General features: G+C 46.1%; 2 protein-coding genes across 7 annotated transcripts; one reads left to right on the forward strand and one right to left on the reverse strand.

Moving 5' to 3' along the window:
• Positions 1-21,123: 21,123 nt before the first annotated feature.
• Positions 21,124-366,862, forward strand: ZFHX3 (zinc finger homeobox 3). 6 transcript variants are annotated; one of them, XM_065567681.1, is made up of 13 exons: positions 21,124-21,273; positions 49,700-50,070; positions 74,385-74,513; positions 74,702-74,724; positions 173,114-175,869; positions 180,049-180,545; positions 240,687-240,918; positions 306,026-306,133; positions 330,754-330,887; positions 331,125-331,325; positions 340,907-341,009; positions 343,537-348,981; positions 360,838-366,862. In XM_065567681.1, the coding sequence occupies exons 5-13, from the start codon at positions 173,160-173,162 to the stop codon at positions 362,397-362,399; spliced, it is 10,992 nt and encodes a 3,663-aa protein (XP_065423753.1). In that variant the 5' UTR covers positions 21,124-21,273; positions 49,700-50,070; positions 74,385-74,513; positions 74,702-74,724; positions 173,114-173,159; the 3' UTR covers positions 362,400-366,862. The 6 variants fall into 6 exon arrangements, with proteins under 6 accessions (XP_065423753.1, XP_065423756.1, XP_065423755.1 ...); XM_065567684.1 differs by lacking the exon at positions 173,114-175,869 and having other exon boundaries at positions 21,127-21,273; XM_065567683.1 differs by lacking the exons at positions 21,124-21,273; positions 49,700-50,070 and adding an exon at positions 73,037-74,284 and having other exon boundaries at positions 74,385-74,724.
• On the reverse strand, positions 102,213-104,480 carry LOC135975651 (uncharacterized). The gene is made up of 2 exons (XM_065567426.1): positions 103,777-104,480; positions 102,213-102,782 (listed from the first exon to the last, which is right to left on the reverse strand). Exons 1-2 carry the CDS (start codon positions 104,351-104,353, stop codon positions 102,307-102,309), a joined length of 1,053 nt encoding a protein of 350 aa, XP_065423498.1. The 5' UTR covers positions 104,354-104,480; the 3' UTR covers positions 102,213-102,306.
• Positions 366,863-418,087: the final 51,225 nt, after the last annotated feature.

Genomic DNA, 418,087 nt, shown 5'->3' on the forward strand with positions numbered 1-418,087 from the left:
CCACCAAACCTAGCGAGGCATGTAGCCTTTGAGTCTGCACTCAAATTTGTGGATACTTAATAAATAATAAATAATAATAATAAAATATCTGGACAAATGTATCAGTTCAAAATATTTTGCAGGGTTTGAAAGTTGTGGAACTTTGGAATATGGAAGATTTACTGTATTTTGACAAAAGTAAACAGCTAAGGGAAGTAGCTGAACACACATATTATGTAGGGAAATAGTATGATAGTATTGTTTCAGTTTTCACCAAAAAGTTTAGTAGCAATTGGACATCTAACTTAATGAATGCCAGTGAAAATGAGGTGGGATCAGAGGCTAAAATAGGGAAAGAACAAGTTAAAAATTACTTAGACAAATTAGATGTTTTTAAGTCACCAGGGCCTGAAGAAATACATCCTAGAATACTCCAGGAGCTGAGTAAGGAGATATCTGAGTCATTAGCGATTATCTTTGAAAAGTCATGGAAGAAAGGTGAGATTCCAGAGGACTGGAAAAGGGTCAATATAGTGCCAATCTATAAGAAGCAGAATAAGGACAACCCAGGAATTACAGACCAGTCAGCTTAACTTCAGTACCCGGAAAGATAGTGGAGCAAATAATTAAGCACACCCTCCTCATTACCAAAATCCTTAGCTTTCCAGATGCTAAAATCACTTCCCATGGCTTCCTAGATGCCAAAAGTCCCACTGTCCCCTATCCACCAGTTAAAACTCTTTCCCCCACTCCCCCACCCTCCCAGCAACTTCAACCATGTAGTTAGATGTTTTCATAATCTGCAGGGAATAAAAATTTTGGGGCAGCATAAAATAAATGTAATTTTATATTAAAAGAAATGACACAATACTGTCCTGCATATTACTTATTATATTTAATGGAATGACAGCTCTAGCTTCGAATTTACATTAAGCTGCCATACAGTTTCCATTTTGCTTCACCTGCAGAAAACAGGAGCCTTCCTGCAGTTTGTCAGTGCATCTTGCTGTGCAGTATATGAGACCCTGGATCTATGATACTAAGGAGAGCCACGAAACTATGGTTGGCAGGGGGTTCTGGTCAGGTAGAGTGTTCAGGAGTGAGGCTTTCTTTGGTTCCTCTCTACCCACTAGTCTTTTGTGTACTTAAAGAGGCAATGGACAGGGGAAGGTGACAGTGAATAGCAGAGAGCTGCAATGGGAACACCCTGCTGCATAAATCCAGGATCCCTATTACACAGTTTAGGTCTAAAGTAGACATAATAATGACACTGAATATAGAGAATATGGAGCTCACTCTTAAATTAATACAGTAAAAGAATATTCTGGAACATAGTATTGTAAATTCTCACACTGTTATTTCTTGTCTCATGATCTTTGGTGTTTTACTTGAAACCTTGAAGCTCTTGGAGCCTTTTTGATACATGAGAATTTCAGCTTTCATTTTTAAAAAGTACATTTCTAGCCCTCATGGTTGCAGAGAAAAGCTTGACAGCAAAACCTAAAGGTTCAAACACCAGAAGGCAAATTAAAAAAACAACAGAGAAAAATATTTTTAATATCTCATTGTTTTTAAACCAATCTCATGGTTTGGTGAGGGACTGACTCATGAATTTTGAACATTTGGGATTGCAACTACCAGAAATATTTCTAGATAGCTGACAAAAATGTTTCTGAAATAAATCAGAAATACATCTAAAGTTCCTCTAGAGGACTTATCCAGAAAATTATTAGAAATCTTTTTAGGAACTGATAAATTAGCTGGCCATTCTGCCTTGGTCTGAAAGATTTACGTTCCTGGATGTAGATGTCTAAATATAGGGATATTAATCTGTAGAGGGTGTTTGCCTGGGTCAGGGAGTGTAGATGGATAAATGGTTTGGTTTGTCCCAATAGTTCTTACATGAAAACATCCAAGATTATATAAAAAAGCTATTTTCTTGACATATCTATTGATGCATTTTATACAAGACTTCTACATGTCCTAAATTGTTTAGTTGTCATTACTTGTCTTGTAAAAATCCTTCCATCGCCTAAAATCTAAATCAGATTTCTTCCATTGCTAAAGAGCACAGAATTTCGAGTTCTAAAGTTGTTCCAGGTGAACAAATCTGAAGTTATCATTAGTATTGGTGGTGAACTTTTAATTACTTTTATTGTCTTGACCTGGGGATGTAGATTTTGTGTATAAATAAATGAAGCATTCTGTTTACTTTTCATAAAAAATGTGTTAACTTTTTGTATAAATTAGCTTAACAAAAAATACCACAGGATTTCTTACAAATGTTTGGTCCTTTCTTTACTGACATATTTTTATCTTTCTGTAGCTAGACCCATTTTTTATTTTCCTTTCAAAAATATGGTTTTTTTTAATTAATTTGCCTTACCTTGTTTTAAACTTTCTCAACACCAGTGAGACAGCTATGCTGACCATTATTAAGGGATTTATTAGGTTGCATCAGTAGCCTAGCCCAGTATCAAAGGGGTAGCTGTGTTAGTCTGTATCCACAAAAACAACAGAGTCTGGTGGCATCTTAAAGACTAAGAGATTTACTTGGGCATAGGCTTTTGTGGGTAAAAAAACCCACTTCTTCAGATTCATGGAGTGAAAATTACAGATACAGGCATAAGAGAAGGGAGTTACCTTACAAGTGGAGAACCAGTGTTGAAGGCCAATTCAGTCAGGGTGGATGTGGTCCACTCCCAATAATTGATGAGGAGGTGTCAATACCAAGAGAGGGAAAATTGCTTTTCTAGTGAGCCAGCCACTCCCAGTCCCTATTCAAGCCCAAATTAATGATGTTAAGTTTGCAAATGAATTGTTGCTCTGCAGTTTCACTTTTAAGTCTGTTTTTGAAGTTTTTTTGTTGAAGGTTGGCTTCTTTTAAATCCTGTTATTGAGTGTCCAGGGAGATTGAAGTGTTCTCCTACTGGCTTTTGTATGTTACCATTCCTGATGTCCGATTTGTGTCCATTTATTCTTTTACATAGAGACTGTCCAGTTTGGCCAATGTACATGGCAGAGGGGCATTGCTGGCACATGATGGCACATATCACATTAGTAGATGTGCAGGTGAATGAGCCCCTGATGGTGTGGCTGATGTGGTTGAGTCCTATGATGGTGTCGCTAGAGTAGATATGGGGACAGAGTAGGCAACAGAGTTTGTTACACGGATTGGTTCCTGGGTTAGTGTTTCTGTGGTGTGGTTTGTAGTTGCTGGTGAGTATTTGCTTCAGGCTGTCTGTAAGCGAGGACTGGAGCTGCCTCCCAAGGTCTGTGAGAGTGAGGGATCATTTTCCAGGCTAGGTTGTAGATCGTTGATGTGTGCTGGAGAGGTTTTAGCTGGGGGCTGTACATGGTGGCCAGTGGTGTTCTGTTATTTTCCTTCTTGGGCCTGTCCTGTAGTAGGTGACTTCTGGGTACCCGTCTCACTCTGTCAGTCTGTTTCCTGACTTTCCCAGGTGGGTATTGTAGTTTTAAGAATCTTGATAAAGATCTGGTAGATGTTTGTCTCTGTCTGAGGGTTTGGAGCAAATGCGGTTGTGTCGTAGGTCTTGGCTGTAGACAATGGCTCATGTGATGTGGATGGAAGCTGGTGGCATGTTGGTAAGTATAGCGGTCAGTAGCAGTCAGTAGCCTAGCCCAGAATCCCTTCAGCTCCACTTCTCCATTTCTTCTTGAGGAGACCGATAACAATTATTAATTTTCACAACATCTATTATCTTTTAAAATCTGACTAAATAACACCAGTAACAGGACTGCTAACTATTTGGATAATTTTCCACTAGCATAACATGTGATGTTTTCAGGCTTTTAAACTCTGAAGAATGACATAATACCCAACCTCATTTCTTATTTACGAATATTTCATCAAACATAAGAGTTTCCTTTCCCCCCCCCCCCCTCTTTATCATACGAAGTCTAAAAAAATGACCTGGTGCTTAAGGTTAGTGAATTGGCTTCATTTTGGAGAGAGTTTTTACAAACTTGTTAGTGTGGTGATCTATAGCATGGTTGTTGGTTTGTTTGTTTTTGAAATCTTTGCACTCTAGCACAATTTTGCTACTTAGAGATTGGTTGAGATTGCACAGAGATTTGATGTCTGCATTGAGGCAGAATTGTAAACAGTGTGTTTGTATTAAAATATGCACAGAAATTATTCTGTGAGTATAAAGTCAAGAAATTTCACCCTAACCTTACACTTCTAAGTTGCTTTAGAGTGGCATACCTAACAATAAATTAAAGGCGTTAAGCCAGACTCCACATAGAGCCTGATTATTTACTCCTTTGCACCTTGAGTAGTCATTTACACCTGTGCAAAGTCAATGCAAATAATTTGTAACATGTTACACTTCTGATGTTAGTGATTTACACTCACTTTGTACAAGTGTAAATAACTTCATATGGTGTAAAACAGTGGAGAATCTAGCCCATTGTCTTTATAAGACTCAGAGTAGTGGTGTGAGAGCAGAGGAAGTGTCAAAAAGGGAACAGGAAACAGATGGGAGATGAGATCTCTCAAAACTCCACAATTCTCAGAAATTTCAGGCCAGTCTCACACCTGAGGATTTAAGGGTAGCAAAGAACAAACATTACTCTTTGCACAGATACAAAATAAGAAAGCAGAAATGTGGAAAAGAGGAGTATACTCCAGGTTAATTACAAATGAGCACAAAAATGCACTCCAGTACTTCCCTGTGTGTGAGTTATGTGGAAAATGTTGATTATGTAAATCTTTATTAGCATCAAATAGATAGGACATCACATCAGTCTTTGAATTCATTTAGCATAAGGAAGAATAAGAGGACTAGAGTGGGATCTCCATTCACACTGAAATGGGCTCTGAGTACATCTCTGAGAGCAGAGGAAGAAGAGAAAAACGTTAGGAGACCCAAACAGTAAGAAGCTGGCAGAAATACTGTGTCTTTATTAACAAAGAAACCAATTAAATCCTGTCCTGCTTTCACTTTTGTTGTATGGTGCACAATGGGGGAATATGTTACAAATTCTGGAGTGAAGGAGGGGAAATGTCAGTGGCATTATGTTACACCAACAAACAGTCCAAATTCCTCACTGAAATTTATTCAATACCAGATGAAACTGCAATGCACAAGGTTACCAAAAAGTGTCTTGCATGTTTTGTAATTATAGTGTTAGTGTATCATAGCAGATTTCTTATTTATGGAGATTGGGTCTGTAGTTTTATTTATATTTTCTTTTAAGAGTGGGGCGTGGCCCTTTAACCATGAGGAGAAGTTGAATCATCTTGCTAAAATGCTAAAAGCTTGCAATCCAGCTGACCTCCTCAAAACAAATCCAAATAGTAAAGCTGTCCAAAAATCCAAGACACTCCTCCCCCTCCTCTGCAACTGCATTTCACTTGTGACCTTGCACAGCCTGTGGTCAGACAAGATCCTTTGAACACATCCTCAGAGCTGCAGTGATTAAACAGTCTTTGATTACCTAGCTCAGCTGGTCCTCAGTTCTCTATAATACTCTTTCTCCCCCCACTTTGTGTTCGCCTCCCCCCCAGCACCCTATTCATTCACAGGCAATATTTAAAGTCAAAGCTTTTTTCCACCCTCTTTTCATTTTCCTATAGTGTATAAATCTCAATACGTAGTTAACACTAATCCTGATTTATTTAGGATTTATCTGTATTATTAATTCCAGTCATGTTGTGAAAAAAGTGCTAAAGATTCTAGTTGGTATATAAAGTTTGTTTGTTTGGGAGAGAGGTTTAGAAGAAGAGTGACCTTTTAAAGTCTTATCTTTTAGCCAAAATCTGAGACTTTTGCATTTTTTAAAACACTTTGGATGGGAATTGGCCACAATAATTTGATTTATATTTTTCAGTAAATACCCTGTCAGGCTATTTCATGCATTAATCTGGATTTAATGTGGATTTAAACATTTACAATGCAAAATAATTTGGGTTAAAAATAATCCCCCTTGATAAAGCTAGAGAAAAAACCCACAACTGTCACCATCTCTGACAGCCAGGCATCGAATGAGACCTTGAATATGCAAATTAAGAAAAGAAAAAATTCAACAGGAAAGACCTAAGGGGGCATGTTATATTTTGTATTCCGGTCAATCAAATGTTTTGACTGACTTAACAGTTTGAGGGTCTTGAGCTATTATGTGTCATAAATCAATTCAGCATCATTCGTCACCCAAATGGTACAAACTCTGACATGATGGTCTTAGAAATTTTGCCTTTTGAACTGTGCCATGTTGTGCCATACACATGCCCAGATTACCTGAGTCTGGAATTTTCAGTAAAAAGACTTCTCAGTGCATAAAATAATGAAGTAACCCCACAATTCTCTATTCCTGAAGCCATGTTAAAATAGGTACAAAATTAATCTACAGTATTATTCCACAGTAGCTGTGAACTCTGAAATCTTTCTTTGAAGAATGACAAGACTGTTGGCCCACTATATATTTATGGACTCCCAGGTACTCTCCATATTTGACATAATTCATTAACCTACAGTACTCTCCATATACTGTAGCTTTCAGAATGTCAGGGTGCATATACCATCCTTATACATTTATAAGAGAACCGTTGGGCTCTGTTAGCATGGGTATTTGCAATGAGCAGGCCAGGAAACCACAAAGTCTCCCTTCTTATGCTGCAAGGCACTAAAATATCCAAATAGGATGCACAATATGGCATAGGATGTAACGAAAATCCTACCAAAGAGCTAGGATTACTGATTTTTCTCCAAAGTCTATTAATGCCTCTCACCTCCTGTTCTCACACTTTGTCATGGTTTTTAAAAGTAATTTCAGATCATGTCATTGAGGAAAGTATAAATAATTCTTGTATACAGTCCACAATATGAAATTCTCTTGCAGTTGGTCTCACTTCAATCTGCTCTGTAGTCTTCTCAATAGTTCATCAGAGCCATCCATCAATAATAAGGAACTGAATTCCACTCTGGAAGCTGGTGAATCAGTCACTGGTAATTGTTGGATGAACCAAGGAAGGATATTCCAGAGCTGTCCAGGAACCAGTGGACTGTTATGCTAGCTAGTTTCTTTTACCACTGAACAATATCCCAGCTGCGTGTAAAGCTTGTGAGAGATTCGTCAAGTGAGGAAAACCCAGCCGTCAATAAGCAGCTCCGCAGGGTCAGTCAATGAACTGCCTTTCAGATGGTTACCGACCACTGAACTGGTTCTCCAGCAACAATCAAACAGTCTTTAGCTGCTATCAGCCACTTCCATCACCTCTGAGACTGGCAGTTTTCCAATAAAGCCAATATCCCCCTCCCCCAGGGTAAGGTCATCAGCAGGAGCCGGGCATTGTCATTTTACTCCAGCAATTTGACAACAATGTTAGCTTACACTCTATTAGCAGGCAGCTACACCCTGACCCCTGACCCTGACATTGACCGCAGACAGCCCACTAGAAGGGTGGACACTGAGAGTTTAAGGTGGACTGTTGAAGTTGCTTTAGAACAGCCCTCACAGCTACCACAACAGAGGTCTGTCAAGACCAATAGTGCTGCACTGTGCTGATAATCTGTGATATACTGATACACTCCTAATAGTAAGTTTTAAATCATGAAGTTCAGAAGCAGACTGGAGCTGAACTTAACATTCAGCAGTGAATCAATTATACATAACAAAATGTCTGTACAGGAGCCAATGCTGGATTGTGGGCACTTACTACAGAATTGAGGATAGCTGTTACCAGATATTTAGAGAGGAAATTGCAAACTGCAGTTTATAAGATAAAAAACAAAGTGAAATGTGCATTTTATAAGTGTTAGTATGAGATATGCTTTTATACTAGATGCAATAACTTGTTATGTGTGCTATTCCAGTGTTGTTAAATTTGGATGAGCTTTATACCAGGACTGCTAGAATGAGCTATGTGTTATACAGTACTGGGCTTGTTAGACTGAGTTGCACATTATATCAGGATACAGGGTGCTTTGGGTATAATGGGACTTGACATTTTCTGGAATTAAAATAGCAGAGAAAACTTTTAACAGAACGTTCCTTCCAAATCTGATCCTCTCAACTTTCATTTTTTCTGGTCTTTACCCTTTGTCATCTTGCTACAGTTTTTCTACTGAGGACTTAAAGGCCTTTCCCCATCAATAAAAACATTAGCTCACTAACCATTCTGATGGCTTTGCTTCTCTGGATTAACCCTTCGGGAGCTGGGGTTTCCTTTGGATTTGTAAAGATATTGATCACAGATCATGTTTGCCTTTCAAACACTCTCTCTCCTTTAGACTTGATGGATAGTTTCAATGCTGCAGATAGGCAGCAAATTCACCGCAGCTATTCAGTCTGTAGTAAACTGTTTAAAATGTTTTCACTAGTTGGCTAGATGGACAGAGAGAAGAGTTATATCTTTGAAAAGGAACATGCTGGTCATCAGCATCACGATTAACAAATTGATTATTTTCTCCGGTGATTCTCAAAACCATTACTATTTTAGAAAAAGTTGAAAGGTTTTATAATGTCTGACTAACAAGGCTTTATCATCAAGTTGGCAAAAATTGTACTAAATTGTATTTTAAAAGGCTGCTCCATCCTGATTCAAAGGTCTCTTTCCTAGTGATCAACCATTTTTCAGAAAATATCTATAAAGCATGAATAAAATAACTAGATAAACCAATGAGAGAGGGAGGTAGCTGAGATACGTGCACTGCTACTAGTTAAGAACAAGTTAGAGAAGCTCTTAGGATAATGATGCAGGAGAAGCCTTGCAAAATGTAAGGGTCATGTTTTCCAACCCAAGTGCTCTTAGCTGGCCCAACTGGCTATGATAGAATATAAGAACTAGTAACCTAACCAGAAAACAGATCTTCTTCCCTTTGAATGCATGTACTAAATTTGTTCTCCCAGTATGCAGCGTCTGACTGAGACCCTGGAATGGAGATTTACATATTCCCCTTAGTTAGGACCAGTTTACTATTATACCTCTCATATATTGTGACCCTCCCTTGTATACATGTATGAGAATGAAAAGAGACCTGTCTGGCCCTATCTTGGACTGAGAAGGGCTGGTATTCTCTTGAAACCTGGGCGGTGTCCCTGGGTTATTGAGGCCCTGGAACATCTGCTCCAGGAACTGTCTATGCTCATCCTTTGGGGATGTTGCATGGACTTGCAAGTTTCTTCATAAAATACAGTGAGTGTATCTGCTCTTTTAGGTGGGCTGTATCTTAGGCCTACAGCTCTTTTGTCTGCTGTTCATAGTATATCAGGGTTGGAAGGGACCTCAGGAGGTTATCTAGTCCAATCCTTGCTCAAAGCAGGACCAATCCCCAGAAAATTTTTTACCTCAGATCCCCCCTCAAGGATTAAACTCACAACCCTGGGTTTAGCAGGCCAATGCTCAAACTACTAAGCTATCCCTCCTCCCCTGTTACATCATCTATTTCAGGATTTCTTTAGTTTTCCTTCTCTTATGCCTCTTTTGCAGAAGAACTTAAAAAATAATACATACCATTACTGATTCTGCATGTAAGAAGTTGCCTTTCCCAACCTACACCACAAAAATAGTACACACACTATACAAAATCAAACTCACCCCTTTCCTAGGATTTGGCATTATTTATAAAGAAAACAACAATAAGACTATGTAAAAATCCACTCAGAGTCTTCTCTCCCCACCCCGAGTTGGCTGCTCCTAGGATTCCTTCCTCAGGACTGCTGAGTCTACATCCTCTTTCCCCAGAAAACCGCACCCACTTCTCTTATATCTTGTTGGGAGGAGCAGCAACATCTCCCTCTCTGAGTTAACAGAATCAAAACCTGCCAACAAGGTATGATGTTTCAGGCAAACACTGCTAGGTTGTTACAAGCCCAGTATGATAAGATGAGACATGACCCTATAAACGACAACCGTGGGACATACATGGCAAAACAGCCAACCAATAGAAATACCCTGCATGAGTGAAATAGCAACCCCCCTAGAGGTTCATATGCTGCCTCCATTTCTTTTCCTGTGTCAAAAATACTTTTGGAAATTCTTCAGTACAGTTCCAGCATTACATTTGCCATTTCTTAAAACCATTGCCAAAAAAATCTCTCCCCTTTGTAACGTGTGCTTGAGATAGGCAGCTAATGAGAAGCAGCATAGATTGAAGGAATGATTACAAGGTTGGGAATCAGGCCATCCTCCCTGAGTTCTAAGCCCACCTCTACCATTGATTTGCTGTCTAACCCTCAAGAAATCACATCATTTCCCTACTTCAGAGATGCTAATATCATCTCAAAGGGATGTTGAGAGGGTTAATGAATATTTGTATATCACTTTGCATATATAAAGTACTAAAGCATTGTTATGGATAGCTGTTGTATTGACAATTTTGTAGTACAATGTATTCATTGATCACTCATCTTCCTGTTATCAGTGTGATCACCTGCCCTGTGATAGGTTTGATCATCTAACTTATGTTAGAGAACTAATGTATCCATTTCACATTCTTACTCCTGTAGAAAGTAGTTATTTAAGAGGATTTCCCTCTTCATGCAGGGACAGCAGCAGCCATGCCAATCAGGGTGGGGGCAGATTATGGGAGATTGATTGATGGAATATAATCCTCAAGATGTACTGATCTGAACTGATGAAGATTGTATTTCAAAGGTAGCAGCTCATCTTCACTACAGGGAATGGCCCATAAATAGGGATTTAATGAGCTCCGACAGGCGTGATTTCTCTGGTGGTACAGTAAAAACCATGTGGCCAGACCTGATGGCTTGGAGGTCTTGACCTTTAACAAGGATTTATGACATAGGGCACACTGCCCAGGAGAGATAGAGAGGCACAAGGCCAGAGACACAAGGTCATCAGATAATGAAGTGGTCAGCATTGGATTTCTGTCACTCACACTAGTTTAAGCATAAGACTGAGAGTGTTTAGTAAAAGAAATTGGTTGGAGCACACAAAGCAAGGAGGTGTGATCAGAAGACCCAGGAAGGACCTTATCACTTGTTGCTTTGAACTAGACTAAATGGTGACTTCTCTATAACTTTAAGTCTTTAAATCAAAGTTCGAAGACTTCAGTAACTTGGCCAGAGGTTATGGGCCTATTACAGGAGTGGGTGGATGACATTCTGAGGTCTCCGATGTGAAGGAGGTCAGACTAGAGGATCATGATGATCCCTTCTCACCTTAAGGCCTATGTGCATATTTCTCTAGGTTCTTATACTGGTGCCCACCACTATGGTATCTAAGGCTACGTCCTCACTACGGGGGGGTGTCAATTTAAGATACACAAATTCAGCTACGCGAATAGCTCCGACATATCGGAGCCGACTTACCCCGCTGTGAGGACGGCAGCAAATCGACCTCCGTGGCTCCCCCGTCGACGGCGCTTACTCCTACCTCCCCTGGTGGAGTACAAGCGTCGATTTGGGGATCGAATGTCGCGTCCTGACGAGACACGATAATTTGATCCCCGAGAGATCGATTTCTACCTGCTGATTCAGGCGGGTAGTGTAGACGTAGCCCGAGTGACTCTGGGACAGAAGGACATGGGCAAAACGGAAGCTCAGAAAACTAGTGAGTCTCTGGTGTGGAGGAACATGTAATGAAAAGGGGAGATCAAGAAAGGAGCAGGAGGTATTCAGAGGTGGTTGCAGTACAACATGTTATTTCTACTCAAAAGCAAAAAGATAAGGAAATTCAGGCAAACCCATAACTTAAAGTGAGCATTGTGGTTAGACGTTGAGACTAGGGAAACAGGAAGGAAATGAGCAGTATAGTCGGCATACACAATGTGGATCTGAGTTGAATGAGCATCTAGGTGCTGATTCATCCACATGCTGGTCCAGAGTCTGGTACAAGGGCTGAAGAAAGGCAGCTTGTGCCTCCTTTTCTTTAGATACAGGCTAGGGCATTCCTGAGTGCTGCCATACATTGAAACACAGCTGCTATGGCCCCGCTGGGCCTTGTGACGGCCAGGGATAAGTGGGGAAGAGGAATACCCCAACAATGCCTCTTCCATCCTCTGGAATACTCCCTTCTACCCCTGAACTGTCATCGACGGGTCTGTTTTCTAAGAAAATCTTTCATTTTGTTCCAAACAATCTGCTGAGTAGTCAAACGGCAGCACTGTGAAACAGTCAGAGGAAACTAAGATCTGTTGTTAAAGAGACACTGTGAGGTGATTATGACCATAACTGAAGGTTTGCTTTAAAAAAATATTTTCTATAAATCCTAATCTTAACAGAAATGTTGTCCATACAATTTTTGTAACATTTCTCCCTGAAATACAAAAATTAAAATCTAAACATTTGCAGCCCAAACACTGCAGAATTGCACTACTGCATAAGAAGCCAAAAATGAAATGAACTAGAAACAAAAATTAAAAATGAGAAATCTATTATCCAACCTAGTTAACATGCAAAAAGTAAATAAAAATCATTAATGATGAAAAGGAAATTAGATTTTGAAAACTATTATAGACTTAATAATCTGAGATGATATTTAATTACATAAGGAAGGAAATTTGTTTTTTAATATATGATTTTGACCTTGACAGTCCCTTTCAAACTTTAAATTTGCAAGCCCTACAAAGATTAGAATAATGAAACAAGACCTGTGCAACTATTTCCTTTCTTATTTAGCCCTTCAGCCTCTGGTACTCTGCTACCAAAATTCTAGCTAACTGAACAATGCATCTGTATCAGCTTCAGCCATTGAACGGGTGAAGGGAAGGTAGATTTGCTCTTTAGCTGTTTTTCTCCATCTGGGATCTTATGGTTCTTTTCTTCTCTGGGTAAACGGGAGTGCTGGAGCCAAGCGACCTGTTAGTGAGTTGAATTGTGAGATTACATTGCAATGTTTTAATTTGTCTTTGGATGAATTCTCATAAGCTTTCATGAGAAAATCTCCCATTAGATTCGTTCGTTTAATTTAAGAACAGTTGGGAGTGGATGGGCCCAGATGACAGATGGAGGAATGTGGTCTCTTATAGGGGAGAGCTAGCACTTTTTGTATTTATCTTTTCATAGAACACAGTTGCTGTTCTCTGCTGCTCCCGTTCCTTGTGTGCATTTTTCATTCAATATTTCTTAGAAATCACTCCTTTTTTTGTACTGTGGTTCTTATAGATTTAATTGTTTTCTTCTGTACTGTCTGAAAAGACAGAGCATTGAAACATAAGAATACATTGTAGGAAGCAGACTAGTAGGAACACAGGACAGAAAAATAGGCTGAGATTCAATAAGTGTGTCTCAACCCAGTTTTGGACTGCAAAATAGAAAGAGGTAGGGGGGAAGAAGAACTGTTTTGTTAATTAGATCTGCTCACTGTTGTTGAGTAAGTTGGCCAAGTTTTATTTAAATCAATTATAAAAGCTATTATTAGTAGGAATATTTTCATGACTTTTTAAATACACATCAAGGAAGACATGTTTGCAACCCATGCATTACAGCATTTCGCTGATGAGTGAGAATCAGAAAATGAAATTGACTAGGAAAAAAAGGGGAAATGGCTAATCTATTTTCATTGTACAAGATGAATGAAATGCTCTAAGTAAACAAACAGCATTAATTGGGATAAATAAATTATTCTGCCAGTCTTAATAACATAAATTGTAATTAGTAATGGAAATGAGGACAGTTATGCTATCAGTATATGGGGCCTGAACATGCAAACATATAGGAGTGTGAACTGTCCCATGTGAATAGTCCCATTGATAACAAGTGTTTGCCAGATCAGTTCTGTGGTTTGTGACTTTTGTCCCTTTAAGAGACTCTTCGTTTTACTAACAGGTAATGATAATAAAATGTAATTCAGAAATACCCATGCACTGAGACTGCTGTGCACCATAACAGAAAAAACTAAAACTAAATTTTAATAAGCAAAAGAAAATCTGTCAAAAATAAAAAGAGTCACTTCTGTTCTAAGTCTCTTTATGAGGCAGCTTTATAAAACTTATTCCACTTTGCAATTTGATCAGTCAAGGAGCTAACATAGCATACAGGGCCAAAATTTCAAAACCTGGAATCTGGATGTGGGGGGAAGCAGTAGATATGATATATCTTTGCTTTAGTAAGATTTTTGACACGGTCCCACATGACATTCTCATAAGCAAACTAGGGAAATGTGGTCTAAATTAAATTACTATAAGATAGATGCATAACTGGTTAAAAGACTGTACTCCAAGAATAGTTATCAATGTTTCGCTGTCAAACTGGGTGACTTATCTAGTGGGTTTGCACAGGGGTCAGTCCTGGGTCCAGTACTAGTCAATATGTTTATTAATTACTTGGATAAGGAAGTAGAGAGCATGCCTATAAAATTTGCAGGTGACACCAATCTGGGAGGGGTTGCAAGCACTTTGGAGGACAAGATTAGAATTCAAAATTACCTTGACAAATTAAATAATTACTCTGAAATCAACAAGATGGAATTCAATGAAGACAAGTGCAAAGTACTCTACTTAGGGAGGAAAAATCAAATGCACAACTACAAAATGGAGAATAAGTGTCTAGGTGGTAATACTGCTGAAAAGGATCAAGGGTTATAATGGATCACAAATTGAATGAGTCAACAGTGTGATGCATTTGCAAAAAAGGCTAATATCATTCTGTGGCATATTAACAGGTATGTCATATGTAAGGCACAGGAGATAATTGTTATAAGAACATAGAATCATAAGAACATAAAAATGGCCATAGTGGGTTAGACCCATGGTCCTGTCTTCTGGTAGTGGCCAGTGCGAGATGCTTCAGCGAGAATGAACAGAACATGCCAATTATCAAGGGATCCATCTCCTGTCATCCAGTTCCAGCTTCTGGCAGTTGGCGTTTCAGGGACACCCATAGCATGGAGTTGTGTCCCTGAACATCTTGGCTATTAGCCATGGATGGACCTATCCTCCAGGAACTTATCTAATTCTTTTTTTAATCCAGTTAGACTTTTGGCCATCACATCTCCTGGCAATGAGTTCCACAAGTTAACTCTGTGTTGTGTGAAGAAGTATTTCCTTTTGTTTATTTTAAATCTATTAATTTCATTGGGTGACCCCTAGTTCTTGTATTATATGAAGGGGTAAATAACATTTCCCTATTCACTTTCATGATTTTATAGACTGCTATCATATCCCCCCTGAGTTGTCTCTTTTCTAAGCTAAACAATCCTAGTCTTTTTAATATCTCTTCATATGGAAGCAGTTCTATACTGCTAATTATTATTGTTGCCTTTCTCTGTACCTTTTCCAATTCTAATATCTGTTTTTGAGATGGGGTGACCAGAACTGCATACAGTATTTAAAATGTGGTTGTGCCATGGATTTATATAGTGGCAATATGATATTTTCTTTCTTTTTATCTATTCCTTTCCTAATGATTCCTAACATTCTCTAAGCTTTTTTGACTGCTGCTGCAAATTGAGCAGATGTTTTCAGAGAACTATCCAAAGAGAACTCCAAGAGCTCTTACCTAAGTGGTAACAGTTAAGTTAGACTCCATCCTTATGTATGTATAGTTGGAATAATTTTTTCCAATGTGCATTATTTTTCTCTTATCAACATTGAATTTCATCTGCCATTTTCTTCCCTAGTCACACAGCTTAGTGAGATTCCTTTGTAACTCTTCGCAGTCAGATTTGTACTTAATTATCTTGAGTAATTTTGTATCATCTTCAAACTTTGCCACCTTGCTGTTCACCCCTTTTTCCAGATTACTTATGAATATGTTGAAAGAACACAGGTCCCAGTACAAATCCCTGGGGACACGGCTAGTTACCTCACTCCATTGTGAAAACTGACCATTTATTCCTACCCTTTGTTTCCTATCTTTTAACCAGTTATTGACCCATGAGAGGACCTTCCCTCTTATCACATGACTGCTTACAGTTCTTAAGAGCCGTTGGTGAGGGACCTTGTCAAAGTTTTTCTGAAAGTCTAAGTATGCTATATCGACTGGGCCACCCTTGTCCACATGCTTATTGACCCCCCTCAAAGAATTCTAATAGATTGGTGAGCCATGATTTCCCTGACTCTTTCCCAACATATCATGTCGCACAGTACTTGGCACTGATGAGGCCTCAGCTGTAGTAGTGTCCAATTCACACTTTAGAAAAGATGTGGATAAATTCAAGAGAGTCTAGAGTAGAGCAACAAAAATAAAAAAAGGTTTAAAAAACCTGACCTGTGAGGAATGGTAAAAAAACTGGGCAGGTTTACTCTTGAGAAAAGAAGACTGAGAGAGGAACCTAATAACAGTCTCCAAATATGTTAAGGGCTGTTTTAAAGAGGACAGTGATCAATTGTTTTCCATGTCCAGTGAAGGTAGGACAAGAAGTGACGCGTTTATTCTGAAGCAAGGGAGATTTAAGTTACATATTAGGAAAACTGTCTAACTACATGGGTAGTTAACCAATAGAGTAGGTGTCCAAGGGAGGTTGTAGAATCCGCATCATTGAAGGTTTTTAAGAACAGGCTGGACAAACAGCTGTCAAGGATGGTCTAGATTTATTTGGTCCTCCCTCAATTCAGGGGCTGGATTAGATGACCTCTCAAAATCCATTCCAGCTCTACGTTTCTATGTTTCTATGATTCCCACTCTCAGGAATGCACTAGGTAGCTTCAGGCCTCCTCTCTCACCTTTGAGAGAGGAGGTTGCAAGTAGCTTGCACTGCTATGAGCCAGCCATCCCTCCCCCCACATGGAATGTCTGCCACCAGGAGCCCACAGTCTGTATTCTGTTGACAGTGACTCACCAATTGTCTGTATGAATAGATGGATGGACATCCATCTTTTCCTACGCTCCTGATTTATTACTTTGTAAAATAATAAAACTTTTAAAAGGTAGAACCTGAACTAGAGCTGTGACTGTGACACTTATAATCAAACTCTTGGGGAATCATTTTATATTATGTGCCTTAAACATTGATCCAGTCCACTAAGAGTTGGCCTGAAATACAGTATAGGCATAGGCGCCGACTCCATGGGTGCACCAGGGCTGGATGTGGGACTTGGGGGAAGGGGTCGGATGGGGGCAGGGCAGAGGGTTGAGCACCCTCCGGGCCCAGAGAAAGCCAGCGCCTATGAGTATAGGTACTGAATATTGGATCCAGGAAAATGTCTCTACTGCTTTTGATTTCTTTGTGTTCTACAGTATGTGGCCACACAACATAACAGACCATAAAGCAGAACTAATCCTAGCAATTCAGAGAGGAAGACAACCAGTAACTGGTCTGACCTGATTTGCTCAGGAAGGAAGTAAACAGAACAAGGAGAATTTATCAGTTTTCTCCTATCACCAGCCAATGTTGCAGTTAGATTATAATAATTTAACTTACATTTTAAACACCTTTAATCCAGAAGGATTCCCAAGTCTTTTACATTCTTTATAAACTGATTATATGTATAGTATGAATCCCTTCACCCTTTGCAGAAATGCAGTCACCTGTGGGCTGGAACCTGGGAGCAGTTTAACAGCACACAGTGTTATTACACAAGTTTCAGGCAACAAATGGAAAATAATGTGTGCATCTGAAATGGTGTTTGCACTGTATCTAGCTCATGCTGCATCTACCCAGCTTACTGCAATTATTTCTAGCCAGCTATCACTTTCTGATGGTCAATATTCTTACACTATTCACTAAAAGAAGAACAGACTAACACGGCTGCTACTCTGAAACTATTCACTAAAGTGCCTCCCTGTTGGCAGAGGCTGGAACTAGAGAATCTATGCAGCTTCCTCACAGCCAGCAAATGTTTCTATGTGGTTTGTTACAGTGACCTTAGATGGCAGTAGCAGAGACTGGGATCATTTCTTTCTCTGTATGAAGTAGCTATCACAGTACTGAAGATGGGTATCCCACATATTCCTCCTTACTCCTTCCCTTTTCCTGCTAGTAGCAGCTGTCCCTAATCATGGGAGGTGCTCCACATAGCTCAGTAGAATGAACAGGGACTGTGCACGACTCTGAAGGGGTTTCCTGCTCCACCAGCCATCACAAGTGTCTTTGTTATCTCACCTGTCGATGCCCAGCACTCACTTGATGTCTCAGTTCCGGAACAGAGACACTCCAGCTGCTATCTGGGAAGGCTCTGGCCCCAAAAATATTTAGTTAGCAGCCATTCAGTTAAGTGGAATTGACTTTTTATCGGCTTTCCTCTGTACGGCTGCCACCAGCGAAGGCCGTTTCCTCCTTCCCTCTTCTCCGCCTGTCAGTTCACTCCACATTCCTATCGGCAGCCTTTAGCTCTGATCAATACTAACCGCTGTGTAACAGCTCACGCACGGCTGCTTTAGTTTGCATCGATCAGACCCTTCTTCCAACAGGTAGTCAGCTATTTGAGGCAATGACTTGAGATAAACACCTACTTTTACTTCAGGCTAATTCATTATAGAGAGATTTCAAGGAGGCCCTGTGCCCTATTTCTGAGAGACTCGTAGATACCAGAGATTCAAGAACAACTCTCCTGCTTTAGATTCCAAGAGACCTTTGTTTCCTTCCCTCGCCTGTCTGAAATGCAGCCTATAGAAAAGATACCATCCAAATCATTACAAAAGCCACAGACTGAAAATTACACTTCAAAACATTTTACTGTAAATTAAATGAATTTGGAACTTATGAAACGGAAAAGGTAGGAATAGTATGGCCAGGCATCCTCTCAACTGCCACAAAGCATCTCTGCCAAATCTTCTCCTGACTTGTAGCAGTTCCTGTTATACCAGTGCACGGTCCCATACACACACCTCTACAAATGCTCCAAACTCTTGCACTACAACATCCCTGTTAGTCCAGTGCTTGCTCCTGACAGTGCTCTGTCAAAACACCTTCCCTCTGGCCTGTAGCAATCCCTGCTATTCCTGTCAAGTGCAAAATTCAAATTTTTATGGAGGTTTTAGTGATGTGAACAAATATACCTTGGAAACTATGCTGAGACTGCCAACTCATTGTATGTAAGTTAGCCAGTTTAATTTACAAAGGCATACAGCACACATCCTTCAACACTGCACCTTCTGACCAGATGGACATGTAACATCTGGTTTGTTTCTCAGACAGCATGGGATGGAAAGTGAAATTGAGCAGATTAACGTCAGAGAGTATGGATAGGAGGCATCACTTTAAGGCTTAAAAAGCAATATAGTGGTAATGGTCTTTTTCACATACCTGCTACTAAACTATAAAGTATCTGTACTGAGGTAAGTAGAAAGCTTTTGGTAGAGGAATCCTAGCAGAGAGAAAGATGGAGTCTAGTGAGGGAAGAGATACTAAGGACTGACAATCTGGTGCACTGGACTAGCAGAAACTGGTGAGTAGCCAGCTGAAAGACTAGAATCATAGAATATCAGGGTTGGAAGGGACCTCAGGAAGTCATCTAGTCCAACCCCCTGCTCAAAGCAGGACCAATCCCCAACTAAATCATCCCAGCCAGGGCTTTGTCAAGCCGGGCCTTACAAACCAATAAGGAAGGAGATTCCACCACCTCCCTAGGTAACCCATTCCAGTGAAAAAGTTTTTCCTAATATCCAACCTAAACCTCCCCCACTGCAACTTGAGACCATTACTCCTTGTTCTGTCATCTGCTGCCACTGAGAACAATCTAGATCAGGGGTAGGCAACCTATGGCACGCATGCCAAAGGCATCACATGAGCTGATTTTCAGTGGCACTCACACTGCCCGGATCCTGGCCACCAGTCTGGCGGGCTCTGCATTTTAATTTAATTTTAAATGAAGCTTCTTAAACATTTTTAAAACCTTATTTACTTTACATACAACAATAGTTTAGTTATATATTATAGACTTATAGAAAGATACCTTCTAAAAATGTTAAAATGCACACAAAACCTTAAATTAGAGTGAATAAATGAAGACTCGGCACACCACTTCTGAAAGGTTGCCGACCCCTGGTCTAGATCCATCCTCTTTGGAACCCCCTTTCAGGTAGTTGAAAGCAGCTATCAAATCCCCCCACATTCTTCTCTTCTGCAGACTAAACAATCCCAGTTCCCTCAGCCTCTCCTCATATGTCATGTGCTTCAGCCCCCTAATCATTTTTGTTGCCCTCTGCTGGACTCTTTCCAATTTTTCCACATCTTTCTTGTAGTGTGCGGCCCAAAACTGGACACAGTACTCCAGATGAGGCCTCACCAATGTCGAATAGAGGAGAATGATCACATCCCTCGATCTGCTGGCAATGCCCCTACTTATACAGCCCAAAATGCCATTAGCCTTCTTGGCAGCAAGGCACGCTGTTGACTCATATCCAGCTTCTCAACCATCTGTCCAAGGTACTTATATGGCCCTCATCACTGTAGTATCTAAGCATCTCAAAATTTTCATTTTTTTTATCCCTGCAATCTCTATGAGGCAAGACTGTGCTAATATCCCATTGTACAGATGGGGAACTGAGGTACAGTGAGACTAACTAACTTGTCTAAGGTCCCACAGGAACTTGAACACCAGTCTCCCAAGTTATAGCTCTAACTACTGGACCATCCTCCTACCTAGAGCTTTGAGATCTGTATGGGAGCAAAAGTGATGGGCTGGAAAAAACAGATCAGGCCCAAAAAACTATAGCTAAGGGGAAAACTTTGGAGAACTGCTAAGAAATCCCCTCACCATCTGCTGACTGAGAGGCATGTAGGAGACAGGGAGGGAATATGAGACTCTGCTGTTCTCTAAGCTTTCAGGGTATATTCTCCACATCTTGATTCCTGCTCCTCCTCCTCACTCTCTTGATGTGGACTTTCTAAAGTTTGCAGGAGCTGATGCAGATCTTCAGTTTTTCAGGAATCGTGCCTAGTCCAGAGTTTATAGCATACCATCTCTTTGTAAACCTTAATGATATGTGGATGTGTCATGGGTAAATATACACCATATATGCCCGATTTATCATTTCCAGGGAGCAACATTCTTATGGTGACTGACAATGTGTTTTTTTTCCCCCTCCACCAGACCTTTTAACAACACACTGATAGATCTCACTGTAACTGCACTTGCTGTTATTATAGTGTTCAGGTGACAGTCTAGATACCAGAATGACTGGCACATTATAAATACCTAATAGCTAGCTAGGTTAGATGTATTACAGCTGAAATAAGCAACATATTAACTAGAGTGTGTGTACATATTTCTGAATATGGAGGGTTAATTGGGAATTCAAATCCAGCTTCATCTGTTTCTTTCCTCTCTTCAGGGAATCCTGAGCAAAGTTCCAGTGACAACCTTTCCCTTGTCCTTCTATGAAAGCATTGCTAGGCTGTAACGCTTCCACATTGCTGGGTGTCAAGCAATTGCAAAGATTCATATTTCAACTTTCCTGAGCTGCATGATGAGATCGACACAGGTATTGACCCTAGCTACTGGCCCATCCAAAATGAAGCTGTTCTTTGTGCTGCACAAGTATTTTTTGGCCCCAGTGAGGCATTTGAGAGCAAACCAGGCTATTGCAGACATGAAAAGAGCTGTTTGTGCATCAAACTCTTTGGGAGTCTTCTGAGGGCTCCACAGAAAGCACAGCACACAACAGACTTGTGCACAGTTCACTCTCATGCTTTCATGCACCCTCAACAATAAAAACACTTCATCCGAGCCCAGTGTACAGCCTTTACTTTTACTTTTGGGAAGTGGAAAAAAAGCAAACAACGAAGAGTAAAAGTCTTTGGCAAACATGAATCTTTAGCAGCCCTTAATCAACTTGTTAAATATTCCACAGATCCTGCACATGCAAATCTGAAATCTTCCTACAAAAAGGGGGCAGCAAGCCTAAAATAAACACGCTTCCATTTCCAGTTTTCATGTAGCCAACCCAGTGCATAGCAGCATAAGGCCTGCAGGGCATCTAGGGTTGTTACAAACTTTCCAGCGAAGTGAGTGTTTATTATTGTTGTAGGTTTGATGTGTTCCCAAAAGGATCTAATCAACATGTAATAAGGCCTCAAGAGAGCAATTAGAAACCTCAGCTTTAACCCTGTTATAACCACAGTAGAGAGAGTAACTTGCTTCTGCTCTGGAGTTATGCAGCACGATTCCTTGCAGAGGAATAAGTACTGGGAATCTGAAAGCCATTCTTGTACCATTCTTAGTACCAATGTTTGAATGATTTGCTCTGCTGACTGCATGTGCACAGCCTGATAGTTAGAACCCAGGGAGACAAGGAGGCCAGTGTTCAACCCACGTCTTTTTTTCTGGCTTTTTCTCTGTGGCCTTGGACGAGTCACTTAATTGCTCTGAGCCTCAGTTTCTCCATATGTAAAACTGAGATAAAAATAATTGCCTTCCCACAGAGGGTTATGAGGCTTAATTAGTTAATGCTTGTAAGTAATTTGAAAAACTTGGATGGAAGGTGCCAGAGAAGAGCTAAGCATTAAATACTTCTCACTGTTATTCAATTTAGCAAATTATCCAGCCACCAGAAAGCAAGAAATTGCTTTAGAAGACAGTTGATCAGGGTAGGACTGGCTGCTTTGGGGCAAGTGTTCCTTTCCAAACTGTCAAGCCAGGAATTTAGAAAAGTCCGCTCTATTTCACATGCACCTGCACTGGGACATATAATATTCTCTTGTGGGCAATAATACTTTGGTCTAATTTCAGCTGTTGGGTTTAGTGCGCATGTGCTGGGTGGTGTTGATTGCCTATAGGGTGACCAGAGAGAGATGTGAAATATCGGGACGGGGGAGGGGGGGTTAAGAGTTGGCGGGGGAGGGAAAGAAAGAAAGAAAGAAAGAAAGAAAGAAAGAAAGAAAAGCCGGAGCTCCGCCTCCACCTCCCCTGAGCTGGCTGCCGCATCCTCCTCCTCCCCCCTCCCTTCTCCAGCACTTGCGCCGCCATACAGCTGATTAGCGCAAGCCTGGGAGGGAAGGGTGAGGAGGAGGAATGCGGCGTGCTTGAGGAAGAGGCGGGGCCAGGGCGGGGATTTGGGGAGGGATCCAATGGGGGAGGGACGGGGCGGAGTTGGGGCGGGGGAGGGCGCGAGCCCCCTCTGCCTGTGCGCTGGAGCTCAAAATATCGGGACAATTCGCGTCCCGACCAATGCTGGACAAACAAGTAAATATCGGGACAGTCCCAATAAAATCGGGACGTCTGGTCTCCCTAATTCCATATGATATACAAGAGGTCAGATTAGATGGTTTAGGAGTCCCTCCGGCCTTAAACTCTATGACATGTAAAGAGAGATATCTACACAGAGTATTAGTTTTGTGGGGGAGGGGATGGAGGGCTGCCTTCCATACCTGAGGGGTTTTTGTTCTTAAAAATATGGTAGGATCACGGTAAAAAATTTGAAATTGTCCCTAAGTAAGCCTTCCATATGTCTTTTCTGAGGGACTTCTTCTGTGCCAGGACCCTGCTGTGCTATAGAGAGAAGACAGGTCTTTGTTTGTCCTAAAAACAAATATCACACTTTAACCCAAAACATACTGACAAAACCCAAATACTATTAAAATTATAAGAAACTGAAAGAATAAAACTTATCCCAGCAGCTAAAATATTAGTTGTCCATTTTGATTCCTTTAGATCTGTCAGCAGCCTTCAGCAGTCTAGACTATGAGGTGGTGTTAGTGTATTTGTAGACAATGGCAGAGTAGACAGAATTGCACTTGTGTAGCTCTGTTTTCTTCTTTCTGAGATAAGTGTTCATTGAATAGTTGCTCTCATACCCAAAGATTCCATCATATGGGGTGATATGAATTCACCCTTCCTATTCAATGTGTATGTGAAGCCAGTGGGGGAGATAGTGAAACAGTTTGGAATGCCATGTCCTCAATCATCAGATGACACTCTGCTCTATTACATTTTCATCAGATCTGGATGGTGCTGCCTCTCGGCTGTCACAGTGTTGCTGGTGGGGTGGGGGAAACCATCCGAGAAGTTGGCAGAGGTTGTCTGCTCCTCGGTAGACAAAGACAAACAGCACATATCCTCCAACATACCTTCTGACCAACTGGCCACGTAACATTAGTCTTGCTGTTCAGCCACCATTAGAACTGAAAATAATATTGAGAAGACAGACCTTTAAAATTATTGCCAGAAGGCATCACTGTGCGGATTACTTAAAAAGAAGTATGGTCGTAATTTTTCTTTTTTGCATGCCCACTAAAAAGTGTCTGATGTCAGTACTGAGCTATAAAGGAAAACTTTTAGAAAGAAAGACAGAGGGGTTTTAAGTATACTTGAGAGTGCAACCGTTGCGGTGTTGCAGTGATCAGCGAGCCTCCAGTGGACCAGCGTGAAACACAGGTCAAATCAGAACATAAATGGAAAAATGTGATATGGTAGAGACCAGTGGTTTCTGCCAGTGCAAACTAACATGCAATAAAATGAAAAATAACCTATAAAATGAAATAAATCTATAAAACAATGCCCAGAGCAGGAAGCCAGTCCCAATCCCACAGGACAGGAGTTGCCACTGCAGGGTGAGTGCAGGGCAGGCTGTCTCTCCATGCACCTGCCTGAGGGCCTCCCACCTCGGGGGCAGGATCTAATACCCTCCCCAGGGCTCCCACCCCAGGAGAAGGCCCCTGATCTCTTCCCACAATAAAAAATAAAATAAAATTACCCCCAAAAAACAAAACAAAAGAATTTCACAGGGATCTAGTGATAAGTAGCGTCTCTCTCTCTCTCTTTTGACAGCTGAGCATTGTCCTTAGTTTACCATTGTTACAGGCCATGGCCTACGTAGCCCGTAGTTAATCCACCACTGAGTGAACACATTGTAAATTACAAAAACTTGTACCTCATAATAAATAATCAGGAAGCATAAGACTGACTATAAAAGCATTACAAGAAACAACTCTGTGGGCTATCTATGCCATGCTAAAGGCATACAAAAGTATAACTCAACCTGTTCAAATATAGGGGAGTAAAGTCTGAGGTTCAGCTAACTAATTAAGGGGGAAAAATAGAAACTGCATCTTCATATCTGCACATACTACGTGTGCACAGTTACTCAGTTGCATTAGAACATAACTAAAATAATTCTCTTGCTCCACCATAAAAAAGAACACAACTTCTAATGCCATCTCTTCCAAAGCAGCAAAAACATCCTCCACATCAAAGTGCAAAAACTCATGCCAAATGAAAACTTACTCCACCTCTAACATCACTCCCAAGCCTCGACAACACTAACCTCCAGACTAATAGAGCAAACTAATTTATTCAGACTAGAATATGATTCAGGATACCAGATCAAAATCTAAAACATCAATACAGGGATCACTGGGAAGAATAGATCACAAACAACAAGATAATTAGCTACATATCCCTATGCAGAACAATCACATAATCAAGTACATCATGATGAAATATGAAAAACTAAGACAGGCTCTTATTAAATATCAAATCTATGACCAACTAGCAGACACAAAACGCTGTTCAAATCCAGTGAGGAATGACTGTACAACATTTCTGACACAGAGATTCTACTCTAGTGTCCAAAATATAAGGGAATGTGAGAAAGGTATTTCCTCAAATTATCAGAAATGATAAAGAAAAACTGTAAGTAACAAGAGAGATGGCAGGAATTGCATTTCACTGCCAGAAAATCAAGAATAGTCAATAACAAAAGGCAATGGCATAAAACCTGAAGTGCATTATAAAACCCTGACCAGGACAGATATTTGATTTATTTTACCTATTTCTGGCAGATACCCAAGGCAGATACACTTTGGCAACATTTGTATAGCTTGTCATGAAATCAAATGTTACTGCACTGGCTTGACAGATATGAACACAGGCAATTGTGCAACAAACAATAATGCAATTATTAATGCAAGAATATTATTTTTATTGGAAATCAGAGGTGCTATTAGGCTTACAGTTGCTGGATTAGAAAACTAGATTGAAGAGGTGGGAATTACATTTAGATTTAAAAATGGTAGCCATTCTAAGTTCCTATGGAAGCAAATTCCAGAAGCTTGAGACAGCAGCCAAGACAGCTGTGCCTCCTGTGCAATTCCATTGTTTCTAAAGAGGGGCGCTGTTAAGCACACTTGAGGATGCGAAGGGTGAGCTAATCCTTTAGGTATCTTGGTCTTAGACATTTGATGGCTTTGAAAAAAATAGTCACAGATGGCAGAATACCTTTTTTGTGGCTAATATGAGTGTCCAATTTGAAAGTGGAATCCAGAATAGAACCATAGATGGTTGAATACCTTTCTGATTGGGGACATCCATCCTCAGTTCTTAGCAACATCATGGTGTCTCTTCAAACTCTTTCATTCTGCCGTCAAGCATAACCTGCACCTGGCTTGGATTTAACTTCAGTCACCTCTTCCCCGTCCAGGTGCTGATCTCAACTGAGTGCTGGGTTACGTTTATGTATGATATGAACAATAAATAGAGTTGAGGATCATCTGCATATTGTTGACATTTGAGACATAGAATCTGGATTAGATGGACCACTGATCTGGTCAATACAGCAGTTTCTATGTTTCTACAGTTACACCAACAACTGCATATAGATATTAAAAAGGACATGAGAGAGAGTGGAACCTTGTGATACCCTACAGGTGAAGCTTTTTGATAACAGAAGAGCAGTTGCCCATCAGCATCATCTGGGTGTAGCCCTGAAGGAAGGTTTCAAACCATTTAAAAATATTTCTCTTTACTCCTGCTGCATCTTTAAAACTGGACAGCAGTATTCTCTGACTGACCATCTAGAATAAAGAGGAAAGATCTAGGAGTAAGAGCACTGGTATTTGTCCTTTATTAATGGATAGTTAAAGACTGTCCACAATATCCTGTCCTGGAACAGGAATGGGAATGATCTTGGATGTTGGCTGTGGACAGACATAGTTGGAGATAGCTCTCAATTAACTTTTTCAGAAACTTTTGCCACCTGGTGCTAGTTGACAAGATCTATTGCATCTCCTGAAGATTTCTTTAAGGCTGGCCAGATGTATAATATGTCTTAAAATGAGGAGGTAGAGTTCCTTTTTTGAATGAGATGCTGACACTCTTAGTTAGGAGAAGCATGAGGTCATGGCTGGCTTTTGTCTCCTTTGATATGTCCAAGATGTCCTATCAGGTAAACAGATCAAATTTAGGGGGGAAGGTGTCATGTAATGGGCAAGTGCAGGGTGACTGGTTCCAGGTATCCTGAGAACCCTTCTCAGATGCAGATAATCTTGGTGCAGAAGTCTAATTGCAGTGAATCATACTGGGTTCTGTTATGGATTGCAGAAAATCTATTTTGATTAAGCAGAAGCCACACTGAATAGTTCTTTCAGGCATGTTTTGGCATCCACTATGGAGGAAGAGAAAAAGATTCTCTTACTATAACAGCCTAAACATAAGCTTGTAAGAAATCTTTGTCCTTCAGTTTGTTTGCCTTAGCTCAAGTTTTCTATCACAAATACCCAAATTATTACACTTTCCACTTCATCTGGTACAAGTTGTCTGAGATCCCTTAAGACCTGCATGGCAAAGAGGAGGAAGGAGTCATTTGGGAGCCATTATTCTGAGGGCAGTGGCAAGTGCATGATCATGCTGACTCCCCAGATCTGCTGCTCCCTGATAAAATTATAAACTATTTTTGTAACTGGATATGTTTTGGAGATTGGTAGGATTCATGAGCTTTTGGAAGTGGGCCAAAGTGTAGTAGCTATCCTGTTGTCTGGAAGCAGAGAATTCTGACCACTTTTTTTGCATGAGGTGATGGTCTGTCCAAGAGAGTGGCTGGTTACTAATATTCTCTGTGTCCACATCTAGTCCGAAGATCACGTTCGAGGTGAATCTGGCTATATGGTCTGGATAAGAAATTACCTCTGAGACTCCTAAAGTAGAGACAGATTGGCGATGAACTTCCTGTTTCTTGTTTCCAAGGCCCATCTCTGACCTCTTCTTGTGGATGACTAGCTGTCAGCTTAAGCTCAACATAGTAAAACAGAACTCCTAAAGCTTTCCTTTCAAGTCCTCTCCCTCCTCTCTCAGTCTGTGGAAAACATCACCATCCTCGCTGTCTCTCAGGTCTGTACTCTGGGCAACCAAGGCTTTTGTATGCCTTGAGGAGGTTTTCCACCAACAACCTGTAGTTGTCTGCCTTGTTGTTTCCAAGAAAATTTATTGCCACTAACTGGAAAGCTTTCCATGCCGTCTTTTCCTTGCCACACAGTGCATGGTCAAATGCATCATCTCAAAGAAGTTCACGAATCTGAGGACCAACAAAGACACCTTCCTTTATCTTAACTTCACTTAACCTTGGAAATTTTCCACGGAGGTACTTGAAAGCTGCTTGTGTTTTGTCAATGGCCTTGACAAAGTTCTTCATCAGACCCACCTTGATGTGTAAGGGTGGTAACAAAATCTTCCTTGATTCAACAAGTGGTGGATGCTGAACACTTTTCCTCCCAGGCTCCAATGACTGTCGGAGTGGCCAATCTTTCTTGATGTAGTGGGAATCTCTTGCATGACTATCCCATTCGCAGAGAAAACAGCAGTACTTTGTGTATCCAGTCTGCAGACCAAGCAAGAGAGCAACAACCTTCAAATCTCCACAAAGCTGCCACTGATGTTGGTCATAGTTTATGCTCCTCAAAAGTTGTTTCATGTTGTCATAGGTTTCCTTCATATGGACTGCATGACCAACTGGAATTGATGGCAAAACATTGCCATTATGCAGTAAAACAGCTTTAAGACTCGTCTTCGATGAATCAATAAACAGTCTCCACTCAACTGGATCGTGAACGATGTTGAGGGCTGCCATCACACCATCGATGTTGTTGCAGGCTACAAGATCACCTTCCATGAAGAAGAATGGGACAAGATCCTTTTGATGGTCACGGAACATGGAAACCCTAACATCACGTGCCAGGAGATTCCACTGCTGTAGTTTGGAGCCCAACAGCTCTGCCTTACTCTTGGGTAGTTCTAAATCCCTGACAAGGTCATTCAGTTCACTTTGTGTTATGAGGTGTGGTTCAGAGGAGGAGGATGGGAGAAAATGTGGGTCCTGTGACATGGATGGTTCAGGACCAGAAGTTTCATCCTCTTCCTCTTCCTCGTCTGACTCAAGTGAGAATGATTCTGGTGCATCAGGAACCGGCAGTCCTTCTCCGTGGGGTACTGGGCGTATAGCTGATGGAATGTTTGGATAATGCACAGTCCGCTTTTTCTTCATTGACACACCTTTCCCAACTGGAGGCACCATGCAGAAGTAACAATTGCTGGTATGATCTGTTGGCTCTCTCCAAATCATTGGCACTGCAAAAGGCATAGATATCCTTTTCCTGTTCAATCACTGGCGAAGATTTGTTGCACAAGTGTTGCAGCATATGTGTGGGGCCCACCTCTTGTCCTGATCTCCAATTTTGCAGCCAAAATAAAGGTGTTAGGCTTTCTTAACCATAGTGGTTAGACTGCGCTTTTGTGATGCAAAAGTCACTTCACCACAAACATAGCAGAAGTTATCTGCACTGTTCACACAAGTACGAGGCATCTCTGCTCACTTTGGCTAAACAGAAATGTGTCCCTTTGCAAAATCAAACACTGACAAATAAGATAGCACGACACTGTATGATTTCTAGAGCTGATATAGGGCAATTTGTTCAGCAGAGTGATGTAAGCTTCATTATGATTGCATCATCCATGACTTCTAGGAATAACATGATGCAATTCATATCATGTATGATGCAATACCGGCTTCAGATTGCATCATTCATTGATTTGCCTAAAAAGCAAGTACTGTCCAAACCCAGTCATAGATTTATTCATAGATCCAGTCAAAGATGTATTTTAGTCATTTCTGGTTTAAATTGAGATCCCTTCCCTTTATAACTCACTTATCCTCCGCCATTCCCAAGTCAAGGGTCGTATATACTGACCCAATAGCATATCTTGAAAACTAGAGCCAATCAACAATTTTAAGCATTATTTTCGTTCTCAGTGACCCAGAATTAGTAAAGTTTGACTACATTTATTTCAGAAGCATTTTGGCTGTAGAGCAGTGAATATATTATCAATTTTCTGTTCCCCATATTGGTAATTATAGACTATGATCCAGTCACCCTTAAGCTTCTCTTTGATAAACTAAATAGACAGCTCAAACACTTAAAGGCCAGTTTTCCAATTTTTAATCATTCATAGATTCCAAGACCAGACGGGATCATTGTAATCATTTAGTCTCACCTCCTGTATAGCTTAAGCCACAGAACTTTCTCAAAATAATTCCTACAGCAGATGTTTTTAAAAAACAACCAATCTTGATTTTTAAATTGTTATCGATATCCACCATGTCCCGTGGTAAATTGTTCCAATGGTTAATAACTCTCACTGTCAAAAATTTACATCTTATCTCCCGTCTGCATTTGTCTAGCTTCAACTTCCAGCTATTGGATTGTGTTATACCTTTCTCTGATAAATTGAAGAGTTCCTTATTAAGTATTTGCTACCCACGTAGATATTTATAGACTGCAGTCAGGTCACTCCTTAACCTTCTCTTAACATAAGAACATAAGAACGGAAAACTGGGTCAGACCAAAGGTCCATCTAGCCCAGTATCTTGTCTTCCGACAGGGGCCAATGCCAGGTGCCCCAGAGGGACTGAACAGAACACGTAATCATCAAGTGATCCATCCCCTGTCGCCCATTCCCAGGCTCTGGCAAACAGAGGCTGGGGACACCAACCCTGCCCATCCTGGTTAATAGCCATTGATGGACCTATCCTCCATGAACTTATCTAGTTCTTTTTTGAACCCAGTTATGGTCTTGACCTTCACAACATCCTCTGAAAAGGGATTCCACAGGTTGACTGTGCATTGTGTGAAAAAATACTTCCTTTTGTTTGTTTTAAACCTACTGCCTATTAATTTCATTTGGTGACCCCCTAGTTCTTGTCTTATGAGAAAGAGTAAATAACACTTTCTTATTTACTTTCGCCACACCAATCATGATTTTATAGACCTCTATCATATCCCCCTCTTAGTCATCTCTTTTCCAAGCTGAAAAGTCCCAATCTTATTCTCCTTATATGGAAGCTGGTCCATACCCCTAATAATTTTTGTTGCCGTTTTCTGAACCTTTGAAGTCCAATATATCTTTTTGAGATGGGGCGACCACATCTGCACGCAATAGTCAAGATGTGGGCGTACCGTGGATTTATATCGCGAAAATACGATATTTTCTGTCTTCTTATCTATCCCTTTCTTAATGATTCCCAACATTCTGTTAGCTTTTTTGAGTGCCGCTGCACATTGAGTGGATGTTTTCAGAGAACTATCCACAATGACTCCAAGATCTCTTTCTTGAGTAGTAACAGCTAATTTAGACCCTATTATTTTATATGTATAGTTGGGATTATGTTTTCCAATGTGCATTACTTTGCATTTATCAACATTGAATTTCATCTGACATTTTGTTGCCCTGTTACCCAGTTTTATGAGAGCCCTTTGTAACTCTTCGCTGTCTGTTTTGAACTTAACTATCTTGAGTAGTTTTGTATCATCTGCAAATTTTGCCACCTCACAGTTTACCCCTTTTTCCAGGTCATTTATGAACATGTTGAATAGGACTGGTCCCAGTACAGACCCCTGGAGGACACCACCATTTACCTCTCTCCATTCTGAAAACTGACCATTTATTCCTACCCTTTGTTTCCTATCTTTTAGCCAGTTATCAATCCATAAGAGGACCTTCCCTCTTATCCCATGACTGCTTACTTTGCTTAAGAGCCTTTGGTGAGGGAACTTGTCAAAGGCTTTCTGAAAATCTAAGTACACTATATCCACTGGATCCCCCTTGTCCACATGCTTGTTGACCCCCTCAAAGAATTCTAGTAGTTTTCCCCCCTAGCTCCCAGCGCTTGCGCCACGAAATAGGTGTTTCGCCGGGCTGGGAGGGAGGGGGCAGGGGGGGGAACGTGACGCGATCGGGGAAGAGGCGGGGCCAGGGCGGGGATTTGGGGAAGGGGTCCAATAGGGGCAGGGAGCGGGCGGAATTGGGGTGGGGACTTTGGGGAAGGGGTTGGAATGGGGGCAGGGTAGGGGTGGGGGAAAGGGTGCAGTTGGGGTGGGGACAGGGGCGGGGAGCGCGAGCACCCACTGGCACCGGGGAAAGTTGGCGCCTATGGGTTTGGGAATCTCCCTCACATTCTCAGGCATGAAAAGCAATGCAAAGAATCCATTTAGTTTCTCCGCAATGGCCTTATCATCTCTGAGTGCTCCTTTAGCATCTCTATCATCCAGTGGCTCTACTGGTTGTTTAGCAGACTTCCTGCTTCTGATGTACTTAGGGTGACCAGATGTCCTGATTTTATATGGACAGTCCCGATATTTGGGGCTTTTTCTTATATAGGCTCCTATTACCCCCCACCCCCTGTCCTGATTTTTCACACTTGCTGTCTGGTCACCCTAGATGTACTTTAACTGATTTTGTTAAGCTAAATAGCTTTTTAAGCGAAATAGACTGAGGTCTTTGAGTCTATCATTATAAGGTATGTTTTCTAATACTTTAATCATTCTCGTCACTCTCCTCTGAACCATCTCCAATTTATCAACATCCTTCTTGAATTGTGGGCATCAGAACTGGATTCAGTACTCCAGCAGCTGTTGCACCAGTGCCAAATATAGAGGGAAAATAGCCTGTCTACTCCTACTCAAGATTCCCCTGTTTATGCATCCCAAGATCACATTAGCTCTTTTGGCCACAGTATCACATTGGGAGTTCATGTTCAGCTGTTTATCCATCATGATCCCAAAATCTTTTTCAGAGTCACTGCTTCCCAGGATAGAGTACATCCTCCTATAAGTATGGTCTACATTCTTTGTTCCTAGATGTATACATTTACCTTTAGCCATATTGAAACGCAGTGTTTGCTTGCACTCAGTTTATCAAGCAATCCAGATTGCTCTGAATCATGACCTGTCCTCTTCATTATTTACCACTCCCCCAATTTTTCTGTTATCTGGAAACTTCATCAGTGATGATTTTATATTTGCTTCCAGGTCATTGATAAAAATGTTAAATAGTGTAGGGCTAAGAACTGATTCCTGCAGGACTCGACTGAAAACAGACCCAGTAAATAATGACCATTTAAAGTCACATTTTGAGACCTGTCAGTTGGCCAGTTTTTAATCCATTGAATGTGTGCTAAGTTAATTTTATATTTTTCCAGATTTTTAATCAAGATGTTGTGCAGTACCAAGTCAAACACCTTACAGAAGTCAAAATACATTACATCAACACTATTATCTTTAGCAAACAAACATGTAATCTTGTAAAAAAAAATCACATTGGTTTGATAGGATCTATATTCCATAAACCCAGGTTAATTATCATTAATTATATTGCCATCTTTTAATTCTTTATTAATCGAATCCCCTATAAGCCACTCCATTATTTTGCCAGGGCTCAATGTCAGGCTGACAGGCCTATAAATATTCATGTCATCTCACTTACCATTTTTTTAAATTGGCACAACACCAACTTTCTTCCAGTCTTCTGGAACTTCCCCAATGCCCCAAGACTTACTGAAAATCAGTGTTAATGGTCCAGCACACACCTCAGCCAGCTATTTTACAAATTTTGGATGCAAGTTATCTAGATCTACTGATTTTAAAATGCCTAACTTTAGTAGCTTCTGTTTAACATCCACCACAGATACTAATAGAATGGAAAGAGTGTTATCATCATCATATGGTGAAACTATATAATCTGTTTTTCCCCAAATACAGAACAGAAAGATATATTGAACAGCCTTTTCTGTTTTACTATTGATAATTATACCATTTCCATCTAGTAATGGACGAATACTATTGTCAGGATTCTTTTTGTTCCTAATATATTTAACAAAACTCCTTATTGTCCTTAATTCAGCTGGCCATAGATTTCTCCATGTGTCATTTTGCTTCCCTTATCAACTTTCTACCATTCCTAACTTCTGATTTATATTCATTACTATCAACTTCCCCTTTCTTCTATTTGTTATATATTATTTTTCTATTTTTCTATTTTTATAACTCCCTTCCCCCCTAAACCAGGTCAGTTTTTTAACCAGCATGGCCTTCTTGCTCAGTTGTGGGATTGTGGCTTTTTGGGCATCTTGTAAGGTGTTCTTAAATGATTCCCAAATATAATTCACATTTTTCTGATTAAATTTTCATGACTGTTCACTGAACCTTTTCCAGTTTTTCAAAATCATTCCTGAAGTGTGGATACCAGAACCAGACACCGTATTCCAGGAGCAGTTGCACCAGTGCCAAATACAGAAGTAATATAACCTTTCTACTCCTAGTCAATATTCCCCTTTTTATGCATCCAAGGATCACATTAGCTGTTTTGGCCACATCATCATTCTGGGTGCCCAAGTTCAATATGGGCAAACAGAGAACAGTTTCAGCCAGTAATATATATACTTGTTGCTTCAAAAGGACTAATTTCCCAAAGCTGAGGAAAGTTATGAAATTGACATGGAGGAAAAATGTATACAGAAAAATCTGAATGAAAATTGGGAGTTCTATAAGAAGAGTTTAATAGGTGGTCAAAAGCTATACCACTGTCAAGAAAGAAAACAACTTGACCTAAAACCACATCCTGGTTCAGTGGCAAAATTAAGGCAGAAATTAGAAATAAAAAAGTAACATGTAAAAATGGAAAAAGGGGAAATAGATAGCAACCAATATAAATTAAATGTTATGAAGAATAGAACATTGATATGGGAATCTAAACATATCACGGAAGAAAACTGTGGCTAGCAGGGCTATAGGCCCATTACTAGATGGAGATGGTAAAACTGCTAATAATGATGCAGAAAAGTCAGATATGTTAAATAAATATTTCTGTTCCATATATGGAAAGAAGCAGGATGATGTACTTGTATCACATAAGGATGACAAAATATTTTCCAGTCTATTAATAACCCAGGAAGATGTTAAATGGCATCTACAAGGAATAAACATTTTTAAATCAGCAGGCCCAGATAACTTGCACCCAAGAGTTCTAAAAGACCTGACTGAGGAGATCTCTGGCCCACCTGAAGTTCATTTTTAATACACCTTAGACTACTGGGAAAATTCCAGAAGACTGGAAGAGGACTAATGTGCCAATATTTAAAAAGGGCAAGTGGGATGACCCAGGTAACAATAAGCTGGTTAGCCTGACATCATTTCCAGGAAAAATGGAAAAACTGATACCAGATTCAATTAATAGAGAATTAAAGGACAGGAATAGAATTAATGCCAGTCAACATGAAAAATGGATTTTAGCAAACTAGATTTAATTCTTTGAAGAGATTACAAATTTGGTTGATAAAGGTAATTGCGTAAGTATAATATACGTAGACTATAATAAGGCATTTGACTTAGTACCACATGACATTCTGATTAAAACATTAGCACTGTACAACAGTAATAAATCAAGTTAAATGGATTAAGAACTGGCCAACTGACATATCTCGAAAAGTAATCATCTATGGGGAACACTGAATGGGAGATTTCTAGTGGGGTTCTTCAAGGATTTGTACGAAGCCCAACATGATTCAAACTTTCATCAGTGGTCTGGAAGTAAATATTAAAACTGCTATTTAAATTTTATGTATTCTCTCAGGTCATTGGTTAAGACTTTAAATAGTGTAGGGCCAAAAACTGATCCTTCTTCTTCGAGTGCTTGCTCATATCCATTCCATTAGGTGTGCGCGCGCCGCGTGCACGATCGTCGGAAAATTTTCTACCCTAGCAACACCGGCGGGTCGGCTGTGGAGCCCCCTAGAGTGGCGCCTTCATGGCGCTGAATATATACCCCAGCCGACCCGGCGCCCCCTCAGTTCCTTCTTACCGCCCCTGACGGTCGTTGGAACTGTGGAGCGCGGCATAGCTGTTCTCCACTCTCCCTAGCTTAGTTAGTTATTCACAGTTATAGTTATAGTTATAGTTATAGTTGTTTATAGTTCAATAGTTAAATAGTTTTTAAAAGTTGTTATAGTAGTTCAGGGGATTAAGGGGGTCGTCTCCCCCTTTCTCCCCCGGCCGCGGGGCCGGGCTCATGCCCAACGCTCCCGGCTTCAAGCAGTGCACCTCCTGCGCTAAGCCTATGCCCACGAGCGACCCGCACGACTCCTGTCTGAAGTGCCTGGGAGAGTCCCATCAAACAGATAAGTGCAAGATCTGTAAGGCCTTCAGACCAAGGACCAAGAAGGAGCGGGACTTTCGGCTCCGGCAACTCCTTATGGAGGCGGCACTTAGTCCGGACGCTCCATCAGCAAGTCAGGCCCCGGCACCTAGCGCTTCGGTGCGCAGTGCCCCGGCGGCACCGGCCATGCCGACCACGCGAGTGGCGTCGGACAAGCCTCCCCGGCACCGGACCTCGTCGGCACCGCAAGCACAACAAGTGCCTCGGTGCCGGTCATTATCCCCGGGGCATAAAAAAGCCCATAAGACGGGGACCTCCGTGCCGAAGACGCCGGCTCCCCCAGTGCCGGGGGTAGAGCCGCGTCCGCCTGTGGAGCACCGGAAACAGGTGCCTCCAGCACCGTCGACTCCGGCGCCGAAGCCGTTGAGTCCGGTGCAGATAGCGTCTCCACCGAGGCCGGCAGTGATACAGTGCCTCCCGTCGACTCCAGAGACCTTCGCGGCGGCGAGAGACTTAATAGCTCTCACGGAGCCGGCACCGCAACCACCGGCACCGCAGGCACCGTTGACTCGTCCGGTCCAGTCTAGGGGGAAACCTGCCTTGATGCGCCCTCCATCGCAAGGGCTGGAACCACGGCACCGGTCCAGGTCCCGAAGCAGGTCCCCACGCCGCTCGCAGTCCCGGCGCCGAATATCACCTCGGCACCGGTCGTACTCGCGGCCAAGATCTTCGTCGCGGCACCGCTCTACATCTCGGCACCGCTATGATCGTCGGCACCGATCAACGTCGAGACGTAGTTCTCGGCACCGCTACGGTCGACGCTCGACGTCGAGAGGCCGCTCCCGGCACCGGGCCTACTCCAGGTCCTCGTCAAGGTCCAGATCCGACTCCCGGCACCGACGAGGTCATCGGCACCGGTCGCGGTCCCGGCACCGATCGCCGGCACCGCGTAGAGATAGATCATCTCCGGACCGGCACCGTGCGGCACCGCAGCCCACGGGAATCGTCTCGACGCTCTCGGCACCGCCATGGCCATCGAGATCGGTGTCTCGCTCCTCTGAGGACCTATCGAGATCGGCATACCCCCCTCAGGGGCAAGCCGAGGAACAGGACTTGGGCCATTGGCAGGAGATAACAGAGGACCATTCTCATGGCCCATCTCACTGGTCGTTCTGGACCCCGTGGGCGTACCATCAGGCGCAAGGGGCTCCAATAGCTTCGACCTCTCGCTCGGGTCACTCCGTTAGAAGGGCCCCGGAGTCCACCATCTCTCGGCCTCCACCAGGGGGCATGGAGGCTTCCGTGTCCGCACCACCTGACGCCCTGGACCCAAGCGCAAGTGATGCTCCGGCCCAGGAGCAGGGAGACCAGGACCCTCCCTTGGATCCTGTACCACCGGAGGCGTCTTCCTCTTCCTCTCCGGATGAGGCAGTGGCGGGCACATCGTGCACAGGTCCACCTCCAATAGATCTTCGGGCTCACCAGGATCTCCTGCGTAGGGTGGCCCGTAACATGGACCTGCAAGCGGAGGAGATAGTGGAGGTGCAGGACCCCATCGTGAATATCCTCGCAGCGGATGCCCCATCGAGGGTGGCGTTACCCCTGATCCGCACGATACAAGCCAATGCAACTACGATATGGCAAACTCCTGCCTCTATCCCACCCACAGCGAGAGGGGTGGAAAGGAAATACTTTGTTCCGTCCAAGGACTACGGGTACTTGTATACCCACCCCCAGCCGTGTTCACTGGTGGTGGCTTCAGTGAACGCAAGGTAGCGCCACGGTCAGCAGGCCGCAGTGCCCAAATCGAAGGAGGCTAAGCGCCTCGATTTGTTTGGCCGTAACGTTTACTCAGCCGGAGGGCTGCAACTTAGAGCGGCTAACCAGCAGGCGCTCTTGAGCCGCTACAACTTCAACTCCTGGAACTCTATGGGGAAGTTCAAGGAGTTGGTTCCCCAAGAGTCCAGGGAGGAGTTTGGAGCCCTGGTAGAGGAGGGTAAGAAGGTGGCTCGGACCTCCTTACAGGCCTCCTTAGACATAGCGGACTCTGCTGCGAGAACCCTGGCCTCAGGTATCGCTATGCGGAGGATCTCCTGGCTCCAGGTTTCGGGTTTGCCTCAGGAACTGCAGCAAACCCTGCAGGATCTGCCCTTTGAAGGACAGGGGTTGTTTTCAGAAAAGACGGACTCTCGCCTGCAGAGCCTCAAGGACTCCAGGACAATCATGCGTTCCCTGGGGATGCATGTTGCGGGCCCTCAGCGCAGGCCATTTAGGCCGCAGCCTCAGCGCTTCTACCCCCCCCCCCCCCCCCCGCCTCGTCAGAGACAGGACTCGGCCCGGAGGCGAGGGCGAGGTGGTAGAAGAAGGTGGACCGGCCCTCAACCCGGTCAGAACCAGGGGCCACCTAGACCACCTTCAGGCCCCAGGCAGAACTTTTGAAGGTGCGGTCGAGGACGGCGCCCCAGTCATCCCCCAGGATCCAGCCCCCTCCTTTCGGGATCGCCTTTCCCATTTCCACCGTGCTTGGTCCCTTATAACTTCGGACCGTTGGGTCCTTCGCACGGTGGACAGGGGATACGCTATCCAGTTTTCTTCAATCCCCCCCTCCTCCCCCCCTTCCCCGTCCCTCTTCAGGGACCCTTCTCACGAGCAACTTCTTATACAGGAAGTTTCCACGCTCCTTGCTATGGGGGCCATAGAGGAGGTTCCAGTGGAGTTAAGGGGCAGGGGATTCTATTCCCATTACTTCCTCATTCCCAAGTCCAAAGGAGGTCTGCGACCCATCTTGGACTTGCGCGGACTCAACAAATTCGTAGTAAAGTTGAAGTTCCGCATGGTCTCTTTGGGGGCCATTATCCCTTCCCTCGATCCTGGAGACTGGTTCGCCGCCCTCGACATGAAAGACGCATACTTTCATATTGCAATTTACCCGCCTCACAGACGCTTCCTGCGATTCGTGGTAAGCAAGGTGCACTACCAATTTGCAGTCCTTCCCTTCGGCCTATCCTCGGCCCCAAGAGTGTTCACGAAATGTATGGCTGTCGTGGCAGCGTACCTTCGTCGACAAGGGATACAGGTGTTCCCGTACCTAGACGACTGGCTGGTACGCAGTCGCACCAAAGAGCAAGTTCAAGCTCACGTCCACATAATAGTGCACACATTCAACAAGTTGGGCATCCTACTCAACAAGGACAAATCCACTCTAGAACCTACCCAGAGAATAGAATTCATCGGCGCAGTCCTAGACTCCAGACGTGCACAAGCTATCCTGCCAGACAACCGCTTTTGCACCATCACGAGCCTCATTCAAGGGCTCAAAGCCTTCCCAACTACCACGGTGAGGTCGTGCCTTACCCTGCTGGGTCACATGGCTTCCTGCACGTACGTAACCAGGCATGCCAGACTTCGGCTTCGCCCACTCCAGACCTGGGTGTCATCGATATACCGCCCACATCGGGACAGCCTGAACATGGTGGTCACGGTCCCGAACTCGGTCCTGACCTCCCTCACATGGTGGCTAGATCACAATGTAGTTTGCGAGGGGATGCCGTTTCACGCCCCACAACCCTCTCTGCACCTGGTCACAGACGCTTCATCTCTGGGTTGGGGCGCCCATCTCAACGAGCACCATACCCAGGGTCTGTGGACTGCACCCCAGATAGCTCTGCACATCAATGTTTGGGAACTGATGGCGGTGCGCCTGGCGTGCCAGGCATTTCTCAACCTCCTACGTGGCCGCTGTGTGCTAGTTCTTATCGACAACACCACGGCCATGTTTTACATCAACAAGCAAGGAGGAGCACGCTCGTCAATTCTATGCCAAGAGGCCATTCGCCTGTGGGACTTCTGCATCGCCCACTCAATCCATCTCACGGCATCATTCCTCCCTGGAGTCCAGAACACTTTAGCGGACCGACTCAGCAGGTCCTTTCAGACGCACGAGTGGTCTATCCGTCCGGACATCATACATTCCGTTTTCCAGAAGTGGGGGTTTCCCCAGATAGACCTGTTTGCATCTCGAGACAACAGGAAGTGCCACGTGTTCTGCTCCCTGCAAGGTCGAGCTCCGGGCTCCCTCTCGGATGCGTTTCTCCTTCCCTGGAAAGACCACCTGTTTTATGCCTTCCCTCCGTTTCCTCTGGTCCACAAGGTACTGCTCAAATTGCGCAGAGACCAGGCACAGGTGATTCTGATCGCCCCAGCGTGGCCGAGACAACATTGGTACACCACGCTGTTGGAGCTCTCGGTTCAGACACCGATCCCGCTTCCATTATGCCCGGATCTCATCTCTCAGGACCACGGCCGGCTGCGTCATCCCGACCTGCAATCACTCCACCTCACGGCGTGGCTGCTCCATGGTTCACCCAGGCAGAGCAGCAGTGCTCGCACTCTGTCCAACAGATTCTGCTGAGTAGTAGGAAGCCCTCAACACGGACCACATACTTGGCCAAGTGGAAGCGGTTCTCCTGTTGGTGCGAACAACGAGCCACGTCCCCGTTACAGGCACCTATTCCTCTCATATTGGAATATCTCCTCTCCCTAAAACAGCAAGGGTTGGCAATGTCTTCAATTAGAGTTCACCTGGCCGCTATATCAGCCTTTCACCCAGGAGAACTCGCGTCCTCGGTATTCTCTAACCCGATGGTCGTTAGATTCCTCAAGGGCTTAGACCGGATGTACCCACAACAACGTCAGCCCGTTCCGACGTGGGACCTCAACCTGGTTCTCTCCAAGCTCACAGGTCCTCCATTCGAGCCACTGACCACCTGTTCACTTTTGTACCTATCCTGGAAGACAGCCTTCCTCGTAGCCATCACCTCAGCAAGGCGCGTTTCTGAACTCAGGGCGCTTACATCCGAGCCCCCTTACACAGTTTTCCATAAGGATAAAGTGCAGCTTCGTCCACATCCTGCCTTTCTCCCTAAGGTGGTTTCTCCTTTTCATATCAACCAGGATATATTTCTCCCGGTCTTTCATCCTAAACCACATGCTACTCGCCAGGATCAACGTTTGCATTCTCTGGACGTACGCAGGGCCCTGGCTTTCTATATTGACCGCACAAGGCACTTTAGAAAGACGACGCAACTCTTCGTTGCAGTGGCCGACCGGATGAAAGGCTCACCGGTCTCCTCACAACGCCTATCCTCCTGGATTACGTCTTGCATCCGGACTTGCTATGACCTGGCAGGTGTCTCAGCACCGCACATCACCGCTCACTCCACGAGGGCCCAAGCGTCCTCGACGGCTTTCCTGGCGCAAGTTCCGATCCAGGACATTTGTAGAGCTGCGGTTTGGTCATCAGTCCACACATTCACAGCTCACTATGCACTAGTGCAGCAGTCCAGGGACGATGCTGCCTTCGGATCAGCGGTTTTGCACACAGCAATGTCTCCCTCCGACCCCACCACCTAAGTTGGGCTTGGGAGTCACCTAATGGAATGGATATGAGCAAGCACTCGAAGAAGAAAAGACGGTTACTCACCGTTGTAACTGTTGTTCTTCGAGATGTGTTGCTCATATCCATTCCAAACCCGCCCCCCGTCCCCACTGTCGGAGTAGCCGGCAAGAAGGAACTGAGGGGGCGCCGGGTCGGCTGGGGTATATATTCAGCGCCATGAAGGCGCCACTCTAGGGGGCTCCACAGCCGACCCGCCGGTGTTGCTAGGGTAGAAAATTTTCCGACGATCGTGCACGCAGCGCGCGCACACCTAATGGAATGGATATGAGCAACACATCTCGAAGAACAACAGTTACAACGGTGAGTAACCGTCTTTTGTGGAACCCCATTAGAAATGCAAACCTCCTTGATTAGGATTCCCATTTTCCATTACATTGTGAGACCTGTCAATTAGCCAGTTTTTAAACAGTATGTGTGCCATGTTGATTTCATGACATTCTAGTTTCTTAATCTAAATGTCATGAGATATTAAGTCAAATGGCTTACAGAAGTCTAAGAATATTATACATCAACACTATTACCTTTATCAATCAAATTTGTAATCTCATCAAAAAGATACCAAGTTAGTTTGATAGGATCTATTTTCTCTATGCCCACATTGATTGGCATTAATTATACTACCCTCCTTTAATTCTTTATTAATAGAGTCCTGTATCTGTCATTCCATTATTTTGCTCAGGACTGATATTAGGCTGACTGGACTATAGTTTCCCAGTCACCACACTTGCCCTTTTGAAATATTGGCACATTAGCTTTCTTCCAGTCCCCTGGAATGTCCTCAGTGATCCAAGAGTTACTGAAAATCAATATTAATGGCCCAGAGAGTTCCTCAGCCTGCTCTTTTGAAACTCTTGAATGCAAATTATCTAGATCTGCTGATTTAAAAATGTCTAACTTTAGTAGCTGCTGTTTCATATTATCCTCAGTTACTGTTTGAATGGAAAGTATTTTATTATCATTACATTATATGACTATATGCAATCATAAACTAGAAGGGACCTAGATAGGTCATCTAGTCCAGTCCCCTGCACTCATGGCAGGACTAAGTATATCATCTGGCTTTTTCCCAAATATGGATCAGAAATATTTATTGAACAGTTCTGCATTTTCTGCATTATTATTCAGATATTTTTCCATTTCCATATAGCAATGGACCAATAACATTGTTAGGATCCCTTTCAGTGCAAATATAATTTAAAAACTCCTGATTGTCCTTAATTCTGCTGATCACAGATTTCTCCTTGTGTCTTTTCCTTTCCTTATCAATTTTCTACAATTTGTAACTTCCATATATTATATATTAATTATATTATATTCATTATATTGCTATCAACTACACCTTTTTTCCATTTCTTATACATTGTTTCTTCATAGTTACTCTTACTTCTCTCTTAAACCAGGCTGCAGCTCCACTGTCATGGCCCCCTTCCTTCACTCACTACCCACGACTGTGGGAGCTGTCCCCAGCCAGGAACTGTTCAGCACACCCCATAGCAGGGGGCTCATCTTCTTTCTTGCAGTTGCTGGGCCAGGACTGCAGCTTCCCCTGCACCTTGCACTCCAGTATTTTGGGCCTCTTGGCTGTTTAGGGAGCCCCCTGCAGCCCCTGCTGTCAGCGCTGCCTTATCCAAACCCCACTCTAACTCCCTCCATTAGTTTCCAGCAACTGTAAAAATAAAAACAGATACAAATGAAAAAATAAAAATTGATAATAGAAAAATAATCTTAAAAATAAAAAATCAATATTAATAATCAAAATTAGAAAAAAGTAAAAACCAAATTCTGCCAACCCTACTTATCATGCTGACCAATGTTGTTTCATTGTTTCCTCACTAGCAATTCACTGCTATCTCCAACAATGCCTCCTTCAATTCCCTTATTACTCCTTTGTTCTTCAGGCATCTGAAGATGAGAAAAAAGTCCAGATTAGTTTCTGTTTGGTTATACATGTTGAATAAAGGAATTCAGATTATTTGTATTTCCTGGTTCCTTTCTAGAATTCCAGAATGGAGAAATATATTAATGCTATTCTGCCTCTTCCCTTATCTAGTCAAGACTTCCTGTCTTCTAAATATCCTAAGGAAGCAAGGTGGGTCATCTCAGGCCTATTGATGTAGTCTACCTACCAGACTGAAGCCTGTATAAACAAGTGCTAGGCAATCAAACTCATGTTTGCAAGAGAAAAGGAACCTTTGTTTCAGGAGGTGATATAGCAGAGATATTAACCTTGCATTTAGCTATATTAAAATGCATGTTGTTCAAATGAGACTATTTTACTATGTAATCTAGATCACTCTGTAGAAATTACTGGTACTTATCATTTACCACTCCACCAATGTTTGTTATCTTCTACAAATTTTCCCAGCTTCCAGATCACTGAAAAAGAAATTAAATCGTATTGGGCCAAGACCTCACTAGAAATTCCCCCATTGCACTGTGGTTCCATAACTACTGTTACTTTCTGAGGTCTACCAGTTATCCAGTTTTTAATCTAATATGTGCTACATTGATTTTGTATAGTGCTAATATTTTAATCAGAAAATTATGCTAATTTATTCTCTGGCCATCAAATACTTTTCATTCCCTCCCCACACTAGAATGGAGTACAATTGAAAATGCTGATCAACATAAAATTAGTCAATGCTTTCCATAAAGATTATTTTTGAGAGTTTGGGTTTTTTTAGCTATATTCTCCAAGTGGCCTGTCTCCATTGTTGCAATGTTTTCTAGGTGGCTCAACTCAGAATCTCCTTCCCCTCATCCGTACCAAGGAAGGAGGGATCTTGTAGCCATCTTAGTGGCTGTCTCCCCAGGCCTTGGCTGCTGTGTTTTTCTACAGACAGCCCAGCTGCCCAGCCTACAATTCTGCTGCTCCCACTCCCTGGCTGCAAGCTGAACTCCAGCTCTGATTCCTTGTCACCTTCCAGCCAGGTGGAATAGAACAGTACGGGACATGGACTGTAATCCAATTATCTCCCTTTGCAGGAAGAACTGGAGAGCAAGAGGCACTGCAGACAGGTCCTGGCAGGCAGGGAGACAGGAAACAAAATGCTGAGTACCTGGCTGCAGCAAAAATCCTGAATTCTGTAGCATCTTGTAAAAATACTAGATTCTGCAACCACCTAAGAGTTCTTAAGGCTCTGAGTAAAAGGGGCAGTTCACATATCTTAGGGCTGGTCCACACTAACTCCCCACTTCAAACTTAGATACGCAACTTCAGCTACGTTCTGAAGTCGAAGTATCTTAGTTCGAACTCACCACGGGTCCACACGCGGCAGGCAGGCTCCCCCATCGACTCCGCGTACTCCTCTCGTGGAGCAGGAATACCAGTGTCGACGGCGAGCACTTCCGGGATCGATCCCAGAAGATCGATTGCTTACCGCCGGACCCGGAGGTAAGTATAGACGTACCCTTAGAGTTACTGTTTCAGTACCTCAACAGATTCAGGTAGACATGACTACATCAGTTAACACTCTATTCGTGTTATCGCATTTATGTCTGTAACCATAAGGGCTAAAAAGGTAATTTTTTTAAACATAAAATGAAATCTGGAGCAAGAGATAAATTTCATGGCTGAAAAATCACAAAATACATGAGGTCCTCCTTACTGATCAGCCCTTTTAGCTCTAGTGGTAAATTCCTTTGGATTTTAAGCAGAAAAACCAGGGTTCTAATCCCAGTGCCCCAGGTAAGCATGTGATTGAGTTTTTGTATGCTGGCTGCACTATATAAATTAAGGTATGGTATATCTAGAGTGGATGGACTTCACAGAGCAAACTGCCTTTCTCTGATTCAAAGTGAATCTTTTAACAAGAGATGGGAGACAATTACAGTTAAATGTGGGACGTTTCAAAACTTTGGTTACAAAAGATACAAAGTACTGTAATCCATTTGTAAAACTCTAATTGCACACACTGCTCTCTCCCTGCTGCTGTGGAAAATTAGCAGTGGAACTGGGAAATGTGTAAAGACCCTAGCATTCCAAGAATTCTTTCTTCTTATTGTGGTTGACTTGCTGCTAATGAAAGTGAGGGACTAGCCGTACTGCCTAAACCAGGTCTAGTGGGGAGAAAGCTAAGGCACGCAGCTTGGCCATTGCACTTGCAGCCCAACCTGCTATTCTTGTCTTGTGCTCCCACCCTACAGCTCCACTAATGCACTTCAGTCCTGGCTATTGCTGCCCTGTGCTTTCTCTTTCACCTCAACCAATACCTCAGTATTCCCACACTGGGCCTCTCCTAAACAGAGGTGCTTAGATAGCAAGGTGATAAGCACCTTCTGAAAATCTGAGAGAGAGAGAGAGAGATTCACTACTGATTGTGCAAAACTCTATAGTTCTGTGATGTGCATAAATACATTAGGTCCGCTTGAGAGCACCATATTCACCTCAAGTGTGACCTCAGTCAAATATGAATCCAGATCTGACTCCAGGACTCCTAAGGCTGAAGCATTAGGCTTGCTGCACCCTCTGTTGCCCCCCAGATAGAATACATTCCATTTAAAACTACATTGTGAGCTCCTCCCATAAGTCCAGGAGATGCTTCTCTTTTCAAATATTGCCCCTTTTCAGATATTGCAGCTGTTGAGGCCATTCCTGACAGTCAACCCCAAGATACAGTGACAGATTATATTTGGAAGGTGATAATCAAGGACCCAGTTCCTTCATAAAGTCTCTACTCTAGTTTATTCACTTATTTCTCTATGTGAGGCTCAGAATTTGCAAAGAAAAGATATTCTCTATTAGACAGAGATTTGGGAAAATCCAACAGAAAAACAGGTGTCAGTTGAAATGCAATGCCTGATGCATCCGTCAGCATCTGGAACAGATGTGAGGCATCACTGCAATGATCAGCCTGTGGCAGCTTCCATCAAAAGCACCATCAAAACTGGGACCCATAACATAGTTGTGACACCATCAAGACATGTGTGTTCCAGCTCCCAAATCCCACCCCCACCACCCCACAGTAGAGCTCTGCAAAGAAGTGTTTTGTAAAAATTTCATTGCATTGTTACATTTACATTTACTCTGAAACCTACATTTATATGATTATTATGGCACAAACTAGGTTTTTTTGTTAAAAAATAGTATTAAAATGACATAACAATGAACATTTTGTAACATTTTGAAAAACTCCTGTGACACAATAGGTCAGATGTTTCTTTTTACATGATTGTCACTGGCTAAACATTTCAAGGCATGTTTCTCAGATGGTAGGAGACTTTTTTATTTTCTTTTATGCAGCATTGTGGTAGTGGTGTTGGTCCCAGGATATTAGAGACAAGAGGGTTAAGGTAATATATATTTGTTGGACCAACTTCTGTTGGTGAGAAAGAGACAAGCTTTTGAGCTTACACAGAGCTCTTGACCTGAAGAAGGGCTCTATGTAAACTCAAAAGCATGTCTCTCTCACCAACAGAAGTTGGTCCAATAAAAGATATTACCTCACCCTCCTTGTCTCTCTAGATTATGTCTGTCATTCACTGTCACAGGTAAGGTTCTTGTGTGGATGCTCTGAGGACTTCCATAGCTGCAGATTGGAATAGATCCCCTTTGTGAGTGCTGCTCACAAAGTTCATACTATGTTTAGCTCCATTTCTTTATTATTATTTTTAGATTTTTTGCTAAATGAGATAAATTAGTCAGTCATGTGCTGAAAAAGGCTACAGAGACTGGGAATGGTAAGAACAGCCCTTTGGAGATGGTACCACTTGGAGGCAGATCATAGCAGTCAGATTTGGGGCCTGATTTTCAGAAGGTCTAAGCACTCACAGCTCTAGTTAATGTCAATGGGAAGTGGAGGTGCTTAAGCCGTTGATGTTTTGGAGGCAGGTATTTGGTGCTGTGAGTCTGAGATTGTATTGATCTGTGTTTTCTCCGCTCAAGTCCTGCTGCTGTCACCTGTAGAGCATAAAAGGGGGGTTTCCAAAAGAGGCACAGTGGAATGGAATATTGGTGAAACCAGTTCACACAACAAGCAGTTGTCCTCCTCTGAGCATGATCCTCCTTTTTTGCGTAATGTACATACTACTGCAATGATTGCATTATAAAATTGATTAGAGTGGACTTGGCAGAATTCTAATGATAATGCACCATATTTTTCCTGAATTGGACCTTAAATTTGGACATCAAATGTGACAGTAACTTAGAATTATTTTTGTTTTGCATTGTCCCATGTGTTGGAATGTGCTAGGGGCTACACATAAGGAGTCTGTAACAGTGAACTCTTCTGCTTACCCACCTTATTAACAGGTATTAGAACTTGCACAATTTTATGCAGGGATTTAACAGCTGCCACAAGGGTTGGTCAACAGAAGAGCCTTATTATAGAGCTCTGTGATGCAGTCATCTAGTCACCAGTTAGCTCTGATTCTCTTATCTTTCCATGGTACAAGAAAAATCATGTTGGTGGCACTTTGGAAGCAAAACATGATGCAGTGAATCAGCAGAAAGTCCCTTGGGTCTACAATCACATTCCAATAACCAGGTGGTGGGAGCTGGGCATGTTGCTTTCCAACACATTTGGAACCATTCCAGCTTTTTACAGTCTCCCCTTCCCAGCAGTTTATGTTGTCTTTCCAAACAGAAACTTTTCAAACTTGCTTTAAAATATTCTTTTCTTTTGAATTTGACGCACATTGTGTGTGAATCTTCAAATAAACATTTGTTCTAGTAAGTGCAAAAAACTTCCAGTGGCCATGCTGAAAACTGATTGTGGGATTTATTTGAGTTTTGTGATGGTGGTGGTGGCAGAGGTGTGTAAGGGGTGTTTTCCCTTTGAAATGGGATTGTATTTGTACCTGGATTAAGCTCTCCTGATCAGTGCTGACATTTTTAAAGATGAAAAACAGCACACCAAAGCACTGAAAAGGTAAAAATGAGTTGAAATGGCATTTGGCCAATGTTTATGAATCATTGACTATGATAATAAAATCATAAAAAATAATCACCAAAAGGTAAATAAATTATCTAGTTTACTACTTATTCTCATGTACAGTTTGACACAAAAGCTGAAGCCATGAATGATTTATGCCTGTTTTAACAATAATACTCATTTTACTGAAAGATGGTCAGCACTAAGTTGTGCTCAGGGCTCAGTGCCAGTTGTCGAAAGGTTAATGTTTCAGCAGCAATACATTAAATTATGAATGATACCAGTCCCAAAATGGAAGGTTATTAGTTCAGTCTGCTTAATTAGACCTGCTAGAACTTTGCCATCAACTAGCAGTACCCATCTCTACAGTGTGATAATAGGATTAGAAAATCAGCTGCCAAAACCAGGAAGTTCATATAGCCTGACCTTTCATCATGGCATCTTCTGGGACTTTGTTCTTGTGAGACCCTGGATAACTCCAAGTGGTTAACCGTACTTCCAGCACCTCTGAAGTTACAGCCCAACTAATGCCCACATTGAACAGAGTTTCCAGTTTTATAGTGTTCATGGATACTAGAAGACACAAAGGAGTAATAGTATAGTATGCTAATCTTTCCCTTTGGGAGTCCTGGTAGCCAATTCTCCTGCCAAAGGATGTGAATAACTCTGATAAACTTTGAGAGCTACATGTATAATTTAATGATCCCAGGACTCCTGGATTCAAATATGGCTTAGGTCACTCACCTGTTAAATTAGTTTGTTTTTAGCCTTGTCCCAAATAGTGGATGTCTGGCTACATCCTCCAGTTTGTCATGAGAGAGAGACGGCCCCGCACATATCTGAAGCCAAGATTATACCAGAGTGAAGGCCTCTCCACAAGACGTCCAGAACTGAAATAGTAGGGGTCCATAAGTCGAGACTGAGGCACAGCTGGAATGGGGAAGTGTCCCAGGTCTGGTATAGTAGGATGAGGCAAGCCAGGACAGCAGGGGAGTTAGTGGGTGTTGGTCGATTTATTTGCATAATATTTGCCTGCCTTAAGACTGGTTCTAGCCTGCAGCATGTAGTCCTTTACTTCCACATGTACTAAAATTCACCCCCTTTGCTCACTCATATATAAAAGGAACAACATATAGTCTGTTAGTCTTTTATTATTCAGATTATACAGTGCTTTCAGAATATAAAATGCTAAGTATTACATTATTAATTATTATGATTATGATTATTATTTATTAAATTGTTGGTTACATTATCCTAAGGCTGGAGCCAGAAGGGCACTATACAAAGGTGTTGCCCTGTCTGTGAGATATGCAGCCATGGGAAGCTTCCTGAAGTTATAAGAGGCCAAACTCAGTCTTTTCTGTCTTGTCTTCTCATTCTCCTAGGATGGGACAATTTTGCCATTGAAAAGAGGAAGCTGGAGAAGTGTAAGAACTTTGAGTCTGTGCTCTTTCTATCAGCTGGACGATAACATGCAGAAGTAATTTATTCATCTCCATTCCATCACCCCTCATCAGACTTCAAAGATATTTTATATCACAAATGGGACTGTATCAAATATAGTAATAGAAATTCACCAAAAGATCTGGTCTGCAGAAATAGGCCCATTTGATTCCAGTGGCTCTCAAGTGTCCTGCGACTCTGGGCCCATTTGACTCCACTGACGCTCATGTGCACCTTTCCAGGATTTATATGAAAAGAAAAAGTCTGAAGAAAAAGTACAAGACATTCAAGTCAACATAAGAGACGGCAACAGGTAGGGACTAAATCCCTCTTCTTCATTTATCTTACAGTAGTTCTTCCCTCTCCCTCCTTTAGATTTCCCTAATAACCTCTCCTTCACACCAGCTGATCCTCACTTCTATTTGTGCTTACTGAAATGGGGATGCTGTCATTAGAATGGCTTCATTGGAATAGTAGAGCAGAACCGGTGTTATAGACAGAGAGAAAAGGATAGGGTGGAGGAAAGCGAGAAAAATGGATGAAATGATGGGAGATGTAAGAAATAAAGACAGAGGGGATGGAGTAGAAGGCAGAGAAGACATGGAGAATAAAATATTGTCTATTTATTACAGTTAACTATTATTCATACTGTGTCCAACATGTATTAGGTTCTTTACTGAACAAATAAAAAGATAAGAACATAAGAACAGCCATACTGGGTCGGACCAAAGGTCCATCTAGCCCAGTATCCTGTATTCCGACAGTGGCCAATGCCAGGTGCCCCAGAGGGAATGAACAGAACCGGTAATCATCAAGTGATCCATCCCCTGTTGCTCATTCCCAGCTTCTGGCAAACAGAGGGTAGGGACACCATCCCTGCCCATCCTGGCTAATAGCCATTAATAGACCTATCCTCCATGAATTTATTGAATTCTGTTTTGAACTCTGTTATAGTCTTGGCCTTCACAGCATCCTCTGGAAAGGAGTTTCACAGATTGACTGTGCATTGTGTGAAGAAATACTTCCTTTTGTTTGTTTTAAACCTGCTGCCTATTAATTTCATTTGGTGATCCCTAGTTCTTGTGTTATGAGAAGGAGTAAATAACACTTCCTTATTTACTTTCTCCATGCCAGTCGTGATTTTATAGACCTCTATCATATCCCCCTTTAGTTGTCTCTTTTTCAAGCTGAAAAGTCCCAGTCTTATTAATCTCTCCTCATATGGAAGCCGTTCCATACCCCTAATAATTTTTGTTGCCCTTTTCTGAACCTTTTCCAATTCCAATATATCTTTTTTGAGATGGGACAACCACATCTGCACGCAGTATCCAAGGTGTGGGCGTATCATGGATTTATATAAAGGGAATATGATATTTTCTGTCTTATTATCTATCCCTTTCTTAATGATTCCCAACATTCTGATGACTTCGGAGTTCCATGTCTAGGTGCCAAAGAGCATTGTAGTAGACTAGACAGAAGTGGAGAAGGGAGGAAGTGAAGAGGGTTTAGGTGGAAAAATAAGTTCAATTTTAGGCATGTTTACAATAAGCCATCTAATAGGAATTGTCAGATGCAAGCTGCAGTGTGAGCTCCAGGTCCCCTGATTCAGTTAGAACATAGTTGTTCTCTAACTCAGTTACAACAGTTCCAGTTTGTAATCTTAAACCTTAGACATATCCACAAAAGAGGGGAGGACAGAGGATATGAATTAGTGCAAACCAGGTCAACTCTGTAATGAGCACTTCCCTTGCCAACCAGGGAAGCAGTAGCTAGCTGTTCATGTGTGGTCATTCTAATTTATTGTTGATCTTATTAAAGCCCAGTTCCACAATAATCGTATGCCCAGGTAAATGCAGAAAAAGAGCCTGATGCCCTCAAGCAACCCATAAATAGCAGGGTGAAGACAAAGTGTTTATTACTCAGCCTCATGAAGGCCATATAAGTGATCTCTCAGGGGGTGGAGCTGTGTGTCCCAGCTGCTAATACTCCAGCTTAGCTTTATTGCTCAAAACACTCTAAACATGGAAATCATTGTAATAGTTGATTTAATCTGACAGAGCATCCTATGGAAACTTCAGTTTTTTCTTCCAATTCTTTTCACGGTAAACAGGATCTCTGCCCTTCTTGTCTTCCTTTCACAAGATCTCTTGCAATATCATTACCCTCAGAAAAACTTCCAGGGACTATGTCTATATAGCACTCTGATCTGCAGGCAGGGCCAGTGCAACCCATTAGTCAACGTAGGCGGTCGCCTAGGGCGCTAACATTTGGGGGGTGGCATGTCGGGTCCTTCAGCGGCGACTGCAGCGGCCAGATCTTTGGCTGCCCCGGGCGGCGGCGGCATTTAGGCGGAGGGAGCTGGGGCAGGGGGACGCGGGGAGGGCCGCCTGCAGCAAGTAAGGGGGGGGGGCGGCATGCAGGGGAACTCCTCGCCCCAGCTCACCTCTGCTCCGCCTCCTCCCCTGAGCATGCCGCCCCGGTCTGCTTCTCTCTCTCCCAGGTTTGCGGCGCCAAACAGCTGATTGGCGCCGCAAGCCTGGGAGGTGGGAGAAGTGGAGCAGCGACGGCGTGCTCGGGGAGGAGGCGGAGCAGAGGTGAGCTGGGGCGGGGAGCTGCCGCATGGCTCCCCAGGCCGGGGGGAGCTGCCGCGGGGGGGGGGGCGCCTCAGGGCGGAGGGAGGTGGGTGGGGAGCTGCTGCGGGGGGGCGCCTTAGGGCGGAGGGGGGGGGCGGAGAGCTGCCACAGGGCTTGGGGGAGGGGGTGCAAGGTGGAAGTTTCGCCTAGGGCGCGAAACATCCTTGCACCCTCCCTGTCTGCAGGCAACTAACCAATCCAGCTGCAGTCTTCAATTACAGCCATCATTTGGACTATGGTTGATTCCCCTTTCAAATTATAATCAAAATTAAAGTTTCTTTTTGAATACATGCACTCCTTGTAACACCCATTCATTCTTATCCACTCACACACATATGGGCACACACTCTCCCCTCTGGAAAATCCATAAGCTTTTCCTAAAGGAATCTATTTTTTAGCTCCTCTGTCACCAGATACTTTCAGTCCTTCTCATTTACATTCTTTAAGAAAGAGAACCAATAATTCTGAAAGCTGATTAAATGTGGAAAAATGAATTTGTTCTACTGTGAATCCAGCAGAGAGAGATTCAAGTGGAAATTCTGTGTCTGAGCAGGAAAACTATAATGCTGCTGTTCTTGTGAGTAATTTATACTCTCGAAGTATGTGTAAACCAACAAGAGTTCTCCCCCATTGATCCTAGTCTTAGTCACTCATTGACTCCTCCTAGGCACATTCTGCCACCTTTTCCCCCAGCATGTCATAGGAGAGCTGCAGTGGGACACCTTGTTTCAGGTTAGCCACAGGACTCCAGCTGAACCGGCATTCGGTGGAACACCTCACTGGAATTGCTCTGAAGAGTTCATCACTTTCAGAAGAATTTTAACTTTCATTTAAAAAAAAAAAGGTTCTTCGTTGTGAAAAAAACCCTTTCTTGTTATGAATCTGTGCCGCACAATCTGAGACTGCACATACATAGCCAGAAACAGTAGCTCAGAGAGGGGTGAACTGTCCCATTTGGGTACTAAGTTGGAAGCTTTATGTTGACAGTTTAAAGGACAACACAGCTAATTATTCCCTGCTAAGACATAGATACATGTAGAATGGATGATGTGGTATAAAGGTTCTATCACTATGACTTTGGGGTGGCCCCATTATTTACAAGTGGTGACACTACAAGTGAATTATGCAGGTTACCCCAAGTGTTTGCTGATAAAACCTTAATATCATATAATTGTGTCCTGTATAAAACCTATGTTATAGAAAAGCAATTTTAGGAAGGTTTAGAGTTTTATAGGTTTTATTGGAACTGTTTTTTTGTATCTCTCTTCTTGTAAACCCAGGTGCCTTTGTTACCATGCATCCAATTGCACAAGACAAGAGGGACCCATAAAAATGTCTAAAAATGACATAAAATAGCTTTCATAACTAAAACGTCACATTTAAAGTCAAGAAATCTCAGCATCTTCCAGGTTAGAAGCAGGTGCTGGGTCCCCATGGAAAGCTGCAAGTCTTCTCTTTCCAGTGGGATAAAGCTCCTTTTTCTAGTTCTATGGTCTTGCAGGATATTGGGTTTTAACATCCATTATATTTTTATGTATAGAAAAGCTGTCACTAGCCCCACCTGGGATATTTTGGGAGGAAATTCTCCTTTCGTGGAGGAGGAAAACACTTCTCTGCCAGGTTGATTTATTTTTTATCTCAGCCATTTGAATCTGTTGAGAGGTTTCAGTTGTTAAAATAAGTCTTGAATAAGTGAGCAGAGGGCAATTGAGAGTGGTTAAAGGAGCAAGATAACTATAAATATCATGTGGTTCCGCAATTTGTCATATAGCTATCATCTCCATCTATATTCTTTGCATATTTGTACACAAGCATTTACAAAAATGTAGGGCTGTTGATTAATTGCCGTTAACTCACGCAATTAACTCAAAGCAATTAATCGCAATAAACAAATTAATCACGATTAATCGCAGTTTTAATCACACTGTTAAACAACAGAATACCAATTGAAATTTATTAAATATTTTTTGATATTTTTCTACATTTTCAAATATATTGATTTCAATTACAACACAGAATACGAAGTGTACAGTGCTCACTTTATATTTTTATTACAAATATTTGCACTGTGAAATGATAAAAAAAGAAATAGTATTTTTCAATTCACCTTATACAAATACTGTAGTGCAGTCTCTTTATCATGAAAGTGTAACTGACAAATGTAGATTTTTTTTGTTACATAACTGCACTCAAAAATAAAACAATTTAAAACTTTAGATCCCACAAGTCTACTCAGTCCTACTTCTTGTTCAGCCAATCACTAAGATAAACAAGTTTGTTTACATTTACAGGAGCTAATGCTGCCCTCATCTTATTTACAATGTCACCAGAAAGTGAGAACAGGCGCTCGCATGGCACTATTGTAGCCGGCATTGTAAGGTATTTATGTGTCAGATATGCTAAACATTCGTATACCCCTTCATGCTTCGACCACCATTCCAGAGGACATGCGTTCATGCTAATGACACATTAAAAAATGTGTTAATTAAATTTTGATTCAACTCCTTGGGGGAGAATTGTATGTCTCCTGCTCTGTTTTATCCTCATTCTGCCATATATTTCATATTATAGCAGTCTCGGATGATGACCCAGCACATGTTTGTTTTAAGAACACTTTCACAGCAGATTTGACAAAACACAAAGAAGGTACCAAAGTGAGATTTCTAAAGATAGCTACAGCACTTGACCCAACATTTAAAAATCTGAAATGCTTTCCAAAATCTGAGAGGGATGAGGTGTGGAGCATGCTTTCAGAAGTCTTAAAAGAGCAACACTCCGATGCAGAAACTATAGACCCAAACCACGAAAAAGAAAATCAACCTTCTGCTGGTGGCATCTGACTCACATGATGAAAATGAACATGCATTGGTCCACACTGCTTTGGATCATTATCGAGCAGAACCCATCATCAGTATGGACGCGTGTCCCATGCAGTGGTGGTTGAAGCATGAAGGGGCATACGAATGTTTAGCATATCTGGCATGTAAATACCTTGCAATGCCAGCTACAACAATGCCATGTGAACGCCTGTTCTCACTTTCTGGTGACATTGTAAACAAGAAGCAGGCAGCATTATCTCCTGCAAATGTAAACAAATGTGTTTGTCTTAGTGATTGGCTGAACAAGAAGTAGGACTGAGTGGACTTGTAGGCTCTAAAGTTTTACATTGTTTTATTTCTGAATGCAGTTATTTTTTGTACATAATTCTATATTTGTAAGTTGCACTTTCATGATAAAGACATTGCACTACAGTACTTGTCTGAGGTGAATTGAAAAATACTATTTCTTTTGTTTGTTACAATACAAGTATTTGTAATCAAAAGTAAATATAAAGTGAGCACTGTACACTTTGTATTCTGTATTGTAATTGAAATCAATATATTTTAAAATGTAGAAAACATCCAAAATATTTAAATAAATGGTATTCTATTATTGTTTAACAGCACGATTAATCACAATTAATTTTTTAATTGCTTGACAGCCCTACAAAAATTTTATTGAATTAAGCCTCACAATTCCCCTCTGCTTCTCCCGGCCCTTCCCCAAGGTCAACTAGAATTATTGTCTGTATTGTACAGAAACTTAGGGCACGTCTACACTTAAAACGCTGCATCAATGCAGCTGCACTTAAGCAAAGATGCTACTACACCGATGGGAGCGCCCGCCGTCGGTGTCGTTATTCCACCTCCATGAGAGGCAACAGCTACGTCAATGGGAGAAACTCTCCCATCTAATAGCACTATCTGCATGGGGATTTAGGTCAGTATAACTACCTTACTATGGGGGGTGGATTTTTCACACCCCTGACCAACGTAGTTATACCAAAATAGGTCTGTAATATAGACTTGGGCTTGTACAAAGTCTGTCTGGCTATATCTCTGTTTTAGGCATTTGTAACTTACCTGTCAACATTGTATCTTGGCGCTGCAGGCCAGACAGTGAATCTGAGGGACTACAAGTCCTGACTCCAAGTCTTGTGGCTAAGGTACAAAATCATTCTTCCGAAGAAGTGGGCTGTAGTCCACGAAAGCTTATGCTCTAATAAATTTGTTAGTCTCTAAGGTGCCACAAGTACTCCTGTTCTTCTTTATTCTTCCTTCTGCAACCATGCTCATTAATATGTTGTTAAATGATTTTGCACACAGTTGGCCCCTTCCACTGACCAGATGTGTTCAAAACTAGCTTTGGAAAGAAAGATGTTTGGACTGTGCTTTAGTGGAGTGATGATGGGACAGGGCTTTTCTTTTTCTTTCTCGCTGCAGGGCATGATTTCCCCTCCCCCCTTCTCTCTGAGGAAACAACAGTTAGCAGAAAACTACAGAGAAGGTTCATTAGGAAACACTAGCATGACATTAACAGGAGAACCCTGCTAAGAAATGCGGTGGATAAAGAAACGATCGATCCAGCAGGGGTCGATTTATCGCATCTAGTGAAGATGCAATGAATCGACCACCGAGCACTCTTCCATCGACTCCAGTACTCCACTGGAGCAAGAAGTGCAGGCAGAGTCAATGGGGGAGCGTCAGCAGTCAACTTACCGCAGTGAAGACACCGCGGTAGGTAGATCTAAGTACATCGACTTCAGCTACGTTATTCACGTAGCTGAAGTTGTGTAACATAGATCGATCCCCCTCCCCCCCAAAGTGTAGACCAGGCCTAAAAACACAAAAGCCGTGTCTACACAAAGAGTTAGTGAACAACAAGCTAGGGTGTAAATCCACAGCACGCTAGCCTGCTGCATGTTAACTGTCCATGTGGACTGTGCTACCATGCACTCAAATTTTCCTACTGCACTTTTACCTACTGCTGTTTGAAATCTCAGTAGATAAAAGCACACTACAGTATGTCTACACTGCAATTAGACATCTGCAGCTGGCCTGTGCATCCTGACTCAGGCTTGCGGGTCTTGGGATAAGGGTGTAGACATTTGAGCCCAGGTTCTGGGATCCTGCAAGGTGGGAGGGCCCCACAGCTAAGGCTTCAGCCCAAGCCAGAATGTCTACACCACAATTAAACAGTACCCTAGCCCAAGCCCCACGATTCTGAGTCAGCTGGGATGGGCCAGCTGTAGGTGTCTAACTGCAGTGTAGACGTACCCTAAGGAACTTTTAGTGTGCAGGGTTCCTACAGACAGTTAATGTGCAGCAGGCTAGTATGATGTAGATTTACTAACTCGCTATCTAGACAAGCCCTAAGGCAGAAAGTGATACAACAAACAAGAAAAGGTATCAGAGGATGATGACCATGGAATTAATAAGTCATGGCCTATGGTTTTGGGGGAGTTGTTTTGTTTTAAGTTATACACACTATACTCCCTCTCACAAATCAGCCCACTTATCTCCCTTCCACACCAATTGCCACCTTTAATTCCAGTGTCTTTATCCTCCCCCTTTCCAGTTCAACTCCCTCCCTCCATATAAGTGAACAGTTCACTCATGAGACAAATAAACAAAATAGCCAAGTAGAAGATTAGAGACACAAGGTGGGTGAGGTAATATCTTTTATTCAGTCAACATCTGTTGACCAACACAGCTACAGCAACACTGCATACAACAATTGAAGATAACAAATTTTGCTGTCTGAAATGGAAACACCACAACATGAAGAAAAAGGAAGCAAAATGTAACAGTGACATCTACTTCCTGAGCAAATGCCAGAAACAAAACATCTTCCCCAGAGGTCTCACCATCTATAGCCTTCAGACCGCTACATACAACTCCAAATGTGCTGAACAGCTCTGCAGATGGACTTCCGAAAACCAAGGAACCACTTACTACACCTCACGTTCTCCAGAAGGGACTACCACAGACAAGAAATCATCATATGCTTCTACACACAGGAAGGGGGAAAAAATCAGGAAACATACCTGGAAATCATGCAAGAAACACAAAACAACAAAACCCCACCTGATGACACCCATCCAACACAAAAACAAGAAGTGGAAAATACCAGTTGGTCCAATAAAAGTTATTACCCTAACCTCACCCTCCTTGTCCCACTAATATCCTGGGATCAACAGGGCTAAAACAACACTGCATACAACAATATAAGTAGAAGATTAGTTAGCTAATTTCTTGTAGATATTGCAGAAACAAAAGGTCTTGAGGAAGAATTTAAACATCTGTGTGGGCAGCTCAGGAAGAGTGGTGCATGTATGGGGGAACCAAGGAAGTTAGGATGGGAGTGAGCAGTTCCCGAGGAGTCCCACTCAGTCAGGCTCCATACAGAAAGCATCTGTGGCTGCTTTAAAACTTTGAGTGTTTCTCTTTTTTCTCACACACCAGCTCTAAGTGGTAAATGTGCCTGTTAAAGTGCTAATGTCCTGCAAGTGGAATCCCACCTCCAAGTGTATTAGGATAATGAGTTCACACCTAACTAATGGAGACTTAATAGACTCACTAATGGGCCACCTTTTCCCCAACAGTTTATGACCTCTTAGGATGGTAGTTGTTAAGGGAGGAAAAGGTTGAAGGATGAGCTCTGTCCTACAGCCTATGCAGCCAGCTCTCTTTGTGTCTCTGGCCTCCTTGACTTGCTCTGGCTCTTAAGGCAGTTTCCAGGGACACCATCTCCCTACCTTTCTGGAGGAAAAGTAAACATTTTGAGGCTCCTGTGTCTTTATTAAACATTTCCTTTTAACTGCATACTTTGGCTCTGTGCCCAACTACAGGGAGAAAGCTTCCACAGAGCAGCACAAGCCCAGAGCCCTGCCACATGGTTCCCAGGATAAATACTCTTTGAAAAGTCAAGCACCTGTGTTGGAGGCTCCTCCCTTAGTTGATACCTGCAGGGGGTTTCCCAACTCTCAAAGGCCAGGCAAACAAATTCCTAGGAAGTCCTCTTGATTCCTTGTGTGACTGATCCTCAACATACGTTTGGAGAAAAAAATAGAGAGGCAGGACCAAGGCAGCCATTATGCACTGGGGTAGGGTGACTAGACAGCAAATGTGAAAAATCAGGATGGGGTGGGGGGGTAATAGGAGCCTATGTAAGAAAAAGACCCCAAAATCAGGACTGTCCCTATAAAATCTGGACATCTGGTCACCCTACACTGGGGAAAGATGACTGAACCCACCTAATTCCAAATGCTAACAGCTGGAGATAGGGATCCAATCTGGCGGGAGGGAGGGAGAAAGGGGGCAATTTACCTAAGGGAGCTAAAGTTATATACTGATGTCAGGGGTAAAGGGTGGGCATGATAGAAATAAAAGGGGATTAATCCAAATGTAACTGTAGATAAAAAGCCCAAACAATTTCTTAAATCCACAGCAGCAAGGGAATTTATGCTAGTACTTATTGTGCTCATGCACCCCCATCCACAACTGACAAGCAATTTTATTGGGTCTCAAAGTCCCATTTAACTTAGGGTCTGTTCACACTTCAAGTATAACTATGTGCTAGTACAGCTGTTGTTCATGATCTAACACATGGGTTCTCAAACTGGGGGTCAGGACTCCTCTGGGGGTTGTGAGGTTATTACATGGGGGGGTCACGAGCCTCCACCCCAAACCCCGCTTTGCCTCCAGCATTTATAATGGTGTTATAAATTAAAAACACATTTTTATATCGTTAAGGGGGTGGTCACACTCAGCAGCTTGCTATGTGAAAGGAGTCACCAGTACACAAGTTTGAGAACCACTGATCTAACATGACTTTTTCTTGTTAGTGTAGTTGGGACAACATGGTTCTTTAGCTGTGCTAGGCAGGAGCGCCACCAGCTTTTCTGCCGCCCTAGGGCAGCAGAAGGTCCCGCCCCAAAATGCCGCCCCCCACAGAGGCGGTGGAAGGTCCCACCTCCGAAATACCGCCGCGGTCGCCGCCCCCCAAATTGTAGCACCCTAGGCCTAGGTCGCCTAATGGGTTGCGCCGGCCCTGGTGCTAGGGAACAGTGTTACAGACTAAGTCTTGATCCAGGAAAAGCATGTAGGGAGAGAGAATCTGCAGGAATGTATAGGAAGAAAAGGGGGAGAGAATCTTCAGGAATGGGCTGGAGGAAGGAGAGAATGAATGCAGAAATGCATAGGAGGAGGAAGAGAGTGTGTGTGAGAGAGGGAGTCTCCAGCCAGCCAGGCAGAGAGGGAGGGAACACGTATGAAAGACACAATGATGTCAGCATTTCCTTGTGGATCGGTCATGTGGTGCTTGCCAGGTAAACAGTCTAGAAATAGATGAGAGGAAAGCAGCGTATGGCGTGTAGAGCAGGGCCAGAGGAGCTCAGGCTCCTTCACCCTTTCCTTTCCTTTCCTTTCCTTACTGCTGCATCTTACAGGAACAGCTTTCCATGGCTCTAGCAAGATTCTCTAGAGTAGAATTAACAAAAAAACAAACAGAGAAATAAAAGACTAAAGATTGATTTAAGATCTTAAATATTTAATGATCATTTTGATTTGAAAACACTGACAAATTAAAGGAGGTAGATGTTGTTACTTTACAAGACCTTGGTTACAGCACATCCATTTCAGCCCCTCTTGCACTGGAAGGGTTATATTACCCCGAAGAGGAGACAGCTGGGGGGCTGGGAAGGTTCTGATTTAGGAAAGCATAATGATGATGTTTCTTTTCAGCAAGGGAAGAGAAAACTTTAAGGGGACTCAGTGGAAAAGATTCCAACTGCTGAAGGGACTTGTTAAAGTGGAAGGAAATAAATTGTTCTCAGAGCTGAGAGGGTGAACCTCAGGGAACAACTTAAAATGAGATAATTTATAGCAAACATGAATTTTATTTAATGAGTTATTTCATGACATGTATCTCGCAAGTGAGGTCACAGCAGATTATGCATATGAAGCTCGTGAAACCCCAAGAACAGTCTCCTCTTCAATGTGCCATTTACCTCCTTCTCTTCATTCAAATCCCTCCTTAAAACTGGCTCCTTCTGTGGTGCCTTTCAATGTAATCCACTAATTACATTATTAACAACAACAAAAAGCTACCTGTGCTGCTTGGAGACTGCACCTTCTAATCCCTGGTCATGCAATTTATAATGTCTGGACTGGACTGACTGGCAGTTGAGAGCTTGGTCTTTAAAGGTCCTGTGTGTCCTCAGTTCCCATTGATTTTAGTGGAAGAAAAAGATGCTCAGCACCTTGCTATTAGTTTGTCAATTGCTGGGGGCAAGGGATCCTATGTTCTCCAAGTGTTACAAAGTATCCTGCACAGCGTTGGGGCCCAATAATTATATGTAAACCATTTTGGAGTGGCAGAGGGAAACTGAAAGAATAGAGAGCTGGGGGGAAGGTTAAACCAGGGACAGTTTGATGACTAGCTGGTCTTTTCCTGCCCAGCAGTTTCTCTGCCCAGCAGTTTCTCTTACCCTACAAACCCCCTCACAAAACAAAGCTTATATAGAGAGCATGCCCCTCAAATGCCTTGTATTCTGACTGTGGAGATTAGTGGTAATTTTACAAGGCCTCAGAGTTGGACTGCAGGGTGCAGCACTCCCTTGAAAGGGAACAGCAGACACTTCCCTTGGAAACAAGTTTCCCCTTTACAGCAGTTTATAGCTGCTGGAGCAGTGTCAGATTGTGGCAGAAATATACTGTCCGCCTTTGGGTTGAAAGATGGATACTTGACACCTCTCTCTGTTACTGAAACACATCACCCAGACAAGACTCCCAGATCCTAGTATAGTTATTTTTTGAAGCATTATGTAATTGGATTGCATGGTCAGGAGTGCTTCCTTAACAAGCCTTTCAGCAAGCCTTCTGCGTTTGCCTCAGCCAATCCTCAACTCTTACACACGTACTCACACACACTCAGTTTAGAGTAAACTTGCTGCAAAATACAGTTAGGAAACAGATGAAACCAAGGCACTGAACAGATAATCTGCTCCCCTTACTATCTGGGATTTCTGGAGGGTGATTCTCAGAGCACAATCCAGTGTCTTACTGTGCAAAAACAAAAACAAAAACTGGGGAGAGGAGGAAGGAGGACAGCTAGCAGTAGCTTTCTGAACTGAAAGAGACCACTAACCCTAACCCTTTACCCTCCCTGAGGTGAATGTCTTTAAAAGAAAGATTGCCATTGGTCCTATCTGTTGCATTCAAACAGTGTGAGTGGGCAAACATGGGTTTTTGTTTTCTATTTTCCTGTCCTCTCATCACCACTCATAGGAGCATAGATTTTGCCATACCATATCAGACCATTGGTTCAGCAAGTCAGGTATCCTGCCCCTGGCCCATGCCTGATGCCTCAGAGAAAGGTGTAAAATCCCCATAGGCTATTTAGCCAATTATGCAATACAGTACAAAGTGGGTGGGGAAGGAGGGGAAAAGCCTTACTGATCCCTGTCTTTTATTCCTGTTCTATAAGTTTTATCAGCCTCTTACCACTACTGTCGTATATTGGTTATCACTGTGCTGAGTCATTCCATCCTGTTTGGGAGGGACAACTGACGAGTGGCAGCAGCTACAGAAGCTATTATAGTTTATATATATATATAAAATTTTTTTTAAGTGTGAGCTTTTGCTGGGACCAGAGGATTCAACTGGGACTGTGCCAAGAGATACACTCTGGTGGGCAGTAGTTCACATAGATGCAGAATACTACAAACCTACTAGTCTCTTATTGCAGGAAGGAGAAAAATATCACCCCCAATCCTACATGAATACGGTTGGCCTTCTATCCCTATCTGAATCCAAATCAAAATTGTTTCCTAATTTCCAAAATGCACCCTGGTTCTGCTCCATCCTCCTTTTCTGTCTGTTCCCTGCATCCTTCCAGTCTTGGCCTTTTCTCCCTGTGGCTTGCAACTCTTGGTGAGGAGTTAAAAGTTTTGTTTGTACTTAATCGATGATTGACTCTCACTATAAATGTTTTTGATACTACTGTCTGTAAGAAGAATGCTTTAAAAAACTATAAAACTAATGTTATTTCTAGGGCTGTCAAGCGATTAAAAAATAAATTGCACTGTTAACAGTAAGAGAATACCATTTATTAAAATATTTGTGGATGTTTTCTACATTTTCAAATATATTGATTTCAATTACAACAAAGAATACAAAGTATACAGTATTCACTTTACAAATATAGCACTGTAAAAACCAAAAGAAATAGTATTTTCCAATTCACCTAATACAAGTACTGTAGTGTAATCTCTTTATCATGAAAGTTGAACGTACAAATTTAGAATAATGTAGAAAAAATAACTGCATTCAAATATAAAACAATGTAAAACTTTAGAGCCTACAAGTCCACTCAGTCCTACTTCTTGTTCAGCCAATCGCTCAGACAAACAAGTTTGTTTACATTTGCAAGAGATAATGTTGATCCCTTCTTGTTTACAATGTCACCTGAAAGTGAGAACAGCATGGCACAGTTCTAGCCTGTTCTCAAGATATTTACGTGCCAGATGCGGTAAAGATTCATATGTCCCTTCATGCTTCAACCACCATTCCAGAGGACATGCATCCATATGACACGTTCTGCTCAATAACGATCCAAAACAGTGCGAACTAATGGATGTTCATTTTCATCATCTGTGTCAGATGCCACCAGCAGAAGGTTGATTTTATTTTTTGGTGGTTCGGGTTCTGTAGTTTCCACATCGGAGTGTTGCTCTTTTAAGACTTCTGAAACCATGCTCCACACCTCATCCCTCTCAGATTTTGGAAGTCACTTCAGATTTTTAAACTTTGGGTCAAGTGCTATGGCTATCTTTAGAAATCGCATATTGGTACCTTCTTTGCGTTTTGTCAAATCTGCAATGAAATTGTTCTTAAAACAAACAACATGTGCTGGCTCATCATCCTAGACTGCTATAACATGAAATATATGGCAGAATGTGGGTAAAACAGAGCAGGAGACATACTATTCCCCTTCCCCACCACACCCGAGTTCAGTCACAAATTTAATTAATGCATTATTTTTTTAATGAGCATCGTCAGCATAGAAGCATGTCCTCTGGAATGATGGTTGAAGTATGAAGGGACATATGAAGCTTTAGCACATCTGGCATGTAAATATCTTGCAATGCTGGCTACATCGCATTATCTCTCGTAAATGTAAACAAACTTGTTTGTCTTAGCAATCATCTGAACAAGAAGTAGGACTGAATGGACTTATAGGCTCTAAAGTTTTACATTGTTTTTGAGTGCATAGAGTCATAGACTTTAAGGTCAGAGGGACCATCATGATCGTCTAGTCTGACCTCCTGCACAACACAGGCCGCAGAATCTACCCACCCACTTCTGCAACAAACCCCTAACCTATGTCTGAGCCATTGAAGTCCTCAAATCATGGTTTAATGACTTCAAGGTGCAGAGAATCCTCCAGGAAGTGACCCGTGCCCCACACTGCAGAGGAAGGGGGAAAAACCCAAGGGCCTCTTCCAATCTGCCCTGGAGGAAAATTCCTTTCTGACCCCAAATATGGCAATCAGCTAAACCCTGAGCATGTGGGCAAGACTCACCAGCCATACACCCAGGAAAGAATTCTCTGTAGTAACTCAGATCCCACCCCAACATCCCATCACAGGCCATTGGACATATTTACCGCTAATAGTCAAACACCAATTAATTGCCAAAATTAGGCTATCCCATTTTACCATCCCCTCCATAAACTTATCAAGCTTAGTCTTGAAGCCAGATATGTCTTTTGCCCCCACTGCTCCCCTTGGAAGGCTGTTCCAGAACTTCATTCCTCTGATGGTTAGAAACCTTCGTCTAATTTCAAGTCTAAACTTTCTGATGGGTGAGTTTATAATGTTGCAAAAAAAAATCTACATTTGTAAGTTGCACTTTCATGATAGAGATTGCATTACAGTACTTGTATAAACTGAATTGAAAAATACTATTTCTTTTATCATTTTTACAGTGCAAATATTTGTAATCAAAAATCAATGTAAAGTGAGCACTGCACACTTTCTATTCTGTGTTGTAATTAAAATCAATATATTTGAAAATATAGAAAAACATCCACAACTATTTAATAAATTTCAATTGGTATTCTAGTGTTTAACAGTGAGATTAAAACTGCGATCAATTGTGGTTAATTTTTTTAATCGTGATTAATTTTTTTGAGTTAATCACATGAATTAACTGTGATTAATCGACAGCCCTAGTTATTTCCTTTTTTTTGGTGGAAAAAGTAGATGGGGACAAAAAGTAGAAATGTATGCAGTAAGTTCCTGGTAATACAGCTCTAGATATGGCATTTATGAGGAATTCGGTACACATGCTTGGTCTTTTCATATTATGCCTTTCATGGTCCTAAAATGTCCATGCAATTGGTCTGGCTGGTGAGAAACATTTTTCCATAGCTCCTTCCTCACTTGAGCAGTCGGAAACCTTGACGGTAGATTCAGCTCTTCGTTTGATTATTATGATGCTGCTTCTCTTTTTTCTAGTCACTGAGACACACATATATATGGCTTCCAATTTTTGCCTTAAATCCATATTAACTAAAATGCATAGGCTGAAAATAAGACTGCAAGTTGTTGGGCCTGATGCAGGAATTACTGGGTAAAATTCTATGACCTGTGTTACACGTGAGGGCAGAATAGATAACCACAGTGGTCGTTCTAGACTTAAAATCCGTAAGATTGTTTTCAGATGAGGAAAAAAAAATCTTAACTTTTATACCAGAGCCTTACACTGTTTTTACCATGCATAACAATGACAGGCAGATAAGATTGACAGAGAGCTTGGAGGACAAGCATAGAAAACATACATGCAAAATGCCAAAAAAGAATTTTCTACACTATTTTAACAAATGCCAAAAGCTAGAAGCCGTATATACAGACAGGGGTGGATGAGGAGGAGAGGCTATCGTGAACACAACACAGTTCAAGTTGGCAAAGAGCCCTTTCCTGAAGAATGTACGTTTAACCTTTAGCATTCAAGTGTCTAGGCTTAAGTGTCATTATGAGCAATACTTTCCTCTAGCACAGCCTCCCCTGACTGTGGGAAGAGGGTTTTGTACAAACCCACCATCTTTCCCCTTTCTTTTTCTAGAGGATAAAAAAAATATTTCAGCCATCTCTATCACTTTGAATGCCAAATACAAATGTACTTTAAATGGAAGCTACTGACATGCCATTTATTTCTAACAAAACCAAGGTGCCGTAGTGTTTGCAGATGGGATGCTCTTTGGTCTTGCTCATTTCCCTTTGCCAGTGGAAAGTGCTGGTCTGGTCTTTGGGGGTTCTTGTGCTGCTATGGTCTGACAGAACAGACTCTTTGCAGATCAGTCATCTGTGATTGGAGAACACAACCTTTAACCAAACTAATGCTTATGGTTTGAATCAAAGGGTTGGGATTTGATGCAGCTGCCCACAACTGAGTTCTTTGCAGTCTTGGCCTCGCACTATGGAATTCTGAAACTGGTGGCAGCAGGTACCTGGTGGCACCTTTTTTTTGGGGGGGGGGGGGGAGAGAAAGGAAGGGAGAGGAGCTACTAGTGACTCGCCTGTGCAGAAAACAATACAAAATGGGAAACATTGGACCAGTTTCTCTGCCTCTCTAGCACAGAACACTTAATTTCATCTTTTGGTGAACACAACGCATGAAATGTTAGAGACAGCAACAGACAAACATCAGACCCTGCTGCAAATGGACAGGCTAGAAATGCCCCCAAATCATCTCCATTTGTAAAACACTTCAGGGCTGATAGAAAACACACACATCCCAAACACTGACCAAATCTGGGAAGCTGCATTCCAAGAAAAAAATAGAGGGGGGAAGGAAGTGTTAAGTGGTAAGAAAAGAAGGAGATTCCTGGTTTGATTTTGGTGCTGAGAGGAGAATCCTTGCAGTGAGATTTCCTTTCAGCCCTGCAGTCTACTCACATCTCATCCATCCTCTTCGCTGTTCTGGTGCAGAGCTTTTTGCTGATCAGAACAATTGCTGAGGGAGGAGCGGGAAGCCTCCTTTAGCGTTTCTGTAGCTCCCTGATGGTCAGTCCCCACATCCCAGTCCTCAGAGGGCACTAATCAGAGCAGCTATACTGGCTATTAGGGGAGGGCCAGGGTTTAGCTGCATGGTACATAACTGACTGATGTCACATACTGGATCCCATCTTCAAATAGGCATGTCTCAAATGAGACTCTCTCTTTTGCAAATGTTAGACTTGCTTATGTTATATATAGGAAATATTCTGAAACAAACATACAAAAATGTAATTCTTTGAAATGAACTTTGTGTGAGGTATCAGAGGGGTAGCCGTGTTAGTCTGAATCTGTAAAAAGCAGCAGAGGGTCCTGTGGCACCTTTGAGACTAACAGTTAGTTGTTAGTCTCAAAGGTGCCACAGGACCCTCTGCTGCTTTTTGTGTGAGGTATTTTACATAGATGTAGGATTTTATAAAATAAGCACAAATCTTTGGAAACCCCCTTCACAGCAGCAGATTTTTGTGCAGTTGTAAATTAGGCTCTTAGAGAGAAAACATCTATTTTTAGTAAAAGGTAACAAGATGAACGTATTTGACTAAAACGGATGTAGGTGGACCTTGTCCCCATCTCTCACAATGAGTATCTCACTATTTTCCAACTTAGGATTTTGGAAGCAAGAGGAGTAAGGCTGGTAAGTATAAGGTTAGCAGGCCTAGCACTGGCACCTAAATTATTGAAGAATCTGTTGACTCAAGTTTTCTCGCTTAGGCCTCCTTCTCACGCCAAAAGAATTTTAGGGGGAAGATTTTCAAAAGCACAAAGGCCAGTTAGGTGCCTAACTCCCACTGGAAGCCTTTGAAAATCTTCCCCTTGAAGATCTGCTGTCTTCGATTTGAGGAGGTTTGTGTGAATTGTGGATGAGAGTCTCTCCTTTGCAAGATTTCCTGTGGAAGGGCCCTGACTGTTGAAGAGATGCAGATTCTTTGTAGTGTATTTGATGCATTTATACCAAAATTGTGTGTGAACTATTTTGGAAAATATAGAACCTTTAATTTAGCTCTTTGCCTTGAAAGCAAAATGTCTATTTTATCTTTTTAATTGTATTATTTTGTAACTTAATCCCACCTTTTTAATTTAAAATTGTTCCCAGACATTAGTTTTACTATGACCTTATTTTGATTTTTTTTTTTAAATCAGGGAAGTGACCATAACTCAGTGATTTCTGTAAATATTTTAATAAATTCTAATATTGAAGATGACATCAGAACAACAGGCAGAAGGTGTACAAGCATAAAACAAGTACAACTGCAGCAAATATCCATAAAGTATTTCAGTATTACAGCTCATAGGGAAATGATGCTCAATATTTATATCAGGTTAGTGAGTCCTGATTAAATGCCAAGATTTTTTTCCTCAGTGATTCTTTTTTAAAAGTGTATTAATGTATAGCTACATAATGAGTCCATTTTTCCCCATCACAATAAAATCTACCATACCTTGCATTAAAACCTGCACAAATAGGCAAATATATATGTTTTAAATCAGTGTTTCTCAATGACTCGTCCGTGGACCGGCACTGGTCCCTGCGATCTCCCTGACACAGTTTAGGAAGGCAGCAAGCCGGTCCCTGGTATCAAAAAGGTTGAGAAACACTGTTTGAAATAACATCCCTATTATGAAGCTGCTATACCCCTGAAGGAATATTTATGTGCTATAAACAGTGACAAAGGCAAGGGTGTGAAATAGCTCTCCTAGTCCATTGATGCCTTTCATTCTTCGTGACTCAGATAATTCCAGTGATGAAAAAAAATGGATGTCCGAATCTTTAAAAAAAAAAAAAAAAAAAAGTAATTGAATAAAGAGTATCTGGGAAGTGACATGAAAAAACAGGGAGAGAACAAACATCCCCCTGATTTTCCTCACTCCAGAGATATCTCTCTCTCTCTCTCTAAATCCTACACTAGGTATTTCTCAAGAAGAAATACATACATCCCTCTAGCGTATCCACATATACATCTCTCAGCAATAAAGGAACTCAGCCTCCTGTCCATTAAACAATACACGCATACATGCCTCCAGAAGAAATTCATACATCTGCTAGAATTGTTCAGCAGTGCGTCTCTCTCTATCCCTCTGTTTATCTCTCTAGCCTCGCTGCATTTCTGCATCCCAACAATGAATGTGCTGCTGTGGCATATCCCTTTCCATGCCTCTTGCTAAATGTATGTATATGGGCGCAATGCATCAGATCACTTCTGTGGCTTGCATAACTCTTTTGCAAACAAATGCTTTTGATTTGTGCTGTTTGTACTCTTAGGAACCCCTAAATTAATGCACCAGCTTGATCTATTTCATGTTAGCTAACCTCCCCCTCTCCCCCCGCATTCAACTTGATATAAACAAACTCTAACATAAAAATACAACCAAAGCATTGTGCAGGTAAACTAAAATAAATTTTGAGAAAACCAGACCCTTCCCAACTCTTAGTGCTAAGGTTTGATTGCAGATTTCCATTGCAAAGGAGCAGAGAACTGGAAATCTGACAAATGCCTTCAAATTGACCTGTATTTTCACAATGCACACTGTGTTTAAAATGAATGGCAGACTTTATCACTTGGAGCTACTTCAAGGACTCTAGGCCTCTGTTTTATTCTGATTCTTTAAACATATTTCCAAGAAGCAGAAAATCATATCAACAATTCATATTATGGACTTTTTCTAAGCTGGGTTACATTTTACAATGGGTTATTGTCTTATTTAAACAGGAATTTTGAAAAATAGCTTGGAACTTCTCCCTTTACATGCAGGCATCATTATCATGAACTGCTCCGTAGGGCTGATGGATTGGAAGATCTAATAGGTCTTTTCTATCTTTAGCATCAATGACTTCCACCTCACCCAAAACATTAGAGTAAGTACTATTCAACCAGTTTGGAGTTCTGTTTGAAATTGTGGCCTGGTTGCCGCTCCCCGCTGACTCCTTGCATTAATCTGATTTCACTGGGGCCATACCCGGTTTTCTGTCCCACTCATGCTTGTTGGGTAGCTAAACTGCATTTCCACGGAAGGGCCCTGCCTCCATACAAGACGTAGGGACCCAGAATCATGCCTCAAGTCTATTCACCATGGATAACCACCACTCATCTAGGAACTCAGTCAGCAGAAAACTATAACCGTTGTATCAGGAATTAAGCAGTTTTCAGCCAGCGCGTTCCTAAAATGCTTTAGTCTTCATGCAACTTTTTAAAGAAAAGCAAATTTTGTAAATATATTCGTTAGTCTTTAAATTGTACAAAACTCTGTTTTTCGTTCCATTCGTGCAAAATAGATAAATGCAATGGTATACTTCTACATACATATCCCTCTGATATGCAGGTCAAAAAAATTAGATGGATAAACAGTTTGTATTTCTTGATGCAATTATTCATGTGTTGTTTTTCTATATGAAAATACTTACATTTTTGAAGTCTTACAAGGTAAGTTTGAGAGCTTTCCATTAAATACATGAGATATCCAAACAAAAGATGAAACACTTTCCTATTAACGTAAAGGTGTGCATATAAATAAAATGGAGGCAACCCTAGTGACTCTGCAGTTGGGATTATGTTGATTTCCACTTAAAAACCAAGACTAAAACTGATATTTTATACTGTAATGATAGAATTTAATCTCCAAACTCTTTAGAGAACAATTGAATTTTCTAATTACTATTACCAACCTGTACATATAAAATTTACTATATGCCATTTGTAACCATTATCTACAGCTATTTCAGCATCCTTTAGTCAGATTTCTGTGTTTGCATAAGGGTTTAATAACTGCAGGACAGTTCAGATGACTCAGTAAGCTCTGCACAGCCTCTGTACACTGAAAAGGGGAACTCTTCCTTTTTTCTTCTATTTCTCCTCATCTATCCTATTGGTGAGGCTGGGGGGGAGGGAATCTCTCTCTCCCCAGCTCCCTTAATTCCCTTCGCCTCATCTTCTGCCCTTTCCAGAGGCAGAAGAAAGGCATCTTAGGACTTGACCCCAGAGCAGAGCTGCTTGTGACTGGACCCGGCTCTGGGAGGAAAAAGAGGAAGAGTGCAACCCTCTCCCCTTGCTTTTCTGCTTAACCCTTTAGTTACTCTGAAACGGAGAAGTAGCATTAGTGCCTCTAACCCCAGCTGTGCTGCTGCCCTTGTCCTTTTCTGGGCACTTTGGATCACTTAGAAAGCATAGAAGAACAAGAATGCTGGAGCACTGAGAGACTGTCCCAGGAGGGGAGAGAGCAACAGAACCAGAGGAATACCACAGAGTTGCCAAAAAGAAGGATGTTTGGTTAGTGTTGAGTACCCAGACACATGCACTTTGGCATGTTCGCATTTATAAAACTATACGTTTTCATAGGAAGTGAATGGACAGTAACACAGACTAGACTGCACAGATAAAGGTACATGTCTAATAGGGGGTGTGTGCATGTATGTTATTTCTAAGGCACCTATCACCATAGTATCTAGTATTAGACTTCCTTGCCCCTTATCCACATGTTTACTTTTTCCCTGTACCCTGGAGAAAAATGTGTACACAGAGAATGGGTCCTGCCTGACTGTCCCACTACATCTACAACCTTTGGAGAAAATATGCTCTCCTTAAAAACTGTACCAGGAATTAGCAGGCAATTGTTGCCTTTATTCTGTTCTCCTAGCTTCACTGTCATCGAAGCAATTTGTTTTATATTCACAAAGAATGACAGCTACAAATTCTGTGTACCTCTATAGACAGCACACGGAGCAGCCTTCCAAAATTCTGCTTGCCCGAGGCAAGTAGGATTTTTGTTTTTTATAGGCACGTTATTTTTTTCAGTTATCATAGTAAGAATGGGCAAACAGATTTTTGTGCAGGGACAGGTAAATTTCCATGACTGTTTTGCAAGGCTGACAGAAGTACATGCTTGCCTCCATATACTTATTGATGTGTGTAAATTCACAAATGACATACCAGCATGCAAATAGTTACACACCCTCTATGCATAGCTCTTAGTGTTCATAATTTACAAATAAAATTATATACTAATTTAAATGCCCATTTTCTTATATCTCACAAACATCCAAAAATTGCAAAATACCTTTATTAATTTACCAGATAATAGCTGTTCTTTGGATTTCTAGCGTTCCTTCCCTTTTTCTACTAAAATTGTAAAGACTTCAAAATTACCACCTCAATATTAAATAATGCATGCTTGGTAGGTTTAGAGAATTAAAAATACAAATAGGGACTAGTTTTAGCATGCAATTTACTATACTACAATTTGAAATCCATCTATATTCAGAATCTCCCAAACGGAAACACCGACTGTAACTGGATTCCTTGTTCCGTAAAATAAAACCTCCTGATTTTAGTTATTTTGGTTACTATTTTTAAAAATATAAATTACTGACATTTTTAAAGCTTCTCTAGGTCTTCAAGGAGGAAGACGTAAGTCGGCTGCATTTTTTTCAGCAAAACTAACATGTACACAGGTTCTTGGAGACCGAGAAAAAGGGGGAAAACACAACAACATTTTAGACTGTTTTTTGCCTGATCCATCTCCTAAAAATTCAAAACTCCAGGTTCCCTCTAGTCAGCTAGATTTTACAATGACGTTGGGCTGGGGAAAAAGAGCGATTAACTGTTGCAAATGGAAAGTTTAAATACTAATCACAAATGGAACAAACTGAAAGCAAAAATGTTACCGTAACAATAAAATATTTAATCAAAGCACAGGTTCTGTTGGGACTGAAGGAATGCTACATCCTTTCCCTTAAAAAAAAAAGGGGGGGGGGAAGAGAAGAGAGAGAAAGCAAGCAAGAAAAAAGGCAGAGGCACAGCCGCCTCCTGGAGTTCCCCATTGTCCAGGGCTATAGAGAGCCCCAGAATGGCATTAACCTCACAAAAGGCACATTGTGCTGAGGACAAAAAAAGCCCCTTCTTCTACAATAACTTTTAGCTTTTTATTTTTAGAAAATGACAAAGCTTTTGCAGCAATGGCTGGTGAAACCTGTAGCCCGATTTCCAGCAAGGCTGGACTTGGCTTTATTGATCAGCTGTCCCGCTTGGAAAAGCAGCCAGGAAAGTTTGAATGGGAACTCGATGTTGGTTCCTAGAGAGGAAAGTACGATTTGTTAAACTGAGCGTTCCGCATAAAAACAGCTTTATTCCCCAGCGAGGGTCGGGGTGAGCCCGGGGGCTTCCTGAGCCGGGCAGGAGCGGGCTCTCCGCACCTAGGCTGGGCTAGGCACGGCACGCGTGGGGCGCTCCCCGCAGCCTGCTCCCCGAGCTCGCCTCCCAGAGCAGGGGAGCTCGGCGGCTGCTCCGGGACACGCGTGCAAGTGGCATTGCGATGCTGCTAATTCAGCGGGCGAAGTTACACAAGTGCATCCTGGTCATTAAAGCTCGGGCAGCCGCTGGGCGCTGAGGCTCGGGCCGGAGGAACACGGCGGGGTTTGCCGGCCTGGGGGCAGGTAGGGCGGCAGAGTCCGCGGCTGCCGCCGGCCTTTGCAGCGCCGTGATTGCAGCGCTCTCCTGGGGCTGGGGCTGGGGCTGGGGCGGGGCAGGGCAAGCCGGGGGGGAGGGCGGCTCCGCGCCGGGCCCGCAGCTCCAGGCGCTTCCCCGAGCTCGCCCGGCCGCTGCTCCTACTCCTACAGACGGGCAAAGTTGCGCTTGTTTCCAGCTGCAACTTTCCCAGCTCTTCGCGGGAACTTCCCGGCGCTGGGGTCTCCCCGGCCCGCGCGGGCCTGGCCGGGCAGGTGGCCGGGAGCGCAGCCCGCCGCGCAGAGCGGGAGCGGGGCCGGGTCAGCGCCCAGCGGGTGCGGGAGCCTCAGCCCAGCCCCCTCCGGCTCGGCTCGGCGGCGGCTCGGGTCCCGGGGGCCCCCCCGAGCGGTGCCGGGGGCCGGCCACATGCCCCAAGTTTCGCTGCGCTGCCGCCGCCGCCACCGCCGCGCTCCCCCCGCCCGCTCCTCGCTCGCTCGCTCGCTCGCTCCCTCCCCCGCCGCCTGGGCTGAATCTTATTGATCCAGAAGGTGGCTAATTAGCCCTTCCCGTCGTGCCTGGGTAATGAGGCACATGCGCACTGCACTAATCAGCCATTTTTTGCAGGAAACTAATTAGCAGAATAAAGATCCAAAGAGTTTTTTTTCTTCCCAATCATCAGATCTGAGTCCGGGCGCTTCCTGCTCCGGCGACCGCCAACCCCACCGCCCGCTCCGCCCCGACCGCCGCTGCTGCTGCTGCCGCCCGTGGCCCCCTCTCTCCGGGGGGCTGCAAACTCCCCAACAACGATGCTGCTGCTGGGCAGCGGCGGCGGCGGCGGCGGCTCCTGCTCGGCTCCGGCTGCTGCCTCCTGCTCCCGCTGCTGCTGCCCCGGGCTCCTCCTCGGAGCGCGCCGCTCCTGCCGCTGCAGCCGCGGCAGCCTGCATGGGATCCGTGGCCCCAGCGCCTCTGCCCGGGATTAAAAGCGCCGCCGCCGCCGCCGCTGCCGGAGAAGCGACCGTGTAAGTGGCAACTTTCCTGCCCTGTCCCCCGCTCGGGCTCCTCCTGCTCGGGGCGCTCGGGCTGCTTTGCATGGGGCTGGTCCTGCCCCCCTCCCTCCCTCTCTCTCCCACCCGCCCAGCTCGGATCCCGCAGCAAACTTTGTGCCGCTCGCTGTCCCGGAGCCCCGCCGGGGACCGAGCCGGCCGGGGAGCTGCCCCGGGACACGCTCCGCGCCGGCCCCCGCGATCGCTGCAGCCCGCTGCCCTGGTCTCGGGCTGCAGCTCGCAGGTGTCTCGGGCTCGGGGATCGCTCCGGCTCCGGCAGGCACCGCGAGCCCCAGGAGGCGGGGGACGCGCCGGCTCCCGAGGAGATGCCCAGCGCCCACGGACTGCTGCGTGCCCTGCCCGGCGGCGCCCGGGACAATGGCAGCGAGCGAGCGGGGATCGGTGCCGAGGGCTGCGCGCAGGGAGGAGGCTGCCTCGCCTGCCCAGGGCTGGGGTGACCCTGGCGGGGCTGCGGAGCGCGCTTGGGGCGCAGGGTTAGGTTACGAATTACACAGCAGACATTCCCTTCGGGACAGGAGCGGGCTCCCGGCTCGGCTCCAGGCCCCCGAGATTTCTGCCCTTTTTGAAGAGTGCCTGGGGAGGGACAGGAACTTGGTCTGAGTGGGTTAAAATACAGGTTTGTGGGGGACGAGAGAACATTGATCCGAATAATCTGCATAATCGATAGGGCAATGTGCAGAAATCGTGTCCCTCCATTTACTGTAAATTTCTCTAATCTCTGCAGCGAGGCTGCCCGAGTGCAGCTTCCCTCCTCCTAGTGTGCGTTTCGTTGCAGCCCGCACCCCCAATTTACAGTCGGCTCTCGACAACTGTCTGCTTCGCTTCCAAATTCCGTCCCTTTACTTTCCTCTTCAGTGCCGTCTTTGTGTGTATTTTTTCCGGGTAGGTGTTGAGAGGTTTAATAGGAGATGTCTTTAAACTCGACCAGTTCCTGAATGTGGATTAATGTAGTCGTTTGCTAGTCTTTCAAATGAACAATAACACTTCCTCGGATCCCTTCTCTGTTAATCTAGGGTTAGCTTTCAGCTGTGTTGTGTCATATAATTCTGTACAATTAATACACCAAAGAGCAATTTTTAAAAAATTTTAATTTTTAAAAAAATTGTTCCAGTGCAGACACCATTCCATCCTTGTGCCAGTCCCTGTAATCCTGCTGCCTTAGGTGAATTTGTGTTTGGGATGTATTTTGAAAGAGAAGTTCAACTTAGTCTGGCTGGTCCTTTATTTTATTAACATGTAAGTGGAGCTAGTTTTGAAGACTGTGGTTAGGGGGATGGGAGAGGTGAAGGCAGAAAATGCCACTGTAGGCCAATCCCTCCTTTCTCAGTTTCAGTTTTTAATTACTTAATGCTGAATTGCACAGTGCTTATCTAAATATTTGCAAATGCTCTTTCCTATTGATTCCTCTGAATAAACTGTCCTCCTTTGCTTTAGAGAGGAGGTGATTCATGCTCTTTTAAAATGAAATCTCTAGAGCAGTGTGTGTATATTTTGTATATAAAAACACACACATTTTAGTTTTAATTTATAAATTGCGTGTGTGTTTTTGAAACTGTGTTAAACTCTTTTTGGGCTCAGGGAAAGATTTGTTTCTTTTTTGAACTGTGCTTGAAGCTGGTCTTTGGTAGATCCAGGACTTGGCGTGTATATATACATCTCTGCCTGCTCTTTTTCTCTCCCTCTTGTTTAATATGGAGCAATTTTCTGGAGGCTCAGTGACTCCTTCCTTAGGGTCACATTGAGTTTGAATCTCACTGAAGGTGCAGGAATCCTGCAATGGGGAAAGTAAGAGAATAGAGAGAACGGGGTCAAGTTGGTTCCTTAGAGGCCAAAACTCCCATAGCTGCCTTAAAATAAATAAATAAAATTAAGCTTCCCCTGCCATGTTACAAATTGCAGTCTACCCTTTCAGGTATTTGCTTTACAGCTTAAAGCTGCTTCTCCCTCTTCTGCGCCACCCCCCCTCCCCAAAATGGAGTGGGGAGAAGGGGAAAAAAATAAAATCCATTGAGTTTAGGCAAATAATGTTCAGTCTCCATATCCTATTACAAAGCACTTTGAATATGCAAGACATCACACAAGACCAGTTATTCCAGTTACAACAAACTTAAAAAGAGAGAAAAAGGAAAGGCAGGTTTAGATTAACTCTCTTGCACTCACAAATTACATATTTAAAGCTCTCTCTTTAATTTTTTCCCATACTCACATAGTATCAATACTTTCTTTTATGTCTTGTTCTTTCATTACAATCTTTCAGTTGAGTTTAGGAAGATTGCTGCAAGCAACACATTTTCTGTATTTTTGTTCCTGTATCTTGGAGGAGAGTTGGCAGGCATTCTGTGGTTTGCAGTTACACAATATGTTATCATGTTTTTAATCACTAAATCATTGCAGTGGTTATAGATTTACAGTCTTAGGGTATTACAGAGGAGAAACAGAGACTATATGTATTTATACGTATGAGTTTGCCTGTGTGTTTTGTGAACTTTTAAATTGTATTATTTTTCTTTTGTTTTCTGAAATAGAAGAACATTTATATTTTTGTGCCAAGTCTCCCCACATGCTTCAAAAAAGTTTGTAAAATCTTCTGATCCCAACAGAGTAGGAATTCTAATTATTGTTATGTGAAATGTTGGAGTTAAATTAATGTCGTGCTTGGGGTTAGCGAAAGGCAGTCAGGCTGTTCTCTTGTTTTAATATTAGCCATCTGCGTTGGGATTTGGCACTGATTGGAAATGGTAATATGGGAAAGAAGGACCCATGTTTTGTAGATGTCTGTGACCTAGTGTGGCATGTCATTGGTAGCCCACTTTCTGCTTCTGTTTTCATATTATTATGTAACAGAATCCTTGGTAGCATTAAAAATTCAGTATTACAAGCTGATTGTAATGCTCCCTCATTAGGGAGCGCTGTCTGGTCCTGTATTAAGTGAAACACAGAGCATGGCTTTTAGATTATAAACACCAATAAATATTAAGTATCAGCAGAGGAAAAAATAAAATTAGCTGGGCTTTCGGTCTTTTCTTAGTTCTCTACCCAATATTTGTCTGTGTTTCTTGTGAGCTATAGATCTGCTTTCCAGTGGTGACATTTTCTGTCTGTCTTGAGAGAGGTCTCTTGTATACACAAAAGGTTTAGAAGTTTGTTTTGTTTTGATCTCTATTAAACAGGTCCTTCAGTTTGCTGATGTCATTTCCTTTCATATTTGAGTTGTTTGTTGTGCCTCCCCGCCCCCCTTCTCAGCTGGAGCCTAAGGCAATGTGGGGAAGTGCAGCAGCGGAGTAAGTTCTGGGTTCAAAGGCTGAGGGTCGTATGGTGCCTTTTCGTCATTCTCTGATTTGCCGGCTTGGAAAGAAGCTCCAATCCCAATATCTGGTTAAATGCTCAGACATCAACTTTCTGTGGCCTGTCCATGGGCTGCAGTGGCAGGCGATGATTCATCTCAATTTCCTTTTCTCGCTCGCTCCCCTTTTTAATGTCTTTAATACTCCTCTCTGTCCCTCCCACCCTCCCCTCCCCCGCCAAAAAAAGTTCCGACAACTGCAATTCACTTGCAAATCTGAGGCCAGCATTAGTGGGGCTCCTGCTGTGAAAAGAACGAAAGTGTTTCAAGTTTTTTTTTTTTTTTTTTTTCTTTTCCCTGTCGCTTTATTTCTGTTCTTCATCTCCAGCTAAACATTTCTAAGTGGCTTTTTCCTTTCCTTGGTCAGTTGACTGACTTCAGAGGTATGGGCCCTGTTCTCCTGATGTTACTAACGTTGCTATCTGGCCCAGTTCTCTCCTCTGCAAGCATTCTTCAGTCAGTAACAAAAACAAACAAACATGGGAAAGAGGAGGAAGAAAAAGAAACCAAATTTCTAACGGCAACGTTCTTTCTTTCTTTCTTTCTTTCTTTCTTTCTTTCTTTCTTTCTTTCTTTCTTTCTTTCTTTCTTTTTTTAAATGTCTAGTTCTATTGGGAAAGGAGTGGCCGTTCGGCTGTTTGCTTCAGGTTTTCTGTATCCAAGCTGGAGTGAAAAATGAGCCAGCATTGACACTTGGCTTGATGTGAAACCCTGGGTAACCTCTTTCCCCTTCCATGGCTCTGGCCTTTTGTTCCTGGAGAACTGAGCTAAGGTGCTTTTCACTCGGACCAAAGGCAGCACGAGAAGTCTCCCTGTGTGCTTAGCGCCTTTGGATGGCCTCCTCATGGTTATTGTCAGAGCAGAGTCTAGCAAACAATCGCTTTGGCGAGACACAAATGCAAAAACATTTGTCCATCTTTTAATCTCTTTGTTTTAGGATTTTTTATCTCGTTCTTTAAATTTCACAGTTTCAGTTTGTGTCTTGAGAGAGATGAGTGGAACAACATGGAGCAGATTTACCGTAGGCCAGGCCAGCAGTTGAACAGATTCAGTAGAAATTGCTAAATCCTAAACTGATGCACATATGGCTAACTGCATTAGTCTCTCTGTTAACACTTTCTTCAACTTTTTAAAATAAAAATATTGTGCTGAAAAAGTAAAAAATGAAATAAGACTTCTATTTTAACTTGATATAGTATTTTGTAGGCACCATTTTTAATGACAATTTACTGCGCATACACCACACCCCCATCAGTTCTAAGCTTGTCTGTACTGGAAGAATTATTAGGCAACCATCTTATTCTAGGTTGTACTGTGGCTTGTATGAGTCGTGTTTCTGATCTAGTAATTTAATTATAAAGGTGTCGTAACACATACTGCACATAGGAGAGATTGGTGCATTTAGAAAAGACTAATTACAACCCCCCCAACCTCTTAAGGCTCTTAACTTTGTTTTTTAACGTAATACCACCTGCCTTTGTGTGGTTTGTACGACACTGAATATAAACGGATGCATCAGATGGGAGAGATGGTCCATGAACAAAGCAGGAGTCTGATTTTTTTCCCCTCCTTCTCCTCTCTTCCTCCCACCCCCCCAATATATCTGCATCAACTGGGATGCTGTATTTAGAGGTCTGTCAGATTTTCTGTTATGAACTCTTAAATTTTGAACGTTGTACCATAGAAACACCTCCCCAGGGCTAAGATGAGGCGTTCGTGTTGTATGCAGGGCTACTCTATTTTTTATTCTTTTGTTTTCCTATAATTCAACCTCTTCTTCCCCTTCCCTCCCCCACCCCCTATTTGGAATTGTACTGTAGCCCATTAGGTCCTTGTAGGAGATTTATACCTCTGTATTTTGAGGTGAGGAAAAGAGAACTAGATAAAAGAAATTCTTTTAGTAACAGACTGTCTTCAGCACCTGTACAGAGCTTCCTCCACTTCCTCCTTTTCCTTTTCTGTCATGTTAAACTTGGATAGGGTTTTTAATCTGTGGAACTAACACTGCCACGATAGAGTTGAGGGCTGTCGTGTCAGGAGAATGGGAATTCAAACATCTGTGCGTAGGCCTCGGCACAGCAGACTCTAATGGTTTTGACGGAGCTGTTGTGGTCTGTTGTCTGGAAAATCTGCATTCTACGTAGTGCCCGAGGGGGGCCTCGGTACCACAGATCGTAATGTGTACCTAAATATAACTGCCTAGGCACAATGGGGTGAGAAGGGCAGAACAAGACGCTCAACTGAATGTCTGCCTCTTGTTTTGTCACTGATTTACAATTTGTGTGTGTGTTTTTTTTTTTTTTTTTTTTTAGTGTAGCAAAGGGTTTGCAAGAATAAATATATTAAACTCAGTTAAACTAAGAAAAAAGCACATAGCTAAGTTTCCCTTTTAGATAAAAATGAGGGAGCTCCTACTCATTGTCCCCTCTTTCAGGAATTCCATCTGCCCCCGGTGAGAGAATACAAACAGGTTATGTGCACTCCTTGCACGTGTGGGAAGAAACCGGGCTGGCACAGTTTTATCTGGGTAACTTACCAGCTAGCTGAACCCCTGAAGCGGTAAGTCTCCCATTTCGAGGCGTGTGAAGCCAGCGTTTTTTGTTGTCAGTTCATGCATTGAGATGCAACTGGATTAGTTTCTACCGGACTGGAATTGGAGAGGAGTGACCATTTCCAATACCATTATTTTTCTTGTTGGTTCTGCAGGACGGAAAATGTCCATCTGTTGGTGCAGAGGAGGTGAAGTGTTTATCTCCAGAGCAACCAAGGTTTAAAGAGCAGTGGTATTCCAGACCAGTTGTACGTTGTGTATATATTTTCAGAGAAAGGGTGAAACATACGGCTAAAGTTCAGTCTTGTTTGAAATTATATTTTGATTCAGGGGTGTCGGAATGGGGGAGACCTGCTGACTGATCCTGTAATAGGAGCAGCTCAGCGTTCAAATTACCTGCCTGTTTCTGCATGTATCCCAGAGCGTCTGCTCATAGCAAGTATTCTGTGTCCAGGGGGATCTCCGGTTATTTGTGTCCCCGTTAGTTAGGTCTGTGAGGTGGAAGAAGCACGTTCTGGTAGCCATTGTTAAAGACATTCTCTTTTGGTGCTAAATCTTGATGATGATTACGTGGCACTCCAGGTGTCTCTGTTTTGCTCTTGAATTCATTATTATATTTAAGATGTTTCACTGTTAATTGTCTGTTTTTTGGTATTATCAAATTACAAACATGCTCCTTGTTAAAGCAAAGCAGCAAAATTAGATTTTTTCAGCACACAAACATTTTCTTATTGTCCTTAATTAATTGTACAGTTAGTGTTCCCAGGAAGGTGGGAAGTGCAAGCCCAGAGTACTCAGGCTTTCAAATTTCATGTTTCAGAAGAGAGGTGAGATTGGAGGGAGGAGGTTCTGGTCTTTCTCTGTTTCTTTGGGGAGGGGTGACGTTTGGGGTGTTGGTGATCATAATACTGTGTGTTGCAGTCTATGCATAGACAATCTCTCTTCTCCCCCCCCCCCCCAAGAGTTTTCATAAAAAATTTCCGCTTTGCGGTATGTTTAGTCTTTTCAGAACCATAACTTTGGTATGAATACACCTGTGGAAAAGTAATCTCCTCCTATGACCGAATAGAAACAAACGTGTCCTGGGAAGTCTCAACTCACTGGAATACTGTTTTTCCTCTGAATACTCCTGGCCTATTCTGTCCCTCCCAGTGCCCTGATAACCCTAGGGTAGTTGTCCCTGCTTCTGGAGGTGTTGGCTGGCTAGGAAGTGGGTAGAATCGCCACCTTTCTGGAATAAAATGCAGGTGCTTCCTTCTAGGGGCTAGCCTGGTGTCTGTAACAGGGAATGTTGGCTTCTTCTAGCCAATGATATACTAATGACAAAACAGCTTGTTAGGTAACAGGGAATTTCAACACCTAACCCCCCCCCCCATTGTAACCATTCTTTAGCGTGTGCAAAAGTACTAATATGCATATACGAACTCAGAGCCATCTAAGCATTTATACCAGATGCTCTGGTGAGGAGCATGGGATAAATACCTGCACAGATTGCTGGAGTATATGAGCACCTGTGTTGTTGCTATCCGGTGAGGTGCCTGTAGCTTTTTTGTTCTCTCTGTATGGTGCAGTACAGTGATAAAAGCAGAATACACGGGCAGGCACTTGGGAAGCCTGAAAGGGTTGCAGTCAGATGAAATACTGAAGGAGACAGTGGGGGGTTTCATTTTGGCCTGCCAAAGGTATCTTGTGTGGTGAAGTGATGGGTACCTGAAAGATGTGGCTGTAGGTTAGTCTGAGGTGGGAGATTGACTGAAGGCAGTAGACCACTACTGTTGTAGGCAGTACAGGAAACAGAACTGCACTGATTTTGTTGACGTGGGTTTGTGTGTGTGCTGCCAACTAGATTGGTTCTGTTATCATCATGTTTTATTTATTTCATTTGTATTGCAGGAGTGCCCCTCGGAGCCCTGCTCATACGTCAGGACCCATTGTGCTAGGCATTGTTACAAATGCATAACAAAGATGGTCCCTTCCCCCAGACTGTTCACAATTGAAGCTCCTGCTGTCTGGTTACCGAGATTGTAGGATGAGGCCCTAGTCCCTTTTAGAAGAGTGAAGACTTTTATTTGAAAGCATGAAGCATCAGTGCACGCCAGCCAGAGCCAGTTCCAGCTGAGTTGAAGCAGTGTGTTACTGTGCTGTTGGTCAGGCCAGGAGAAGCCTGCTAATGGTTGACGGCCAAGCATAGCATTGCTGGGGACACTTGGCATCCAGTAGGTTTACAGGAGCCCCTCCTGGTCCAAGAGAGGGGTCCATTCACAGGCTGAAGTGGATTAGTGCCTGCCTGGTTTGTGTTTGAGAGGCTGCGCGCTCACTGAAGGAGCGCGAGAGCTCCTGGCTGCTGTGTACCCAACGTCCTTGCGTGCGTTTCCGATTAGCCGCCCCTTACTGTGCCAGACAGAACTGTAGATGTCAGGCTTTGCACAGAAAGGAGAGCGAGGCAGTGAGGGCGAGGGAGAGACAAGCCTACAAGCAGCAGGGCTGTGAGTTTCAAATTAACCTTCTGCTTTGTTGATGTCTAACGTGAAGCCCCCCTTCCCCTCAGCCCCCTCCCAGTGCAGTGCACGCTGGCAAATTGGGAGAGTCTGGCTTAATTTACATAAAGCTATTACAAGAAGCTGGGCAGCAGGAAGACTGCGTTCAGGCGGTGGCCCTCTGGGGGACGGCAATCGGAATGCCTTGTGCCGACTGGGCAAGTCCAGCAGCTCTCGCAGGCAGTGGGGGGAGGGGAGTTTCCCTTCCAGAGACGGTCAAATCCCCCATGCCCCAAACCATCTCCCTTTCAACACGATCATAGCAGCCGACTATGGAAAAGACCTTCTAGATTATCGTGTCCCATGCAGGATTGCTTCCTACAGGATATTTTTTATACTATGTTGTCCAGTTTAGTTTTAAGCAATGGGGATTCCACCTTTTCCTTTGGGAGATGATTCCACAGCCTTAAAACATCCGCTCCTAGAAAGTTCTTTCAGATGTTGAGCCTAAGCCTTCCCTTTCTGAATTTCACCCCTTTACTCTTAGTTATATGCGTTCCTATCCTGAGTTCTTTCCCCTCCCTTCTGTTTGCATCTTTCAAATACCTGTAGGCTGTTAGAGATGCAGATTTCTGATTAGAGCATGGATTTGAAGTCAGGAATGCCCAAGCCTAGTCATGATGCTGACTTTGAGCAAATCACTTAACTGTTGTGTCTCCGTTTCCATCTATAAAACTTAGTTATGTCACAGAACTTTAGTAAGGATTAATATAGAAAGTTTGCAATACGCATTGAATATGGAAAGCACTTCGTTATGTCCCATCCCCTTGCCGTTTCTGTTGCTTTGCGCTGAATAGCCTCCACTCTGTCAATGCTTTTCTAGTAGTCAGGTGCTTGGAATTAGCCATATTCTAGGGGTGCTCAGACTACAGTTATTTAGAGAAGGACACTCCTCCTGGATCCATAACCTGCATTTCAGTATGAAGCTATTTCTCAGCTTCATAATCTTCCCTTATCTTCCAAATAATTCCACATATTGGGGGCTTTATGAATTGTATTCTTTCATCTTGGAAAAGAGAGCAGGCCAGCTAGTGTAGCAAGTTTGGGGGTCTGTGTTGGTAACAGAATGATTACCCTGGAAAACATCTGCTTACAGACCAGACCTGTAGAAGTTGCCCAGTGTCCGTTTTGCCTGTCAGATAGAAAATGACTGTATACTGAGATCTCCTAGTCTAGTCTTGTTATCCTTCCTCCGCTTCTCTTACCTTGCTGCAGTCACGGCTGCCACCACTTCCATTCCTGGGGCCTCATTCAGCAGGGCCATTATAGACACGCCTGGGGCTCTGGTTTAATTGACCTTTATTTCGGAATGGGGGTGGGATATGAATCTCCTTTTTGTCTGAGCAGCTGTGCTAGATTTTTATTGGATCACACTTGTTAGTATGTGTTGCCTCATCTTGTGGAAAGAGGGCAATGACAGTGGCTGTAAAATACTTGTACTATGATAGCAGTTATGGTATGGAGAGGAGTGGATGTGCACATCTGGCAAAGGTGAAAGGTCCATCTCTAATCCAGAGGGGCTGTCTGATGGGCCTATTTCACTGCTGTGGGGAAGGGGACTGCTTTGGAATCCATGCTTTACCACTGCAGAAATGTCATCTTTAATCTCTTCTGCTCCCAGTGGTTCCTGGTGTGTAAATTCTACGCGCGGAGGTGTCTGGGTTAGGAGAGCTAGTATAGTAGTTTTAAAGAGAAGACTTCAATCAAGTAAAACTGTGACAGATCTAAAAGGGCAGCCTGACATACTCTACTCCTAGCTGTACCCTCTCCCCCAAATTGAGCCTTAAAGGTATTGCTGGGATCTCTGCAGTATACCTGATTTGGTATATGCTGGGGTCAGAGAGCAAGGGGAGTTTGGGAGGCGCATGCCAACTACTCTCTTAGTCCATTTGCAACGTGAAGGAGTAGGGGAAAAGGAGGAAAGGTGTCTGCTATATCTTAAGACCAGTGTTGGAGAAGGATGCGCTAACTGCCGGTCGTGTGGCGTTGTTGCAATCCCTGACTAGATGAGGAGGGGGGATGAGGTAGAGTGCTGGGTTGTTTCATTCTTTTTGCTTAGCGTAGTGTCCTAGAAGGGACGTGTGCTTAGTACTATAGAGCAATGTCTGGCTCCCTCCGGTAGAGTGTAAATGGTTTCTCATCCCCACTGTTGTTTGAGTCTGATTCATTTTCAGCCTATGGTGGCATCTGCTGGGAGGGAGCTACCACAACTTTTTCCTTGGTTGTCTTGTTGCTTTAATCAGTCTCTTGACTGTTTTCTCCTTTGTTTTAAGCAGGCAGGAGCTCTTGTTGGTCAGCATGAGATCCTGGAAGTACTTGAAGTGGGTCTGATGCCAAAGCAGTCATACCTAAAAAGCTGCCTTCCTTGCAGGCTTGCATCAGTTTCATCTGAAACTGCAAATGTTTAAGCATCTGAGCAGAATTTTGAAAGAGTCTAGGGAATTACTCAAAACAAATGGCCAAAAAAGCTTTAACTCTGTCCCAAGGAGTGTCAGCTAGTTATCTTTCTCTGGGTTTAACAAGATGCCAGAGGCAGTGAAACCACTTTCACCTTGAAGAGTAAACCTCTTGATTTCCCCTCCCCCCCCCATCTCTCAGCTGTTTTGAAGTGAGCTGTCCCTGGGCTCAGGACCAAGAGCCTGGCTGTCAGCAGCTCTGCATCTAGACCATGTATGTTGCTGACATATGGGCAGTGTCTTAACTAAACTGCAGTCACCTCATTCATATGTTTTTCTCTGAAGATTCTTCCTCTTACTGGGAGTCCCTTTGTGATTTGTAATTTTTGGAGCTGAGCTTTGTAGAAGGTGGGAAGAGGGAGACTAGTTTGGGGGAGTTTCCTCCTCTGCTCCTTTTTCCTCCATTAGTCTGAGAGGCCACTAGGACATGAAGCATCAGCTCGTTCCTCCATGCAATAGGCATCCTGTCAGGATTCTGGATGAAACTGGTTTTTCTTCTTTTTGCATCTGAAGGTCATGATACAGTCAGGGAACACAAAGATTAATGAAGCCTGTGAAGTGAGCATCTCCAGAGAGGCATTGGAGGGCCCCCTGGGAATCTTGAAGCTCGTAGCTGCTCAGTCATTGGGCTTCAGCGTTATGTGCCTCTCTCCTGTATTTAGTCCTCTCTTACAGGGGCATCTAGGGCTCTGCTAGCAGTGCTCCAAAGTAGTGACACCTCTTCTCCTCCTCCCAACCTGTTCTCAAGGCAGAAGAAATCTCCATGTGCATAGACCTTTGAGGAACGCTGAGAGCCCAAGCAAGATGGCCTCCCTGCCTCCCTCCGGACCTTGTGAATGGAGCTAGGATTTGGACCCTTTTGACTTAATGTGAAAGTGTTTTCTGGGAGTTTGGCATGCATGGGGTGGAGAGAGATTCCCCTCTGAGTGCTGGAGGCAGGGGGACATAAGCTTAACATTAACAGAGTAGCTGGCATGTTAGAATATTTTAAATGACAGTGGAATTTTCATCTGCTGTTGACTTCTTGCTCTGTACTGAGTGTTCTCAGTCTCAGACCCCTGATTCAGCAGTGAAATTTTGTGGCCCCCCACCCATTTTTATTAACAGAGGTTCGTGACTGCTCAGACCTCGTATATGAATTTCTGGGGGTGAGGGTGAGGGGCTGGGAATAGAGCTGATATGTAGTGCCTGGAGGGGGCTTGGAGATCCAGTTAACAAGTGTAGGAAAGTTGAATCAAGAGGAAGAAAGATTCAGAGGGGGCAGCAGAGTGTCTGAGAGAGCCTCTGTTCTACCATTGCAATGTTCAGGTTCTTAGTATTAAAATCCAAAAAATAGAATGAAACCAAGAGTGAGTTATAAAGCTCAATCCTTTAACATTCCCTTTGAAGATGACCTGCAAAGGAAGAAATAGTTTTGCATCTGTCTTTTCTCTCAAATTATGTTTTTCTTTTTTCTTTAGAAATATTAGGAGTATCAAATTTGTCTTTCCTGTTTTTTGCTGGAAATCTCCTTGGGGGGAACCAGAGAACTGGAATGGTCGCTTTCTTAGCCTACCATTGAAGGGGTGAGGTGTTTAACAATAATGATACTTTCCCCAACTGTTTATCAAGCCTTTGAGTTAAATATGTATGAACACAGATTTCTAAATAGTCTGCATACCCCTTTTCCTTTCAGTTCAGGTTTCAATCCCTAGATACTGTACTGTGATATCCTACTAGTTTCCCAGTCCTCTATAGAGCCTTGCAGGAAAAACAGAATAGACTGGGGTGGCCAAACTTACTGACCCTCTGAACCGCATATGACTATCTTCAGAAGTTTGAGAGCCAGGGCACACCTGCCAGGGCTTGGGGCTTCAGCCCTGCAGGAGGTTCCTGATGGGGCTCGGGGCTTCCGCCCCACTCTGCTGAAGCCCCGATCCCCAGCGGGTGCACCCTGTGGGGCAGAAGCCCTAAGACCCCCCTCCCCCCTTCTGGACAGAAGCCCCTACCTCATTACTCCACTGCAAGGCAGAGGTCCTGAGCTCCCCCCTCTTCCCCCCCCCCCATCCTGTCTGTTAGGTGGAGAATGGGGGGGTGGCATGGGGGACTCTGTGAGCCGCACTTTAACAGTAAAAGAGCCACATATGGCTCGTGAGTCACACTTTGGCCACCCCTGGAATAGATAAAACCGGAATTTCTAATGCTAAGTGTTAGGGGAGTGATTCACTTTCCTTCATATATTGTAAAGAAGCAAAAACAGGCCAACTGCCCCTTCTCTTTGCAGATCAACTTTAAAAGGAGTGACAGCCTGATGTATGATTTCATTCCCAACATTAACTACAAAGAGTAAAGCATTGACAAATGCTTTAAATTATTTTTATTCCCTCTTCATAGTTTAATACATGATAGATAGTATTATAAGAATCACCTTAGTGTGGGTTATTTTTAAAGGGGCAAGTCAAGCTCAAAATCATGCTTCTGTCTGAAAATTGATAGAAGCAACATCTAACGATATTTTAATGGAAAGCCTAGAGGTTTTTTATTTGTTTGCAGTGCGTGTTGGAAAGTGCTTTGTGTATTTCACTTTCTCTGATTAGTCAGTTTCCTCATTGTTGGTGTGGGTCTTTCACACAGTGGAGGAAAGAGATGTACTTTAACAAAATTTGAAAATATATTTCCTAAAATGAGAATTCCCCGTTGGATGAGTAGGACCTGAAACTACTTCTGATTTTCTTTTAAATTGACCATATTTCATATTGGTGACATCCCTGTTTTAAGTGACTTAAACATTAGAGAACAGTTTTACTCTGAAAAACCACTCGTAAAAATGCTGTGATGCATCTCTGGATTTATTGTTTCTAAGATTTTCTATATCCGATTTGCTCCCTTTTCTCATTGGTAACTCTGCAAACTCAGCCTGTGCTGTCAGATGCAAGCTGGTTTTTTAAATGTCCCTTATCTGTAACTATATAATGGTTCTTCTGGCTAAATGAGGCCCTCATTCACACCTGTGCAGCTCTGTTGCATTCAGTGGATTTGCACAGGTGAGATTTATTGGAAGTTAGGCCTGTTTTACCCAGAATTTGCACTGGTTTAATTTAAGTGGGTTTAAAAACTAGTTTACTTAACCTAGTTCAAACCCCTGCGTGGGGTGGACACTCTCTTTAATTTTGCAAAAAGAACAGGAGTAATTGTGGCAACTTAGAGACTAACAAATTTATTAGAGCATAAGCTTTCGTGGGCTACAGCCCACTTCTTCGGATGCATATAGAGTGGAACATATATTGAGGAGATATATATATACACACATACAGAGAGAATGAACATAATCAACAATTAATTGGCCTCTCAGAGTTGGTAAGACAACTCCCACCTGTTCATGCTCTCTGTATGTGTGTATATATATCTCCTCAATATATGTTCCACTCTATATGCATCCGAAGAAGTGGGCTGTAGTCCACGAAAGCTTATGCTCTAATAAATTTGTTAGTCTCTAAGGTGCCACAAGTACTCCTGTTCTTTTTGCGGATACAGACTAACACGGCTGCTACTCTGAAACCTATCTCTAATTTTGGTTTATGCATGGCTTATTTTGGTTTAGTCTATATCTGTTCCCAATCAAATTAAGCTAAACCATAAAGGCCTGCCTTAAATTGATCTGAGTGTCCATACAGGGATTTTCACTAGTAAACCAGTTTGAATTCACACTTTAGATTAAATTGGTGCAATTTTCCCATATAGACAAGTTCCTTAGTAAATAATTCTGTTGATGATGGACAAGCAGTAGAATCCAACTCCCTCAGTCGTAACTGTGTTGACTGTGAAGGACTAATAGGAGCCAAAAGCACGAAAAGCTCTCACGAGAGTGGGCAGGTACAGTTCTAAATATGCACGAGGGGGGACATTTGTTGAACAAGAAGGTGCTGTTTTTCAGAGTCCTTTCAAAGTAAATACGATTATTTTAATTTAACATAAGAATTTTTGTAACGTTTCGTAGGACTTGCCTTTTAAAAACTTTACAAATTTGGCTTCCATTTTTTTTTTTTTTGGTATGGAAAAGCTGATTGGTTCAGTTCTGCGGACCCCTCTGAGGAAGTATCATTCATAGGGCACCCCCTCCACTGAGAGAACTGGTAGTCCTGTTCATGGAACAAGGATGGCTAAAAATGGCAGTGGAAATTTTTATACTCAGCTGTTTAAGGTAGTGTATCTAAGCACTGCAGTTCCCCTTTAACACTCCCTTTTGAGCTTGATTATTGCCAGGGTGTCTGCGCTGAAATAGCAAACAACCATAGGCTGAAGGTGGGACAGATTTGCAGCCTGAGGTCTTGTTTGTGCACTTTTACACCTGGAACTGCACTGGTGCAAACCTGTACTGTAGATGCAGTGCTGTAGTGTTATCAGTGACTTGCAGTAGTATCTCACCCCTACCAAAGCTAGGCTGCTCAGAGCAGCTCTTAACAGCGCTTTTGGTCCACTTCATTAAAAAATGTTTACCTTTCACATGCTCTTTTGCAGTAGCACTGGTCTATTGAATTCGGTATGAATGCTGTCCCATTCTCCTAACACCCCTGCTAGGTACGTTCACTGCACACATTCCTCTTCTTGCAGCCTGAACTGCCCAAGAGCAATAACCTTTTTCACTTTTCCTTAAAAACAACTCTACTGCTAAATTCTGCAATTGCAAAGTGTATCCAGGCTTCTAATGTGTTTCAGGCTCTTTGCTGTTCTAAAACGAATTTTTGCTGCAGGCTTTCAGATAGTTTAGTTCCAATTTAAACAGTCCAGTATTAACATTTGGACACTGGCTTCTTCACATCTGCATTAACATTGTAAAGACTCTGCAGTACAATCAGGCATGGTCCAAAGAGAGAGAAAAACATGGATTCAAACAAAAATGTGAATGTGTTTGGGGGAGGGGGAAGACTTGCCTGCCTTTCCGGATAGTGGACTATATTAGGGTTGAATTGTGCTGTTGGATGTCAGTTATGTTAGGGTAGAATTTGTTCTATTTTTAAGTTGTCAGCAGTGCCTAGAGTATATGGTACATACTGGATTTTTAGTATATTTAAAGCTAAATATTAAATACTGTTAGAGTGCTGACTTACAGAATGGCCCTGACTCTAATTTCACTCTGGTTTTGTACTGGTGTAGTACCATACACGACAATGGAGTTACTCCTCATGTACACCAACATAATGTTAGAATTGGCTGAGCTCAGTGGTGCTTCCATCCCAAACATTGCCATGACCAGTTGTTTTTATATTTATTATAGTGGAGCATCAACTTTTTCTTGAAAACAAAGTTAAAGTTCTGTGCTAAGGCCTAGTATGCAGGAGAAAGTGTACTAGTTTAGCTAAATTGCTTTAGAAACGGATGTAGATAAATTAGTGCACCTCCCTTGTAATAATGCCTCAGATCAGTTTTAGCTTGTTGATACAAATAATGACTTAAGCCAATTGACATAAGGCATTCCTAAATCAAAATGAGTATCCGCACAAGAGTTGCACAAATTTAACTAAATCAGTTTCTATAGTAATTGGCTGAATTGGCACAGCTTTAGTGTGTAGACAAGGCTTAAGTGATGTGTGAGGCTACCATTCCTCTGGAGTCTCAGTAGGGTATCTTTCTGGTGGCCCCCATCTTACTAACTGTTCAAGAAAAAAATGCTGGCATAAAACCATCAGATTGTAACTGCTCCAGCTAATTACAAAGAGTAAATCACTAAGAAATGTTTGCATTATGTGTAATTAAAGAATAATTAACATGCAGGCTTGAAGCTGTGATTTTTAACAATGGGTTGTGCACAGTAGGACTGAGAGGACTAGAAAGGCCAGTTTCCAGTGGCTCCGGGGGGAGGGGCAGGAGGTCTCATCGCGCTGCCCTCGCCTGCAGGCACCGCCCCTGCAGCTCCCATTGGCTCTGGTTCCCCGTTCCTGGCCAATGGGAGCTGCGGAGGCAGTGCCTGCAGGTGAGGGCAGCACAAGGAGACCTCCTGCCCCTCCCCTTCCCTCTTGGAGCCACTGCCAGACATGGTGGCTACTTCCCAGAGCGGCGTGGGGCCAGGCAGGCTGGGAGCCTGCCTTAGTCCGCTGTGCCGCCAGACTGTTAACTGCAGGAGGGTTGGCAACTCTTTCGTGATCTACCGTTTGGGGACCACTGATTTAGAAATTGTTAATTGGGCGTACTTACCGAAAACATTTACATTATAGAACTTCAGGACTTTGGAATGGTTCTCCAGCTGTCTAATGGAGAAGCTGCTCCTTTTGGTCCTGCTCTGTCATTTAACTTGATCCTGCTGGGATGTGTCAGTGCAGCCTCCACTGAGAAAGCTGGCACACACTCTAACCGAAGAGTCATTGATTCCAAGGCCAGAAGGTACCCTTGTGTTCATCTCATCTGACCTTCTGTGTAACACAGGCCAGAGACCTGCCCCAAAAAGATGTGATGGATCTTTCTCAAAACTATCAGGGATTTCTAAAAACAACTTTGAAAATTCCTGCTTGTGTGTATCGTAGGAAATGCTTCCTATGTGAAGAAAGCTCTATAAATTTCAGACACTCACTAGCAAGAGGAATAAATCTCCAAGCCATAGGTGGAGTGAAGTGTTCATTCTGCTGCTGCCTGGAGAAGCTCTGAGCAAAAGCAGAGGAGGCAGTGGAGCTGTCTGCAGACTCAGAACACCACTGCATAGATTTACACTCTGTTAGCGTTAGAAGGCAATCTCTAGTTAGAATGGCTGGAGACTTCACTTTTTTATGTGGAAGCTTAAATTTTGTAGGTCTCTTGCCAGGGAGGATTTTCTAGTGGACATTAGTGAGTGGATCTGTAAACTACTAATCCTTAGTCTTCCTTTAACTTAGTTTCCAGTCAGGGCAAACAGCAGGACCACACAGGCTGGGCTTTGGGAAGGGGAGAAGCAGGAAAAGCACTGGATGAAGTGTCCTCCTCTACAGTAATGGGTGACTTGCTGGACAACATGAATAAAGTAGAGAAACCTGATTCAACCCCTTTTACTGCATGCCCAGGAGGGGGATGGTGAGAGGTGTCCCAGAGGTGAACCCACCTGCAGTCCATGTAGTTTACACAGCAGAAGTTCTGAAATTCTAATCAGCAAAGAAGGAAGCCAAAGAAGGAATCAAATCCATCTGATTTGGGTGGGAAGAAGAGAATGAAGAACCAAGTGAGCAATAGAAGTAGCCCAGGATTGTGTTCTATTTAGATTCTTCTTCTCTGCCTAAGGCCTTGGCCAGGGCCGGCTTTAGCAAGAGCGGGGCCCGATTCCTGGGGGCGGGGCTTGCTGCAAGCCCCGCCCCCAGGACCCGAGCCACGCCGCGCCGCCGGGGGGGGGCCCCGAGCCGCGCCGCGGGGGGGATGGGGGGGCCCGAGCCGCGGGGACCGGGCCGCAGCCAGGCCACGGGGGCCGTGCTGGGGCCTGCGGGTACAGGCCGCGCCTCCCCGGAGCCCTTCTCCCGCCCCCACCCCAGCTTACCTCATGCTGCCGGCCGGCCCGCCCCTGCTGCTTAGTCTCAGACTTCCCGCGAATCTCTGATTCGCGGGAAGCAGGGGAGGGTCGGGGCGTGCAGGGCTGGGGAGGAGGGGGAAGTGGGCGGGGTGAACAGCTGCAGCGCGGGGCCCTCTTGGCGCGGGGCCCAATTCAGCCGAATCGGCTGAATCGGCCTAAAGCCGGCCCTGGCCTTGGCTACACTTGGGCCTTCCCAGCGCTGCCGCAGCAGCGCTGTGAAGCGCGAGTGTAGTCGCGCCTCCACCTCTCCGAGGGGAATAGCGTGCAGCGCTGCAGGCTCTGATCACACTGGCGCTTTACAGCGCTGTACTCGCTGCGCTCCGGGGGGGGGGGCGTTTTCACACCCCTGAGCGCAGCAAGTTGCAGCGCCGTACAGCGCCAGTGTAGTCAAGGCCTAACATAATGGCTTCTGAGCACCTTCCAGTGATGCATTAGGCACCATGACTGGCGCAACATGCTTTGCATTCACATTGCTAGGAACTTGTGGCTGCTGTGGCAAGGTTGCATGAGTCTGAACCAGTTGCTTCACGTGTGCAGTGTATAGTTTCCTGACATGGTTCTAGCAGCCTGCAGCAGGAGTTCACACTTAAAAGAAAACCCCCTACCGCGGAGAACCTCTGGCACTCTGAAGCACAGGACCTATACCCACTGGAGAGAGACTGTGCACTGCTGCATAGTTCTTGATGACTTGCAACAGATCTTTGACTGCTTTCTAATTCCCTTCAACTATTGTACGTCTTCTGTAGGGACAGTGCTTTCTCTTCCTGACCCTACACTGTTGGGTATTTTGTAGGTAGGAAATTGCTGTGGGTTAAACGGTTTCTGGGACCTACACCCCCTGTTTCCTAGGAGCCACTTGCTCACTTAGCACATTTTTCAGTTTTCTCTTGTTGACCCTCTTTGTTGTTCTGCATTTAAATTCTATGTTTTCATGTAGCCCACTCCTCTTACTAGGCTGGGATAGTATTTCTTGCCACACTTGTGCCACGGGATTCAGTAGTGCAAATGTCTGTCTGAATTCAGACCCTTTCTCTGTCTCCCCTCCCCCAGGAGGAAGTTGGCAGGCTGCCTCCAAAGTGAACACCTCATCTCAATGACCCACCTAGAGCGGCTGTCCAGGGTGGATTTGTATATACTAATAAGCCTGACTTGTCCTAGCTTGTTTGTAGTGATTTGTGACTGCATTTATATGCAAATACTAACAACTTGCTGCTGAGTTAATTAGCATTTTTTCTCTTTGCTTCCTGCAGCTTTAGGAAAGGGGCTTTATTCTTTTTATTCCAGTCGTCTGACCTAACCCCCCCACCCACATGTAATTGTGGGAGTGCCAGACCATGCCCCTCCCTTCCCTCTGTAAGAGGAATAGAGGGGCACCAGAGTGGTGCTCTAGACTCAATCTAATCACTAGATAAAAGAAATATGGCTGCAGCTGTGGACGTCTGCTGCCATGCAGTCAAAGTTGCCAGCACCTGTGTCACTGTAGAGAGTTCACTTTTCCTGGGTTCTGAACATGGTTGTGCAAAGTGAGTGGGGGCCACCAGCTCACACCTCAAGGAAGAGTTGTTTTGTACCTTTTCCAAGTGTTCGTATAGGAAGTTCTGGTTCTCTTGGCCTTCTTGATTGTGTTCTGCTACATAAGTGTCTGGTGTTTGCTAGTTACTCTGCAACCAAGTCACTTCTGGTGTTTTTAAAACAAAAACAAACACAAAAACCCGACCTATCCTGAAAACGCAGTATTTCTGCTTTTCATGTCATGACTAGAAACACCAAATACAATCTGATGAATGACTCCCAAAAGGCAGAGGCTTCATGGTTATGTTTTCTTGTGGCCCAGTTATTGCAGATTTCAGAGTAGCAGCCGTGTTAGTCTGTATCCGCAAAAAGAAGAACAGGAGTACTTGTGGCACCTTAGAGACTAACAAATTTATTAGAGCATAAGCTTTCGTGGACTACAGCCCACTTCTTCGGATGCATAATAGTTATTGCAGAGTTTAGAGTGCTCTGCTTCTGTGTGTGGGGAGTTGGCCTCCTGTTGATGCTTTGAAACTAATTTTTGGACCCCACTACATTGCCTGGGGTACGGAGCAGAGGTTCACTTGTGTGCCTGGAGGATTTTACTCATTTGAATTTTGTCATCTTTCTCATTATTGCTAAAATACAAGGTTTGGTTAGTCTGCCCCATTCTGGGGTACTTGCTTTTACTTGGAGTGCTAGTAAGGTTTACAAGTGAAATGAGTTAAATGGCATTAGCTCGCTCTCTTGACACCCAAGGAAAGGTCAGGGTCTGTACAAAGAAACCCTGGAGTCAGAGCTCACCATTTGCCATTTTACTTACTTGATCCAAATAAATGCAATAGGTGCAATTCCTGACCAGCCCTGAGAGCTTAAGTGCCTTTTTGCTGGTGTGTATCCTGTACTGAGTGTTTCACTCTCCTTGCCTGTCCCTCCCTCCTTTCTGCCCTGAAGCAAAGTCTTTTTCACAGTTACTGAGTCAGTGAGAACAGTTTTTTTTTTTTTTTTTTTAAAGCCTTTGTTTTTACTGTTGAAAGGTAGGGCCCTGGCTGCACAGCTGCAGGCGTGGAGCAGAGGAGACCGAGCTCCCTGCAGCCTCTAATCTCTGCCAAAGCTCCCACCTTTTTGCCTCTGTGTGGGAGGGAGGGAGCTGCACAGCACATTTGGCCTATCTGGAAAAGAGGGTAAATCTCCACAGGGCCCTGTTCTCTCCTTGGAGTTTGCAGTACAGTAACTCGAGCTAATTGGAGGTACAGGGTTAATTTATTGGGTGAAAGGGGTGCTAATCTCCAGCAGTGACAAGATTCAGGGAGGGTCGGGGTCTCCTGAAGAGAGAGCACTGTGAGATTCTCGTTCCTACATGGGTTGTGTCCTGGAGGCAGGAGTTGTGAAGCAGAGCTCTCTCTGAATCTCTCCATTTTCTTTTGACTGGAGGCTAGAGTCTCAAGTTGCAGTCTTTTATTCCCTTTGTCCCACCTCTTTTCTGTATGTTGTCTACATAAATTGCAAGCTCCTTGGGCAGTGAAGTGTCTTAAAGCAACTAGCATGTTTTGGGATACAATGTAAATAATGGAAAGAGAAGTGGATTAGAAGCCTGAGGCAGGGGGCTGCAGACGAGGCAGGCAGAAAGGCGGAAATGGAAGTCAGTGAGCCCTTGTTCTAGCCTTGATTGACATTTTTTTCCCACTGCTCTTTGCTTCCTGATATGTGAAGTCATAAAGGTGTGTGTAGGGGTGTGTGTGTGTGAGAGAGAATGGAGGAAAAGTGATGACTTCTATTGCATTGGGCCCTGATAAAAGGGAGAGGACCACTCTGTAGCCTGTGGCATTTAGGCAGGGGGCGGAGGGGAGGAAAAGGAGAATTTACCTTGGTGCCACTTGGTTATCTATTCGCAGCCTTTTATCCTGGTGGCTTTAAAGCCTTGAAGGGGTGGGAAAAGAGGGGCACGCATTGCCACTTGCACCTGAAGCCTCTGCATGCGAAGGGGATGGTTTTTCTGCAGTTTTCCTCTTCTAGACCATCCTCTTGTGCAGAGTCGATTCCACTCCTCTCTCCCGGTACTCGTGATGCATCAGCACTCTGGTTTGATTTTTGGCCTGGTAGGCAGATTTTCCTCTCTCTAAATCCCTCGATGCTTTTTCCTCCACCTCCTTTTATTTTCTTATTTCACATCCTCAAAGACAAGAGGGCCTGGAAGCACAGACCTGTCCTGCTGCATTCCTGAGTAATTTGGTTTTGATTAACCCTAGGGAGTGAAGTTGGTTTCTCATAGCGACCATTGGGATCAAAGTGCCTGGAGAAGCAGTTCCGTCTCATGCATCAGACTCCCCGTCCCACTGTCTGGGGTGGCCTTTTCAACCCAGACTACTTTGGCAAGTTATTTCCACTTTTCTGATTATTCATGCTAGTGCTCAGAGAGCTTTTGATAGACAGAAAAACTCCTCCCCAACCCCTCCTCTTTGCATTTTCTTCCAAGACTCCTTTTCCCTGCAAAACACATTCTTGTACTAATCCTGCTACAGGAGGAATGCAAATACCTCTAATTGTAAGACCCAGGATGGCTCTTCCGTATCTGTGCATCTTTTCTTCTTGTAGGAGATGGCTAAGCATTTCACTTTCACAAAGCACTGGGCACTCTTCCTTCTCTGTTGTCAGCAGTGGGTTCCTTCCTGGAGGCATAGGTAATTTCTCTACCTCTTTCAGGGCCGGCTCCAGGGTTTTGGCCGCCCCAAGCAGCTTAAAAAAAAAAAAAAAGCCACGATCGCGATCTATGGCGGCAATTCGGCGGGAGGTCCTTTGCTCCGAGCGGGAGTGAGGTACTGTCTGCCGAATTGCCGCCGAATACCTGGACGTGCCTCCCCTCTCTGGAGCAGCTGCCCCAAGCACCTGCTTCCCAGGCTGGTTCCTGGAGCCGGCCCTGACCTATTTCATGCTCCTGGATTGAGTGAGAGAGGTTATACATCCACCACTCCTGATGGATCCAGTTGGATGAGTGTCAGACGCACACTAGGAGCAATGAGATAATTTCAACTCATGCGGCGTGAAACCAAGCTGGCGTTATGGTAGAGGAGACCTTATTCAGGACAGAAAGCTACCATGTTGTGGGAGCTGGATACAAAACTGTACAGCAGGGTGTCAAAGTCCTTCTGTGGAAAGGGACAAATGTATTTTTAATTATGAGCAGTGGGTCATGGTATATAGTTAGGACTACATATGACCCTTGATCCACAATGAATCTCTTACTGTTCTGAAAGAAAGGCTTGCACAAGGATTGCGTGGAGAACTTAGCTGTTAGTAATTTAAACTTTTAATCATCATCATTAAAGAATCTTATTGTTTTTGTATAGGATCTTATCAGGCTCCTATTGCCATAGTATCTGAGCACCTCCTTTATTTAAAAAACAAAAAAAAAGTAGACTCTTTCTTCTCCTTCGGTCACTCTTTCCTCCTCCAGAAAGGAAGGAGGATTGCGCATTTATAGGCAGTCAGTGAGAAAATATTTCTTCTTTGGCACTATTACAATTTATGCCCTTTGCTTGTCTGTTGTCCTCCTTTCTTTGTGTCTTCTTTCCATTTAAATCAAGATTAGATCTTTCTCAAAGATAAACTCTATTCAGGTTATTGAGCTTGATTGATACAGGAATTGTTTGAAATTCTATGGCACGTTTTATACAGGAGGTTAGACTAGACTATGATTGGTCCCTTGTGGGTTTACAGTATAAACGTTAACCTGCAGGGCTTGACCAGGTTCTATAGCAGCACTGGTCTGGGGTTGAATATCTGTATGCCCACTGTAGTCTCGCTAGGATGAAAATGGAAGAACAGGAGGACTTGTGGCACCTTAGAGACTAACAAATTTATTAGAGCATAAGCTTTCGTGGACTATAGCCCACTTCTTCGGATGCATCCGAAGAAGTGGGCTATAGTCCACGAAAGCTTATGCTCTAATAAATTTGTTAGTCTCTAAGGTGCCACAAGTCCTCCTGTTCTTCTTTTTGCGGATACAGACTAACACGGCTGCTACTCTGAAACCTTTCATTATGCTAGGATGAAAATGTCGCTCTAGTCCCATATTGCAGTGTTGGAAGGTTACAGAACCATGGGCTTGTGGAAACAGTGGCTGGATTAGACCCTTGATAGGTGTCAGAGTGAGCCAGTTGGACAAGGGTTTATGTAAATTATTTTCTAGAAATAAACCAGCCCAGGAAGCACTTGCACACAGTAAAAGCTCAGCAAGAATAGTTGAGTCAGTTCTTGCTGAGGTGATACTTGAGGTACCTGAGGCAAAGGGCCCCAGCAGTAGGAGTCTTCAGGCTGATGAGTTAAGCCATGTTTCAGAGGTGATATGTTTGGGCCAGATCGGTCTGTTCCCCCCATAGTTGCCCCCTCCCCCATCATCCTTTAGTTAGAGATGTAGTGACATTGGTGTTGAATTGTGCAAAGCTTGCTTTCTCTCTCACTGCCTGCAGGAAGGAAGGGGGGCTCCAGTAATGGAGGTAACGGAGCGGAGGCTAAAACTGAGCCAGCCTTTCCGAGAAAAGAGTTGGGGACACCTGGTGGAGGTGGCATTGGCATCCTAACAAGACCTTGAGGGAATGACAAACGAGCAGTGAAGAGTGCGGCCAAGCTTTCCATAAGAAGCAATGAGAGTTTGGTCTTGCTTAGACAATGAGGGTGATAGCAACGAAGGCTTGGGTAGGCTGCTAGGGTGAGTTGGGAGTGGCAGAGAGGATTTCAGCAGGTTAGCTGCCCGTGTGGTGAGACTGAGGAAGCATCTGGCAGTCTGGATTTGGGCATACGTGTGGAGCCCATCGAGGTTGGCTTAGGCGGCAGCAGCAGGGTCTCAGTCATGATTTAATAAAAGGCTTGTATATGGTGCTCACTGCTGCAGTATCGGAGCACCTCATGAACCTTCATGGAGCACCCTTGTGAGGCAGGAGAACATTCTCCTCCTTTTACAGCTGGAGAATGGAGAAACAAGTGCATCTAAACAGAGGATTTTCATAAATTTTCTATCCCTTGGTCTAACACCAGTGCAGCTCCGCTGGCCCTAGCAAAAGTGGGAATGCTGCTGTAGAATGGCTGCCAACATTTTTACCATCATGTTCTCTACAGCTGCTCTGAGAAGAGATCGATGATGCACTTGTAAAATAGCTGGCAATAGGCTTACGCTAGTGCTCCCACCTCTGCTAATATTGGTGCTACAGGGGGAGACTTCCCTAAGGCCTTGTCTACACTACGAGAGTAGTTCGATTTTACTTGCATCGAATTTTTGTAATCGATATTGCAAAGTCGAACGTGTGTGTCCACACTAAGGACAGTAATTCGACTTTGTGCGTCCACACTAACGGTGATAGCGTCGACATTCGAAGCGGTGCACTGTGGTCAGCTATCCCACAGTTCCCGCAGTCCCCTCTGCCCATTGGAATTCTGGGTGTAGCCGGCAATGCCTTCTGGGTAACAAAATGAGTCGAGGGTGCTTTTGGGAAACTGTCGTCATCCGTCCATCACTCCCGCCCTCCCTCCCTGAAAGCGCCGGCGGGAAAACAGTTCGCGCGCTTTTCCAGTCATTGACAGCGCGGACGCCACTGTACTCCGAGCATGGAGCCCGCTGCGACCATCGCTGCAGTTGTGGCCGCTCTCAACGTCTCGCAGCTTATCATAAAGGTTTCCCTGAGGCAGATGCAGAAAAGTCAGGCAAGGAGGCTACGGCACCGCGGTGATGTCCTGAAGTCTGAGAGTAGCACAGACCTGTCAGAAAGCAGGCGACCCAGCGCCGAGGACATCACAGTGGCAATGGGTCATGTTGATGCCGTGGAACGGCGATTCTGGGCACGGGAGACAAGCACTGAGTGGTGGGACCGCATAGTGCTGCAGGTCTGGGATGAATCCCAGTGGCTGCGAAACTTTCGCATGCGGAAGGGAACTTTCCTGGAACTTTGTGAGTTGCTGTCCCCTGCCCTGAAGCGCAGTGACACCCGGTTGCGAGCTGCACTGAGTGTACAGAAGCGAGTGGCCATAGCCCTGTGGAAGCTTGCAACGCCAGACAGCTACCGGTCAGTCGCGAACCAGTTTGGGGTGGGCAAATCTACCGTGGGGGTTGTTGTGATGCAAGTAGCGAAGGCAATCGTTGATGTACTGCTGCCAAAGGTAGTGACCCTGGGAAACGTGGAGGCGATCATAGATGGCTTCGCAGCGATGGGATTCCCAAACTGCGGTGGGGCCATAGATGGAACTCACATCCCTATCCTGGCACCGGACCACCAGGCCACCCAGTACATTAACCGAAAGGGATACTTTTCCATGGTGCTGCAAGCACTGGTGGACCACAGGGGACGTTTTACCAACATCTACGTGGGATGGCCGGGCAAGGTTCATGACGCTCGTGTTTTCAGGAACTCTGGTCTGTTTAGACGGCTGCAACAAGGTATTTACTTCCCGGACCACAAAATAACTGTTGGGGATGTGGAGATGCCTATAGTCATCCTCGGGGACCCAGCCTACCCGCTAATGCCCTGGCTCATGAAGCCCTATACTGGCGCCCTGGACACTGAAAAAGAACTCTTCAACTACCGGCTGAGCAAGTGCAGAATGGTGGTGGAGTGTGCTTTTGGCCGTCTCAAGGGGAGATGGAGAAGCTTACTGACTCGCTGTGATCTCAGCGAAACCAATATCCCCATTGTTATAGCAGCTTGCTGTGTGCTCCACAATCTCTGTGAGAGCAAGGGGGAGACCTTTATGGCGGGGTGGGAGGTTGACGAAAATAGCCTGGCTGGTGATTACTCACAGCCAGACAGCCGGGCGATTAGAAGAGACCAGCGGGAAGCGCTGTGCATCCGGGAGGCTTTGAAAGCAAAGTTCCTGAGTGAGCAGGGTAACCTGTGATTTTATAGTTTGTGTACTGAGAAGCTAAACCTGCCCCCGTTTCTTTACCCAGGTAATGTTGACTATCCTATCCAGTTACATACCCCCTTCACCCCCCCTCCAACACACGTGTCGAAATAAAAATAGTTCTACTTTGTTAAAGCACACCGTTTTCTTTAATACTGTTTTAGCGGGAATTTTTTAAAACTGGGACGCAGACTGTGGTGCGGGGCGGGTCTAGTGTTGTGATGCGAATGCAGCTTCTAAACTCAAGGATTGACAGGCTCCGCTGCGGTGGGATGCTTGTTTCAACGGAGCCTGTCAACCCTCCTGATCGGGACTGTGTGTATGGGAGGTCTATTTGACTTTGTGGCAGGGGGAGGACGGTTACAGATCCCATGCTGTGTGGCTCTGTGATCCTGTCTAAGGACCGGCGCTTAAGATCTGTAACTGCCCTCCCCCGCCACAAAGTCACAGAGCAACCCACCCCCCCCAACATTACATCAAAACAACCTCCCAGACTAACCGGGGCAACTAGTCACTGCATCACTGCACTGTGTATGTGCCCTGCTGCTGTGCCTGCCCCCGACTATGTACCCTGCCAAAGGAGACTGTCCTGTCCAATTTCCAACCCCCTTTCCCCTCCTCCTCCAAAAGAACATGATTGAAACAGTAGTTAACAGAAACGAATTTTTTATTATCAACTACACATGGCATTGGGAGGTGAAACTTGGACGTGGGCTTGTGTCAGGCGGGAAGGAAAGAACTTTTCAAATTTTGGGAAATGAGAGCCTTCTGCTACTAGAGCTCTCTGCAGGGGTGGAGTGAGAGTTAGCAGGGACTCTGCCGCCTCTCCTTCTTTGCACTTTGGGTGAGGTGGGTATGGGACTTGGTGGCGGGGGAGGGCGGTTAGAGATGGACTGCAGCGGGGCTCTGTCCTCCTGCCTCCGTTCCTGCAGAACATCCACAAGGCGCCGGAGCGTGTCCGTTTGCTCCCTCAGTAGTCCAAGCAGCGTTTGAGTCGCCTGCTGGTCTTCCTGCCGCCACCTCTCCTCCCGATCCATGTTGGCTTGGTGCATTCGGGTCAAGTTCTCCCGCCACTGGGTCTGCTGTGCTGCCTGGGCTTGGGAAGAGGCCATAAGCTCAGAGAACATGTCCTCCCGTGTCCTCTTCTTCCTACGCCTAATCCGCGCTAGCCTCTGGGAGTGTGATTCCAGGCTAGGTTGTGAGACAGTCGCAGACGGGGCTGTGGAAATGGGAAAAAGGGAGTGAATTCCTCTGAAAGATAAATGTAGTTGTGAACAAAGAACATAGTCTTTCTCTGTGAACAAGACCATGCACAGCACCTTTCACATGCGCACTCAGCACAAGGTCGAATTCTCGGCCTTCGCATTCTGTGCCTGGGGTCTTGAACAGCACATTTGAGAAGCGAGGCAGCACAACGGAATTTCTGTTGCAGGCAGACATGGTAAGCCGTACACTTGTGGCAGTTTAAAACTTTTATATTACCACTGGCCTCATTTCACATTTAAATCAATGTCAGTCCCTGCTGCCAGCAATCCGGCAAGCGGGAACTCTGCCCCTGTCCCACCCCCTCGCGGCTGTCCCCGGGAATGATCCCTTTCGGCTGCCCCTCTCCCGCCTCCACCGCGTGGCTGCAAACCAGCGGTGACAGTTCTGTAAAGGAACGGGAAAGCAGTCCCAACACTAACATTCCCCTACCTAATTAAAAGCAGGTCACCATGGCCGACATCACCCTGATGAGGATCTCCGAGAGCGACAAAGAGAGAATGCTCCGGGAAAGCCTCCAAAGACCAGGGCCGTATGCCGCCCTGCTGTGCAGAGCAATGATCCCCGAGTACCTGATAATCTCGTGGCGCGGCAACGTGTCGTACTTCGGAGGACCCAATAAGGCCGCTCTCCCCAAGAACCTCATGCAACGGCTTTCAAGTTACCTCCAGGAGAGCTTCATCGAGATGTCCCAGGAGGATTACTGCTCTATCCCCGCACATATAGACCGCATTTTACTGTAGCTGCAGTAGCAGGGAATACACAGTAGAGCGGCTTGTGCAGGACAATCACTGAAAACCGGACATTGCTAGATTTCTTTTCAAAACTTGCACTGCCCCTTACTAAACCGTTAAGCGCCTAGGGCACACTAATCATGAACAACCCATTCTTTTAATTGTTAATATTCCTGTTTTGTTAAAAATAAATGTTTAGATGTTTACAACACTTACTGGCTGATCCTTCACCAGATTCTGTGTCCGGGGTAATGGCTGGGGACGCTTCGTAGGGGATCTCTGTAAGGGTGATGAAGAGATCCTGGCTGTCGGGGAAATCAGCGTTGTGAGAGCTGCCAACTGCCTCGCCCTCCTCATCTCCTTCCTCATCTTCCCCGTCCCCTAACATGTCTGAGGAACCGGCCGTGGACAGTATCCCATCCTCAGAGTCCACGGTCACTGGTGGGGTAGTGGTGGCGGCAGCACCGAGGATGGAATGCAGTGCCTCGTAGAAACGGGATGTCTGGGGATGGGATCCGGAGCGTCCGTTTGCCTCTTTGGTCTTCTGGTAGCCTTGTCTCAGCTCCTTGATTTTCACGCGGCACTGCGTTGCATCCCGGCTGTATCCTCTCTCTGCCATGTCTTTAGAGATCTTCTCGTAGATCTTTGCATTCCTTCTTTTGGATCGCAGCTCGGAAAGCACGGACTCATCGCCCCACACAGCGATGAGATCCAAGACTTCACGATCAGTCCATGCTGGGGCTCTCTTTCTATTCCCAGACTGCACGGCCATCACTGCTGGAGAGCTCTGCATCGTTGCCAGTGCTGCTGTGCTCGCCACGATGTCCAGACAGGAAATGAGATTCAAACTGGCCAGACAGGAAAAGGAATTCAAATTCAAATTTTCCCGGGGCTTTTCCTGTGTGGCTGGTCAGAGCATCCGAGCTCGCACTGCTGTCCAGAGCGTCAACAGAGTGGTGCACTGTGGGATAGCTCCCGGAGCTATTAGCGTCGATTTCCATCCACACCTAGCCTAATTCGACATGGCCATGTCGAATTTAGCGCTACTCCCCTCGTCGGGGAGGAGTACAGAAGTCGAATTAAAGAGACCTCTATGTCGAACTAAATAGCATCGCAGTGTGGACGGGTGCAGGGTTAATTCGATTTAACGGCGCTAACTTCGACATAAACGCCTAGTGTAGACCAGGCCTAACATTGTCATTGTGAGGCCAGAGAAGCTAAGTGGCTTGTCCGAGATCTCTCAGATCTCCTGAGCGTGTCAGTTGCTTTAACCACAAGGCCATCCTTCCTTTCTTCCCAGAATCCTAAAACACCTGGGATAGCTCCGTGGCCTGCTAAACCCAGGGTTGAGAGTTCAATCCTTGAGGGGGGCATTTAGGGATCTGGGGCAAAAATCTGGGGATTGGTCCTGCTTTGAGCAGGGGGTTGGACTAGATGACCTCCTGAGGTCCCCTCCAACCCTGATATTCTGTGATACCTCTGCTCTTTCAGCAGCTGTATCTCACACTTCTCCTCAGAGAGAGCCAGACTAGACAAAGTGCCCCCTGGGCAGCAGCCTTCAGCACTAGGTATCCTGGGGATGGCCTCCATGTAAATGCTTATGGTAAGTAGGGTTACCATATTTTGAGCCTCCAAAAGGAGGACACTCCACGGGGCCCCGCCCCTGCCCCAACTCCGCCCCTTCCCCAAAGTCCTCGCCCCAACTCCGCCCCCTCCCCTGCTTCCCGCGAACATTTGATTCGCGGGAAGCCTGAAGCAGGTAAGGGGGGTTTGGGGGGAGGAGGCGCGGCCCAGTCTGGCCCCCCCAGCGTCTCCAGCCTGGGTTGGCTCGGGCACTGGGGTGCCGGCCCCTGGCCCGGCCCCGCGCCCCCGGCCTGGCCACCGGCTCGGCACCGCCGACCACCGGCCTGGCCCAGCACCGCCGGACCCGAATGTCCCGATTTTCCCGGACATGTCCGGCTTTTTGGGATTTCCCCCCGGACGGGGATTTGGAGCCCAAAAAGCCGGACATGTCCGGGAAAATCCGGACGTATGGTAACCCTAATGGTAAGTGGATTATTGGGTGCCTTCCAAGGGTGCTGTCTTTGCTCCAGACTCAGCTCAGGTAAATAGAGAGCCACCAGAGGGCTTAGCGTGAAACCTGTGCAACGGAGGTGCCATTCTTTTTCCAGGTGGGACCCTCTGAGGTTTTCATTAACTGCTCTTTACAGGTGGGAGAATTGGGTAGGACCATTTCACTCCTGATTGGAAACTCCAGACTCTGCCCTCCACTCCCCCCAGCCCGTGAAGCTGTGGGAGGAGAATTTAGTGCCTGTTCAGTCCTTTAGTTTGCGCTCTTACTGACGGTGCATGGCTTGAGCCCTGTGCCTTCCAAGCAAGGGGTGAGCTGGTCTCTGTTGCTGCCTGGGTTTGGAGGGAGACTGAAGAATGGCGCTGGCGCCTGGCCCCTGCTGAGGATGGGGTGAGCTGCAGCTGCCTGACCCTGGGTGAAAAGTTCAAATCTGCATTTAAAAGGAGGAGAGCCATTAAGTGGCTGGGACAGTCTCCAGTCAAGTTGAAACGGTTTTTGTTTCAAAAAGACACTGAGCTGGCCTCTTGTTCAGACTCCATGCAGTCCTGCGTGCTTTGCCAGTATGCCACTGTTGCTGTTCTCAGTGGCCTCGGGCTGGCTGGGGAGCTTGGGTTTGTGTAGGGATAGAAACGGAACCCATGGCCTCATAGAATTGGGGCTCTGCTGGTGGCATTCAACTCCGAACCCATCTTTTGGTGGCGTTTCCCCTGAAGATCTAATCTTGTATTCTGTGCTTCTTGCACCTTTCTCTCTTACAAATCTCTGTGCAGTACAGATGATGCAATGTCTTTCCCCAGGCCACACAGCCCGCAGAAGTCAAGTACAGAACCCAGGTCCCCCAACTCCCTGGCCTGTGCTCGGACCACTAGACCAGGCTCCATGGCTTCACATTTGTTTAACCCGATGCATTGGCCAGCAGGCCTGAAGCATTCTCTCCCCCCCCCCCCCCCCGAATATATTAAACTGCTGGAGCTCCATGGTAACCTTGTGTGGGATTGCAGCCTTCCCCTCCCCCGCTTAATGTTCACAAATCCACACTGGGGCAGCCAGACATTAGTATGAGCAGGACTTGTCTCCATGGTGATTCAGCCTGCCCCACAAGAGGGGGCGGGGGGGGGGGGGCTGGAAGAGTCCTGTTTCTGTTATGTGCTAGCAGTTTGAAATGAGCTCCTGGGTGTTAGGAAGGAGTTGGGAAGCTCTGCATTTCCCTTCAGGCCAGACTGTCCCTCTTACTCCTGCTTAAATCAGAGCTTTCTCCCCTCTAAACAGCTCTGGTGTCTGGGAAACAGCAGGAGGGTCTTGGCTTGGTGTCCTGAGCCCTGTGGCAATGCCCTAATGGGGAAGAGTCTTGTTCTTTTTAGTCCTGATGCTCCCTCACTGAGATAGATGCTGCATTAGTTTCTTTCTCTTCCTACCCTTAAAAGTGCATTGGACTCTGCAGAGGATTTGAGTAGCACCTAGTAGATTTGGTTTGTTTACAAGCATTAGACAAATGTAAATAGTTTAGCTTCTCTCTTGACTATGAATGGAGATTAAGGAGGCGCCTAGGGTTTCATTCCTTCCTGCTCCATTCTGATGCTAACAGAAGTTGGTCTCTAATCTGTGAGGAGCAAGATACAGCCCTTGAACGTTAGGACTTTGCCTCCTGGACTACAGAGAAATGAGTTTCATGACCCTTATTCATATGGTGGGACCTGGTGCAGAGTCTGGGGAACAGAAGTCAGAGGAGATGTCTTTTTTCTGTGTTCACTCCAGCAGCTTCAGTATTTTAATTTTGGGGAAAGTCACCTGAGGGAGGACCGGAAGAGCTTTTCACCTAGAGCAAGTTGAAATTGTTAATTTTCAAAGGAAAAACTTTACTGTAGCAGAATCTGCAGTTCTTTGCTTTTTCACATGCTGAGTTTCCAGCTAGGTATCAACACAATGCGTTCTGTTGAGTGGTGTGGGGATTCCTGGCTTATCACGAGTAGATTGGAGAGGGAGAAAGGACTGGAACATGAAAGGTATCAACAGACTTCTTGTTAGATGTTTAGGCCATTGTGTACCTATTGTGAACCTTCTGGAAAAGGAAGCCCACTGTAAGAGTGCTCAGCTTTGAATATGTTCTGCATTGTCCTCATATTCTGGACAGTATTGAAGTCTGCAGCCAGATATTTGACCTGTCTCTTTTTTTGTAAGAAAGGGTGATGCACTTTGGAAACCACCAAAGTCCATGTAAGGCCTAGCTTGCACTAGCATTTTTACATATCTGCACCTGTGCACCTCCCCAAGAGGTAGCAGTTGTGAGCTCTAGTCGTTTGCAACATTGTCTCACTTTGTTCGGCAAACCTGATGAGGAGCAGCTGCACTGGTACTGTGGACAAGGTCTCTGCAACTTGGAGTTCCTAAACTGTGCCTCATAGAGTGGGAGTGTTGGTGATGCTTTTAAAAGCTGAAACCCAGTTTGCCTGTTGAATTCTAGTATTCCACCTCTCGGTTTTTGGATCAGTAGTACAAACGTGGCTGCATTAGGAGAATAGCTGGATTTCCTTTTCAATCTCAGTATGAGCACACCTTGCTTTTTGATTCCAGGAGTGGAAGCGAGCATCTCTGGAATGGTCCTCTCATAAGAATGTTCCTTGTCCAGTCAGAGGGAGTCAGTGGGAATTTTCTGACTACCAGATCAGCTTATAAATGAAACACTCTGGTTGCTGCATCAGGCCTGTTGGGGAGTTGTGTGATATTTCTGTTTGCAGATAGACGTTTGCCTGCTGCTTGCAAAAGTGCCTCTGAAATACTGGAGGGGGAGAAGTCTCCCGTTCTCAGCGTGGCAGTACTTGACATTACCATTTGGGGGCAGCAACTCCTCCTGGGGCTGCGCAGCTGAACCTTGTCTGAGGTCGTTGGTGCCAAGGTAGGGCAATTTAATTAGCGGAGCCTTTGTCACTAGTGAGTTATTTTTGTCTGGAAACACTTAAATACTGTTTACTCCTTGTCTCAACAAAATGCAAAACAGCTATTAGCAGATTTTTTTTTTTTTGGTATGAATCGGGCCAGTCAAAAAACAAGATGTGATTTCTCCCCCCTCTCCCCCCCTGGAACAAAAAAAATGCTCCCCTCATGTTGCTCCTGCTTGATGGTAGGGATGCTGTGCACCTTCTCTTCTGGACTTAATCCCCAGTTATCTGGTGCATAAGGTGCTGTTCCCTAGTGTGCTTCATGGTGTTCACATTCCTTCATCCTGTGCCAGGTCTCTGGTAGTGAGGGGTTCAATCTCCTCTCCTTTTCTACTTTTTGTAGGAACGAGGGCGGAAACGTTAATTTGACAAAATCCCCATTAGCACCAGTCTCCTGGGAGTTTGGGGTGGGGGGAGAGCTGGCAGTGTGAAGTCCTCTTCTCGTGAGCTGATGAGGAAGCTGAACCTGTGCCAAACCCAACGGGGGCCCCTGAATTTGGGACTGGAGTTTATTACATAAATATTCTCTGGTTCAAATCATACTGGTTGCAGGATGAGGGGTGGTTCCTGCCATAGAAACTATCACTGTGTTAAAGGTCTAAGGTACAGGGAGCCACTTGAAAAGGCTGAGAGTGGCATGTGAGAAAGCAAGTTAATTCTTAATCATATCTCATATATATGTATATATTAGCCTCCTTTGCAGCAGATATGTCTGCTGTAAAATGCTTAGTGTTGAGAGCCCGATTGGGCAGCACACACTAAATGTTCAAGCTCCTGCCTGCCTTTTTTCTTCAAACAATATCTTCTGGCTTCCAGATTTCTGATAAATTGATAAGAGGAATTGCGTGAGTCAATAGAGTTGTAGACACTTTGCCAATATAACCCTAGCGCTATTGATCTGCCAGTAAATTAAAGTCTTACTTAGAGGCTGCCGATATTTCTAATCTCCTGCTTCGCCAATTACAACCTTCCTGCTACCTGGAAAAGAGAGTGAAAGGGAGATGGGGCTTTTGAATTTTGCTGCTGTTGAGCTAGCCTGTTGATGAGGCAGGAGGAAAGGGAGTGAGGTGGAGGGGGTGGGTGAGTTGGGGACTAGCTAGCAGTACCTCAGACATCAGTTGTTGAGTTCCCCTCTGTGCATGAGTTTTATTAGTGAAAAGAACCCTCTACTTCAGTTTAATAGTGAATCTGTCACTCACCTCTCCAGGAGTCCTATGTAAGGCTCCCCCTAGGTAAGGCTTTCTTATGCTATTTATTTCTCTTCACCCAAACACTTGGGGGAACACTGCCTGGTGAATAATGTAGAACATAGCATGACCACATCGCTAGTCTTCAGTTCCGTGTTTAGGATCCTCTCCCTATCTGTGTTGAGTTAGAAGAATAGCTATTTCTCTCGCCCTCGCCCCCTCCATTAATTCTCTTTCATGAGTTAGAAATTGGACGGGTTGAGATATGAAACCATGGCTTTGCTGTGGTGGTGGGAAGGAGGGGGAATGGGACCTTGCAGGTCTTGCCAGAAGAGGCAGAGCAGTGAAGAGAAGTGATACATTTCTGGAAAGAAGGAAATGTGGAAAACCTTTTGTGCCCTGGTCAGTCTGTCTCTCCCCTCTGTGCCCTCTTGCCTGCTTGTTTGAAGTTGGGCAACAATAACAGTTGCTTTCAGATGTCCGAGGAGGAACAATGGGATCATAGAGCTCCCTGCCGTGGCTCCCACTCTCCGTGCTGATGGTTTCAGCCGATCATTTGTCCGATAAGCTCCTTTCAAGTCTCGTTTCTGTTTGAAAGTCCGCAGTTGGCTTTGGGAAGAAATCTCCAGATAAACGCTGTGTTCTTTCTAATACCCCAGAGCGAAAATCAATGGGAGGGATAATTCCTTCCCTTGTCCTACACAGACTTTCGTGTGTTTGTGCCTCCAGCAGCACCTATTCAATAAATAAAGAAAAGGGAAAAGCCCTCCCTTTGGTGCTGTTTGGGGGCAGACTGGCTTCTGCTGAGGGTGCCCCTGATGTGCAGAGCAGTATGGTCTTGGGAGAGGCTTCCTCAAACAATGTTTGCTATTAGTGTTTTGTTGATGGTTGGCTGCAAGTGCGACATAGGTGCAGATCTGGGGGCGAGTGCTGCAGGGCTGCTTACACAAAGTAGTGGTGTGATCTAGGCGATGTAGGCTCTAGTCTCGACCGAGGTCACGCAGTGTCTAAGCCAAGTGATGTTAATCTCGTCCTATTTCCACATCTGTAGTAAAATGAGGCTACTCACCCATTCTTGTAAAGTGGTGGAGTAGCACCTGCATCATATCCTCATTATTGTACACTCTGTTTGGGGTGCTCCAGGCAGTGAGGAGGAGACCAGCATTGCCAACCCCAAATGCTCAAAAATCATGAGTTAGGCTCACCAAAAATCAGGAGATGAAGTAAAAATAGTAGATTTGGTGTTTTTTATTTGCCTTCTGCTTGTTGAGTCTCTAGGCTGCACTGGGGTCATATTTTGAAGCATTCTCCACAGCCACAAGGGCTAGAAACGTACTTTTTTCTATAAGAATGAAGGCTGAAATCATCACCTATCCACTTGACTCCAGGACTTGGAGCTTTAAGGAAAACAATTATCTTGAGACTTATGACAAAATCATGAGAGATGGCAAGACTGGAGACCTGTTGTAGTGCTTATTGTGGTGGCTGAAATCCCTGTTTGAGAGCACAGCATGAATTACCAGAAATATCCTGGTGTGGCTGAAATTTTATCTGTTGGAAGAAAAGTTAAAGTCTGTGTCAGCCTGGGACATGAATGTGTTTATAAAGATCTGTGTTTCTAAAGTGAGGTTACTTGCCTGGCTCTCTCTGTGCAGATCACATTGGTTGTTGGACATTGTGCCTTCACTGATGATGAGAACTTTACAATGAAGACTTTAACCACTTCAGCTGTTACTGATTTGTCATGGAGGCACTACAAGTCCTATCCGAGGTGCGGAGCTGCAGTGGGGGCACAGTCACAGAGAGTGCCTGTTTGTAGGGAAAATGGGACATCGAAACTGGCTCTACACCAAGATTTTTCTTCAAATTTCCAACAGCTGTACTTCCAGTAGTAGCAACAGTGGGCACGCAGACATAGGCAGGGCACCAGTATTTTGACCACCAAGTTGCCTAGTCCTGCTTGGAAGAGGCCAGTAGTACCCTTTTTACCCTAGGATTCCCAGGATTTCTCTCTTTAAAGCAGCTTCAGTGGCAGTGCAATGCTGGGAAATGGAAGAAAAATCCTATAGTGTGGAGGAGCCCAGGAAGAGGGAAATGTTTGGCCAGAGTCTGCTATTGAGAGTTTGGAGAGGTGGGGACTGACTGACTCTCTCCTTTGTACATTGTATTGTGTGAGGTGTTTGACTCTTGCTCACGTCTGGTGGTGGTGACGCCCTGGCATAGATGCAGACTGGAAGTTGCTTACTAAAACCACAAACTTTATTGTAGCAACTTGTTAATGTTCAATTACCCAAATAGTGGGTGCTCTGAAGCAGTGAAAGGACATCCTGAACGCTATGCACTGCTTTTTGCCTTCTGTTGTCCTGATCCATACAGCAGAAACCTAGAAGGGGCTAGAAAGTATTTTTACTAACCTAAACTGGTGCACAGCAATTAGCACGATAAGAACTTTCAGCTCCTTTTTTTTTTTTCCTCCGCACCCTGGGGTGTGATGTGACTGGAGAAATAGGGCTCCAGTGGCTGCATGATAGATGGCTCACGTGGGTAGGAGAACAAATCTGTGTGGCTTCTCCTGCCTATTTTCCCCCTGGCTTATTCAGTACTAAGGCCAGGGGCACAGTGTCATTTGTCAGAACCAAACCCAGCAGCTGGCACTGTTGCTGGATTCTGTTGGATTTGCTTTGTCTTGTGGTCTGGCCCTTGCAATAGCTTCTGCCTCATAAGAGAGAGGTCGGATTTAAAACTCCTTTAGGCTGTGGGAGGAGTCTAGGTTTGGGTTTTTTTGTGCCGCCCTCTTTACTTGATCATTTGGACAATATTCCTATCTAATCTCCACAGGTGAGGGGGGGAGGGGGAAAGGCGGGTGTGGATATGCTACTTCAAGATGCTTTTGTGGGCATGTGGCTCAAAATGGCTTTAACTTTAATAATAAAAAAAAAACTAAGTTCAACAAAAGTCTTGGAATGTTTGAATTGCCAGACTGGAACTTCGTCTAGTCCGATATGCTGTTTCTGACTGGCCCATGCCTGGTGCTTCAGAGGAAGATGCAAGGACATCATTGTAGACCGCTATGGAATAACCTACCCAAGGGGGAAGTGTCGTCATCCTAACCCTCAGCATTTAGATGTTGGCTTATACTCTGAAGCAGGAGGGTTTATATCCTTTTAAAAGATCTCTTATCCTGCTTAATGCAACCTCTACTACATGTTTTGAATCCTCCTAATTTCTTGGATTCAGAGATGGTGGTGAGTTTCATAAGCTAATTATATTTTGCTTTTCGATTTCATTGACCATCCACTTGATTTTGTAGTATGGGATAGGAGTGCCTCTTATAGCCTCTCTATCAATCATTATTTTTTCATACATCTATCTTGTTTTCTCTTACTCATCCCTCTCTAAACAGTCTCAATCTTTTACGCCTTTCCTCAAATAGATGCCCACCCAGAACCTCCACAATTTGTATCCTTTGTCTCTGCTCCCTCTCTTTCTGCCACACTCTTTTTGAGATAGCGTGACCAGAACTGAACACAGTACACCTCTACCCCGATATAATGTGACCTGATATAACACGGTAAAATAGCGGGGAGCCCCGGGCCCTTTAAAGTGCCGCTCGAGCCCCGCTGCTTTACCGCATTATATCCAAATTTGTGTGGAGCGCTGGGCGGGGCTCTGGCAGCCGGGCTCGGGCAGGGATTTAAAGGGCCAGAGGCTCCCACTGCGGGGAGCCCCGGGCCCTTTAAAGCGCTGCCTGAGTCCTGCTGCCGACGCTCCGGCGGTGATTTAAAGGGCCCGGGGCTCCCCGCAGCAGCTGAAGCACCGGGCCCTTTAAATAACTGCCGGGGAAGCCAGTCCAGTTCGGCATGGTGTACCGGCTCTTGCCGGTATGCCGTACCAGCCTATACCCGATATAATGTGGTCGCACCTATAAGGCGGTGAGATTTTTTGGGCTCCCAAGGACTGCATTATATCGGGGTAGAGGTGTATTCCAAGTGAGAGAGTTCTATGATGCCATTATAACATCCGTTTTTTCTATCCTGTTCCTAATCATCCTAACATTTTCTTTGCCTTTCTGGCCACAGCTGCATGTAGAGCAGAGGCTTTCATTGAGTTGTCCACAGTGATATCCAGATCTTTCCTGAGAGTCCACAGTTAATTAAAAACCCAGCAATGTGTGTGAGTAGTTCATATAAATTCTTCCAGTGTGCATCACCTTGCTACTGTCAACATTGATTCACTGTTCACCCCTCTTCCAAGATCACTAATATATTAAAAAAACACTAGTCTTAGTATGTAACCTTGTGGCTCCCACTGTTAACTTATTGTCGCATTGAAAATTAATCATTTATTCCTGCTCTGTTTCTTCACTTATTCATTTGTGTTTTACCTTCCAAATAGCATGGAAATTAGGATTAAATTTAAATTCAGGAATTTAGGAAAAAATAGTTAATATCAGATATCTGGTTTAAAATAGGCTCCAAGGACTAGGCTAAAATGTATTAGACTTAATGTGATCAGTTTCACACTGCTCACTCTTGCCTTATAGCTTCCACTTGCATTAAGTACTTAAATAGGAACATGTACAGTGGATCTAGAATGCTGATATGCAGAAAAGGAGAAAGGAATTGTGTGGGGTGTGTGTGTCTGTCCCCTAAGTGACCTGTGCTGGCACAGCCTGTAAAATATTGCCCCTGGTGGCCTAGCAGTGGTCTGGTGGTGAGCTCTGAAGAGTGCCAGACGCCCAGCAGTGTATTAAACACTAGTTGAGTACAGGAGGGCAGCATATCACAGGAGAGAGATAAGCAAAGTTCTCTGATTGTGGATCAATAAAGGTTAGTGACATCATATATCCAAGTGAGAGAACCTGCTTTCTGCAGAGCTATTTATCAGATTGCAGGCTGGGACAGAGTTAACCTTTTCCTACCCAGATATCAGTTCTTCATCTGACTCCAAACAGGATAACCTCCCTCTTGGCAACAGAAGAGTCTCTGACCTCGCCTTCCTAATCCTGGAGATAGCCTGATGTGAGGATGACTCTGGCTTACACCTGGAAACGGGCAGGGTTCAACTCTGAACAGGCCTCAACGTTGTTTGACCCTACGTCCGGCTGGCACTACCCTAATGGCATGCTGGAGTGTTGGGATGTGAAACCCTGCGCAGCTGAGAGTCCTGGCACTATTTAGTGTCCATTATTAACCTTCCATTCTCTTGTCACCAATTCACCATTATTTTGTGCCAGGAAGGGAGCTGGAGCTGCTGGACAAACACCAGGTGTAGGTGGCAGCAGACGCTAGTTGCACTGGGTAAAAGTCTAACATTAGGCTGTGAAGCTGAGCCCCAATGGAGTGTCTGGCTGTGAGGAATATGAAGCCGTTTCCCAGGCTAGTCCAAGTTTCCAGCACAGAGCTGTGGAGGAATTGTGTGCAGCATTTCCCTGAACAGTTCTGCTACCCTGGTGGTGTGCGCTGCTTAGGGTGACCATAAGTGGCTACTTTTTAAGCAGTCTAGTCACAGTGGACATCAGCGGTGCTTTGCAGATGAATGAAAGGGCAGGCCTCTGCCCTGAGAAGGCTACAACCTGAGTTAGACATAACACAGCAAAGTGGGATGAAGGTGGGAGGATGGCTAATTCCCCCAATGAGCCTGAATTTCTAGAAAGGAAATACCCGTTTTCTGTAGCAGAGGCTGAGATTTTATCCATAAAGACTTGTGCTTGCTTTTTGTTTCTGCTGTGATTTATTGCTGGAAGAGAAGGCCCTTGTCTGTGATTATTTCTTTTGGCTGTGCCCGACAATACATTGAGGGCAATGCCAGTTATGTGTCCTAGTGGGCTGGGGGATGATTCTAGCCCAGGCTAATGGGCTGATGTCCAAGCGGAAAGTGTATTTTCAATGAGGAAGTGCTGAGATATTAGTGGAGCTTGGATTACTGTGTGATTGTGCTGTCAATACTGCTGTATTGAGTCTGAGAGAGCCTGCACAACACAGGGAAACACTTAGCTCACTAGTGCTGCTTATTGAGAAGCCAATAGCAATTTACGTGCTGACACTTGACATCAAATCCATTCCCAGAGGTGCAGCTCCTACTAAACCATTGCCAAGCTCTCCTTTAGACCTGCCTCCCTACCTTAGCTTTAAATGTGCAGTTGGGAGGGAATAAATGAGATTACGTCACTTTCTTGTGGGCAGGCATGCATGGAAAAAAGGAGAATGTCTTTTTAAGTTAGTACCTCTTCTCTCCCCCTTACTCCTTTGCCGTGCTCTCCTCGCACAGTCAGGAGCTAGGATGTACTCCTCTAAACCCTAGGATGTGAGGGAAATCTTTACCCTTCACGTGGGATTCAACATCTGTAAAAATGTATCTCCTCTTCCACGCCTGTGTGATGTAGAGGCACAGAGAATGTGGGGAGGTTAGAACTGCTGCTCTGTTGTGGGGGAGGGAGAAAAGGAGTGCCTGGGATCTATGGAGTGGCTGGATTTCTTCCTGCCACGCTTCCCTCCTCCTGTGGGACAGGGACACGTGCCCTGACATGCTCATTCTCATTTTTTGGGGAGTGCTCATTGCAACACAGCACTCACAGTGCAGTAGGAACTTTACAGACAAATACCAAGTCCAGGTCCTTTGCCTGAAGAGGTAACTCTCTAAAGGTACAATAAACAAAGTAATGGAGGAGATGTGATGGAATCCCTGATCAAGTAGTACAGGAGTACTTGTGGCACCTTAGAGACTAACAAATTTATTAGAGCATAAGCTTTCGTGGACTACAGCCCACTTCTTCGGATGCATAGAAGTGGGCTGTAGTCCACGAAAGCTTATGCTCTAATAAATTTGTTAGTCTCTAAGGTGCCACAAGTACTCCTGTTCTTCTTTTTGCGTATACAGACTAACACGGCTGCTACTCTGAAACCTGATCAAGTAGTGATATTAGGTGATCTGAAAATGGGCCCTATTCCCTTGTCATGCTTCTTTAAAGCTACATAAACTCCTGAAATGCTTAAAATCTAGTTAGGAATACCAGTCCAATCTTTCCTCTTTCTGCAAGAGGTCATTTGGAGGATTCAGATAATGTAAGTGGAGCGCTTTCTTGCTCCCTAATTGAAGGGAGAAGTGTTTGAAACTAAGGGTGCTTCTTCCAGCTTTTCTGTTTTGACTTATTTAACTCAGCTGACTGACAAAGAGCTTTAAACTGTCTGAATAAAAATCTCTTCCATTGTACTCTGCTCAGGTGTCACTTAGCGCCAGAGTTGGTGTTATCCCCTTAGTTGTTCAGTTGTTTATAGGCCTTCCAGGATGGGTAGGACAGAGGAAACCTGAATTCTGAATGTAATAATGAAGCAGAACAAAAACATTTTTGTTGGATGAAGACATTTTGGACTGTTTTTTTTAAATCCTACAGGAGCAAAGATGATGCGCATGCTGTCTTTCTGATTTCAGATCACACTTACGCATGTCTGTCTAGCTCCATGCTTTCTGTTGGTATGTTTTTTACATTTAACTCTTTTTTTACCTGCAGGGTGTGGAGGAGAGGAGTCAGCTTTCCTCTTACCTTAAAGCAGCTTGCAGCTGCACATCAGCAGCACCTGGCAGAATGGTGTCTGTCTACTTTGGAGGCAGGGAACGCAATGAGTCCAGTTGGTAGAACAGCTGGAATTCCTGTTGAGAAGGAGAATCGGTTCACAAATTGAATAAAACTGTTTAGAGGGTTGAGAAGTAACAAATACAAGGAAGTTGGAGTTCAGAGCTCCTGCTAGCTACTTAATTCACTTCAGGCAGCCTGCTCTGGTCTTTGGGGCATATCTGCCTGGATGTTTTCACTCTGTTTTTAATGTGAATTTGTTTTAAAATGGCCTTAGAAAAAGGGAATCAGACTAGAAGTGAAAGGCAGGCAGCAGCTCCCTGGATTGCCTGCACCTGTACTGAACCTTCTCTGTCTCTTCCAATTGAGATGAGTGCCTGTGGTCCCATTGCATAGCATATAATGTAGCTTATTGGCTGTGTCCGACATTGACCTCTCTGCTTTAAATGTAGCTTCCCGGCCAGTAGGATGCATGCTGTCTCCCTTGGTTCTGATTCAAGCCCAGACCTCACATCTAGATTGACATGGCCCTGCCTAGGAGGGGATTCTCTGAGCTCCAGAGCCAGAATAAACAGGAAGTGCTGGCTCTGAAAACTTGTTGCTGTCTGCCTGGTGGCTTTAACCAGAAGATGATGGTGATGTGACAGCCAGAGTCCATGGTATGTTGGCTGGGGAAATGGCAATTCACAGTCGGCATTTTGGCACTGTCGTCAGAGTGCAGTTGGAAAGACAGGGTCTCTAGCACAAAATAAAATAGGCTGCAGGATTAGATTTTTACTGGTAAACATTGATTTCACTGTACACACACACAAACCAGAAAAAGAATTTCCATAGATGATTGAAATTTACAAATAGGCAAAGTAAGAAGAATCCTGCTTGAGAACTAATTAGTTTGATTTGAGGATATTTATTTTGTGAACATCACATGTCAAAATATACAGTTAGTGGTTTAATGGTTATAAAGCATTAACTTTGTGAATCTCATTGTCTACTGTCATTAAATAATTCTGACCCCCATGATTTCCTGCAACTGTGAATTTAAATAAATAGAAATAAAAAGCTTAAACTTCATAATTTTGCATAATGGTGAAAATTTTAATGACTGAAAAAATGCTTTAAAATACATCAATATTATCTGTAAAATTATATAAAAGTGAATTCTGCCAAACATAACAAGATTGGGTGATATGAGAACATAGGAGCAGTGGCATGGGTTTCCTGAGGGTGAGGGAGTGCAGGGCAGAGGGAAAGGGGTATCTGGAGTGAGGAGAGGCTAAGAGCCAGAGTTTCGAAAGCCTGTGTATGCTCACGCTGCCTTATGTGCTTTTCTTTGCCCTCAGAATGACACTTGGGTACATAAAGGCATTTAAAAACCATTGGGTTATCGGAAAATTAGGCCTGAGAAGTATATCCAAGAACAGCATGCACAAATTGAAGAGAGGCTGTAGGGAGCAGAGACTGCTTTAATGCCTGTTTGTGTGTATCTCTACTCCCCTTCCTCCGCTTCTGGTCCCGGAAGGGAAGAGAGCAGTCGAGGCATCGCTAGCCTGGTCTTTCTTAGGAATACAAATATTAACTGTCAGACAGTTGGATAAGAAACTAAATCAAAGATAAAATGCTCTACCCAGTTGGCTTCTTCTCCTGCAAAAGAAATAGGGGAAAGTAGAAAAGGTAAGTTGTAAACTAATAAGCTGTTACTGCACATACACTAGTGTGGATTGAAGCTTATATGGTGACTGCTGGAATGGTATCTCCCAGAAGCTGGACTCACTAAGGCAGTGGTTCTCAACCAGGGGCACGCAGAGGTTTTCCAGGGAGTACATCAGCTCATCTAGAGATTTGCCTAGTTTTACAACAGGCGACATAAAAAGCACTAGTGAAATCAGTACAAACTACTCTTTCATTCAGACAGCGACTTGTTTATACTGCTCTGTATGCTATACACTGAAATGCAAGTACAATATTTATATTCCAATCCATTTATTTTATAATTATACGGTTAAAAATGAAAAATAAGCAATTTCAGTAATCGTGCATGGTGTTATTTTTTTGTATTTTTATGTCTGATTTTGTAAACAAGTAATTTTGAAATGAGTGAAACTTGGGGTACGCAAGACAAATCAGATCCCTGAAAGGGGTCAGGGCCGGCTCCAGGCACCAGCCTAGCAAGCAGGTGCCTGGGGCGGCCAATAAAGAGGGGGGCGGCACGTCCGGCCCTTTCGGCGGCAATTCGGCAGCGGGGCAGTCACTCCCTCTGGGAGCAAAGGACCTGCCGCCGCGATCACAGGTATTTTTTTTGCATTGTATGGGGCGGCAAAAATGCTAGAGCCGGCCCTGAAAGGGGTAGAGTCATCTGGAAAGTTTGAGAGCCACTGCACTAAGGAAGTGGGGGAGGGGGGAATATCTAATTGAATTTGTGTTGTCCTGTAAATTTTCTAGTCACTTAGGATATGGTATTATGCGAACAGGCCATTGATATGCTAGGGGCTGCTGTACACCTGCCAATGGCTAGGGCAAAGTGTGGGCTGAAAGGTTTGTGGGTGCAGCTGATTCCAGTGGTCACCCCATTGGTATGCTGTCCCTCTCCCATATTCCTCCTGAGAATAAACTTGCCGCTTGTTTCTGGAGCATCCCTTCCCAACCTGCTCTGACTCCATCCACAGCACCCCAGCCATCCTCTTTTGAGCAAAAGTGGCTGAGTCAGCAACCAGTGGAGGGCTGCTTGGTGGCTGCTTCCATCTGTGTCCGCCAGAATCACAACTAGCCCATTGCTACTGTTGACCTTCTGCAGCGCTAAAGTTGGTTCCTAAGGGGACTCGTGCCCTCTCTATGCGTTATCAGCTGCCCCCTTTGAAAACCCTTTCCTTGATGGACTTGCTCAAGGTCATGCAACAAGTCAGTGACAGCTGAAATTCCTAGCTCTACCTGTTAAATACTGCTGAGGCCTTGTCTGCACATGACAAACTTATCTGGCCATAGTTCTGTCACTTAGTGGTTAAAAAAAATGACACCACTGTAGCTATACCAGTGTGAGCCTTAGCGTAGATGCACTTACCCCGGGTATGCTGTTGCCAGTATAGCTTCTGTCTCTCGGGAAATGTTCTAAACAATGCCAGCATAAGCACTTTTACACCAGTATAAACTGTGTCTGCACTCTCAGGGGTTGCGGGTATACCTTTACCACTATATTTATGTCCGCACACTTTTTTGGTGCAGACAAGGCCCGGAAACTGTGAAAGAGGGGAGAACCAGTGGAGTGGTCCCCCACTAGGGGCAGGAAGGGAAAAGTTAGGTTTTCTCTGCTTTGAATGTTCTTGTCATGTTGCTGAAAAGACCCTAAGCCAGCTCTTGGTTTTTAGCTGTCCCTAGAAGAGGTCAGGCAAGGTCACTTGCCCACGTATCGTATTTACTTGGTTCAGTAAAAAACAAGTCCCTGTAATTTGGAAGGATTATGATGATTTTGCCCAATGCTGAACTCTTGACAAATGTAGAAGAGGAGAGAATCCCTGTCCCAAAGACTGCAATCTAAATATACAAGACAGATCTAGTAGAGGAAAGGGCTGCACCGTCCAGGCAAAGTGAGGTGTGCAGATGGCATGTAACCGTGATGTGTATGTGTGTGTGTGTGTGTTGTCTCTCATGGGGGATTTGATGGGGAAGGGTTTAGCTAAATAGAAAGAAAAGAAGGTGGGGAGAGGAGGTTGAGCTAACAATCAGCCCCAAAGAGCATGTTCCGAGTAAAAATGCAGCAAGCAGGCTGTCATCAGTGTATCCTGCTTCAAGTGCTTCTGGAGTTGCTGTGCCAGCTGCTGTCTCTGGCTGACTCCTCCCTGCAGTTTGTCCCCTGAGCCGCAGCGGTGGGGGTGGGGCAATCTGCGTGGTCCTAGTGGCCCTATTTTAGCAGGGCTTGAGGCCCGTGGGTGATCGATGCCATTCCAAGCAGCAGGCTGTGCTGTAGTCTGGGCAAAGGACGATCTGTGAGAATGTTTTAAAGCAAAACCAGGCAGGAGGTGAGTTCCCAAGTGTCACGTGGGACACATGGGGTGAGCTGGGAAGTGCCTTGTCAATCAACAGTGGCTCTTGAAGAGCATCTCTAAAGAGGCCGGTACTGTTTTGGCAGGCCCAGGGCTACAACCCAAGAGCTCAAGGGCTAGAGGTAGAAAGCAAGGCCAAACGAAGGGGGTTTCGGGGCTCTGACAGAGATGTTACGAGCCCTTCCTAGCAAAAGGAACACCACAAAGTGTTGATCTGCTCAGAGCCTGGCTCCGTCACTCTTCAGAATAAGACTGTTCCTCAGGGCAATGGGGACTCATGCCAGCAAAGTTCCTGTGCAGATCTTCCTTCTCCAGAGCACATGAAAAGTGCTCACCTCGTGCTGTAAATGCGAACTCTGTGGAACAGAGGGTAACCAGAGATCTAGTACAGACAGGTAAATCACTCTTCTCTGTGCTTGTGAGCATGGTTGGGAGGGTTGTGGGGAGGTGTGTGCCCCTCTCGCCTGCAATCATAGGCTGGTGGAGTTTGTGCTCGTCTTCCCAACCATGGGGGTTGGGGTGCTGGGGGACTGTTGACATGACTGGTGAGGTGCATGCCACACAAGCACAGTGGGTTTTTGATGTGAGTTTAGCATAGGTGATGAGGGTGGCAGGGGGAATCCTTTGATAAGGAGCCATGGCACTTGAAATACACATGCAAGTGCAGTTTCTAAAGGGTCACTTGAGAGTATCCCTCTGTCTGTTCTCAGCTGAGGACTCATATTAAGGTGCCTGTTGAAATGGAGTACTGTAGCGGGGCACAGACTCACCACAGCAGCACCTCCTGCTGGTTGGTTTGAGAATTAGCTCTTCCAGCAGTGCGTCTTTGCTAGTGGTGTCTCGCCCACCATTTACTCCCTCGGTCTCCCCTGTCCTCGCAGTCGGACCCACGTCACTCCTGGACCGCGGCATCCGTTTCTGGACACTGCCCTCCAGCTGCGCCCGCTCTGCACCCCCCCTTCTGGGGGACCGGCAGTTTCTGGTTCTATCACTCGCCTCAGTGGTTCACTGCAGTCCTCAGTCTAGCCCCTTTCCCCAAGGGCAAACTGCAGCCTGGCTTAGCCACTCACCACTGGCAAATGGGGGGGGGAAAGAAGAAGGGGCCCAGGCCCGCTCACTACTCTGGGCCCCGACCCAGGGACCGTCTAGCGGCAGCCACTTACTGCCCTCCTCCAACTCTCCTCTACTGCCTGCTTCCCCTGGGCCCCAGCACCTTCTCTGCCCCTTTGTGTCAGGGCCCCAGTCTGGCAGTCATCAGCCCTGAGCTCCCCCAGCCTCTGCTGACCCTGCCCAGCTCTGCTCTGTCTTAGGTGCTTCTCTAAGAGCCAGTTCTTCTCCCTTTGCCCTCCAGGGAGAGACTCAGCTCCTCTCTGCCCTGCAGCTTTCATATAGGGCCCAGCCTGGCCCTGATAGGTTGCTTTCAACCCTCCACTTGATTGGCTTCCAATAAGCCCTTCCATGATTGGCTGGGGCTCTGTGCAGCACCTCTGGCTTGCTCCAACTCCTTCCATGTCAGAGTGGGGCAGTTGCCCCACTGCAAGTACAAGTACAGTGTTGCTCCACAGTAGATACCCGGAGGTAACCTCTGCATACTCCTAGTGTTTGGATGCACTCACGCTTTTAAAAAGCAATGCCTTTGGGAGCCTCATGATGGCACTGAATGTTCAAAGCTGATGACGAGACCATGCCATTCCCAGCTCATTCCTTTCCACAACTACTTGTAGGTGTAAGGATCTTCACCCTGTCTAGAATCTTGGTTTAGTTTTTCACCAGACTTCTAGCTGCTTAATGACTCTGAATTGTGGATTGTGACTGGAGCCTTTGTGCAATACGTTTATCAAGCTGGACAAGCTTCAGCTTGGTTCTGGGGCATTGTCAGATTTGGACCTCAAAAAGACTGTTTCATGCTTCTGTCTTGCTGGAGTTAGTTCTGTATGTGTGTGCCTTAAGGAATGATGTGCTGTGGACACATGTTCAGTGTGCTTTACCTTTTCAAGCCTCAGGTTTACTGGCACTCTTCGCTCCTGTGAGTGCTGATGGACAGTGTCTGCAATGCTCAACCTCAACAGGTTATGGAGTAAGGCACTCAGAATTTATCTAGACTTTGTGTAGCTTTTAGAGACTAGCTTAAAAGGAATGCTGCTTCCATGTAATTCTATCAAAATAGGTTAGTTTAAACCAGTGGTCTCAAACCTTTTTACACCCAAGATCACTTTTTGAATTGAAGTGCAACAGGATCTACCCCTACCCCGAGGCCCCGCCCTGCTCACTCCACCCCCCCCCCCATTGCTTGTTCTCCCCCACCCTCGCTCATTTTCACCAGGCTGGGACAAGGGGTTGGGTTCAGGAAGGGGGTGCAGGCTCTGGTCTGGGGCCAAGCGGTTCGGAGTGTGGGAGGGGGCTCTGGGTTGAGCCTGGGGCAGGGGGTTGGGGTGCAGGAGGGGGCGAGGTGTGCAAGCTCTGGGAGGGAGTTTGGGTGCAGGAAGGGGTTTTGGGCTGGGGCAGTGTGTTGGGATGCAGGAGGGGATATGGGTTGCTGGCTCAGGGAGGGGGCTTAGGGCTGGGGTGGGGGTTGGGGTGCAGGAGGGGGTATGGGGTGCTGGCTCCAGGAGGGGGCTCAGGGCAAGGGGTTGGGGTGTGGGCTCTCGCTGGGCTGCACTTACCTTTGGCGGTTGGTGGTACAGCGGGGCTGTCGCTAAGGCAGATTCCCTGCTTTCCCCAGTCCCATGCGGCTCCCAAAAGGGGCCAACACGCCCTTGCACCCGGTGCACTGCTCCTGCCTGCAAGCACCGCCCCCCCCAGCTCCCATTGGCCACAGTTCCCCATTCCCCGCCATTGGGAGCTGTGGGGGCGGTGCTTGCAGGCAGGAGCTGCGCATGGAGTCCCTCAGGGGCATGCTGGCTGCTTCCGGGGGTGGCGTGGAAATCGTAATCAACTGGTTGGTGAACACTGGCTTAGACAATGAAATATGTTACTTCCTGAGAGTCTGAGGGCTCACTCTGATGGGCTAACACAGCATTATTTCTGTCCTAGAAATCTGCAGAGCTGCTATCTGAAGTTAGTCACAAATGTACATGGCGCTGTTATTTTGACTTGGTATCTAGAGCTAGTGTTCACTTTGGGAGGGCAGTTCTGCAATCTTTGTTTAGTTCAAATTGTGTATTTGCTTTTCTTTGTGGAGTTGTACTGCTGACTAGGCTCTGAGCACATGCAGAGGCCACGTCAAAGAAGAGAAGTTACTTTACCAGTACCTGTTTCTTAGTATTGTCTCTGTATGCTCTCTCAACCCACCCATTTTTCCCTACACACTCATTTGAAATCCGACGAAGTGGGCATTCACCCACGAAAGCTTATGCTCCAATACATCTGTTAGTCTTAAAGGTGCCACAGGACTCTGTTGCTTTTTACAGATCCAGACTAACACGGCTACCTCTCTGATATTTGAAATCCAGATACAGAATGTCTTCTGTGTAGGGCATGGTTAGGCTGTTGGCAAGCTGGGCTAAGTGTTTCTTTTGCCCTGCTAGTGTGATTTCTGGTTCCCTGGGTTGAGCTTCACTTATTTGTTTTTCATCCTGGTTATCTTGGTTATCTGGATGATGATGATGATCAGCATATTGGTGTTCCTGAAACTGTCTCCATATGCGTGTTGACAAAGAGGGAGGGGCCAGGATTAATTCTGATGGGATTCTACAGGAGTACTCCTGGAGCAGTTGCCGATCACCTGCAATCTGTTACAAGGAGTGATTAAAATTCCGTTTGGTGCTGTACTGTTCGTTCCCATTGCATTTTGAATGTAGGTCACCAGCACGTCCTGGTCAAAGGTGTTGAACGTCACTGACCGGTTGAGCCGTATGATCATTGAGGTCACCGATCCATTTGTACTACTAGAGCAATCTCTGTGCTGTGCCTGGCCTGAGTACTGGGGTACGAATTGGCCAGCATGTTAACAAGCAGAGGTGGGGTTCTGTTGGACCTGGTTGTTAACACATTTGGTGGATTTGCCTGGGAATCCGATCAGAAACTGGTTGGTAGTTGCAAACTCATTAGCATTCACTGTGGTTTTTTTTGTTTTGATCATGTCCCTTCTTTCTTTGCATCCCTCCGCTGGCTCCCTCTTCTCTATCACGTCATACGTAAGCTGCTTTTTTTCACTTTCAAGGCCCTTCATGGCCTATTCTGACCCTTCCTGGTATCTCTCACTCACTATCCACAGGTTGACTCCCACCTCCAGTCACCCCATGGTGCCCGCCTCCATCACTCACGTTACATTTTCCAACAAGCCCCTTTGTGCTTTGTCCTGTTCTGCCCCTCACACCTGAGAGGAGCATCTGGTAAACGCCTGCAAAGCCATTTCATTGTTCTTCTTCAAAGCCCTCCTTTAAAACTCTCATTTGCCAGGATGCTTGCAAAAAAACACTTGACAATGGCTTGGCTGCTGGTGTGCTGAGACCACAGCCTATCATGCTGACCAGCATTGTTTTGTTTTACTCCTTTGTTGCCTGTATTCAGCTGTTGTCTCTTGTCTGTCTGAGACAGTCCCTGCCCCAAAGAGCTTACAGTCTTTTGGTTCGCTTTGTATCGTGCTTAGCACAATGGGGTCCAGGGCTAGGGCTCTTGAGCACTATGATAATACGAATAATGAATAATAATCTTCAAATCAACTTTGCTAAACTTGTTCCAGGGTTAGGTAGGTTGTTCTCTTTTGAAGGAGATATGAATGGTTTTGCTTAGCTGAGGACCCGTGAACAGCCATGATGGGTCATGGTTTGAGGTGCAGGGACAGGTCCAGATGTCCCTTGGAGCTTTTAGTGCTTTGCTTGTTTGGTCGAACCTCTGATGAAAAGTGGAATGATATTTGATATGTTCTACAACAGTATCTTTCATTCCTGAGAGACTGTCTCTTATTCAGTTGATATTTTTAATAGAGCAGTCAGAGGCTTTGGTGTAGTCAGGGTTTATCATTCAATTGACTACTTGGAAAAAGTCCAGCTGACCGTGATTTGGCAGAGTTAGCTGTGGAGAAGAAAGAGGCTTTGTTTTCTTCTTAACTGTGGCATATTCCTGTAAGAAATCCTTGTGATGGTGTTACGGAAGGAAGCTGGAGTCGGGTTTGTGTCACCAACATTTCAGCCTTTGTTTGCTCAGAGGAAGCGAACCGAGTGAACACAAGTTGACTATGTGGATGGTTTGGGAAGGGGTTGTCTTTGGACCAAAGTGTCAATGGTTGTGGCCACTAGATGGCTGAAATGCTCCACCAAATTACACCATTTAACTCCTTTTTATCTTTCCTTAGAATTCAGGCTCATCATCTGTTGTTGTTTTTTAAAATGTCTCTTTTGGCATTCCAGCACCTAGAACTGTGTGTAGTATTCCAGGAGTGGCCACCAGCACTGTACCAAAGGAGATATTACCTGCCTGCTCTGTGACGTGCCACAAAATTTCACTGGCCTTTTTTCTGACTTCTGCATTATGAATGTGTCCAAATTGCGGTCTTCCATCACCCCTCATCTCACTCACATCTCACTTTTCTAGATGAGTATTAGCTTTACCTACCCCACATTCACCTGTAAAAGTGAATGTGCTGTTTAGAGCAAAGTCTTAAGGCTTGTCTTTACTACCCGCCCGGATCAGCAGGTAGAAATCGATCTCTTGGGGATCGATTTATCGTGTCTCGTTGGGACACGATAATCGATCCCCGAATTGACGTGCGTACTCCACCAGCCCAGGTAGGAGTAAGCGCCGTCGACGGGGGAGCCGCGGCAGTCGATTTGCCGTCGTCCTCACTGCGGGGTATGTCGGATCAGATACGTCAAATTCAGCTACGCTATTCCCGTAGCTGAATTTGCGTATCTGAAATCGATCCCCCTCCCCGTAGTGTAGACGTAGCCTCTGTGCTCTGAGCCTGGGGATTTGTAGACCTCATTTGGAGGACCAGGGCTCTAATTCTGCTGGATCAAGAGTTCTCTCCTGCTTGGGTTGTGTTCAGCACCCAGATTACAGGCAGGTTAAGTAGCCTGAGGTCGAGACTTTCAAGCTGCTTTTCATATGCAGATCTGAGGTGTGATTGGCAGTTGCTGCAAAAGTGTTCTAGCCTAATAGGCCTTTTCTACTACAGTAGTTTCATTAAAATCTCATTCAGCTTCACAGGCGGCAGTGCTGGCTAGCGTAGACTGGGGATATTATAACCACCATGTCATTTAGACCTGCTCGGAGTAGGTCAGGCAACGTAGTTGTAAAAGAGTGTAGAGCAGGGGTAGGCAACCTATGGCACGGGTGCCGAAGGCGGCACACGAGCTGATTTTCAGTGGCACTCACACTGCCCGGGTCCTGGCCACTGGATGGATAGCTCTGCATTTTAATTTAATTTGAAATGAAGTTTTCTAAACATTTTAAAAACCTTATTTACTTTACATACAACAATAGTTTAGTTATATATTATAGACTTATAGAAAGAGACCTTCTAAAAACGTTAACATGTATTACTGGCATGCGAAACCTTAAATTAGAGTGAATAAATGAAGACTTGGCACACCACCTCTGAAAGGTTGCCGACCCCTGGTGTAGAGAAAGCACAGGTATCACTTACACCATTGGTAGCATGGGCAGAGCAACGGTGGTACAGAAAAAGTTTACAGATTTTCCCAGTGTAGATTCAACCGTAAAGCATATCTTTTACCAAGTGCCAAAGCGCTGGCAAGGGAGTAGAAATTAGCTCCTTTCATTGGAACTGTGGGGATTTACTGGCAGGTTGAATAGATATGTGGACAGAGTTGGCATCGGGGTTTGTTACAAGGATAAGTTCCTGGGTTAGTGGTTTTGTTCAGTGATGTGTGGTTGCTGGTGAGTATTTGCTTTAGGTTGGGGGGTTGTCTGTAAGTGAGGAGAGGTCTGTCTCCCAAGATCTGTGAGACATCACTGAACAAAACCACTAACCCAGGAACCTGTCCTTGTAACAAACCCCGATGCCAACTCTGTCCACATATCTATTCAAGTGACATCATCATAGGACCTAATCACATCAGCCATACCATCAGGGGCTCATTCACCTGCACATCTACCAATGTGATATATGCCATCATGTGCCAGCAATGCCCCTCTGCCATGTACATTGGCCAAACCGGACAGTCTCTACGCAAAAGAATTAATGGACACAAATCTGACATCAGGAATCATAATACTCAAAAACCAGTGGGAGAACACTTTAACCTGTCTGGTCATTCAGTGACAGACCTGCGGGTGGCTATATTACAACAGAAAAACTTCAAAAACAGACTCCAACGAGAGACTGCTGAGCTGGAATTGATATGCAAACTAGACACAATCAACAAAGGCTTGAATAAGGACTGGGAATGGCTGAGCCATTACAAACATTGAATCTATCTCCCCTTGTAAGTATTCTCACACTTCTTATCAACCTGTCTGTACTGGGCTAGCTTGATTATCACTTCAAACGTTTTTTTTCTCTTACTTAATTGGCCTCTCAGAGTTGGTAAGACAACTCCCACCTGTTCATGCTCTCTGTATGTGTGTATATATATCTCCTCAATATATGTTCCATTCTATATGCATCCGAAGAAGTGGGCTGTAGTCCACGAAAGCTTACGCTCTAATAAAATTGTTAGTCTCTAAGGTGCCACAAGTACTCCTGTTCTTTTTGCAAACCTTATTGCAACTGTTCATAAGATATCCTAAAGGTAACACTAATATCATAATAGAACTGGAACAAAACTGAGGTCACCACTCCGCACACTGGAAAATGCGCTAGGAGTAGCCATGGTGTGACGACAGCAGGATGCTGGTATCATTGACTGGCACTTCATCAGGGCAATTTAATCTGTCTTCTCCACTGACCACATCTTCAGTAAACAGTTGTGGTCAGTCTTTTCCTGTGTGTGGGGCTGCATGGGTACCAGAGCCCTGGAAGGAGCCACACAACAGGCATCTGACTGGGCAAGCCCCTCTTCTTGGTGCCATAGTGACCTGTATTGACACAGATAATGTTAGTCTGACTGTTCTTTTTCTGTTAGTTATGATGTCTCTAGAATTCACACGGGTTCGAGAGATTCAGTCCTGGAAAGCTGAGACGGCAGATATTTTGAGAAATTTGAGCAGGCGGACAGCCAGCTCCTAATGTAGTTGGCAACCCAGATTACACGTACTCAGGTGCTGCAAAGATTGGAAGAGAACTGATGGCCTGAGGCTACCACAGGAATGGGCAGGGTGCCACTGCCTTTAAGTACTTTCCTGTTCTTGTCTGTCTGAGCGCAACAGCTCAGGCTTTCCAGTTGCACAGGCTGCCAGCTCTGCACCAGAGCATCTCCATAGGCAGGTTGCGTGGGAGCCGCCTCCTCAAACTGCAGGCTGTTTCCATTCTGCTAGTGGCAAGAATGCAGGTGCATTAAACCTGAGACTGCAACCGCCAGGGCAGGTGGTGATCAGGATTGTTGGTAAAGCAAAGCAACTTTTTGCCCCTTTTCCTATCACTGTTGCTTTTCAGGTTTGTCTTTATCTGCCAATTTCTGAGGAGTGCAATTACAACTGATCCATTGAGTTTGGAAAAGGAAGTGCAGCTTAATGATCAGAGGCTGAAATGTTCAGAGCTTCTGCTCTCTCTGGGTAGGTCTAACAAAAGAAACTCGACCAGCCCTCTGCTCGTCTTAGGCTACGTCTACACTATGAACCTGAGGGAGTGATTTCCCCTGCTTAAGTATGCATACTCGTGGTAGCATAAGAAGCAGTATAGCTGTGGGAGCATGGATAGTGGCAGCAAAGGCAAGGCTGATATGCTGAGTACAAACCTGATCTGCAGGCTTGCAACTCTTCCCGTGCTCCCCAGGCTGAGGCTGTGGGATAGGAACTGGAGGGATTCACGGTCTGAAAGGAGTATTAGCTGGTACTGTAAAGATTAGTTACTCTAGGTACAGAATATTTCTTACAAACAATATCATAAAATGCTTTCATTAAAGAGATTTTACAGAAGACAATTTTTTCAGTTTTTTTAATTATTATTCTTATTAAGGGGCTAGACGGACTAGCAGGTAATTTAGCACCCAGGTTTTGTGCACTGGTCGGGGTTTTTTTTCAGATTCCTAAATTAATTAATACTCTGTCACAGCTGTCTTTAAGTTCTAACAGAGAGCAGTTGAATTGTGACTATTCCCTGCAGCGTCTGCAGCTCAGACATTCAGCATTGTGCTAGAATGAGACACAAAAGTGAAACTGGCTAGTCTGTTTTCAATGTCTGTTTTCATTGCTGAATGAAATGCAAAAGTAAACAAACAAAAATCAAGACAAGTAAAATTAGTTCAGATTTTTTAAATTTTCCGGTTGTGATTACCTAAGGAAGAAGCTCTGTGGAGAGCAGGCTGGTCATATGGTACTGGCTTTCATCTTCCTCTACCATATTGCATTAAAATACAGCTAAAAATGCACTATACTTTTTCATGCCCACAATTGCTATCATTGCTGCAGGGGTATTTTCAGGGTTACAAATGGAAAGGAAGGTGAGAACTGGAATAACTGGGAGGGCAGTCATTCATGGGGGGACAATGTGTATTAAAATATGGGCCACATTATGAAATTCCTTCGATCCCCTGCTCTAAGGTGGTAAAAGTGAGGAAAGGCAGTAGTTGTCTTTTACCTGACAGTGTTCCTTTTAAGAGCTAGAGGCGTGAGAGATTGAATTGAGATCTGAAGAGAGAGAATATTGATACTTGGCAAGATCCAGGATGACTGGTCCAGGTGACCGGAGTTTCAGAGAAAGCTCTTGCGTCATCAGGGGGTAAGAAACAAATCTCCTGTTTTACTGAACCTGCTGTCTCTGGTTGGACTGATTCAGAGATCAAAATGCTGGTTTTATGTCTCCCTAGGAGCTGAGAGGTCAAATATAGGCTAACTGGGATCCAGTTGACTCTTTCTGTAGCTTAGCTGGTGGTTTCATGAAAAAAGGAAGGACCTGAAGGAAGATAGAGATTAAGGGAAAGGAAATTCCCTCTCTAAGGATGATCAGAATGGTCTGAAAAGGCCCCAGGTTCATATTTCGAGAGAGAACCCTACAAGTGTAAACTGATGTCCTGACCTGAGAACAGAACACAGATGCAGTCAGCATTGGCTTTCTTCCGGGGTAGTGCTTCTAACTAGAAATCAAAGAAAGTTAACTGGAGGTCATGGAGCCTGAGCTTCCCACAGGCATTGTCCCAAGCAGCCACTTCATTAGTTTCCCCAGAGCATATGAGCAGGGGATGAAGGAGGCTTAGCGCTGAGAGAGGGAATTACGATTTTGTTAAGTCACTGAACTGGTACGTGGAAGACTTGGTTTAATTCCCAGTCTTCCCATAGGCTTCCTATGTGAGCTTGGGCAAGTCACTTAATCTCTCTCTGCCTCAGTCCCCTGTTTGTACAATGAATAGAAAACTTCCCTACTTCATGAGGATGGTGCTGATGTAAGTACCTAAGTAACTAGGCTAACCCAGTGAGTCACTCTTCATCTCAGACCCATTTTGTTGGGCAGTGAGAGACCCCACAGTCCTGTGCCACTTACTCAATATATGAGGCAGAATAGGAAAAGCCTGCAGAAGGGATTTCTAGTGTGACTGAATAGGAGAATACAGGTTTCCCTATCGGAAGAGTTCACATATTTTGGGAATGGATTCCTAGCAATGAGATGTTCTTTTACAGTCTTATTTACAAATTACAGCCCAAAAGGCTACCAAGCCCCAGACGCAGCAGTTCCTACCAGTGATCCACAGAGCAGTTAGTGGTAGTTCAAGATAGCTGACCACATGGTGGTGGCTTTCCTCCTCGTTTCTGATTCGCTGTGTTGAGGACAACTACATACATAACCTTACTGATGTTACTTTCCACATAAGCAATTGCTGTATTTGCCACAGCAGGAGGTGGCCCATGTGACATCTCTTTAAAATATGTTCCACATTTTGAAAGTTTGACTCTCTCTCTCTCTCTCTCTCTCTCTGTTTTGGCAAGGAGCCAGGATTCTAGTTTAATTTCGAACTCTGCCACTTACCATGTGGCCTTCCACAAAATGGGAGGCGTACTTCCAAGAGTCTGATGAGGTTTTTTTCTTAACATGAGAGCACTGTTCAGTATTTGAAGAAAAGGTTGTATTAGTTTCAGTTTTGTGATAAGTTTCAGAGTAACAGCCGTGTTAGTCTGTATCCGCAAAAAGAAGAACAGGAGTACTTGTGGCACCTTAGAGACTAACAAATTTATTAGAGCATAAGCTTTCGTGGACTACAGCCCACTTCTATGCATCCGAAGAAGTGGGCTGTAGTCCACGAAAGCTTATGCTCTAATAAATTTGTTAGTCTCTAAGGTGCCACAAGTACTCCTGTTCTTCTTTTTGCAGTTTTGTGATAGCTTCTTTCAGGGAACATTTGTAAACACAAAAAGTTAACTCTCTCCCTTAATTGAGAACTAGAAATCAGTCCTTAGGGCAGAGTTGCTTTTTGGGCATGAGGAATTTGGTGTTTGGATTGAGGCTCCTGAAAGAGGATTTCCTGCATGCTGTTTGGCCCTCTTTGTTCAAGGATCGGTGTACGTAGTGTAAATAAAAAAAGTTACACAAATTAAATATCCATTCTCCATATCACTGACTTCTGTTCCAGCGGAAACTGGCTTGCAAGCTCTGCCATTTGCTGCTGTTCATCAGAGGGGAACAATCTTAACCCAGGGTTTTAAAAAGATAACCCTCCCATTTGCCAGTGACAAGTGGAAACTTCCAGCTGTCGAATGCAGACTGCTTCCCACCTTCTCTTCAGAGCTACTGATCCCAGTGGGTCTTGCTGAAGCAGAGTAGTGCTTTTCTGGCATGTGGTACACAGGAGATCAGGCTAGAAGATTTAATGGTCCCTTCTGGCCTGAGACTCTATGAATCTGTGTGGCCATTTCTGGGGTCTGTTCCTTTTTTCTGTGCTACTTTACCCAGATAGCTTAACAACTTGCCTAAAAGAGAGCAAGGAAGATGTGGGGGAGGAAGAAGATTTTTACTGACACATGAAGCTTCCTAGCACCGCCTCTGATTGAAAGAGGAAAGAGAATGTGAAAGAGAACAGGAGAGAAATTGGCTGTTGCCAACATTCTAAATGGTCGGACATCTACTAGACAGAGTGGTTAACAACCTCTCCTTGAACCAGGATTAGGGACTGCACTCTGCTCAGAAGCCCAACAAGCAGTCTGCTGGAGGCTGGGAGGACGAGAGACTTAACAAATATTTACTTTGGGATCTTCAGTTGGAGGTCTCTGTAGAAATGTTCTCCTTATGGTCTGTCCATAATGAAGAGTCAGAAGGGGATCTTGACTTCTGGATACAACGAAAATGGCCTTTCCCACTGTATTTAGTGGAAGGAAAAGGAACCTAGAAATTAGAGGGACAAGATCACATTTCTCCTATTGAGTGCCCACTACTAGAGGCAGAGTTTGTAATTCTGGACCAGAGTAGAGCTCCTACCATGTGCAAGGCTGGCTATAACTGGCTAGACACTAATACTGCTGAAGAGGATCTGGGGGTGATAGCAGATTACAAATTGACTATGAATCAACAATGTGATGCATTTGTGAAAAAGGCCGCTGTCATTCTGAGGTATTAACAGGAGAATGGTATGTACGACATTAGAGGTAACTATGCACTTGGTACTGGTGAGGCTGAAGTACTGTATTCAGTCCTGGGCACCTCATTTTTGGAAAGATGTGGATGAACTGGAGAGAGAGAGAGTCCAGAGGAGAGCATCAGAAATGATCAACAGTTTAGAAAACCTGAACTAGGAGGAAAGGTTAAAAAACAAAACTAGGCATGTTTAGTCTTGAGAAAAGACGGGTCGGGGGGAAAGTGATAAGTCTTCAAATATGTTAAGGTCTGTCACAAACAGGATGGTGATGAATTCTCCATGTCCACAGAAGGTAGGACAAGAATTAAGTGTCTTAATTTGCAGTAAGGGAATTTGAGGTTAGATATTAGGAAAAACTTCCTTACTATAAGAAGTGAGGTTCTTACCCACGAAAGCTTATGCTCCCAATACTTCTGTTAGTCTTAAAGGTGCCACAGGACCCTCTGTTGCTTTTTACAGATTCAGACTAACACGGCTACCCCTCTGATACTTGTCATTCCATAGTCTCCCAGGGCCCTTCCATAACATGCTCATATGCTTGGCAATTGGGAGTGAAGATCTGCTGGGTCGTCACTTGGGAAAGAGCTCAGAATTTCTATAGAGAACAGCAGAGCTCTCTGACTAAAGAGTTGGACGGCTTGTCCTTGCTCATACTCTGAAAGGCCTCTCTCACCGCAGGACATCTCTGGACAATGGCCGCTTCACTTGTGTACCAACCAAATAAGTGACCCTTAGTGGTTCAAAGTTCTTAAAGAAGACCTGAGTGAGTTCCAGAACTAATTTTATTTTTAATAGAGTTGCTTAGAGAGAGCTTTTTGTGGTAGTAAAATCTCAATAGCCGCTATTAACCACCTTATGAGAACTAAACTGACTTTGTCCCTGGAAGGTGTTGGTCTCTATCTTTCTCTGGTAACATTGGAAGGCTTCATCTAGTGGGGTGTGGCACACTTGCCACTGAGGAAGATAAAGACTAGTTTCAGTTGAAGAGGCTTTGATAGATGAGATTGTATATCACTCTTTGCTGCTCTCCTTTTCATCTAGCATTTTGTGTCTCTGCGTTTGGGATGATCATTGCCCTTGTTCAATCTCTCTTGGCATTTTGGACCTCCAGAGGGCAAGGAAGAGACAATCTGTGGAAGTGGATTTGACTTAGGTCTCTGTTTTGGTTCATCTTCAGCCGATGGATTGAGGATTTTTTGTCTCACAATTCTGCAGGCCTTTATCTTTGTTCGTGTGTATCCATCAGACTTGACAAAGCCCTGGCTGGGATGATTTAGTTAGGGATTGGTCCTGCTTTGGGTAGGGGTTGGACTAGATGGCCTCCTGAGGTCCCTTCCAACCCTGATATTCTATTCTATGATTCATCTCTCTTACATGAATGTGCATTTTAGCTCAGTTGTTGACCAGGGTTCATAAGACCTTGCTTCCAGACTGTGAATAGTTGCTCCCAGTCAGCAATTGCTGTTTCTAGTAACAAGGTGGAACAATCTCTTTTTATCTGAGATCTTGCTTATTTGTCTTCCCTGGGAACTCTTTCAAGATAAAGGACTTCATATTTCTTCTACACGGTATTTTGTGTTTAATTCAATTAGTCAAATAACTTTCTCTGCCAGCAAGTTTTATGCATACTGTGTTACAAAAGTTTGTTCAGCTGGCTGTCCTGAATTTGGTCTACATATTAGTAGGCTTGGTACCAAACTGCATGGTACAGAATTCATAGGCCCATGCTCCTTCTGGAACCTGGAATATCAACTTACTTCATTTAAGGATGTGACTTTGGATGCAGTGAGTTATGTATTTCAACAGGGAACACTGGTATTCCACATCCCTTCCATCATATATATGTTTGACATATACAATGAGAGCTGATAGTGTCTCCCCTTCCCCCCAAACACACTGGGCACACTTGGTTTCAATCTCCAGCTGCACAGTCTGTTTTCCTTCTGTGCTTTCTCCTGATCTTCCACAGCTATCACTGCCCCTGGGCTGGGGTTGGTTATTAAAGTTGGTATCTCCTACAGACCACAAAATCACACTAGAGAGCAGGATGACCAACTCCTTACGAATCACTCTGCAATGTGTAGGAAAAATTGCTGCATGATTATGTGGAAATTCAATTTGAGTGACACATGCTGGAGGTATCGTGCTGCCGTTGCTAAAACATCCTTGGTATGTCTAAATATTATAGATGACCGTTTCCCAACTCAAAGTGTTGCAGTCATCATGAGGGAAGTCTTTATTACACCTTGTCCTAACAGATAAGGAGGAACTGATCACAGAACTAATAATTAATGGTAGCTTAGGCACAAATGATCATGTGTAAAAGTATAAGTATCAGTATAATAAGCAGACAAAGAATTTGAAGAACAACTATCTAAGGGGACACAAACTGCCAACATTTTAAAAGTACATTAGAAACAGGAAGCTTGCCAAACAATCAGTGGGGGCCATTGGCTGTTCGAGGTGCTAAAGGAGCACTCAAGGAAGACAAGGCCATTGCAGAAAAGCGAAATGAATTCTTTGCATCAGTCTTCACTGCAGAAGCTAGGGGGAGATCCCAAACCTAAGCCATTCTTTTTAGGTGATGGATCTGAGGAACTGTCCCAGATTGAAGTGTTAGTAGAGGAGCTTTTGGAACAAATTAATAAATTAAACAGTAATAAGTCACCAGGACCAGGTGGTATTCATCCAAGAGTTCTGAAGAAACTCAAATATGAAATGACAGAGGTGCTAACTGTGGTATGTAACCTATCACTTAAATCAACATCTATACAAGATACCTGGCGGATAGCTAATATGGTGTTGTTTTTATTTTTTTAATAAAAAGGCTCCAGAGGCGATCCTGGCAATTACAGGCTGTTAAGCCTAACTTCAGTGCAGGCAAATTGGTTGAAACTATGGTAGAAAATAGAATGATCAGACACCTAGATGAACACAATGTGCTGGGGAAGAGTCAGAATGGCTTTTGTAAAGGGATATCATGACTCATCAATCTATTAGAAATCTTTTGAGGCATCAACACGTGGACAAGAGTGATCCAGTGGATATAGTGTACTTGGACTTTCAGAGAGCCTATGACAAGGTCTTTCACCAAAGGCTCTTAAGCAAAGTAGGCAGTCATGAGATAAGAGAGAAGGTCCTCTCATGGATTAGTAACTGGTTAAATGATAGGAGGCAAAGGGTAGGGATAAATGGTAAATATTCATGGTGGAGAGAGGTAAATAGCAGGGTCCCCTAAGGGGGGCTGTATGGGGCTGTCAGGGAGGGGCAGTACCTCTAATGGGGGAGCAGTCGTTCTCTTTGGAGTAGCTCATCCACTTTGGTCCCCACTTGACACCCAGCTCTCACCTGTGGCTCCAAGTAGCTGTCAGCATGCGATAGTGGCCACGCCCCGGAGACCATATCGACTGGCGGGCTAAACCAGGTGAGGGTAGCCGATGAGTATGAGACTCTCGGTGAGTTAGGGCCTGTCTACCCATTGTATGCGAAGGCTGGATCCGGCTGACTGAGGCAACCTGGTTCAACGGTCAGGAAGGCGGTGACAGCAAGCGTTGTGGAACGCTTAAGAGCACGACAAGACACGTAGGCATCCTGGTCATCCACTGCGCCCTGCCCTATCTCCAGCCGTCTCGACTTCTGTCCTGCCACTGGATACAGATAGGAACTGGGAAGAGAGAGTGAGGCTGACGTTGCGCAACTCTCCCTCACTTTAATCCAATTCACGCGCAAGTCTCGACATCATATCCTATCCTATTACATCATATCAAGTCCTATGGCGATGGGCGAGCGACGAAGCAGCAGGTGTGAATACACTGGGAGCTGTAGCCGCGGACCTGCACATAGGCGGCTCAGGCAGAATGGTCATTCCTCACTGACCGAAGCAGCAGTGGAGCTCGGCATCTTCTTGAGCGACTGAGCAGCCCTATTCAGGATTGCACTGCTCACCTCCGTAGAATGAGGAGGGGGCTAGAAAAGGTGCCCTAAAATTGCCTGCTTCCCCTTACCCTGGCCAGTATACTGCGGCTGGCAGAGATCCCACAAAAGCGGTCGAACAAAAACACAATTTAGAGTGACACCGATCACTATTGGCACATGGAATGTGCGCACGTTGCTGGACAACATCATGGCAGACAGACCGGAGAGAAGAACAGCACTTGTCGCTAGAGAGCTCGCACGCTACAACATTGACATTGCAGCCCTTAGCAAAACTCACCTTGCTAATGACGGACAGCTGTCCGAGTCAGGCGGTGGCTATACATTCTTCTGGAGTGGCCGCAGCAGTGATGAGCGTCACGAATCTGGAGTTGGCTTCGCCATCAAGAATAACTTGTTCGGAAACTTGCCAGTTCCCCCAAGGTTATGAATGACCGGCTCATGACAATGGAGCTTCCGCTTCAAAAAGGAAAACAAGCTACTTTGATCAGCGCATATGCTCCTACAATGACCAACCCAGAGGATGTGAAGGATAAATTCTACAAAGAACTAGATACCCTGCTATCGTCAGTGCACCGCACAAAATCACCAAGCAGAATCAGCTTGTCTAACGCAAGAGTCGGATACGATACCGCAGCCTGGGAAGGAGTCATTGGGAAAAATGGAGTGTGAAAGTGTAACAGCAATGGCCTGTTACTGCTGAAAACTTGTGCAGCACATGACCTTCTGATCAGCAATACGGTCTTCCGCCTTCCTACCCATAAGAGGACTTCGTGGATGCATCCCCGTTCCAAGCACTGGCACTCTCAAAAGGATCAGCGTGTCGAAGCTGAAGAACACCCGCATCACTGAAAATCTAGCGGAAGACCTAGAGAATGAGCTTGCTGATCTTCGTATTGAGGATGACGCTGAGAGAGACTGGGAGCGATTCCACAACACTGTCCATACAGCTGCATTGAAGGTATTGGGGCCCTCCACATGCAGGCGGCAAGACTGGTTTGACGAAAATGATGCAGAAATCCAGGTCTTTCTTGCTGAGAAGCACCGCCTGCATCGTGCATATCAAAACGATCCATCCTCAGCGGCAAAGAAGACCACCTTTATCAACGCTCGCAGAACAGTATGGAACCGACTGTGCAAAATGTGGGACCTGTGGCTGAGCGCCAAAGCTGATGAAATACAGGCATATGCGGACAGGAACGACTATAAGCGGTTTTATGAAGCCCTCAACACACTCTATGGTCCACAGTCTTCTGGGAGCTTCCCCTCCTGAACTCTGATGGTACTGTGCTCCTTACAGAGAAGACGCAGATTCTCCAGAGATGGGCTGAACACTTTGAAGCAATTCTCAATCGCCCCTCAGTCATCAATGATGAGGCCATTGACAAGATGCCCCAGGTTGCAGTCAATGACTCCATGGATGCTTCACCAGAAGAGGACGAAGTGAAGAAAGCTATCAATCAGCTGTCAAGTGGCAAAGCCCCAGGGTCAGATGCCATACCAGCAGAGGTGTACAAAGTCGGTGGACCCGTGCTGCTACGGAAACTCACTGAGCTGTTTCAGTCCTTTTGGAAGCAGGGAACCATTCCACGAGAATATAGAGACGCGTCCATCTTGCACCTCTATAAGAGGAAGGGCAATCGCCAGGTATGCGACAATCACCGTGGAATCTTGCCGCTTTCTACAGCGGGGAAAGTTCTTGCACGGGTTCTGTTGAACCGATTGATCACTCACCTGGAGAAGGGCTTACTGCCAGAATCACAGTGTGGCTTCCGCAAGGGACATGGGACTATTGACATTATCTTCGCTGTGCGTCAGCTACATGAGAAATGTCAAGAGCAGAATCGTGAACTCTCTACACAACTTTTGTGGACCTCATGAAAGCATTTGACTCTGTCAGTCGTCAGGGCCTATGGAGGATTATGTCGAAATTTGGCTGTCCAGACAGATTTTATATGAATGGTACGTCAGTTTCATTACGGTATGATGGCTCGTGTCCTGGATGACAGTGAAACATCTGAGGCCTTCCCAGTCACCAACGGCGTCAAGCAAGGGTGTGTTATAGTACCCACTTCATTCAGCATGATATTCTCTGCCACTTTGATGCCTTTCAACACTGCACTGAAGGAGTAGGCCTGAAGTATAGAACTGATGGGAAACTATTCAATCTGAGGCGACTGCGTGCCATCACCAAGGTGAAGGAAACTGTACTTGGAGACTTTCTCTTTGCCGATGATTGTGCTCTGAATGCTAGTACAGAGCCAGAAATGCAAGCCAGTATGGACAAGTTTTCAACTGCATGCAACAACTTCAGTCTCACTATTAACATCAAGAAGACTGAGGTCATGCACTAGCCAGCTCCCCACGCTCCGTACTCAGAACCATCCATCACTGTAAATGGACAGAGACTTCAGACAGTGGACCACTTCACGTACCTGAGCAGTACCCTTTCCCGAGCAGTGTTGAAGTAAACTGCAGAATTGCTAAAGCCAGCTTTGCATTTGGCCGATTGCGCTCCAACATTTGGGAGTGTCGAGGGATCAGCCTACCAACGAACCTGAAGGTCTACCGAGCAGTGGTACTTCCAACTCTGCTGTACGCCTGCGAGACGTGGACTGTCTATCAGAGTCATGCACGAAGGGCCAGTCTGCCATCATCAGTTCACACATTGCTGATGAGAGCCCAGACCAGGTGGGCCGGACATGTCGTGAGAATGTCAGACGAACGCATTCCTAAACAGCTCTTCTTCAGAGAACTCACTTAGGGAAAGCACTCCCATGGAGGACAAAAGAAGCGGTTCAAGGACACACTGAAGACCTCTTTGAAGTCCTTCGAGATCAACACCATCACATGGGAAATCTTCGCACTGAACCGTCCAACATGGCACAGCCTCATTCACACAGGCAGTAATACCTCTGAGGCGAGGCGTATTGCTGAGGCTGAAAAAAAAGGCGTGAGCTGCGCAAGTCCAGAGCTGCTCGTACATTATCGACAGTGCCATTACATGTCTGCCCGACGTGTGATAGGACGTTCCACGCCCGAATTGAACTGATCAGTCATCTTTGGACGCACAGAGCCCGGTCATCGAAAGAATGAGTTGTTGAGGTCTTCATCAATAACGATGGACGAACATCAAATGATCTGGACAAAGGGTAAAGAGTGAGGTGACAAAGTTTACAGAGGATACAAAATGACTCAAGATAGTTAAGTTCAAAGCAGAATGCGAAGACTTACAAAGGGAGCTCATAAAACTGGGTGACTGGCAGATGAGATTCAATGTTGATAGGTGCAAAGTAATGCATCTTGGAAAACATCCTAACTATATCTACAAATGCTGGGGTGGAAGTTAGCTGTTAACACTCAAGAAAGAGCTCTTGGAGTCACTGTGGATAGTTCTCTGAAAACATCCACTCAATGTGCAGCGGCAGTCAAAAACGGTAATAGACTGTTCGGAACCATTAGGAAAGGGATAGATAAGACAGAAGATATCATAATGCCACTATATAAAACCGTGGTAGGCCCACATCCTGAATACTGTGTGTAATTATGGTGACCACATCTCGAAAAAAGATATACTGTAATATAATTGGGAAAGGGCAACAAAAATGATTAGGGGTATGGAACAGCTTCTGTATGAGGCGAGATTAAAAAGACTGGGACGATTCAGCTTGGAAAAGAGATGACTAAAGGGGATATTCTAGAGATCTATAAAATCATGACTGGTGTGGAGAAAGTGAATAAGGAAGTTTTATTTACCCCTTCACATAACACAAGAATCAGGGGTCACCCAATGAAATTAATAGGCAGCAGGTTGAAAACAAATATGAGGAAGTATTTCTTCACACAATGCACAGTCAACCTGTGGAACTCCATTGCCGGGGATTTTGTGAAGGCCAAAAGTATAGCTGGGTTCAAAAAAGAATTAGCTAAGTTCATGGAAGATGGCAGGGCTGTAACCCCATGCTTCGTGTATCATAAGAACATGAGAGGCCGTACCGGGTCAGACCAAAGGTCCATCTAGCCCAGTATCCTGTCTACTGACAGTGGCCAATGCCAGGTGCCCCAGAGGGAGTGAACCTAACAGGCAATGATCAAGTGATCTCTCTCCTGCTATCCATCTCCATCCTCTGACAGACAGAGGCTAGGGACACCATTCCTTACCCGTCCTGGCTAATAGCCATTAATGGACTTAACCACCATGAATTTATCCAGTTCTCTCTTAAACTCTGTTATAGTCCTAGCCTTCACAACCTTCTCAGGTAAGGAGTTCCACAAGTTGACTGTGCGCTGCGTGAAGAAGAACTTCCTTGTATTTGTTTTAAACCTGCTGCCTATTAATTTCATTTGATGACCCCTAGTTTTTGTATTATGGGAATAAGTAAATAACTTTTTCCTTATCCACTTTCTCCACATCACTCATGATTTTATATCCCTAAACCTCCAACTGCCAGAAACATCTGGCACTGGCCACTTGGCAGAGAGAGGATACTGGACTAGCTGGATCATTGGTTTGACCCATTATGGACATTCTTTTGTTCTTCCAGTCACATTTATAATGTGTAAGCAAAATAAAGTCCAGACCAATAATATAGATATACTTGGTGCTTTAATAGGGCCAGTTTCTCAAAGCTGAAAACAATTCTGCCAGATTACTTGGGGTGAAAAATTTAATCAGAAATATGTAAATGGTAATTGGATCATCTAAGAACACCTACTTAGATGCCCCCAAAGCCATAATTGAGGAAGAAGGCCATATTGGTTAGAGGGGAAGTGAAGGCAGCTATAAAAGAATAGAAGAAAAATAATATATAACAAATGGAAGAAAGTGGAAGTTGATAGTAATGAATATAAATCAGAAGTTAGCTGTGGAAAACTGATATGAGAAATCTATGACCAACAAATTTAAAGACAATATTAGGAACAAAAAAGAATTTTGACCATGATATTGGTTCGTTACTAGATAGAAATGATAGAATTATCAATAATACTACAGAAAAGGCAGAAGTAGTCAATACATCTCTGTTCTGTACTTGGGGCAGGAGGAACAGATTGTGTAGTCTTATCGTGTGGTAATAGCACTCTTGCCATTCCACTAATATCTCTGGCTGATGTTAAACAGAAGTTACTAAAGTCAGACCGTTTTAATCAGCAGGTCCAGATAACTTGCATCCAAGAGTTTTCAAAGAGCTGGATGAAGAGTTCGGTAGACCATCAGTGTTGTTTTTCAATAAGTCTTGAAGCACTAGGGCAGCTCCAGAAGAGTGGAAGAAAGTTAATGCTGTGCGAATTTTTAAAAAGGATAAATAGGATGACCCACGTAATTATAGGCCTGACAACTATACCTGGCAAGATAATGGAACATCTGATACAGAATTGGTTAATAAAGAATTAAAGAAGCATAATGTAATTAATGCTAATCAACATAGGATCTATTTTCCATAAACCTATCAAACCAATTTGAGATCTTTTTGATGAGGTTAACAGTTTGGTAGATAAAGGTAATAGTGTTGATGAGGTATATGTAGACTCCTGTAAGACATTGACTTGGTACCACACAATATTTTGATTAGTCAAGTAGAGCAGTAAAAAATGAACATGGTATACATTAAATGGATTAAAAACTCGCTAACAGGTAGGTCCAACATAACTGTAAACGGGGAATCATCGAGTGGGTCCGTTTTCAGCGGGATCCCTTGGAGATCCGTTCTCAACCCTATGCTATTTAACATTTTTATCCATGGTCTGGAAGAAAACATACAGTCATCACTGATGAAGTTTGCAGATGATAGAAAATTTGGAAGAGGGATAAATAATGAACAGGACAGATTGCTGATTCTGAACTGTCTGGATCTCTTGGTAAACTAGATGCAACCAAACAATGTGTTTTAATATGGTTAAATGTATACATCCAAGAATAAAGAATGTTGGCCATACTTACAGGATGGGGAATGCTATCCTGGGAAGCAGTGACTTTGAAAAAGATTTGAGTCCTGGTGAATAAACAGCTGAACATGAGCTCCTAGTGGTACACTGTGGCCAAAAGAGCTAATATGATCCTGGGATGCATAAACATGGGAGTCTTGAGTAGAGAGGTTGTTTTACCTCTGTATTTGGCACTGACGTGACTGTTGCTGGAACACTGTTTCCAGTTCCGATGCCCATAACTCAAGAGAGATGTTGATGATTAATTGGAGAGGGTTCAGAGGAGAGCCACCAGAATGATTAAAGGATCAGAAAACCTGCCTTGTAGTGATAAACCTAATAGATTGAGCTCTTTGAGTCTAACAAAGACAACTGACAAAGTGGTGACTTGACTGTAAATATCTAAACGGGGAACAAATATTTAATAACGGGCTTTTCAGTCTATCAGAGAAGGTATAATACGATCCAGTGCCTGGAAGCTAGAAAACATCAGACTGGAAAGAAGGCGTAAATATGTGACAGTGAAGGTAATTAACCACTGGAGCAATTTACCAAGGGTTGCGGTCGATTCTCCATCACTGACAATTTTTAAATCAAGATTGGATGCTTCCTCTATAAGATCAAGTAGGGATTACTTGGAGGAAGTTCTGTGGCCTGTGTTGTATAGGAGGTCAGACTGGATGATTGGAGTGGTCATTTATGGCCATGCAATCTACCTGATGAACGGTAAGTGCTCTAGAGCTGGTAAAGATTCCATCCGTGTCATGGGCAGGCGGTTTGGAGTTTGTGTTTGTGAAGTAACCCCACTTTCTCGAAATGGAGTTGTAAAATAAAGTTTAACTAATGATCATTAATTTAAAAGGAGAACAAGGAGGTCAGTATTGTCATGGTCGAGGACCTCACATACCCCCAAGGTCGTGCCATCACAAAGGGTAGTTCTATCGTGGTAGTTTGCCTGGACAGCTTTTGGCCCATATAGCCCCATGTTTGTTTTTCCACCTTGTGGTGCTAATGGGCATCTGACAAAACACCACAAAAGGGGGATTAGACTGTGCAGTTGAGCCCCTGTTAGCTGTCACATAAAGGAGACATTTGCCTTGGGAACCACAGGGGAGTGGAGGGGGCACGGGGTAAGCGGCTTCTGAACTGTAGTGCTCTAATCATACACAAGAGTTGTAGTTAAACTTGTTTCTTGCTAAGCTCACTCATTTCTCTTCCCTGGCTGGCTTATCTGGGCATGGGTGCACAGGCATCAAGAAATAGGTTGGCTGTCTTTTCCTTCTGCTCAAAAGAGTTGTCTGTGTAAACCTTCTACCTGCTGGAGAGGAGTCCTGTGTGTTTCCAGATTTGGGAGCCAGCACTGTACCCCTTGGGGCTTTTGGAGCAAGTCCCAGCTTCAGCTTGTTCCAATCTCTCTCTCTCTCTCTCTCTCTCTCTCTCTCTCTTCTCCCCCCCCCCCCCCCAGGCGCTTTCCTTGCCTGGAGCTAAAGCAAGAAGCCAAGAATTAACTATTTTTTTGTGTTTCCCTTTTCCCCTTGTTGCATCAGGGTTTGATCAATAACTGGGTTGATTGGACACAGAAACTTTTCACTTCCTTCCCCTCTCCCTTCTGAAGATGCATTACATTTCCAATATGTGTGGAGAGCTCAGTAAATATCTGAACACAGAGCAAGTGAGATGGACTGCTCCTGAAGTGAATCCTTGGATTCATACACTTTCTGGACTCCCCAAAGCTACCAGCATTAGAATTTGATGCAGTGGGGTCATCCAGTGATACTAATATTTAGCATAGCCTGTGCTCTTTTACCTACTAGAGCTGTCATTAAGTGTGTCCAATATGTAATGGTGTTTAAGGTACAGCTAGCAGGCTTCCGTAACTACAGAGGGGGCTGAGCTGTTTCTCTTGTAAAGTTCTATGCTAAAGTTCCCAGACTCGAGAAATGTGGTATTGCCATAGTGTGAGCTACACACCATAGGCTCTGTTGTTTGTGTATGAGTCACGAACACGGGTGTCCTTAGGGATTTTGCAGATTTTGACTTTTCAGACTTGACTTAATCAAATTATTTACAGTTCAGAAACTCATAAATTAGGTTTAGGCCATCCCAGAGAACGTGAAAAAGGGGCTAGTCTTGGGAAAGAATCTGGAAAGGTGGCCTCTTGGTCACCTTGTGGTGTAGGACCGGGAGCACTTCTGGAGTAGCTCCTGGCAGAGGAAGGGATACTGCAGATTGTGTTCTTGGACTTGAGAGGTTTGTAAATAACACGTTTCAGAAGAATGATATTTAGAATATATCTGAGCACTGGCTGAGTGGGGTGTGGTCTAGGGTTTGGCCAGACCCCAATTCTCATTTTTTATCAGCTGAAAAAAGTTGGCGCTGCCACTGCTTGTTTCAAGTTTGAAGTCCGAATCCGAGGTTCAGACCTGGGGAGCGTGTCGTATCGTGTGTAAGCACTGGGAATGTTGTTGGCCAGTCAAATAAATCCTTTCCTTTCTTGGTGTCCCTTTTGGCATCCTTCCTTCTTCAAGCTTGAGTGGTGGAAGCTGGGACAGTGCATGGCTTGGCTTTTTGAAGGAGGCCAGATCAACTTAATGGAGCTTACTCCCAATACTTACATAAGAACGGCCATACTGGGTCAGACCAAAGGTCCCTCTAGCCCAGTATCCTGTCTTCTGACAGGGGCCAATGCCAGGTGCCCCAGAGGGAATGAACAGAACAGGGAATCATCAAGTGATCCATCCCCTGTCACCCATTCCCAGCTTCTGGCAATAATAACAGGCTAGGGACACCATCCCTGCCCATCCTGGCTAATAACCATTTATGGACCTATCCTCCATGAATTTATTAAGTTCTTCTTTTTTGAACCCTGTTATAGTCTTGGCCTTCACAACATCCTCTGGCAAGGAGTTCCACAGGTTGACTGCATTCTGTGAAAAAATACTTCCTTTTGTTTTAAAACCTAATGCCTATTAATGTCATTTGGTGGCCCCTTCTTGTGTTATGAGACAGTAAATAACACTTCTTTATTTACTTTCTCCACACCGGTCATGATTTTTATAGACCTCTATCAGATCCCCCCCTTAGTCATCTCTTTTCCAAGCTGAAAAGTCACGGTCTTATTAATCTCTCCTCATACGGCAGCCGTTCCATATCCCTAATAATTTTTGTTGCCCTTTTCTGAACCTTTTCCAATTCCAATATATCTTTTTTGAGATGGTTTACCATATCTACACGCAGTATTCAATATGTGGGCATACCATGGATTTATATAGAGGCAATATGATATTTGTCTTATTATCTATCCCTTTCTTAGTGATTCCCAACATTCTGTTTGCTTTTTTGACTGCCGCTGCACATTAAGTGGATGTTTTCAGAGAACTCTCCACAATGACTCCAAGATCTTTCTTAAGTGGTAACAGCTAATTTAGACTCTATTATTTTATATGTATAGTTGGGATTATGTTTTCCAATGTGCATTACTTTGCATTTATCAACATTGAATTTCATCTGACATTTTGTTGCCCAGTCACCCAGTTTTATGAGATCCCTTTGTAGCTCTTCACAGTCTGCCTGGGATTTAACTATCTTGAGTAGTTTTGTATCATCTGCAAATTTTGCAACCTCACTGTTTACCCCTTTTTCCAGATCATTTATGAATATGTTGAATAGCACTGGGCCCCCTATAGACCCCTGGAGGACACCACTATTTACCTCTCTCCATTCTGAAAACTGATCATTGTTTCCTATCTTTTAACCAGTTACTTACTACTTTAGTGTCTTGAGGCAAGTCTTTAAGGGAATTTGAGTCATCATAGTAATTGCATTCTATGTTGGATCTTTCTCTCAGAACTTGTGTTTGGCTTTTTGAGCTCTTGGGCCAGTGAAATTTTGTAAGTGTCTTCTCCCTGAGTGAAAGTGGACAGTAAAATCCTTGTATTATTCAGAAAGCTGAGCAAAGTGTGTGGCCAAGTGAGAAACAGCAGGCCATACACAGCCTGTGGTGCAGGGCAAGGAGGTGGAAGGTCTCTTTGTCGATAGCGGCAGGATGCTAAATGTCAGTTTATTTCACACTTGTGACTTCAGCAGAAAGCTCATGTGGTAGGAATTCGAGTGGGCTGCTGTCTGTGGGTCCGAGCATAGCTTTTTGATGTTGGGGTCTGGTAGTTTAAGCACATATGGAAAGAGCTAACTTTGGGGAGGGGGGAGGGATAGCTCAGTGGTTTGAGCTTTGGCCTGCTAAACCCAGGGTTGTGAGTTCAATCCTTGAGGGGGCCACTTGGGGATCTGGGGCAAAATCAGTACTTGGTCCTGCTAGTGAAGGCAGGGGGCTGGACTCGATGACCTTTCAAGGTCCCTTCCAGTTCTAGGAGATGGGATATCTCCATTAATTTATTTATTTATTAATTTAACTCTCTTTCCCGTCTCCGTGTCCCAGAGGAGAGGGAGCTCTATGAACCTGGAATGTGGTCTACAGGGTGGGCTGCTTCTAACCCAAAGAAGACCCAGCCTAACTGTGACCTGTAGGCACTATCACAATATAAATGTTGAAGAATAATGTCAGAAGTGAAGAGGTGCAAGGAGGATTGATCTGTGATAGTGCCACTTGGGTGCTTTATTGTCCTTGTTTTACAGTAGCTGCTGCCCGCTGGGTAGCCATCTGAAGAGTACCTGCTCAAATGGGCTTTGTAGTGCTAAACCGCTGACAGTCCAAGTTGCCATTTATTTATTCACTTCTTTTTGTAGCTGTCTTATCCTCATCCCCAGTCCCACTTTAATTAAGAGCTGGGAAAGTGCTGGTCTCTCTCAGAAATGTTGCTGAGTCCCTCCTTTGGATGTGAGCAGATGCTGCTGTATGTGGGTTCGGGTCCCCAACAGGACCCCCTGGGGACCTTTTGCAATCTTGGTCCAGCATATTCAGAGGTTGCAATTACTGCTCTGGTACTAATTACCTTGCCTAGCATTAGGTGAGTTACATGGGGAGCTTGGAGACTGTCAGCAAAGGTCAGCCCGAGGGCCTTTTACTAAACAGCCCTCCTGTGATAGCTCTCCTAGTGAAAAACACTTTAACAGTGTGGCAAGCTTGTGAAGATTTGTTGGAATGCTGTAGCCCTTTCTATGCTAGGCTCTCTTTGTATTTTAAGGATTCATAATGTGCCCCTTTTGACTGATCAGATTGCTGGAGAGCTCTTTTCAGGAAGCTAGGAGGGAGAGGTGCCTGCATTTGAAGTAAGGCTTTTCAGTAACCAGTTCTAGGACCTGAGTTTGTCTTGTCCTTTGTGCTCTGAAGTCAGCTCCTGAGAACAGTATCTCTCTTGCTAATAACAGTGGTTGAAAAACTGAAGCTTTTTTGTGAAATTTTTCACTGGCGGGGAGGGAGGAAATGCTACCCTTTTCTGACAAGCTCTAGTTACTACTCCCTGATTGGCCTGTTTTTCTATTCTGATGCTCTCTAGTGGTGGTGTGCCACCTATTTCTTCCCATCATCTGAGGGTACTCTTCACAATCACCGTTCCTTACGAATGGATGGATTGGAGCAATAGAGCAAGGATTCTGAAATAGTTTTCTGTGAATGCCGTGTTCCATGGCTGGAGCAGAAAGATGGCATCCATTTCATTGGACTTGCTGGGAACAACCTCCTCATGCCAGACAGCTTGGGCAATGGCATTAAATGCTGGTTTCAAGATTTCAGCCACTTTCTAATAACTAACCCCTACATCAACCCGATTGTGTGGAACTTGTCTGGTTCTAGACCATGTGCCATGTAAAGCCATTCCCTGGTTCAATGCCTCGTGCTGTAGCCGATCAGATGTGTGAAAGAACTGTGGTGTTTATGATAAAAGTATGTAATCTGCCAGAGTCTTAGGGCATGACCTAATTTTCAGATATGTGGCCATGGCCATCTCATGCCATGTTGGCTGTAGCAGCCATTTTAAATTCTGAATGCATTTTTTATACTGATTGCTTGCTTATGGTATTAAACCATTCCAGTGGGTTTTTCTTTTTCTACACTTATATTCCTATGGTCTGAGGTGTCCTAAAAAGTAAAGCAATGAATTGTGATGGTTAGAGATTATACAAAATATTGAGAATTAACATGTTCTGTAGCGTGTCACTAGGGAGTATTTACTAAAATACTAATTGTATAGAAAAATGACAAAATAAGTTCACAAGTTTTTTTTAATGAACAGAAAGCTAAATTTCTCTTTGCTAATAATATGTGAGATTAATTTATGCACATTAGGATAGTGCCATGTCTCAAAAGGATTGAAAAGGGAGCTTACATAAACATTACTCCTGGGGGAATTCTGCACCAAAAAATTAAAAATTCTGCGCACTATATTTTAAAATTCTGCATATTTTATTTGTCAAAATAACACAGTGTAATCATGCCAGTTTCAATTATTTTGGTAATTTTGTTTCAAAATATCTGTCAGCAAGTATTTCTGTAACAATACAGACCCCAAAAAAACGATTCTGGTAAATTTTTTTTGACAAATAGATTGCTTACTAGGCATATTAATACAGAACTTTGAGTAATTCATTTAAATTACAATACAGAATTGTATTTCCCATACTCATCAGTAGCACGGCAAAGGCTTTGGGAGAGTCAGGGGTAACGGAGGAGCTGAGGGAGAGGGGAGGAGCCTGGAGTCTACCTGGAGAGTTGTTGGGTGTGGGTGGGAGAAGACTTTTTTGTGCAGAGGGGCAGGATTGTTGGGGAGCCTTCCCCATGCAGAGCCTGGCTGATCCCAAGCCTCTCCTATTCAGTCAGGCAGATCTGCCCCTGTCCCCACATTCTCCCCCCATCCTGATTGATCCCTGTAGCCTTCTCCCCATGTGGCCATGCACCCCTACTCGCATTCAGCTCCTGACTCAATGCTGTCACCCCACTAGCTCCTGAGCCCATGCCCCACTCTGTCCCCCCTCCCCCCCCCTCCCAGCAGCCCCTTGTGCCCCATTCTGTCCTAACCTGGCTCTGTGGACAGATTAACTTCTACTCCTGGGGAATTCTGTGCCACAGAATTTTTTTCCCTACAGAAAATACATTCTGCCCCAGAACTGCTGCAGTTTTGCCTTTGGTGCCACAGTGGCCTCTGGTGGGCAAGACAGCCTGCTGCGTTCATGCAAAAGGCGAAACTGCAGCACTTCTGGGGCAGAATATATTTTATGCGGAAAAAACATTCTGTGGGAGACATGAATTCTGTGCATGTGCAGTGGTGCAGAATTCCCACAGGAGTAAAACGTGTAGTCTGGAACAGTCGGTCCCAGTCTGAAGTATAGTGAAACATTGCATTCCACACCATTTTTGAAGGAGGAGAGCTGCAATTTGGTCTCGGAAAGCTCCCTTGCAGGAGGTCTGCTGAACAAGGGGAGTTTATTTAGCTTGATAGGCTTTGTTAATGGTTTGGTTTTGTCTTGCAATCTCTCTGTTACAAACATGGAGTACTGCTGCTGCCTGATCTTCTCAGCTGCCCTACCAGAGAGTCACCACGAGATCTGCAGTGTTTTTGGGGTCCAGTTTAAATAAGTCTGTACTCTCTTCTGAGAAGAGGTTGCCCATGTCATCTGTGACCTCAACAAGTGCTTTCACATGTGGAAAAGAAGCCTGGACACCTTTCACCTGCTCATGGTGTTTTGTGTTAGACCCTTTCTGAGTGGTTCCTTCCTCTGCTGCAGCTTCAAATTCTCCTGTCACTTTGGCTATCTCTGGTCCTGCTGTCATCCAGGCCAAAGGGACTCTGGACCTTGTGTTAGATGAACAGCTCCAACCTCCCCTTTGATAATGGTGTTGTTTTGCTCACAAGCTTGGTCGAGAGCGATTGCAGAGAAAACATGCTGGCTTCTGAACTGTGACGTTCCCGTTTAGGAACTCGAGCTGTGTCTTGATGCCCTGTGTGAAGGATACCATGTCTCGGAGGTGAACATGTACCCAACAAGAATAATGAGTGTGATCTAACACACAGAACCAGGGTGACAGCTTCCCAAGGCATTCAGTGTAGAGAGCAAAGTTTGCCCGCCAGATTGACAGCACGTAGGTCAGTACATACAGCTTCAGATGAAGTGTGGTATGTCAGAAGTGGAATATTGGGGTTTCTAGTTTTTCCATGTCATACTTCTTGGGGGGGCCTCATGTTTCCTGAGACCTTGGGTATACTATGTGCATACAGACAGCTGGCAGTTACTTTGCTGGGCATGTCTTGAATGTGTGGCATGAGGCACTTTCAAGGAGTCAGCCATTTCTGGGCAGGTCACTTGGGCCTGAACAAGTGCTTCTGTCCATCCACTATCTTCTAGCCAGTCTCCAATCAGCTTCAGACTTGCCATTTCCAGATGAAGCTCCTCCCCCTAACATGATGACAAATTTGTCCTCCCCATACTTAGCAGACCAAGGCTACTGTATCTGTTTGATTATGGTGATAGCGTGACCAGATGTCCTGACTTTATAGGGACAGTCCCGATATTTGGGGCTTTGTCTTACATAGGCGCCTATTATCCCCTACCACCCATCGTGATTGTTCACATTTGCTGTCTGGTCACCCTATATGGTGAAAAGGGCAGATCCACAGTGATCCTGGCACTTGGTGTGGGTTTAGGTGGACTCCTCTGCAAAGAGGGAAAGAAACACAGTGATGGCTGGGGTGAAGTCTGGCTCTAGCTGTTTGCTGGGCATGGTAAGCTGCCCAGGAAATGTCTTGATCTCCATTGAAGGTATTCAGACCTGATGTTTGTTTAAGCCATCTGCATTCTTCTTGCAGGCTTGGGTAATCAGTTGGTAGTCTTGAATTCAACATTTGCAGCAGCGATGGGAGCACTGGTTTTCTTCATGATCAATAGAGGTACAATTGCCTAAGACTTAAGAAGTGATGATATAGTCTGTAGTCTCAGTCTGAGGTGGGAATTCCCATTCCTTGAGTACTGGGCGATGCTCAAAAATTGATAGCACCATTCCATGGAAGGAGTCTGTTGCTGTGATGGAGCTGGGATTGTGGTTTGTGTTGTCTAGGCGCAGTAGTGAACTGACCACTGTGACGCTTTAGAGGACAGTTTACCTTCTCATCCTCTGAGTGTTGGCATGCATGGTTTGCCAGGCAGGTAGAGATGGCCAACACTTGGACATAGGAAACGGACAATCCAAGTTTAAAGGAGGTATCTAGCTCACTTTTCATGTCTGTGCATGAAGTGTCAAAGCACCGTAGATTGGTAAAGACGTTTCTGGAGCTTAATTGTAGTACAAACTTTCTGTTCCTTCACGAGAGTGGATGTTGCTTTTGTACTCCAGTAGCTGTGCCAAAGTAAGTTTAGGTGGATGAATGGAAACTTGTTCTGACTCAGTTTTAATGTTTGGTCTGTCCAGGATCATGGACCTCAATGCCAACAGTGACTCGGGGCACAGACTTTTTTGGCATTCTGAGTTAAATGATCCAGTGAACTGTGTTGTCATTTGAAACATCTCTTAAAATTTTTGCTGTTTGGGGCAGATGAAGTGCTTCTTGGTCAGTCTTCCTCACATGCTTCTGGGAGGGCATATCCAACGTCCTGGTTGAAGGCAAGGAGTGCATCTCGTCCTTCTTTGTGCAGTTAGAGATCTGGCATGTGGGATTTTAGTTCAGTGCTCTGAATGTGCCTGGCCACTATCGCCCCCAGCTGGGCAGAGCCTTGTGATCTCTGCCGATTTAAAGACTGGAGCCATGTCTTCTCAATGTATGCTGTCAGTTGAGCAAAGGCAACCCCAAATCTTCTCTGCATTGCTTTGCTCAGTTTTCTTCTATCTGACTTTGTTGTAGAGACACCAAACATGTTGCATGATACTTTGCCTCTTGGGCCATTAAGTCCCCAGCTCTTAGTTTTGCAAGCAAGCACTGGTCTTGAAGCTGAAATGCATGTTTGTGGACTCAACTATCAGTGTCAAGGGTAGAAGCTTCATAGAAGTCCTCTGATGGTATGTTCATCTCACAAATAAAGCACACTGCGTTTTCTGGATGACCTTTGTGCTGGTCACTTAAACATATGTCTCCTTTGCAGTCCATCAGGGTGATCCACAACTTCCTTGAATTTTTTTTTCTTGGCCCCTTCTGAGTTTGGTCCTGTTAATGTAGCCGGATTTGTGCCAGTGGCAATTGTTCTTGTTCAAAGTCTTTCAGTGCCATCATCTCATCTGCATATGACTTGGGATATGGGAAGTGCATTCAGCTTATGGAAAAGTCTAATATTTTCTGCTAGTTTGATAGTCAGATCCCACATGCTCTTTTTGATTATGTAGGATTAATCAACTGTACACCTGTTTTCTCCTGCCAACGTACACATTTGCTCCAGTCAATATAGGAATGAGGATATTTCTGTTGATGGACCAGACTGTTGAACAAGCTTGTATCTTTTTGACATGTATGAAGAACTAGTAATAGCCAATAGTAATCTAATCTTTCATTACCGTGTACAATTAATATTACCCAATCACCAAGTACCTTTCACATAATCAAAGGAGCATCTGAAAGGGGAAAAAAAAAGAAATGTGATCAAATTTTGCCAAGACCACACTGAAAATACAAAATGTGTCCTTACAGCAATTTTAAGGTCAGGTTGAAGAAAACCAAGAACATATCCCTTGTATGTCCAATTGTAAACCAACATTATTTGCCGGATATGGCAATGTTGATTAAATGACATGGCATGAGTTGGCGATGGCCCCATATCTAAAAATCTTTATTAGGTGATGCCCTAACACTGTAATAAATTTGTTTTTATCATAAAACCCACAATTCCATTTTTTTGCACAAATCTGATTAGCCACTAGAGGATGTTGGTAAAGCAAGATGCTCTGTTCTTGAAGCGGAGACCTGTGTATTTGAACAGTATCACAGTTCCAGATGTAATCTTTCAGGAGGCCTGTTATAGGCAGATGTGGAGATGGGAGTTGGTGGTGAATAATATTTGCTTAGAAGATCAAAAAGGTCTTTGTTTAGGAGTAATGGTGCATGCTGGGGTACAACGCTGGCCTTGACTTAAATTCTTGAGCTCTTTCAGAGAAAAGTTAGGTAAGTGGCGGCTGGCAGAATGGGTGTGGATGCTTTTAGGGGTGATAAGGAGAAACCTTTCATCACTGTTTCCAGTGTTCAATGGGAAAAGATGTTCCCTTCTTAAATAGGTTCAAAACTACAGTGGAAAAATATCAATCTGGAATGAGAGTGCCAATCCAAGTGCATCTGTGAGGGACTATTATGAGATTCGGAATTCTTCCGGTCAGTTTGTCTCACTTGTGGGATGTCGTTGTCCCAGGGTTTCAGAGGGCAAGTCTCAAGTGTTCATTGCTGGTCAAATAACTCTTCCTGCTCCGCCAATCTGTTTTTAAAATATACTAACTACAAAATAGAAAAACTGGGCAATACACCTGGCAGTACCCCAGTCATGAAACGCTAGCTTCTGCCTGTCTCGAGCCAATCAATTAAACTTCATGCATGGAAAAATGACATTAGGGGTCAGAGAATGGGATATCTTTAAAAGAATTTAGCAAATGCCAAGAGATGTGTGCTAGCCAGCTGTGTTCTGGTCTCCGAGAATTCTCTGTTCAGCGCTCTACCTTCAGTGGGCTGGAGGGGACTTTGCAGAAAGTTGTTGTAGAAACAGCCAAATGATTGCAAGGTGGCTTTGAGCAGATTTTAGAGAAGGATTAATCCAGTGCATTTAGCCTTGCGTCATTCTAGGAATGAAGTGAAGCCCCATGTGGGGTGGAACTTGACAGCCATGTACTAGTGGAAAATAACTCTTTACACCAGTTGATGGTAGAAAGTAAACTAATGTCATATGGCTGAATGCAGGGAGGAATTTAGGGAGGCAAAATGCAAGTACTCAAGTTGGAATCTGACTAGAATGTCAGTTAATGCACCATGTTTTGCAATGCGTGCATGAGCTCTAAAGATAAATTCTTGGATCCTCTGTGTTGTTTACCCAAAATACTTAATTTCCAGCAGTGCTGTGATTCTGGTACATCATGCTGGGTTACTGGACTTAGCACCATCTGCTGGATCACCTCCACTCTTTCCAGCAGCACCTTAGTGGTCTTGGGAGAGCACCTGTCTCAGTACTGATGTGCCCTGCTCTTAGTCTATGAGAACTGACTAGCTTAGAGGGGCTAGGTGTTATGGTTGCAGACTTCTGGAGTGGTTTAGCTGATCTGTTCATTTACCTACAGACAGCATCCTTGGAGCTGTACAGGGCACAAATCTGAAGATTGTCCCTGACTGAGTTTACAACCTGATAGACACGTAAGATAAGAGCCACTGGGAGGCCCAGAGGAGAGAACAAGTGTAGTTTTTGCTGGCAGAGTCCCCTAATGGAGACACAGCTTATACTGGCAAAAGGAGTACTTTTCCCAATACAGTTAAAACACCTCCCCAAAGGACATAAGCTATATTGGCAAAACGACTCTAAGCTGCATCTACATGCATAGCTATGTCAATTAGGGGTGTGATTTCCCTTGGGGGAGGGCACTCTCCTTACAGAAACATTTATGCCAGCAAATCTTTCTAGTGCAGACTTGGCCTGAGTTTTTAATAATTTTCCTGCTTTCACACACTTTTCCTCTAAGGTAGCATTGGGAAAGAGAAAGTGTTCAGTAAATACTGCACTGACCCACATCAAAGTGTGGGATGCCCCCATGTGTAATAGGGTCTCCAGTAATATGACTGTGTCCAAGCAGTAACTCAGAAATGAAATTAACTCAGGGTAACTGCTTTGCTATGGCAATGTGAGGGACTTTGGCCCCACTTTGTGGGGTTTTCAGACAGACTATGGCCATTCTGTATTGTTTTTGTAAAAAGCTCAAGGAAGCACTAGGAGCATCTTGCAGGCACCCAGCAATTATCATAATAAACAGTTTTATCATCTGCTTGGCAATCAATAATGTGGCTTACTCTGCTTTAGTATCTCAGTGGTATTGATTACCTTAACAACTGTGCTGCGGTTAGCGAATGTTAACCCCTGCTCTGCTGGTAGGGCCTGCCACTTCCACTGGAGGAGGCAAAAAAGCTCTGTTTTCAGTCTAGGCAAGATCACGAATTTGACAGCAGGCCAGGCCAAAATTAGCTTTAATCCTGCAATGCCTGACCATACCTTTTCAAAGGAGAAACGTGAAGCCTGATAAGTTTTGGGGAAATGGTATTTTAGACATTTAGAGCAATTGGATTAAAATGTGACTCAAAATGCGAATATCAAAAGCCTAAATATTTCCCTCTGCTTTCCCTACTTGGTGGATTCTGATTGTGATCATTACTTAGAACATAAGAGAGGCCGTACCGGGTCAGACCAAAGGTCCATCTAGCCCAGTATCCTCTCTACCGACAGTGGCCAATGCCAGGTGCCCCAGAGGGAGTGGACCTAACAGGTAATGATCAAGTGATCTCTCTCCTGCCATCCATCTCCATCCTCTGACAGACAGAGGCTAGGGACACCATTCCTTACCCATCCTGGCTAATAGCCATTAATGGACTTAACCACAATGAATTTATCCAGTTCTCTTTTAAACTTACTTCTACTTACTCCATTGTACCTTTGTAGAACAGTTTTTATGTAAGTGTTTTTTTTTTCCCTGAGCATTGATTGTGATCTCTGTACCTCACTTCCAGGAGAGAGGATGCCTGTGAGCCTTAAGGCTAAACCACACCCCTTTATCCAGGGTCCTGGGCCCTACTGTTCTTAGAAATTGACAGGAGCTGAGAATTATTAATGGATTAAGAATTTGTCCTAGACGTTCCAACTTCTACCGGGGCCCTGATTTCCCAGTGCTGGAATCTCAGGGTCTTCAGGGACTGCATGAGAACTGGTCAGCTCACTTGTATGTAGTTCTCTCTCAGCTGACACTCAAGGTCCCCACATGCTCCTTGGCCTGTGTGTGTGTGTGTGTGTGTGGGGGGGGGGGCTAATGGTTTCCCTGGGATACAGAATTGGGAACCAATTGCTAAGACCCCCTGGGTCCTGCAGTGGCACACCAGGGTCTGGACTGTGTAGTGCTGTGTGTAGAAAAGGCTTTGACTAAGTAAATCTTGCCATGCTACAGTCTCAGCTCAAGAACAGTAGTTCAGAGCTTGCTCTGGTTTGGGAGGCAGAAGTGTGCTTTCTTCTCTTCGGGCTCCTGACAGGAGGTGAGGAAAGCAATACTTCCTGGACCTTGGAGTGTAACTAGGAAGTTTGGTCTCATGACCCAGTATTTCTCCTAATGGAATTTCCCATCAGTTACTGCCCTGCTGATTTCTGATCAATGAAAATGAAATTGCATCACCTCCTCAGAGGCTCCATGTATGGCTGCAGCTTCCAGCCGTGTCAGTTCCGGTAAAATAATCTCATCAGGCGTGTGAGAGGGTAATAAGAAATAAAAATAAAACCCCACAATTAGCAAGAGGCTGAACAGCAGAGTAACACTGAGTCCTGGAGACCAGGAGAGCTACATTCAGTGACTCCTCGCTCTCCCCCAAAATCTCCTGGCAGTTCAAACTTGAGGCCCCCTGAATCCTATGTAGGCCTGCTCTTGGGTGAGCTCTGGAATCTGCTTGCATCCAGGCACATCCTGGCACTTCTACCTATTTGGGTCACAGTTTAGCCATTCTATAGGTAACAACTGCAAGTTACATTAGGATTCTATTTGCCTGAAAGAGGTACACAAATCTGGCACTTGCTAAACAGTGGCAGTGTGTGCCTGGGTCAGGAGAGCCTGAACTCCAGACTCACAGCTTATTGAATGGGATTCAGCCTATTGATGCCCACTGGTTCTTGTACTCAATGGGCTTTGTTTTAATCAGACAACTGCCTCTGAAGTGACACCATGTCCTAGACACCAGTAGCAGATGGATGGGTAGGTGCCGTGCCCATGGGAACAACCTGTTTTAGAAATTCTCATGTCCGTTACAAGGTTACACGTACGAATAAGGGCTTGTTTACATAGGACATTTTTTCCAGTTAGAGTGGTATAGTTAAACTGGTGTAGATATATTGGTATAACTTCCTGTGTGGACACTTCTTATTTCCAGTGGCTTTTTGGCCTAATTTAAAGGCTAGCGCACACTAGAAGTGTTGCGTCTCTTGAAGAGAGTCTGTGCCCACAGACATAATAACTCCGCCTTCGCGAGAGTGGGAGAAGCTCTCCTGCTGACATAGCGCTCTCTTCATCGGTGCTTAGGTGGGAATAAGCTACGTTGATTGAGGGTGGCTCATTCACACCCCTGAATGATGTAATTTCTACCGAAGTACGTGGCAGTGTAGACCTGGCCTAAACTACTTCCAAAGCGACAAATGCTAAACCAGAAAAGGCAGGCTTATACCGGAATAAGAGTGTCTACCTGGGGAATTGCACCAGTAGAACTACTGCAGTTTAAATTAATGCCTTAGCTTATACTTGTGTAGACAAGCCTTAATGCCTTGTCTGTAGGAACCGACCAGACAGTAGCAACTGTTTCCGGGGGGGGAGCTTGTTTTACTGGTTTCCTACACCCCGTTCCCTAACGTTCTCTTATTCAAAGTCGAGTTCTGCTGCTGAGTTATTGCATCCCATAGGTGCTCTAACTTGCACCAGTCATTCAGTTGAATCATCAGTGGATCAGTTCAGTCCCTACAGCCCACTTCTCTGCTAGGATCATTGCTTAAAACCCAAATTCCTTGTTAGAAGATTAAAGGACTGCGTCCTTGTGTCCGTCATGGGTGGCATGCATTGCCATCATGTAATTCACTGTGCTGCCTGACATCTGTTCTGGCTGGTTACCAGAACGATTGGAGAATGCCATAATGTTGCTGAGGTGGCAGGACTGAGCACTTCATGGATTCATAAAGTCACTGCTTAATTGTCCTATGCATAGGCTTTCCCAAAGGATGTGAGCCAGGGTCTGAGACCTGGCCAAAGAGAAGGGTGTGATTGATAACTCTGGCTACTGCGGTCTCTGTGTTTGCCCTTGACACTAGACAGAAACAAGTTCACTGTTTGGGTAAACTGGTGGAGGGAACACAGCTTTGGCAGGGACCCCTCACCAGGCACATGAGCCTGTGGTGGGTGAGTGGGCATGATAAGAAAGTTTTGGGTATTTAGAGAATACCTTGTTTGTATGAGCTGCTGTGGGGCATGTATAGACTTCACTGTCTGTCTTTATAAAGATTTCCATTTTGAGTTGTGTTTGTGTAGCAAAGAAAATGCCTGGAGTACTTCTGCTGGAGAGAGAATGCAGTGGCCCTGCAAAGTACAGGCTGTTGGAGTACTAGGAAGATGTAGGATGGACAAAGATGCAGTGAAGCTTGAAACATCAAGAGTAAAAAGTTTCTTCCAGGGGCCATTAGTGTTACTTGAGCACAGAGTCTGTTGACTATAGTTCTACATTCCTCCTCAGTTCAGGCACAGCCAGTAAGAACCTCTGCAGCTCTGTAACCTCAGGCTGTGATCTCATCTGATCTTGTAAGATAAGCAGGCTAATGCGGAGGCAGTAATGGATTGGAGACTCAAGGAACAGGTGATGCAGGAAGTGGTGATAGTGATTCACTGAGTGTCCCTCTTGCCTCTGGGGCAGTATTGTCTGTATCAAAAGGGAGTGGGGAAGCACTACTGTTGGAGGAGCTATCTTTGCTGGTTTTTAAAGATCTCGCATTTGTCATAAGAGTAGGTGTGTGAATCACACTGTTTTGGCCTAATTGCAGTTAGAATGTAGGGATGTCTACCCACATTGCTACCACTGGTTGTTTCAGCAGAGGTAGCAGTGGTACTGGTGTAGACAAGATACTAGGCAGACTTCAGTTTCTATACCCTATTATGTACGGCTGCAAGGGTTGCACCGCAAAGGGTAAAGCTGCTGTTGACTGCTTAAAGCCTTGTCTGTGTTAGCACTAGCACCAATGAAGCCGAGTCAGTGGTAGCGAAGATGAGAAACTCCACAAAAAAGCCTAGAGTGGACAAAGCGTAGTTGTGTAATGTCTGCGAATCCCCCTGCAGTTTGTACAGGCAAGCTGCTCTTCACTTGGGAGGCAGGGTTCAAAGGCTGAGTGAGGAGATGTGGATTTTTGTCCTGCTGCTCCCACCGACTTGCTGTGTTACCGTGGACGAGTCACTTAATTTCTCTGTAGGTGTTTTCTTTATCTGTACAAAAGAGATGATGGGCCTTACCTTTGAGATCTACAGGTGAAACCCTCTAGATAAACGCCAAGTATTGCAGTTAAAATTATTTATTACTTCTCTCCTAACTAGTTGTGTGGTGTTGCTTGTGAAGAATAGCTGCTATGCTCCTCCCCAGAGGTGGGTGATCTTTTTATATGGTTTGTAAAATGCATTTTGCTGGAAGGCACTATATATATTGTGTATAAACAGGGCCCTGTGTACTCCCCAATGCAGGGGGACCAGATGCTGTGCAGGGTTTGCCTTTTCAGGTAGGGATCCTCTCTCCTGTTTCCATGCCAAGTAGTTGAGCCCTACAGCTTCCAGTCCTCTTTTGTTCAGCATTTTCTTTGCTTCCTGCTGCTTGAAAAGCTGTTTATGCTAATGATCCCATGAAGATCTGAGGAACTTGCTGTGCCTATACATGTGAGTCTGTGCATGTGTGTTTTCTACCCTATTAATGAGTGTGTGCAGGGCAACACTTGTTTGAATTGTCAGTGCGCCAGTTCCGGAGCCCTGTGCATAGGCCGAGATTTGTTTTTGTTGTTGCTGTTTGCTTTGTTAATTAATGTAAACCTCAGAAAAGGGGTAAATAAAGGCTAGTAGTGTGTGTGTAGGTGCTGTCCAGAATTGGGCAGGAATACCTCGTGCTAACAAACACACAGGATGCAGCATTGGCATTGTGGTCCTTTAACTGTTTGATCAGTTACTTCCTATGGTACTTATCTGTTGCCTTCTCTCAAGAAGAGTGTGCGGAAAATAATTTGCCCTGTGAAATTAGTTGCTCCTTGTTGAAATGTTGGGCTGCAGTGATTAAAAAATGCTGTTTTTGTTTTCTCATTAGGAAGTACATAATAATAAGAATCCCAGAGAACTGACCCTCTGAAATGTTGCTGGAAACCCTCATCAAGAACCACTCTGCAAGCTACACACATACTTCATTGCTATGCCTAGATTTTTACTCATAAACACCATTTTTATTCTATTATTCCACGTTGCAAACTCCTCAGATTTCTCTTAATAAGAATATCTGCCAGCCTCTCTGGCACCTCAGTGAGGAGTGAAGAGCTGTCCTCTGTCTCTCATGTTTAGGGTATAAGAAAAAACCCTTCTGGTGAAGCTGGGAGTTGAAAGAGCAAAGAACCATGGAGGACATCCCTGAATGCTGCTGCCTACCTTAAACTCTGGCTCTGTGCTGCACCATTCCTTTGAGCTGATGCTTTGGGACTTAGCCAAGAGCTCTCTATTCTAGAAAGTTGTTGTCCATGTATTTGTTTAATAAGTTCTGCTGTATAAATGTTCTAAAGTGACATGTCCATACAACCACCCCCTTGTGCATCCGTCCTGTGCATTGAATAAGGCAGGAATGCATTCATATAACTACAGATGTGTGCTCAAAGGGGCTGAGTTAAGCCTGCACGGGCAACCTACATTCTGGAGTTTCTTAATTTTCAAGTTCTTGGCTTTCCAATCTAACTGTTTTGAACATAGCCATTTCTGTATATAATTTCTTATGTTTTAAAAAAGAAAAGGTTAAAAAGTATGGGCATGCATAATGCATCCTCAGTAGCATAGAGATTGTGAACTTTCAATACTGGCTCTCTTCCCCTTCCTTTCCTGCTGCAGGTTATCTGGCATCTCTCTGTTTACAGTGTGGTGTCTGCAGCAAGCAGCAGCAGGGGCCCAATCTAAGAATATTTATTTGGTGGTTATTTTGGCAGGGTGCCACATCTTTCCAGAGGTTTGCTAGTGACAAAGGGGAATTGGGAATTTTTAACCATTCACCTCAGCAAAACGTGAACGGCATTTCCTGGGACAAAGAAAAGGCACTTCTCTGGCCTAAGGACTTTCCACATGCTTCCACAAACTTCAGAGGTGTGCTGCAAACAGTAGAGGTGTTTAGAGCACCTCAAAAAAAAAAAAGTTGCAAGAATTTTTTATAATGTAAGTATTAAGCAACCTAAATATAGGGTTTGTTTCCAGCTCTCCCTATAATTAACAGATTTCACACTCTCTATTATAGATGGTTGTGCTGTATATTCTGGGTACTCTGAAAAGCTGATAATTTTCCAAACCTATACTTCCCATCACCTACTTTACCTGGTATGCAACAGCATCCAGCTTTATCCAGTTAACAGACATGGAAATCTGGGACTGTCCGATACATGAGGCCAGTGTTGTTAATGGGCAGCACAGGGTTTTGGTATCCCTGTAACAAAGCACACATGGTGCCGAGCGGTGCGTGAATGTGAACCTGTATTTCCCCTCCCTCGAGGGCACCCACTTGCAGGCTTCCAGCTCCCAGCTGTTACTTGTGGGCAGAGGACCACCTCTCACTCCCTCCTGACAAGGGATTTTAGGCTGCGTAGTGGTCTGCCTACACTTCTATCCCAGCAAGCCAGACTGCTGCCTGCATTTTGCTTTCTCTCTGAGGGCTGTGACCAGTGTTATCACGCAGCTCTTTCTAAGCAAGTACATTTATTCTAAAGGTAAAAGCAATACAGAGCAAACATATTAAAACAATAAAATAACCTATACGCATGCTAAAAAGCTTACTTGAGGTCACCTCCTGGTTCCAGCCTAGGGCTCTGATAGATATTAGCCTGTCAAAACCCACAACTGGCTTTTCCCCATGGTTACAAGTTCATCCATCTTAGATCCAGAATGAGAACAAAGGCTCCGAGACAGTTAAGCTTGAGATGTTTATCCAAATGGCTTTTCTTTGTCTTGGTCTCTGGAGAATCCAATTTGAACCAGAATACTGGAGGCTCCATAGGCGGTAGTACCTCTCTGGAGGTGTTATAACCTGAGTGATTTGCCTTGATCATCCCCTCCTGTTTTCACTTCCTGGAGGAGCTGTGGTAACCTTCCCCCCGTGGAATGCACATAGTCCGTAGCCCACAATGATATCACAACCATTAATACACTTAATACAACATGGTCGCCCAGCGGTATTGCTGGAAGTTGACCTATCTGTCACGGGAGTGCGGAAAGAGTCAGTGCTCCAGCATCTGCACACCTGCACTCCTGAGATTTACTGGGGCCATGATAATTGGTTTCTCTCTGTCTGTCTGTCTCTCTCCCCACTAGATTTCCAATTAGCAGGAGAATCAAGCTATGAATACAGCCAGTCCTAGGGGCTAAATGAATGTTAGACTGCTCTGTGGAGGAGCTGCTTCTGGGTCATCCTCAGGAGGCCCCTCTTGTTCTTTGGGATTGGCATATTTACACAAATGAGAAAATAGAGGGTGTTCCCTTTTGGCCTCTGCAAAAGAGGCTGGAAAAGAGCCAGCTATGGGGGAAGGAGGATGGGTCTGGGAGGTGCTGAGTAGACTACATCATCCCTAAGTAGTCTTGATAACCAGGGGGCCTTGTCTGAGATCTTGCCCTTCCCTACCAACCCCAGCTTCTAGTAACTGAAGTTGAAGCTAGAAAAATTCAGACTGGAAAGAAAGTGTCAGTTTTTAATGGTGAGAGCCATTGGAACAATTCACCAAGGGGCATGGTGGATTCTCCATCACTGACCATTTTAAAATCAAAAGTGGATGTTTTTGTAAAAGATCTGTTCCAGGAATTATTGTGGGACAGGTCTCTGGCCTGTGATACACAGGAGGTCAGACAAGATGATCACAACGGTCCCTTCTAGCCTTGGAATCTGTGAATCAGTCAGCTGAATAGATGTCATAAAAACGAATTCCAGTGTCAGCAGGAGCTACTCCACTAACCTATACACTAGACCACTTGTCTTGCTCCATCCTCCTTACTATGCACTTCAGCAAGCCACGTTGGAAAGAGGAGACAGGGATAAGCTTCTGTGCAGTTCCAGAGTCCCCCTACGTTGGGGTCGCAGCACTGTAGGCCCAGCTGCCCACTGGGTGTTTGAAGGCAGGACACTAATGTAGGAGGTGGTGCAGTATGCACTCTCACTATTGATTCGTACAGTGTCCATTGCCAGAAGGGCTAGGTGCATATTTACAAAGTTTGAGTCTTTCTTACATAACTTCCCACAATGGGGAACACTCGAGCTGCTACTGCCTACAGAAATGTTTGCCAGGAGTCCTGACCTCGCTGAAACCAGGGCTCATACCTAACCCAATGAATGTCACGTGGGGCCCAGCTGCCAGCTGGCCAGTGGCTGGGGCAAACCGTGGAAGAGCAGGGCTTCTGTTCGTCGAGCTCTTTCCTCCCCAGAACACTGTCCTGGGCAGGGCTGCACCTCAAGGGGTCTGCCAGGGTCATGGCCAGCAGTGGCAAGCGTCTGCCTGTCTCTCACCTGATGTTGCTCCCCCTTTTTGGGGTGCCATGTGTGGGTCGTTAGCAGAGGGAACAGTTTCTCACTGTCTCTCCTTTTGTTTTCCTCCTTTCTCATCGCTTCCAGTCTTGGTTTACTGCCAAACAGCCTCTTGTGAAAGGGCCGCCTAATTAACCCTGTGCTAATTAACAATTTAAAATTACACAGCACGGCTGTTCATATTTAATTCTCGGGAAGCTTGGGCAACAGCAGGAACCCTCTCCTCTCCCACTCTCTCTGCCTTTCATGACTGCAGCAGCCTCCGCTCTTTAAGGGGGTAAGGAAGTAGGCGGCTGTAGACCAGAGCCTGCTCCCAGAGGTCAGCTGTTTGCTGAAGCACAGTGAAGGAAGCTGGCTTCAGACCCGCTGCTCGCACTGGAAATATTGGAACAGGGATTCTTTGGGGGGAGAAGTGAATGCTGTAGGAGATCACCCAGGGAGAAGCTGGGATTGACTTCACTCATGTTTTGGACAGGCAAGTGGCTGCAAAAGGAACTCTTGTGACTAGTGGAGGCCCTTGGTGAAAGTATTAGGAATATTTTTAGTGTAATTTATTGCTTCACACACCTGAATGTTGTTTAATCCTGGTAAGAAGACATGGCTGTTCCTGTGGCTGAAGATACTGGCCCATAATTTCCCATCATCTAATCATCAAATATGCCAGGCAGTGTTCTGGGAGGCCTTGAGATGCAGAGATTTAAAAGGGAAAATGTAGGGACTGGGGAAGGATTAGACCAGTGGTTCCCAAACTGGGGTTTGCGAAATGTTACAGGGGGTTCTGGGGGGGAAATCCCTAGTGGCGGACAGAGCTGTCCCTAGGGTCCCCGGGCAGAATGGGGCCAGCAACCCGGAGCCTCTGGACTTCCAAGAGCTAAGCAGATCAAAGCAAGTATCTCTATCACACTGAGGAGACTTAAACTTCAAGACTCCTTATAAGAAATGGAAAGGGGGGTGGATATTTTTTGCTGTTTTTTTTTTTAAATTAAATAGGCAGCTAGTATTGTTTTTAAAATTATTATGAAGAACAAGTTTAAGCTTTGTTGTAACATGCATTGTTTGCCTGGACTGCTCAAGACCTGAATGCTTGTGTAAGAGGGGCTCTTTGAGTTGGCTTCTTAAATCCCTTCCTGCTGTTTCACATCTGATACTTCTTGATGAAACATAGGAGCCTTGTCTTACAACAGGCTTATTCAAAGTGATACAAGCTACGAAAGTGAGATCTTGGAAGAGTGTTGCCGTTTTTATAATGTAATAATACTGTAATGATAAATAGTAATAATAAATAGTGTGTAATAAGCATGTCATAAAAACGAATTTTATATTTCCAAGATCACTGCTTTTATAATTTCTACTCAGGTAAAGAGAAAATCCCTAGAAACATTCTTTTTTAAGAGGGGGTTCGTGTGATTTGACACTTTAGTCTAATCCAGTAGTTCCCAAGCTTTAACCACCTGTGAACTCTTTTCACTAAAGGGTTATGGCTGACAGAGCTGAGAGTGACAAACACCTGAAGGATAGTTGTGGGGTTTGTGTAACAAAGGTGGGAGAAGAGGCTAGAGGAGGGATTGAACAAGAGGTGTTTCCTTCAGCTCACTATGCAGTGTATGGAAGCAGAGGTGGTCTTTGGGTTCTCACACTGTTCTCTTTCTCTAACTGAAGATCATTGATTTTATGGGAACCCATGTTTGCAGACAGTGCTGATCGACTTGACGAGTTGACTTCTACCTCCTTAAGTAAGACCGACCTTTCCTTATTGACTGGCTGATAAACCGCAAAGAAGAGGAGAGAGAGAGAATTGTAAGAGGATGAGGAAATGTACAAAAGATGCTTGTGCAGGAGGGCTCAGGCAATCCTCCATCATCTTGTTGCCCCTGTTCCTGGTCAGTCGGGATGGGAGATGTTAGGTCTGGGTTTGGAAGAAGACCCCAGGCACTAATACTGAACTAATGTGACGATCTCCCCATTAGACTCTAGTTTGCTTTAAACATGCAAATCCTGGAAAGAGCTGAAATCTGCTGTTGGTATATGAATGGGAATGATCAGCTGTCTGTACCTCTTCTCTTTTGGCCCCATCCCAGGAAAGTGGCCCCTTTCTTGGGGCTGAAAGGAATGGGCAAGAAAGCTCCCAGTCACAGAGCAGAGAGGACAGAAACCTGTCCAGGGACCAATGGAAATTAGTACGTTCAGGGCATTCTGGCTCAGGAGTTTCTCACTAGCAGCCTTCTGAGATTCAGAAAATCAAAGACAAAAGCAAGGAGATGCTTAAAGCAGCATCTCCTGAGCCAGTTAACTGGCTGAGTGGGGGAGGGTTGTTAGAGCAACACAGAGGCAGAAAAGCCCACCAATTAATTGGTAAATGCTTGCAGGTTTCTCCGTCCTGGCCTGGCTTGGAGAGGAGATTGGCTTGCCTGTCAATAAACAAGTCCCCAGTGCAGCATCAAAGCCGCAGTCCTTTATCAATCGCGGCCTCCTCTTCCCGCATGTTTCTGTAACTTACCAAGCATTTACGACATTGATTTTACAATCAGGCTGTTAACCCTCCCACCCCATTGGCCCTGCTAACCTTTTTGGCCCGAACTGTCAATCAGGCATCTTCCAGCCAATCAGATGCATTCCCAGAAATAGTCTAGAATTTTGAGTGGCCCTATTTCTTGGCTTTAAATATTTCTTGAGAAGCCAATTGCATTTTCTTATTTTAGTTCTGTCCCTATTACTTTGACTTTTGTTTCACAAAGTAATACTGTGTTAATGGGAATGAACACTTGTTTGTATGCATGTTGAGGGTTACAAACAGAATGAATCTTTTACAGACTTACTTTTTCCAAGAAGTTGATTCCCAAGAGCGTATTGATAATGGCTTTCCAGGTACCTTTGTAGCAGGTGGGAGACTTTAGGATAGTTTAGAGTCTCGCTTTTTTCCACCAGCCAGAGAGCTTTGGGGAGCGTAAGTGATCAAACTGCTAGCCAGAGGCAGAGAAAAAGCTAGAACTCCCAAATAGGGTCCTGGAATAGCACCCTGAGAAGAGTCCCAGCAGGTTGGGATGTGAGAGAATTGGCTTCTCGCTTGGAGAGGCTTATCAGCGCTCTTGCCAGTTTACTACTTGCAAATTTAGTCCTGGACATAGCGTCACAGAAATTGTAAATTTTACCTGTGGGATTGGTGTGAATGGGGTAGATTGGAGAGATTGAGGGGATAACGCAGAAGAAAGTAGAGTGCATGCATGTGTGTACATATGTATATGTAATGAGAGAGGAGGAAGTGATAATGTATTGAAGGAAGAAGAGAACTATATACGGAGAGGGAAATACAATAACATGGAGAGAGAGAGAAGGGAAAGAAGAAATAGCATAGATGGCAAATCAGGAAAATATCCACCATGATCCATTATAGGAAAGAAAAATAAATATGGGTGAAGAGTGAAGCCAGGAAGAAAGAGCAGGCATAACAAATTTGCCAAGTGATACATTACTCAAGTAACTTTGTTATAGTCAAGTAATTTATTCAAGAACCACTTTTTGTGGCATTCAGCTAGCTCTGTAGCTGGTCAGACGCTTCTTGGAAAACATTCAACTCAGTGAAATTTGTCAAATTGCACATGTAGCTGATATTTTTTCTCTGATGTCACCTACCCCCATAAGTAACATTTAAAAATTTATTAAATGGAAACTTCATTTGTTATATATTTTATGGTGTTCCAATTAAACCTAGTACATGCTCAACAGGGCCCGATTACTGAAAGGGGTGGCTCGTTTGTTTTTTTTACAGTATTCCTTTAAATTTCAGGGCATACAGCTTTGGAAGAATGTAGCAGCGCAGGTGTCTTTAACCATAGCTACTGGGTTCAATCCTTGGGTCAGGTAAATTTACAAACTCTGATCATGATAGATAGCAGTTAAAGCATTTTACATTTTCAAAGTATATAATTAAAACATTACGGATTAGTTGTATTGAAAGAGACCTAGAGTTGGTGGTGGACAGCTAATTCTGTTGGCGTTTGTAAAGTAACAGGGCTGCAAAAAAGGCAAGTGCAATGTTGGCTTGTTATGTACAAAAGCATCATCTCTATGGATCAGTGAGATGATGATTCCTCTCGACTGGTCTGGTGTGGGGTGACCAAACCTGGAGTATTATTTGCTTTTTTGGCACCTCCTAAGAAGAAAGTTACAGATTAACTGGAGGGAGTTCAGAAAATAGCAACCAAAATGGTCAGGGAGCTGTAAGAAATGATTTATGAGGAAAGGTTATTTTAAAAATTATGTAGGTATAAATGTGTTACTTAGATTGACTCAAAGAAACATAATTAAGACTAAAGTATAAAATTAAGACATAGAAAACTTAAGCTGAATATCGCACGGATTCCTGACAAAGATGTATTAGGGTTTGAAATAATCTCCCAGGGAAACTCCGTACTTGGGACATTCACAACTAGCCTGGACAGTTCAGTAGCACTGCAGGAACAATCCCTGCATTGGCTTAAGCATGCTCTAGATGAGGTTTCTGAGCTCTGGTTTCTGTGCTCATTGTGGTAATGAGGTGCTTAGCAATGACTTTTGTATGTCCGTTGCAGTTGCACCAGAGCTCTACGGAAAGGAATTCCTGCCTCCTCTATCCGTGTGGCGATGCCTCTAAGTACATAACCCAAACCGGCTTGTCATGATTTGCAGCAAGCTCCTACTGATTGGCAGTCCGTTGTTAGTTGTTGGTGGCTGTTTGCGTTGTGGTTGTGCCTAGCGGCTCTGATCCAGGACCAGGGCCTTGTTGTGCTAGGTACTGTGTGTACTCTGCCCCTAAGGGCTTATCAGAGAAGACACAACCAGTGGATGCAGCGGATTGTGGGAACGTGAGGTAATAGTGAGACAGGAGCAGCAGCCACTGGACGCCAGCTGCATTGCTGTCTTCAGGTGATTGTAGATATTGTCATAGGTGAATTTCAAGGAAAGTCAGAGGATAACATACTGCCACTGTGGATTTTTACAGGGAGCGTCTCCCAGGAAAAAGTGGCACCATGCGGGAGAGCACCAAGATGCTTGTTTGAAAATTTGTCAGATTGGCAATTGTGGCTGGCAGCTTTGGCCCAGGGATGGAGGTTGATGGCTCAGTAGCATATAAGATGAAAAGTAGGAAGGGGGGTAGTCCATGAAGGACCTTAAATGTCCAGCTAAGTGCTTTGTTTGATATAATGGGGAATGGGGCCTGTGCCAGGATGCAAAGGGGTGTAGTAGGGTAACATGGCTGAAATAACAAGCCAGGAAGATGACTTCTCCAGCAGCATTTTGAATAGATTTGATGGCATTTATTAAGAACAGCAAAGAGATGGTTGTAACAGTAAAGACATGAGATACTGTGGGCTTGGATGAGTTTTATAGCTAGAGGAAAAAGCTGACTCTTAGAGCTGTTGAGCAGGAAAAAGTGGTAGAATTTACACAGCTTGAATGTATGGGCCTAGAGAGAGAAGTAGAGATTATGGGCCTGAGTGATGAAGAGGATGGTGGGGGTGATGACTGATAGGAGTTGGGACGGGCAGGTCATGTAGTTTTGGCCATGTAGAATTGAGTTGCTAGCTGGACATCCACAAAGGGGTGTCTGCCAGAAAGAGATTTTAGCTTGGACAGGAGACTTGTCTGAAGTAGCAAGGTAAATCTGAAAGTCATCGGCGTAAGGATGATGGTTAAAGCCATGTTTTTGAACGAGAGGTGGGTATAGCTAGAACTGGGGACCTCTAGTGAACCTTGGAGCAAGTGGAACACAAGGCTGGGCAGGAGCATTGTAGGATGACCCTAGGACTCGTTACGCATGTGCAGATACGCATCCAGTACGCCCAGTGCTCTGTAATGCTGAATGGCTTCAAACAGAGCCACGGTGGAGTGAAGGGATCATAAGACTTGCCCAGAGCTGGCACAGCTAACTCTTGTGAAATGCTGCAGTGCTTCGTGCGAGGCGCAGCGTTTGGCTCTTCTCCTCCTTAGATACAATGTGTGTGTCCTTTCCTTTGTTTACAGACTTACACCTGAGTTGCCCATAGCTGGGTTTGCCAGGTTGAAGTTAGACTTCTGTCAGTTTCGGAAAGGACAGTTGAAATGAACTTGAGGGAGAAGTTGGGACCAGCCACCACTTTCACTTCTGCTGGCTCTTTTAACTGATTTTCAGTTCATGTCACAGTTCAGTTCAAGCTGAGTGGAATACGTTTTGTAAAGAAGTATAAAACAGAAATCCAAAGGTATTGCATCTGCCCTATCGTTCATCAAATAAGTGTGTGTGTGTGTGTGGTGGGCTTTTTTAAAGATCAATCCATTTGTCTGGGAAAAAGATGTTCTGTACCATCTTTCAGTTCCATCTATTGCTCTTTGTCCCATCATTTACTGTTTGCATGGCCTAGAGGTCATTTCGTCTTTCTGTTCTTCTTTTTCTCATAATGCAAGAACAAGGGGATGTCCAGTGGAATTGGAAGGTAATATGTTTAAAGCAATAAAGGGAAATAATGGTTTTAAATAATGCACGATTAACCTGTAGAACTCATTGTCACAGAATATCACTGAGATCAAGGCCTTAATAGGATTCAGAAAGGATTAGACACTTACAGCTGATGAGGACGTCTAGTTATATTAGACAGTAGAAAAAAATGGGAGAGGTGTAAACTCTCATGCTTCAGGGCATAGCCAACCATTAATAGAGATGGGTTGGAAAGAAACTTCACCCATGAGCAGGTTGTGCACGATGGAGTTTCTTACCTCCTTTGATACTGGCTCCTGATACAGGATACTGGCTAAAATGGGCCCTGGATTTGATCTGGTTTGGCAATTTCTACATTCTTAAATAATTTCATATCCACTCTTTATATAATATATGGAGATAGACCTATCTCCTAGAACTGGAAGGGACCTTGAAAGGTCATCCAGTCCAGCCCCCTGCCTTCACTAGCAGGACCAAGTACTGATTTTTGCCCCAGATCCCTAAGTGGCCCCCTCAAGGATTGAACTCACAACCCTGGGTTTAGCAGGCCAATGCTCAAACCACTGAGCTATCGCTCCCCCCCCCACTCTGCTATATGCTTGGCTGAATTTAACTGCTTAGATATCCAGATAGTGTCCTGTGAGTTTGAGGACCTTGGGAGTTGGTCCAGGTCTTGGTGGTCTGTGGCAAAGATGATGTGTGAAGGGTACAGCAATGTTCTCTCTATTACCAGGACTTTTAACAGAAGAATGTGTCTTGAAATGGCAGGATCCAAGTTCAGGAGTCACTTGCTCTGTACGTGTGTGCTAGGAAAGTGTATTAATTCCCGTGGTAGTAAGGAGAGTGGGAGGGCCTCTGTAGCACGTTCTTCATAGAGGTTTAATGTTGCAGCTGTTACTTACATTATTTCATTGTAGCTTCTTAATTCTGTTTCCACTCAAAGGCTTTTCTAGTTTAAAATCGGCTTAAATTGCATCATTTTTAAAGAGAGCCTAAGCTGCTTAGGGATACAGTGCAGTTACTAGTCTTTGGCAGGGTCACTGCACCCCGGCCACGCCCAGTGCCTCAGTCCAGCTCTTACTTTTTCTACCTCCATCACTGAGTAGCAAAAGAGGGGCAAGGCCACCTTTTCTTCCTCCAGTGAGGAACTGGTTGTAGTGCTCTTTCAGCCCCCAACATGGTTGTTCTCCCTGGCTTCAGTTCCTTTGCATTATCCTCATTACCTTGGGTTAGGTCTTGCATTTCAGAAGCTTATTAGTGGGGCGCTATCTCCCCTCCAGGGCTTTGGATGCTCTAGGATTAAATGGACTGTGTGCATTATAGTGACTGCTGTGTGGAAACGCGGTGTGTGCCTTCTCTAACTTATTCGCCTTTCTCTTTCTTTCTGTCTCCCCACTCTCTCTTTGCCTTTAGGTCCAAGCCGTAGTGGGTGCAATGAAAGCTCCATGCAGGCCTTACCATGGAAGGCTGTGACTCGCCTGTCATCTCTGGGAAGGACAATGGGTGTGGCATCCCTCAGCACCAGCAATGGACTGAACTCAACAGCACCCACCTCCCTGACAAACCCAGTAGCATGGAGCAGTCCACAACCGAAAACCACGGGGCCCTAGACAGCCTGAGGGTCCCCTTTAATGAGCGCATTCCAGACAGCACCAACTCAGCTGGCCCCAACACTGAGTCCACTAGCAAAGAGGTCAGCTGCAACGAATGCTTGGCCTCCTTCGCCAGTTTACAGACCTATATGGAGCACCATTGCCCCAGTGCCCGCCCACCTCTTCCACTGAGGGAGGAAAGTGGGAGCGATACCAGTGAGGAGGGGGACGAGGAGAGTGACGTGGAGAACCTTGCTGGAGAAATAGTCTACCAGCCAGATGGCTCCGCGTATATTGTTGAAAGCGTCAACCAGTTGATCCAAAGTGGGGGAGCCTGTGGCAGTGGCAGTGGGGCTCTCCCTTCGTTCGTTATGAACTCTCTACCCAACGCTGGGGGCAAACAAGGAGAACCCTCCTCTGCTGCACCCGTGTACCCACAGATCATTAATACTTTCCACATAGCCTCATCCTTCGGGAAATGGTTTGAGGGCTCAGACCAGTCCTTCCCGAATACCTCAGCCCTGACGGGCATCAGCCCCGTCTTGCACAGCTTCCGCGTTTTTGATGTGCGACACAAAAGCAACAAGGATTACCTGAACAGCGACGGTTCTGCCAAAAGCTCCTGTGTATCCAAAGATGTTCCCAACAATGTGGACCTGTCCAAATTTGATGGCTTTGTGCTCTATGGGAAGAGGAAGCCCATACTGATGTGTTTCTTGTGCAAGCTCTCCTTTGGGTATGTCCGCTCATTTGTGACCCATGCAGTGCATGACCATCGAATGACTCTGAGTGAGGAGGAGCGGAAAATTCTTAGCAATAAGAACATCTCCGCTATCATCCAAGGGATAGGCAAAGACAAGGAACCCCTTGTAAGTTTTCTGGAACCAAAAAACAAAAACTTTCAACACCCTTTAGTTTCCGCAGCTAACCTCATAGGCCCTGGACACAGCTTTTACGGTAAATTCAGTGGCATTCGAATGGAAGGGGAAGAGGCTCTCCAGACTGGCACTGCCAGTGGAGCAGAGCAGCCACCATCAGGCATCTTGGCGCCTGGTGCCCTCTTGAACCTTGGTGGGCTGACCAGCTCGGCTCTGAAAACCCCAATTACCTCAGTCCCCCTGGGCCCGCTGGCTTCCAGTCCTACCAAATCCTCAGAGGGAAAAGACCCTGGGGCAGCAGATAGTGAGAAGCAAGAAATGGGTGACCAGGATAGCCTCTCGGAAAAGGCAGAGCCAGCTGAGGAGGTGGAGGATGAAGACGAGGAGGATGTGGAGGAGGAGGAGGAGGAAGAGGAGGAGGAGGAGGAGGAAGACGACGACGATGAGGGTTGCAAAGGACTGTTTCCAAGCGAGTTGGAGGATGAATTGGAAGATAGGCCCCATGAAGAGTCTGGGGCTGTGGCAGGTAGCAGCAGCAAAAAGGACCCTGCTCTCTCAAACCAAAGCATTTCTAACTCTCCCTTAATGCCTAACGTGTTCCAGACCCTGTCAAGGAGCACAGCTTCTTCTAGTTCTAATTCTGCTTCTTCCTTTGTCTTTGATGGTGCAAACAGGAGGAGTCGTTTAAGCTTTAACAATGAGGGCGGTGGAGCCAGCGTGGCAGAGGGCAGCAGGAGGTTGGACTTCATCGATGAAAGTGCCAATAAAGACAATGCCACAGCACCAGAACCAAATGAGAGTGCAGAGGGTGAGGATGGGAGCTACATCTCCCATCACCAGCATGCTGGTCCCCTCTGTGAGCTTGGGGGTGGGGAGTGCCCCTCGGGGAGTGGCGTGGAGTGCCCAAAGTGTGACACCGTCCTGGGCTCCTCACGATCACTAGGCGGCCACATGACCATGATGCACTCTCGCAACTCGTGTAAGACACTCAAGTGTCCCAAGTGCAATTGGCACTACAAATACCAGCAGACACTTGAGGCACACATGAAGGAGAAGCACCCCGAGCCAGGTGGCTCATGTGTGTACTGCAAGAGTGGGCAGCCACACCCCCGGTTGGCACGGGGCGAGAGCTACACTTGTGGTTACAAGCCTTTTCGCTGTGAGGTCTGTAACTACTCCACTACTACCAAAGGCAACCTCAGTATTCATATGCAGTCCGACAAGCATCTCAACAACATGCAAAACCTGCAGAATGGAGGGGGAGAGCAAGTCTTCAGTCACGCTGCTGGGGCAGCGGCAGCAGCTGCGGCAGCGGCAGCAGCTGCGGCAGCAAACATTGGTAGCACCTGTGGGGCCCCCTCACCCACCAAACCAAAAACCAAACCCACCTGGCGGTGTGAGGTGTGTGACTACGAAACCAATGTCGCGAGGAACCTTCGCATTCATATGACCAGTGAGAAGCATATGCACAATATGATGCTGCTTCAGCAGAATATGACCCAAATCCAACACAACCGGCATATGGGCCTTGGCAGCCTGCCCTCCCCAGCTGAGGCTGAGCTGTACCAGTACTACCTGGCACAAAACATGAATCTACCCAACCTGAAGATGGACAGCACTTCATCCGATGCCCAGTTCATGATGGGTGGATACCAACTCGATCCCACCAATCCTATGGCAACTATGGCTCCATCTCTAGGTGAGGTTGAAGTGTTTTCCTGTTTTTGCTGCTGTCATGTCTGTGTGTGGGGGGGGAGAGGGATTTTCTTTTTGCCATTAGGCTCTGTGGGTGGATGAGGTGCTATCCATCCCAATCTTTTTTCTCCAATCCTATTCTGAAATATCTATGGCCTTCCACGCAATACATACATAGTTTGGTGAACCATGAAAGGGATAGAGACCCTTCTCCATTCTCACCCTAACTTTTTCTTATCTTCAGAAAATCTTGGCACCCTCTTGTGTTCCTATGTATTTCTTGTGAACTTCAGGAAACTCTGTGGATGAATTGAATAGGGAAACACTGAAGCCACTGAGAGAGGATGCAATGGGTGAACATCGCTGATTGGATTGTTAAGGGTTCTCCAGTACCCGCAGCAAAGGCACCTTATACTCCCTCCTTAGTTTGGAGAGGGTGAAGCATACTATTGAAGGGGGGTTTAATGAGAAAGGGGGAGGTCTGATGCTTGGAAGTTGCATTGTATTAGAGAGGGTAGATGTTGGTTATGGGGGTCTGGATCTGGAGAAGTGAAATATATTGACAATTGGTAGGTCAGGATAAACGTGATTGACAGTTGTGATAGATGCCTGTAGAGTGAGTGGTATTTGCTTGGTGAAGGGGGCGAGTAGAGATGGTTGCAATGGATGCTGGTTTGAGATCTGAACTCAAAGCTTGAGCACCGAGAGTTGTTAGGATAGAAAGGGTCGGACAAAGGTTGGCTTGTGTAGGGAAGGGAGGTGATCTGTTTATTTTGAAGAGGGTTTGTCATCCACACAGCATGTTCTCTGAACAGGCATATTAACGGTACTTTATTACCTGAAAACAAGACTTTATTATACATATACGCATGCATGTTGGCATCACAGTTGTCAGTAAAGGCACAGTCCTTGCACCAAGGAATTTACTATCTAAGAATAAAGTTAGAATTTGGAATGATGGGCTAAATCTCTTCTTGAAAGTCTGATACGCTGTTATAGTCAGTTAAAGGACACAACTGTATCTTCACCTACAGGAACCCTTGCTATAGTGCACACAATATGCATCTATCCATGTGTATTTGAGCTTCCTATTGCCAATCCAATATGATTCAGTGAAGCATAATAGAACTCTACCAGATCAGCTCTGGCAAGGGTCTGTAGCATTTACCAGCTGAAATGACCCTTTCTCTGCACCCCAGTTCACTATAACCACAATTATTTGACACTGCTTTCAGAAGTTACATATACAAGGAGAGCACCTACTTTATCCTACATTCCTCTGACCTGACCTCCTTTTTACTGAACTCCGTCATTTGTAATCTTCTTCATCCATTGAGATTGGACAGGCTAGCTTGGTCTAAGACCGTTACTCCTAAGGCACTATGTTTTGGGTTCCCAAGACGCCAGCATCTTTTCCCTATACCCCTGTAGCAATGTAGCTTATTGCCGCACAGAGGGGCTTGATTATCTTAAATTTTCAAAACATCTGTTTATTTGAGAGAGGAGAGAACACAGAACATCAAAAAGGAAAAGAAAAGGAAAACTGAGGAATGGAAGGCACTACAAACAAAAAATAATTACAATTTTCTTCCACGTATCTGTTGTCCCAGCTTGTGTCCTTGCGGAAGGTGGCAATGGTTTTGTCTTTGCTGTGACTTTTTTTAATTGTTCCGGGTTGCCAGTAGAAACTATATAGAAACATTTATAATGTAGCTTGTTGACATTATTAACATTATGGGGAGTCAACATGTTTAGGGTTTCCTGAGACATACCCCCGTCAAAGTCCCCAGCCCTGCCTACCTTAAGCTCTAGGGAAGTGTTTCTGAGAGGAAGTGGGAGTAACCTAGCTGGTGTCCTACTCTTGAGTGACTCCAGCTGAATACGAGCATCTTGAATGAGTCTAAGCTCGTTTGGGAAGTGATTTGTGACTTGTGCACTTTATGGCATTAGGAATCATGGCTACAAATCTTGAGCTAGGAGTTGCGGGGCAGAGTCCCTGCCCTTGCCAATAAGCACTGGACAATTCTAGGTGTTAGGATAAATCTTTTACTTTGGGTCTATTAGAGTGGCTTTGTTCTGCATGGATGCCTTTTAAGCCCCTTCCTCCTCACTTCCTTAGTCATCTGTCCCTTCTTTTTTATTTGCTGCTTATAAACATATTCATAGTCCTTGTTTTGGCAGGTACGAGGTGCTTTGCCCCTTTTTTTCCATTGAATCCCAGACCTGCCTGTGGCTTGTAGGTTTGAGTAGAACACTGGCTATTCTGGGGACTCCATTTCCATTCAGCATTCCTCATTGTGGAACGTGATTGGGATGGACTAGCTCAGAAGAGAGAGGCTAGGTTGCATGTCAGGAAAAATGGCCTGACTGGGTAGGTAGGCTGTGGAAAAGTCTCCCAGGGGAAGCAGAGGAAGCCTAGTTGTTTGGGACACTAAAAATGAGTGGTTTGTGCACTAGCAAGTGCCCTTGGGTGCATAATACTGCCCTGGCAGGAGAGGGAGTAGATGATCAGACAGTACAATGGTGGGGATGAAAAACGTACCTAGATAGAGGAAAGGCCCCTAATCCATGCATGCCCTGGCACGTCGAAAGGAGTGCATGTGCCAGCAAGCTGGACTTTTCCCTCATTAGCCTTGTCTCCTGTCTGTGAGCGTTGTGTGTGCTACTGGGCATGGGACGCCTGCCCCAGTTGCCTGTGCCTTGCAAGCAGACGGAACTAAAGGCTTCATGGCTCTTCCCTGACTAGAGATGTAACTATCATTATGGCCATGCATCTCCGCAGGGAAGAGAGGCAGCACACGCAGTGCATTGAAAACTAGCCTCCACCATCCAGGAGCACTTGTCTTAGAAAAGGTTTGTGCAGATTTCTGGATTCTGCACAGGTTGCACGCCTGCTCGGCAAATTGAGACCGCTCCCGATGCTGGCTGTTCCTCCGCAAATGACTGATAGCCTAGAAAGGAAAACAAGTAAAATCTCCCTTTTTTGATTAGCTTTAGACTTGAAGGCTAATCAGACTTAAAAATAACCCCTTAAACTGAGCTGGCACGCAGTCAGGCTTAGTTGTTGAAGAGGGGGAAAAAAGCAAACCCAAACTAGCTGAAATGTGGGGGGAGGAAAGCTGAGCAGAGCTCCCCCATGGAGGCTGGTGGTTGGGCTATTTGCTTCGGTATGAGATCCCAGGTAATGGAGAGGAGTCTTCCCTCCTTCCACATCCTCACGCCTTTCTGACGATCTAAAGAAGAGCTCGCTGTATCCATTTACTATAAGTGAATGGAGGTCAGCTCTTGGTTTAGCTGGGTCAGTGATAATTTGAAGAGCGGGGATATGACAGAGCAAGAGAGAGAGAGCATGCGTCCTGCTGACTTTTTCTCTGACACACATACGCATACTTGTACTTCCCGTTATTAGCCGTCATCCTTTCTTTGGCCATAAGCTCTCCCCCCGGCCAGGACTTTCCGTGAGCGTATCTACCATCCTGAATTTTTGTTTCAGACAAGTGCTGAGGCTTCCTGCTAAGAGCATGGTACTTTTAGGGAGCTGCAGCTGTCGGCTCTTGCTAGTTGCAGAAATGAATTACTTTTGGTGCTGCTGCAGCATAACTTCCTAATCACACTGCTTGTGCTGCTGTGCATCATGGCCAGAGAGTCTCTTATTCAGCAGGGGCTGGGTTTGGATGTCCCATGGGTGACCTTTCTTGTCTCTTCCCTGTGTCCGTGCCTGCCTGAAGAGAACTGTCCGATTTTTTGAGAGGTGACCACATAGGTGATAGAGCCTGCAAGTGGGAGAGTGTCAGACAGTTTTTCCACAGAGCAGTACAGTGGAGACTTTCCCCTCCTAAAATCTGTTGGGACTCGCATTTATTTTCTCTGTGGCTGGCGAGGACCTGCTGTGCTCCTGGCCCAAGGGCCAGCAGGTACTGGGCTGGGCAACAAGGGACTGTTGTGCTCCGGGCCCAATGGCTGTAGACCCAGGCAGCTGGCACTTTTGTGCCTGGCCCGGGATACCAGCAGGGCAGAGGCCTGGGCAAGGGGTGAGAAGTCCTGTTGTGTTTTGCTTCTGACCCACAACCTGGTGGGCATATTATGGGGCATGCTGGGGGAGTGAATGTTCTGCTCTGCTCCTGTCATGGGGGGTACAGGATCCAGCTTTTCTGACTTGTATTTTTCTCTCTCCTTTGTGCAGTGGGTGGAGAGATCCCCCTGGACATGCGGCTGGGGGGCGGGCAGCTGGTGTCCGAGGAGCTAATGAACCTGGGTGAGAGCTTCACACAAACAAATGACCCATCACTGAAGCTCTTCCAGTGTGCTGTGTGCAACAAGTTCACTACAGACAACCTGGACATGCTGGGGCTGCACATGAATGTGGAGCGCACCCTACCTGAGGATGAGTGGAAGGCAGTGATGGGGGACTCATACCAATGCAAGTTGTGCCGCTACAACACACAACTCAAGGCAAACTTCCAGCTCCACTGCAAAACTGATAAGCACGTGCAGAAGTACCAACTAGTAGCGCACATCAAGGAGGGTGGCAAGGCCAACGAGTGGAGGCTGAAATGTGTGGCCATCGGGAACCCCGTGCATCTGAAGTGTAATGCCTGTGACTACTACACCAACAGTCTGGAGAAACTGCGTCTGCACACAGTTAACTCCAGGCATGAGGCCAGCCTGAAGCTGTACAAGGTGAGGCGTGATAGCTCTTTATCTTCCTTGTGGGGGACCCGACTGTCAAATCTGAACTACGGTGAGAGTGGGATTTTAAACCCATTCAGTCTAGTACCTCCGCGGGGCTTGGCCCCAGGCTCACTGGGATCACACACCTTGTCGGCTTGCACTTTGCTAGCAACTCTTCTGGGCTCCGAAAGCCTTAGGCCAAGCTTTTCAAAAGTGATAGTGACTGTTGGGTGCCCAACTTGAGAGGTTGAGCACCAGTCCTCTGAAAATTAGATCCCTTTAAGGTGTGTGACATTGCACATCCAAAATCATCAGTCCTGTCTGAAAATTGCATCCCAACAAATGCTTTCTCACTGCTAATCTCGGAAGGGATTCTGCTAGCTAGGGTTTGCCTTATGTCAGGTTGCTCATCCTTGCAAACAACTTTCAAAAAGCTACTCCCATCCAAGCAGGAACTCCAGGCAGTGTGCTCATGCTAGAATGGAGAATGCGTGTGGGGAGTGTCAAAGAAGCTGCCAGTGCCCTGTTTCTTTTGCGCGGTGTGTATATAGGAGTGCTAAGGATGTGTTCTTGAACCACTGCTTGAGCCTGCTGGAAAGGAGCGAGAACAAATTCTATACATGTAGTTGACTGAAGGCCTGGTCAAACTGACAGCTTCCCTAGGACGATATGTCACAGCCTTTCATTACCACTCACCTTCCACGTTACATGTTGCTGCATGACTGCTATCTTGGTTTTTGTCTTTTTTTCCTCTTGCCTCCAATTTTCTGTCCCTTCTGTAACCATCTTTTCCTCTCCTGCCTCATTTCCCCCCTCCCCCCACCCAAACCCTGTAGGCTGTAACCCAAGAGAAGCTCCAGATACAGTAAATAGTCCTTTCACTCGCGCAGCAGAATTGCTCCAGACGTTTTTATTGATTTTCACTGGACTTAAAGCTTCACCTTTTTCTCTAATCATCCCATAATGGCTTTAGTATGAACAATCAGGTACAAATCGCCATAAATCTAAGCAGCCTCACTTCGCATACCTTCTACTCACTTACACATGCTCTGTACCTCGCTGTCTTCTCATTTAGCTCAATTTTATATTCTCTGTCTGTCTTTTCTCCTTTCCTCTCCCTATAACCCTAAAGGGGTCTATAATTTTGGATTAGACTAGGCGGTCTCATTTTGTACCCTATTTCTTTCATTTTCTAAACCTGCCATGCCTTTTTGCTGTCTCAGGTGAGTTCAAAACTTTGCATCTCTCCCTGTTTGTCCCCCCAGACTAAGGAGGAAATGTGCGGTTTTTAACATAGGGAGTTGTTCCAGGAAATGGATTACTCCAGGAATTTCAGGGGGAGAGGGGAAAGTGATAGGAGGGTTGAATAATTTAGCCTAGGCTAGAACGACTGGAGACTCAGCTAGTATGAACAGGGCATGCCCTGAGGAAGCTCCTGGAGCTGCAGGCCCAGCGGATGTGACCGGGGCTCCTCTGAACATCGCTGTTATCCGTGGCATGGCATGGCACGGCACAGCTCGGCTCTGAAGATGACTAAGTTCACTCCTATTTCTCTGCTTTCAAGTATCCTATTTTAGTAAAGTCAAAGAAGCTGGGATATGTATGAGAGGGAATTTGGGGTGAATGTGGGAACAGGAGAGATCTCTCAGAGGCTAGGAGAGGACATCTAAATAAAGTGGTCTGTCTTCAGAATTAAAACTCATGTACCAAGCATCATGATTTCAACTTGTAATAGTCTTTAGATTTGATTTTTGTTGCTCTTGTGTGAGGACAAGACAATGGTGACAGGCTGCAAAATTTCTTGGTTCAAACCCTCTGGCTCTGTTGTGCTCCCTGGTGAGAAAGCAGATTGCGGGCACTGGCTTTCTCCTTCCCTCCCTGTTTCCTGCCGAAACAGGAAAATGATAAATGAAGAGATGGTGCGGGGAACGCTTTTCTAAAACAATATATTGGAGGCTTGTGAAAGGCCTTTCCCAGACAGGCGAAGGAATTCATTCTCAGGGACACTCGGTAGATTCAGCCCTGAGCACTTAGTCACGATTTTAAAATCTCATTTGTCTTTGAAGTGAGAGTTGCAGTGAAACATTCAAGCAAGAGAGAGCAGGAACTACCTTGGTATCAAAATACTGAACCCGGGCACCTACCGGTCTAGCATAGGTATAAATGTCTGCTAGTGTAGCCACACATTCCCTGAAATGCTTGTATGGAATTCATTGCGTTGGTACCCCAACCACTTTCATTGTAAATCGTATAAGTCATGTAGCTCTTCTTACTTAGTTACCATTGTGCTGTCCAATGAAAGGAGAGATTCCCAGAGAGGAGTAGCCCAGCGCATTGATGGATTCGGTGCTCATTTTCATGGAAGAACTTGGCTGTAGATACTCAGAGCTGTTCACTGAAGTCCTCAGCTCAGAGTTTCCATTCTTGAGTGTAGTTTTAGTGCCATGGAGCTTTGATAGCTGATGGGAGGAGTGGGGGCAGTTCATGGACCAGTTTCTCTTCTCTTCTCTCAGCCCTTGGTGTGGTCTGCAGTAAATTGAGATTGATTGGATGTTATTTTTCCTCTTGCTAATGTAATCCATTAGCCTGGCACATGCATAATCAGTTTAGAGCACAGTTAACTGGATGTAATCGAGTTCTTCTCTGTCTGCTGGAGAAAATCCTCTCCAGATGCTCCCTGGGTGAGAGAGCGCACAAAGCTTACCGCGCACAATCCTCCTTACTCTGCCTCTTTGCCGCTTTCCTTTTAAATCATGTTATTGGCCACTTGGGTTGCCCAAGAGCCACTTCTTCAGCAGCAAGTGGTGGAGCTGGAAAATGTGATCCTGAGACCTCGTTAGTCAGCAGCATGACGAGCCTGTGAGTCCTCCCCTGCCATGTGTCCGGTGCTTTCTGGTGAGGGTGGAGTGAGAGACTGCTTGAAATTTTAACAAGGTCCCAGTATTTCAGGATGTCTTAAGCCCAGTTCCCTCTTATAAGGGGGAGGATTCTTTGGTGGGGTGTTTTGTGTTGGAGTTTCTCTCACTGATAAACACGGAGAGATCTGACAACCTTCCCCCATTCTCCTTTCCACCCCTCTAAGTTGTCAAACTAGGACTTGTGCTGAAATCCTGGGAGCCCGAAGGAATATAGCATCTGTCTCTCACCACTGCTTGTGATCTCATGTCCTTTGTCAGTATATTTTCATACTGCCAGACAAATTACCCAGAAAGTGCCACTAGTATCGTAAATATTTGTTTCAGCTCTGAGTGGAATGAGGTGGACATGCTGGTTCAGGAGATGAATAGGATATGAAATATTTCAATTCTAGTTGAGGCAGTGTGGTCTAGCTGAAATGCGTGGGGCTGGGAGCTGAGAGACGGGGATCCATTCTAGGGTCAGCCACTGACTTGCTCTGTTAGCTGGGGCAGATCCCTTCCTTTCTCTGTAACATGGGAGCAATAATACTCCTTTTCCTTCAGTGCTTTGAGATTTATGGAGTATTTCTGATCTTGAGACAGTATGCAGACAGAGAAACTTTTTAACCTGTAAATCATAAACCAAGTTCCAATTCAGACTAGGTTAGCAAAAGTCATTCAGATTTGGCTTTCCTGTGAAATGTAGGGAGGATGGTATCTCATCTGGCAATGGGAGATGCATTCCCTGATTCGTGGGATAATGCCATTTTATCCAGGGCAAGAGGGGCATTTGGGGACAGCTAGAAAGGGTACTGGAGATCTTGGGGAGGCCTTGGTATGGTGAATAGATGAACTGGGTTTATAGAGAGAGGTGTTCTAAACTACCATCTGACAGTATTTTGTGTCACAAGGACAGAGCCCAAAGCCTGGACACCAGTTGTCCATCCCAGCTCCTACTTGGATTCCCATTTGTTATGCTTCTTTGCAGGAGTCATGTGGAGGAAGGGGAGGGCAGGTTTGAGGTACTCTCCAAAGGTGATTATTTGGAGAAACCTCACTTGCTTTTTTTGGATTTTCTCCTTCGTAGAGGTTCTGTGGAGGAGCAGCTTGTGGCCTCCCCTCTTATGCTTTTTTGAGGTGTTTTTAATCTGATGAAAACCAAATGCCTTCAACTCTGTTAATTAGCATATCTTCTCTACGGTATCACTGGATAATAGCTGGGATAATAGTGGGAAGGGTATGGGAGGGAAGGCAGTAAAACTCTACAATTTAAAAAAGAACAGGAGTACTTGTGGCACCTTAGAGACTAACAAATTTATTAGAGCATAAGCTTCCGTGGACTACAGCCCACTTCTTCGGATGCATATAGAATGGAACATATATTGAGGATATATATATATACACACATACAGAGAGCGTGAACAGGCGGGAGTTGTCTTACCAACTCTGAGAGGCCAATTAAGTAAGAGGGGGAAAAAAAAAACTTTTGAAGTGATAATCAAGCTAGCCCAGTACAGAAAGTTTGATAAGAAGTGTGAGAATACTTACAAGGGGAGATAGATTCAATGTTTGTAATGGCTCAGCCATTCCCAGTCCTTATTCAATCCTGAGTTGATTGTATCTAGTTTGCATATCAATTCCAGCTCAGCAGTCTCTCGTTGGAGTCTGTTTTTGAAGTTTTTCTGTTGTAAAATAGCCACCCGCAGGTCTGTCATAGAATGACCAGACAGATTAAAGTGTTCTCCCACTGGTTTTTGAGTATTATGATTCCTGATATCAGATTTGTGTCCATTAATTCTTTTGCGTAGAGACTGTCCGGTTTGGCCAATGTACATGGCAGAGGGGTATTGCTGGCACATGATGGCATATATCACATTGGTAGATGTGCAGGTGAATGAGCCCCTGATGGTATGGCTGATGTGATTAGGTCCTATGATGATGTCACTTGAATAGATATGTGGACAGAGTTGGCATCGGGCTTTGTTACAAGGATAGGTTCCTGGGTCAGTGTTTTTGTTCAGTGATGTGTGGTTGCTGGTGAGTATTTGCTTTAGGTTGGGGGGTTGTCTGTAAGCGAGGACAGGTCTGTCTCCCAAGATCTGTGAGAGTAAAGGATCATCTTTCAGGATAGGTTGTAGATCTCTGATGATGCGCTGGAGAGGTTTTAGTTGGGGGCTGAAGGTGACAGCTAGTGGTGTTCTGTTATTTTCTTTGTTGGGCCTGTCTTGTAGGAGGTGACTTCTGGGTACTCATCTGGCTCTGTCAATCTGTTTTTTCACTTCAGCAGGTGGGTATTGTAGTTTTAAGAATGCTTGATAGAGATCTTGTAGATGCTTGTCTCTATCTGAGGGATTGGAGCAAATGCGGTTATATCTTAGAGCTTGGTTGTAGACAATGGATCGTGTGGTGTGTCCTGGATGGAAGCTGGAGGCATGTAGGTAAGTGTAGCGGTCAGTAGGTTTCCGGTATAGAGTGGTATTTATGTGACCATCGCTTATTAGCACAGTTGTGTCCAGGAAATGGACCGCTTGTGTGGATTGATCTAGGCTGAGGTTGATGGTGGGATGGAAATTATTGAAATCATGGTGGAATTCCTCAAGGGCTTCTTTTCCATGGGTCCAGATGATGATGATGTCATCAATGTAGCGCAAGTAGAGTAGGGGCGTTAGGGGACGAGAGCTAAGGAAGCATTGTTCTAAGTCAGCCACAAAAATGTTGGCATACTGTGGGGCCATGCGGGTACCCATAGCAGTGCCGCTGACTTGAAGGTATATATTGTCCCCAAATGTGAAATAGTTGTGGGTGAGGACAAAGTCACAAATGACTGAGCCATTACAAACATTGAATCTATCTCCCCTTGTAAGTATTCTCAAACTTCTTATCAAACTGTCTGTACTGGGCTAGCTTGATTATCACTTTAAAAGGGTTTTTTTTCTCTTACTTAATTGGCCTCTCAGAGTTGGTAAGACAACTCCCACCTGTTCATGCTCTCTGTATGTGTGTGTATATATATCTCCTCAATATATGTTTCACTCTATATGCATCCGAAGAAGTGGGCTGTAGTCCACAAAAGCTTATGCTCTAATAAATTTGTTAGTCTCTAAGGTGCCACAAGTACTCCTGTTCTTTTTGCGGATACAGACTAACACGGCTGCTACTTTGAAACCTACAATTTAAAAGGAACTCTCTGGCTTCCCCCTATTTCTTGCCTGCTTCTGAAACAAAGGAATGTAGTTTATGCATCACCTTGTTTCTCTGTGATCCCTACAGATGTTCAAGCACTTGCCTAAGACAGCCAAGCTAATGTATAGTCCCTGAAGTGCAGCCCCTACAAGGGAAGCATGGAGATGGCTTAATACCAGTGCACTGCATCATGTGACAGCCACTGGCTTTTTACAGCTTGTTTTCTGGTCAGTGTTTTTTCCATGAAAAATCTGTTACCCCAAGCAGGTAGGTTGGGACCCATCCAGACTCCTTACACATGAGATTCCAACAAGGGTCCCACCACTAGGGGAAAAGTTAGGACCTATCCAAATCCCTTGTAGTGACAGGGCTTATGCAGGGGCACCTTCGCTAGGAGAGAGACTGAGACAAAGCAGTACCCTCCATATAGGAAGGGTGCAAGTATAGATTCCACTAGAGCCTATTTCCCAGATGGTTTCCAGTGGGAATTAATTCACTAGAGCAGGAGCGGCGGCTAGGAGCTTCCTGCAGAATGTTTTACAATAAGTGCTCTGTGAAGATCTCTTTGAAGTGTAAAAAGCTGGGTTAGAACCAGAGCCTAGGCTGGGAGCACTGGAGGAACACATAGCTTAGCATGTTTGTCAAAGTAATGAGTGTCGCGTATCCTTGCCCTGCATTCTTTGCACGGATATCTCCGTGTTAGGCAGGGAATGGGTCAGTTGGAGAGGAGGCCTCCTTCGATGACACGCTGGCTGTAGAAAGCTATATGTAGAGTTCTTCATTAACCTGTAGCAGCTGTGCAGTGGGAAGAGGAAATGTTTCGTTTGTGCCTGTGGAATTACCAGCAGACTGTCCCTTCGTTGTTGAAGCTGTTGGTCCAGTTCATTGTGTGCCATGCGGGAGACTCACCCCAGACTCCATCTGCTCAGAAAAGAGACAGATCTGGTCAGGCGGGAGGCAGGCTCAATGCTGCTGTCTTCATGGGGCAGAGAAGCTCTGGAAGTGAGGTGCTTGCTGCAGGTCATGTGCCAATAGCTCATCCTTAATTGTTTTTGTTTAACAAAGAAGAAAAGGACCTAGCACAGGGGTACTCAAACTGGGGGTCGTGACCCCTCAGGGGGTCACAAGGTGGTTACATGGGGGTCACAAGCTGTCAGCTCCGTGGGACTGACAGCCCCGAGCTCCCGTTAAATTAAATTACACATCCCCATTTTTGATTTATAAGGGGGGGTCACACTCAGAGTCTTGCTGTGTGAAAGGGGTCACCAATACAAAAAGTTTGAAACCCACTGACCTAACACACTGAGGCTTGGTCTACACTACCCGCCTGATTCGGCGGATAGAGATCGATCTTCTGCTCGCCGAGAGGAGGAAGCGCTGTCGACGGGGGAGCTTGCCTGCGCCACGTGGACCCGCAGTAAGTAAACTTAATTCGATCTAGGAAACGTCGACTTCAGCTACGCTATTCTCGTAGCTGAAGTTGCGTTTCCTAGATCGATCCCCCACCCCAGTGTGGACCAAGCCTGAGTTCCTGTTCTCTGTGGGGAGAAAGGGATGTTTTCAATCTCCCCTGCTTTCTGCTAGATGTAGGAGGCCGCAGAAGGGTACCCTATGGGTATGTCTACACCCAGCCGCTAGTTCGGCAGCTGGCAATCGAAGTTCTGGGTTTGACTTAACGCGTCTTGTCTGGACGCGATAAGTCGAACCCGGAAGTGCTCGCCGTCGACTGCGGTACTCCAGCTAGACGAGAGGAGTACCGCGGAGTCGACGGGGGAGCCTGCCTGCCGCGTGTGGACCGAGGTAAGATCGAACTAAGGTACTTCGAACTTCAGCTACGTTATTCACGTAGCTGAAGTTGCGTACCTTAGTTCGATTTGGGGGGTGAGTGTAGACCAAGCCTATGACTCGCGCTCTGCCTTTGGAACCTGTGGTTCTGACACCTTGTTTTAATTTAGGTGGATTTGTTTTCGCTTTCATCAAAAGTTAAAATAGGGCCAGTTGTTGTAGAAGGTGAAGTGTCAGGCAGGGCTCCTGTATGCTGGAAGTGGAGTTAGTACCACCCAGATGGGCATGGTATAAGAACCTACAAGAGAAGAACTGGAGTTCCACCATCCTAATGTTTCGCCCCCCTTATTCAGGGGACACTTGTTCTCACACTTGAATGGTTTGCAGTCAGAACTTTTGCTAAGAATATCCTTTCTTGCATCACAGTAAACCAGCTTTTTCCTCTGTATCGTGTCTCTGATCCCAAAGAATTACAAATCCTTTTCCTGAAGGAGAACTCTATAGAGCTCAAAAGCTTCTGTCTTTTACCAAGAGAAGTTGGTCCAATAAAAGGTATTACTTCACCCATCTTATTTCTTACAAATGAATAGTCACTTCACACTCCACTTGAAAAGCAGCCATTTCACATTGCAATTCACAACAGTTTAGATTAAGGACAAGCTGTTAGGAAGAATTATCCAGTTAAACTGCAAAGGACTTCTATGGATGTAGAAAGTAATTTCCCAAGTTGGAACTGGGCCAGAAGACCAGAGTTAACTGCTTTTGCAAAAAGTGTCAATGGAACTGTAATGCCTACCTACACCACAGCACCGCCTGGCAGCAGCTTGGCTCATTAGTAGAGCCCCGTGCGGATATATCTGATCAGCGATCTGCAAAAATGGTCCATGGATATCCACATCTGCTCTGAGTGGTAGCCGCGTTAGTCTGTATTAGCAAAAACAACGAAAAGTCCTTGTGGCACCTTAGAGACTAACAAATTTATTTGGGCATAAGCTTTGGTGGGTTAGAACCCACTTCATCAGATGCATGGAGTGGAAAATACAGAAGCAGGTATAAATACATGAAAAGATAGGAGTTGCCTTATCACGTGTGAGGTCAATCTAACAAGACAACTCAATTGACGGCAGGATACCAAGGGAGGAAAAATAACTTTTGTAGTGGTAATGAGAGTGGCCCATTACAGACAGTCAACAAGAAGGTGTGAGTAACAGTAGGGGGAAATTAGGTTTAGGTTTTATAATGACCCAACCACTCCCAGTCTTTATTCAGGCCTAATGTAATGGTGTCCAGTTTGCAAATTAATTTCAGTTCTGCAGTTTCACGTTGGAGTCTGTTTTTGAATTTTTTTGTTGAAGAATTGCCACTTTTAGGTCTGTTTAGTGACCAGAGAGGTTGAAGTTTTCTCCTACTGGTTTTTGAGTGTTATGATTCTTGATGTCTGATTTGTGTCCATTTATTCTTTTGCGTAGAGACTGTCTGGTTTGGCCAATGTACATGGCAGAGGGGCATTGCTGGCACATGATGGCATATATCACATCGGTAGATGTGCAGGTGAACGAGCCCTGGATGGTGTGGCTGATGTGGTTAGGTCCTTTGATGGTGTCCCTTGAATAGATATGTGGACAGAGTTGGCACTGGGCTTTGTTGCAGGGTTTGGTTCCTGGGTTGGTATCTTTGTTGTGTGGTGTGTATTTGCTTTAGGTTGGGGGGCTGCCTGTAAGAGAGGACATCTGCTCCGCGGATATCCACAGATTTTCGGGGCTCTACTCGTTAGGTTAGTGCTGGCTCAGAGGGAAGATTCCTGCCAGCTGAATCACTGGCACCACTTCTTGTTGCTCCCAGATATTTTTTTTGAGGTCTCTCAGTCAAATACTGATTTCTAGACAAATACTTGCTGGTTTTAAGATCCGTGTTTTTATCCCAGAGTGCAGACCAGAGAAGAGAGAATTTGTCCACTTACAGAAATGTTGTGCAGGTTTCCTTATCCCGAACTAAGCTTCTGAACTGAAATGGGTTTCAGGACTGGAGTAAGCTTCAAAATCTAGAACAAGCGTCTGAGCTACACTAAACTCTGAGCTGGACCAGCCTGCTCATGCGCTATAGCAAGCTCCCGTGTTAGAACGGGCTCCTCACCACGGGCCTGCGCCTGCCTGCTCCGAGCTCCCAGGAGTCCAAGCCCCAGATGAAGAGTTGTGCTGATGGGCTCTGTGGCCCACCTGAGAAGTTTGGGTATTATGCCATTGGGTTTTGTAGCACTCCCGCTACGCATTGTCTTTATCAGGGACCAAATCCCTTCCAACATGCGTAAATCTGTACAGGTTTCAGGGTCTGGAATTGCATCTACTACTAATGCTTCCAGGTCTGGGCATGGAGTTGCTTCAGGATGCTTAAGTGCAGTCTCATAATATTTTCCCTCTTTTCAGACCTTTTTCTTGGGATGAGGATGTTTTACCATTAGCCATATTTATCAGACATAAACCCCATGTGAAGTAAAGTTTTGGATCAAAGTGATTGAATAGCTTTGAATGCAGGCCATTATTTATTAGATCTTATTCCCTCTTCTGCCCAGTTCTCAAAATAAGCTTCACGATCCACTTTTGCTCTTGCCCCCAAAATACCTTGTAAATGTTTGTTTAGCATCATCATGGCACTATATGGCCTCAGACCTCTTTTGCAGAATTTGAAAAGTCTCATCAGATAGGCCAGGGCAGCGTGGCAGCGTTGCAGGTTTGAAATGGTGTCTGTAGCTTCTCAGATGACTCTGATTCTGGCTGTCCCAGCTGATTTTGTCATCTGGGAGAGCACGAAGGGCATCGGATAGAGTACGCTGTCACAGTCCACAACCGAAGCGCCCCAGACCCTGCCAGAACAATGGATGCAAAACCTGCAGACATATCTCCACTGCTACAACAATCAACGCCCTCCAGGACACACCTTTCAAGATCCGTGGTCCTACACCTGCCTAGCGTAACAAGTGGTGTACTAAATGCCCCAATAACTATGTGGGTGAAACCAGACAATCCCTACGCTCTCAAATGAACTCTCACAGAAAAATGATAAAAGACAAAAGCACCCTGTCACCGGTGGGTGGACACTTCACAAGGTGACCTCTCTGTATCTGACCTACCAGTCCTCCTCCTCAAAGGAAACCTGCACGACACTTTTAAAAGATGAGCCTGGGACCTTAAATTCATAACTTTGCTAGACACTAAAAATCATGGTTTTAACAGAGACACTGGATATATGGCTTGTATGACTAGGTTACAATCTGTAACCCACTAAGCTCCCCCTCTTTTGTCTTACGACTACAGGGGTGTTAACGGGCCCCTTCACCTTGAATGGCCCCTCAGAATATATGATAACTACTTACACTAAACTATCTGTTCAACCTTGTATTTAGCTGTTACACTCTGAGAACCATTCCCAGATCTGAAGGAGCTCCGTGAGTCTAGAAAGCCTGTCTCTCCCACCAACAGAAGTTGGTTCAATAACCGATATTATCTTGCCCACCTCGTCTCTCAAATATCCTGGGACTGACATGGCTATAATTACTGCATCACAGTACACAATGGTCAGCCAGGAAGATAAGTGACTCCCAGCTCCTGTCTTGTAGAACTTGTCTTAAGGCATGTCACTTCTTGGTGACCTGCCTTTAACTGCAAGGACTTAAGAGCACATGGGCATGCAAACACATACTCCTCCTTACATATTATCCCCATGTATGTTTCACAAAGATGATGATGACCAGGCTTTCAGTGGAAACCTTACGTGATGCTCCTTGGTGAACTAGAATGTAAATACCAGAACCAGGGGGCCTGCAATCCTTACGCACCACTGCGCCCTCTGCCAGCTGGCATCAAGAGGTCCTTGGGTCCCACATTCTCCTCCACCTGACTCAGAATGGTGTGTCTGTAGCCTCTCCCCCAAGTCTAAATAAAACTCCACCAACACGTTTTCCCCGAAGTAAAACATCCCTGCATCTCTATGCATTCAAGGAAGAAAGGATAAACCAACCCTACAATGAATACGCTGCAGTTGGATTCTACTTTGCTTTCTCCTCTTAGGACTCATTAAGGAATTTTAATACAGGTAACATATTATCCATTTAACTCTTTCAAAAACCTAATCCTGGGGCCTTCACACTCCCTGTGCCAGCCTGCTCCACCACATTACCCGGGCAGTAAAATAGAGTTTTGCATTTAATGTTGTAATACAAAAATACCTTAATATAGGACCAGCCACCATGTTCTGTATGTTTGCCCCTTAGGAGGGGTTGGGACTGAATGAATTTAGAGTGTAAAACCACTTGTAAAATACTTCATTTATTCAAGTCAGACCTTTTTTTAAACACATCTTGTCCCTGCTTTTACAATATTGTGGTATGTCCTGACCCATATTCAGCCAATGTCCTAGGGAGGCAAATTTGGTTTGCACAGTGATGAAACTGAAAAAGCATTGAAGAGAAGAGACCAAATAGACTCCAAAGGCAATGGGAGTGAGCAATCCAAAGTCGAAGGGTTGGGAATATTGGAGCAGAGCAGCCTCCCAACCCTTCTGTCTACTTGTTAAAGTAAAATTCAAACTCCAAATTGTCAAGGAAGATTTAGAATTCAGTCCAAAATGTTTCTCTCCATTTTTTGCCCAGTCTTTGACCCTAATCATAGGAAAGGTGGAAGAAGTTCTTATTGCCTCCGTCACCATCGCTTCACAGACAAGTGTGAACAGTCCTGTGGGCTTGGCTTCTCTTGTCACTGAAGTGGGGGTGTGTGGGTGGGGGAGAGAGAGCAGGAAGGCTTAAGGGATTCTTTCCTAGCTGTCCAGGCTTTGATTGTTATCTCCACAACTAGGGATTGTAAATTGTGACCAGAGTACAACCCGAGCCCTGTACGGCACTGCACAATGCCCGTGCTCATCTGAATTCACACTTCATTATTTCTCAGTGTATCTGAGTGTTTTGTTGAAATTCTACAAAGTAGTGTCTGGCTCATCCTACTGTGCCATATCTGTCGACTGCAGACCAAGGATGGAAGCAAGGCAGTTCAGGGGGGCAATTTCTTGACAGTTTGATATACTGCTGGTTCTCTTGAGTCCGAATAAAACAGCATGGAATTACACTCTGAAGATTCTGATTACTGATTGGAATCCGTCAACCATGGTAGTTGTTTGGAACACCTGCTAATGACAGCTCTGGGTTCCAGAACCGCATGAGCAGAGCCTTGAGCTCTGTGTCTGATCAGTCAGAGGGGAATGAAGCAAATTCATAGATTCTAGGACTGGAAGGGACCTCGAGAGTTCGAGTAGAGTCCCCTGCCCTCATGTACTCACTTGCATATATAGATGTACTCACTTGCATATATTTACTCTCTCTGATTATAGCTGCAGATTTGGCATTGTGAGAAGTTCTAATTGGGAGAGTTAAAATGAAGTTTACTAGAGCTTGGTATCAGGAGGTCTGTGCTCCCAAGGCTCTCTGGAGGCATACCCTGTTTAAAGTGCTAAGAAGACAGTCGTGCCATTGCTTAAGTCTGGGCCTGAGAGATTCCCTGTAGTGGGTGGGTCTATGAGATGGGAGTACTACATCTATAAGAGATCAGAATAGGCAAATCCAGACACCCTGTGGCATGTTTGCGCTGCAAGCCATCTGCTAGGCAGCTTGTCCTTCCAGAAGAAGCCATCCATTCATAAATCACTTATTGCCAGCTGCCTAATGAGTCCATAGTCCCAAATGGCTAGGCCGAGGCCCTACTCTCACATTCCTACCGTGCAGAGGGCGCCAGGACAGAGGCTTGAGAGATGCTGTTTGGAATGTTAAACTGCTTTTGCATTTCCAGGTGAAATGGGTCCCGTGTCCTTGCCAGAATTTGAGGCTGCAGCAGCTGCAGCCATGTTGCAGGCAGTGTGGCTACAGGATCTTTTGGTGCCTCCTCCCCTGCTTATAATATTCAATAATATCGCAAGCCCTGAAGTCTCTCTCGAAGCTGAGCCCGTTGTGCTGTGCTTTTCCTACCCTGTTTCCCCGAAAATAAGACATCCTCCGAAAATAAGGCCTACTTACAGTTTTGCCTCTCGTTGTAATATAAGGCATCCCCCCGATAATAAGACCTCCCCGATAATAAGGCATCCACCGATGTGTACCGTATTCTTCTTCATTGAAAAATAAGACATCCCCTGAAAATAAGACCTAGCGCATCTTTGGGAGCAAAAATTAATATAAGACACTGTCTTATTTTCGGGGAAACAGGGTAGTAGCAAATAATAACTTCGTCCCAGGAAGTCACAATCGCACTTTTGTAACCGATGAAAATGGGGTTGTCCCCTGTACAATAGTTAAACTGTTCAACTCTTGTTCAGGGTGACCATTGAACAGGTGTTTTCAGCAATGGGTCAGTTTCCTAGTGTGTGTCTGGGGGCCTTGGTGTGCTCCCTACCCAGAGAGGGATCAGTGTGATGTGGGATTGGCTCTTGTATTTCTAACAGACTATGACAAATCCACTTTGCAAGTCAGCTTCATCCCATGATGTCGCCTAAGACAAGTGTGCTTTCTTTGGACAGTGCTATGCAACTAATTACAGCTATAGTCTGAAAAGTGCCTATGGAAATGGTATTTGTGGTTCTCTTTGATCTGATCCTATGTAAAAAGTGCTTAGTTTATAACTAAAGATGTTTTTTCTGACTGCCAGCCCTGCAAATTCAGCCTGCCCTTAAAGAATCAAGTGGGTTCTTTCCCTCTTGTACATCATTACTTGCAATAAAAGTTTCACAAATCTAATTGTGCCAGGAGTTGCACTTGTGCAAACCAAATGTCTTTAAATTGTGCTTTAGTTACACCAGTGCAGCCATCAGTGGTTCACACAGGTGTCTGCTTGGAACTTAGTAAACAAGTCTGTTGCTGATGCACAAGGAGGAATAGACTCCAGCTCATTCAGTCTGAGCACTCTTGGATCTTTAGAGCTAATAGGAGTAAGAAGCATTAACTAAAACAACGAGGAGTCCTTGTGGCACCTTAGAGACTAACAAATTTATTTGGGCATAAGCTTTCGTGGGCTAGAACCCACTTCATCAGATGCGTGAAGTGAAAAATACAGGAGCAGGTATAAATACATGAAAGGATGGGGTTTGCTTTACCAAGTGTGAGGTCAGACTAACAAGATAAATCAATTAACAGCAGGATACCAAGGGAGGAAAAATAACTTTTGAAGTTATTAGCACTGTAGTGCTAATAAGCGATGGTCACATAAACACCACCCTATACCGGAAACCTACTGACCACTATACTTGCCTACACGCCTCCAGCTTTCATCCAGACCACATCACACGATCCATTGTCTACAGCCAAGCTCTAAGATACAACCACATTTGCTCCGATCCCTCAGACAGAGACAAACACCTACAGAATCGCTATCAGACGTTCTTAAAACTGCATACCCACCTGATGAAGTGAAGAAACAGATTGACAAAGCCAGAAGGGTACCGAGAAGTCACCTATTACAAGACAGGCCCAACAAAGAAAGTAACAGAATGCCACTAGCCGTCTCCTACAGCCCCCCCAACTAAAACCTCTCCAGTGCATCATCAAGAATCTACAACCTATCCTGAAGGACAATCCCTCACTCTCACAGATCTTGGGAGACAGGCCAGTCCTCGCCTACAGACGGCCCCCCAACCTGAAGCAAATACTCACCAGCAACAACACCACACAACAAAAACACCAACCCAGGAACCAAACCCTGCTACAAACCCCAGTGCCAACTCTCCACATATCTATTCAAGGGACACCATCAAAGGACCTAACCACATCAGCCACACCATCCTGCACATCTACTAATGTGATATATGCCATCATGTGCCAGCAATGCCCCTCTGCCATGTACATTGGCCAAACCGGACAGTCTCTATGCAAAAGAATAAATGGACACAAATCTGACATCAGGAATCATAACATTCAAAAACCAGTAGAACACTTCAATCTTTCTGGTCACTCAACAACAGACCTAAAAGTGGCAATTCTTTTACAAAAAAAAAAGTAAAAAACAGACTCCAACGTGAAGCTGCAGAACTGGAATTAATTTGTAAAGTGGATACCATCAGATTAGGCCTGAATAAAGACTGGGAGTGGTTGGGGTCATTACAATACCTAAACTTAATTTCCCCAATACTAATTTCTCCTTACTGTTACTCCCACCTTCTTGTCGACTGTCTGTATTGGGCCACTTTCTTACCAGTTCAAAAGTTATTTTTCCTCCCTTGGTATCCTGCTGTTGATTGATTTATTTCATTATACTGACCTCACACTGGGTAAAGCAACCCCCATCCTTTCATGTATTTATACCTGCTCCTGTATTTTTCAGTCCATGCATCTGATGAAGTGGGTTCTAGCCCATGAAAGCTTATGCCCAAATAAACTTGTTAGTCTCTAAGGTGCCAAAAGGACTCCTCGTTGTTTTTGCTGATACAGACTAACACGGCTACAACTTGGAAGCATTAACTAGTTCTGTTAAGTCGGCTGGCCTGACTTCCATAATACCTTGGATTGTTCCCCTTCTGACAGCCACCAAAAATGCCTTGATTTGTTCCTGTCCTCTTCCCCTGTGCTGTTTTTAAAGCAATGAAACAGGGAGAGGCTATCCTGGAGAGAGCTTTTCCAGACCTCTGAATGGGTCAGCCACGTGGAGTTGGGCTTAGGACCCGGCTTTCCCCACTCTCCCACACGTTAGTCAGACTTCTGCTGCTTTGCAGCCTGCTGTGGTTTAATCAGTGTTGTGTATAATGGTTTGGCTAGAAACGTAAGTGCTGTCTCATTTTACGGTTTTTCTCTCTGAATCTGTTTGATTAAATTAAATTAATGGGGATATCCCATCTCCTAGAACTGGAAGGGACCTTGAAAGGTCATCGAGTCCAGCCCCCTGCCTTCACTAGCAGGACCAAGTACTGATTTTGCCCCAGATCCCCAAGTGGCCCCCTCAAGGATTGAACTCACAACCCTGGGTTTAGCAGGCCAATGCTCAAACCACTGAGCTATCCCTCCCCCCTTGTATCTCTCTGCCCCCCACCCTGTCACATGGTCCTTTTCATGGGCTCCAAGTCTGCCAGCACAGGGCAGTAGGAAGAAGGAGAGTTGATGCAGTGGAGATCATGCTGCTCTGATGTACTTTCAGGGACGGCAGGCCCAGCACGACCTCTTCTCCCATCAGCTCTCTTGCAGTAAGGTTCACAAGTAGGGAGTTCACAAGCCCTGGTGCTTTCATTTTACTCTGTTTGGATACTGTTGAAAGGAGTTAATGTTCTCTGGCCTGCTACCATTCGCTTCTGCTGTCCAATGGCATGTATCTTTCACTCAGGCACTTTCCGTCTTCTGTGCATACGTTGGAAAACAGTGTCTCACTCACTCCTCCCCCTTTTTTTCCTCATGCTCCGAGAATGGTAGGTTTAAAAAAAAAACAAAAAAAAACCACCTGGGGAAGTTTCAGGCAGCAGTAACAAAGCCTGTCTCCACAGAGCGCAGGCTAATTACACAGCTAATTAATCCAACAGATGTCACTTTAAATGCCTGACTCTTTGTGAATCTGTTGCGCACACATGCTGGTTAAACAGACTTCATAGGCCCTGTTCACAATGCCTGCTCAGGCTGTTGGTGACTGTCACTTTAAAGCGTGGGGTGTCCTGTACCTTGTTTGCATCCAGAAACTGGTCCTGGAGAGTTGAGTCTAGACTTCATTCAAAATAGATGGCAGTCAGAGAGAACATTCTTGTGATAGTTCCGGTTAATCGATAGCCCCAGCACCCCGCCTCCCAGCATGCCCCCTCCTGTTTGAAAGTTATTGGAGTTAGGCAGACAGCGAGTGGGAGAGGAGCCCTGCATAGGACACCAGTGTAACAGAGGCAACTGGCTGGCTCAGGCAAACGGGAGTCTGGACATATGAGCCTCTCAGCTTTGTGGTCACCTGTTCAAATTCAACCCAGTTCTGTAGCACCCGAAGCTGTTAGCCTCTTTTAAGTGTGGTTGGTCTGTCTGGATAACCAGCAGCACACCTGGCATCCAATTGGCCCCTTGTTTTTGGTCTCAGGAGAGATGCCAGTCAATGGACAGGAAGTCTCAACTTCCATTTCACACCTAGGGCTTATCCTTATAGAGGAGGGCTATGGTTTATTGTCAGGGCAATGTCAGTCCAGCTCTTTCACCAACACTACATTCATTTAAAAATGAATTAATATAACTTATTTCAGTACCTGTCAGCTGTAAAATCCCTCCCCCTCAGCCCCAAACCCCATTTGGCTGCCTTTTGTGTTCCCATGTAGGAGGATCAGCTACCCTGGTGTGTCTCCAGGCTTATGTAGACAAGGAAATTTACTGGTACTGCTATAGTTACACTGGTACAGCTCCCATGTGTATGCTTCTATTCCGGGAGAAGTGTGTCCACACAGGGAAACTTTACCAGCATAATTTCCTGTGAAGACAAGCCCTCAGTAAGTGGTTCCTGAGCCACAGCTCCTCTTTCCTCTTAGGAAAACTCCATTAACTCAAGTCTCCAACTACAAACCGCTCCAAACCATGCAAGACTAGTGGATGGCATTTATATTCAGAAACGGCTCTAAGAACATAATTTCATTAGCTGAATACTTATGTCCCGGTTTTTATATCCAAATGGAGACATTCCATTAGAAGACGATAGGAGACCGAAGTAAGGGCAACCCAAACTGAGTTGTGCGAAAGATTGTGTAGGACCTGCGGTTTTCTATAGCAATATCCATACCTGGTGATCCTACATAGCACCTCACAACAAAGACAACTCTACTTAGAGTATTTTCCCCTCTGTGTGTGTGTGTGTGTGTGTGTGTATTTTATGGTATTTTCTGTAGTTGATATTATTTTTAAGGCTGACAGAGTATGTTTAGGCAACAGTAACGGCAGTGACTTTTTGGTGCATTCCATCCTGGTTTGGGATTTTATTCCCCTTTAAATCAGCAGAGATGGAGACCAATTCTGAGGCTACGTCTACACTACGGAGGTGGGGATCAATTTCAGATATGCAAATTCAGCTATGGGAATCGACCGCCGCAGCTCCCCCGTCGACGGCGCTTACTCCTACCTGGGCTGGTGGCGTACGCGCGTCGATTCGGGGATCGACGCGATAAATCGATCCCCGAGAGATCGATTTTCTACCTCCGATCCAGGCGAGTACTGAAGACCAGGCCTGCGTCTTTTCCTCACTCAGAAGTTACATTCCAGTGACAATAGGTATGTGTATGGAGTTGGTTTCGGTGTTGGATTGAAGTTATGGGCCTATTGCAGGAGTGGGTGGGTGAGGTTCTGGGGTCTGCAGTGTGCAGTAGGTCAGCCCAGCTGATCGTGATGGTCCCTTCTGGTACGAGGCAGCCACGTGTTGCTGTTAAAGCACAGGTCCTAGGTGGGAAGAAAGCTAGAGAGATCCAACAGATTCTGGGTTGGTTCTAATGTGTCTGGCAGTCTCAAGGAGGCAGCCGTTGGATAATAACTACATGGAATAAGGGGAAGAGATAGATGTAGTCAAAGGCAGAGGGAGGTTTTCTTGGGAGCTTAGATCTGTGAGTAAATCAGTTACTGCAGCTGATTCAGCATAAGTGATGTGTCCCCATTTCCCACAGCTGATGAGGATTAGATCCGCGTGGTTTAACAGTCTCATTTGCTACTCCCAGTGCACACTCGTTTTCATGTGTTTCAGTTAATGAGGTAGAAGAGAGAATGAGGTGTTACTGTTTATACACAGATAGTCTGTGCAGAGAGGGCTCTGTTGGAGCCTACACAATCCCTCTCAAAGGGCCAGCTTCTCAAAGATGTTAGCCAGCACTTCAAAAGCAGGTGCAACTGCTAGCCTCCCAGTTCTGCGTGCTGTGCATATTCCTCCTTTACATATTTAGTTTCCTTTCTGCGTGGTTCCAAGTTGGAAGAGGGCAGCTCTCTGAGCAGCCGGCAGCATTCTGGAACTCGAGCAGGGAAGTCTGAAGCTTTGCAAGGCTCAAGTGCTAAAGCAAAGATTCAGTGCTGCCTCCCAATCAGGATCAGGACCACTGGTGTCAGGCTCTGTGTCCATGTAGAAATAAATGTCCCTGTCCCAAATTGCTTACCATCGAAAGTCTTGTCGTATTAGGAGAGAGGCTGTGTCCTTGTCGGGGCTAGCATATAGTAACTAACATGAGGTAAAATACTAGAGAAGACCAAGCAATTGGTAGTTTTCACACAAGGTAATGCTGCGCTCCCTGCTAATGGGTGAACAGTACAAATTGCCTTGTGTTCACTAGACTTTTACCTCGTGTTAGTTACCAGGTGTTAGCCAGATAAGAACGTGCCCTATCTACTAGTGCGGATGCACCTTCAGTTAACATTGCCTTCTCTGAGCACCTGAGCGGCTTAGTCCAGCACTGGGTAGAAGAGGATCAAGACTAGGAGCTGGTCTGTTGCTATTTGATATGGGCTCTGCCATTGGCCATGAACCTGAGATGCCTAGTCAAGAGACTGTTGTAGGGGGATGGGAAAGTCAGTGATGCGGTGTAAATGGGTTTATGTAATGGGGGTCTCTGCATTTATGAAAAAATGTGTTCTGGTGGTGAAATGTATATTTGATTGTAATAGGGTGGGTGGAAGGAGCACATCATCTCCCCTAAACCCAGTTTCAGTTGCAGGGAAAAGTGTCTATAAATAGTTAAACTTGTTATCTAACTTGTGGCATGGAGCCAGGCCCTGGCATCAGCTGGCTGACAACACAACTCAAAAGGCCCTGTGCATTGCTATGTTCCTGAAGGCAAAGTTGCTGTTGGTTTAAGCAGGAATTAAACAATTACCGTGTCTTAGTTCTCCCCACCTTCAGTGGATTGACTCTATAAATTGTCAGCCTGTTGACATTTTAATGCGAATTATGTCATATGGTATCCCCTTTGATTTCAACATGCCTCAGTTTGTAAATACATGAGCCTCTCAAAGGCTTGTGGTTAGCATACACACAGGAGGCCTCAGGGTTTTTGGTGGGGAGTGAGTAGCATGCCTGTCTCTTTCAGCAGTGAGTGCGCCTGGCATGGAAAGACTCTTACAGCATGATCTCAAGAAACAGGCAAAGAGGGACCTTTTTCAAGCACCAGCCTCTGGCAGGGCTGCGGTAGCATTGCTCTCAGCTCTTCTCTTTCACAGAGGGGATGGTGCTCCAGAGGAGATTCCAGGGCTTCCATGGTGCTGCTCACATGGAATGCTGATTTAGTGCTGTAGTGTGCAATGGTTGCTTTTATCTCCACACACCCCCACGCTGGGGATTGCACAGACTCTGAACTGTTAAAAAGCAAATAAATCTGGTGTTGGGCTGTTCCCGGTAGCTCCTTCACCCATGTAGGACAAATATCCAAAACAGATGTGTCCACATGCACTTGAAGTGAGGGAGCAGTAAACAGCTAAAACCATTTACCCATCTCTGGTTTTATGGAGCACTCCTCCCTCTGCCCCACCCCAGTGTGAGTGACTATTAGTTGTAGCTGACCCTTAATATTAAAAGGGGTAACTTACACCCCCTGTCTCTCTCTTGTGTTTCAAAATCCCCTTTCCACTCTTGCCTGCAAAGTATTTGTCGAGGACCTGTTGCTTTGGGGAATTGGGCACCGAATATGTACATAACCTATACAGCAATACTGTCCCATGTATAAATTCCCAGTCAAAAATTGTTACATTGGAATTAAAGTTGAGTACATATCAGAAATTTACGGTAAAAAACTTCATATTGATGATGGAATCGCTCTGAAAATAAGCACGTTAAAGCCAGGAAACTAAAGTTAAGGTTAAATGTAAGAGAGTAAGTTAATGTATGGTGAAGGCACCCAACCCCCTTTGTATTACTATTATTTTTATTGCCCTCGTGCCAAGTGCCTCAGTCATGGACCAGATGATAAAAGATGGTCACTCCCCAAAGAGTTTATAATGTAGGTAAATCTTAAACCGGTCAGTCAGAAAGGACCGTCATTACCATCTCATCTGACCTGCTGGTTCTCACAGGCTGTGTAATCTCACACTGTTTTCTGCTTCAAGCCCATCACTTCCATTTTGAGCTATAGAATATCATTTTCAAAAGGCATAGTCTTGATTTTAAAGACTTCAAATGATGGAGAATCCACCACATACCTTTGTAAATTGTTGGAATGATTACCTCCATTGTTAAAATAAACAATACAAAAACCTTACACCTTATTTCTGGTCTGAAACCATTGGCTATTATATCTTTTTCTGATAAATGTCAAAGTTCTCTACTGTTAGAAAACTTCTCCCTGTAAAGGTGTTTGTTGACTAGGAACAAGTCACCTCTTAATTTCTCTTGGATAAAGTAAATAAAGTGAGTTCTTTGAGTGCTTGCTCCTGTCGATTCCATTCTAAGCGTGCGTGCGCCCACGTGCACAGTTGTCGGAGACTTTTGCCTTAGCCGCATCCTAGGGTCGGCTGTGGCGCCCTCTTGAGTGCTACGCTCATGCGTTGGTAACCATTTTTTTTCTTATGGCTCTCATTAGAGAGGGCTAGCTTAATTTTGCCCTATATTGATGGCAAATGATAACTGTATAGCTGTGACCTGAAATATATTAGTATTTGTTAATCACACATTTAAAAAAAAAATCAGTGTCATTTAAAGACGTTAGATTTTTTTTTTTTCATATTTTTCCTCATGGTGTCACAGGGCAGAACGAAGGTTGTCTAGTGACTTTCCTGGGGCATTTCCATATCTTACACATTTGAATTTCTTTTAAGTTTAAACTTAACTCTGAGTTTCCTGGGCTTTATATTGCCTGTTTTGGGGATAAATACAACATCCCTATAATGTTTTTATGCTAAATTATTGATATATACTTTCAATCTTCACTCCATGTTACCGCAGCTTTTTCTGGGAATTTCCTTGTTTTTTTTTTAAATATTAAAATGTTCTTACATAAACAGGAAGCAAGAAATCCAAAGAGTGCTATTTGTGCCATTTCTAATGATTTGAAGATCTGTAGTATCAATAGAGATGGGCAAAGAGTTGATTTTTTTTCAGTTTGCTAGCAGATCAAAAAAATCAGTTTGGGGCAAACGAAAAATTCTGAAAAATTTAATCCATTTGAAAGACACATTTTGTTTTGTGATTGAACAAAATGTTTCATTTAATTGTTGGGCATTATAAATAGAAAAACAAAGGAAAGTGAGGATTGGAGTCCCAAACAGCTGCTCAAAGGCAAGGGGTTGATGGTGGTGCCACTTGCCTCCTTTATAACTGTTAGGGGATTTACCTAATCACCAGGGTACTGTGGGGTGGGTCTCGCACAATCTGTCCTGTGGAAACTGTTCTGCTTTGTATAAATACTTGAATTATATGGGGCTAGGCGAGAGAGTGAGACTGATTCTACAGCCTGGTGTTTAGGTCGCTCCTGCAATGGACCACACCCAAGTTCAGATTCCTGTTCCACATCAAGCAAAGGGAGGAATTGAACCTGGGTCTCCCAAAATCCCAATTGAGTGCCTTAGCCACCGGGCTAAAAGTTATAAAGGAGACCACCACCTCCACTGCCACCCTCCCCCCCCTGTTTTGTGAATGACACTTATGTCCCCATCTGAATCCAGCTGGAACTTTTTTTTCTTTTTGCATGAAACTATTCAATGAATTCATGTCGAATTCACAACTAGTTTCAATATCAAGGGTAGGGAACAGCTTCCATGCAAGGAGAGCCTAAAAGGATTAGGGCTATTCAGTTTAGAAAAGAGATGACTAAGGGGGGGGATATGATAGATGGCTATAAAATCTTAACTGGTGTGGAAAAGGTGATAAAGAAGTTTTATTTACCCTTTCACACAATCCAAAAACCAGAGATCACCTGGTGAAATGAAGAGGTAGCAGGTTTAATACTTACAAGAAGGGAAGTACTTTTTCACGCTACTAACCTGTGGAACTCATTGCCCTGGGATGTTGTGATGGCCATAAATGTAACTGGGTTAAAAACAAAAATCTGGATAAGGTCATGGAGGATAGATCCAGCAATGGCTATTAGTCAAGATGGCCAGGGACGCAACCCCATGTTTAGGGCGACCTAAACCTCTGACTACAAGAAGCCATGAGTAGAAGACAAAAGTGGATCACTTGATAATTTGCCCTGTTCTGTACACTCCCCCTGAAGCTCCGGTACCGAACACTGTTGGAGATTGGAGTTTGGGCAAGATGGGCCATGGTCTGTCCCAGTATGGCAGCTCTTATGTCAGTCAAAACTGTATTTTAGGTAACTAAACTATTTGTGCAAAAAACTTCTCCCAGCTCTAAGCATCAGCCCTAACTCTTCTTTATTCTATTTTTAACTTTTAGGGCTAGACTCTCTCGTATGTACTGGAGCAGCACAAAGCAGCTGGAACATAGGGGCCGGTTAAACTGGATTTACAGCTGCTTTGTATTGCCAGAGCAGTACAAGGCAGCTGGCAGATACAACACAGTTTTCCCTTCCTGTGCCCCTTGCAGTGTCCCCTTTGCTCGTGCACGCCTTGTTGCCTTCATGCACATGCACACTCCCCGGTCTCCTCCTCCTCCTTCCTTCCTTTCTGTTGAATAGATCTGGTGTAGCAAGAAGTTTTTGAACAGAAATATTTAGGATTAATGGTCATTTTTTTGCTGAACGTTTATTCTTCAGCAGAGTCAGGTCCTTAAGATCGTCAGAAGGAATGCCCCTCTTTCAAAAAGGCCTCTGTCACCCCTTGTTCTCAACGGCATGGAGGCCTCAAGTTGTCTTCTTAGCACCGATGGCCACTGTTTCACGTGGCTCCCATTGGGAGTGAAGCAAAGTTTACCTCAGAAGATGATCGCCCCCTGCGCTGGCAGGTGGCAGAGGAGCCTGTGACTTCTTGGCTGTGGCAGAGCTAAGGGGGATGGTAGCTATTTTTGAAAGAAGACAATTCTTTGAATTTCTCTGAAGAGAAAACTCTTCTTTAGCCACTGCTGTAAAAAGCACCATGAATCCTACGTTTCCTTTCCAAAGGTACCCATTGCATTGAACCTAGTCCAGTTTTATTTCTCTGCCAATTTTTGGGTAGATGGACTATACTTGTCAGCAAGTTAAAGAAGTATGGGCTGGATGAATGGACTATAAGGTGGATAGAAATCTGGCTAGCTCATCGGGCTCAATGGGTACTGATCAATGGCTTCATGTCTAGTTGGCAGTCAGTATCAAGCGGAGTGCCCCAAGGGTCAGTCCTGGGGCCGGTTTTGTTAAATATCTTCATTAATGATCTGGAGGATTCATAGATTCTAGGACTGGAAGGGACCTCGAGAGGTCATTGAATCCAGTCCCCTACCTGCATGGCAGGACCAAATATTGTCTAGACTATCCCTGATAGACATTTATCTAACCTACTCTTAAATATCTCCAGAGATGGAGATTCCACAACCTCCCTAGGCAATTTATTACAGCTTTTAACCATCCTGACAGTTAGGAACTTTTTCCTAATGTCCAACCTAGACCTCCCTTGCTGCAGTTTAAGCCCATTGCTTCTTGTTCTATCCTTAGAGACTAAGGTGAACAAGTTTTCTCCCTCCTCCTTATGACACCTTTTTAGATACCTGAAAACTGCTATCATGTCCCCTCTGTCTTCTCTTTTCCAAACTAAACAAACCCAATTCTTTCAGCCTTCCTTCATAGGTCATGTTCTCCAGACCTTTAATCATTCTTGTTGCTCTTCTCTGGACCCTCTCCAATTTCTCCATCTTTCTTGAAATGCGGTGCCCAGAACTGGACACAGTACTCCAGCTGAGGCCTAACCAGCGCAGAGTAGAGCAGAAGAATGACCTCTCGTCTTGCTCACAACACACCTGTCAATACATCCTAGAATCATGTTTGCTTTTTTGGCAACAGCATCACACTGTTGACTCATATTTAGCTTGTGGTCCACTATAACCCCTAGATCCCTGTCTGCCGTACTCCTTCCTAGACAATCTCTTCCGATTCTGTATGTGTGAAACTGATTTTTTCTTCCTAAGTGGAGCACTTTGCATTTGTCTTTGTTAAACTTCATCCTGTTTAACTCAGACCATTTCTCCAATTTGTCCAGATCATTTTGAATTATGACCCTGTCCTCCAAAGCAGTTGCAATCCCTCCCAGTTTGGTGGTATCTGCAAACTTAATAAGCGTACTTTCTATGCCAATATCTAAGTCGTTGATGAAGATATTGAACAGAGCCAGTCCCAAAACAGACCCCTGCGGAACCCCACTTGTTAGGCCTTTCCAGCAGGATTGGGAACCATTAATAACACCTCTCTGAGTACGGTTATCCAGCCAGTTATGCACCCACCTTATAGTTGCCCCATGTAAATTGTATTTGCCTAGTTTATCAATAAGAATATCATGCGAGACCGTATCAAATGCTTTACTAAAGTCTAGGTAGACCACATCCACCGCTTCTCCCTTATCCACAAGACTCGTTATCCTATCAAAGAAAGCTATCAGATTGGTTTGACACGATTTGTTCTTAGCAAATCCATGCTGACTATTCCCTATCAACTTACCACCTTCCAAGTGTTTGCAGATGATTTCCTTAATTACTTGCTCCATTATCTTCCCTGGCACAGAAGTTAAACTAACGGGTCTGTAGTTTCCTGGGTTGTTTTTATTTCCCTTTTTATAGATGGGCACTATATTTGCCCTTTTCCAGTCTCCTGGAATCTCTCCCGTCTCCCATGATTTTCCAAAGATAATAGCTAGAGGCTCAGATACCTCCTCTATTAGCTCCTTGAGTATTCTAGGATGCATTTAATCAGGCCCTGGTGACTTGCAGGCAGCTAACTTTTCTAAGTGATTTTTAACTTGATGGAGGGCGAGGACTGCACTCTCAGCAAGTTTGCAGATGACACTAAACTGTGGGGAGAGGTAGATATGCTGGAGGATAGGGATAGGATACAGAGGGACCTAGACAAATTAGAGGATTGGGCCAAAAGAAACCTGATGAGGTTCAACAAGGACAAGTGCAGAGTTCTGCACTTAGGATGGAAGAGTCCCATGCACTGCTACAGACTAGGGACCGAATGGCTAGGCAGCAGTTCTACAGAAAAGGACCTAGGGGTTACAGTGGACAAGAAGCTGGATACGAGTCAACGGTGTGCCCTTGTTGCCAAGAAGGCTGACGGCATTTTGGGCTGTATGAGTAGGGGCATTGCCAGCAGATCGATGGACGTGATCATTCCCCTCTATTCGACATTGGTGATGCCTCATCTGGAGTACTGTGTCCAGTTTTGGGCTCCACACTACAAGAAGGATGTGGAAAAATTGGAAAGAATCTAGTGGAGGGCAACAAAAATGATTAGGAGGCTGGAGCACATGACTTATGAGGAGAGGCTGAGGAAACTGGGATTATTTAGTCTGCAGAAGAGAAGATTGGTGGGAGGGGGGATTTGATAGCTGCTTTCAACTAGCTGAAAGGGGGTTCCAAAGAGGATGGATCTAGACTGTTCTCAGTGGTACCAGATGACAGAACAAGGAGCAATGGTCTCAAGTTGCAGGGGGGAGGTTTAGATTGGATATTAGGAAAAACTTTTTCACTAGGAGGATGGTGAAACACTGGAATGGGTTCCCTAGGGAGGTGGTGGAATCTCCTTCCTTATTGGTTTTTAAGGTCAGGCTTGACAAAGCCCTGGCTGGGATGATTTAGTTGGGAATTGGTCCTGCTTTGAGCAGGGGTTGGACTAGATGACCTCCTGAGGTCCCTTCCAACCCTAATATTCTATGATTCTACCTGAGCTGACGTTATGCAGGACATAAAAAGATCTGTCAATGCTAATTTTCTTAAAGAACCTCTTTTAAATTTATTGTAACTTAAATGAATTAACGGATTTACTCGTTAAATTCTCAAACTTCATTCAGTACTCAGAGTAAGTGTTGTAATTTTGGACAGGATAACATCTCAAATAGTGAAGAAATGGATCCCCACTTTAAAACTCAACCTTGATTATGGAGCCATGACTGCCATTTCTGTAGTAACAATAATAATAATAGTCAAACTATATAGTCTGAAAAAGAAAAGTCACCACCCTCCCTCTGGGCTCAGGAACCTGAGTTACTGGAATCTCCTGGATTAAATTCTTCCCACCTGAAAACATTCCACAGAGGAGGCGTTGTTGTTGTTGTTGTTGTTTCAATGTAATGGATTCCATTGTAGGCCTTGTCCCTCTGGGAATGTCTGCAATGCAATTGAACATTGATAGCTAGCCCCGTCTGCTGACTTGGGTTCATGGGGCTCTGGGTATGGGGCTGTAAAATTGCAGTGAAGATGCTTGGGCTCTGGGACCCTCCCCCATTGCTGTGTGGACATACTCTGTGACCCCTTAATCAGTCCAAGGTGAGAGCAGCCAGCCTCTGCCAGAAGCCAGCCCTTTGTCATCTCCAAGTCCTTTGTCTCCAGGCAGGCCCATGCTGCGTTCACAACCCCACCTGCTGCAGCTTTCCACTGTTGAGTGAAGATTGTTCAGTCAACGGAGATTTCGTTGTATTTCTGGACGCTCTGTTTATCTGAGCCAGTTCCGTAATGCCCCTATTCATTGCATCCCAGACTGCAAAGTGACACCCACACCTCCTTTCCTTTGCTGTGCCAGGGACCCTTTTGCACCCACTGGGTAGTAAAACAAAGTACAGAGGGAAACTGAGGCACACATTGTTTATAAAAATATTACAGACTATTGCAACTTTCACACCACTGACTACACTCACTCAACCAAAGCCATCTGGTTATGCGTGTGCATGCGCGTGCATGCGTGTGCATGCATGCATTGCCAAACCACATGAGTGAAGCACGTTCTACTTTAGCGCTAACTCAGGAGGATGTTGAACAGCAGCACCTTAAGTTAGATATTTTTGAGTCAGCACATCTGGATACCTGGCATCTGAGTGTTTTAAAAGCGCTGTCCTTGCAGCTCTATGGACCTGTTCATGTTGATTTTTCAATAACTCTTGGAACACTGGGTAAGTTCCAGAGGTCTGGAAGAAAGCTAATATTGTGCCAATATTTCAAAAGGGTAAATGAGACAACCTGGGTAATTATAGGCCTGTCAGCCGGATATTGATCCTGGGCAAGATAATGAAGCAGCTGATACCTCACTTGATTAATAAAGAATTAAAGGAGAGGAGTATAATTAATGCCAAGCAACACGGGTTTATGGAAAATAGATCCTGTGAAACTAACCATCTTTTTTGCTGAGATTACAAGGTTAGTTGAGAAAGGTGAGAGTGTTGATGCAATGTACTTAGTTCTGTAAGGCATTTGACTTGGTACCACATGACAATTTGATTAAGAAACTAGAATGATATGAAATCAACATGGTATACATTATATGCATTAAAAACTGGCTAAATGACAGATCTCAAAATGTAACTACAAACAGGAATCTTCAAACGCCTTTGGTTCTAGTGGGGTCCCATAGAGAGCAGTTCTTGGGCCTGTGCTATTTAATATTTTTATCGGTGACCTGGAAGAAAACAGAAATGTGTTTGACGTGTATTATAGTGCCTGAGGGTGTGGCTATGCTGCAGATAAACACCCACAGCTGGACCGTATCATCTGACTTGTGCTTAAGGGGATCAGGCTGTGGGGCTGTTAAACTGCAGTGTAGATATTCCAGCCTGGGCTGGAGGCTGGGCTCTGGGCCCTCTCCTTCCAGGTCCCAGAGGCTGGGTTCCAGCTTGAGACTGAATGTCTGCACCACAATGGAAACAGCCCTGTAGCCCAAGCCCTATGAGCCCGAGACAGGTGTTTAATTGCAGTGTCGGCAGACCCTAAGCCTGGGATGTGTAAACAGGGTATCTTGAGTAGGTGTAGAATCTCAACTTTACCTACAAAAGAAGGTCTAAACTCACTGTTGCCACTCAAGGAAAAGAGTTTGGAGTTATCATGGATAGCTCTCTGAAAACATCTGCTCAATGTGCAGTGGCAGTCAAAAAAGCTAACCATGTTGGAATCCTTGGGAAAGGGATAGATAATAAAACAGAAAATATCATAATGCCACTATATAAATCCATGGTGCGCCCACATCTTGAATACTGCGTGGAGTTCTGGTCACCTCATCTCTAAAAAAGATGTATTAGAATTGGAGAAAGTACAGAGAAGGGCAACAAAAATGATTAGGGGTGTGATACTGGCAGGCCAGGTGCCAGTTCATGCCAAGGCTCCCATGCCTCACTGAGCATTGACAAATGCATAGCTGGAAACCAGTCTGGCTTGTGTGTTACTCCTGGGAGAATTCTGCGCCACTGCTCAATGCAGAATTTTGCAGAAATTAATGTTGGGTATGCAGAATTTCCTTTCTTCCCCCACAGAAATGAGCTGCAGAGATTTTGGCTACTCCTAGGGACCACTGGACCCAGCAGAGCCCAGTTTGCAAATAGAAGACATGGCTGAGGGGGGAGGGAACTGGAGGGTTCCCAGCAACTGCAGTTCCCAGCATGCCCTGAAGAAAGGAGGTGGCAGTGTGCGGGAAACTGTGCATGCCCCGGACCCATCATCAGGCTGTTTCTCCTTCTGGATCCCTGGGCTCTAGGAGGGTAGGGTCTGTGAGTGTCTGTGCTGAGGGGGAGGGGGTATGAGTATCTGGGCTGGGAAGAACCACGGCTGGGCTCTGAGGAGGGATTTTGGACTGGAGCAGCGCCAGGGTTTTTGCTGCCCTAGGTGGCAGCGCTCCTCCTCTGAGCATTCGGCGGCGGGGGTCCTTCCGCTCCGCGTCTTCGGGGCACTTCGGCGGCGGGTCCCAGAGCGAGTGAAGGACCCACCGCTGAATTTCCACCAAAGACCCAGAGTGGAAGGACCTTCCCCACTGCCGAATTTCCGCCGAGGGCGGCAAAATGCTGCCCCCCAAATCCTGCTGCCTAGGCGACTGCCTAGGGTCGCCTAGTGGAAGCGCCGGCCCTGGTTGTGGGTTTCTGGCCCCCCAGCTGGGCGTGTGTGTGTGTGTGTGTGTGTGTGTGTGTGTAAAAGAGTGCAGAGAAGCAGTAACTGGTTTGTCAGGGGTTTCTTTAGTGCTCTACTCCTGGGGAAATGTTAGTGTGTGTCTGTATTGTTACAGACATACTTGTTGACAGTTATTTTGAAATAAATTACCAAAATAATTGAAACTGGTGTTATTATATACTGTTATTTTGACAAATAAAATTTGCAGAATTTTGCAAAATTTCAACATACTGAGCACAAAATTTTAAAATATTCTGCTCAGAATTCCTCCAAGAGGAGTGTGTGTTAATAGTGTTAAAATAGACATTAGATGTTTAAAGATGTGCTTAGTGCTTGGACTTAAGGAAATGCTTGTGAGTGCTGCATGTATTAATCTCAATTATAATATCTGTATCCCATGTTATAAAGTAATATTTAAGCGTTGGCTCTGTAACTATAAAAGTGTTAGCTATGAAAATGAAACCCCCACAGTCAGGAGAGAAACATTACCAAGTGTGAAATATCAGTTTACACAAGAGGTGTCATCTTCTGCCTAACAAAAGAAGGCCTGTACATACCTACAAACCATTGTGGAACATAAGTGGACAAAAGACTTTGCTGATTGTTTTTCCTATCCCCATGAAGCAGGGACGTGCACAAACACTCGTCCCATCACGGCTTGAACTCTGGTGGAAGGGAATAAAAATTCCTGTCAAGAAGAAATTGTCATCACGATGCTGCTTGGAATTTGGAGAGGGCAGTATTTCTAAACCCAAGCAAGGGATCCCAAGCTGCTTAGCTTGGGTTAGACCTGAGGGCCTATAGCGCTTGCACGTTATAACAGCTTCTATTACTTTTTGGAACCTAAGACTAACTCATTGGTGTGTGTATGTTACCTGCTTTAACCTGGTAAATAACTCTCATTTCCTTTTCTTAGTTAATAAGTCCTTAGTTTATTACAGGATTGGCTACAAGCATTTGTATTTGGTGTGTGATCTGAGGTGCAATTGACCTGGGGTAAATGACTGTCCTTTGGGACTGGGAGTTACCTGAACATTGTTGTGATCTTTGGTATAAAGGACCTCTATCACAAAGGCAAGTTTGTCTGGGTGGCAAGAGGGACTGTGACCCAAGGGGACTTTCTGTTACTCCATGGTAAGGTTGTTACAGTGCCTGGCAAGTTCATACTTGGTGAAAGCTAAGCACAGAACTCACAACCAGTTTGGGGTTTGTTCCCTAGTTTGTAACAACCTGCCCTGAGCTTGGCTGCCATGTTCATAAGCCACTCCATATAGCTTGACAAGGGGAATGGAACAGATTCTATAGGAGGCGAGTGTAAACAAACTGAAACTGTTCGGCGTAGAAAAGAGACGGCTAAATGGGGATGATATCGAGGTCTATAAAATCATGAATGGTGTGGAGAAAGTGAATAAGGAAGTGTTATTTACCATCTCACATAACACAAGAACCAGGGGCACCCAATGAAATTAATAGGCAGCAGGTTTAAAACAAACCAAGGAAAGTATTTCTTCACACAATGCACGGTCAGCCTGTGGAGTTCATTACCAGGGAATGTTGTGAAGGTCAAAAGTATAACGGGTTAAAAAAAAAGATAACTTCCTGGAGGACAGGTCCATCAATGGCTACTAGCCAAGATGGTCAGGGATGCCACTCCATGCTTCGGGTGTCCCTAAATCTCTGACTGCCAGAAGCAGGGACTGGATGACTGGGGATGCATCACTCACAAATGTGTTCTGTTTATTCCCTCTCAAGCATCTGGCCACCGTTGGAAGATGGGATACTGAGCTAGATGGACCACTGGTCTGACCCAATATGACCATTCTTATGTTCTTATTGTTATATTTCCTCTGTATTTAGCACTGGTGCAACAGTTAACTGGAATATTGTATCCAGTTCTGGTGTTCACAATTCAAGAAGGATGTTGATAAAGTGTAGAGGATTCAGAGAAGAGCTATGGGAATCATTAAAGGATTAGAAAACGCTCTTTATAGTGAGAAACTGAGGAGCTCAATCTATTTAGTTTAGCAAATAGAACATTGAGAGGTGACTTGATTAAAGTCCTTAAGTGCCTACATAGGGAAAAAATTTTGATAATAAATGTCTCTTCTATCTAGCAAACAAAGGTCTTACAAAATCCAATGGCTGGAAGTTGAAGCTAGACAAACTTCAAACTAGAAATAAAGTGCAAATGTTTAACAATGAGAGTAATTAAGCACTGGAACAACTTAAAAAGGAGTCTGCATCACTGCGAATTTTTAAATCAAGATATTGGCTGTTTTTCTAAGGTAATGCTCGAGTTCAAACCAACTATTCCCGGGAAGTCCTATGGCCTGTATAATACACGATATCAAACTAGATTATCACAATGGTCTCTTCTGGATTTAGAGTCTATGAATATGTGAAATTGTTCCATGGCTTTCTTGAGATGGAAATGGAGTGAAGAGTTTCAAAAGTTTATGGGTATGTACGATACAAGCCCACAGCTGAAGTGTGTCTCTGGGTAAATGCCATAAGCAAGGAGGAGCAAGGAGCCCTGCAGAATATATTAAGAGCTAGAGAGAAGCAATGACTGGTAGGAGCCTCAGTCCTCCTTGTGATGCACAGTACAGATTTATCAATGTTGTCTCTGATCTCTGTGGGTCTATATGTCTGAATCGATGAGAAGATAGAAACTGGTTCAAATGGAATCCAGATCTTCTAGTTTTGAGCCTTTGATTTTTAGGAGATTCCTTTGCATTTGAGCCTTTTTAGGTCCTAAGAAGCTCTGGGTCTAGTACTTCAAAGGAGAATGACCAAGCATCCCTTTTTAGTCCTTGTCTAGTTCTCACATGAACTTCTTGAAGTGAAGGTACTAACCCAGGCAGCACCTCAACACCATGGCCTTCCCCAGCCAGTGTCCCACCTCCAGCCATGGCCACCCCTGATCCTTCAGAGGAAGGAGAGTAAAACAACAAACAAAGCATTGGGAGGGAAAAATCTCTTCCTGACCCCTGCAGGTGACTGGCTGAAACCCTGAACCCATGAACTTTTAGGTACATAAGACATAAACTGGAAGTGAGCCCAGGGCTACCAAGCCCTGTTCCCTGCCATTGCAAGCAACCCCTTCATCCAGTTCCACTCATAAACTTGTCCAGCTCTCTTAAAACTAATTAAGTTATTGTGAGGCTGTTCCAGAGCCGCACCCCTCTGATGGTTAGAAACCTAATTTCCAGCCTGAATTTATTCATGGATAGTCTGATATTGTACTTCACCTTAAATAGCTGTTCACCCTCCCTGGACACCTGTGGTCTTCCCTTGGAGTTGGAGAACCCATCTCCTGGAAGGGTGAGTTGGAGGGTCTGACTGCACTGCACCCTTGAGTTTAGAATAGAGCGAAGACATGGCAGCTCAGCTCTGGGTTAGCAGCTCAAGGGAAAACCTAGAGGGGAGCCTGGGATTGAAGTCAAGCTGCTAACCAGAGCTAAAAGCAGAGTTGCTGGGTCTTCACAGCTACTTTAACCCGAGTTAGCAAGTTTTGCAGCATAGTCATTCCCTGAGTCTTTAATCTGTGACTTGGCCTTGAGGACAACAGCTTCCTCACACATCTACAACCATAGCAGGGTGTGCTGGCATTTCCCCTCTAGTTCTTTCCCCAAAGTTGGGAACCTCTGCCACATTCCCGGCTCACTGAAACTCCCTACGTGGTGTTACTGGCTCAGCATGATGTTGGTGTGGAAGTGTGAAGGCTGTCATGATTGAAGCTCCTTGTTATGGGCCCTGTCCCAGCAGAGCGTTCGGTGGTGCTGTGTTGTTGTCTCAGAGCTCAGATAAGAGTTAAAATTAACATCCTGGCCACTTACGGCCACTGAAGATCTCATGACACCCTTCATATGCATGAAACATTTCTGAATTGGATTTGTACCAAATACCAGTGTTAATTACATTCTGCCTACTTAAATCTCCCCTGTGCACTTCTTCACTTTTTTCCTTAGCTATTGTGTTGCTGTTAAACAATTACCCCAGTTTACTGTAGAAACAATAAACATTTCAATGTAGGGTAAAGTAATCCCTCTGCATATACTTTTAAACCCATTTAACATTTTTGTGTCCTTTTGAAGCTAAAAGTCCATTGTTGGTTCTACACAGGTGCAACTGGGTATTGCAGCACTATGGTATTGTGAGATGAAGATAATTTTATTTTTTTTATCTTTAAACAGTATTTCACAATCTCTGTTGAATCCTCCCAGCCCCTCTGTAGGTATCCCCGTTTCATAGAGGACAGCACTGAGGCAAAGAGGTTAATGGTCATGTCTAAGGACACATAAGAAGCAGGTTTCAGAACTGAGATCAGAGCTCTGGAGTTCCTGGGTGTAGCTCTAATATTCAGGCAACAACTTTCTCAACACTGTGATTAACCAGTCCTCCGAGCCGGAGCCACATTTAGAAGCTGGGTGTCCCTGTCTGTTTGGAGGCTGCACCCTCCCTGAGGAGCACCAAGTACAATTAAATGGAAGCAGTAATGGGCTTTGGAAATTGATACGTTTTCCCTGCAGTTATGTACATAGAAAAGTTTTTGTGCTGGTCCTAATGGGTGCAGAGTTGTAAAGTCACCCCTGCTCCAAATCGAGCCAGTTCTGCTGGGAAGTGTGTGTGTGAGTCACCCTCATACTCATCTGTGTTCTTGCCAGGGACTGGGCCAGCTGGCTGTCAGTGTGGGTTGCTAGGAAACCAACATGCTTTGGTCTCAGTTTCCTTAGGCCAAGACCCCAGCCAACACTTCAGGGCCTGAAACCAGCATGGATCAAAAGGAAAACACAAAAGAACAAGTGGAATGCTGTGACCCCAAACCCTCCCCCCCCAGTCACCCAGCTCAAAATCTTTCCATGGGCTTGTGATTCTTAGAAATCTCAAACAGTTAAGAAAGGGGCAGGCAGATCGGTCTGTGCCTGCCCCTTTCGCTTCAGGAGCAATTGCCTGTTTGCATGGGACTGGGAAGGTTGAGTCTGTAGATCCCATACAGCGAGACTCCCTTTCCCTTTTAAATTCTGAAGGCTTCACCTGTCACTCCCTCTTATTTCTGAAACTGCAGAGTGCGAGTGTTTGATTCTCTGCCCTGGGGTAGGGGGTGTCCTCTTTGAGTATCAGGACTCATGGTGAGGGGATAAATAGCAGATTATGTATGACCTGAGTAAACCCTGATTGACCTTTCCCACTGATGGATTTGGAAAAGTCTGCTCCCAGGACACCAGGGCAATACTTGCCCTGGACTCTCCTAAAATTTCTCAGGTCTAGTCAGGAAAAGTTTGGCAACATAACTGTCAGGAGTGTGAAAAATCACAATCCCAGGTGCTGTCAGAATCCCTAGTGTAAACCCAGTTATCCTGGCAAAAACCCCAACAGTAGAGCCTGTGTCGTACATCTTATTTCAAAGCACAGGCAGCTGTGAGAACTTAGCGCTTCTCCAAGTCAGAGCAGGATGGCCCAGTCACAGATCGGAGCTGTAAGCAGATGGAGCATGCTCTGTTCAGGCAGACTCCAGAGAAGTTAGTTGCCAAATGCTAGCATGTCTTTACTGAGCATGTGTAAACCGTGGTTGTTTTTTTTTTTTTTTTTTTAAGGGCTCATAACTTGGCCAAATTGGTGTGTTTTCATAGGAACTGCACTAGGCACATCCCTGACACCAGTGCATCCTCTGTCAAATTTCAAGTATCTGCTCCAAAGTATTGAGGTGCTAGAGCTTTTAAAAATTCTCATTTTGTATAGGAGGGGGGCCATTTTGAAGAGGAAGGTTGTGCAGTATTTCTTAAAGGCAGTCATCCTCTGGACTCACCTAATCTTTCTTGGAAGCTTTTGTTCCATAGCAGGATGCCCTCAACCAATAGGTAAAATAATCCTATTCTCTCTTTCTGTCTGAACTGGAAGCTATTTGGAGCCTAGTCTTGTGTCTTTGTTGGAACCTCACGCTGACCTATCATTATTATCCAAACTAGTCACATTCCATTCGAGTGATTTTATTAAATATTAACAAACTTTCATATCCATGCATGATATTGACACAGTTTGACATTCTGATTAGCTCATAGCTATTATCAAATAGCTTCCTAACTCTGTGCATTAACAGAGTTTCCTGATGGGCTACTTATATCAAATTAACTATTCTATCTATAGGATTCCTTATACCATGCTCATCACCGTAGTTTCTGAACACCTTCCAGTAGTGCAGCAAGTGATATGACTAAGACATATGCCTTGCACTTAGAGCGGAAGGTGGGGAGGTTTGTGATGGTCCTTGGTTCCTGGGAGCGTTCTTTCTACAGTCGTGGGCCAGCCCCCAAGATAGCTCAGTCTCTTGCACAGATGAACTTTGCTCTTATGGTAGAAAGTTCCATTGGGTCAGAGGAGGCACGTTGTCAACTATGATCTTCATCTTGGAGATTTAGGTTCTCTTAGATACCCTGGGCCCAGGCCATTGAGTGCCTGGAAGATTAGGACCTAGACCAGGATAGTCAATTATTTTTTGTCATGATCCAGATTTCTTAGTCAACGTCCAGACTCCAGAGAAAATAATAATAATTAATAAGTAAATAAAAAGATTTGGGGGTTTGTTCAAAAGCATTTGGTGGTCTGGATTTGGCCCACGGTCCACCTATTGACTACCTCTGACCTTGGCCTTTAACTTTATTTTATATTCTATGGAAAGCTAGCGTAGGGAGTGAAGGACTGGTTTGATGTGTTTGCGGTCGTCTGTGTTGCTGAGAAATAGTGCTTTGTGCCAGCTGGATTTTCCTAAGGCATGAAGGCTTCGTTCCAAGGCGTATTTCATTGCTGTAGTCCAGCGAAGAGGTGACCCAGGTGTGTATGTAACTGAGGCTGGGTAATCCATCTCCAGGATGGGACAGAGTCTCCCAACCAACTGGACATGGTAGAAAGTTACTCACAAATGCTTCTATGTGATAACTTGACATCAGAGAGGACTGATGACCAGGCCACCTTAGGTCTGTATATTTTCATTGCTGCCCTTGTTAATGTTTGTGTAGGATGGCTCAGAGCCTGATAGCGTTCATTTCTGTGGTACTGGTATTCTTCCAGTTGCGGAGAGAGTAAGGCCATAATCCTCTGGGGGCACTGTTGCTACTATAGGATTATCTCCCAGGATTCACTATGGCACGTTGCTGTTTTTCAACCTTTTTTCATTGGTGGACCCCCAAAAAATTTTGACTGGAGGTGCAGATCCCTTTGGAAATCTTAGACATAGTCTGCGGCCCCCCTGGGGTCCGCAGCTCACAGGCTGAGAACCACTGGTGTAGGAAGTTAGTTATAAAGAAACTATGTGAAAACAGGGTATTCATCAGTCTTTGTCATTGTCACAATTCAGGGCAGCTGCACCTGTATTCTCCCTCTGAGGTCCAGAAAGGGCACCTCTCCTATGCTTCTCTCTCTCCAGCCATCATCTCTCTTGGGCAGTGACATGCATCTCTCCCTCCAGATTGCACTGTTCCCTGCTTATGCTGTGAATTCCCCAGCAAGTCAGATAACTTGTATCATGCTAAAAAGCTTACCAAAGATCACCTTCTCCCCATCTCCACAAGGGCTCTGGTGAGTCCTTCTAGCCATTCCCTAGGGATTGGCCCAGCCTTGGACAGAAGTCCTGTCCCTTTGCTGGATCAGAAAAAGGCCCTGAGTCTGTTTAAATTCAGGCCTTTTACCCAACAGTCCTTTGTCTGTCTGTCTGGCCTCTGGCAAATCCAGTTTGAACTAGCAGTTTTCTGGAGGTGTTCCCACCTGAGTGAATTTGCCTCCACTCCCCCCCCCCCCCCCAATGTTCTTAGTTTCTGGATGGCCTGGTTACCCTCCCCCATGGAATTGCATACAATCCCTAGCCCAAATGATACATAAACTTAGTACAGTAAAGTATCAGGGGGTAGCCGTGTTAGTCTGTATCTACAAAAACAACAAGGAGTCTGGTGGCACCTTAAAGACTAAGGGATTTATTTGGGCATAAGCTTTCGTGAGTAAAAACCTCACTTCTTCGGATGCATCCGAAGAAGTGAGGTTTTTACTCACGAAAGCTTATGCCCAAATAAATCCCTTAGTCTTTAAGGTGCCACCAGACTCCTTGTTGTTTTAGTACAGTAAATCTCCCAAAGATATTGCAGGAGATTGCTGTATCTGTCACAATCACAACACTTGTAGCTTTCATTTGATTTGAGATAGCTGAAACAAATAGTGAGCAAAGGAAGTCTAATCTATGTCCAAAGCATTTCCTTGAATAAAATGAGCATAACCTAGTTGGGTCTGGCTGGCTCCAGTTTCCTGTGTAATTTCTGAAGCATTATTACACTGGCCCCTCGTTGTCCGCATGTCCTGGCCTGCAGAAATCTCCTGCAACTACTCAGCCAGTAACACGATCACAAAGCAGTGTCTCATCATACTGAATAGTTGAGTTTCTGCGGAAGAGCATTTCTTTCATATGCGTGCATAAAACCTACTGCAATGCTTTCAACCAGAGCCTTCAGGAAACTCTCTGCTAGGGAATGCATTGGGCACTAGCCCCTCAGTAGGAGAGACAGGTTGGGTTTTTCTTTCTGCTCTGCTTTATCCTCTTCCCCTGATCAAGCAACAAACAAAAATTACCTTGTAGTTACACTTTGGGGTCAGTGAATCCACTTCAGGTTCTAGCCAGGCTTCCTTTCTGTCACTGCCTAGATCGTTCTCACGGGGCTGGGATCCCTATTATTTCTGAATGCAGCATACAGTTTCAAGAGCCCCATGCTATCTGTGTCTTTTTTCACCTGAGTTACCCTGGATAGGAGCCCAGCCTGTTACTACACTTCCCTTGTCTGGCCTGCTTGCTTTGGTGCTGCAGCTGGACTTGTCCATTTGTTGCTTGCCCTTTACCCACCCCTCTTGGCTTGGAGCTGTGAGAGCGGCTCCTTCTCAGAGTCGGGGGAGTGTAGACCTGCATGCCACTCTTGTCACCTTTAAACATACAGCACCACTGTTAAGAGCAGCTCCAGTTGAGCATTCCTTCTCACATGGGTACACTAAGTCAAGAGGGCCTGTCTGCTCACTGGGGGCTGTTTTGCTGATTTCCAGTTCTAATTTCAGGTCACCTGAGGGCGTTCACAGATTGGGAAACAAGAATAACTAAGGGCCTGGAAAATGTCTCGTATGAAGAGATTACAGGGATCCCAATCTTTTAAAACTCAGAATCCAGCCTACAATGTCAGAAACCCTCTGTTTTCTTTTCCTCTGATTCTGTTGGGGTTTTTTGCACCTGCCCATTTTCTCCATTGACCAGGTAGAGAAGATGTCTAAGAAGAGGTATGATAAAAACATACAAAATATAAATGGTATTGAAAGGGGGCATATCCCTTTGTCCTCTCATAATACAGGGACAAAGGGACGTTCAATTCGATTGAGAGGTTGCAAATTTAAAATTGATGCGGAAATACTTCTTTACAACACACACTAAGAGTGTGCAATTCACTGCCACAAAATAAACTCATGCTCTCGGTGATAACAGGATTCAAAAAGATCAGACATTTTTATGAATAACAAGAGCCAGACTTGTCCTAGTGAATATTTTAGGAAAATTGTGGAAGGGATATAAATCCTTGATCTTCAGGGTATAAGCTAACTTCTAACTACTGGAAGTTAGGCAGAAACTTTCCTTGGGAGCAGGTTATTCTGTAAGTGTCAACAGCAAGGTTTCTTGCACCTTCTTCTGAAGCAACTGATGATGGCCACTTTCGGATGCAGGATACTGGATTAGGTGGCCCTCTGGTCTAATGCATTCTGACAGTTCAGACATTCTGCTTTGGAAGAATGCCACTGCTATACCCATTGTCTGCATTGCATGTCATTTCCAAATGTTTGTGTCAAGTTTTTGGTGGGTGATGATATTGTAAACCGAGAGGCCCTTAGAGAGTTAGGTCTCATGGACACAGATCACATCCTCCAGCACAAAAATTAATCTTTTGAAGCATTCTAGGTGTGTTTCTAACGACTGCATTAAGTGTCGCACTCTGCAGACTAGTGAGGGAAGTTTGTTCACTTGTCCCCTCTGCTGGAACTGCATTGTCCACCCCTTGCTCCTCTTGTGCTCTTCCAAAACAAGCTTGCTTTATACCTTTCTGCCTGCACGGGTCAATCCAACCCAAAAGCAGGTAGGACAGTACTATTCTAAAAACTCCATAGCAGTCTCTTAAAGATCTTCTGAACAAAAGATACATGCTTCTCAGAGGTCAAAGGAAGCTATTGAGGATTTGCATTGCAGGTGCAAAGACACATACACATTTCAGTGGTAACATGGAAAATAAATAAATAAACCAGATCTTCTCCTCCCTCCCCTCACTACTGTTGCAACCACTTAGGGCAGGGGTCTCAAACACGCGGCTCTTGTGTGTGGCCGGCCAAGCTCCCCGTGCCTCCCCCACCCGCCGCTCCCTGCCCCTCTACTACCTGTGGGATTGCCTCCTGACGCTGCGAGCCTCACGCTGCTCTCTGAAGCAGCCGGCAGCACGCCCCTTCGGGCTGGGGGGAAGGAGGCAGAGGGCCCCGGCATTGCTTGCTTCCAGGCACCGCCCCTCACAGCTCCCATTGGCTGGGAACAGGGAACCATGGCCAATGGGAGCTTCGTGGGAGGTACCTGGAGGAACAGCAAGAGCAGCACAAGCAGGGAACCCTGAGCCCCTCCCCTTCCCCCAGGGGCTGCAGGGACACGGTTCCAGCTGCTTCCTGGAACGGAGCAGCGCGGAGCCGGGGGCCAAGGTAGGCAGGCAGCCTGCCCCGGCCCCAGGGAGCGCTGCTGCCACCCCGGAGCCGCTCTAGGGAAGCGGCACCAGGCTGGAGCTCACACCCTGAACCCCTCCTGCACCCCCAACTCTCTGCCCTGAGCCCCCTGCTGCATCCCACACACCAACTCCCTGCCCTGAGCACCCTGCACACCTCCTGCACTTCAACTCCCTGCTCTCCGTCCCCACTGCACCCTGCACCCTTTCTGCACCCCCTGGGGGCAGCGTTGAGGTGGGGACTTCAGGGAAGAGGTGGGGCAGGGGTGGGGCCTAATTGGAAGGGGTGGCGTGGGGGCGGGGCCAGAGGCAGTGTGTGGGGGGTGTCAGTGATTCGGCCCTCAGGCCAATGCACTAGTCCTCATGCAGCCCTCGGGGTTATCTGAGTTTGAGACCTCTGACTTAGGGCATGTCTACGCTTGCCATTTAAAGCAGAAAAAGTCCCTTTTTTGCGCAAAAACCATGGGAGTGTCTAGACTTGCTAATGACTTTTTGCGGTGAAACTCAGAAGTTTCACCACAAAAAGAAAACCACCTCCACGAGAGGCGTACAGCTCTTACCAGTGATGCTTTTGCGGTGATGTGCAAGTGAAGACATGTTCTTCCTGCTTACAGAGCTTTTAGCCTCCTGAGGATATCCCACAGTGCCTAGGTGACCACGCTAGCCAGCAGCTCTGCTGCTCTGGGGCCAGGTAAAGAGTCGCCCCCCGCTCCCCTGTAAAGCCCTGGGAACTTTGAAACTCCCCTTCCAGTTTTCTTGGCAAGTGCTCACTTCTCATCTGGCCAGGTGACACTGCCTGCTCCAGGGAGCAAACACTCCCCTGCTTGGAGCAATGCTGAGCTACCGGAACTGATCAGTGTTTGGGGAGAGGAGGCTGTGCAGGGACCCAGGATCTCACCTCTCCCCCTTCTCACAAGACCCATCCTCAAACTGGAGCGAACTGCACTGTGGGATAGCTTCCCTAGAGCACTGCTCTCAGCCGGGATGGAAGTGCTGCTAATGTAAACACTCTCTGATGCCTGAGGAAGTAAGTGAGTACACAAACCAGCGCTTCCCTATCACCGGTGAAACTTAGGTCGCAAAAACTCTGCAAGTGTAGACATTCCCTTAGAGCTGGCCTGCTGGATTTACTCAGTAGCATCAACCTCCATTTCATTAATCTGTATTTGAACATCCATAGTCCCTTTAAAGTGAGGATCTCAAAGTACTTCAGAAACATTAGCTAAGCCTCATAACACTGTAAGGTGGCAAAGGTAAGGGATCTTTAGTTTAGGGTTTGCTGCTCCTGCCACTGAAATGCAGTAGTGTCTAGTGTAGAACTAAGCAACTTTTTAATAACTTTGACAGTTGAGGAGAGGAAGATGAATAGAATGTAACCATCTGAGCTGGGACTTGGCCAGGGAGGTGCTCTGGGATTTTTCCATAGTAGTAACCATAGAGTAACTCAGATTAAACATTAGCAGACAAGGAAAACACAAATCTGATATTTGGATTTTATTAAAACATTTGATATCTCAAAATCATGACCTGAAACATTCAAATTGGCTTGGATAGAACAGAGTTATGGGGGCTAACAGTAAACTGAACAGTAGTGAGGAACAGCAGTGACATGAGTTTGAATGGCATCTGGGGTACAAAGCTGGGTGGTAAGGCCAGTGTTCATTAACATCTTTCTTAATGAGCTGAAAGAAGGAGTAAACAGCATCCAGATGTAGTTCATTGATGATACTAACTTGATAAGGACAGAGAAATAATTCTGAGGAACCTAGAGATACTGGGAATGTAGGCAGGAAATTACCAAATGAGATTCAACATAGAAAAATGCAGCTACTACATCTTGGAGAAAATACTCTGTAATGAGGCTACTCTGGGCAAGGGAGAAATTGGAAGCAGTGATACAGAAAGAGAACTAGGGGTGACAGTGGGCTGTGAATCAGAGATGAGTTTGCAATGTGATATGGCTGTGAAAAAGCCATTGCAATAGTGCAGCGGTTATATAGAGATATACCTATCTCATAGAGCTAGCTGGAAGGAACCTTGAAAAATTATTGAGTTGAGTCCAGCCCCCTGCCTTCACTAGCAGGACCAAGTACTGATTTTGCCCCAGATCCCTAAATGGCCCCCTCAAGGATTGAACTCACAAGCCTGGGTTTAGCAGGCCAATGCTCAAACCACTGAGCTATCCCTTCCCAAACTTCTCAAAAGTTCTCAAACTTCATCGCACTGTGACCCCCCCTTCTGACAACAAAAATTACTGCATGACCCCAGGAGGGGGGCCCGCCCAAGCCCCACCACCTGGGGCTGGAGGGCCAAAGCTGAAGCTCAAGGGCTTCTGCCCTGGGCAGAGGGCATGTAAGTTGGCCCACCTGCCCAGAGCTGAAGCTCTCAGACTTCAGCCTGGGCCTCATCAAATCTAACATCAGCCCTGGTGACCACATTATAATAGGATCACAACCCACTTTGGGGTCCTGACCCACAGTTCGAGAACCCCTGTAATAGTGGGCTTCATGTCCAGAGGTAGCCAAACCTGGCCCTGGATGTGGACAGGAAATAAGTCAGCATCTCATCTCCTGCTTCTTCCATTAATTTTTCCTGCAGATGTAACCCTTTCCATGACAGAGCACGTCTTTTATCTGTCTACTGTTCACACCACTGAACCAATTAACCTTTCAGAGCCAGAACGCATGCCTCCATTTCCCTTCTCTGGAGTTTATAAGCTGGGCTCACCTGCAAGTTTAAGGCATTTGTGAAGTTGAAGTATAGCAGTCTTAGTTTTCACATTCTTTCTAAAAACAAAGGAAATGTCCTGACCCAAAATGTTAAGATAGTAGTAGTTATATTATTTAATTAAACATTCTTAGAATGTTAATTATTTTTTTAAAAATAGTTGCAATCCTGGAAATTCAGAGCGAAGATTTCAGATTGCTGAGCCTAAACCCACCTAGTGTTGCCTGTCTGGCTAATTTTGTGAACTGCACTTTTGGACATGAAGTCTCCTGGCATGTGTGTCTGGAGGGCAGGACTGGGAATCAATTCAAGATGGTGGTAGGGTTGCCAACTTTGTAATATTTTAAAACCAGACACTCCAGTAGGAGTGCTGGAACTTCCCCTTCTCCTGGAAGGTGGTCCTGCTCCTGCCCTGCCCCTTCCCCCTGAGGCTCTCCCCACCCCGCCCCATCGCTCACTGCTTTTCCCCTCTTCCCCCGCCCCCCACCCCCGCATGGGTCTGGTGGGACTCAACTGCGGAGCCGGGGCTGGGAGCTGCTGCCACCCAATACAGGGAAGAGGTGGCCCCAGCTGATGACTTGACGCCTCCCCGCCTGCCCTGCCCGCAGTGACCGGACTTTGGGTGACTGGACACAGTCAGGTCCCCTTTTTGACTGGACTTCCTAGTCAAAAGCTGGACACCTGGCTACCCTAGCTGGCTGTCAGAGGGAATAATGCATCCGCTAAACAGAAAGCAGGTTTTGCTCTTCCTGTATGAAAAGCTAACAAACAACCCTGCTTTCCTCCACCTGAAACCCCTTGTTTTTCCAACCCCCAGACTTCATATACATCTTCCTCCCTCATATCAGCCATTGATACTCTTACAGTTCACCTGGTGGTTGTAGCTAAACAACCAAAATGTGCCTGTTCATACTGTATAGGAAGCAGGATCTTTCGGCCAGGGCCTGTCTCTGGCCATCACCTCCTCCCCAACCCCAGGCTTGCTTCTTCCTGCTCCTCTCCGGCCACAGTGAGATTAAGCTTTTTGGATTGCTGGTCTCTTGCTCCTCCTAAAATGGTTGAGAGAAGAAATGCATGGAGGAAGGACAAGTATTAGCCCCCGGGGTTGGTACTGTGGAGTTGCACAGATATGGAGTTTGCATAGCTTCATCTTGGTGCTGTACATCTTAAAACATACACTTGCTGTTGCACTTGCCAAGGAGTAGCTTTTAAAAATCATGTTCAACGTTTTCGTCTGATGTCTACAGTGACTGTTCCTCATTGAGGACTAACCCCCTGGAAAGCATGACATTTGTAAAGCTGTATCTGTTAGTGGCAAGCAAAACCTCCCTAATTTAGCTTAGTCTCAAACTTTCCAAAAAATTGACTTTTTGGCTGAGACTAAACCAACTGCAAACATCACAGTATTTGCAATAGTGAAAGCTACTGTAAGTACTGCAGATGTCAGTGCAGGAAAGCTTTCCTGTGAGGCTTTTAGTCATGTCTATCATTTGCATAGTGAAACTCTGTTGACTGCTTTGAAAATTTACCTGCTGATGTCGTTTATGTAAAACATGCATCACCTGGGCCAATTTTCCAACAGTATTTTGATCTTTGGGATCTGGTGATTCAAGCTTCCCTCTTAAGCTTGGATTTGTACACAGGCTCTTGTTCATTCTTGCTGCAGTTTACACTTATGATCATCATGTTTCCTCGTAATGTAAATTGATCGGGATTAAGGTTGCCTGCAAACAGCATGGCTGTCTCACCTGTCCTGCTAAACAGCTAAGAAGTCTTGATGGACAAAGGTAAATAGGTGATCAGAGACTTCTGCAGTAGCGGCAGGGCAGGGGAGGGTGGATCGTGAGGTAGCAGGAGAAGTCTAGAGCAGGGAAGTGTAGTGCCAACTCTTGTGACTTTATCATGAGTCTTGTGATATTTGTTCTTTTTGAAGCTCCAACTCCTGGAATCAGGTAATTACACTAGAATTCCGCTTTCGTTTAAAAAATAAGCAAATTCCTAGCCCTCCTGGTTGCAGAGAGAAGCTTGAAAATCCCATCAGAGTGCCCCCAGAAGGCAAATGAAAAGACAACAAACCAAATGTGTCCCGTTTTCAGCAGTTAAATGAATTTTAAGCCAATAATGATTTTTGGGGTTTGACTCTGATATTTTTGAAGGCTTGGGGCTGGTGATACTGAATAAAGGGAGACACTGAGTGCTCAAGTCATTCCACTTCCATTCCTGTTCATCTCTGCAGTGGTCGTTCACACACACGAATAAGGGATGACAGTTAACAAGGGAGAGGATTGAGAGGAGGACGACTGCCGGGGTGGAACGTCCTGAAACGTGCACATTTTGTTAGTTTGTCTTGGGATTTTTAAAAGCGAAAGATGTTGACCAAAAGAAGTAAGTCTTGAGGTTTGAGAGCAACACTCGCCAGAACAGTTTTGATCCACATACGTGGGACCCTAGGAGACGTACCATCGACTGCGACTGTTCGCTTGTTATTGAGTTTGCTAATGACAGTAGCATGCCACTACATTCATCTGCCTCGGTATTGGAGCATGTGCTTGTTAGAAACATTCTGTGGAAGCTGTTCAGTCTCGAGGGGATTGGAAAGCTCTTAAAATTGTGTTTTTAGGAAGGAATTGCTCCGGTATGGCTGCCAGTCTCGTAATGGAATAGTGTGGGAAAGGAGAAGACCATGATTGCAAGCAGGATGCCAAGTGAGCTGAGCTCCATCACTACAACTGTCTTTTTGTCATGTATTTATACAGTGCCTAGCCCAAGGGGTCCTGGTCTGAGAGTAGGGACCGAAGCTGCTACCACAAGACAAACAATAATTTGCCAGATGGAAACTGGCACCTTCAGCCACCTGGTTTTACTCCGTTCATGTCTCCTCCCGTTGTTTGTTTGACTCTTGGCCCCAGGACAGCAGTGTTTTCTTCCTCTTGATCCATGACTTTCAGAGGAGGAAGTGGCTGGTGGATAAAACTGAGCAAAGAGGCTTTCCAGGGACTTGCTAAAGAAAGTGGGAGGGATCCTGGTGATACTTGTATGCATGTAATGAGCATGCAGAGTCTTTCACCTACCTGACTCTTCTGTGATGAATGATTAATTCATGTTCTCAGGCCAACTGCGCAATTAAGCTAAGGAGAGGAAAAAGTCCAAGTTAAACCTAATTTGGCCCCATCTTGTTTTCTGTTAATCTATGCTGTTGTGTGTCCGTCTGTCCCTGGAGAGTGTGGGGGGCTTGCTGCTCACTGAAGCCTGCATAAACAATGTCCTTGTTAAGAGCTGATCGGTTTAGGAAGGCCATGTGAAGAAGCCAGCCTGCCAAAGACGGCGAAAACTGGTGCTGTTGCCTCCCTCTGGGCTTTAGCCCCTCCTCATTAAGCTGTTCCGGGCTATTGATTGGGAGCTTGTGTTTGGAAGAGTCTTACTTACTCCATGCATTATCTTGACAGATTGATCAGACCTGATTGAGAACCTCTTAAAGGAACGAACAGCTGTAATGGGAAAGTTGGACTCTGTCATCCGTTAGGATGATTCTGGGAGTGAGAAGAACAAGGCTGACATCTTGGAGCAATTGTATTTACAATTAACATGGCTGAAAACGATTGCCTCTATTGATCCCCCCTTCCTGCAATTACAGCCCCATTGTTTACATTCCAGCACTTCAGTTATAAAAAGGAAATTCAATAATTATTGCATTATTTAAAGTTAAAGTGCCACAGAGTTTGCTGGCTACGCTTGCTGGTTGATTTAACGTTCAGTAAAATCCATGTTGAGCTCTCCATCTTTAGGCTGAACAATATTGGCTTTTAATGAGACTTAAAGGGGTGGGGGAGCAAAACCCAGTCTACTAGGTGTTTGTCTGGGTTGTTTATGGGGGAAACTCAAAAGCACTTCAGAGTAGCCAAAGGTATTGTCCTTCCCTCTTCACCACAAGCAACAGCCTCATGGCCACCAGAGAGAGCATGTCTGGGCCAGACACCTTTCATCTTACTCTGAACCCCAATGGGGACATCTCCCCTCCCTTGCTTCCCTCTACTGGCATATGTGGAGTACACAGGGGAGATTGAAGGTTCAAGGGGGTTATTGATAAGCCAATAATGAGGCAGAATGAAAAGCTTTTCTCCAAAGTGTGAAAAGACTGTGATGGGTCTTATCCTTTCTGGGTAAGATGGCTTGCTTTTTCCAACAGGCTGATCCAGAACTCGATTAATAAATAACTAAAGGAGGGTAAAATAATTAATGCAAATAAACATGGGTTTATGGAAAATAGATCCTGTCAGACTAACTTGATATCTCTTTGAGATTACAAATTTGGTTGATAAAAGTAATAGCATTGACATAATATGCTGAGATTTCTGAAGGTATTTGACTTGGTACTGCACAACATTTTGATTAAAGAACTAAAATGATAGAAAATTACCATGGCACACATTAAATGGATTAAAAACTGGCTACCTGTTAGGTCTCAAAATGTAACTGTAAACGGAAAATTTGTCATCAAATGGGTCTGTTTCCAATGGAGTCCCGCAGGGATCTATTCTTGGCCCTACGCTATTTAACATTTTTATCAATGACCTGAAAGAAAACATCAAATCATCACTGATAAATTTTGCAGATGACACACAAATTGGGGGAGTGGTAAATAATGAAGAGGACAGATTACTGATTCAGAGCTATTTCAATTGCTTGGTAAACCAGGCACGAAGAAATAGTATGTAGCTAAATGTAAATATATATACATCTAGAAACAAAGAATGTAGGCCATACTAACAAGCTGGGAGACTCTACCCTGGGAAACAGGGACTGAAAAAGATTTGGGGGTCGTGGTGAGTAATCAGTTGAACATGAGCTCCCGGTGTGACTCTGTGGCCAAAAGAGCTAATGTGATCCTGGGTGCAGAAACAGGAATCTCAAGTAGGAGAGGAGAGGTAGTGGTAGAGGAGAGACCTCTGCTGGAATCCTATGTCCAGTTCTGGCAGCCATAATTCAAGAAGGATGTTGATAAATTGGAGAGGGCTCTGAGAAGAGCCATGAGAATGATCAGAGGATTAGAAAACCTGCCTTACAGCGATAAACTCAGAGTTCTGTCTATTTATCTTAACAAAGAGAAGGCTAAGGCGTGACTTGAGTAGAGTCTAAAAGTATCTACACGGGGAACAAATATTTAATAATGGGCGTTTCAGTCTAGCAGAACAATGTATAACATGATCCAAGGGCTGGAAGTTGAAGCTAGACAAATTCAGACTGGAAACAAGGTGTAAATTTCTACCAGTGAGAGTAATTAACCATTGGAACAATTTACTGAGTGTTATGGTAGATTCTCCATCACTGGCAATTTTAAAATCATGATCAGATGTTTTTCTAAAAGATTTGCTGTAGGCATCGTTTGTGGGGAGTCCTCTGGCCTGTCTTTTACAGGACATCAGACTAGATGATCTTAATGATCCTTTCTTGCCTTGACATCTACTATGCAGCATTACCTTCAAGGAGACAGGTAACATGATGGCAGATTCTAAGACCTAAGACCCTGCACAGAGACGTAGGGCTCTTCTCAGTGATGCTGCTGTCAAGTGTTTGACATGTGCATGAAGGTGCACTGTAATTACTGCGGAGTCATACTGTTAGTTGGGTTCAGTTATTGCCAAGTAGGATTTAAGAATGGGAGCATCCCCTTTAGGGGGACAAGAAAGCGAGGACCTGCAGAGAGAACCTTGGCAACAGCATCTTCCCCGTTGTGATATTTGATGTTTTACTTAAGGTCCCAGCTACGGGGGCTGTGATCACATCAAAATCTCAGCTTTGTTTATTTATTTATGGGGGGGGGTATGTTTCTAGCCCTTAGAGTTGTGTAGAAAAATATAGACAACATGAACCTTAACGGCTCAAAAGGCAAATAAAGACCTAAATTTGTTTAAGAACCTCATGGCTTGTTCAGTGATTGGAATTGGCTGTACTAGGAAATCTTGAGTTTGGGGAGAAAATTTTAGGGTGAAGACTATGATGTCTGGTTACAAAAATGACCAAGGAACACAAACTGCAGACAGGTGTGGGACAGAAGGTCTGGACTTCATACAGTGTGTGCAAACTGTTCAGAGCAAGGTGGGAATTCCTGCTTGGAGGCATGTATAAAGGCAAGGAAATGGAGGGATTTCAAGGTGAGGGTGTGGAGATCACTTCTTTGTGAGCAGTACACGGTTGAAGGACATGCGAGGAGTTTAGAGACAGTGAAAGTTCTTCTTTTGAACCTGCTGCAGTGAAAATAAATTATTCCTTGTTCCTGCAGACATCCGGAGAGGCATGCCCAGCAAGGCGCTGGTGGTGAGCAGGTCCACCCCGTTTCAGCAGTCAGCCAGCATGTGTTCTCACTGTAGTTAGTTTCACCAGCTTCTCAGATGGCTCCAGGAAATTCCAGCAGGGGCTGCAGGTGTGAAAGGAGAGTAAGATGAATTGAGCCAGCTCTGATTTTTATGGAGTACTTGGAACAGTCCAGCATCAGACAGCTGCTCCGCATGACTTTCATTAAGGATCCAAATTCTTGTGTACAAGGATTGTATGATTTATCTAGTGCAGCTATGGCTCTGCGGGCTGTGATCCCTTCCCTTAGTCACAATATTCTGCATACATGGGTCCTAGCCTCAGACTCTCGGGATCGATATTTTGATGTCTTATCTAGATTTATAGATTATAAGGCCAGAAGGAACCACTGTGATCATCTAGGCTGACCTCCTGTATAACACAGACCAGAGAACTCCCCTGAATTAATTCCTCTTTGAACTCAAGCAGATCTCATAGAAAAATATCCAGTCTTGATTTTAAAATTGCCAGTGATGGAGAATCCACCATGACCCTTGGTAAATCGTTCCACTGGTTAATTGATCTCGCTGTTAAAAATGTGCAGTTTATTTCTAGTTTGAATTTGTCTAGCTTCGACTTCCAGCCATTGGGTTGTGTTCCACCTCTTTCTGTGCGATTGAAGAGCCCTCTAATATCAATTTTTGTTCCCAGTGTAGGGTATATATAAACTGTGATTGTCACCCCTTAACCTTCTCCTTTTTAAGCTGAAACGGTTGAGCTCCTTGAGTCCGTCATTAGAAGGCAGGTTTTCCAATCCTTAATCGTTCCTGTGGCTATTCTCTGACCCCTCTCCAATTTATCAACATCCTCTAGCTTCACTGGAGTTCCTCATTGCATACAGAGTTACAGCCTGGTGGTAAAAATGGAGTCCTTATGGGCATATGAAGTGCTTTCCACATAACTCCAGTGTCTATGGAATTTGTATCTATGGTATCCAATGGGCCCCAAACTGTGGGGCACACTCCCCTAGGGGGCTACAGAGGATTATTCGGGGGAGCATGTGGCAGGGCCAGGACAAGCTGCCACAGGGGGTGGGGAGGGAATACCACGCTTCCAGCCCTGCCCGCAGATCAGCTCTGCCCTCATTCCCTCTCTGCCCCCAGCCCACCTCCACCTTCCGCCCAAGCTCCGCTGCTGAGGAAGTCTTGGCTGTGCAGTAGTGCAGGGGGCTGTGGACAGATTCTCTTACTGGTAAGGGGGACGCGACTGGAAAAGTTTGTGCACCACTGCAATGGGCAGACTGAATTCAGAGGGCCACATTCTACCCTCCACTGCCCCAGTGTGACCCTGTATTACTACATTCAAATCCAGGGAGAGACTGTCCCTTTGTCATTAGAGTAACAGTGCCATCCTGTTTCCAAGGTTTGTTCCTGAACCTCCGCCGGTCCGGAATTGGAGGCAATGAGGCTAGTATGTGCTGTCCACCAAGACCTCGCTCACACAGCTGTGAGTGGGCCAGTATGTGTATACGTACAAGGGCTTTTGAAGTAGTCTGGATACTTGGTTTTCTCTTTTGTCCCATCTTGGGGAGAGGCGAGTGCTAAATGGGACGTATCTGTCCAGATACGAGTGTCCCGGAGGCATGGCAGACTCTGGTATTTTGTGCCTGCATTTGGCTCCTGCTCGCCTTCCTCTTGCAGCTATGTTTGGTAATTCTTTTAACATCTCTCTTTTTTAACTGACATTTACCAGTGCATCAATTATAGCGACTCCTGTGCTGGAAGGAAGGCTGCCTGAGAAGAGAGGTGCAAGCCTCTGCTCTTTAACATTACTCCTTTCTTTCACAAGACCTCTTCGAGGAAACTTGTATCTCGAAGTTCTAAAAGAAGAGACTAAAGACCCCTCTTTGGGCACTGATCTTCAGTACACTGGGGAAAGTATTGGATAATGTTCAGTCAGCTATCATTCTTGATATGAAATGAGTCCCATCGATTTGTAATACTAATGTACTGCCATGAACCCACGGCCAGTATTAGTAGTATAGAGTGACTGAAGAAAAATCAACAGTGGAGGGATGGGGGCGGGAGAGGGAGCATTCTAGTTTTTTATGTTGAGCCTAAGTGGGGCATGGTTTTGGGGGAGTATCACAAAGTATAACCCTGACAGAGTACAGCAGGCATGTTTAAAATGATCCCTTTGCAGCAGGTTCCCCCAGTCCACCTGATCCCTCTGGGCTCCTGCAGACTGCCTACCCCGTCACCTCTAGGAGACGGGAGGCATGAAACAAGAACTGAAAGCAAACCAGCTCTCTTGGACTGAGCGCAGGAGGGGTAGGAGTTCTCTCTCCCCAGGGTCCCCTCCATGGAATCTGAGCAGCACTAAGGGAGAGAGGGAGGGAGGTTTTTCCAATTCTGCTGCCTCCCAAGCCTCCAGCTATCCATCTTCCCTTTCTCTTTTTGTGGGACTCAAGAGGGAGAGCCCCAGTTCTGTGGCCCCTGGAAAGGCAACAAGAGAGGAGCCACATTACTATGTACCTCCTGGCTCTGCAGGTGAGGAGCCCTGATCCTTGGTACTTGTAATGGGTTAGAGAAGTGAGGCTGCCTTTTTGTGGCACTTAGGAGACCGTGGGCACAAGGACCCTTCCGTAGGGTGGTGGGTGGGAACTGGTTAGCAGATCTCATGGCCAGCAGACTGAGGGGCAGAATATGCCCACCATTGACCCTCTAAGGTTTGTTAGGGTTGGGTCTCCAATCTTGTGGGGTCCCTGGGATCTGCCGTAGCAGCCCTCCTCTCCAGCAGACCGAGGATCTTCTACAATAAAAACAGGGAGAAGTTCCGACGAGGTGAAGTGAAGGCACAGTCTGTTGTGTGTTTCTAAAAAATAATAAACATTACAAAGCAGGCAATTCAGAGTGAATGTTGCACTTCCACAACAGGCTAGAGTTACGCTTTACATAGGCACCAAACCTTTGACTTGGACACACTGAAGATGGCTCATAGATTTTAGGCAGACGAGAGCATTTCGTTCCACTGCACTGTCACTGGGAAGTGGGAGTATAGTGTCTTAATGCTACAGTAGGAATTGGCTTCCCGCACAGTATTAGTAATAAACTTACTGTACACATTCAAAAGAACACTTTCAAATTCAAAGCAGACCTGCTAAGCTCAAGTTAGCAGTTCAAGAATTGTGTGTTAATTAACAAATTAAAGATAATTATGTGGGTAAGGTATCCTACATTATTAATGCTATTTTTTAAAAAGCGTTGTATACATACGTGCCTGGATAAGTTTAGCTAGTTTCTGTCTTGATGCATTTATTTGTATTGCAGTAGTGTCTAGAGGCCCCAGTTGAGATCAGGGCCACACTCTCCTAGGCGCTGTACAGAGTAAGAGAGAGAGAGCCTCTGCCCTGAAGAGCTTGCAGTTTAAATACAAAAGAAAGAAAGGGTGTGGGGTTTGTTAGGAGAGGATTAAAGGGAAAGACGGAGGGGCCCCGCATTGAAGGGATGGAGGTGAGAAGAAAAGGGGAAGGGAAGGAAGGGGAAATGGAGGATAGTGTCATTCCTTCTCTCAGTTGTTTAAAAATTACATTGTCCACAGTAATAGGCTGTGAATGTTTATTATGCTGGTACTTATCAGAAAAGAATCCCAGACACAACCTTCCAGGACAGATGTTCATGAACAAGAATTGGAAAGTTAGTCCATCAATCCGAGGGTCAATTTCACCATCACTCTCTTAACTGATTTCTTTCACTTAGAGAGCAACTGAGCAGATTGATTTCTTTCAGATGAACTGTAAAAATAACATTATGCAACACTGTCTGAATCCGTCTGAGAAACTACAGCGTTACAATGGGGGCTGTCTAGTTATTTGAGTGTGAGTCTGGTTTACTGTGGAAGTAGTTTTAACTCTACGACCTGGGTTTCTAAATTAGGGTTACCATACGTCCGGATTTTCCCGGACATGTCCGGCTTTTTGGGCTCCAAATCCCCGTCCGGGGGGAAATCCCAAAAAGCCGGACATGTCCGGGAAAATCGGACATGAGGTCGGCGGATCGGGTGCCGGGCCGGGGGCTGGGGGCTCCGCCGGCGGTGCTCAGGGGGGCCCCGGTGCCGGGCCGGGGGCTCGGGGGGCCTGGCCGGCGGTGCCGGGCTGGGGGCTTGGCCGGCGGTGCTCGGGGGGGCCCGGGGCCGGGCCGGGGGGCTCGGCCGGCGGCTCGGGTGCCGGGCCGGGTGCTGGGCCGGGGGCTCGGCCGGCGGTGCTCGGGGGGGCCGGGTGCCGGGCCGGGCCGGGGGGCTCGGCCGGCGGCTCGGGTGCCGGGTGCCGGGCCGGGTGCCGGCGGTGCTCGGGGGAGCCGGGTGCCGGCGGTGCTCGGGGGGGCCCGGGGCCGGGCCGGGGGGCTCGGCTGGCGGCTCGGGTGCCGGGTGCCGGCGGTGCTCGGGGGGGCCCGGTGCCGGGCCAGGCCGGGGGGCTCGGCTGGCGGCTCGGGTGCCGGGTGCCGGCGGTGCTCGGGGGGCCCGGTGCCGGGCCAGGCCGGGGGGGCTTGGCTGGCGGCTCGGGTGCCGGGTGCCGGGCCGGGTGCCGGCGGTGCTCGGGGGGGCCCGGTGCCGTGGACTCGGTTGCCGGGTCGGGGACTCGGCAGGCAGTGCCGGGCCGGGAGCTCGGGGGACGGACTGGGGACCTGCGGTGCCGGGGGTGGGCCGCGCCTCCTCCTCCTCCCCCCCTTACCTGCTTCAGGCTTCCCGGGACTCAAATGTTCGCGGGAAGCAGGGGAGGGGGCGGAGACTTTGGGGAGGGGGCGGGGGCAGGGGCGGGGCTGGGGGCGGGGTTGGGGCCCCTTTAAAGTGTCCTCCTTTCGGAGGCACTAAATATGGTAACCCTATCTAAATGTCTGGTGGTTGTTTCTTTTAAACTCTAACCTTATTGAAAGCTAATAAGCAGACACAATGGTTGATGCTAATATCTTTATTATAATGTAATATTTTGATCTAACATATAACATTTGACAGATGACTTCCTTTGTCATTCTGACTTCCATCCTCCAAATGACACAACAGGGTAGGTTCCTCCACAGTCTAACTTTCTGATACAAAGTTGGTGTATTTATAGGAAAACCGCCTTGCTTGCATCTATTTGTTGCTACTTCTTGCTCTCTTGCTTGAGCAGGATTTTTTTTTTTTTAAATAGAGGACGGAATCAGGGTGTATATTTGTGGGAATAAAATAGAGAACCCAGTTTCTCAAAGGCAAATCTCTTGAGTTTTCTGATTAGCTTTTCTTCATCTGCTAAAGAGCTAGTAATGTGTAGGTCTTGTTCTGTGGCCAGGTACTAGAGATGGTAACGTACAGGGGTATTTCCTCCAGGGCTTCAGAACGGTTCTAGTGTTGAAATACAATCAGCTACACACTGAGACACACTTTTGGCATTGTAATCCTTCCCCAGCTGCCCTCTTCCACAGGGACAGCGGATGGCTTTGCATTGAGACACTAGATGTTTCCTCATTGAAGGGTTGTTTTTGATCTTTGTGTGTAAGAGTAGGTGTTGTGAGCTGCATGTGTTGCTGTGGTTAGTGTGTGTACAGTAACAGGCCGTATTCCCCTGGGAAGCTTCACTTGTGACCCTTATGGTTTCTATCAGAATGTACTTCTGTCTGTTTCTACTTTAAAGTGGAGCTTTGACTAAATCTAATCAATATTTTGCATTCCATGCGTGAAGAACCAGATGTTAGAAGTTTCCTATTGTTGGAAGGCAGGGTGGGAGGGCGGGGGTGAACAGCCCCTCCAGATTTACTGAAATCGATGTTCTCTGAACGAAGTTGGTTAGTTTTCTTTAGGAACAATATATTCTTTTGATTTTTTTTCAAGATGAATTATCGTCTAATGAAAGTTCTTGTTTAGTCTTTTGAATTTGTGCTTTGTGTAAGGGAAAATTCTCATCTGGGAAAAGCTTTACTACACGATGGACCATTAAGTGTACTTATCTATCTGTGTGTTTCAGCATTTTCAGTAACGCCCCAGCTAAAAATTGCAGGTGTGTGACTTTCACCCACTTCTCTCCTCTAGTGTAATTCTGCAGTAAAATCACAGTACTGACCTCTGTTGGTTTTCCATGGCAGACTGATGTAGGTCACACAGGATTTTGACTTCACTACAGGATGCAGCAGCAAGTGATGCTGGCCTGAGAGGGCAGGGTTTCTGACTACAACCCACATCCTTAGAACGGGGAACACCACAAATGAGCCACATTTATTAAGTTGTTTTAAATATATTTTCCCCAGGATGTAAGCCTCCCCCCCGTCAATCAAAGCACTGAAATTGTGCCTCTGTCTCCCATAGAGACCATGTCCATAATACTTCTCTGGAATCTTGCATAGTGGTAGCAACACTGCCAGTCAGGAAATACCTTATGAAAGGCTTGGAAGAAAATCCCCCAATGTCAGGTTATTCTGGAATTGCCCTCTTGGGGTTTCTTGCACTGATTCGAAGCAGCTGGTACTTGTTTCAGTTGGAGACAGGAAACTGGGCTAGATGGACCAGGTTAGCAATTGCTACATCTGTCTCTGTTCATTCAGGGTCTTAGAATTTGAAATTTGTGCCACCAGGACTTAAGAGGCTTCTGCACTCAAGGGAGCAAATACTTTTCTTGTAGCCCCATTGAGCAAGAAATCCGGGGCTGGTGGTAGGAGTGTGTTGCAGAAATCTGAGCTGGGCAGGACAGGGCACTGGGCTGGTTGAGCTGGGCAGGACACTGTCAAATCACTGCTCCCTTGCGTCTTCTTTTGTTTTTTATATCTGAAGCAATTGCTCTTTTTCTGGCTATAGCGTAGGCTAAGTTAATGCACAAAGACAGTAGAGATAAGAGCAGAGGAAAGAAGAGTAAAATGCCCACGAGAGAGAGAGAGCTCGGGAAAGTTTCTTTGAGGGCACCAGAGGGATTGGTGCCTTGGTGGATTCTTCAGATAATACAGTGAATGTAATTAAATACATTATGATCCCAAATGAGACTATTCTAATTAGCTGGATCAGGAATAAATTTATTCTCTTCGCACACCCCTTCTGGTCAAAAGCAGCAGCTCTAGCTCCTATCCAGTTTTAATCATGTCCTTGGCTTGGAAAGATTGTTGATCTCTTTGGCACCTTACTGCAGATCCCTGTGATCCAGACATAAAGAGCTGGGTAATGTGTGTCTTTAGCAGGACATCTGTACCCCAGCCATCGCTGGCAGGTACAACGAGACAGCTGTCTGAAGTCTAGGATAACCTCTCCTCATATAGGTAATGCTTTTTGGTGACAGAACTTGAGAATGCAGCCCAAGATTGGTTGATGTAAATTTCCCCCAAGTAGAACAAATGGGGAAGAAGGCTTTCCTGGGCTGATCTAGAAGGTGAGGAGCATGTGGTTGTGGTAAGAATGGACACTTTCAGGCTTGCGGTGCAGGACTTGGGTGATTGCTGAATTGCAGGTATGGGCGGTAATCCAAAAATGGCTTGGCCTGGGAATTCTTCCTTGACCTTTGACCTTGTGTCCCTGCTTCACCTCAGCAGGCAGGAACAAAATGCCATGGGGATGGGGAATGCTAGTGCAGAATATATGGGAACAGTACCAACTCTACCCAAAAATGAAAGAGCAAAGTGCGGCTGTGCTACGGCCCTCTGCATAGCTGAGAGGGTGAATTCTTGCCTCTGTCTTTCTCTAAGAATTCTTTGTTCCAGCCTTTGGGATTCACAGCAACGTGGTAAATTACATTTATCCCTTTCCCCAGTGTCCTGGAGACTCTGTGTCTGAGAACTGACAGGTTTCATTTGCTGATCAAGGGGGGAAAACTGTCCTCCACTGGCACTGGCTGGCTTGGCTATGAGATCTCGGTTTGGGAGGGGGATGCTGTTCTATAGCTTGCTCTGAATTACTTGAAAAGGAGGTTGTTGCTAGTGCACTCAGTCTCTGGCCATTGTCTGTCCCTACCTACGTCCAGCTCTACCAGGTCATCCTACGTCTTTCGTCCATTTCCAAGGGAATGGAACCTGGGGTGGTAGGCATTAAACCTTCTCTTTACAAACAAAAAACCCTGGGATGCACATACTCACCAACTGTGCTCTCATGGGCTCTTTCCAAGGTCCCTTGGATTGTTCATTGCAATCAAGGGCTGCTTCTGTTTTAGTCTTCTAAGTTTTAGTTGAGCATTTATCAGATGTAATTCTGTCTGTTGGACATAAGATCAGAGCTCCCTCTCTGATTTCCTCCCTGGAGCAGCTTTATTGAGAGAGACTCTTGCCAAATTCCACACGTAGGTTGTGAACAGTTTTTAATGTTGGATTGGTCATTTTCTTTCAGTGAAAAGGCTTGATCTCCATTGCTGCCGCTATACTGTTCCAGCACATGCTTATCTCCCTGACGACTTTCCAGGGAAGCAAAGAGTGGGAAGTTCTGTTTTAACATCCACAGGTGCAGGGAGACATGGATTTCAACTTTCTCCATCATTTACTACTTTTTTCCCTCATCTTCTCCTCTCCCTCTCTTGGGACAGCCCCAATCCCTAACATCTGTAGCCTCCCGCAAGACTTCAATGCCTTTCAGTGATCAGTTGTGGGAGAGGAGCACTGAAGCCCGATGCACATGGGGGCCCCCATCAGCCTGATGTTGTGTGGTCACGTCAAATCCCCTGTGTAGCCAGGCCGCCAAGTGAGGGACACGGCAGAGGAGGGATGGAGGCACTCAGTATCTGCAGGGATGTGTGTGATAGTGGGCTCACTTCTTTCACACGTATGATGCTCAGCTCCCTGACTTAGTACTTCTGTTTGCAATAGTGGACAGCCACAAGCAGTGAGTTATTGATGGCTTGTGTGGGACTTTGGATCAAAAATGAAGGTTGACCCTTACGATCAGTTACAATTGCGGGGTCTGCAGAGATGGTTTTCGGTGGGATTCAGTGGCTGAGGAATCAAGAGCTTGTCCTGTGCTGCCCTGACCACAGAAACATCATCTCACTGCAGTGCAAAAAGCAGCCTTTCTCTTGGTTCAGATCCACCCTTCAAATGCCCTTTTCCACCAGGCCTATGAAAGATAAACTTTGAGAGAGGTACGTTAACAGATCCAATCATTTTAAAAAAGAAACTCTGGAGTTCTTGATGGCCCTTTTAGTCCTCCAGTGCAGTTTGTTGCTGAAGTGTTTTGTCTGTACTGTTAGATTACAGTCTCCTGGGGGCAGGGAATGTGTGTTTTGTACAGTGCTGAGCACACTGGCAGCCCATTAATAAAAAACCAAACCAAACAGTCATATGCCCACTTGTCTCGCTCCTCTGCCCAAAGTCAGCCCAGCCTCTCTCTAAATACCATTGCTGTCAGTCAGCACAACAGTGCCAGGAAATCCCCATTCATGGTACCTTCATGGTATTCTCCACAGAGGAAATTCTTGCTCTTGTTCTTGTTCAAAGTGTGTTTCTGCTACTGAGTTTCCAAGAAGCCTTTCTGCAGCTTGAAGTACAGTAGCCCATATAGGCTGGGGATGAATCATTTTCTAACTCTGTCACTCATGTGTCTCTGCTTTGTTCTTCACAGCACCTTCAGCATCATGAGAGCGGGGTTGAGGGCGAAAGCTGCTATTATCACTGTGTCCTCTGTAACTATTCCACCAAGGCCAAGCTGAACCTTATCCAGCATGTGCGCTCCATGAAACATCAGCGTAGTGAGAGCCTGCGCAAACTGCAGCGCCTTCAGAAGGGCCTCCCTGAGGAAGAGGAAGACTTAGGTCAGATCTTCACCATCCGCAAGTGTCCAGCTGCTGATGCCGGTGAGTGGCAGTTCTTAGCTATTGCTATTGACTGGTGTATGTTCTGATATTTGATTTGGAGAGTTAAAGAGTTCGTAGAATTTCTCAGCCAGCTTCAGAATTTCCTTGTCATGGTCTGTCTCCCTCTTTCAAGGTGATAGTAGCCTTACAAGCCCCAGTCAGGATCAGAGGCCCATTGTGCTGGGTGCTGTACCAACACATCAGAAAACGTAATCCCTGCCTCAAAGAGCGTACAGTGTAGGGCCCCGACCCTGTGAAGACTTGAACACATGTTTATTTCATATATGGGAGTTGTCCCATGGGCTTCAGTAGGACTAATTGTATGTGTGAAGTTAAGTACACGCATAAGTCTTTTCAGTCTGGGACCTAAAATAACTAGGGACATAAGAGGATGAAGGATAAAATCAAATTCAGTCAACTTTCATAGGTGGATATTTGCATTTTTTCCAGATAATTATAAATAGGGCCCTACCAAATTTACCGTCCATTTTGGTCAATTTCACAGTCATAGGATTTTAAAAATCACAAATTTCATGATTTCAGCTTTTTAAATCTGAAATTTCAGTGTGCTGTATTTGTTGGGATTCTGACCCAAAAAGGAATTGTGGGGTGGTCACAAGGTTATTGTGGGGGTGTTGTGGTACTGCTACTCTTTCTTCTGCGCTGCTGCTGGCGACGGCGCTGCCTTCAGAGCTGGGCAGCTGGAGAGCGGTGGCTGCTGGTCAGGAGACCAGCTCTGAAGGCAAAGCCGCCGCCAGCATGGGATGGTATTGCCACCCTTACTTCTGTGCTGCTGCTGGCGGAGCGCTGCCTTCAGAGCTGGGCACCTGGCCAACAGCCACCACTCTCTGGTCGCCCAGCTTTGAAAGCAGCACACAAGTAAGGGTGGCAATACCACAACCCCCCAAAATAACCTTGCAACCCTCCTGCAAATCCCTTTTGGGTCCGGACCCCCAATTTGAGAAATGCTGGTGTCCCCTGTGAAATCTGTATAGTATAGGGTAAAAGCACACAAAAGATCAGATTTTACGGGGAGAGATCAGATTTCACGATCTGTGATGCATTTTTCATGGTCGATTATAAATAAGGGTCAGCTATGCCATGTGCCCCTCACATCTTCATTCACTGATTGATTTCCTCTGGGTATTGCAGCAGAGGTGGCTCTTGAGGAGGGGTTTGGAGGAGGAGAGGAGAGTGGCCTACAGACTGGTTCTGAAGGAATGTTCCACGTGGAAGGGGCAGTGTGGAAGAAGGCACAGTGATGTTTGTGAGAGACACTGGCAGGGAGCTGGAGGAGGGGTTCAGCAGGGTGCATAATTAGGGATGGCAAGAGAACAGGAATTCTGTTTCACAAAAGTTTGTTGAGGTTTGGACATTTTTGTGTTCTGTATTGGAATGAAACCAAGACCTTGCAAAACTGTGTGTGGGGGGCCCTTAACATCCCAGAATAGCCAATAGTCAGGCCACTCACCTGTATTATGGGAGACACAGGTTCATGTCCTTGTTCTGCTTGATTCAGAGCAGGGTCTTGAGGGGTTTCCTATGTCCCAAGTGAGTGCCTGTGCCACTGGACGACTGGCTGTTTCTCTCTCTCTGCTTTTGACCAAAAATTCCATCCTGGGCCTCAAAAACCTTTCTGATGAAAGTTTTTTGTTTTTGACTAATTAGCATTTTCTGTTTGTTTGTTTTTGTTTTGTTTTTTTAAAGTATTTGTGGAAAGATCCCTGACCAGTCCTATCATAGGGACTGATCTCAGGGTGCAGTCATCAAGACAGGGTAAACATCTGGATGAACGCTTACATTGTGTGGATAGAAAAAAAATGCAAATCTTAGAAATGTGTTGGTGGATGAAGGGTTTGGTGGTTGCTGATATACATGTTGATCAAAGAGGAACTAAAATGCTTGAAAATACCTGAATAAGCAAAACAAAAGATCTCAAATCATTCAGAGTTAAATCTGGTTTTATAACCCGAGTAACCAGTCTGCAGGCTCAGGGGTTCTGTGGAGGCTGAGAGGAGGGAATCAAGCTCCTCACAGTTCACAACAGCAGTGAAAATATACTGTGGCTGCCACACTACCCCCGAGGCTGCAGCTCCTTGGCTTTCCTTTTGTGGGTGAGAGGAGATTGCTGGAGGCGATCTCGTGCTCCACCAGAGAAGACCTTTCAGTTTCCCAGTACAATGTATGGACGTGTAATGTACGACTCTGTGTATTTTGTAGCACATGTGAGTTTGCTAAAGGTGAAATGAAAAAGAATGACTTGGGCCCTTAATGCTATGTAAAGAAGGGTTGAAAGCCTTTTTTAAAGCAACACATTTTCTTGTACTTTTACTTTAGAAGTTCAAGACTTATCTGTTTTTTCTGGAAGACTTTATGAATTAATGGAGAACCATTAGGATTATGACATCACAGTAGGGTGACCAGATGTCCCAATTTTATAGGGACAGTCCTGATTTTTGGGTCTTTTTCTTATATAGGCTCCTATTACCCCCCACCCACGTCCTGATTTTTCACATTTGCTGTCTGATCACACTACATCACAGGTACTGAAGAAGTGGAACCTGACTAGCTGAGAGGGAAAGGGAATTTTGGAGAGTTTAAAACTTGTATTTTTTTCAACACTTATTTAACTAAAAGTCTTACAGACATTGGGGGAAAATCTCCCTTTGTTAAAGATTCAACAATCCTAGAATTCTAGAACCATAGGGTTAGAGGGACTGCAAGGGTCATTCTAGTCTAACCCCCTGCCAAGATGCAGGATTTGTTGTGTCTAAACCATCCAACAAAGATTGCTATCCAGCCTCCTTTTGAAAACCTCCAGTGAAGGCGCTTCCACAACCTCTAGGCAGCCTGTTCCACTGGCCTACTGTTCTTACAGTTAGGAAGTTTTTCATGAGATTTAATCTAAATCTGCTCTGCTGTAGTTTGAACCCATTGCCTCTTGTCCTGCCCTCTGTGGCCAGAGAGAACAACTTTTCTCCATCTTTTTTATGGCAGCCTTTCAAATATTTGAAGACTGCTATCGTGTCCCGTCCCCCCTCCCTTAATCTCCTCTTTTCCAAACTAAACATACCCAATTCCCTCAGCCTTTACTCATAGGGCTTGCATTCCATCCCTTTGATCAACTTTGTCACTTGCATCTGGCTCCTTTCTGGTTTATCAACATCCTTTCTATACATTGGTGACCAAAATTGGACAGAGTACTCCAACTGAGACCTAACTAGTGCTGCCTAGAGCAGTACTGTCATCTCCCAGGACTTGCATGCTATGCCTCTGTTAATGCAACCTAAATTTTTTTTTTTTTTTTTTGGCAAGAGCATCACACTGTTGACTCGCATGATACACCACAACTCCCAGATCCTTCTCAGCAGTGCTGCTGCCAATCCAGTTATCCCCCATTCTGTATTTGTACACTTGGTTTTTCTTCCCTAAGTGTAGCACCTTACTTTTGTCTCTGTTGAATTTCATTTTGTTGTCTGTAGCCCAGTTCTCCAATTTATGAAGATCCCTCTGAATTTTAGCTCCATCCTCCGAAGTGTTTGCAACCCCCTCCTCCCCCCAGCTTTGTGTCATCTGCACATTTGATCAGTATGCTCTCTCTTCCTACGTCCAGGTCATTAATAAAGATATTAAATAACACGGGACCCAGAACAGATCCCAGTGGAACCCCACTTGAGACCTCCCTCTAATCTGACATCATTCCATTAATAGTTACTCTTTGTTTGTGGTTGTTTAACCAGTTATGTATCTTAATGTTAGTTCTGCCAAACCTGCATTTCTCCAGCTTACTTATCATAGAATATCAGGGTTGGAAGGGACCTTAGGAGGTCATCTAGTCCAACCCCCTGCTCAAAGCAGGACCAATCCCCAACTAAATCATCCCAGCCAGGGCTTTATATAAACAACAAGGAGTCTGGTGGCACCTTAAAGACTAACAGATTTATTTGGGCATAAGCCTTCATGGGTAAAAAACCCCACTTCTTCAGATGCAACACCGGACTCCTTGTTGTTTTTGTGGATACAGACTAATACAGCTACCCCCTGATACTTGGTTTATATAAATTGAACAAAAGGCCTCCACACAAAATCCTCCTGCTAAGATTTCCCAGGGTGGTCTGTGGTCTCTGCCTGCCTGTCCGACTGTAAGTGCTTAAGCGGGGGGGGGGGCTGTTATCTTCGTGTATTGTGCAGCACTGAACCAAATAAATAATAATGAAGAGTGTACTACAGTGCATTTCAGTGCAAGCTAAAGCTGTGTCCCTGTTGTTCCTCCGCCTATTAATAGCACTCAGGCGTTGCAGCCATCCTTTGTGTTTGCACATGGCTAGTCTGTGCTCAGGTCTTATACTGAACTCGAATCTGTGCTGTGGAGTAGTCGGTGAAAGGAGTGGCCGTGGTGGAAGAAGTTAGCAGGGCCCTTGGACAGAGGGAGGGAGGAGGGATAGCAAGGGTGCTGTGTATCTGGAGCAAATTGAAATACTCATATCAGTTTCACAGGAAATGTCTAAATCCTTTTTTGTTCTGAAATGGAACAAAATTTTAAAATTTCCTGCAAAACAAAAATCTTATTGTTTTCAATTCAAAACCAAGTTTGTGAATTTCGACCCAGAGGAGGAAATGTGAGAGTGGCCATTTTGAATTTTCTTCAGTGCCTCAGTAGGCAAGGGAAGGAATGGATAAGTTGTCCCTAAGCATCATTTGTTTTTCTAGCTCTCTAGGGCAGTGGCTCTCAACCTTTCCAGACTACTCTACCTTTTTTAGGAGTCTGATTTGTCTTGTGTACTCCCAAGTTACATCTCACTTAAAAACTGCTTGCTTACAAAATCAGACCTAAAAATACAAAAGTGACACAGCACACTGGTACTGAAAAACGGTGTGCTTTCTCATTTTTATCAGATAACGATGCAATAAATGGGTTGGAATATAAATATTGTACTTACATTTCAGCGTATAGAGCAGTATAAACAAGCCATTGTCTGTATGAAATTTTAGTTTGTACTGACTTGGCTAGTGCTTTTTATGTGGCCTGTTTTAAAACTAAGCAAATATTTGGGTGAGTTCATGTACCCCTTGGAAGGCCTCTGCGTACCTCGTTGAGAACCACTGCTCTAGAACAGGTACCACCTTTCTGTGTCTGTGCAATGCCCAGTATGTCTGAAAACCTCCCATCATGTAAATGATGTATTTTCCTGTCTCTGCCTGGATGTGTTTGTGTGCACACCTAGGTATTTGTGGGCTCCGTTCTATGGGCTGGTTTGCACACACTTATTTCTGTGTATAGGGGGTAGTGTGGGTGAGGCACTGAAGTGTGTGTGTGTGTGTGTGTGTTTCAGGAAGTGGTTCAGAGCAGGCCACCCCCCCCCCCCCCGGAGTGGCAATTTTGTTACCATAGCCTCCGTTCCCCCAACTATCCAATTAAGTCCCACATACCTAAGGGTTTGAATGACCATTCTCCCTTATGGGGGCTACTTCAATGAGCCATTCCAGTTATGGCCCTCTCCGGCCCAAACTCTTTGTCCCTAGTCAGCATGGTTCTCCTCAGCACTTCATTGTCGGGGTGCAGGGTACTCTGTAGTCGTGCAGGGCTTGCTCCCTACGGACCCCGAGCCTAACTCATCTCCTAGGAAGTGCTACCTCCATGTTTCTGTCACATGACCCTTAGTCACCTGACCAAGCAGAGGCCGGAGCTTGGGGCCTGTTGGGCTGGTAAGGGCGTGTCGCAGGCCCAACAAAGGGATAAGATTATTAATAAAACCTTTATTCACAGTTACAGCATTAGCAGCTGAGTGTGGCCTTGGGCGTCGTGTCAAGTTACTCTTGTAACAACCACCTTCAAAAAAACCTTTTAATCCCTTTATTAAAGACCCAGGAAAAGAAGAGAAGCCAGTTATAAAGCATTTGGAATGTAGTGTCCAGGAAGGCTTCCTTTTAAATAATATTCCTTACTCCCTTTCCCTTCAGCGACAGAGTTTATTCCCTAGGCTGGACCCGTTTCATAGGGTTTAGACGGTGTTGACAATGGTATGAGCTTTTGTGAGGAAAAGAGGAAAAGTTTAGCTTTGATGATCTGGCACTGTTGTAGTTGAAGTTGATCCTGGTTAATTTCCATAAAACAAGACAAATGAAGACAAAAAGGGAGAAACCACCAAAGCAAAGACAGAAGAATCTGTGTGGTGTTCTGGTGCCGACTTCCACTTGCAGCCTCGCTCCTGGAGAAACACCGGCCCAGCACAGGGTTTTACCAGCCACTCAGGGTATGTCTACACTGCAATTAGACATCCACAGCGGGCTCATGCCAACTGACTTGGGCTTGTAGGCCTCTGGCTGAGGGGTTGTTTAATTGCTGTGTCAGGGGTTCCTGCTTGAGCTGCAGCCCCAGCTCTGGGACACTCCCACCTCACAGGGTCCTAGAGCCCAGGCTCCAGTCTGAGCCCGAATATCTACACCGCAATTCAACAGCCCCTTAATCCGAGCCAGCCGGCATGGGCCAGCCACAGGTGTCTAATTGCCGTGTAGACTTGCTCCCAGGAATAGCAAACTTTTACTAGTGTAAAGAATCTAGCACTGGCTCATGGTATGTCTTGCCAGAGGTGAAGTGAGTTGTCTTGGCTGGCCAATCCGGACTCTTGTTAGACAGAAGACAAAAGGAGAGATGGGGAAGAGAAGAAATAAAGTAGGGAAGGAAAATGACACACGAGGGCGGGGGTGACATCAGGAACCAAGTCTCTCACCCCCAGGTATCATTCGGGATGGAGTAGAAGCTGGTGGAGGTGGTGATGATATAATCTGGTTTTCTCTCTGTGGCCCAACCTGGTCAGGATGTCTTTCAGAATCAGGACAGTGAAGGCCCAGTGAATGGTGCCATGGTGGATCCCAGGGTCTCAGGAGGCAGTGGCAGTTGCACCCATGATGGTAAAGCTTGCTCCTAACCAGTCCGCCCATCCCACTGCTCCCCTTAAGTGACTCCCAGATAAGCCATGTCCAGGGCAGGGTGGCAACTTCATCCCATTAAAATGAACCAGTTCTAACACAGTTCAGTCATTTCAACTATAAATGCTTCTTCCTTCTCTAGACTCTTTCAGCTCATTGTCATGCCAGCCCATCACTTTACCAGGAATTTGGAAAGACCCCTGATTACAGGTCTTCTAACTTTACAATCCACTGTGCACCAGACTACTTGTTTCCAACTTTTATTACTTTTACAAATGTTTTATATACCAGGCCAAGCTGGACTTTTGTTACCCTGAATAACTTTGAATACTGGCCTGTGCACAACAGACCTTAATGCCTTGCTGGGGCACAGTATGAGTGGTGGGATTATTACCTCCAGTTTGCATGTGTGCAGTTGGTTATTTGTGTGTATCAAAAAAGGGGTGTATAACACCCTGGGTTTGCATGTAGATATTTCCATGTGTCTATGTCTCAATCTCCTGATGGAACAGAGTGCCTGATTTGGCTTAATTAGTCCTCTAACAATCTACAAAGGTCAGGGCCAATTGCTTGTTCGTTTACATTTGTAATTGTGATGGTTCCTGATTGCACATTATTTGCAACTCATTCCCTCCCACCCCTTACAGAACACACACACACATATACTCCCTCTTTCCCACCAACCCCTTACCACACACACACACACACACACACACACACACACACACACACTACAGACCTCCGGAAGATGGGCTCACATGGGATACTCAGTTAGTGTTGCTGACCAAGAACAGTGCATCTTAGGGACTAGGAGATGCTTTTCTATCTTGGATATTTTTAGGGCACCTCTCTCTATAGTATCTTAGCACATCTCTGGGCTTCTGCTGTGGCTGGTATTTGTCACTCACTGCAGGTGCATTTGTTTGCTGTCACCTATGGGCCAATTTGCTTTTAATCCTGACCACTTAACAAAAAAATTCCCTAAACAATGATCAGTGAATAGAGGGAGGCTGATGAGCATGGGAGACAGAACTTCCGTAGGGCGGCCCCAGCTCCCGTGACATTAATTTCTGCAGGAGATAGTGACAACAGAACTCAGCGGTAAATTTAAATTCATTCCTTCAGCCTAGCTCTCCCCAGTAACTCCTGCATACCTCCCCACACACAGATCTCACGGGCAAAAAAATCCCTAGAAACTAACTAAGCTACTGTTTGTACAGCTGGGAAGGAAGAGTGAAGGAGGACTGTTATTTCTGTGTGCAAATACTCTTAGATATTGTGGTGGTAGCGCCATGTAAGTAGACAGGGCATGACAGAGATAAACATAAAAACTATTTTTGTCCAACCTGTGAAAGCATCTTTTCCCCAAAAGCTGCAGGTACAAAACAAGCCTTTTTAGTGCTCATCTCAGACAATTGTGCTTGAAGCTGCCATCCACTTGGTGTGGAATTGTCGGATTGGTGTTTTGTCGATGTAAATGTAGCTCACCGGTCAGTGTGTTGTATTCCCTCTGTGCCTGATCCACGCAGGATGTGAGTCTGTTACAGCCCCATATATAGCCTGGCTCTAGAGACTCAGGATTTTAGTGCGGGAGGTCCCTGAGGTCAGGCATTTTTGAATGCTAGCTAAAAATGTCCCATTCTGCCTGTTTTGATTTTGTTCTTCTCCCCTTTTCCTTTCCTTGTCCTTCCTCTCTGTTGTATGTCTTGGTGTATTGTTGCTGATCAGTTTAGGATTTATTCTCTAGAGTTTAACTTTCTGGCCTTCTTTTTCTCAGATTATTCTTCCTTCCCCTCTGTAAAATGTGTTTTTCTGCCTCATCTTTTAGCTTCCTTTTTCCCTCTCTGGTTTCCCTTCAGCATACTCTCTTTATCTGGTGTCATTTATACATATTCCATTCCTTCTATTTTTTCTTCTCTCCCTTCTGTGTTAACCTCTATTTCCTTCTGTCCTCCTCTCTCTTTCTTTCCTGATTTCAGCCCAAAGGGTCAGCTCTTCCCCTAAAAGTACTAAGTGTGGAGGATTTTCTTAAAGATAAAAGTGGGCATCTAATTTCTGTTCTTTGAATGTCTGGCCTGTTGGCAGCTTTTGGGCTGGTGACATGCTTTCTTGGGGGCTGGTGTAAGGCTATGGAACAAACTCCCACAGGAACTAAGGATCATCCCTAACCTCACTACCTTCTGCTCTAGCCCCAGGCACTCATCTTCAACCTGCCTTCTCTAGCATGAACCCAGAGCATGCACGTTTAAAACCTATCATCCCACTCACAAGTCTCCCCCGGGACGAGGATGAGAGAGAACAAACCACACAAGACAGACGTTCATTGCATCACTTTATCTTAAATACGTATTTGGCTCCCATCACTGCAGTGTCTGATTACCCCCCAAACTATTTATCGTCACAAACCCCTTGTGATGAGAGAGGGCAGCGCTGTTACCCTCATTTTACAGATTGGGAACTGATTCATGGAGAGGCCAAGTGACTTGCCCAAGGTCACACAAGAAGTCTCTGGTAGAAGAGGATGTGAACCCAAATCTCCATCGAGTCCTAGGCTAGGACCTTAACCACTGGACAGTCTTTCCTCTCTTACTGTTGTCTTGGAGGGCTCACAGCTACTACAGGGATGAGGGCAGTCTGAGACCCTACGTAGAATGCTTGCAATTCATTTTGGACACAATAATATAAGAGTATGTGTATTGCTTCGAGAATCCTGGACTGAAACATCACCTAGAATAATTTAAAATTCCCATCCCCGACTGAGAGATTGTCCCTAGAAAAGCACTGCCTGCAGGGCACTGAATTTTGTTGCCAGGTTTCTGTATTTGACAGACTAACTCCAAAAACCAAGGAATTTTCTGGGAGAGAAATAAAGCTCCTAATGGATTTAAAGTGGGGCTTTCTTTTGACGTGTTTAGAATGATATTTACCTAGCAGCACCACATGGGCCCCCATGAGTTGATGGTGTGGCCGAATGCTTCACCATCAGGAGAGAGAGCACAGTCCCTGCCCCAGGACACTCACAATCATGTGCTACAGCTGAGGAAGGCGCAGGATAAGTCATAGGTGAAGGAGCACACCCTTTCTCTTTCATCTTCCCTTATCAAAGCAATGCAATTGGTTTGGTTTTAAATACCGAAATCTGTGTGTGAGGGGCGTGGCCGTGGGGCGCAACTACAGAGACTAGTTGTGAAAAGGGAGCCCCAAGACAGGCGTTTTGGGGAGGGATTTAAAGGAGGGCAGGAGGCTGTGTTCAAGGCTTTGTGGGGCCACCCCATGGGAAAGTCCTATAGCATTTAATAGGAAATAATCATCGTTTTCTAGACTTTGTGAATCATCCCATAGAATAGACTATATTACAAATTATATCCATGCTCTAGAAATCTGTAGGATGGTTTAAAAACACCTATGGAAAGGAAAGCCTTTCCTATTCTAGTCAGTGAGTTTTAGATCATTGCTGTAGAACATATAATATAGAACCTGTGGGTGTTATTGCTATTAAATTCTATAGAACTTCCCCATGGGGGCCCAGCAGACTCAGCCAGCCAAGGACACACACTGTGTTGTGCTGCTGCACTTTTTGGTATGTTCTTTTGCTGGACTCATAGGCAAAGGGTTCCTGTAATCTCTGCATTCCACTGAAGAGACCCAATCCCATACGGTGGACATATCCTTTCAGGCATTCTGCTAATCTCTGCCAGAACCTTATTCTTCCAACACTCAAAGTCGTAGGCCTTTGCATGTGACGAATGAGAGCAGGGTCTCTGGAAGGAGTCCCTGAACAAATCCAAGTGTGGTCAAAAGAGCCTTTCTTTGTACAAGAAAAGAATCAGAAAATGGTGTCAGAAGGAGAATTCGTAGTCACGTGTCATTCCTTCTCTGCCCTGGTCTTGTTGGAGCATCCATTCTGGTCCCAGCATCAGCAAACACCCGGGGACGTGCCTTTCTCCTCAGACTCAGGGTAGAATGGCTGCCAGCAAGTTGGGTCATTATCTCTAGATGTAAAAGTCTTAACCCCTGGGGAGGTCTTCTGTTCTCAGAGCAGTTGAGAAGGGGGATTCTGGATATGTCTTCACTGCACGCCCCCCCCCCCCCCCCCAAAAAAAAAAGTGTTCTTACCTTGGGTTAAAATAGCAGTGAGGACATGGCAATGCTTCTTTTAACCGTTTACAACTCGACTTTAAAGGCTGTGGGTTGAACTTGAGCTCCTAAGCTGAGAGTTAAAAGCAGATTTGCTGTGTATTCACTCCTGTTTTAACCAAGTTAGCTGCCCCCCCCCAGCCCCATTCCAGTCTGTCCCTCTTGTTTGGTAGCCATTCCTGGATTACACGTTGAATGGACAGGGTGAATGGCTGTGGAAAACCTGCTACCCAGCTGGTATAGGAAGAGCAAGCAGGCTCTCCCCAGAAGGTTTAGAACAGAGCATCCCTGGTCCTCGTAGCCGGGGGAATGGGATCACCAGACAAGACACTTCTAATTTGTAGGTGTCGGTGATGTATACGAGCTAGGCAGTATTATTAAAGTAGGGCTGCAACAAGTGCCTACTTTGAGTGGAAGTTTTACTTGAGTCCAGTCTCCCCACTTGCACTGTAACCTTCTAAGACCTTGTCTGTGCTGGAATTTGCCCGGATTCCTGCTGTCACTGTAGGTGCGCTGGTACCAAGTTTAGACAAGGTAAGCTGCAATGTTCACCAGTGGAGCTTATCCCCGTTTGGAGTATGGGCCCATCCCTAATTTTGGTAATGCCTAAAATCTGTCTCTCAGATTGTAATTAAAGGTAAACTGCTCCCATAACCAAATGCAAGTATTTGGCCTTACCGAACAGAGGCAATGGAGGGTTTCAGAGAGATTCAAAAGAGTGGGATTGTCATTGTCACTCTCCTTGTGTACGCCTTTGTCTGCTGTCCATGTGGAACGTAGGTCTGTGCACACAGGGCACTTAGAAACGTCCCAGTGGCTGCAGTGGTACAGTGCACCCTGGGCAGAGGAATTTCTTTTGCACCTTGCCCGGGGGCACAAGATATTTGACTAAATTCTGTTTATTAGCAATGTGTAGGCAGGGTGAGCAGCTCTTCCAAACTGATTGCTCTGTCTAAACATTACCAGTCAACAAAATTAAGTTAAATCTCCTGAAGTGCAATAGAAACACCTCTGTGCAGGATAAGGGCCTTTCAGGGCAGAGCTGAAGTCTGTTGCTGAAGCCGGGCAGAAGCCTCCTTGTCTTCTCTGTATGCTGCTTTTCATGATCTTGTTCAGACTGCTGTCTTCTCCCATTCTCAGGCTTTGTCTTTGCCCCGTGGATCTGGAACAGTCTCCCCTGTCCTGTGCACTTGCCAGTCTTATTGTCCTCCTCCAAAGCCCTCCTCCAAACCAGCTTCTTTCAGCTAACATCCCCGTCACTAGCTACCTCTCAGGTACTCCCTCCTTCCCACTTCCAGGCCTGCCCAGAATAGATTAAACCTGTGTTTATATCTGTGAAGTGCTGTGCACTTGATGCCATGTAAATACAATCAGATTATTGGTACATAGACTCTAAAGATTTGCTCTAAACTCGTTGTGAATGCCCAGTCTGTGCAACGTACCGGAGACTGGGCTAGAAAGGGCTGCTGTGTGTGTCCTGCCATGCCCCGATTGGAATGGAATCAAAGAGCTTGCTGCAGCTGGGGTGATTGTCTAGCTTTGGTCTCTGAAGAGGAAATCCTTTTCTCTTGTCTCCTCACCTTCTGCTGAGGAGTGAGAAAAGCTATTGTCCTCATTTGAGGAAACATTCACTCTTCAGCACAGTAACATACATGAAATAGCAACAAAGCACACCGCTCTTGGCAGTATGTGTGTATGCTGATTAAACCTACACTTCCCCTTTACCTGCAGTGTTTCTCATCCTTGTGCCAAAGCCCCAGGACACCCCCACATACAGGATTATCATGTCTTCCAAAAAAGGTTTCATTTCACTTTTTTCCTTAAGCCATAAGAAAACTTGGTGCTTTAACCTCATGTCATTCTGTTGGGATCTCAAAGCCCCATTTCTCCAAGCTGTTCTTCCATTTCTGAAGGGTATCATGCCCCAGGTGTGACTTTCAGTTGTCTGGCAGGCCACATAGACAGCTCTGCTCTGCTCTGTGTAATCATATCCTCCAAGGGAAGGGTACAGACACCAGGCTGATTTAAAGGCTCCCCCTTGATAGAGAAGTGGAGAGGGATGGATATTTGCGAGTGTTACATTGCTTTTGCTTTAGTCTTTGTACTAGTGTTTCACAGTCATCAAAACTGGAGAATTTTTTGTTTGTGGTTAAAGGGCAGGGTGGCTGCTGACAGGAATGTCTGTGAGAAACAGAGTTTGAGGACATGGGGAGACAACCATTCCAGGTCCCATAGGAAAACACACCAGGCTCAGTTTGTTTAGAAACATAGGGGGACTTGCTTGTCTCTGTACTTGTTCTCCAGCACAATCTACCCACCTGTCTGCCTTTTCTGCCCTTGATTTGGACAAGATTATGCAACATCTGGCTTCTTCTTTCTCTTCTTGCGAGAGGTTCTGATGTGAACACAGAGATGAGAGGCTGGCTGCTGAGAGTAGAGGGACAACATTTGTTCCTCTTTAATATCTGGCAGAGGCACATTTCCTTTATTATTTCTCTTTTGGTTCTTGAATTTAAAGAAAAGGAGAGCAGTTGTGTTCCAGAATCCATTCGACCAGCCAGCAGTGGGGAGATAATCTTTAAAGGATATGAAAGGTTTAATAATTTTAATTTTGTTTTTATTAAAGTTTGTCATAACTTTTTTCCATGTGCCCTGGTAAACATGAGAAGAGGATGGAGGGAGTAATAAAATATGCGCAACTCCCTCCTCCCCCCCGAAGCGTTCACTTAATGAAAGGCTCTAATGGGAGGCGCCTGGTGGGAAGGAAGTGGTTAGATAGCTGGGCTAGGGAAGGCAGACCAAAGACACGCTGTAATATCACTGAAACGTGGCAGGAATCTCATAAACTCCCCATGTAGCTCCAGCAGACACTTGTCACTGGGAGCTCATGGCTTTCATTAAAGAGAAAGAGAGGAAGCTCTGACTGCTGACTTGTTCCAGAATGTTTTTCTTGTTTGGCTGCATCTTAAAGCCTTTTCCACTTAATAATAATAATAAAAAAAAAAAAAACCACCAGCCTACCCAGCAGATGCTACAGTGAAGTGTGTTGGGAAGATTTGAGGTCCCTCTACTGGGCTTTTCTTGTCAGCACCCAGCATGAATTTGTCTCACTCTAGTTCTAAAACGCTAATGAGATTGGGTTTGCTTCGGTGCTTTTGTTTTACGTTAACATTGGAGCCCTTGTCCCCTCATGCTGATAAGTAACTAATGGACTAAATCTGGGGGGCAGGGCACAAGAGAAGAGGGCTGTCCCCGGTGTAAAGGGGTGTGTTCCAGCCGTATGGAGTGATTGTTGCGTGAAAGTGACCAGCAGCTGGGCTTGGTCGACGCTAGCAGACTGCTGGGCCTACGTGCTTAGCAGAGGACAAGAACTCTAGTTCAAAGCGAGTGTTTTGTTCTACTCTTGAGTAGAGTCAATCTCTGGACCGTATCAGTCCCCTCTGCACACACTTCCTAAGATGGAGCTATAGCCCATCCCCTTTACTGCATTCTGGTGTCATAAAGGATCTCAACTGGGAAACTTCCCTGATGTAAGGAGGCTTCCACTGTGCTACAGGGCCAGTGGAATGGCCTTGTGCCGCGCTCCCTTGGCACGCTCCAGTGCAGCAGCATGATAAATGTGTGCCAGGAGGAGGCAAGAGGTGTGTGGGGAGAGACGGGGAGTGTGGTCAGAGTGCACTGATCTGCCAGCCAGTTTCTTGGGGATCATTGTAGCCAAGACAAAAAATTTTTATTGATGGGGTGCACGATCAAAAAAGTTTGGAGACCACTGCTGTACAATCCTGTCTCACTCAGTCATGCAAACTCGCTCAAAGAGCATTCACAGCTGAAAATTCAGCTGTTCTTTAAAATGGTTGGTTGTCTACAGAGCAGGAGTTGTGGCTCCATTCTAGCTCTCTAGGACACCCAATACAGGAGGCAGCCCCATCATCATATTAGCTGTGGCAAATCTTGCCCCATTGTATTGACCTTCAGCTTCTCTGTCAAACATGTGTCTCTGCCTCTTGACCTGAAAAGAGCTGTAAAACCTCAGAGCACAGAACGCTCCCAGACTCCTAGCTCTTGGTGAGCACATGGACTTAAGAACCTAAGAATGGCCATACTGGGTCAGACCAAAGGTCCATCTAGCCCAGTATCCTGACTTCTGACAGTGGCCAATGCCAGAGGGAATGAACAGAACAGGTAATCAGCAAGTGATCCATCCTCTATCACCCATTCCCAGCTTCTGGCAAACAGAGGGTAGGGACACCATTCCTGCCCATCCTGGCTAATAGCCATTGATGGACCTATCCTCCATGAATTCATCTAGTTCTTTTTTGAATCCTGTTATGGTCTTGGCCTTCACAACATCCTCTGGCAAGGAGTTTCACAGGTTGACTATGTGTTGTGTGAAGAAATACTTCCTTTTGTTTATTTTAAACCTGCTGCCTAATAATTTCATTTGGTGACCCCTAGTTCTTGTGTTATGAGAAGGAGTAAATATCACTTCCTTATTTACTTTCTCCACACCAGTCATGATTTTATAGACCTCAATCATATGCCCCCTTAGCCGTCTCTTTTTCCAAGCTGAAAAGTCCCAGTCTTATTAATCTCACCTCATACGGAAGCCGTTCCATATCCCTAATAATTTTTGTTACCCTTTTCCAATTCCAATATATCTTTTTTGAGTTGGGGCGACCACATCTGCACGCAGTATTCAAGATGTGGGCGTACCATGGATTTATATAGAGGCAGTATGATATTTTTTGTCTTTGCCAAGAAAGCCCATCAGTACGTGTACACTATTTATGTTTTATCTCACGTTTGCCAGTATGTGCGAGGGCTCACTTTATTTGCTGGACCATCTAGCAGTATGAGATGCAGTGAGAGGAGGTGGACAAGTCCATGTCTTTCTATGGACAAAACTGAGATTTTCCTTGTATGCTATGGGGTGTTCCCTGGCGTGGTACATCATTCACGTAACTCCATTTTCACCACTGGTCCTGAGCTAAGTGGTTTCTCCAAGACTCATTTTTACCCAGCAAAGGAACAGAAAGAAATGGCCCTTCAGAGAATCAATGCTGGCACAGTATGCCACTACTATTTTATGCAATGGTGTTGGCACCACACAGTCGCATGGGGAGGAAACCTATTCTGCTGATGTGGGGAGCAGAAGAGAATGTCTGTCTGAGAGTATGGTGATGGGCCGCACATAAGGACCTAGATAGAGCAAGTTTAGAGTTCCTTTCTTGTACTAAAGCTCTGGTGAAAGGAATCCAGAACAATGATTCTCTCGGTACTTTGTGTTTCCTGAATCCCTATAAAACGAGGGTGAGATGTCTGTGATGAGACATATATAACGTTAAGAATTATTGAACTATTACACAAATATCTTGTTGAGGGTAAGAGCCAAATCAGAGAGAGAGAGAGCCCATGGTGCAGAGCCAGGGCTGGGTTTTCAGACAGTGCTTGTGCTTCTGGTCAAACCCGTGTGTCCTTTTAGTGGAGTACTTCTGGCTGGAAAATGCTCTATTTCCCACCATTATTTTGACTACTTTATAGGAGATGGGGAGAGGGTGGCAGGGAGAGAGGAATTGTGACTGTGGCTTTCTTAATTAGCTTTTACGGACCCAGTGGGCTTCAACCCCATTTGCTTTGCTGTGAGTGTGCCTGACTGCCCACAGCAGGCTCCTTAAAGAAGCTGTGCTTTTCTATATAGAGAGTACATCAAGGTCTTTAAAGCATATGGCATCGGCAGGAATATTTCAACCAAACTAGCTTCATTCCTGGGTGCCTGAGCCCTTACTTAACAGCAGAAGTGTGTGTCAGTGGAAAAGAGAAAGTAAACTCATGCTTCCTTGGTGGAATCATTTGGTTCAGACATTGGTTCCTTGAACTCATCGGGTACTGTCATGTGGCGTTGTTTCCTCTTTGCCATCATACAGGACTGTGAACATTATACTGGCTTTCTGGTCTGCAGCGCTCCTCATGGGAGACGTTGCAGGGCAGGCTCACCTTGTATGTCCACCTGGGGTTGTTCTCTGCTATTGGTTGCCTCTCTACTGCTGCCTGAGTACTTTCTAAAATAAACAATATGATGTTCTCTCCTTTCTCTGCAAGGTAAAAATCCCTGTCCAGGGATTTAATACTTACACCGATAAGAACAGTTACTGCATAAGCCTTTGCAAGACTGTAAGGAAATGAAGTCCCACAGTTCACTTCAAAGGCTGCTATTGGGCCTTTCATTAGCAGAGAAACTAAGGGCACTTTGGTAGCATGTGTTTGTCCTCAGTTTTTAACACACATTTTAGGATTGAGGTGACCACAGTGTTACTAATTCACTTCAGCAGCTCTCAGTGATTGGAGGGAAAAGTTGGTCTTATGGCCAAAACACAGGATGGACTCCAAAGATGTGGGTTCTCCTTGTGGCTCTGACGCTAACTCACTGGGGCAAGCCACTTAAACTTCAGTGCTCCCCACTTGCTTGCTCTTCCCTCCCCCAACCATCCTGCACCAGGCCCCTGAGCCCTCCCCACCCGCATCGCCCCCAACCGTCCTGCGCCAGGCCCCTGAGCCCTCCCCACCCGCATCCCCCCCCAACCGTCCTGCGCCAGGCCCCTGAGCCCTCCCCACCCGCATCCCCCTCCAACCGTCCTGCGCCAGGCCCCTGAGCCCTCCCCACCCGCATCCCCCCCAACCGTCCTGAGCCAGGCCCCTGAGCCCTCCCCCCCCGCACCCCCCCTCCAACCGTCCTGCGCCAGGCCCCTGAGCCCTCCTGTAATAGGTCCTTGCCAGGGCTCGACCCTTCCGGCGGGAGGGGAGCCACACCGGCTCACTACAGTTGGGGTAGATAGACAGTTATTTCAGCAGCTCCGGCCCTCCGGTGCAGGGACGGAGCAAAACCGACAGCTAGCTAGGGAGCCCAGACCCTAGATCAGGGCGGGGCCCACACCGTTCTAGCCCAGGCCCTTAGTTGCAGGGGCTGAGCGGATAAACAGTTCAGGTGAGGTACGCCTAGGCTTCTGTAGCCGGGCGTTGGGTGAGGGGGAAGCCTGCCACCCGTGAGCAGGGGGTGGCAGGGGGGAACGCAGGCCCACCCACTCCACTGCGTTCCAGCCCGGGGCCCTAGCAGCGGTCACTGCCGCTGCTGGTCAGTGGGGTATCTAGACCGCAACACACTGACATTGGCTCACACTCGTTTGCAGCTGGACCGGGGTCGGCTACCCCCGGGCTACTTCCCTGATCCCCCTCAGAGCCTACCTCGTTCGTCGCGTCGGGCTCAGGCCAGTCCATCTGCATGGGCTCCTCTCGGCCAGGGCTCGGTGGCAGGTCCGGTAGCTCTGCCGGGAAGTCAGGCCAACGGCACTCGGGCGGCTCCTCCGGGTAACAGCAGGGGCGGAGGGGTTCTGGTGCAGTCTCGCCCTCGGTGTTGGGGGGGGGGGGGGGGGGCTCCCAGGGATCCTCCCAGCGACGGGAGCGGACGGGCTCCGGCGGCTCCTCCTCGTAGCGGGCCCGGGGTAGCTCAGGCCAGTTAGGGCTCGGGCCTCGGAGGTCTCCTGGTCGGGAGCTCCCGGCCGCACGTCTGCTCCCTGTGGTGGCTGGCGGCTGACTGAGCTCTGGTGGCCGGCCTTTATACTTCCTGTCCCGCCCCTTGACTTCCGGGGGGCGGGGACAGGCGGCGGTGGCTCCACCCACTCTGGTGCCTGCACGTGGGCTCCCTCTTTTGGGCAGGAGGGGAGCCACACCGACTCACTACACCTCCCCACCCGCATCCCCCCCAACCGTCCTGCGCCAGGCCCCTGAGCCCTCCCCACCCGCATCCCCCCCCAACCGTCCTGCGCCAGGCCCCTGAGCCCTCCCCACCCGCATCCCCCCCCAACCGTCCTGCGCCAGGCCCCTGAGCCCTCCCCACCCATTGCCCCCGTTCAAACATACTGACTGGCCTGGACAGGTGGTGGGTTAGGTTCGGGGTGACCTAAGCGCAGTTTTCCTTCTCTTCTGATCTGCTAGTATTTAAGCAGAATAGAAGCTTTTGCTCCTTTTCTGGGAGTCGGTGTCTCACTCTGGTTTTTAGACTTTTAAACTGAAGCATTCTGGTGTCTCCCTTCCTCTCCTTTGTTGCTGTGAAGGGTGAGCCGGGGCTGGGGTTGGAATTGTTCTCTGCCCTCTGCTGCTACTTTGCTGCCTCCTTTGTGGCAAGACAATGGCATGAATTTCAGCCCTTGCAGGCAGGCAGTCTGGCAGAGCACAGCACTGTCCGTTCCACTTCAGTAGTGCAGCCGCCTCCTTTCCACATCCCCTACTCACTGCTCTCCTCCGCCGCTTTTCTGTTCTGTTCTTGGGGGGGTGGCCAGGGATTGTGTGGAGTTTTTGTTCCAGTCTGGAGGAGGTCAGAGATCACTGCTTGGATCCAGCACACAGGGAAGCAGGCATGTCGCCAAATGAAAGTAAGCAGCATCTTCCCCCTAGTGAGCATGTTTTTCCCTGGAGCCCAGGCGCTGGCTTCCTTTGCCCACTCTGGGTGTGTGTACACTGCAATGAGACACCCCCCCCGCCCCGGGGCTGGCCCATGCCAGCTGACCAGGGCTCGCAAGGCTTGGGCTTAGGCGCTGTTGGATCGCAGTGTGCACATTCGGACTCAGGCTGGAACTCGGACTCTAGGCTCAAGCCTAACAAGCACGAGCCTTATGCTGTAGAAGCCGCAGAAGGGAGGGATAGCAATACTCAAACCCCTGATCTGGGAGAGACCGAGGAGGGACTAAAAGAACCCAACCCCTGGCCCACCCCTACACCACATGACAGTGTCTGAGAGGGAGACATGGGCAAAAAAAGCCAGGTCATTGCTGCGTAACCAGGAGGTGGTTCAGAACTGGGCTGGTGCCGTTTCCTCTGCCCCTTCTTGCCCCTGCAGGGGACTGTGGGCTCTGTGGATGTCTCACATCGATGGCTTCAGGCTGAATTCACAGGGTGGGTTAAATAAGCCAAATGAAGTAAATGCATTCCCAGGCAGCATGGTGCCCATGATCTGAACCTCTGCCTATCAGGGAAAGGCTCCACAGTTACCTGCCAGAGCTGCCTCTGTCCTGGGGACTTACTTCTCCCAGTTGCACAAGAGAAGAACGGTGTGCAAGGCCAGGGGCACTGCACTCTCTCTCACGCTTGCAGCACCTATTGGGATACGCAATGTTTGTTTTCTCCCCAGATAGTACTTGTTCTTCCTTGGGGGGGGGGGGGGGGTGCTGGAGTTCCAGGGAAGTGGACAAAACCATTATTTCCATCACTGACTCCCTCTGGTGAGTAAAGACCAGCAAATAGCAGTTTGAACATTGCCAAGCAATAGCCTGAATCAGTGGGGGGTTAATAATTTGTGATGCTGGCTTCAATTCTTTTTGGCCCGTGTTGACAAACATTCCTTTGGGACCCCAGCTAATGTGGTACCGATGTTCTGGAACTGCTTTGTGCCAGTTCTGCTCCCGCCACGGCCATGTTGTAGAGTAGAGGGAAATGCAGAGTTGTCTGGATAATGGAAGGTGGATGCTGCCCCGTTGGGGTGGGAGGGGGAGAGAGAGACACTGCTTGTATGTTTGCAGTTGGATTTCAGAGCCTCCCACAGGGGGCAGCACTAGCGGGTGGGGAAGGGAGCAGAAAAAAAGTTGGGCTTTGCCTCTGATCCCACCGGCATTTCTAAACAGGCAGAAACAGAAAATACTTTAAATGTGGAAAATGTCTCTGTCAGAAACTCACACTTTCTGTGTAATATGCAATACCACTTTATTCTATATACTGTTTTCCACTGAATGTGTATCCCCTGGCATGTCAGAGTTAAATTATAGCACAGAGGGAAAAAGATTCAGATGCACAGGGCAAGGGAGAAAAGATGCTTCTAGCTGAGATATGAAATGAGATTGGGTACATCAGGAACTTACAAGGTGGAAGTCTGTTCTGATGGCAGGAGCTGCAGAGGAAAAGAATGGCAAGATCACATGGTGGGACAAGAGAAGGCTAAAGCTTGATAAGTAGAAGGAGCAAGTAGGGGCACCGATGTTTTAAAAACAAGGTCAGTTTTGAACTATGTGACTCTGATGCTTTGCTCAGGTCACCCAGAACTGTGAGCCACTGCGAAGCTATGTGTCAGCTCCCTGATGTGCCAGCCTGTCTGCCTTGGCAGCAAACGGCGAGATTCTGCCAGTCCAGACCTATCTTGCAAGTAACAATCAGCAAACCCCAAGTTCCCCAGAGACATCTTGCTGCAGTGTCCAGTCCCTCTCACTGCACACTCACAGAAGTTAAATTTGCTGCCTCCAGAGAGGCAGAGCACACATCAGCCTGTTAGGTTAGCTGAAGACCCCTACTTCACTTCAATATAATAGCACTGAGATAACTTTGTTAGTGAAAGGTTTCAGAGTAGCAGCCGTGTTAGTCTGTATCCGCAAAAAGAAGAACAGGAGTACTTGTTAGTCTCTAAGGTGCCACAAGTACTCCTGTTCTTCTTTTTGTTAATGAACTTATTCTTCTTTTATTACGAAGAACATAGGTTTAAGTGATTGCAGGTACAAGTGAAAGATATGAAAGATTACATGCAAAACACAATTTCTAGTGACTAAAACTTAATTTCAGCAAGTTACAATCTTTGTCACCTACAGTCAGTTCCCAGCGACTTCAGCCCCCTGCTTGAAGGATCCACCTTTCTCAGATTTCAACAGCTCTGACCTTTTGTGTTTTTCAGCTGATGAATGCGTTTTGTTTCTGCTCATATTTCCCTAGATCCATTGTCTCTGTTTCAAGAGCCAGGAAGGCTTCCTCCATTCCCCCGTCATGATTGTTAAATCTCCCCCACTTGCTAGTTTGGCTTTGTTTACCTTCTATCTACATGTACTTTCATTATTTCTGGCTTCACCTTTCTCAATTTATACTGGAGACACAGTCAAGCAGGTAAAACACCATTACTTAGTTTAGCACTGGCTGGACTTATGCTTGCCAAATACCTTTTAAGCACATATTTCCAGCACACATCTATAATTCATTATATATCGCCTACGCATCATCACCAAATAGTATTAATGACCAGCGGGTTACCAGTTTGTATAGGATACCTTACGTGACTCCTTTTAGATAAAGATTATGACCAGAGTGAATTGGGGCAGTGTGTGTGCTAGGCCTGATGTGAGTTATGGTATGGGTACGTGCTCTGCCAGTTAGCACTGAAGGGCTTCCTGGGTCACAGTGACTTTGGGCAAGTCACTTAGTTCCTCTGTGCCTAATGAGCCCAAAGTGATATGGCCTGTGCTGTTAGCAGCAATCAGGAAGTTTGAACGGTGAGAATACTACTCTGACTCCAGTGTGCACATGTGCTTTCCAGCTGCCATCGGACTCACATCAGCTAACTAGCAGGAATGGGTTGCAGCTTCCTTTGCTCAAGTTCAACGCTCTGGGCAGTTGATTTGCCTCAGTTTATTTCCTCAGTTCATTTAGTTCGCAAATAGGGAAGGTTCTTACCTGCTTTTCTAAAGCTAGATATGGAACCCAGCTGAGGTCTTCTCTGGCTGGAAAGAATATGGTAAATCATGGGCTACCTGGTAACAGGCTTGTCCTTTGCCTTCCAGAAGGCAGCCGCCAAATGCATACATGAGATGCCCCCCAGTCAACTGTTTCCTTCCTTCTGCGCAAATTGGCAAGAACTAACCTTGTCATATTTAGTGCAGCGCTAACGGGCGCCTGCCTCCAAGGGGTAATCATGCAGGCATAAATTCGGAAAGTTGCTAAGCTATGAGCAGTCTTATGAGCATTAAAAGTGTCCTCTTTGCCAGAAAGGTCATTCATAACTTGGCTGCGCCGCTGATGTACAGTCAGTGATATTGATTGATTAATGTATAAAAAGCACCAAATCCATTTGCCTCTATGAAAGAGAATAAAGTGCAGTCGACTCTCTTTATTTTCACCTCATCCTTTTGTTTGAAGGACGTTTTTTTTCTCTTTTTGTTTTGCCGGCTAGGTTTAAGGGGGTTACAGAAAGCCAGTTTCTGCCAAGTAATGCGTTCACAAAGGGAACATTGATTCACATCAGTGTCGCTTGAATTACCCCTAAAGGTTTGCCAAGGAGTTGTTCTTATATTAACCTTCTGTTCATCAAAGATGAAATAAATAAGTCATAAATCGGCTCCACTGCATTTGCTTTGGAATTGGATGCAAAACAGGAATTTCTTCAGTTGATAATTGTTGCAAAAGGTGGTGTACCCTTGTCTCTTCCTCCACCCCGGGGTCTTACCCCTCTCTCCAGCCTTGTTCCCTCTGACACCCAGCTCCCACCCTTGGGACCTCATCCCCTCTGTATGACTGGCTTTCCCCCTATATAGGACTGCCCCCCTTCATCCCTCCTCTGGGGCTAGTTCCCCACACCCGCCTTCTAAAGCCTCTCCCAGTGCTGTTTCTCAGAACAGAATGGAGAATTTACTTCCAGTACAGAGATTAGTTCTGATTGGCTGCCTTCCCTTTCACTCTGACTAGCCGCTTCCCGGATTCCTTGCACTTGGAGACAGTTCATGTGGGGTGGGGGAGGTGGAGTGAAAACCCGCCTTTGTCAAGAAGAATTGAGTTCCAGGGGCTCTAAAAGGAACACTTCCAGCCCTGGATCCAGGGATTTAGCTGCACAACTCAGAAACTCACCCTAGAATATTCAGATTCCCCAGGGATTCAAAAACAGGGGAGGGAGCAGGAGAGAAAAAAGGAAAACAAGGGCCCTCTCCTCACTTCCTGTGATTCGGGATGGAGGCTGGGCATGTCGGATACCAGGTGGAATATTCTTTCTGTACTAACAGAATTAATTTCTTGCAGTAGCTGAAAATTATCCAATATAAATTCAAATGTGTTAATTTTTGTGAGTGAGCAAACCTTGGGGATTGCCAGGGGGTGCCTCTGTGTACATGTGTGTTCCTTCTCTTGAAGGGAATCTTTTTGTTATGGTAGCTATTTTGGATATTTATTCGTATATTCGATGAGCCATTTACTAACCCACCTGACCATTGTATGATTTTATTCTTTGATACGTACCTTGCCTGGGAGTTGTACTGACATTAACTACTAAAGCCGCACAACACTTTGACCCTGAGAAGTGCTGTAGAGCAGCCTTGTAGTTTTGTTTGCTGCATGAGTTTCATGTGTGAAATGTTCATTTTATGACTGCAGCCTTAATTAGGATGATCTCCGAACATCCTCACTTCTGAACAGAAACGAGGTCTTGGGACCAGCCAATGCATTCTGGACCTGTCATTTGATCCACCTCATTTAGCATCCACATAGTTCATCCGAGAGTCCCATCTCTAGATATTGGTGGTCACAGTCTGTCTTTGGTTACTGGTTATGGCAGGTATGCTGATGAGCACCATGAAACAATAGGTACTTGAGTCCATGGAGCTGGTGCTATAAGCCATGCCCCCAGCATGCAGGCTGCACCATGCCCTTCTGCAACAAGTGAAACAGACAGGTTAAGTGGTAATCCAATTTGCTGTCAGTCGGAGGAGCAGTTAATTGTATATGTGACCCATCGGTGACTGCCAGTAGCAAAAATCTCCAATGGCCGGAGACAGGACCCTATAGGGAAGCGCTCTGAGTTACTAGAGAGAATTCTTTCCCAGGTATCTGCCTGGTGGATTTTGCCCCCATGCTCGGGGTCTAACTAATCACCATATTTGGGGTTGGGAAGGAATTTCCACCTGGGTCAGATTGGCAGAGACCGTGGGGAGGGGGCACCTTCCTCAACAGCATGAGGCATGGGTCACTTGCAGGTTTAAACTAGTGTAAATGATGGATTCTCTGTAACTTGATATCTTTAAACAATGATTTGAGGACTTCAGTAACTCAACGGAGGTCGGGGTCTATTTCAGGAGTGGGTGACTGAGATTCTGTGGCCTGCGATGTGCAGGAAGTCAGACGATGGTCCCTTCTGACCTTAAAGTCTGTAAGTCTAGGAGTCAGCAGGAGCCTTACTGTTTGTCAGTCACGTGTTTCATTTGAGCCAAAATCTTATGTTCTCACTGGTCCTTAACCAAACCTCAGGAAGAACAATTCATATTGTCCTGGGGTCAGTTCATTTCCTACCCTCAGGGTAGTGTGTTTTGGCTGTCGTCTGGGAGGCTGGGGAAGCGGTGGATATCATTGTCCTCCTTGCCTCCCTCTCCCCTCCCCTCTAATGCAAAAGTAGGGATACCATATTTTAAGTGTCCAAAAAGAGGACACTCCATGGGCCCCGGCCCCGCCCCAACTCCGCCCCTTCCCCAGCCTCGCCCCTTCCCAGCCCCGCCCCAACTCCGCCCCCTCCCCTGAACGCTTCGCCCCCTGCTCCCCCCCCTCCCCTGCTTCCCGCGAACATTTGATTCACGGGAAGCCTGAAGCAGGCAGGCAGCAGGTAAGCTGGGGATGGGGCGGGGGGGAGCGAGGAGGCGACGCGGCCCAGTCCAGCCCCCCCAGTCGAGCGGCTTCCTCCGGCGGCCAGCCGGCCCAGGCCAAGAGGCTCTGGCCCCGGCGTCTCTCGCCCGGCTCGGCTCGGGCCCTGGGGCCCCGGCCGAGCACCGCCGGGCCCCCGCCCAGCACCCGGCCCCCGGCCCCGCACCGCCGGCCCCAGCGGCTCCGGCCCCCGGCCGAGTACCGCCGGCCCCTCCCTCCTCCCCTCCCTATTTTCCTGGACATGTCCGGCTTTTTGGGATTTCCTCCCAGACGGGTATTTGAGGCCCAAAAAGCCGGGCATGTCCGGGAAAATCCGGATGTATGGTAACCCTAGCAAAAGGCTATGCTGAGACATTTGGAAAAGGCTCTGTAGTGAGCTGTCTGCACCTGGCCAGCAATTCGATAGAGAATCGCTTCAGTGTGTGAGCATCTTGAAGGCCTCCAGGTTTTGTATGTCATTTCAAATCATCTTTGCTGCTCAGCCCTGAGTAGTTCAGTATTACTAATGGTTTGCAGCTGGACCGTAGTGGTGCTGCACATTAGCATTGGTGGCTTTCCTCAGTCCAAGAACATGGTGACTGAGACAAAGACAGATGAAACGTCCAGCCCTTTGTATCTAATCCGATTTCTTTCCCTCCGTGCTGACTAGAGCTGCAAATTCACAGTGTTGCACTAAACCCCAGACATGGAGAGAGGTGCAGGACGGCTGCAGGACGTGAGCTAACTTGATTCAATTATTTTGTTCAGATGTTAGTTTTCCAATTCTACGTTAAGCACATGAGCCCCTTTTTAACCGAGATGAGCAGTAGCCTCTTCAGCATTGTCATGCACAACATTGTCTTGCAAACTCTCCCACTCAGAAAATGACAATTACGTTACCATAAAAATCTCTCTTTGGACACCAAATGCCATATAAACAATGGAAGGAACAGCTGGGTTTTCTCCCCACATATAACTTTGCTCAGGCTACTTGTACCACTTTTTGTATGTCCTTTTCTGTGTGTCATACCAGACCTGTGATGTGTCAGAGGGTTGTGCCACTGATTTAACAGTCCAATAAAGCAAGCCCCTCAAATCTCTGCATGCATCCTAGAAGTGATTAAAAGTAGGGACTTTGTTTTCTCCATGACTGCTGCAAAAATTGAAAGAAAAAATCATTTTGTCTTTTAAATCTTTTTTTTCTCAGTTTCTGGGTGAGCCTCAGAACCCTGACTTCCCCTCCCCCTGAGGTGAGGTGATGGGGATAGGATGAGAAAATACAAAGAAGCACGCTGAGAACGAATCCATTTTCTCTCTTCCATCTCCACAGAATAAATTAGAATTTGCCTGATTTAATAAAATGGCTTCATCTCTCTGCCATCTTTCCTATCTCCCAAGCGCTCTCTCCCCACCCCCACTGTACAATAATAGATCTCGGCTCCATATCTCCTTATTATAAGCTAGCCATTTAACATAGAGAGAGACTGTGTTTGTGCGCACATGTATGCATAGCTTGCACTAGGGGATCCTGGGGACCGAAGGTGCAGGGAATTTGTCACTCTATCTCATTTTCCTTATTGTCAGACGTGATAGTTATAATTGATGTGGAGGTCAGTGTAATTTACTGTCTGTCTGCCATTAGCCCGACCTCTTGGAGTGGATGTGACTGCAATATAGAATTTTTGTTTCAGATGGGGGGTGTTAGTGATAGGAAATCTTGTCGCACAAATTTGCCCCAGCCACTTCTCTCTTTAATTGGCACATATTTATCTCTGCGTTCAGTGGAATGGTAATTCTTCTGTCCCAGACAGGAGGAAGAGGTTACTGTTAGAATTTAGAATGGTTTCACTATATCTGAACCTTTCCCCCTCTTCAATCTGGTGTTTTTAATTTCTATTTCCTAGGTTGATTTTTTTTCCTTTCCGTTCTGACACTAATTATGCTAGGCGCATTGGGAGCGCTTGCTGCTGAGAGGTACCCAGCTAAGTGTTAAGAAAGGTTTTAAAAACAGACTGAACTCTTCCTTAATGAGGCTTAGTCGTGCTCTCCTCTGGGTGGTTTTGTTTTGCTGATCTGTCAGTTTTTCGAGGCTTTAATTGCACTTTTTTCATATTAGTCTTTGAAGTGGGGCTAACCAGATTGCTGTAAAATATAATCTAAAGAGAGAGAGAAGTTATTGGCTTTTCTTTTTCTGTTTTCTTTTTCTTTTTAGTTTTCATCACTCCACGATCATCTTCTGCCACTGGCTCTTGGGACCCAACAGTAGTAAAATATATGAAAGCTGCAAATGAAATGGCAGGCTAGACCTTTATGGCAGCTCCCAGAATCACAGACCCTTGTAGTTGGTTTTCTTTGCCTCTCAAGCTGCCCAGTTTTGGCTCCTGTGTCACATTGTTGCTTATGTTAATCTTAATAGAACTTCCAACATGTTTGTTTTGGAGGGGAAGCTGGGAGATTTGTATAGTGTGAGGAGACTCTCATTTCCTATAGAAGTGACAAATGACATCAAAATGGTTCCAAAACAAGTGCATTTGTGAAGCTCAACAGCATCTCCTCAAGGCCCAAAGTGTATGAAATGCAGAAATCCAGTCCAAAAGATGGAAAGCAGAAGTCAGGCTGGTGGGGGTGGGGGAGAGAGGTTGTATCCCTTATGCTATTATCTTTATGGCATAGAAAAACATGCTTGAAGCAATCAGCATGAAATTCTTAATTGCTTCGCTTACTTCTGCTCCCCTCGTGGGACAGATTGTGCAAATGCAAGAGCTGCCAGGACCCTCGTATTCGCGCACTGTCCCTGCTGTACACACTAGGTTTAACTAGTGCTTTGTTTTGCAAAGATGCACAAAGCTTTTTCCTTTTTCATGGATGCTAATAAACAGCAGAGGCAATAAAGAGCCATTCTAGCCAACCTGACAGTGACTGTGCTTTAGTAGGGTGCAATTCATGTTTCATCCTCTTTTCCTTTTGGTTTCCTTTTTTTCAGTCTTTCTCTTCATCTCCTTTAGCTTTGGCTTTCTTTTTGTTTTGCTTCACATTTATCCCGTAACTATTTTAACAGCTATTTTTAATTTCTAGTCTCAACATGACCCAAATCCCTTGTTCCTTTCTTCCTTCAGATGTGTATCTTCCTCTTCTGGTTCCCAGCACATCACTCTCATGAGGCTGTATGATCCAAGAACCAGATCTGAGATTTAAAAATAAAATAAAAGTAAACTCTGCTTAGAAACACTTTAGTAGGAAAGCCAGGCTAATTGTAAATCAATGAGTCTTAAAATGCAGCATTGATCTCCAGTTAGAAGTTTGAAGGGGAAAGCAGTAATTACTGCGCCAAAGGTAGTTTTTTCTCTTAGTAAGTTATGGGCAGAAAGAAGGCTCATTAGGGCAGCACTTCGGAATCTGAGTAATTAGTTTAAAAAGTACTTTTGTGGTGTTATTCCCTTGCCTAGAAATTATTGGAGTCTTCACAGACTTATAGTTCAACCCTGATAAGGTTTGATTTATTATTGTGTTTGGTGTGGGGATCCTTACTATATAATCACCTGGGTGAAAATCCCAAGCAGTGTGGATCAGGCAGCAAAGCCTCATGAAGCACTTTGAGAACTGTTTGCATTTAAACAGTGTTCATTGGTAACCCCAATTTCTCTGAGTAATGGGTTACCTGATACAATGCAATGTAACTCCACATATACTGTCCCCTCAAGACAGTGCTGTTTGGAATGGTGTAAGTGGGCCATGGTATCTCAGGGAATAGACAGTGATTTGTGAAGCAAAAAACCTATCCTGCTGGAGGCTGATTGGCACCGCTTGTGTTTTGAAGTGCCCTAGATATCTTTCTAATGGTGTACATCTTTAGGTTTTATTCCATGTTAACAAATAAGTTTAGCACTAATATACCGTTCTCGATATAACACTTTCTGTCTGATGACCTTGGAGCTCTTTCATCCCTGAGGAAGACAAGATGCCAGCACTGGAGATGGTGCCTCTAGCATCTAGTCTGCCTGAAAGAGATGAACTCTTCTAGCTTTGCGAGGGATTTTTAGCTTCTATTTTTCTGCTTATGATTATTGCTTAGTGAATTTCCAGGAATGACGCACGTTCAGGCCTGTCCAAAGGTCTCTTGGAAATCTCTGTTTATGTTGCGATGTTAATGTGTATTATGGAGCTGCAGTCGCAGTTCCATAGTTAAGGAGCTTTATTTTCCCAAATCTGGTTTATAATAGAAAAACACCCAGCTTACTTCCCCCAAAAGAAACAATCCTCCTGGAAATGTGGCCACCATATATTGCCCCAAAGTAGAGTTTTCTGGGAAGCTCAATGAAAATGAGAAAGTGTTTTGAAGTTACGGTGTCTTGAAAATGTCCTCTTTGTTTACTCCTGGTTTTCAATTGATGGATTGAGTTTGACCTGTGGTGTCTCGTAAGTGAGCTTTTTTTGTTGCCACTGCTGTTTGTGGGGCCAAAGAGAGTTAGTAGGGTAAATGCAAAAGGCAGGAAAGGAGTTAGCTAGGGTCTGGCTCATCAGAGCAGGGCTATAAATAGAAGGCCCTGGAGGGCTGGGGGAGGGCCTCTGAAGGGAAGAGGAAGTGTTCAGTCAGGAAGCAAAGAGGAACTGCAGAGACTGTCTCTCTGTACTGCTTCAGAGGCTTTGCAAGTTATGGGCTGTTTGCTATTTTGCTATCCTGCTTTGTTCTACTTCTTGGTTTTTAGTTTTGAGTTAGTTTGGACCAGGCAGAAGAGGTCCAATTCTGACTCCTGTACGTGAGGGCCAGTGCAGAGGAATGCTCTGGGAAGTGCAGCATTTGTTTTACAGTGCCAGCTTGCAAATGCCCCACCATCCCCATCCCTCTTTTTTTTTAGACTTGTGGTACAGTGACCTGAGTGATGCTCATGCTGAGCTGTTTTCATATGTAACCAGAACATTAAGATTATTTTAAAATATTTATGATTATAAATTCACTGTGTCTCACTCCTGACATGGATTGGGTAGGAGGACGACTTGGGAGATGAGAACAGTGGTCTGAGGGAGGGACCCACGTGGCATGGAGCTGTGCTACCTGGCTTTGGGATAAAGAGGTCTGGAGAGGAAGGAAACAGAAGCACAGGAGACAGGCTGAACATGCAGTAGCAAGATGAATGGATGGTGCTGGGAATTGGGGATTGCATGAGGGGTGGGGACAGGGAAATGCATTGCTTTAGCCATGTTGAACTCTACCCACAAACGCAGCCCCACCCTCAGTGTGCCTACAGTACCAAAATAATATAGGCACATTAGAAGGGCACGAGAGAAAGAGAGATGCATTCTGGAACTGTGCACATTTTTTAAGAAAAGCTCGCTAACTCTGGATTCTTCTCTGCTCACCAGCTGAGGCTTCCACAGAATTTCCACCTCTTCTCATGTTATCAAATTAGGTCTGTTTTTAAAGCTGTGGCATTTTACTGGTTTAGGGCCAGAGTGTGAGCCTCTTGCTCGTTCTTTGCACAAGTAGTCCCATTGATGTCAATGGGACTGCTCATGGGAGTAATTGCTCACCATTGGGAGTAAGAAGGTCGTAATCTGGCCCATAGTGATTTTAGTGTTGTAGATCTGTTGATTTTCTCCAAGTTTGGAGGTCTTTTAAGCCAGTTGTGGAAGTCTCCACATGGTGAAATTAGAAGTGTTCTTGTTCCAGAAAGTAAATCTCAGACTGTGATTTATCCATGCCCATTGTTATGAGTGCTTTGCTGAGGGGCATTCAACCCATGGACATTCATCTTAAGCATTTCCTGACTGGAAAAAGCTTTATCCCTCTCCTCTCTGTTCCCCCTCAGAGCACAGAGCCAAGAGCTTCATGTAACTGGGGCAAATCAAGGAAGAGAAAGTGACCTTAATATTTTTACCTCTGGCAGTAGCTGCATCATCTTTGTTGCTCCCTCCAAGGACGTCTAGGTGGCACTTGTAGGCCCCCAAGAAGTACAGAGGTCATCCAAGAACAGGTCAAGGAATCAAGGGTTGAATCGGACTGTGACATGGCATGTCTATTTCTTTGGATTCTTGGAAGCCTGAAGAGGACAGATCTTCCTCAGATCAAAGGCAATTGAATTCTTTGAGGCTTGTGGGCTTTGCAAACTGAGATGTCAGGACTCAAATCCATCTTCGGAACTGAGGTCTGTTCACCTGCTCATATCCCAGATTGGGAATAACTCTCCTCCTGGATATACAAGCCCATCGGGATTTCCATACTAGATCAGACCTGTGTTCCATGTAGTCCAGTGTCCTATCTCTAGCAGTGGTCACTACTAGATACTTCAGAGAAAAGTGCCAGAACCCCACAGAAAGCAGTTATAGAATAACTTGCTTCCAGGGAAGGTTTCCTTCTAACCCTTAATAACTAGAATTTGGTTTATGCCCCGAAGCTTGCAGGTTTGTATTCCTGTTACAGAGCAAACACATGTTTTAAAAAAAATCTACTATTTTAAAATGGTTGACAGGGTGCATCCATGAAGCCCTCAAGTCAAAAAATCTGTCCAGCAACCAGCATCAAAGCCCATCCATTGAGAGAGTAGCAGCTTCCCGGGTGAAGGAATCTTATGAAGAGATGTGCAGCAGGACTACCTGCTTGTCCATTGATAATTTCTCAAAATTTAACAAGATGGGCATTCAAGCAGCAGCAGTGTTGCTCCACACTGATCTCCTAGTGGTAGAAAAGAAATTTTAAATTCCTTCTGTTTGGCTGAACCCTCCCTGACAGCTCACTACTGTAAAAATCCCATTGGTTAACAGACTTGTGGAGAAACTCAGAGGAAAGTTTCAGTACATCAGATGTTCCTATTCCTTTTATCCGTTTTGAATTTGCTACCGTCCAATTTGACTGTCTCCTTGTTCTCTTTTTTATGTGATGGAGAGCAGACGCTTCTGGTTTACCTCTCTGGATCATTTATTCTTTTATGTACTTTTATCATGTCCTCTGTTGTTTGCCTCTTTTCTAAGGGAAACAATCCCAAGCTTTTCAATCTCTCTTCATGAGAGTTTTGATGGGCCTCTGATGATTCTCTTCCTGCTTCTTTGAACTCCTGTAATTCTGGAGTGTCCTTTTTGGGTTGAGGTGACCTGTCCTGGACACAGTATGCAGATGAGTCCATATCATTGATTTGTGTGAAGACATTAGAATATTATCTTCATTATTCTTCATCCCATTCCGAATGGATCCTAACATCTTGTTTGCTTTTTCTGAACACAGCTGCACGTTGAGCCAGGGTCTCTTTCCTAAGTTGATTCTGTTAATTTAGAACCTTGTGAGCTGTATGAGTAGTTACAATTTTGCTCTCTAGTGTCCATTGCTTTGCATTTATCAACAATGAACTTCATCTACCATCATGTTGCCTCTTCTCCTGCCTTAGTTAGGTCTTTCCAAAGTTCCCCACGGTTTTTCTGGCTTTGACTGCTTAAATTACTTTCCTTGTCTCTGGAACTGTTCTCTTCTTTGTTCCAAGGTTCTCTGATGTCACGCTCAGAATTGATATATTGGGTCCAGGAAAGTAAGTATGGATGTCTTTGCTAAATATTGACTTTGTGGTGGTCCCAGCAAATCCTTCTGCCTGTATAATCCCTCCTCTTGGTTCTGAAACCCCTTTAATCTGAATGACCACCTTGGTTGTTTTTTTATTCTTTTGTAGGCATAATTTACTCTCCCTACAGTCTCTGTGGACCTTGGAATAACTGGCCTTCTTGGCTCTTGGGCTTCTTATCCACTGAAAAGTGAGGAGACAGAGTTTGGAATTGGTTTCCTGTCCCACATCTGTCAAAAGATCTAGGGTTATAAAGGAGCATATGACAGTGCTTCAGAATACCTCTTATTAATGGCTGGCCCTGGAGAGAAAGGCAGGAACTACTCTTTGTCCACTTCTCTAGACCAGCGGTTCTCAAAGGGTGGGTCGGGACCCCATTGTAATGGGGTCGCCAGGGCTGGATTAGATTTGCTGGGGTCCGGGGCTGAAGCCCGAGCTCCACCACCTGGAGACGAAGCTGAAGCCCCCCTCGGTTTCGGCCTGGGGCGGTGGGACTCAGGTTACAGGCCCCCTGCCTGGGACTGAAGCCCTTGGGCTTCTGCTTTGTTCCCCTGCCCATGGTAGTGGGATTCGGGCTTTGCCTCCCCCTTCCCGGGGGGGGGGGGGCAGTGGAGCACGGATGGGCTCAGTCTCCGGTCTCCCCTCCTGGGGTTGTGTAGTAATTTGTGTTGTCAGAAGTGGGTCACGGTGCAATGAAGTTTGAGAACCCCTGCTCTAGACGACTCTATTTGTCTGTCTTCCACATCTCCTCCTGAGAACCCTAGGTCATTGGGAGCTGGCAGGTTGTGTGTGTTTTCATAACTCCATAAACTCTCTAACATGATAGTTCATATGGAGCACAGCCTAAAGGCCCTCTCTGCTCTCAAGAGGTTCTCTGAGAATTTATCCAGCCACTGCTCCAAATGACCTTCCTGATGGCTGTCAGACACTTCAGACAATTTATCATTTGAACCCAGAGTAGCGTTCCGCGCACCAGAAGTGTAACGGGTACGAGCTGGCTGACAATTACTTGCAGTACAAGATGCAGCCCTTTGGGTTAGACCCAGCCTCCAGTGCTCAAGTGTTTGGCAATGGTAGCAGTTCATCTTTGTCAGAAATTCCAGATATATCCTTATCCTTCATAAAACCCAGGTGTGACTGGGCCTTGCAATGCAACTTGCTCCCTCTTCTTTTCTTTGGGGTTGAGGATGAGTGTAGCAAAGTAGATACTAAAGCCAGCTCAACAGTTGACCTTCATAGAAGTATATGACAGGACTTTGTGTGAAGACACAGAGCTATCCTGCTGATTCACTTTGATAGGAAGACCAGGTCTGGAACATTAAATGGCTGAGTGGCACTCTGAGGAACAGAGCCATAAGGAAGGGATGCAGATACGTGCAATTGTCGAGCTCAGGTGCATGGGGTAAGGAAACTCCTTGGACCAGCTACTGTTTTCCCCACCTGTCCTAGATAACACTCCCACAAGGCCCTCTAGTGTGTGTGAACTGTGGTACCCCATGCACTGTTGCTGCTTTGATTTCTCATTCTGAGGCCTTGTGTCCCCTCCTGTGTAATCTGATAAATAGTTTTATAGACATAATTTAGTTCCGGCTTAGTTTGCAATGACTGATAAAGATCTGATTTTGCAACTGGAAAGGAGAAGGTATTTTGAGGCAGAAAATCCTCATGTCAGCAAGCCTGCTTGGAAGTCAGTTCATGAAGAATTAGAAACCCTTTAAATAAATGCTTGCTTGACAAGGCTCTGTCTTCCACCTTCTAACAAGCAGGGAAGCGAATGGCAGCCGCTGGCCAGAAATTGATTGCATTAATTGATATGCCAATAAGAGAGCTTGTTACATCCGCCATTGGTTAGGAGGCCGGCTAACAAGTTCTGCTGATCAATGGAACCAATAAAGATTTCATCCATTAATGAGCAACATGGTAATTAATGTTATCCATAAACCAATTAACCTAGGTAGCTAATGTGCTGGTTAGCACAGTGAGTAGCGGAGCAGTGGGTGTGCATAGACTGGCCATCCGGTACAAAGAGAGGATTAGGCTGTTTGATAGAATTTTGGAATTTGAAGGAACCATCCACACTCTCCAAGCCTTTTCACGGGGAAGAAAGTTGACTGACTTGGGTGACAGGAACTTTTTTGCTGGGAGAGGAGGAATTTGTGGCCAGTTTTATGGAGCAATTTGAGCTACATTTTTTTTAATCTGCTTCTAGTATTAAAGTTGCGAATTTTTTTTCTTTTTGCAACAAATATTTCTCAGTGTGTGCCAGTCTCTTTGGTCCTGTGTACGGAGGGCAGAATGGAATGGTTGTGTGCCCCAGCTCTGTGCCACTGGAGACCTGCTGGCATCCCATCTGGTTACATTATCTGTTAATCATGCCCTCTCATCTTGTTTTCAGGCACTGCCCCCTGTACTGGCCTTCCTCTGATAATTTCCCACTGGTGTGAATGCTGGTTCATCTCCACTGGTGGTAGCAAAGATGGCAGCACCAGTGCAGACAAAGCTCCAGGTGGCCACAAATGTGCTAAGGGGTGTGTTGCCTAAAATTGATCAGGCAAATCTACAGACCATGGCCCTTCACTTGCAATAGTGATGCATGATTCATACCATTGGTGGAGAGACGATGGTATTAGCAAGGGTGGGAAATTTTTAGAGAACAACCTAGTGTAGCAAGGCTCTGAGAAGCTTGGAGAGTGGTGAACTAACACGTCTTCCTCTGTCTGTGAGGAAGAATAACGTGCTAGTGAAAAGAGCAACAGACAGTTGTAGGCTGGGCCTTTCCATGCCGAAATGATTTGAGCAAGTTGTTTGACAAATCAAACCTTGCCGCCATTCTCCAGACCTGGGATTTCTGAGGGTAGCCTTCTACCTGCCTGTGTCATCGGGGGCTGCTTCCTAGGAGCATTGCTAGGTGCTGATCTGTGGTGCAGAGAAGCAGAAGAGTTGTGGCAGGGAGACTTGGGGGGCGTGTGTGGGTAAATCAGAACGGAGGGAGTTTAAGGTTCTAAGAGGTCATGGAGGGTCGCTCTGTGGGGGCTTGGGAGCTGGCTGAGGGTCTTGGTAGGGATGTTTGTGGGAATCAGAATAAAGCTGAATTAGTAAAAAAACAGGCTGGGGGATAAGACGCAAGGCAGAGGCGCAGGGACAGGCATGGAGAAGTACTTCACGGCGTCAAGCCCAATATTCCACTGTGGAGTTTCCTTTGCATTGTTAGGTATTGACCCTGGGAGACCCCTTGTGGATTCCCTAATTGAAAATTAATACTAGATCGATGCCATGGGCAATTTGCATATTGATCATAAACAACTTTGAAGGCACCAAGTGTGTGCTGGATCAATAGGGCTTTTGAGCAGGTTGCAGTGGGAGTACATCCCCTTACACTGCACTGTGAAAGAGGTTAATGATTTGGGAAGTTCCGTCACTGTTCAGTGCAGGCAGGCATGGCGCAGCGTGCAGGCGAGGAGGGGAGAAGCTGGCTTGGCTGGGACAGGGTCAGAGTGACTGACTTCTGAATTAACAGGCTTTTTTCTGCATTTAATTCTGGGGATGTTATTGAGGGAAAGCAAACCCAAAGGCCAGTGAAATCACACAACACCAGTGGAGACATCCCTGCTGCCTCCCAGTGCACAGCCCCCATCCACCCCCCTTTATTCACACACTGAGAGAGGTGGGGGCTGCCATGTCTCCTTTCATGGAGCTGTTGTTTCCCAGCAGTGGTATTGGGTTTGGCTGGGAGGTGTGGAAGGGACCCCCAGTTTCTATTCATTCCCGTTCTGTTCAAACTTCATTCGCTCCCTGAAGACATAGTTAGAGACTATCTGACTGACTATGGCCTTAACGGCATGCCCCTCACCATAGTATCTGGCCTGAAATATTCTTCCTCCAGTCCCGCCCTGTTTAAAGAAAAGCAAACCAACGCCATTTTGGACTATGCACAGTGCTCCTAGGTTAGGAGATTCTTAGCTACAGAACAAGCAGACATGTTTCACCTGCACAGAGAGGAGACATTTGGACTAAGGTGTGGAAGTGAACTTCCCCCTAGTCTGAAGAATTCCATCTGCCACTCTCCCACTGTGGGCCTTTCAGTCCCGTTGGATGTCACTCCCATCCAGGATTTCAGCGACAGGAGATCTGAATTGATAGTAAAACACAAATAGCATGTGCCATTTGTGAGCAGAGAATTGAAGTGAAGTTGGGATTCTGCTCCTGAAAGTTCTTTCTTGGTTTCATAGCAGTGGCAGCTGCTTGTCTATGTAGCCAGCAGGTTCCAGGAAGTCACTGCGCATCTGATTACTTCATTATAGGGCCTTTCATTGACTTGGCTGCACTATACTGATGAACTGAGACTGGGGACAAGAGCACATAATTGAGAGAAATAAATTCTTATCACAGGCCTTGCTGGAGAGAGAGTGTGTATGTCTTTGTCCAGTTCTCAGGAACATTTCAAGCTTTTAGAGCGGCTGGTGTTCCCTTCATAGTGCTCCAGGAAAGCTGCCCAATTAAATCCCGAGGATGGCACACTTCTTAAGGGGTGCCTGCGAAAAACCCCAAACCTCTCGCCAAAGTGACCTGGCTGTTGTTCCATTCTGCTCAACTGCTTGCCTGGAGCCAGCTATGACCCTGAGGTAGTAGGTCACCGTCCTTTTGTCAGTGTCATATTGGGAACCTTGCCATATTCCTTACCTGTGTTTTATTTGTTACTTACGGGAGCTCTTTTTTTGTCATTCATTTCTTCCCAGCTTCTCTTTCAGATAAGACAGCGTACATAAGATTCTTTCCTGGGGCTGAACTGGCAAACAGGGATTGAAAAGGGAATTCTCCTGCATTTTATCTTGATTTTCTTGTCCCATCTCCAAAATGGAATTGTCTGCTAAGAAGAGTTAGAACGGGTTTAAGAGAATTTCCCCAGAGCCGCCACTGCTGTTAAAACCAGTGTACTCTGTCAATAATAATAATAATAATTAATAATTTAGGGGCCTGTGACAGAATGTACAACCCCCCACAAATCAGAAAAGGGTTAACGGGCTGCTGGGGCCCCTGCAACACCTGAAGTAGATGTTAGGCAAACAGGAGGGAGCTCGGCTCAGTTGGGTTTGGCTGGGAGGGAGAGCAGACCTTCAGTTATCATTGCAGAAGACAAGGCTACCTGGGGTCAGGAACAGAGGCCTACTACTGCCTCTCAGAGCCTCCCTGAGGGAAGGTTGGCCTGGCCCAGGCTGATTGCTTTGTTTGGCTGCCGGCGACTGACTTAGGCTAGTAGGAGCCCAGGTAGGGCAGAAGCATTTGTTTTCTTGGCATGTGTAGGTTGTGTCCTTGGCACGCTGCAGAGCCTGGGAGGAGTATACCCGCTGAGAATACCCCCCTGGGGAAGAGGGCCCCAGTTATTAGGACCTGGCAGATAGAAGTAATGGGGGATTCAGTTATTAGATATCTGGATAGCTGGGTTTGTGGTAACCAGGGAATCGCATGGTGAATTGCCTGCTGGGTGTGACCGCTCAAGACATCTCGATCGATTTATGCACAGCACTGGTGGGAGCCGGTGGTCGTGGTACATGTAGGCCCCAGTGACATAGGGAAAGGTAGGAGAGAGTCCTGGAGGCCAAACGTAGGCTGCTAAGTACAAGATTCATGTCCAGGACCTCTGTGGTAGCATTCTCTGAAATGTTTCCAGATCCACGCGCAGGCCAGGCAGAACTGCCGTGGCTCAATGCACGGATGAGATGATGGTGTTGGAAAGGGGGATTTAGGTTTATTAGGAACTGGGGAACCTTTTGGGAAAGGAGGAGCCTAAACAGGGAGGATGGGCTTCACCTAAACCAAAATGGAACCAGGTTGCTGGTATGTAAAACTAGAAAGGTGGTAGAGGAGTTTTTAAACTAAAGGCTGGGGTTTAGCTGACAGGTGCAAAGGAGCACATGGTTTGAGCGGAGACATCCCTTAAGGGAGGATTTATTAATGAGGATTCTCTATAGCCTAGTACAGAGCAGAGGATAGAAGTTGATAAATTATATGTAGGAACTGAGGAAAACAGTCAAACAGAAGAGAGTTCCATTCAATTACGTCACATAAAGGCAGACAACGAAATATTGCCAAATTTAATAAGTGCTTGTATACAAATGCGAGAAGTCTAAATACTGAGATGGTGAACTTGAGTGCCTGGTATTAAATGAGGATATTGATATAATAGGCATCACAGAAACTTAGTAGAACAATGCTAATCAATGGGACCTGGTAATAGCAGGGTAAAAAAAAATTTAGGAATGTCAGAGTAGGTCACATTTGTGGGGGAATGGCACTGTATGTGAAAGAAATGCCTAGAGTCAAATATACTAAAAATCTTAAATGAATCAATCAGTACCATAGAATCTGTCTGGATAGAAATTCCAAGCTTGAATAATAAGAGTATTACAGTAGGACAGTGGTTCCCAAACTTTAACAACCTGTGGACCCCTTTCACTAAAATGTCAAGTCTTGCGAACCCCCTCCTAAAAATGAATATTTCCAGGGATTTTCTCCTTTACTTGGGTATAAATTATAAAAGCAGTGATCTTGGAAATATAAAATTTGTTTTTATGACATGCTTATTACACACTATTATTAATTATTTTTTATCATTACAGTATTTTTATTACATTATGAAAGCGGCAGCACTCTTCCAAGATCTCACTTTCGTAGCTTGTATCACTTTGAATAAGCCTGTTGTAAGACAAGGCTCCTATGTTTCATCAAGGAATATCAGATGTGAAACAGCATGAAGGTATTTAAGAAGCCAACTCAAAGAGTTCCTCCTACACAAGCATTCAGGTCTTGAGCAGTCCAGGCAAAGAATGCATGTTACAACAAAGCTTAAACTTGTTCTTCATAATAATTTAAAAAACAATACGAGCTGCCTATTTAATTTTAAAAACAGCAAAAAATATCTACCTCCCTTTCCATTTCTTGTAGGGAGTCTTGAAGTTTAAATCTCCTCAGTGTGATAGAGATGCTTGCTTTGATCTGCTTAGCTCTTGGAAGTCCAGGGGCTCTGGGCCGGCCCTGTGCTTCCCGGGATCCCTAGGAACAGCTCTGTTCACCACTAGGGAATTTTTTCCCAAGAACCCCCTGTAACATTTCGCAAACCCCCAGGGGTTCAGGAACCCCAGTTTGGGAACCATTGCAGTAGGAATATACTACCGACCAACTGACTGGCATGGTGGCAGTGACTGTGAAATGCTCAAAGAAAGTAGAGAGGCTACAAAAACAGACAAGCCAATAATAATGGAGGATTTCAACTATTCCCATATTGACTGGGAACATGTCACCGCAGGATGGGATGCAGATATAAAATTGCTAGACTCCATTAATATCTGCTTCTTGGGGCAGCTAGCCCTGGAAACCACACAGGGAGAGGCAATTCTTGATTTAGTCCTAAGTGGAGCACAAGATCTGGTCCAAGAGGTGAATATAGCTTACCGCTCAGTAATAGTGACCATAATGTAATTAAATTTAATGTCAGTGTAGGAGGAAAATACTAAAGAAACCCACCACAGTAGCACTTAACTTCAAAATAGGGAACTACACAAAAATGAGGAAGCTAGTTAAATGGAAATTAAAATTAACAGTCACGAGTGAAATGCCTGTAAGCTGCATGGAAACTATTTAAAAACACCATAATAGAGCTTTGAACTAAATCTATACTCCAAATAAAAAAGTAAGAAGTCCAAAAATATACTACCATGGCTGAACAGTAGAGTAAAATAGGCAGTTAAGGGCAAAAAGGCATCCTTTAAAAATTGGAAGTCAAACCCTGCTGCAAAATAAAAAGGAACATAAACTCTGGCAAGCCCAGTGTAAAAGTATAATTAGGGAGGCAAAAAAAAGAATTTGAAGAGCAACTGCAAAAGACACAAACTAAGAGCAACAAAAAATAAAGTACCATCAGAAGAAGGAAGCCACTGGATAAAGCAAAGTGCCAAAGGAGCATCAAGGAAGACAAGACCGTTGCGGAGAAGCTAAATTAATTCTTTGCATCAGTCTTCACAACAGAGGATGTGAGGGAGATTCCCACACATGAGCCATTTTTTGAGGTGACAGATCTGAGGAACTGTGCCAGATTGAGGTGTCATTAGAGGAGCTTTTGGAACAAATTGATAAATGAAACAGTAATATGTCACCAGGACCAGATGGTATTCCCCCAAGAGTTCTGAAGGAACTCAAATATGAAATTGCAGAACTACTAACTGTGGTATGTAACCTATCGTTTAAAACAGCCTCTATACCAGATTACTGGTGGATAGCTAATGTAATGCCTATTTTTATTAAAGGCTCCAGAGGCAATATTGGCAATTACAGGCTGATGAGCCTAACTTCAGTACCATGCAAATTGATTGGAACTATAGCGAAGAACAGAATTATCAGACGCATAGATGAACACAATATGCTTGGGGAATAGTCACCACAACTTTTGTAAAGGGAAATCATGCCCCACCAATCTATTAGAATTCTTTAAGGGTGTCAACAAGCATATGGACAAGGGTGATCCAATTGATAAAGTGTGCTTGTACTTTCAGAAAGCCTTTGACAAGGTCCCACACTAAAGACTCTTAAGCAAAGTAAGCAGTCATGGGATAAGAGGGAAGGTCCTCTCATGGATCAGTAACGGGTTAAAAAGTATGATAGTTAGGGACGCAACCCCAGGATCTGGGTGTCCCTAAGCCTCTGAGTGCCAGAATCTGGGACTGGACAACAGAGCGGATTGCTTGTTAATTGCCCTGTTCTGGTCATTCCTACTGAAGCATCTGGCAGTGGCCACTGTTGGAAGACAGGATACTGGGCTAAATGGACCTTTGGTATGACCCAGTCTGGCTGAACTAGTGTTCTTACATAAGAGCTTACATGTCTTTGTGTTTAGTTTGGATTATCGGTCTCCTGGAAGGGATCATACATGTTCATGGCCTAGCAGGAGGGCTAAGTCACCTCAGCCTGAAGGTGTTGGAGTCTTGGTGGATTGGTGGAAGACCAGGAGGGAAGCAGGGGCAGTGCTACTGTGCCACACCATAAGTGTGTGTGGTAACAGAACCAGCATATGGTTCATTTTAAAACAGCCCCAATCCCCACTTATTTAAACATCTTAACAGGACCACTTTCCCCAAGTCTGGGCCAAGCCCCGCTGCCCACCCTGCCTTCCATAAATCAGTTGTTTTGGGGTTTGGCTGCTTTTTAGCAGTTCCTGGGATTCTTGTGCTGTCATGTACTGTGGAGTGATGCTGCAGGCTGGGACTAGTGGTGTGACAGCAAATGGGGAGGGCTCACTTGACATTCTGTGACCTCACTTGGTGCGGCTGATACCAGAGGGGCAGGGCTGAAATTGCAGTCACTTTCGATTATTTGGAACTGGGAAAGGCAGAGAGAAAGGAAAGGCCCATTGGCTGCAGGAAGCTGGAACATTCCTCTGCTGAAAAGCTTGTTAGTAGAAGGGGAAAAGCAATTCCTGATCTTCTGCTAGTGCCACTAACCCAAACTGAAAAAAGAGCAGCTCATCTGCCAGGATGTCATAATTTCTTCTCTGCGGTTAGCAGGCAGCTCCCAAGGCATCTTTCTGAAGAGAGCCCCTCCCCAAAGAGAGAAACCTGTGGACGCACTTGAGCTTGCATGAGTTGAAGCTTGCTAATTTTATCCTTGTTTTTCCTTTGTCCTGTTCTGTTTCTTCTGAAGCTGTCAGTACAATAGCAATGCCAGGAGCCATTAAAAATTGCTTTATTGGACTGCAGATGGCTTCGTTTGTTGGAGAGGAGTAGATTAGTTATACCATAGTAGCCTCACATTATGTCTTGGAGGAAGAGTTACTAGTCCTCAAGAGGGACATGACCCAGCAGGATAAAGAGTCTTAGCTTTCTCCAGCCAACGAGTTCAAAGAACTTTACAAACACTGGTTAAGCCTCACAACCTCCCCATTATCCTCATTGTGCCAACTGTAAAACAGACACAGAAAAGGGAAAATCCCTAATGGGAAGTCGGAGACAGAGTCACGAATAGAACTGGCACCTCCCAACTCCCGGTACAGTATGTTAGCCACATAACTTGCCTTCCTACGACAGACTGGACTGAGCACATGGCCCACATCATTAGATTCACATCATGTCAACCCGGACAGAAGCCTTGAGAATCCGCTGCATAGAGCCCATTCTCCAATGGCTGGGAGCAAGCTATCCTAGATGATCTAAGGGGCGGGGGCAAGGCGTGGGGGAGAGCAGATGGTGGGGCAGGTGCAAATAGGTTGCCTTCAACACCTTGCCCCATAAAGCTGGCAGGAGGACACACGAGCAGTGAAAGGAATGTTCTGCGCTCTCTGTGAGCACTTCTCTGGTGCGGCCCTGTGGCTGTTCGGTATTTGTGTTCTCTTGCTGTGGCTGTTCTGCCCAGCTGTCCCAGGCCCCTTGCAGCAGGGCACTCTGTGCCTTGAGCTTGGCGGCAGCCGCGGATTTGTAAGGAGCTGGTTGCCAGGGTGATCAGAGAAGGGAACAGAGTAGGAAATTGGGAGCCTCCAGAAAAGGCAGGATCTTCTGTTCAGATCCAACATGTCAACGAGTTGGCTCAAAGTAGCACAAGTCTGAGCTCAGTCTGCAGAGGTTGGGGGCCCATGGAAGGCTGCAAGCTTGGGGAGGGGAGGGGGGAGGTCAGGTGACCCGCGAAAGGCTGTGAGGTAAGATCATGTGGCCTGCAGAAGGCTGCGAGCTTGGGAGGGAAGGTAGGTGGCCTGCGGAAGGCTGCAAGCTTTGGATTTGGGGGGGGGGTCAGGTGGCTGGCGGAAGGTGCGAGTTCATGGGAAAGGGAGGAGTTATATGCTTGCGGAAGGCTGTGAGCCTGCGGGTAGGGCAGGGTGTCTGTCTCCATAAAGGCTGTGCGATCTGAGAGCCATAGTTAATTTTTCTAGCTATTGGCTTCTAGTAACAGGCAGGAAATCAGAATGTAGTGGAAATGCAATAGTATTGATTTGGGAGCCTTGATGTTCTAGTATTAATTAATAGAAATCAGAACCATAGGAATTGGAGCTGAGAACGCACCATTAGGTCCCATCTAATCCGTCACCCGGGGCCTGTGCTGGATTGTTCCCTACAGCATTTTGTTTTTCAAGAGCTTTGAAAACTGGGGTAGACAGTGTCCCAAGCAATGCAACTTTCACCCCCTCCCTTGGCAGACTGTTTACCGTCTAACACATCTCACTGTCCGGAAAGGTTCCTTGAAATGAATTGTTTAATTTTTTAAATTTCATCCCATTACTCTGAGTTCTACCTCTTACCATGCCCTAAATAACTCCTCTCCCTCTTTGTTGTTTTGTATCCTTTCCATATTTGTAGAAGCCTGTCTTGTTCTCTTTTGCCATCACTTAGCCAAGCTTTGAATGTGTATCTCTTTCAATCTTTCTTTATAATGAATTCCTCCCCCCCCCCCCCAATCATTTGTACAATATTGCTTCTCTGAACTCCCTCTAGTTTGTTTACAGCCTTCTGGTACTGCACTACCCAGAGCTGAGCGTAGGATTGCTGTAGCAGTCTCATTGTTGCCATGTAGAGCAAGTTTGTCCTCTTCTTTCTTTGTAACTTGATGCCTTTGCCCAAAAATCTAAATGGCCTCTTTTGCTGTCGTCTCACAGTGTGCAATCGATCTGAGCCTCTGTGGTGGCTGCCCTGTGTGTGAGTGCAGAGGGGGGAAGCGGAGTGCAGGGAGGCACAGTTGTACCCAGGCAACTTTTGGCAGTATTTGAAGTACCCAGATTTCCTTGACCTGTGTCAGTTTGATTTTAGAGCTGGTTGTGGTTTGGAGACTGCCCTGTTCCTGTTGGTCAAAGATCTAGCAATGGAGGAGACTTTAACAGCAGTCTTCTATACCATTGACCCTGAGGCCTTGTTGGAATAGTCACTTTTGAGTGGCTCTGTTCTCTCCTTTTCAGTACAGCCCAGTGGGTGCTCCTGGACAGTTGCTCTTTAAGATCTTTTATTGGAGGTGATATTGGTGATATTAGTCCAGTATGAAACATCTGGTGGGTGTGGTGTTACTGGGGCATGGAATAGGTGCATTTTTAATACAAAACGAGAAGGGGAGCAGTCACTGTGAGGCATGCATCATAGGGCTGTGACCATAGACCCTGAGCACCATCAGGACTGTCCTGGGGGTGTATACGCTTTGTGGGCCTTCTTCAAATGCTGTGCCTCCTTTCACATTGCTTGGATAGCGACATTTCTCCTTACCCCATGTGTTCCACTAATGCTCAATCCCGCGAGGGCCCAGAATTTGCTGTCTGCATTACCCATAGGTCTCTTTCAGCTTTATTGTTTCCTAGCTATTTCCAGCCCATTGGATATCGCTCTGGGATTATTTTCCCTCCATGTTTCAGCTGCTATTCTCCAGTTGAATCTGTTTAGGCCCTAAATACTGTGGTGTTGGAGCGTCTCAGACACTAATAACTTTATCTTCTCAACACCCCTGTCAGGTAGGGCAGGCGGGTTGAGGGGAGTAAAGGACTCGTCCAACTTCCAAACTTCATCTTTTAGCCACTGGATCTTGTCATGCCTTCGCCTGCAGGTAAAAGAGCCCTCTAAGCATGAGAGAAACTGAACCCATTCATAGAATCATAGAATATCAGAGTTGGAAGGGACCTCAAGAGGTCATCTAGTCCAACCCCCTGCTCAAAGCAGGACCAATTCCCAGCTAAATCATCCCAGCCAGGGCTTTGTCAAGCCGGGCCTTAAAAACCTCCAAGGAAGGAGACTCCACCACCTCCCTAGGTAACGCATTCCAGTGTTTCACCACCCTCCTAGTGAAATAGTTTTTCCTGATATCCAACCTGGACCTCCCCCACTGCAACTTGAGACCATTGCTCCTTGTTCTGTCATCTGCCACCACTGAGAACAGCCGAGCTCCATCCTCTTTGGAACCCCCCTTCAGGTAGTTGAAGGCTGCTATCAAATCCCCCCTCATTCTTCTCTTCTGGAGACTAAACAATCCCAGTTCCCTCAGCCTCTCCTCATAAGTCATGTGCTCCAGACCCCTAATCATTTTTGTTGCCCTCCGCTGGACTCTTTCAAATTTTTCCACATCCTCCTTGTAGTGTGGGGCCCAAAACTGGACACAGTATTCCAGATGAGGCCTCACCAATGTCGAATAAAGGGGAACGATCACGTTCCTCGATCTGCTGGCAATGCCCCTACTTATACAGCCCAAAATGCCGTTAGCCTTCTTGGCAACAAGAACACACTGTTGACTCATATCCAGCTTCTCGTCCACTGTGACCCCTAGGTCCTTTTCTGCAGAACTGCTACCTAGCCATTCGGTCCCTAGTCTGTAGCAGTGCATGGGATTCTTCCGTCCTAAGTGCAGGACTCTGCACTTGTCCTTGTTGAACCTCATCAGGTTTTTTTCAGCCCAATCCTCTAATTTGTCTAGGTCCCTCTGTATCCGATCCCTACCCTCTAGTGTATCTACCACGCCTCCTAGTTTAGTGTCATCTGCAAACTTGCTGAGAGTGCAGTCCACACCATCCTCCAGATCATTAATAAAGATATTAAACAAAACCGGCCCCAGGACCGACCCTTGGGGCACTCCGCTTGAAACCGGCTGCCAACTAGACATGGAGCCATTGATGACTACCCGTTGAGCCCGACGATCTAGCCAGCTTTCTATCCACCTTACAGTCCATTCATCCAGCCCATACTTCTTTAACTTGGCGGCAAGAATACTGTGGGAGACAGTATCAAAAGCTTTGCTAAAGTCAAGGAATAACACATCCACTGCTTTCCCCTCATCCACAGAGCCAGTTATCTCATCATAGAAGGCAATTAGGTTAGTCAGGCACGACTTCCCCTTCGTGAATCCATGCTGACTGTTCCTGATCACTTTCCTCTCCTCTAAATGTTTCATAATTGATTCCTTGAGGACCTGCTCCATGATTTTTCCAGGGACTGAGGTGAGGCTGACTGGCCTGTAGTTCCCCGGATCCTCCTCCTTCCCTTTTTTAAAGATGGGCACTACATTAGCCTTTTTCCAATCATCTGGGACCTCCCCCGATCGCCATGAGTTTTCAAAAATAATGGCTAATGGCTCTGCAATCTCACACGCCAACTCCTTTAGCACCGTCGGATGCAGCGCATCCGGCCCCATGGACTTGTGCACGTCCAGTTTTTCTAAATAGTCCCGAACCACTTCTTTCTCCACAGAGGGTTGGTCACCTTCTCCCCATGCTGTACTGCCCAGTGCAGCAGTCTGGGAGCTGACCTTGTGCGTGAAGACAGAGGCAAAAAAATCATTGAGTACATTAGCTTTTTCCACGTCCTCGGTCACTAGGTTGCCTCCCTCATTCCAGGGCCTTAAACCACAAGATCATCCTTCCATCTGTGCCGTTTATTCATAAGATGTTAAATAAGACACTCCTTCAACTGATCCTCAGTAGGACACGTATTCCCACTCAATATACAGTCATTGATGATTTTGCACATTCACATCCATTGGCTCTCCCTGGAAATATCTTCAAGTACAAACATAGCTACGTGTAGAAATAACTGGTGCAACTCCCGTTAAGGCTGAGATAAGTTTTGCACTTAAAACAAGATTAACCTGTGTATTATTAAGATTAACCTCTGCAGAAGAGAAGAGTGAGGCGGGATTTGATAGCAGCCTTCAACTACCTGAAGGGGGGTCCAAAGAGGATGGAGCTCAGCTGTTCTCAGTGGTACCAGATGACAGAACAAGGAGCAATGGTCTCAAGTTGCAGTGGGGGAGGTTTAGGTTGGATATTAGGAAACACTATTTCACTAGGAGGGTGGTGAAGCACTGGAATGGGTTAGCTAGGGAGGTGGTGGAATCTCCTTCCTTGGAGGTTTTTACTAGGCTGAGCCGCTGCCCCTGCCACCACCGAGCTAGCAGGCATGTCTGCCTGTGTTCGGAAGCATCCTCCCAGTTGTAATGTAGACATACTGTGAGAGTTTCTCTCCACTTCCTGAGGGCCACCATCTTCTCTGGGTTTACTCTCATTTAGAAAAATGGAAGATGAGGGCTATTTTGAAAGATGGCAATTCTTCATCAGTTTCTGTGAAAGAGAAGATTGCCAGAAACACTTGGTTATGAAAAAGAATGGCCAAAATAATCATTAATCCTAAATTCTTCTCAAAAGGTTCGATTGTACCAGTTCTACCCAACAGGGAGGGGAAACTAGGATGTTTGTGTATGCATGGAGGGTGGGGTGCCTTTCCAGACCTGAAAAGAAATCCAGACATGTTCTGGTTAGCCTGAACGCTACATTTTCTGGGTTTATAATGCTTGGTTTTGTCATAATTACATCATCTCTTTAGGAATACCCTAACTTATTGAGACATGTTGTCATCTGTAGCCCCATCTTACCCCAATTTGTCTGGGAATTGAGAAGGGGTTACAGTGGAGCCCTGGGTTGAAGTCTGAATTGTGATCGTTCAGAATTCAGCACTTGGCCATTGCCTCAGTCAAGTGAATAATTTTAAATAACTAAATTCACAGTCTGAGATGTCACACCCAGCCCATGGGCACTCAGCCTGCCTGACTTATTTATAGACCATGTGCAATATTAAGATTTTGCAGTATCATGAGCTTTCATTTTTATAAAAGTAACTGACACGGTGCTGTCTGCCTGAACCTGCACACAGCCTTGAACAATTACCAGGATGTGCGATTGCCCCATCAGTCTCTCTAATGTCGGCATGAACCATTTAGTTGCTGATCACTTTAGCATACGGAAAGGGGAAGGAATGGCAGTGAAGCTCGTAGGGGCAGGTAGATTTGGGGTTTACTCTAGGGAAGGAAATGGAGAGGGGACAAGACACGCAGACAGGGAAGGAGGAGGGAACCAGAGTAAGCAGGATGGGGAAGGAAGAGAAACGGGAGAGATTGCTTGGTCTCTACTGGGGAGTGAGGAATGACATTGAATGGGACAATAAGGGCCTGATTAAATGAGAATAACTCAACGTTTAGCTACTACATAAGGACCAGATTCTTCCATTCATGTCTGTGCAAACCTCACAGTGTGAGCAAGGGGTGTACGGAGCCCTAAACAGTATACCGGCACACAGCAGAATTTAAAATGGAATTTGCCCCCCTCCACTGAAGGAGTTTGACTTCCGTCTTCTAAAAAGCATGGCCACTGGCAGGTTCTCCATTGCCTTTTTTCACTCCCTCACCATCTCCTGATAACCCCTCCTTGCCTCTTCTCACCTTTTTCTTCCCTTCCAGTGCTTTCCTCTTTGTTTCCTAAACCCCCCATTTGTCTCCACTCTGGGGCTGAACTTCCCTTTCTCTCCAGACCCAAAGAGCTGGATTTGGGCTTTCTTTTGTTTTGTTTCTTTTGGTGCTGGTTTCTGTTTTGCATGATTCTCCTTTGCAGCTGATTCCGGTTTAGAGCTAGCTTAAACTGTGCAAAATACTATTTAAAAGAAAGGAACTTGTCAAGATGCATTTGTTAGATCACATTTAAAATGAAATAGAATAGAAGGTAGATTTTGTCCAAAGACAGGAAAAAACCCTGAAAAGCTGTCAAGCCGCAGGAGAAAGCCCCTCCTTTGTTGTCCTCCTGACACTGAAGTGTAATTTTTCATGGTTATTTGGACTGGAAAATGGTGCGGGGGGAGGGAGAAGGGAGAGATGGGCTTGCGATTATTTCCCATAAATGACAACACAATTCCATCACGCTCCACTACAAATATGTTCAGGGATTTTGCCTTTTTTTGCATTTCATGTGTGAAAATAATAGCTACAATTCTAGTTCTGCTGAAATTCAAGGGGACAAATCCCTGTTGGATTCTACTGACTTCAAACTTGGCGCACTGTACGAGAAAGCTAGGGCCATCTCAGAGACCTGATTGTTGCGCTTTTTCTTTTTTAAAGTGGAATTAAATTATTCAGAAGTATCTTTAGAAACAATTGGGTATATTTATAATAATGAACCCTCAAAAATAAACTGAAGAAAAAAATGTCTCCCGTTATATTAGTCTCCTTTACAGTATCAAGAGATCTGTCTCTGGATCACTGGCCAAGAAGATAAGTAGCCCAGTTCATTTTGTTTGAACTACTTTTAGACCGTTTTATATGTAATACCTCATCTCCTGTGTTTGAAATACTTTTTTGTAGGATATGATGAGTTCAAATAACTAACTGGCCCTTTTCCTGGTGTGTAAACATGGTGTTCAGTGAGTGACACTGAAACCGGAGCATTTCTGACTTTGTGTAGTTTGGAAACGGTCCTTCTTTTTGCAGAACTGTTTTCTAGTGTGATTTTCTGCAGAGCTAAATTCCCATCCAACTTGTAGGTTTCCAAAGCAGTGCAGACTCTTTCACCGTTCATTCTCAGCACGTAGCTGTCTGTGGCCCAGATCCATTGAAGTCAATGGGATGCCTCAAATGCTTAAAGCTAAACACGTGTGTAAGTGTTGGCAGGATTGGTCCAAACTCTCTAACAACAAACTGAAATTAAAAGGCAAAGGTGCTGAAATTTCCTCCTCATGCTATATTTCTCCTGAGGGTTAGACTGCCGCCTCTTCCTTTGCTAGCAGTAATTGCAGCGTTATGGAACAGGCAAGCTTCTCATTCTTGTCTAAACTCCTGTTTTTTCTTGTTTCTGTAAACAGTGGTAAGCTCTTCACTACTGCATGCAAACAGTATGCACATGGTCTCTTCTCCAATTATCCACCCGAACCATGCCAGAGTCTCCACCTCTCTGTTGCTTCAGCTTGTTGCCAGAATCCATGGGCAGAGGAGTAAATAATTTTAGGATCAAGTTTTTAGCGGAATGGCTTTTTGTGCGGCGCTCCCCATGCTGCTGGCATTTTTCGACCACATGCATTTCTTGTGGCTCTCCAGGCATGGGGCCCCCAGCTGGATTTGGTAAATGAGGTGATGCATTTGATTGGTGAAAATAATGATCATACTAATTAAAATGTTTTAATGAAAAAGGGAGAGATGCAAATGTGTGATGGAAGAAAGCCAGCCTGCTTTCCTTGAGTGAGAAGCACATGTCAGGGGAGAGTCAAAGGCCTTGTCTATTTTGTTGGATGTTAAAATAAAATGACCCCAGCAGCCCTGTCAGAAGCATCCACGTCTGTCAGAGTTTCTCCCTGCAAAAGGCAAAAACCAAAGTGTTCAACAAACATACCTGTTTGTCTGCGCTTGCCCCCTGTCTTCAGTGTTCTCTGCCTCCACGCTTGCCAGGTTGCTGCAGGAAAGCCAGGTACGTGGCTTCAGCTTGGAGGACAGGTCTTTAGGGGCTGTTTTTCAGTTGGGAGTTGTGTGCTTTTAACTTGTAGCTGGCATTCTCCTTACTCCTCCTCAGTGTGTTGTGCACAGATGTACCCTTTGCATATGGCTGCCCCAGAAATAAAGTTATTAACCCAAGATCAACAGAGGGGTTACTGATTACATCCTGAGGCCCTGTGCTAAATGGTTAGGAATCACTCCAGCTAGCCCATTGCTCTAAGATTTGAGCCCCATGAATCACTCCTCACATTCTGCACCCTGGTATTTCCCTCCCATCACCTTGGGCCCTGCTTGTCCTTTGTGTAGCACAGGTGCAGAGTGACCCACTCAAGAAAGCACCACACAATGTCTTTGGGCCGTGGTGTGCATCCTTGCGTACGTTTGTGCCTGAGGAGGGAAACGGCTCCAACCTGACCAACGCCTCCAATAGCAGGCAACGCTCTGCAGGGCCAGCCTTAGGGAAAACAGCACCCTAGGCAAACTTGTGTTTTGGCGCCCCTGGCCCCCATGGCCATGGCACCCCCCATTGTCCCTCGCCCTTGTGGGTGCCCCTTCCCATTGCACCAGCCACACCCTCACCCCTGCACTGTGCCCCTATCGTCCCTAACCCCTGCACACCCCTCCTGCACACACATAGGGAAACTGACCTGGATGTACAGAGCACCTGGTATTGCTCCTCGCTCCCCCCCTCACAGCCCCCTAAGGGGGCACAGAAGAACGTTGGGGAGAGCAGAATCTGTGTGTCACCACTTGCCTCCCCGATCCATGTTCCTCTTTGGGAGGAAGCCAGGAGAAATCTGGGCGCCCCCCCACGCAGCACTTCCCTGCCAGCTAGGAGCAGCTTCTGACTCCACACTGGCAGCACACACCTCTGTGCTGCTGCACGGCAGCCCCCCAACCATGGCGCCCTGACCCTCCGCCCCACATGCTTGGGGCATGGAGGTAAGATTGCTGCCAGAGGGCTGGAAATTGGATTTATGCACATTTCCAAGTAGCTGAATTGTCTCTGCTTCATGTGCAGCTAATCTGCAGCTCAGGACGTGTGGAGAACTGTCTTCTGGTGGCCCTGTCACCAGCACTTAGTCAAATTATTCTCAGGATGCTGCTCTCTGAATGCGGAATCTTGGTCACTTATGCCTGTTCACTGTCAAATCAAAGGTTACAAAGGCTGAAGGCTTGATACTCTAATCCACAAATAAAAAGGCCAGAGGACTCCAGCGACAGACTTGCCCCTATATCTGTGCTCCACAGTCACCCAGGCCATGGAGAGCTCCAGTAACAGACCTGTCCCTACTTCCTCTTCTCTTGCTGATGTAAAGCAGGGTGTGGAAGTGAGTCCCTTGAAATGCTTGGTCAGTCTGTGTAATAATTTGGATTCATAAATTTTCTTGCATCCTGAAAGATTCTAAGATGATTTCCATACTACAGCAAGCGATCCCATTACCCACCCTTGGGGTGAGGCCCAGCACAAAATGATAGCGCCGGTGGTTTAGAAATCCCTTCGTCATGTGAAGCTGCAGGTGGAATGTAGGTAGCTGTTTGGTTATTATCCAAGTTGAGATTTGGCTAGGTTCCCAGGATAACACCCCACCTCTTACCTCATATGCTGTCGGCTGTTTAATAACTACAAGCAGCCAGAGGCTTGGTTCTAAGGCTTATATGAAAGACATTGCCCCATTAGCCCTGTTATACACTTCAAGGGGAGAGTGCACCCTTCTGAATTGTCAGCAATGCGTCCTGCTGCATCTAGGTGTCCCTGCAGTGCTCCTATCCAAAGCCCAAATGTTCCATTCTGGACCTGCGACTTCAGAGGACAAAGCACTGCTGGCATGTGGGCAATGGCCTTTCCCTGTGCTTTGCTCCTATCCCACAACAGTCCCCCCTAGAGTGTCTTCCCAGGGATTCATTCAGCTGGCCAGAGGGACAGTCCTCTCCATGGTATTGTTACCACCCCCCCCACACACACACACACACACCACACGCATACAATTAGTGGGGCAGTTGCAGGAAAGCCAATGCTAACTAGGGCAGGGCCACCCACAGCTCACTAAAAACCCTGAGTTGGGGAGTCGTAGTCTAAGCCCCTAGTACACCACACGTCTATGGCGGAGGTGAAAGATGGGCCCAGAGGGCCCTGGCCTCCTGTGGGCCATCCGAGATCCATGGCCTGTGGGGGCCAAACACCCCAGACGTTCCAGAAGGAGAGAAAATGACAATAATTCATGGGGGGGGGGGAGCTGGGGGCCTTGAGTGCTGCCCTGCCCTGACTCTGCTTCATTTGTGAGCGCTAACTGGATTGCAGCATCCGTCGGTGCATTGTACTTGGGTAGGGCAGGGCTACCCTGACCTTCTCATCTGAAATTTCCCTGCCCTTGCTGCCACCATTGCATGTTCACGGCTGTGGGAAAACGTCTCCCTTCAAGTCTAGTGATGGTAAGCGAGTGCACACGCACTGTCACGTGGAGTGGATAGCTGTAGCCTGCTGCTGTCAATTTGGGCAGTGTCACTGCTGCCAGAGGTAGGCCGGCTCTCAGGTCCATGGGGGTGGGGGTGACAGGCATCCTTTTTGTTTCACAGAAGATGCTCTGTGTACAATTAAAACTTGTTTCTGGTAAACCTCATTCCAGGAAAGATGAGCTTTTAACAAAGGGCTTTTGACAGCTGCAGGGTATTTCATTTTTTTAATGCCGAATGAAAAATCAATACATTTTTCTGGGTTATACATATTCAGAACAGGCTTGATATTTCCATTATAATGGAAAATGGGTGTCTGTGCACATCTCGCCTGTCAGAGCTGCACCATTGCATTTTCCAAGCCACTGCTAAATATTTCAAACCTGATTTGATTGTGGTTCATGACAGCTAATGTTTCTCAGCTCTTGAGCCTGCTGGAGGGAGGGGAGGCAAACACACTCTATTTCAGTTCCTTCTCTCCATGCCCCCCAAAGAAATACCCCTCATCCTTTTGCATCAGAGATGTCCATTTGTTAAGGAAATAGGCTGAGAGGAAGAGAGAGCTGAGGAGACTCAGATTGTTCAGCCTGGCACACTTCCAGTAGGGATTTGGTGACTTCTCTCTGCACTGATTTTAGGCTTTGTTGTCTGGGTTTTGGAAGGGGCAGAAGTGATACATTTTGTTCTGTGATGTTTGGGGACAGAGGCACATTCTCATTACTTACTTAGGCTCAGGGATTTTCTGAATTCTGAGGTCAGAAGATACTTAAATTTTCCAGACCGCTTTTCCTCTGCTCCTTCTCTTTAGTGAATAGTTTAATTTCAAATTAAAAGGAAATGCCGTTGTCTAAAATGATTTATTCACTAAGGAAGAAAAGACCCATCCTGGGAATTTGCACTGGGGTGGATTTCAAAATTCTGAAGAGCAGATTTCCTAGCGTTCCTGCCGCTATGTAATTACAGCTCCTGACGGTACTCTTGGTATAAGCCCATTCTCAGGGATTTATAAAATTATTCGAAGTATGTTTATATAGCACCCATGGATCGTGTTAAGGCAGTGGGACTCATGGGAGGATTTTATTGTTTGTGTTTCACTGAGACTCAATCTCTCTCATGCAAATTGCTTAGCAGCAGCCCCTGAGTCTGCCCAGTTCCTCTGCCTAGGAAGGGTGAAATTCACTTAACTTTTGTAAACCCTGACATGTACAGGGCTTGGGGAAATCCACTTCTCAGCCTGGAGCCACAGCACGGCCATCCCCTCCCCATGCCCTCTACTCCAGCTAATGCACAGGAATAGCAGCTATACCCCTCAATGCTGCCGATTAAACAGCACTCACTGGGGTGGCTCTGAATCCTGGATTCAGCACACCCTGCTCTGCTCCTGTGAATGAGAGGACCAGCATAGAGCTTCTCTCGGACATACGGAGGGTGCAGAGGTTCCCGAACGCAGGGCTGCAGGTGAACTTCCTCACGCAGCACAGCATCCCCTGTGTCTCCTGCTTAGGGTGCATGCACCCTGGTCACAAAGATGATGGGACTTAATTAGACTAACAAGCTGAGCAGATGTCTCCAGCTTAGAATGTTACTGACTCTTCAGACACTCAGCAAAGACGCAATCTTCTCTCGGGGATCTGCATGGCCATGACTGAAGGCTCAAAGTCAAGCTGGCTTTGAGTTATAAGCCTGGGGGGAAGGGGACAAGGTTTGTTGTAGTTTTTTCAAGTGGAAAAATTTAGGGGGGTGCTTCAGGCACAAAGTGACAAGTGAGATTTTGCTCCAACTTTAGGTGCATCAGAAAGTCGTGAACAAGTGAAAGCAGCAGATGGGAATGGGCACCAAGTATGGCGAGTACTTGCTATAGTATAAGGTAACACAAGCGCCTTCGTTGTTTTTACAGGGGCTTTTGCCCCTAACTAATCAGAGGATCAGGCTGTCTTTAGGGGTTTGGCACTGGACACTCTTGCCCTAGAGGAGGGTGAGCATTCCCCTCAGCTGCAGGGCTCTCCTGTTGTCCAGCTGAGCTCAGCAGAAGGGTCAGCTCTGTCTTGCCATTGAAGTGTGACTATAGCATGAGTACAATCTTACATGAGGATATTCTAGCCAATTCTAATGAAAGGAAACTACACATCAGAAACCCTTCAGTGTTACTGCTCTTGAGAGTTCAAGAGAAAAGGGGTAAGGGAAGAAGAAGCTGGGAGTGGACGACAGGGGATGGATCACTTGATGATTCCCTGTTCTGTTCACTCCCTCTGGGGCACCTGGCATTGGCCACTGTCGGAAGACAGGATACTGGGCTAGATGGACCTTTGGTCTGACCCAGCATGGCCGTTCTTAAGAGCAGCCTCCTCCCCATCAACAAGACCTTGTCCCTTCAGTGATATGCCCCATGAAATGCAAGAGGAAAGAAGCCCTGACTCAGATGTTTACAGGCGTTTCCTTTCCATCTCAGAGAACAGCTATGTTGAAACAGTCACTTGGGCACACCAGATGCAGAGACCATCAGAGAGAGAATTTTGAAATAGGTGCTTGGGAAGGAGGAAAGACCCTGTTCTTCTTCGAGTGATTGTTCACGTCCATTACACATTAGGTGTGCGCGCGTCGCGTGCACGGACGTCGGAAACTTTTTCCCTCAGCGGCTCCCGTCGGGCCAGCAGGGTCCCCCCTCCCGCCAGAGCGGTGCCCCGCTCTAGCGTATATATATCCCTGCGGGCCCGACCCTCCCTCAGTTCCTTCTTACCGTCCGTGACGGCGTTGGAACAACTCTGTCTCTCGCTTGAGAGTGTCCCTTAGCGTTAATAGTTAGTGTTCTTCTTAGCAGTTATCAGTTCTTTAGTAGTAGTTAAGCTCCTCTGTTTTAGGTGTTGGTCAATCCCGACACCGGCCTTGGGCTGCGGGGCATGCCTCATGCCCAAGGCTTCAAGGCTTGTGCCACGTGCCGCAAGCCTATGCCGATAAACAATCCCCACGACTCGTGCCTCCATTGTCTGCGGGAAGCACACCAAAAAGAGCGCTGCAAGGTCTGTAAGGCCTTCAAGCCCAGGACTAAGAAAGAGAGGGACTTTCGCCTTAAGCAGCTGCTCATGGAGGCTGCATTACAGCCCTCCACTTCGACGCATCAGGCCGCGGCACCGTCAACTTCGGTGCGGAGTGCCCCGGCATCGGTTCGTGATCTGGCACCGGCAGGGCACCATAAGCTGACGGCACCGACACAGCAAGACAGCCCCCGGCACCGGTCATCTTCACCGGCAAAATCGAAGGGCCAACCTAAGGCCCGAGGACGCTCCCCGCATAAGAGGGCAGCGCCTGCGAAGACCTCAAATGCACCTAAGGGCGTGGTGGCCCCAGGACAGATCCCGGTGCCAGTGGCTCCGGCGCCGAGAGGCCCGTCGAGCCCCAGGATAGGCGCATCGAGTGAGGAGGAAAGGCTGGAGGAGCTTTTGGAACAGCCCTCTACCCCGGACATGTTTGAGGCAGCAAAGGACCTCATCGTATTGTCCGCTGAGGGCCCCCTCTAAGTCAAAGATAATCCTCCAAGACTACCATCCAGAGGCAAGCCGGCAATGGTGTGCCCATCACGGTCACCATCTCGGCACCGTTCACGGCGCCGTTCCCGGTCGAGCTCCGCCTCGGTGGACTCCCGGCTACCCTCGGCGCAGAGGGCCGCACAGCCATCGGGCCCCAACAAGCACCCGGCACCGACCCAGCAGCCCTACTCGAGTAGGCACCGGGACGTGTCAGCCATGCGATCCCCAAGACCGACCACTCGCAGTTGTTCCCGGTCCTGAGGTCACCGGTACCGGTCCAGGTCGGCAAGACGTTACTCCCGGTCCCGGTCACAGAGATACTACTCTCCGACCCCGGACCGGCACCGTCCCACGGCACCACCGTGGCCATCCAGGTCACCGTCTGTGGTTTCAGAGGCAGACTTGGGCCAGTCCAGCAGATTTGCCCACAGGATACCAGCTGGTAGGGAACACGAAGCCGCTTGGCACCCACAGTGGGGCCAGCCAGGACAATGGCCATTCTGGACCCCTTGGGCCTACCACCAGCAAGGCCCCCCGTCCAGGACCTCGAGATCTGGCCCCTCGAGACACCGGTCCCGCTTCCCACAGGGGCGCCCCTCCTCGCGCAAGGAGGCCACGGTCTCCAGACCACCAGAGCAAGAAAGAGCTGACTCAGCACCGAGCCCGGCACCGTCTCAGGCCCACACTATGGGACAGACCCCAGAGGAGCGCCCAGTAGGTGAGGAGTTGCAGGAAGAGGAGGACGCACAGAAGGCCCTAACCTCTTCCTCCTCACCAGATGAAGCCGTGGCGGGCACGACAGTGTCCGGCCCTCCCCCGATTGACCATCGGGCACACCAGGATCTGCTCCGCCGAGTAGCCCTCAATCTGGGGTTGCAGGCGGAGGAGACGGTAGAGCAGGAGGACCCCATGGTTGACATCCTAAGCCTGGAAGGCCCCTCCAGGATTGCACTCCCGGTCATAAAGACAGTACAGTCGAACTGTAAGACAGTGTGGCAAACACCGGCCTCCAGCGCACCAACTGCGAAAGGCGTAGAGAGGAAGTACTTCGCCCCCCCAAGGGGTTCGACTTCCTCTTTTCTCACCCAGCACCCTGTTCGGCGGTCAACGAACGAGAGCGGCATGGCCAGCAAGCCCCGGCCCCCAAGGCCAAGGAGGCAAAGCGCTTGGATTTATTTGGTAGGAAGGTCTACTTGTCCGGGGGCCTCCAGCTGAGGATCGCTAACCAACAAGCGATTCTGAACAGACACAATTTCAATTCTTGGGCATCAGTCTCCAAGTTTAAGGACTCCCTGCCCCAGGGTTCACAACCAGAGTTCGCTGCCCTGGTGGACGAGGGGAAGGCAGTAGCCAAAACCTTTTTGCAGGCCTCCCTTGACTCCGCGGACACAGCAGCCAGGACAGTCGCGTCAGGAGTGGTGATGAGGCGCTCGGCCTGGCTACAGGCTTCCGGCCTTCCCCCAGAGGTACAAAACACCTTGCAAGACCTCCCGTTCGAGGGGGTCAGGCTTGTTCTCAGATCAGACGGATGCCAGATTGCATAGCCTCAAAGACTCTCGAGCAACCCTCAAGTCGTTGGGAATGCACACCCCAGTGACACAGAGGCAACCCTTTAAGCCCCAACCACCGCAGAGGCAATACCACCCTCGTCCTAGACAGAACCGTACCACAGAAGGGGCAGGGATAACAAGCATAGACGTAACAACACGCCTGACCAGGGCCAAAGCCACGGCCAAGGCAAGCCGCAGCCGGGAAATAAGCAAGGGTTTTGAAGCTGCGATCGAGGACAGCGTACCGACCCTTATACCGGATCCTCCTCTATGTTTCAGGGACCGCCTGTCCCATTTTTACCGTGCTTGGTCCCATATAACATCGGACCGCTGGGTCCTTCGCACGGTGGAGGCGGGATACACCCTTCAGTTCTCCTCACTCCATCCCCATCCCTCTTCAGGGACCCCTCTCACGAGCAACTCCTTATGCAGGAGGTGCGGGCCCTCCTCAAAGTAGGAGCAGTGGAAGAGGTCCCTCCGGACTTAAGAGGGAAAGGGTTTTACTCCAGATATTTCCTCATTCCCAAAGCAAAAGGGGGCCTCTGTCCCATTTTGGACCTATGCAAACTAAACAAATTTTTGGTCAAGGCATGTTTTCGACTAGGGCCCAAGCGTCCTCGGCGGCTTTCTTGGCGCAGGTTCCACTCCAGGAAATCTGTAAAGCGGCCACCTGGTCGTCGGTGCATACGTTCACAGCCCACTACGCAATCCATCATCAGGCCAGAGAGGACGCGGTGGTCGGCAGGGCTGTGCTTCAATCAATTGTTCCTTGACTCCTACCCTCCTCCAATGGTAAGCTTGTGAGTCACCTAATGTGTAATAGACGTGAACAATCACTCGAAGAAGAAAAAAACGGTTACCTACCTTCTGTAACTGTTGTTCTTCGAGATGTGTTGTTCACATCCATTACACTTCCCATCCTCCTTCCCCTCTGTCGGAGTCACCGGCAAGAAGGAACCGAGGGAGGGTCGGGCGCGCAGGGATATATATACGCTAGAGCGGTGCGCCGCTCTGGCGGGAGTGGGGACCCTGCCGGCCCGACGGGAGCCGCTGAGGAAAAAAGTTTCCGACGTCCGTGTACGCGACGCACGCACACCTAATGTGTAATGGACGTGAACAACACATCTCGAAGAACAACAGTTACAGAAGGTAGGTAGCTGTTTTTTTCTTTTTTAGTTTGCTCTTTTCTATGTTGAAAGGAGCCACCTCGCCAGTGAAAACTGGATCAAATCATTGGTCTTAACTCTGGTCTAATATCTTAACTCTGCTAGTGGACAATTCCTGATATTTCAGACAGAGGTAGTCAATTATTTTTTTGTCAAGGTCCAAATTTTGTGGTCAAGATCCAGACTCCAGAGAAGATAATAAAATATAACAATAATAAGTAAATAAAAGGATTTTGGGGTCCATTCAAAAGTGTCTAGTGCTCTGGATTTGGCCTGCGGTCTGCCTGCTCCAGAAGAAGGTGAAAAACCCAACAGTAGTACATCTAGCAGCTAGTTACGAAGTGCTGCATGGGAAACCGAGGGAAGCTCCTTCCTGACTGTCCAAATGATCAGCGTATACCCTGAAGCCTATGATAACTACCCAACATGTAGATCTGGTATCTACACCTTTACAAATACCAGATGGAAAGGGGCTGTGGGGAGCTGTGAACCTGTTCCTTTACCCCTGGGCTATACTACCCTGTTTCCCCGAAAATAAGACATCCTCCGAAAATAAGGCCTACTTACAGTTTTGCCTCTCGTTGTAATATAAGGCATCCCCCCGATAATAAGACCTCCCCGATAATAAGGCAAAAAAATGTGTACCGTATTCTTCTTCATTGAAAAATAAGACATCCCCTGAAAATAAGACCTAGCGCATCTTTGGGAGCAAAAATTAATATAAGACACTGTCTTATTTTCGGGGAAACAGGGTACTAGAGTGGTAGATCTCAGCTCCACAATTGCTGGAACTTCCCCGTGCACGGAGCATTCCAGGGTGGGATGAAGGAGGGGAGGGGCTGTGTCATGGATGGGAGAAGACAAGACAGGAACATTCTTATGAACTGGAGCATAACATTCTTATGCTCCAGTTAAGACAGTGATCAGGGCTGCCCCAGTCTGTGCAGGGGACCAAATGAGCCACCGGGGTCCAGGAGAGGCTTGTGCCAGCAAATGGAAGAATATATCCCTCAGTATTTTATCCTCCACCTCTCCTATTTAAAAGCAACCAAACTTCACAAAAATTCTTTTCTGTGAGTAGGAAAATCAGTTCTGCAGCCTCATCCCATTCCTGGATCAGAAAGCTCTGGATGAGGCAGAAGGAAGCGGACATGATTTGGTTCTCAGAAAAGCAAGCTTTCCAGTGACAGGGGCTTGGTGAATTCCTACTACACGTTACTGTCTGGTAGCTTTCCTTTTAAGTAGCTGACCAATAAAACAAATTGCCTTCACGTCAGCAGGGCTGGGCGCTGAGCAGGGAAGAGGAATTTGCAGTTTGTATCCTTGTTTTTTAATCATTTTTCTACCTTTATTGATATTCACAGCTCACATTTTCCCGGTTACTGTCAGCCTGGGCTTTCATCCATTTAAAGAGCTCTTTTTTCCCCCTTGTTGTTGATGATGATGGTATAAAGACAGATGGTGTAACTGCTTATGAATGTCCTATTTTATTTCCCCAGAACCAGACAGTTCACTTGAAGACGTATATTATTTCCACATGCTCAGGTTAGGCAGCCCAGACAGTGTCTGAATCCAGTGGCCGGCTACCCCTTCTTCCTCTCCATGCAGACGGTGACACCTCTAGGTCTCAGGTGGAATTGCATGAAGGCTCTAGCACATCAGGCTTACCTTTGTTAGCTAGGGAGGATATTGCAGCTTCATTGTAGCTGAGGAAGGCTTTAGTTTTTTAGTACATTTCTCTTTCCTCTTTCAGAAATAAGGGAAATGTGTTTTTGTCTGTTGGCTGGAGCGGAGGAGTTAGAGTTGGGAGACTGAGGTTTATATTTCTGGCTATCACTGGCCCCCCTATTTAACCTTGAGCAAGTCACCAACCTCATCTGTGCCTCAGTTTTCTGTTCTGTGAAATGGGGCTGGGGATGCTTTGCCCATCTTGTTAAAGTGCTTTGAGGAGCTGAGAGGAAGTGCACATTTTATTTTACCAGGAGGATCATAGGCTACTTCCTTGTCTGTCTAGTTAAGCAATTCTAGTCTGTGTATCACTGGAGTGTCTTGGAACCAGTCACTATGGGTGAATGTTAATTTAGGACAGAAAAAAAAGCAAAGACTTGATATTCAAATATTTTTTAACAAAGACCATAAAATCAGTTAACTTTTTAACTTCTGCTTTTTATCCCTGCTTCCCCAGTTAGACAGAAACCTTCTCCACACTTTGGCTTACAGCTTCTCTTAGGCAATAACAAAGAGATGAATTTTTCTCAGTTTTTCCCTGAAGTGAGGGGAATTATGGAATTTCAGTTCCCAACTATGAATCCAAATGCTGATTCCACAGCTCTTCCCTCCAGCAAACTCCCTGCTGCTCAGCCCACAAGGAGACAGTTTCTGCATCGATAATTTGTAGTATTTTAATTTTCTGCATATCACTGAAAAATGTCTTTGTCGAAGGATACCATCCACCAAACATCTCACACTGGGAGTCTGAGCTTCCCAGAACAAGACCCCTGCAACTCTCACAGCTCTAAAGAATTTTGACCTGCGGAGCAATGGTAGTGGGGTAGATTATGAGCCACGCCCCCTGTTAGACATCATGTGCTACCCATTCTATCCATAGGCCTCAGAGGTAGTGTTTTCAAAAGCACCTCAGTCCTGTTTTCAAAAGCACCATAGTCACTTATGAGCCTGGGTCTCCATTGGAAGTCGATAGAACTTGGGCCAAGTCATATAGAAGTTTTTGAAAATTGTACCTTCAAGCAAATGGCTTGTGTTCGACCAGCGGCACCTAGAGTGCCAGTGTGGGGTAGTCAGGCCAAAGTCAACCCTGATACTTGCAGCCCCTTGTCAGTCAATTTTGAAACCCCTTGTTAAAAAGCCCCCTTTGCCAATGGCTACTAATGTACTCCTGTTAGAGCTGGTGAAAGCTGCACGTGAGCCATTCCAGTCCTGTAAGCTTATGTTGCGTGGACGGTGGCTCGTTTCCCTGGGGGTAACCTTCAGTTTACAGGGTGAGTGATCCTCAGGCCGTAGTGACTGACCCACCTTTTACCAGAGGTGGTGCTGTGAACTCATCCATGAGACTCCTTACTAAAGCGATGGTAGAATTCCTCCTTAATGAACCTAATAGTCCTGCCAACATTCACTCTCTTTTCTGATTGCCTGGAAAAAATAAATTGTTAGAAATGCAAAAAAAAAGCATATTCGCTTGTCATCCCCTCAATCCAGTGTCACAGATTATTCCCTTTTCTATTGGTGGTAAAGCTTGTCTACCTGAACATTTAGTTCACCACAAACAAGGAAGTGAATCTGCCCTGCATAGCCTGCCACAGGCCAAGTGTTCTTGTGAACGCTGCTGGGTCAAAGAGGACTAGATCAAAGCACATTAATGAACTGCTAATGTGCATCAGTAGGGTCCATACAGACAGCTAGTCTGCAGCAAGCTTCACACTCCAGCTTGCTGCAAACTAATTGTTCGTGTTTGTCACTCAGAGGTGCAACCCTCCCTTTTGCTCCCCCCCCAAGACACAAGTTTTGCCACGGCAAGTGTCAGTATAAACAGCGCATTGTCAGCAGGAGCGCTCGCCTGTCAACAATGAACACCGCTCCGTGGGGGTGGAAGTATTTTGTCAGCAAAAGTGCCAACAAACAGCAGCTACACTGCCTGACTTTTAGCAACAGGGTTGTGTTGACACGGCCGTGTTACTAGAAGATGTGTAGTGTAGACAAAGCCTTAGTGAGTCTGTTCCTCTTTGCTAAAGCCCTTGGAAAGGTTGCCATTTCTCACTAGCTTGTTTGGGTTCTGTGAGCTGGGGACTGTTTCTGATAAAGTTGTGCATGTCTGAAGTGCCAGTTCTTTCATATTCAACGTGGGCCTGTCAGTGCTTAGAGTTCTCTTGATGGATTAATACCTGCTTTTATGGCTCCCATCAGCATAGTATCTGATGGACTGTGTATGTGTATTTAAAGGGCAGGTAAGTATGTTTGTAGAGAACAAGGGAGTTTGGCTAGAAACTAATTGAACTGTGTTGCTTTAAGAAATATTTCACCATTTCAAGCCTAACTTTATGATCCAGTTGTTGGATAATCTTGTTGAAAGTCTGAATAAATAAAAGCAAGATGGCCAAGCATGACTGGACCTAGAAAAGATGGTGCATGTATTTCCATATCCTCCAGTTTGTTTCAGGAATTTCCTCTTCTCAGCTTATATGTGCATGGAGAGGAGAGGGTTGTACAACTTAAAAGGAATTCTCTTTAGACTTGGAGGTCATTGTTGGCTAGTAAATGACCTGCTGGAATTTTGTCAGTGGTTGTGAACTGCATAGGAGGGGCAGCGTCCTCAGTTCACTTCCCCAAATGGTACATTTCCCCAGGGACTCTTGTTTTTCTTAAATTTCTCCTTCACTCAGGCAGCAGGTTTCTTTTCACCTTGTGAAGTGCTGCAGCCTGTTGCCTAGAGAAGTGACTGTTCCTGGAAATCGTCCTTATCTGTTTTTCTGTGTGGTGATTAGTATTGGGTAAGTGTGGGTAATTCCCACCGTAGGGGATCTTGTGGGATATGTTGGCAGAAAAGTTCCAGCCACATCCAGGACTGGAAATGTTGAAACTTCCAAGTAAATTCTGCCCGGTGTGTCATGGGTACACAGTCCTGTCTGCCAGACAAAGAATCTTCCCAGTTAAGGAAAACAGGACATCCCTGGAAAATGAAGCAGTGACGACAGCACTCCTTTTCCTGTTTCTAGAATTTCACTGGTCTTGGTTTGAGCTCTATTGAAATTACATTAACCTTGAGACTAAATGTGTTTGTTTCTTGAAATGTCCCAAACAGTTCGGTGCTTGCAGTCTGAAATGTGGGGAGGTGGAAATCGATCTGAGATTGGTCCTCAGCAGAGTAGCTTGAACTGACCGTGCAAGAAACTACTAGCACTGTAGGTTCTGAGGACCCACAGACAACACAGAAAATAACCAATCAATCCCAGTTCATGAATGTGAAGGAACTCAACCCATCATCTGTCAGTTTAGCCAGGTCCTTTGGGCAGTTCCTATCACAAAGCAGTCCTGGAAGAGGGGAATCAGAACCACTGGAAGCCAGGTTTTATACATACACCACAAAATCACCCCTTTCTCTGCTTCGGCTTTTATTGTTTTCCCCTTTGCTTCTTACATTTTAGAAGAGTCGGTTGAAGATGTGGAAGGGCTGAATGAGACACCGGCTGATCCAGAAGAGCCTACGAAAGAGCAAGAGAGTGGCAGTGACAAGGACCAGAACAAATGGACAGGTGGGTTTTGCTTCCATTTCTACCCGAAGCCCAGCTAGCCTTGAGGCTAGATAGATGTCAGCGTGGCTTGTAAGGGCACTTCAGCTGATGCCTTGTTCAGCTCTGTAAATCTGGGCCTTCATATTTCTTCCGTTTGATTTTATTTGAAGAGGGACTTACAAACTCCATAACATTTCCTAACAGATATTTCAACTTCCATCTATTATCCTTCCTCGTTAGTTCATGTTTTTATTGAAAATGTGTCCCCTTCCAGCCTCCTCCTCCTGCCTGAAGTTACTAAAAAGTGTGCTAGGCTTTACAAACAGTTATGAGAGAATCCCTATCCCAAAGTGTTTTCTAGAGACATGGCATGATGGGAAAGGAGGTCACGAAAATGACAAGTCCTGAGTTATGTGGTCATTCTGCAAATTAGCAGGAAAGACATGGGGGTGGGGAGGGGAGCAGAAAGTTACAGGCAGAACAAACTGTTGCTTTGCTTAAAAGGTCTGTTCAGGTGACACCATCCAGATGGCATGAAAAGTCATGCTCACAGCTCTCCTATTACTAACACTTTGTTAGTGAGACTGACAGAGGTTAGTTTGTTTACTCACCATTTGCTATTTGTATTGCAGTGTCACCCGGGCACGCAGTAAAAGCCCCGTGGCTGGCCCGAGTCAGCTGACGGGCTCACAGGGCTCGGGCTGTGGGGCTATACAATTATAGTGTAGATGTTCAGGCTCAGGCTGGAGTCCAGGCTCTGAGCCTCTCCCCCGCATGGGGTCCCAGAGCTCGGGCTGCAGCCTGAGCCCAACATCTACACTGTAGTTTTATAGCCCCACCGCCTGAGCCCTCTGAGCCCATCAGCTGACTCGGGCCAGCCGCAGCTGTGTTGTGGATCTTTATCACCGTGTAGACGTGCACTGTGCAAACATAACTGTGAGACTCCCCCTGCCCCGAAGAGCCTGCAATCTGGCTATTCCATAGAATCACAGAATTGTAGGACTGGAAGGGACCTCAAGAGATCATCTAGTCCAGTCCCCGGCACTCATGGCAGGACAAGGTATTATCTAGACTTACTCCTTTTTTACTTTTTGCTAGAGTTGTACAAAATTTTGACAACGCAATTGAAAATACACCATGTTTTTCCTTTGAGAAGTGAAAAATGTCTCTCTTTGGAAAATCCCTGCTCATTAGAAATGGAGAAATAAGCGGTTTGCGGGTCACTGCCACTCCCAGGAATAGGGTCACTGACCCACTAAAGAAGCATTTTTTTTTTAATCCTTTTTGCCTTGGGGCAGAAAACAATTTCAGGTTTGTCCTCTTAGCAGGCAGGTAGCAGTTCCCCTTGGCAGCATGGTTGTGCTGACCAGTTCTGTTTACTTGCAGGTAAGGGAATTAAGAGGGATTCTCAGTTCCCAGTATCCAAGTCTGAGGAGTTCTGGCGCTCTTTCCTGGCAAAGAGAGAGGAACTCAGCAATTCCCCCCTTAGGGTTGTTTATGCTGCCTATCTAAAATGTTCCCCTTCCGCAAGGTAGCTAGACAGAAACACAGATGTTTGGCCCCAGTGACTCTGTCTTTTGTGGCCAGCACAGAGAGAGAGCACATAGCTCTTCCGCAGGCTGCCATCTCCAGTATAATTCCCATCCTGATCACAGCTGCTTCTCAATGAACCACAGCTGAAGGCCGCAGGTCTCTGCAGTGCATACAGCCTTACCGGGGTTGGGCATTACAATCTCTGCTTTCACCTCCAGGAAGAGTTTTGATTCTTTCACTTTCAAAGAGCACGTCAAGACTGGGAAAATAGGTTTTGTTTTAACACGTTACGACTCATTTTCCAAGTCTAGACAAGCCTCAACGAGCATGCAGAAATGTTTGTCAATCTGTTCTACGCAGTCCTCCTCCTTCATCTCCCTCAGCTTGAACAAAATGGTGCATGAGGGAGACCCAACTGACGACAATCCTTTTCCAAAGCTCCTCCTGCGAGGCTGCATATCTCCAGGGAAAGAGGTAAAAGTCTGGCATGGATTAGAAACTGACTAAGATACAACAAAAAGAAGAAATAAACATTTAGTTTTCACCATAGCAAAAGGTTAACAGTGGAGTGCTCCCAAGTTCCATAATAAGACAGTGTTGTCTGATTTATTGATAACAGGAGAATGGGGCCAAGGGTCAGGTGGCAAACGTGCTGGTGACAGAAAGTTAGATAGGCTAGAGAAGACTGTGTGAGGAACTTCAGAAGAGACCTACTTAAACTGTAAGCTCTGTGGGGCGGGGATTTTTTGAATGTTATAATTCTTGACGTCTGATTTGTGTCCATTTATTCTTTTGCGTAGAGACTGTCCAGTTTGGCCAATGTACATGGCAGAGGGGCATTGCTGGCACATGATGGCATATATCACATTGGTAGACGTGCAGGTGAACGAGCCTCTGATGGTGTGGTTGATGTGATTAGGTCCTATGATGGTGTCCCTTGAATAGATATGTGGACAGAGTTGGCAACAGGCTTTGTTGCAATGATAGGTTCTTCTTCGAGTGCTTGCTCATATCCATTCCATTAGGTGTGCGCGCGCCGCGTGCACGATCGTCGGAGAATTTTCTACCCTAGCAACACCGGCGGGTCGGCTGTGGAGCCCCCTAGAGTGGCGCCTTCATGGCGCTGAATATATACCCCAGCCGACCCGGCGCCCCCTCAGTTCCTTCTTACCGCCCCTGACGGTCGTTGGAACTGTGGAGCGCGGCATAGCTGTTCTCCACTCTCCCTAGCTTATTTAGTCATTCACAGTTATAGTTATAGTTCTAGTTGTTTATAGTTAAATAGTTGGTTTTTTCACTTGTTACTAGTTGTTATATAGTTCAAGGGGATTAAGGGGGTTGTCTCCCCCTTTTTCCCCCGGCCGCGTGGCCGGGCTCATGCCCAAGGCTCCCGGCTTCAAGCAGTGCGCCTCCTGCGCTAAGCCTATGCCAATGAGCGACCCGCACGACTCGTGTCTGAAGTGCCTGGGAGAGTCCCATCAAACAGATAAGTGCAAGATCTGTAAGGCCTTCAGACCAAGGACCAAGAAGGAGCGGGACTTTCGGCTCCGGCAACTCCTTATGGAGGCGGCACTTAGCCCGGACGCTCCATCAGCGCGTCAGGCCCCGGCACCTCGGTGCACAGTGCCCCGGCGGCACCGACTATTCCGACCACGTGAGTGGCGTCGGACAAGCCTCCACGGCACCGGACCTCGTCGGCACCGCAAGCACAGCAAGTGCCTCGGCACCGTTCATTATCCCCGGGACATAAAAAAGCCCATAAGACGGGGACCTCCGTGCCGAAGACGCCGGCTCCCCCAGTGCCGGGGGTAGAGCCGCGTCCGCCTGTGGAGCACCGGAAACAGGTGCCTCCAGCACCGTCGACTCCGGCTCCGAGGCCGTTGAGTCCGGTGCAGACAGGGTCTCCACCGAGACCGGCGGTGATACAGTGCCTCCCGTCGACCCCAGAGACCTTCGCGACGGCGAGAGACTTGATCGCTCTCACGGAGCCGGCACCACCCCAACCACCGGCACCGCCGGCACCGTTGACTCGTCCGGTCCAGTCTAGGGGGAAACCTGCCTTGATGCGCCCTCCATCGCAGGGGCTGGAACCACGGCACCGGTCCAGGTCCCGAAGCAGGTCCCCACGCCGCTCGCAGTCCCGGCGCCGGATATCGCCTCGGCACCGGTCGTACTCGCGGCCAAGATCTTCGTCGCGGCACCGCTCTACGTCTCGGCACCGTTATGATCGTCGGCACCGATCAACATCGAGACGTAGTTCTCGGCACCGCTACGATCGACGCTCGACGTCGAGAGGCCACTCCCGGCACCGGGCCTACTCCAGGTCATCGTCGAAGTCCAGATCCGACTCCCGGCACCGGAGAGGTCATCGGCACCGATCGCGATCCCGGCACCGCGTGGAGATAGAACATCTCCGGACCGGCACCGTGCGGCACCGCAGCCCACGGGATTCGTCTCGGCGCACTCGGCACCGCCATGGCCATCGAGATCGGTGTCTCGCTCCTCTGAGGACTTATCGAGATCGGCATACCCCCCTCAGGGGCAAGCCGAGGAGCAGGACATAGGCCACTGGCAGGAGGTAGCAGAGGACCCTGCTCATGGCCCATCTCACTGGTCGTTCTGGACCCCGTGGGCGTACCATCAGGCGCAAGGGGCTCCAATAACTTCGACCTCTCGCTCGGGCCACTCCGTTAGAAGGGCCCCGGAGTCCACCATCTCTCGGCCTCCGCCAGGGGGCATGGAGGCTTCCGTGTCCGCACCACCTGACGTCCTGGACCCAAGCGCAGGTGATGCTCCTGCCCAGGAGCAGGGAGACCAGGACCCTCCCTTGGATCCTTTACCACCGGAGGCATCTTCCTCTTCCTCTCCGGATGAGGCAGTGGCGGGCACATCGTGCACAGGTCCACCCCCAATAGATCTTCTGGCTCACCAGGACCTCCTACGTAGGGTGGCCCGTAATATGGACCTGCAGGCGGAGGAGATAGTGGAGGTGCAGGACCCCATTGTAAATATCCTCGCGGCGGATGCCCCATCACGAGTGGCGTTACCCCTGATCCGCACGATCCAGGCGAATGCAAGTACGATATGGCAAACTCCTGCCTCTATCCCACCCACAGCGAGAGGGGTGGAAAGAAAGTACTTTGTCCCCTCCAAAGACTACGAGTACTTGTATACCCACCCCCAGCCGTGTTCACTGGTGGTGGCATCAGTGAATGCAAGGGAGCGCCACGGTCAACAGGCCGCAGCGCCCAAATCGAAGGAGGCTAAGCGCCTCGATTTGTTTGGCCGTAAAGTTTATTCAGCCGGAGGGCTGCAACTTAGAGCGGCTAACCAGCAGGCGCTCCTGAGCCACTACAACTTTAACTCCTGGAACTCTATGGGGAAGTTCAAGGAATTGGTTCCCCAAGAGTCCAGGGAGGAGTTTGGGGCCTTGGTAGAGGAGGGTAAGAAGGTGGCTCGGACCTCCTTACAGGCCTCCTTGGACATAGCGGACTCGGCTGCGAGAACCCTGGCTTCGGGTATCGCTATGCGAAGGACCTCCTGGCTCCAAGTTTCGGGTTTGCCCCCGGAATTGCAACAAACCCTGCAGGATTTGCCCTTCGAAGGACAGGGGTTGTTCTCGGAGAAGACGGACTCTCGCCTGCAGAGCCTCAAGGACTCCAGGACAATCATGCGCTCCCTGGGGATGCATGTTGCGGGCCCTCAGCGCAGGCCATTTAGGCCTTAGCCTCAGCGCTTCTACCCCCCCCCCCCCCACCTCGTCAGAGACAGGACTCGGCCCGGAGGCGCGGGCGAGGTGGTAGACGAAGGTGGACCGGCCCTCAACCCGGTCAGAACCAAGGGCCACCAAGACCACCCGCAGGCCCCAGGCAGAACTTTTGAAGGTGCGGTCGAGGACGGCGCCCCAGTCATCCCCCAGGATCCAGCCCCCTCCTTTCGGGATCGCCTCTCCCACTTCCACCGTGTTTGGTCCCTTATAACTTCGGACCGTTGGGTCCTTCGCACGGTGGAGAGGGGATACGCTATCCAGTTTTCTTCAATCCCCCCCTCCCACCCCCCTTCCCCGTCCCTCTTCAGGGACCCTTCTCACGAGCAACTTCTTATACAGGAGGTTTCCACGCTCCTTGCTATGGGGGCCATAGAGGAGGTTCCAGTAGAGTTAAGGGGCAGGGGATTTTATTCCCGTTACTTCCTGATCCCCAAGTCCAAAGGAGGTCTACGACCCATCTTGGACTTGCGCGGACTCAACTAATTCGTAGTAAAGTTGAAGTTCCGCATGGTCTCTCTGGGGGCCATTATCCCTTCCCTCGATCCTGGAGGCTGGTTCGCCGCCCTCGACATGAAAGACGCATACTTTCATATCGCAATTTACCCGCCTCACAGACGCTTCCTGCGATTCGTGGTAAGCAAGGTGCACTACCAATTTGCAGTCCTTCCCTTCGGCCTATCCTCGGCCCCAAGAGTGTTCACGAAATGTATGGCTGTCGTGGCAGCGTACCTTCGTCAGCAAGGGATACAGGTGTTCCCGTACCTAGACGACTGGCTGGTACGCGGTCGCACCAAAGAACAAGTTCGAGCTCACGTCCACATAATAGTGCACACATTCAACGAGTTGGGCATCCTACTCAACAAGGACAAATCCACTCTAGAACCTACCCAGAGAATAGAATTCATCGGCGCAGTCCTAGACTCCAGACGTGCACAAGCCATCCTGCCAGACAACCGCTTTTGCACCATCACGAGCCTCATTCAAGGGCTCAAGGCCTTCCCAACTACCACGGTGAGGTCGTGCCTTACCCTGCTGGGTCACATGGCTTCCTGCACGTACGTAACCAGGCATGCCAGACTTCGGCTTCGCCCACTCCAGACCTGGGTGTCATCGATATACCGCCCACATCGGGACAGCCTGAACATGGTGGTCACGGTCCCGAACTCGGTCCTGACCTCCCTCACATGGTGGCTAGATCACAATGTGGTTTGCGAGGGGATGCCGTTTCACGCCCCACAACCCTCTCTGCACCTGGTCACAGCCGCTTCATCTCTGGGTTGGGGCGCCCATCTCAACGAGCACCATACCCAGGGCCTGTGGACTGCACCTCAGCTAGCCCTACACATCAATGTTCGGGAACTGATGGCGGTGCGCCTGGCGTGCCAGGCATTTCTCAATCTCCTACGTGGCCGCTGTGTGTTAGTTCTCATCGACAACACCACGGCCATGTTTTACATCAACAAGCAAGGAGGAGCACGTTCGTCAATTCTATGCCAAGAGGCCATTCGCCTGTGGGACTTCTGCATCGCCCACTCAATCCATCTCACGGCATCGTTCCTCCCTGGAGTCCAGAACACTTTAGCGGACCGACTCAGCAGGTCCTTTCAAACGCACGAGTGGTCTATCCGTCCAGACATCATACATTCCGTCTTCCAGAAGTGGGGGTTTCCCCAGATAGACCTGTTTGCATCTCGAGACAACAGGAAGTGCCACGTGTTCTGCTCCCTGCAAGGTCGAGCTCCGAGCTCCCTCTCGGATGCGTTTCTCCTTCCCTGGAAAGACCACCTGTTTTATGCCTTCCCTCCGTTTCCTCTGGTCCACAAGGTACTGCTCAAATTGCGCAGAGACCAGGCACAGGTAATTCTGGTCGCTCCAGCGTGGCCGAGACAACATTGGTACACCACACTGTTGGAACTCTCGGTTCAGACACCGATCCCGCTTCCATTATGCCCAGATCTCATCTCGCAGGACCACGGCCGGCTGCATCACCCCGACCTGCAATCACTCCACCTCACGGCGTGGTTGCTCCATGGTTCACCCAGGCAGAGCAACAATGCTCGCACTCGGTCCAACAGATTCTGCTGAGCAGTAGGAAGCCTTCAACACGGACCACATACTTGGCCAAGTGGAAGCGGTTCTCCTGTTGGTGCGAACAACGAGCCACGTCCCCGTTACAGACACCTATTCCTCTTATATTGGAATATCTCCTCTCCCTAAAACAGCAAGGGTTGGCGATATCTTCAATTAGAGTTCACCTGGCCGCTATATCAGCCTTTCACCCAGGAGAACTCGCGTCCTCGGTATTCTCTAACCCGATGGTCGTTAGATTCCTCAAGGGCTTAGACCGGATGTACCCACAACAACGTCAGCCCGTTCCGACGTGGGACCTCAACCTGGTTCTCTCCAAGCTCACAGGTCCTCCATTTGAGCCACTGGCCACCTGCTCACTTTTGTACCTATCCTGGAAGACAGCCTTCCTCGTAGCCATCACCTCAGCAAGGCGCGTTTCTGAACTCAGGGCGCTTACATCCGAGCCCCCTTACACAGTTTTCCATAAGGATAAAGTGCAGCTTCGTCCACATCCTGCCTTTCTCCCTAAGGTGGTTTCTCCATTTCATATCAACCAGGATATATTTCTCCCGGTCTTTCATCCTAAACCACATGCTACTCGCCAGGATCAACGTTTGCATTCTCTGGACGTACGCAGGGCCCTGGCTTTCTATATTGACCGCACAAGGCACTTTAGAAAGACGACGCAACTCTTCGTTGCAGTGGCTGACCGAATGAAAGGCTCACCGATCTCCTCACAACGCCTATCCTCCTGGATTACGTCTTGCATCCGGACTTGCTATGACCTGGCAGGTGTCTCAGCACCGCACCTCACCGCTCACTCCACGAGGGCCCAAGCTTCCTCGACGGCTTTCCTGGCGCAAGTTCCGATCCAGGACATTTGTAGAGCTGCGGTTTGGTCATCAGTCCACACATTTACAGCTCACTATGCACTAGTGCAGCAGTCCAGGGACGATGCTGCCTTCGGATCAGCGGTTTTGCACACAGCAATGTCTCACTCCGACCCCAGCACCTAAGTTGGGCTTGGGAGTCACCTAATGGAATGGATATGAGCAAGCACTCGAAGAAGAAAAGACGGTTACTCACCGTTGTAACTGTTGTTCTTCGAGATGTGTTGCTCATATCCATTCCAAACCCGCCCCCCTTCCCCACTGTCGGAGTAGTCGGCAAGAAGGAACTGAGGGGGCGCCGGGTCGGCTGGGGTATATATTCAGCGCCATGAAGGCGCCACTCTAGGGGGCTCCACAGCCGACCCGCCGGTGTTGCTAGGGTAGAAAATTCTCCGACGATCGTGCACGCGGCGCGCGCACACCTAATGGAATGGATATGAGCAACACATCTCGAAGAACAACAGTTACAACGGTGAGTAACCGTCTTTTCCTGGGTTGGTGTTTTTGGTGTGTGATGTGTGGTTGCTGGTGAGTATTTGCTTCAGGTTGGGGGGCTGTCTGTAAGCGAGGACTGGCCTGTCTCCCAAGATCTGTAAGAGTGAGGGATCGTCCTTCAGGATAGGTTGTAGATCCTTGATGATGTGCTGGAGAGGTTTTAGTTGGGGGCTGAAGGTGACGGCTAGTGGCGTTCTGTTACTTTCTTTGTTGTGCCTGTCCTGGAGTAGGTGAATTTTGGGTATACTTCTGGCTCTGTCAATCTGTTTCTTCACTTCAGCAGGTGGGTATTGTCATTTTAAGAACGCTTGATAGAGATCTTGTAGGTGTTTGTCTCTGTCTCAGGGATTGGAGCAAATGTGGTTGTATCTTAGAGCTTGGCTGTAGACAATGGATCCTGTGATGTGATCTGGATGAAAGCTGGAGGCATGTAGGTAAGTATAGCGGTCCGTAGGTTTCCGGTATAGGGTTGTGTTTATGTGACCATCGCTTATTAGCACTGTAGTGTCCAGGAAGTGAATCTCTTGTGTGGACTGGTCCAGGCTGAGGTTGATGGTGGGATGGAAATGTTGAAATCATGATGGAATTCCTCAAGGGCTTCTTTTCCATGGGTCCAGATGATGATGTCCTCATTGTAGCGTAAGTAGAATAGGGGCATTAGGGGACAAGAGCTGAGGAAGCATTGTTCTAAGACAGCCATAAAAATGTTGGCATACTGTGGGGCCATGCAGGTACCCATAGCAGTGCCGCTGACTTGAAGCTATACATTGTCCCCAATTGTGAAATAGTTGTGGGTGAGGACAAAGTCACAAAGTTCAGCCACCAGGTTTGCCGTGACATTATCGGGGATACTGTTTCTGATGGCTTGTAGTCCATCTTTGTGTGGAATGTTGGTGTAGAGGGCTTCTACATCCATAGTGGCCAGGATGGTGTTTTCTGGAAGATCGCCATCCTGAAAAGGTCCACATATCTATTCAAGGGACACCATCATAGGACCTAATCACATCAGCCACACCATCAGAGGCTCGTTCACCTGCACATCTACCAATGTGATATATGCCATCATGTGCCAGCAATGCCCCTCTGCCATGTACATTGGCCAAACCGGGCAGTCTCTACGCAAAAGAATAAATGGACACAAATCAGATGTCAAGAACTATAACATTCAAAAACCAGTCGGAGAACACTTCAACCTCCCTACAGACCTAAAAGTCTCAATTCTCCAACAAAAAAACTTAAACAGACTCCAATGAGAAAATGCAGAACTGGAATTAATTTGAAAACTGGACACCATTAAATTAGGCTTGAATAAAGACTGGGAGTGGATGGGTCATTACACAAAGTAAAAACTATTTCCCCATGCTAATTTTTTCCCCTACTGTTACTCACACCTTCTTGTCAACTGTTTGAAATGGGCCATCCAGATTATCACTACAAAAATCTTTTTTCCTCCTGCTGATAATAGTCCACCTTAATGGATTAGTCTCGTTAGAGTTGGTATGACAACACCCATTTTTTCATGTTCTGTGTGTGTGTGTGTGTGTGTGTGTGTGTATCTATATCTATATCTTCCTACTGTATTTTCCACTGCATGCATCTGATGAAATGGGTTTTAGCCCATATGCCCAAATAAATGTGTCAGTCTCTAAGGTGCCACAAGCACTCCTCATTCTTTTTGCTGAGACAATATTGTTCAGCATGATAGGCTGTGATTTCAGCACACCGGCAGCATAACCACTGTCAAGTTCTTTTCAAGGCATCATGGCAAAGGAGGGTTTAGAGGAGGGATTTGAAGGACAATAAGGACATCGCTTTCCAGATGTTTACAGGGAACTTCTTCTAAGCATGAGGGGCAGCAAAAGAGTGAAGGTGCATGTTTAAAAATTTAACAAGTGGACAAGGCAGGCTGACATTGTGATCTGATCCAAGGCAGGCATCCACCTTTTGATAACGAGTGAGAGATGATCTGTTGGGTAGGGACAGGTAATGAAGGGCCTTGAAACTGAAAATAAGTAGCTAATGTTTGATGCGATAGAGAAGAGGGAGCAAGTGGAGGGATGCAAATAGAGGCGTGACATGGTCAAAGCAATGGGCTAGGAAAATGACCTTCGTAGCTGTGTTCTGGATATGAGCCGAGCAAGACTGCATTCTCAAGGCCAGAGAGAAGGATGTTGCATCGATGTGAGATAATGACAGCTTGGATGAGATTTGGTAGCTGTATGAATAGATAGGAAGGGGCGGTAGCTTAGAATCGGCAAGATTTAGATACAGCCTAAATGTGAAGACCTAGAGGAGATGGTGCCGACGTTTCAGGCCTGAGTGACAGACGGTACGGTGGTGTTATCCACAGTGATTGAGAAAGGAGGGGGTGTGCCAGAATGAAACTTTTGTAAGATATTTGCGATGAAATGGAAAAGACTCAGCACTTTAGGTTTCCCTGTTTCATTGCAAATTTATAACAATTTTCGTTTTAAAACAAGTCTGTGAAATTTTCTTTTTTTTAAATTCGTAAATTGAACAAATTATTCTTGAATGAAAATGTTCTATGTTCAAGTAACATTCTCCCCCCCCCGCCAAAAAAAACCACCTTTTGTGCATAATGATCAGTTTTCAAATTAAAATTTAGAATTTTTGCATATTTCGATGTGAATCCAGTCATTTCTAGAAGTTTTGGCAAAAAGCAAAGTCATAAAATGGGCCACAATGAAATTACAAATGGGTTTTCATTACATTGCACAAAAAAGCTCTATCATTTTTGCACTCACTAGTCCAAATGCTTTGTATGCATGGCAGACCCCAGAGCATGGCCAATGGCCCTGAACAATTACTAGCTTTTCATAGGAGTTCAGAATGTTTGTGCTTTTTTAAAATCAATTATTTATTGGTTTAGAAGCACATTGCTAATGTTTCCTGTTCCTGGATTGGGCTTGTTTGCTTTTCATTTTCATTAAAGTAGTAGGATTAAATAGCTTCTGCACATTCAAGAGATGCAGCACGAGTGGTCCTGAAGTTCCTTCCTACCTGTGTGTCTTATGTTCTAGTTCTTCCAATTTTAGTGCCAAAGAAGGACAATTCTCAAATCTCAGCCTCTGAGCAAAGAATATCTCATGTTTTCATGATTAACTTCAGATTCATCACAAACGAGCAAAAAACCGCAATTGTTGCCTGACTGTATTTTCAAATCATGAAAATATGAATGAATTCTAGATGTAAATGTTTAATATCAGACACATTGGTTGCCACCGAGAGCCCTGAGTCCTATCCAGGGAAACCAATTCAGGACTTAAAGAATTTTGTTTTGTTTTATTATTTTTAAACCTGAAATATATAATGTTGATAAAATGTCAGAGAACATCTCAACCTCAAGTGACCCTGCTATATGAAAGACTTTATTAGTGTTATCAATTGTATGGACTTCAGTACATCAGTGTTTTTTTGTTTTTTTTTAAATCACTGCTTAAAATATAGATTGAAATGAAATATTTCTGGAGGACTAGCCTGAAGGGTTTTTTAAAAAAAAAAATCATTTTTTTTTTAATTCATGATGTTCACCTAACCCTGAGCAATTAGTGCAATGGAGCATCCCTTATTTGAATCTGTGGTAGATTGCTATTAAAGGAGGTATTAATGGGCTGCTGAGAGCTGGGAAATTGTTGCAGAAAAGTGTGTTTATGGAGTGTGGTGCTGGCAGGCGTGATTTCAATCGGATTTGACATGTTTAACATAAATGTATACTGCACAGCTCCTGCAGTTTATGAATAATTCCTACAGGTCCTCTCCCTTTCTAATTACTGAAATTGAAAAAAACAGGTCAGGCACATCCTGGCGGAAATCTATTACCACCCCTCCCCCCTGCCTTTTTTTAACATCTGTAGTTTTGGTGAGCACTTACTGTCTGGGCTATTCGGTGACACCAGAGTAAAGGAAGGGGAGAGATCAGGTGGGGAGAGGAAAGGAGAGGCAAAGGCAGGAGCACATATTTAGAGTAGTTCTGGATCCCTGCTTCTGTCAGACTGAAGGATGCACCAATACGGGGATTGTGCAGCTCACTGTAATTGCTCTTCGGTCTCAAGAGACCAGGAGCAGACTTCCAAGGCACAAAAGGGCACTGAGGCACCCAACTCCCATTGAAAGCCCATGGGAGTTTTGTGCCTACATGCCCTTGGTGCCTTGCAAAAACTCCCCCGGAGGCTTTACTTGCAGAGCGTTGATGGCTCATCTCTAAGCCAGGACGCCATCTCCAAGGTCTGATCTTACTTGCCTGTCTATTATTCGTATAAAAGAAATATGGTCCACCTGCTGTTGGGGACGCTGTTCTCTGGCCCAGGACAATGCTCTGGAAGGTCTTGCTGATGAATCCTACAGTCATAGAAGGCAGAGATGGGGAGGAGCATTAGGGCCCCAGCACTGGGCTCAGTTGTTGCTATAGGGTGGCGTTGTCTAATGCTTTGTCTGCCCTACTTTGAAGTGTCCCTTGCGCTGAGACTCCTTCCCCCTCCCCTTGGGAGACTCTCAGCCTGGGACGGCTCAGTGCCAGGGAGTTCTTTGCATGAATTTCCTCTTCCCATTACATCTTGTTACACCTCCTGTCCCAGCCTTAGGCTAGGTCTACACTACGGGGGAGGGGGAGGGGAGTCGACCTAAGATACGCAACTTCAGCTACATGAATAGCGTAGCTGAAATTGTGTATTTTAGGTTGACTTACCTGGCTGTGAGGATGGCGGCGAGTCGACCGCTGCCACGCCGCCGTCGACTCCGCTTCCGCCTCTTGCCGCGGTGGATTTCCGGAGTCGATGGCAGAGCCATCGGGGATCGATTTTATCGCGTCTTCGCTAGACGCAATAAGTCGATCCCCAATACATGGATTGCTACCCGCCGATCCGACGTGCCCTCAGTAACTCCTCTCTCCCCCCGCTGTGTAGAACCCTCCTTCTCCTCGGAGACCGTTGCTTTCTCCCATTTCCTGGGGAGTCCTTTAGCCAAGCCACGTGGATTTAGCATCGTTAGTCTTTCCCTCCAATCAACCCCTCCAACCCCCTGCTCAGCTTTGTTGCTCTTCTCTGAACGTCCTCAGTTTATCAGTATCTTTCAGCCAATATAGTACTCAGAACTGACTGCAGCATTCCCAGTGCCATCACAAGAGGGCTCTGGAGAGAGGAGCTGTCCCCTCCTCTCCCTGTGTTAGGGAGCATTTTTGCATGCAGCCCACAATGCCGCGGCCGCCTGGTGTCATATTACATTGTAAACACCTATCTACTTTGCCATCCATTATAACCCCAAAGTCCTATTCTGCAATTGCTACCGTGATAGCAGACCCAGGTAAAACATGGAAGTCCCTCCCTCAGTGTCCTTTAAACACAGATTAGTCTTGTAGTTTGGCTAAAACTCACCTATGTTGCAAGTTGTATTTTGCAGGGTTATAGCATACAAAGAGAACGTGATTAAAACAGTTTAAGCCTGTCTACACTGCAAGGTTGAACTGTGTTTTATCTTTTTTAGAGGACATCTTTATTATAACTGGATCCCTCAACAGGGGAACAGTTATAATGTTGGTGTGACCTAGTCTTTGACACACCCAATTCTTCTTCCCACTCAGTCTCATTGTTTGATTATTTCCTCCTAGATGCGTTAGCAGCAGTTTAAAAAATAGAATCTCTTGGCTGTTCTGTCCATGTCTCTAACCCCTATAGGTCTTTTTCTGTTCATTCTATGTCCTCACGGCTATTGACAGCGCTTGCCAGTTCTGTGACGTGCTGCATAGCCATGCTGTTTGCTGCCTCATCCAGACTAGAAATGACTGAACCCAAAAAAGATCCTGTACTCCTCATTGGACACTTCTGCACTGCACAAAACTATGTATTTTAGCCTTAGCCTTAAACTTTTTCTATGGTCTTTGGTCCAGTTTTCAGTCCAAATGAGTTTTTGTATCCAAGCCATTTGAATTAATTTTTCAACTAAGATATCAGCTAATTATTGAAATCCAAATGCTGCATTCCTTTCCACCACTCACTTGGTAAACCTCTCCCAAAAAAGCAATCAAGATTGTCCCCCAGCAGTGCCCATGATCTTTAATCCTAATGATTATGCTAGGAAGAAAAGGTACAACATTAGGGGATGTCCCCATATGCATGACTTGTGCATTGCAAAACAATGACCTGATGATATGGGACAGTACTGCCCAAATTAGGAAGGTAGCAAATATTGGGCTTACTCCACAGCACGGTCCAAAGGTAATTGAACGCTCTTCTTCTGAGGTCCAGTTTATTTAGTCCTGACACACGTTGGCCCTTCAGGCCACACTCCCAGTTCAGTCTTTCTCTCCTCTTAGGGGAGGAGTCCCCAGCTTTCCTTCTCAGAGCTGGCTCTCAATTCAGAGACTCTCTCTTCAGGCCCCTAAACTCAGGATATCTCAGGGGCTTCCCTGCTTTAGCAGACCACTCCCAGCCCTTCCTGGCGGGGGCCACTCTGCCGATCTCAGGGTACTCCCTGCAGGAGCCCTTCTAACTCTCCACAGTAAACAGGTGTGGCTGAGCCCTGGTCTCTAGCCCTTAAAGAGGCACGCCACCCTGCTGCACCAACTTAAACTTCTTGTTAACTTCATGTTGTTGTCCTGGCCCATTGCTCTGACCATGTAACTCCTGTAGTTGAATCCTTCTGCTGGATCCCCCTGTATCAATTTCAAGCTTCTTATCTTGACCATCAAGGCCCTTCATAACTCTGCTAGTCCTGATTTCTCTGCTCTGGTCTCTTGTGACATTGCATCCTGACCCAGTCTGGTCTGCCAGCTACAGCTGCTTTGACCACTCACTTGTCTGCTCCTCACACATTCCTCCCTACTGTGTCACCTTCATAGAGCATAGTCTGCAGGGCTTTTCCTGCTGCGAAGCCCACAGGAAATCAGTCAACCCCTAACGGCTAGTCTGAAGGGGAGCTGGGGAAAGATGATAGTATTTATTGATGTCACTACAAAACGTATATATAATTGATTGTCTTCTTGTCTCCCACCATTTGTGTCTTGCTTGTCGTCTTATATTGTAAGCTCATTGGTGCAGGGACCACATCTGTGTGTTTGTAGAGGAGAACAGGCTCTTATCCTGTTTGGGACTTCGGGGTGCTGCGGTAAGATAAATATTTAATATCAGTTCAGCTATTCAGACTCACAGCAGAATGAAACCTATAATTCAAAGCTAGACAAATAAATCCATTGGACCATTTTCAGGGTCACACTTTTAAAAGATAGACAAAGATCTGTGTGCGAAAGTGCACTTGCAAATATCTCCGTATTTAATTCTATCTACTGTATGATCCTATTATTTATGAAATGTGCGTTTGAAAAAATCCAGTAGAGCAACAGGCGATATTCAGTCCTATTAGTATGGCTACAATGTCCCATTAGGATGAATGGGACCTTTGGGGAATAGGGAATGTAAACAGACAGCGTTTCAGAAAGAAACATTCTAACCATATGTTAGTAACACAAAAAGGAACAAACGTGCAATAGTGCAGCAATATTAGACAAGGAAATTCCATTTCAGTGAGGCTTAAGCTCTACTCTCATGGTTTATTATGTCACTAGAAGCCCTCAATGGAATTATTGACTTGTATTTATTCCTATTATATTAATATAAATGGTGTGTTCCTGCTGGAATAGCAAATGTTTGGTAGAGAGATCTGCCTGAAACTTGATACCAAAATATGCAGGATTCCAAAGCTGTTTCTCTGTGTGCTCCAGTGAAGAACACTCCCCAATGTAAGAATGCTGCCTCACCACTCATCCACTCTGATAAAGAGAGGAGGGTGAAGGCCTTATGGCGTAGGGGAATGAAAAGGGACGAGATAATCCTGTCACTTCTCCAAGCACCGGCTCTCCAGACAGAACCAACAGGGACTCTAAGGATACCTTTCTACTGAATGAGTGTAGCGAGAGCTCCTCATGGCCGTTTTAAAATCCTCTACAAACGGCAGTCAGATTGAACTCTGAGGGTTAGTTTGGTACAAAATTTCAGAGTGCAGGGTCCCATGTAGTCGTTCCAGGAAAAATTTGAGGAAAAGGTCTGAAGAACCTGTCACTGTGGAGAAAGGCCTGTGGGAATCAGCAACCCCGCTGGGTAATTGTAGTTTCTATCAGGCAGCAAAAATAGTGTTCTAGTGGGGTTGAAAGTGTAGCTGAGACTGGCTGCTGAGCTAGTATGAAGAGTATTTTCATAATCAATCAAGGTAGCAAAAACCCTGCTGTAAATTTGTGGGGCAGGTGGCAAGCTGGTTTACGGAATGCAGGGAGATGAGAACCTCTGGCTTACGGAAAGCAGCATGAATTAATAATCATTTAATTGGCTCCTCCATTATGTTGCTGGATCGGGAGATGGAAGTTTAGATGAAGGGGCTGTCAGTGGTACTTTAGCTAAGAGAGTCTGATGGTTGAAAGGTGGGGGGTGGTGGCTGCCTTTGGCCTTTCCACAAGGCACAAGCATAGTCAGCTCTTTGGGTCCCTCACTATGTTAACTTCTGGGGTTAGCAAAGAAAAGGATGAGTGTCACTTCTGGGTGGCATCTTCCCCTTTAAAATAGAGAGCGTGAATCCCCCCCCCCCCCCCCCCCGTGCTGAAAAGCAGGTGTTGTCTGGCATAAGCACTGAAGAAGTAGCCTCTCAGAAATGCTTCAGGAGGGTAGGATGCCTTGCAGCCATACTGCTTTCAGGTATGGGTGTGAGGTACATGTTTTCTCGGTCTATGGAAAGGTGCATTCTTCTAACCTCTTTATTTCTTTAAACCTTGAGATGAGCAAATCAATGCACAAATTACCTCCTTCTCAGGACATTTATCACGTTTTCATTTGTTTTCTTGAGCGAGCCCTGGTCTTTGAGCAGGATCTCTCCTTGGCCCCTACTTGTGGCACAGGGGTATGTGTGCTGAATGAGCAGTGGTTTGGAGGAAAGTGAAATACAAGGTTTTCGACACTTCCTTTTTCTGGACATTTATCCTAGTCTACTCTATAACAGATGAATAGGTCAGACTGACTGTGTGTGATGTGGTAATTAATACACATTCTTTTCTAAGGGTACGTCTATACTTACCTCCGGGTTTGGCGGTAAGCAATCGATCTTCTGGGATCGATTTATCGCGTCTTGTCTAGACACGATAAATCGATCCCGGAAGTGCCTGCCGTCGACGCTGGTACTCCTGCTCCAAGAGAGGAGTACGTGGAGTCGACGGGGGAGCCTGCCTGCCGCGTGTGGACCCACGGTAAGTTCGAACTAAGATACTTGGACTTCAGCTACGTTATTCACGTACCTGAAGTTGCGTATCTTAGTTCAAACTGGGGGATTAGTGTGGACCAGCCCTGAGTCTGTTTTGAAGCTTTATAGTCAATCACTGGGTTCGCTCAAGAGTGATGTGGTTTGCATGTCCCCTTTCTCCAGAATGTTCCATGATGGCTGATCCGAAGATCATTCATGTACTTAGATCTGACACACAGTAGGTTTGGGTGGGTGTCAATTAGCAGTAACTTGGTCTCAGTGTTGATAGCCCAAATGGGAATTTTATCTTTAAAAATAGTCCTTAGCATGTGTCTTGAAGCATATGTTTTGAGAACACTGAAAACCGCCAATTCATCTTCACCCCCCTCCTATGGAGTAGACAAGTATCCCTACATTAGAGAGGTTGGGGCTGGAGAGCCAGATCAGCTGCACTGAGGCACACTCGGAGTTTCAGGGGAAGGGAGCAAACTGAATTTAAACGATCTTTTGCCAGGATGGTTCCCCAGCTGAAGTTAGTGGTCTGAAATGTTGCTATATCTTGTGCTGACTGCCTGTGGCTCCAGGGAGCCATTATGGAAGACAGAGGTCACCAAAACCCAGGATGCTCCAGCCACACCTGGCCATGCACCCAGCAATAGCGGGAAGGTTAATGGGGGCAGCTCCTATGTCACCAGAGGATCCCCCTATTCGCCAAGGGCTGGCGTAGAGACAGTCCTTTGTCTCCAGAAGCTGGCTACACTAGTTAGGTCAGCTTAGTAGCTGCAGGCGATGCAGAGCTGCCCTAACAGCCCAGATTCTGTTTTCAAAAGTGTGCACTAATTTAGGGTGCTTCAAACACCCATGGTCTGATGTTCAGAGCAGCCAAGCATCCACAGTGCCTACTGACATCAGAGAACTGCCAGCACTCAGCACCTCTGAAAACAAGCCCCTGTTGTCTGAAACTGGGCTGCCAACATTAAAGACCGCCTCTGAAAATGCAGGTGACTTCCCAAAATGTGAGAGTCAGCGGCATAGCCAAAATACAAGAACCCAGGATTTCCTGAGTTAATGGCTCTAGTCTGCCATGGATTACACCAAATCTTATCACTGTGGAAGAGGAGATCATATTTTTGGAAGTTTCCAAAGATCGTTTTTCCCACACATTAGCTATAAGGTTTGAGATATATATTTTTTTGACAAAATTAAGTAGGTCCTTAGTGCTTTGGTTACAAAACTATAAAGCATTTGAATTCTTTACCTTGGAAAAGTGACGGTGGCACATTCCCAGTAACCAGGGCCGGCTCTAGGCACCAGCAAAGCAAGCAAGTGCTTGGGGCGGTAAATTTGCAGGGGCGCAAGAATCCAGCGTGAGAGCTGAGAACCAACAGGGAGCCCTGGGAGCTGTATTTCCTTGGTTAGCTCCCAAGGAAAGGGAGGGGGAAGGAGTGTAGAACTGAAACCTCATGCTGCAATGGTAGGAACAGAGCCAGCTCTAGGTTTTTTGCCGCCCCCCACCTCAGCCCTGAGCTCCCCCTGCACTCCTGTGTTGCCCCAGCCCTGGACTCTCCCCTGTCCACACCCCCTGCTGCCCCAGCTCTGGCCCCCACCTGCACCCCCTGCTGCCCCAGCCCTGGGTTCTCCCCCCACCTGCACCCCCTGCTGCCCCAGCCCTGGGTTCTCCCCCCACCTGCACCCCCTGCCATCCCAGCCCTGGGCTCTTCTTCCCCTTCCCCCCGCACTCCCTGCTGCCCCAGCCCTGGGTTCTCCCCCCACCCGCATCTCCTGCCACCCCAGCCCTGGCCCCCACCCGCACCCCCTGCTGCCCCAGCCTTGGGCTCTTCCCCCACCCCCACCCGCATCTCCTGCCGCCCCAGCCCTGGGCTCTCCCCCAAAGAAAGAATTGGGTGGACTAAATGGACATTGCACCTCTCTATCTGAAGCCTAGCAAGGCAGGTACGTGGATCCCACTAGAATTTAAAATGAAAAGTAAGGGAGGGGAGGCTCTACTAGACTGGGCAGCTTTAGATACAGTACCAGGCACTTAGGAGGATTTACACTTCTGAGCCATGGCAGCAGAAATTGACTTTTCTTTTCCAGATGTAGCTAATATTCAGAAAGGGAATCCAGCACCTGCCTTCCAGATTTGAACACCCTCAAAATTCAGGAGTGCTCAAGCTCAGTTTGGGCAGCTGTTACTTCATTTCCCCCAAATCAAATATACTGATCCACTGTAACTTGCTGTAGAAAAAGTAGGATAAAATTGAGCAAGAAATGCTTCCCAGTGGTTATTAGGACTGGAATTGCTATTTTCAACAGCCATTGGTTTTTTTATCATTATTATTATTTTTAAGTTTTAGTTTTATTTGTTTAAAAGGAAGACAGTGATATTGCATTGGTAAATTCCCCATAGAAACAAAGAATGGAACAAAAGAATAATAAAGGCACCTCAACTTTTCCTCATTTATGTAGGACGGTCTTATAATATGCATCCAGATATCCTCCAGTCACACAAGCTGAAAATTGTTCCACTTTACTGCAGTTCTGTAACCATATGGGAACCAATCCTGTCTGTGTTCTGTGCACATCCAAAATTTCTGCTGAATGACCCGCAGTGGGAGCGAGTGACCAGTGACCCAGGGCTGGGGCGGCAGGAGGGTGCGGGGGGGGGGGAGGGAGGGGTGGAAGGGGGCAGCCAAAATTTTTTTTGCTTGGGGCAGTAAAAAACCTAGAGCCGGCCCTGCCGGTAATGGCTTGAATCATCTACTGTACGATAGCATATTTATTTTCCCTTGTTACTGTGCAGGTGACTTCCATACACAACTCCCAATAACACTCACCGGAAGTTACACAGATAAGTTCTGCATGTTTCTCAGAGAAGAGTCCCCAGTAGATTCTAAGCACAGAAGCTTTTTCCAAAAAATAGTTTTGATAATTCAGTGGGAGTTTAATGTGACATCTTATCTAATGTCACAAGTAACCCTCTCAAAGCCAGTCCCTGCTCACTGAATGTCTCCTGCAATGTGTCATCACAGTTCATTCCACTGAGTGGAAACTAGAAACTTACGTTGTCAGTAAAGAACTAGTTCTGTTTTTTATGCTCCTCTTTACCTACAAGAAGTGTCATGAAGATCATGGAGATAAGTCTGATTTCGACCACCACATTCTGGGAATGTTCATCCTGACCTCACCTTGGGAGCCTCAGGCCAATCTGATGTCACATACGTAGGTACTAGGTGTGTGGCAATAGCAGGGCACAATAGGGAGAGCCATGGAAGGCTTTGGAGACTTGGGTAAATAAAGCATTGGTTTTCGGTTTGCTTTTTATGAGTTAAAGATAGACTTTAATAAAGGCTTTTGTGTTTAATTACGGTTACCTTGTTCACAGTGTGCCCATGAGAACATCCATCTCCTGCATGTATATTTTTACATTTAATGTATATGAAACAGGTGGTTAAACTGACAGATAATAAATCTAGGAAGGGGGGAGTTTCTATCCTGTAGGGACTCTTCCTGCCACAAACACCGCAGGAGAAGAATCACTAGATGCCTGTTGCACTCAACTAATAGTAGTTCAAGGGTTGAAGTGAAAGTTGATAGAGCCCAGAGAGTCCCTCCCCAAACCATGCTGGAGACCTAATTACCAGTCAGTGCCAGGGGACAGGGACAGATTTACACCTTACATGCCCCTAGGCACAGCATCTTCAGCACACACATACCCCCCGCCCACAGACCCCCCCTCCCCACTGCCCAGCACCCCACCACCACAACTGCCCAGGGCCCCACACAGACACCCCACTGCCTGGCACCCCAACACACACACGCCTCTTCCCTCCCCAAGACCTACTCCCTGGCCACACTCACCAGCCCCGCTTGGAGGTGACTGTGTCTGCCAGGCTGATCACTCTGGCCCCTCAGGTGTGGCGCGATCAGCCAGGCTGGAGCAGGAGTGAGGCCTGCCCAGGCCGGGCTCTCTCAGGTCGCACTTGCCTGGCAGGGCCTGCATTGTACTGCTGAACTCTTCCCCTGCCACAGGGGCCTGCTTCACCTTCCCTGCTGGTAGAAGCTCCCCAGCAGGGCTGCGTGGGGCCGTCTCCCCCTCAGCCGGCCCTGCCCCCTGCTGGGACCTGGGAGCAGCAAACTTTGCATTTTTAGGCACCCCTAGAACGCTGGTGCCCCTAGGCACGTGCCTACTGTGCCTAACCGGAAATCCAGCCTAAATCTTGTAGGGCTCTGTGATTCTAGTCCCCATGAGTAGGGAAGGGAGTGCTGCTTGTATTGCTGCCTGACTGTGTGCAGACAGAGCTTGGGGCCTGATGCCTGACTTCCTGACTGTGGTTGACATTTTAATGTCTGAGGTCAAACTGAGGAGTGGACAATATCAGCAGTAGTTAACCTTCTTATTGGGGCCACTCTCCTCACGTCACACAGGGACCAGCCAAGGCAATTTAACCCTGGATCATCTTCCACCAGCCACAACGAAGGAGTTCTTGCTAGGAATTCTTCTTACTCTTATTGGTAGAGTGGGGGCTCATGAAGCACAGCCTGGCTCAGTGCTATTCTCTTGTCACACCATGAATCGGATATAGAGGATTGTTTCCCATGGCGTGGGGTGGGGCAGGTAGGTAATCTTCACCCACAGCCCTGACGCTCCATTTGTACTGTGAGATTACCTTTCTTTCCCCCAAAAAATAAACTAAACTTCAATTCTGTAGAAATCTTTTTAAAGAAGCTCCATCTCTGAGCCACAAGGGAGGTTTTAGGTTCAAACAGCAAGTTTGTGAGTTGAATAAAAGTTCATCTTGCCATGTGGACAAGACAATGGTGGATGCGTTCTGATGTCTGTAGATTTACCATGAAAGCATTGACTTCTTTTACACTAATAAGCTGTAGGGTTGGCCTTTTTTTAGTAGACTGAGCAGCACAAAGGTCTTAATGGTACACTGGGATTCTACACGTTTTGGGGGTATGTGCTTAAATTTGACATTGAGGCATTAGACCACCATAGGAGCACAGGACTGAAATATCAGGGGTTCTGCAGGACAGGAATTAAGTGCATTAACAGAGCCATGTGGCAAAGAACTTGCCAATCATCTGTCCTGGCTCTCACCACTATATCGCTTGGACACATTCAGGAGCACTAACATTCATGAACTCCTCTCTCCACAAGAATGACACAGGTCCTTTTATGTCCATTCATAGTGTCTGTCTGACTCCCTTTTCCTAGAACTGGTTTTGCACTCTGTTTATTTTATGAATGCTTAGTGTTGGGGGATTGTTAAATGTGTGAATTAGATTTCCGATTAGAAGGCACATTTTGGAATAAATCCCACCTTGATAGCTTTGAAAGGGTTTCTGGCATGTGAATAACATATCTAAGCTGTGCACTGACTGCAGCTTCTGAAGTGAGGTGTGGTTGGTTCCACAGCATCAGGTTCACAGTGTGAATAAGAGATCGGGAACAGGCTATGGGGGAACCAATCTAAGAACGTTACAGCACCTGGTTAATCGGCAGCCAGTCTATCATGTTAAATATCCAGCTGTCATGTATTATCTTTCAAGTGAAAATGAATAACTCCCATTAAGGGTGAAATGGGTTTGAAGTCGATTCAAGACAGATTTAGTACTGTTATGAATGTGTGTTCGGGGAGGGGGGAGCTGTGTGTAATATGCCTGTCTTTCTAGTTTTTAAATAATAGATGTCCTACAAACTTATGTACTCCAGGTTACCAAGATACAGAGTTTATAGGTCATAGGATGTGCATTCTGGGAACAGCGTCAATTTCCTGGAATATTTTCTGCATTGAGCTCTGATTTTATTACTTTTATGTATACATTTGAATTTGAATACCATTACTTTGTATTGATGTGTTTAAGGTTTATGCCTAAACAGCCATTCTTGGTGTCCATATCGGAGCCAGTCCCACCGCTGGTCATAGGCCAGGCTCTGTCACCCAGACTTCCTGGGGATTTCAGTGGGACTGCTTGGTGGAGAGTAAGACCAGCCATGCCCTCTGCCCAAATGCTGAGTGCATGCCACACTCTGAACTCCCAGCTGCTGCCAGTCTAGGAAAGTGAGACTGAGTAGGACCCAGATGTGAATCTTCTGTGTTGCACCTACCACTGCCCTGGGCTGGCTTTAATGAATGAATGCCTCACAATGCTTCGCACACTGTGTATGAACCTTTCTGCACTCAGGGTAGGAATGTCCTCCTGCATTGTCCTCTGTATAGCCAACTCTTCCTGGAAGGAGGGGGAATCCTGACACTCAAGCGCTGACATATGGCCAACTGGTCCAATCTCACATGTAAACACAGGAGAAGACGGTCTTGCATCTACTAGATTTTAAGCTGACCCAGGGAGTCGGAGTGAGTGGTTGTGCTTTTCTGCTTGGAGCTGTATGGATCTGTCACAGTTCCTTATTTCTTAGTGCCAGTAATGCCAGATAGCGAGAGAGAAACTCGTACTTTCTCCCTAGCATGTTTAGTAAGATGTCATTTGGCCCAGATGTTCCTCCTCTTCAAATCCTTAGACTGTGTTTGTTTCAAGAAAATACAACACAAATGGAATTACTGATCTTTTCATCCAGCATGAACCCCTTTAGAGCTGGCCTGATGGGGATGTCCTAATGCAAGTCTCATTTGTCTTTGCAGCACCAGCCAGCCAGGCAGACAAGGAGCTGACAGAGTCTCCAGCATCCTCCAAACGCATGTCATTTCCCAGCAGCTCTGAGTCACCTCTCTCCTCTAAATGGTCAAAAACTTCAGAGGAGACCAAATCAGAGCAGGTGAGGCACAGGAGCCCAGCATTACTTCCTGGAAAGCCATAAAAATCTAGAGGCTGTTGTTAATTCACTTCCCAGGTGTTGAGAGAAAAAGAAAAGCTGATGAAAAAGTGGTGATTGAATGGTAGGACAAAGGCACAAGATTATTACAGTCAAGCTGTAAGGAAGGAGGAAATATAAGCAGTGATTGTATCAATCACGTGATTCAGTCAGCATGTTTTGTTTCATCTCTCTCTATAGATGTATCAGTGTCCATACTGCAAATACAGTAACACCGATGTGAACCGGCTGCGGGTGCATGCCATGACCCAGCACTCAGTGCAGCCCATGCTCCGCTGCCCGCTCTGCCAGGACATGCTCAACAACAAGATCCATCTGCAGCTGCACCTCACACACCTGCACAGTGTGTCACCCGACTGTGTTGAAAAACTCATCATGACGGTAAGTCTCTGGGAGCCAAAGTGCACCTTCTGCCTTCCCAGCAAGAGTGAAGTTGTCTTAGCATAAACGAAAGGGCCTTGCCTGTGCCCATGGGCACTGGCTAGTTTTGATGTAACCTGCTGATCCAAGATCCCACTCCTTGATCCTACAAGAACTTCTCTTGCTTTGATTCTTCTCATCCCCATGTTTGGGTATTGTGGTGGTTGGCACAATCAGGAGAAAGAGTTACCCTGTGGAGATACTGAGAAGAATATTCAGTAAACATGCTCTCCCTTAACCCCGTAAAGTCACTGCAAAAGTCAAGTCTTAGGTGGAGGCTTGTGGGAGAGGCAGCAGTTCATGTGACTGTGTTGCCTCCAGTGAAGGAGAGAACAAGTGCTGCCATGTTTACTCTCTCATGAAATCGGACAGCCAGGGTCGTTAAAGTGACAGTTTACAGGAAATCAGGAACTGGCTTTCTGTTTAAAACATAACTGGGAGAAGCGATAGGTTTACTGTCTTTGGCAATTTTATTATTCTTGAGGCGAGGGTGCGGCTGGCATGGGATGCACTGCCTCAGTGGAATTCACACTGTACACTTCAGTCAGTGATCGACGCTGATCATCATGGGAGTAGAAGTAGGATCTGGACCTTCAATGAGAAATTATTCAGTCAGAGATAACGTAACTTTTTATAAGTAACAGATCACTTTTTTCAAGGCAACTATAACAACCATGTGGATATTGTGTAGTTGGCCCGTGTGAGATGGATAATGTGTGGCTGTAAAATCCTGTCAATTCCTTGTTTAAAATGCCACTGTCAAAATGTTTTGAAATGCCTCATTTCAAATGGAACTTTAAGGATGGTCAGTTAAACTTCTCTGAAGTGGAAAGGTCTTTAGGCTGTTGAAATGGAGGAGATTTTCTAAATAATATCAAATATTTCCATGGAAACGTGTAGTTAGAAATAGATCCATTTTTGTAATTGTTTCTCCAAGGTGGGTTGCACTTTTGTGCAGCTGTGACTGTCTTCACCAGTGCAGTTTCTCTGTAAGTGTAGCAAAACTTGAGAGATCAGTTAAATCTGGTTCAGTACCAAGATGTTTGTGTCAAACTTTTTCCCCCCCTTCTACAGCATTGCTGTAGGTGTCAAACATGGGAGTCCTGTTCTAACACTGTCTCTAATGGAAGCCTTTATCCAGCATTCTGTTTGTCTCCAGTTAATTTGAGAAGGAAATTATCATTACAGTGCATGATGGGAAAAGTCCTTTTTATTACATTTCTAACATTGCGGTGTTCAAGCTGTCATTCTGAACAGGCTTTTTGTACAAGCGACATTCTCTCGGTCATGGACTGGCTGATCGGGGACTTGCTTTTATGATGTCTCTGTGGAGCACCTTGCACAATTTTGGCTTCTAAGCACTGCAACAATACAACTAAATAAAAATAATCTTGTGGGCTCACCTGTCTTTCCAGTGTTTTAATCCATGTGTATCATGGCACAAGAAAAAATGTCCAGTGGTCCATGTTTCTCCTTAGGTGGCATCGTTTGAGGAAGCACATGATCTTGCTCCAGCACCAGTCTTCCTCTTTCCCTTTTGTTTTCTGTCTTTTTCTCTCCTTCCTCCTTGCTTGTCAGATTTCTCCTTCCCTCTGCTGCTTTTCCCCCAGTTTCTTGTCCTTCCAGGTCTGCTGCCATATCCCCTTCCCTCTGCCATGCCTGGCTCCTGGCGGGCTGAAGGAATGCTCTGCTCCGCACTGGAGAATGGTTCATTAAATGCCAGAAGAGATGCTGTGCCTGGCAATCGGTGCTGGTCCAGGAACATGTGGGAGAGATCTATGCACCACAGTCTGGGAACCATGATCTCGGAACACACCAACATCTAACAGTGTTGACAGGTCCCATTACTGCCCCCAGTAAATGCCAAATTCGGGTACCTCTGTCCTCAGTGAAAACAATAATAAACAATACAAAAATACCAGGGGGCTTTGGAAAGACAACATGTTAGTTAGCTAACATTTATAGCGCTCAAGATATGTCTACACTAAAATTAAAACCTGCAGCTGGCCCGTACCAGCCGACTCAGACTGCTCTTTAATTGCAGTGTAGACGTTCAGGCTCTATCTCTAGGACCCTCCCCCTTCCTACGGTCCCAATGCTCGGCTCCAGCCTGAGCCCAAACTCCTACACCGCAGTTAACCAGGCCTGTAGCCTGAGCCCCGCAAGCCCCACTCAGCTGGCATGGGCCAGCCACGGGCGTCTAATTGCAGTGTTGACACCCGCAGAGGCCCCAAACAGGGACAGAGCCCGATGGTACTGGGGCATTGTATACATTGATATTCAAGGACTGTCCCAAAGAACTGAGATTCTAAGGCAGCTTAGAGTCAAACACAAGATGAAAATATTTTGTCCCTATCATGAAGAGAAGAAATAAGAGAGCAGTGAGTAGCACTAGAGCTTCTGCCATACAAGTGGGAGTCCCCAGTCTGCCAAGAGTGCTCTCCGTGGTTCTAGCCTAGAGAAATGGGGTCAATTTATGAGGCCTGGTCTACACATACAAGTTGTACCAATTTTACCTAAAGTGGTTTAGAAACTGATGTGGTTAAATTGGTACAGCCCCTTGGGTGGGCACTCTGTCACGGATAAGAATGCCTTATTTAAATCCATATACAGAATTCTTCAGACCATTTAGTCTGCAAGCAATTTAGTTCGATTGGTGCACCTTCTGTGTGTGATCAAGACCTCACTCACCCAGTGGTTTAACAACCCCCGCCCAGGGCACCTGGAGTGCTCCAGCCTTCTGCTGAGATCAGAAATCCCATCAGAAAGGATGGGAGTCTCCTGTGAGCCCTGTCCCATTACTTGTTTCTTTGTTCACGTTCATGAAGCCTGGCTGCTTTTCTCTGTGGTGCTCGGGAAATAACACCTGGGGAAGAGGGATGGTCTGCGTGCTTTGAATAAAGCAGAAGGGGGCCAGGCAGATATTTTCATTTTGCTTTAAATGGCAAACAACGTGCTTTTTAAAAAAATAAAAGAAACAACCGTTTGTGGTGGACACGGGAACACCGTAAATTCCTAATTTTGCTCATTCCAGCCAAGATTCCTGTCTCAATCTGAAGGCACCGAGACCCGGTTCATGCACTGTAAGTGAATTGCAGCCCAATAAATGGGAGCCAGGTTGCTTTTGACACGATGTCTTTGCGTTCAGTATTTGAAGGAGGCTCAAGTTAATAATACCTTATCAGACGCCTTTCAGGAACCTGCAGTGTCTAATATGTCTGTTGCCATAGTAACAGCTGCTTGCTTATGCTCTGCATCTCATAGCTGTGTGTTTCTTGCCCCTCTCCCGTTCATATCAACAAGCAGTCTGGGTGACTGTCCTGCTGGGAATAGCCAGAGCACTAGCCCTCCTTTCTGAGAACGGATCCTCTCAAGACACTCTGCTAGTCCATCAATGGTGGGGTGAGAGAGAAACGTGTGTGACTGGTGTGTAGAGGTCCCGGAGCTCAAAGGCATGTGTGCAGCAACCCCAGCATCCAATGGACGGGGAAGACATGACCTAGAGGGTTTATATACAGTCAGTGGAGCTCCCAAGATACCCTGACAGCTGAAGGCAACATTCTATGCAGCCCCAGTCCGTCTGCACCAGTCTTCTACTGCTGCCACTTGGTTACGCTGGTGTATAAATGTGTTTAAAATTTGTTTTATATGGCATTTCATCTGCTCTAAACTACTCTAGTTGTCTTTGCACACAACAGCCACTTCACTAGTTCTGGACCTGCACCGCTTTGGCCAAGAGTTCCTTAATGAGGGTGAAGTGCAGTTCACTTCCATAGTCAATTGACAAGACTGATGGGCTCAAAATAGAAGGGACTGCTTCCCAGGCAGCCTCCAGTAATGGGGAATTCTCCCACCTCCCTCTCAGCTTCCTTTATCGTTCCATAAATTCCTCTACCCCTCCATTTAATTCTGTTGTCCGTTTTCTTGTCCCGTGTTTAAGGTGTCCTTCCATTGTTCCCTGTCACCAGCTGTCTTTTCATCTTTTTCTTTTCTCTCTTGCTCCCAAAGTAATTCTTTCCTGTTTCTGCCATCCTCTCTCCTCTCTCACTGTCTTTATATTCTTTTCTCCTTTTCTATTGTCTCCTCTCACTGCTCTCTGCCTTCTGCTGTCAGTCAGTGTTTCTCTCTCCCTCCCTCTCGCCCCCTCTCCCTCCCCCCCGCCTTTCTCACTCTGTGTCTCGTTCTCCATCTCGGATGAAGGTAATGAAAATAATCGGGCTTCATTAATTCTGAGCCCTGTGAGATGATAGCCATTTGGAGCCATGTTTGCCAATTAGATGGTCTAAATTAGAAGTGACCTTGGTATACTGCCATCGCTTTGCCTCTCTGAGTCTAATGAAGCTTTTCACTCCAGCCCCCTCTCTCTCTTTGTAATGGAAATTCCCTCCTTTGTCTGGTTCGGGGACCTTGCATTGTATGTGCATTTCCCCCCTGCATGGACAGAAGGGATATTAATGTAGCTCCTCAGACCCTTGCTAGAGAGGTTATTTTTAAATCTAAATTATTTTGGCCATGTTGGGGGAGCTCATGAAGAGCTACCTAGAACTTCCATGGGATTGGCCCTGCATCCCAGACAAGCAGAAGCAGCCAGTGGGAGAAGGCAGAGCTAATGTATAGAATATTGATCTCTTGTCATTGTCCAAAGGTGGGTACGTGGCTTTGATGTGTCCAAGACCCATGTTATGTACCTAGGGTCAGAATAGAGGAAAGACTGGCCAAGATGGGAACCTCCGTACAGATGTGTTACCACGAGACAGCAAGAATCCTAGCCACCACAGCTCAGGCCTCAGTGAAGCAGTGCTTTCTGAAAACCCCAACTATAAGCTTTGCTGAGGCTTAGAAAAGGGTATGGTGTGTGGAAATGGGAGGAAGGGAATGAGAGAACAGAGATGAACAGCCATTTACTGAGCCCAGCATTGCTGGCGGAGTGGAGATTGTACCGAGGTCCTTGTCCACCCCCTGAACTGTTACATTCGGCTCTCACAATAGGCTCTCCAGCACTGTCACTGGAAGAGTGTGGGCGTGGCCCAGTTTCAGCAGGATTCCCACGCCGAAGGATCATACTTCTCTCAGCGGTTTTGGACTGTGTCTTCTGAGGAAGCAGCTTACGGAGTCCTTTTCAAAAAGAGCAGCAAGCTCATTTTCTCTTGAGGATGAGCATTTGAGCTTAGTCTCTGGGAGAGAGGACAGTCTTAAGGGAGACAAACAGGACAAGGAGAGAGGAGATCTGTGTTCAACTTCTGCTCACTTTGTAACACTGAGCAATTGGGCCAAATTTTTCCAAAATGGCCACTGATTTGGGGTATCCGGTACACATACCGGAGCCTGCTTTCCAGAGAGCTTCCATTGGCTTCAACTGGAATAGTTGGCGCTCAGCATCTACACAGACCAGGGACCAATTTCACCCCTAGCATAAATACTCACTAACCAATTTCATCTTGGGGCAGAAGGAAACTGCATAAGAGACATTGCTAGGACAGGAAGGAAACATACTAAGGTCTGATAGTACTGGGTATACATTTCCTGTGTAGGTGATACCATTCATAGCCTACACTTGTATAGAAGGATGACTTACAAGAGAGCCAGGAAGTACTAGCATATGGTCCCCTAGGACACATGCCTACATACTATGGGGATGGGCAGGTTAGAAATTCCGAGAGTGAACTAGATAATTATTTTCTAGAGCTAAAACATGCTAGGTGACTTTCAGCCCAGATAGAAAAATGTGACTCTAACCCCAAGGGGATGACAATCTGATTTGAACATGGTACAGTGAGTGTGGCTAAGAAACAATAGGGAAGTGATAGAGAGAGATTGTGAGCTCTTTGGGGCAGGGACCATCTCTTTCTGTGTTTGTACAGCCCCTAGCACCATGGGGGTCACGGCTGGGGCTCCTCGGTGCTGCCCCAGTACATAGAATAACTAAGGTCTAGGGTTACACCAGCAAGCTGACACAGTGATACATTGCAGTTGTATACATATCTTAGGGTTGTTTTAATACCTTCATATTGGTGCATATGAAGTTGGTGTTGTGGAAGCACTAGAGAAACTTGAATGAGGAAATACAAGCATTTAGGAGTTTGGAAGACTGGAGCTAGGGTTAGTTCCCAGCTATTGCTGGACCATCTGAATGGGAAGTGACCATATATGATCGTATGAAACAGCACATAAGTTAACTTCCCCTACAAGACTCAACCCTCCACCGCCCTTCCACCCATGACAGTTACACCATTTAAATACAGACATAACCATAAACAGTATAAAATAATATCATTTACCTGGTTATCTGTGATTGGCAGCCAGGATTCAGTGCCTTCCTTTTCACCTTCTACTCTGATTATTTATTTGTATTACGAAATCACCCGAGTGTGCCAGGCCCTCTCTGCATGCACAGGAAGCCATAGTCCCTGCCCCAAAGAGTTTACCGTGTGAAAAGAAAACATGAAGATGGGGGCTTGGGACACCGCCTGTATGCCAAGTGGTAAGGTTGATGAGTGGTCAGGCAACTCCCTCTGGGGGAGAATCTGGGCGTGGGAGGGGGAAGGCCCCCACCAGAAAGATGGCTGCAGCAAAGAGGACTGCTGAGCTGAGCTGGCAAATGACTGAGAGGTGGGGATATCAGGCAATGAGCCAAGCATAGAGCTTTACATTCAGGGTTTCACTTGCCAGTGGATCCCTTGCACAGCTCGCTGGGAGAGCCTGCAGTTGTCCTGAATACACAGATGCACACAATTTCTCACTTCCTGCCCTTCTGGCTCTGTCCCAGTTCCCTCTAGGAATTTTCTGCCTTATAACGATTTCCTGTACCAAAGCCCTTTCTGGGTGTGGGGGAGGAAAGAGGGAGAAGGGGGCAGAGTTGAGGCTGTGGAGATGCAGGTAGGTAAAGGTAATTACTTAAGCACATATAGGGGCAGGACTTACTGGTTTGGAGGCCCAGATTAAGATGCAGAGGAGCATGTGAGGTTGATGATTATATTTCGGGGTGAGTTAATTGACAGAAGGTGAAGGCAGACAAAGAAACTCTGCTTACTGCCTTCTTGAATCCCAATCAGGAATTATGATTAAAGACGCGGCGAGACAACAGAGCCCTGATGAATTGGTGTCTTTTTTTTTTCCTTTTTGCCGTCATTCACACTTGATTGACTTCAACCTTTCAAGTGCAAAAGTCTCTCTTTTCCATTATTATTCATAGCCATCTGAGTTTTTCTAATTAAAGTGTATGAAAACAATTACTGATCCGTCGTACTGAGTCTGTTAGTGGGGATGACTGCCTTACTGTAATGTGTATAAAAAGCCCACAGTTTTCTATAATGATGTGCTACTGAGGTGTTAGATAATTTTATTTTTTCTACTCTGTTGGGTTTTTTTTAATTTCTCGTTATTTATTTTTCATAATTCCTAAAGATCCTGGGAAAGCACTTTCCCTGCTGCTAAAACTGAGAGAGACATCGCTTTCTTTCTGTCTTTCCTCCTCTGCTTCCCACCTCATTCCCCCTCCTCTGAGTCTGGTTACTATAAATGAATCGGTGACCTTTCACTTCTTGCATTCCCTGTGGACTCACCAACCACAGCCTTCAGAAATGTTCTGCTTTGGAATAGAAGGTGTAATGAGTTTGGCATTCTCCACCCCTTTCCTAGTGCTTCATCAGTGGCAGCTGCCTTTACAGGATGCAGACGTCTGTAAAACACAAATGCTGTGGCTGTATCACTCACCTTCAGTGCTCAATTTGTGCCAGGGCTGAGTCCTGGAACTGCTAGGCCTGGCCGTTCAGAGCCCCGGCACCTCTGGGCTTGCTGTGTCAGTTACCAAAGTAAAAAAATCACTTCAGCTCCAGCGCCTCTTTCATTACCAATGAAGCACTGCTCACATTGCACAGCTCTGTGAGTAGCCAGAGCAGTGACAGCATCCCTTCCCTCTGCTGTCTGACATCCGAGATCTCTCACAATCAAATCTTTGTTTGAGGCTGTCCATGTACATGCTCCTGCTCCCCATGAACCTGAGCATGGCTGGATCAGACCCTCTTTCCCTACACATTCTGTGTAGGGTTTATATCAGTGCCGGTGAGGAAGACACCATGTCCTATTTAGAGTTCACAGTATTTCATTAGTCATCCCGCATGCACCTCGTGGCCTTTGACTTAAGTTTGCTTAGAAGAAGGTAGGTAGCTGTACTGAATGAAAGTAATCACATCATTTGTTCTGCCATGAAATCCAAGGATCAGTCCATTCCTCTGCCTGGCCTGAAGGGGACCCTTTTGTAGCTTCACTAGAGAATGTGACAGGTTAGCACCATCGCCAACATGCCATCCTCTCCTAGCAATCAGTGGCTGGAAAAGGGCACTGTCAGAGCACCAGCACTGTGAGTCAGTTTGGGTTTGCTGCTCCCTCAATCACTAAGGACTCAGGGCATGGTAAGGATGTTCCTTTTAGCATCTAGGTGAGAGGATGCTCACAGACAATCAAAGCAGCAGAACTGACATCAAGCACTTGTTTATGGGGTGAGCTCCTGTATGTGGCTGTGTTATGAGATAGCACTAGTGGGAACAATGGTCTTGAACGGTTTCCTGAGCTGCTGTGTTGGGGAGCATCCGTTGAAGAGCAGCCTTTAAGTTGCTAGGCATGTGGTGCTCAGAGTTACGTAGAGTTTTGTTGCTGCGTGCCTGATGTTAAACACGGGTCAAAGCACTAGTCCTTTTGGTCAAGATTGTCAAAAGTAACCAGTGATTTTGGATGCCCAACTTCAGTTACTTTATGGGGGGGCCTGATCGTACGAAAGTGCAGAGCCTGAAACCCAAGCTTCTTTTGAAGTGTCTCAACTCGGGCTTCCAAAAATTGAGCTATCCCGAATCACTAGTTTCTTGTAAAAATCATGGCTTTCGAGTCTTGGGCTGGTGATAGCATAACTGATTGCAAACGGAATTTTGAAGCGAGCCAGAGTGAACACTTGTTTTCTTTCCAACAGTCAGAACATGGAAAGGGTTGCAAAAGCTTTGTGTTTCAGACAGTTTGCCATCTCGTTTCAGTCTTTATTTATTCATCCTTTCTCTTGTCACCTCTCTTTATTTGTACTCTTCTTTCTCATGCCCCTCCTTTTTATGCATCAATACACTTTGAAAATAGTGCTGTAGTGCTCCCTAGTTCAAGATTACAGTGTACTTTACAGGTATGATTTAATTAGGGCCTTATTATGTTTTCAGCAGCTTAAGGTGGGCCTTTCAACTTATCTACCTAATTGGTTGCACAAGAAGTTTCACAGCCCATGACAAAACATTGTCAGTGATCAAAGTCTGAATTCTACATAAAGGAAAAATATTAATAATAAGATTATTCTTCGAGTGTGCACTGCTAATTATGTCCAGAATGTAACTGTAGAAACACTTTTGACTGATGTGAGCTTTGTCTAATAAACATGAGTCTTCAATGAGCTAAGAAAAGTGACACCTCTGCTGATGTCTAATTTTGCTTATTTAAAGATTTTAAAAACATTTTTCTGTTTTTATTTCTCCTCTCTCCCATTTTCCCCACCATCCCTCCTTCCTCAGGTGACAACACCTGAAGTGATGATGCCCAGCAGTATGTTTCTTCCAGCAGCCACTCCAGACAGAGATGGAAACACCAATGCAGAGGAGCTGGGGAAGCAGGCTGGTCAGTTACTTAACTCTTAACTGAAAAAAATCATCCTGCTTTGAATTGTGGCAGCTTACTGTTCTTGTTTCCCATGCACTGAGAGAAAAAGGCCTCATTGCTATCCCTTGCCCATGCAGTTTCTGCTCAGATCATTCATTTAAAAGACCAGTGCAGACAGCAGGCGATCTAACAGGATTTCCAGAGGGACAAGTTTGCTTAGGTCAGAAATGAACTGATTTTATAAACATTGTGTCCGAGGCCCTGATTCATGGGCCTGTTGGAGCTGATTTGCTCTGCTCCAGGGATGAGCCACCAGAGCTGCTCCTACATCACATTCCTTCTAGCGTTGGCTCCATGGTTAGGGAAAAAGGCGTAGGACTGGAGTGTCTCTGCACATGGCTGATCCCCCACTGTCAGAACAGCACCTGGGGATCACTGGCAGCCGCACAATAGAGCAATCTTGAGGCTGTTCTAATTTATGTCATGGGCAGGTCCAGTGCCCAGATGATCCCCAAACTGGCGTAGACCAATGGTAGCTTAGAACGATCCCCAGACTTGTTTCAAATCCTCCTCCCTCAGAACAGAGAACCAGAACCAGTGATTTTGGAAAGGATGTTGTTGTATTAAAACAAGAACTAAAATATCTCTTCAGACATGAGAAATTAGGATACTAAGGGCTTGTCTATACTTACGCGCTGGTTCGGCGGCAGGCAATCGAACTTCTGGGTTCGATTTATCGCGTCTTGTCTGGACACGATAAATCGAACCCAGAAGTGCTCCCCGTCGACTCCGGTAATCCTGCTCGGCGCGAGGAGTACGCAGAGTCGACGGGGGAGCCTGCCTGCCGCGTCTGGACCGCGGTAAGTTCGAACTAAGGTACGTCGACTTCAGCCACGTTATTCATGTAGCTGAAGTTGCGTACCTTAGTTCGAATTGGGGGGTTAGTGTAGACCAGGCCTGGGTGGCTCAGAGAATTGGTAGTGAGATTTAGAACTTTTCACCTTTTGCTCACTGTCTTAAATACAGCCCAGAAAGCAGCTAATGTCACTGAAGTAACACCACGGTTGAGGCATGTTAGCAAGGCAGCTCAAAATTACATTGGCCTTTTTTATTACCGTATAACATTGTAAAGTCGTGCCTACCAGTAACGGTGGCCAGCTATTTAGTCCCAACTCTGTAGCAGTGGTCACCAAACTTTTTTGATCGCGCACCCCTATCAGTAAAAAAATTTTGAGCACGCACCCCCTGCTACGCCGAAGCGCAAAAAAAAAAAAAGCCGCTCGGACTCCCGCCGCGCACCCCCAATGATCCTCTTGCGCACCCCGCTGTGGCGACCTTTGCTCTATAGTGTGCTCTATAGTATGGCAGCAAAAAAGGACACTACAGTTTTGGGTGCATAGGTGAGGCCCCTAGTCTCCAGAGGGGGAGGCGATAGTCTCTAGGCCAGATTCTATCACTGTCAAGCCTGGTGCAGGGACCACAGTGGGAGAGAACTATAAGGAAATTTGGGATTAAGACAACCACCACCTCCTTTCTGCCACAGAGCCTGCATGCAAACAGCACCGTTCCAGAGAGTACACCAGTGGCATGGCTTGGGCTGCTGGAGGTGTGCTGATTCCTCAGATCCCCTCCTCAGCTTCAACCAGTAGGAGTATCTCTCCCCGACCAGAACGGCTCTGTTCTCTTGGGTAGAACCTGGAGGAAAGGTGGCAGTGGAACAGCTGCTTTCCCTTCCCCACAAGACTGAGTTCTCCTTCAGTGGAATAGGGACCAGCAGGGGCTGAATTTCACTCTTTCTTTGCAGTGTTAGTGGACCTGAGCCTCAGTATCACCTTCAGTTCTTGGCACATCATTATCAGCAAGACTTTGACAAGCTGACAGGGCAGCAAGGAAAAGTAACAAAGATAGTTATGGGACCGCGGGGTTTAATTTGAGGAGGAATTAAAGGGGGTAAATATGCCCAGCTTTGTTTGAACAACATCATGTGGGAGATGTGTGCAGTCCACGGATAGTCAAAGGGTGTAAAAGTCAAGGAGAAAGAAAAATTATTTAGGGTTGTGCAGTGGGGCATAACGTGGATAATGAGGTGAAGTTAAGAAAGTGAAAACTTAGGCTGAATATTAGGGAAAATGTCTGTCCTTCTGCACTAAGGATAATGTGCCGGTATGTAGCGAGGGGGCATGGCCTCCCTCCGAGACTGATGGGGAGGGATGGCCACACACTCTTATGGAGCATTAGCCTTCTTACAGAAGGGGAAGGTATGTTTTATGAGAGGGCCTTGAGCTACATCATGGGCTGTTGTAATCTTGGGCAGTGTGGGGGAGGGCTAACAAAATACTTGGTGAGAAGTAACAGCCTCAGCAGAAGTAGAGGTGAAGGAAAATGCCTCTGTGGCCAGGGGAAGGAAGTACTGGATCGGATCCAAATTAAGAAATGAATGCTTTATATTTTTATTTAAATTGTAAATGAGTGACAGAGACAAGCCCTGTCTAAACTGTATCTTCTTTGCATCACTTCATCCTTTTTGTTCTGCTTCTGTTTTCAGAGACCTCTGAGGACTCCGGAAAAAGCATTCTGTCATCTGAGAGCATAGAGCACAGTGGAGAGTCCAAACCTGTTCCTGCCGATCAGAGCTCCACCAGAGAGGACTCTGGCTTTCTTTGCTGGAAGAAGGGGTGCAGCCAGGTGTTCAAAAGCTCATCGGCCCTTCAAACGCATTTCAATGAAGTTCATGCTAAACGGCCCCAACTGCCAGTGTCCGATCGCCATGTCTACAAGTACCGTTGCAACCAGTGCAGCCTGGCCTTCAAAACCATCGAGAAGCTGCAGCTTCATTCTCAGTACCATGTCATCAGAGCAGCTACTATGTGTTGTCTTTGCCAACGCAGTTTCCGAACCTTCCAAGCTCTGAAGAAGCACCTGGAGACGAGTCATCTGGAGTTGAGTGAAGCAGACATTCAGCAGCTTTACAGTGGGCTTTTGGTCAATGGAGACCTCCTAGCTATGGGCGATCCTTCGCTGGCTGATGACCATACTATCATTGTTGAAGATGATAAAGAGGAAGAGAGTGACCTAGAAGATAAACAGAGTCCTACTGGCAGTGATTCTGGGTCAGTACAAGAAGACTCTGGCTTGGAACCTAAGAGGGCCCTACCTTTCAGGAAAGGTCCTAATTTCACCATGGAGAAATTTCTCGATCCATCTCGCCCATACAAGTGCACAGTCTGCAAAGAATCTTTCACACAAAAGAACATTCTTTTGGTCCATTACAATTCAGTTTCTCATCTGCATAAACTGAAAAGAGCCCTTCAGGAGTCTGCTACTGGGCAACCTGAACCTACCAGCAGTCCAGACAACAAACCTTTTAAGTGCAACACTTGCAATGTGGCCTACAGCCAGAGTTCTACGCTGGAGATTCACATGAGGTCTGTCCTACACCAGACCAAGGCTCGAGCTGCCAAGCTGGAGGCAGCTAGTGGCAGTGGCAATAGTAATGGAACTGGTAATAGCAGTAGTAGCAGTATCTCTCTGGGTTCATCCACACCAAGTCCAGTGAGTACTAGCAGCTCTAATACCTTCACAACCACCAACACCAGCAACGCTGGCACAGCTCCAGTCCCTAGTTTACTCAACCAGGGATCCAGTGAGAGTGTGGGAATTCCCCCTTCGAGTAATCCCGTTAGTGCTAACATCGTCACTCCTTCTGAGCCTAAGGACGTCAACCGGAAGAAACTGGCAGACATGATTGCATCCAGGCAGCAGCAACAGCAACAAGCTCAAACCTTAGCACAGGCGCAAGCCCAAGTCCAGGCCCACCTACAGCAAGAGCTGCAGCAGCACGCTGCCCTCCTGCAGTCTCAGCTGTTCAACCCTGCTCTCTTACCCCACTTCCCCATGACCACAGAGACCCTGCTCCAGCTTCAGCAACAGCAGCATCTTCTGTTTCCATTTTACATCCCCAGTGCCGAGTTCCAGCTCAATCCAGAAGTTAGCTTGCCTGTGACCAGTGGTGCTCTGACACTATCTGGTACTGGTCCAAATTTGCTGGAAGATTTAAAGGCTCAAGTTCAGCTCCCACAGCAGAGCCATACACAGATATTACAACAGCAGCAAGGTCAACTATCTTTGTCACAGTCTCACTCTGTCCATATACAACAGAGCCAGCATCAAGAGAAAAAAAACAAATCAGTTATTAAGGAGAAGGAAAAAGAAACCCAGAGGGAAAGGGAAAATGCAGAGAGGGGAGACAGCAGTTCATTGTCTAAGGAGTCTCTGCCTGACAACCTAAAGCCCAAAGACAAGAAAGACTTTGCCCCAGGCAATAGTTCAGAACCCTCCCTACTTCCTCCACGTATCGCATCTGATGCAAGAGGCAATGCCACAAAAGCCTTGCTAGAAAACTTTGGCTTTGAGCTGGTCATTCAGTACAATGAGAACAAGCAGAAGGTGCAAAAGAAAAATGGGAAGACAGAGCAAGGTGAGAACTTGGAAAAGCTTGAATGTGACACATGTGGCAAGTTTTTCTCAAACATCCTCATTCTAAAGAGTCACCAAGAGCACGTTCACCAACACTACTTCCCCTTTAAGCAGCTGGAGAGGTTTGCCAAGCAGTACAGAGAGCACTATGATAAACTGTATCCACTGAGACCTCAGACTCCAGATCCGCCACCACCTCCACCTCCGCCTCCACCTCCACTCCCTACAGCACCTCCTCAGCCAGCTTCCACTCCTGCCATTCCTACTTCTGCTCCACCTATTACTTCTCCTACAATTGCACCAGCCCAGCCGTCTGTGCCACTCACCCAGCTCTCTATGCCAATGGAGCTGCCCATCTTTTCACCACTTATGATGCAAACTATGCCACTACAAACATTACCTGCCCAGTTACCACCTCAGCTTGGTCCTGTAGACCCTCTACCTGCAGACCTAGCTCAGCTGTATCAACATCAGCTCAACCCTAGCCTTCTACAGCAACAGCAGAACAAGAGGCCACGTACTCGGATCACAGACGACCAGCTCAGAGTTCTTCGGCAGTATTTTGATATTAACAACTCTCCCAGTGAGGAACAGATCAAAGAGATGGCAGACAAGTCTGGACTACCACAGAAAGTGATAAAACACTGGTTTAGAAACACTCTGTTCAAAGAACGCCAGCGCAACAAGGATTCCCCGTACAACTTCAGCAATCCTCCAATTACCAGCCTGGAAGAACTGAAGATAGACTCACGGCCTCCCTCTCCAGAACCTCAAAAGCACGAATACTGGGGAAGCAAGAGGTCCTCCAGGACACGGTTCACTGATTACCAGCTCAGAGTCCTGCAGGACTTTTTTGATGCTAATGCTTATCCAAAGGATGATGAATTTGAACAACTTTCTAATTTGCTGAACCTCCCTACACGTGTTATAGTGGTGTGGTTCCAGAACGCCCGTCAGAAAGCTAGGAAAAACTATGAGAACCAAGGAGAAGGCAAAGATGGGGAACGGCGGGAGCTTACAAATGATAGGTACATTCGAACAAGCAACTTAAACTACCAGTGCAAAAAATGTAGTCTAGTCTTTCAGCGCATTTTTGATCTTATCAAACACCAGAAAAAGCTTTGTTATAAGGATGAGGATGAGGATGGACAGGACGATAGCCAGAATGAAGACTCTATGGATGCAATGGAGCTGTTGACGCCAACCAGTTCCTCCTGCAGCACACCAATGCCCTCTCAAGCTTACAGCACCCCCACATCTTCAGCTAATGCAACCTCTTCAGCCTTCGTGCAGCTCACAGCGGAGGCAGATGACTCCTCCATGTATAGTTCTAAAATAGAAGCTACAGATGAGAAACCAAAGCAATCTGAACCTCTGAGTACACAGCAAAACCAAACTCAAGACAAGCAAGTACAACCAAAGCAAGAGCCGCAGCCGCAGCAGCAGCAGCAGCAAGACCAAGGAGAACAGAAGACAAGTTCAACACACCAAAAGATCTCACCATTATCCTCCCCATCCTCATTACAACAACAGCCTCCACCACAGGCACAGCCACCCCAGTGTCCTTTGCCACAATCAAGCCCAAGTCCATCTCAACTCTCACATCTTTCCCTCAAGCCCCTTCATACATCCACCCCTCAACAACTGGCAAACCTACCTCCTCAATTAATCCCGTACCAGTGTGACCAATGCAAACTGGCATTTCCCTCCTTTGAGCATTGGCAGGAGCATCAGCAGCTTCATTTTTTGAGTGCACAAAACCAGTTTATCCATCCGCAGTTTCTGGACAGGACACTAGATATGCCTTTCATGCTTTTTGACCCCAGTAATCCACTACTTGCAAGCCAGCTGCTATCTGGAACTCTACCTCAGATTCCAGCAAGCTCAGCCACTTCACCCTCAACCCCAACATCTACAATGAACACTCTGAAGAGAAAGCTGGAGGAAAAGGCCAGTGCAAGCCCTGGGGAAAATGATAGTGGGACTGGCGGAGAAGAACCTCAGAGAGATAAGCGTCTAAGGACAACTATTACCCCAGAACAGCTGGAAATTCTGTACCAGAAGTACCTGCTCGACTCTAACCCAACACGGAAGATGTTGGATCACATTGCGCATGAGGTGGGCTTGAAGAAACGTGTTGTGCAGGTTTGGTTTCAGAACACTCGAGCACGGGAAAGGAAAGGGCAGTTTAGAGCTGTGGGACCGGCCCAAGCCCATAGACGGTGTCCTTTCTGCAGAGCTCTCTTTAAAGCAAAGACGGCTCTGGAAGCTCATATCCGATCCCGTCATTGGCATGAGGCTAAGAGAGCAGGGTACAACTTGACTCTGTCTGCTATGCTCTTGGATTGTGATGGAGGACTCCAAATGAAGGGGGACATTTTTGATGGAGCAAGCTTTTCCCACTTGCCACCAACCAGTAGTGATGGTCAGGGTATTCCTCTCTCACCAGCAAGCAAAACTATGGAGCTCTCACCTCGAACTCTGCTTAGTCCGTCCTCCATTAAAGTGGAAGGAATAGAAGACTTTGAAAGCCCCTCCATATCCTCAGTTAATCTGAGTTTTGACCAAACCAAGTTGGACAATGATGACTGCTCTTCTGTCAACACTGCAATCACAGACACTACAACAGGAGATGAAGGCAATGCAGACAACGATAGTGCAACAGGGATTGCAACTGAACTCAAATCAACATCAGGACCTAGTGAGGGCCTGACAAAGGCTGCCATGATAGCAATGTCTGAGTATGAAGATCGATTGTCTTCTGGCCTTGTCAGCCCAGCTCCCAGCTTTTATAGTAAAGAGTATGACAATGAAGGTACTGTGGACTATAGTGAAACCTCCAGCCTTGCAGACCCCTGCTCACCCAGCCCTGGTGCCAGTGGTTCAGCAGGCAAGTCTGGAGACAGTGGGGATCGGCCAGGGCAGAAACGCTTTCGCACTCAGATGACTAATCTCCAGCTAAAAGTTCTAAAGTCATGCTTTAACGACTACAGGACGCCTACCATGCTGGAGTGTGAGGTCCTAGGTAATGATATTGGACTGCCAAAGAGAGTTGTTCAGGTCTGGTTCCAGAATGCTAGGGCAAAGGAGAAGAAGTCCAAGCTAAGCATGGCCAAGCATTTTGGTATAAACCAAACAAGTTATGAGGGACCCAAAACAGAGTGCACTTTGTGTGGCATCAAGTACAGCGCTCGGCTGTCTGTACGTGACCATATCTTCTCTCAACAGCATATCTCCAAAGTTAAAGACACCATTGGAAGCCAGTTGGATAAGGAGAAGGAGTACTTTGACCCAGCTACTGTACGTCAGTTGATGGCTCAGCAGGAGTTGGACCGGATCAAAAAAGCCAATGAGGTTCTTGGTCTGGCAGCTCAACAGCAGGGCATGTTTGATAATACCCCTCTACAAGCTCTTAACCTTCCTACTGCGTACCCAGCACTACAGGGCATCCCTCCAGTCTTGCTCCCAGGCCTCAACAGCCCATCCTTGCCAGGCTTCACTCCATCCAACACAGGTGGGTTCTGGAACCATCATCTCTCTGCTCAAAGGTGACCTTTTCCCTAGTATTGCGTCTTCAGCACAAATGGATGTTTCAGGTTCATGAGCCCTCTGCTCTGTGATGTTACTTGGCAGGCGTTAAAGAGTAGTTATTTTACCTCTAGTTCCTTAATCCAAGTTCTCTAGCCAGGTAAGAGACTTACTAGCTCGCTGTGTCTCTCTCCATATCCAGTGAGCAAGGCCCTATGTACTCTGGGGCAAGGACCCGTGCTTGCTTTGACACATTCTGTAAATTCTCCAGCACCTTCAAGTAACATGAAATTGAAGCTTTTATTGAATTAAATATGAAAAGGAATGATACAGTCAATACAATATCCCTTGTGTTGTTTCTTTTTACATTAAATTCAATTTAGTACTGCTCCCAAATTTTCAGTATATTGCAGATGTTTGTACTGACAACACAAATTGCATTGTAGAAATGGTGATGGAAAATCTGGTGGTTTTTATATGACAAAGCCTTCAGAGTGCCGTACAATAGCACCTACATGCCTATCCAGGCAGCCACTGATTCTTTTTGAGCAATAGTTGGCAGTAAAAGGGAAACATAATTCCCTTATGGCCGACTTTCCATAGACAGAGGGTATGAATACTCCATCCTCCCCAGTGGACCCTCCGTTCCTCTTCCTTCGCCAGCTGGAGCAGTCATGGAAAAAAGGCCCTGAATCAGTTTAAACTGAGGCCATTTCTCTCTTTGTCTGTTGGCATCTGGTGAATGCAGTTTGAACTAGTGTATGTGAGCATCCCCGGGACATGGTAGCTCTCTGGAGGTGTTACAGCAGGAGTGAATTTGCCAAATAAACCCCCCCACACACACACACACACACACTGTTCTTAGTTCCTGGAGGGCTGTGGTCCCCCTCCTTCATGGAACTACATACAGTCCCTGGCCCACGATGAGACATCAACTTAATACTGTAAGATTTCCCAAAGATATTGCAGGAAATTGCCATAGCTGTTACAGGACCCAAAAGGACTATGAGATTCCGCTCCAGAAGCTGCTCTCTGGTATAGTGCGTGAGTCTGTGACACCTTCTCTAACAAGGTGTTAACATGACCCTGAAATGGTCCAGCATTAAACCGTTTTAAACAAGCTCCAGGGTTTGGAATACAGAGAGCTCGGGGTGCTTGTTTGCTTGGCAAACACACCATTAAAAATCTTTACCCTTTTATTAAAGATATAGAAAATGGGGGGGCGCGGAGTTTAAAGCATATGAAATGTAAAATAAGTAAGGCTTTCATTTTAACAACATCTCTTGTTCCTGTTCCCTCTAGCTGAAGAGAGTTTTTTAAAAGGAAGCTCCTCCTGTTTGACAGTCTCATAGATGGTTTTAGAGATGGTAATAACAGTCCTTTTTGGGGAAAAGAGAACTTAGTTGAGATGCTCTTAAGAGATCTGGGGTTATTGTTGCAGTTACAGTCCAATCCCATTTCATAGAAGACAAAACAAGACACACACACACACACACACACGAGGGGAGAGACAAGAACACCAAAGATTTGAAAATGCAACTTGTCTTTGGTGTTGATTTACATTTGCAGTCTCATTGAGCAACACAGCCATGTAAGGTGACCAGACATCCCGATTTTATCAGGACTGTCCCGATATTTGCTTGTTTGTCCCGCGTCGATCGGAACACTGGACAAACAAGCAATTTTACCCTCCGCTCCGGCGCACAGGCGGAGCCTGGAGGGGCTCTTGCCCCCCCCACACCCCAGCCTCGCCCCTTCCCCCATTGGATCTTTCCCCAAATCCCCGCCCTGGTCCAGCCCCCAGCCCCGCCCCCTCACTGCCCCATTGGATACCTCCCCAAATCTCCGCCCTGGCCCCGCCTCTTCCCCAAGCACACTGCATTCCTCCTCCCTCCCAGGCTTCTGCTGATCAGCTGTATGGCAGCGCAAGCCTGGAGGGAGGAGGTGGCCCCCAGCACTCACCCTGCGAACTGCTCCAATCCAGCTTCTCCAGGAAGGTGAGCACGGCCCGGCAGAGATCCTGCAGCGGCTCCCTCCGCCCCAGCCCCCGGTAGAAGGTGAGGCAGGCCTGGGCCTCCTGCACCGCGCCCATGGCTCACGGAGTCTTGGCCACGTCCCGATATTTCATCTTTGTCATCTGGTCACCCTACAGCCATGGCACGCAGTCTTGGCCACTCCTGAGACCTGGCAAGCCTGTACCAGTGTCAGTCCTTGAGTGGTATCGGTAAAGCCTATTTGTTCAGACTAACTGTCTTTTTTTTCCCCCCCCACTCTTACTCATTTTTATAAACAATCTTCTGTAACGGGATGAGTTTTGTTACCTTTTCCCATCTACGTTTCTTGTTACGGGTGACTAGAACCATTTCATACATTTCCATCCACTTTCCAATAGTTAGGTTCACAACTGAGAGAGGCCTCTTAGGCCCCGATGATTACAGGAGTTCTTTGAATGGAGCTAGGTAGAGCACCTTCTACAGTGCCAGTGGTTTGAGGAAGCCTCATAGTAAGAAAAAGTGCTCTACCAAAGACCCTACTATCGAGTCTAGCTGGAGCACAGTGTGGTTTCCCTGGACTATTGGGGTTTCAGAATAGGGCCTCTTCAGAATGGCCATCTCATCTGCCTGAGCACACTCGTCTGGTTGGCATGGCCAAAGGAACAAGAGAGACCATTCTTTGAAGACGCTAGAGGAGGAGATGTGAGAGGACTTGGACCTGCCCTAAGTGTTGCACCCGACTGCTCTTCTTAGGATGTGTCAAATGGTTTCTGATTTGTCAGGCTCTCTCCAGAACTGTCTTTTGCCTGGCGCCATATGGAGAAGTCCTCAACAGGAGCCCCAGTTCTAGACTAAGCCAGTGCCATCAGACTCCAGAGTCCACAATTCCTGCCAGACCTCAACTCAGTCCCATAGAAGTGTTGAAATAGAGAAAAGCAGGTTCTTTAACATTCTGCTGCAGGTACACCTCAGGGGAGCACCAGAAGGGATCTTGGATAGCTCCAGAGTTTTACCTAGGATTTCCTCAATATGGGTACAGTTAGAGCTTTTGGAGCCTATGATCCTCCATTTCCTGTATCGGAGAGCGATGATGAGCGATCAGAGTCTCCTTTCCCCAGGAAGTCTCTTCTTCCAGATAAGGCTAAGGCTCCTGTAGCCTGCTGTTTCTGCATCCCTTGCAGTATTTATGCCTCAGCCACTCTACCTCAGAGGAGGAAGAGGAACTGGTGGGAGAGCCTTCAGAGGCCCCCTTTTTAACCTCATCCCTGGATGAGACTGTCTTAACTACTTCCTCCTCTGCTCTGCGTGAAGCCTAGGCCTTTCAGGGGCGAAATGAACAGAATGGCAGTAGCTCTGGAGTTTCCTGCAGTTGCCAAGTTCAAGAATTCACAGAATTCGTGTGGTTTCTTGGAACTCCAAGGAAGAGAGAGAAAACTTTCTAGCCTATTAATGAAGATCTGTTGAAACCAGCCAAAGAAGTCTGAAACACCCTGCCTCTGTTGACTCAGTTTCTAGGAAGTTAGATTTTATACACCTATGTGCTATATTCTATAGTTCCCCGGGGAAAGATTTGAATTATTCTGCAAACATCCTTAGTTGTTGTTTCAGCCTCAGCTAATGAATGGTATCTACTCCTGGGGACCCAATGGCCAGTCCTGCTGTAGCTAAGCAAGTATGTGCTGGAGGACTCGACCCCAGTTCCAAGAGATTTAGACCCTTGCCCAGCTTCCTGTTCTACTCTTCTTTGGGAACTATTCGTCCCAAGCACAGAAAGCCGTTTCTTTACCTGTTGGACCTTAGAGATCATTGAATGGGGCGTTCTCCCTTCGGTTCAAAGCCATGCCAAAATATAACCATCTTCCCTTTTCAGGGTACTTTCTCAGAAGAAACTATTGTGAGAAGAGGTCTTAATCCTCCTGATACCAAGAACCATAAAAGTGGTGCTAGAGCACAGTGCAGGAAAAGTTTATTATTCTGAAAAGAAATGCTGGCCTGTGTCCTATCCTGGACCTCCATGAATTAAACCAATATTTAAGGAAAATCAAATAATGAATAGCTTCTTTGAGAAGCATAACCCCTCCTCTTCGCCCTCAACTTTCAAGGTGCTACTTCCACATCTCAAGAAGGTAAAGGCACAGGACGTGTTTCAGGTTTATGATGGCCAGAAAACACTACCAGTGCAGGGCATGCCCTTTCAGGCTGGCAGCGGTCCTGAGGGCATTCCTCAAATGGTTGGTTTTGACAGGTACATCTGGTGTCTGATCTCACAGGTACATCCATACCTGGAAGACTGGCTTACAAGCTCCCAGTTTTATAGCAGAGTAATTCATGTCTTGGAGGAGACTTGCTCCTTCTTTGTTTCCTCTCAGCAGGGCATAGGCTGTCTTCTGTGATGGGTGCTACCAGAGAATGTCTTAACATGGATACCTTTCTCTGCTCTCGTTCATTAGATAATAATTGCAATCTGAGTTGAGGGGTGCACCTAGGTGCTTTGAATCTTCATTGTCACGGAGACCTGAGGAGTCCAGGCCCATACAAATTTGCTAGAGGTTTAAGTCATCAGATTGGCTATCAGGTCCCATTTCCCATGGATCAAAGAAAATTCAGTGCAGAGTCTCTCAGATACTATGGTTGTGATAGATTACCTGAACAGAGGAAGCAAACCATGAGAATGATGCATTCACAATGAAGGACCGTTAAACACTATTTTAGCCAACAACCATGACTCTGAAGGCTGCAAATCAGCATGAGTAGTTTCTCTGGATCTCAGTGGCTCTTCTGATATATGCAGGATGAGCTCATCATGAACTAGTTTGCTGCAAGTCAGAACAGCAGTGTCTAAAATTCTGTTTGAGAGCTGACAGGGATCCCCAGTGCACAAGAGTCAGGAAGATTTGACAGGACAAAGCTAGTGTGACCTTAGTTATGCCAGATTAGATATAGCACAGATGGTTCTGGCTCTCTAAAGATCATCCGCTCCACCTCCCTCAAGTCAAGATCCTTTATCCCATCCAAACAGCAGGGTGTTCACCGGACAGTGTGACTTCTGAATTTCTCGGGCAGGATGTCTTCAGCTGAAGAGATTAGGGCAGCGCTGCTGGAGTCCAGAAAACCCTTTACTAGAAGTTATGCTAGAAGCCATGGCTTTGTTTCCTGCCTGGTTACCAGACTTTTTCCACTCTCTGACAGTCGCAAAGCAATTCTCAGCCATGGCAAAGGTCTGGCTCCATCACTGTTTGTGCTTATCATGTCCCTGTGAAAGGAAGCACGGTATTTACCAGTCCCCTGATGAAACCATTTTACAGGCTCTTACAAGCATATGCTGTCCCATTCAGGGGTTTTATTGGTTCTTGTACCGTGAATTTCATCTTATCCATACTCAGAGAGGGGCTCTTAATTCATGGGAACTTTCTTCCTCTGTCACTTCCTGCTGAAGGTCTTGGTATTCTCCAAACGGCAGACCCTGTTGGCCAGCCCATCTTATACTGCATTGGTCTGTCTTAAGCCTCAGCCCACATTTCTAACCAGTGTTGTATCAGATTTTCACTTTGGGCTATATCACGATCTTTATTTCTCCCAAAGTCCCATCAGTATCCTGTGGAGATGAGGCTACATACTCTGGCCGTTAAAAGCAATCAGCTGCTACTTAGAAAGGACTACCCTGTTTAGAAGTCAAACAGATTATTGGTGGTCTTTAGAGAAAACTCCAAAGGTTGAGCTGTCTCAACTCAAAGGCTGTCTCAGCAGATAAGACTGTACATCCAGGAATGCTATGAATTAGCTGCTGCTCTTGTGTTTGAACATCTCAGGGCTCACTGAACTAGAGAACAGCAGCTTCAGTGGTATCTATCCATATTATGCCCTTATCTGAAATACACAGGGCTGCTGCATGAAGCTCAATTCACACCTTCACAAATCACCATTGTCTCAAGACAGCATCCAGAGCAGATGCTGGCTTCAGAAGGCCATTGCTTCAGTCACTGTTGAACTCTCCAGGGCTCCTTAGCCCACGTGCTCAAGCAGGCCACTACTACTCTACGCCTTTGTGCAGGCAAGAAAGGGATTACTCACCCAGGGTAACTGGCTCTCTGATGGTGTCAAGTAGCGGGGGTAGCCGTGTTAGTCTGTATCTACAAAAACAACAAGGAGTCTGGTGGCACTTTAAAGACTAACCGATTTATTTGGGCATAAGCTTTCGTGCGTAAAAACCTCACTACTTCGGATGCATCAGAAGAAGTGAGGTTCTGACCCACGAAAGCTTATGCTCCCAATACTTCTGTTAGTCTCAAAGGTGCCACAGGACCCTCTGTTGCTTTTTACAGATCCAGACTAACACGGCTCCCCCTCTGATACTTGAGATTGTGGTGTAGAGGTTCAGGCTTGGGCTGGAGCCCAGGCTCCAGCACCCTTCCATCTTGCAGCTCCCACAACTCAGGCTGCAGCCCTGGAGCAAACATCTTCCTGCAGTCTCATAGCCCCATAGCCCAAGCCCCAGTCGTCTGATCCAGGCTGCCTGTGGATGTGTTACTGCAGTGTAGGCGTGCCCCTAGATGGTTAACGATACTAGCATTTCAATTATTATCATTAGTTTTCAGCATCCACACCACACCAAGATAAATGGGGCACTTAGCACCTCACTGAGAGCTACTTTCCCCAGTTCTTGGCTGTATTCTGGCCCTTCTGCTGCTGCTGTGGTGTAAAGGAGCTAGAAACACTGGATCTCTCCTGCTAGGAATGGCCTCATGGTGCCCCTCTTGCCCTGACCCAGCTCAGGCTTTGGGAAGTACAAAGGAGACCTTTCACCTCCTGAGCTGTCTCTCCTAAGAGGCACAGCTGAAAGTCAGGGCTATTTTTGGCTGGCTGCAGTATTTCCTGATTCTGCATCAGTTTGTGGTCAGTTCACCTTTGAGCAGTTTGCAACTATAAGGCTGGAATTTCCCTAAATGAAGGGTTAGATTCTGCAGCACGAGTCTGCAGGAAGGGCTGGATGCTGCAGCAAATCCCACAGCTGTGGGATCTCTGAAAACATGGGCCCTGCCTATGAGAAACTGAGAGCGTTTGTTTTATTTCCCCTTAAGGGCATCAGGAGACTTTTTCTTTTCAGGAGCTTGTGTGCCAGTGGCAGTGGACCGGACTGATGCTTCAAACCCTTTCAGCAGCACTCCTTTTGCCCCAGCTATTAACAACTGTAGAGTAAAGATTCACAGCCCTAGAGACTACATTGTTACTGGCTATCCCTTCTGCGGGGAAAACTAGCCAGCTTCATGTTCCACTATTAATCCATCTCCTTTGTGAGAATACATTAGGGTGCATTTACTTCCACCCAAAATACTAGGTTCTTGCCTTAAGGGGATATCTAAATACCACATAAACTTTGAAACTACATCAAGGCTGTATGCCCAAAGCATCCCATACTGGAAAGGCAGAGGCAGCATTAGAGGTTTATGGATCCATGAATTTTTACCCAATAAGGACAAAAGAATTTAGAAACTCAGTCTGTTCAGTTCTTTGCAATAGCCATGCCTAGCTCTCCCTAATCTAGAGAGCGTTTAATGAGGTTGATCATTTCTGAAGTTCACAATGACTTTGCTTGGCACAGGCACTTTCCCTTCTACTCTTGAGCCCTTTGGCCGAAGGAACAACTGCTGCTTGTGCAGCTGTAGAAAAAGTACCTGACAGAGACATCAACTCTTAGTCCCTTGGGCATTATGACAGGCATTCAGAAAGAGTCAAATTGCTACTGTGGATTTTCAGTTCTTTGGAAGAAATTGAAACAGCTTTCTCTGCCGCCTAGTAAATTACCTGGTTCTAGTTACCCTAGCTCATAGATTGCTTTTTGACTCACCAACCTGTCCAATCAAGGGAAGCTTCTAAGAGAAAGGGAATGTGGGGTTAATGGTTTCTTTTGAGGCCTTCTTTGCACTAGGCTTTTTTTCTGTAACATTGCCCATCAGTTTTAGTAATAAAGGTTAAAAAGCCAGCAACTGCCAGCACCACATCTACACTTTTCCTACCACCAGTGGAGCTGCACCCATGAGAAATTTTAGGGGGGAAACCTACTGTAGACAAGTTCCTTGGTGCAGCTCCCTAAGTCTTTTCTTCTTTCTGCTTCCCCAAACTAAGACTTTCCTTGGTTTCCTTTCCAGTCAGGAAAAAAATCAGGCCTAGAATGCCAAGATGCAACAACTTTGTATAGACCTTGGGAAGTGATTATAGCAAACTGCTGTGACACAGCTAAGGAACCACCCATAAGTACTGTGTACCTGGGAAGGGAAATGGGGTCTCCTCTGTAGGAATAACTCCAGTTTGGGAAATATAGTTAAGTCTAGGAAAGACTTTGATAAAAGTATGCAACAGAGATAAATGAATAATTTGTAGTTAATAATTTATTCTATCTGTTTTTGCCTTTTATTGGTTTGTAGTTTGTCTACAAACTGATGGTGATTTTTCTCTCAAATTATCTGGTGGAAAATATCTGGCAAATTTCATGTACTCTGTGGCTTGTTATTAAAGCTGTATTGTTTAGTTGTGATACATCACAAAAGGCACGTGGTATTGTTTCTCCTCCCTCAATGGATAAGTGTAACCTTTATACTCAGATAAACATTCACAGGTAGTAAATCTTAAATTTATTTCCTGCAGGTATCCATGCTGGTCAAGATTAATCTTGTGAAAGCTGACAGACTATGGCAAAAAAGAGCTGTGACACAAGCAAATTCATTAAGATTTCAAATTAATATTTGCCCCAGCTATTTGCCCCAGCTTTATTACAGGAAACCAAGTGAAAGATGTAGGAACTGCCAGTCTGGGTCAAACCAGAAGTCCTCCTTGTCCAGTACCCTGTCTCCACCAGTGGCCAATATCAGCTGTTTCAAAGGAAGGTGCAAGAACCCCGCAATTGGCAGTGACAGGAGAACCTGCTCTTAGGGGAGGATCTCCTAAGTCTCATTAGTCAGAGATCAGTTTATGCAACTGTCTCTCAGTGGGGAGCCCTCCTTGTATCTGGAAGAATGGTATTTCATAATTGATACGGGACATGAATTGGAAGGAAGTTAGAGTTAGCTCTGGAATTAGAGGGGATAACTTTCAGATAGGCTGATGTGGGATGATCTGGTTGGCCGCACCAAAATAGGAAATGGAAAATGCCTTCATGCTTTGAGGTAACTGGGCACAGCTTTTGGTTGGAACAGAGGCAGAGGATAAGAGTAGTCAGTACTGAGCAGAGCAGATCCATTCATGAGAATGCTCCAGTTATATCCCTCTAGAAAGAGTTACCTTACAGTTCTTGTATGCCGTTGGTGATGTCTGACTAATCACATGCTCTTTCGGCTGTTGTGACCCTGGGAACATATGCAGTACCATCACCAGAAAGTAGAGTTGCCGATATTGGTTGGACTTATTCCTGGAGGTTTCATCACATGACATATTATTTCATTAAAGATTAATCTTTAATTCCTGGAAACTCAAGGACAGTTGTGGAGGGTTGGCAACACTACCATAAAGGAGTCACTTGTGCTTAGTCCATAGCAGCTCATGTATGGCTATTTATATTTAAAAATCCCTTCTGTGGGGTTAAGTACTTCTATCCTTACAAACTAGCATTTCTAAATTGAGGTCTGCACCTAGTCAGATGAGGCTGTGTGACTGATAGTTCTATCGCAGAAAGGCCAGCAAAGAGAGGACCAGGGATCTGAGTTGTCTACAACCCTATTATTAGCATATGTCTACCCAGCAGCTAGACATCCATGGCTGGCCCATGCCAGTTGACTCGGGCTCGTGGGGCTTGAGCTGCGGGGCTGTTCTATTGCTGATAAGATGTTCCGGGCTTGGGTGGGAGCCTGTGAGGTGGGAAGGTCACAGAGCTTGGGCTCCAGCCAAGCCCGGAACATCTACACAGCAATGGAACAGCCCCATAGCCCAAGCCCCAGAAGCCTAAGTGAACTGGCATGGGCCAGCCGCAGGTTTTTCTTTGCTGTGTAGACAGACCCCTAGTGTTTGTTTTCAGTGGTGCCCACGGTGTACTAGGCACCGTACGGAGACAGAAGAGGGCATAGTCCCTGCCCCAAAGAGTTTAGGCTGAGATTTTGCAAGCTGCTTACTGGGAATGGGCCATCGAAAGGCCAGGTGCCTTTGAAGATCTCGGCCTCTGAAAAGAGCTGCTGGGGAAGGGAAAGGTCATTGTGGTAATTGGACACAGCCTAGCATTACGTGTGATAAAGCTTGGCTTTTAGAAACAGAGACTCTCCCAGTTTGCCACTGAACACTGGCTCCTTCTCAGGGTGGGAGCAGAGAATGTTTGCTGCTTTTGCCTTCCTGAAGTTTAGAGTTTTTCCAGCCCTTACAATTTGCAGTGCACAATATTCCTCACTCAGCTAGCTGATCTGGGATTGGATTGTCTGACTGCCTAAGGAAGATGTTGGCTAGTGAAAGAGTTGTGGATTGTTGTCTCTTGCCCTTCTCTTTACTTGTCCCTTTTGTTATTGACGATGGTTTCCCAGCTGTTCCCTTTTCCCCCCATCACCAGCTTTTTCACTTGCTTTTCCAGTCCTGTGGCTGGACACAACAAACATCATATCACTTTATAAACAAAACAGATTAGTTACAATGCAAGTGCTTATTCTTTTCTGCTGTTCTCCCTGGCCTCGCCAATATTCCCCTGGCTGCTCTCTCTCCGACCCCTTGGACGCCCTCCAGCAGTTCCTAAATAATGGATTGTGGCAGACATTCATCTGTCCTGGCCAAATAAGGGACATTCCAAGCATCTCTAGTATGAAGGGGATTCTGTACTTCATATCCATGTAACATTTCCTAGGAAAGCAGACACTCATCAGCATTCTGCAACCATTAAGAGAGTGATTTTGCCAAACTAAGAAAAGAGGGTGGGGGAGGGAGAGTCTTCAGGTGGTTGGACACTTGTGTTAGGGGAAGATCTGCTTTCCTCAAGGAGGACAGTGGGAGTCAGTGAACTGGCAAAGAAAACAAGAAAAGGAGGGCTCCTCTTTTGCACCTGTTCTAACCGGTTCTTTTGCTTTTCCCCTCCCCTCTTGCGCTGCACCACTCCTTTCCTTCCCTGTTTGCCCCTCCTCCATTCTCTTCTTTCCTGCTATTTGTCATTTAAAAATATTTTTAGGCTAAAACTTATTTTCATTAGTGGAAAAATGATTGCAGCACCTTCGCATCCCATCCCCCCTGAATCAGTGCTGCTGTTGGCCTGTGGCATTCTGCCAAGTCAGCACTGCCCCCCTGCCTCCGTGCCTGACAGGACTCTGCTTGTAGCCAGAACAGGTCAGGACAGTCGGGCCCCTTGCTGTGGGAATGGGATGGGAAGCTGATCTCTGGTGCCAGGCATTAGGCAGCTAAATATGGTGAGTCAAACAGCCCTGTCACCAAAACTAGGTAGGGAAACTGAACGGATTAACTCATTACTCCTAGGTGTTTATCTGGCCTGTATAGTTTGAGCTCCTGACAGTCTTTACTATCTGTATGAACAGCGCCTCTAGGAGGCAGGGCAGTGCTATTATCCCCATTGTGCAGAGAGGGAACTGAGGCACAGAGAGAGGCCAAGGGACCTTGCCCAAGGTCCCAAAGGGAGTCTGGCTGAGCAGGGAACTGAACCCGGGTCTCTGGAGTCCCAGGCTAGCGCCCTGACCTCACATTTCTAAAGCACGTTGTAGGTTAAAAGTGTCACTTACAGAGCTGCTCCCCTGCAGCCTGGCTCATGGCTGAGCAGCTGGCGTCTGGTGACGCTGCCGGGATGCAGCCTGGGGCGGGCCTGTCAGCCAGAACCTGGTAGGGCTCGTCGACCTGCATGGTGCTGAGTGATTTTATTGTTGCTTCCCCCCCTTTAGCTTTAACTTCTCCAAAACCCAACCTGATGGGTCTGCCCAGCACAAGCGTCCCTTCACCTGGCCTTCCCACGTCTGGATTACCAAATAAACAGCCCTCCGCCTCGCTGAGCTCCCCAACGCCAGCCCAGCCGACCGCGGCCCTGGCCCCGCAGCAGCCGCAGCAGCAGCGCAAGGAGAAGGACAGTGAGAAGCTGAAAGAGAAGGAGAAGGCGCCCAAAGGGAAAGGGGATTCCCTGCCGGGGCCCAAGAAGGAGAAAGGAGAGGCGCCCGCGGTGACCCTTTCCGCCCCCCTACCCACCATGGAGTATGCGGTGGAGCCTGCCCAGCTCCAGGCACTGCAGGCTGCCTTGAATTCAGACCCAACAGCCTTGCTTACAAGCCAATTCCTTCCCTACTTCGTCCCGGGCTTTTCACCCTATTACGCCCCTCAGATTCCCGGGGCCTTGCAGAGCGGGTACCTGCAGCCCATGTACGGCATGGAAGGCCTGTTCCCTTACAGCCCTGCTCTGTCCCAGGCTCTGCTAGGCCTGTCCCCCAGCTCCTTGCTGCAGCAGTACCAGCAATATCAGCAGAGTCTGCAGGAGGCGTTGCAGCAGCAGCAGCAGCAGCAGCAGCAGCAGCAGAGGCAAGTGCAGCAGCAGCAGCAGAAAGTGCAGCAGCAGCAACAGCCCAAAGGAAGCCAAACCCCAGTCCCCCTGGGGGCTGCTACCCCAGACAAAGACCCTGCCAAAGAATCCCCCAAACAAGAAGAGCAGAAAAATGCACCCCGTGAGGTGTCCCCCCTCCTGCCCAAACCCCAAGAAGAGCCCGAAGCAGAAAGCAAAAGTGCGGACTCCCTGTGTGACCCCTTCATTGTTCCAAAGGTGCAGTACAAGCTGGTGTGCCGCAAGTGCCAGGCGGGCTTCAGCGACCAGGAGGCGGCCAGCAACCACCTGAAGTCCCTCTGCTTCTTCGGCCAGTCTGTGGTGAATCTGCAAGAGATGGTGCTTCATGTGCCCACTGGCAGCAGCGGCAAGGGCAGCAGCTCGTACCAGTGTGTGGCGTGCGAGAGCACAGTGTGTGGGGACGAAGCCCTGAGTCAGCATCTCGAGTCAGCCCCTCACAAACACCGAACAATCACAAGAGCAGCAAGAAACGCCAAAGAGCACCCCAGTCTATTACCTCACTCTGCCTGCCTCCCCGATCCTAGCACCGCATCTACCTCGCAGTCTGCCGCTCACTCAAACGACAGCCCCCAACCCCCTCTGTCCTCCTCTTCCTCTTCAGCTTCCCCCCACGCCTCCAGAAAGTCTTGGCCTCAAGTGGTCTCCCGGGCTCCACTTGGGAAGCCGCCTCCTCCTTCTTTCCCTCCTCTCTCCTCATCTTCAACGGTTACCTCAAGTTCATGCAGCACCTCAGGGGTTCAGCCCTCGATGCCAACAGACGACTATTCGGAGGAGTCTGACACGGATCTTAGCCAAAAGTCAGATGGACCGGCTAGCCCGGGGGAGGGGCCTAAAGACCCCAGCTGCCCGAAGGACAGTGGTCTAACTAGTGTAGGAATGGACACCTTCAGATTGTAAGCTTTGAAGATGAACAATACAAAAATGAATTTAAATAAAAAAATTAATAACAAACCAATTTCAAAAATAGACTAACTGCAATTCCAAAGCTTCTAACCAAAAAAAGAAAAAGAAAAAAAGAAAAAGTGTGGGTTGTTTTCCCATATAACAATGCCGGTGGGTTTTACATTTTTTTCTTTTAATTAAAAAAAAAAAAAAAAACACCTCTTACATTTGTCCTTTTGAAGGTCCTGTTGGTCTGGGAGACAAAAGTCCATACTGCCTCCTTAATGTCTTTGGAGCTTAAACCCCTTGTATATTGCCCTCAATAACGCCCCCACATTGATAGCACAGCAGAGGCCGGCATGCACTGTATGGGAAAGCAGCCCACCGTGCTACAGTTTAAATTTCTTGCTATCTTAGCATTCAGATACCAATGGCTTGCTAAAAGAAAAAAGAAATGTAATGTCTTTTTATTCTCAGGTCAATCGCTCACACTTTGTTCTGTTTTCAGAATCATTGTTTATATATATATATATATGTGTGTGTGTGTGTGTATATATATATATATATATATATATATATATAAATGTTTTTGTTTGTTTTTGGGGGGTTTTGTTTTGTTTTTTGTTCCAGAAAATAATTTTGTTTTGTTGGGTTTTGGGGAGGGTTGTTTTGGGCTGGGCGAGGGGGGGAGTTGTTTTTTGTTTTTTAATTTAAAATGGGCAGAAAGTATTCAAGAGAAACAATGTGAACTGCTTTAGCTTTCTGGGGATTTTAAGGGTAGCTTTTCTGATGAAGCCAATTTCAAGGGGAAAAGTTAAGCACTCCCACTTTTCAGAAAAAAAAAAACACAAAGAGTGTTGAGGACTTGGAGCTTAAAAATAAGTTTTAAAACAACTGACTTTCTGTATTTATGATAGATATGACCATTTTTGGTGTTGAGTAGATTGTTGCATTGGAAATGAACTGAAGCAGTATGGTAGATTTAAAAGAAAAAACCCTTTTGTGTACATTTAGCTTTTGTATGGTCCAGCTGACGGCTTCTCATTTGATGTTGTCTTGTTCATTCCTAGCCAGATAGATTGCAATCCATTGACTCACCTAAGCTTTTCTCCCCTTTGTACCTTTATTCCCCTTTCACCCATCCTGTAATCTTCCACTTATGGTCGCTGCCTTCATTTCTTAGAGGGTGGTTGCATAATTATTTTATAAAAACTAAAGAAAGAAGTTCAAAGGGTTTGGGGGGTCAGTAGGATCCCTTGCAGAATATTTTTTATTTGGGGTTTGAAACTTTTTAAGACCTATACATACAATTTACCTATGTCTGTTACCCTTGTGCACTTATCTCTTATTTTTCATTTTCCTTTTTTCTCTTCCTTTCCTCATTTGTAAATGCTTCAAAGATTCTGTTCCTAAACTATAAGCATTTGTTTGTTTGTGTAATTAGGCTGCACTCTGTTCCTTCTTTTAAAATAACTTTTGTTACATTTTTTCTCAAAAAAAAAAAAATTCATGCTTTAAATAAAATCCAAAGACACACCCTTTCACCACTGGTGCAGAATGAGCAAAAAGGTTTCTTTTTACTTGAGAATTTGTTTCTGATTTAAACAAACAAAACTAAGTTTAAATAAAGAAAAGAATAAAAAAGTACCCAGGTTGTTATCTGTGCTTCTTCTGCAAGCAGAGAGGCAACTCTTTATGAAAATTCAACATACCAAAACACAAGTTTTTACTTCAAAGTTGTGTTAGGCAGTCTGAGTGGTGAGCGACCCAGAGGTGCAGCCCGCAAAGAATCAGATAGTAATGTACAGACAGCAAAACAAAAATATCCCGTATGTGAGGCACTTGTGTTTATGTTAATCTCTTTATTCCTGTTTGTGGAAAACAAACAAATACATACACACACACACACACACACACACACACTCTTATGGTCTGGACTTTGAAAGAAAAACTTTGTGCTGCTAAAATGTAGATTTTGGAGACAGATACTTGCTGTTTCACTTCCCTAGCCAAACATCAACAGAAACAATCTCCCTTCCTCCCCACCCCTTGAAAGTGTGAAATCATTCGCCCTGCCATCCTCCTTATATTTCAAAAGGGAACTTCGAAGACTGTGAATGCAGATTCCATTGTTCACCTTCTGGCTTCTTTCCCCAGTGTTGAAGCCACTCATCAACTTTTCAAGAGACTGGAGCATTCCGAGATATGAAACACGGATTTCATTTTTTAGCCGGGACTCTTATTTTTATGAATTTTTGGTTTTAGTTTAATGAAAGACTAGATCTTGAAATGTTGTACATATTTCTAACTAGGCTGATGCACAGTGCAAATTCCTTTTTTAATTGTTTTTTAAGTAGACAATACTAAAGAGAGTACCATCTAATATTCATACGAGTATCCAGTTGTAGCATAAGGTGTCAAAAACGAAAACAAGTACACAAAGCGTTTGCTGTTTTAACAAACTGTTTTCTTTTAACAAAAGTTCTTGTATTTCTCCCTGTGTTTGAGATGAACATTTTTTAAATTCTAAAGTTGTACAGTTTTTTGTTTTCCATTATTTTATCTTGTTTGTAATTCTATGAAATATATATATATATATATATTTTTTGCCATTTAACTGTTGTATGTTACTCTGTCTGTATCATATAGAAATATTTTGTTTTGGTTTTGGTTCTCTGTGTGATACAAGTTAGCAATTTAACACTACCTTTATCTGTCAAATTCTGCTAGGTATCTTTTGAAATCTTTTCTTTTGGTTTTTATTATGTCGTTTGGTCATAGTGCAATTTCTCTCTCCTTCTTCTCCCTCTTCCTTCCCACCCACTAAAAGGTATTTTAAACTCATTTCCTTATATTTTTTTCTAAATATTTCTAGATACTCTTTCAGTCTGAGATTGCCTCATCCTTTTGAAGTGCCATGCAGCAGCGGCTGCAGGGCCTCCTCGCTCTCTCCAGCCCAGGCTGAGCTCCTGTGCTCTCAGAAGTGAAATTGATGGGCATCAGAAGGGTTAGGTTGCCAAAGTCTGACTCCTGCTGCAGAATTTCCACAGAGGTTGAAGGTGTTCTGTGGACTCCTCAGTTGTAAAACTGCTTCAATCGCAGATTAAATGAGTGATGGTTTCAACCAAGTCCTTGGAGGATAATTTTCCCCATCAGATCACTATTCTCCCCCCACCTCCATGTCTTTTAACACACTGTGGTACAGTTAGCAGTCGCTGCTCAGGAGAGGCCCAGAACTAGAATACCAGGTGTGGTGCCAGTCAGGGTTGAGATGCATACGGGCTGTGTTGGGAAACTTGTATGGTGCCTGTCTGCTCACACCAAGCCAATCTGTAGCCAGCACTGTTAGTCTCTCACTCTCATGAGCACTAAAATTTATGCCAGTAATTCAATATCTGTCTATACTTCTGCCCTTCAGACTGGCCTTCACTTGCGAATTTGCACCTCTCTGCTCCTTGAGAGGCTGTGGGAAGGGGACCATTTTCAAAGCCTTTTTAAACATTTCCCCATAATGTACATTTTTCTATTTCAAATAGAAAACCCCACAAAGTGGCCTGGTGCTGGACACCAAGCCCAAAGGGAGCTCTGAGACCCGAGTAGCTGGTACTACTCAGTTCGCTTAGAACAGCACCAACTAGAACCTTAGAGCTGGGGTCTCCTCCCTTCTGCTTTTCCTAGAAAAGGGGGGAGATGGAAAACCCCCACAAGGAAAAGATTTTAAACACAGCACAGAGCCGGTTACTGTTTATTTTTAAATTAAAAGCTTTTTAAAGAGGCGAAGATGGCCAAATTTCACACACAAAGGCGCCCTTTCACCACTGGTGCAGAATGAGCAAAAAGGTTTCTACACCGTAAGGCGTGTTTAGAGAGCCAACCTGCACCCATGCAGCAGGCAAGGCAGGAAGATGCAGACAACAGAGAGGCATTAACACAAGCCAGCATCCTTGATGTTTGTGAAAATATATTTTGCATTTTTTTAAATAAATTAACTAAATTAAAACATTTGAAATAGAAGCAGACATTTGGTTGGTTGGTTTGTTGGCTGAGATACTGCCCACTGTGAAACACAAAGCTTTGACTATTTTTTCGTTTATTTTGGGGGGGCAAGTTTGAGTAGGACAAAGCGTAAATGAGGTGAAGAGGTATATGAACAGCCTTTGCAATGTACAAATAATAGAGCAAGTGAAACCAAAAATGATGTTCTTGGTGTTTTTCTATAATGTAGTCTTGTTAGCTTTTTTGTTACTGTAACAATGCTGATCTCGAACTGTACCAAAATACATGGAGACTAACAGAAACAGAAACCACATGGAACTTTCAAAACTTTAAAAAAATTTGTCACAAAAACTTTGTTGTCATAGTTAAGTTGATTGTAGATGGTAATTGAATATACTCCTTTGAAAATATTTCATCAAGTATGTTTCCTGCTCATTGTGATACATTAAAAAAAATGAGCAAAAGCTCTTGTCTCCGATGTCCCCAGGTGTGTGAAGGTTTTGTGTGTGTGCATGCAAGTGTGCTCGCTGGTAGGACTGTGTGTGCACACACTTGTGCATTCATCTGTGTGCATGAAATTAGATGTTCATGGAGATACTTGTAGGCACATGCCCCTTGTGCACTCACAAGTGTGTGTGTGTGCGTGCACACATGCATAGTCATTTGCTCTCACAAGCATGTGGGTGTTGTGTGCCCATGGGCACTGTTTGCATTAGTATGAGAGTGCATGGGCTGGTGCTTTGAATCAGTTTTTCTCAGCATGGAGTCCAAATGTTTAATTGGAAGTAATGAGCCAAGTAGCACCATTCATATTACAGCTTTGGGATGTGTTGTGTATGAAAAGGGCATTGTACAAGTTGAATTTTACCAAATGACTGTGTAAGAAATCTGGGCACATTACTGTAATTAACGGATAGAAAGATAAAGCTTGATGCCTTACGAGATAAGGTCAACTTCACATCTGTACATTAGAAATGAGCCAGTCAGCATGTGTTTTCTTCTGCTGATTATACCAGAAGCAAAGGAAGGTAAGAACGGTAAGTAGTTGATTCACTGCGCTTTCCTTTGAGAACAGAACCCCTCGCTCTCTCTAGAGCAGAGGCTGAAATGGGAGCAAAACTTGGTAAACTGCTGAGTGCCCCTTGCAGTGGGAAAGCCTTGAAATTAATTAATAAGGACCACATGCAAAAGAGAGCCCAAGGGTCTCCCATTCATCTCTAATTTATAACTACAGGAATAAATAATTTTTAAAAAGCCATTGTAGGTAAGATCTGAAGGCTGTTTAGCATGATTGTGTCCTTGGACGGTCTGCAGACTTCTCTGTAGTAAGGGGCATCCTACCCTTCTGGGGCAGGTGGGAGCTTCTCGCTCCTGAGTATCACAGTCAGTGAGGGGAGGCAGGAAACGACAAGAGTCTCAGCTTGAGAGGAGACATGTTTTCTTTCATTAATAAGGTTAGAACGTTGACTAGCCAGAAAGCTCAGGGAAGGGGGGCACTTTTGGTTTGGGGTGTTTTATTTTAATTCCTGATCTAGGCTCCTCAAATATGTGGGATGATTTTTTTCAAAAGTGCTGAGCACCCAGCAGGTGCCAGTGACCCAGTGTGTCTGGAATTGGCTCTCACTTATTTTTGAAAATCTCGTCCTTATTGCTGAATGGATGTACAAAGCCATCCAGGAAGTGGCACCTGTCTAGAATCTTGCAAGCTACAGATTGTACTGCTTTGCATCCACAAAAGTAAGAATGACTGGGCTTGAATGCATACTACAGCCAATCACTCATATTTAGTTTACAACACTTGAAAAAAAAGGGGCATGGCTGCTTTTTATGATGCTGTTAGTTTTCTGGCTCTTGAAGGTTTGTGTTACAACTCAACATTATTTACATGTTTTTTCTAACTTAATTTCCCCTTTAAGGAACATTTGAAAAAAGCAAGATATTTTCTGGGATACAAAGAAGTGCTCATACGTCTGCCAAGACAGCACACGTTTCCAGTAACTGTGGAGGTAGGAATGCTTCAGGGGGAAAAAAGCTTACCACGCCATGCACCTGCTCGACAGAAGTCAATTCAGTTAACTGAGGGCATGCATACTTGTTAGTTGTAAATTTGTAAAAACCATAATTAAAGCTATTTTTTTCCATGGGAAAAGTGACATTTTTCATGTTCCAAAGTGGCAAATGTCCCAGGGCAACAGTAAATTTCAGAAATGCGTTTTAATGGTTAACACCAGACAAAGCTTTAGATGCCTTTCAGTACAAGTCTGAAGACAGAAACTAAATCCCTACTTATGTTTTAGTATGCTGTAGTTTTGTTCTGAAAAGGGTCAAGAAGCAAAGGGATGCAGAATTGAGTTAGCCGGTGCATTGGGAGGCACATCACCCGACGGGAATGCTACCACCAAGCTGAAAATTGCTGTGTTTTAGTTTGCATTGTTTATGTGCCCAATACCTGTTCTCCATGGAGCAGACTGCAGCAAAACCCAGCTTTGTCCTCTTCTGAATATGGCACAAAGCTGCTAGGGGACAGTGACGTGTCATTTTCCTTTTTACCTTCAACTGGACTAGCACCAGGTGTGCACACCAGCATGAGGTACATGCAATCTATTGCTTTGATAGTGCAGTGAGCAAAATATGGCAGAACTTTCCCAGTCTGAGTGGAGTCTACTGTGCTGTTTTACTCTCCATATACAGAAAACTCACTTAATCTCTGCCAGGCTTATTTCCAGAAGTATCCTCTGGGGCAAGTGGGGTTGTGAGAGCCCGCTCTGCCCTGAGGGGTGGCTGAACCATTCAAAAATGGGGGAATGGACAAAACCAAAGGGCTTATGAGAACAGTGGGACACACCCCTCCAGAAATCAGGACTTCTCACTGATGTTCAGGGCAGGGAGTGGAGTGAAGAAGGCCATAGTGTAGACAGGGCTCAGGTGCTTTAACCGCTGCGGTGTCACCAGCTCTCACCATTTCCTCGCCAGTCAGGGCTGAAGCCTGTCTGGGGGAGCCCCTGTGACAGCCAGCCCCACTGCCTGAGCTAGAGCAGCCAATCGGGGCTGCTGCAGGGGGCAGGGGGGGCTCTCCCCTCCCCCACTCCACAGGAGCAGGCCTCATTCTCGCAGGAGGAGCTGGGGGAACAGGGCGAGCCCACCAGCTCAAAGTGGCTCCTCTCCTCCTGCCCTGCCTGTGAGCAATGGGCTGGTTCCTCCCCTCCCACCCCTGCTCCCCACAACACCCAGCCTGGGAAGGGGGCAAAGGAGGGTGGCGAGCCCATAGAGCTGCAGAACAGGTGCTGGTAGTGCGGGCAGAATGAATTGCTGGGTGGGGGACAGACAGATGCGGGGTGAGAGCGCCTGTAGCGAGGGCCAAAATCACTGCTGGTGCACCAGAGGTAGGGCTGTGGTGCAGACAGGGATCAGCAGCCTTTACGCCGCCACTGAGTGTGAGCACAGGGGCAGTTTCGCTAGCCTCAAAGGTTCAGAATCATGAGCGAGGCCCCAAGACCCCTGAGATCGGCACAATAGAATCTTACAAACCATCTCATGTTTCTGCCAACCTTACGGGTTGTGGGGCCGGGCTCACGATTTCTGCACCCAGCGAAGCTGCCGCTGGGCTGGATACAGGGGAGGGTTAGACCACCTGGCAGTGAAGGCTCCTGTCCCTGGTGCACCACAGCCCTGCTCTGTTGCAGCAGCAGTGGAGCAGCGTCCCCGGTGAATTATGGAGCTAAAGTTTATCAGCCACAGACGCGATCCTGAAAACTAAACCAATGAGAGCAGCAGTGCGGGGAGGGAAAAGAACCATTGGAGACCCATCCCTCAGTAATAGGTTGCCAACTCTGTAATATTTAAAAACTGGACACTCCAGCAGGAGTGCTGGAGCCTCCCCTGTCCTCTTTCCCCTAGACCCCACCTCCTGTTCCCCTTTCCCCCTTCCCCCATCACTTACTGCTTTTCCCCTCTCTCCACCCCTCTGCCTGGATCAAAGGAGGAGCTCGCCTGGGGAGCCAGGGCTGGGAGCTGCAGCCGGCTGACACAGGTAGGAGGCGGCCCCGGCTGATTAGGGGCTGGCGCAGGTGATGACCCAGCACCTCCCTGCCTCCCCCACCTGCAGTAACTGGACTTTGGGTGTCCAGTCAGTAGATCTGACCAGACACTGTCAGGTCCCCTTTTCAACTGGACGGTCCAGTCAAAAACCAGACATCTGGCCACCCTACCCTGAGAAAGCCCTGGTTCTTGTGGGAAAGTTGGCTCCCCAATCTCCTAGATGTCTCCATTTTCTTTTCCCACCTCTCCCCACTGGTCTGCAGGGCCAGCCTGAAAAAGCCCAAGAACTGGCCAAATGGTTCCAGCCAGGGCACCAACCCAGCGCTTCCTGTTGTCCGCTTGCTCACATCCCTATCTTAGGCTTTCCTCTCCCACTCTACAGTGAGCACAAAATAGAAATCCTTCATGGGGGGGGGGGATTATGGCACACCACGTGTTGTGAAATCACGCTGATTTGACAATAGGTGCAGCTGTAACCAAAATCCCCATTTTAGATCAGTGCTGAGTTGCCTGTCAGTGGCTTTGGGTTTAATCAGAGCTGCATGTCCCTGTTTTCAGATGTTGTACGGCTGTTGTTGTGTTTTGAATCAGGTCACTCCCTACAGGACCAAGCCCACGAGTGATTAGCCTGCACAATTCCAGTTTAAAACACAGCCATTCTTGAGTGCGCAAATCAGACTCAAATAGGTCAGAAAACTTCCCAGGGCTGCACCAGTTCCCAGCTAGAGGCTTTACAACTGCAGCGACTAAAGTAGTGCAGGCCTCTGACGTAACTAAAAAGACCTTTCTGCTCTCTATGATCTGGTAAAAAGAGATCAGGCACAAATACAGCAAACTTTCTTTGGCATCACTTAAAGGAAAAAGAAATTTAACTGTCCCTAGTCCAGGGTTAAAGTGAAGGGTATAATAAAAGAACATCTAAAACTGAAACCCAAGCCAGAGCGAGGCTTGGAATTCTGCTACAGAGCAGAAACTCTTCGTGTTTGTTTGCAGCTGTGTCTTCGGACTGGGTGCTGCCTTGCTCCCTTGCCACATCAGCTATTCTTTGGTACCATGTGCACAGAGGCAAAGGAAGCTTTTGCCTCTAGTTGTATAGTAACCAACTTATAAAATGGATGTAGCCGAAGGCTTTGATCGGCTTTCCTGCTCCACACATCAGCTTGCTTTCTGTCACTAGTTGGGCAGTGGCTTGCTGACATCAAAGGGACATGGCCTCCTCTCCTTGTTCTCTGTAACTGGCTTTTCCATCCCCAGGAATTAGCCACAGAAGGAAAGGTTCAGTTACACGCTGCCCTGTAGGGGAGGGACGCAGCAGTGGTTTTCATGTACTGCTGCTGGTTGCCCTAACACAGGAAGTAGGCTGCCAGCATTAGGGCAGTCCTGGCAAATTGAGACCAATAGCAATCGAGACTAAACCGAGGGTACCAGCGGGATAGCAAGTTGGTGTCCTGTGCAGGGAAGGGTGGAAGAGTGGAAGGAGAATAGTTATGGGGCCTTGAGCAAAGCTCTTTTGCCAGGCCTCCCTCTCTCCCCCATCCCGTCCTCTCTCAGCAGCTGTCTGTTGTAAGCCTTGAGCGCTGTAGCATCTAAGGGCTCTTCCTGTCTCTCATGTAACATCTGCTGTCTGTTGTGAGCCACCCATCCACTACTTCTGTGGTAGCCTCCCTGTATCATATATTTGATTCTCAACCACAGTTGTCATCAGTTTTGCTTTCAATTTTTGTTCGAAGCAGAGGCCTGTGTTTTTGTTGTGAATTCTACAGTATAGCGCCACCTTGCAATTTACTACCAGCCTAAAACAAGGAGGAGGGAAGTCTGAGCCAGGCGTTGGAGGAATTTAGCACAACTCTCAGGACTCAGATTAGTTAAGAGCAGACGGATTAGTGACAGCAGCTGCAGCAGTAAGGAGAGTTGGAACGGATGCTGTTAAGTAATGTGGAGGGGAAAATCCAACAGCTCAAGCAGCACGACTGGGGGAAGGAGCTAGCCGGACCGCTTGGCCCTTGCACATCTCGAACATTAGTGCGGTTATGGTTCTCTCCTATGTATTCCCTGACGTGGACAGCCTGAAATCTGCTGCCTGGCTCTGCCTTGGAGCTGCTGTAGCCAACATGCCAGTAATACTTCAGCTTGTGAAATGTAGCCAAGTATCTGAAGGAGGAGAGGGCTTTGTAATTCACACCACAGACCCTCCGTTAGCACAGTTGGCGGGCTGCAGGAGCCTAGAATTGCAATAGCAGGTGAGACCCAACGTCCAGGCTCTACCTGATGCTTAAACAAAGGTGAAAACCTCAGTGTATCTCGCTAATTGGGTGTAGAGAGGAAAACACATTTTTATCTTTGTATATGGAGAGAAATTTTGCGGGTGATTATCTGAGCACATGACCCAGGTTGGTTCCCCTAAGCACTGTAACTCTGCCTTAGCCTGCACTTTGAAGTGTGCAAATAGCAGTTATCAAAGCCCTTTTCACTCCAGCCACGCTGTGTGCTTAAATGACCTCCAGCTTCACTCCTCTCTGGAGAGCAGATTGTTGGGTTTTTAAGAAATTTACTGTTTTCCAATGTCCTTGCATCTGCTTCTCAAAGTATGGACGAAAGAAGCAGCTAGTCAGTCATCATTAAACCTTTAGTAATTGTGTGTAACTCAGACAAATCTGCTCTTCCATCTTTTTCAGACTAAATATTCTTAGGCCAAGATTTTCAAAAACATCAACCTAAAGTTAGGCTCCGAAATCCACATTTAGGCACTTAAATAAGAGGTCTCGTTTTCAAAAGTACTGCTCACCCAAAAGCTCCCAGAGAGCTCATTGGGAGCTAAATCAAGCTACCTCTTTAGGCTTAAATCTGGATTTAGGAACATAACTCTAGGCTTGTGCCTTTGAAAACCCATGTTCCTGGTCATTAAAATAATAAAATACAGGAGCTCGACTCTTCTTTCAGGTGAAAGCATCATCACGCACAAAGGTTTTTTTTAAAAATCAAGAGTGAGGATTGTTCACATCTTCATTTATAGCGATGCTAGCTTCTATTTTCAGATGAGAAAAACATTCCAGCTAAGAGAGAATTACAAATACCTGTCAATCTCTGTCCCCCTCCCTCATGTTCTACAGGGTCAGCTAGTGATGGAGAATAACTTCCTAGCACAAGTGCAAAGAAACTCTACGGGGCACCTCTGGGGAGAGCTCTAGGGTAAAGTTTCCAAAAGCATCACAGTAACATAGGGGCCAGGCTTTCAAAGGGGCTGAGATGTCTACATTTTGCAAAGCCAGTAGGCAGCTGTGTGCATGTTGGGAAATCTAGCCCCAGGAACTTCAGTCAGACCAAGCAGTTTTTGGAGTCTGTTTGGAAGAGAGCTGTGGCTCCAGCCTGCTTGTTGCACTGCTGCTGTTCAGAATTGGCTTGAGAAGAGCTGTTGCTTCACATCTGAGCCTGGTTTTCAACCAACTCCGGCTGGAGAGTGGGCAGGGTCTTTCTCTCAGAACAGAAATGGCAGCACTGATGCAATTTTTGAAGCCAGGTTGTAATGCCTGCCTGAAAAGGGTCCAGGTTTAACCAGTTTCAATTATTTAAGCATTCCTTTGCTAAATGGTATACGTACCTGGCCTGCCAAGAAAGCACACTGGTCTAGCACAGCCTGATGTTCTAGGAAACCGCCAGCAGCCTCTCAGTACATGCCTGTGGCTGCACTAGTGGAGGATTAACTCCGTCAGCGTGAACCCGTTCTGTCCTCTAAGCGTAACAGTGCACACCAAAGGCACTAGAGTCGTTTTAATTCATGCTCTTCTACTGGGGATGCGGTGGAGCTACTGATTTCACTCCAGTGACTTTCTGGTTTGGTATCGTGCAGAACTTGTACATTAGTTCCCATAAGCCAGTGTGATGACCTAATTAACTACACTGCATGGGCTCTGGCTTCACTCAAGAGGCTGCAGCTCAAAAAGGAGGGAATTGGTGTCAGCTGCCACGGCACCAACGATTCTGGTTCCTTGGCATCAGTGCCTCACTCCTGTTCATTCAGTCCCTCTTGTGTGCAGCCTCCATGCGGCAGGTGAGGGACGAGCCAAGCAGCTGCACCTTATCTGCTTTTTTTCATGTAGCCGACTAGTCATTCCAGAGGTGGGGAGCCAGCCTGAGGCTCAAAGCAGCTAGGATCCAGGGGCTAGTTCCGCATTAGAAGCGTGGTGAACATTTCTGCCCTCGTCTTGCGCGCTGCTTGTGGCATCGGAGGAAACACTAACCCAAACCCATCAGGAACTGCTGCCCACAGAAGTGTGGCATTCCATCGGTGTTGCTCAGTGAGGGGGGTGAGCCTCCAGTCTCATTCCCCACAGAAAAGATGGAAGCACCATACTGATATTCATTAATTAATTGCCCACCCGTAGTCAGCCCATTTTAATAGCCTGGATGCTGCCTGGGCAGTAAAATTCACTTAGATGCAGCTGTGAACACAATCAGTTTAAAAGCTTTCAATTGTGGAACAACTATGCAAATGTTGAGCTGTGCCAGCAGAAAAGGCCATTCCCCAGCCCCTGGTGCTAGGGGCTGCATCACACCTCTCCAGCCACACACACACACTGAGCCTACATAGGGTTTCTAACTTTCTGCTTGCACAAAACTGAACATCCTTGCCCTGCCCCGCCCTCTCCTCTGAGGCCCTGCCCATGCCCCGCCCCTTCTCTGAGGCCCCGCCCCTGCTCACTCCATCCCCCTCCCTCTGTTGCTTGCTTTCCCCACCCTCACTCACTCGCTCGTTTTCACCGGACAGGCTCAGGGGGTTGGGGTGCGGGAGGGAGGTGAGGGCTCCAGCTGGGGGTGCGGGCTCTGGGCCGGGGCCAGGGATGAGGGGTTTGGGCTGGGGGGTGGAGCTGAGGGGTTCAGCATATGGGAGGGGGCTCTGGGCTGAGGCAGGGGGTTAGGGTACAGAGGTGTGTGTGAGGGCTCTGACGTGCGGCTGGGGATGAGGGGTTTTAGGTGTAGGAGGGTGCTCCGGGCTGGGATCGAAGGGTTCGGATGGCAGGAGGGGGATTGGGACCTGGGGGGGCCTGAGGGGTGCAGGCTCTGGGCAGCATTTACCTCAAGCAGCTCCCGAAAGCAGCCGGTATGTCCCGCCTCTGGCGCCTATGTGGGGGCAAGGCCAGGTGGCTCTGCACACTGCTCCATCCGCAGGTGCTGCCCCCACAGCGCCCATTGTCCGCGGTTGGGGTGGGGCTGGCGTGCAGAGCCCCCTGGCTGCCCCTACGCATAGGCGCCGGAGTGGGGACATGCCAGATGCTTCCCGGGAGCCACGCGGTGGGGAGGCTAGCTGGGAGCCTGCCAGCCCTGCTCTGCAGCACTGCCAGACAGTCAGTCAATGGCCCGCTCAGCGGTGCTGACAGGAACTGCCAGGATCCCTTTTTGATGGGTGGTCCGGTCGAAAACCGGACACCTGGTCACCCTATGCCTACGGTCATTTCTTCATGCTACAAAAACACGTATAGAGCTACTGGCCCAAACCATCCTTTTATACCAGAATGATGCCCCAGTGTCCTGTGTACCACATTGCACTTACCAGTGCTGCACCGAGAGAAAGGCTCGTGTTTCTAGCATTTACTTGTATAGCTAAACTGGCTGTCCATGACCCTATATACCTAACTGGCAATTTTTCTACACACCTATATGCAAATGCCTTTTAAAGGGCAACTAAAGTCACATAGGTATCCAAAAGCAACTCTCCCAGCAGCGAGCGCCCCCACCCCCTGCAGTCAGTTAACGAAGGTGGGGGAGTGGCAGGTGCGCCAGGAAAGAATCCTAATGCGCCTTGGTGGCAGCCTGACCTGGTTTCTTGAGGGTCTCTAAACCTGCCAGGCAGGAGGAGAACGAGAGCCGGCTGCCGGCTGGTGTCCAGAGCAGGATGTTGGCTTTGAACACTAGCTGTGCTGGCTGAAGGAAGCCGTATGTGTTTATACTGTATTATGCCTGAGGAAAGCCTTCTGGTTTTATTTTTGGGCAAGGGCTGGGAGACTCAGCCTCGTGCTGTCTTGTGTACATACACTGCCCCAGCCAATTAGCTCTGGTGCAGGTGTGGTGTGGTGTGCCAAGTTCAATGCTGTTCACATAGGCCTGTCCCACAGATCCGAAGGCTAAATTCAGTTAGCTCTTAGCCAGTTGCTTATTTTTAGTAATGCTACCACATGTGAAGCACTGGAATGGGTTCCCTAGGGAGGTGGTGGAATCTCCTTCCTTGGAGGTTTTTAAGGCCTGGCTTGACAAAGCCTTGGCTGGGATGATTTAGTTGGGAATTGGTCCTGCTTTGAGCAGGGGGCTGGACTAGATACCTCCTGAGGTCCCTTCCAACCCTGATATTCTCTGAGTCTATGACTAGCTTACTGGCTCGTTTCCTAGGTGCTGTTTCCCTGACAGCAGCCTGCTGGTTGCTGACTGTGCACTCATTGGCCTAGTTTAGTGACATGGCCCTGAGGATGGGCGTCAGGGGACAAGGCCTGTGTTAGTGCACACGTTTGGAACAGTAGCTAAGAGGAAGTGCACTGTCCAGTGTCATGCTGTGACCCCCAGAGCTGCATTGGTGCACCTCCGCCGAGTCACTGTGTATGAGTTAAATGGCAGTGACAAAGTGTCTCTTGGCCCAGGTTTGAGCTTGGCTGTGACTACAGCCCACTGAGCTGGGAGTTAAATGTTTTTTTTTGGTTTGAGCAGTAAAGAATTGACTAGTTATCCAACCCCCTGAGCCAGCAGCGATTTGTGCCACATGTAGAACATTAGAGGAGTGCAGAATAATAACATTGTGATGAAATTCTGCTGTCTTTTGCCTACCTTGCTGAAATGCGGCTTATGACTGTGCTTTATAACCCTCATTCTAAGCCAAGGCTTCTTACTGCTACCTTGGTGCGCGTGTGTGCGTGCGTGCGTGCAGGGAGGGTGTTGCATGGTATAACTAAAATTTACACGTAAAATAACTGAGAACTTGCACATGGTCACATCAGACACCTTGCCATAGAACCTGGCTCTCTAAAATAACAGAACCACGTCTCAGCCACACAGAAAGAGCGGCCCAAATCGGTGCTGTTGTGAGCTGCATCAACGCAGTTGACGTCTGTGTCGGCCACTAGTGGTTAGATTACATACAAAGCTGTGTACGCTGAACTTTTTTTGGTGGGTGAGGCAGGCAGATGAGTGAGTTGGCAGGAAACCTAAATTCTGGTGGCCTTCCAAAGATTTGTCCCACTCACCACGTTCCCACTGAATATCTTGCTTTTAATTAATCAGCCTTTTTCTAATGGCCAAATGTTCCACTGGGCAATTTCCATCCAGTGCCATCTATCCTCCCCATAACTGGTGCATCTAGCCCAGACACCCCGATGGAGCTTTGTGACAGTTATTGTTGCTACACTGAGAGATCAGGACCTTCAGCTCAAGTGGTAGTAACCTGTGCTTCTCTATCCGGCAGTCCCGGGTTCTGTCCCCAAAGGGGCAGTGCCCATTGGTTTCTACTGTCTGTAACCCCGGCCTGAGTGTGCGGGCGGCTTGTATGGGCTAGTCTAGACTCTCCGCACTTACTCCTGGAGGTCTGTGCTGTGGCGCAGCAGATTGAAGGGGGAAACACAGGTAATGACTGTGTGGTTGGGGGATGTGTGTGTGTGTGAAAAAATGATACATTACGGCAGTGTTGCTTGCAGCTCTATAGTTACGGCTGGGCTGAATTTTGCCCTGAACACAGGGACTCAGAAACTTTGTTACATATGCAGAATACAGTCTAATCCTCCCCAAATGTACAGCACTTACTTTGAGTACAGAATTATTTTTCTGAGAATTTATGCATAAATTGGCCAATTAGTTTGAGTTAAACTTAGTTTAACTCCTGGAAATTCAGCGCCTGGTGCGAGGCCATTTCACCATACCAGGTAATGACTCTTTTTGGGGGGCGGAGGGGTAGTGTTAAGTTGGCCCCATTGTTCTTAATTGAAAGTTTCTTCTGACGGCTAATGTTCTTCTACAGAGTATTCTATATACAACTACTCTCTTCAAAACCGTCTGCCATCTCCCATTGCTTTCAAGGGAACTGAGCCCATCGCTTGCCCACAACTAGCTGCCATTTTGAGAAGTGACACAAGTGGCAGAGGGGTGCAAGAAGGGGGGAAAAAGTGTATTAACAATCAGTGTAATTTAATCTGTGATCTAATGCACTAACCAGAATTCTCTGTTTATTGCCTGGTGTTACTACAGGGCAGAGTTAGGGCTGTGTCAGTACCTTAATTTGTATTTCCAGACCTTAACATGTTAGGGCTGAAATTAAAAGGAATCCAAACTCCAAATTCAGTGGGTTTAAAGTGCCTGAAGTTAGTGGAAGGCTCCTGGAGTAATTGTTTGAATGAGTTTAGTTTTATTTGTCAAAATACAGTATTTGCCTGTTGTATTAATAGGTGTTGCACAGTTGCATTGTAGTGTGTGTATATTTCAGTTAGTAAGCGCTGCCCCTTTAAAGACCAGGGTGGAGCGTTCAGAGCGGTTGTTTGACAGAGCCTAGGAGCAGTAAGAGGGAGATTTTGCTTCTGTGGCCAGAGAGTGGACGACTCTGCCTGTGTAAACGCGACAAAGGTCAGAACTCGATTTAATAAATATATCACTCCAGAGAGCACCCTCATGCCACCAGCACTAGCAGGGCCTGGAGCCCTCAGGGCGTTATGGAGCAATACAGCCTTTCCACAGAGGGAATCCAGTGCCACACAGCAGGAGTTGACAGTTGTTCCCTGCTAGTGGATGTTTGCTGGTCCTGATATGAGTTGTGTTTGGGGACAAATTCACCACCAGGCGTTACAATTGACTGTAAACTCTTCAGGTCTGGTGCTGTCTCATGCTTGGTGTTTGCACAGTGCCTGGTCCGATGGAGGCCCCACGCTTGGTGGGGCTTGCTAATGAGAGCCAAAACCACGTTCCTGACAATAAACTGTGAGCATTGTCAGTGCTGTAACTGTCTCACGGCTATTGTGAGGGGCCAGGCAAGTGATAAAATCAGACCAAAAAACACAATCTAATCTGTCTAAAGAAAGCTCATGATTTTTGGGGCCTGACTGGTGACTTCTGAACTCCTGGTGTTGGCAATCCTGTGGTATTTTCTTCTTTAATCCACTATTCCCTCTGTGTCCACTGGTGAGTGACCAGATGTGATGTGGTGTGGCCATGTTGATAAGGGAATTTTCCAACTATTTCCCCTCTGTTTCTGCTACAGAATGTTAAAAAAAAAATCTGGGGTCAGCCTTTGCCTGAAGGGAACTGAAATAGCTGTGTGTTGGCAGTGAACCAAATTCTGAAGCACCTGCAAACTGGGGCCAGTGTTCCATCGCTGAGTTTTCACAGTACCTTCTGTTTTCACTTGGTTGGTGCACAGGGACATCAGAAGGGCTAGAGGGAGGTTAAAGCAAAATCAGAATTGACAGAAAATTATTAGGAGGGCAGAGACAGGGAAAAGCTCCCCTTCCCCTCGGTAATCAGATTAGTGTGCATAGACTGCTGAGTGTTTGGGCACAGCTGTTTTTTAATGTAGAATTTCAGTGTCCATTTTGTGACGCTGTATCCATTCCGCCTCAGCAGGGCCTTTGATCACTGAACTCAGTGGGGGAGAAGGGCATAAGCATATTAATAACTTCAACATGTGGCCCTTCGGCCTAGCCGTACCCTGCTCTTGGAAAACGGCCAGGTGAAAAGGGGTTTGCTTATCCCGCCTGTTGTGTGGGGAAGGGGCTCCAGGCGGGAAGCAATCCCTTGTCATGTCAGCCGGGCGCTCTCGCGGGCAGGGTCTCTGGGTGGTTACACTCACTGTGACAGGCTCTGGCTCTATCACCGCCATTTGCTCCTCCTCCTGCGCAGCTGGAATCTGTAAAGATTAAATCTGTGGTTGAATTTACAAGGCTGGAGGGAGGGTGGAGATGCTGGTGCAGTCAGGGAACTAGTGTGGGGAGATTAATGGGAACCAGGTGCCTGAAACAGGAGCGCAAGTCCCGGATTAATAGATTTTTGCCATTTTCCTCTGTGCTGGGTTTGCCTCTGTCTTATTATATCCTGCTGCACTTTTTGGACTCACTGCATTTCACACTCCGACTGCAGCTCTGTCGCAGGCATCTCTGGAGATGGGGCACAGAGACTTCCCCATACAGGCTGGGCCAGGAGCCAGTGGGGAATCACTCCTCATTGCAAACTGCTGCCTTCCAGGCATGGCCTGTGATGCTCAGAGCCCCGAGTTACGTGTTTTAGTTCATCTACTCTCCACATAGAAGGCAGGCTTCTTTTTTTATTTGTCCACTTTAATATATTATTTTTGACTATCTATCCTCATTTGTAATGAGGTGTGATATCTGGAGCTCAGTCAGTTGCCATGGAGACGCTGGTCGTCCATGGCTTATCAGAGAAGCACACCGTTGTCTAGTGTCAGCAGAGAAGGGATGACAAAGGCTCCCCAAGAGCCCAGCTCGGCTATTACTGAGCAGGCAGGAGCTGGTTTTAATAGGGCACATCCAGGTCTATGGCCCCTCCCTCCCTCGTGCTAAGCACAGACGGGTCTTGCATAGCGAGACCTGCCTGTGGACAGTAGAAATAGCACACAGGCAACATATTTGTTCATATTGAGGCTTTTTCCTCCAAAAGATTTCCCTGGTTTCCTGTGCTGGCAGAAAAAGGATGGGAATGTGGTAAATGCCGTATTGTCTTTACTCTCGAGCCCTTTGTGTTTTCTGGTTTGGAGTCGGCACGTTCTCTACTTGGTCTCTGAGATTTAGGCTTTTCTGGTTCCCGTAAATTCCTGAATCTCATATTCTTCTCCAGGGCTCTAATGGGCAATGCAGTTCTGGCTCCTATTGTCCCAGCCCAGTGAATGTGGCTCCCAGAGCAGCATGTGTTAGCTTGATGTAGGGTGGGGCTTCCATTTCCCCTAAGGGGCGGTCACAGGCAGGGGTGGCTACTGAGAATCCTGTTCTAATCAGGAGCTCCGACATCTCCCTCCCTCCACAGGAGAGGTGTGCTATACCAAAGTGCCACAGACCCCTGGGCTGATGGCCGTGCCAGGCTAATGGATTCACCTTTTCGTTGCCTGCTGGAATGATTGTCCCTTTTTGACTGTTTGGTCAGAGATGTTAGCAGAGGAGACGAGCACGAAACGCATTTTCCATCCTTGTTTCCATATGGCAGGGAAGTGCCATGGGTCTGGTAGGTGCTGCTGAGAGCCCAGCAACTCGTTTTTCCATTAAGCAAGTGAGCTCCTCCAGCATCAGTTCTGTGCCCTGAGTAAGCTACATGCTGCCGTTCCGCTCAGCTTTAGGGCTGCTTTACATGCGTCTCGTTCTGTGCCCTAATGCAGCTTCCAAGCTGTGGAAATCTCTGTCTAGGATGCTGCCGAGAGTATCGAGAGAAGCAGGTGGTATGTGGGAGCACAACCCTTCCTCTGCTAATGAGGGGAGCTCCCCCTCATCTCCCCGTCTTGGGGAGCAGCGTGCATGTGCCTGTGTGTTTGCGGGCACAGTGTGGTGGCCCTGTGTGTGTCCCTGTGTATTTAGTGCCAAATGTTTTAAATAGTGCACTTTACAAAGGTGACCTCTTCCCCATGCCATGCTGGGTAAATGTGATGAGCGAGGGGGAAACCTTGTGTTGCTTCCATCAGGTTCTATGAATGAGCAGGAGTCCTAGTGCTTGCAGACCCCAGTCAGGTTGCATTGTGTGGCACAAGGGATGATATTAGGGCACAGGGGCTATTTCTAAGCTTAGGGGAAATTTTAGCACCAAAGCCCTTGAAGTGGTGGCTGCTTTCCTGTGTAATTTCAGAGAGAAAAGCTCTTTGTCAGGCTGGGGGATGCCCACGCCCCTTGTTCGATTGGTCAGACTGGCCCAGGGGTGAATCGAGTGGGTGCCTGCAAGCTGATTGCAGGGGCAGGTCCTGCTAAGATGCCCATGTTTGAAAATCATCCATTTTTTCTTCTTGTGCTTTCAAGAGTCATGACCTGGAGATGCGCATGGCTCAGTAACAGGAGATAAGCTGAGAAGAGAGGCTTAGCCCTGCCCCCTCTGTCTATAATGCAGACCCTGCCACAGTACCCGAGTCCAGACTAATGACACCCTGTACTGGACTCAAACACCAGCCTGGCTGCAGGGTTTTTGCAGAGCTCTCTTCCACTTGTGATCAGTTCCTTTCCAGTGAGACAATGGGGGCCTGGGGCCTGCACGCCAAGCGCCATCCACGCTTCTGCTCCTCACGTGGGTGGGTTTTAGTCCATCACACACCATTGTTTCCAGCTAGGCTTCCTTGCTAGCTGTGGAACCAGGTGTGTGCTCGGGAGGTGGACGAGCAGGCTACCAAGCAGAAGCACTGTTGTGGGCAGGGTGCTGGCGCTCAGAGCCAGATCACATCTGTGAGCACATTACTCCTCCTGTGCCTGTGTGCAGACCTTGTACTGATGCACCTTCTGTTCTGGAGTTAACCCACTGACCACCGCTCTCCTGGGCAAGCCTTTCATTCACTTCGCTGTTAACAGATCTCTCCCTGGGGTACCTGCCGGAACGTTCAATCACCTGTACCAGGGTGTCCAGTGGAGACTCTGCTTTCGCTTTGCTGCCTTCCCCAAGAAGGAGCGAAGAACTGGATTCCTCAGACTTGGTCAGTCCTGGAGCTGTTGTGGGGGGCCTTGGGAGAGGCGATGTGTGGGGGCCACATAGGGCCATGTACTTGCTGCTTGGCTTGTACTGAGACAGACTGAGCATGCTCAGTAACACTGTTGAAGCCTCACTCTGCCCCCGCCCCCTTGGCAGGTACGGGTCATCGGGCACCGGTGCATCTTGGTCCCTCCTATTCGCTGCCTGTGGCCCAGAACAGTCCAGGCTCCTGAGGGCTGGGATGCTTTGGTCTGATTTCGGGTGTTGGGTTTAGTGTGCAGGTGCAGGTCGGACTGGGCGCTCTGGTGGTCCCTTCTGGCCCTAGATTCTGTGACAAGCAATGGCCCTTGGAGAGCCATAGTCAACGTACATGGTGTGGACCAGGCTCTGCATGGGCTCTCCCCCGCCACCTATAGAGAGCTCAGGAACAGACTGCACAGACACACCTACTTCACAGGCAGCGCTGCTTTGCCAAAGGGATCAATTTGGGGTTAAAATTCACTGTAGTTGGTGCAGGGACAATGAACTGCTGTCATTGTATGAGTGAAGGGCAGCAGAACTGTCCTTAATATTGCCTAATTGAGGAGGGTCACCCTACGCAGAGCCTCGCTCGTTAAGCAGTGGGTAGCGATGCCAAATCCATGTGAAAGTCAGAGGGAGTGAGGCCAGGTGTTCCATGGGAGGTTCCCCGTGACCCAGTGAAATCACTAAGAACTGGGCTGAATGGTGGGACCTCAGGACGTGGCCGGGAGCAGCAGAGGCATTGCTTGACACTCCCCCTTCCCCACTTTCTGGTGAATCCACGTGAACGCACCCCTGAATTCTGAGACTTTGCTGGCGTCGGACAACCAACTGGGAGTGAGGTGCAGCGGAGGGAAAGGGGAGTGGGGGGTTAAAGGGACATGGGCCATTTGGACATTCACACCACAAGGTGGGAAATTGAGGCAGAGGATGCTGCCCAGGATATTGTGGGGCAGGTGTTTGCTTGTTGTTTGCATGCTTTTGGATTGTTGTGGTGGTGTTTTACCAAATGAATGCGGCGTTCCCTCCCTCAATACAAGTTTTCTTTTGTTACATACAGACTCAGAGCTTGTGAGTGGGGAAGTATTGCCTCTTAGAGGCGTTGTGGGTTTAGTTTTCTCAGATTTCTGGGTGGGGGTGCGAGCCGATTCTGTTTCATAATGTCAAGAGGAACCCCTAGATATTGAAACGGGCCCTCATTGCTACCCACACAACCTGGCGGAAGGGTCAGATCCTCAGCCGGAGTAAGTCGACGTAGCTTCGCTGAAGTCAGTGAATAGGGTCTGGTCCTGTGTCTGTAAATGGAAGGAGGAAACGGTGCACAAGGAATTGTGCAAGACTGTGCGTGAGTAACCTGTGCCGGGAGGACATGGGACTCCATGGCATCTCCTCTCTCCCATGGGAGCAGTTTCACCGTGTGACTTGTGTATAGAGCAGAGCAAAGGCCGCCACACAGGAGAGGGGACACCTGGACTGTCTCAGACTTGCTGTCTGTGACCAGGAGCTGGCAAAGGCAGGTTCTTTCAATCCTTGAGCTTTGGGCCCCAGAACAGAAGACATGTGAGGTCCTAGGACAAGAACATGGAGTCTCTTTGGCAGTCATGCTGTGAAGAAAAGGCCGGGGGTATGAGGCTAGCAGTGGGAGGCAGAGTCCATCTGGCACAGAGGGGGAGTGGGGTCTAGGCTTGGAGGCTGAGCTGAGCGGAGGACTCTCTCTGCAGAAGTAGGCTATGGGGGGCTGTGGAGCCTCCAAGTAGGTGGTGCTGGGGCCAGTTTAGGCCCCCACCTTCTCCCCACTTGTCTGCAGCAAGGAAGAGCAAGAGAGAGCCCATGATGCTATGTTCTGGAGCTGCAAAGGCTGCCGTTGTTGTGGGAGAAGGGGGACACCTGGAAAAGGAGGGGTCTGTATCTGGGACAGTCCAGGAGTAACACTGCCTGCATTTTCCAACTGAACAGAAACAAACTGGATTTGCATTTGGCCTAATGAGAATGCAGAAGACACTGGTGCATCCTGGTACTAGCAAGGGCGCCTCTGGCCTGGTCTCCACTGAGTTGTGCAGGGTTTGATGTTGCACAGATTTAGTTAAACTGGTCCAGTTAGTGTGTGTGGAGGCTCTTGTTTTAACCAACCAGCGTAGGCTAAACCGAGGTTCAAGCCGCTGTACTTCCTGTACACACCGTTGCAGTAGTTTAACTGAATCAATGCCACGTCATATCCTAAATTGGTGCAACTTTTGTCTGTAGACAAGCTCTGGCCTTGCAGCTTGCCAGGCAGGGCTGGTGCTGGCCAACCCTTCTCTGCACGTGAGAAGTCAGCAGTAGTAGAACCGCTGGTTTACAGCTCTGAAACCTGGTATTTTGACTATCGGCCTGGGCTGGCTGAGCACAACCATCATGCCCCACCTCAAACTCATATGGGCTCCCCCATCTGCTCAGCTCCCCCCTAACGCAAGCAGGGGAGCGCTCAGCTGGACAGCCGGGGTCAGGGTCCGGCTCCTTTGCACTGCCTGAATAGCACAAAAAGCTAGATTGCAGAAGAGAATCTGGCGCTAGAGTTATACTAGGGTGACCAGATGTCCCGATTTTATAGCGACAGTCCCAATTTTGGGGTCTTTTCTTATATAGGCTCCTATTACCCCCCACCCCCGGTCCCGATTTTTCACACTTGATGTCTGGTCACCCTAAATTATACATTGAAATTTCTGCCAAAGCAAGAACTTCACATAAAAAGTTCCCATTTATCAGACTTTTCATCTATGGAAGCGTTGCAGAAGCCAGCCAGATTTCCTCTGGGCTACAGCCAAAAATCTTTTTCTGTCTTCTTGGACCCTTGCAAAGTTCAAGCCACATTTTAATGACCATTGTTTGATGCGGGAAAGAGAGAACTTTGCCCCTCTCAGGAGAAGGTTCTGATAGATCCTATATCCACCCCACTCCTCTTCAGTTGCATTATATAATATGGCCTGTAATCAGAGACAAGAGGAGGGGTGTGATAATCACCTGTGTGTCTCTGAAGGACCAGTCCTGGTAGGCTGCGACATAGCGCCCCCCTCCTGCCCCTGGCCTAATGCTTGGAGCATTTCAGATCAGACTGACTAAGGCCCTGGAGTCTTTGGTGCCTGGAGCAATTGTGTCCTGCAGGGAGAATGGACGAAGTAGGCCTTTCTGTCCCTCACATCTGTGGTTGTAATGGGTAAATTAATTCCACTGACCCACAAAACATTAGACTTTTAGCTGCCCCTGGGCTCTGACCCAGTGGCCTCCATCCCACTGGGATTTTCCCCTTACAGAGTGTCTGTAGGTAGAGATGATTTTCATCACATTATTTCTGTTCTCGGGGTCCTCTCTGAGGATGGGGTAAGGGCCAGGCTTGCTGCTCCAAGGCCCCTTTCCCGGGTCGTGTCCATTCCGCGCCAGGGCCAGTGTCTGTCTAGCGCGTCCGCCACAAACCTGCCTGGACTTACCCCTTCACTTCCGTTGATAGGTGGCACAAAGGGCCTTCCCACTGGCTCGCTCCAGCTTTGGTGGGAACGTTACAATCCATATTAGTAAGTGAAACCCGCCGTAGAAGCAGAGCTCCTCAGTTCTGTGTCTGTCCCATCACTCCACTAGCGACCCACGGTTCTGGGTACAGGAGGGCGTGAGCCCCTGAGGGACAGTGGTTCTGCTGCTAACAGCACTGCATTTCTCTGGCTGATCAGTGCCAAAGCCACTGATCTGAAGTGGCTGGAACCCTGAGCAAGAGGCCCTTTGAGTTACTGGGAAATTAAAAAGTACTGTGAGTAAGTGGGGGAAAATGTCTCTCTAAACACAGAGCTTTGTCTTGCCCTCCCCAACCTGCCCCAGGCTACAAAGGGTCTCCTGAGCGCCAGGCTGAGTTCACCTGGGGCCCGCACGACACTCACACTCCTGTCAGCTGGAGGAGCGGGGCAGCGCCCAGCCCTGGGTGCAGGCTGACTCCTGAAGCTTGGGGGATATTCTTTCCTTTCTTGCCTCTTTGTTTGCCAGGGGATGGATGGGTGGCTGCAAGTGCAGCTCCCTGACCCCTCTTCTGAGCTGAGCATCCTTGCGCGAGAGAGGCCGGGTTAGATATTTGTGACCTTTTTTAATAATCAGACACAGATAAAAATTGTGCATTTTTATTACACCCTATTTTCACCGTCCACTGAACAAAAACACAAGGCGGTTTTCCTGCTGGCCCTTGCTCCCCAGCCCTGCCTCTTACCCCCGTGGAGCTCAAATTAAAGAAAGGCGAAAATTGAAGCTGCTGTACACGAGGCGATTGCAACATGCATATTTGATTTTTATGATGGATCTAAATTGCTGAATAAGGCCCTGGAACAAAGGGAGACTGCGGCTTCCTGCCCATCCCAGGCAGCCAGCGACTGCAGAACAAAAGCTTCAGCCATTAGGGACTCAGCAGGGAGACCCGTTATAGAAATGACTTTGTCTCCTCTGCCCCCTGCCACCCTACTGGGGGCACTGGACGGGGCTGGGGAGGAGGCGGAGGATCCTAGGGAGTGATGGGGGGGGGGAATGGTGTGTGCTTGGCTCCAATCGACTGTGATTTCTCCCCACGCCTTGTGCTAGCCATGGGGAGAGCTGGGTGCACAGCACTGTGGAAGAACAGAGGATCACCACCAGAACATGCTTTCAGTTAGTCCTTGCTGCTGTTTTCCTGTGGGTCTCCCTCCTTTTTCTTAAGGATCACTGAGAGGCAAAGGGGGTGCTGATGCCCTGTCCTGCAGCACATGGTGCATTAGGATGGTACCTCTCCTCTTCTGCAGATAAGAGGGTGTAGGGTTACTGCCCTCACCCTCTTGCCTGGCTCTTGCTGGCTGAGCCTGGCCCTGGTGTCTGTGGCAGGGCAGGAGAGGGTGCTGGCTGCAAGGTAGGGGAGACTGGGAGCAGCAGTCACGGCTGTCAAAGGATTGTCTGACAGAGGCACCAGCAGGCAAGGAGCTTGGCAGGGCTCCCCTGCTCTCCCTCAGAGTCAGGCAGCCCCTGGGTGTCTTGTGCAAGGGGAGCGGGTGGCTGGGGCTACGTGGCGGCTGTGTGATCGCTGGAGGCCAGGCAAGACACCACCAATACAGGAGTCTCTGCCTAGGACAGGACCCCCACGCAAGGAGGATATGCATTCCTTTGTGTAACAGGGACATACCCTCAGCTGAGTCATGTGGTCCTGGCTGTGGGGCGAATCCAGCAAAGAGAGCACAGGGCTGTTTCCCGTGTACGGCCCTATGCTCGCGGTCTCCTGTGAAGTATTGAAACGATCAAGTCCTTTATGGTAAGGTTGTCCCCCACGTTCTGAGGCTGGCAAGCTGCAGGGAGAGTATCTTGAACAGTAGTTCGGTGTTCAGCTGCAAACAAAGGACTTAAACTCTTCCTTGTGGTGACTGCATTTCTTCTTTTCAACTACCGTTCGCCCGTTTCATTCTCCCATCCACTGGCTTTCAGGGGAGCAGGTACCAGGGTCGGCCTGAGCACCCATGGATTAACACCAGCGGAAATGAATGAGTGGACAGAGTCCGCTGGAGAGGCCTTTGTCTTCCATCAGCTGAGACCAGTCAGTCCAGGGGGGGCGGACAGCGGCAACTCTGAGCAAACCTGGGAAGGAGCGGGGCTGGAGAGAGCTTTGCTGCAGCCTGGGGCTGAGAAGAAGCCATGCCACGTGGATGGCTGGTGGGGAGAAGCAGTGCCAGTAGGGTGTCCTGACAGAACAAACTTGGCTGGCCCCAAGCTGTGACACCGTGTGGTGTTGGGACATACCCGGATGCTGTTTTGAAGCCATATCAGCCCTGCAGTTGTGCAGCAGCATGATAGTGACTTTATCTAAGAATAGCCTCATGTGGCCTCATGTTTCTGATGGGATTTGGGAAGAAAGCAAACTTGCCAGGGGCAGCCTGGATGGCAGCCTGCATAGACAATGGCCAATGGATAAATATGGATATCATGTATGTGGAGAAACAGGCAGGGACAGTGCTAACGAATCTGCTGGCCAGAGTCTGCCATCACCTTCGTTTTACTGTTTGTGCTGTTTGGTACGTGTGTTATAAATAGATCGGTGACAGACGGGTCCTGTCTCTCCATGAGTCTTGGCACATCCCTTCGGCCAATACCTGAGTAAAGTCCACTCTGCTCTCTCACACGATTTGAAGAAATGATCCATTTGATGTACTCATGACCTTGAAATCAAACGGGGAAGAGCTGGGCCTCCGGTCATAGTTCCTGGATGAACAATGCTCTGAAGGACGCCACATGATCACTGTTAATGGGCAGGAAGTGCTCGGGCTCACCCAAAAGGCGGCTCTGTCAGAGTATCTATAGACCATGTTCCTGTGCTGGGCACGCGACAGCATCTTCCCCAATGTGCCAAAAGAAAAGAGCTGGAGAGGGACTGGAGTGCACAGCGCGGACGCCATGCACGCTGTGGTGAAAGCGGAGTGGAGCAAAGGGAGAACAGAGCAGCAGCAAAGCAGTAGAAAGCCTAGAAGACAAGATACGGAGCTTGACCTTGATGTTGGAAGTGAGAGGGAGACAGTGAAAAGAAAGAAATGGGAAAGACGTGGTCTGGGGAGTAGGCCGGGGAGGAGGATTTAGCAGAGCCACGTCTTGGATGGATCAGAGGGGAAGGGCCGGTAAACCGGGATGTGACCGGTAACTAACCGTTCCCTGTTCTCGTGCCCCAGTTCCACTCCAAGTGCTCCCTTGTTTGTTGAAAGAGGGAATATACAATTGCTTATGCATCGGATTGTCCTAGGGCAGTTCTGCCTGAAAAGGGGAACACGTTTCCTTTCCCAGTGGTATGTTAATTGTGGGGCAGATCACCTGGCAATGGCGTGTCTGTGAACACGTGCAGCACTACCCAGCAGTAGCTGCATGACTAGTGAGGCTGGGGTGATGGTGCGTGGATATTGTTAAAAATAGTTAGCACATACCTGACCGGCTACAGTTCAATGCAGCTGGATACTCCGAGCATCAGAGTCAGACCTCAAGCCAGCAGGAGAGCGAATGAGAGAATGGTGAATGGAAATGCGCTGGCATTTGTATACGTGTTTTGCATAATGTTGTAATCTGTCATTTGAAGGATTAATGAGTTCTGGACTATGTGCACATGAGCTGCTGACCTTTAGTCCATGTGAATGGTTGGGTAGGTGTGTCTGCGGTGAACAGGTTGATGTTCTGGACTCCGCAATTTGCCCCAAGAGTGGGGTAGTCTGTGTTTCAGTGCGGAAGGGGAATAGTGGTAGTGGAGGTGTGATATGCTCAGTTCAGGAGTAGGCTGTTTTGATCTTTAGCTCATTGGAAACTTCTTTCAGTGTTTCATACAAGTAAAGCATTTGCTAAGGAAACTCCAAGCAGGAGTGGAATCTGGTTCGGATGAGTTTGGATCGGGTAAAGGATTTCCCACTGGTTCCTAGAAGGTCCCTAACTCCAAATGCTGAAATGGCCATGCTTATGGCAGCAGAGGGAGGAGTGGGTTTCGTCACCCAGCAGAATGTGGAAGAACAACAATATAAGGAGTTGGTGGGGAGACAAAACTAGAGCTACCTTTGGGAAATCAGCGTGAAGGAAAAGTGCTCCCTGTGTAAAGAGGACGGTGCCATTGTCACTCAGAGCACTGCGTGATGTGCTCAGATACTGCTCCCACTCTAGTCAGTGTTAAAACCCCCATTGACCTCAGTGGTGCAGCTTAGGTGGTGTGGTCTGGCATGGTGATAGGTGTTATCAAAAGCCCTACGGTAGAGAGAGATGATTGATCCTATTGTGGCAAAGAAGCTGTTTGTAGTTACAGCTGAGGTGTGTAGCAACAGCAATAGTTAAGTTTGCCTTCGTGTTTCTATTCTAAAGGGTTTCTTCCAGGCTGAATTGATCCAGTTCTGGTCCCTGCCTGATGGCAAGTTCTTTTGGAAAATTTAAGCAAAACCAGTTCAGTCATTTCTGAACAGGAGGTGGAGGAAAAGGAAGCTCTTGGTTATGAAGAGGGCATTTGCGTTTGTTAGAGCACTCTAGCACCTTGGTGGGAGAAAAGGTCCCACAGCCAGATGCCTGCCTTTGGCTGTTCTGGTGCAAACCCATTTTGAGTAGCCTGAGTTATATGCATTTAAAACCCATATTGTCCCTGCTTTGCCTCTGGCCCTGCCCAGACGAGGGTAAATGTGTGTTTTAAACTGTGCTAGCTCCTTCTAACTGACGCCATGTAAACTCTCGGGCAGACAAGGACACTTCAGCTTGTGCTATGCTGGTGAGGTAAAGACAATTGACAGCTTCAGCACAACCACTACACACTGTAGTGTAACACAATCTTACCTCTGCCTCTTGTGCATGTGCAGTACAGCGTGATCTCTCGCTGTTCTTTGCAAAGGATCCCTGCCTCATTCAGCGTGCAGTGAATGAGGTGGGTTCTGTAAATCTATGCCTTCAGCGGGCCAAATTCTGGGTGCCTTTACCCCATTATAAATCCACTGAACCCAATGGATTGTGAATTCACAGCAATGGACGTGCAAGTGGGTTGGGCCCTCAGTGCAGTTGGTGCAGTGGACGTGGCAATGGTGGGCAGTCGGCAACTTGAGCCTGGGCACGTTGGAGCCTCCCTTTCACGGAACAAAAATTTTAGCTTTGACATCCCTGTGTGATGGCAGCTTGGTGATTGGGTGTATCACCACGTACTGCAGGGTGATAGCCAGCGTGGCGAGAGGGGTCTTTGCTCGTCGGCGACATTTCCTCTTTGTTCATCTGTTCGGAGGGCAGAGGGGCTGCTCAGCATTGCACAGGACACGCTGCTCCAGGGAGTGGCACCGGGGGCCACTCATCATTAACAGCACCCGAAGGCCTTGTTCCTCCCCCTTTGTCTTTTAGTGGTTGGGACCAAGTGATAACTCACCCCTCCCCAGACCTCATCTTTCTAACCATTGGGCAGGAGTAGGGTGATGGTCAGAGCTTACCTGCTGTGTTCCATTTACCAGCTGGTCGTCAGTTCCATGGACAGAGGCACAAGAAACGTGAGAATTCCTCCAGGGTGAGATTCCCCTCAGGTACCCCATAATACCCATTTCCTCTGCATTCAGGCTGCTGCAGGAGGGAAGGGGCTTTGTTTCACGCTTTAGCTGTGGAGGAGGGGGGAGGTTCTGATGCAATGATCCTACCTCATTGAGGCTGGTGCCTGACGTCTGAATAATTTTCCACTGTGTAAAGTGTAGTTTGATAAGAGACACAGGATGGAACAACACTGGCCAAAGAGAAACCTAAACCAGCAGTTGGAGATTGAGCAGCATAGGTGGGCAAGGCATTAAAACAAAACCTGGTGGGGGTGGGGGGTGCACTGGAAATCTTGTTCTAGAGGTTGGTGGCTGTTTGTTAGTTTTAATTTCCCTGAATGTTGTGCCTGTCTGTCTGTCTCTCCTCACTGCCACTCCCCAGCACCAAGTTTTGTTGTTTTTCCCCCTGCTAAGTAGCTAAACTGAGATGCTGTGTGTAAGAAATGGAAAGTGACAAGATATGACCGAAGCATTGGAAATCAATCCCAACTAAATGTGCTTCTTAACTATAAGTGAACAGTTGAAAACAATCCTCTTTTATAGCCATGGAGATAAATACTCTGTTTTTATTAGGAAAAAATTGCTTTGGACTGAATAAAGTCGTTTGATTAACAAGTCAAAGTAGATGGTTTATTGATGTTTCAGAAAGGAGTTTACAAGGTCTAGTGAAAAAAGACACCCAGCTCTGAATTAACAAATTACCCTGGTATATGGGACAGTGACAGTTCACTGCGAATAGATTTATGGGCTACTGCTGGATGTCTCATCCCCATTTGGTTTAATGTGATAAAATATTGGGGCCTGGGTAACCTATAACTGTACCGCAATATACCATATCGACCCTTGACCCTTAAGACCCAACAGCAAACCCATGTATTAGATTCTTAATTTGTCTTAATCTAACAGGATCAGTTGTAGTCATTTCCAAGGGGGGGGGAGGGAAAGGGAGGGAGAGTGTGTGTGTGTTTTGCAAATGAAGGTGGATCACTTAGTCTAATGCACAGGACATATAGTTAGCTACTGGGGCCCTAAGAGATCACAGCAAGAGTAGTGCAGGAGCATCGGTGGGCTGTGAAGCACAGTCCTACACTGATAAATGAGATAATTCCCAGATCCCGTAGGTTACACATGTAGAAAATTTACCAAGAAAGCTGAGGACATTCTAGAGGTGTCCTTGGAATCCAAGGCAGACTGGAAATGCTGTGCAGTAGCCCGTTACTTATTTTGATATTAAATTCAATTATTTTGCACATTCCCCATACCTTTCATTTGTCAAAATGCCACAGCTTTCTGTACTGACAGTCCACAATGGCTTCTTGGAGTCCGCTGGTTTGGGGCAGTCAGGCATTTTGGTGTGGAATAAACATATTAGCTGGACGTTTCTTTAAAACTGTAGCAGTGAAGTAGCTAACAGTCTAGACATTTACATTGTCATCTTTAGATTTCAGAGTTAACCCAGTTGAGATGAATATGGGCCTCTCAGTGCTATTGTTTTGTATTGGCTGCAGCTTGAGGCAGCCATCACTGTATAGACTTACACTCGACTCACCGTTTCAAAGTAGTCTTTGCAATCATGAGTTCTGGTTACATAATTTTTCTAAAATGAAAACTCAGGTTTTGAAGCACAGTTCTTGTAGCCAGGGAATACCGGCAGCCCTGTCTGCAGTCACTTTGTGTGAGTTGCAAGCAGCAACAGAGGGTCCTGTGGCACCTTTGAGACTAACAGAAGTATTGGGAGCATAAGCTTTCGTGGATAAGAACCTCACTTCGAACCAAGCAGAGGTGAAGAGCTGATTCCTGACAATGTACTATTGTTTTTGAAATAAAGTCAGGCAACTTGCCTCAAAAGACTGACGCTGTGAGCACTCCCTGAACCAATAAGCCCGAACGCTGCCTGGGCAGACGTATCCATCCCTTTCGCCATTCCTTCTGGAGTGGTTGATAATGTGTATTGCACATGTTCACTGAATGACCATACAAAAGGCATCCCTTATACTAATTTTCATTATTATACTTAGCATGACAGAACATGTTAGATTAATGAATTTGACTTACGTGATATATAGTTTATAAACCCCTATGGCCAATTCCCTTTTCCCTGGGAAGTTCTCGGAAGAAACCCCCTGTCTATAAGAAGGGGAACTCAAAGCTAATCTTTCTTGCTGTCCCTGGAAGAATTGCACCCGCCTGAACGATGGCATTCCTGCTAGATTGCACACCTCTGTGCATGTGGCTTTGAACTGTTGCTGAAGCGGTCTGTCTCAGGTACTTGCTTGGGCCCCATTACCGTAGAATCGGAGTGCCTCCCCGCTTTCAGTGTATTTATCCTCCCAACACCCCTGTGAGGTCAGGCAGTGCTGTTGTCCCCTCGTACAGATAAGGAACTCCGACACAGAAAGACCACGTGACTTGAGCAGGGTCACATGGGACTTTTGCGGCAGAGCAGGACCTGAGCCTGGGGCTTCCACAGCCCAGGGGCTAGCGCTCTAACCCCCTGGACTCTCCTTCCTTTCTCTCTGTTATGTTCTCCATAATCCTCTGGAAGCTGCAGGGCCTCCGAAGGAGTGCCGGAATCACAGCCTGTGAGTTCTGTGGGTTTTATTTTCACTAGAATTCAGTTTCTGTGAAGACAAGAGCAATGGCACAGGCTGTGGTATAGTGAGTGGCAGGCTTCTCCGCTGATGCCTCTCAGTCCTGACTTGCATCACTCCAGTGAACCCTGTACAGGGCTACGCCCCAGCTTTGTAAACCCCTCGATCCTGACTGTGCCCCAGTTCGGCTCAGCCTATGCACCCTACAGTCACTTGCAACTCCCTGTGCTATTCTTTCACTGAGCGGTTCCCCTGTCTGGATCACTGCACCTTGGTCCTGACCTGCCACACATTGCTATTCCAGTCCTGCACCTTTCTCTGGCAGCAACTGCTGCTTTTGCCAGCTTGGAGTATTTTGCACAGAGATTTGACCTTTGATCGATAACTTTATTGAGGGGGCAGGATGTCATGTTTTTCAGTCGAATTTCATTCATGTTGCTCCCTGACACACACAAGCCAACAAGAAACATCATGTCTGGCTGGAAAAGGGTCTGAAAAGGAAGGGAGGAAGCAATATCCGACAAGGTTTCCTAGTAAAGGGGGTGGGGAACAGGCTGGAGAATGAACTGGGGTGGGGAAATGCTGTGGAGTATGTGTTAATTTGCACCCATTCACAGTGCTGCTAAACAATATCTGCATGCATCTGAAGATGACATAGTGATGAATGGGACACAAATGCATCTTTTATTGCCTCCACAGCGCACGAGTGCGCTCTCTCTCTTTTTTAAGGGACTGGCGAACAGCTGGCTGAAGAAATTCATATGATTTGTTCAGCAGCCATTTTTCCTTTCTCTCCTGTAATAGGATCTGCAGAAATAATTTAAAGACGTGAAAGGTAATTTAGTGTCTTCTTTTCCTCTCCCCCCACACTTCCTACGAGTTCACCAGGTACCCTCCAGATGAACTAATCCTACTGTAAAATATTATTTCTAGGGTTTATTCATCTCATTTATTAACTGCCTGCAGTTTTATTTATGGGGGTTTGGATTAACTCTGAGAGAAGATACTATATAGAGTTCTGCTCACTCACTTGCTTTAATTTTCTGTTTATCTTCTCTTTTTTAGAGGGGTTTCTAAGGGGGAAAACTAAGTTTCATGAGACTTAGATAATATTTTGCAGAATCATAAAGCTATATCCTGTCATTTCTAGTACTTAGTAACTGTCTGATACCTAACAGGAATTAATAGCAAATTTTCCTGTAAACACTATCCCTCACCATAAAGTGAAAGGGAAATGAAAGGATTTCACATCTGTCATGGAAGCTACAAGCTTTAATCTGAACCAAACTCCAGGACAGTTCCTTGGCGCGTAAGTGGGCAGTGAAGACTGGAGCAACGCTGGTTTACATCAGCTGCAGAGCTGACCTAAGCACCCCACTCACCCCAGTGGAGGACTCTGGGGAAAACTCTGGGTTTCCTCTGCCGCCCCCGGCTGTTCCTTTCCCCACAGCAGGAGACAACCTGGTCCCATCTCTAGCTCTCTCCAGGTCCCTCTAGCGCACTTTTCTACCTATGCTGATGTTAGTGACATCACCTGCTTCAGTGTCCTCTTCTGATTTATCGAGCAGGCATTTTACCCTCCTTCCAGATCATTAGCGCAGATGTTAAATAAGACGAGGCCTCTCGTTGATGCTTGCATTCACTCCCCAAGCAGACACATGGCTCTGTATTGTGACGCCTTGTGAACATGTGTTCAAGCAAATCTGAATTTGCTTTTCAGGTAAGGCAACTTGTGAGACAAGTGGACTCAGATGCGTTATGGGGCTGAGATGCATTTTGTCACACTAGCACAGAACACCCTTCCTGAATGGAGCCAGGAGGACACTGCCTTCCCCCTTAAGGCCTCCATCCATTGTTGACAACTCTTGCGATTTCATTGTGAGTTTCACAATCAGGGCCGGCTCCAGGCACCAGCTTGCCAAGCAGGTGCTTGGGGCAGCCCCTCCGGAGAGGGGCGGCACGTCCAGCTATTCGGCGGTTATTCGGCGGACGGTCCCTCACTCCGGAGAGGGGCGGCACGTCCAGCTGTTCGGCGGTTATTCGGCGGACGGTCCCTCACTCCGGCTCGGAGCGAAGAACCTCCTGCTGAATTGCCGCCACAGATTGCGATCGCGGCCTTTTTTTTTTTTTTTTTTTGCGCTGCTGGGGCGGCAAAAGTCCTGGAGCCGGCCCTGTTCACAATATTCAGTGTTTTACTTACAGTCCTAGGCCACGACATCAAGTGATTACAGCCAAATCTCACCCATCTTTTAAAAATAAAACATTCCCTCCTGGTTGTGGAGAAAAGCTTAAAAATGCGATCCCTCATAGAATCTCAGGGTTGGAAGGGACCTCAGGAGGTCATCTAGTCCAACCCCCTGCTCAAAGCAGGACCAGTCCCCAGACAGATTTTTACCCCAGTTCCCTAAATGGCCCCCTCAAGGATTGAACTCACAACCCTGGGTTTAGCCGGCCAATGCTCAAACTAGTGAGCTTTTATTTGTAAGGGGGTTTCCTGGTCCTACTTGCAGGCTAGGGCGCTGTGTAGGAAAGACAGTGATCAAAGCCTTTCAGCAGACAGCCTCGCGTAAGGGGGGGAGAGCTGTGCCTCTCTGTTTTAGGGAGCAGCCTGTTTTGTGTGTGGCTGTGTTTGGGGTTCTTGTGTGCAGAGCCGGCTCCAGGTTTTCTGCCGCCCCAAGCAGCAAAAAAAGCCACGGCAGCGCAATTGCACCGCTCCACTCTTCGGCGGCAATTCGGCGGCAGGTCCTTCGCTCCAAGAGGGACTGAGGGACCCGCTGCCGAAGAGCCGGACGTGCCGCCCCAATAGCAGCCGGAGTGCCACCCCTTGGTATTGACCGCCCCAAGCACCTGCTTCTTTAGCTGGTGCCTGGAGCCGGCCCTGCTTGTGTGTTATCATTTTGAGTGCTAAGAAATAAAGTAGCGTTATGCTGCAACCTTCCAGCAAGAGTATTTGTTTTATCTAACTTCTCTGTGTGTATGCTGTGAACGTTACCTTTGCACTGAGCATGAGAACGTCTCTCCTAGACTGCCTACACTAGACTTTTCTAGCCAGAAGTATTGAGAGACTATTGAGGTGGTGAAGCTGCTGGATATGGGTTAGCATTTGTGGGCCTCATGGAAGAAGTCAGTCTCAGGACAGACTGGAATGAGGAGCGGGTGGAGGCCCATTGCTGTGGAGGTCACTCCAAGGGAGCAGCAATATGCAAAGTGCTCTAACCGGGAGACTTGGGAAGGAAGAGAGTGGTGCTGTGAGGATGTGCTAGAAGCTGTAGCTGAGTCAAAAAACAATTTCCAGGGAGAGGCGGCATGGTCAGCTTACACTGCGCATGTGAACGTTACCTGGAAACAGGTGAGCAAAGATTAGATAGTCATTCTCCAAGCGGTTGCTAGGAAACTCATTCACTATTTCAGCTTCATCACTTAGCTGTGCTTATTCCAACAGCAGAAATGCCTCAAGCATCTCCCGAGGCCTCTGGTGAGAATGACACAAGCATTGCGCCGGAGACTGGCTGGGAATGTTGCCATGGCTGGCACTACGCTGCAGTGTGTCAGAAGCTGGCATCTTCTGGACTTGTTCTCCTAGAGAGTTTTTCATTCGGGACTTATTGGGGAGGGATGCAAAATTCTCCAGGAACCTGTCCAACTCAGAAGCTCCCTGGATTCTCTGCATTCCCATAAAGGAGGTAGCAAAGTGCAGCTGAACTGTATCCGCGGGTAGCAGGCCAGCAGCATTTCAGAATAACGTTCCCCGCTCTCTCAGAACAGCAGTCTTTAGGACATGCTAAGGGTGAAGAGACCAGGGAGGGGTCTGAGGTGGCTGGGATGAGCCTGTAGTGCTTCAATGGGGGCAGAACTCCACTGGGAAGAGCACCTTCTCCTGGCTGGCTGTAGCTGACATCAGAGATGAAAGCTGCATTGTGCAGCGCAAGAATGTGTTCTGAAATGCCATCTAGCTGACTTTAAACCGATGGGATTATGAAATATTAGGGTTTTCGTTTGTAAATAAGGAGTGGAACAGATGGTGAAGTGATATATCACGCTGCCAGGTAAACATGAAGGGAAATCACCAGCTCTGTAATGTTCCTTCTGCTTCTGGACAGTCTCCAAGCAGAGAACTCAGTGCACTATAATGCACTGGCGTCATCGTGCACTGGAGGAGGTGTTTGTGGAATGGAAGGAATGAGTGATAACGGTGAATGCTCAGTGACAGCATTTCACACTGGCTCTGTCATGGGAGACTGATCACAAATTTGTAGATCGCCTGGCCTCCCTGAAACACTGACAACATTTCAAAGGCCAGGGACCTGGCTGCCTTAGAGTCCGTCTTCTCTAGGAACTGTCACAATGGTGGTTGTGACTGGCAAGAGGCTCTTCTGTTGGTCCTGGGCTGTGCTGCTGGGAGCTGGGGAGCAGAGCACTGAGAGAGGAGACCCTGTCTCTGGAACGCCATACTGCAGCTCCCGAGAGTATTGGCTGTGCTGGGCAGTGGGATTTGTCTGTGAACCAGGAACGAGGCTGGTTTGTTTGATTTGTAGTGCGGGTAACCTCAAGGGTGGGTTTTTAAAGTTTGGGGCACAGAACGTAATGTGAGGGACGGCAAGTAAATAATTGATAAATGAAGCCCCACTGTCTTGTGACTTGTGCAGAAGATTCTGTAGAAGATTTTGGGAAGCTTTTTCACATCTGAGTGTGTCAAACTGCCAAAGTGCAGGAAGCCTGACCCAAGGGGTCACTCAGGGGAACCAAGTGTAGGCCTAGGCTTGGCAACAGCTGGGAGCACTGCAGAGCAAACTACTCCTCACAGCCTTGTGTGAGGCACCATCTTGTTTCAGATTAGATTGTAAGCATTCCATTGAAGAGAGTACAAAATATATCGGAAGGACAGAACAGGTCGTGCTGGTGGAGGAGTGGCACTATGTGGGAAAGAAAGCGTGGAATCAAATGAAGTAAAAATCTTAAATGAACCAAATTGCACCATAGAATCTCTATGGATAGTAATTCCAAGCTCTATTAATAAGAATATAGCAGTAGGAATATATTACCGACCACCTGACCAAGATGGTGATAGTGACTGTGAAATGTTCAGGGAGATTAGAGGGGCTACACAAATAAAAAACTCAATAATAATGGGGGATTTCAACTATCCCCATATTGACTGGGTACATGTCACCTCAGGACAGGATGCAGAAATAAAGTTTCTGGATACCTTAAATGACTGCTTCTTGGAGTAGCTAGTCCTGGAACCCACCAGAGGAGAGGCAATTCTTGATTTAGTCCTAAGTGGAGCACAGGATCAGGTCCAAGAGGTGAATATAGCTGGACCGGTTGGTAATAGTGACCATAATATAATTAAATTTAACATCCCTGTGGTGGGGAAAACACCACAACAGCCCAACACGGTAGCATTTAATTTCAGAAAGGGGGACTACCCAAAAATGAGGAAGTTAGTTAAACAGAAATTAAAAGGTACAGCGCCAAAAGTGAAATCCCTGCAAGCTGCATGGAAACTTTTTAAAGAAGCCATAACAGAGGCTCAACTTAAATGTATACCCCCAAATTAAACAAAAATAAAGTGCCACCTTTGCTAAGCAACAAAGTAAAAGAAGAAGTGAGACAAAAAGGCATCCTTTAAAAAGTGGAAGTTAAATCCTAGTGAGGAAAATAGAAAGGAGCATAAACTCTGGCAACTGAAGTGTAAAAATATAATTAGGAAGGCCAAAAAAGAATCTGAAGAACAGCTAGCCAAATACTCAAAAAGTAATAGCAAAAAAATGTTTAGGTACATCAGAAGCAGGAAGCCTGTTAAACAAGGACAATCAAGATGCTAAAGGAACATTCAAGGATGATACGGCCATTGTGGAGAAACTAAATGAATTCTTTGCATTGGTCTTTACAGCTGAGGATGTGAGGGAGATCCCCACACCTGAGCCATTCTTTTTAGGTGACAAATCTGAGGCACTGACCCAGATTGAGGTGTCATTAGAGGAGGTTTTGGAACAAATTGATAAACTGAACAGTAATAAGTCACCAGGACCAGATGGTATTCACCCAAGAGTTCTGAAGGAACTCAAAGGTGAAATTGCAGAACTACTAACTGTAGTCTGTAACCTATCATTTATATCGGCTCGGTACCAGATGACTGAAGGATAGCTAATGTGACGCCAAATTTTTAAAAAGGCTCCAGAGGTGATCCCAGCAATTATAAGCTGGTAAGCCTGACTTCAGTCAGACACATAGATGAACAAAATTTGTTGGGGAAGAGTCAAGATGGTTTTTGTAAAGGGAAATCATGTCTCACCAAACTACTAGAATTCTTTGAGGGGGTCAACAAGCATGTGGTCAAGGGGGATCCAGTGGATATAGTGTACTTAGATTTTCAGAAAGCCTTTGACAAGGCCCCTCATCAAAGGACCTTAAGCAAAGTAAGCAGTCATGGGCCACCTGCGGCCCATCAGGGTAATCCACTGGCAGGCCGTGAGACAGTTTGTTTACATAGTCACGGCTGCCCACAGCTCCCTGTGGCCGCGGTTTGCCGTTCCTGGCCAATGAGAGCTGCGGGAAATGGTGGCCAGCATGTCTCTGCGGCCCGCACCGTAGGTTGCCCACACTGGATAAGAGGGACGGTCCTCTCATGGATTGGTAACTGGTTTAAATATAGGAAACAAAGGGTAGGAATAAATGGTCAGTTTTCAGAATGGAGAGAGGTAAATAGTGGTGTCCCCCAGGGGTCTGTACTGGGCCCAGTCCTATTCAACATATTCATAAATGATCTGGAAAAAGGGATAAAAAGTGAGGTGGCAAAATTTGCAGATGATACAAAACTACTCAAGATAGTTAAGTCCCAGGCAGACTGCGAAGAGCTACAAAAGCATCTCTCAAAACTGGGTGACTGGGCAACAAAATGATCAGATGAAATTCAGTGTTGATAAATGCAAAGGAATGCACATTGGAAAACATAATCCCAACTATACATATAAAATTATGGGGGTCTAAATTAGCTTTTACCGCTCAAGAAAGAGATCTTAGAGTCATTGTGGCTAGTTCTCTGAAAACATCCAGTCAATGTGCAGCGGCAGTCAAAAAAGCGAACAGAATATTGGGAATCATGAAGAAAGGGATAGATAATAAGACAGAAAATATCATATTGCCTCTATATAAATCCATGGTACGCCCACATCTTCAATACTGTGGTCGCCCCATCTCAAAAAAGATATATTGGAATTGGAAAAGGTTCAGAAAAGGCAACAAAAATGATTAGGGGTATAGAACAGCTTCCGCATGAGGAGAGATTAATAAGACTGGGACTTTTCAGCTTGGAAAAGAGACGACTAAGGGGGAGGTCTATAAAATCACGACTGGTGTGGAGAAAGTAAATAAGGAGGTGTTATTTACTCCTTCTCATAACACAAGAACTAGGGGTCAACAAATGAAATTAATAGGCAGCAGGTTTAAAACAAAAGGAAGTATTTCTTCACACAACCCACAGTCAACTTGTGGGACTCTTTGCCAGAGGATGTTGTGAAGGCCAAGACTATAACGGGGTTAAAAAGAAAATTAGATAAATTCATGAAGGATAGGTCCATCAATGGCTATTAGCCAGGATGGACAGGGTTGGTGACCCTAGCCTGTATTTGCCAGAAGCTGGGAGACAGGGGTTGGATCACTTGATGATTCCCTGTTCTGTTCACTCCCTCTGGGGCACCTGGCACTGGCCCCTGTCAGAAGACAGGATACTGGGCTAGATGGATCTTTGGTCTGACCCAGTCTGGCCGTTCTTATGTTCTTATGAGTAGCGGTGGCTGTTCTCTAACTGATACGCAACCCTGCATCCTGGTTTTTCATATGATGTCCCAGGAGCTTCTTTAAGGACAACTGAATTGTCACAGTTCTTCATTTCATTCCTCAAAATATGAGCAGAGCAGAGCGTGCCTGGCACCTCTTCCTTCCAGGATCAAATGGCGTAGTGGGATGAGTGGTCAGTGTGGCGAGCCGTGTTTGCGTGAAGAGGAAAGTTGAACGAGTGCAGACATTTGCCGTGCCGTTCATTGGCTCAACGTGAATGCTTATGACACTTGCTAATTGTTTCATGCTAAATTCAGTCAGACACTAAGTTACTGGACAAAGTCTTTGGCTCTGAGGAAGCTGCTGAATGACAAATCACTAGCAGTGACCCCAGCATTTTTAAAGCACTTTTGTTGGAGTATTTCACAACTCTAAAAATGTTTATATGGAAGTTTTTTATTTTGAAAGTATGGTGTCCTACTCATAGTGGCTCTGACAGATGCTTGTTGTCATGCTAGTGGTTTCCAGCAGGAGATGTGTCCAGCCCTTCTTTGCTGGGAGCTAACTTATCTCTGCTTTATCAGAGAAGGCAATCCTCAGAGTGTTGAGCTCTGTAGTTATTGCTGTTTGCTCTCCTTTCTCCTCCTTCCATTTTTATCAGGTGTTTGAATGAAGATCATACACAAAATGGCATGAATAGAAGGTTATGGTTGTCTGGGTAAGAACTCAAAAGTTAGGAAATGCCAGAGTTAAGGTGCCTCGCACAATCAGATCTCCTCCCCCTGCCTTGTATGCATCATCGGTTGAAGTAAATGGAGCTGTGGTGATTTACATCAGCTGAGTATCTGGCCAAAAGTGTTTAATTCTATGGCCGTGCTACTTCTCTAACACCACAGTTTGGTATCACACCACATATCTGCATCGACTTCGACACATTCCGAAGGTTGCTGAGCTCCTGCAGCTCCCACTGACTTCAGTGCACCAGGATTTGTCCCTCTGAGAGAAAAGACCTTTCCCATATAAAATGTCCGAGGTATGTCTAATTTCTCCGCATCCTAGGACTACACATTGAGGAGAGTTTTTTTTTCTTTTATGGACATACATTTCTAAGGAGAAACCTATTCTGGTTTCTGTCATGATTTCAGCAGTTTCTTAGAGACATACAGGGGTTCCAAAACTTTTTGCCTGTGTGACCCCATTTTGAGACTTACTGTTTCCTGTGCCCCAGATAGCAACACAGTGACCAAGGAATCCAAGGAATTTGTGACCCAGAGGCTTGCATGTTGCAATACCGCTTCCTGAAGTCCAGTAGCAAGGGAGAAATTGTACATCTAATCTCCGATGTCACATTAGTGACAGATCGATACCAAGACTTGATGGACCCAAGTGAGTTGAATCCAGCTTCACACAAATACATGCTCGTGAATGGCACCATCATTTTTAAGGCGCGTGTTGAGAGTGCAGGACATTCATTCTTGACAGTGAACCAGAACTCCAGGAGAGAAAGTTAGGCATATGTTCCTCGCAAGAATAGATTGCAGGAAATTTCGATGAGCTGTTCAGTTTCAGCTGCTGGCAAATCCATGGCATCAGGCTTGCACTGAAAGGGGTTTCACACCCAATCATAATTTTTATGTCCAAGTCAGGGAAAAAGGATGCAAACTGTTCCTCCAGCCAGCTAAAATATTCAGCCATCCCCTGCGTGGGAGGCTGAATAATTCCATTGTCAGCCAGGAATTTGCAGGACTGCAGGAAGGATTCTAAACGCTTCGATTTGTTTGGATGCAAGGTTTACTCAGCGTGGGGTCTGCAGCTCAGAGCCGCAAACCAACAGGCGCTCTTGAGTCGATACAATTACAACTCATGGAATTCCATGGGTAAATTTAAAGAGTTGGTCCCCCCAGGACTCAAGAGAGGAGTTCGGGGCCCTAGTGGAGGAAAGTAAAAAGGTGGCTAGGACCTCCTTGCAGGCCTCCCTCGACATAGCGGACTCGGCCGCCAGGACACTAGCATCTGGGATAGCCATGAGACGCGTCTCCTTGCTCCAGGTTTCGGGGTTACCACCAGAACTGCAGCAGACCCTGCAAGATCTGCCGTTCGAGGGCCAGGGGTTGTTCTCGGACAAGATGGACTCTCGGTTGCAGAGCCTCAAGGACTCCAGAACCATCATGCGCTCCCTGGGGATGCATGTCCCAGGACCCCAGCGCAGGCCCTTTAGGCCCCAGCCACAAAGGTTCTACTCTCCTCCTCCTTGTCCGAGACAGGACTTCCCCAGAAGGCGGGGATGAGGTGGTAGACGCAGGTCGACTGGCCCCCAACCCAGTCAGAACCAAGGCCCTCCTAGACCACCTTCAGGACCTAAGCAAAACTTTTGAAGGTGCGCTCGAGGACGGCGTGCCAGCCTCTACCCAGGATCCATTTCCTTTCTTTCGGGATCGCCTTTCCTGTTTCCACCGTGCTTGATCTCTTATAACCTCGGACTGTTGGGTCCTTCGCACGGTGGAAAGGGGATACGCTCTCCAGTTTTCTTCGTTCCCCCTGTCCCACCCCTCCTCCCCTCCCTCTTCAGGGACCCTTCTCACAAGCATCTCCTTACACAGGAGGTTTTTGGGCTCCTCTCTATGGGGGCCATAGAGGAGGTTCCCCCAGAGTTAAGGGGCAGAGGTTTTTACTCCCACTACTTCCTGATCCCCAAAGCAAAAGGGGGTCTGCAACCCATTCTAGACTTACGCGGACTCAACAAATTCATAGTAAAGTTGAAGTTCCGCATAGTCTTCTTGGGGACCATCATTCCTTCCCTGGATCCTGGAGACTGGTACACCGCCCTTGACATGAAGGACGCATATTTTCATATAGCAATCTACACCCCCCCCCCCCACAGGCGCTTCCTTCGATTTCTAGTAAACAATGTGCACTACCAATTTGCCGTCCTTCCCTTCGGCTTGTCCACGGCTCTGAGAGTGTTCACCAAATGTATGGCTATCGTGGCAGCATACCTTCGTCAACAAAGGATACAGGTGTTCCCGTATCTAGACGACTGGCTGGTGCACAGCCGCACCAGGGAGCAAGTTCAAGCTCACATCCAGATAATACTACAAACATTCCACTCAACAAAGAAAAGTCCACTCTGGAGCCAACCCAGAGAATAGAGTTTATCGGGGCAGTTTTAGACTCCAGACTCGCCCGAGCTCTTCTACCAGACACTCGGTTTCACACCATCACAAACATCATCCACGGACTCCAGGTCTTCCCGATCACCACAATAAGGACGTGCCTCGGCCTGTTGGGACTCATGGCCTCTTGCACTTACGTAACCAGGCATACCAGACTTCGGCTTCGCCCACTTCAGGCCTGGGTATCATCGGTGTACCATCCTTATCGGGACAACCTGAACATGGTGGTCACAGTTCCGAACTCGGTCTTGACCTCTCTCACCTGGTGGCTGGATCACAAGGCGGTTTGCGCAGGAGTGCCATTTCACACCCCACAACCCTCCCTGCACCTGGTCACGGACGCTTCGTCTCTAGGTTGGGGCGCTCACCTCGGGGAGCACCATACCCAGGGCCTGTGGACCGCATCCCACTAGCTCTGCACATCAATGTTCGAGAGCTGATGGCGGTGCGTCTGGCCTGTCAGGCATTTCTCGGTCTCCTGCATGGCCGTTGCATGTCAATCCTCACAGACAGCACCACGGCCATGTTCTACATCAACAAGCAAGGAGGAGCCTAGTCGTCTCTCCTATGCCAAGAGGCCATTCGCCTGTGGGAGTTCTGCATTGCCCACTCGATACATCTCATGGCATCGTTCCTCCCTGGAGTTCAGAACACTCTAGCGGATCGTCTCAGCAGATCCTTCCAGACGCACGAGTGGTCGCTTCGCCCGGACATCATCTATTCCGTCTTCCAGAGGTGGGGATTTCCCCAGGTCGAGCTGTTCGCCTCACGAGCCAACAGCAAGTGCCACGTGTTCTGCTCCCTCCAAGGGCAATCTCAGGGCTTCCTGTCGGACGCTTTCCTCCTATCGTGGAGAGACCAGCTGTTCTTCGCTTTCCCTCCATTCCCACTGGTCCACAGGGTGCTGCTCAAGCTACGCAGAGACAAGGCACATATGATTCTAGTCGCTCCAGCTTGGCCAAGACAGCACTGGTACACCACGCTTCTGGAGCTATCGGTACAAACTCCGATCACGCTTCCCTTGTGCCCAGACTTGATCTCTCAGGACCGCGGCCGACTCTGTCACCCCAACCTGCAATCGCTCCACCCTACAGCGTGGATGCTCCATGGCTGAATCGGACAGAGCTCACATCCAGTGCAACAGATTCTGCTGGGAAGTAGAAGGCCCTCTACACGGACCACTTACTTGGCCAAGTGGAAACGTTTCTCCTGTTGGTGCGAGCAGCGGGCCACGCCCCCCTTGCAGGCGTCTATTCCACTTATACTTGAATATCTCCTATCCCTAAAACAGCAGGGCTTGGCGATATCTTCGGTCAGGGTTCACCTGGCCGCTATATCGGCGTTCCACCCAGGAGAACACGCTTCCTCGGTCTTCTCTAACCTGATGGTCGTCAGATTCCTCAAGGGCTTAGACCGGCTATACTCACAGCAGTGCCAACCCGTTCCGGCGTGGGATCTTAACCTGGTTCTCTCCAAGCTCACAGGGCCCCCGTTCGAGCCATTGGCTACCTGCTCACTCCTTTACCTATCTTGGAAGACAGCCTTCCTTGTAGCCATCACTTCAGCAAGGTGTGTTTCTGAAATCAGGGCGCTCACGTCTGAGCCTCCATACACAGTCTTCCATAAAGACAAGGTGCAGCTTTGCCCCCACCCTGCCTTTCTTCCCAAGGTGGTGTCAGCTTTTCATGTGAACCAAGATATATTTCTCCCGATCTTCCATCCTAAGCCGCACGTCAAGACCAGTGTATGCACTCCTTGGATGTACGCAAGGCCCTTGCTTTCTATATTGAGCACACGAAACCGTTTAGGAAGACGATGCAACTCTTCATTGCAGTGGCCGACCGGATGAAAGGCTTACCGGTCTCCTCGCAACGTCTCTCCTCCTGGATCACGTCCTGCATTCGTGCTTGCTACGACCTGGCCGGTGTCCCGACGCCGCACCTCACCACCCACTCCACGAGGGCCCAAGCCTCCTCGACTGCCTTCCTGGCTCATGTCCCGATCCAGGACATTTGTAGAGCAGCGGTTTGGTCATCAGTCCACACCTTCACTGCTCACTACGTGCTTGTACAGCAGTCCAGAGACGATGCTGCAGTCAGATCAGCAGTTTTGCACACAGCGATGTCTCACTCTGACCCCACCGCCTAGGTAAGGCTTGGTAGTCACCTAATAGGAATTGATATGAGCAAGCACTCGAAGAAGTAAAAACGGTTACTCACCTTTGTAACTGTTGTTCTTCGAGATGTGTTGCTCATATCCATTCCAAACCCGCCCCCCTTCCCCACTGTCAGAGTAGCCGGTAAGAAGGAACTGAGGGGGCGCCGGGTCGGCTGGGGTATATATCCAGCGCCATGAAGGCGCCACTCCAGGGGGCTCCACAGCCAACCCACCGGGTGTTGCTAGGGTAGAAAATTCTCCGACGATCGTGCACGCGGCGCGCGCACACCTATTTGGAATGGATATGAGCAACACAGCTCAAAGAACAACAGTTACAAAGGTGAGTAACCGTTTTTTTGTCTTTGGCTAGTTTTTCTTCTATGAGCTTTCTCAGGAATGAAAGGTTCTTGTTTTACTGTCCTGCTGGAATACAAAAAAATAAAGTGTCAGTCCTGAAATCTTACAGGCAAAAAGGACCAGGACCTGGCCTCCACGGACCCCGGCCTATTCCAAGCCCCATGCCAGAACACAAACCAATGCATTTCAGCAAAACCATTTATTGACCTGTTTGTATTTGGTGCATGATATAGTCCTGCGGCTGGGAATAGGGATATTTTGCTGCAGAGCTCCTTTTGATATGGTTTTGATGGGTTGGTGGTTAGGTGAACTTGACTCTGTTGCCTGGCCTGGGGATGAACTGCATGAAAGATTTTACGTGTTGTCCTTAGTGGGAACTGCACTGTCTGTTATTTCATAAGCTTCTTGTGTGTCTGAGGCTAACTGGATTAGCGAAGGATTGCATGCATGCATGCATGCATGGTTTATGAAGCTTCTTTGATTACAAAGTCCAAAAATATATTACTTTTTATTATAAAAGGAGTTTGTTTTTCTTAATTTTTATTTAAAGGAAGACAAAATTCCAGGCATTCTCTTGTTCTGCTGTCACACATACTTTCCAAAGAAGGGAAAGAAGGTGAGTTTCCTCTGCTTTTTCCTTGATTAATTTTTTATCCTTTCATTTTCTTTCTAGTTTGTGCCCCACTTCCCTTGCTCACTAACTGCATGGGCCCACAGACAGCCCCTCACACACATGGAGGCCAGCTGGTGCTACCTGTTCTGCAAGAAGAGTTCACAGCCTCGTGATCTCCCCGAGGTTTTGCTTTGCTGGTTCCCTCACTCCTTCTTTGCAAGAGGCTCTTTCAGTAGCACTGTTTCCTTATCCAGGCCAAGTACAACTTCATACTGATCATGCCAGTTAAAAACAACATGGGAGATGGCTGTCAGATATTTCCAATTTTATCTCCATTTATTTGTACCACTTTGATTAAAAAAACAAAAAAGTTTAAATCGTCTAGTTTTCCATATAGCTGGACTATGCCAGCACGTGCTATTGCTGTTTCCCAGTGCTTAACTAGGCAATTTAGCACCTGGGGTGAGCATATTGCACCCCCTACTAGAGTGCACGGGACAATTTTTTAGTCCCGCTCACATCCCGTCCCGCAATACCCACTCTCACTCTAACCCGCTCCTGCATTGTTTGCTGAATTGTTCTCCCACCCTGCTATTAGGGCAGCAGGTCCTGCAGGACCCATGGGATCCCAGTCCTGCTGCAGGACTCCCTGAAGCAGGGAAGTATTTGTACATGCACCACACAAATCCCAATCTTATTGCTACTACAATATAAGTAATCGAACCCATCAAAGCTGTGAGACTAGTATAACCAGGCAGCTTTCTGATAAAGGGACAGAAAACCTGGGATAACCAAATATTTCTCTGACTCAGAATATGGTGGATCGCATCTGTGCCTCCACTTGTGTGGGTACGGTGTCTGAACAGGAGAGGGTAAATGCATCAATCTTGCTGGTGGAGTCTGATACCAGTTTTGCTGGCTGAGATTCTGGATGTGCTGAATGCCCTTCCCTTGACTATATGTGAGATGGATACCCATGGCTAATGAAAAAGAGGGAGTAAAGTGTAGACCTGTTATTGATGGAAATGGTTAATACTTCCCTTTTAGAGGGCATAATGCCTATCGGTCTGAAACAAGCCACAGTTGGACTATTCCTAATGTCCTTGCCATTTTCTATCTTTTTTCAACCTCTCGTTTCTAAGAACCTTTGTGGAGAAGGTAGAGGGATGGCCAGTATCAGCATTATCTAGATCCTTCTGGTTTGCTTGGCCCTAACTTGTCTGGAATTAGATCTTGTTATGGTATGTAGGCAGTATTAACATCTTTGATTAATCTTCCTGGTGATGGAGATAGGTCAGGTGCCCCATTGACTGCATCCATTCTTTTAGCCACCTTTGATACAGATATTTCTGGTGTTGACTCAATGCAGAACCTGGCAGGACTGCTTTATAGCACCTCCACTCAGGAAAACTAGAGTTGTGAAGGACAATTGCTCATCCATCCCAAGGGGTCTTGCAGTATTCCACTTTAGCTCTCTGATTCAATGTATGTGTGAAGGCACTGGGGGAGCATGCAAGATGCATTGGTCTCCAGATTGTCAGCATACGGGGGGATGATATTCAGCTCCATAGCTCTGCTGCATCTCACCTAGATCCTGTAGAGTCTGATTTTTTCAGTATCTTGCCAAGACAAGATCCTTGATGAAAGCCAGACTACTTAATCTTATTCTGGACAAGACACTTGATGCTGGGGGATAGGAAGAAGCATTTTGACAAACTGGCTGGGACTATGAATTCTTTAACTGAAGCAGTATTATGCCTGTTCTTTAGTCTTACTGATTCAGAATCCTAGGGCTGTCTTGGCTTTATTTCTGGTCCTGAATTCCCAAGTGAGAGCAAGGGTCAGAAGTCTCTTATCGTCAGCTGTCTCACAGCTGACAACTTCACCGCATAGATCTAGATCTCACTGGTCATTTGTGCATTTGCCACCACCAGAGTTGATTATTCTAAAGCACCCTACCTGGGGCTTCCTTTGAAGACTACATGGAAGGTCCTGGTAGTGCAGAATGTCACTGCCTGCCTTTTAAGCAGGCAGGTTGACATAAACACAACACCATGCTATCTAATGGCTTCCTGTTCACGTTGGGGTAAAGCAAACTGGGGAGGATTATGTATAACCCCCAAATGGTCTGGGACCCATTTATCTCCAAGACTGCCTCCACTCTGAGCCCCATCATGGGGATTATGAATGGCAGATGGTATCTGCTGTCTGTCCCAGGGGCCAAATGCCAAGGAATAGCTGCCAGGGCATTTTGATGGAGGACTTCAGAACTGGCTCATTTTGCAGTCCACAAAAGCCCACATTGGACCGTTTTTAGTACTGGCTCAAGACCTATCAGTTTGACTTGGCTTGGTAACTGGCAGGAAATTCCTTGTTTGTTTGGATGAACAACAAAATGAGAAATAAAGCATTTGTTTTGTGCTTTAGGCATCTCTGACATAATTTAAAATACAACGTAAAAAAGTAAATACCCTCCCCAAAATGAGAATAAAAGGAAATAACCAAAGATACCTGTTAAGTCCAACAGTGTCTGGACAACATCCTGCCATACCCATGAACACCTTGGTGTGTTTCTTCCTCCGCAAAAGCCAGTGTAGTAAGATGAGGCCCTGAAACATAAACCCTTGTATCAGAGGTCCGGTATGAGGCCTAAGGCCTGAACTAAAGTAATGGTCAAGACTTTGCTAATGTAAAGCAAAGTTAAATGTGAGCAAAAGGCAGGCCCTGCTCACAGAAGCTAGCAAGAAGAGGGCTTATGTTGCCAAAATACACATACCTAAAAGGTACCAGAACACTCTGATACTTGCACATTCCACACAGATAACAAGGAACAGTTTGACCCATCCTAAAGATGGGCCAAAGGGGCAATATGATGAATAGAACAGGAGTACTTGTGGCACCTTAGAGACTAACAAATTTATGCATCCGAAGAAGTGGGCTGTAGTCCACAAAAGCTTATGCTCTAATAAATTTGTTAGTCTCTAAGGTGCCACAAGTACTCCTGTTCTTTTTGCGGATACAGACTAACACGGCTGCTACTCTGAAACCTGTCATGATGAATAGAGTTGTTTTGTGAGAGGCAGCACCTTGCTACATAGAGAGGTTGCACCTCAATACGTCAGAAGTGATGTGTAACTTGTTTGTAGCCTGGTCTGGCCTAGGGGGCAGTGGTAAATTCCGCCTCTGACTGAGCCGGTCCATTGTCAGGGAGCACATATGTACTAGCAGAACTGTAGACTTCTGATCCGGGGAGCTTGAGACTGTGTTTCGTTTGGCAATAAACCTGGCCGGCTACCTTCGTACCTTATTGGAGGCTGTGGTCATTGGGCGGTTCGCTCGAGATCTGCTGAGCCAGCTATCTGTGCAGAGCTGGGACCGCACACAGGGAGAACACATGCACGCAGCCGACTGTTATTAACATTGGACAGAGCAGAACACCACACCGGTGACGTCTGACAACAGCCAGGATAACTAGATGAGCTCTGAAGATCAACAGATTTGGGCTACTTTGGATCAAGGTGGGGCAAGCAAATTCAAAAGTTGATGGCACCTCATGCAGAATGCTCTGCAGACAGCTCCTCTGTTTTTATACCAAGGGAATAACTCCAGCTCTTAAACCCCAGCAAATGTTATCTGTGTCAGTCCATTACAAACCCATTTGGGGTTTTGTAGGTGAAAAACAACTGCTGGAAACCAATAGACAGCCATTGCAGATCCTGGAGTGGCAGTGTGGGGGATGGCGACCTGATAGCTGGTAGGGGTGATGAGAGGGGCAGGGAAGTGGTCTCGTTTAGTGACCACTGATATAGTGTTTTTATTTTGTATTTGTTTACTCGCCCCATCTATTTATTTAATGATAGGGAGTCTAATCAGATAACAAATTTACGTTTACTCACAGAAATCATTCAAAATAACCCTGGTCATTTTGCAGAACAATTTATATGTATGAGGCACTATACAGAATACATCCCAAATACCTCCCAGAGTTAAATACAGTTACAGTGAGATTAAGAGGTAGAGGTGTATTCAGCTGAGATGAAGTGAACTGGAGAGTTTGAGGAGTCTGATAGAAGCCTGTTCCTACTGGCAGGAACTTCCATTTGAGAGTCATTCAAGCTTCACTGATAAAATGCAGGAAGGGACAGAGGACAGTGCTAGGCAAGAGGAGGGAAGCAGATGGGGGAACAGGGAGATGAGAGATCTTGGAGCAAATCCATGGAGAGTTTACATACATGGAGGACAATTTTGAAGTAGAATCTGAAATGAGTGGGGAGTCACTAGAGTGTTGTGGTTGTATTGCTTTATACCTATGAGGTGGGCAACAGCATTCTGCATGCCCTAGAGTCTCCATGGACGAGCGCTGAGGAGGCCATCTCTTGAGTGAAATCTCTTTTTCTCCATGGGCCCTCAGTGAGTTAACGCTCTGGGGCTGGCAAGTATGAATATTCTTTTTGCTTTATTTATTTTCTGGATAAATGGTGACACACGTTTGAGCAATACAGCAGTGGCATGCAGTGATGATTTCTGTTCTTCACAAGGGTTTCTTCTCTGAGATGATTTTGTGAAAATATATGAACCCCTGGAATGTTTTCCCCTGTATGACTCATTCCTTGTTTAAAGAAAACAGCCTTAATTTGAATGCAGTAACAAATCTGCTCCCTATTTGGCTTAGTCCCTCTCCATCCAGGCCTTGTTGGGTGGTGCAGCTGTGACTGACCAAGCAGATACCACAGGTTTCCAGCCATGCACCTGCCTGCTGGAGAATGCATTACTGAGTTCATTAATGTTTCATACTAATGTATTCTAATGTACTTTAATTTTTTATTTAATGAAAATTCTTACCTTCAGGCTTGGTACATCAGGCAGAAAGTGTTGTTCTGTCCCAGCTGAGCAGTGTGCTTACTAGTTGGAAGCTTGAATCGGAGAGAAATGTGATCAGGAACAATCTGGCTATCTTCCAGGGAGCAGCTGAAAAGTACCTTTTGTGAGTGTCTTGCTCTCTTCTCCTGTGGCAGTAGGAAGGATATGGATACGGGCACTTGATAGGCTCCGCCCCCTCTGCTGAATAACTAATCAATAATTGGTAGAGAAATAAGTTTACTCTCCTTGCCCGCCCCACCTTGTGATGTGAATGATAATAAAGGGAAGCATGCCAGCTGTATCCTCTCACTAGCCACTGTTTGGAAGGGAGCTAGATTTATCTGACCTCTGTTTTCAGGAGAATGCTGTTTCAATAGCTCTTCCTACCCCTATATCAGCTTTCCCCATTTTCTAGGTCTAGTTGATGGTACAATATTTGGGGCTTCTCTTAAGCAGCTGTCAAATCTGTTGTTTCTTTGACTGACAATCTAAGGCAGGGGTCAGCAACCTATGGCACGCATGCCAATGGCAGCACGCGAGCTGATTTTCAGTGGCACTCTGCGGCCGGCCTGGGGTTCCATCTGTAAATGGTTTTCCGTTTTTTGCAGTGCACTGTGCAATCTTGTAACTTCCTTCTGGAGCTTTGGCTGGAACACCTGGTCTAATCTCAGTTGCTGATGACTTATGACATGCAGGAGACCAGGCTAAATAAGCTGGTGGCCCCGTCCAGTCATGGACTCTCTGGCTTATCTGGCCCCCATCACTGCAGTAGCTGAGCAATTCACTATTTTTAAGACACTTACCCTCCCGGCAGCCATGCGGGGCAGGGAAGTTGTTCCCATTGTACAGAGGGAAAACTAAGGCACAAAGGAGACATCCACACTGTGATAAAAACTCGCCGCACCAAGTCTCAGCCTGGGTCAGCTGACTCAGGCTTGCAGGGCTAAAATTAGCAATGTAGATGCTGCGAGACTCTTTCTGGGATCTCTGAGCCTGAGCATCAACATCACTCTTTTCAGCCCCGTGAGCTGGAGCCAGCTGCTGCCCATTTATTGCAGCACAGACATACCCAAACAGGTTCAGTGACTGGCCCAAGGTCGTACAGGAAGCCTGTAGCAGAGGAAGGCAGGGGCAGTGAGTTGTATAGGCCTGTGGTGCCCGGGCTCCAGGAATATTCGGGGCCCAGCTTCACCAATGTTTGGAAAGGTTAACAACTGATCACTCAGACGCCTGTGTGCAGCTTAAAGTATCCAAATACGTGCCAGACATTGGAAAACTCAGCAAGAAAAAGCAAGGGCAAGGATCACACTAAACTGATAAGATCTGCATTTTAATTTAATTTTAAATGAAGCTTCTTAAATGTTTTAAAAACCTTACTTACTTTACATACAATAGTTTAGTTATATAATATAGACTTATAAAGAGAGACCTTCTAAAAACATTAAAATGTATTACTGGCACGCGAAACCTTAAATTACAGTGAATAAATGAAGACTTGGCACACCACCACTGAAAGGTTGCCGACCCCTGATCTAAGGCCTTAGGTGTGTGGGGGTTTGTCCTGCCCTAGCAGCCTCCCGCCTCCCACACGCGGCAGGAGCAGACTCCCTATCTCCATATAGCTTCTCTCATGGCAAAGGTAGGGGGAGGTGTAGACTGAGGGCCTGTCTGTCCTGGGGCAGGAGTGTGGATGTCTGTCGGGGAGAGGGAGTTTCCCTGAGCTGGATAGGAGGGGAGGCAGGGTAGGTAGAGTGGGTTTGTCTACCCTAGTGCAGGGGCTGAGAGGGACTGGTAGGGAGCTGGGTGGGAGGGGATGTTATTCTGGTGCAGGAGTGAGATGTGTGCTCTGGCAATGGTTAATAGAAGGGTGGGATATCGGCTCCCACCAGCTTCCCCCATCACTTACGAGCCCCCATGGTGCAGACTCTTTCTTCCCTCCCTGGGGGATCTGCACCTGAAAGTCTGCATAGGTGTGTATAAGGGGATTGGCTATCTGCAAGCCTTTGACAAGGTCTTTCACTAAAGCCTGTTAAGCAAAGTAAGCTGTCATGGGATAAGAGGGAAGGTCCTCTCATGGATCAGTAATAAAAGACAGGAAACAAAGAGTATAAATAAATGGTCAGTTTTCACAGTGGAAAGTGGTAAATAGCAAAGTCACTCACAGATCTGTACTGGGACCAGTGCTGTTCAACATATTCATAAATGATCTGGAAAAAGCTTATGCTCTAATAAATTTGTTAGTCTCTAAGGTGCCACAAGTCCTCCTGTTCTTCTTTTTCTGGAAAAAGGGGTAAAGAGTGATGTGGCAAAGTTGCAGACCATACCTAATTGCTCAAGCTCGTTAAGTCCAAAGCTGACTGCAAAGAGTTACAAAAGGATCTCACAAAACTGGGTGACTGGGCAACAAAATGGGAGATGAGATTCAATGTTGATAAATGCAAAGTCATGGACATTGGAAAACATAATCCCAACTATCCATATAAAATGATGGGGTCTGAATTAGCTGTTACCACTCTAGAAACAGAGCGTGGAGTCATCATGAATAGTTCTCTGAAAATATCTGCTCAATGTGCAGTGGTAGTCAAAAAAGTGAACAGAATGTTAGGAACCCTTTGGAAAGGGATAGATAATATCATCATTCCCCTTTATAAATCCACTATATAAGCCCACACCTTGAATATAGGATGCAGTTCTGCTCGCCTCATCTCAAAAAAAAAAAAAAAATTGGAAAAGTACAGGGAAGGGTAACAAAAATTTTTAGGGGCATGGATCGATTAAAAAAAAGGGGACTGTTCATCTTAGAAAAGAGACAACTAAGAGGGGGAAAAGTGAATAGGAAGTGTTATTTACCTCTGCACGCAACACAAGAAATAGGCAGCAGGTAAACAAACATAAGGAAGTACTTCTTCACACAACACACAGTCAAGCTGTGGAACTCATTGCAAGGGGATGTTGTGAAGGGCAAAAGTATAACTGGGTTTTAAGAAGAATTAAATAAATTCCTTGAGGATAGGCCCATCAGTGGCTGTTAGCTATGATTGTTAAGGACGTAAACCCATGCTCTGGATCAGGGCCAGCTCTAGGATTTTTGCCTCCCCAAGCTGAAACAATTTTGGCCGCCCCCCCCCCCTCGGTTTTTTTTCTTACCCCACCCCCGGCCCCGCCTCAGCTCCGCCCCGTCCCCAAATCCCCAGCCCTGCCTCCTCCCCCCAGGCTCTCAAACCTGAGAGGGAGGGGGAGCAGCGGCGCGCAAATCAGCTGTTTCTTGCGCCATGGCCGCTCGGGATCTCCCCCTCCCTCCCAGGTTTGAGAGCCTGGGAGGGAGGGGGAGCAGCGGCGTGCGAGTGGCAGCAGTGGAGGTGAGCTAGGGTGGCCGGGGCACATTTTTAGGGGCGGCATTCTGGCGCCGGCCATGCCGCCCCTAAAAATGTGCTGCCCCAAGCACCAGCTTGTTTTGCTGGTGCCTAGAGCCGGCCCTGCTCTGGATGTTGCTAAACCTCTGACTGCCAGATGGGACTGGACGATAGGGGATGGATCACTTGATAATTACCTGGTTCTGTTCATTCCCTCTGAAGCATCTGGCAATGGCCACTGTTGGAAGACAGGATACTGGGCTAGTTGGACCTTTGGTCTGACCCAGTATGGCTGTTCTTATGTTACAAAGGTGTGGTAGTGTCAGGGTAATGTTTGCTGAGGAAGAGGGGAGGGGTCATAGTGGGGATTTCTGTCCTGGGCCTCCGATGCATCTTTACTACAGGCAATGGGGCAGTTGCCCCCTGATCATGGTTTGCCCCACATCCCAAAATTTTCATAGGTTTTTATGTTCCATTACATCTTCTACTTTTTACATTTCCTTCCCCCACCACTTCAGATTTTTCAGGATATAATATAATCACATAGAATATTCTATAGGAGGACACAGCTTTGCCACTTCCCCCAATTTTTCTGAAATGAGCCTGCCCTCCCAGCAGGGGACTATCTGGGGGATAGGGGGCTGTCTGAGCTAGTGCAGGTGGGAGCCATCCCAAGGCAGAGGGTATAGGGGGAGGCTCTCTGCTCAGGGGGGTAGGAGCTGTAGAGGGAGGCTCTATGCCTGGTGGGGTCAGGGGGTAAGAGCATAAGAACAGTCCGACTGCGTCAGACCAAAGGTCCATCCAGCCCAGTATCCTGTCTTCCGACAGTGGCCAGTGCCAGGTGCCCCAGAGGGAATGAACAGAACAGGGCAATTATTGAATGATGCATCCCCTGCGGCCCACTAGGACCTGTAGGGGACTCTGCCTGTGGGGGTGCTCTCTGCCTGATAGGGCCATAGAAGGGGCTCTGCCTGGTGGGTCTAGGGGGCTCTGGGGCTGTCGGGGGGGGGCCCTCTGCCTGTTGAGGACTTGGGCCATAGAGGGTCTTTCAGCCTGTGGGAGGGGAGTACTGGCCCTCTGCCAGGGGAGAGAGG

This window comes from Chrysemys picta, chromosome 14 (genome assembly GCF_011386835.1).
Source record: "Chrysemys picta bellii isolate R12L10 chromosome 14, ASM1138683v2, whole genome shotgun sequence".
NCBI lineage: Eukaryota > Metazoa > Chordata > Testudines > Emydidae > Chrysemys > Chrysemys picta.

Bases quoted from the DNA above. Each gene is read 5' to 3' on its own strand.
- LOC135975651 (XM_065567426.1), bottom strand. From the start codon at position 104,353: ATGCAGAGCTCTCCAGCAGTGATGGCCGTGCAGTCTGGGAATAGAAAG. The intron at 102,783-103,776 runs GTAAGTGTTGTA...CCATTTCCACAG, and splicing joins ATCTGGTGAAGGATCAGCCA to CCCCGTCTGCGACTGTCTCA.
- ZFHX3 (XM_065567681.1), top strand. From the start codon at position 173,160: ATGGAAGGCTGTGACTCGCCTGTCATCTCTGGGAAGGACAATGGGTGT. The intron at 331,326-340,906 runs GTAAGTCTCTGG...CTCCTTCCTCAG, and splicing joins TTGAAAAACTCATCATGACG to GTGACAACACCTGAAGTGAT. The intron at 348,982-360,837 runs GTGGGTTCTGGA...CCCCCCCTTTAG, and splicing joins CTTCACTCCATCCAACACAG to CTTTAACTTCTCCAAAACCC.